Source organism: Pleurodeles waltl, chromosome 10 (assembly GCF_031143425.1).
Source record: "Pleurodeles waltl isolate 20211129_DDA chromosome 10, aPleWal1.hap1.20221129, whole genome shotgun sequence".
Taxonomy (NCBI): Eukaryota; Metazoa; Chordata; class Amphibia; order Caudata; family Salamandridae; genus Pleurodeles; species Pleurodeles waltl.
The window spans coordinates 123,144,979-123,684,490 of record NC_090449.1 but is presented as its reverse complement, the minus strand read 5'-3'; the positions used below and the strand labels follow the sequence as shown (position 1 = coordinate 123,684,490).

Genomic DNA, 539,512 nt, shown 5'->3' with positions numbered 1-539,512 from the left:
AAACATTTTTCATCCCCAGTTTAGCTAGCTCTACTAAGTGGCCTAATGGCAAGGTGCTCATCACATGCATACATGGGGACCCAAAAATCTATCCCACCATGTGAATCCTCCTGTAAATTGATGACAAAAGATACCTTAACAATAGGATTATACAGTAATAATACCTGAACCTATTGTCCAAAATACTGACATACCTAAATTGCTGCATCTGCTTTGTCTGCTAAAGTCACATACTGGTTACAAGATGCCTCTTTTTCCGTAACACTATTAGAACCACATGAGGAGCAGAAAAGTGGACAATGGAAAAGAAATACAGCAAGGAGAACACCCCTGTTCTCCTCAAATTCAGGATCCAACCCTACAGTATGCTTTAGCAAGTGCAGAAAAAGTAGAGGTTACAGAAACTCCTCTCATGTGTCCATACATTCAGAGTGAAAATTGGCTAATATACAGAATATTACTCAGGCCTCCTAAAAGCTTGTAAAGCAAGGGGTTAGTTGCTAAACCACTATTTAGCTCAGTCACCTGAGCATAGGTCATATGGAGGCTCAACATACCCAGTAAACCCTTCATTCAACTGTTTTGCTGGCCAGGATGCTAAGGCAATACCAGTCATTTTTGCTAAAAATGTCACTGTAGAATTCTACCTACACACATAATGCTCCTCTTCAGCCCCACCAGTTTTCCAGGTACTATTTAAGAGAATAGGGATGGATATAAATGGCCCTTTAAAACCTTTGGTAGAAGGCACAAACACACTTACGTACTACACAATGAGATACCTGGAATCCACATTTGGACAGGCTTATAGGCCTATGGGCTGGTCCGACAGGTCACTGTATGCCATTGTCTGGCTGTTTGTGGGCTTGTTTTATGGCCCGCTAAGCAGGTTTTTCTGTGGATTTGCCTGATATCACCACAAACATTGCCTACAGCAAGTTCAGATTCATGCAATCTTCCATACCTCACAAAACACTTATACAGCATGTCTTTAGAAGTTAAAAAGTGCCCCAATATGCAAATATTGGGCCACTTTTTAGCTATCTAATTATTATTTTGTGGCATTGCTATGTGCACCCTAAGTGGCAAGGGTATGCTCAGACATGTGTCCCTTGCTTGCTGCGCCTCTGGATACAAGCTAACCTGGCTGATGAGGGGAGATACCCCAAAACTAGTCCCAGGATGCTTGTTTCCAGTCCAGGTGGGTCCTGGCTTGGCAGTTCCGGCCAGACTGTTCCCATGGGGAGCAGGGTCAAGGCTGATTTGCATATGGCTGAGTCCAAACTGGGATGACGGGCAAGCAAAATAACGATGGATTAAACTCACATCTGTGACTGGGGTTGAGTGTTCAAAACGTTTCAACACTCCATCCATCATTTTATTTTATGGTATTGATATGTGTGCCCTAAGTGGCAAGGGTATGCCTAAACGTGGGTCAATTGCTCACTGTGCCACTGGATGCAAGCTAGCCTGGCTGATGAGAGGTGATACCCCGAAACCGGTTCCAAGATACTTGTTTTCAGTCCAGGGGAGTCCTGGCTTGGCAGTTCAGGCTGGACTGTTCCCATGGGGAGCTGGGTCAAGACTGATTTGCGCATGGCTGAGTCCAAACTGGGATGTGCAAAATAACGATGGATTAAACCCAGATCTTGGACTGGGGGTGAGTGTTGGAAACGTTTCAGCACTCCATCCATTATTTTATTTTGTGGTATTGCTTAAGTCTTTATGACCTGACCTGCATTGTCATGCTGAAAGTGCAGATGCAGTACTTACTGTTCTGAGGTTAATATGATGTACTTGTTTTGCAGCCAGACAGTACCTTGGGGGTTCTTCAATGCTTTCTCAACTTTACATAGCTGCTTTGGACATGGAGTTACACACAAGGTGAGCATGTGCAATGTTAGCTGACATCTTTGCTGAGCTTGAAAGGCACTGAACAAATGTGAGTTATTAGATACAGAGCAACCCAGACGTTTAGGCATCTTGACATACATTTCTCAGGACCTCTCATTAGCCTGGACTCCTCTGGAGAAGCTCTTTGGGTTCTGAAGGCTTTCTCTGAAGTATTTTACACTTTAGTTGATGAACAAAGACAATTGCTGTTTGATCTTTCAACAAAGTGTTACTAATGTAGATGCCCATCTCATGAAGTACAATTCTAGAGGATACATTCCAAACAATTTCACTATTGACAGAAGAATTGTGTGTTTAATTGTCAAACTACTTGAGTTGAGACAAATTTCTAAACAAAGTGTAAATTTGCTTATGCCACATGTCTACTTTGAACAAGTGTTTTGTTTAGTTGCCTTTTTACAGGGATCACTAAGTGCCCCCTTTTTACCTTCCATTTATTCACATTCCCACCTCCTAGTTTTACAAGCTGTATGCTTTGACTTCTTGTGCTTTTTTTGTGTAGGTGTGGCCTTTCTTTTTTTCTTTCCCAACTTCATGTCATCACGGTTCCTGCACTGTCCTTCCATTATCATCTCCCAGAATTCCTCTATTTCATAACTATGGATGTTTCCCCCTCCCTCACATCCAATACCCTTCATCTTTTTTGAAAAGTCTGGCAGAATGGCAGAGATAGGGCCACTGGACAGTTATTGCACTGCCCATGTTGTGGGCAGTGTAGGGGCCCCCCTTCTAGCATACTCAGAATGAGCACTGTCTGCCATGTGCAGCCGGCGCAGACAGTTGGGTGGCAATGGTCTCTGCTCTAGAGCTGTAACCAATGCTGCCTCAAAGTTTTGGCTGGCCAGCTTGGCGGGGTGATCATAATACAGCAGTGGGGAGGCTGCTGGCTTGATGGCTGCCTCCCAGCCCCTGAATTGGGGTTAGAAGTTGGACTGCCTTGATCATAATGAGCCACTTTGGCTCTTCCTTCTCCCCCTCATACAGCCATTCCTACCTCTTTGCTTTTTTCCCTTTTCATTATTCCATCCTTTTTGTGTTTGCCCTCACTCTCATTTCCACTACCCTGTTACTCTACTCTGGGTTGTGTGGGTTATTCTTGAATTCATCAGTGGCTTTATGGTTTTATATATCTAAATACTGCCAGTGGTGAAACCAGGCTACAATGGGCTGTAATACGAACAAGGTAAAATTGCCATCGCCTTCCGTTTGATATGTCAGAATCCTTTAATCACCTCTTGAATGAGTGTGTAATTCATTTAATAAGTGGTCATTGTTTTGTTTTATATGCATTGTATTTTACGTTTTGCTATAGAAAAGGTGAGGAAGGTGGTGAGATTTGAATCACTGATGAAAACTGGAAATTAGTTAAAGATGATTTGCCACTGCTATTGTAGTGTTACGGAGCACAACCTCTCCCCTAATATTACAGAAATAAAAGAAGATGGCAGCACTGTCAGCACTGATAGAGGATGACACCCCTACTAAATTGGTAGCAAAACTTTACGCCTATGCACAGGAAGCACACAGACCAGGATTGACAAAGGCTAGATTGGCATGGCAAAGGGACATGGGTGTGATCCTGACGGACATGCAGTGGCGATATTGCTGTTCCAGAACTCAGTCTACATTTCCTAATGGGAGTCATAGGTGAATTAATTTTGAATATATTATCCAAATGTATTATACGCCTGTCAGGTTGTTTAGATACGGACTGCGCCCTAAGGCGGACTGCACAAGATGAGGCGCACAGGAGGTAGGTGTCCTTCACATAGCTGTTTCCTGGGATACAAACATATTGGGTACGTGTACTGGCGGAGTTGGGAGATATACACACTGCGCCTGGCCTAACAATCTGGGGCCACCTCCTAAACTATCTAAGGAAGTGAGAAACCTTGGACTTATCATGGACTCCAAGTTAACAATGAATGCTCAAGAGGCCAAATTAGCAAGTTCAAGTTTCATCATCATGAAACTCTGTGACGCATTGTCCCCAACCTCTGATTACCACACAAGGTGCAGGCTCCTATCTCTCTTGTACTATCTGAACTGGATTACGCCAATGGCCTCTACCATGGATCATCTCTATCTTTTATTTAAAAACTATAATGCATTCAGAACTCAGCGGCCAGACTACTCCACCATGTAAAGTCAGTAGCCCATATCTCCCCTACCTTGAGGGTCCTACGTTGGTTACACATTGCCCGAAGACCCACTTTGAAGCTGCCCTGCATCTTTCACAAAGCAATACATGGAATAGGTCCGCTTTTCATCAGGAAAAAAAAACACCAAATACATTCAACAAAGAAACGTCTGCTCCAGATTGGCACCCCACCTCAAAACGCCACCATACAAGAAAAGACAATAGGTGGTACATCGTTCTGTGTTCAAGTGGCCAAACAATGGAATATAGGATCCACGGATAACTATCTTATCTTCAAAAGACTACTCAAGAGTTGGCTTTTTCCTACATAACCATCATACTCGAACAGCAATGGACTGTATATCCCCATGTACGTAAACATTTTATCATTTGATTATGTGTATATAGCTAGATATGTGTTTTTCTTTGTATAAATACGTATAATAACTATTTTATTTTAAAATATATACATACGCTTTAGGTCTGTTTAACAAATGTATATTTTACAATATGTGTGGGCTGTATATGTATGTATTTGTATGTGTAGGTGTATATATGTTTATCTATATTATGTGTGTGTATATACATAGATATATATATATATATGTATATATATATATATGTATATCCAAGCGACGACGTTTCACGCACGGCCATTTCATTACCGAAACTGCAAATGACGAAGGATACAGGCTTTGGTGACTAATGCCGAAATAATGAAGCAACAAGAGACAAGTCGCTTTATATGCAAAGTAACAGCACGGCTCACTTTTTTTTATCAGTTTGCGGAGTGTTATCAACATTAGGTGCCCTGAAGAAGTCCGTAAGGACGAAACGCATTGGCTATGGATAGGTTGATCATCATTTGAACCTACTTATGGATAATTACATCATGAATATGAACTAATAAAGGCAAAAAAAGTTTTAAAGAAGTTTTGACTGGTGGAATATCGTGACACGTGACTTTGCATGAGAACATGTTATAAACGTTTTCTTGATATTAGTGGATACAGATGTGTGCTGGGTCTCGTTTTCAATATATATATATATATATATATATATATATATATATATACTCACTCTTCATTCTACACTTGACATTTTCATAGGTCAGTGTATAGTTTCTATATAAGTTGCTTGATTAGGTGCTTATGAGTGTGTTTTTATTTTAGTTATCACCATAGGTAAATATTATCTTAACTATTTTTCTACAAGCATTTCACTATTAAAGTATTGAGGAAAAAAAAAATATTGTCATAAAAGTAAACAAATAAATTAACTTCCAATACTGTAGCTCTTGAAATTCTGTGTGTATATGATACAATTTTAAATCTCAATATATTGTATTCCTTACACATTTATTCCCTTGATTATGTAATCATGTATGTATATATTTACTACTCTAATCCTACTGTACAAGAGAAAAAACAAGAAAAACACACAAAAACATTTATTATTTCAAAAGCTTTACTTTGTCTGACCATCACTCTAAACCTCAATCAATCTTTCCTTTATGTCCACTCTCTGACTCATCTTAAACCCATTCTGCTACTATGATCTCTAAAATAACCCTTCCCAGAATGTTGCCTCCTCTACCCCTCCTGGCTCACCCCAAACCTCAGTATATGAATATGAACTCCTGTACAACCATACTAAATTCTCCTTCATCTATCTCGCCTTTGACTCATCCCACCCTATTTAACTACTATGATCTCCCTAATACCTTTTAACAGACTCTTAAATCCTCCACTTCTCCTTTACTCATCCCAAACCTCATCTTACTACTATGATACCCAATTAACACTCAGGCTCCCTCTCTCCTCTATCCCTCCATTATTCAATTCAAATCAACTAACAGACTCACATGTCCTCTGCTCAAATTAACTCATAACTCCCTACACTAATACCAATAGCGTACTCATATTTTCTTATACTATTCCACCATTAATCCTTTTGGGTTCCGGAACAGCGTGCTACTCATCGAAAAGTGCTTCCATGCCTCCTGAGGGGCGGTAAGCACTATATGAATACAATTACCATATAGTGGGAGTACAACTAGAGGTTATGCCACTGCTGGCCCTGCTACGCTATGACAGAGATGTGGACAAAAATGTTTGTAGCTTGGTAGCCATGTGCCTTTTACTGGCAAAGCACAGGATGGCAATGCGGTGGCCCATTATCCACCCTGAAAGAATGGCATGCAGATATGCTTTACTATAACACCTATACAGACACTTATAATCAATTACTCCTACCACAGTCTTGTCCCAAAAATGTTTGATACCGGACTTACCTTATCGGCAAAGAAACAGATGAACCAGAAGGGAGTTGTTGGTGCTTCCCACCTCACATTTTAACACCAAAGTCCTTATATCGTTTTCTATCACTTGACTAGCACCATCTAAAGTATGTTGGGGCACAACCCAAGGACATGCCACACTGACCTATGCCTGTTTCAAATACTTGTGGTGTCCTTTGTCTAATTTGCTTATGTAGCGGCTGCCGGACTGTAACTTTGTTTTATGGTATTGCATAATTTTATATGTGTGACTGACACCTGTACAAATTGACACATTCACAGTCACCTGGTTTGGAATTGTACTGAATGGAAAATCATAAATAAAACATTAAAAAAACAAATAAATAAAAGTGGGAAATTTAAGACCTCAAAGAGACCAGTACGAGCTCTCAAAAGCCAAAAGGAGAACAATACTTGAAAATATTTTACCAAATTTTCCTGAACAAACAGGCTATCTTCCTGGCATACCAAACCTAAAAATATTAATTGCAAGAACACGTAGATTAGCAAGGAAAACACGAGTGGCACCTAAAATATAGAGAAGTAGACATACCCCCAGCAATTTCTAATCACACATAAAGAAGAAAAAAAAATTTTATACAGCAGCTACAATGACGATAGAAGAGTTATCATGTATGCTGTTCACAAGAGTTTACTAATCTTAACACAAAGTAACACATAGATGATGGATAGCACTTTTAAATCACGCCTCACACCATTCTGTCAATTATATACATAATACATGGTCAATATCAAAATACAAATATCTAGTTAGTATATGCATTGTACTCTAACAGACAAAGTGCAACTTACAATGTAATGCTACCACAAATTAAACAACAAATTACAAATGTAACACTTTAAAAAATCATTATAGATTTTCAACAGGCTTTGATTTATACAGTATTTAAAATCTACCCTCACAGTGCAATTCCGGGGTGATATGATAAATATTACTAGAACGTAGGAAGACACCTCCAAGAATTCACCCTGGGTCTAAAATATGCAACTAGCCTAGAATTTGCACACAAAATAAAACAAAAGCAATAGCTTTACCATATGTCCCTGTACGAGAAGTAATAAAACATTATGACATGCGTATTGACTCCCCTAATACCAAAAGCTCCAAACAAAAGTAGCCCGCATAATGGATTATCGGGTGACACAGGGCAATCCAAGTTTCACATTACATAGCAGAATGTCTATAACAGAACAATGTCCCATGAAGCACAGGCAACACAGTGGAAGGGTGGCACAATTCCTTTATGGAACACTTGGAATACCCCCCGCATTCTACCAATTAATAGAAATACTTTAAAAAAGAACAAAGCTATGAGGACCTAAAAATAGAACAATCTGTAACTCAGCTCAAGACAAAAATATCCAAACTAAATAAATGCATGAACTTCTCTAGCATGCAAAGTGACACTCTTTGCTAGAATTGAAGGCCTACCACATCTAGACTCAAAAGCGAGAACCTTATTTTAAAAGCATCACACTAAACAGTGACACATTTTAACCTACCTAAATACCAGTCACTTACACTTTATTAATATATATTTTAATATATTATACAACAAACACTTTAAAATGCCGATATGAATATCTAACTAATACAAAAGGAACATATTTAGATTGGTACTTAAAACTTTCTATGATGTGTATTTTAAAATAAATAAATATGAAAGCCAAAATTACGTACATTGTTTTCAATAACAACTTTTCTCTCACCTGTACACACACCTTAATACAATACAAAAAGTCATTAGATATGCATAATAAATCAACAAACATACCATCAACACTTAACATTGCCCACTGAATACCAAATACAATTATATTTTTTTAAATAGCATAATTTCATAACTGAAATCCTGGTAAGTGAAAGGAAGGTCCAAAGTTATAGTCCCAAAAAAGTATTGATGAAAAAGAGCCACAAGAAATGCAAAAATAAACCAGACAAAAATAGAACATCCAGTAAAACAGGGTCTCCGTCCAAAATTCAAGCACTAAGGAAAGAAAAAATAAACGCTCCAGAGAAACTAAAAAAATCAAGGAGAAAGTTAAAATACTTTTGATTGAAAAAGAATCCAGTATTTGTCCTTGAAATAAATAAAAAGTGCATTCTATGTCAAAAATTGAAGCTCTCATTATGAGTTTGGTGGACAGAAAAGCCCGTCTGTCAAACTCTCGACGAGGTGGCCGCCGTCATAGTGGACACCACCCCACCGGACCTAAGCGGGATACAGGCTACAGCATTGTCTCCGGCTCGGAATCGAGCCAGCAGCAATGCTGTAGCCCGCAGGTTACAGCAGCACCCTCACAATGTTCACTGTCTGCACAGTTCGTAATGAGGTCCAAAGTCTGATGTATAATAAAAACACTTTTGGTAAAAACATATAAACCCACAAATAAAGCACCCTACAGGAGGAAAGTGTTTAAAACAATATTAAACAACGGAATACACATACAAAATACATATAAATATTTCATTTTAAAATGAGGCATGCTGTGCTATTCCCAACTAACTGATACACTTTACACTAACAGACAACATACTAAACTAACAGTCAATAACTAAGGCTAGCCTAACTAGCTCTTAACATCTTCTCCTACCACTAAATCCTTAGAAAATAAGTGTAAAATAGGCATACCTCAACTGGAGATCAGCAGCGTGAAACTCCGACTGCAATGTCTACCAACAGCCCAAAATGATGAACAACGACCAATAAATATAAAAATAAGACTTGCATTTTATAAAAATCAATGCAATTAATAAATGTATTGTATCAATCAATCACTCAGTTTTCATAAAGCGCAACTACTCACCCGTGAGGGTCTCAAGGTGGTGGTGGTGGGTCTGGGCCTCATTCGTAGAGCCATGTCTTGAGGTTCTTCCTGAAGATGGTAAGTGATGGGCTTTGTCTATTTATAAATGTTTGTAAAATAAATAACATGTCAAAAAATCCAGTGTTCAAAAATATTATTTAAATATATAAATATACTTATAAAACCCACACTTTTTCAGTATTTTCAGTATTTTAAATGAATTCAAATGTTTTAAAAAAATCAATAAAGTAAAAACATTGTTAATTATTACTATCTGGTATGGCTAAAAATTGCATAACTACAAAGAAAAATGTATGTACTCTAGAGCTTTCATGTGTTATGTTAATTGTTTTGAAGTTAATATTTTTTTAAATAAAAAAGTACAGAAAACGTATAATCATGGTAAAACAATGTGAAGTAAAATTGTATATATTACAAACGATATTTAGAAAATGTGTATAAGAAAATCGTATAAAAAGTATACTTAGCAAAAGAATATTATTAAAAAAACCTTTGTTATAAATTCTATAATTTTTTAAGATACAAAAGAAAAAATACAAACAAATACTAACTCTTTATGGATATCACAGGTACTCTTTCCACTAAAAACGTAACCACATTGGAGAAAGTGTTGTATGTTGGTTAAGGACTAATTTATTATTCCCACTATAAAAACATAAACACATTAAGGAGAGTTTTGGATTTTGGAGGGTTAGATTCACAATTTCCACTCCAAATGTAACCATATTGGGGAAAGTGTTAGACTCTGGTAGGATGTGCTTTGATACCCCCACTCCCTACTTGACCACATTGTGGAAAGTCTTGGACTTTAGGATAGTCGTATTCCCTATTCCCACTAAAAACTTCACCACATTTGGGAAAGGTTTAGACTTTGAGGGTTTATAATTAACTACTCCCACAAAATTCAAATACACATTGTACTAAAAATAATACTTTGGAGCAATCCACTTTATTTAACAAAGACATATTAACTGATACATTGGAAAAATTAAAAAAACAAAAACACTAATAAAATTATTTTAAAAATAATTAGTAAATTATAATGAATATTAAATTACAAATTCAGAAAAGGAAAATCTAAATGCATTTAAAAATTTAAATACATGAAAAAATTCAAATGTTTCATGAAGTTCATATTTTTCAAAAATTACATAAAATGTAAATTTGAGACAAAAATTAAAAACTCCTTATAAAGGATAAACAACAAACATTTCAATGTAAATAATAAGGAACAAGATAAAATCCATTAATAATATAGTAATAAAATGTTACAATTAAAAATATGATTTAAAGTTTTTTATTAAACTTAAAAAATGAAAGTGACATTGAATTATTGAATCACAAAATCAAATATGAATAATATATTTTTTTAAACACAAGAACTCAATATAGACCAAAACAATACAATATTTTAATACAAATACTACAACGAAACTTTAAAAGATATACAGCAACATTTTTAACAACATTACAAATACTCAAAATATTCTTACTTGCAATATTTTCCCCGACAATATTTTTGACATTATTTAGTGCATAATATTTAATATTCTTGACACAATATTTTCGCTGAGCACTCACTCTCTTCCACAACCAATGCAGTCACCTTCCATTACATTGGCTGTTTATAAAGACCTTATTAATGTAAGCCCGCCCGAGGCACTTTCGTTGGTTTGGGTTGCTGTTTACATTAGGAAGGGGGGGCTAGGCTCCACTGTTCTGTATTGCTTGACAAGGGCTCCACGCCCTCCTTAATGGTGGCCTTGGGAAGTTCCTTTCCATTTCATAGGGAATTTAGAAACCATCCAGAGTAATTGGATTACCATCCAACTACCGTAGAGATCACTTTTACATCATAAGGCAACATCATGCTCTTGAAGTCATCACATCAACAAAGTTTGGAAAACTGCTTTAAGATGACTTGAAATGAGTATCTGATGGCTTCACAAGACGAGATTGTTCTTGATGACTTAAGTTTTATTTACTGATTAAATCAAGGCCAAGTTCACCATAGTGGTTTAGATTTTTTGTAGGAAAGTTGGACCTGTTTGATTATTCCAGAAATATTTGAGGATTACAAAATACACACCATTTAGATATTACATATTTTCATTATATTCAAATAAGCATATCATGTGCTTCACAGAGGTGGATGTTAATATTTTACTGCCTTTTTTTTTTTTTTACTTTAGAGTAGTTTTATTGATAATAATGAACATGCATCCAGTGCCCAAATGATCACCACATATTATCACTATTGATTCAAAGCCGAGCATTCAGGCACAACCACTAGAATAAACTGGTCATGGCATACAAAATTATGCAGGAAGGAAATGCTATGCTACCCATTTTGCTTATCAAAATGCACTTTTTGCAGGATGCTCTATTGTCTAACCTGTCTTGATATTTTACTTGAGTTGTGCCAAATTGTCAATGGAAGCTTTGGCAATGGCATGCTTAAAAAAAATGACAGTGTCAGCAATCCAAAGTGCATTGAGCAACAGGTGGGCTCCTTCCAATTAGAAGTTGCATCTGTCAGAGTCCCCACCAGGCAAGTTCCCGATCAGAGCCTTAGCCTCACCCCATTACCTACTTTATGAGATCCTTTAAGAGATTCTGTTCCCTCCTCTGACAAAGGACCTGATTATGAGTTTGGTGGACAGGATGACCAGTCCGGCAAACTTCTGACGGGGAGGTTGCCATCATTCTGGCTACCTCCTCACTGGGCCCATTATAACTTTCCTGCTGGGCTGACGGGGGAAACCAAGGTTTCCGTCCGTCAACCCAGTGGCAAAACGGCAGCAGCATTGTTGCTGGCTCATAATAGAGCCAGCGGCACTGCTTCCACCCGCAGACAGTGAGCATTGTGAGGTTGCTGGGCAGGGGGACACCTGCACTGCCCATGCCAAGTGCATGGGTCCCCCTGTGGTCCGCGCACCTGTTCTCTGCCAGCCTTTTCATGGTGGCGAAACCACCATTAAAAGGCTTGTGGAGAACCAGGTCGTAATCAGCAGGGTGGTGCTGCGTTCAGCGCGGCCCTGGCTGATTCCAACCTGGACTGCCGTCAGCCCATCAGGGACATTGTCCTCAGCAGGGACGGAGGTCGTATGGTGGTCTGACTGCCAAACTCTTAATTTGGCAGTTGGACCGCCAAACTGGTGGCGGTCAGGACAGCCACCATGAAGCTGGCGGTCTCAAGACCGCCAGCCTCGTATGAGGCCCAAGTCCCTTTCTCCAAGCAACATATCATCAAACCCACAGCTTGAGGTTCCTCCAACCCCCTAGCTCCTTACACCACTACCATCAATTTGGGATGCCAAATGTCGTGACATCTTATAGCTAGAACCCAGCTGCTGGGTTAAAATTCACCTTGGCAGAGTGGTGAATTTCTGCCAGCTTTTGCATAGGGCAAGGTTTTCTGATGTTGCATCTAAAGGGGGAGCCTTCACTTACCCTCATTTTAACACACAGCAGTATGGATATAATTGTACATCCTAGTGCTTTCGAGGCCAGGCACATTGAGCAGCTATTATCAAAATGTTTATCACCAACACATAGTCAATTTGTCTCACATGAAAAACCAGAATGATATTTTAGTTTGTCTAAATCACATTTAAATTTGAACTCAACAGAAAACAAGCTGGCATATACATATGTTAGGTCTTCTCTGAAGGACCTTGGGCACATCTTCTTATAGATACATGATAATAAATGCATTATCTTGATGTGCACCCTGTCCCTTGTCCCAAGGTAAGTCAGCAGACTTGATGCCTTGTGCATTATTTAGTGCGCAGCTGCGGGAGAGTAGTTTTAAACTCAGCATGTCGACACTGCCTTTCATCTTCACTATCAGATGGATTAAATCCAAAACTTCATACTGATTAACAATGATGTCTATTACTTGAAATGTCTAGAAATAATTTTGTTTGTCTCTAGTCTCTATATTAATTGGTCAATAAAATTAATGGGATACAAGATTGATTCTGTGTGTTATACTGGAACAGAACTATAGTGTGGATATGAAATGTTGAGGCAATTTATGAGTTTCTAGAAAAGAAAAGTCTTCAACATGGAATCTGAATATCCTAGACTGCAAAAGCAAAGAACCTGCATGATAGTCTCTTGGACTAGTAGTTAGAGACTGGTGTAGAGGGAGCCGTCCCAGGCTGTCCATGATAGTATGTTTCAAAACCTCTTGAAGGAAAGCTGTACAGGCATACTAGAGGACGGGAATTTATGAATATATATTAGGATTTTCTGCTTTACTTACTGTGCCATTGAAAATGGCATCCCTCTTAGAAGGCAGTGCTCTTATAAAGGTAAAATATACTTGTGAGATCTATTTTTTTATTTGGAAACATTCCCTGGGGTTCATGCATGCCAAGAATTTGGAACCACAAAGAGGGAAATTTAGAGAATATAATCAGGAGATATCAATGTTCACATTGACTTGATTAAAGTAAAAAATTGATTTTGCAAAAAAATGCAAGCATTTCCCACTTAACTTAGGAGGGTTCACATGCATTCTTCCCATTTTAGAAATGTTCTTAATAACTGCTGCAGACATGCGTGTCCACATACTACTTCGAATCTCAAATGGATAAAAACAGCTCCATTGTGCTGAGCCACAATGACATCTATTTAATTGTGAGATCCCTACTGCTCTCTTAAAAAATGTTGTGCATGCCGAGAAACAAAAAACAACAGAACTTTCTGATAAACAGTGCAGCATCTGCACTATTTATCAAGGTGTTTTTATAAATAGGTGTTACGGGTATTTAAGTGTCCAGTTTTTTCACAGCTTTTAATTACACTAGCTATTCTAAACTGTTCTTAGTATTGCCAGATCTAGTATAGATAAGCAGATAAGACTGTCCTATGAAGCTAAACCTGTCCGCCCTTGTCAAAAAGTAATTATTTCACTTAGAGCTCCCATTTAGCTTTTCACACCAATGGTCAGTGTGACTACATTATGTTAAGCCTGTGGCCAGCTTCGTTCAGACCCCTCTCTACCTCTGTGCAGCAACATTAAAGTATTTCTTTAACAAAGGGATTTAGGTGAAAGGCTTTGGGCTAACTGAAATGCACTCTTGGAGCCAGATTTACTAAGTGCCTGCATTGTACTTGTATCATGCAAAGTGACTCAAGGGCAACGCAAGTCCTTAAGTGAGACTCAGTCTTCGTGGTTCTGTGTGTTGTAATAAATCTGGAGTAATACAAGGCAGCACAATTTGCTTTCTTGGGTTACTCTGCCCTAGGAAGGCGTTCCATGGGTGGAGCGTGGATGCATTTGTAGATTGCCAACAAGTGCAGTTCTCTGAGGTGTGGGGTGATGTTGGTGTGATGGGGTAACTTGAGGATGAGTCTTGCCATGGGGTTTTGGATGGTCTGGAGCCGTTTCAGGAGTTCTTGTTGATTCCTGCATGGAGTGTGTTGCTGTAATCAAAGTCAGCTGGTGATCAGGGCTCGTATGACTGTTTTTCTGGTGTTCTCAGGAAGCCATTTTAAGATTTTAAGTTTGCCATCCTGGATGATTCTCGGATTTCTTGCCTGGGTGGTGGAGAAGGGTGAGGGTTGGACATTAATAGGTTACGAGGTAGAGTCCCAGGATGAGGTTTACCCTTAAGGCAGCTAGTTTTCATCCATGTGGCTAGCTCATAGTAGGGGTCTTGTCTGAAAGGGAGACTATCACTGGGTGTCATCTGCATAGGAGAGTGTGTTGATGTTGTAGGCTCTGATGATGTCTGCTAGTAGGGTCATGTAGATGTTGAGGAAGATTCTTGGGGGACTGCGTTATGAGGTTCTTTCCTTTTGATGTGTAGAGTGGCAGGTTGACTCTGTGTTCTCCCTGTTAAAAAGGAGCAAATCCTGTTGGAGCCTGGTCCTTGTATGTGTGTCATGTGCAGTCTTCTAAACAAGGTGGGGCAGGAGATTGTGTCAGAGTCTGTGGTGAGGTTTAGTAGTATAAGAGCTTCTGTGTTTCCACGGTCTATGATCATCCTAATGTTGTCGGCTGCTGTGATTAGGGCAGTCTCACTGCTGTGATTTACTCAGAAGCCTGTTTGTGTGTTGTCCAGGAGCCTGTGTGTACCGAGATGGTGAGAGATGTGCTTGTTCATGGTTTTTTCCATCACTTTGGCTGACTTTGGTAGAAGGGAGATCGGGTGGTAGTTTGCTAGCTGCATGGGGGTCTGTTGAGGGTTTCTTTATCAGTGTGTTGACCATTACATGTTTACAGGTCTCAGGGAACATCACTGAAGTGGAGGAAGTGTTCATTATGTACAAAGAATTCTGCTAATAGTGGCGGCTCCCATGTTGTATATGTGGTGGGACCAAGGGTCTGTAGGTGCCCCAGAGTGGATGATTCTCATGATGCTGGCTGTTTACACTTTGGTGAGTTTCCCAGGCCATCAGGTCAGTTCCTTGGGTGTTTGTGGGTAGGCTAGAGGTGAGGGGGAAGCGGTTCGGTTGGGGGTCAAAGTTGTTGTATATGGCTTTGATTATATCACTGATGAATTCTGAAGATCTATCACATAGTTCTTGCAATAGGGTGATTGGTCGCTGGTGAAGTGAAGTCCTTGATGATCTAGAAGATTTATTTTCTGCTATTGGAGCGGTTGTGTATGCGCTCTGCTAGAGCTATCTTTATTGTTTCTTTGAGTTGTTGGTGGTAGTGTCTCAGGGCTGTTTTGTATGTTTTTTGTCATACTCTGGGTGCTTTGTTCTCCACTTTCTTTCCAGTTGTTTGCAGTGTTTTTTTTTTGTATGCATGTAGTCGTTCAGTGTACCATGTAGCCTCCTTTCTTCTTCGCTGCAGTGAGTATTCTGAGATGCCAGAGAGTCTGTGCACTTTATGATCCAGTCGTCTAGGAAGTTGACGCCACTATTGAGATCATTTCTGGAGTTTGGTTGATTGAGGTGCAAGGTGTCAGCCTAGTTGGCATCCTGAATGATGCCCCAGCTTAATTTGGCCATATTTTTGGTGGAGGGTTTCATTGAAATGGATTTGCTGATGAAGAATTGTATGGTGGCATGGTTGAGCAAGGTGAGCGGCGTGGTTGTTGTGAACTAAGTGTTGTTGAAGGTCGTGAAAATCAGGTCAAGGGTGTACCAGGCCGAGAGTGTGAGTTTGGTGACGTAGTTTTCCTGGTTCTCAAGGCTCTTGAGGAGTTCTAGTGGTGTTGGGGTCATTTTTATCTTTGTGGTGAAAGTTGAAGTCTTCTAGCAGGATGTAGTTGCTGGTGAAGGGGGCGATGAAGTCTGATTTTGTCAGCAAAGATGGCTCTGGGTCTCAGTGATTTTTATATAGGTGCTCCACTTAAGATGTATGTTTGCGCATGTCTGTAGCTTGAAGAACAGGTACTTCTTTGAGAGGGTTGAATCTTCTATGGCTATGCTGTTTTTGAAGGATTGTTTATATATGATTGCGATTCTGCCTCCTAAACTTTGTTAGTGTTCTCGATGTACAAGTCTGTATCCTGTTAGGATGAGGTGGTGATGTTAGTTGCTGCTTTGGAGGTCAGCCATGTGTCAGTAAAGAAGAGGAGATCCAGGGCCTCGCTGAGTAGGAGGTCCTAGATTTCCCTGCTGTGTTTGCTGACAGACGTCACGGTAAGCAGTATGGTGAAAGTTTGTCTTGAGGTGTGTGTTTATGGGTAGCTTCTTGTCTTGGGATGTGTGTGTGTGTGTGTGTGTGTGTGTTTGGGTGGTTGTGGAAGGATTGCTGTCAGTGGGTGGGGTGGGTGTGGTGAGTGTTGTGGGTGACGTGTTACAGGTCAAGTGGCAGTGTGTGCAGGTTAAAGCTCCTTCCTTGTAGAGTGGTGCAAAGGAGAAACAGGGTGTGGATGTGCACTCTGGATTCAGAGACTAGAGGTGCTAAGGGAAGTAGCCTGCGGGTGGAGGGAGGATGGAAAAGGGTTTGTGGCACTGGGTGCGGTCCAGGCTGGAATGGGCAGAGGCAGACTTGCTGTGGCCATGCTTTTGGCGTGCCAGTGGTGTATCCGCACTGCAGCTACTATTAAGTAGGCCCTGGAAGGCAGGGAGGAGCTCAGGGGCAGTGGGCATGGCTAGTGTGGAGTGCTTGAAGAGTGGCAGAGAGGAAGGACCGGGGGGAGGAGGGAGATTGCACAAAAGGTGGGTGGCGGGAAAAACATGAGTGCGGGGGGCCAGACAAACACAGAAAAGGTAAAAGGGTGAAAAAAGGCACAAAGGGTGAAAAAGGCACAAATGGAGAAAGATGGCAGGGGATAGAAGTGTGCAAAATGCGCAAGAGAAAGGCTCAGATGAGTGAAAAAAAGCTTCAGCAAGCAAAAATGCAGACAGTTAATAGACGAATGAGAGAGAGCATAAGCAAGAAGCAAAAAAGCTACACCCGAAGGAGTGTGTGAGAAGAAGGCAGGAGAAGGGTGAGATAAGAAGTGATGTCCATCAAAAATGTTCACTTAGTGAAATCACCTGGGAGGGAACTCAGAACACAAAGGATGGACATTTCACAAAATGCACCAATGCACCAATAAAAATGAAGCATTTAAGACAAGCACAACAAAGAATGAATAGCAAGAGTGGGCGTGGTTAAAAGCCCACAGAGAGATTACAACAGGTCAGAGTGCCTGCGTGCCCAACCCTAAAACTGCAAGAAAGGCAAAGGTCAACAGTTAGTGAGTTTGGAGGCACAGATGTTCTAGGCACGAGAGAAGGCATGCGCGGGAGAAGAGAGAGCTTCAGGGTGCTGGAGCTGGGTCTACTCAGGCCTTGACTAGTTGGAAAAATAGTCCACATAAGTGGCAAAAGCATGTGCACTGTGCACCTGCTTAATCGCTGGTCCGCCCTGCAGCTGCTATTACGTCAGCCCTGCAGTGGCATAACAAAGGACCCTATAGCTCCTGGGGAGCAGGTGCGCCCCATGAGACCCCCTCAGCACAGTACACTGTGCACAGCTGCAGGCTTCTGACTGGATCCAAGGGGAGGGCAGTGATGTAAGAAAACTTGAGGGGCACCCCTGCAAAAAACCTGGAGGGACACATCCATCCTGCATCCAGTCAGGGGCCTGCCGCCCGTGCACAGTGTACTGTGCTGAGGGGGTCCCCTGGAGCTCGGGGACTGCGGGACCCTTTGTTATGCCACTGGGGAGGAGGGCTCCCTACAGGTACTTTGCAGGGGTGCCTCCTTAAGTTTTGTTCAGCCACTGAGGGCATGGGAGGGGACAAGGAGCATAGGGGCTGGTGGACGAGGTTAGTGTGGAGCAGGAGGGAGAAGTGGTGAGGGAGGACTAGGTAAGGAGCGGGGGGAGGAGCGAGATAAGAGTTATGAAAGTGTCTGGGGAGGCCCAGAGAAAGCCGAGAACGCACAATAAAAGGTGAAAGAGGCGGAAACAAATACACATAGGGTGAAAGGCGGAAGAGACATCAAAGGTTGAAAAAGACACCAAATGTGAAGGAGGCACAAAGGCAAAAAGGCACCAAGGGGGAAAGTCGGAAGGGCACTGAAGTGTGAAAAACGTGCAAGAGAAAGGCACAGAAGGGTGAAAAGAAAAGTGCGAGCGATAATAGTGGGATGCGAGACAACGTGAGCAAAGCCCAAAAAGACTACCGAGGAAATAGGGGGAGCGCGTGAAGAAGGCAACAAAAGGGTGGCCGAAGAGGGCGAAAAGGTAAGAAAGGCAAAACGCGGGAAGGAGATATGGTGGGGGTGGAACACATTAGGAGTGAGGGCAGAAAGGAGGGTGGGTGGGTGGGCAGCGGGAGGTTGGAAACATGTAGGGGAGTGCAGAAAAGGCCCAAAAAGCATGAAAGGTAGCCAAAGGTCAAATGATGGCGGGTTTCCAGGCAAAGGCATCTCAGGAGCAAGAGAGAGCATGCACGGGAGAGGAGGCCTCAAGGCCGGGGCTGGCCTATAGCACGGGAGAGGGGGCCCAGGCCCAGGGGGCCAGAATTCTGAAGGGCCCATAGAGCTGTGCGCATTAAGATTATGCCAACAGCAGCGCCCGTTTAAAGTGGTTTTAGTCCTTCATTACCATGCCACGGGTGAGGATTTCAACTCCCCTTTAGCCCCCTGCTTTACCCTCCCTTCACCTTCTGACCCCTGTTGACACCCATCAACAAAACCATCATCTGGGTGGGGTAGCTAAGCTATCGATGATTTAGGTGAGCTGGGGAAGGTCAGGGGATGTTTGTGTTCAGGTGCCAGTTGCTGCTCATCCAGGTACTGACCAGTGAACACAAAAGGGACCCCCTGCTGCCTCATTTAATTCACTACCATCAGGAAAGGTGCTACATTTCTCTCCGCCCACGGGGATATCTTAGCAAAGGAAGCTCTGTTCAAGGCTATGGAGCTGGGTTCATGAAGACCTTGGCTAGTGTGAGAACTAGTCCAGGTAAGTCAGGGGGAGGGGCCTGTGCACTTGCTTAAGTGAATTCATGAATTGATGATTGGACGAGTATGTGTGCATGGTTTGATGGATGGATGCCTGAGTGTAAGAATGGAGGGGAGTTAAATACAATAATACGCAAGTGCATGTATGGGAAGAGCATAGTGCCAGGGAGGCCGTGGTCCAATGAGCAAGAGACTGCCCGCCACTCATTCAGCTGCTCACCTAATCTTGCAATCACATATCTACTTATCTAGCCAGCACCCAGTCACTCAGCCATTCAGCCACCCAAGCACCCAGCCACCGCACCATTCAGCCACCCGGGCATTCTCTCATTCTCATACTTATCCACTCACAAACAGACACATTCAACACGTTATAAAAAGAAGGCCAGTTGGCATTTTTAATTATTACATTTCATTCTGACATGTGAAACAGCCACTGTCTTTAGCTATATAGGATTACATTACACTACAATTAATGCCCGTTTTTGTGCCGCTATACCTGCCACATTGTAGTATTTGAGGATGATGTAAATGGCACTCCTCCATGGTAATTACCTCACTCTTTCCACATGACCAAGGCCTGCCAGTTCTGTGATGGAACTCTTGGTATTTATCTACAGAACAGACCTTCTGTAATGTAGTTTGGAGTCTTCAGGTAAAACTATTATGGGGTGGTGTTGTACAATGCAATCTGTGTGTGTTAGAATGTCTTATCTGGAATCATATGCCCTGGGTGGAATACAGTGTCATCATTCTTTCCCTTTACGGTAGACTTTATGCAACCAGAGAATCTGCTGTTGTTAGCTCCTGTTCCATACATAATGCAACTGCTGAATTTGGCATTGCACCTTCTGCACAACAAGTTCTGGAACTAGTGGATTAACACTAGAGACACACAAGCGAGTGAGCTCCTGAAGTTTGGTGATCAAACTTGAGATTGGAACAAATAGCAGCACTAGGACAGAATCATGGGTACTCGCCAGACCGCGCAATTATTTACGTCACGTAGAGGAAATCAAGTTGCACAATATTGATATGAACGTTTATAGAATTCTAGCATATAAAATGCTGGACCATAAAATAACGCCTTCACCATTGCTTCATATTTCAGGACTTCTTTGTTTTTACAGCTCTGATTCATGGATGGCGGTGAACAAGAGAATATCTGATAAATTTGCAGTCCCAAAGCCATTACCGGTGAGTCGAAAAGAAAATTATTAATAGGGTAAATTAGGGATCCACAGGTGACCTTAACCATGTGGTTAGCTCTACTGTTGTCAAGGGAATGTATTGACACTTTTCTGGCCCTGCGAGTTCCTATGAGTTTCACCAGTCAGGATGTTCAGAGCTACACAAATGGAACTTCATATTTGCCTTTTGTCATAATTTTCTTTCAAGGGTATACTTTTAGCATGAACAGCACCAAATGGGTCCAGGGACACCTATCCAGGAACAAAGCAAATTATTAATTATACCATTCAAAGATGGAATAAAAAAGTGAGTTCTTCTGGCATGCTGACCATCTTAGTTTTGGCTTAGACATCCATAGTTTATGTTCTGAATTACAGCACTTCCATGGGCTGTCAGCACTAGCAAAGGGTCCAGATTGTTGATATGTAGATACATCTTGGTTTGGTCAATATACGTTCTTGTATTGTGAAAGCAGGTGCTATTTTGCAATGTGGCTGTGTCCAGGGAAGTCTTTGTATAACAATACTTATTTTGTTAACTTGGGTCTCTGTTCCTGTCTTCTCCAATTTTTGCTTTTGATGAAAACTCTGTAAACAACTGTTGTTCTCCAGTAATGCAGTGACTAGGTTTTTGTACAGGATGGTAAACCTACAACAAAGAGAGGGAATCCATGTCCTGCAGTACCGCAGGCAGGGGGTGGGGAACGAGGTTTAGCAGGACTGAGGACTTGATGCAGAGAAGACCTAAATCTACCACCAGAGTTACTGCATATCTGAGTGCAGTCTGTAGGCTAGCTCACTGGAGTAGTGTATGCCCAGCAGAAATCTGTATGTAGCCTGGAAAATCAGTTTATCCACTCAGCCTTCAGTGGTCATTTGAGTAGGGTGATAGTAATACTTACTATTATAACACTTTGAGACCTGTGTGGTAATGCAGCATTTGTAATACTATTATATTTATTATTAAGAGGCATACACAGGCAAATGTGTTCTGCAGCACCATGTCCGACTCCCACAAGTTTGCGTGTAGCGTAAGTAAAAAAAAATCAAGTTCACACTATCTTACTATCAAAAACAATATATGACCAAGTCAAAAATGTATGTTTATGGGACAGTCACACTGCGATGGGACAGAGCTGTCTGGCCCATTTTACTGACGTGAACCACTTCCATGTGTGCACTTTAAAAGTATAATTATTTAGATGACCTGATTGCCTACTTTGAGGGATTCATTGAAGATACCAGCTTGGCTGCACTGTAGTAATTTGTACTGGCAACTGAACCATGGGAATTGTGCACAAATAAACATGTTCCAATCCCTACTCAAGGCTCCAAAATGATTGTAAAGGCAAGTTAAAAAAAACATTTGTGGAAGCAAACAAAATAGTAGATAACTCTACTGGAGTCATGTTGATTGTTTACTACAACAACAGAAGATAACTGCCTCTGATGCAAATTTATCTTTGGATAAGATCCCTATAAATATGGATGTTTTAGTTTGAGGAGATAGAACTTACACCATCCTACCAATGTTTGGAGTGATATCAGTCGACACTAAAGCCACTCCATTTCAATAAAATGTCCATAAATGGTAAATGTTGAAGAACATAAATTCTTCAACTGCATAAAATGGCGGGTGGCTCAATTGCTGGAACTATGGCATCCATTAGGAGTTGGCTGGAGTAGGATTTTACCAATTCCAATTGTCCTATGTTCTCACATGCGGCATTACTGAGTTCACAAATCTAGGGCTGGTTAATCCAGAAATACCAGGGCCGGGTTCAGCAGGTGTGGCTCAGGGATGTTGGGTATAGGCAGCTTCTACCCTGCCACTGCTGTGCCGCAATGGGAAAAGGCAATACTCCCCCAAGTATTGCCGAGCCCTCTCATTGCCCTCTCCTCACCCCCATGTCCTGCTCCCAACCCGCAGCACTCAACTTGCAGCCATTTACCATCTTCCCAAAGCAGGTGACAAATGTGAGTGGAAAATAACCCGTTGTTCTTCCCAGAAGAGGGAAACAGTAGTTTGTTCTGCAAGTTGTTATTTCCGGGTGGAATAACTTCTGATCTCCATTATTTGATGAGAAAATACTGTCCAGAATCAGAAATGTCACCACCTCACCCTGTGTCGGCACACCAAATACAGGAGAAACTCCTAATGAGACCCCAATATTTCGAAACTTGAGAATAATTCCCTTTTCCCACGAATGGATCATATAGCTTCTGCTCATGTTAGCCCTTAAATAAAGTATAGGCAGTGTCTCCTGCAAAGTATGGAACACTGTCCTTCACTACATTTACATTTTCAGTGTCATCCAAGAGCAATGGTGGAGGAATTGCCTAGTGGGAAATTAAAGTGTCATCTTCCAAAAGCATGAGGGAACAGAATACAAGGGTATGCATGCTAACAACAAACATAACCCGGAAGCACTCCTTTGAGCTTATCGATTTCAGAACTGTCTCTCTTCAATAAATGTTGTGTGCTAATTAAGTGTTTTACAACAGAGCACAGCTCACCTTATTAATAAACTATGTATAATTGACATAACTAGAAATATAAAAAAAAAGGAAGATGGAAACATAGAGCCTGATTTAGATATTGGCAGATGGGTTACTCCGTCACAATGGTGACAGATATCCCGTCCCCTGAAATCTAAATCCCATAGGAAATAATGGGCTTTAGAATTGAGTGGGCAGGCTATCCATCACTGTTGTGATGGAGTAACCCATCCGCCAACATCTAAATCAGGCCCTTAATCTTTTCTTAAAAAAAGATTCTTGGGACCACATGCATACTTACCTGTAATCTTAGTACTTTGTGTATGTTTTCATCTGCACTTTGATTATTGATAGATTGTTCGTTTTAGAGACACATCCTTTGATTCTCCTTTTTCTTTGTGCTAATCTTTAACTACCCTTCATTTTAGTGATGGCATTTTTATATTTTGCTTTACCAAGAAGAATGCACCAGAAACAGTTGCGTGGATGTGTTGGCCTCAATGGATAAAGGAATCTGTTTATATTGTTTAAAAAGCTATTGTTTCAACCCTATTGATTTGATTCCCAGAGATTATACTGCATTACCAAAATTGAAAATACTCTACTGTGCTCATTTGACTGCTTTGTTCTTCAGGAGGATTGCACCCCATGCACCATCTCCCATATATTTGGTGGAGACACCTATGCTGCTGGCTATTATTCATACAAGTGGTCAGAGTTGTTGGCACAAGATGCTTTTGAAGCCTTCTCAGAAGTTGGACTGCAAAACCGAGACAAGGTCATTAAGGTTGGGCGAAGGTGAGAATAGTGCAAGGAAACATAAGTGGGGAGTCGAAGTCTATTTAATGCATGATGAGTACTGCCGACAAACCTATGACTACTCAAGAAGAACAAGTTAGGTAATGCTCTTTCTGGTAGATACTCTGTCTAGACTCAGATTCCTCACCTTCTGAATATTCTCCAGGCTTCAAACTGTATATGGAAACTTGTCGCCAATACCTCATGCCACATCAGGTGGAGCCGTGTGGCTCTGCATTGACGCTCTTCTGCTCTGAAAAAGAAATGCGGATCCCATATAGGCACCACCCCTGTGTGCTGATGTCATTTGCTTTCAATGTTGTCCCCAGATGCAGAGCCCCAAAGAGCAAATTAATCATGAGCAGTGTGCAGATTCCTAGACTTGGTATCTTATTAATGGGTTGAATCCAATCAGCGAATGGGAAAGATGGGAGGGTTGGCCAGGAATCTGTGTCTAGTCAGTTTCTAACAAAAAGAGCATTACCGTAGGTTAGTAACTTGTCTTCTGATAAAGACTTTAAGCCTCACATTCCTCACCTTTTGAATAGATATCAAAGCAGTACATACATACAGGCGGGTCTGTGAATGGACTCAAACCAGAAAGCCCTGCAGGACCGACTAAGCACAATGCTTATCTCTGCAAATCTGACTGTCCAGACAATAGTTCTTTGTAAACATATGGAAGGATGCCCATATAGATGCCTGGTACATGTCGCGGACAGGGAGTCCACCTGCTAACACAGTGGTAGCAGCTTTGGCCCTGGTAAAATGAGCATGCAGGCCTTCTGGAGGATGGTTTTAGTCAGTGTATAGCAGATCCTAATGACAAGCATGATGGTTCTCTTCTGCACACCCTTGCCTTTTTTTTCCTTCAGAAAACGTCACAAATAGCTGATCATTCACCTAGTGTTCTTTGGTACAATTTATTTGGAAGCTCGGGTGTTCTCTTAGGGTCCAGGTGATGAAGGCAGAACATAGAAACCAGCAGGGTGATGCTTTGACCAAAGTGTAATGACATCACAAATTTATAGAGAAAGGATACTTGCATCCACAGAACTAGTTCGTCTGAAAGAAGGTGCTGTATTGTGGATTAACACAGAGAGGCTGAAGCTCACTTACGCACCATGGGTTGGCAAATAGGAACATAGTCTTGATGGTAAGGAGCCATAAGGGGCAGCTGTGAAGTGACTCAAATGGAGTGCACATCAAATAGACGAAGATCAGATTAAGGTCTCCATGGGTCATCACAAAAGGAGAAATGGGGGGGGACATTTGTTGTAGCTCTTTAAAAATCGCATCACAACTGGTGACTTAAACAAGGAGGGCTGATCTAACAACCGTAAGAAGGCCAAAAGGGCTGAAAGATAATCTTCAACCGTTCCCAAAGCAAAGCCTTGCCAGGGACAAGACAAAACGAACCACAGTAATTGCACCACACCAAACCCCTAATTTGTCCCAACAACATGCTTACACAGTTTTCGTCAAGGGATGCCTGGCTGTCAAGATGGCATCAGCCACCTCCGGCAGAAGGACGAAGGTGTTCAGCTATTGCCTCCCAGTCGCTTAGCATGAATGTGGATATTGCAGAGGTCTTGTGCAGAACCCTACTCAGTTGCTGCAACAGCAGGTCCTCCCAGAGGGGCAGCCTGATCGGATAACATATGCTCAAACCCAGGAGTTCTGGTATCTCACTCTACTTGCCCAAACTGGAGCCACTGGGATGATTTGGTCCCAGTCAGTCCTGATCTTATTGATAACTCGGGACAGGAGTGGTATCGGAAGAACACAGAAGTTCTGAGATCCACTCCAGGGGAGTGTGTCTCAGAGCAAGAGGCGCCTTGGAAACTACAACGTACAGAAGTGCTGGCATTGCATGTTCTCGGCGGCGGGCAAACAGATCTAGCCAAGGTTCTCCCGATTTTCTGAAGAGACCTCGCACCACGTACAGGTGTAACTGCCACTCATGATCTGCTAGGTACAGATGGCCGAGCATGTCTGCCCTGGCATTCAACAGTCCTACCAGTTTACCACCTGGAAGATTCGATGGTGGGCCAGCTATTTCCAGAGGCACAAGACCTTCTGGCACAGGGTCCATGACCCCACCCATCTTTGTTTGTTGCAGTAACACAAGTTAGTGGTGTTAAGGAAGGCTTTCAACGCCAAGTGTACGGCTCTCAGCTCCAGATGGCTGATATGGAGCAGGGACTCCGCTTGAGACTAGTGACCTCTGATCTACACTTTTGCCAGCTGGCCACCCCAACTCAGAAGTGATGCATCGGTCACAACTGTGAGCTCATGGTGGGAATGGAAAGTGGTCTGTGGCTGAGCCAATAGCTGTCCAGTAACCACCACTACAGGTCATATACAGTCTCCTCTGAAATCTGATCAGCATCAGAGAGATTCCCTTGATGTTAGGCATATGGGGATGTAAGAATGCACAGCAGATCCCTCATATGCCACCTGGATGCAGGAGGCCATCAGCCTCAGTAGCCACAGAGTTGGCTGTACTGAAATCCAGGACCAAGGCTGAAAGATCAGTATCATAGCCTGAATGTCTTGGGCTCTCTTTCCCAGGGGAAAGGCACAAAACCAAACTGTGTCCAGAATGGCTTCAATGAAGAAGAGCATCTGCAAAAGAGTCAGGCTTGACCACTGCACTTTAATAGTCAATTCCAGGGATGACAGAAGGTTCATCGTAGTCTGGAGGTAGCTGAGGACTACTTGGGGAGAGCTCACCTGCAACAGCCAGTTGTCGAGGTAGTGGAAGATTTGCACGCCCATGTACCATCCATAGACCCACCCCTTGGGCAAAGTATTGTAGAGCACCACATTGTACAACTTTGTGTTACTTTTGAAAACTATCCAACACAACGTCTGATTTGCAGTGGATAGTAAATCCCAGCATATAAATTTGTCTTTGGTTTGTGGTATAAAAAGAACACAAACCCCATAAAAAAGTGTTAGTATATCTGGGCCAAAATATATTGGCTTGAAAATAAAAGAAGACGCTCCCAGAATCACAGATACCAATTACACACTTGGTTGATTACCCCTATCCTGTTGAAGAAAATTATATTTGTATGCATGTTTGTCAGAACCATCCAACCTTGTTTTCTACTAATATTTTAAAACCACTATCATACCGTATAAAAATCATCTTGTTCACCATCAAATGTATGACATCAGATGAAATCAAAATGACCACCAGCTATGCTGACATCTCACGTACCCTGATCCTTAGCGAGATACCCTTCCTTTGGCCTCCTGCTATTGTTGAAGACACAAACCAGTATTAATCACTCTGCTCTCAGCCCTTGTATAACTTTTGAGACCCCTGAGATCATTCTTTTGAATAACATCCCCGCTGTATAATATAATTTGGGATCACAAGCCCATGACTCCTTCTTCTTTCAGTGATAAACTGCTGGATCACCATTAGAGTCTTTTCTCCCTAGAGTCCTCTATCCAATTCATTTATATATTGAACCAGCTGACCACGTTACTGAAAAACAAGCTTCACTTTCTTTGCAAATCCTCACCACAAAACTGCTTGAGTTCTCAGAATAGTTGTACTGTCTTCAAGATAGCTCCTACTACCACTTGGGTTGAAATGACGTTGACTTTATTGGCAATTAAATGAGCAAGTCATTGTCTAGATCAGATTAGTTGGACGTCTGTAAAAGTTTATTGTCCAACAACATTTCTATTGGTCTTCTGCTTTCTGTTTTATGGTATGTACATGCATTTTGTAATGCTTCATTTTCACTGCAGTATCACACAGTGAGCACCACTGCTATGCCTATCTTTATTTATATAAATTTTGTATGCAATTCAACAATACCTTTGTTGACAACTGAGGGCTGTTTAGTTGATACATTGTAATCCAAATTGATAAGGGTAATTCATTGACCACTTAAAAGTGAGGATGGCACAAATCAACTAGAAATTGGATAACTCTGAAAGATCACTTTGTTCTAGGCTGCCAGCCATCCTGTGACTCCTTTCGTCTCCTGCCCAACTTGCATTCTATATCGTCATACACTCTCTTTGTCATTTCTGAGTATTTGGGATAAGGATTGTTGTGCACATCTGTTGCACCTGACAGTTCCACTGATGTTGATCTTTTAAACATAATAATCTGTCCTCTCATAGGCAGGGTTTCAATTGCAATTTGGGTTGTCTGGAAACAAATGATCATAAATAATAAAATTAATCTTTTGAATCTATGGTAACTGAAGCCTGGAACATTTTTCCACTAATATTTGGGAATATTAATGGGGTGGGGATATCACAATACCAATGTAAATGTTTCTATGACTGCTCCGACTTGGGTCCCATTCTTCTAAATTATTACTAAACAGAAATGCTATATAATCAGGGCACAACAGAATTACTGTGTAAGGTGGTTCTTCTGATTTACTGAATCACACTGATTACCTCCATGCCTGAGCCAGAGGTTCTCTGAAAAAAAGACTAGGGGACATCAATCAATCATTCAATCAATCATAGATTTGTAGAGCGCGGCTAATCACCCATAGGGTCTCAGGGCGCTGTTTGTGGGCACGCTGCTCAGTCGAAGAGCCAGGTCTTGAGGTCCTTACTGAACCGCTTCAGTGATGCGGTCTGCCTGAGCTTGAGAGGTAGTGTGCTCCATGTCTGGGCTGCCAGGTAGGAGAAGGATCTTCCTCCTGCTCTGCTTTTCCGGATCATGGGGACAGTTGCAAGGGCAAGCTGGAAGGAGCAGAAATGTCTGTTGGGTACGTAGAAGGCAAGGCGTTGGTGGTTGACGTTTGCCAGTCCTATGTTGTGCTGTGCCTTGTAGGTGTGGATGAGGAGTTTGTATGTGGTGCACTTGTTGACTGGGAGCCAGTGTAGGTCTCTAAGTGGAGGAGATGCTGCTGTGTCTGGGGATGTCCAGGATGAGTTGGCTGCTGCGTTCTGGACTCTTTGTAGTCTTGATTGAAGTTCTAGGTGATGCCAGCATAGGGTGTGTTGCCGTAGTCAGTTTGTTGATAACGAGTGCATTGGTGACTGTCGTCCTCATGCCGGAGGGAATCCACTTGAAAATCTTCTGCAGGAGTCGGAGGGCTTGAAAGCATGACAAAGAGATGGCGTTGACTTGGCGGGTCATGGATAGAGAGGAGTCCAGGACGATGCCCAGGTTACATGCGTGGTCCGTGGGGGAGTTTCCCAGAGGAGAGCACCACCAGGAATTGTTCCAGGCAGAAGGGGTGGAGCCGATTACAAGGATTTCTGTCTTGTCGGAGTTGAGTTTGAGACAGCGGCCTCCATCCAGGCGGGGACTGCTCTCATCCAGTTGTGGAAATTTCTCTTGGCCTTTGCAGAGTCCTTGGACAGGGAGAGGATCAGACAGACAGACATGACCTGTGCCCTTTCTTATGTTAATTGCCAAGTTAAATGTCAGATTTATACTAGGTAACCTTTAGATCACTACACAAAATTTACATTTTTCTCCATAATAGTGATCCCAAATTCAACTTTGCACCCAATCAAATATATTTTCCAGATCAATGCTGTCTGTTATAAAAAGGGCTCTTCCTTTTTATTGATGTCTATTATGGTTGTTGATAGAGTTTGTTTGTAAACACATGTTGCTGAGGAAGGAAGCCTTACTGTCCATACCTGTGATTTTCTCCATTGCCTTAACTGTCCTGTTCATCAGAATATATTCTGAATACATATTGGAACTAACAAAATGTGCTCATAGGAGGCATTTCCTGTCTTCTTTCTCTCCTTCAGCGGTGATTCTGGCTCAATTTTAGGAATTTGAACCTTTTAAACAAAGATAATTATATACATTATGTAGAATTGATGGCTGAGTCTTCTTCAGGTTGTGTGGATCTCAAATACAAGCCCATTTCGTCTGAATGCTGGAGCAGTTTTAGAATTGTGCAACAAATTATCTATTTGTAGGTCTGTATGGTATATACTTAACTCCACATTTCTAATGTCAGAGTCCCTGACTACTCATAAGATACGTATTTTGTATACAATTCTGAAAGAATTTAGCAATAGCAAATTATTCTCCTATTTCTTTGTCAGTGGTTTTCAACTAGCTGGTCTTCTCATCTTGTGTCTTATTTATGCCGTTTTGCTCTATTTTTGCTTTAATGAGCCACAGTGTCTATTTAGTACTCTGTTTTCCTATATCACAATCCACCTGTCTATATTTAATGTCGGTTTGGCTGCTCTTACCCTCTGAAAGGCTGTTGTATTTTTAAGATAATTTTGATCCTCTTCTCAGCGTGTTGCGGTTAGTGGTTGGCCGGGAGTATTACATTTTGAATTGCCTAATTACTCTACTTCTGGGTGATACGGACACCTTCTGGCATAATCTAACTGGTAATCACACCACTGAGATATGCTTTTAAACCAGATTTAATAATCAGAAAGACTGGATGTTTTCCTCCTCACTCTCTGAATAAAATATTGTTACATTGAAAAATATACCTCTGCAACGCTGAGAATAATTCTTTTCAGCTAAATTAGAATGATCAACATACTATTTTAAGTCGGTTTTGAGCTGATAAATTAACGGAGAATATATATAACTCTCAGCAGTACATATGGTTTTGGAAAGAAAGCAAATGTCAATTTTGCAATACCTCCTCTGTCATTTGGTGTGAGGATTTGGGTGTTCCATAGGATATGATTAAGTTCAAACCTGGGTAGCTCTGGCTGCGAGCAGTAAGGTTTGGCTAAGGAACTTAGGGCCATATGTACGAAAGCTTTTTCCCGTAGACACAGAATGGGTAAAAATCCTTTGGTACATCTGGCCCTATGTGCCATATTTACAAGGCCCATAGTGCAGGGAGGCGCAGCAAGTGTCTTGCTGCGCTGCCCTGTGCCACCGGGAAAGGGCAGAAATGTGCCATCTCTACAAGAGATGGCTGATTTATGTCCTCTTCCCCCTGTGCTGGCACACAAACGTTTGCCATGTACCAATGCAGGTACCCTTGCACCATGGTGCAAGGTGCCTGTGTTGTGGGATGATTGTTTTTGTGCAAGAAGGGACACCTTCCTGCACAAAAACAATCAACGGAGGCGATTTCCTCCTACTATGTGTGCTGCAGAATGCTGCACACATAGAAAGATGAAAAAACAGGGAGAAATAGTGTTATTTCTCTCTGTTGCGCCACTCTTACGCCACCCCTGGGTGGCATAGGCTTTTGACACATTCCTAAGTTTACAAAACCTTGTAAATCTGAGAATGCGGCAAAATCCATGGGTGTTGCATGGGAACACCCACGCAACACCCATAGAAATGTCTAACCGACACAATGTAAAGCAATGTAGCGACTTGCGCTGCATTGCCATACTCCATATCTGCAAGGCCATGTAAAGCCACGCAAAGAGGCTTTGTGTGGCTTTGTAGATATGGGTGTTCACCATGGGCAGCGCAGGCCACTGGTAAACAAGTAAAGCATTTACCAGCACTGAATTACGAAATAAGAAAGACACACAACATGAAAGAAATCGGACACCGATTTATAAAAATAGATTATATTTTTATTACTTTTTAGAGACCTTAATGACCAAAATCCACTGGTGGGTTCTGGAGATACGGTTTTTAGAAGATGTTATCACTTTAAAATGCAACACAAACAAGCAGTGTTCAATCAAATGTTTATAAACTTTTGAAAAGTTAGGGCCATATTTATACTTTTCGACGCACAACTGCGCCAACGCAGTTGTGCGTCAAAAAATTTAACGCCATTCTGAAGCGCCATGCGGGCGCCGTATTTATTCAATGACGTTAGCCGACGTTAGCCGGCGGAGCTGCCTGGTGTGCGTCAAAAAAAATGACTTACACCAGGCAGTGCCGGCGTAGGGGAAAATGGAGCTTGGGCGTCAAAAAATGGGGCAAGTCAGGCTGAGGCAAAATTTTCGCCTCAACCCGATTTGCGCCATTTTTTTTTACTCCCAACCCCCATTGAAATGACTCCTGACTTAGCAAAGACAGGAGTCATGCCCCCTTGCCCAATGGCCATGCCCAGGGGACTTTTGTTCCCTGGGCATGGTCATTGGGCATAGTGGCATGTAGGGGGGCACAGATCAGGCCCCCCTATGCCAAAAAAGAAATAAAACAAAAATACTTACCTGAACTTACCTTAATGTCCCAGGGGTGGGTCCCTCCATCCTTGGGCGTCCTCCTGGGGTGGGCAAGGGTGGCAGGGGGTGTCCCTGGGGGCATGGGAGGGCACCTCTGGGCTCCTTCTGAGCCCACAGGTCCCTTAACGCCTGCCCTGACCAGGCGTTAAAAAATGACGCAAAAGCGTCTGGACGTCATTTTTTTTGACCCGCCCACTCCCGGGCGTCATTTTTGCCCGGGAGTATAAATACGGCGCGCACATGCCTCGGAGTCATTTTTTAGACGGGAACGCCTACCTTGCATATCATTAACGCAAGGAAGGTGTCCACGCAAAAAAATGACGCAAACTCCATGAACTTTGGCGCTAGATGCGTCTGACGCCAAAGTATAAATATGGAGTTCGTTTTGCGTCGAATTTGCGTAAAAAAAAACCGGCGCAAACAGAGTATAAATATGGCCCTTAGTTTGACTACTCCGACCTAGGTTAGGTGACCAATTCTGACTGGACGTAGGTCTAGAGGGCCAGAGTGGACACTTTGGATAGTTACCTGGCCACCAGAGCATGTTTAGGGCAAGTTCAAAACTTTACAGGACGACCGCCATACCCATTAATGGAGATGCTGAGGATACAGACAAAAGATACTCAAAGGATGCTCCATTCATAGTGCGGTTGATGGTGGTGTCTTTGTGGTTGCTCATCGATCAATGGGTGAAATGGGGCAACTTTAGCCACAGAGATCGGGGTCCTTCAAAGTCCTCTATGTTGCAGTAACAGGCCAACTGATGCTAGGCTACTAGTCTTCATGCACTTCGGTTGGGGCAAAATCCGTAGGCGGCGGCTAGTGTTCATTGGGTATCACAAATCCAGTCCTGGATAGCACTCCCAGGTCGGGCAAACTCAGGTGCAACTTTTGGCTATCTTGGATTTGTCTTCTTGGGTGTCTGATGACCAATAGTGGAAAAACTTCTGCAGGGGCCTCCAACTTGTTGGCTTGGACATCTTCAGCTCTTGTGTACCTGGAGCTGTTTCCAGATCAGCGACTGATTGTTGGAGTCACTGCTCTGATCTGGGGCTGGAAATCCACTTATTACCAAGTCAGCAGCCGCAGGCACAGTCCAAACCTCACTAGCCCAAAGTGCAGCAAGTGCAGTCTTTCTGATAGTGCATCCTCTCTTTGTGCAATTTAAAGGGCAGCGTGGCAGTACTTTTTCGGTTCTCTTTAGGGGCAGAGGAATCGCAGTACTTTGTTAGATGCTTTGGTTAAAGTGCTGTTGTGCAGTTTTGTATTTTAATTATTTTTAAAAAACTAGTGCATTTTCACCCCTCCTAAGATTGGTAACTCACAAGTAGCACATGACTACAAATTTGTTTGTTCAGTACTGTGTCTGTTAATTTGGGGCGGGCTTTTCCGAAGATATTGTACATTTATGCTGTTGCAACATGCATCATAGACTGGTGAGAGCAGAGTGCACTGATATTATTCCTTGGATACCTATTCATATTTGGAAAAAATGGGCAGGTGACATTGCAACCTTTTATTAGTGCCTCGAGGAAACAAGTTAGCAGGTGAAGCTTTTCTCTAGTTGCCCAGTTCATAGGTTGCTACAGAAATGATGGGGGGTTGTCAGTAAGCCTTATTAGCTGTTAGATTAGTTCTAGCTTGCCTCTCTTTTATCATCGTCTCCCCCGCTCCCAAAGGTGCCTCAGTCTCGATGTCAGAGATGGAGCACAGTCTCAGAGCTGGTGGACAATACATGCTTTGTCTTCCCATTAGTGTGTATAGCTTACAGATGAATAAATCCTGTGCTAGAAACCGGAAGTTACATTGCAAGGTGGTGGGTCCGGTACCCACATCACAATATCCACAATATACTTCTCCTGTGGGCATTATGTGCGCCTCAACCCATCCGTCTTCTCCCACCTATCAATGATATGCACAGTTCTTAAACCATCTTCTAGCTCGTCCTCGAGATCCCTCTTCAAGCCCCTGGCATTTATAATCTGCTCTAATCAAGGAGTTTTCAGTAGGCCCTAGGGGTGCCAGTACAGACTTACAATTCCAGGACAGCTTCACAGTGCTCTGCCCTTGCCCTGGGTGAATTTAATTTGAAACGATACAGCCGGCCATTCAAAGTAACTCTGAACATCTTCCTCTCTTATTCTACTTTTCATTTGGACATCTCACCACCTTATCCTCTCCATCATGTCACAAAATGTTAATTTATGTTCTAATAAAGCACATATGGGTATACTACATGCCACAGCCCGAAACCCTGAGAAGGCGCACACTGCTAAACTGGATTGTGGTCATTTTCCCAGCACCAAGGAAGGCATTCATGAAAGAACCCATACCTTTAATGGAGGATACCAACGGGACCATGATTATTTGAGAGAGGTCCACTGGACCAGAAGAGCATTGATATCTTAACTAATAATAAACATATCAGATGTAGGTTGATGACGTTCGATTTCATCTAAAGTCCTCCTCTACGTAGACAATTTTGCATGTTTACAAATGGTTTCCAAAACAACCCTGAGAGATGGACGGAGATCAGACAACACCAATAAAATATAACTTTGCAAATACGGCTGTGTTACATATTGTTTTGCCTATTACTGTGTCACTGATATGCAATTATCTTTAAATATCACATTTGTCCTAACTGCCATTACGCTGGCTATCAGGAAATTGTTAATCAACTATCCTTTACCTAAGCTAATATGTGCTAACTGATACATTTGTTATTTCTTCTACAAAAATATTTAATAAACCTTTTCAGTCTGGGTGAAATATGCCCACAATATGTCCAAGAGATGAGTAGAGACTATTATGAAAAGTGAGCTTGCACTCAGAGTCTTTACATAGTAATTATATGCCTAAACATATTTAAGTAAATATGCTTATAGTACACTTGTTAAGGTGACGGAGTGCTCTCGCTCTTCCCTAGTTTACCCTCTAAGCTTGTAGTCACTTTTTAAGATGAAGCCATTGTACCCGCCCTTCCTTTCTGCCCTAAGCTAGTAGTCCCCTTTTTATGATGAACGTGCAATTCTTGCTCTTCTCTGCCTTCCCTGATAAGCATGTGCTGATACTAGGTTAACTGTTTGCAGAAACGTCTTTTAAACTTCAGTTCTAATGCACCCAATTGCTGTGGTTTGTTAACTAGAAAGTTGTTTTCACATAAAAATCCATGATACAGAATAATGGCAGTTACAACTACTCTGAACCCCATTTTCACGTCCCATGGGCGTAGCAATGACAACTTCTGTAAAACCCATGTTCACCTCCCATAGATGTGGCATTGACAACTACTGTAAAGTCCATTTTGACCTTCCATAGGTGTGGCATTTACAACTACTGTGAAACCTGTGTTTACCTCCCATAGGTGTGGCAATGACAATATTGTAAAACTCACATTCACCTCCCATAGGCATAGCATTGACCCCTACCGTAAAGCCCATGTTGGCGACCTATAGCTGTGGCAATGACTACAGTAAAACCCATGTCCACCTCCCATAGGCATGGCATTGACATTACTGTAAAACCCAAATTTACCACCATAGGGGTGGCAATGACAACTACTGTAAATGCCGTGCTTGTGTCCATAGGCAATATAATGACAGTTCTGGAAAATACAAGTTGGGGGTCCCACAGGGGCTGCAGTGACAACTACTGTAAAATACATGTTTGCATCACATAGGCGTTGCCCATATACAATTATAGGGTAGCCCACGTTTGCTTTACAGACCATTGTCAATGGCTTCATTAAAAAAAAAAAAAAATGAAAAAGGAAATAGTTGGTCTTGAAGTGTGGGGACACTGTGTACAGCTACCCATTGAGAACACTGCCTACCTATCAACTCAGCATGACAAGCATATTTTGCTTCATTTGAATAGTTTGTTGTAAATTGCACCCCCTTTTTGAATATGGAAAGGAGGCTTGATTTTTTTCTGGATTGTTTGTAATCCAGAATTCGACATTTGCAGTTGAACTGCACAGAAATAGGTGTGGGCAAACAAAAAACTATTTTTAGCCTTAAATGGACTGTAGTCATTGTCTATTGGCTTATTGTGATCGGTACAGTACGTCCTTGTGTTTTAACTCTTGGACCAGTTAACATTTATCAATGTGTTTCAAGTGCATCCAAATATAGAAGGTAAGTGAGCACTGTATATATTACCAGAAGAAAGCAATAGAGTTAAAGCTGAAAAAAGTCATGCAGAAAGATTTGCTACAATGACATTGTATCAGCGAGAACATGAATCCCATCAAATGACTAACTCTTAATCTAATGTACTGTTGGTAAATACTGCAAACATTAAAGTAATACATTTTAATGTTTGCTTTCCACAGGTTTCGTGATACCTTTTTAAGCTTGGGAGGCGGAACTCCCCCTCTGGAAGTCTTCAGAAGCTTTAGAGGTCGCGACCCGTCTCCATATGCACTGCTCCGAAAATATGGTCTCTTATAATAAAATAAAATAAAATACTTTTTCTGATTAAAAAAAAAAGTTGGCTATTCCATAAAAACAGCAGTGTGATGGTTGCTGTAAACATGTAGCGCTCATCATAACACAGCTGTGGAGGAATTGTAAAGCATTTTATTTAAGGACAGGTGAGAACATGAAGATGATGGACTGACCCAGAATGGTTAGATGCAGATAAGATGCAATCTTCCCTACATATTTGGACATGTATGTCTGAATGGTTGGTACTTTTGTATGTTTTTTTAAACAATGTTTTTTCTTGAGATTTCCATTACAAAACAATATAGATTAAAGAAGAAAGTTGATGAGAAAAACTAAATAAAAGCTAAAGCAAAAAACGAAAACTTAAATGGAGTGTGCAGGTGGTTTATTATTCTCAACCAGAAAGATGAGGTGTAAACCCTCAGTGGAGGCAGAAAGCATTGTCCAGGTTTTGCAGCTGAGTATCAAACAACTCAAATAGTGTTCAAGCTGGGATATTTGGGATCTGGAAAATGTTAACTATCGAAGCAGTATTGGACGACTCAAATCGTGTTCCAATTTACATATTTAGAAACTAGAAAATACTCTCTAGTCGAGCCCCTCTGTAGTTACTAAAATGGATATTATAGTCGCTAATCGTGCACTTAAGTCTGCAATACTTCAATTAATGGTCACTTTCTAGTGAGCCCAAGTAAGGTAGGTTTGGTTAAGGGGAATCAATCTTCCTAGTCTGTTACCCTTCGACAAACCCAAACGGATAGGAAATCATTGACGTAGGTATGCATCCCTTAGGAATTAGAAATAACATGCTGTTCTGCTTCAAAAGCCTTAAAATATGTTTAAAAAAAAAAAAACGATAATAAAATATGAATGGCTCATGATGTTATAGTGAAATTGTATTCAGGAGGACTTTGCCATTGTTGAATGCGGAAGACATCTCTGTGACACTTAAATGCTGCCAAGGAATACCTGAACCCTATACTCTCTGATAGAATTATCACACGTGTATTGAGTAAATTAGTTGTACTAATTTTATGGCAAGACCGGAGGCTCCTATTATGCGTTTCTTTTCTTACTTTAATAAATAGCAGCAGTCAAGAAATATACTACAATTCCCAGAAGGCAAAGTAACAATAGCCAATGGGAATAAAAACGTAGTCAGAACAGAGTACACCAATCAGCTGTAAACAAGGGTATTGTGACATCACTTGACTGCGAACAGCCCTCTTTTTTCTTGCTGCTCGCAGTCAAGTTAAGTACCCTTTATCCTTCGTTCTCTAAAAAATTATATATTTCCAATAGTTATGTCATATATTTTTAGTAATATGTTCTAATGTTTGACTGGGTTGTGTTTCTGCTGTTTTAGCGCATTGGGTTTATTGTTATTCTTATGTTGTTAGACGGCATGTTGCCGCATTTCTGTCAGCGCTCTGCGCGCTCCTTTTAACTAATTTTCTCTCTCTCCTGCGCGCGCCACTTGCGCGCTTTGTTTATATTCCGGACTCCCTCAGGCGGCAGTTCGCTTCACCGCGCTTGAGGAATTCTGGCTATTTTCATTACTCTCGACACTCTTCTGCGCTCGTTGAGTCAAGCGCTTGCTTTTTTCACTGCAGAACAGCTTTGTCCTGTGTTTTTTTCCGGTATTTCACCTACCGGTCGGAAACCCGAGGCTGTGGTCATTCCTGCTCTTGACTTCTCCCTTGACTGACAGGTTTGACGACGCCCACAGGCGGAGTTTGCTACCTTCTTTCCCTTCCTGGTTCTGTTAACCCCTCACTCCCCAGCCCTTCCTATTTCAATAATGGATTCTGACAACTCCCATTCAAATGAGGTTGAGGATATTAGACAAGAATTATCTGCTTTTATAAAAACCTCTGTACAACAGGCTGTTTCATCCTCCATGCAAAAAATTTCCAAGAACCTAGAACTTTCCTTTTCAGATATGATATCTAGGTCCATTTCGGCCCAGACTGCGGGGGAATGCAGTCAGCGCCTTTCCCCTTCTAAAAATCCCCAAAAATAAAAAAAAATTGGCGCAAAAGAAAGGTGAGACTCTCTCACATGTGGCAGAGGACGCGGCTCCTCAAAAGGCTCCCTCCAAGGAGTATAAACATTTGGACATTGGGAAACCAACTTTAAAACCAGGTTTAAAACACAAACTCAAGCAAAAGAATGTTATTGCTCCCTTGATAATATCGTCCATACCAGACACCGATGACGATCTCTCGGACTTGGACTCTGATTCCAACGTGTCCTCTAATAGTGATGATGTTTCTCCTTCTCCTCCTCCCTCCAAAAAAGCCAAACCCTCTTCCCTTCAAACCCCTAATATTTTAGACCTTGAGGGTTTCCCAATGTTTGACCCTTCCAATATAATTCACCCCAATTCTACCGAATGGGTTCCTGCGGATCATGTCGCACAATATGTCTCAACTAAAATTAATCGTCCCTTGGATAAACAAACTAGAGCTAAACTAAAATCAGAATGTCCACGCCCCTCCCTTTCCCGTAATCTCTCAGTTACTCCCTCTATTGACCAATCCCTTTTGACTTTTTTCGTAAAATTAGGCAAGTGTAGTGCTTTCCTCTTATTTTGTTTCTAAGCACTAACATAACACAACAGAAATGCACTTCTGAGGTCAAAGAAGACTTTTATTGTTGTTAATTCTTCCCCAACCACAATATTTATGAATGACGAATTAGTAGCTTTCAAGTCCGCGTTAATCAAACAAAATATATCAGTTTGCAATATACACAGCAGGTTATATTTATAAGATATTGAATGCAAAGCAAAACAAATACTTCACCATGTGGGAACTATCTACAGCTTCATCTTTCTAAGGTCTGCAAGCTGATGACCCCTGTCAGCCGCGAGAAAGAGATTCATCTACCCACACGGGATTGCTGGCAGCTGGCGCCAAGCTCCAGCACGAGGTCCGGCAGATTCGAATCTGACCCTCTGCAGCCTGTTACATTCGTTACAAAGGTGTGCCCCCTCCTCTCAGACCCGGGAAACTGAGCAAGCCTTTTGGAGACTGGCCAGGTCTCCAAGACTACTCCTGTTCCCAAGCCCAAGCGAAGAGAAAAACACCCATGTACTCTCTCTTATCAGGTCTAGTCTACTGTGAGAACAAAACATCTTGGTTCATCTTGTGCAAAAACACAGCTTGGAAAAATACAGCTTGGATTCTCAACTGCAATGTCTAACTCCACGTTAAAGGCAATGGGCAGCTAACCTAAATATCAAATGCAATGTCTAGTGTCATGTCAAAGCCAATAAGCATCTAAGCTGAATACAAAATGCAATGTCTTATATCATGTCAAAGCCCATAGGCAGCTGAGCTGAATATAAAATGCAATGTATAATATCATGTCAAAGCCAATAGGCAGCTGAGCTGAATACAAAATGTAATATATGATATCATGTCAAAGTCCATAGGCAGCTGAGCTGAATATAAAATGCAATGTATAATATCATGTCAAAGCCAATAGGCAGCGGAGCTGAATACAAAATGTAATATATGATATCATGTCAAAGCCAATAGGCAGAATATCTAATAGCATGTCAAAGTCAATAGGCAGAATACAGAATGTAATGGCCAATGCAATGTCAAAGCCCATAGGCGGGTAAACTGAATACAGAAAGTAATGGCTAATGCCATGTCAAAGCCAATAGGCAGAATACAGAATGTAATGACTAATGCAATGTCAAAGCCCATATGCGGCTAAACTGAACAAAACATACCATGTGCTACTGGTGAACATTGAGCAACTAATATGCGCAGTGGTGAAACACAAAGTCATTGGTCAAAACAAACTCCATCAAATGGCAGTACATTCCGCCCTTTGACCAATGAATTTTTGTTTCACATATCTCTTGTTTCAAACAAAAACAAAAAACAAAAAACATCAGCACAAAAAAAAACATTATCAGCAAATCATATTTGAATGATCAAAGCAATCCCTGTAAAGCAATAGAAGTGAATTAACACATTGATCTCATAACTTTTCACATCAGATACATCTACATAGAAAAGACTGGGCAATTTTTATACTCTGAATGAGTCTCTAACCCAACAGTGTTAGCAATTTGATGTGGCATGAGTTCTGCTCATGTAAAGGGGCACGGTCCACCTGAAAGGTTTGCTGGAAGATAAGCAAAAGTCGGAGTTCCATATGAGAAGGGAAAAAAAATAAAAACACAGCTTAGTTCCAGTGGAAGAATGCAATCAAACAAGTTGAACTTGAACTGAAGGCGCAGTTTGCGCAAAATGGATCCATGGTGCTGGCACTTTACTCAGCCAGGTTCAGGTTGGGGATTCGGTCCCTTCCCCGACCCCACACGCACACACCGGAAGGGGGACCACACAGCACACTCAGGGACAGTGGCGAAACGTGGTAGGATCTGCAAAAGAAACAAGTATGACTTTTCTTGCAAATAACATTTTTCATTTAAACTGCACCCTTCCTCTTTCTTTCCCTGTTTTATGATCAGCAGGACGTTTTTGGGGCCCTTTGTTATATTCACTGCAGGTTCTGGAGGATCACTTGGGGCTTCAGCCCACACATCAGCACTGAGGTTTTTATCTGCTGCGCCACAGCTTCCCTTTTCTTGCACTGTCAGAAGGGCTGGGGCAGACTCATTCTTTAACAAACCTCCATTCACTGCACTTTTGCCAATTTGGGCCATTCTGTCTCCAATTTGTATGAATGAATCAGATTCTTTTCTAGGTATCAGCATAATTTCGATTTTTCCTTGGTAATTTGCAGCAATCACTCTCCCTAAAACCTGATCAATTTGCCATTTCTGTCCTGGTAACTTTCCTCTCCCCAACTGCTCTGTGACTGCTTGCATGACAGATTGCTTTTGTGCATGCTGCACAGTTTTTATCAAATCTAGGGGAATGTGCATCTCTCTCATCTCTGCCCACCTGTAAGTGGCTTTTTCTCTCAGCTGTTCATATTTCTGGGGCACCCACTTAGCCATCCCCGCTAAGGCAGAATTCTGGGTGTACACTTCTCTCTCTGAATTTTTCTCATTAACTGCAAGGTAATTGAACCAGTTAGGTGCTAAAACATTAGCAATGAACCAAAAATCAGCGTAAAAATGACACATCTCACGTAGCTCTTGCTTTAAAATCTGACACACATTATACAACGCTGTTCCTTCTACTGTGCCAGAAAGCAACATTTCAGTCAGTGAATCATTAGTAAAACAAACATGCTTTTTATCTTCAGTAGACACGAATTCAAATGGTGCACACAATTTCATTGATAACTCTTTTACCTGTGGTACTCTAGCCCTGTCTTGCAAGTACCAGATCCATTGTATGATTCTAGCTAGGGGCACTATTTTCTTTCCTTGTTCTTGAGTTACATGTACATAAGTATTTCCTTCTTGCACTGCGCAATATATGATATCATGTCAAAGCCAATAGGCAGAATATCTAATAGCATGTCAAAGTCAATAGGCAGAATACAGAATGTAATGGCTAATGCAATGTCAAAGCCCATAGGCGGGTAAACTGAATACAGAAAGTAATGGCTAATGCCATGTCAAAGCCAATAGGCAGAATACAGAATGTAATGACTAATGCAATGTCAAAGCCCATAGGCGGCTAAACTGAACAAAACATACCATGTGCTACTGGTGAACATTGAGCAACTAATATGCGCAGTGGTGAAACACAAAGTCATTGGTCAAAACAAACTCCATCAAATGGCAGTACAGCAAGGACCCACGCAAAGGGGTGGACAAGGCGTGGTCCTGTTGCCAGGACAAACTGCTTGATATTTTGGGTCCACTAACTCGCATCTTTGACATTGCGGAGGCTGCTAGAATTGACGGCTCTTTTATAGACCCTGAAGAGCTTACCCTGTGGGTTCAACAGGCCTTTTGCCTTTTAGGCAATGCAAACTCATCCCTCACATATGAGAGACGCAAGGGTTTACTTCTGAAACTCAACCCTAAACTGATCAACCTGGCGTCTGTCCAGCCTAACATTCACACCGACGGTGCTCTATTTGGAGAGTCTTTTAATCAAAGACTTAAGCAAATATGTTGCGACTTTCACATCGCTGGACAAAGCGCAACAATCAATGAAAAAGATGTTTGCCCAGTGGGTTTTTGCAAGGGCTGGCAGAGGAAGGAACCGCTTTGCCGGCCGTCCATACTACTATCAAGGTTCCAGAGGATACCACAACGCGTCATACCAAGAGTATAGGCCGCAATTTTACCCCCAAAGAGCAAGAGGTTTCTGCTCCAGGCGCTTCAGGAACACAAGGTCCTATTCTCAACCAAGTAAGTCTTATACCTTCTTCTATACCTGTGGGAGGCCGTCTTCGTTTTTTCCTCCCAAAATGGTCAGAGATCACAGCAGATCCTTGGGTCCTTTACACGGTTCAAGGCTATTCCATAGAACTTTACGCAATCCCTGTTCAGACTCGGTTACCCTCCCTTCCACGTTTTTCCTCAGATATGGCATCTCTCATTACATCAGAAGTACAATCCCTGTTACAAAAACAAGCCATTGCTCCTACCATTCCCGATCCAACAGGTTTTACCAGCTCAATTTTCCTGGTCCAAAAGAAAAACAAAAAAATGCGACCCGTGATAAACCTCAAGGGTTTCAACCATTTTGTAGTCTATCACCATTTCAAGATGTAAACCATCCTCCATCTCAGAGATTCTCTTCTTCAACAGGATTGGATGGTTCGATTGGATCTTCAAGATGCATATCTAGTAGTTCCAATCCATCCTCATTTCAGGAAATTCCTCCAATTTCAATGGTCAGACCAATATTATCACTTTACCTCTCTACCCTTCGGTCTTTCTTCCGCCCCGTGGTGTTTCACCAAACTCATGAAACCAGTGGTAGCTTTTCTCCGAGCTCAAGGCATCAGATTGATTATATACCTCGACGATATCCTATTAATGAACCAGTCTCCACAATCCCTTCTGGCTCATCTATCCCTCACGTGCTCACTCCTTTCAGATTTAGGTTTTATCATAAACAAAGAAAAATCTATACTAACCCCTTCACAAATTATAGAATTTTTAGGCTTCCAAATAAACTCAATTTCTGCCACTCTTTTGCTTCCCTCTGCAAAAATCAAGACCATAAAGTCGGAGATCCTTCAAGTCCTACGCAGTTCTCAGATCTCTCTCAGAACGTTAGCGCGAATTGTGGGCCTCCTATCCTCCTCAATTCAAGCCATTTTTCCGGGCCCCCTTCACTACAGAGCCCTTCAAAGGTTAAAAATTCGCCACTTAAGGAAAGGACTCTCATACGCAGATATCATTCCTTTAAACGTCGACTCGCGCACAGAACTTCAATGGTGGATAGACCATTTAGAAGCCCGGAACGGAAGGACTATCTTTGCATCAACCCCAGATCTAGTATTAGAATCAGATGCAAGCCGAACCGGCTGGGGGGCCCGGTGTGGACCAATCTCGACTGGAGGCACATGGTCGTCAGAGGAGTCCAAAATGCATATCAATTGTTTAGAGATGCTTGCCGGTTCCTTTGCGATCAAAAGCCTTGCAAAAAACAGGGTTCGCTGTGCCATTCTCCTCAGAATGGACAACATCTCTGCTGTCCGTTATATAAATCACCTAGGCGGCACAAGATCCAAACCTCTGGCGGAACTAGCCAAGGGTTTTTGGGAATTTTGCCTTTCAAACCACATTTCGGTTCATGCAGAGTACCTTCCCGGCTCCCAGAATTCGGTAGCAGATTGGCATTCTCGTCATCTCCGAGATGCAAGCGATTGGAAACTCCACACTTCAATTTTCCAGACCATTTACAACAAATGGGGTCCCCTACAAATCGATCTTTTTGCATCTCGCCTCAACTCTCAACTTCCTCGATTTTACAGCTGGCGTCCAGATCCATTAGCCTTGGCATCAGATGCCTTTTTACAGGACTGGTCCCTTGCCCTCAATTACGCCTTTCCCCCTTTCCTTATGATCAGCAGGTTGCTGGCCCATATCAGGCGTCAACAAGCCTCTTTAATTCTCATAGCTCCCTTTTGGCAATCACAAACGTGGTTCCCGGCTCTTCTAGAACTCTCTATAGATTTCCTGATTTTAATTCCTTCCTTCCCCGAACTGCTTCTCGACCCGCTAGGTCAATCTCATCCTGGACAATTTACTAACTCTCTCGGCATGGAAACTATCGGGCAACCTCAATCTCTCCCGTGCATTTCGACAGAAGCTTCCCAATACATCTCACGATCCTGGGCCCCAGGCACAAAAAAGGCTTACACGTCAGCCTGGTCTATTTGGCACAGCTGGTGTTTGGGAAGACACATTGATCCCTTTTCAGCAGATTTGATTTACATTATCAACTGAAGCCAGCAAAGGCAAAGCTTTCCGTCCGATGAACCTATATCGTTCAGCTAAATCTGCCAATCATACTCCAGTCAATGGGAGACCCGTGGGAGAACATCCTCTGATTTGCCGCTTACTTAAGGGAGTAAAGTTTTCTAATCCTCCTTTGCCTAAATACAGTCATTTATGGGATGTTAACATTGTTTTAAAATTCATTCTGTCATGGCCTGATAATCTCATGCTTTCGCTAAAAATGTTATCTGCAAAGTTGACTATGTTATTGTGCCTGGTTTCTATTAAGCGTGTCTCAGATGTTAAAGCTCTTGATATTTCTAATCGACAGTTTACACCTACAGGGGTTTTGTTTACTGTGGTTCCCCGCACAAAAAACAATTTATCCTCAGTATTTTATCCATATTTTCCTGATCATCCGAAATTATGTGTTGGACAATGTTTAAAAGCGTACGAATTAAAAACTGCAGATTTAAGATCTTTTTCTCATTCCCAATTATTAATCTCATTTAGGAAACCTCACTCTCCTGTTTCGGCTGCTGCCCTAGCGAGATGGGTTAAATGGTTGATGTCTCTGGCGGGCATAGATACTTCTATGTTCGGAGCTCATTCTTCCAGGGATGCTATGGCTTCTAAAGCGTTCTGGGCAGGTTCCCATATAGAGGATATTCATAAATCTGCAGACTGGTCTAATGATAACGTATTTAAAGTTTTCTACTGTAAACCTGTCAATAATATGTCTCTAAATGTAATTAATATGCTTTAAACTTGCATAATAGGAGCCTCCGGTCTTGCCATAAAATGTAGATTTTCCTAGTCATATGACGGAAAGTCTTAATTTTATTAAAGACACGGAGGCTAGTATTATCCCTCCTCTTTATTAACTTTGTTCTTTATTTTCCCACCCTTCTTTCAGCACCACTGGCCATCACTCAGCCTTCCACTTAAATCTCTGGTTTCAGCCTGGTCTACTAGTCTTCAAACTACCAGGACACCGTTCAAAGCCGATCTTCCCGTTGGAGCTCCTTACCGGAATCCGTTTTGGCTATCTTGGATTTTTAACTTTTGTGCGGATGTTTTCTCGTTTATTATGGCAATTCTCATTTTGTTTTCTATTATTCCATTGTTTAATTTTAACTGACTCTCTCGCAAGAAAAGAGGGCTGTTCGCAGTCAAGTGATGTCACAATACCCTTGTTTATAGCTGATTGGTGTACTCTGTTCTGACTACGTTTTTATTCCCATTGGCTATTGTTACTTTGCCTTCTGAGAATTGTAGTATATTTCTTGACTGCTGCTATTTATTAAAGTAAGAAAAGAAACGCATAATACTCGCCTCCGTGTCTTTAATAAAATTAAGACTTTCCGTCATATGACTAGGAAAATCTACATTGTCCGTGAAACTTTGAGTGCCCGTACTGAAGACGTTTGCCATAAAGGACATACCTGGGACTTGCCTGAGTGCATCAAAACCAGCTCTGTGTTGGCTGGAAAAGGAACTTGAGGCCAGATGTACTAAGACAGTGATTCTTAACCATTTGGCATCTGTGGACCCTCACTTAATCATTACTGCAGCCAGAGGACCTCCACTGAATCATTACTGGAACCCGAGGACCCTCCACTGAATCATTATTGAAAGCAGGAGACAATGGCCTAAGCGTTTTCAATTATTCCAACTGCAAAACAATACACAAAAATACAGAAGCATATTTTCACCAAAGAAATACAAACATTTTATTTAATTCACAAACAAATATAACAAAAAATACATAATTAAAATTCAGAGGGAAGGTTGGAACTTTTCTGAATTCAACAGAGGCCACTAATAGCCCATACAATATTCTTTTTGAGCACTTGCACTGATCCCACAAATCTTCCCAAGGATACAAACTTAATTTGTAGCCTTCAATTTCAAATTCCTTTACATCAATAGAATGTTTTAAAATTTACAGTTTTACACTTTGCTTCTTTATTCACATATACACTTTAATAACCTGTTAATATTATTTCATTTTCTAGGCAGTCTTGGACTCCCCCGAGCAGACTTTACAGGCCCCTGGTTGTCTCTGGACCACAGTTTGAGAACCACTGTATTAACATATTTTCTTGTCACAAGTCCTGCATTTTGGTATATCACACGGTTTGAGACAATAAAATATGGTTTTAAAATATACTAAACCTATTTAGCAATTCGGTAATATGTTACTGAATTGATAAATGGGTTTAGAAAATCATAAGGAGTCGCTATTTGGATGAGGTGTGTTTGGGGCATACCTTCCAAATAACGATTCCTCATGGCAGGCATTAAGGTTTAGCAACCGAAAGGTGGTTGCAAAACATTTTACGAACACCTCAAAGGAGGTGGTAACCCGTTTGCAAATCGGAAGATGTCTCCAGAGGACCCCTTCTCCTCAGTGGTGTACAAAAAATTTAAGGATAAAAATTGGGCTTAAAAAGTTTTTCTTTTTTAAAATGTAAATACATCCTGTTTTCTGTCGAGGAGGATGGGCTGCATTAAAAAAAGATTGCTTTACTTAAAATCTATCACAGACATGCTGGTCTGCTGACTACAGCAGGCCACCAGCCCTGTGATGAAGGCAGGTGGTAGTGGGCAGCAATTTGCAACCTCAATACTATTCATGAGGTAGGTTGAATTGTGACCCACTGCGATTCAGTATTGTGACCTATTAGTATATAGCTCATTTCACTTTGTTAAACGTCAGTGTGCAAGTTGTGACTACTTTTAGTGAATCCAATGTACGTACATCTGGCCGTTAATTATCCGTGGGAAAATAGCATTCTAGATATGAGTATTTGATGGGGGTATGTTGGGAAGGAAACGTCCTCTGCATGGTTATGGATGTAAACCCCTGCCCTGAGTGCCCAACTGTGCTGGTGTCTGGATTCCTAATGCTGAGCCAAACATGAATCATGCATGTGTGCCATGACAAAGGCCTGTCTCATGGACTGTGGTCTTGCTGGACCAGGAGGGTCACCCAAAGTGCTACCTTCATGGTGAAAGGCTACTTACTTCCTTCACAAGAAGCTAAGCAGCATGACTGCGGTGAAAGCAGCATACATTGTAGTGATCAATAGGAGTGAACAGGTCCTTTTTAACTTGTGTCACTACAGTAAGACCTAGAGACTCGCTCACCTTTTTAAAGTTCCGCTGCTGTGTGATTAACTCACCATTCGCCTACATCAGTAGATATAAAGAGCTGTGCAGTGAAGGAGTGGTGACTGAGACGGATGTATGTGTGCCATGGAAGGGATAGATCAGTGCTGTGCTGTTCTATGCTGTTCAGTGCGTGCTTGCACGTTGAGTGCATGCACTCGCTATATGTATACCGGAGAGGAATAGATTACATGGGAGATGTAGTGCTTTATAGTGCATGCGCAGGAAAAGCATGTACTGGGTTTATGTGTGCTTGCAAGGGTGAAGTGTTGTGCATTGCATGCATGGTGAATGAGTGTGCTAGCAGTGTGGGTTTGCATGTAGCCAACCATGGCACAATACAGTAAGGCTGGAGTACTGAGCAGTGCATGCTGAAAGAATGTGCACGTAGTGTGGCATAATATATGGAGGTAAGAGTACTGGTCAGTATGTGTGCTGTGTATGTACACGGAGTTCAAGTGTGCCTACAATGGCACATTATATGGATGACACTGGGTTCCATTTTGGGAATCCTAGGCCTGTATGGTGAAGTCATGAGCAGTAGAGGAATCCCCCCCCACCCCCAGACAGATTTGTGTATTGCTGCATTTCCTGTAAGCTGTGTGTGAGACAGAAGAGAAGGGAGAGCCCAGCTCCCGTACACTTTAAAGTCTGCTCCTTGATTCAATGAGAGATCACATGGAAGGAGGTGGGACACATTTCAAGAAGGAGTTGGAGCAGATAAGGGAATCAAAGATTAGGGCTCGTAGGCAGAGATTAGACTTAAGATGCACATATCACTGGCTGACATCCAGTTGGGAACTCTAGTCACTCACAGGGCCTGGGTTGTGGGACTATCAGCTTTGGAGTCTCTCCTGCTGTGACAGATAACCTTTCAAGAGGAAGAGAGAGAAAAAGAAGCAGAACCCAAACATAAAACTTCGGAGACCCATTCTCTAAATCACATTTAGGCCCTTGATTTATACTTTTGGGTTCAAAACTGCACTAACACAGTGTTGCACCAAAAAGTTTAACACCGGCTTGCACCATTTCTTTGCACCAGCCGGGCACCATATTTATGGAATGGTGCAAGCCGGTGCAAAGGATAGTATGGCGTTGCAAAAAAAAATATGTTAGTCGGGTGGAGCTGGCAGTATGGAAGAAATATGACATTAGGCAGATTAGAGTGAAAAAAATGACTAACCTGCCTAGAGTCATTTTCTGACGCAAAACCATCCATACCACATGACTCCGGTCTTGGAAAAGACAGGAGTCATGCCCACCACCCCAATTGCCAGCACAGGGGACCAGGGTCCCCTAGGCATGGACATTGCACCCTGTGTCATGTATGGGGGCCCATTTCAGGGCTCCCTATGGCACTTTGAAAAATAAAATAAAATACCTGTACTTACCTGGGATGGGGTACCCCATCCTCCGCTGTCCCTCTGGTGTGGGTGGGGGTGTCCCTGGGGCGGGCACCTGTGGGCTTATTCTATGGTGTTCCACCAAGGAAATAGGCCCACAGGTCCCCTAACGCCTGCCCTGACCCAGGCATTAAAAAATGGGGTAAAGCAAGCTTTGCCCCATTTTTTTCACCCCTTCCGTGCACTATTTTTGCTCTGGAGTATAAATATGGTGTTAAGGCCATAGTCATTATTTGCACGGGAACGCCTACCTTGCATCTCATTAAGGCAAGGTAGGTTTCCACGTCCAAAAAATGACTAACTCCATAAATTTGGCGCTAGACGGGTCCAGCGCCAAAGTATAAATATGGAGTTCGTTTTGCACCGAATTAGAGTTAAAAAAAATTACACTAATTCGGTGCAAACAGTATAAATATGCCCCTTAGCGTCTGGAAATGGACTGTAAGAAAGGGAGGTTGTGACCCCACAAATTTGTCACCTGCCAAGCAGTCAGACAAGGGGAGAGCAGGGGAAACTCTACAAGCCTTTTGCCTGTAACCAGGTACGGAGGCAAAGGTCTCCTGATGGGTGACCAAGACCACCTGTTCTGGAGCCTGGAGTACCAGCCTGCTTGCAAGGAGTGAGGTCCAGTGGAGAGCCCTGTTGAGAGGACTTCCAGCGCTAGGTGTGAGGAGATAATTGCTGCACTGAATAGGTTGCTGCCCTTGTGTAGATTGGCACAATCTACCTATTCCAGGAAAGAGCCGCCAAGAGTTGAGTGCCTTGCTTCTTGTGGGATTAGCAAAGCCCGTAATACATTGACCTCGTATGCCACAAGGGGCTGTCTTCAAAGATATTTTTGCCGACAGGCGCCAAGACCTGTGCATGGTCTTAACTGAGCCAGAAGAGGCTGCCATGATATAGACTGCCGTGCCGTGAAGATAGAAGCCTCGTGCAAGGTGCCACAGCAACCCCATATGCCAGGAGGGGCTGCAGGTACTACATAAGCTCTGAAGTTCAGACTGTTGCCTGAGAATTGAACGCTGTGACCTGTGGGTGTTAGCATTGAGAATTGTCCCTGATCTAATGCGTGGACTGAGGAGGATGCTGTGAGAGCATAGCCACATGGCCCGGACCAGATTTTGAGCACCAGGATAAAACCGCCCCTTCTCCCATTGGGGAGCGCTGAACTTACCATGCATGAGGAAGCACTGGAGCACCTCTGATTGCTGCTGGAGCCAGCCACGTAGCTCATGGAGAGTCTGCTCCCACTGCTGCCCCTACCTTGTGCAGACCACCTCGACAGAGCAGGACTGGAGCATCGTGAGTGCCTGCGGTCAGGGCACCCATTGAGGTGCTGAACGCTTTCTTGCTGCTAGAGCATATAACACTATGGGCCCGCAGGTTCTGCTATTAATGGTGCTGCTACACCAAAGACAGTTTGACTACTTTCTAAGAGTCAGAATGAACTTGAGTACTAGTGAGCATTCCCTGGATGTGACCACCAGTGAAAGGAGAATAACCCTGACCACATTACGAGCAGAGGGTGGGACAGGGAAACACTAGAGATCTGTCCTCAAGATGAATACTTCTTTTAATGCATAGAGTTAGAAATATAATATTTCTTTTTAATATGAAAATAAGTATTTGACTATACATTGATTTATTGACATTGTGGTGCGCCCTTTGAGTTAGAAGTCATGTTCACTAGCCATTACCTACACTCTTCTTCCCCTGAACCACTCCTGCCCGAGGCAGCCTGTGACTGCTCATCCACAGCGGCCACTGAGAGTCAAGTGCAAAAGGGGTATTTAGCCCAGTTGCTCAGGATCTATTGTAGGCTGGGCACCGGAGCATCAGGAGACCTCAACCACCACGGTTGGGCACAGTGCCCATGGCCCTCTGAAAGGGGATATCTGTGCACAGACCATTATGACCTTTAAGTGTTTGATTCTCCACACTGATCCACCAATCCTCCGAAGTTTAGTCCTGTGACTATTTATAAGTCTTCCATAAAACACTGCTTATGGAGTATTTGGGGATGAATCTCAAAGGTATGTTAAGAATACATACAGGAGTACTCCAGTGGTACTAATTCCTGTCCTCATAAATGTTTTTGTGAATTGGCCACAAAATTTGCTAAGCCTTCTTCCTTGGGACTTTAGACTGTGTACAAACCCAGGTTATATTGTGAGGTACCATGTATGCCCTTATCACAAAACCCTGATGATGTCTGTGGAATCCCAAAGACGAGATGAGGACCACTCCATCAACAAAAAAACAATAATAAAATGCGAATAAACCTTATTGGCACTGTTTCATCATATTAATGGGAGTGCCAGTTATGGATGCGGAAGAATACGTGTGAAGGTGTTTCTGTAATGTTTTGAAGTGTGCTGAAAGGAAGCCTGGCGATTAACTTATAGGACAGGATTATTACACTTGCATTTAGTGGAGCAAATAGATAGTTATTGTCAGTACTTGGGGGCAGGTTTTCTTCAAAGGACGTAGCGCAGCCACTAAAGTTGCTGCCCTGCTTCGCATGAAAGGGAGACAGCAGGACAGCACCATATCTACAAAGCTATAACTCAGTATCCCTCTCCCCCTCTATGGTGCTCATTAGGCTGCCTTGCTCCATGCACACAAGCGTGCAATATAGTGCAAGGTTGTGTGTGGTTTTTTATCCTAGGTTTGTTCTGAAAGGGAACCCTTAGACTTAGTATACATAGTTTTGAACTGTTCCGTTTTTGCATGTGTTCTGTATTAAAGCACACATGCAAAGTTAGAACTTTTTGAGAAAATAAAAGATAATATGGAACTTTTCTGGATCGTTACGCCTGCCTCGATTTATCCTTAGGAAGTGGAAGCTGGCATAGGGTCTCTGTTATCAATCACAGCACTGAGGACCCTTCTGTGTGGTTTGAGAACCAGGCATCAACTTACTTCATGCATTTGGCGTTCCCCTTCTCTAAATGAGACGTTAAGCACAATGGAGCAAGGAGCCCTTTGTAGATCAGGCACTCTCCAGTGTCGACGCAAAGAGTTGAATCCCACTTCCTGTCTAGTCATGGTGGTGCCAAGTTGCCCTGTAACTTGGGATGCATGGTACATACTCTTGACACCGAGTGGTTGTGCAAATCATCCTTGCCGGGTGCGTGTCTCAAGGGACAAGTGTTAGTCTTATCTGGTGACTCCAAGGTTTTGCATCGGTGAGTACAGCCCAGCTCTTTGCAAGTACAATCTTGCAGGCCCAGTCCAACCAGGCTGCCCCTCACAAGACTCCTCCTTAGCACTTGGATGGCAGCTGAGTCAGGAAGCAAGAAGACTCTTCGCAAGAATCACACCGCGCGCTGAACAATTGCAGATAATAAGTCCCAGCTACAGGTCTGCCCGGTTCAGGAATTTGCAGACTTGCAGTAAATTAGATGGAGAAAGATAAAAACATACCACATTTTTTATAGATGGCATGGAGTGGACTTCCAGTCCACCAAACGCACACTGTTCATTGCTAAGAACTATGCCAATGCTAAAAAAAAAAACATATTTGTCCATGCAGCCAAACTATGGAATTCATTATCCCCAAATATAAGATCCGCGGCTAACTATCTTGTCTTCAGAAGACTACTCAAGAGTTGGCTCTTTCCTTCATAACCACCATACTCAAACAGCAATGGACTGCATGTGCCTGTGTTGATAAATATTGTTAATCTGAATAAGTGTATATTCTAGATATGTATAGCACTTTAGAAAATATGTATTGCTACTGTGTCATAACAATAAATTACTCACATACTCTTTAAACCTGTTTACCAAATGTATATTTACTCACGATTAAAAATGTGTATGTATACATTTACTCTCTTGTAAGCTTTACTGTGTCTACTCATCACCATATGTCATGTCTCTATCAATCGTCCATCCCCACTCTGACTCATCCCAAACCCATTCTACTACTTTCATCTCCAAAATAACCCTGCCTAAGCTCTTCCCTCCTCTTCCACATCTAGCTCACCCAAACCTCATTTTACTACCATGATCTCCCTAACAACCCTAATAAATTCTCCCTCATGTATCTCACCTTGACTCATCCAAAACCCCTCCTGCTACTATGATTCCCCCTAACCCATTCCACAGACTCTTCCCTCCTCCATCTCTCCTTTACTCATCCCAAGCCTCATCCTATTACTATAAACTCCCAATTAACATTTCTGGATTCTTCCTTCATCTATCCCTCCATTACTCTAGTCAATCCAACTAATAAACTCACATATTGTCTGCTCAAATTAACTCATTAAAATAAATACTAAAACTGAACTCATATTTCCCTATACTAATCCACCACTAATTCCTCTTGGGTTCCGGAGTAGTGTGCTACTCGCCCATAAGCTCTTCGCCGCCTCGTCAGGGGTAGTAAGCGCTACATAATGAAAATGTCACTTACCCAGTGTACATCTGTTCGTGGCATCAGTCGCTGTAGATTCGCATGTTTTGCATAGCTCACCATCTGGTGTTGGGCCGGAGTGTTACAAGTTGTTTTTCTTCGAAGAAGTCTTTCGAGTCACGGGACCGAGTGACTCCTCCTTTTGTCTCCATTGCGCATGGGCGTCGACTCCATCTTCGATTGTTTTCCCCGCAGAGGGTGAGGTAGGAGTTGAATTGTAGTAATAGTGCCCATGCAATGGAGTGACTAAGTATGTACCTATTTAAGGTTGAGATGATACATATACAAATAGTTGATTGTAACTTCCAAACTGCTACAGGCTCCCGGGGAGGCGGGTGGGCACATGCGAATCTACAGCGACTGATGCCACGAACAGATGTACACTGGGTAAGTGACATTTTCAGTTCGATGGCATCTGTCGCTGTAGATACGCATGTTTTGCATAGACTAGTAAGCAGTTATCTCCCCAAAAGCGGTGGCTCAGCCTGTAGGAGTGGAAGTAGTTTGAAATAATGTTCTTAATACGGCTTGACCTACTGTGGCTTGTTGTGCGGATAACACGTCTACACAGTAGTGCTTGGTGAATGTGTGAGGCGTAGACCATGTGGCTGCCTTACATATTTCTTGCATTGGGATGTTTCCTAGAAAGGCCATGGTAGCACCTTTCTTTCTGGTTGAGTGTGCCCTTGGTGTAATGGGCAGCTGTCGTTTAGCTTTAAGGTAGCAGATTTGGATGCATTTAACTATCCATCTGGCTATACCTTGTTTTGATATTGGGTTTCCTGCATGAGGTTTTTGAAATGCAATAAATAGTTGTTTAGTCTTTCTGATGTTCTTTGTTCTGTCAATGTAATACATTAATGCTCTTTTGACATCTTATGTATGTAGTGCCCTTTCAGCTACGGTATCTGGCTGTGGAAAGAACACTGGAAGTTCCACTGTTTGATTTAGATGGAACGGTGAAATAACCTTTGGCAAAAATTTAGGATTAGTCCTTAGGACGACCTTATTCTTGTGTAGTTGTATAAAAGGTTCTTGTATTGTAAACGCCTGAATCTCGCTTACTCTTCTTAGGGAAGTAATGGCGATGAGAAATGCAACCTTCCAGGTTCCACTGTATTTCGCAGGAGTGCATGGGTTCAAAAGGTGGACCCATAAGTCTAGTTAGGACAACATTTAGGTTCCATGAAGGAACAGGTGGTGTTCTTGGTGGTATAATTCTCCTAAGGCCCTCCATGAATGCTTTAATGACTGGTATCTTATATAGGGAAGTTGAATAGGTAGTCTGCAGGTATGCAGATATTGCTGCAAGGTGTATTTTAATGGAAGAGAAAGCCAGGTTAGATTTTTGTAAGTGAAGCAAGTAACCCACTACATGTTCTGGAGTTGTGTGTAATGGTTGTATTTGATTAATATGGCAGTAGCAAACAAACCTCTTCCATTTACTTGCATAGCAGTGCCTGGTGGATGGCCTTCTGGCTTGCTTTATGACTTCCATACATTCTTGGGTAAGTTGTAAGTGCCCGAATTCTAGGATTTCAGGAGCCAGATTGCTAGATTCAGCGATGCTGGATCTTGGTGTCTGATCTTTTGGTTGTGTTGTGTCAACAGATCTGGCCTGTTGGGCAATTTGATGTAGGGTACTACTGATAGGTCTAGCAGCGTTGTGTACCAGGGTTGCCTTGCCCAAGTTGGTGCTATTAATATGAGTTTGAGTTTGTTTTGACTGAGTTTGTTTACCAGGTAAGGAAGGAGAGGGAGAGGAGGAAAAGCGTAAGCAAATATCCCTGACCAGTTCATCCATAGGGCATTGCCTTGGGACTGTTTGTGTGGGTATCTGGATGCGAAGTTTTGGCATTTTGCGTTCTCCTTCGTCGCAAACAAGTCTATCTGAGGTGTTCCCCAGAGTTTGAAATAGGTGTTCAGAATTTGGGGGTGAATTTCCCATTCGTGGACCTGTTGGTGATCTCGAGAGAGATTGTCTGCGAGTTGATTTTGGATCCCTGGTATAAATTGTGCCATTAGGCGAATTTGGTAGTGAATTGCCCAACGCCAAATGTTTTTGTGCTAGCAGGCTTAACTGCGTGGAGTGCGTCCCCCCTTGCTTGTTTAGATAATACATTGTTGTCATGTTGTCTGTCTTGACGAGAATGTATTTGTGAACTATTATTGGTTGGAAAGCTTTTAGTGCTTGAAAAACTGCTAGAAGTTCTAGGTGATTTATATGCAGTTTTGTTTGATGTACGTTCCATTGTCCTTGTATGCTGTGTTGATCGAGGTGTGCTCCCCACCCTGTCATGGAAGCATCTGTTGTTATTACGTATTGTGGCACTGGGTCTTGGAAAGGCCGCCCTTTGTTTAAATTTATGTTGTTCCACCACAGAAGCGAGAGGTAAGTTTGGCGGTCTATTAACACCAGATCTAGAAGATGACCCTGTGCTTGAGACCACTGTGATGCTAGGCACTGTTGTAAGGGCCTCATGTGCAGTCTTGCGTTTGGGACAATGGCTATGCATGAAGACATCATGCCTAGGAGTTGTAATATCATCTTTGCTTGTATCTTTTGTGTTGGATACATGCGTTGTATGATGGTGTTGAAATTTTGAATTCTTTGGGGACTTGGAGTGGCTACTCCTTTTGTTGTGTCTATTATGGCTCCTAGGTATTGTTGTACCTTGCACGGCAGAATGTTGGATTTCGTGAAGTTGACGGAGAACCCTAGTTTGAAGAGGGTTTGTATGATCTGTTTTGTGTGATTTGAGCACTCTATTAACGAATGGGCCTTGATTAGCCAGTCGTCTAGATATGGGAACACATGTATTTGCTGCCTTCTGATGTGTGCAGCGACTACCGCTAGACATTTGGTAAAGACTCTTGGTGCGGTTGTTAATCCGAAAGGCAGTACCTTGAATTGGTAATGTATTCCTTTGAATACAAACCTTAGGTATTTCCTGTGCGATGGGTGTATTGGTATATGGAAATACGCGTCCTTGAGGTCTAAAGTTGTCATGTAGTCGTGTAGTTTTAGCAATGGTAATACTTCTTGTAGTGTGACCATGTGAAAGTGGTCTGATTTGATGAATGTGTTCACTATTCTGAGGTCTAGGATTGGTCTCAGCGTTTTGTCCTTCTTTGGTATCAGAAAGTACAGTGAGTAAACTCCTGTGTTTATTTGTGTGTTTGGCACTAATTCGATTGCATTCTTTTGCAATAGTGCCTGCACTTCTATCTCCAGGAGATTGGAATGATGTTTTGTCAAGTTTTGTGCTTTTGGTGGTATGTTTGGAGGGAATTGTAGAAATTCTATGCAATAACCATGTTGGATAATTGCTAGAACCCAAGTGTCTGTAGTGATTTCCTCCCATGCTTTGTAATAATGACTTATTCTTCCCCCCCACTGGTGTTGTGTGGAGGGGGTGAGTGACATGTGAGTCACTGCTTAGTAGTAGGGGTTTTGAAATTTTCCTCTATTCCTAGGGAATTGCCCTCCTCTATATTGTCCCCGAAAACCTCCTCTGTACTGTCCCTGGTAACTGGACGGTGTTGCCTGTGAGGTGCTGGCTTGTGTGCTCTGACCCCGAAACCCCCCTCTAAAGGGTGTTTTACGGAATGTGCTGTAATTCCCTCTGCTCTGCGGGGAGTAGAGTGCGCCCATGGCTTTAGCAGTGTCAGTGTCTTTTTTGAGTTTCTCAATCGCTATGTCCACTTCTGGACCGAACAGTTCTTTTTCGTTAAAAGGCATATTGAGAACTGCTTGCTGAATCTCTGGTTTAAATCCAGACGTTCGGAGCCATGCATGCCTTCTGATAGTTACAGATGTATTAATTGTCCGTGCAGCTGTATCTGCAGCGTCCATGGAGGAGCGGATTTGGTTGTTGGAAATGGTCTGTCCCTCCTCAACCACTTGTTTTGCCCTATTTTGTAGGTCCTTGGGCAGATGGTCAATGAGATGTTGCATCTCATCCCAATGGGCTCTGTCATAGCGCGCAAGTAGTGCCTGGGAGTTAGCGATGCGCCACTGGTTTGCAGCTTGTGCTGCGACTCTCTTACCAGCTGCATCGAACTTGCGGCTTTCTTTATCTGGGGGTGGTGCATCTCCAGATGTGTGGGAGTTGGCCCTTTTCCTAGCTGCTCCTACAACGACAGAGTCTGGTGGCAGCTGTGTAGTGATGAAAGCCGGGTCTGTAGGAGGCGCCTTATACTTTTTTTCCACTCTTGGTGTGATTGCCCTACTTTTGACCGGCTCCTTAAAGATTTCTTTTGCGTGCCGGAGCATACCAGGGAGCATAGGCAGGCTTTGGTAGGAGCTGTGGGTGGAGGAGAGTGTGTTGAATAAAAAGTCATCCTCGACCTGTTCTGAGTGGAGGCTTACATTGTGAAATTGTGCTGCTCTAGCCACCACTTGAGAATACGCAGTGCTGTCCTCTGGTGGAGATGGCTTCGTAGGGTATGCCTCCGGACTGTTATCTGACACTGGGGCGTCGTATAAGTCCCATGCGTCTTGATCTTGGTCACCCTGGCTCATGGTGGTGTGAGCTGGGGAATGTGATGGAGTTTGTGCTGGTGAGACGTTAATCACAGGTGGAGGAGAGGGTGGTGGGGTAACTTTTTTCACCACTTTTGTTTGTGGTGTTTGTTCAGTTAGGAACTCCAATCTTCTCTTTCTTCTAATAGGGGGAAGGGTGCTTATTTTTCCTGTCCCCTGCTGTATGAAAATACGCTTTTGCGTATGGTCTACATCAGTTGAGTGTAGCTCTTCCTCAAACCTATGCTTTTGCATTTGGGAGGTTAGCGAGTGCTCTTCTGTATAAGAGCCTGAAACTGGGTCGGTTGCAGTTTGTTTTGGCACCGAAACCCTGTCTGCATCTTTTTTCGGCTCCGAGGTGACTTTTTTCTTTTTCGGGGCCGAAACCTCTCGGCGTCGATCTTCTTCGGTGCCGCTGTCTCGGCGTCGAGCCGTGTCTACACCGGTATCTCGGTGTCGATGCTTGTCTCCAGCACTTTCTCAGTCCCGAGAAGGCTGCGTGCCGGTGTCTCGACCGGAGTCGGACGATCTCGGCACTGTTTGGGCCTTTTTCGGTGCCGACGGTCGGTCACCGAATTTATGGGTCGAGCCATGGCCTGGTGGCAGTGGCGTCCCCTGGGCCTTGTAAATCTTCTTCTGAGTGGTTTTCGACGTCTTACTCACGGTTTGTGTATCGTCGAATCCTTCGGAGTCCGATTCTTGGATCGAAAAGGTTCCCTCCTCTTCTTGTTCCTCGAACTCCCGGTGGGCTGTCGGCGCGGACGCCATCTGAAGTCTTCTGGCTCGACGGTCTCGGAGTGTTTTTCGGGACCGGAACGCACGACAGGCCTCGCAGGAGTCTTCACTGTGCTCAGGTGACAGGCACAGGTTGCAGACCAAGTGTTGGTCTGTATAGGGGTATTTATTGTGGCATTTGGGACAGAAACGGAACGGGGTCCGTTCCATCGGCGTTCTTCTGCACGCGGTCGGGCCGACCAGGCCCCGACGGGGGATCGAAAAAATTACCCCGAAGGGCACCGGAGCTCTTCGATCTTAGACGCGGTGTTGAATCTAACTACGCCGATCCCGAACGCAACAATACCGACGAAAATCTTCCGAAATTAGCTATCTTTCCGTTCCGAAACTCGGAGCGACAGGAACACGTCCGAACCCGATGGCGGAAAAAAAACAATCGAAGATGGAGTCGACGCCCATGCGCAATGGAGACAAAAGGAGGAGTCACTCAGTCCCGTGACTCGAAAGACTTCTTCGAAGAAAAACAACTTGTAACACTCCGGCCCAACACCAGATGGCGAGCTATGCAAAACATGCGTATCTACAGCGACAGATGCCATCGAACATACTATTACAATTTACGCTCGTAGTTTAAGTGATAGTCGCTTTTTTTTTATTTATTTTTATTACACATGCATTACTTCTTAGAGGTTTATTATTATTTTTATTAACACGTTCCTAATTTCTTTAAGTACTAGGATTAGGCTTAGCTCAGTCATAGAAGCTTGGGCTCAGATTTATAAAGAGTTGTCAGGTTGGTGTAGTTTTTAAGGCAACCCGATGCAAAGTCTTCTGCTGTTTTTTACAAACCAGTGCAAATCACAATTTGCATCAGTTTGTAAGCCACAGTAACACAATGAAACGCAGCGCAGTGCACTGCCTCCCAGTACTTTGCATCAAGGGGCCATTACATGGTTGGTGAATGAGCGGTCCCATGCAACCACCAATGGATTTTGATGCAAATCCCAGTCTACAAAGAATTATGGATAGTGATTTGTATCAAAAGCCTATGCCTCCCTAAGGCAAGCGTATTGAGCAGAAATATTTTCATTTCTCCTCTTTACATGCGTGCTGCAAACATACACAAAGGAAATGCCTTGGAACATATTTTTTTGGTGCAGAAACACAAGACCCCTGCCTGCACACAAACTATTCTGAGTACAATGCAGACGTGCATGCGTTGGCGTATGGCAGCCCCAAGCGCACGAGCGCAGGTAGAGAGCAGAATTGCACCAGTTCCAAGTAGATATGGCACAGTTCTGCTCTCCCCTGTTCACGTAACACAGCGCAGCAACATTAATTACTGCGCTGCATTACTTTAACTCTTCATAACAAATGCCCCCAAGTATTTATGCTAGGGCTTGTATCTTCGCGTCCAAATATAGGTTAGGTGATGACTTACAAAGAATAAAAAAGGAGAGTGGGAGCAAGGAAGCCAAGACACAATGAAGTAAAAGTCCTCACCGCCAGTCAGAACATCATCATCAGCAGTCTTCTTGGGAGGTTGTCCTGCCAATGGAGGTGCACTGAATTCTAGTGCATGTGACACTTCCCAGCCATTCCCATTATGGAGTGTTAAGATGTCACACCATAGTACAACAGTGTGGTCACCTGTTTAGAGACCCTATAGGTTTCCGCTGGTACCAGAGGCCAACTTCCTCAAGATGCCTGGCTTCGGATCCTCCAGTTTGTCTCCCTGCCAGGGAAAGTGGAATCCCTGGCAGAAAAATCAGATTGGTCTGATCAATTGGATCAATGATCTGGGTCTTGAGTTGCTTTGACCATCCCGGGTGCCATTTCTTCCAAAATGCAGGCTTTGCCTCTATGCTGTCTGCCATTCTCCTCTCGGTCTCCTGGCATAATGTTCTCTGTGTGAAAATGAAAGGATGGAACACGACTCAAGACCCCTCAGCTTTTGGTGCCTACAGCATAGCTCTGTTGTCTTACTGGCATAGTAGAGATATCTCAACTTTTCATGATGCAGTTTGGCGCCTGGAGTAGATTCAAGAGTTGAGGAATCTGCAGGTAGATAGGGTATCCATAAGACTGAAAGTTACCATAGGTAAGTAACTTGTTCTTAAATGTCACTGGTTTAACATCACTTAGATTCAAAGAGCAAATGAGCCAATGTCTAGAGAAGTACATTTAGATCCACGTTTCCACTTGGGCTAACGTCTCTTAAAAGTAGTCAGCCCCTGAAAATATGTTCAGCAAAAGAATTTTGTATTCCAAAACATTATGCTTCGACCTACTATTGCTGCAAATTGGAACTCTGGAACTGAATTCTGATTTCTGAACTAGTCATGTAGAAAAGCATAGGACACACAGAATGGAAGACAGATTTATGTTTTTTAAGAGCGATGTGGCTAAATCTCTACAACTTGCTCTTTTATTGGACACTTGGGAGAGTTCTCCTTACAGATGGCATCATATCATTATTAAGTAATTAAAAAGCACAGGCTCTTATCGGGCTAATCTCTCAGAAACTAGAGAGTAAAACTAATATTGATGGTAAGGTAAACACGTCCCTCCTGTTGAGACATTAGGTTGGCGCTATCCGGAAAATGAAAACAATCGGTCACGACTTGGGTGTCAGACTAGAAAACTGCAACAAATTTGGAAAATGGGTGTGACAGCATCATATCATGATAGTAGCCTGGCTACTACAATGGCAACACAATTATGTCCATGAAAAGAGTAACCCACTAAAAAATAAAGGGGAATCAAGGAATTGTTCCCCATTCTCAAGCAGAATGTAACCTGTGGGAGTGAGTATCCCATGCTGGTTGGCAACACTGATTTCAGAACAATGTCTACTATAGATGACAGATAATGTACATCAGGGTGACCTATGACAGTGCCTTAACTTTGTTCTGCAGAATCAATGCTGACCAGCACTCAAGCATACAGAAAGGTAGGCCCATGAGAAGAATGGAATTTCTAGACCATTAAACTCAGGATATTTTTGGAGATGGATATTTGAGCAAGCTAATGATTAGATTCGGAGTCCCAGCAAAGCACAAATTGCATCACAATTTAAAGATGATTTGGGGTAAAAACCAGGAGGCTGTGAGCATCGGAGAAATCAATGAAACAACCTTAAAGTTATCTCCCTAAAATGGCAATTTTATTTATTGAGTGAAGGGTGAGGGTTGCAGAAGAAAACACTCGGTTTCCAGAGGTTTCTCTGTCAAGAGGCGTTGAAGGAAATTAGTTAAGAATGAGCCTGCCCATGAAGGCGTGGACAACCAGGCTTTCAGGTGTAGGACGCTGGATCAATAAGGCATAATTGCCTGGAGCAGGTTGGTGATATCTAGTCCATTATCTAGTTACTGGCGCTCAAGAGCAAGATTTGGACTAGGTGCCCATTAACGTGTCAGTGACAGCCTTGTTAAAAGGAAGAACTCTTTAGTTGCCTGTCATGACTGCAAAACTTCAGTCTGCATAGTGAACACATTGGTCCTGATGGGAACCTTAAATCCCAAAACTGCAGCCACACACCTGATGACAACAGCAAAAGCCATTGAGTCCTCCGTGGTGTGGCCAGAAGGTGGAACTCAACCCAGTGTCGAGAAGTTCCTGACCACTGGCCTCCTGTAAATCATTGTACAAATGTACATAATTTGGGGCATCATCCCCATTATCTCCGCGATTATGCTGGCTTTAGTCATGTTATGATCCAAACAAATTATGGAAGGCCAGAGACCAATTGCCTGGTAGGCGAGGTGTTCTATCTGAGGTTTGGACCAGGTGAGCTGTATAAGGAGAGTTCAGTTGAGGTTGAATCAAATTAGTTTCAGAGCCCAGATAAAATACGCAGGCCCTCTTCCGGCGTCAGCAACATCGCGGCTGGTCTTGTGGCATTAGGAACTGTTGTAGGTCTTGCTGTCTGGATCAAAGTCAGGTTGAGCATCATCATGGACTCCGAAGCACGGTCAAGAGGTACAGACTGCGTTGAGGAAGGATCCGCCTACTGTAACAGGGGTGGAGACCTCCTCTGATCCATGGGTTCATGAATGTTCACCAGATGGAGGCTGGATGGAAAGCCTCTATTTGCTCTGACGTCAACCAATAGACCTGAAAACTCGGAGTGTATCAGAATAAGATGTCGTATTGGTCCTTCTGTAGGGGACAGAGATTGAAAAGCACCTTGATGATCATGCAATTTCACATGAAGGCATCCTGCTTTGAGATTTTGCTTTTCTTGGACCTACCTGAGGACTTGAAACGGGAAGAAGATTTGTCACAAGAGCAGCTTCAAGAGTGGGAGCAGGTCCACACCCCCTATTTCAACCGGAACCTGGACTTAACACACTTTTGGTCGGTGTTCAGCAAAGTAATGTTTGACTTTGCAATACTGGATCGCGTTGGAGTTCATTTGGGTGCAATCCTCATAAGGCCTAGTCTCATGAGACGACTCTAGACACCAGAGGCAGACCTTGTAGGGATCTGTCACAGACATCTGCTCGTGACAGTGCTTAAAAGGCACAAAACCTGTATGTGTGGACATGTTTCTTTGCTCACTAACGAAGAATTTGGTTAGCAAAAAAATCACTTTAGAGACGAGGAAAAGTTTGGGAGCTAGCTCCGGATCCATGTCCAAAGGCACAGGAAGACAGAACCTGGCATCAGAGCACAGGAGTGGTGCTTATAAGTGGCTCTGATGTCACTTTGGGGCAGTACAAAGTAAATGCAGAGCTGCATGACACTCACCTACTGGTGCAGCGGAGCAATGTTATGAAAAAATCTCCAGCTCCATTCTGGTACCTGAGGCTACTCTGAAGGTGTGGAATCTGCTGTTAGAAGTAACCATCAGAAGAGGCACCTTTGGCACCTTTCTCATGTGGTGGACCAGGCAGCGAGTAGAGCTCTGTCTAAGAGGACCTCCAAACCACTGGCATTTTATAAGTCCGAATATAAACCTCTATTGATGTAATGAGGGGTGAGTAAATTATTTGCCTCCTCGTCATCATCAGTTATTGGGTACGTTCTTAACCGCATCAGAATTGTATTCAATGAGAACCTCTAGCAGAACAGCACAGGTCTAGCATTGATGCCTGGTTATATAACGACTCATTGCACCTGTGTTACTTCATAGCACAACATACATGTGGTGTGGATCGATGTTGGTTTGAAGTCTAAGACTGGAGTCTGAATTGGATCTCAGGTCAGGGCCAGCGGACGTTAGTTGGGGGCAGTCTCACTAGCGAATGTGTGACTGACAGACCCTGTTGACCAGTGCGGCCCAAAGGCCCACCAGAGGGAGCAGGAAGCACATTTATAATTTGGAGAATGGCTTCTTTGAAGGCTGCTATTTGTTGTAGAGTAGACAATGGACCTATGAATTCTGGGAACACTGTACCATCTGCACAATCTAATAAGTTTTGGGTGACCCTGGGTAAGATCTTTAGCTTGACACCCTAGTGTCTTCTTGACAGACTTTGAATAGATGGATGGAGTGGAGTCCTGCTTGGCCTTTTAGCACTTATACCAGATCTTCGACTTTTTGCTGGAATGGACTCTGGACCACAAGTGTCCCCGGAACTTGGAGCTAGACTAGTGTTTCGACCACGATCTGCAATATAGAGCTTCACCACTCATTCCCAGATCACCTTTGGCTGTGTGACGGTGGCAAGACTTCGAGTTGTGACTGGAGCAGAAGTACCAAAAACACACATCATGTAGGACCATTAACAACTTCTGCTTCCTGCAGTATCAGCAGGATTTCAATCCCGTAGTCTTTGGATCCTAAGAAGTTTGCAGTAGTGAGATTACCAACAAGGTGTGGGCCAACCTCTAGATTTGCATTGTAGGCCATGGAAATAAAGGAAGTAACGTCAAAGCGCAGGGATGACACTTAACATATAGCTCTGCTTCATCACTTCGAGGTAGATTTAGAGTCCCTGCAGAGCCACATAGCGCCACTTACTGGATGCAGGAGTATTGCTTTGAATTTTCTCGAGATCCAGTCTTGCATTAGGGAGTACTCTAAAGGTTAGGAATCTGTAGGAAGAAGTATTCATCAGAATGAATAATTCTTGATATACGAACAACCAGGTTCCACAGGTCAAGCTCCACATTATGGTTCCTTATGCCATCATAAGAAACTTTTTTTGGTGTGGATAATGTTTACAACAAAAAAAACGGTTTGTCGGAGACACAATTCTTACAAAGGAGCCAATTTTTATATTTACTGCTTTTTCTTCAGGTCAACTCTTTTTCCCTACACCTCAGCTAAAGAACACACTCAGCCAACCTTTAGGGACAGGTCAGGATCCTGAAGCCTATTGGGGTGAACGGAAGCATCCTTATAACCACTTGCCTAAAAGGAAACAGGAAAGCATTCCAAGATAACGCTAGTCTCCAGGATGCGTCCACTCGGGATGTGAAGAAGTTGACACATATAGGAGGTCAGAAGGGCCCAACCCTAATCCTCTTCACCAGTTCTTGTATATTCTAATGGTAGATGGTCTTGCCCCAGTGTTCTTATGTTCACTAGGATTGGTGATTGGGGGTCTTCCCATAAATTGGCCCCGCCCTACTCCTGGCACTGGCTACGACAGTATTTGTCCTGTTGCAACCATGAATCTTTAGTCTTCTCCTTTTCAAATGCTAGCCCTCCCAGCAGACTTGCATAAACCATTGGTCAAGCACTGGGCTACTTGCTGTTTCGCTGGGTAGGTGCCCTCAATCAGATCCATAAGTGTTCCAGTACAGGATCAGGTTTACAGGGTTCCAAAGAGATTGATAGGGAGCACCACATTCATTAATCTATGTTAGGACATGAAGTCTCCAGTGCTGAGAAACTGCCCATGTGCCCAAGGACACCTGTTCCCCAGCTCACTCACCACTAACTCTTTGGTGGGTGTGCTGTCAGGACGGGACTCCACTGGCCCCTAAAGGCACTTGGCAACTGCAGACAGGGTCTCGACCAAGCTTCATTTTAATCGCACATGGGCCTTTGCAAACGTTTTCCCAATGCACAGGTATGTAAGTTTTCATGACCATTTCAAAGTAAAATGAGAGAGAAAGGATACTATGCGACGGAGACTACATGTACAAAGTTGTAGGATTAAAAAAAAAAAAAAAAAAAAAAACACACACCCTTAGTGACCGCGCAAAGGGACAGAAATTATTAGTGCTTTCAGTATGCCAACAAGCCATAGTCCCCAAATCCTAGTCCACCCTACATTGAGCAGCATTTAATCACATGTTGGTGAATCAGGATCGCTTGCTATGGCTTTACTTGTAAAGAGTGTCATCCATCATTTACTCTGAGGCGCGTTCTCTTTATAGATGCCGTCAGTCTGAAACAGCAGTCAATTCTAGGACCCGTTTCGTATTTCCGGGAAACATATTTTGTCTTTGTTACCTTCTTAAACCGAAGATTCAGGGAACAAATTAACTGCTACTAACTTGCACGCTGTCAGAATGCAGGTACTGTATAATTAGGGGGTCCCAATTTTCCGTTTTCATTGACTTTTACAGATAAATACAGACAGAAAACTATATATTTTCCTGTCTGTATTTATTTTAAATACAGAAAAATACGTGAAATAGGCTTTCTTTGGATTATTTTCTCTACTCTCAATCATGAATGCCAGGTCAGTATGAATACATAAGAGGTGGATATATGAAAAAACAAGACAATAGGTTTGCTAATTAAGCTTCATTACCTGCAGATCTGAATGTCTTCATGGTTTTCTACAATGCAAGTGTTTTAAAATAATGCTATTGCACGGTATACAGCTGAATCCTTTTGACATTCGTGTGCGAGTATACATTTATCAGTTAAATAAATGTGGAAAAATACCAATTGCAGCTTCATTAATAAAGTAAATACAAATTAAAATGGATAAATACAGAAAAATTTGCAAAAAATAAATATGGATAAATACAGACGGAAATGTAGAAATTATAAATACCGTAAAACCGGAAGCCCGAAGTATAATCGTCGCTCATAGGACTTTAATTCAGCAATGTGTTCTTTCTTCGCACCAGTGCTGCTGTTCCTAGTTCCAGTTTTAATGAGTTAATACTACAGCGCACACAACTGAAGGAAATCTCGCCTGCAGTATACAATGCTAGGTCCGTTCCTATCAATCGAGTGCTGCAATAGAATGAACCTGACAATCGTAGCAAAGCGTTCAGCAATAAGTAGGTCAAGAAACAGACACACAAATATGTATAAAAAGTGTTTTATTCACTGAGCCACGAAGGTGAAACGTATTTGCACTCTATGCAGATCGAAGTCGTCACCAAAAATTGTTGTGGTTCAAATAAAACTCATTTTAATAGATAAATGTCAATATCACTTTCTCAATGTAGACATACGTCTACATGAAATGCAGAAACGTTGTTTTTGTTAAAACCTAAAGTTCATAATCCGTAGCTGGCACATGTAACAGCCAATGCTATTTACACGTCACTATAATTACCATACTCAATATGCAGAACGTTCCCAAGTGAACTCCCTATTTGGAGAGGCGCACTGTCAGCATGAAACAGCAGTGCTCCGGCAGAGGACCAGCCCAAGGTTAAGGTACGGGTCATACATCGTGGCAGTCATTATATGAGACTTACTGTTCGGTGTCGCACAAAGTGGGACTGGAAGTAGGTGCTGACGTGTTATGCTTCTTGTACACAATCCCTTCAAAGATCAACATTAAAACATTCATTTTTTGTATTCACTCAAAACCTTTTCACATGTTAGTAGCAGTCGATTCCGTTTTCATCGAGGGTTCCAACAGTCGCTAAGATATCCTGCAGAAGAGACTGCGGGCTGTTTTCGATGTGGTCACTGCTTCGCTCCAGAGAGACCTGCAAAGCCTCCAGGTCTATTGTCCCCAGAGTTTCAAGCACCCAGTCAGATTCCTGCGGAGAAATCTTTCTTGGTCTATCACCTTGCTCACCAGCGCCTTTAAAATGTCGTTTTTTCAGAACATCCTCTACCCAGTCAGTTCCACCTATCGGAGTTGGCACAGTCCCCCTGCTCTGGAGGGCTGGTTTACAGTAATGCACTTTCAGACATAAGAGGATATCGCAGGACTTTTGAGCCACGGGTCTATCACAGTCACAGAGTGCCCTGAGCAAGAAAGGAAAAAGTTCAATTCGGCAGAACTTTTCCAGTGATTCTGCGAGAACGGAAGTCTTGGAAGTTAAGACCACTGCGTAAGGACAGTCTGGCAAAGAAAGTTTTCCTAACGTTTGCTCTACAAATACTTCAGCCAGCACCAACCCGTTCACTTTCACTTCCCAGTCCAAATCGCAGTTTGTTGCGGTTAGCAGTCTAGACATCATTTGCTCTTCGTCCCACAGCTTCCTCATGTGGCCTTGCCTGAGCCAATCTGTGAAAACCTTGACCACAGCCCTTCGTGGGAAAGCTTCTGTGTCCGTCAATAGCATTTCCAAGAACTCCGACACAATAGTAGCCTGGGAGAAACAAATAGAAGGGAACGAAAACACGAGATATTAATTAGGCTAAAAATATATTAACTATTGAATTTTGTTTTTGAAGTCTCAAGACTCGCTCATTCTAGTTGGGCAGTCAAGCACTGCCTTTTTTAAATCTTAAAAAAGTATTTAGCCTGAAATGCTGTCAGTCATTTACTGTGATGTGCCACATCAACAACACCAGGAACATTAGACTGTATAGGCTCATCAGCCAATTCCTTCACAACACAATCATTAAGAGGAGGAAACCACATGCCCAGAACACAAAAGTAAACCATTTTAACACTGCAGGAAATGTTCAATAAAGTTTGCTCATTATTCCACATTCCTTAAATATTGTGCCTATTTGAACAATATTGTCCTTTACAGATAAGAGCCAACAGATTAACAATACAGAATTATAGCCATACACCAAAGGCATAATCTGTGATAATATGCTTGCTCTCTAATTTAAAGCCCTAAGCAAAGGAGGACGGCCTATAAAGAGGAGAATGCCCTATAAAGAAAGGCATTGCATGAAGTGCAATGCAAGGTGTTGGGATAGAAATGTACTGAATGGTAGATGGACATGTAGAGAAGCTGGAAACGAATCTGGTATCCTGATCATATTTTGCTCCAGCACTGACAGAATTCTGTGTGCACACCACGGGCGAAGTCTGAAATTGACCAGGAGATCCACAGCCTGGATTACCTTATGTGCAAAATATCTAAGGGATACCCCTTAACTGTCACAAGGCCACCAAATGTGTCCCTGGGACATATACTGCCACAGGTGGTGGCAGCATACAGGTTTTGCATACCAAGTGGTTAGAAAGGCCTTTTTCCCTGTTCTAAGAAAGTGCGATGACTACTGGCCCATCTGTGCAAAGTTCCAGTTGTGTGAAACACACAAAAGGTTTTGGGAAGAATGCTTGCAATTTGTCTAACCACCAGCAATCGCTCAGGTAGCATTCCAACCCACCGTTTTTTAGCTCACCATGCCACCTCATTTTAGACCCAGCCATATGCAAATCAGCCTTGATCCTGCTCCTTATGGGAAAAGTCCACCCTGAACTGGCAGGGCCTCAACTACTAGAACACAGACAACCTAGGACCATTTCCGCCCTGTTAAGGATTTATTGCCAGGTATAGCTTGGTTCCAGTGGCAGAGTGAGGGCCGGACCAAAGTGTGAGCATACCCTTGCCAATAAGGACCTGGCCTGGCCTGTTCCCATGAGCATTCCTCGCACCACCCTTTGTGTGTCTGATGTACTGCCTTAAGTGGCAAGGGTATGCCCAGGCATTGGTCCTGTGCTCATTGTGCCACTAAAACCCTTATCAGGGCGAAATCAGCTGATGGGCCCTTATCAGGGAGAAATCGGATCTAAGCTGATTGTGTTTCAGTAAGGATATGGCCGGGTAGTTCTGGCTGGGCTCTTCCAGTGAGGACCAGGGTCAAGGCTGATTTGCAAGGTCCAAACTAAGGAGGCATGGTGAGCAAAAGAACGATGGGTTAGGATGCTACCCTGAGCAACTGGCAGGGGTTAGACAAAATCCAAGCATTCCTCCTATCGCCTTTTGTGTGTTTCAAGTACTGATTGTCATCCTCACAGCCTACAGTGCCATCCCTTTGTATATATCGAGTGCATGTTGAACATGCAGTGCCTATCAGAACTACATATTGTTAGTAGGGTGAGTGTGTTGTAGCCAGTGGTTTCCATTTTTGACTGCCCCTGGTTTTTATTTGGCACAAGGAGGTGTGTAAGTATAGCCTACATCCCAAGGAGCTGGAAGTTATAGCTCTAGAAACTGGAGTGTTCATGGATGGAGACAGGGATGATTTTAGAAATGTGATATACTTACAACGAGGTAGCTGATTAGACCTTCCTGAGCACTGCAATTTGAATGATGTCGGGCTGTTGGGGGAATGTGTCTGAGTTTACAGATTCAATTGTTACATGAGCATCGCCAGCTGGCTAATGTATTTTGGCTATTTAGCAGTTAACAGGAGGACAAGATCCTTGTTTGACCCTGGTGCCCATGTGAGTGTCTATAAGTGCATTATTGAAGGGCAGGAGTGGCTCTGCTGAAGTCTACCCAGGCTGCAGAACATTAGTGAGGACGTTTGTTTTCACCTGTGCGGAGGGAAGTTGTAGGTCAAGGACTTCTGCTGCCCTCTTTGCCATGGCAAATTAAGCAAATTAGTTTGTAGAGGGACCAAGTGGAGAGTTAAGGCTAGCGTCGGGATGTGTCTAGGTGACTGGCCTCGATAGACTCCAAAAAGGGTTTTCCGTAACGTAAATTTGGGGTTCATTATCCCAGTCGAGTGGGTTCAGTTCAGAAGAAATCTGTGGTAGAGGGCATATTCCATCTCAATCCGACTGAGGCAGGGTGCAACTTTGTCTGAGGTCGTTGTAGACTGATAGAACTATCGGTTCATCCTCCGGTGTCAGCACATTGAAAACCGGTGCATGTCTTGGTGATGTGTGAGAGGTTGGTGTAGGCATGGTCCAGCATTTGGGGTAGACTCTGAAACAGGGTTCGGAAGCACAGTCAGGGACAGATCCAAAGGTGGAAATCCAACCTGAGGCCTCTTTGGATTGCTGGGATCCAGGTGCATCAGGACAATCTCAGGAATCTGATTGCATGGGGGGACCAAGACAGGCAGTGCACGATTTTGAGTCATGCAAGGAACCCAGACACCAGAGACAGTCCATCACCAACATCATGTTACAGCAATCCCTGCAGGGTTTAAACCCTGTAGATTTAGGGGGAGACATGCCCCTTGCTCATTGGAAAAATATTTTTAGATAAAAGTTTCTGTCAAGTGACAAAAGCAAGGGAGCAAGCTCCAGGTATGCATCTAGAGGCTTGGGGACAAAGGAACTGACATCAAAAGTGTAGACGCGGCGGTTACATTGTCACACAACGGTACCTTCAGGGCTGGACGGAACAGACAGAGCCGTATGATACCACCTAATGGCGGGCGAGGGAATTGGTGAGAAAAATATCCAAATCGAATCTGGAGTCTGGGAGTATTCACAAGCTGTGGAATCTGTTAGAAGTTTCCATCAGAATCTAGTTTTATAATGCTCTTTCTCTATTACAGTTCTCAAATGTATGTAGCCCCACCACAGTCTCTTTCATTTCTTGTTCTATGCATTCGATTGCTGAATTCTGGTAGCCAATTCAGTCACATTCCTCCCAAACTGGTGGACATGAATGCTCAGACATGCCATCATATGCCTTTATCCCCAGCAGTTTTCAGAAAAAAAAAATAAGCATGCACCCTTCATGGTGAGTTACAGTCACGTTTTGCCTTTATTTAGATCAGCTTCACGATTGGTGAGTTCCTTTTAAACCCATCTAAGCCTCAAAGCTTGTTGCTTGAAGCAGTTCTTACGCCATTGTTTTTTCTTTGAAAACATAATTGATTACCTCAGACACACCTGCTGTAATGTCTTGGTGTCTAGTGGAGAGCTCCCATCGGTGCCCATATGGAACAGGTTCAGGCGTTATCGATGCCTCTGTCATTCAGTGAATTCGAGCGGCCACCAAAAAATTAAAGCATGAACTATACCATAAGAACATTGGTTTTCAGTGTTGTTTTGCCCTTGCCCCCAAAATAAAGTTGAATCTTCCACTACTTGGGTCAGCCAGTGTTGTCAATGTCACAGGGATCCCACAGGGCGACCACTGCTGATCAGATCATGTATGTATGTATGTATGTGTTGTGCACACTCCTTCTTTCAAACTTCTTACAGGGAATATGGTTACACCACACTAATTTTGCAGCACAGAGGCAGTCTCATCAGTTTCTCCACAGGGTAAACTGTCCCATCTTCATCCTGCACTTTCACACTGCTTAAGTGAAACTCTAAGTATGAGATTTAACAGCAGAAAATCTGCAGCCATCAGAAGTCCCAGCCATCATACTATTGACTCTCAACATTTCCGTATTCTTGAAAATACAAAAACGAACCTGTCCTCGTGCAGGTGCATGCAATGTGGGGAATTGCATAAACATGTAATTTTGCAAGGCCTCTAGGGGGCAGGCTACAAGTATCAATGTTAGTTAGCGATAGACTTTCCAGTTTACAGATGACTCTGCTGTATCCGGAAGCTTTCAACCCTGCATGGGGCCAACTTTGATAGAATATTGTAAGATACATTGATAGATTGTTTTCCATTTAATAGTGTCAAAAATTCCTATCTAGCACTGTAAATGAATGTTCCATTTACCTTTTCAGTGCTATCATGCTCTGTTCTACTTATTTCAGAGTTGATGATGAATAGCTGTCCAAGCGTGCTCACCGCACTCGCTCTCACATAGCTTATAGGGTCTTTTAGAAGATCCCACACAAGTTCCTTCACCTCTTCAAGAAAGACAATCTGCTGGAATCCGTGATGATCTGAAAAACAAAATTTAAACAAACATGAAAAACAGCCAACTGTTTTGTTTTTCATGTAACTTTTTTGAAGGCTTGGTATTGCGGTGCAAGAAATTAAGGTACAACATGCCACCCTCTCCCACATAGTTATTTATATTAATTGTAACTGTAAATTACCAGACAGATTAAATTAAAAATAAAAATAAAAATAAAATACATCTCTGAACTGTAGGTGATTCACAACACTTACTTTAGTGTGGTCTGTGTATAATTATGCATTTTAACGCAACTTATTTGTGCCATGAGTCCTTTCTCTCATGAAGTGGTCCAAATGCAACTGTGACAGAGAGGTGTGAGGACTTGAAGTCAAATCCTGGAGCGTGGTATTATTTAGCAAGGGAGTGAAAGAGACTATACAGAGTGAACAGAAGGGAAGTTAATCCGGCAAGGACACTAGATGGGTACTCGATCTGGTGTTACCCAGTTGATGTGTTCAGTGGCCTATAACGGAATTGTTGTTTTACAGATTTTTTTTTTTTTTTTAAAGAGTTTTAAAAAATAATTTTTTAAAATTTACTTTTACTATGGAGCAGACATTATTCAAAAGGATGTGAAAGCGTTTTGTGCTGAAGGGATGAAAAATATCAATCTTGCCCTACATTATGAACACCTAACAATTTAACATGTCATACATTCAGTATTGCGGTAAAACTATTCACACAACATTCAGTATGAGGACAAGGTGTGTTAAGCTGCGCCAGGAGTCAAAATCGTATTTCTATAAGGACCTTATTCTAAATCTTGGCAGTTGAGTTTAAAACATTCTTAATGACATTGTTAGTATGGAGAAGGAAATTATTGGTGCTGCAGAGATGCCTGTGTTCACAATAAATTGTAAGTTACTTCTTAGATAATAGTGCGTGTTACTTTTCAATGCCTTGGAAATGATGTTAGCAGCTCCAAGATCAATGCTAGCTTGGATGGAAAGGCAGCCATGTAATTAGGGTTTGTGTAATATATATATATATATATATTTTTCGATTTGTCAAATCAATCTCGCGGCATCGTTAAAGATAGCTTTTAGACAGGCTGTTCTAATTGGAAGGTTGCTTGTGAACATCTATACTATAGTTCAGTTGAGACACATCCAATTTTTGTACTACTTGTTTCAGATCTTAAGCAGGTAAAAACTGTTGACTGATTTTAGTTGGTCTTATGCAGCTTTTGCGCTTTTATATATATATCTAACTAGCGTTTGTGGTTGAGTGCGATTATCAGTTATTTTGCACTGTGAACTGTTTTGGTGTATAGGTCAGCTTCCACCAGTTTCATATGCCAGTCGTTTGCAATGGCACCACTTTGGTCTTGCATGACAATGAGAAATCTGGCTTATTCTGATTCAACATCAGCTGTTGAGTGGACACCTAGTTGTCATGAAGCATTAGCGCCCTTCAACAAAATCCACATATTGCAGCATACTAGTAGCATGCATAGGCAAGGGTTCCAAAAATCCCATAGTCATTCCAAGTACATGTTACATATCGTGGGTGCAAAGTATATTATGCAAGTATTAAGTCGCATGGGAATTCAAAAAAGGGATTTCACAGGCTGCAGTGTGTTTACTTTTCACATTACATTTTGATAACATTTGAACCACTTTGGCACTTTTGACCCCATACTGAATGAAGCAGGGGGATCTGATGATAACTAGTAAGCGGCGTTAACTAGTTCAAACACTACTGACAAATCCATCAGGCTCAGTATATCCTCTCTCTTTGTCCAGCATTTAAGTGTTATTATTAAAGTTGACCGTAAGTATGTCTTTGCAGTTCTGCAAAATGTCTTCCACTGTATGCTGTGGAATGATCTTCATCAGCTCGTGAATCTAGCCAAGTCCAAGGTACTATGACAATGTTCTTAATGTATATCTGCATTATAAGCTTTTCAACAGTACGTTTATTATGATTAGGTATTTATAGTATTTTCGAAGCTACCCTATACACTATAGAAAAAATGTTTGCGATATGTCAAGAATAAAAGTAACTTCGGGTCTTTCAGAAATACACCTTTTAAGTGTCTGATCAGATGAGTCAGAAATTCCAGAGCAGAGTCTCGGGTTTCCCAGGCAGGGCTACACAGACGCTTCTGCAGCACTGGAGACAAACCTATCAAGACAAAATATGAGAGGAAAGATGTAAATGTGGACCTCAGTTGCATCGGGCCCTCCCCCTCTTTAAGTTTCAAAGTAATAAAACGCCCCTCAATGACCGTGGGGTGGTTCCGTATTTCAAAAATCCTGCCATAGTATTTGGGGCAAATATGAAATGTAGAACAACAACTGTTCCATCAGCCAGGAAATGCCTTGCGGTATACATTTATAATTAACAAAACACGATACTCCAATTTCAAGCCCATAATTATGCAATGAGTAACACTGTGTACCTCTGAGAAAATGCTCACAATATGCCCACTCGTCAGGTAAGTTTTCTGTTTCAGAAGAGCTCACCACCCATTTGAGTGCCGTCTGAAAGCACTTGTTCAGGATCTACAAAAGAAAAGACACTGACATAATGGCATAACTCAGAGTATCTTTCACTGTCAGGGTATTGTGCTAGTCCTACGCCAGAAATGTTTCAAAATATTGCCAATAGGACATTCAAACACACACAATTCTGGTCCACGGACTCTTTTTTTGGCTTACTACAATACTTTTTCATAGTGACAGGGTAATGAGAAAATGCTAATTTTCGATAAAAAAAAAAAACAGACAAAAATAAATCCCAAAACCCCAACCAGAGAAATGTGCTGAGTGCCCCAAGTCTAACAATTCAAAACATATTCATTTTTTAGTAGGGGATGCAAAGCCAATTATTCAGTGTTTGCATGTATCAGTAAACTGTGGCAGTAACACTCCCTCATCCTAACTGACTGGCAAAATATTAGTATTTCTGTTTTAGTCTTTCACGAAGATGTTAAAAAGGAGACATTTCTCTTCTGAGCTAACTCAAACAGTAAATTATCAGTCGGATGTAGACCTCAAATGGGGGGATCCTCCTTCGCTCCAAAGCGTGGAGATACAAGATAGGCACAGATCTTCAATGAGTTTGGGGTGTCCCCGGGCATTAAACAGGAGACTCTGAATGTGGCTAATCGCAAACGGAAGTTGAGCAGAAATGTTCGTTTGGGACTCATGTCCTTGAGTTGCAGAAATCCTCGCCAAGGACGTATGTAAGAATATAACAAGCATTTGCAAAGTAATGGGTCTTTCATTTGCCCGAGTTAGAGCTGTTAGCATTGTAAACTCTTAACTGGACTTTTCTTGGCACAAATTGAAAAGTAAAAGTAAAGTAGTTTCACATAAGTGAACCGATTCAAAGCGTCACAGCCGCCAAGAGCGTGAAGGGGTCATACAAAAGAAAAAAGAAGTTCGCTTGCAGTCAAACCGGCAAAACTGCAATTAGCCATGTAACAGGCGCGATGTCCAAGGCGGTAACTAAACCACCCCAAGGAGGGACAAAACTAAGCATTTACCAACGAGAATAAAGTATTGTTGAAGAGGAAGCCCATGAATTACTGATAGTGATGGGCGTGGTTAAAAGCCCAGATACATACCAACACGTCAGAAAAGCAGCGCTTGTGCGCTGCCATCCTCGACCTGAAAAACATATATTTTCAATACTACTCCGAGGGGAACTGTGTTGTTGATGTATGTCAATTTTTGTCCCTTGCATGGTTTCCTGTACACCACTCTCAATCACTGCTGGTCATGTTTTCAGAATTGCATTTTCTAACAATGCACTATGTCTGCTGCTGACACACTAAGGATATTAGCCCATCTATCCACCTTCTTTTTCTTATGCAAACTTCACAGCTAGATGCCCTTCACACTACACTGCACTGCCGAGGTTTTCAGCAGTTTTTCTGGTCCTTGTTTTGAAGGAAAACCCATTCTCATGTTGAGTATTGAGCCAAATGCCTTCGTGGGTCTCTGGACCAGAAATTTCAGTAATGGCAGGGACTAATGGTATGCACATCACAACACTGCGAGTACCAATTCCTAAATGGCACTCAAGAACAGGGAAAATGTATCATTGCCAGTATACTCTGACCTACATGCATATCTTTTTGCGCTCATGCAGACATAGAAGCACTTCCTGTATGGCATGAAGTAAATGCAGATTTGCGGTTAGCTGAGAAGGAGGCATCTCTTTGCCAAGGGTGTGTCAGGAAACTTATTGCCAGCGTTATAAGGTTCTTCCCTCAGCAAAAGCGATTCCCCTTTTCTCTGTACCCACATTGGTTGCAGCGGCGTCCTCACTCCTAGTGGCTCTTGCGGAGGCTGTTCCTAGAACTAGCCTCCTCAGGTTTAATTGCCACTCAAGATGGTGGCAGCAGTTCCTTGTGAGGTTAGCACTCAAGTGTTTCTAATTTAGTCTTGTGCTGTAGCTTTCCTACAGCTATTCCTCTCAGGTAGTCATGCACTTCAACTGTCATCTTGAGGAGAATGTGCAGTGTTCCTGTGACGCTTGCCTTCATTGAGAATTATTTTCGTATTGAGTAGTTAATTCTTTTTTCTTGGTACGGTGTTCACACCAGGGATTTTTTTTCCCTTTTGAAAAAGCTGCATTTTTTTCCTTTTTCCAGCAACTGGCTATCGGCTTTCTGAGGAGAATTTGTTCTGGCTCAACTGAACTTCAAGCAAATGCAGTAAAGAATCCTTCCGTATAATTTCCAGACTTGTCAATATATATTCATATACATAGTTACATTCATATATAAATATATATAAAAACTCTATGTCTTGCAGACTCATCAGTCTTAAGAGACAGACCTCTGAACTCAGACTGATGCTTTAGAGACTGTGATAGAGCAATACGAACTTGGAGAAGGAGGTTTCTATTTCTGTTAAAGACAACAGTAAATTGGTCATTTGTGTACTTTTGGACTGTTCTTCAGAGAACCTTGGATTTATCCTCTGACTTCAGAAGAAAAGAAGATTCTGAGATAACATTGTTCTTTAGAGAGAGAAGCTAGTCTCTCAAAAGATTCAGGTTAGGAGTGATTGCATTGGGTGAATGAGAATGACTGAACTGTTGAATGCACAGTAGGAATGTACTCATTTATGCTCTTATCACCCCACTGCAGGGCCTTCCCTTACAAAAATCCCCAAAAGAAGAAAGGTGCTAGTTTACAGAACCCCACGCAGAATTTCCTATCTTCAAGTAGGAAACAGGCAGGAACTGGTTCTGGAGGCACTCTCTCTTTTTCTAGTCCCATTCCCCTTTCCGACTAGCGGATGCAGGGTTCAGATAATCAGTTAAGGTCTGAGTACGTATCTGTTGGAGGGAGTTGGGGAAAAGGCATCTGCTCCTGCAGAAGTTTGATTCAATTGGTAATCTTCTGACAGGGTGACACATCCTGAGGGACCACAGGGATAGGCAAGCGATCAAGAACAGGCTTCATATTGAACAACATATGGTGTTGGGTAATTCTCTGCAAAAAGCCTGGCTGTTTTCAAAACAACAAAAATCACAGAAGTGGTTAATGATTCCTACTCTCAATAGCAGGCAATAAAGGTTGTCTCTCTGCCGTTCACAGACCACCTTTCTCTTGTTCGTCAGACACAGTGGTCAAAGTGACAGACAGACTGAGCCCAGGTTGACTGTCAAGCACCATGACTTGCCTTTTTCAATGTGTGAGAACACCACCGGTATTGAAGAAAGGCACACTAGTTACTAACTCCTTGGCTTAAGTTTTTGTAGCAATATTGTGCCCACGGCTCTCCTCCTTTACAAAACAATCTGATAAAATGTGTATATGAAGTCAAGGCAGGACAGGTCTTCATATCAAGACAATCATGTATGCAAATGTTGCACCAGTGGCGGCTGGTGTTCAAGGGCTAAGGGGCTGCGCCCCTAGCCTTTTCTGGCCTCTCTAGGGAAGCATACATTTAATTACATGATGAAAGTAAAAAATTTCTGCACAACATTTTCGGAGTGAAAGTTGTGCACTTTGAAAAGCCCCACTGCTCCTGCGTCAGTATGTGGCTGAAAGTTGCACAGTAGGGCTGACAGGGCTCAAAGCCCTTACGTTTTCTCAGAACGCAGTGACATCCCTGGCTTATCTCCTCTTCCACCAGAAGCCCTGATTGTAAACAGCCTGGAGCATTTTTTTTTCAGCCCGGGTTTCTGAAAACCACCCTTTCCTATTTACTCAAACGGTGGGGTGTGATCAGAAGGGTCTACGTACCAGAGGTCACATTTTATTAAAAGAATGTGGCATTGGCAAAGAAAATCCCCAGTCTGTGGCAGAGAAATGGAATAAATACAATAAATAACACCATCCAGGGCTCACTGGGAGACAGGAGTGTGACCTGAAGACCTCAAGTCATAAATATGCCAAAGACAACCCTGCACACAAGTAAGTTGGAGCTTTTTTTTTTTTTTACAGACAATAAGAAAATAATCTGTTCTCTCAGCTCTCTTTCACTGCCTCTGTAGGTGATTTCGTCTCTCAAAGGCAGTAATGGTTCCAGTAATTTATCATGGCTAGTTATTGTTTTATTTCTTCTGCAGACTAATGACGTGATATGTCATATTAAACATGTAATCTGCAGCTCAAATAAACGTGTACCTTTTATCACTGAAACTGCTGGATACTGGATGGGTGAGGCAATGTGTGTTTGTTTGAATGTGTTTGCAGGGCTTGACAGAGTGGCTGAGAAAATGTGGGTGTCTGTGTATAAGAGTTGTGTGAATGGCAGTGGATGACAATGTGGATGAGTAAATGGGTAGGTGACCAAAGGCAGTGGGTGAGTAGGTGAATGGAAATACGTGGGTAGTGAGGCTTTCTCACAAGGTGCAATTCCGTCTTGTATTTGTGCCCCACCACTGCTTTTAGTTACCAGCCACCACTGTGTTGCACAATACTTTTTCACTATTTTGTTACGAACGTAGGTGCATTTTTGCAAGTGTGTAAGACAGTAACTAGGGATTCCTTGATCCTTGAGTTGCACAGGATTGCATGTGAGAGGTTTACTTGAAAGAAATGAAAGGTGGTGAGAATATTTGTAGTGTTTATATGTGTATTATGCCTGACTGTGAATGGTTTCTGTGGTGAGGGTGTGAATATAATGTCTGTCTACGTGCACTACGATTCGTAATGGAAACAGGTGATTGGCAGTGTGTATTCAACATGTTTGTAGTAATTGCAATGTGCGTGCGCATTGCTTAGTTAGACGTGTGCAGAGGGTTCACTGTGTGGATCTGTGTGGGTTTCCCCTGGATATGGGTGATATATGGGAGTTTGGAATAGTTTGTCCATTAGTGGATATGCGCAAGATGTGCATTTACACCTTGAAAGAAAACAAAAAAATTTCTTATTTTGCTCGAGCTGGGAATCTTTGAGTAAGTTACTATACCTAAAATTCTACAGGCGTGCAAAGATCGATGTCCACAAACGATCTCCTGTAATAAACACCTTTCTCCCTCCTAATCGTCAGGAAGGCCTTGATCTGTGCCTTAACAACAGGTCCTGTCAGGGCCGCATCTCCTTCACAAAAAGCAAATTGATGGTTTACTGACAGGGTTTGGAACTGAATCCTGAACCCAACAATTTAATTATGTTTTTCAAGGGTTCCCGCTCATGGGGTTATCAGGTCCATGATTCTGGTCGAGGAAGTGTCCTGAAAAATAGTTTTTTCCCTTTAGAAGTCACTTTGTACACTTTTTGTCACTGCCGTGGTCCCCTCCAACACTCCCGCTAACCAGAATAGCTGCACACTTGTACAAAGTATGGGCAGGCACTGCATGCATGTTACCATCAAACATCTGTGCACCTTCATGGGATGCCCATGCTCACCTGCAGAACACTCATCCTGTTCTTCGCCAGTGACTTTCCCCAAGACTTGTTCTTACCAATGAGGTCTTTAGGGGTTCTACATTGGTATCCTTAGTGCTTGTTGGGGTGTTCATTGTTCCTGAAGATGTTGGTTGCCCATGGGGAATAGATATTAATCTCAGAAGCTATTGCCCTTTCGCCACACTATAATGGCAATTGGTCCATTTTACAAATGGGACCAATACGTATCCATCATGATTACTTTTTAGACCACATCTTAGTATCATGTGTTTCAACTACTAGACATATTTCTTTTACATGTTTCAGCCACTGGTCATATGTATGTAAGTGGTCTTTTAGTTGTGCTTCATACTGCACTGTTGCAGTTCTTCCAGTCCAGTTCTCAGAGTTGTTGGATTTTTTGATATAGGGCTTTTCTTCCTGCATAGTCTTCCAGCTTCCAACCTAGTGCTAGAGCCGGCGACTAAACATCACAAAATCACAAAGCTAGTATAATACATTCTAGATGGATACAAGTTATTTCGACAGAACAAGTACCATTGGTTGAATATGCAGGAATATAAATACTAGAATAAACAGAGGTTTCTTGTAAGCCCTATGTTTCAGGAGCACCGGCCAGTAAAGAGGGGGCAAGATCAGACACGTGTGACCAGATGGGGCACAAGGTAAATATTTATAAAGCACAGACAACAATGTAAGAACTAAGGGCTGGTTGTGACAACATTTGATTTGCAAAAAGTGATCCCAAAATGTGCATCGACATTTTGCGAATTGAATCAGATTTTGCAAACCTATCCACGTAATAGTTGGTGCGTTCACACATTAACGAATGGCAGTAGGCTGCAAAAATATTTGCCTAATTAAGATTCGGCAGGTCAAAATTTGTGATCTTCTGTAATTAGTTGGAATCATAGTGTTGGCGGCCTTCTAGAGACAGCACACCACCACCATCCTTATGCTAGAATTCCAAAAGGAAAAACTTAACTCCTTAAAAGAACTGGGGCTGCTTAAAAAGTAAACATTTTCAGTTTTGGAAACCTTCAGTGGGAGCAGGCAGTGATTTCCTGGACTAGTATTTAGACCCCCAAGACTGCCGCCCGGTTTACGAAGGTGATCAATTCCACTTTGGGAATTAGGAAAAAAAACAAACCTGCAAGTCAGTAACTGATCAATGATTTACAACTGGAATTGCAGCCGCAAACCATGATACATACTGACTCACAATTTGGAAGTAACCCGCTTCCAAATTAAGATTCAATATGCGTGGCAAACCCTATTTTGTGATTTAGAAAAACGTTTCTGAATTGCAAAATGGTCATAGTACATAAGAAAAAGGAATTCTGAAGTCACAACCCTGTGATTTTGCATACTGCAAGGTTGGCAACCTCAAAATCCCTTAGTATAGCTAGCTCCATGTGCCCACCTAAATGGTGCTATGGTGTCCCAATAAGACAGCAGACAATAAATATGCACCCAACATCAGTTGGGTAAGCTAGGGCAACTTTGTACAGGGATAAAAGTTTAAGAGATAAGGTGGATAAAAAAAAAAAAAGAGAATTAAGTGCCATTTGCTTTTTATTGTAAAATGGATCTATATACTCAGTATTTTAGGCCTGGTGGAATCTGGGGAAAAAATACTTTTTGACATACATTATTCAACTTAAAGTTTTTCCTCGGTGGATCACTTGGTTACCTTTTTATATTTTTACATTCATGGACTACGCTGTTAAGTAAAAACAATCTAGGAGACAAGAAACTATACATATATATTAATAACTACAAATATTACTACTTTGGGAGGGTGTCCCATGTTTAATTGCCCACCAATTTCCTGTTCCTTAATCCACACAAGTCCAGGTAATACTATGAATTCAATTAAAAGTATAAATGAAAAGTACTTTGATATCATAAAAGTACATTTAATATTAAGTGAGCCATGATATGAAAAATAATAAAATATAAATAAGGAAAATGTCACTTACCCAGTGTACATCTGTTCGTGGCATGAGACGCTGCAGATTCACATGCTGTGCATTATCCTGCCATCTAGTGTTGGGCTCGGAGTGTTACAAATTGTTTTTCTTCAAAGAAGTCTTTTCGAGTCACGGGACAGAGTGACTCCTCCCTTTCGGCTCCAATACGCATGGGCGTCGACTCCATGTTAGATTGTTTTCCCCGCAGAGGGTGAGGTAGGAGTTGTGAGTTTACTAGAGGTGCCCATGCAATGGAGTAGTAATGTATGTACATATTTATTTACATATTTACAATTTATGCAACTAAAAACGGTTACAGGCTCCCGGGGAGGTGGGAGGGCGCATGTGAATCTGCAGCGTCTCATGCCACGAACAGATGTACACTGGGTAAGTGACATTTTCCGTTCAGTGGCATGTGTGGCTGCAGATACATATGCTGTTCATAGACTACAAAGCAGTAATCTCCCCAAAAGCGGTGGTTAGCCTGTAGGAGTTGAAGTTGTCTGAAATAATGTTCTTAATACAGCCTGTCCTACTGTGACTTGTTGTGTTGCTAACACATCTACACAGTAATGCTTAGTAAATGTATGAGGCGTAGGCCAGGTGGCTGCCTTACTAATTTCTGTCATTGGTATATTTCCCAGAAAAGCCATTGTTACGCCCTTTTTTCTAGTGGAATGTGCTCTTGGTGTAATGGGTAATTCTCTTTTTGCTTTAAGGTAACAGGTTTGAATGCACTTAACTATCCATCTGGCAATGCCGTGTTTGGATATAGGGTTGCCTGCATGAGGTTTTTGGAAAGCTACAAACAATTGTTTTATTTTACGAAATTGTTTCGTTCTGTCACTGTAATACATTAATGCTCTCTTTATGTCTAATGTATGCAAGGCCCTTTTAGCTACTGAGTCTGGTTGTGGAAAGAAGACTGGGAGTTCCACAGTTTGGTTTAGATGGAATGGTGATATGAATTTTGGTAAGAATTTTGGATTTGTACGGAGAACCACTTTATGTTTATGTATTTGTATAAAGGGTTCTTGAATAGTAAATGCTTGTATTTCACTCACTCTTCTAAGTGATGTGATAGCTACTAGAAAGGCTACTTTCCAAGTTAGATATTGGATTTGACAAGAATGCATGGGTTCGAATGGTGGGCCCATGAGTCGTGTTAATACAATATTAAAACTCCATGAAGGTACTGGTGGCGTCCTTTGGGGTATGATTCTTTTTAGTCCTTCCATAAATGCTTTAATGACTGGGATTCTAAAAAGTGATGTTGTATGTGTAATCTGCAGATAGGCAGACATTGCAGTGATATGGATTTTGATGGAAGAGAATGCTAGATTAGACTTTTGTAAGTGTAATAAATAGCTTACAATGTCCTTTGTGGAGGCATGTAGTGGTTGAATTTGAATTTTGATTAGTGTGGCAGTAGCAAACAAATCTTTTACATTTGTTTGTGTAACAATGTCTTGTTGTAGTTTTTCTCGCTTGTTTAATGACCTCCATACACTCTTGTGGAAGATTTAAATGTCTGAATTCTAAGACTTCAGGAGCCAGATTGCTAGATTGAGCGATGCTGGATTCGGGTGTCTGATCTGTTGTTTGTGTTGTGTTAACAGATCTGGTCTGTTTGGTAGTTTGATGTGAGGTACTACTGATAAGTCCAACAGTGTTGTGTACCACGGTTGGCGAGCCCAGGTTGGTGCTATGAGTATTAGTTTGAGTTTGTTTTGACTCAGTTTGTTGACCATATAAGGAATGAGTGGGAGAGGGGGAAAAGCGTAAGCAAATATCACTGACCAGCTGATCCATAGAGCATTGCCCTTGGACTGAGGGTGTGGGTACCTGGACGCGAAGTTTTGGCATTTTGCGTTTTCTTTTGTTGCAAATAGGTCTATGTTTGGTGTTCCCCAGCAGTGGAAGTGATCCTGCAGGATCTGGGGATGTATTTCCCATTCGTGACTTTGCTGGTGATCTCGACTGAGATTGTTGGCTAACTGATTCTGAATGCCTGGTATGTATTGTGCTATTAGGAGAATGTGGTTGTGAATTGCCCAATGCCAAATTCTTTGTGCTAAGAGACACAGTTGTGACGAGTGTCCCCCCCCTTGTTTGTTGAGATAGTACATTGTTGTCATATTGTCTGTTTTGACAAGAATGTGTTTGTGGGCTATTAGTGGTTGAAACACTTTTAATGCTAGAAATACCTCTAGCAGTTCTAAGTGATTTATGTGAAGTAGTTTTTGTTGATTGTCCCATTGACCCTGTATGTTGTGATTGTTGAGGTGTGCTCTTCACCCAACCATGGAAGCATCTGTTGTGGTAATAGCTTGAGGCACTGGGTCTTGGAATGGCTGCCCTTTGTTTAAATTTATAGGGTTCCACCATTGAAGCGAAGAGTGTGTTTGGCGGTGTATCAACACTAGATCTTGAAGTTGACCCTGTGCTTGTGTCCATTGTTTTGCTAGGCACTGTTGTAAGGGCTGCATGTGTAATCTTGCATTTGGAACAATGGCTATGCATGAGGACATCATGCCTAGTAGTTTCATTCCAAACTTTACCATGTAGTGTTGGTTTGGTTGTATGCTTGATCTTACAATTTGGAACGTTTGGACCCTTTGTGGACTTGGAGTGGCAATTGCCCTTTGTGTGCTGAGCGTTGCTCCCAAGTATTGTTGTATTTTGGATGGTTGCAAATGTGATTTTTGGTAATTTATAGAGAACCCTAGTTTGTGTAGAGTTTCTATGACGTATTGCGTATGAATTTGACATTGTTGTTGAGTGCTGGCTTTTATTAGCCAGTCGTCCAAATATGGGAATACATGCATGTGCTGTCTCCTTATGTGAGCGGCTACTACTGCTAGGCATTTCGTGAATACTCTGGGGGCTGTTGTTATTCCGAACGGTAGCACTTTGAATTGATAGTGTTTGCCTTGTATTACAAACCTTAGGTATTTTCTGTGAGAAGGATGGATGGGTATGTGGAAATACGCATCCTTGAGATCCAATGTTGTCATGTATTCCTCCTTTTTTAGTAAGGGAACTACGTCTTGAAGTGTTACCATGTGGAAATGATCCGATTTGTCTTTTTTTGGAATGCGGAAATATAGTAGACGCCTGTTCCTTTTTGGTGATTGGGCACTAGCTCTATTGCTTGTTTTTGAAGCAGTGCTTGGACCTGTGTTGTTGAGACAGTCTGTGCATTTTTGGTGGTACATCTGGTGGGAATGTTGTGAATTCTATGCAATAACCATGTTGGATAATTGATAGGACCCATGTGTCTGTGTTAATATGTGTCCAGTTTTGGTAGTATGTGGGTAGCCTTCCCCCCACTGGTGACATGTGTTGGGGTATTGTGACATTGAAGTCACTGCTTTATCTGGCTTGGTTTGGCTGGTTGGAATTTTCCCCTTCCTTTTGGGAATTGTCCTCTACAGGAACCATGAAACCCCCACCTTGGGTATTGTGATTGATAGGTGGGTCTGGTTTGAGAGGTGGAAGGTTCAGATATTTGTTGCCGAAACCCCCCCTCTGAATTGTGGTTTCCTAAAGGTGCCTCTGACTTGTGGGGACTAGAGCGCGCCCATGGCTTTGGCCGTGTCCATGTCTTTTTTCATTTTCTCAATGGCAGTATCGACTTCCGGCCCAAACAACTGTTGTTGGTTAAACAGCATATTTAACACCGCTTGTTCAATCTCTGGCTTGAATCCAGAACTCCGGAGCCATGCATGCCTGTGAATGTTTATGGCCGTGTTGACAGTCTGTGCTGCCGTATCTGCCGAGTCTAGTGCGGACCTTATCTGGTTGTTAGATATGGCCTGTCCCTCTTCAACTACTTGCTGGGCACGTTTTTGGTGTTCCTTGGGCAAGTGCTGTATAATATCTTGCATCTCGTCCCAGTGTGCCCTGTCGTAGCGTGCAAGTTGGGCTTGTGAATTCACAATTCGCCATTGATTGGCTGCTTGTGATGCCACTCGCTTGCCTGCAGCGTCGAATTTCCAACTTTGTCAGGTGGTGGAGCATCTCCTGACGATTGAGAGTTTGCTCTTCTCCTTGCTGTCCCTACAACCACTGAGTCCGGTGTGAGCTGCTGTGTTGTGAACACTGGATCTGTTGGGGGTTGTTTGTATTTTTTTTCCACTCTAGGCGTGATAGCTCTTCCCTTTACAGGCTCCTGGAAGACCTGTTGCGCGTGCTTGAGCATGCCCGGGAGCATTGGCAGACTTTGATAGGATGCATGGGTGGATGACAGAGTGTTAAAAAGAAAGTCATCCTCCACTGGCTCTGTGTGCGTCGCTACGTTGTGGAACGTAGCTGCCCTGGATAGTACCTGCTTATATGCAGTACTGTCTTCTGGTGGTGACGGCTTGGCTGGATAACATTCTGGGCTGTTATCCGATACTGGTGGATCATATAAATCCTATGCATCAGCATCATCTTGGGTCATCCCAGTATGTGTGGGTGACTGCATTATAGGTGTTCCCACTGGTGGCAATTGTGGTGAGTGTAATGGAGATGGTTGTGGTGAGACCATTGGTGGTTGTGATTTGTCTCTAACCACTTTGGTCTTTGGCTGCATTTCTGTTTCCTGAAATGCAAGTTTCCTTTTCGATTTTAGTGGAGGTAAAGTCTGAATCTTGCCAGTCTCTTTTTGTATATGCAACCTCTGTTGTGTATGGTCAGGTTCTTCCATACCTAACTCTTGCTCAAATCGATGTCTTTCCTTGAGTTGCAAGGAAAGTCCTTGCTCTTCTGTATAAGAGCTTCTTTTCGACTCCGAGACCGCTTTTTTCGGTACAGAAGTTTCTGCTGTTATAGGCTTTTTCGGTTCCGAGGAGATTTTTTGGGGTTTGGTCGATTCGATCACTTGGTGTCGAAATCGTTCGGTGCCGGATTCTCGACCGGAGTCGGAAGTCCTCGGCAACTCCTTGGCCTTTTTCGGTGCCGATGTTTGGTCACCTTCCTTTCGGTGGGTTGAGCCATGGCCTGCTGGCGGTGGTGTCCCCATGGCCTTAAGTTTCTTAGTGTGACCCTGAGTTTGGGACGGGGCAGGTTTACTTACGGTTTGTTGCCCCGTCGAGGGTCGTTTACTGTCGGATTCATCCGATTCCGTCTCTTGTATGGAGATTCTTTCCTCCTCCTCGACGTCGAACTGTTCTTTCGGTTACGACGCCATTTGCAGTCTTCTTACTCGTCGTTCTCTCAAGGTCTTCTTTGATCGAAACGCACGGCAAGCTTCACAAGTATCCTCTCTGTGTTCGGGTGACAAACACAGATTACAGACCTGGTGCTAGTCTGTATAAGGATACTTTGAGTGACACTTAGGACAGAAACGGAAGGGGGTCCGGTCCATTAATCTGGGACGAAGGGTGTGGTAGGGCTGACCAGGCCTCAGTGAAGAGTGGAAGCCCGAAGGGCCGCCGAAGCGGTCTTGATGTCGGTGCCGATACACTTACACTAACCCGGTACCGAGCGATAACAATACCGTTGAATTTTTTATACTTTAGCTAACTTTCCCGATTCGAAATACGGAGCGAAGTGGAACACATCTGAACCCGATGGCGGAAAGAAAACAATCTAACATGGAGTCGACGCCCATGCGCAATGGAGCCGAAAGGGAGGAGTCACTCGGTCCCGTGACTCGAAGACTTCTTCGAAGAAAAACAACTTGTAACACTCTGAGCCCAACACTAGATGGCAGGATAATGCACAGCATGTGTATCTGCAGCTACATATGCCACCGAACATATAATTACTGGTGCAGAACGCAGATATTGGTGTGGGAAGTAGGTGACAGAGGAACACATGCCTGGATGCAAATCTAAGTATGAGGACCATTTGAAATACCTAAAGCTTCAACATATTTTGCAAGATATTTCTGGCCTGCATTGCCATTTTCTAAACAAAATAAGAGACCAGATGTCATAGCAATACTTATATGCTATCAATATAAACTGCTGTATAATAAGTGTTTATGCTGAAGTTGTATACTGTGTAAGCATGAAAGTACTTCCTGATGTGAGCAGGTCGTTACCTTAGTATAGTGCACTTACTGTAGGGCTGGTATCTGGACTCCTCAAGTAAGCAAGAAGTATGTCAAATATCTTTGGCAACCAATCACTCTTGGCTAAAAAAAAAACAAAAAGAATTAAGTTAAAACAAATTACAACTCTAAACACATTAGATCAGTATGATATGTATAATTTTCTAGCTTTTTTGAAGCAATCACATCTAGAAAACAGTATTACCATATACAAGGCAGTTAAAATACAATCTAAGATACCTTTCATTCACAATATGCAGGCACACGGGTAGAGGCCACATTAGTATAAATCACTGGTTATCTAAATATATTGGCACTACTGTAAACTGAAACTAAAGGCTTTCGTTAAAGACAAGGCTGGTGATGGCAGGCATAATGACCCATGTTAGAGAAAATATCCACTTTTGTGTTCCGAAACGAGTGCAGTTTCTAAGGAAATACTTGTGTCTGACCCGGCGCTGGAAAGGTATTTGCAAGCAATAGGCACTGTACAGGTACATAGCTTCCATAATATGATACATGTGGAAAAAGAGGCAATGAGATCTTTACAATCTGACAAAGAAATAACAATAAAGCCAGCCGATCAACAGTCATAGAAAATGTAGGCGACTATATAAAAGAATGTCTCTGGTTGTTGAGCGTTAAGAGGAATTACAGATTACTAGAAATGAACCTGATTGAGGAGGCAAAATCAAATAGGAGGATATAAAAAACAGAAGTAAAATCCCATGAGACCAGTATTCTACACTCTCTCAAAGATCCACAAGAACAGCACTCTAGTGCCAGGCAGGCTGATAGTCAGGGATAAGCTCTATTCTAGAACCCACTTCTAAATTTAGCAATCATTTTTACCCCTTATTGGGGAACGAATTTCATAATAAGTAACATGTTCAAAATACCTTTTAAGACTGATTAAGGATAAACAATACAACCCGCTAGAGAATTTGCTTACTGGTTTAGATACTGAAAGTCTCTACACCAGTTTACCAAAGGAAGAAACATTGAGAGTAATGGAAGACCTTCGGCTGCAGGAAAAATGGACCCCCAATTTGCTTATACATTTTGTGCTTGAATGCATGCAGATGGCATTAACAAAAAAATGCTTTGACTTTAAAGTACTTCAGAGGGAAGCACCTTTGCGCAGAGCATTGCAAGCATATAAGTTCACCATTTTGGGGAATCCGCCATCATGAACAACTCAAGTCCATTCAAAAACCACATATGTCTTTGGAAACTATGCATCAATGATGTCCTTGTGATTTGGAGGGGTAATCTGCCAAGTACAATGCAGTTCCTAGAACAGATCAATGATCAGAGTAAGTTCTGAAAATACACTTATTCATTTAGTCACGACACACTGACCAATGTGGACATGAAATTCTTCTATGACAATAGGACACTCTTAACAGATACTCAAAACAAACTGATTGACAAAAACACCCTATTATGGTTTGACAGTTTCCACCCTCTATCATTATGAGAAAACCTGCCAGCGTGCCAGTTTCTGAGGTTGGAACGCTATTGTTGCAGGATGGAAGATTAATGACAGGGACGCCCTTTATTGAACACCCTCCGCCTGTCACCACCTACCAAAAAGATAAGGACGACAGGTTGTTGTGATTACTTTTTCTGCAACGTTGAACCACTTAAAGAAGTCAATAAATGGAAATTGGCGCATTTTGCATAAAGGAAGTCTTAGATTTGAGAAATCTCGTTTTGCCCATAACATCAAGGATACTCTAAAACCGTGGTTTATGCTTTATTTAATTCATAAATATATATTTTTTAAATGTAATTGAAGGATGGAGCATTTTTTATAAATTCAATTGAGCCTATACTATATTCTGTTTGGCGCACTTCTACTGCTCCCATGCATCAATCTGGGGATACACACTTAACGCTTGGCCTCCAATTTCAGATTCCTTCACAATTACAAAACATTTTTAATCGTAAATTTTGGTTGTTTATATACCCATTAATATTAATATCTTAATATCCTTTAATTTCTGAATTCTCCAGCATTTGTTCATCACCTGTGAAATCAGTTAAATCAGAGAAGAGCATGCAAAGATTCCAGAATACTTCAGTGACCATGAATGTCCTTTGAGAAAGGCTGTGGGTAACTGGAGGTAAAATCTTGGGTATTTGCTCTTATACGTAAACACAAACGTACTCAAACATGTCCATTAAACATATTCCCCATTGTGCAAATATGTCTACAAACTATTAATGTAATTACTGTGTAAGTCACCCATGTCTGCCTACTTAATTTGTCACTATTAAACACAAAAAAAGTGCTAGGAGGTATGCTGCATTAAGTCTAAGTGCTGGCTATTGCTCAGTTTATTTTTCCAACCAGTTCCTTTGTCCATCATGCCAACTTAGTTTGGACCCCCTGATATGCAAATCAGTCTTGACCCAGTGTAGTGCTTTCCTCTTAACTAGTTTCTAAGCACTAACATAACACAACAGAAATGCACTTCTGAGGTCAAAGAAGACTTTTATTGTTGTTAATTCTTCCCCAACCACAATATTTATGAATGACGAATTAGTAGCTTTCAAGTCCGCGTTAATCAAACAAAATATATCAGTTTGCAATATACACAGCAGGTTATATTTATAAGATATTGAATGCAAAGCAAAACAAATACTTCACCGTGTGGGAACTATCTACAGCTTCATCTTTCTAAGGTCTGCAAGCTGATGACCTCTGTCAGCCGCGAGAAAGAGAGATTCATCTACCCACACGGGATTGCTGGCAGCCTGCGCCAAGCTCCAGCACGAGGTCCGGCAGATTCGAAGCTCCGGCAGATTCGAATCTGCCGGACCTCGTGCTGGAGCTTGGCGCAGGCTGCCAGCAATCCCGTGTGGGTAGATGAATCTCTCTTTCTCGCGGCTGACAGGGGTCATCAGCTTGCAGACCTTAGAAAGATGAAGCTGTAGATAGTTCCCACACGGTGAAGTATTTGTTTTGCTTTGCATTCAATATCTTATAAATATAACCTGCTGTGTATATTGCAAACTGATATATTTTGTTTGATTAACGCGGACTTGAAAGCTACTAATTCGTCATTCATAAATATTGTGGTTGGGGAAGAATTAACAACAATAAAAGTCTTCTTTGACCTCAGAAGTGCATTTCTGTTGTGTTATGTTAGTGCTTAGAAACTAGATAAGAAGAAAGCACTACAATTGGTACCAGGAGTCGTGGGGTCGGTCATTAAGAGGTGATTAAGAGGGTGTTGACGAGTTGGTAGATTTCTAAGTGCACACTTTAAAAGTGTAATTGTTTTTTTGTTGTTTGGAGAATTACAGAAATTGTTTTCTGTTTGGGGAATCACAGTAGCACGGCAGACCATGTCTGAGAATTCATGTGTTGATAAACTGCCTGATGGTGCTACGAAAAACTGTGAATTGTTTTCTGTTTGGGGAATTACAGAAGAAAATGCATGTGTAGCTAAAAGGCCTGATAATGCTTTGAGAAATAATTCCTGTTGTACATATGTAGAAAACGTGTGTTTTGGAAGTAATGATGACAGAAAGGTCTGGATACCTTTATCTGCTTACAGAGAAATGCAGGAGAAATGTAGGAAGTTGGAACATGAAAATAGGAATTTACGTGAGCAAATTAGCCCGACTGAAAGTTATAAAAGGGCTGTTTTTGAAGAATCTTTCTTGTCCCATTCCAGTAATGAGGGGGTTAAGACAGCTCCGAGCTGCTTTGAGTTTTCGTTTGAGCCAGGGTTTTTGGCAGACAAAATGCATTCCTTAACTGATAACACGGACGAGAGAGACCAGAATGTGATTTACGAGTTACGTTGCAAAATGCACAAGTAAAACGAAAGATTTTAGAGCAAGAGCCGACTTTCATTAGCTTGTTTGATTTTTGGAAAAAGAATAGCTCTCATTTGAGTGAAATCCTAACACTTTTGTATATGGTCACTGTGAAAAATAATATGCAGCTGCGCGCTTGTGATTTGGCAAATGAAATAATGCAGACTTTAGGTTTTTGCGCAGTGCAAGAAGGAAATACTTATGTACATTTAAATCAAGAACAAGGGAAGAAAATAGTGCCCCTAGCTAGAATCATACAATGGATCTGGTACTTGCAAGACAGGGCTAGAGTACCACAGATAAAAGAATTACCAATGAAATTGTGTGCACCATTTGAATTCGTGTCCACTGAAGATAAAAAGCATGTTTGTTTTACTAATGATTCATTGACTGAAATGTTGTTTTCTGGCACAGGAGAAGGAATGGAGTTGTATAATGTGTGTCAGATTTTAAAGCAAGAGCTACGTGAGATGTGTCATTTTTACGCTGATTTTTGGTTCATTGCTAATGTTTTAGCACCTAACTGGTTCAATTACCTTGCAGATGTTAACGAGAAAAATTCAGAGAGAGAAGTGTTCACCCAGAATTCTGCCTTAGTGGGGATGGCTAAGTGGGTGCCCCAGAAATGTGAACAGCTGAGAGAAAAAGCCACTTACAGGTGGGCAGAGATGAGAGAGATGCACATTCCCCTAGATTTGATAAAAACTGGGCAGCACGCACAAAAGCAATCTGTCATGCAAGCAGTCACAGAGCAGTTGGGGAGAGGAAAGTTACCAGAACAGAAATGGCAAATTGATCAGGTTTTAGGGAGAGTGATTGTTGCAAACTACCAAGAAAAATCGAAATTATGCTGATACCTAGAAAAGAATCTGATTCATTCATACAAATTGTAGACAGAATGGCCCAAATTGACAAAAATGCAGTGAATGGGGGTTTGGTAAAGAAGGAGTCTGCCCCAGCCCTTCTGACAGTGCAAGAAAAGGGAAGCTGTGGCGCAGCAGATAAAAACCTCAGTGCGGATGTGTGGGCTGAAGCCCTAAGTGATCCTCCAGAACCTGCAGAAAATATAACAAAGGGCCTCAAAAACGTCCTGCTGATTATAAAACAGGGAAAGAAAGAGGAAGGGTGCAGTTTAAATGAAAAATGTTATTTGCAAGAAAAGTCATACTTGTTTCTTTTGCAGATCCTACCACGTTGCGCCACTGTCCCTGAGTGTGCTGTGTGGTTCCCCTTCCAGTGTGTGCGTGTGGGGTCGGGGAAGGGACCGAATCCCCAACCTGAACCTGGCTGAGTAAAGTGCCAGCACCATGGATCCATTTTGCGCAAACTGCGCCTTCAGTTCAAGTTCAACTTGTTTGATTGCATTCTTCCACTGGAACTAAGCTGTGTTTTTTTTTTTTTTCCCCTCTCGTATGGAACTCTGACTTTTGCTTACCTTCCAGCAAACCTTTCAGGTGGACCGTGCACCTTTACATGAGCAGAACTCATGCCACATCAAATTGCTAACACTGTTGAATTAGAGACTCACTCAGAGAAAAAATAAATAAATTGCTCAGTCTTCTCTATGTAGATGTATCTGATGTGAAAGGTTATGAGATCAATGTGTTAATTCACTTCTATTGCTTTACAGGGATTGTTTTGATCATTCTTGTTGATAATGTTTTTTTGTGCTGATGTTTTTTGTTTTTGTTTGAAACAAGAGATATGTGAAACAAAAATTCATTGGTCAAAGGGCGGAATGTACTGCCATTTGATAAGTTTTGGTTTGACCAATGACTTTGTGTTTCAACACTGCGCATATTAGTTGCTCAATGTTCACCAGTAGCACATGGTATGTTTTGTTCAGTTTAGCCGCCTATGGGCTTTGACATTGCATTAATCATTACATTCTGTATTCTGCCTATTGGCTTTGACATTGCATTAGCCATTACATTCTGTATTCTGCCTATTGGCTTTGACATGATATTCAGCTCCGCTGCCTATTGGCTTTGACATGATATTATATATTGCATTTTGTATTCAGCTTAACTGCCTATTGGCTTTGACATGATATTATACATTACATTTTGTATTCAGCTCCGCTGCCTATTGGCTTTGACATGATATTATACATTGCATTTTATATTCAGCTCAGCTGCCTATGGGCTTTGACATGATATTATACATTGCATTTTGTATTCAGCTCAGCTGCCTATTGGCTTTGACATGACACTAGACATTGCATTTGATACTTAGGTTAGCTGCCTATTGCCGTTAACGTGGAGTTAGACATTGCAGTTGAGAATCCAAGCTGTATTTTTCCAAGCTGTGTTTTTGCACCAGAGACCTTAGATGTTTTTCTCACAGTAGACTAGACATGATAAGAGAGAGTACATGGGTGTTGTTTTTCTCTCCGCTGGAGCTTGGGAACAGGAGTAGTCTTGGAGACCTGGCCAGTCTCCAAAAGGCTTGCTCAGTTTCCCAGGTCTGAGAGGAGGGGGCACACCTTTGTAACGAATGTAACAGGCTGCAGAGGGTCAGATTCAAATCTGCCGGACCTCGTGCTGGAGCTTGGCGCAGGCTGCCAGCAATCCCGTGTGGGTAGATGAATCTCTCTTTCTCGCGGCTGACAGGGGTCATCAGCTTGCAGACCTTAGAAAGATGAAGCTGTAGATAGTTCCCACACGGTGAAGTATTTGTTTTGCTTTGCATTCAATATCTTATAAATATAACCTGCTGTGTATATTGCAAACTGATATATTTTGTTTGATTAACGCGGACTTGAAAGCTACTAATTCGTCATTCATAAATATTGTGGTTGGGGAAGAATTAACAACAATAAAAGTCTTCTTTGACCTCAGAAGTGCATTTCTGTTGTGTTATGTTAGTGCTTAGAAACTAGATAAGAGGAAAGCACTACACCCAGTTCCAATAGGAACAGTCCAGTCCGAACTACCACGCCTGGTCCTCCTTGAACCGGAACGCAAGCAACCCAGACCGGTTTCCCCCTGATTAGGGCTTGTCAGGTGGGTATAGTTTGGTTCTAGCTGCACTGTGAGTATGGAATACTGTTGCCGCTTATGGAGGTACTTCAAAAATACAAAAGGTGTTGGGAGGACAGCTTGATTTAAGTCTAAACACTGGTAACCGCGGGGCATAACATTCTGACTGATCATTCTTTTGCTCACCATGCCACCTCAATTTGGGCCCACCCATATGCAAATCAGTCTTGCCCCAGTTGCAATAGGAAGAGTACAGCCTGAATGTTCAGGCCTTGTCCTCCCTGAACCGGAACACAAGCAGCCCAAGACTGGCTTCCCTCTGGTTGGGGCTTGTCAGTCTGGTGTAGCTTGGTTCCAGTGGCGCAGTGAACAGAGGATCCATGTCTGGTCTTGTGGCCTGAACATGTCTGTTGATTTTTGTGACCTGAAGATGCACCAGAGAGAGCCAGAAGCATGCCAAAGACACACAGCATGGCTTAACACACTCCAACCTCCTACGATGTTGCACACAAACCCGCAACTTGGAATGAATGGGGACTAAAGACAGAATTGGCTCCTCAAATTGAACGGAGCGAGACCTGGAGGCATGGTGACATTCTCACTTAAAATTTCTCCAATTCAAAATAACTCTATTTTTCAGTTATATAAATGGCAAAGACCAGAAATACAATGGCACAGAGCTGCGGAGTGCTACCTAACGGCGCACAGGACCACTAACTTTTGAGGTTATGGACCCAGTCTTGCACCTGGGGATATTTAAGGGTGATTAGTTATTGGTTAGAAGAATTGATGAACACTGCTAAATTAAATAAAGAACCGCAGAGGCAAGGGGAAGTATTGGAGGTCTCCCAAGTGGCAGGGTGCAACCTGACACCCCTGTTGACAAGCTGCCACTGAAATGTTACCCCCAAAGGCCAGCGCTCCGTCTGCTGTTGGAAATTTAAGCTTTTCATACTGTGCCTCCAGCCACAGAAGGAACCGGCTTCAGAGACTATTTCAGAAAGTTAGCTCCAAAGCCCAAGTTGAATAACTCTTCATACGGTTATGGAATTGATGAAATAATTACATGTTTACCAGGGAATTGTTTCGGTATAAATACACAAATATGGATTGTCAGCTTGGATGTGGTGCCAACACTGCTAAGCACTATGTGGATGCTTGTGGTAGCAGCTTTCTTCAAACTCGTGAACACTGAACTGATGTTTGTCACCTATCAAAATTTCCAGGTAGCCACAATCTCTTAAATGCACTGGTAGGTGAAAGCAGGCATCCATGCAATCTATTTGTGCAAGGAATCATGAGTCAAGTTTAGTGATAACATCTTCCAGCCATGTATTGGGGAAACACCCGGAAGAACGAGTCCGGAAGCAAGAGGTTGTGAAAAACGAAAGCGAAACAACGTTTTGTTTTCCATGACTTCCTGGTTTTGGTACCTTAACCACGCATGTCTGAACAAAGTACATGCGTAGTTAAGGTACAGAAGGGAGTCGGAGTGGATGCAGTGAAGGAGGAGGTAAGATGGGCTGGGACTGGGGCTGGTTTTTTTGGGGGGGGGCTGGGGGTGATTAGGGTTTAGGTTTTAGGGGCGGGGGTAGGAACTCAGGGTATTTTTAGTTTTTGGGGTGGGGCTCTGGGGGTGATTAGAGTTTAGGGGAGGGGGGTAAGGGTTTAGGTTTAAGGGGTGGGGTGGGGGGCTGGGGTGGAAGCATGTTGGGTCGTGCATGCTGATTGCTAATGCCTTTAACAGGAATACATTTACAACGGTAAAATTGTTGTAAACGCATTCGTGGTAAAGGCATTAGTGGTTAGAACGAGGTCGTTGTTCCGACCTCGTTGTTGAGCCATGAGTGGTTTAGGCACCCATGGTTCCGAGATATAACATTCTATTGCCCTTCACGGCCTGTTTAAGTTACAGTCTGTCCATTTTTGGAATTAGAAAATAATCAAGTACTGCCTGAAACTTTTCTTGCAATATCAGGATGTTGCTGTACTTCACTTTGTTGTTAATGGTTGTGAAAATTGGTTATTCATCCAGTGAGTATAGGCAACATGCCCGATTTACTATTCCAAAGAAAAACCTGGCATGAGGGGATCTCTTCCCATCTTGCAAATCTGGTCTGAAACCCTGATCCAGCAAGGCCTTCAAATGACTCAGTGTGTGCTCAATTCTAATGCCATATCTGCATCGTCCAGAGGGGGCTTTCAGCACATACCAGAGAGGTTCTCTCCCTTCTCTACAATAGCAATAATGAAAATGTCACTTACCCAGTGTACATCTGTTCGTGGCATTAGTCGCTGCAGATTCACATGTTTGGCACAGTTCGCTGCCTGGTGTTGGGCTCGGAGTATTACAAGTTGTTTTTCTTCGAAGAAGTCTTTTTGGTCACGGGACCGAAGGACTCCTCCCTCCTCGGCTCCATTGCGCATGGGCGTCGACTCCATCTTAGATTGTTTTCCCCGCAGAGGGTGAGGATGCAGTTGTTTGGTATAAATAGTGCCCATGCAATGGAGTGAATATGTATGTACGTTAAGAGTTTCTAATAATTATTTACAAATGTTCAGATGTTTAAGATTTATGATCTACTTCTAAACGGCTACAGGCTTCCCGGGGAGGTGGGAGGGTACATGTGAATCTGCAGCGACTAATGCCACGAACAGATGTACACTGGGTAAGTGACATTTTCAGTTCGATGGCATATGTTGCTGCAGATACACATGTTTGGCATAGACTATAAAGCAGTTACCTCCCCTAAAAGCGGTGGTTTAGCCTGTAGGAGTTGAAGTAGTTTGGAATAACGTTCTTAGTACAGCTTGGCCCACTGTAGCTTGTTGTGCATTTAGTACGTCTACACAGTAGTGTTTAGTAAACGTATGAGGCGTAGACCAGGTTGCAGCCTTACATATTTCGCTCATAGGAATGTTTCCTAGAAAGGCCATTGTAGCACCTTTCTTTCTGGTTGAGTGTGCCTTTGGTGTAATAGGCAATTCTCTTTTGGCTTTAAGATAGCATGTTTGAATGCATCTGACTATCCATCTAGCAATGCCTTGTTTAGAGATTGGATTTCCTATGTGTGGTTTTTGAAAAGCTATGAACAGTTGTTTTGTTTTCCTGATTAGCTTTGTTCTGTCAATGTAATACATTAATGCTCTTTTGATGTCTAATGTATGTAGTGCCCTTTCAGCCACAGAATTTGGTTGTGGGAAGAACACTGGCAATTCTACTGTTTGATTTAAATGGAATGGTGAGATTACTTTTGGCAGAAATTTTGGATTTGTTCTGAGAACTATTTTATTGTTGTGTATTTGAATAAATGGTTCTTGTATGGTAAATGCCTGTATTTCACTTACTCTTCTGAGGGATGTGATTGCAATGAGAAATGCGACCTTCCAGGTTAGATATTGCATTTCACAGGAATGCATGGGTTCGAAAGGTGGACCCATGAGTCTTGTTAAGACGATGTTAAGATTCCATGAAGGAACTGGTGGTGTTCTTGGTGGTATAATTCTTTTTAGCCCTTCCATGAATGCTTTAATAACTGGTATTCTAAATAGAGACGATGAATGAGTAGTTTGTAGGTAAGCAGATATTGCTGCGAGGTGTATTTTTATAGATGAAAAAGCGAGATTTGCTTTTTGCAAATGTAGTAAGTATCCTACTATGTCTTTAGTAGAGGCATGTAATGGTTGTATTTGATTGGCATGGCAGTAGTAAACAAATCTTTTCCACTTAGATGCATAGCAGTGTCTAGTGGAAGGTTTTCTAGCTTGTTTTATGACCTCCATGCATTCTTGTGTGAGGTCTAAGTGTCCGAATTCTAGGATTTCAGGAGCCAAATTGACAGATTCAATGATGCTGGGTTTGGATGCCTGATCTGTTGTTTGTGTTGTGTTAACAGATCTGGCCTGTTGGGTAGTTTGACATGCGGTACTAGTGAAAGGTCTAGTAGAGTTGTATACCAAGGTTGTCTTGCCCATGTGGGTGCTATTAGTATGAGTTTGAGTTGGTTTTGACTCAACTTGTTTACTAGATATGGAAGGAGAGGGAGAGGGGGAAAAGCGTACGCAAATATCCCTGACCAACTCATCCATAGAGCATTGCCTTGTGATTCGCGGTGTGGGTACCTGGATGCGAAGTTTTGGCATTTTGAGTTTTCTTTTGTTGCGAACAAATCTATCTGGGGTGTTCCCCAAATTTGAAAGTACTTGTTCAGAACTTGGGGGTGAATTTCCCATTCGTGGACTTGTTGGTGGTCTCGCGAAAGGTTGTCTGCTAGTTGGTTTTGTATTCCTGGGATAAATTGTGCTATTAGGCGAATGTTGTTGTGAATCGCCCACTGCCAAATTTTTTGTGTTAGGAGGCACAATTGTGTTGAGTGTGTTCCTCCTTGTTTGTTTAAATAATACATTGTTGTCATGTTGTCTGTTTTGACAAGAATGTATTTGTGTGTTATTATGGGTTGGAAGGCTTTTAACGCTAGAAATACTGCTAACAGTTCTAGGTAATTGATATGAAATTTTGTTTCGTGTATATCCCATTGTCCTTGAATGCTGTGGTGATTGAGGTGTGCTCCCCACCCTGTCATGGAAGCATCTGTTGTTATAACGTATTGAGGCACTGGGTCTTGAAATGTCCGCCCTTTGTTTAATTTTTTGCTGTTCCACCATAGAAGCGAGAGGTATGTTTGGCGGTCTACCAACACCAGATTTTGAAGTTGACCCTGTGCCTGTGACCATTGTGATGCTAGACACTGTTGTAAGGGTCGCATGTGTAGTCTTGCGTTTGGGACAATGGCTATGCATGATGACATCATGCCTAGAAGTTTTAGCACATGTTTTGCTTGTATCTTTTGGTTTGGAAACATAGCACTTATTACCTTGTGGAATGCCTGCACTCTTTGTGGACTTGGAGTGGCAATTCCTTTTGATGTGTTGATGGTTGCTCCTAGATATTGTTGTGTTTGACACGGTTCTAGGTGTGATTTTGTATAGTTGATGGAAAACCCCAGTTTGTGAAGGGTTTGTATGACAAATGTGGTGTCGTTTGCGCATTTTTTTACTGTGTTGGTCTTGATTAGCCAATCGTCTAGGTAAGGGAACACATGTATCTGTTGTCTCCTGATGTGTGCTGCTACTACTGCTAGACATTTTGTGAACACTCTTGGTGCAGTTGTTATTCCGAATGGCAACACCTTGAATTGGTAATGTATTCCTTTGAATACGAACCGTAGGTACTTTCTGTGAGAAGGGTGTATTGGTATATGAAAGTACGCATCCTTTAGGTCTAATGTGGTCATGTAATCTTGCTGTTTGAGCAGTGGAATGATGTCTTGTAGTGTGACCATGTGAAAATGGTCCGATATGATGTAGGTATTTAGTGTCCTGAGATCTAATATTGGTCTTAATGTTTTGTCTTTTTTTGGAATTAGAAAGTACAGGGAGTAAACTCCTGTGTTTTTTTGTTGTACTGGTACTAACTCTATTGCATCCTTTTGCAGTAGTGCTTGAACTTCTAGTCCTAAAAGTTCTAAATGTTGTGGTGACATTTTGCGTGTTTTGGGGGGGATGTTTGGTGGGAAGTTGTGGAATTCTATGCAATAGCCATGTTGGATTATTGCTAATACCCAATTGTCTGTTGTAATCTGTTGCCAAGATTGGTAGAATTGGCTTAGTCTTCCCCCCACTGGTGTTGAGTGAAGGGGTTGCGTGACTTGAAAGTCACTGTTTAGGTGGAGGTGTTTTTGGAGTCTGGAATCTTCCCCTACTCCTTGGGAATTGACCCCCCCGATATCCCCTGAAACCTCCCCTTTGGAAGGAACCCTGATATGGTGTGGTTCTTGTTTGTTGGCTGGTGGTGTCTGTGGGTTGGCCACGAAACCCCCCTCTAAATGGAGTTTTTCTGAAAGAGCCTCTGCTCTGCGGGGAGTAGAGTGCGCCCATGGCCTTGGCCGTGTCTGTGTCCTTTTTAAGTTTTTCAATGGCTGTATCCACTTCAGAGCCAAAAAGTTGTTTCTCGTTGAAGGGCATATTAAGGACAGCCTGCTGGATTTCAGGTTTGAAGCCTGAAGTGCGTAGCCAAGCGTGTCTCCTTATGGTGACAGCAGTGTTGACTGTTCTTGCTGCAGTATCGGCTGCGTCTAGTGAAGAGCGGATTTGATTGTTTGAGATCGTTTGTCCCTCTTCCACTATTTGCTGCGCCCTTTTTTGGTATTCATGGGGAAGATGGTCTACGAGAAGTTGCATCTCGTCCCAGTGTGCGCGGTCATATCTGGCCAGCAGCGCTTGTGAATTTGCGATGCGCCACTGGTTGGCTGCCTGTGATGCTACTCTTTTCCCTGCCGCATCAAATTTTCGGCTTTCTTTGTCCGGAGGTGGGGCGTCGCCAGATGTATGTGAATTTGCTCTCTTGCGAGCTGCCCCTACTACCACGGAGTCAGGTGGTAACTGCGAAGTAATAAACACTGGGTCTGTGGGTGGTGGTTTGTATTTCTTATCCACCCTTGGGGTGATGGCTCTTGATTTTACGGGCTCTTCAAAAATTTGTTTTGCGTGCCGTAACATCCCTGGTAGCATTGGGAGACATTGATATTGGCTGTGTGTAGCCGAGAGGGTGTTAAATAAAAAATCATCCTCTATAGGATCGGAATGCAGTTGGACATTGTGGAATTCTGCTGCCCTAGCCACCAGTTGCGAGTATGAGGTACTGTCCTCTGGCGGTGACGGCTTTGTGGGGTATGACTCGGGATCATTGTCCGGCACTGGGGTGTCATACAGGTCCCAAGCGTCTTGATCCTGATCGTCATGACTTATGGTAGTTTGCGCTGGTGAGTGCATTTGTGGCGGTGTTTGTGCCGGCGATGCCTGTGGTGGAGAGGGCGGAGGCGTGACTTTTTTAACCACTTTGGCTTGTGGTTGTGCGTCATCCTTTGGAAGTCCGATCCTTCTTTTCCTCATGATTGGGGGAAGGGTTGATATCTTCCCTGTGTCGTGCTGGATGTACAGTCTCTTTTGTGTGTAGTCCGATTCTACACTTTGGAGCTCTTGTCCAAATCTGTGCATTTGGCCACTTATTCCTTGTTCCTCTGAGTAGGATGAAGGTGTGGTATTTTTCGGCGCCGAAAGAGAATCTTTTTTCGGTTTCGGCACCGACAGAATTTTTGTTCCTTTCGGCATGGATTCTCGGTGCCGATGTTTTTCGGTGCCGGTATCTTGTTTTTGTCTCTCGGAGCCGCTTTCTCGGCTCCGAGGTTGCTCCATGGCGGTCCCTCGACCGGAGTCGGGTGTCGTCGCTATGGGCGTGCCCTTTTTCGGCGCCTTCGACGGGTCGCCTGTTTTATGGGTCGAGCCATGGCCTGTTGGCAGTGGCGTCCCCTGGGCTTTCGGTTTGTCGATGGATTTACTTTTCGACGTCTTACTCACAGTTTGTTGCTGTTGTTCGACGTCGGAGTCTCCGGATTCTGATTCCGGAACCGAGAATGTTTCCTCTTCCTCGTCGAAACGTTGTTTTGTCGACGTGGACGCCATTTGTTGACGCCTGGCTCTTCGGTCCCGGAGTGTTTTTCTGGACCGGAAGGCTCGACAGGCTTCACAGGTATCCTCCTTGTGCTCGGGGGACAAGCACAAGTTACAGACCAAGTGCTGATCTGTATAAGGATACTTACTGTGACATTTTGGGCAGAAACGAAACGGGGTCCGTTCCATCGGCTTCGATGTCGCACGCGGTCGGGCCGACCAGGCCCCGATGGGGGATCGAAACTACCCCAAAGTCTTCCGATGATCGGTGTCGATGTACCTAACTATCCCGATACCGAACGGAACAATACCGACGCTTTCTTCCGAGATTCTGACTAACTTTCCGAACCGAAACACGGAGCGAAAAGGAATACGTCCGAACCCGACAGCGGAAAAAAACAATCTAAGATGGAGTCGACGCCCATGCGCAATGGAGCCGAGGAGGGAGGAGTCCTTCGGTCCCGTGACCAAAAAGACTTCTTCGAAGAAAAACAACTTGTAATACTCCGAGCCCAACACCAGGCAGCGGACTGTGCCAAACATGTGTATCTGCAGCAACATATGCCATCGAACAGCTAGTTCCAGATGGAAACTGTGTAATAGACGTGTGCTCAATTGTCTTTCTAACAGCAAACATCCTCTTATATGTGTTGTCTGGTGGGAACTCTATAGTATCAACTAGGTTTGGGGACCTTTTTCTTGCTCTGGACAATATTAAACAGTTTAGCACTGGCTCTGGATCACTTACCTCCCTTAATCTGTCTTTGCTATAAACAGGAATTCTACATCTACAACAAAAAAGGCTGCCTCATGGGTTAATGTTATATTTTCAATACCTAATGGCTAGAAAGGTTTGTTGACCCAAAAGGTATGGATAATACTTTCGAGGTTGAGGGTCAAAGAACTGTGATGGCTTTTTAGTGCTGTAATTTGTTTTACATCTGTTCAAAGTTCATCTGCCTTTCTAGGAGGGAAATTTGCACTGACTGTTTTACCCTTTAGGGAGCAGTCTTTGGTGTAGTTCAAAATCAAAGAGAACTTTTCCAGTACATTCTGTACCATCTTTTTTTGGACAACAATCCCATTAGAAGTCAAAGTATTCTTGGTGGCGTTAACTCTAACTGCTGCATGTATTGTGAATCAAGGGTATTTGAATGCCATAAACATAACTTTTGACAACAAAAGTGTCAGAGACATAATTTCAGACTGCTCATTGAGATAATTATTTAACTAAGCAATCTTGTTACACTAATGCAAGCCAATGTTAACTGTGCCAAAAACTTCATCCTTGAAATGTAAGGACTCCCTATTATCCTCCTCACAATGCGTCTTTTTGATCCAAAAATATTAATCATAAGTATCCATAGACTGGTTTATTTCTGAACCGGGTGGGAAGGCCAAATGAAGAAGAATGCCATAACACAATGCTCTGTTTGTTTACATACTGGCTCGCTTGAGCTCAATGTTCAAGTTACAATCTTCTATTTGTGAGAATAGAGTAGTGTCGAAAGGTCTCATAGCAGGGTTACCTGCTTTTGGCACTTAAGTGCCTATACATCTGCCTGTACAGAGGACTGAGTAATAAGTATCTTTTCATCTTTTGTCATACTAGCATACATTATTCTCATCTTTCCACAATTTTATCGATCTTGGGATTAAAGGAACTAACTTCTTTTTATGTCTTCTTTCAACCAATATTATGGCTCACTTAAAAGGCAAGGGCGAAAGAGAATTAAGATACAGTGTGTTGGAACCCAAGATTTATGGAATTTCTCTTAAGAAGATTCTTACTTGCCTAAAACATCTGAAAGAACAGAAGACAACTTCAGTCTGAGACCAAATGGAGTCAGTTTCTAGGCTACAACACAGTCTTCAAAATATTTTGGCCACCTGAATATGCATACATCTTAGACCATGGGTCTCTAACCTTTTCTGTAGTGTGAGCTACTTCTGATTAGTGAAATAATAGTGAGATACTGAAGGCTAAACAACTTGCACATTGTCACCAGACACCCCCACGACCAGCTTCATTGATTTTAAGCTTAATGTTCATAGAGCCAGATACTATGGTTTGAACAAAATACTTTGACTAGGGGCACTATGACAGGGCTGCCATGTGTGTCAGTGAGAGCGGAGTCTTTGGGGGGAATCTATGAACATGCGTGATTACGAATGTGATGTATTTGTATATGAGAATAAGAGGATGAGTTGTATGTACTTGTGGCACAGGCCATACCTTTAACCATATGAGGCCTTGTTACATGAATAATACAAATATAGAACTATGTTTTAAAAAAGAAGACATTTAAAGAGTTGAAAAATGTTCTGCAAAAATGTAAAAAATATGGAACATGTTCCTGCATTATAATGCATAATACTGTATTTTTCAGTTATACATATGACACAGTGTCAACAGGCCACTGGGAACTAGGGGCCTGCTGTTTGTAAATGTGATACTTTGGAATGCCAGAAAATTAAAATGAAGTTAGCTTAGTCATTAAGGTAACTTTTCATTTTGAGTTAAATACCTCAGTGTTTCAGTTTTTCACCTCTGTGCCCCCAGTTGCAGCCAGAGCTGTAAATCTGACTGAGTACTGCTTATTATCAGGCCCTGCTATCTTTAACCTGATGATTATGATAATGCAAAATAAACACAGCCTTCCCTTAACTTTAAAAGGGAAATGTGAGCCTGTGCTTATTTAAAAATGAACTCGGGCCATAAGCTACTCTGAAGGTGTCTGGAAGCTACTGGTAGCTTGCGATCAACTGGTTGGAGTCACCGGTTTTAGATGTTCATGCCGTATTAATATGTTTTCATTGTCTCTAGTATTCTCACCACTTAGGAAGAGATGAGCTTGCTATTTGAGTCAATGTTTTTTTTTTTTTAAACCTATTTTATTAGTGCCCTCCATCGCACCACAGTGGAGATAGGTGGAGGGAGGTAACCACTCCCATACACCAGAGTCAATGGCGTGTAAGGTAAACCCTGTGAAACAATTTGAACTGAACCAGAAGGAGCCTGGCTGCCTCCCGTGGGGAACCCAGACTCTCGGTCCACTTGCTTTCCAGTTTCCCCAAATTCAGCTTCACAAAGAGAGCTAAACAAAGAAAGCTAAACATGTCTGGTTGATGAGAGAAGAGTGTCTGATAGATTTTTGCTATTTTATGGTCCCTACTGGTAAGCTCACCCTCTAAGGGATTAAATGCATGGAGTCCTAATAATGTATTTATGGACGGGGCCAATGTGTCAGACTCTGAAATGCCCACCATGCTAACCATGCCTCATCCATCAGGGTCTACTGGTACTGCTGATGTACTAGGCCAAGCTGCCTATGTGCACGTTGGCTGTCATTTTGGCAAATCTGTACGCCCAGTTCTAAGATTTCGGGCTCCAGGTCTGCTATTTTCATAATTTGTGTTGTCGCTCACCCGTACAGTAGCTAATGTCCACCCTCTGAATGTAGTCTTCAGGTCCTCCCACAACAGCAGGTGAGATGTAACCGAGCCCGTATTGTGTGCAAAATATCAGTCTACAGAACCTTCCATGTGTTCACAATAATCAGGAGACTGGAGGTGCAAGGGCAACAGAAGCCAATAAAAAGGGTGGTGCTGGGACCCACTCACAGACCCAGGGCCCTGGGGAGTGATCTGACAAGCCCCTGGGAAGAACAATAATATACATCACTGGAAAATAATTATGAGGGACTAGGAAATAGTCCAAGCAGAAATGTGCCCACAGGGGGCAGAATAGTGAGCCCTCCACACATCTGTAAGACCCACGGCAGAACTAAAGGAAGAAAGGGAAAGGGGGGGGGGAGGTTGGTCCAGCCAACAGATGTGGTCCTTTTGGGTGCCGTCTATCTATTCCATGGGCCATAACGCTGTTTCATCCCCCCCACAACACTACGAGTCCTTCCAGCAACTCACTTTGTCAGCAATTCAATAAAATAAAAGATTGCCCAAGGGACGTCTATACTTAGCCGTGTAAGATATTCCCTATATAGTGACCCTGTTACCGCAGTGTATCTACCATTGCTGTCTGTCCATGTCTTAATATGTTGGTAGGGAACTGACTGTTTGATCAGGACCCCTGTACCTCTAGAACCCCATGTGAACCCAGAATGATAAATCTGAGTATATCACCATATGGGACTTCGGGCCAGATGTAGCAAAGAAAAAATTTGCGAGGTGCAAATTGCGAGTCCATGCGACTCGCAATTTGCAATTCGCAAATTGGTATGCAGTACTGTGTCTCAGACACCGTCTGCAACTCGCTATGGGGTCGCAATGACCCACCTCATTAATATTCATGAGGTGGGTCGCAAATTGCGGCCCCATAGCGAGTCTAGGCACTCGCAAACATGGAGGCCTGCTGTCGTCAGCAGACCTCCATGTTCGTGACTGCTTTAAATAAAGCATTTTTTTTTTTTTTTTTTTTTTTTTTAAGTGTAGCCCGTTTTCCTTAAAGGAAAACGAGCTGCACTTAAAAAAAAAATCCGAAACCTTTAGTTTCTGTTTTTTTCAGGGCAGGTAGTGGTCCCTTGGACCACTACCTGCCCTGAAAAAATATTTGTGGGTCCATTCACAAAGTGGAAGGGGTCCCATGGGGGACCCCTTCCTATTTGCGAGTGGGTTACCATCCACTTGAAGTGGATGGTATTGCATCCCACTCAGAATCGCAAATAGGAAGGGAACACCCCTTCCTATTTGCGATTCTGAAATGCATATTGCGAGTCGGTACCGACTCGCAATATGCATTTCTGCATAGGGAAACGCGTTTAGCGAGTCGCAAACGGCAATTTTTGCCGTTTGCGAGTCGCTAAACGTTTCCTGCCTCTGGCCCTTCATTCTTACTAAGATGGGTCTCCTGCAGCAATAGCACATCAGCCCCCATCCGCTTGGCCTGCCTTATGACAGCCCCCCCACCCCTTTTTTTTTTAACCTTGTCTAAGAGATAGTTCACATTCCTTGACACAATATGGAGGTGGTCTGTAGGTGCGGTCTGTAGTGGGGCACTCATGTCAGAGCCTTTTTGTAGTGTCTATATGCCAGATGTACTCAAATGTAATTTTGCATTTCTTAAATAGCGACTTCATAGAAATCGCTATTTAAGAAATGCAAAATGGAATGTACAAAGATACCGATTTTCTATTGGGAAATGGCTATTAAGCATTTGAGTCAATGGGTCAGTTTTGCATTTCCCAAACAGCGATTTCTTATTAGGAAATAGCTATTTAAGAAATGCTAAACCAATGGCAATGGGCAAAAGGCTCCCCTGTGTGCACCCCAAAAAATTGAGGTGCACCTGTAGAGCACAAATATGCTTTTTTTTTTTTTTTTAAATTGCACCTAGTCAATGGTAATTATATCTCCTAAATGCCTAAGTCGCATTTAGGAAATGCATGGTACATCAGAAAAGGAATTGCAAATAGGAAATCCATATTTGTGATTGCCTATTCTGGGAATCACAAATTTTGATTTTTACAGGGTAGAAATCGCAATTTGCGATTCCTTCAAGGGCTTTGTACCTAAGAAAAGTCAATTTTGCATTTCTTAACAGCCTCAAATAGCGATTTGGACCATTAAGAAGTGCAAACTGGCTTCGTACATCTGGCCCTATATACAGAGTGAGGGAAGGAGCGGGTATCAGGAAGGCATTGAAGAAAACAATCAAACATGACAGTAACAACGATAGCAATGGTGTAGAGAACATTATTACCATTGAAATAAGAAAACCACAACAAATCCAATGTACATTGAACACCCTCCAACTCCATACTCCAAAACCTGGAAGCATGTGTCGCAGAAATGGTCAATGATAGACCTAACAGGGGTTTTGCGCCCTACCTATCCCAATGGATCACCCCGACTATTAACAATCTAAAGAAAGGGGCAAGTACTCTTGGTCGGTGAGTGCGCGGCCACATATAGCATGATAAAAAATGTCAGTTTGAGGAAAGTCTAGGTTAGTATGCATACGTTCCAATATCTCTTAGAAGATTCAGAATGAAAATGTCACTTACCCAGTGTACATCTGTTCGTGGCATCAGTCGCAGTAGATTCGCATGTTTTGCAATAGCTCGCCATCTGGTGTTGGGCCGGAGTGTTACAAGTTGTTTTTCTTCGAAGAAGTCTTTCGAGTCACGGGACCGAGTGACTCCTCCTTTTGTCTCCATTGCGCATGGGCGTCGACTCCATCTTCGATTGTTTTTCCCCGCAGAGGGTGAGGTAGGAGTTGAATTGTAGTAATAGTGACCATGCAATGGAGTGACTAAGTATGCACCTATTTAAGGTTGAGATGATACATATACAAATAGTTGAAGGTAACTTCCAAACTGCTACAGGCTCCCGGGGAGGCGGGTGGGCACATGCGAATCTACTGCGACTGATGCCACGAACAGATGTACACTGGGTAAGTGACATTTTCAGTTCGATGGCATCTGTCGCTGTAGATACGCATGTTTTGCATAGACTAGTAAGCAGTTATCTCCCCAAAAGCGGTGGATCAGCCTGTAGGAGTGGAAGTAGTCTGAAATAATGTTCTTAATACGGCTTGACCTACTGTGGCTTGTTGTGCGGATAACACGTCTACACAGTAGTGCTTGGTGAATGTGTGAGGCGTAGACCATGTGGCTGCCTTACATATTTCTTGCATTGGGATGTTTCCTAGAAAGGCCATGGTAGCACCTTTCTTTCTGGTTGAGTGTGCCCTTGGTGTAATGGGCAGCTGTCGTTTAGCTTTAAGGTAGCAGATTTGGATGCATTTAACTATCCATCTGGCTATACCTTGTTTTGATATTGGGTTTCCTGCATGAGGTTTTTGAAATGCAATAAATAGTTGTTTAGTCTTTCTGATGTTCTTTGTTCTGTTAATGTAATACATCAATGCTCTTTTGACATCTAATGTATGTAGTGCCCTTTCAGCTACGGTATCTGGCTGTGGAAAGAACACTGGAAGTTCCACTGTTTGATTTAGATGGAACGGTGAAATAACCTTTGGCAAAAATTTTGGATTGGTCGTTAGGACGACCTTATTCTTGTGTAGTTGTATAAAAGGTTCCTGTATTGTAAACGCCTGAATCTCGCTTACTCTTCTTAGGGAAGTAATGGCGATGAGAAATGCCACCTTCCAGGTTAGGAACTGTATTTCGCAGGAGTGCATGGGTTCAAAAGGTGGACCCATAAGTCTAGTTAGGACAACATTTAGGTTCCATGAAGGAACAGGTGGTGTTCTTGGTGGTATAATTCTCCTAAGGCCCTCCATGAATGCTTTAATGACTGGTATCTTATATAGGGAAGTTGAATAGGTAGTCTGCAGGTATGCAGATATTGCTGCAAGGTGTATTTTAATGGAAGAGAAAGCCAGGTTAGATTTTTGTAAGTGAAGCAAGTAACCCACTAAATGTTCTGGAGTTGTGTGTAATGGTTGTATTTGATTAATATGGCAGTAGCAAACAAACCTCTTCCATTTACTTGCATAGCAGTGCCTGGTGGATGGCCTTCTGGCTTGTTTTATGACTTCCATACATTCTTGGGTAAGTTGTAAGTGCCCGAATTCTAGGATTTCAGGAGCCAGATTGCTAGATTCAGCGATGCTGGATCTGGGTGTCTGATCTTTTGGTTGTGTTGTGTCAACAGATCTGGCCTGTTGGGCAATTTGATGCAGGGTACTACTGATAGGTCTAGCAGCGTTGTGTACCAGGGTTGCCTTGCCCAAGTTGGTGCTATTAATATGAGTTTGAGTTTGTTTTGACTGAGTTTGTTTACCAGGTAAGGAAGGAAAGGGAGAGGAGGAAAAGCGTAAGCAAATATCCCTGACCAGTTCATCCATAGGGCATTGCCTTGGGACTGTTTGTGTGGGTATCTGGATGCGAAGTTTTGGCATTTTGCGTTCTCCTTTGTCGCAAACAAGTCTATCTGAGGTGTTCCCCAGAGTTTGAAATAAGTGTTCAGAATTTGGGGGTTAATTTCCCATTCGTGGACCTGTTGGTGATCTCGAGAGAGATTGTCTGCGAGTTGATTTTGGATCCCTGGTATAAATTGTGCTATTAGGCGAATTTGGTTGTGAATTGCCCAACGCCAAATCTTTTGTGCTAGCAGGCTTAACTGCGTGGAGTGCGTCCCCCCCTTGCTTGTTTAGATAATACATTGTTGTCATGTTGTCTGTTTTGACGAGAATGTATTTGTGAACTATTATTGGTTGGAAAGCTTTTAGTGCTTGAAAAACTGCTAGAAGTTCTAGGTGATTTATATGCAGTTTTGTTTGATGTACGTTCCATTGTCCTTGTATGCTGTGTTGATCGAGGTGTGCTCCCCACCCTGTCATGGAAGCATCTGTTGTTATTACGTATTGTGGCACTGGGTCTTGGAAAGGCCGCCCTTTGTTTAAATTTATGTTGTTCCACCACAGAAGCGAGAGGTAAGTTTGGCGGTCTATTAACACCAGATCTAGAAGGTGACCCTGTGCTTGTGGCCATTGTGATGCTAGGCACTGTTGTAAGGGCCTCATGTGCAGTCTTGCGTTTGGGACAATGGCTATGCATGAAGACATCATGCCTAGGAGTTGTAGTACCATCTTTGCTTGTATCCTTTGTGTTGGATACATGCGTTGTATGATGGTGTTGAAATTTTGAATTCTTTGTGGACTTGGAGTGGCTACTCCTTTTGATGTGTCTATTATGGCTCCTAGGTATTGTAGACCTCGCGCGGCAGAATTTTGGATTTTGTGAAGTTGACGGTGAACCCTAGTTTGAAGAGGGTTTGTATGATATGATTTGTGTGATTTGAGCACTCTATTAACGAATGGGCCTTGATTAGCCAGTCGTCTAGATATGGGAACACATGTATTTGCTGCCGTCTTATGTGTGCAGCGACTACCGCTAGACATTTGGTAAAGACTCTTGGTGCGGTTGTTAATCCGAAAGGCAGTACCTTGAATTGGTAATGTATTCCCTTGAATACAAACCTTAGGTATTTCCTGTGCGATGGGTGTATTGGTATATGGAAATAAGCATCCTTGAGGTCTAAAGTTGCCATGTAGTCGTGTAGTTTTAGCAATGGCAATACTTCTTGTAGTGTGACCATGTGAAAGTGGTCTGATTTGATGAAAGTGTTCACTACTCTGAGGTCTAGGATTGGTCTCAGCGTTTTGTTTTTCTTTGGTATCAGAAAGTACAGTGAGTAAACTCCTGTGTTTAATTGTGTGTTTGGCACTAATTCGATTGCATTCTTTTGCAATAGTGCCTGCACTTCTATCTCCAGGAGATTGGAATGATGTTTTGTCAAATTTTGTGCTTTTGGTGGTATGTTTGGAGGGAATTGTAGAAATTCTATGCAATAACCATGTTGGATAATTGCTAGAACCCAAGTGTCTGTAGTGATTTCCTCCCATGCTTTGTAATAATGACTTATTCTTCCCCCCACTGGTGTTGTGTGGAGGGGGTGAGTGACATGTGAGTCACTGTTTAGTAGTAGGGGTTTTGGGGCTCTGAAATCTTCCTCTATTCCTAGGGAATTGCCCTCCTCTATATTGTCCCCGAAAACCTCCTCTATACTGTCCCTGGTAACTGGACGGTGTTGCTTGTGAGGTGCTGGCTTGTGTGCTCTGACCCCGAAACCCCCCTCTAAAGGGTGTTTTACGGAATGTGCTGTAATTCCCTCTGCTCTGCGGGGAGTAGAGTGCGCCCATGGCTTTGGCAGTGTCCGTATCTTTTTTGAGTTTCTCAATCGCTGTGTCCACTTCTGGACCAAACAGTTCTTTTTCGTTAAAAGGCATATTGAGAACTGCTTGTTGAATCTCTGGTTTAAATCCAGACGTTCGGAGCCATGCATGCCTTCTGATAGTTACGGATGTATTAATTGTCCGTGCAGCTGTATCTGCAGCGTCCATGGAGGAGCGGATCTGGTTGTTGGAAATGGTCTGTCCCTCCTCAACCACTTGTTTTGCCCTATTTTGTAAGTCCTTGGGCAGATGTTCAATGAGATGTTGCATCTCGTCCCAATGGGCTCTGTCATAGCGCGCAAGTAGTGCCTGGGAGTTCGCGATGCGCCACTGGTTTGCGGCTTGTGCTGCGACTCTCTTACCAGCTGCATCAAACTTGCGGCTTTCTTTATCTGGGGGTGGTGCATCTCCCGATGTGTGGGAGTTGGCCCTTTTCCTAGCTGCTCCTACAACGACAGAGTCTGGTGGCAGCTGTGTAGTGATGAAAACCGGGTCTGTAGGAGGCGCCTTATACTTTTTTTCCACCCTTGGTGTGATTGCCCTACTTTTGACCGGCTCCTTAAAGATTTCTTTTGCGTGCCAGAGCATACCAGGGAGCATAGGCAGGCTTTGGTATGAGCTGTGGGTGGAGGAGAGTGTGTTGAATAAAAAATCATCCTCGACCTGTTCTGAGTGGAGGCTTACGTTGTGAAATTGTGCTGCTCTAGCCACCACTTGAGAATACGCGGTGCTGTCCTCTGGTGGAGATGGCTTCGTAGGGTATGCCTCCGGACTGTTATCTGACACTGGGGCGTCGTATAGGTCCCATGCGTCTTGATCTTGGTCACCCTGGCTTATGGTGGTGTGAGCTGGGGAGTGTGATGGAGTTTGTGCTGGTGAGACGTTAATCACGGGCGGAGGAGAGGGTGGTGGGGTAACTCTTTTTACCACTTTTGGTTGTGGTGTCTGTTCAGTTTGGAACTCCAACCTTCTCTTTCTTCTAATAGGGGGAAGGGTGCTTATTTTTCCTGTCCCCTGCTGTATGAAAATACGCTTTTGCGTATGGTCCACATCAGTTGATTGTAGCTCTTCCTCAAACCTATGCTTTTGCATTTGGGAGGTTAGCGAGTGCTCTTCTGTATAAGAGCCTGAAGCTGGGTCGGTTGCAGTTTGTTTCGGGACCGAAACCCTGTCTGCGTCCTTTTTCGGCTCCGAGGTGACTTTTTTCATTTTCGGGGCCGAAACCTGTCGGCGCCGATCTTCTCTGGGGCCGCTGTCTCGGCGTCGAGCCGTGTCTACACCGGCATCTCGGTGTCGATGCTTGTCTCCAGCACTTTCTCGGTCCCGAGAAGGCTGCGTGCCGGTGTCTCGACCGGAGTCGGACGATCTCGGCACTGTTTGGGCCTTTTTCGGTGCCGACGGTCGGTCACCGAATTTATGGGTGGAGCTATGGCCTGGTGGCAGTGGCGTCCCCTGGGCCTTGTAAATCTTCCTCTGAGTGGTTTTCGACGTCTTACTCACGGTTTGTGTATCGTCGAATCCTTCGGAGTCTGAGTCTTGGATCGAGAAGGTACCTTCCTCTTCTTGTTCCTCGAACTCTCGGTGGGCTATCGGCGCGGACGCCATCTGAAGTCTTCTGGCTCGACGGTCTCGGAGTGTTTTTCGGGACCGGAACGCACGACAGGCCTCGCAGGTGTCTTCACTGTGCTCAGGTGACAGGCACAGGTTACAGACCAAGTGTTGGTCTGTATAGGGGTATTTATTGTGGCATTTGGGGCAGAAACGGAACGGGGTCCGTTCCATCGGCGTTCTTCAGCACGCGGTCGGGCCGACCAGGCCCCGACGGGGGATCGAAAAACTACCCCCAAAGGGCACCGGAGCTCTTCGATCCTTCGACGCGGTGTTGAATCTAACTACGCCGATCCCGAACGCAACAATACCGACGAAAATCTTCCGAAATTAGCTATCTTTCCGTTCCGAAACTCGGAGCGACAGGAACACGTCCGAACCCGATGGCGGAAAAAAAACAATCGAAGATGGAGTCGACGCCCATGCGCAATGGAGACAAAAGGAGGAGTCACTCGGTCCCGTGACTCGAAAGACTTCTTCGAAGAAAAACAACTTGTAACACTCCGGCCCAACACCAGATGGCGAGCTATTGCAAAACATGCGTATCTACAGCGACAGATGCCATCGAACACAGATTTTCGGAGGCAGGGGACCCCCCTCAAGTCACTGAAGAATCTGCCGTTTGCCTGGAGCATCGCCAGGATGAGTAAGTCTTGGTGGTGTTGTTCTGTCACCTTGAGATAAATCCGACTCCAGACGTGGCAGGGTGTGAGGTCTGATGTAAATCCATTCACCTGTCCACTGGAATACCTCTTCCGGGGTGTTGAAAAAGAGTGTCTGCGATTGGTAAAGGACTTTACGTTTTGCACGGTACTGGAGCATATAGCGGATGTTCAACTCGTGGAGGCGCTGTTGGAAGGCCTGGAAGGACTGACAACGTTGTTGCTGTTGTTGAACAAGCCTGGTGTAAATTGAGAAAATCATAATGGAATGCAATTGGTATACAATCTTCTCCTGGAGCGGGGAATGCCTGAGGATTGCACTACCCAGTACTCCGCCTTGGCGATCCGTTCCTCTGCACTGTGGAGGTCTTGTCTGAGTAATGTGACATCCAAGCCCACAGCTCATATCTTGGCATTGAGGGCGTCGCACGACTGTGTTATGGCCACCAGCAGCGCAGAATTATTCATAACCACCCCATAATGAGCGCCTGGTTCCGTCTGCGCTGGGGGTCGGCCTGGCTGAGTAGATTTGATTGGTGTGCCTTGTTTGGTATTGGGTGTCCATTTGTCCTTAGTTATGATAGATGGGTGTAATTCTGTGGTGTCTCTGGGCTTTTGTAATTATGACTGTTGCCAACCCGCCTGACCCTACTATGTCAATGTAGGGCAGCACGAGCAGTCTGATCTCCAGCAACCTGTACTCACTAGACTGTAGGCCTCAATTCAGACTGAGAGCACCTGGCACGATATGGACTGAACAACTGGAGAGGAGAGGTCCACCTCTCCACAAACTGCAATGAAACCTAGTTTGGCCATTTATGGCACCTTCTAACGGGGTCTGGTGTATTCTGGTACGGAGGAAGCCCACTCCAAATGGAAAATTACTGTTTTACTCCCAAGGCTGGAGGCGAGGGACCTCACCCCAGCCCCACCAGTCACCACTGTGGGTAGCGTATCCACATGGGGCTGTGATATGAGTCAGCGCCTCAATTGCTCCCAATTCGCATGGTATCAGGGTTGCACGGCTGCCCCCTGCGGCAGGTGAGTGATGTAGGTTTATGTCGCCCGAGGGGTATAATCTCAAGCACTACTCCTCTCGGACACCAGTGCTTCAGCAGGCTGGATCGGAGCAGCACCACAAAGTACACCTCTCTGTGAGTTGTGCCAATATAGGTTGACTGCAGCACTGCCCGCCGCAGTGCTGGCATCCTTTCCAGGAAGGTATATATCTTATATGTTTGTCTCCCCCCAACTCTGGCCCTCCCAGCCACCCATGGCACAAGTCTAGGGCAATGGCCAAACGATCCTGAGCCGAGTCCACCACCAGAAGTGTGCCCTGCTCAGTCCTCACTCTAGGGCCGCAGCCAGTGGGAATCCGGCCACTCCGCATCTTCCAATGACGGCTCCCTCTCCGCTGCCCCCATCGTCAAAGCCCCTGCCACGCTGCTGTTTCCACAGGGTCTGCCACCACACCATCCCCCAAGACTCCTAAGGCAGACACTGCCTTCTCATGGGTAGCTCTGGCGCAGCGTGTCCTAATCCGCTGTCATTGTGGGCCAGTTCAGCTACAGCAGCACCACCCCTACACACCTCTAATATTCAAAGTCAGCCGGGGCCCAAATGAGGCGCACCCACTCCCCTGTAAATCCTCCCTTTCAAGACGGGGTCTGTAGCCGCTGCCCTGCAGCTCTCCACGTAGTTCAACTATCGGGTCTAGGACGATCGGCGCCATCTTTTGATCGCTGCCTTCAAATGCATGGCACTGCAGGGCACAAGGGGGACCCCTATATGCCACAAGGGTGGGTGGGGAGGGGGGGGGGGATGCATAGTGTCGGATGGTAGGTAGTGGCGTGGAGTGGTACTAAGACGTGGCCGCCATTTTTGGCATACATGCCACACACCAATTCAGTGTTTTAACTAATAATGAAAACCCATGACAGAAAATAAATGTTTCTTACCTGTAACACAAGTTGCCCATTATGCTATTTTTCATTAAACACTTTATTACTAAACAACCCTCATTCCTGCCAGGAAGGACTCCTGGAAAGCAAGGAAATGTCTAAAGGCAAGATCTTATTGTAGGAAAGTGCCATCTTTCTAGCATAGCTAACCCCACTTTTTGCCTGATGTCAGTGTGTTTAGACTACAGTTCACTGGGATCCTCCTAACCAGGACCTCAGTGGCTGTGCTCTTTTCTCTAAATTTGGTTGCTTGGTAACTTTTTACACCCACAATTGGCATACTGGTGCACCAATATAAGTCCCTAGTATATGGTACCTAGGTACCCAGGGCACTGGTACACCAGTGGTCCTCCATGGGCTGCAGTATGTATTATGCCACCCATGGGAGCCCATGCAAACTGTCTTCAGGCCTGCCATTGCAGCCTGCGTGAAATTGTGCATGCACCCTGTAGGAAGCTGGCCTGGTGTGTGGTGGGTACCCAAGGTACTTACACCCTATACCAGGTCCAGGTATCCCCTCTTACTGAACTGTAGGCTGTGTCTAGAAGCCAGGCTCTTTAGAGGTAGCTGTGGATGAGCAGCCAAGGCTTATCTAGAAGGCATGTTAAGCTCATGCAATACCACTCTAGTCACACAGCACTTACACACATGAAAGAAAACACTCAGTTGTACAAAATGAAAGGTACTTCATTTTTGGAACACAATACCACAACATACTAGAAGGGCAACCCTCCAATAGGAGGTACGTAATACACTAAATATGTACACTAGCACTCAGGAATAGGTATAGAAAAAGTTAGAGAACAGTGCAAATAGCAATAACCAATTGTGACCCAAGGGAGAGCCCAAACCATATACTAAAAAAAATGGAATGCGAACACAGAACTCCTACCTAGGAAAGTGGACTGTGTAGGGAGAGTTAGGAGTACTAGAAAAACACAGAGGTAATTAACATAGTACCCCCTAGCGACCAAGAAAGCAGGAGTAAATCACTGGATTTTCCCCCAAACCACCCAAATTGAGGAAAATTAGAAAAGAAGACACCCTGACTAGACTGCAAGAAACCAGCGGTGGGTTCCTGGAGAAGAAGACCTAGGGAGAGAGGGACCAAGTCCAAAAGTCACAGTGGAGTCCAGGAGGAGTAGGAGCTACTACCCAACCCGCTGTACTTGCAGGAGTTGGTCGACGGTGAAGAAGAACAGGTCAGCACCGCAGCCCTGGAGCCGAAGAAGAGTTCCTGATGGATGCAGAAGATGTCCCAACCTAGAGTGAATATTGCAGACAGGTGTCGGTGCAGGAATTCCACCAACAAGCCTTGGCAAAGGCAAACCTGCGGTTAGTGGAAAAGTGGTGCTGCCAAGGAGCAGCAAAACCCAGGAGGACTCAATCCAGAAGGGGGAGTCACAGGGGACCCTCCGAGTCGCAGAGAGTCCATAGGAGCAGAAGCAGCACCCACAGGAGTCTGGCAGGACGGGGACACAGAAGTTGTAGAAGGAGCCCACGCAACACTTCAGACAGCAATCTCACGCCGCAGGAGAACCACACAGAGGGCTGTGTGTCGCAGGAATAAGTGCTGGGAACACGAGCTACACATCGCCTGAAGATCCCTTGGAGGAGATGCAAACAAGCCTTTGCAGCTGCAAGAGACACTGTGCATGGGGATACTGTCCTGCGTGGGAAGGCAAGGTCTTACCTCCACCAAAGTTGGACAACTATCAGGGAGGACCAAGAGAACTACTCGGGACCACCACCCATGATGTAGGATCCATGCAGCTCAGGATAAGAGGAGATCCACGCGGTCGGCGTTGCAGTAGGTGCCTGCCGATGCAGGGGAGTGACTCCTTAACTCCAAGGGAGATTTGTTCTTCTTGTGCAGGCTGAAGAGTTGCTGTCTTCTGAGGATGCACGGCAGGGGAAATGTTGCAAAGGTGGCAGGAGCTGTGGAACAAAAGTTGCAGAAGAGTCTTCTTCGTGGACTGCAGCGTTGTCGGTTCCTGGAGGGCCCAGTCGCGGTTCCAGTGGCCAGAAGTCGAAGTGGAGGTTACAGAGGAGTCCTGCTGGAATCTTGCAAGCTGAATCTGAGGACCCACCCAAGAGAGAGACCCTAAATAGCCCTAAAAGGGGGATTGGTCACCTAGTCAGGTAAGCATCTATCAGGAGGGGTGCTCGGATGTGACCCACCTGGTCTGGCCACTCAGATGCTCCCAGAGTTCTCTGCCAACCTTGGAAACAAGATGGCAGAACCCAGGGACCATCTGGAGGAGCTCGGAGCACCACCCCTGGGGTGGTGATGGACGGGGAGAGGTCACTCCCCTTTCTATTGTCCAGTTTCGCGCTAGAGCAGGGACTGGGGGTCCCTGAACCGGTGTGGACTGGTTTATGCATCGAGGGCACCAAATATGCCCTTCAAAGCATACCAGTGGCTTGGGGAGACTGCCCCTCCCATGCCAGTCATACCTATTTCCAAAGTGAGAGGGCGTTACCTCCCTCTCCCAAAGGAAATCCTTTGTTCTGCCTTCCTGGCCTTGACCTGATCAAGCAGCAGGAGGAGAGAAACCTGTCTGAGGGGTGGCAGCAGCTAGGGCTTCCCAGAAAACCCTGTATGACTTGTGGTAGCAATGCTGGGGGTCCTCTAAGGAGCCCCCAGAGTGCATGAAATCATACTTCCAATACTTGCAACTGTTTTGGGGTGATTCCGACATATTTGATACTAAACATGCCCAGGTTCGGAGTTACCATTATGTTGCTGGACATAGGTAGGGACCTATGTCCGGTACACACATAAAATGGCGTCCCTTTACTCACAAAGTCCAGGAAGATGGGTCTGGAGTTCGTGGGGCACCTCTGCTAGTGCAGGGGTGCCCTCACACACAAGTACCTGCCCCATGCCCTCTGGACTGAGAGGGCCTACCATAGGTGTGACTTACAGTGACCTGGGGCAGTGACCTGTAGTGAAAACGGGTGCATGCACCCGTTTCACGCAGACTGCAATGGCAGGCCTGCATGACCTTTGAATGGGCTCCCTATAGGTGGCAGAATAACTGCTGCAGCCCATGGGGATCCCCTGATACCCCAATGCCCTGGGTACCTAGGTACCATATACTAGGGACTTATGTGGGGAACCACTATGCCAATTGTGGGGAGAAAAAGGTATAGTTACCAAGTCAGAAGGGAGAGAGCATAATCACTAGGGTCCTGGTTAGAAGTGTCCCACTGGACACAGTTAAACACACTGACAACAGGCAGAAAATGGGGGTACCCATGCCAAGAAAGAGGGCACTTTCCTACACACCCTTTCACCACGGATATAAGGCTTGAATATATCCTGGTCACTGCACTTAATACTGTAAGTCACTCCTCTTGTAGGCCCTTCAGCAAAAGGGCAGGGTGCATGTCTCTAAGAGTGAGGGTACTCCTGCAGAAGCACAGTACCCCTACAAATCTCAGACTCCATTCCCTGGGCTTTGTAAGTGTGGGGAAGCCATCTTAAGATATGTAGTTGACACTGGTCAAGATGAGAGGTCCAACTACATATTGGATTCCCAGAACCTGGGCACGTTTGGTATTAAACATGTTGGTATCATGCAGCTACACCAATTTCACTGCTATTTACATGCTCCCTTGCACCCTCGGGGTTCCTTTGAGGATCCCCCAGTTCTGCCTGTGCAGCCTTACAGTGTGTGGCTGCCAGCCCATGCTGCTGGCGACCCCAGACACTGTTCTACCCTCCTGCTAGTAAGACTGGCTCAGGCTGTATTAGATGTCTAAGGGCTGGGGTGGAGTGACCTTTGATCGCCACCAGACTGCTTTGAAGGGCACAATTGGTGCCCTCCTTACATAATCCCGTTTGTACCAGTTCTGGAAGCCCCGGTTCCCGATCTGGTGCGAAAATTCACAAAGGACAGGGGAGTGACCACCCCTGTGTCCAGCTCCCCCCCTAGTGAGGTGCACAGAGCTCTGCCAGGAGGCCAGTTAACTTTGCCATCTTGGAAACAAGATGGGCAGAGGCCCATTGAAGCATCTGACTGGTTAGGCCAAGTAGATGACTTCCTGATCCCCTCTGATAGGTGGGTCACTTCAGAGAGTAACCAACCCCTTTTTAGGATTACTTAAGGGCTCCCCTGAGGATGGGTCCCAAGATTAATTGAGCAAGACTCTACAAGGAACTCTGCAAGACACCCTCTGCTCCTGGCCTCTGGAACCGCTGCTGGTCTGCTTTGGAACCGAACCGAACCACGCCTGCTTCTGGTGGGAAAGTTCCAACTGCAACATTGTTTCTCTGGATTCTGCAAGAATTCTGCAACATCCAAGGCTGTTCATCCTCAGGGTCACAAGGACTCTATTTGTACCTGGAAGCACAAAGGAATCTCCCTTTGAGTGAAGGATCCGCAGGCACCTCAAGACAAAGTGGCCCAGGTGGTGGGTCCTGCTGTCCCATGGATATCGAAAGGCTCTGCATCACAGGTGCTGGGTCTGTCACTTCCTCTGGGTCCTGCCTGTCTTGTGACCAACTTGGCAGACTGTGGGCCCCTGCTCCTGCCACTGGACTGGAACCCCTGTGCAATGCAACTGTTGCTCCTGCCAAGGCTTGTTGAAACTTCCTCCAGGAGATCTTAAGATGCCACGTAGTCCCTGCCTTAAGCACCCTGCAACTCAAAGATCAGCCTCTGTCCTGCAAAGTGGGACTTCTGTTTTGTTGTGCTGCTGAGGCCTCCTTGTGACTCTGTCCATCGCCTGTGGGTCAATCGTGGGAGCTCAAACGACTTCTGCTCGCATTCCTGCATGCTGAGGATCAGTCCTGACTACCCCTCAAGGGTAGAGTCTCCTGGAACTTGCTGGTCCCCAAACTCTGCAACTATATCTTCATCTCCAGTTTGTACTTGCCAGTGCTTGTTGGTGACCCAGCTGGTCAGTGCCCCCCCTCCGCTTGCAATCTGGCGACTGGCGAGGGAAAGCTCGTAGGCAACTCCTGGGATCTTCTGCAGCTCTTGGACCCCCCGCAGCTGGAGTTCTTCCTCCACCAACTTGCAGGAACTTCACCTCTAGGACAGTGGGCATTGCCACCTGCACCACAGGGGTACCTCCAAAGATACAGGACTCTGTTCTCTTCCTTTTAAGGTCGAACACGCCTGGAATCTGTCCCTAGATTCCACCGGCCTGGTCTGACTTCAAAGAGAGTCTCTTCTACCCTTTGCATCCAGGTGTAGGTACTCCTGTCTTCTAGGTATCTTTGGGTAGGGGCACTCTCCAACCTTCCTCTTGTCTGCTGGTTTCCTCTGGGTCCACTGTGAAGGGACTTGAAACACACAAACTGAGCCAGCCTCCTGCATTGGTGGTGCCACTGTGGGATAAGACACTTGCACTGCTTTACCCTAGGTCAACAGTGACTTTCATAAGAAAGATCAGTACTAACTATTGGTTACATAATATACTAGTAACTTCAGGAACTTATAAACTTTTGCCTGGGTAGTCAGGAGTCTAGGATAGCCCTTTCTCCAAGTCTTTTAAATGTTTAGAAACTTTGAGTGGGTAGGTGCATCACATACACTACTCAAATACCATGTCTTGAGTGGAGAACACCGACCAGACTGAGGGGTCTAGGGGACTTCGGCACAAAACATAGGTCCCTGTGTTCAGTTAGAAACTTGAAGGCAGGTAGTAACCCTACCAACACCGTTCTCCTAGATTTACTTATTCAGAATGACCTTTAGAATCCTGATAGAGAAAGAAAATTAGATGAGGCGGGTGAGCCCCCAGTGTTGGGAACTGAGGTACAAGGTACTGTACTTTCAATGATCTCACTCAGCAGAATCATGAGGATTATAAAGAGACCCTTGGACCTGCAAGGCAGCTGTGCTAGTAGCACAAGAGGGGGGTCAAGCTCATTAGTAGACCCACTTTTTCTCTACCTGGTTGGAAATATTTTTTTTTTTAAAAAGGTATCTAAGAGAAGTGTATCTCCTTATCCTCATCTTCCCTTGCCTCAGTATTTGGTGTTGGCACCATCCACTGTAGCACTGATGAGGGATCCCTAGATGGAGGGGGGGGGGGGGGGGGGTCAGCTTGCTGAAACTTGAGAGGGCCAATCTCAAGTTGAAAAAGCAGCAGCTGACTATGGAGAGACAAGCCCTTGAGATGGAAAAGGAAAACAATAATTTGGAGTTTAAAACCCCATGGTGGCAGCATAAGAGAGTCTATGGTCATGGAAGACACTTTTGATTCCAGGAATCTCAGCAGAATAGTCACTACTTACAAGTCTGGGGATGACATCTAAAAGTGGCTCACTACTTATGAGAGGGCCTGTAAATTTCAGAAGGTCCCTCAGAAGCAGTGGCCAGCTATTCTAAGGCTCTCCTTTGCCGATCCTTAACAACTGTGTCTCTGAAAAGCTGCATCAGTACCTGGTGATCTCAGATCTGATCTCTCCCCAACAACTGGGAAAAAAGGCAGACAAATGGGTTCTCACCAGAGTAAGAAAACTCAGTTGGGGGTGACCAAAATAAGAAGGGTTCTTCTAAGACGCAGGAGAAAGATGGGGAAAAATCAACTGAAAAGAAGAAAGTCTTCATCTGGCCCTCAAAATCCTTCTGGGGGCGGGTCCAAATCCTCTTCCTCCTCTTCCAAAAAGAAACCTTGGTACTTCCTGTGTAGGGAAAAAGGTCACAGGGCAGGTGATAGAAACTCCCCTAAGAAAACACCAAGAGTACTACTACCACTGCTCCTAGTGCCCCTAGCAATAGAAGTGGTGGTTGTACTTCAACCAAGGGTGCAGCTGGGTTCACCTTGGGAAGTGCAGTGGAATCTGGCCTAGTCAGAGAAACCACTGAGGCTGTCCTAATATCAGAGGGTGGAACTGTCCTTGCCACTCTGGCTGCTCCACCTCCTAATATAAATGGTATTGAGGCATAAGCTTACAGGGACACAGGCGCCAGTGCCACTATAGTGACTGAAAAACTGGTGCCTCCTGAGCAAATCCTACTTGGTCACAATTACCAAGCCACCAATGCTGATAACATCACTAAGTGCCACCCCATGGCAGCTGGTAACTTTAGCTAAGGGGGTGGGGTGGTTACTGGCCCTACAAAAGTTGTAGTGTCCTCTCTATTCCTGTAGACTATCTAATGGGTAATGATTTAGAGACCTCAGCCTGGTGCTGAAGTGGAGTTACAGACCCATGCAGCAATATTGGGTATCCCTGCCAATGTCTTTGTGAAAAATACAGCACAGCACAGGAAACAGGGAAAATCAGGAGCACTGAAGCCTGAAAGTATGGACCAGTCAGCTCCAAAGAAGAGAGACAGGAAGGGTAAGAAATTACCTCCTAGCAAGGACTCATGTGAGCATCAGTCTTTTCAGGAGATGATCTTCCTCCTTGTAAGGAACCTGCACCAGAGGAGCTGGGAGCTGACATAACAGAGATCTGGGGTGCAGGAGAGCCCTCCAGGGAAGAACTGAGTTTAGAGCAGAAGTCCTGCCCCTCCGTTCAAGGTCGCAGGCAGCAATCTTCTGCAAAGGAGGCAGGGGATGTCAGTGGACCCCACAGGGTCTATTGGGAAAATTAGCTTCTATGCCCTGTGGCTAGCGACCCCAAGCCTGGTGCCACCTGGAGGTTGGTCATACCTCAGAGTTTTTAGGGAGTTCCTACTGACCTTAGCTCCTGGCATTCCTCTTGTAGGACATCTTGGGCCAAGACTTGGAACAGACTTGTCTCACACTTTCACTGGCCCCATATGACGGAAGACACCAAGGAGTTTTGTCACTCCTGTGCCACCTAAGCCAAGCCAGAGGTAAGACATGTGACACTACAAAGAGCCACTTAATTCCACTTCCAGTAGTTGGGGTGTCCTTTGAGAAGGTAGAGATTAGCATTGTTGGTCCCCTTGACCTTCCTCCAGCATCTAGGAACAGATTTACTCTGGTGTAGAGGACCATGCCACCAGGTACCCAGAGGCCATTCCCCTTAGCTCCACTACAACTCCTGCAGTGGCCAAGGCTCTCCCAGGATTCTTTTCCAGGGTGGGCTTTCCTAAGGAGGTTGTATCTGACAGAGATGCAAACGTCATGTTTGGATATTTCAAAGCAATGTGGAAGAAATGTGGTGTAACCTATGCATTCACCACTCCTTAACATCCACAGGGAAATGGGTCAGTTGAGAGATTCAACAAAATCCTGAAGGGTATGATTATGGAACTCTCAGACAAACAGGAGAAGACTTTATGTCCTATTACCTTGCCTTCTTTTTGCCTACAGAGAGGTTCCACAGAAGGGATTGGGTTACAGGCCATTTGAACTTCTGTTTGGACATCCAGTTAGGGGTCCTCTTACCCTTGTGAAGGAGAGTTGTGAGCAGCCTCTCAAACCCCTAAACAGGAAATAGTTGACTATGTACTAGACCTGCGCTCTCGCATGGCAGAGCACATGAAGAAGGCTTCCAAAAACCTTGAGGCCAGCCAAGATCTTCAAAACCATGGCATGACTGAAAGGCTGTACTGACTGTTTATAAGCCAGGACAGAGAGTGTGGGTCTTTGAGTCTGGGGCTTCAAGAGCACTCCAGGACAAGTGGAGTGGCCCCACACAATAGCAGAGCAGAAAGGTGAGGCCACCTATTTGGTTGACCTGGGCACTCCAAGAAGCCACCACATGCTGCTTCATGTGAACCGCCTTAATTAAACCTTATTATGACAGAACTGACATGAGCTTGCTCAAGGCCAATGATGAAGGACAGGAACCAGAGAGGGACCCTCTCCCTGACATTCTCTCCCACAACTCTGTTGATGGTTCAGTGGATGGGGTAGTCTTTGCAGAATGCCTCTCTGAACTACATCAACCTGACTGCAGAAGGGATCTCAGTCAGTTTTCTGGACTCTTTTCCCTGACCTCTAGTATGGCCACTTGGTGTCCCCATGATGTGGACACAGGTGATAGTCTGCCTGGGAAGAGTAAAATCTACAGGGAACGTGACCATGTCAGAGACTGCATCAGGGCATAGGTCCAAAATATGCTGGATTTGGGGGTGACTGAGCCTTCAGATAGCCCTTCAGCTAGCTCAATAGTCCTTGTGCCAAAGCCTCACTCCCAGGGTAGAAAGAAATAAATTATATTTTGTGTAGACTACAGAGGCCTCAATGCAGTCATAAAGACTGATGCCCATCCAATTCCAAGGGCAGATGAGCTGATTCATATCCTGAGCACTTTTGACCTGACAGCAGGCTATTGGTAGATCGAGCTAACTGATGCTGCTAAGCCTAAAACAGCATTTTCCACTCCTGGTGGGCATTATCACTTCACAGTGATGCCCTTTGGTCTGACAAATGCACCTGTCACATTCCAGAGATTGGTGGATCAAGTTCTAGCAGGACTGGAAGACGTCAGGGCAGCATATCTAGATGATATTGCTGTCTTTAACTCTACCTGGCTGGATCACCTGGTCTGCCCTTGGAGTGTACTTGAGTCCTTGAAAAAGGCAGGCCTCGTTATCAAGGCTATAGAATGCCAGGTAAGGCAGAGTAAAGTAGTTTACTTGGGCCACTTGGTAAGTGGAGGCCAAGTTCAACTCCTACAGAGCAAAATCCAAACCATCATGGATTGCTCCAACTACCCAGACCCAGATCTTAGCTTCTCTGGGCCAGACCTGCTCCATTGTAGCCCCTTGAATGATCTCACGTCTAAAAAACAATGCCTAAAAATGTACCGTTAACTGTTAAGAGGCCTTTAATGTCCTGAAAAAAGGCCATGTGCTCAGCTCTAATTCTCAAAAGCCTAGACTACTCTAAAAAAAATCATTATCCAGACTGATGCTTCTGAAATAGGAATAGAAGCAGAGCTATCACAACTTAATGAAGAGGGCCAGGATCAGCCTGTGGCTTTGAAAAGCAGAAGGCCAACCCCCCCCCCCCCCCACCCCACCCCCCTTTGAGAAAAGTGTGGGTCAGCCATTGAGAGGGAGGGCTTGGCTGTGGTTTGGGCCTTAAAAAAGTTGAGGCCATACCTGTTTGGCACTCACTTCCTCGTTCAAAAAGACCACAAGCCCCTCCCTCTGGCTTAATCAAATGAAAAGTGAGAACACCAAACTTTTGAGTTGGTTCATTTCCATACAGGGAATGAACTTTTCAGTGGAACAAAGACCTGGGAGTAACCATGCCGGTACAGGCTGACTCTCCAGATATTTCCACTTAGATAATGATGACTCAACTGGGCAAAGTTAGTCTCATTAGCTTTCATTTGAGAAGAGGTTTTGCTGAAAAGTGCAATTTTGCTAGCATAGTTACCCCCCCCCCCCCCCATTTTGCCTGATATCAGGGTGCTTGGACTGTAGTTCACTGGGATCCTGCTAACCAGGATCCTACTGGCTGTGCTCTCACCTCTAAATTTTGTTGCTTGTTAACTTTTTACAACCACAATTGGCATACTGGTGCACCTATATAAGTCCCTAGTATATGGTACTTAGCTACCCAGGGTATTGGTACACCAGGGGTCCTCCATGAGCTGCAGCAAGTATTATGCCACACATAGGAGCCCATGCAAACTGTCTGTATGCCTGCCGTAGCAGTTACGCACTGTATGTCACCCCTTTGGGAGGCCCTTCAGCCCAAGGGCAGGGTGCATGTTTCTAAGTGTGAGGGTACCCTTGCATGAGCAGGGTACCCCAGATTCCATTCCCTGGGCTTTGTACGTATACGAAAGCCATCTTAAGGTATGTATAATACACTGGTCAACACAAGTGGTCCAACTACATAATGGCTTCTCCGAACCTAGGCATGTTTGGTATCAAACATGTTGCAATTATGCAACAACACCGATTCCAGTGCTAGTTGCATGATCCCCTGTACTCTGGGGGTTCTTTAAAGGATCCTTCAGTTCTGCCTGTGCAGCCATACGGGGTCTGGCTGCCAGCCTGCGCTGCTGCCAAAACCAGACACTGTTCTGCCCTCCTGCTGGTGAGCTTGGCTCAGGCAATGGAAGGCAGAACAACGGATTTTCTGCAAGGGAAAGGTGTGACCACCTCCCCATGTGCAGTAGGTGCCTAAGGGCTGCGGTGGGGTGGCCTCGCCTCTGAGCACTACTAGACTGCTTTTAAGGGCACATTTGGTGCCCTTCTTGCATAATCCAGTTTGCACCAGTTCAGGAATCCCCCGGTTCTCACTCTGGTGTGAATCTGCACCTAGAACCGGGGAGTGACCACCCCCACTGTCCAGCTCCTCTCTTAGGGAGGTGCACAGAGCTCTGCCAGTTGCCGGTTAATTCTGCCAATTTGGAAACAAGATAGGCAGAGGCCCCCGGGAGCATCTGAATAGTTAGGCCAGGTACATTATGTCCCCGACACCCTCTGATAGGAGAGTGACCAACCCTCTATTAGTGACACTTAAGGGCTCCACAGACGGTGGGTCCTCAGATTCGTTGAATAAGACTCTATACAAATCTCTCTGCAAGGCATCTTCTGCTCCTGGGCTCTGGAACCACCGCTGGTCTGCTTTGGAAGCGAAACACTTCTGCTTCTGGCGGGATTGCAACCAATGCAACATTGTTTCTCCAGATCCTACAAGAATTCTGTAACATACAAGGACATGCATCCTCCAGGGTCACAAGGATTCTGTTTGCACCTGGAAGCACAAAGGAATCTCAATTGGAGAGAGGGAGTCACTACCCTGCATCAACATAGTGGGATCTGCTGTCTCACAGACATCGAAACGCTTTGCATCAGAGATGGTAGGTCTGTGGCTTCCTCTGACCAACTTGGGAGACTGTGGGCCCCTGCTCCTGCCACTGGACTGGAACGCCTGTGCACCGCAACTGTTGCTTTTGCCAATTTTTGACTCTTCCTCCAGGAGATCTTCAGGTGCCAAGAAGCCCCGGCCTCCAGCACTCTGCAACTCGAAGACCATCCCCTGGTCTGGCAACTTCTGTGATGTGGGACTTCTCTTTTTTTTGTGCTGCTGAGGCCTCCTAGTGATTCCCTGTGTCCATCGCCTGTGGGTCACACGTGGGGGGTCCAACGACTTCTGCTTGCATTCCTGCGTGCTAAAGGCCAGCCCTGACTCTTCCTCAAGGGTAGAGTCTCCTGGACCTTCCTGGCCCCCATAACTACGCAAATACATCTTCAGCTCCTGCTTGCTTTTGCCAGTGCCTGTTGGTGACCTGGTTGGTCACTGACCCTCCTGCAATCAGGCCACCATCGAGGGACAGCTTGTAGGTGACTCCTGGGATCTTCTGCAGCTCCTGGACCCCGCAGCTAGACTTCTTCCTCAAACAACTTGCAGGAACTTCACCCTCTAGAAGGGTGGGCATTGCCACCTGCACCACCTGGGCACTTTTCCAAGGGTGCTGGACTCTGTCCCCTCCTTTTCATTTCCTCCACACCCAGATTCTGTCCCAGGGTTCCACTGGCCTGGTCCACGGGTCGCGACATCAGCTGGACAATGTGATGCTTCCACTGACTTCAAAGAGAGTCCCTTCTCCCCTTGTATCCAGGTTGTCTGGCGTAGGTACTCCTGTCTTTTGGGTATCCTTGGGTGGGGGCACTCCCCAACATTGCTCTTGACTGTTGGTTTCCGTGGGGTCCACTGGGAAGGGTCTTGAAACACACAAACTCCAACCACTACTTCCTTGATTTAGTCTATGGAACGACTGGGTGGGTAACCACTATGCACCTGGTTGCTGGGGACACATACCGTACTTAACTCTGTTTTTTTTTTTTAATCGACCCCCAGCTAACTACCACATTTACCTTGATTTGGTTCACTATTTTACATTACACTTAGTATATGGTCAGTGTTTTTGTATTTCCTGGTATGTGTGCCCCTCCTGCTATCTGCATTTTCTGTGTAAGGGCACATCCTTAGGAAAAGGTTTCAACTGTGAATATAAAGCTTTAGTTTCAAGTTGAAGTTATTTTTTTTTTCACAAGGGCGTGTCTTTTTAATGTGGTTTGTGTTTAATCACATGAATACTCTATCGAGCATTTTATATTTCCTCATGGGGAGTAATAATGTACTGTACGATACTCCTCTGCTTTGCAGAAAAAGTTATTTAATGGGTTCTGCCAGATTTAAAGAAAGATATTGTCAGACAGTACTTAAAGACAATGAATAAGTGCTGACACTTTACAATCAGTTGGTAGGCACTCCATGGTAGAGGGTAAGTGGCAAGTCTTGCAGCTCCACAGAAATACACCTGAGAGGAGAAACATGTGACAGACATTTAGTTGTGTCTGAAATGACCTGGGTGAAAGGTGATGAGGAGCTGGTGTAGGATACTGAACGAGAAGCATTACGATTAAACTGTATAAAAGAAGATCTTTCTTTTTTTTACTGTGCTCTGTATCTCAATTAATGTCTATTCTTTTCGGGTACAATAGCACCTTGCAAAAAGTAGGTTGATCTGGGAATGCATTCAACTGACAAATGTTCTATCACCTCTTCACTGAACAAGAGCTCTACAGGAACATTTAGGGCATTCAAGCCATTATCCATGTGACTTTGGTAACCTATATATTCTGCTTTAGGCTGTTGGAGCACGTTATAAAGTTTGACATGCATGTTGCAGAAGAAATATTTTATTTACATCGACATCTTATTCTTAGCAAAAGACGGGATGCAAAACCTCTTTAATACTTAAAAAAAAATTATATCCAAGCAAACTGCTATTGAAAAATAAGCTCTAAAAAAGTATAAAGGATTCATATTAAACAATTCTCTGCTTTCACAAAAGTGGATAAAAAAACAAGATAAAAATACACAATCTGGAGCTCTACACCCAATAAATACAGATCGCATAAAACAGTATGCTAAAAACGTCACAGTACGGAGAGTTTTGTTATTTAAATTTAATTAAATTTTAACTTCTAATTAGAAAACTAAATATAAGGAAAATGTTACTTACCCAGTAAGCATCTGTTTGCGGCATGTAGTGCTGTAGATTCACATGCTTTGCATACTTCTGCCATCTAGTGTTGGGTCCGGAATGTTGCAAATTGTTTTTGTTTGAAAAGTATTTTGAGTCACAGTAGTGACTCCTCCTCTTGCTGCTAATGCACATGGACATCAACTCCACTGTTAGTTTGTTTTCCTGCAGGCGGGTGAGAATGGAGTGTAGTGTAAGAAAAAAGAAAGAGATGACCCTGCAAATGAATGTATGAATACTGTGGAAAGTGTGCAACATCCACAGGTGTCCAGGAAGGTGGGTGGGATCATGTGAATCTACAGCACTACATGCCACAAACAAATGCTTACTAGGTAAGTAGCATTTTCCGTTTGATGGCATGTGTGGCTGTAAAAACACATGGTCTGCACAGACTGTAAAGCAGCGTCTCTCAAAAGCAGTGGCTACCCTGTGGGTGTTGCTGTGTTGTGGAAAAAGAGTACAGAGGACTGCCCGTCCTACATTAGCTCGCTGGTGTGCTAGGACATCCACACAATAATGCTTATTAAAGGTGAGTGGTGTGGCCTATGTAGCTGCCTTACATATGTCAGCTATGAGAATGTTACCTAAAAGGCCATGGTTGCTCCTTTTTCACAAGTGGAGTGTGCTTCAGGAGGAATAGTTAATGGTCTGGATACATTTAACAATCCACCTGGCTATCCAACATTTAGATATAGGGTTGCCTTTGTGTGTGGTGAGAAGGAAACAAAAAGCTGTTTAGTTTTTCTAAATGTTTTAGTTCTATCAATATTGAATGTTTAAGGTGTGGAGAGCTCTTTCAGCAAGAGAATCTGGTTGTGGAAAGAAGATTGGCAATTTAATGGATTAATTTAGGTGAAAGTGAGATACCACCTATTGTAAGAATTTTCAGTTGGTGCAAAGAACTACTTTCTCCCTGTGTATTTGGAAAAAAGGTTCCTGTAGGATTAAAGTCTGAGTGAAGTGATAGCAACTAAGAATGCCATCTTCTATGATAAAAATTGAAAGGAGCTTGAGTGTAGAGGTTCACATGGTAGGCCCATGAGTCTAGTGAGTACAATACTAAGATACCAAGAAGATGCTGTAGGTATCCATAGCGGAATCACTCTCTCAAGTCCTTCCAAAAAAGCTTTAATGACTGGTGTCTTGAAAAGGGAAGAGTGATGTCTGTTCTGTAGGTAACCAGCTATGGCTGCTAGATGTAATCTTATGGAAGAAAACGCTAAGAGTGCTTTCTGCAACAAAAAAAAAAAAGGACAAAAGAATACCCTACACCGACACTCTGAAAGGGTCCCATTGTTTAGAAATACAGTAGCAGAAAAAATGTTTCTATTTTACTGCATAACATGCTCTAGTAGTAGGCTTTTGTGTCTCCATAAAATCATCCATGCATTCTTGATGCAGTGTAAGGTATCCAAACTCTATGACCTCAGGAGCCATATTGCAAAATTTAATTCCTTGGGATTTGGGTACCTGATTTGACCATGGTTCTGAGTGAGAAGGTCATGGTCGAGGGAAACTTCTTGTGAGGAACCACTGATCGTTCTAGAAGCATGGTGAATCATGGTTGCTGGGCCCATGTAGGGGCCACCAGGATCAACGTGAGGGATGCGTGCCTGAGCTTCCGAACCAGAAATGCAAGGAGAGGCAGAAAAGGCTAGGAAAATATACCTGACCAATTCATCCATAGAGCACTGCCCTTAGATTGAGAGTGCCAAAACCTGGAGGCGAAGTGTGGGAATTTTGCATTTTCTTTTGTTGCGAATACGTCTATGTCTGAGTAGGCCCACTTTTGGATGCAGGGAAGCAGGACTCGTTGGTGGAGTTCCCACTAGTGGATTTGTTGTCCCATCCTGCCAAGAGGGTCGAAAAAGTTGCTGTGTACCCCTGGGAGAAGTTCTGCTAGCAGGTGAATGTTCTGACCAATGGCCCAATGCCAGGTCATCTGTGATAGGCGAGGCAGCTATAGAGTGTGTCTCTCCCCCCTGTTTCTGCACATAGTACATGTCTGTCATGTTGTCTGTGCGGATCATGACAACTTTGTTGATCAGGTGAACTGTTAATGTTTTCAGTGCTAGCTGAACAGCGAGAAGCTCTAGGTAACTGATGTGCATACTGCCATGTTTGGGATCCGAGGGACCATGGACTGTGACAGCCTGAAGGTGAGCACCCCAACCATTCTGAAAGGCTTCCATTGTCAGAATGATCTAAGGAACACGGCCTAAAAAAGGCCGTCCCTTTAACAGGTTGTTTTTGTTCCACCACTGCAGAGAGCGATGGGTGCGGCTGTCCACTAACACTAGATCTTCCAGACGACCCTGTGACTGAGACCATTGATGTGCTAGACATTTCTTCAACGGGTGCCCCGGGGAGACAAGAATATGGTACTAAGACACTGCAAGAAGTCATCTTCCCTAAAAGTCTCATGACAGATGTGACTGAGACATTGTGATGCTATTAATTGTGTTTGACCAATGACTGTGTTTCACCACTGCGCATATTAGTTGCTCAATGTTCACCAGTAGCACATCACATTATGTATTCAGTTTAGCTGCCCATTGGCTTTAACATGGCATTAGACATTACATTTGCTATGTAGGTCAGCTGCCTATTGGCTTTAACATGGCATTAGACATTACATTTGGTATTTAGGTTAGCTGCCTACTGGCTTTAACGTGGAGTTAGACATTGCAGATGAGCTGTGTTTTTCCAAGCTGTGTTTTTCACACCAAACCCTAGCTGATAAGAACGCGTAGATTTTGTGTTTACCTCTCAATCCAGTCTGAGAACGAGTGAAGTTTGGAGAATTGGCCACTCTTCAAGTTTATTCGGTTCTCACACTGAGTTTGCTTTTAACGATGGCCCTGGGCAACAGCGAGGAAGAGAAATATCTGGACTTCAGACAGGAACAGACGTCAGTTGCCTGTCTCCCGTTTGGGTAGAAAATCTCTTTCTCGCAGTTGATCCGGGGTCATCAACTTGCAGGCCCCAGAAAGATGAAGCGGAGTGATAGGCCGTACGGTGATGCAATTTTGACTTTTATGCTTTGCTTTGAAGTTATGCTATAATATAATCACATGTATTTGCAGTGTGCATTGCAACTGAGAAGTACTTTGATATATTTTGCTTTCATTGCTGCGACTACTTTTGAATGTGTGCTTCCAACCTACTAATCTCGCCTTTCAGGAACCTTGTGGTGAAGTAATACTAACAATAAATGTCTTCTTTAAACTAAGAAGTGCATTCCAGAGAGGTTTTGTAAGCTCGGTCATAAGATAAGAGAAGGAAAGCAGAACAGACATGATGATTGGAGTGAAGTTGTATTTGAACATTTTGTATTCTTGCTGTGTTTGGATAAGCCAAACCCAGCTGTGTGTTCAGAACAGCCTCTAGATAACGTTGTATCTGAAGAAGTTGTAGGTGAGATTTTTGGAAACTGATAGTGAAACCCAGTTGGTGAAGCAAATCTATGGTGACCTGAATGTGATGTAGGCAAATGTTTACAGTACTGGCTTTGATAAGCCAGTTGTCCAGATATGGGAAAACATGAATGTTTTGTCTGCGTAAGTGAATTGCAACCACTGCTAGACAATTTGTGAATACTCATGGGGAAGTTGTTACTCCGAAGGAAAGTACTAGTAGTGTTTGCCTGCAATCACAAATCTGAGGTATTTGTGATGTGCCGGGTGTACAGGGATGTGAAAATAGGCATTCTTCAGGTCTAGTGCCAAGAGTAAATCACCTTGCTGAAGGAGTGGAATCACACCCTGGAGTGTTACCATGTGAAAATGCTCTGACAGGATATAATAATTCAAAGGCCCGAGATGTAGAAAGGGCCTTAATGATACATTCTTTTGGGTATTAGAGAGTACTAAATGTATATCCCGTCCCTTGAAGTTGTGACAGAAATGGTTCTATGGCTTCTTTGTTTACGAGAGACTGAACATCCTATTTGAGCAGCATGATATGTTATGAGAGGGGGAATGTTTGGAGGTGTGGAAATAAGCTCCAGACAGTAACCATGTTGGATAATGTCCAACACCCACTGATCTGTTGTTATGCTTTCCCATGTCTGAACAAATTGTTGAAGACATCCCCAACTGGTGTTAAATATTAGGGTGGGGGGGGGGTGGAGGGAGCCACTGTTTTGAGGTAGTTGAGGAGCCTATTGGGGAGGGTGTTTTGCCTCTCCCTCTAGTGCTGTTTCCCCTGTAAGGACCTTTAAGAAATGCCTCTATTGGAGGATGTGCAAGTCTGGCCCATATGGTAAGAGGACAAGGTTTCCGTGGGCATGGACTTAAAGGCTGATTTATATAACAGTCGAAGAATGGAGCCATGTGTAGTAGGGGTCTGTAGGGCACCTATAGATTTAGCCACCTCAATGTCTTTTTTCATTTTTTCTAGCAACTGATCGACTTGTCGGCTGACGAGGTCTCCTTGTCAAATGGTACTCAAGAATGGTTTGCTGTACCTCAGCATTAAATCCGGAAATGCGTAGCCACACATTCGGGCACAAAAGGGCATTGGTATTTATTCCCCTGGAGGCCGAGCAAGCAGCATCTGAAGCACTGTGGATAGAACTATTAGAAATAAGCTGGCCTCTGCTGACAATCTCTTGGCCTCTCTTCCTGTGCTCCTCTGGTGAGTATGGAAGGATCTTCTCCATCTCGTCCCAGTGGGCACAGTCATACCTTGCAAGCAGGCCTTGTGTATTATCGATACGCCAATGGCTGGTGGCTTGGGCTGCAACCCTCTTTCAAGTAGCATCAATCAGATGCTCTCCTTGGCAAGAGGTGGAGCACTGCTAGTAGCTTGGGATTTTGCTCTTTTTCTAGCATTAGAAACCACTAGGGAATCCAGGGGAATAGGACCCTCTAATACAAATGGGGTCTGAGTGTGCGTCTTTATATTTTTTCCTCTACAAGCAGTGTGACGATACGTGCCCTGGCAGGATCTTTAAAAATTTCCTCCGCGCGCCTCATCATTCCCTTTAGCATGGGGGAGGGACTGTGCAAGTTGGAGAGAGTTTCAAAGAGGAAATTCTCAATAGGCTCTTTATCTAAGGGCACCTGGTGACAAGTACCCACCCTCCCAATGACCTCCTGAAAGGAGGTAGTGTCATCTGGCAGAGATGGTATGGCGGCTAGGCATCTGGGTCCGTGTCTGTAGGGATCTATATCATATTGTGATCAAGGATCTGTGTCTTGTGGTAAAGGGAGAGTATCGTCCCCTGCTCCTTGATCATCTTGGAAAGAGCAGAGGAGGGGACCCTGACAGGGGATGTCAAAGGGGGTGAATGTGGAGGTGAAGGTGAGGGTGGTGGCTGTATAAGTGGTGGTGGGGAAGAAGGCAAAGGTTTATGGCACCAGAGGCTCTGTCCATCCTCTTGTTTTGTTTTGGCAGGAGGCTCAGGAATATCGATAGCATCCTCAAAGGAAAGCTGTCTTTTAGAAGGCGTTAAAGCAACAGCTTTGACCAAGACACGGCCAATCTGTGGTTGAATATGAAACTGCTTCTGCTTAGTGTTGAGTTGCTGCTTCATGCTCAATAAAAGTACTCCGCTGCAGTGACGCGGCAACTTTGTTTTTTTTCGCAGTTTCAATGCCAAAACTGTCAGTGCTGAAGCTGGTAATGGTCTTTTCGGCACTGGGGTGGTTGGTCCTGAATGGAAGCCCTAAGCTATCTGTGCCAAAGCAGGAGGTGTGCAGCTCGGCACCAAGATGGTTTATTTAGGCTTGATTTTCTGTGCCGAGCACAATGGCAGATCTCCGAATGAGTCTTTCGTGTCGATGATGGCCGAATATCAACTGTGACCCAGAAGCCTTTGCTTCGGTGATCGGTGTTTGTTTTTTGGGCTATACACCGGAGCCAGTACTCATGGTTTACTGGGCCGGAGGGAACTCTTGCATCTCAAGAACCGTGTCCACATCCGACAGAGATGTCAAACAAAAAGCCCTCCTCCTCGGGTGCTGAGGCCTCCTGTTTCTCCTGCTCTAGCTCCCACTCAACATCTTGCTGTCCAAAGATGTCTGGGGTCTCTTCAATCTAGTGTTGCTGTATCTCACAACAAAGGACTCTTTGATCCCTCAGGGACTTTTTCGATCGAAAAGACTTACAAGCCTCGAAGTCCTCTTTTTTATGGTCCGTCAACAAGCAGAAGTTGCAGACCTGGTGCTGGTGGGTCAGCAAGTGCATGGCACTTAGGGTTGAAATGTAAAGGAGTTCCTTCTATTAAAAGTTCATTCTCTTCGAGGTGGAACAGAGACTATGGTGGCCTGAAGAAACTCTGTCGGAAAGCGTTGATACAACGGGTGATTTATTTTTGTCCCAGAAGGCAAAGAATAGAATTCAAGTGGTCGAAAAGAAGTTACCGAAGGTAGGGCAGGTATCCCAAACAGAAGAGTCCAAAAGACGTCCTCCACCCAGAGTTCAGTGACAACACAACCGGACCTGATGGCAGAAGAAAACAATCTAACAATGGAGTCCATGTCCATGTGAATTACCAGCAAAAGGAGTCACCAATACATGACTCGAAAGACTTTTTGAACAAAAACAACTTGCAACCTCCCAGACCCAACACTAGGTGGCAGCAGTATGCAGAGCATGTTTATCTATAGCCACAAATGCCATCAAACGTGTATTTACCGAACAGTTAAGTGGAACTTAGAGCCTCAATAGTGTTACGAGTTAAGAAAAGGGTACCCAAAGCAAGTGAATAGAACTGCTACCATGCGTTTTTATACCTTTCCCTGAAAACGGCTAGATCATAGATGGATTATACATCTGGCAGACACCTTGGCGTGCTTTGGTCCATCACGATCTAGGTCTTCCCTCTAAGTACTCCACTGTTTTTTATTTTTTTTCCTCTTTGTATTTACACCTTGTTTATTAACATATTGTTTATGGAACTTGAACTGCTGATAGATATGAACATTATTAAGTCATGCCTACTTCGTGCCATGCATGCCCCCGTTTTTTGGATGTTAAAATCAATAAAAAAATATTTTTAAAAAGCCACTGGAGCCATGCATTTCTGAGAAAAATACCTATTTGAAAAATTATGGATTGCCTCACTTGTCACACAACTCATTTTGCTGCAAAATGTTCAGATTTTATTAGCTGTAAGATTACTAACTAACAGGGCTAAAGGCTTTGCAAAGGTTACGTTGTTAACTTTAAGTTGCTGATTTCTGTAATTGGGAGATAAATTGAATGGTACTGACAGAGTGGAACTTTTGTCTAGACAGTAATAACGGATGGTAAAATGTGAAAATATGTAACTAATACTGCCACAGAAGGTGTTGTAGTATGGCTTATAATTTGTTTTTGTTGCATACTTTTGTCAGCCCTGGTGCATGCATAAATACAACGGCCATGACAATACCTATCCAGTGAATATACATTCAAAAGCCTGCAAGTGTCTCTAAATGAATCCATAATCAATTGTTAGTACGTCTGAATGTTAACTTACTGTTTGAACAAGAGAAAGAACTGAGGGCTTCTACAGCAAGTCCCTGAACTCTGAGGCTACCAATCAAGAGTTGGCTCATCTTGACTCCTTTGGGGGAAGATACCGTTGCTGTGCCAATGCAGAATTGCAATACTGCCACTACGGCGTTCAACAGGTGCGTATGAGGCCAATCTTCAGGTAGAGAAGCCTGGATAAAAGAAAGCAGAATAGTACTGTGAAGGTGAGACATACTTATTTATCATGACAAAATCCCGAAAGCAATGATAGCCATTTCACTAAAAAAAAAAAAAAAAAAGAAAGAAAGCGCTTATTTTGTTTACAAAAAAAAAAAATGTAGAGGTTATCTCATACTAGCATTGCCTTAAATGTATGTTATGATTGATGGACAAGACAAATCCTCGTTAGATCCAAGCTCATCAAGATGCAAGTGAAGTGAAAAATGCACTGCAACATTTCCCAGGATGAATTACTTTAGTGTCAAAATATACAGAGTTCCACAACAATGTGCCCAAAAAAAATTCAGCTCTAGCCTTTTGTCGAGTACTGTAACTTAAGTATAAAAACTTGAAGCAGAAAGGATGCAACATGTTACAATATGCTTACTATACCACCTATTTAAGAATATTACTCAAATTCTAAAAGCACTTCAATGCCAGTTTCTTCTCGAATTGGTATTGGTAACTTCTGTGCACGGATCGGACTTTCTGTGTGTCTAATTTTAATTAGAATGTGTGTAAAGTTCTTTCAATTTGAATCAATGGTTCTAAAATTGCTGCAAAGGAAGGAAAGGAAAACGAAAGTTAAATTATTGAACGGAGGCCAGACACTGCAATAGAAGCAAGGAGGGACCCCAAACATGCTAGCAATTACAATGAAACACTTATAAAGACGCCACCCAGAGGAAAATCAGATAACAAGTATGAAAAGCAAGGGACAACGCAAATTTCGTACATAAGGAGGAAGACAATTGCTTTTGGTCAGCCACATGATTTTGCATTAAGGATGTCTACGTGCTAACAATGCCACAAACAGCCCAACAAAAATAGAAATAAAGATGTGTAAACGGAGCACGTGGTGAATTTGTATTTACATTTTTCAAATAGTTGATATAATTACGGCTGAATATTAATTAATAAGAAGGTAGCCAAATGAATTAATCGGGGGAGAAAAAGGTAACAATAAATTAAGTGTCTAACCAGCAACTGAATTAAAAATAAATGTGCCTATTTGTGGCACCCTGGGTTGGTGAATTAGCACGTGATGTGTAAGGATTCTGTGAGGGAATGGAAAATAACTTTGAGAGTAGTTGTTGAAGAAAAAGCATGCGTTTGATGAGCCTCCTCTGGTCATGGTGGATGGGGCGTTTGTATGAATAAACCTGACTTCATATAGATCATCTGGTGTCAGCCTAATTTTTACAGTCGTGACTAGAAATCTTGATGAACGATGTCATTTTGCAAAAGGGGCTGATAACAATCACAGTTTGGAAGTACAAAGATTTGTGCAGTGAGGGTTGCAGTGGCATAGCTTGGTCGATACGATTGGGGCGGGCGTGAGATGTTGAGTTTACAATTTCCCAAAAATCACCTTGGGATATCTTGTTAAAACACATGAGAAGCACAACATAAGGGGGACTTAAAGGGCAGCAGCAAGAGAGAGAAGGTAAGATTGTTAGGGGCACATAAAATAAAACACTTTTCAATATAAAAAATGTTAAGGCCTTCAAAACATTCATGAGAGAGTGTGTTCTTCTCAGTATAGGCATGTAAAAAAATCACAGGTGAAATCCGACAGACACTCTACCATACCATAGTGAAAGCAGGTGTGCCCAACCTTCTACTACAAGTTATTTTAGGGGTGGGATAACACCCCTCTGCAGATATGACCCTGGAGGGTTGTCTGACATTTTGGAGTGTGATGGATAATATTCAAAGAATTACTGATCAATAAAGCACGACCGGCATTTGAGCATTTGTTAAAGAAAAGACAGATTGAGGATGTCGTATTGGTGGCCTGAGTTAGATGTCCATATTTTTAAAAAAAGGTGAAAGATTCTGGAGAGTATCTGAGGGCAGATATGGGCTGTCACCAGTGCCCAGGTGATGATGTTAAGAACATTGCCAGATACTCTATGGGAAGATGTGGCAATGGATATTTTGGGGGCCATTCACGACGAGGGTAGTGTTTGATAGGCGACTATTTTAAAAGACGTGCTTTCGAGATGGCCTGATGTAGAGTTCAGGTGCTGAGTGGATTCTAGTAATGTGATAATATTTTTAGACAAAAGACTTCAGCAGAGAAGGTTTCCCATAATCGTTTTCGACAGGTAACACAGTGCACTTTGTATCACAAGAGATCTAAAGACATCTTAGTGAAGGGAACATCAAGCACAAGAAAAGTGGTCTCCATCATCCTGAATGTAATGGTATAATTGAAAGGATGAGCAGTCATAAAAGGAACAATTGTGTGAGCTTGTAGAAATTGAAAGTTGTAAAGAAATTGGAGATGCATCGGTTGACTCACCATTCTATTACTGGGAAGATGCCTTTTCAGTTGTTCAAGGGCAGGGTGTTGGATACCTAGGTGAGTACTGGATGGGTGATGGAGAAGACTTTGGGGAGGGATGGGTGAATGAAGGATGCAGCTGTTATTGAGGTCAATGAAGATGTAAGGAATGTGACACGTTTGACTGCAAGTACAGAGTGGTTTGAGAAGAGGAAAGCTGCAAAAACAACCAGGACAAACATTGTCGAGGTGATTTGAACAGGAATACCAACGGGGGGAATAGTCTCGCAAAGCTTTTCAAACCAATGGATGCAACTAAGCTCTCTAAGAATGATGTAGGCACAACATGGGCGGTACGGAATATCAACAGAGCAGTCGTGTGCAAAGCTGCTGAGTTCGTTAAGGGTGATAATGAAGGAAAGACAAACGAAGGGGTGATGAATGTGAGGAATGAGGGTGTCTGCCCAGAGGGAATTGAAAGTTAGAAATTCCAGAGTCAATATCTGAAGGATTTGGTGACCGGTGTAAAATATACAGTTGAAAGTGGAGTGTCATAGGCTGTTGCGAATTTTCTTCCATTGAAGGGCAATTGTTTTTTTATTTTAGCAAAATTTTATCACTAGACATTTGTGAGATTTCATATTCCACTATGTTTACATTACGTTTGTTGTTAGTACAAGGGCAAGATGTGTAGTACCTTATGTTGGTGATGTAACACATGGTGTGTAAGGATTCTAGAAGCAAACGGAAAAGAACTTTGAAGCATCCGGTACTGAAAAAAAGAGCAGGATTTTCGATGAGCAAGGTGGATGGAGCGTTTGTATTAATAACCTGAGTTCATACAAATTACACACCAACTGGTCTCAGCCTAGTTATTACACCATTGCATTTTATCTGGCCCAGATAAGCTAAATTGGGAACCAATTTAAATATCAAAGATTATTTAGGAATGCAAGCAGAAATACGAGTTGGCATTACATCATACTTAAGGAAGCTATTTACTGATACATCAAATCTGACAGACAAATGGCCACAAAACCGTAGGTACTTTGCATGTGTGAAAATGTCCATACATAAATAGAGCTTGTGTAGGAAGCTGGCATGGTGTGAGGTGGGTACCCAAGGTACGTATACCTTATACCAGGTACAGGTATCCCCTCTTAATGAAGTGTAGGCAGTGTCTAAAAGCCAGGCTCCCTAGAGGTAGCTGTGGATGAGCAGCCAAAGGCTGATCTAGGAGACATGCAAAGCTCAAACAATACCACTGTAGTCACACAGCACTCACACACATGAAAGAAAACCCTCAGTTGTACAATAATAAAGGTACTTTATTTTGGGTACAGATTATCAGAAATCACTAGACAGGTACTCACCCTTAGGAGGTAAGTAATACACTAAATATATACAATAGGGATAGAAAAGGTTAGAAAAACAGTGCAAACAGTAATAACCAATAATGACCCTAGGGGGAGCACAAACCAGATACAAAAAAAATGGAATGCGAATGAGGTACCCCCGCCTAGGTAAGTAAGGTGTGCACAGGGGAGCTGGGGGTATTAGAAAACCACAAAGGTAAGTACCTCAGTACCCCCCAGCGAACAGGAATGCAGGAGTAAAACATTGATTTTCCCCAAACCACCCAAAAGGAGGAAAAGAAAAAGACAGCCAGAGAAGACTGCAAGAAAACCAGTGGTGGATTCCTGAAGGAAGAAGACCTGTGGAGATAGGGGACCAAGTCCAAGAGTCACAGTGGAGCCTAGCAGGAGTACTACCCACCCAGCTGTGGATGCAGGAGTTGGTCGACGGTTCTGAAGAACAGGTCAGCACTGCAGCCCAGGAGCCGGTGAAGGGTTCCAGATGGATGCAGAAGATGTCCCACACCGGAAGGAAGATTGCAGGTGAGTGTCGGTGTAGGATTTCCACCAACAAGCCTTAGCAAAGGCAAAATCGCAGTCAATGGAAAAGAGATGCTGCCGGGGACCAACAAGTATGCAGGACTCAACCCAGGAGGGGGAGTCACAGGGGACCCTCAGCATCGCAGAGAGACCACAGGAGCAGAGGCAGCACCCACAGGAGTCCCACAGGACGGGGACACAGAAGAAGCCTGCGCAGTGCTACAAAAGTAGATCCCACGCCGCAGGAGGCTGGGATTTCTAGGACGGAGTGCTGCGGACGGGAGAAGCACCTCGCCTGAAGATCCTTAGGAGGAGACGCAAACAAGCCTTGGCAGCTGCAAGAGACGTGGTGCACAAGAGTGCTGTCCTGCGTGGGAAGGCAAAGGCTTACTTCCACCAAGGTTGGACAGCTGGCAGAGAGACCTACCCCAGACCCCCACCCCTGAAGTAGGATCCACGCAGCTCAGCAGGAGAGGGGATTCACGCAGCCAGTCGTCGCTTGTTGTAGGTGCCTGCGGTTGCAGGGAAGTGACTCTTTCACTCCATGGGAAGATTCCTTCTTCATCTTGATGAAGAGTTGCAGTCTTATGAGGATGCACAGCGAGGAAACTGCAGCAAAGCTGGCAGGAACTCTGGATACAATGCTGCAGAACTTTTCCTCGTGGATCTGCAGCTTGTAGGTTCCTGTAGGGTCCAGTCGTGGTTTCGGAGGCCAGCAGTCAAAGTAGAGGTTGTGGAGGAGTCCTGCTGGAATCTTGCAAGCCAAATCTGAGGACCCACCCAAGAGAGATACCCTAAATAGCCCTGAAAAGGGGATTGGTCACCTAACCAGGTAAGCACCTATCAGGAGGGGGGCTCCGATGTCACCTGACCTGCCTGGCCACTCAGATGCTCCCAGAGTTCCCTGCTAACCTTAGAATCAAGAAGGCAGAACCCAGGGACTCTCTGGAGGAGTTCTGGGCACCACCCTTGGGTAGTGATGGACATGGGAGTGGTCACTTCTCTTTCCATTGTACAGTTTCGCTCCTGAGCAGGGACAGGGGGGTCCCTGAACCGGTATGAAATGGTTTATGCACAGAGGGCACCAAATGTGCCCTTCAAAGCAAACCAATGGCTTGGGGAGGCTACCCCTCCGAAGCCAGTCACACCTATTTCCAACGGGAGAGGGTGTTACCTCCCTCTCCCAAAGGAAATCCTTTGTTCTGCCTTCCTGGGCTTGATCAGATCAAGCAGCAGGAGGGCACAAACCTGTCTGAGGGGTAGCAGCAGCTGGGCTGCCCGAGAAACCCTGTAAGCCTGGTGGTAGCAATGCTGGGGGTCCTCTAAGGAGCCCCCAGGGTGCATAGAATCATACTTCCAATACTTGCAATAGTATTGGGATATGATTTTGACATGTTTGATACCAAACATGCCCAGGTTCGGAGTTAACGTTATGTAGTGACCTATATCCAGTACATATATAAAATTACATCCCCGCACTCACGTAGTCCAGTAAGATAGTGCTGAAGTTTGTGGGGGCAACGCTGTTAGTATAGGGTTGCTCTCACACACAGGTACCTGCACCCTGCCCTCTGGGCTGAGAGGGCTTACCATAGGGGTGATTTACAGTGGTGCAGTGACCTGTAGTGAAACCGTGTCATGCACCCGGTTCACACAGACTGCAATGGAAGGCCTGCTGAACCCTTTGCATGGGCTCCCTTTGGGTGGCAGAATAACTGCTGCAGCCCATAGGGATCCCCTGGAACCCAAATGCCCTGGGTACCCAGCTACCATATACTAAGGACTTACATTGGGGGACCAGAATGCCAAGTGTGGGAAGAAAAAGGTACAATTTAGAGGAGAGATCAAAACTACTGGGGTCCAGGTTAGCAGGAACCCAGTAGACACAGTCAAACATACTGACAACAGGCAGAAAATGGGGGTAACCATGCCAAGAAAGAGGGCACTTTCCTACAGCTTGTAAATCTATAGTTCTAATGAAGGGAATTTTATATCACACTGAGTGCCAGCTATCAGATACTTTAAAAACTATAACGCACTATATTAGATCATGGTTTACATCATAATTATATATATATATTTTTTTTTTTCACTGTAAAAAACCCCAAAGGTTATAGGGATGTTATAGTTAAGTTCTGAATTTCCTCACACAAAACCATAGAAATTCAGCAGTTATGGTTAACTTGCGTAAATATAACTGCAGCAACTAATGCCACAAACAGATGTACACTGGGTAAGTGACATTTTTCGTTCGATGGCATGTGTAGCTGCAGATACACATGCTGTGCATAGACTAGTAAGCAGTTATCTCCCCAAAAGCGGTGGTTCAGCCTGTAGGAGTTGAAGTACTTTGAAATAATGTTCTTAGTACAGCTTGACCTACTGTGGCTTGTTGTGCAGTTAACACATCTACACAGTAGTGCTTGGTAAATGTATGAGGCGTAGACCATGTTGCTGCCTTACATATTTCGTTCATTGGAATATTTCCTAGAAAGGCCATGGTAGCACCTTTCTTTCTGGTTGAGTGTGCCTTTGGTGTAATAGGCAGCTCTCTCTTTGCTTTAAGATAGCAGGTTTGAATACACTTAACTATCCACCTAGCAATGCCTGGTTTTGAAATTGGATTTCCTGTATGAGGTTTATGAAAGGCAATAAATAGTTGTTTTGTTTTTCTAATTAGTTTTGTTCTGTCAATGTAGTACATTAGTGCTCTTTTGATGTCTAATGTATGTAGTGCTCTTTCAGCTACAGAATCTGGCTGTGGGAAGAACACTGGTAATTCTACTGTTTGATTTAAGTGGAACGGTGAGATAACCTTTGGTAAAAAAAAATTGGATTTGTCCTTAGAACTACTTTATTTTTATGTATTTGAATAAATGGTTCTTGTATGGTAAATGCTTGAATCTCACTCACTCTTCTTAGAGATGTGATGGCAATCAAAAATGCAACTTTCCACGTTAAGTATTGCATTTCACAAGAATGCATGGGCTCGAAAGGTGGACCCATGAGTCTTGTTAAGACAATGTTGAGGTTCCATGAGGGAACAGGTGGTGTTCTTGGTGGTATAATTCTCTTTAGGCCTTTCATAAACGCTTTAATGACTGGGATTCTAAATAGTGAAGTTGAATGAGTAATTTGCAGGTAAGCTGATATTGCGGTGAGATGTATCTTTATGGAAGAGAAAGCTAGATTTGATTTTTGCAAATGTAGTAAATATCCTACTATATCTTTTGGAGATGCGTGTAATGGCTGAATTTGATTATTATGGCAGTAATACACAAATCTTTTCCACTTATTTGCATAGCAGTGTCTAGTGGTAGGTTTCCTAGCTTGTCTTATGACCTCCATACATTCTTGTGTGAGGTCTAAGTGTCTGAATTCTAGGATTTCAGGAGCCAAATTGCTAGATTCAAAGATGCTGGATTTGGATGTCTGATCTGTTGTTTGTGTTGTTTTAACAGATCTGGTCTGTTGGGTAGTTTGACATGAGGTACTACTGAAAGGTCTAGTAGTGTTGTGTACCAAGGTTGCCTTGTCCATGTTGGTGCTATTAGTATGAGTTTGAGTTTGTTTTGACTCAACTTGTTTACTAGATATGGAAGGAGAGGGAGAGGGGGAAAAGCGTACGCAAATATCCCTGACCAGTTCATCCATAGAGCATTGCCTTGGGATTGATCTTGTGGGTACCTGGATGCGAAGATTTGGCATTTTGAGTTTTCCTTTGTTGCAAATAGATCTATTTGAGGTGTTCCCCAAATTTGAAAGTAATTGTTTATTATTTGGGGGTGAATTTCCCATTTGTGGGTTTGTTGGTGATCTCGAGAGAGATTGTCTGCCAACTGGTTCTGAATCCCTGGAATAAATTGTGCTATTAGGCGAATGTGGTTGTGAATCGCCCAATGCCATATTTTTTGTGTTAGGAGGCACAACTGTGTCGAGTGTGTCCCTCCTTGTTTGTTTAGATAATACATTGTTGTCATGTTGTCTGTTTTGACAAGAATGTATTTTTGGGTTGAAATGCTTTCATCGCTAGAAATACTGCTAACAGTTCTAAGTGAATTATGTGAAATTGCCTCTGATGTATGTCCCATTGTCCTTGGATGCTGTGTTGATTGAGGTGTGCTCCCCACCCTGTCATGGAAGCATCCGTCGTTATGACGTATTGTGGCACTGGGTCTTGGAAAGGCCGCCCTCGGTTTAAATTTGTACTGTTCCACCATAGAAGCGAGATGTATGTTTGGCGGTCTATCAACACCAGATCTAGAAGTTGACCCTGTGCTTGTGACCATTGTGATGCTAGGCACTGTTGTAAGGGCCGCATGTGCAATCTTGCGTTTGGGACAATGGCTATGCATGAAGACATCATGCCTAGGAGTTTCATTACCATTTTGACTTGTATCTTTTGTGTTGGATACATGGCCTGTATTACCTTGTGAAATGTTTGAACCCTTTGTGGACTTGGAGTGGCAATCCCTTTTGCTGTGTTGATTGTCGCTCCTAAGTATTGCTGTGTTTGACACGGCAAAAGGTGTGACTTCGCGTAGTTGATGGAGAAACCTAGCCTGTGAAGGGTCTGTATGACATATTTTGTGTGCTGTGAACACTGTCTTAGCGTGTTGGTTTTGATTAACCAGTCGTCTAAGTACGGGAACACATGTATTTGCTGCCTTCTGATATGTGCAGCTACTACTGCCAGGCATTTTGTAAAAACTCTTGGTGCAGTTGTTATTCCGAATGGCAACACTTTGAATTGGTAATGTATTCCTTGGAATACGAACCTTAGGTATTTCCTGTGTGAAGGATGTATTGGTATATGGAAATACGCATCTTTTAGGTCTAATGTTGTCATGTAGTCTTGCTGTTTGAGCAGTGGGATTACGTCTTGTAACGTGACCATGTGAAAGTGGTCTGATTTGATGTAGGTATTTAGTGTTCTGAGACCTAGTATTGGTCTCAGAGTTTTGTCCTTTTTGGGTATTAGAAAGTACGGTGAGTAAACTCCTGTGTTTTTTTGTAGATTTGGTACTAATTCTATTGCGTCCTTTTGTAGCAATGCTTGAACTTCTAGTCCTAGAAGATCTATATGTTGTTTTGACATATTGTGTGTTTTCGGTGGGACGTTTGGAGGGAATTGGAGAAATTCTATGCAATAGCCATGCTGGATAATTGCTAAGACCCAAGTGTCTGTTGTTATTTCCTCCCAAAGTTTGTAAAATTGGCTTAGTCTTCCCCCCACAGGTGTTATGTGATGGGGTTGTGTGACTTGTGAGTCACTGTTTATTTTGAGGAGTTTTGGGGCCTTGGAATTTTCCTCGATTTCTTGGGAATTGGCCCCCTCTATATTGCCCCCGAAAACCTCCCCTCTGATATTGACCCTGGTAAGTAGGCCTTGTTTGTAAGGTTGTGGTTTCTGTGGGTTGACCTCGAAACCCTCCCCTAAAAGGCGTTTTTCAAAATGTGCCTTTTCGGAAGTCTTTTTAGGCTTCGAAGAAACCTTCTTTGTTTTCGGCGTGGTGTCTCAGTGCCGAAATTCTTCGGTGCTGCTGTCTCTGTGCCGAAGTTTCTCGGAGCCGCTGTCTTGGCTCAGAGGTTGCTGTGTGGCGGTATCTCGACCGGAGTCGGATGACTTCGACACCAGCATGCCCTTTTTCTGTGCCTTGGATCGGTCACCTAGTTTTTGGGTTAAGCCATGGCCTGTTGGCAGTGGCGTCCCCTGGGCTTTTGTGGACTTCTCGGGAGTCTTGATTTTCGACGTCTTACTCACGGTTTTGGATGTTTCTTTGACGTCGAGTTCTTCAGAATACGACTCGTGGACGGAGAAAGCTTCTTCTTCCTCCTTGAAACGTTCTTGACCTGTCGGCGTGGATGCCATTTGTAGTCTCCTGGCTCTTCGGTCTCTCAGCGTCTTCCTCGACCGAAACGCTCGACAGGCTTCACAAGTATCCTCCTTGTGCTCGGGGGACAAGCACAAGTTACAGACCAGATGCTGATCCGTATACGGATACTTGTTATGGCATTTTGGGCAGAAGCGGAATGGGGTCCGTTCCATCAGCCTTGAAGTCGCACGTGGCCGGGCCGACCAGGCCCCGACAGGGGATCGAAAAAACCCCGAAGGGCCACCGGAGCCCTTCAAAATTCGGTGTTGATTTGTTCTAACTTACCCGATACCGAACGCAAACAATACCGACGTTTTTTTTCCGAGATTCTAACTAACTTTCCGACCCGAAACACGGAGCGAAAAGGAACACGTCCGAACCCGATGGCGGAAAAAAAACAATCTAAGATGGAGTCGACGCCCATGCGCAATGGAATCGAAATGGGAGGAGTCCCTCGGTCTCGTGACTCGAAAAGACTTCTTTGAAGAAAAACAACTTGTAACACTCCGAGCCCAACACCAGATGGCGGACTGTGCACAGCATGTGTATCTGCAGCTACACATGCTATCGAACATATATATATATATATATATATATATATATATATATATATATATATATATATACACACATATCTTTATTTTTCCCTTTGTTGGGTGCAACCCCAAATCCCTGTTTATTTATTTTTTAAACTCTTTTCCTCCCTTAACCACTAAAAACCACTTACTAGGCTCTACCACTATGCACCCCTGACCACTAAAACTGCTGATAAACCTTTACCACTACCCGTACCTTTGTCCCTAGCACCTCTGAACCGTAACGTCTTTGCCCCTAGCTACAGGGTCGGACTGGGACAAAAAATAATCCTGGGCCCCGAATTTAAAGCTGCCCACGTTAGTGAGCCAGAAAGCTACAAAAAGTGGCCTACATTGGCAAATCAGGACAGATTTGAACTTGTAAAGACATGATGTATGAGTATTTTGCAAGGTACCGGAGACTACATGCATTTTTGTTTGCTGCAAGCAATGTTGGTTTTAATATCAAAGAAATCAACAGTTAAAATCTGGCCCATCTGGTCATAAAACAGGCCCACAACTGCTTAATAAAAAAAAAAAAAGTCCACAGATTGATCTGTGAGACCAGCCTATCGGCCACTGCCTGATTGCACTATATGCTAGTCCGACCCTGCCTAGTTCCTCCCTTTACCACTACCAGCCCATGAACTCCATCCCTCAACTGCCTCTTTTTTTAAATGACATAAAAAGTATTTTTACTAAAACACCCAGACACCCAACCCTGTGTGGTAAAATCCCGTATTGTAAAGTGCCTGAAAAAGCCATTCCTGGTATTTACTTGTGTGGTATGGACCTGTGTTATAATGCCTGTGCGGCTACATACCCTTAAGAGAGCTGTGGATGAACAAAACATTTGTGCCAATAGGAGTTGTTACAGCCCAATTAGAGAGAGTGCAGTCCTGACTGATGTTCTTCAATTACAGACCTCAAATTCGTGGAACAGTTCAGTTATTATGCCTTTTTGGTACTGTCCAAAGGCTTGTGTTCTACAGCCAAGGGCCACAGACTTAAAGAGACTGTGCCTCTGTGTTTAGGCCACTTGAAGTTTTGTTGGTTAATGAGCTGTGCCGTTGCACAATGTAAGCACCTGGTAGGAACATAATGTAATGCACTTTTCTATATGCAAGCAGGCACTTTTCCCCATTAGGCCTTGTGCACATTATAGAAGAATTTGAGCTTTATCCTTAAATCAACTCTGCGCCAATGAAGAGATTTTAAAACTGTATTCATGTGCATGCACACCCATAGATTCAACCAAAAAATAGCCACCAGGTTTTGAAGTCTTTGCAGCCTGCCAATGAGTTTCTTCTGGAAGCTCAGTGTTACCCAGATGTTAGTCCGATTTGCTAGCAATTTCTCCAGATGCAAATAATTGTACATTTGAAGGTTAACCTGAACGCTCTTTGAGCTGTGCTAGCAGCACTGTAAAACAGTTAGAATATGTAGGGCCCTTGTCATTCTCTGTATGTCATCTAACACCAAATGTGAAGTGTTTGAAGGCAAATAGAAAGGAAGGATCTGATTCTTTCTAGAAATCCCAAAAAACTTCAGCCTATTTCTATGAGTCTCCTCAGAGGAATAGTGTGGTCTACGGTGTCTCAATGAGCAAGAGGAGAGCAGATTTCTTATTTTAATTCAGGGATTGTAGGACATATTTTCTGATGTTATTTTGGGTGGCACTGATGGGTATGAACTCAGACTGGTGATCGGGAATAAGGATGTTACGTTCTAACTGCTCTTGGAGCGGTCTAGTGGTCTCCCTTTCATTATCTTGCCAGCTTAAGACAACTCTGAGCTCAGCCGGACAAGTGAATATTTCTTCACGAGCAGTGTGATGGCATACCTGAGAGGGTTGACTCTTACCCTCACCAATTAACCCATATTCTTTAATTGACTACTTCTCTAGCTTGGAATTTACTTATTTTGCTCCACCTAGTCTGCAGGCATTGCATTTCTCTGACTTCTACCTTAACAATACAAAGCTCCTGAGTTACCCGTATTTTAACTCCGTGATACATCACCTCTAACATTGAGCATCTGCTCATGTAAACTAAGCCCTCTATCACAACTGAATGTGTTGGCACATAAATAGATGACTTAAGTCGCATCTAGCTCTGAACTCCCTCCCTTCCCCCAAAAGGGTTAGTGTGGGATAGGATCAGAAATGGCTTGCCTCAGTTTAATAACTAGTGCATAGTTCCTATTTGTCTATTGAATTGCTTGAATTTTCATGTATTTGTGTTAACAGCATAAGAAGCAGACACAACCCTATTTGGACGTGTCTCAAAATATATCTTGCTGGAGTAGGGTTCCTGTTCTAAAATGTTCAGCTCTCTTTCATGAAAGACTCGTTGTGCAGGCGCCCAAAAGAAGTCTCTTTGATCAATCTAAAAAGAGACGAAGGTGTGATGAAGACCTGGTTTCAACTGCAAAAGCAGCAGTAGCTAAAGCATTTATTTTGATGATTTAATTAAGGTGCAGCAATTTACTGCATCAATGTGAATGCAAGTAGCTCAATGGCAAGAGACTAGTGCTTTGATTAACAGGATCTGCCTAATAAAAGGACATTGAACAGTCCAGAGGCAATGTTTCAAATGTAGCTTTAAAAACCATAGGCCACTGACTTTTTTTTCTTCAAGACGCTTATCTGGGGCACAAACATTGGCTTCTAATTTATAGGCTACTGCTGAAATATCTTGCAACAACATTACCCTTATTCTGTCCCAATAAATACTTTTTGCATACCAAATGATCACACCCACAAAGGCAATGCATAGTTCATAATGCACTAGTTAAAAGACTGCACATGAATGCTTCATACAGAGCTTGTTAGCATTTTCTTACAAGTACATGCCAACATTCCAAATACAGTCTACTTAGCTCCATTTGTCTCAGCACGTGCTGCAAAGCTTTACGTTTCCAGGTTCATTATTTTCCCAGACAAACACATTCTTAGATGTGGCAAAACTGACGTTTCTTCAGCGGATATGTGCATGTTAAGTATACAACAAATGTAAAGCATATCAATTGTGCTCTACGTGGCGGCGGGTGACGACTGGTAAAATGATTGACAGTTCTAGTAAATTTCAGAAGAAAAAGAATGATCTAAGGCAGTGGTTCCCAACCTGTGGTCCAGGGACACCTGGGGGTCCACAAAGCCGCCTCAGGGGCTCCGCAACTCCTTAGAAAATTTAATAATTGTAACAGATCTGAGTAATCACTCAATGGGGAGTCCCCCGCATTCCAATAATGATTCAGTGGGGGTCCCCGGGTTCCAGTATTGATAAAGTGGAAGTTCACAGAAGTCAAAAGGTTGGGAACCACTGATCTAAGCAACATTATTTTTTTATTTGGTTACTTCGAGGACAGTTCTTTGCGCTAATTTAAGACCTTGCGTAATGCTGCTGAATCGGTAACTACATGTACCAATTAAAAAAAGCAAAAACAACAAGGTGATGGAAGAATGCTTGAATTATTCTTAACCACTGGGGATCATTGTGGGCCACATTCCATTCTATCACTTGCATTCCGATTCAGGGGTGACCAGGCCTGGCAGTTCGGACTAGACTGTTCCTATTGGAGTAGTCAAGATTGATTTCAAGACGGCTGGGTCCAAACTGAGGAGGCATAGTGGGCAAAAGAACTATGCGTTGTACTGCGACTCCAAGCGATTGCCAGTGGTTAGACTTACTGCTAGCATTCCCCAATCAACTTCTGTGTGTTTATTAGGACAAAAAAGGCAACACTACCATCACATAGTCTTTATACTAGTGCAGAAAAAAGTTTCAAAGGAAGCTGGATGGTTCAGTGTGTTGAACGCTCACCAACGAAACATGCAACATGACAATAAGGAGTCGAACTATCAACCCTCCTGTCAAACAACTCACTATTCCTTTAAATACCTGGAAATGTATATTTCTCATAATTCTGCGTTGGCATTTACTCAGTAGATCATCTATGCGCTGATGTCTTCATCAAGGCATGCTCATTGGAACCCGCTTGCCCTCTCACTAATTGGCTGTGTCGCTATTATAAAAATGGTTGTGCTTCCATATATTTTACATAACTGCCCCTTCTGCAAAGATTCTTTACGAAGCTGATTGCCCCTTTACAATCTTTTTATGGCAAAACCAATCACCCGTATATCTATGCACAAAAGCTACAAACCTACATATGACGCAAGACTGAATATGGCTGACCCTCCCCCTCCTATCATACAGCTCCCCAGCTCCTCATTCTCAATGAATGGCTGTTCAAAACTTGAGGGGGTCCTGCTTATAGGCTACAACCCTGGGCACTTGGAGATGCACAACTCTTACACTAGATCTATGGTGGTATATCCCCCACCCTGTGACATCCATTATCTATAAATCATTAGTTACTAACATGCCACGCCTGACGTGTGGCAGGCTCCCAGAATTGTGTGAGGCAGACATGGGTCCCCTGGAGGAGAGGAGGGAAGCACTGGCAGCACCTAGAAAGATTGCAGTCATGACTGGATTCTGTCTGATCCAATTTAAATACTTACATAGGGTGTATCATACATGAAAGAAGCTTCAGTGGATTCGCCAGAAGGAATCCCCTCTACACCTTAGATGTCACATTGAGGCTGGCACTTTATTACACATAGTTTGGCATTGTAGAGTTATCCAAACGTTTTGGGAGCTGTAGACTTGATCTGTAGTGAAGTGTTGAGCTTCCATGTCTCACTTGACCTGCGCATTGCCACCCTTAATAACACAGACAAGCTCGGCCTACCAAGATCTCAGAAGCTATTCCTCTGGGTTTTCCTAATCATCACCAAATGGGACGTAGTACATTGCTGGAGTTCACCCAATACCCTATTTATTATTGTAAAATGGGAAAAGAGCCTTGACGAATCTAGACTACTTGAGAAACCAATTTATGAAGCCAGAGACTGCCTTCACAAGCATGCAGGTTTGTGGAATTTGTGGGGCCAATACAGGGGGGTTGTTTAATAAATTCCCATTCTCAAGTTATACAGATCTTAGTACTGAATCACGACTGTAGTATTATTTATGCAATCATTAGTTAGGTGGTGCTGGGATGAAGGAAGAGACCTTTCCTTGTGCTGTTTTATGTTCAATTTTTTATGACAAAGATGTGTTTCATTTTCGTTTGTATTATTATTTGTGAAGTCGAATATGTTATTATTTCCTGTACTGTACGCATCCGTTTGTTTGTGCTTACGTACCAACAATAAAACATACACCTCTAGGCAGAACATGAATTTGAAACAATGCAAGACTAGCTCAAACTTTTAGGATGTGTAAAATGAACATCATCAAATTGAGTAATAGTAACACCCGTTAACGTGTTTTCTATACAATGCTAAATATTTCACATTACCATTTGGTGAAGTTCCTGCAGATGAGTAAGAGCCTGGCACATCAAGGCCACACAAGAGGACCTGGAGTACATCAGTGTTTCTACAGCTGCAGGATCGCAAACAAGCTCATCAAGCATGCCTGGGGGAAAGGAGAGAGATACATGTTGATTAAACTGAAACAAAATCATATTTTTAACAAAACAGGACATGTACTACAATTTAAGAATAAACACACAATACTCTTAAACGGATACAAAGATATTGTTAGAACTGTCTGCCTTTTTTCTCTCCCCTCCTGTTTTGCTGAATTTGTTTTGTTGGCCATAGGACTCTGTGCACTTTACAACTGCTAACCAGTGCTAAAGTGATTGTGCTCACTCCCTAAACCATGGTAAAAATCACCTGGGTGTGTGGAGGCAAAGTCAATTACTATACTGGGCTGTACAATCTGATTCTGAGAGAGTACACACTCAAAACCTGTTTTACAAAGCCATGACAACACCTAGTTGATAGTAAATTCACTGACCCCAGGGAGCTCGCTAAGGAAGCAGATCTCTGGGTCAGCCACGGGGTGTCTAAGAATGCATCGGGATGTGTTCTGGTTTTTAATTCCCAAATGGATGGTCAGGGTTTCCACCAGAAGAAAGGGGGAGGGGCAAAAAAAGGAGTTCTCTCAAGGCCCCTAAACAAGTTCTCAGGGGAAGGGAACCCCATTCTGGCCAAAAGAGCACTGGCTTAAGGGATAAGAAGAAAGGTAAGCATGTCCCCAGGTACCAACAGTGCTTCAAGCGTGGGCATGTGACAGTGGATGCCAGGTGCCTGAAGAGAGCACACCCCACCTCTGGTGGGCAGACCCCCTGGGTTGGCTAGTGTAGCACTTAGGTAGAAGATTGTCTCTGTTAGTGCTGTGGAGACAGCAGAGGTTATCCCTGAGTGACAAGGAGATGGTGTCCAAAGTCCACATGCTTTCCAAGACTTCCAAGAATAGGTAGTGGATCACCATCATGGGTAGATGGCAGAGGCTCTAAGGGACACAGGATCCAGCATGACTACTATCTAGTGTAATCTGGCGCCCTCAGATCACATCATACCCAATACATTCAACCAGGTTATGGAAGCAGACAATGCGTAGAGTCACTACCCGGTGGGTGGGGTCTCAGGTTCTCTTAAGGTAGCTGTGAGCCAGCCATGCCTTTAGTTTATCTGTTAGGTAAGGATCTGAACATATTGTCTGGAAGGAAGTGGAGCTCAGGTCCCACCTGGAGGTCTGCATGACCACCAGGTCCATGGCGGCCCACAAGGGGAGTCAAGGAATCATGGAGCATAGAAAAATGGCACAGGCAGCTGGCAGCAAATGAAAGACGGGGGTGTGGGAAGCCAACTCCCACGGTTCCAGTCGATGGGGAGATTGAGGAAATCGTCATGGAGCCTACCAGGGAGGCTATTGCTGCCCTGGGAGTCCTGCCTGTGCTTGTTGGATGGCAAGCTGAGGGTGCGCCCACCAGGGGGTATTTTGTATGGCACAGAAAGACAGCCCAATCCTAGAGAGCTGATGTGACAAGCTGAGCCCAGGCAGCTGGTGACACCTCTGGAGAACACCTCATGTACACGGAGAATGACTTGTACAGTGAGCCTTAGGTTTCTGGGCCTGTGGCAAACAGAATGTTGGTGGTCCCTCAGTGCTATAGAGCCTTCCTTATGGGAGTGGCTCACAACATACCCCTGGCTGGACACCTAGGGCAGGACAAGACCTTTGCCAGGTTTGTGTTCCACTTTTATTTGCCCCAGATTACGACAGCCTCAGATGCATTCTGTAGGTCATGTCTCACATGCCAGGCCAGTGGGATGACGGAGGAAAAGCTCAATGCTCCCCTGGTTCCTTTACCTGCAGTTGGCACCCTCTTTTAAAACGGTGGGCATCAACATTCTTGGGCCTGTGGAGGCAAAAAAAAAAACTTGCTTAGGCAGCAGCTTTATGCTGGCTTTGGTGGACCATGGCACCAGATACCCAGAGGCCATACCTTAGAGGACTGTGACTGTTACTTCAGTGGATAGGGCCCTGATAAGGATTTTCATCTGAGAGGTATCCCGCCCAGAAGTGATGTCAGACAGGGGCATCAACTTCATGTCTGCTTTCATGAAAGCCATGTGAGATGAGTGCGGAGTAACGTACACAGTCTCCACACCCTAACAACCTCAACTTAATAGGCTTGTTGAAAGATTTAATAAGATCCTCAAGGGCTTGATTACAGTACTGGAGCCCAAAATGCGAATGCAGGATGTCCTCTTGACATGTCAACTCTTTGCCGACAGGGTGGTACCACAGAAAGGAGTGGGGTTTAGCCTCTCCTCCTTTATGGTGACCCTGTTAGGGGACCTCTCAGTCGGGTAAAGGAGGGTTGGGAGTTAGCTCCCAGAAACCCCCTACAATATAGTCAACTACATGCTGGCCCTCGGAAACCAGACACAGAAGTTCTAGAAAAAGGCTCCAGAGAACCTAGGAGCCAGCCAGGAAGTTATGAAACTCTGGTACGACTAGAAGGCCACTTTGGCACAGTTTTGACCTGGCCAGGGCCTACAAGATCATTGGTCAGGGCCCTATGAGGTGCAAGAGAGGACAAGGAGGCCACCTACTTGGTGGACCTCAACACCCGCAGAAACTCCTTACGGGTTCACCTCAACCCCCACCATGAGAGGTCTAAGCTCACCATGCACCTGGTGACAGGCAAGGGCTGGGGGGGGGGGCACAGGAGAAGGGCAAATCTCTTCCTTATCTTCTGTCATTCAAAGAGAATGATGGGTCAGGGGAGGGTGTCACCCTCTGCCTTACCCTGAAATACAATATACAGGTTGATGGATAATGTGAGGGCAAAATTAGTGTGACTGAGCCCTCCAACAGTCCCTGCTCCAGCCCAGTGATGCTGGTACGTAAAGCCATCCCACCAGACACCTCCCCAGAACTTAGGTTCTGTAAGGAGAAAGACTGATGCTCACCTCATCCCCAGAGCGGATAAACTCACAGACTTGGTGCTGCTACCTTCCTCAGGACCTTTAATCTCACATCAGGGAACTGGCAGATTGCACTGACTGAGTGAGCCAAACAGAGGGCAACATTCTCTACCCCAGGGGCTGCTTCCAATTCCAGGTAATGCCCTATGGATTAAAGAATGCCCCTGCCCCTTTCAAGAGTTTGATGAACAGAGTCCTGGCTGGGAAGGAGGCCTTCTGCACCGCCTACCTGAATGACATCGCTGTCTACAGCTCCAGCGGGGAGGAGCACCTGTACCACTTCCAGGAGGTAATTCTGGCCCTGACACAGGCAGTCTTGACCTTCAAAGCCAGCAAGCGCCAGATCAGGCACCGTGCTGTGGTGTATCTGGGACACCTGGTGGGTACATGGAAGATGCAGCCCCTCTAGGACAAAATTGAGAACCCCCCCAAAGCCCAGGTAGACATAAGGGGCTTAGTGGGCCTCATTGGACATTACAGGGATATGGCACCACTTTTGCTCCCTTAACTGAGCTGACTTCTAAGAAGAAGCCCAAGAAGGTGACATGGACAGAGGCCTGCCAGAATGCCTTTGACAGTGTTAAAGAGGCCATGTGTTCAGAACTGGTTCTCAAGGCCCGGGACTTCTCCAAGGAGTTAAAAGTACAGACTGATGCTTTAGAACATGGCATAGGGGCTCTGTTATCATGGTTAAATAATGGGGGCCTAGATCAACCTGTAGCCTTTTTCAGCAGAAGGTTAGAACAGGTAGAGTGCTACTGAGGAAGATGCATTGTTGTGGTCTGGGCACCGAAGAACCTGAACCTGTGCATGTTTGGGCTCACTTCGGGGTTCAGACAGACCACAGACCCCTCAGCTGGCTCGTGTAAACGAAGGGTGATAATCCCAAATTGTTGAGGCTGTCCATCACTCTACAGGGTTCAGACTTTACGGTGGAACACCACCCAGGGTCAGACCACTCCAATGCTGATGGCCAATCCAGGGTCATCCATTTTAGTGACGCCAACCCTCTGGAGGTAGCTCTCCCCACTTTCAGTTAGTGAAGGGGGATATTAGATCTGTCAGCCTTAGGGTGGTCTGCGCCTAAACAGTTTGCCTTCCCACCTCCAGTTTTGCTGAATTAGTTTAGCTGGACCTACGAATCTAGCACATTACCACTGCTAACCACAGCTAATGTGCTTGTGCTCACTCCATAAAACATGATAAAATTGGCTTACATCTGATTGGCAAATTTAATTTACTTGTAAGTACCTAGTAAAGCGGTATACCAAATGGCGAGGGCTGGTAAATTAAGTACTACTAGTGGGTCAGTGGCACTTATTGTGCAAACGACTTAGGTAGCCCTTTAAAAACATGCCTCAGGCCTGCCATGACAGCCTACGCGTGCAGTTTTAAACTGCCACTTCCACCTGGCAAAATTAACGTTTCGCCGGGCCTAAAACTTTCTTTTTAATAAATATGTCACCCCAAGGATAAGCCTTATACGGCCCATGGTGCAGGTTGGGTTTTAGTTTAACAAAAAAAAAAATGGGGATATATTTTTTTAATTTACACGTTCTGGTAGTTAAAAACTCAAATTTGTTTTTCACTATTGCAAGGCCTATCTCTTCTATACAGTAAAATTGTGTTAACTTTTTTACATTTAATAAGTAACAACGTTGTATGGGAGCCGGATGGAATATCATGCTTGGTGCCTGAGGAATTGTAATTTAAGACCCTTTTTGTGGATAAACTCGGATTTTAAGTTACAATTCTGAAAATGCCACTTTTATAAAGTTGACATTTTCGTTGTCCTTACCATTTGGTGCCCGCAGCCCGTTTCCTAGATCACATGATTAGGTGTAGTTTGCCTTTGTGTATTTTGCACCGATAATACTACAGTAGAGAGTCTGGGTGTTGGCAGGATGGATTGAAATGGGGTGTGGAACTGTCATCTACCACACTTGCACTTCAAAGGCAATGGCCCAGCTCACACAAAAGAGACTTCACACTAGCCTATTGCACCCCCAGACCGACAGGGACATAGGCAGGGTTTCGAGAAAATCCAGACATCTCTCCCAGGAGAGAGGAACTCCAGAAGCTTCTCCCACTTCAAAGAGCATCAGGTATAAAAACAGACGAAAAGACTACACTGCTGCCTGAGGCCTGCCCTGCTGTCTGAGAAGGAGGATTGGACCTCTACCCTTCATTCCAGTCTGAAGTGACTCCAAGGGTCACCTGACCAACCATCTGTTTTGAGCTACAGGGACAACTTCAGTAATGCTTTATCTGGTAGAGACTATCTAACCACAGATTCCTTACCTTAGAATCGTCCCCAGGCTTCAGAATGGATTCGGAAATTTGTGAGCAATGCCTTTGCACCGATAAGTGGCATTGTTCAGCTCTGCATAGAGTCATCCGCATTGGATGTGATGTGTGTGGTGCCTATATAGGCTGCACCTCACCACGCAGATCTCAGTTCTTGACTGTTTTCTGAACCAGGGCCAAGCTGAGAAGGAGTGACTAGTGTGCAAAATGAGGTCTTAAAGTATCTCTTCAGGTGTAAATGATACACAGTTTAGAGAACAGAATGATCGGAGGGTTAGTAAGGAATCTGCAGCTAGACAGTCTCTCTATCAAATAATATCAAAAGTAAGTAATTTGTTAATCTAATGTATACTTCAAGCTACAAAGTCCGTACTGTAGAATAGATACCTAAGAAATCTCAGCCCGGAGGTGGGTCTGGGGACTGTGTTACGCTAAAACGTCTTGGAGGACCAAACGGGCAAAATGCCTGTCAAGATGGACCGGACTGTCTAGACAGTAATGTCTGGAAAACAGGTGAAGTGATACCCACGTATCTGCCTGACAGCTATCCAGAACTGGGACCCCTCTCTCACCAAAACAGTGGTCACAGCTATAGCTATGGTAGAATGAGCTCTCAGCCCCTCAGAGGGCTGCTTTTTAGCCATAGCGTAGCACATTTTATTTCAAAGGATAATCCATCAGGAGATGGTTCTTTTTTGAACTGCTATGCCTTTCTTTTTACCCGTAAAAACAACAAAAAGTTGATCATCCACCCAGAATTCTTTGGCGTGATTGATTACAGCATGTGGAATCTCTCTTCTTCCTTGGTTGGATGAGGAGGGGTAAAGAAAGTAGGAAGTATCACATTTTGCCCGACGTGAAAAGGTGTTACCTTTGGCAAAAAAAGAACCTCGGGTTCTAAGAACCAGCTTGTCAGGGAAGAAAGAAGTATAATGTAGGTTTGCTTCCATTTCGCTAAGCCTCCTGACAGATGTGATCGACACAAAAAGACAGTTCTGATGGTCAGCAGTCTTAGATGGAAGCTGGGCACCAGCTCAAAAGGTGAGAACATGAGGAAGGTGAGGACTAAATTCAGGTCCCAATTGGGCACAATGAAGGGCATAGCAGGAAATGTCTTGCAAACCTTTAAGGAAACAAATCACACCAGGTGACTTGAACAGGAAAGGTTGGTTGGCAGGACTAAGGATAGAACATAGAGCAACTCTTAAGACAAGGTAGCAAATAAAAGATCAACAGATTTGGTTATACAACAAGCCACAAATCTTTTCCATCTGCAGGCGTAATCGTTTTCATGGAGGGGCACCTCGCTGCCAAGATGACATCACACACCTCAGGAGGGAGATCAAATGCCGAACTGTGGCCGTTCAAACTTCACACATGTAGACAGAGCATCTGCAGATAAGTGTGCAGGACCCTGCCCTGTTGTTGCAAGAGGATATCTTATCCTCTCAAGGGGGCAGTCCGATCGAAGGACAGATGCTCATGCTCAGGAGATCGTGATACCAGACTCTTTGCCTGGTCCTGAGCCGCTAGGATGACATGGGGCTGGTCGTTCTTTATCTTTTTCAGGTCTCTGGACAGGAGTAGTATCAATGGAAAAGCATATAGGAGTCCTGAATGCCACTGGAGACTAAATGAGTCTCCGAGCGAGAGCTGCCTTGGAAACTCTAGCACGCAAAAGTGCTGACATTGAACTTTATCAGCAATGGCAAACAGATTTAACCAAGGTTCTCCCCAGTCTCTGAAGAGACCTTGCCCCACTTCCAGATGGGGACAATATTTGTGACATAGACGGCTGAGTTTGTCTGCTCTGGCATTCAGAGAGCCTGCCAGATGTTGAACCACCGGTGCTTTTTGCAGTACCATATGGCGTTGGTGTTGTCCATGAATATGTGAACTAGCCTTCTCTTGATGGGAGGAAGAAAAGCTTTCAGTGTCAAATGGATTGCTCTGTTTCGACAGGCTGATGTGGGGTGTAGACGTCACCAGAGACCACAGTCCTCTAATCTCCGCCTCTCCAACCCAGAAGTGACACCTTTGATGTTGCTGTGCGCTCTGGGTGAGGTAGAGGGGACTGCCACTGACTCAATCACAGTCCTGGAACCACTTCTACAGAGCTTGTGCGTGCCCCATCGATAGCTCGACCAGATCAGAGACTGGGTCTTCAAGTCCCACAGCAGAGCCTGTATATTCCAATGGGCATATTTTAACTACAGGATGCAGGAGGTGATGAGGCCCAATAGCCTCAGAGTCAATCTCAGCAAAATCCAGGATAGAAGCTGAAACACTGGAATCATACCCTGAATATCCTGGACTCGCTGTTCCGGAGGATAAGCCCAAAACTGCACGGTATCCAGAACAGCTACTACAAAAGGAGCATCCGAAAGAGAGTCAGGTGTGACTTCGACACAATTATAGTGAACCCCAGAGAATGAAGGAGGTTCGCCCTAACATGGAGGTGGGAGACGACTGTCCGGGTTGATCCTGCTTTCAACAGCCAGTCTTCAAGCAAGGAGAAGAGCGGTACCCATCACCTCTGCAGATGTGTGCTATCACCTTGGTAAACACCCTAGGGGCACTGGTAAGGCTAAAAGGAAGCCAGCAAACTGATGTTCTTGCCCTGCCGTAAACCACAGGTAACGCCTGTGGGCAGGCAGCATGGGAACATGGAAGTAAGCATTCTGCAAGCCAAACACTACAATCCAGTCTCCAGGATCAAGGGCAGGTAACCTGAGCCAAGATGAGCATTTTTTCTCTTCTCAGGAAGTAATAAAGAGGGCATGGGTCTAATATAGGATAGAGGCCTCTTCCTTTCTTCAGCATCAGAAAGTACTGGGATAGCAACCATGACCTATTTCTGATGCCGGTGCCCTCTCAATGGCTCCTTTGGCCAGAAGAGTCAATACCAGTCATTTGTCTGAAGCTATTTCCCACTGTTAATGAAGATGGTACTGAGCCCTACCACCAATGGTGGAATGAGGGCAAATTTAAGAGGCTTCAGGGTTGTGCTTGCTGAAGGATGGAGCAATTGGGTCGACCTCTGGCTTTGGTTCCCACAAGGACTGTAGGAGCAGCACCGCAGCCAAGAAAGGACTGCGATGCCTGCTGGCCGTGGTGGCTTTGGGGAACGGACGTGGCTCATAGCCACTACCACTGCCACTGAAAGAACACTTGGTGGAATGCGGCTGCTGTGGAGCTATGGTGAGCCTCAATGACCCAGTGGTGGTCCTGTTGTCTTTGAAGAGCTCAAGTGCTGGATCTGCCTTGCCACCAAAGAGACAAGTCCCATTAAAGGGCATGTCTGTAAGGGAAGCTTGGACCTCCCCTGAAAAACCAGTGGTCCTCAGCCAGGCATGGTGATGAAGGTCCACAGTTGAAGCAATGGGTCTCCCCAGCGAGTTGGTCATGTCCAATCTGCAACTTATTGTGAAATTCACCCAATGTCTCCCATCAACAACAGCTTGGGAAGAGTATGGCCCGAGCCTCATTTGGGAACATAGACAGCACTAGTGCAACCGTATCCCAAAAATCACGAGAATAACGGCCCATTAGGTATGCTGGGTTCATAGACGGCAGTGCCAGGCTGGTGGAAGAAAAAATTCTCTTACCAAAGGTATTCGGCCTCTTGGATGCCCTATGTGGTGATGTGGTAGGGAATGTGCTGGGGTTTATCTTGGAGGTTGAGGCCTGGACCGCCAGGTGCTGAGTCTGGAACTACATGCAGGATGGGTCCCCGGGAGCAGGGTGATGGCGGCGAGTAAAGGTCTTGTGCACAGGAGTGCCTGGGCAGGGTTTGGGCTAGGCCCTGGGCACAACATCTGTGAGGGCTTCAGTAAAGGACAGAAGAACAAGTTACTTACCTTCGGTAACTCTTTTTCTGGAGGATACATTAGCTACCTGTGGATTCCTCACCTTATGAATTCTCCCATGCGCCAGCATCTGACCGAAAATCTTCTTCCCAGTTCTCCATGTCGACGAGGACGTCACAATTGAACGGCTCTACGCAACTCCATCTGACGTCACCGTGCCAATAAGAGGTCCTCGCCGGCGTGCTGATGTCAGTTTCACCCATTTTTTACATGCCTTTGAGGCGAACAGGTGAAAACCGACCTCACAATAGCTCAAACTAATAAATATATACACACATATATATACATACATAAAACCATAATGATGCAATACAATTATAACCATCATTTATATATACATATAATTACCAAAACCTATATACACTTGTAAAACAAAAGTCTTGGTATGACCAGACAGGCAACGGGGAGGTGGTCGGGACTGTGAGGAATCCACAGGTAGCTAATGTATCCACCAGAAAAAGCGTTACCGAAGGTAAGTACCTTGTTCTTCTGATGGATACAACTACCTGTGGATTCCTCACCTTATGAATAGAGTCCCAAAGCAGTACCGCACTCAGAGGTGGGTGCCTGACTGGTTACACCAAGAAATCCTGCAATACAGATCATGCAAAATGTCCCTCCTAACCTCAGAGTCCAAGCAATGATGCTTTGCGAAGGTGTGGAGGGACGCCCAAGTTGCTGCCTTGCAAATATCCACCACCGGAATCCCTCTAGCCAGGGTCGAAGTGGCGGACTTAGCCCTGGTCGAATGGGCTCTAATACCCTCAGGGGTAACCTTCTTTGCCAACGAGTAGCAAACCTTGATACATAGAATGACCCACCTGGATATCGTTCTTTTATGGACCGCTCTGCCCTTCCTCTTTCCAACATATTCCACGAATAGCTGGTCTTCCAAGCGAAAGTCTTTTGTCCTCTCAATATAAAAACTTAGAGCCCTTCTGGGGTCCAAACTATGGAGCCTCTCTTCCTCCTTCGATGGGTGAGGAGGAGGGTAGAAAGATGGAAGGGTAATGGTCTGCCCCATATGAAAAGGAGTGACAACTTTAGGTAGGAAAGCCGCCCTGGTTTTCATCACCACTTTATCAGGAAAGAATAAAGTAAAGGGAGGTTTAACACTAAGAGCCTGAAGCTCACCAACACACCTAGCCTATGGTATAGCTATCAGGAAAACCGTATTAAGAACTGAAAATCTTAACGGGCAAGAATGCATGGGTTTGAACGGTGAACCCATTAAAAAAGTCAAAACGGGATTCAGATCCCACTGAGGCATAAGAAAAGGAGTGTGAGGAAATGTATTAGTTAAACCCTTTAAGAACCTAATAACAATAGGCGATTTAAACAAGGAGGGCTGATCCGAAAGGCAAAGAAAGGCTGACATTGCTACCAAATAGCCATTAAAAGCAGCAACTGCACAACCCTTCTGTGCTAAAGCTAATGCAAATAACAGAACATCAGACAGATGGGCCCTCAAAGGATGAATTTGTTGTTCTCCACACCAAGCCACGAATTTTGCCCACTTGGCGGCATAAACAGTCTTAGTGGAGTGTCGCCTGGCCGATAAAATAACATCCACTACCACTGGTGGGAGAGAGAAAAAACTCAGATTGCCCCGTTTAATCTCCAGACATGAAGGTGCAGGCTCTGGAGGTGGGGGTGTAGAACCTGCCGTTGCGACTGCAAGAGGAGATCTGCCCTGAGAGGGAGACGGAGCGGAGGGCACAGTGAGAGTGAGAGGAGGTCTGTGTACCACACCCTTCTTGGGCAATCTGGGGCTATTAAAATGAACTGAGCCCGATCTTGGCGAATCTTCCTCAGAACCCAAGGAATCAAGGGTATGCGGGGAAGCACGTAAAGCAACTGGTTGCACCAAGAGATCTGAAAGGCGTCCCCCAAAGCTCCTTGCACCAGATACTGGAGGCTGCAGAATGACGGGCAATGCACGTTCTCCAGAGTGGCAAAAAGATCTATCCTTGGAGAGCACCACATCTAAAAGATGAGAAGGACCAGATCTGGATGGAGACGCCACTCGTGATCGGCCGAGAAATGTCGACTGATAGTGTCCGTACATATGTTGAGCACTCCGGCCAGATGATTCGCTACCAAGCAAACCCGATGGTCCTGAAGCCAGGACCAGAGCCGCAGAGCATCTCTGCAGAGAAGGTACGACCCCACTCCTCCCTGCTTGTTTATATACCACATCGCGGGAGTGTTGTCCGTCAGGACCTGAACTGACTGACCGCGAAGGGACGGGGGGGGGAGGCCTTGATATCCAGACGTATTGCCCGCAATTCTAACAGATTGATATGAAGAGTCTTTTCCACTGGAGACCAACGACCCTTGATCTCCAGGTCCCCCAGATGAGCTCCCCACCCTAGAGTGGAAGCATCCGACATGACTGTGGCCACCGGAGGCGGTAGTGAAAACAGCCTTCCTTGAGAAAGGTTGCCGTCCACAGCCCACCATTGTAGATCCGTTGCAGCGTCTCTGGAGATTGATATCGACTCCATGAGATCCCCTTTGTGTTGAAACCACTGCTTGCAGAGGCACCATTGGAGAGCCCGCATGTGCCAACGTGCATGAGTGATCAGCAGAATGCAAGAAGCGAACAGACCGAGCAGGAATAGGACTTTGAGGTCTGGAACAACCACTCCATTTTGAAGCATTGGAATCAACGCCCTGATGTCCTGAATCCGCTGAGGTGGAGGATAGGCTCGATTCAATGCTGTATCCAGTATTGCCCCTATGAACAGGAGGCGCTGCGAGGGCTCCAAGTGAGATTTTATCGAAAACCCCAGACTGAACAACAACTGAGTTGTCATTTGCAAGTGAAATAGCACAAGCTCCGAAGACTTGGCTTTGATCAACCAATCGTCCGGGTAAGGGAATACAGATATTCCCTTCCTTCCGAGACTTGCTACAACCACTGCCATCACCTTCCTGAAGACTGGAGGTGCTGAAGTAAGACTAAACGGAAGGACCGCAAACTGATAATGTTGCGACCCCACCACAAACCGGAGACACTTCCTGTGCGACTTGAGTATAGAGATATGAAAGTAAGCATCCTGCAAGTCGACAGACACCATCCAATCCTCTTTGTTCAATGCCAGAAGCACCTGCGCCAGAGTCAGCATCTTGAATTTCTCCTGTTTGAGGAACCAATTCTTAGGTCCAGGATTGGTCTCAATCGACCATCCTTCTTGGGAATCAGGAAATATGTTGAATAAAAACCCTAACCCCTTTCCTGCTCTGGAACTAACTCCACCGCACCTTTTGATAACATGATTTGAACCTCCTGCTGCAACAACAGGAGATGGCCTTCTGAACAAAATGAGGGACGAGGAGGGTTGGGAGGGGGAAACTCCTGAAAAGGAAGAGCATATCCTTTCCTTACAATGTTCAGAACCCAGGAGTCTGATGTGATTAACTCTCACTCGAGGAGAAGTATGGCTGAAAAAGGGAAGAAAACTAGGGCGGCTTCCCTTGTTGTTGCCCTCCAGAGGAAGAGGATGATGCAGGGTGCTGCTGGGTGGCCCCTATTGTCCGAACCCTCCCCCACCCTCTAAAGGAACTATAAGGGAGGCTGGCAGGCTGTTGGACTGTGGACTGAGGTCTCCCACGTTAAACGGCTCCACGCCCAAACCCCCTGAACCTCCGAAAGGACATGAAAGGGGTAGCAGTGGAAGCCTGCAGACCCAAAGACTTTGCTGTGGCTCTACTGTCCTTTAAGCGCTCTAAGGCAGAGTAAGCTTTAGCACCAAAAAGCTTTTCCCCATCAAAAGGCAAATCCAAGAGAGTAGATTGGACCTCAACCATGCATGCCTCCTGGTAGCAATAGAGGTACCCATCGCCCTGTCCACCGAATCTGTAGAATCCAGACCAGACTGGATTATCTGTTTAGCCGCTGCCTGAGCATTTTACAGGAGTTCTCCAAATTGTCCTTGCACCTCCTGCGGCAGGTCTGGAATCATAGCCCTAGCTGAGTCCATCAGGGCGTGCACATATCTACCTAATACATAGGTAGCGTTTGCTGCTTTGAGAGCTATACTAAAATAAGAAAAAGACTTCTTGCCAGAATGCTCCACCTTCTTGGACTCCCTGTCCGACAGAATCACAGGGAAGGAGCCTGGTGCAGACCGTGTGGAACAAGAGGCTTGAACAACTGGACTCTCCAGGTTAGGATATTTTGACAAAAATCCCGGATCGCCAGGAGCCACCCTATACCTCCCGGCCATAGATCTGTTGGCAGCTGGGGATGACACGGGCTTCCTACATACCTCTAAGATAGGTTCCGTAAGAGCATCATTAAATGGAAGCAATGGTTCCGCTGAAGCTGACGAAGGATGCAGGACTCAATTAGAATATTAGTTTTGACCTCTGCAGCAGGCAACGGAAGATCCAAAAAATGTGCCGCCTTCCTGACCACAGTATGGAAAGAGGCCGCCTCCACCGTAAACTCCCCTGGAGAAGAAAGGTCCCATTACCCTGCCTTTGGTACTCCTGTTCCTCCAAAAGCCTTAAAGCTTTTCTGCACGACCTCAGCCTGGCCTCTAACCTTGGCGCTGACATAGAATTAGCCGGCGTCGATGACACCGGCTTCAGGACTGAAAGGCGCAGACCAGGAGAAGAAGGCTGGCTACTGTCTAATCCAGAGCCATATGGCGCCGGAGCGGATCCCATCGGGGCGGTGGTCACCTGAGGCTCCGTCATCAGCGTCAACTGAAAAGGTGATGTCATCAGAGCCAGAGGTCTTTGAGGCAACGTCATCGGTGCCGAACCAGCACCCTCAGCTGGATAGAAGGGCATAAACGGCGCCGCCTTGTAAGGAGCCGGTGATCCCAACGTAAACGCCAAAGAACCGTGGGACCAGCGGGTGCACCAGCAGGGGCCATAGCATTAAACATAGAAAACATGGCATTTAAAAATGCCGCCAGATCCGCTCCCGGAGCCGGGAAGGCAGGATACCGCTGGTCTCCATGCGGCACGTGCGCCAGTTGAGCATCCGAATCCTGCGCCACAGGTGAAAAGCGAGGACTCTCTGGAGGTGAGACGACCTCGAAGACCAACGGCGCCGGAGGGTTTTGAGGCTGTGAAGTCACAGTAGGACTAACTTGCCACGTCGCACGGTTCCGTCTAGATGGAGACCTGGACCTTGAAAGGCTCAGAGCCGAACGACGCAGAGAGTCATGACGGCGTCACTTCTTGTGTTTCTTCGACGAAGTGTGAGAAGACGATCTGTGATGGATCTTATGTCCTTTTTTCATCTTTGCCAAAAAGAGTTTGGCTTCTCTCTCCTTCAGAGCCTTTGGATTCATGCTCTGGCACGATACACACTCCTCGACGTCATGCTCGGAGCTTAAACACCAAAGGCAATCATCATGAGGGTCGGTAACCGACATGCGACCCCCGCACTCTCGACAAGGCTTAAACCCCGACTTCCTAGGAGGAGACATTGTAACAAGAAACAAGATTGTAACCAGAAACAAGATAAAACACCTTCAACATTAGCGAGAGCTAGGAGAAAACCGTTAGCGTCGAAGGCACGGAAAAAGGGAACTGCCTTCAGCACACCGGCAAGGACCTCTTATTGGCACGGTGACGTCAGACGGAGTTGTGTGGAGCCGTGCAATTGTGACGTCCTTGTCGGCGTGGAGAGCTGGGAAGAAGATTTTCCGTCGGATGCTGGTGCATGGGAGAATTAATAAGGTGAGGAATCCACAGATAGTTGTATCCATCAGAAAGGGTTCCGAGGAGGATAGCTGGGCTGAAGCACCTCTATCAAGACATTAGTCTTGACCTCATCCATGGCCAGCTGACCTTCAGACCACTAACATGAAAGAGACCTGTATCCCCATAGCCACTGTGGGAGGAGCCAATGGAAATCTCCAGCAATGGCAGTTCACGACGCATGACAGGATCTTCGCGCTACAGCAAAGACCGCCTTGGACATCCTGTCTGTTTTTCATGCTACAGTGATGAGTATCTCTCCCTGCGGCCTCCTCCACCACGAATGGAACTCTTCGAACTGGACTTTAGAAGGTAACTTTTTCAGCTGGACTAACCTGATACCTGTACCCGGCCCGTGCTCAATTGTGGTCAACCTGAACTTGGGACTTTCACCCTGTCTCACATGACCAGGTAACCATGAGTGGTGCTTTGTGCTTTTGGTATATACGTACCTGAGATCGTTACAACTGCATATCTTTGGTTTCACTGACTGGATTTTTGTTTTTTGGTGTCAAATACATTTTACCCTATTTTTCTAAATTGGTGTGGGATTTTTCTTGTGTTCAGTTTTCACTTTATTACTGTTTCAGTGCTGCATAAATACTTTACACATTGCCTCCAAGGTAAGACAGGCTGCGTTGTGACAGAGGATTAAGCCAGGGTAATTTACTGTCTTTTGAGGTTCACACTGACGAGAATTGTGGCTGTTGCCTGAGTGGGGTTTCCCACTCTCAACCAACAGCCTAATTTATCACAGACATTATATAGCGGTGCATGCTTGTACAGTCCATCCCTTTAATACATCCTTGATTCTGGAACAGCAAGGAAACAAAACATACTCTATCCCTAGTATGACAGAGGGTTTCTGGAAGAAAAGGTGGTTGGACCCAATGTACTGAACAGGAGGTGAGGATACACGGGCTGCCTGTATCCTCGTGCCATTATAGGGTCAAGTATCTCCACCCATAATACTCGATGCTGCTAGCATGGCTACAAGTTTGAAACAGCAGCAGTCTAGAGCTATGCATGTGCCTTCTATATCAGTGCCTCAGGTGATGAGCCAGAGGGGGGCCCTTAGGAAAATACCACAGCCAACTTTTAGGTGATTTTTCCAGTCATTTAAAAAATCTTCTAATCTTTCTGCCAGTCACCATTTTAGAATCGGGCCCATGATGATGTGATGTTCAGTAGTTTTATCTAGAACTACTTGTATTACATAGTCCCATGCCAATTGTCCTAACCTGGCCCACTATGCACCTGCTCCTCAATCACTGCTCCTCCATAGTGCCAGGACATCACTTCTGTTTGCTACACTTTAACCATTATCTATTTCAACCCTTACACATCCCCATGCAACCGTGACTCATCAGAACGATGGCTGTAACATGCTTTCTTCATTGTTGAACACACTTCCAGCAAACCAGGAGCTAAATATTAATCGGTTTGATCTCAACCTTTCCCCTCCCCTCCAAGACCTGACCAAAACCCCAAATATTCTGGGCTAGAGACTGAAACCTACAGGAATTCTCATTTCTATCTTTTATATAATTTGAGATCTTCAGTTAGTAGAAGTAAATGCCTTTTTAGATACAATCAGAAATCTCTACATTCCAATATTTCATACAATCATCAATAGCTGTGGTGCTGTTGTATTGTTCCGACACATCCAGCCTGTACATACCTTTGAATTCCAAGTCTACTGTGCTTGCTTTAAGAACACAGTCCAAAGGCTGCAGCAGGACACTCAGGGACTGCACATGAATTACCTTTGGACTTGGAAAAAAATAAAATAGTAACTACAATTTATGTTTGTTATTCAGCCTAAATGATCAGCTGATCTGTATTGTTTATAATAATAATATCATAGTATGTAGTGATATAAAACATTACAAATCATAGAACGTTCACAATCATGGACTATTCAGTACAAACGCAGGTTTGAAATTAAGTATATCTAAAAAATACCTCACATTCACATTTCTGAAGCCGAAACCACCAGTATATACCAACATGTCTGAAGCATGGGAACCAGCTGCTGGTAAGGACGCATGCGTTACCCTACTTTTTATTTTTTAACTGTCTTGAAATAATATATCATACTCAACACTGCCGTAACTTCACCACTAAAAAATACGCTGCTAAATGTAGGGAACCTGGAAATAATATAGGTGAACAGGATCACAGGATTCCTCCTTCCAGTGATGAACTTCAGGAGGACTGTACTAGCCAAACTATGTGCTTGTGATCTTTCCTATAATCCTCCATTAAACCCAGAACACCATGTATTGTAAATAATAAAGGCATGCAGGCCATCTTTCCCACCACCTACATAACCATCCAGCTTGTAGCAAGGTGTGGCCTGTGCACATGTTGTGACGCATTTTCTCTTGGTCACGAGGAAGTTGGTTGTTAAGCAGCAGTATAAATGGAAAGTACTGTCATTTACCACAGGTATTGCTGGGTCTTGGCTACTATTATGCTTCAGCTGGCCAAAAACGTTACTCCCTTTAATTCACTTGACTCTAAAGGGCAGACTAATCAGACACAGTATGGCAAAAAGATAACCCACAGGTCAATGTCCAGCCAACAATCTAACTATTAAAAATAAACAAGTATTTATTTGCTAAAATAACAAACAACCAAAAAACAAACGAATTGGCAGTAGCACCTTCTAGGGTGAAGATGCAACAGCAAATAGCAATTGCATCACAGCGTGATACAATTAGACCTATCATCCTTTGGCAGCTGGCCGTGAAATACAAGGACTTTTTTGTAGTGCCTTTGCAGGCCTGCATGCATAGGGGACGAGTCAGTGAGTTTGAGCCCATGCAGCTGAGAATCTGATACCAACTAATAATATTTTAGAAATTTTAAGTGAACTATTTTAAATATTTTAGCTGAACAGGAATTCCCCAACAGAATGCTGGTTCAAGAGTGCCAAAGAACTGTCTAGAGTCGAAGTTCAATCATCCAGTTAAATGCACTACTATGCTATGGTATTAGCAAGACCAAGAGAATATTGAAACTTATAGCACAGAAGCAGAATTAAATTTAATACAGACCCGGATATATATTGTTTTACATCTCCTGTAAGTTCCATATGTCAAAATATAGAAACCACAGCAAACGTGAAAAATAAAATGGTAATAAAATGATTTTATCATCATTTTGTTTTAAAAGCTCCCTTTCCAAGCTGTGTGTCTGAGGGCAGAGCCATTGATGCGGATTGGCAGCCAGGAAGGAGTGGTGCCCACTCCAGTTTAGAGTGTGTATGTCGGTTTGGCTGCCTGTCCGGTAATGGTGAGCCCGACAAGTGCACTTTTAACCTTGTCAACTCAAGCTGCGTTAAGACAGCCAGCTGGAGCACCTTTTTCAATCTGACCCACTGACAGGCACTGTAAGAAACTCACTCTGCCTCAACTTCAGAGTTCTCAGTTCTGGTTGGTTGTAAACAGTGTTTGTAACCAGCTGCGATTGACAGCTTTGTTGTTGACCCTAAAGGCATTTTAGGCTTTCTCACAGTGGGTCAAAATACACTCGCCCAACCAATTTTAATTTTCACCAGCTGCTACTAGCCGCACCCAAGGAAAATGCAAGATGATTACTGCTATGTTTGCTGATTCACCGTTCACTGGGGTACAGACAAGGACATCTCCTATGGACCAAGATGCAACTGTAGGTCTGCTTGCTGGGATGCATTTGTTCTCAGTAGCAATATGAGATGTTTCTGAAAGGCAGGGACTGTTTTACTTGCTGACCATGCATTCACATAACTGAGAAAGCATACATGTATTTTAAACAAAGCTGTCACTGAATAGATGGACAGGCATCTGCACTACCTCTAAAGGAATTGAGTTTATGTTGTCTGGAAGGTCGGCAGACACAGAACGATAAGTACATCAGGCCACAGGCAACATTCTGCAGCTGTGTCTATATTAACAACAGCATGAAGCTTCCATAATTCAATGACCTCTAACATGAGACACATACATATACATTCCGTCGATGGCCATCTACTTTATACATTTGTTTACATTTGTCTGGTTTCCAACAGTGTTTTCGACAGCAATATTGTGATTCTTCTGCTTTGGTATGAAGACAGTTCAAATAATTTTTCATACACTTTTCTTCATCCTTTAATTGAGTCACTCCTTTGGATTTCCCAAACTAGATCAGATCATCATGGTTTGTAGATGCTACACTATTTGAGATGAGATGTCCGCTATATCGGTTTAAAGCAATTCTGTGGAGACTTTCATTTATCTTTCATTCAACATGCTGCATGTAGTTTTTGAAGCCCAGTGTGACAGTAGTCATACTGCATATAGTTGTTCCACTAACTGAAATGAGAGCTTTGTCATACCATAGCTACATAATCCTGATACTTCTGAGTTAACTCCCTCAGGTTTCATTCAATATGCAGTGTAGTGTTTTTCAAATAGAGTGTAACAGTGCTACTATACTATACACCTTGGTTTTATCAGTATACTTCCCTGAAAGAAGAGAACATTCTAAGCCAGTGAGCCATTTGCCCACAAGAAAGCTGCTCCCTAGATAACCAGACCACTTCTCTACCTGTAAGAAAAGTTCTACATTCATCAGCAGCTATCGCTCAAGCAGCCGGGGAACTGGATGATTCAGAAATGGTCTAATGTAGCAAGACCCTAGCAGGCCACTCACTCTAAAGTCACAAATGAGCATACCAGGTGCCCAGTTCTCAGTCTCCCTGGCATGTGTGCAGAAGACCACTGATAGCTGGCTATCCCCATCCAAAGTTGCCCGAGGATAAATTAAGCTCTGGAGACCAGTAATTTAGCTGAGGTAGTGAGAATTAAGAACATTCTGTAAAGATCACAGAAAAGGTTTACCTTGGTTTTATGGCTAACCCAGAATCTACAGCATTAGTTTGCCTCCTACCAAAACAGATGACTCAAGCTTAGTTAGCTGACATATCAGCTATTTATTGCAATTCAGTATAATAAAACAGCTTGAATGACAAGACTACAGGACCATAGCCTCCCACAATAATCTATAAATTTGTTCCCAGGCCGAGAATTGACAGATCTTTTACATATCCAAGCTTTAAAGTGCTACGGTAAATTTATCGCCTTCAGTGTTTTTCTTTTTATCGTTGGGCTCATGCAGCTGAAAACATACTACTGCAATAAAATAGTTACCAGTTATGTAGCTTGAGCACTCCCAAAGCCAATGGAGCAGTTTGTAGGGGGCTAAAATTCTGCATGGCATTCGTCAATAAAGTCCAAAGTGGGCTTGCAGGATTACTGAAGACAGGTGATCTGTGGAGAAAAGCACATAGAAGAGCTTAAGGATGCATGTTTTCAACAGTTAAATAAGGACAAGGTTCATTAGTAAATTAATGCATAATGTGCATCCTTAAGAAGATGTGGACTTTAGAATATTTGCCACTGAAACACTCAAAGTTACCATCCGAATGTAGAGTCACTTTATCATTAACCCACAGTTAAGAGCTCTTTTAGACCCGAACACAAGAAACAGGCAAGTTACGAGGTCGAACCACTTGGACAGCATGGCTACCAGTGGGGCCTTACACTGGCTTCTGTTATTTCAACCATGGAGATATTGTAATAGCAATAGCTAAGGAAGTCATGCTGGCTTTTAGTCTCCTTATTACACAAGGATTTATAGGCACATGAACAGATTGATATGGCCAAAATGACTGATCTTTACCTTTAAACAATTACTCTTTCTCTGCCAAATCGGCCTTCACCTACAGCAAATGCATCTTTGAGTAGTTTATGAAATGCCCTGGGACTGAACAAACGATACAACCAAACTCCCATTGCCTACTTTGGATTAATGCAAAAACAACAGATGATGGACGGAATGTAGAGCAAATCAGACATTCAACCCCAGTCACAGATCTGGGTTTAATCCATCAGTTTTTTTGCTTGCCATGCCATTCCAGTTTGGACCCAGCCATATGCAAATCAGTCTTGACCCTGTTCCCCATGGGAACAGTCCAGCCCGAACTGCCAGGCCAGGTCTTCCCTGGACCAGAAACAAGCATCTTGGGACCGGTTTCAGGGTATCACCCTTCATCAGCCAGGCTAGCTTGAATCTGGTGGCATAGCAAGCACGGGACCCACGTCTGGGCATACCCTTCCCATTTGGGGCGACAAATGCAAAAACAACAGATGATGGACGGAATGTAGAGCAAATCAGTGCTCACTATGCCACTGGATTCAAGCTAGCCTGGCTGATGAAGGGTGAAACCCTGAAACCGGTCCCAGGATGCTTGTTTCCGGTCCAGGGAGGACCTGGCCTGGCAGTTCGGGCTGTACTGTTCCCATGAGGAACGGGATCAAGACTGATTTGCATTTGGCTGGGTCTAAACTGGGGTGGCATCGTGAGCAAAAGAACAATGGATTAAACCCAGATCTGTGACTGGGGGTGAATGTTTGATTGGTTCCGCATTCCGTCCATCATTTGTGTTTTGCCTTGCTTTTGCTGCCATAGGTGCGCCGGGTATGCCCAGACGTGGGTCCCGTGCTCACTATGCCACTGGATTCAAGCTAGCCTGGCTGATGAAGGGTGAAACCCTGAAACCGGTCCCAGGATGATTGTTATTTGTTACTTTGTATTAATGGGCATGAGTGACCAATGCAAAAAGCACATCTCTCCACATTACTGAAACCAAAACAATGTGCCATCAGTCAAAATACTTAAGGAAGGAACACTACCATAGGGTTCACAATCCATGCATGTGTTAGGTCAACAAACACACATCAAAAGAGGATATTCAAAACAATCCTAAAACACGTCTATATTTAGATGCGGAAGTCTGAGCCAGCTCAGAAACAAAATTAGGATTAATGGCACATGATTGCTGGGAAAACGATACTTGTGAACTGTAGAGATACTCCATAAATTAGATATTTAAAACAATAAACTATCATTTGATCTCAGATTTACCGGTTTTCTTAGTGCTCTCAATATAGCTAAGTCTTGGCCACAACTAATCATCATATCCCACAGCTTTGTGAGCTTTTCCTCTCATTAAAGAATTTCCAGTATGAATGATATATTTCACTCTATTAAAATAAGTCCCTTGAGGGTAGTCAAATGGGCCATAGGAGAATTGAGTGATGCTCTGATACAGTATTGCAGGTAACTATGCACCCACCAGTGGTCCTACTTAAGGGTTGGAGTGGCATAACAGTACGTTATCCCACTTGAGAATCAGCAGGAGTCACCTGCAGCCTTCCATTGACAAAGGACGGAAACCCATCACTCTAGAGGGGACCTCCTTGGGAGATGCCAGTGACGGAAACCCATCACTCTAGAGGAGACCTCCTTGGGAGATGCCAGTGAGGAAGAGACCCAGGAGGGAAAAAGTAGACTAAGGGGGTACAACCATAACCACACTCAAATACTTAAAGACCTCAGGAACTGTGGTGAAAAAGGATGTAGAAAACACCTGTGGCAGCCTAGCGGGAATCTGCTTTCTGCTACACATTTGGAAATGATGGGAAGCATGCTGAGCAGCAGAAGCAAGATTGGGATCATGATTTGCCTAGAGCACTGTTGTTGTACCAGAAATGGGATCCCAATATGCCAGCCAGAATTGTTTATTAGGCTTCCAAATCATAGGCAAAGCCACAATAGTACAATACAGTCCCATTGAAAAAACAAAAGGTAATCCTAAAGTGGCACAAATGATCCAGGCCCCTTCCAGTAAAGGGGGTGGGAATCCTCTTGATAGCCAAGCACAGCTGGGAAAACGAGGGAGAACATTTCTGACCAGCAAAAAGGAAAGTTATGGCACCATAATAGTAAATTTAAGCTTATTGGAAGGTGGCACACTGATGGCCAAAGAAGGTGGTGATGTTATCTAAACACATGACATGGAGAATGGGCTGAGAGGAAACACATATACGGTGCGAATATGCGCACACTGGCCTGATAGGAGGCAACAAGACGTTCCATTAACATCTAAATATTGAATTTCAATAATGGATGACACATCCCCGTCCCCACATTGTCTAGTAAAATACAAGTTTAAAATCGGAGTTAGGTATTTTTACCAACCAATATAAATAAACATAACCAGTCAGTCATTCTGGGCATCTGAAGTATTTCGTCTTGATGTATTTTTCTGATGGTCAAACATTCATTATATAAATATATTTTATTTTTATTTAACATTTTTAGACAGCACACCAGCACCCAAAGGTACTAAGGCACCTTCCAAGGAACTGAAGCATTGCACTGAACAGTGAAACAATAGGTACTTAGAAAGATTGTATAGTCTAACCGAAAAAAAATAACAGGTGATATTACTAAATAATGGCAATTGGCCAACCTTGGTATTGCCGGCGCACCATTCCTTGAAATATCATGAGTGCCCTTACCTTGCCATACTTAGGAGAAGATCTACCAATGCAGATTCAGCATATACAGGTTTTTCCTCCAGAAGAGACCTTAAGGGCTCTGCTATTAGTAACCAAAACAGTTCAGTACACATTTCATGGCAGCTTCGAAACACTGCAGTCCAGGATTTCAATGACTGTGTAACCAGAGATGGAGACTTGGAACAAAGCGACTTCTCTAGGTATGAAAGAATAACTTTAGCACATTCTGGCCAATTACAATACTCCACTGCTGTGGGCTGCTGTATGTTTAATTGAATTGATGAGATCAAAACGTGAACAAGAAGCTGATTGGCAGCAGACGCCACAAACAAGCTGGGATCTCCTTGCAAGGTAAAGATTATCTCCACGGCTCCTAAAAAAGTAAAATAGCTCACTTAATACATGTTCTGTTTACTGATCATTAATAAGCAAGACTAAATTACAAGTGAAAGCTTTCAATTTTACGATGCATTGCTCATTTTCTTACTCTAAGTCAGAAAGATCGGAAATCTGAAAAGGTCTCTTCACCATTAATTTATGATAACTTGTAGCCTAAAGATTCATGTGGTTGTGTATTGGATTACACATAATTGAAAAATGTGTCACATTAAATTTCACATCAGTATTTCATGGTAATTGTGAAAGAGGCAGGATCTGACCTTATGGGAGACGGAACATTGTCTACAATACATAAAGAAGGGGGAAAACTAAATAAGCATGTCATTCTTTTACAACTATAGATTTTTCCATACTTTCCCTTCCCAATGGATTCGGTGTCATGACATACTGCTGAGAATATACCTGAAAGAAGTAGGTTGCAAAAATGAGGCAAAGAAAGGTGCTAGATGCAATTTGAATAATAAGATGCTTTCAGAAATTGCATCACAAGATTTCTGGAATTCCCTCAAGAAAGTGTGCTGAACTTCACTGTTTTGTTATGTATTTGGGGAGGGTGCCCGAACCACTACAAAAGACACTGGTTGTCTGGCACAGCAAAGATGTATTCAGAATATTTCCTAAGTGCATCTTATGAATCTTAGAATATATAGACAATTGATGTACAAATTGACCTGTAAAAGTCACAATTTCTTAAAACTGTTCTTCGTGGGAGAATGCCCAGCATACTGATGGAAGAAGACAGACTCACCTGCTTTGATCTTTTGCAGGTCCAATTGGAGGCAGTTATTTAAGCCCTACAACTTTCAAAGTTGACCACCCATGAGTGTATAACTAAAGAGCAAAGAAAAAGAAGACAAAGGCCCTCGTCTATAGGAGGTTATAAGTGGCTGGAGAAATGAGGGTAGTGGAAATTGGAAATGGAAAGGGGGAGATCTGTAGAGGTGAGGGATAGGATAGAAAGAGAGACGGAGATAGGAGAATGAAATCATACATGTGAACATAAACCTAACCCTAAAGAAAAATCCCCAACACTGCCTCCCTCATCCTTCTCAATTTCTACTTTAAAGGCAACTGGAAACACTAGGGGTCTCAAGAAAGCCAGCCTGTTGAGCTCACGGCTAAGATTACATTAATGAACACAAACAGTTTCTAGTTCTTATCTGTAAATATAAGCATTAAGTTATAAGTTTGAGCATGACACTTGTAGTCTGAAAAAAATAATTGGGTGTGATGATTCTCTACCTTGGAGTTAGAGTTACTTTAGTTTAGCATTTATGGGTAGAGTGTATCTTTATGATAAGGGGGTGCATGAGTAAAGGTGTATATTGTAACGTAAGTAAAAGGGCGGAGTAGTATATGCACTTACCCTGCAAGCTGTAGAGTATATCTTCATAACGGGGTGCATGAGGAATGGTATATATTATAAGGTAAATCAGAGGGTGGGGTAGTATAATTACTTACCCTGCGGACTGTGGGAAACCTTACTAGACTTAAAATGATCCACTGTTTATTCATTTTCAGTCTCTGGTGTAATTAATCTTTTTTCATAGTTTTCAGCAGAGAGGAGGTCCACTGAGAAGAAGAATAAGACTTGAGGTGTTAATCCTCTAGAAGTTTGTTAGTACTCAACAATTTAGTATCAAGGGTTAGTTTTTGGTTAGGTGTGGGGTCGGGTCATGGAAAAGTTGTTATTAAAAGGCTAGATTTTGTGAGGTCATAGGCCTAGTATCTGTACATTAGACTGTCAACATTTGCTCAGATTTCAGATTAGAGGCCCATTTACGTCTGTTGATGATCTTTAATATAGGCGCCATGAGTTATTTTCATTTTGGATGGTCCAACAAAAGAGTATGTGATATTTATTGAATTTAGGTTTGACTTGTAAGATAGAAAACTTTTCCTATGGTTAATCGTTGCTTTTGCATAATCTTTGATCACTTTCTGTTTACTGTCTTGATTATCCTTGTACAATTCAGCGTGGTCTCCGAGTGTTGAAAACAAAGAAGTCTGAAAATCATAGGACTGGGTTGTCTGGAATGTAATAGTGGTCTTGTGGGGACTCTATATGCCCTTCCGATCTTTAAGTCTTCCTCAAAAACTGATACCCAGGATTCCCGGTAACCATAATTCAAGGAATAGGACACAAGCATTGGAGCCTTTTTCAGAATGTTTCTGGCAAACCATATATTCTCAGGTTGCCCCTCCTGTTTGTGTCTTCAAGTTAATTTACTTGACAGTGAGTTGCTGGTTTTCTCAAATGTGTCTTCTGCTCTGCTGGTCTGCGATTCGCCTTCTTTTACCCTAGTCGACAGAGCTTTCATGTAATTTTTCAATCTGGTCATATCCACTTTTAGGATATATGTGCTGTTTTTGGTGCTTTCAGTTAACTTAAATAGCGAGTTCAGATGTTGTATGAGTAGCTCCATATTACATGAAGACATCAGAGTACATAAAAATATTGAGGTCTATGGCTACATGGGCATCTTAAAACAGCATCAAGCAGCGGCTTCTTGGGGAGTGATGGAAGGGAGGGGACAGAGCAAGAATCATACAAAAATCACCTTCATCGAAATTCCTTTTTTCTTCTGCTGGTTCTATTGGCTCTGGTATTTGCAGGGGCTGACCTCTGGAGGATCTGATCCTTGCCAGGGTGGTCATGCAAGTGTGAGCTCTTCTGCTAAGGGGCCCACCAATGGTACAGCTTACAAGAGTACAAGACAGCATGAGCAATGTAGAATCATGTCCATATGTTCTAAAGTATTACAGGAAAGTTACAAAAGCAACCTGCTACATCAGAACTCTGTGGCATCCCATTCTGTATGGACCCGCTAACTTGGATGGGCTATGCTTCTGTATTTCCACCCTTTGTGCAAATACCTTTACTAGTTTCACAGATCATAAACATACGTTTTTATAGACTGAATCCATAAACTCCAGAGAACTGCAAGATCTACTACTAACACTGAAAACCTTTTGAAGGATTGAGAACCATTCTGATGTCAAAAACTATCTTCAGGACATTCACCAAGTGTAATGAACCTCTTTAGGAATTAATTATTGATGCCCTGGATGTCTCCCAACTTTGAGATGCTACTTCTACGTCAAAATCAATTACCTCCTTGAGGTATCAGAGAGGATGCCAGAAGGACTAGGGTAGAAGCAATTGCCTCCATGGCACCTTTCCTGCTCTGGCCCTCATCTATGGTGTAGACAGAGCCTGTAGTCTGGTTACAGGAAACATATGCAACCATTGCTTGGTGTCCATCACAGCAACAACCATTAACATTTGTTCATCATTTTCTTGCTACCTATGGAGAAATCCACCTTTTTTCACAGAGTACAAATTAGCAAAGAGAGATCAAACAGTAGTGTAACAGTTACATTCTCACACTGCCCCATTTTACACACATTGTTAACAATAAAAGAGGTTATCCACTAGTATATCATGATGGGAAAATGGAGCAAAATCCAAGAGCTATGTAACAAAAACATGTAAGCGTTAAACGGCATAAAATGCCTGAAGTAACAGAATAGATGATTTCAAATGAAATTCTACTAACTAAGAACTGAAGGGCAGAGTCTTGTGCTCATGAATAATTCTCACAGGATTGGATACAAAGGATCTGTGCCCAGCTGTCACTGTGTTGCATTCGGAATTGAGAAGAACCTTTGGTTCCCTTAATATAACAGCTCAGTGTTCCCTTTAAGAGATAAGCTCTATGCTTATAGGAACAGTCCCTTTGCACTTTTTATTTTTTAAAACAGAAAATAAAAAGGGCGTTAGAAAACTAAGGTGCTCTATACATTAATGCATTTTATTGCCTAGTACGTTTTCTTTCTGACCTGTACATTTAATTTTGTAAAAACATACAAATAACATTTCAACTACAAATATGGAAGAGAGCTGTCAAACGAGAAGCATTAAGAAACACCATGCTTTGGACAATGGACAAGTGTGTTTGGTTTTCCCATGGGTTCTCCTGTCATCCACATCACTGACAAAGGGTTATAGCCTGTCCCTCCTTCTGAGAAGAATATTTTTTCTTTTATCTTTTTAGAGGTTTACTTAGTTATTAGGCTTTTTAAAATGCTTCGATAAGCTCAGTTGAACTTTCTGAGCACCAGGTGAGCTATGCTTCAAGTACTTTTATATCTAAATATTATTGAAATGTTAATATATTACATAGTTTGACTGGCCTATTAGTAAACCTATTAATTCATGGGAGGCTGGTGACTGTGAATGGCAATTAGTACCACAGTGAGAAAATTAGCTGTGAGGGGTACCCAACATGCCACCAATTCTGACTCGGCACCAACCTGCCTCCTAACCCAACTCTGCAAGATTAGATGTTTATGCTCCTTCTGACTTTAGTTTTACTTCAAAAAATATACACTTTCATCAGTTGTCCCTCAGAGGTCTTTCCTGTCAAAAATCATGTTAAATTTCCATGTTCAGAGTTTAGCTAGCATTGTCCATTCACTTGGCTTACAGTTCACACAAATGACACACAAACAACCCGACTGGATAAAGATAGAGATTCATCAGCATCTTGTTTTTGAGAATGCACACTGGCAGTCAAACAAATGAGTAAGAGCTTCCTTTTCATATGGAAGCGGTCTTATTGGTCACTAGCACTGAGAACCTCTAGGATATCACAGTCTGGACTAATGCGTTAGGGCATGCTCTCTTTCTGGGTAACTCAGTGATGAATCTTGGATTAAAATTAGATGAAAAGCTGAAGTTATAACTTTAAATTAATTTGGCTCTCTTGTCTCCTTGTTTTAACTAAGACAGCCTTTCAACCGTTGGGATTTCCATGTCATAATCACAAACACTTTCTTCAACTCAACTTGATTGTGAGAACACCTTTTATTTGCTCTTACAGTCCATTATGGTGAAGAAACTCCAAAATGCAGCTGTCGGACTGGTGCATGGGCTGAGGAAAAAATCACCTTGTATTCTAGCTCTAGAACAAACTTCACTGTCTCGCACCTAACAGCTGATTCATTTGAAATCTCCTTGCAGTTCTGATTTGTATTTTACTAAACCTGACATGACTTCTTTCAGGAAAAAAAGAATACCGTATTTCCTATGTCAGCCTCTTTGATCTGAAAAGTGTTGTTACCAGGTTTAGATAAAATGGTAAGGAAGAGTTGAATTCTCAGTGCTGGCCCATACTTTCTGTAATGCACTTCCCTTCCCACTCGAACAACTTTTGTCTTTTAGGATAGTAATTAAAACTCTGCAGCTTTAATTATGCTGAAAAAAATACCTTGCACAGCTCACATTGCACTAGAAGTGTCAAGGTATTATCTAACGAGGTGGCATGCTGTTTTCTTGAGCAGATACAATGTAGCTGTCCATAGAAAATGTATATGAATCATGATTTGCACAGCCTTTTCACTTGTGCGTGAAAATTCCAATAACTGATGACACTCATTCACGACAAAATTGCAACAAGGAGTTCAGGGTGCTTGCCATAAACTTCTAGGCTAATAAAGAATCAAGAGCCACAGGGAATTGGGGATGTGGGCTCCAAAAAACAGTAGCAGTCCGAACCCTAAGATCTCAAAAAGGAAAAGCATAATACTCACCAATGTCACATAGGAACTTTAAAGCTTGTGTGTGCTGTACCAGACTATGAACACCTCGAATCCACCCACTACGCACAGTTGCATCTTCCCATGAATCACTTGTCAAAAGCGTTGCACCAAAAAGATTTAACAAAACTCCCCTTTCCTATTGTAAAGGAAACATTAAAAATAAAGTCAGTCAATACAAGTAAAACAGGACACCCACATCTAACAACTTATTGCCCAGGAGGATATAAGATGGAGGGCATTGGATTACCTTGGGTATGAACATATCACTCAGCACTACAAATGGTGGTGGAGAATGAGTCGGTATTCCAATCACCGCAGGAATCTTCACTTAAGGTACAAAGGCATACACTAAGTGACAGAAGCTACAGGGAAGGCTTGTATGTTGGAAAGGTTGTGGCTTGGCTTCTTCAAAACACCTGAACATTAGTGAGAGTTTGGCAGCATGTAACCACTAAGCAAGGTTAGAAACACAAACAAACAAATGCTCCTCATGGTGGTGGCGCAATAGCCTGAAAGGCCTTGTACTTTCTACAAATGAGAGATGATGAGTATGTCCATGTTGAGCAATGCCTCGAGACCAAGACTTCTGTCTTTTGATCAACAATGCACAAATTAAGACGTAACAGATAAACAAGTCTTTAGACTGCTTATGGTTTAGAAATGAATTAATGTGCCATGAAGTAGCCACTGATCAGATCCCAGACTGCTCTATGACTAAGACCAGGCACTGACAGAAGCTTTGTAAAGGTGAGCAACTGCCTCATTGTCGAAGTCACTAATTAACAATGGCCAGGTGAACCTGACTATTTGAAGTAGCGCTGGCAGAGGGGCCTGGGCTCACTGCAAAATGACTGCTAATACCTGGTGGTGGTGGTGGTGGTGGCAATCAGGGATGGGTTTAGACTGAGCCATACGGAATGTATTTCACAGAGTCTACTCTTCTTAGTTCTAGCTGAGATTAGAAGGTTGGCCACAGACCTTTGTGCCTTGGAATGCTGGCAGGTGGGTAACTTTTTACACGTAATATGGTCATGTACGAAGCTCAGGCATTTCTGGGAATGTGTTGGGAGATTTCCTGAAGAGGGTTTTTAGAACCAATGAATACAAAACTGATGCTATTAAAAATATTGTCTAATGAAACTGAACACAATTGTGTATTTGTTTTTGTTAAGGACCGATAGTAGCCCAAAGTGACATTGATAGGTTCTAGGATAGAGCTGCTATTGCTGAACAAGTTGGCTGGAGCATTGCTGTGGAAAAGGAGTGTAGGAGTAAGAAGACAACAATTTTTTTTTAATTTAGTTTTTTTTTTTTTTTTTTTTTTTTTTTAAACGAGACCCCCAAGAAATTCTGGTCTGATTTATCCATTTCAAAACACAGTACACATATGTAAAAGGCTATACATATGATTCAATTTCCTGAGATCTAGAGTGATTCCTCCACGCGGGAAAGCTTCTGTATCACTTGATAAAAAGGAATACGAAGACACAAGGAATGAGGCTAATGGGATATGCAGCCTTTGAACTGCTGACAGTTAATTAGCCACTTATTATGCCTATTTCTGCTTGGTTGTATATGATAAAGCAATAAAAGTAGTTTTAAATATTATTTATATCCTTCTATTAAAATTACAATAACGGAAACGTTTCATTATACATACTGTAATGGTTCAGCCCCGGAATAATATTTGGCACAAATTCAAGCACACAGTGAATATAATCCAATATTCTTCAAGACCCAAAAGTAGCAAATGGGTGTGTCCCACGTTTGTTATTCATGCAGCTAAAATTCAAACTGATGCCACCCAATATTTCACTTCCAGTACACAAACTGAATATGATACAAAATGGTTATGCTACTTCCCTCACATTCCATTTTGCAAGCAGCATTTAAGCAGTGCTCTGTCACTCGAGGTGTCAAGATGTTTCTATAATAAAAGAACAATTACAGGGAATAGCCGAAGAAGGAGCTTCCAAATTTCAAATAAAGTATTATTGGATACACAGTGATATTTTAAAAAGACAAATATGGATTGTACAATCAGTTGTTAAATAGCCAGAAAGGTTAATACAACTGTTCAAACAATTTTGGGAAGTACCTTTATATTACTTACCAATGCATGTATGGATTTGTCTAGATGAATCACTTTTGTAGGCATTTACCTGTAAATCCAATGTTCGTTATAAAAGGCAAGCCACATTTTAGATTTTCAGAAAATGTTGTTATGTTACATACTTCTCAGCGCTAGCTCCATTTGTTAACCACAACTCTCGGCCTTAAAGTCCAGGCATTTGACAATATCGTCCGGCGTTTCATTACTTATAGTTGTTTACCGATCACACGGTGATGCTGGCTGTTTCTTCATTCCTGAATGGTGCCCTGTATTGGAACTAAATCATGACCTCTTAATCTGCCCTGATGTCCTTCCAACTTATGGGCCGGTTGGACCTTATGTTATATAAATGTTCTATCCTTTTTATCTTGAGTAGTACCAGATGTAATTTATTTGACTGTAGTGTTTATTGTGTTTTTATAATGGATGTGGTTTTATACACTGTTTTTATCTTTTATGATTATATTTTATAATCCAATAAAAGATTTATTCAATCAGTTATTCTTATTTTTATTATGCATGTAACTAACTGTATTTCACTATGTAAAAGTAATGTAACCCATGTTTCAGGAGAAATCTGCATATGTGTTAAGCAAATATATAGGTCAGAATTTCAGATACTAGGCACACTTATGCATTTTACCCATCTGGACCAAACAGACTCCAGGTTCACTCCTGATTCATTTGGAACATATCAGTATTTTTGTGCATGTATTCATGCAAAGCTGACGGATGGTGTCTATTCTTGAAAATTCTGTAATTTTAGCAGCTTGCCATTACAAGCATCACTTAATCTGTAATACATTTTTCTAACACTTTAAAACTGATGTCACCCAATACTGGAAGGTTTGATTAACAGAGGTAGTGGTGTAAAGTTAAAGTAATGTACATACTAAAAAGTGTTGAAATCCCTTGTCAGAGGCTGCAAACATTCCCATCAATCGAAGAGTGAAGGAGAGAAGATTGGGGTCGGGGTCCTCCAGCTTCTGCACCTGAACAATGAACTCAGTCAGGCAAGGATTTTCAACCAACATCTGGTCACCAGTTCCTAGGGGATCACAGAGACAAATAATGAGCTTCTATAAAATCAAAGTCTTTATACTTCAACAGATACAGTGGTTTCATTCAGCTTATCATTGTTTTCATCCGAGAAAAGGGGAATGTGTTCTAGACCTGAACAGAGTTGTGGGTTTCACATTCCTTTGTCCATTTAGGGCAGTATAACAAAAGTTTCTATATGCAGTCTACCCCAGTATCCCTTAATTAATATCTATCTTCTTGATACAATATTGAAGAAGGGGATGCATATTGGTTTTAATGGCAGGCATGCTATATTAATACTTATAAAGGCGATATACCAAAGTTAAACTGAACAAAAAGGACTCATGCTTCAAATCCCCATATGGAATACTTAACAAAAGACCAAAGCAAAGATAACCACTGGAAAACCAATAGGTCTCAGCAGTGATGCATGTGGCTCTGAAAAAGCTTCTTTTGTTCGTATAAACCTATGGGTGGCCATCTTTGAAGATGGCTACTATTCGATACAGCAGAATTCTGAGCAAAGGGGGACTTGGGGAAACGAGAATGATTAATAAAAGGAGCAGAGGGCCACAAAGGACAGTGGGGGACAAGGGAGAGGCAGAGAGAGGGGCAGGAAAAAGGCCTTCATGCACCACGGTGTAAGCTCCTGAAGTCAGCAGTGATAAGATAAAACATAACCAATCAAAACAAAGTATGAACAAATGCTCCATGGGCAGGACAAACACAGAATATGAAGGAAAGCCACTGAAAAAGGAGCAGGGAACTGAGATACACAAAAATGTTTTAGAATCATGAGCAAGGGTCAGACACAGCTCACTAAGTCTATACTGGATACAATAGGCAAGTTTGTCAATACACTTATAAAGGTGCCAGCTGGCAAGCCCTAACAAGGAAAGAACTGAGTCTCATCACCTTCTACAAATCATTCTGCGATTTACTGCTGTCAAAATTTTAAGTGTTACAGTGGCTCAACTCAACTGCACTAGTTGGGATTCGACATGTAGTGCAAAATGCACATTGATTTGCCAACCTCAGTAAACTATCTGTCAGACCCTCAAGAACGAGTTACACATTTTAATAAAATGTTAAGACATAGACACTACCGATAACATACATGTTCAGGTTATGAAGCATTAATTTAAAATGTGATATTCAATGTCTCCAAGGCTCTTTTGGTTCTGCCTCTGAACTAACCTTTCCTTTCCTCTCTACAGTGCTGTGTTTGCACTAATTCACTTCTTTTTGTGCTCAGTTTAGAAGTTCTCAACATTTCACATTAGAACAAATAAAGCCCACTTTTTTCCCGGCCATGGAGCATGTTGAGGCAAATCTTTTCATGGTGCAACTATTTGTTAAATCCTGTATATTACGTCCTCCCTGGGCGCTGGGCTTCTTTTTTGTTTTTAATAAAGAGTAGGGATGGAGTGAGAAGCAAGGAGTAGGAGAGAGGAGGCAGAGAAAATAGTTACTCAGTTCACTGCATTGCAAGGTCTAACATCAGCAGTGCAAGGGTACAAGCCATTCAATCGAAACACTGATACCGAAATGCTCTTGGGTGGGGCTAACACAAGAATAGGTAGGAAAGCCGTTCAATCAGGAGCATGGAAATGAGAAAGACAAAAAGCCATCTACTCGAGGGTAAGAGGCTAATCCAAAGCACACTCCCAAGCATATGTTTATGAAACAACAGGTCTTCAACAGACAGCTAAAACCGTCAGTATCTGAAACTCAAAAATATTATCCAAGTGCTGGAAGCACAAACAAAGGTGGTTTATTCAAGTACACTTTTCAAGAGATTGATAGGTCCTTGCACACAACACACACCATCACTAAAGTGAATGCAGAGGCATTTAGAAATTCAAGTTACCTTGTTCAACTAAAATTCTGAACCAGTCGAGAAGTTTCTCTAGACATGTGTCATCCGATAGTGGCTGCCGAGGGTCTGCCAGAACTGCACAGACAGCTGGCAGAAGTTGCATGCATTCTCGGTCCATGACGAGCTTCAGATCTCTGCAGAGGTGATAGATAGAAAAGTACTCATTGCGTCTCTCCTCACCATCATACACTGCGTTAAAACTGTATGTAGACATCAGATACATCAATTGATATCTTTAGCAGTTGCTAGAACATTTGAAGTATAGGTACACTAAACTGAGAAGACTGGGAGGAGATTTCTGGCAAGATGAGTGTGACAACTTGCCAGCAGAGAACATCACTAAACAGATAAAGTTTATTGGTGTGATAGTGTTGCATTACTCACAATGCTACGTAATGGCAAAATATTGTAGCAAAGTATAAAACAAACACTGGTGAAGCCAATAGATATGGTTTATGAATGCAATGCCTCGTGTCATTAATGGATTTAGGCACTTATTGAGTCATCATACTGAACTCCATCTCTCATCTTTGAACTCATGTTTCAATTCATTCATCTACCGACCAATTCTTGCATTGACCCTCTGACACAACCCTAACAAAACACACAGAAACTCAAAATATATGCATGATACATTAGAAGAATACAAGTAGAAAAAAAGATAACATGCTGCTTGTAGGAAACTGGGTTCTGGTTGCTGAAGCCCCCTTGCTTTTTGCCTGGGTTTTGATGCAACTTTGAATGAAGTGCACTGGTCTCCAGCTAAACCGTCCCCAGTGTCAGTGTTCCTTTCCCCAAAACAAGACCGCTAGTCACCAGATCCCCAAGTGACCAGGCCTTTAACACCTTTATTAAGTCCCTAGTAACTGGTACCTCTAATACCTAGGGCATAGGTACCAAAGAGGGTCCCTAAGAGCTGCAGCATAACTTGTGCCACTCGAAGGGACCCAGCGCCAAACCCATACAGTCTGCCACTGCAGGCTGTATGACAAGGTGCTCCAAAAAGTTAAAATATAACATGGCGCACACTTGTGTGCCAAGTTCCCTAACACTGCCCATAATATTTGTAAATCACCCCTACAGCGACCTTGCAGCCCTAGGGCAGTGCGCATTACAGGGGAAGACATATATGCATGAACAAATATGCCCCTACTATGTCTCTTTTGATTCTTAAACACAGAAGGTGAACAGGGAAGCCATTTTCAATACATGTGCTGGACAATGGTCAATACGACTTCCCCTGCTCAGGGGTGTGGAATTTAATAAACTATCTACTTGTCCATGGGACAGGTTGCTTCATAAATCTACTTGTCCTGTAAAAAAATCTACTTGTCTTTTTGGTGCCATGTAGTGTGATGACAAATTATGGCAGCAATTTCATTATGTAAGAGCTCTGATAATAGCCTCTCGGATTATGCCAGGACTAATACTCTAGTGGGGCTTAAATACTAGCAATTTCAAGCCCTACTATAGAAATTTCCTTTTTTTGCCACCTTTCTGTGGATCTACATACTGGGGCTGGAGGAAACAGTTGGTAAAGGTTCCAGGGCCGAAATGCCTTTGAGTCTGTGCAAACCTTCAAACTTGCATGTATTAGAGATTTTCACCAGCTCTTCTCTAATCTTTTCCCATACCTAGAAAGGTTGGAAACTTACTCCTGACAAGGGCAGAAATTGAAGTTCTTCCAGTGTTGGGAAAAAAGTGGTTGGAGGGAACGTGAACCTGTAAATGCTCACATTTTCGCATGAGCAAATCTCCACATGTAAATTTGCTCAGGCTATAAAACAGTTCACAAATAAATATTTTCTAGGAGTACAATCTCCTGGTCTACTTCTGTAAATTCTTGTGAATTCACAAAAGCTATGAATGCACAGACATACCATGGGTGCACTTTTGTGACTTTCTTTAAGAATTGGGCCCCTAATTAGGTCTGGCACTAACTAAGACATTTTGTGTTTATTGCAATTCTATTTCTCTCTCTATCCATCTACCAGCTGGCTTAACTGTGAGTGATAGTATTCTGCTATGCCACAAGGAGCATATTGGCACACAAAGTAGTTTTGTTCACTGCCGGGAACTACTGTGGCAATGGGTGTTGTTTGAGACCAAATAATTTTTTTTGCTTGTTGTCAACGTTTGTTGCAAGGGCCTCGTAGTCGCCACAACACTAAATTGTTACAAAAGCCATGTCAAAACATCACACATTGACAAAACCAAAAGACTGACCAATGTCAGACCGGTTGGCTTTGCCAGTGCTTGTTTATTTTCATGTTTCCTATAATCTTGTTGAAAATGGTTACACTGATTTTTCAGGCTTTGTAATAATGAACCACAAATAGAAATTCGAACAGCATTAACATATGGACACAAATATAACCTCAGCTTCAGATAGTGTCCTTCCCTGTAAACTGGCAGCCTATGGGTTTGTGCTGCAGGGGGTTGGGCCTACATGTCCCAAGGACAAAATAAACAAGAAAACTTGTTGTCCTTGACCCCAAACAATATGTCCTGGGCGTCGGGCTATAGGAATTCCTTACCCCTGCAGCTACATGATGGCTTCACTGAACCTACTGATGTTTGGTATCAAACATCTTGTATTTCTAAACTCGCCCTGATTCCAGAGATGGATTTATTAATGCTTGCACCAGGTGGAGCCTTAGAGGTGCCCCCTGAAAACCCACCAACTGCTGGTGTGCGTATTGACTGGTTTCCACCGGTCTGCCACCAACAGATGAGTTGCTGTCAGGCGGCTAAGAACAAAGCCTGCTCTGGCTGGGGTGTTAACACACCCCTCCCAACAAAATAACACACAAATATGAATTCCAAGGCAGGAAGCCCATTGCCCTTGTTATGCAGATCTGGCTTTCCTAAGAAGGGAGACACCAACCCCCCCACAACAGGGCCCATTTGGCACCTGGACAGGTGGGAAAATTATCTATGCAGAAGGAGTGTTGCACTTGCAGGCTGGACACACCTCTAGGGTGAGCAGCCTGAAGTAAACACAGCCTTGGAAATTCCACCATCTTATGTGTGGTGAAATTCAAAATTCACGGAAAGGGTGATGCCCACTCCCCAAAGGAGATGGTCATCTAGGGGACGTAGTGACCCCAGAGGTAAGTAGCCCATTGGCTACCAGCCCTAACTGCCCTTAACATCCCTAAATTGAGTATTTAGGGCCCCCCAATACCAGGACCACAGATCTCCACTGGGCACAAAAGAAGAAGAGGACAAACAAGACTGCTGACCCAGGAACTGAGGAGCATGACTGACTTGGAGCCAACCCTGCCAGACTGCCTGCTGCACCTGATCCTTGCAGAGCACCCGCCTGTCCTGCCGTTGTGCAGACTCCAAAAAACCCAGAGAGCTGCCAGTGCTTCTATAATCACCAGAAGAATCTCCTTGGATCAGAGGAGCTGCTTCCCTGCATCTGACGCCACTGTTTGCAAAGGCTGGTACTCTGCCCCCATACAGACCTACATACAAGATTACAAAATTAAATAACTTTTATGGGAAGACTCAGTATCAAAATATGTTACCATTAGAGCCCAGTGCACAACGCGCTGGGCACAGGGACAGATTTATCTTCCCTTTATCATGTATACAACCCTCGCATCAAACCCTACCCCCTCCTTACCTTGTCGGGTGGAACCGAATTCTGGTCCTATTTTTCTTCAACAATGAACCAAATCTGCATGCTTCTAAGCCACTTCCTTATATTGCGATTTAATCTGGCGGTCCTGAGCAGATAACTAGGGACTATATCTTATGTATTTCATCTCTAGGTGTGACACACTAAAATATGGATTGTGCCACCTCCAAGAGGGGAGGGAGAAATCACTAGCTGTATGAGTTTTGCAGGCATGCCTCCCCAGAATTGATATCTAATAAAAAAGTACCCTTAATAATGTGTGGAGGTCTGTGTAAAAGGTAAAGTGAATATTTATGAGGGTATTATTTAATTTAGTATTCATGTGTCTGTAGTGCGATAATTTGGTATGCGATAGTAAGTAAAAGGGGTTGCCTAATGTGATTGATGAAATACAGATCCCCTGTTGAGGAATAGTAGAAATATAAGGAAATTGATTGTATTAATGTTTTTTTGCCCATAGATTTGAGACTGAAAGCTAAATTAACGATACAGTACTCATTTTGAAATAATTTTATGAATTTGCTGAAAGATTGGAATATATGGGAAGAGAAGGGGAAAATATTGGTGATGGCTTCTTGGATTAACTGTCCCCCTGAGCACTGCCTGGCATTAACTGTATCCACAAACACTATAATTGGGGGTTAGAGACCGGGCCCCGCATGTGGATGGTGAACCATGGGAGAAATAAATTTACACACTGGGGACCAACAAGATAGTAGGATCCTCATGATATGATTATAACTGTTAATTAATTTGCTCTGCCCATATAGGGTGATTCGCCTTGGGGAAATACAGGAGTATGAAATACCCTCTAGATAAGGATACAAATTTGTGACTAGCATCGAATTTTGCTATTAGTATAATCCACTATGAATGCAGGTGAGTGTTGTGATATATGATGTAATATGATGATGAACTGCATGTTTGTTTTTATTTGAACCAGCATGGATTGGATTGATTGCTCACAATGGGTGTTCTTATGTGATGTTTTAATATAGGAATAAGGGTGATTTTCAATAGGGGTAAGTTTGTCGCGGTTTAAACAAAGCCCGGGTGGAACTGCGATGATATGGGTGACGAGTTTAGGGCTTCTTAAGTAATGAGTGTAGGATTGGAATTCGTGTATTTTTATTTGGTTATTTTATATTCTTATATAGATATGGAATGAATATGGATTGGGAGAATCGTCCTGAGGAAGGTGGTAAAAAGGACTGTGAAAAACCACCGAAACGAGTTGACACAAGTCAAATTACTGGACTCATTGGAACTGGCCAAGAATAGACGAGATATTGGTTGCATGAATCAACTGGCCACTGTATACCTGATTTGGGACAGCAAAAAGACAATAGACCAAGGAGGGTGTCTTGTGAGTGGTTTCCCAATTTCATTAGACCAGAGATTGTACAGAGGTCCCCTGTGGGGCCTGTTGGCTTTTTTATGATGGTCTGTTTTTAAATGTTTTTAACTGTGTATGGGATTATTTATTAAATATGAAATTTTGATATTCCTTTATTAAGATTGATCATTTGCCTGAATGAATGTATGAGAAGAGAACTGAGTGGTGGATAGCATGATAATTACCCTAGGGGGTTATTTCTTATAATTACTATTTATGAAGGGACCCAATGAAAGGGGGCACTATGCATATAGTCTGGGTCCATCCTTATTGGTTTACAGGGGTAAGAAATGACAATCCCAAAAGCTCTCTATTGTGGTAGTGTGGGTGATATCAGAGGGTAGTGCTGAGCATTTGTTGAATCTGCAGAGTCAATAAATGAGACCCACTCAAGAAGCAACCTGAGACTAATTGGTTTGAAAAATGGTTACTTTGTTTGTATTACATGTAAACACCAAAACATTTGCAGAAAAAAAAATACTGTTGCAGTCCTTAGGGCGATTTGCAAGTAAGTAACACTTTTGTAGATAAATGTGTTTTTACACAGCACGGATTACAGAGTATTTTGTCTGCATCAAAGTCCTTACACTCCATTCTCAGGGGTCCCCTGTAGGTAGGAGGGTTCCAGGGGTGCAGAGTTACGGACAAGACCAGCAGTTCCTGTTTTCCTGCCAAGGAGTGTCAGGGTGCAGTGGTGTTGATCGTGTCAGGTTCCCGGGCACCGAACACCTGGTGATGAGGGTGTCCATCTGGAAAGGGAATGCAAGGGGAGACCTGGGGACAAGTCCGGGAGCTCTCAATGGGAGGGCTCTATCAGTGGGCATCCGGACAGCAGGGAGACACCTTATGAAGTCATGGAGTGCTCGTGTGCATTGGATCCTTAGCTGGTGGTACTTCCCTGTCAAGGTGCACACGGTTCTTTGGGTGGCCTTCAAAAGGAGAGACAGAACAAGGCAACTGGACAACAGAGAAGGCTGTTCTCCCCCGCCGGCAGGTCTTCAGTTCTGCAACTGAAGTCTGGGATGGGCTTCAACAAGCCTTGGTTGGTGCAAGGGGGCCAGTACTCCAGGTTTTGGTGCAGCTCGGATCCGGTGGATCCTTGAGGCTTCTCATATGGTGGAGAGACAGGACTGACTTCTTGGAGCACAGACACCTACTTCTGGACTGCTGCTATGACAGTGTCCTGGAAATCAGAAGGCCAGTGTACTGGGTGTTGTGGACGGTGCCTGCAAGAAGCAGGAAAGTAACTCCTCCACTCCCAGGGAGATGCTGACAGGCTGGTGAAGTGCTGGATAACCTCCAAGGCTTTTGGAGTCCCCCACAGCTGCAGGACGAGTCATGATGTCATGACTGTCGCAACAGCAGTAGGTCAGCAGGCAGGTTTCGTGCCAAACGCTTACCAGGCACACACAGTTCTTGCTCTCCCAGCTCTTCTGTTTCCTCCTCTTCTTGTTGACAGGCCAATCTGGCTTCTGGTGTCGGGAAGCTGCATAAATACTGAATATAGGTGTGTTTCAGGGGAGTGTAGGGTAGTAGTCAATGGGCTGGGGTGTGCCCGTGGGTGTGCCTTATCGTTATGACCGCTTTTTGTGGGGAGTGGGCATATCCCTATCCCAGAAGGCCTAGTTCCAACCAAAACCAAGCTGGTGGAATGCTTCTTTGAATGTTCACCTCGGGTGGCACACGTTAGGGTATTGGCCCAGGGGTGGTACACGCCTACTGACAAACAATTTTTTCCGCCTGTGCTGGTGCCAAATGGACCTCAGGGCAGTGCGTGGCTGCACCCAGGACTGGGGAAGCCGGGGTGTGCATACCAAAGGCGGCAGGGTCTTTGAAGACCCAAGCTTTGAATGCAGACCCGATAGCCATCCTGCAGTAGAAGGTGGTACACCCCTCTCAGGAGCAGACATTGTTTCTCACCTCTGAGAGCGCAGGGTCTCGCCTCCACGGGTCAGAAATGTTTTTGGTGGTGGCAGACTGGACTAATCAGTCCAGCACACCAAGAGACTAGTGGGGTTCAGGGGGCACCTCTAAGGTGCCCACTGGGTGCATGTTCGAATACCCGAGGCTGGTATCAGCCCAGATTTATCAAGACAAGGTGTTTGATACCAAACACCATAGTGTTCGGTGAAGTCTTTATGTGACTGTGGACTCTGTGTACAACATTTTTTTGTGGTTGCAAACCGCAAAAATAGCCATTTGCGACCGCAAAATGGCCAGGTACGATGTACCATCCCTATTTTGCGAGTTGGTACACAGTTACAATTGCAGTTTAAACCATTAGCAAACAGGTGAATGTAAGCGAAAATACTTTTTCAGAGCAGGCAGTGGCCCCATGGATTACTACCTATTCTGAAAAATTTTTAAAAAATTTAAAAACTTTGCACTTTTTTGTTTGAAATGCATCCCGTTTTCCTTTATGGAAAAGAAGCTGCACGTAAAAAAAAAACTGCTTTATTTAAAAAGCAGTCACAAACATGGTGGTCTGTGGTCCCCAGCAGCCCACCACCCCTGTGAGTGCGGCCATCCCAATGACATAGCAAATTACGACCTACCTAAGGAATATTAATGAGGAAGGTCATTTGCAACCCCATTGGAAATCGCTAAATGTTTCTAAGACACATTACATTTAATTTCATTTTGCAAGTCTCTAATTGAGATTCGCAATTAATTGCAATTAGAAACTCACAAAATGAAATGGTTGCACATCTGGTCCCAGGTCACTCATGTTGACGAGTGTCCAGCACATACCTTAAAATGGCTTCCCGGTTCACCTGCTATGCTCAGCAATAGGGCTCGACATCACAGGGCCATATCCGCTTGTGCAAATATAGCCACGCAATAAGTGTACTGCACCCTGCCTTAGGGCTCTTAGGCCTGCCTTAGGGGTGACTTACATATACTTAGCTGCAGTGATGTAGCATGGCACACCTTGGTGTGCAATGTTGATTTTCTCATGGCTTTTATCAAGGCACGTAGACCGTAATGATATCGGTGTGTTTCTTATTTTTAGGAGTGTCCCTGAGGGTGGCACAATCTGTGCCACACCCCTAGGGACCCTCTCCTCTGCCCAGGCCCTAGGAACCAGGTGTACCACTTACAAGGGACTTACACAGGTGTAGTGTGCTAATTGTACACCATTTTACCTGTTTTTGGGGAAAGAGCACTGGCACTGGGGGCCTGTTTAGCAGGAACCCTGTGCACCTCAGTCGAAAACCCTTAGTACCAGTGTCAAAAAGTAGAGGTTGACCATGTCAAAAAAGGGGCACTTTTTCACAACTACCCTCTGATAAGCCTAACTGCTTGTTAGGGTGTCATTTGTGCCTCTGGTGTTTTTCTGGACCCTTTACATAGTGTACCTCTTTTTGGTCCGCTGTATAAAGAGCCAGCTTCCTACACTGCTGTATAAATTTGGCTGCCGTATGCTTGTAACAATGAAACTAATTATAGCAGAGGTTGCCTGCAGAGGTACTGTAAATCATATTGTTGTTTTAAAGTTCCAGCATGGCCACTGAGTTGAGAACCAACGTGTTGGTCATCTTGGAATCATAAAGCAATGACACCTTATGCAGAGCAGCATTCTGGTTTAGAGGAAGTCATCGCGTGGGATGCGGCGCACTGCAGATGAAATGAGAGGCAATAAAGAGACTAGTTACCACTACGAGTCAGAGCTATTAGCGTTGTAAATTCCTAACTGGACTTTTCTTGCCTCTTAAATTGAAAATGAAAAGTAAAACAGCTGACATAAGCGAGCAGATTCAAAGTGCCATGGCCACCATGAGCGTGAGCGCGAAGAAGAGACAAAAAGAAGTTCGCTCGCAGTCAAACGTTTCGGCAATCGAGCAATTAGCCATGTAACAGGGGCAGTCTGCAAGGTGGCAACAAAACCGCCAAGGAGGGACAAACGTAAGCATTTACCAATTATAACAAATAATTTTTGAAAGGCAAGCCCACGAACGAGTGAACGTGATGGGCGTGCAATGGGTGTGGTTAAAGCCCACAATTCTTCCAACAGGTCAAAGCGCTTGTACGCTCTACTTAAATATCAGAAAAGACAAGAAAGCAAAGAAATTAATAGGGAACTGTAAAAGGAGAAAACTGAAAACAAAAGGAATGGCCAACCACCCCGATACTGAAGGGCACTCATTTTTAGGTGAATGTGATTAGAAAGAGCTGTTATTCACAGGACAAGAGAACCAATGACTGATGTTTTCTAAACCATTACCTAATGCAGTACACTGTTATGGATGGCAGCAGAATGTAAATGACAAATTGCAGAACAGAGCTGTAACTAAATGGCAGAACAGAGCTGACCCAAAGGCCATCTATGTACCTATATGGATGTCTATTTGAACATATGTATAAATGTATGTATGATTTAATTATTATCTTCATTACAAGAAACACAGCTAAAAGGAGATAAGGAGAGTCTAGCAAGAATGATTACAGTGCAAGTCTTCCACCCTCCACCCCCTGCCCCCAAGGCTTCCGGATGTGGTAAAAAAGACCAAAATCCTTCTCTTTAATGGTAATCTGTGGCATTTCATGAAACAAAACAGCTATGTGTAGCCTTAAATGCCTATTGACTTTACCATAGACCTTTCCCAATCAATATGCCAGGCCTACTGCACTTAACTTAACTTTTCGTTATAAAAAGATCAAACCTTTGGCATCAGAAATATTTTTCCCAGTGAACCAATCAGATCTCTAGCTGTTGTCATTGGCTTGTCACCATAACCAGCTGAGGTCTCCTGACTAAGCTTAAGTGTATCCACAAGGCAACCATCAGGCATACAGTCATAAAAAAAGTGTACACAATTACAGTTGGCAAAGCAAAATGCTAACTCTCCTAAAGGACCTAACAAGGAGTCTGACAAATGTTGTACACCAGGTGTCTCCAACCAGCTGGAAGACACCTTCAGAGTAGCTCAGACCCTTGAGTTCATTTTATATAAGCACATGGTCACATTTCTTTTTTAAAGTTAAGGGAAGGCTGTGTTTATTTTACAATATTATCTTCAGGCTACAGATAGCAGGGCCTGATAATGAGCAGTGCTGGCGTCAGATTTATGACCTGAGGGCACAGAGGTGAAGAATTGAAGCACTGAGGAATTTAAATCTTAACTAAAAGTCTGTGTCTACCGGTGTGAGAACAAAAGATGTTTCTGAATGCTTTTAAAACTAGTGGAAATGAACATGAAGTGTTAAATTAATGATTAAGTTAACTTTTCATTTTAATTCATTTTAATTTTGTCCCATTTCAGAGTGTCCCATTTACAAACTGCAGGTCTCTTACTCCTGGTGGCCAGTAGGTACTGTGCTATATTCATAACTGAAAAGTACAATCATTTTTATTTTTAAAATCTGAGAAATTTAAAGTGAAGAAAAATATTAAAATATTGAGTCAATTAGGTCTTAATATTTTTTGAAGCATGATACTTCACTCTAAATTTCTCCCATTTCAATAAATGGCTGTATTTTTCTGTTATAAATGTGGCACCCTGTTTACAGGCCATTGGGTGCAGGATGCCTGATGTTTGTAAATGCGACACTTTGAAATTTTTAAAGTGTGGGAAAATGTTCCATATTATAGTCATTTTTGCAGAACATTAATATGCATTTTAAAATTCTCCCATAAACAAAAGGCTTCATGACTGTGTACATATGACACAGGCTCCCTTTCACCTATTCATACACATCTCATACGAACACAAGACCTTGCTCTCACTGGAACACGCCAGCCCTGTCATAGCGCCCCTAGTCAAGAAGTATTTTGTTCAAAGCATAGTTTTTGGCTGTATGGGCATCAGACTTAGTAAGTGAACTGGGTGGGGAGTGCCCAGTAACATTGCACGAGTGCCTTGGCCTTCAGTAGCTCACAATAATTTTCACTGATCAGAAGTAGCTCTCACTGTAGAAAAGGTTGGAGACCCCTGTCCTATACCCATGTTTTTTCAGAGGGGGAAACCAGCACCAAATGGTTTTCTGAGAGATTCCATGTAACAAAATAATTTTCTGTAGGCTTTTATAGAATACCAACAATCTACCCTTACATGCCTATTGACTTTAACACATAATTTTTACAATAAATATATCATTTTGACTGTCTTTGTGGCACCTTTTTATTATAAACTATCAGGTCTATAGCCTTTATTGTTGGCTAGTAACAATAACCAACCCAGACCAACTGTGTTGATCAAAAGCTCTCCTACAAGGCAACTATCAGGTATACTGTAATACAATTACAAATCTATACAAAATGCAGTTTAAAAACAATATAACATCCTTACTAATAGAACCTAGTAAGGATTATCATGTTGCACATCAATCATCCCTATTGTTCAGGTGGGACACCAAAACAAAAATCCTTACCTAATATGGTAATCTGCTAGATTCTATGTAACAGAATACATGCCTACAGGCTTAAACAGTGTAACAACAATCCCTTTGTAAATGCCTGTTGTCTTTCACACATGTCTTTCCCAATAAATAATACCTACTTTCTTTGTCTTAACTTTTCATTATAAACAGATTACACCTAAAGATAACAAAGTTTCACTTTTCACAGTGAACAGATGAGGCCTCCAGGCTTTACAAAGTCCTTGACATGTTATACTGTCAACCATCAAGCATACAGTTCTAAAATTACAAATATGTAACAAAACATATACATTTTTTTAATAGGGCCTAACAAGAATTGTCAATGTGAAATTCTACACCCAAGGTTTGTGAGAGTGGGTAACCAACACCATAAATCTTGTAATCCGTAAATTACATGTAACCAAAAACACCTTTCTACAGACCTGTAACATAATGTGATACAAATGCACTGTTCAATACCTGTTAGATTTACCATGTGCTTTTCAAAGTAAATAAGCCGGGCCTACTGCCTTTGTAATAACTTTTCATAATAAACAGGCCAGGTGTATGTCATCTGGGGTGAAATGTCCCTGCATACCAATCAAGCCTATAGCTTTTGTCATTGGTTTGTCATCAAAACCACTTCAAGCCCTCTAAGCTTTCAACAAGGCGGCAACCATTTGACATAGTCATAAAAGTATAAATGTATACAAAATGTAATTGGACGAAGCAAAATAGAATCTCTCCTAACAGAGTACAACATAACAAAACACCTGTCTAAAGGCGTTGGCACAGTGTCTGAACAATCCATCCTTAACAGCATGCACTCTTTAACATACGTTTTTAACAATAAGTAGGTCAGGCCTACAGGCTTTCTTATAATGTTTCACAATAAACAGATCAAATCTATGAAATTTAACATGGCATTTCCCAATTAACCGATGAAGCCTTTACCATTGGTTTACACCTTACCCAATAGTGGCCTATTCAAGTGCACATAAACTAACAACCATTATGTATGCAGTTAAAAAAAATATACAAATGTGTAGAATGTACAGTTTGCAAAACAATATGTTAGCCCGTTCAAAAGGGCCTAACAAGAACCAGCAAGGTGGAAATCCAAGGGTTTGTCAGACTGTGAGGCAAATGTCAAAACCCCAGCCTATTACGGTAATCTGTTCCATTAAATATGGCAAACCTGTCCACAGCTTGTAACACAATCAGGGCTCGAAAAATCCACTGGACCACTTGCATGTCTTATTTGATCAGGTCAGCTATTTTTAATACTTACTCATAGCTTCTGGCCAGTTGACACTGAACAGTTGTTCTGTTCAGCTGAAAAGTGAAGGGACAATAAAAGATGCCTTTAAATCTTGTTCTTATGTCACAATTGCTCTGTGTTCACAGACAGAGGTCAAAAGTCAGTTTTTCTTACAATTAATTTGCTACTGACTGCAGAGCTCCAGGTCTTTGTAAGGTGAACTGTGTGATCTGCTGCTTAGAATGTAAAATAAAAGGATATAGGTAGTCAGGTTTTTCCTAACACACAACATTTAAATGACTATGTCAACTGTGCAAACATTTCCAAATATATTTCAGTAATTGTGAAAGCACTTTTTTATATTTCTGTGTGATGAAAAAAATATTTTAATAGGATGAAAACAAATCAGAATAGTTTACATATTGATGTGCAAAGGATATGTTTCCTGAAACCCAATTTTCAAAGATTGTTAATACACTATATAGTTTTATCAGTTAAGCTGCAAGTTAGTGGAGAGATTTTTAGACATTTCTTGGAAAGTTACTGTATGTAGATGACAATATCTTACCACATCATGGTTTAGTAATATATTTTTTTTTAACTGAGTATTTAAGCAAACTGAGAAACACTCCTGCCCTGATGGCAATGTTGTTAGTAAACTAAAAGTCCTAGGTTATGTGGGCTAGATGTCATGGGTATGTGGGCTAGATTCTTGTGATGCATGCAGCAAACTCTAGTCTACTTAATCAAACAAAAGAGGTTTTTTGTACTGCAGAAAAGCTGAGCTCACATATTTGAAGGTGCAATCATGTGAGAATGAAGGAAAAAAGCGACTCTAAACTATTTGCCTAAAATCACGGGTCAAGTACATTACAGTTAGGTCGAGCAGATTATTTAAGTTACTCGACCTGCATGTCTAGTAACATTTTTATGATTTTTCGAGCCCTAACAATGTGATAACAACCAACTGTTAAAGGCTTACTGGAGTTAACAAATGCTGTTTGCAATTAATAAGCTAGGCCAACTGCCTTTATAATAACGCTACATAATAAGCAGACCAGGCTTAAGAAAGGGGACAGAAGGTTTCCCAATGCACCAAGCAGGGCCTCCAACTTGTCAGTATAACTCAGGCCTACAGTGTTGATTGTAAGATTTCCACAAGGCAGCCATCAAACACAGTCATAAAATGTATACAAAATTACAGCTAAATAAGCAAAATACTATCTCTGCTAAAAAATAAAATAAAAAATAAAATAAAAACTTAACAAGGATTATTACATCGCAAACCTTCTATAATAATGGTTTGTCACACGGGGTAGCCAACACCAAAATCATTGTGTACTACGGTAATCTATAAGATTCGGCCGTGTGCGGCTTGGGGTTGTGGTGGGTTGGCTGCAGGCCCGGCAGCCAACCCCAACATGCAGCCAATGGGTTCGGCCGTGTGCAACAGGGAGTTGACCACAAGGCCTGGCCTGCGGCCAATACATCACAGCCAACCCCCTGCACGCAGTCAAATCCCCTGCATGGAACCAACCCCATGTAGAAGGCTGTGCACAGCAGGGGGTTGACCACAGGGTCTGGCCTGCAGCCAGCCCTATGGCCAACCCCTTACAGGCAGCCAAATCAGGTGGGGGGGGGGGGCGGGCACGCAGCCCCGCTCCCCGGGCCAATTTTGTCTCCGAGGACCCCTTCCCCTGGGGCCTACCACATTTGTTTTTAGGGAAGGGATGTACGTCACCCCCTCCCCAGGCTGTATTTGGTCTGTATTTTGAAATTGCTCCTGCCAAGCAAGAGAAGACTGAGGTTTCCCTGCCCAAGCCAGTGAGGGCAAGGAAACCACCATGGATGCCAGCCCTGGGTGATGTGGTGCCTATGGCCATTAATAACTGAGTGGGGGGCTGTACATCCCCCTTCCCTTTTGTCTGCACAGCAGGACCCTGGAGGTTGGGGTCCCTGGGGCAAAAAACAGCCTGGGAAGGTGGGCCACGTAACCCCGCCTTCCTCATTTTTGCTACGGACCGCATGGCCCCCCCTTCTTGTTTGATTTTTACAACCAGTTGCAGGGTGATGAGGACCCCAGGGCTGAAATAGGCCTGTGAGGAGGGACGCGAGGCCCCACCGCCCCTCAAACTGGAGGATGGGGTCCCTGGGGTCGAAGTTGGCGTGGGATGAAGGCAGCTGGCCCCCCTCTCCCATTATTATAAATATAAGCAATTCCATCCGGGACCTGGCCCAACCGGGGGCTAATAACAACAAGCACAGGACACTGTGCTTTTCTGAAAATATTCCTGCGGATCAAGCAGTTTCCCCCAAAACATTTTTGTTAAAAAGGAAATAACTTTTTGGTGCTTGCGAGACCCCATCACCAGGCCTGGGGGTCAGGGTATTTTTACCCTGCTTGCCACCCCCCTTCCCAGGCTCTGCACCTAGAAAACCTCACAGGGGAGTAGTGCGCTTTACAAATTCCCTGATTGATAGATATATATATATATATATATATATATATATATATTATTTTTTAGTACTGTTTTTGCTCGGGACTCAGCCGAATCCCAAGATGGATGCCACATTTTTCTGCTTGAAGCGGCAGTAGCCAATCAAATCTCATTTTGACATGTCAGATTCACAGACCCTCCGCATCACTAGATATACATAAATCCAAAACAACTGAACGGATTTACACCTATTTACAACTCACACTGGCAAAGCCAATAGGTCTTTCCTATGCAAAATTTAGTGGCTTAGCAAATGTTTTTTTTTTTTTTTTTTTTTTTGCCATGTTGCAAATGTATGAAAGTAAGGATAAAAAGCTTTATGGTACAGCCAGTGATGACTGCATGATGGTGGTTTTTTTTTGGGGGGGGGGGGTTTCCACTTACAGCTATGCTGCACTCAAGCCAATGCTGCTGTATAAATGTCCCTGTAGATCTATAGTCCGGTGGGCCGCAAGCGCACTTCTGACCTTTGCATGCGGCCCCCTGTTCAAATCATCTAAATCATAAAAAATGTCTTTGTGCAATATAGCTGTGCTCTTAAAAAGTGCTGAAATACTTTATATGATTTCTAAGCGCTGCCTGAACTGTGAAAAAAGGAGATCCGTACACTTTTAAGGTGTGCAAGTGTGTAGTTGAGGAAAAGAGGAAGCCCCGAGGGAGGAAACCCATGAGGGAAGAGAGGAAGGGTCAGGAAGCCCAGCAGCAATGGAGGAGGCGGCACTCGCTAGGAAGTGGGGAGATGGCAGCCATAGCTGATTACAAGCTTGGGATGGTAGTAAAATATAGCACTAATCATTGTTCAGTGGGTTTCCTAGACCTTTTGGCCCCTGAAACACTGCACCTGCTGCACCATTCAAATCATGGCTCTAGTGCCTGCAAGGTAATTACACTTGTGACTGCTTACTTAGTAGTAAATGATAGCAGAAATTAGTGTTCAGTGGGTTTGCTTGAGCTTTGGGCCCCTGTGCCACTGCACTTTCAAATCATGACCCTAGTGCCTGCAAGGTAACTGCATTTGTGACGGCGTGTTTAGCAGTAAAATATAGAAATAATTGTTGTTCAGTGGGTTTCCTGTGGCTGTTGGCCCCCCTGCCACTGCACCAGCTTCACCATTTAAATCATGGCCCTAGTGCCTGCAAGGACAAATGAGGAAACAGTTTATATCCAGTAATATGTGTTTCAAAAAAAGTCACAGTTGCAGATGGAATATATACTTACTGTGTAGCTAAACAAATATTTTCATAAAATGTACCTTTATATTTAACCAAATCTCCAAAACGAGAAAAAGCATATGCTTTACGCTTCAAAGTGAAAGTAAGCATTTTTAAATTGTGCGACTGGCTCTTTTCTGTGAAAAGATCTTATCCTGTGCTTTATAGCGAAAGGGCCATAAACAGTGTAAATTGCCCAAGATCACAATATGTTAGGCTGAAGCGGACTGTGAAATGCGGTTTTGTACTTTTTTTCCTAAAAAGGCAGTTTCACAAATTAAAATGGACAAACCAAAGAAGAGGAATTCTGAAAACAAGGTGTTAAATATGAAAATGACTGCAAAAATTCAAAACATGTATTTCGTTCACACGAAGAACCGTTTAATCTTGGGTAAATCAGACTAAATTAGTGCGGTCTGCAAGTGCCCTCCTGAACTTTTCATGTGGCCCCATTGGAAACGGGCTAGCATTTATTTACAAGTTAATCGACGTGAAAGAAAGCAAGTAACAAGGGTGCCCTGCCACCTTCATTTGTAAAGACATTTTGCAACGTGAAAAGTATGAAAAAGTTTGCAAGAATTCCAAAAATTTATTTCATTCACGTTTCATCTTAGTAGTACTAGTACATCAGACTAAATCAGTGCAAGTTTGTTTTTGTAAGTATTAGTTTTCAGCCATGATTTTAGAAACATTCACGCTTCCACCCACCCTGACAACACGAATAGTGAACTTCAAACCCCCATGAAAGGAAGGCAAATGTTTTGTGCAACTGAAGAACAAGATACCTTTTGAGATGGCTATGTCTAAAATACAATTAAATAAACAAACATTTGCAATGCAACGGGTGTCACATTATGTCGAGTTAAAGCTATTAGCGTTGTAAACTCCTAACTAGACTTTTCTTGCCACATTAAATGGAAAAAAAAAAACGAGCTGCGAAATAAAGAGAGAAAGTAGTCCAGAAACCACACGGAAAATATGGAGCCTCGTTGTTTCCAGTAGTTTACCAGGGCTCTCAAGGACGGCTAAACACCAGAAAAGGCATGACGTATGCATGCCTTTCACAAATGAAAACAAGCGGATTTTAAAAGGCAAGCCCATGGACCAATGAAAGTGACGACTGTAACATGGGCATGGTTAATATCCCTCTAAAGAGAGATCAGAAGAGGAACGGAACGCTTTGCGCTCACCCCTAAAAAGGGCACAAGCAAGTTCCATGGTGAAAGTACACTGCATTCCTCTTACCTGTAAATGCTCTCAATTTGAAGTTAGCCAAAAGTAAAATAAACACTAGACTCCCTCAAGACACAGCTTGACATTTCACATCGGCTTTTGAATGCCCAGCAAATGTGGCGAGATAAGAACAAGATTTATGTGCCTGTTTATTTTAGAAAACGAGTTTGTTGAAGAATACTGCATACACAGCTTTAGCATGGAGAGGTACAAACAAATAAAGCCAGCAAATGGAAAGCCAGAAAATGTGAGTTACAAACCACAAAGCCAATGGCAAGCAACGTGCAGAATGTATTCCCAGGTCAACTTTCTGAAACTCTCCAGGATGTCCTTTGCATACCACACAGCTGCTCTGTCTGCGACCTAAAAAGCACTCTTTCTGGACCAAGATCTAGCGCTCTGCAAAATTTGGGTTAATTCCTTTCAGTGGTTCGGGCTGTAATGGTGTTCAAAATCACTATGGGAAAGTGCATGGAGATAATGCATTTTACCCCCCTTCCCCTTTTCTGGGCCCCTGCTTGACGAATCACCTCGAAACATTCCAGACTGCAGCCAAAGTGAGTGGCAAACTAGTTTTTAATTTTTTTTTTTGAAGATTTGTCAAAATGGCACCAAACTTATTGGCAAAACAAAAAACGGTTTTGCTGTGGAAACTAGGTCCTAACGGTAACTGCCTACTGGTGACCACCAGTAGGTTAATAAATGTTGTTAGATTCTGCATTAAAACTTCAAGTACTGTATCACAGACTGTGCCCAGAGTGTGTGTTTTCAGCAATTGTTTTCTGTGGATTTGTCTGACTGGCTTGCTCCGCCGGCATACGCAGCACCACCTCTCATGTGTCCTGGGTCCCAGATATGAGCAACTTTGTGTTGGAGATATATATATAGGTTCAGCATAAAACAAAACAAAAAATCCAACCTATGTGCACTTTAGGTTATCCACCCACAAAGGGCTGAGGGGCCAGCATTGCTAGAGGCTACACAATGTGGCCAACCCCTGCTCTGCTTGTCTGACAGTTTTGCTGTGTATGGGCTGGCACTCAAAGAGGACTGTGTGCAGGGACAGGCTGTAGACGAGGTCATGCTGCCAACCAAAGCTGGATTGACATCCACTGACCGCTATGACCAACTACCACTTCAAATGGAATGACGTGCAGCAGGAGTTCGTAAAAGAGATCTTACTTTTTTTTTTTTAAACAAAAAAAGTGACGCTGATGGAAAAATAAAATAACAGTTAAAAATAAGTAATTATTCTGGCTCAGTCACACAAATCCACTGAAATTCCTTATGTATAGTATGCAAGGCACATAGTTCAGATCAAACTTCACGATGCCCACCATGTACAAAACACCGACTTGCAAACAGCATTGACAAAAGTATAGCTCAGAAAGAGATAAACATGAAGGTGTCACAAGTTCAATTGCGAGTTGCGTTCATAGTATACCAGTGTAAGGAAATACCTCCTTGGCATGGTTGCCCCCTGACTTTTTGCCTTTGCTGATGCTATGTTTACAATTGAAAGTGTGCTGAGGCCTGCTAACCAGGCCCCAGCACCAGTGTTCTTTCCCTAACCTGTACTTTTGTATCCACAATTGGCAGACCCTGGCATCCAGATAAGTCCCTTGTAACTGGTACTTCTAGTACCAAGGGCCCTGATGCCAAGGAAGGTCTCTAAGGGCTGCAGCATGTCTTATGCCACCCTGGAGACCTCTCACTCAGCACAGACACACTGCTTGCCAGCTTGTGTGTGCTAGTGAGGACAAAACGAGTAAGTCGACATGGCACTCCCCTCAGGGTGCCATGCCAGCCTCTCACTGCCTATGCAGTATAGGTAAGACACCCCTCTAGCAGGCCTTACAGCCCTAAGGCAGGGTGCACTATACCATAGGTGAGGGTACCAGTGCATGAGCATGGTACCCCTACAGTGTCTAAACAAAACCTTAGACATTGTAAGTGCAGGGTAGCCATAAGAGTATATGGTCTGGGAGTCTGTCAAACACGAACTCCACAGCACCATAATGGCTACACTGAAAACTGGGAAGTTTGGTATCAAACTTCTCAGCACAATAAATGCACACTGATGCCAGTGTACATTTTATTGTAAAATACACCACAGAGGGCACCTTAGAGGTGCCCCCTGAAACTTAACCGACTGTCTGTGTAGGCTGACTAGTTCCAGCAGCCTGCCACACCAGAGACATGTTGCTGGCCCCATGGGGAGAGTGCCTTTGTCACTCTGAGGCCAGTAACAAAGCCTGCACTGGGTGGAGATGCTAACACCTCCCCCAGGCAGGAGCTGTGACACCTGGCGGTGAGCCTCAAAGGCTCACCCCTTTGTCACAGCCCAGCAGGGCACTCCAGCTTAGTGGAGTTGCCCGCCCCCTCCGGCCACGGCCCCCACTTTTGGCGGCAAGGCTGGAGGGAACAAAGAAAGCAACAAGGAGGAGTCACTGGCCAGTCAGGACAGCCCCTAAGGTGTCCTGAGCTGAGGTGACTCTGACTTTTAGAAATCCTCCATCTTGCAGATGGAGGATTCCCCCAATAGGGTTAGGATTGTGACCCCCTCCCCTTGGGAGGAGGCACAAAGAGGGTATACCCACCCTCAGGGCTAGTAACCATTGGCTACTAACCCCCCAGACCTAAACACGCCCTTAAATTTAGTATTTAAGGGCTACCCTGAACCCTAGAAAATTAGATTCCTGCAACTACGAGAAGAAGGACTGCCTAGCTGAAAACCCCTGCAGAGGAAGACCAGAAGACGACAACTGCCTTGGCTCCAGAAACTCACCGGCCTGTCTCCTGCCTTCCAAAGATCCTGCTCCAGCGACGCCTTCCAAAGGGACCAGCGACCTCGACATCCTCTGAGGACTGCCCCTGCTTCGAAAAGACAAGAAACTCCAGAGGACAGCGGACCTGCTCCAAGAAAGGCTGCAACTTTGTTTCCAGCAGCCTTGAAAGAACCCTGCAAGCTCCCCGCAAGAAGCGTGAGACTTGCAACACTGCACCCGGCGACCCCGACTCGGCTGGTGGAGATCCGACACCTCAGGAGGGACCCCAGGACTACTCTGATACTGTGAGTACCAAAACCTGTCCCCCCTGAGCCCCCACAGCGCCGCCTGCAGAGGGAATCCCGAGGCTTCCCCTGACCGCGACTCTTTGAATCCTAAGTCCCGACGCCTGGGAGAGACCCTGCACCCGCAGCCCCCAAGACCTGAAGGACCGGACTTTCACTGGAGAAGTGACCCCCAGGAGTCCCTCTCCCTTGCCCAAGTGGAGGTTTCCCCGAGGAACCCCCCCCCTTGACTGCCTGCAGCGCTGAAGAGATCCCGAGATCTCTCATAGACTAACATTGCGAACCCGACGCTTTTTTCTACACTGCACCCGGCCGCCCCCGTGCTGCTGAGGGTGAAATTTCTGTGTGGGCTTGTGTCCCCCCCGGTGCCCTACAAAACCCCCCTGGTCTGCCCTCCGAAGACGCGGGTACTTACCTGCAAGCAGACCGGAACCAGGGCACCCCCTTCTCTCCATTCTAGCCTATGTGTTTTGGGCACCACTTTGAACTCTGCACCTGACCGGCCCTGAGCTGCTGGTGTGGTAACTTTGGGGTTGCTCTGAACCCCCAACGGTGGGCTACCTTGGACCAAGAACTGAACCCTGTAAGTGTCTTACTTACCTGGTAAAACTAACAAAAACTTACCTCCCCCAGGAACTGTGAAAATTGCACTAAGTGTCCACTTTTAAAGTAGCTAATTGTCAATAACTTGAAAAGTATACATGCAATTGAAATGATTCAAAGTTCCTAATGTACTTACCTGCAATACCTTTCAAACAAGATATTACATGTTAAATTTGAACCTGTGGTTCTTAAAATAAACTAAGAAAAGATATTTTTCTATAACAAAACCTATTGGCTGGATTTGTCTCTGAGTGTGTGTACCTCATTTATTGTCTATGTGTATGTACAACAAATGCTTAACACTACTCCTTGGATAAGCCTACTGCTCGACCACACTACCACAAAATAGAGCATTAGTATTATCTATTTTTACCACTATTTTACCTCTAAGGGGAACCCTTGGACTCTGTGCATGTTATTCCTTACTTTGAAATAGCACATACAGAGCCAACTTCCTACATTGGTGGATCAGCGGTGGGGTACAAGACTTTGCATTTGCTGGACTACTCAGCCAATACCTGATCACACGACAAATTCCAAAATTGTCATTAGAAATTGATTTTTGCAATTTGAAAAGTTTTCTAAATTCTTAAAAGACCTGCTAGGGCCTTGTGTTAGATCCTGTTTAGCATTTCTTTTAGAGTTTAAAAGTTTGTAAAAGTTTGAATTAGATTCTAGAACCAGTTGTAGATTCTTAAAAAGTATTCCAACTTTTAGAAGCAAAATGTCTAGCACAGATGTGACTGTGGTGGAACTCGACACCACACCTTACCTCCATCTTAAGATGAGGGAGCTAAGGTCACTCTGTAAAATAAAGAAAATAACAATTGGCCCCAAACCTACCAAAATACAGCTCCAGGAGCTTTTGGCAGAGTTTGAAAAGGCCAACCCCTCTGAGGGTGGCAACTCAGAGGAAGAGGATAGTGACTTGGAGGAAAATTCCCCCCTACCAGTCCTATCTAGGGAGAACAGGGTCCCTCAAACCCTGACTCCAAAAATAATAGTCAGAGATGCTGGTTCCCTCACAGGAGAGACCAACACCTCTGAAATCACTGAGGATAACTCCAGTGAAGAGGACATCCAGTTAGCCAGGATGGCCAAAAGATTGGCTTTGGAAAGACAGATCCTAGCCATAGAGAGGGAAAGACAAGAGATGGGCCTAGGACCCATCAATGGTGGCAGCAACATAAATAGGGTCAGAGATTCTCCTGACATGTTGAAAATCCCTAAAGGGATTGTAACTAAATATGAAGATGGTGATGACATCACCAAATGGTTCACAGCTTTTGAGAGGGCTTGTGTAACCAGAAAAGTGAACAGATCTCACTGGGGTGCTCTCCTTTGGGAAATGTTCACAGGAAAGTGTAGGGATAGACTCCTCACACTCTCTGGACAAGATGCAGAATCTTATGACCTCATGAAGGGTACCCTGATTGAGGGCTTTGGATTCTCCACTGAGGAGTATAGGATTAGATTCAGGGGGGCTCAAAAATCCTCGAGCCAGACCTGGGTTGACTTTGTAGACTACTCAGTGAAAACACTAGATGGTTGGATTCAAGGCAGTGGTGTAAGTAATTATGATGGGCTGTACAATTTATTTGTGAAAGAACACCTGTTAAGTAATTGTTTCAATGATAAACTGCATCAGCATCTGGTAGACCTAGGACCAATTTCTCCCCAAGAATTGGGAAAGAAGGCGGACCATTGGGTCAAGACAAGGGTGTCCAAGACTTCAACAGGGGGTGACCAAAAGAAAGGGGTCACAAAGACTCCCCAGGGGAAGGGTGATGAGACAACCAAAACTAAAAATAGTAAAGAGTCTTCTACAGGCCCCCAAAAACCTGCACAGGAGGGTGGGCCCAGAGCCTCTTCACAAAACAATGGGTACAAGGGTAAAAACTTTGATCCCAAAAAGGCCTGGTGTCATAGCTGTAAACAGCATGGACACCAAACTGGAGACAAGGCCTGTCCCAAGAAAGGTTCCACTCCAAACTCCCATCCAGGTAACACTGGTATGGCTAGTCTCCAAGTGGGATCAACAGTGTGCCCAGAGCAAATCAGGGTCCACACTGAAGCTACTCTAGTTTCTGAGGGTGGGGTGGATTTAGCCACACTAGCTGTCTGGCCGCCTAACATGCAAAAATACAGACAGCAACTCTTAATTAATGGGACTAGAATAGAGGGCCTGAGGGATACAGGTGCCAGTGTCACCATGGTGACAGAGAAACTGGTTTCCCCTGGCCAATACCTGACTGGAAAAACTTACACAGTCACCAACGCTGACAATCAGAGAAAAGTACATCCCATGGCAATGGTTACTTTAGAATGGGGAGGGGTCAATGGCCTGAAACAGGTGGTGGTCTCCTCGAATATCCCAGTGGACTGTCTGCTTGGAAATGACCTGGAGTCCTCAGCATGGGCTGAGGTAGAACTAAAAACCCATGCAGCAATGCTGGGTATCCCTGAACTGGTGTGTGTGAAAACAAGAGCACAATGCAAGGCACAGGGTGAACAAGTAGAGCTGGAGTCTGGAAGAATGGCCCAGCCTACCAAGAGAACAGGAAAGTCAGTTGGGAAACCAACTGCAACACAGCAAAAGAAAGGGAACCTCTCTTCTCAGGAAGAAGTTCTGCCCTCTGAGGGAACTGAGCCTTTGGAGCTTGAACCTTATCAGGTTGAGCTCTTAGGCCCAGGGGGGCCCTCAAGGGAGGAGCTGTGTAAGGGACAAGAAACCTGTCCCTCTCTTGAAGGCCTTAGGCAGCAAGCTGCTGAAGAGTCCAAGGGCAAGAAAAATGGAACACATAGGGTCTATTGGGAAGATGGACTCCTGTACACTGAGGCCAGAGACCCCAAACCTGGTGCCACTAGGAGAGTGGTAGTGCCTCAGCTGTTCAGAGAGTTCATCCTAACATTGGCCCATGACATTCCCCTTGCTGGACATTTGGGACAAACCAAGACGTGGGAGAGGCTAGTCAACCACTTCTACTGGCCCAATATGTCCAACATGGTTAAGGAGTTTTGCCTCTCCTGCCCCACCTGTCAAGCCGGTGGTAAGACAGGTGGGCACCCAAAGGCCCCCCTCATTCCACTTCCAGTGGTGGGGGTCCCCTTTGAAAGAGTGGGTGTGGACATAGTTGGTCCACTGGAACCTCCCACAGCCTCAAGAAATATGTATATCCTGGTAGTAGTGGATCATGCTACCAGGTATCCTGAAGCTATTCCCCTTAGGTCGACTACTGCCCCTGCAGTAGCCAAGGCCCTCATTGGTATCTTTACCAGAGTGGGTTTCCCTAAGGAGGTGGTGTCTGACAGAGGTACCAACTTCATGTCAGCATACCTAAAACACATGTGGAATGAGTGTGGAGTGACTTACAAATTCACTACACCATACCATCCACAAACTAATGGCTTGGTTGAGAGATTCAACAAGACATTAAAAGGCATGATCATGGGGCTCCCAGAAAAACTCAAAAGGAGATGGGATGTCCTCTTGCCATGTCTGCTTTTCGCTTACAGAGGGGTGCCACAGAAGGGAGTAGGATTCTCACCCTTTGAACTTCTGTTTGGTCATCCTGTAAGGGGACCACTTGCTCTTGTTAAAGAAGGCTGGGAGAGACCTCTCCATGAGCCTAAACAAGACATAGTGGACTATGTACTTGGCCTTCGCTCTAGAATGGCAGAGTACATGGAAAAGGCAACCAAAAACCTTGAGGCCAGCCAACAGCTCCAGAAGTTTTGGTATGACCAAAAGGCTGCACTGGTTGAGTTCCAACCAGGGCAGAAAGTCTGGGTTCTGGAGCCTGTGGCTCCCAGGGCACTCCAGGACAAATGGAGTGGCCCTTACCCAGTGCTAGAAAGGAAGAGTCAGGTCACCTACTTGGTGGACCTGGGCACAAGCAGGAGCCCCAAGAGGGTGATCCATGTGAACCGCCTTAAACTCTTCCATGACAGGGCTGATGTGAATCTGTTGATGGTAACAGATGAGGATCAGGAGGCAGAGAGTGAACCTCTCCCTGATCTTCTGTCATCAGACCCAAAAGATGGCACAGTAGATGGAGTGATCTACTCAGACACCCTCTCTGGCCAACAGCAAGCTGATTGTAGGAGAGTCCTACAACAGTTTCCTGAACTCTTCTCCTTAACCCCTGGTCAGACACCCCTGTGTACCCATGATGTGGACACAGGAGACAGCATGCCTGTCAAAAACAAAATCTTTAGACAGTCTGAACATGTTAAAGAAAGCATCAAGGTGGAAGTCCACAAGATGCTGGAATTGGGAGTAATTGAGCGCTCTGACAGCCCCTGGGCTAGCCCAGTGGTCTTAGTCCCCAAACCTCACACCAAATAATGGAAAGAAAGAGATGAGGTTTTGTGTGGACTACAGGGGGCTCAATTCTGTCACCAAGACAGATGCTCATCCAATTCCTAGAGCTGATGAGCTCATAGATAAATTAGGTGCTGCCAAATTCTTAAGTACCTTTGACTTGACAGCAGGGTACTGGCAAATAAAAATGGCACCTGGAGCAAAAGAGAAAACAGCATTCTCCACACCTGATGGGCATTATCAGTTTACTGTTATGCCCTTTGGTTTAAAGAATGCCCCTGCCACCTTCCAAAGGTTGGTGAATCAAGTCCTTGCTGGCTTGGAGTCCTTTAGCACAGCTTATCTTGATGATATTGCTGTCTTTAGCTCCACCTGGCAGGATCACCTGGTCCACCTGAAGAAGGTTTTGAAGGCTCTGCAATCTGCAGGCCTCTCTATCAAGGCATCCAAATGCCAGATAGGGCAGGGAACTGTGGTTTACTTGGGCCACCTTGTAGGTGGAGGCCAAGTTCAGCCACTCCAACCCAAGATCCAGACTATTCTGGACTGGGTAGCTCCAAAAACCCAGACTCAAGTCAGGGCATTCCTTGGCTTGACTGGGTATTACAGGAGGTTTGTGAAGGGATATGGATCCATTGTGACAGCCCTCACTGAACTCACCTCCAAGAAAATGCCCAAGAAAGTGAACTGGACTGTGGAATGCCAACAGGCCTTTGACACCCTGAAACAAGCGATGTGCTCAGCACCAGTTCTAAAAGCTCCAGATTATTCTAAGCAGTTCATTGTGCAGACTGATGCCTCTGAACATGGGATAGGGGCAGTTTTGTCCCAAACAAATGATGATGGCCTTGACCAGCCTGTTGCTTTCATTAGCAGGAGGTTACTCCCCAGGGAGCAGCGTTGGAGTGCCATTGAGAGGGAGGCCTTTGCTGTGGTTTGGTCCCTGAAGAAGCTGAGACCATACCTCTTTGGGACTCACTTCCTAGTTCAAACTGACCACAGACCTCTCAAATGGCTGATGCAAATGAAAGGTGAAAATCCTAAACTGTTGAGGTGGTCCATCTCCCTACAGGGAATGGACTTTATAGTGGAACACAGACCTGGGACTGCCCATGCCAATGCAGATGGCCTTTCCAGGTTCTTCCACTTAGAAAATGAAGACTCTTTTGGGAAAGGTTAGTCTCATCCTCTTTCGTTTGGGGGGGGGGTTGTGTAAGGAAATACCTCCTTGGCATGGTTGCCCCCTGACTTTTTGCCTTTGCTGATGCTATGTTTACAATTGAAAGTGTGCTGAGGCCTGCTAACCAGGCCCCAGCACCAGTGTTCTTTCCCTAACCTGTACTTTTGTATCCACAATTGGCAGACCCTGGCATCCAGATAAGTCCCTTGTAACTGGTACTTCTAGTACCAAGGGCCCTGATGCCAAGGAAGGTCTCTAAGGGCTGCAGCATGTCTTATGCCACCCTGGAGACCTCTCACTCAGCACAGACACACTGCTTGCCAGCTTGTGTGTGCTAGTGAGGACAAAACGAGTAAGTCGACATGGCACTCCCCTCAGGGTGCCATGCCAGCCTCTCACTGCCTATGCAGTATAGGTAAGACACCCCTCTAGCAGGCCTTACAGCCCTAAGGCAGGGTGCACTATACCATAGGTGAGGGTACCAGTGCATGAGCATGGTACCCCTACAGTGTCTAAACAAAACCTTAGACATTGTAAGTGCAGGGTAGCCATAAGAGTATATGGTCTGGGAGTCTGTCAAACACGAACTCCACAGCACCATAATGGCTACACTGAAAACTGGGAAGTTTGGTATCAAACTTCTCAGCACAATAAATGCACACTGATGCCAGTGTACATTTTATTGTAAAATACACCACAGAGGGCACCTTAGAGGTGCCCCCTGAAACTTAACCGACTGTCTGTGTAGGCTGACTAGTTCCAGCAGCCTGCCACACCAGAGACATGTTGCTGGCCCCATGGGGAGAGTGCCTTTGTCACTCTGAGGCCAGTAACAAAGCCTGCACTGGGTGGAGATGCTAACACCTCCCCCAGGCAGGAGCTGTGACACCTGGCGGTGAGCCTCAAAGGCTCACCCCTTTGTCACAGCCCAGCAGGGCACTCCAGCTTAGTGGAGTTGCCCGCCCCCTCCGGCCACGGCCCCCACTTTTGGCGGCAAGGCTGGAGGGAACAAAGAAAGCAACAAGGAGGAGTCACTGGCCAGTCAGGACAGCCCCTAAGGTGTCCTGAGCTGAGGTGACTCTGACTTTTAGAAATCCTCCATCTTGCAGATGGAGGATTCCCCCAATAGGGTTAGGATTGTGACCCCCTCCCCTTGGGAGGAGGCACAAAGAGGGTGTACCCACCCTCAGGGCTAGTAGCCATTGGCTACTAACCCCCCAGACCTAAACACGCCCTTAAATTTAGTATTTAAGGGCTACCCTGAACCCTAGAAAATTAGATTCCTGCAACTACGAGAAGAAGGACTGCCTAGCTGAAAACCCCTGCAGAGGAAGACCAGAAGACGACAACTGCCTTGGCTCCAGAAACTCACCGGCCTGCCTCCTGCCTTCCAAAGATCCTGCTCCAGCGACGCCTTCCAAAGGGACCAGCGACCTCGACATCCTCTGAGGACTGCCCCTGCTTCGAAAAGACAAGAAACTCCCGAGGACAGCGGACCTGCTCCAAGAAAGGCTGCAACTTTGTTTCCAGCAGCCTTGAAAGAACCCTGCAAGCTCCCCGCAAGAAGCGTGAGACTTGCAACACTGCACCCGGCGACCCCGACTCGGCTGGTGGAGATCCGACACCTCAGGAGGGACCCCAGGACTACTCTGATACTGTGAGTACCAAAACCTGTCCCCCCTGAGCCCCCACAGCGCCGCCTGCAGAGGGAATCCCGAGGCTTCCCCTGACCGCGACTCTTTGAATCCTAAGTCCCGACGCCTGGGAGAGACCCTGCACCCGCAGCCCCCAAGACCTGAAGGACCGGACTTTCACTGGAGAAGTGACCCCCAGGAGTCCCTCTCCCTTGCCCAAGTGGAGGTTTCCCCGAGGAACCCCCCCCCTTGCCTGCCTGCAGCGCTGAAGAGATCCTGAGATCTCTCATAGACTAACATTGCGAACCCGACGCTTGTTTCTACACTGCACCCGGCCGCCCCCGTGCTGCTGAGGGTGAAATTTCTGTGTGGGCTTGTGTCCCCCCCGGTGCCCTACAAAACCCCCCTGGTCTGCCCTCTGAAGACGCGGGTACTTACCTGCAAGCAGACCGGAACCGGGGCACCCCCTTCTCTCCATTCTAGCCTATGTGTTTTGGGCACCACTTTGAACTCTGCACCTGACCGGCCCTGAGCTGCTGGTGTGGTAACTTTGGGGTTGCTCTGAACCCCCAACGGTGGGCTACCTTGGACCAAGAACTGAACCCTGTAAGTGTCTTACTTACCTGGTAAAACTAACAAAAACTTACCTCCCCCAGGAACTGTGAAAATTGCACTGTGTCCACTTTTAAAGTAGCTAATTGTCAATAACTTGAAAAGTATACATGCAATTGAAATGATTCAAAGTTCCTAATGTACTTACCTGCAATACCTTTCAAACAAGATATTACATGTTAAATTTGAACCTGTGGTTCTTAAAATAAACTAAGAAAAGATATTTTTCTATAACAAAACCTATTGGCTGGATTTGTCTCTGAGTGTGTGTACCTCATTTATTGTCTATGTGTATGTACAACAAATGCTTAACACTACTCCTTGGATAAGCCTACTGCTCGACCACACTACCACAAAATAGAGCATTAGTATTATCTATTTTTACCACTATTTTACCTCTAAGGGGAACCCTTGGACTCTGTGCATGTTATTCCTTACTTTGAAATAGCACATACAGAGCCAACTTCCTACAACCAGGACTAGCGAATTTTAGTGCTTTTGATTTTCAGTTTCTAACTGATTTCAACATAAATAAAAACGTAATTACTCATAAGGATGTATCACTACTTAGAACACTATAACTGTAAGAGAAGGACAACAGGTGAACATATAGGATGTCTGGTATGTAGCGTCTTCCCCAGTCTGGGGACCCGCCAATGACTAGGTCACAAACAGAGCTGTAAATCACATGTCTTTATTCCTCTGCATGTACCTGTGAACCCTCAGATTCTAAACAAAGCTTTTATTACATTCTATTTTAGCGATTATGTCACACTAATACAGAGGGTGCCGGGAGCCAGATAGGTTCAGTTCTAATTCATGCAAGTCACTACACTCAATAGGAGACAAATGCTAAATCTGGAACTAATGCCTTTGCCTGAACAGAAAAATGTCTACATCTATTTGCTCTACAGCTGTATACAAGTAGTAGGTATAACTGTGCCACTGGATCTTAAAATATGCTTTCCTCCTCTCTATCTTGCTCTGGCAATCTTTCAAAAGAAACAGCTACCAGTCTTCTCTTCAGCCCCCTTTAAATTAGTTCAGGCCTGCTTTGTTAGTATTGGTGTTAAGAAAGCTAGGAATATAACCTGAAGGCAAACCAGCAAAAATAAAGAAGCATAACAGTTTGCCGTCCCTCAAATTTAGTGAAGGGCCTAAGGTGTCAGGAAAGATACACTTAAGGGCAGGAGTGTTGGAAATTGACCTTCCTGCAGGGATGCCAGACATTTTGCCTTTACCTCCTGCATTGTTGCTGTATCTTTTTGTTGGCCTTAGGACTCTGAGCACTTTATCACTGCTGATCAGTGCTAGAGTGCATGTGATTCTCCCTTAAAACACTGCAACATTGGTGTACCCACAATTAGCATATTTCATTTACTTGTAAGTCTCTTGTACAGTGGTACACCATATACCCACGGCCTGTAAATTAAATACTACAAGTGGGAATGCAGCACAGATTGTGCCATACACTTAAGAAGCCCTGTAAACAAGTCTCAGGCCTGCAACTGCAGAGCCTGTGTGTGCAATCTAACTACCACCCTGACTTGGCATTCGAAACCTATTGCCAAGCCCCTAGGCAGCCCATAGGGCAGGGTGCCACGTGAGCAAAATGTAGGACATTTACTTTTAGGTTTTCATGTGCTGGTAATGAAAAACCTCCCAATGTCGTTTTTCATTCCTATGAAGTCTGCCCGTTTCATAGGCAAGCATTGGGATTTCTTTATAATACCTTTAAGCTGCAATTCCTGACCTGAGAGGAGTAGCTGCATCATGTTTAGTACAGTTGGAATGGTAATAATAAATTCCCTTTACTGGTAAAGTCAAATTTATTGTTACTATTTTAAAAATGCCACTTTTAGAAAGTAGGCATTTCTCTGCACTCACTGCCCTGAGTGCCCACAGGCTATCCCTGTTTTCCTTTGCTGCGCTCCTTCAACTTTAACCTGAGCTGCTTTTAATAAACAGGCTGATTTATGACGTGTTACTGACTTGCCCTGACTAGGATTGCAGTCCCTACTTGGACAGTGTGTATACCTCTGCCAACTAGAGACCAGATTTCTAAAAAGGAGCATTAAGGTTCATAAGAGGTATGGCCTTAGCAGGTAAAGAAGTGACTGATTCTCAAACGACCATCCACTTTGCTCTAATCTCCATCTGTCTTTGTTTGCTTAGTGCTTGAGAGTCATGTTTTGTAAGATAATTTATAAATTGGAAATTATGATTTGTCAATGATAGATAACATGTGTAAGGAAGTATCTCTTTTTATGTGGTCACCCCCATGTTTTTATGGACTGATGCTGCTGGTTTTTCGACTCAGAGTGCATTGAGGTTGACGAACAGGACCTCGTGCCAGGGCCTTGACCCTGACTCAGATCTAACTGGCATAAACAAACTTACCTATAATTCCCTAGTATATGGTTCCCAGGACATGTAAGTTAAAAGGGTCATCCTAAGGACTGCAGCACCAGTTGTGCCTTCAAGGTATGACACAGGCAACATTATTCTCCCAGCCTGCCACTGCAGGCTAGAAGAGCATTTTTGAAGTGCTAGCCTGATTCTGCAATTTTGAAGCTATGGTAAAATCAACCCCCTCCCTCCGCAATATGTTCAAGTCACCCCTATGGGAGGCTTACAGAACCCTAAGGCAGGGTACATCTTATTTCATGGAACATGCATTTTACAAGTTCTTGCAGTAAAAATGCAAAACTACCGCTTTTACTGTGGAATGTATTGGTCACCTCTTTTGCAAGTACAGGTTACATGCAGACCTCCCAAACTTTGCTAACTCCTGAGCCAAGCAACCAAAGTTGAAACTCCAAGGTATGAAACACATTGTTGCATTAAGCCTGGCTTGATTCTCCAGTCAAAATTAATGTAATATGTTGCAGTGTGCAACTTTTACAAATTTGCCATTTTGTTGAATTTAGTTTCCTGTGCCCCGACTGGTTGCACAAAGAGCCTGTTCCTGAGGAAGCTTTTTGCCCTCTTGGGAAGAAGTGCTAATGACTCCCAGGAAACGTCACAATAGAAGCCTGCACTGGAAAGAGGTTTCACCTCCTTCCTGCAGACAGCCACACTGGTGTTAGCCCAAAAACTGAGCTTCAAAGGAGACGCTGACTTTGAAGGGCAAATTAGTAACACTTGGGAGAGGGGCTGCTCTGTTGTCTAGGTAGAAAGGCTGGTACCTGGGTCAGTGAAGGGGAATCCAGTTGCCAACCAGGTTTCACAAAGGTATGTAACAGCTTTGGAAGCCACCCTTTTGGGTTGGACTACTGAGCTTTGGATGCCTAGAGATTGATCCTCCCATACTGGAAGTGGGCAGAATGGGCACATCCTGGCTAGCCAGATGCAACACTTCGAAGGAAGTGATGATCAGAAAGAAGGTAATCTACTAGATGATTGACTACTGACCACATCTATCCTGAGGGCACTTTCTGAGCATAAACATGGCACCTCTGGCAGCCAGAACTCAGATCTCCAACTGGACTGGAAGAAGGACAGAGGTAGGACTGACCTGCTGCACCAAGAACCCAGCAGAGAGCAGGTTCTGCACCTGCAGAACCTGGTGGCTAGCAAAGGATCAGGGACTGTGCCTCCTCTTTTCTGGTCGGGGAGAAGCTGCCTCCAGAGCCCAGCCAAAGCAAGAGACTCCAAAGGTCAGCCAGTTGACCTTCTGTTCGCAGCACAGGACTGCAACAGCTGAATACGTCTGCTGAGATAAATTGGTACCCCAGATCACTGCCCTTCGTTGCTGTGTAGCACCAAAGACCAGGCCCCAATGCTCAAAGTTCCACCCAAGTCTGCCAGACCCAGGAGATTCGTCTGAGAGCAGCTTAGTTACCCAGAATATGAGTTATCACCCAGGAAAGAATTGGTCTGGGACCCCAATATCGGGCGACTGGACTTCTTCCAGAACTGAGAGGATTTCGAGGGACTTCGAGCCCTGGGACCATGACCTCTTCACCTCATTTGTGGCCCAAGGAGTACCAACAGGAATACACCCTCTCAAACACACTGAATCCTTCAGCGTCCTTCATCCCTTGCAGCAGGACCACTCCATTGGAACCACTGTAACCCAAAGCAAAGGAATATAGGTGTCTGGAACTGCTTGAAGGCTGCTTCTCCCACCAAAATAACTGTTTCTGAGGACCTTGCGGGTCCCCCTCACTGACTCTTTGCCAGAGTTGGTCCCACAAAGTAACTTTAACCCATCGCAGTACAACTATCCCAAACTTTTTAGTGAAAAGGTTTCGAAGTGTCAAATATTTTCACAATGCCAGTGCTTGTTCGCAGTATAAAAAAGTGCAGATTTACTGTACCTTGTAAAATCTGGATCTCCAGAACCCACTGGTGGAACTTTTTCATTGTGGCGTCTAAAAATGCATATAAACCTGTGCCAGAGTGTCTTGTGTATTCCTTTTTCAATTGTTGTGGTACTGTTTAAATGCTTTACGCTTGATCCTTTGTGTAAGCCGTTAAGCCTTGCTGCTCAGAGCCACGGTTACCCAGGGTTGAGCTAGAGGGTTTAACAAACAAAACCTACTGGCCCTAAAGGGGTTGGTAAGTATATAGCACAGTGTGGTCGCACAACTTCACCATATAGTATACCCCAATTCCTCACAATATGTAAATATATCCTACCAGAGAATGAGCACAACAAAAAGCATCAAAAGTACTTCCTCTATTCGTACACACTTTAAAGGTTTTTCCTACATTATAATCATTGCTAATTGAAATTGTGTAAATGCTGAGGTTTGTAATAAAAGGAATTTGTTAATATACTTACCCCCTTGTGCACACCCGAATGCCACAGTGCGCATGTGGGTTGAACGGCTCTCAGCCATCCACGCACAGGAACCAGAGGGGTTTCCTTTCAGTCAACATAGCCTTGGGAATTGTGGAATAGCTTCCCCAGCTCCTGAGGCTGTTTGGGGTTTTCAGTGAAATGACGATCAGTGTGCATGGCGTGCTGGCGTTATTTTACTGAAAACAAAAGTGAAATGAGCGTAACAGCTTATTTCACTTTCACTGCCTCAGTGCTCAGGGGCTATCTCTGTCCCCCCCCCGAACACCAAGGCGGACTGAAGAGGTATCATTGGAGAGTGAAGACTCTCCCCTTTCCAATGGTACCTCTTCCTAGTGGATCCCTTCTTGGGATCCACTTACCAGACATCGGGGGGAGCAGCCCCTTGGGCAAAAGATTTAGCTCCACTCATTTTTTAGACCAATTAGTCTTTCTGAAGCCGCCCACCCCTGGGGGGGGCAGAAAGCCAACTAGACACCAGGGATCCTTTTTTGTTAATATGTAGGGGTGGGGCTGCCCAAAATAGGCAGGTCAATGCCCTCAACCCTCCCAAACACCAATTGCCACAGGTTTTCTGCCCACATGGAAGGCAGATGGGGTTATTACCTCTGATCTGCCCCCCTGCCCACTAGATGCCAGGGAACTGGAAAAAAAGAAAAAAGATAGAGGGGTGGCGGATGACCAACGCCACTGCCATAGTTATACACCACAACTGATGGGGGTAACAGCCCCCCTCCAGAGACTAAAGCATCTCAACCCAATGGCAAGCAAGAGGACATTTGAGTCTTTGGGGTTTTGATTTTACAAATGGGCTGATAGAGCTTGGCTAATTCCCAATATCGTCCAATGTGCAATGATGAGCTGCTGCACTTTTTAGACTTGGGCATGCTGCCACCTGGAAAAACTTAACAGACCCAGAAACTTCTGAAAACTAAACATCTGGGGGAAGTCAAGGGTGGTGTACTTCACATGCACCACACAACATTTACTTACCCACAATGCCCTGCAAACCTCCAACTCAAACCTCCGGTATCCGCAGGAATCGGCAAAACTCCTACCATTCAGCATTGCCCCATCTGTACCGATACAAATTCGGCCCCACTTGTGTGGGCGCCCAAAGCAGAACCATCCTAAAAACTTATTTTTTAAAACCCTGCCTTTTGGACCAGCTTCAGTTCCTCCTGAATTTTTACATGTTTTTACCCTTCCCTGCCACAGGCACTTGGCCCACCTACAAAAGTGAGGTATCATTTTTATCGTGACACAGAGGGGAACGTTCGGTGGTAGAAAATTTGTGCTGGTGTGGCGATTCAAAACAGAAATGTGAGGAATATGTGATTTTTCTAGCTAAATTTAGGGTTTGCAGGGGAAAACGTTCGGCGATCCTAGCAAGCCACACCTCCCTGGACACCCATTGGGTGTCAAGTTTTCAGAATTTTCTGGGTTTGGTAGGTTTCCCTACATGGCCACTGGGAACAGAAACGCAGATGCCCCCCTTGCAAAAACAGGTCATTTTGTGATAGATAATTTTGATGTCTCCACAATAAGTTTTGGGCCCTTCCCGTCACAGGCATGTGGGCCACCCACACCAGTGAGGTAGCATTTTTATGGCGAGACCTAGGGGAACGCTGGAAGGTAGGGAATTTGTCGTTCCCCTCAGACTCCAGGACTTTCCACCCAGTGATTAATTTGTAAATAAAAACGTACCGGTGCCCAAAGCTCTCCACTAAAACATGTGGCTGCTGCAATTAAATGTGCGAGCACAGAATAGTGAGGCAGTGCAATCCTAAAGCCAACTTGGACCTCTTTAATCCATTTACAGCCACTCCCTGTCCCTTCAGCTCACTCTTGCAGCTTGCTACTTTTGTGATGCTTTTTAGTTTTTCTATTCCGCCATCTTTCACATATGTAGCTTTTGCTCACAATAAATGCCTGAAGCATAAAAATAGTGCCGGCCCTCAAAAATAAGTGCAGGTGCCTGCACCGGAAACCACTGGCTCAAATTAAGCATGGTTTACACCACAGAAATGTAGGGAAAACATGTATTTTTAGACACATTTTGAGGTTTGCAAGTGTTTCTAGGTAACAGCACCTAGTAAAGCTACACAAGTCACCCCCAGCCAGGATTCTCCTGTGTGTCTAGTTTTAAAAAATTTACAGGTTTGCTAGATTTTCCCAGTTGCCGGCTGAGCTATGGCCCAAAATCCACAGCTAGGCACATTGCAAAAAAAAAAAAAAAAAGAGGCAGTTTTGGATGGAAAAAAATGTGCCCACATTGCATTTTGGGCAGTGTCCTGTTGCGGGCACTAGGCCTATCCACACAAGTGAGGTGTCATTTTTATCGGGAGACCTGTGGGAATGCTGGGTGGAAGGAAGTTTGTGGCTCCCCGCAGATTCGATAACTTTCCATCACAGTAATACGAGGAAAATGTATTTTGAGGTTTGCAAGGGATTCTGGCTAACAGAACTTAGTAAAAGCCAACAAGTCACCACATCCTGGATTCCCCTAGGTGTCCATTTTTTAAAAATGTGAAAGTTTGAAAAGTTTCCCTGTGTGCTGGCTGACTTAGAGCCCAAAATCCACAGCTAGGCACATTTGAAAAAAAAAAAGGGTCAGTCAGTTTAGAGTGGAAAAATACGCTGTGTCCACATTGCGTTTTGGGCCGTTTCATATTGTGGGCACTAGGCCTACCCACACAAGTGAGGAATCTTTTTTATCAGGAGACTTTTAGGAACACAGAATAGTAGAAGAAGTGTTATTACCAATTGTTTTTCTCTGCATTTGCGTCTTCCAAATGTAAGACAGTGTGTAAGAAAGAAGACATTTTGAGAAATGCCCTCTAATTCACATGCTGGTATGGGTACCTCAAATTCAGACATTTGCAAATAACCACTGATTCTTAACTCCATATCTTCTGCCCATTTCGGAAATACATAGGTTTCCTTGATAACAATGTTGCATTGTTTATATTTTACCAAATGAATTACGTTATACCCGGTACACAATGAAAAAACCATTGCAAGGTGCAGCTTAGTTATTGGCTCTGAGTATCTCAGGTTCTTGGTGAACCTACAAGCCCTATATACCCATGCAACCAGAAGTGTCCGGCAGACGTAACAGGACATTGCTTTAAAAAATCTGCCATTGTTAGAAGTTACAGATGAAAACGTAGACACAAATGGCTGTTTTTTTTTCCAACTCAATTTCAACATTTCTTTTTATTTAAACTGTACCTTTATTAGGGAAAACAGTGAAGGTTCTACACAAATGACCCCTTATTGAATTCAGAATGTTTGCCTACTTTTCAGAAATGTATAGCTTTCCGGGATTCACCATTGGTTTCACACCCATTTCTACTACTATCTGGAAGGAGGTTGAAAGTGCAAAAATGGGCCAACTATCTCCCAGTAAATTCCAAAACTGTGTTGAAAAATGTGTTTTTTCAGATTAAAGCCTGCATGATCCTGAAAGCTGGGTAAATGGTGATCTTAGCACCGCAAACACTTTGTTGATGCCATTTACAGGGAAAAAAAATACAGACGCTCGCTGCTGCAGCACTTTTTCCCCATTTTTCCCAAAAGACGCACAATTTTGCTGTATTTTGGCTAAGTTCTTGGTCCCTGGGCACCTTTAGAATCCCTTTGATGTTGAAAAAAAAAAAAAAGGACACAAATTTGGTGGGGATACCTTGTGTAGATAAAATGTTCTGGGGCCCTAAGTGCAAACTACCCCAAAAGCCAAAAAAAAAAAAAAGCTTAGTACTGGAGGAGGGGGATGCGGCCTAGCAGCGAAAAAGGTTGACATTGGCCTTCATGTTACCCACATAATAGTAGTTAGCAAGGGAGGAGATATGGCCTAACAGCCAGATTAGTTAACTAATCTAACAATATAATAAAGTCTCTAGTGGTCAGCAACATTAGTAAAGCTTGGATTGGTTCAGTTGTGGTGCCAGAGTATTCTCTGGAATGCTCCTGCTCGCCATAACTTCAGCATGTAATCAACAGTATACAACGCAAGAAGCGCAACCTTTTGGGGTCAAAGGCAGGCACAATGCATCTGACTTCAGTGCCTTGTAGGAGGCAAAGGCCATCAGCTACAGAGAGTGATGCAAGGGATAAAGGTATCTCAATGCAGGCAACATCTTCTGATACAGTTAAGTATTTTGTCAAAAAATAATCCCTATGTAGTACAAACCTCTGTCACTCTTATTAATAGCCTCACAACATGAAAAGTGGAGCTAGCAGAGATTTAGGTAGTGCACCTTCGGACTGCACACAGCAGCATTCGATGATCCTGCTCAGCTATTTCACTGACTCAACACAAACAACACCAGGAGACTGATAACAGAGTTTGTAAGGGAAGAAAGAAAGACAAGATGAAAAAGAGTGGGAGAAAGGCAGAGGATGAGAAGTACTGGCATATAGGGAGCATGAGTGGAAAGAAAGCAAGAAAAAGAAGAAAAGAAAGATTAAAAGAGAACTGGCCGAGAGAGAATGAAAGGAAACAAATATGTGGCAGCAAGGGCAGAGGAGGACATATCAGATAAATGGAGAAACAGAGTTGTGACTGAAAGATAACAAGAGACGAAAAGAAAGGCAAGACAGATGGAAAAAGAATGAGAGAAAACATGCATACTGGTTGGAGAGCTGGCTTTGGGTTTCGCTCTCAGAGCCAACCAGAAATTTATCTTGGCTCGCCAGTGCCCTTGGAGACCCAGAAGTGAACTTATTCTGAATCTTCGCAATCCCTCACAAGTCCCGATTACAAGCTATTTACTACTGCATCGCCTGCCATCTCACTAAGTCAAACTCAGGTTCGGATGGTTCTGATGTCCGTTATATAGGTTCCCATAATAATAATGGTCTTTCACTAATGTTATATACCATAGTTCCTTTCTTTACTATGATAAATTGACAAATGGTTTATGAAACGGGATAACATTTGAAAAACTACTATAGTTTCATGCATATGTTTCAATAAAATATGATATACATTAAGAAATGGTGGAGAAAAGAAAGAAATCAAAACTTGTTATTGAACAATTAATTAAATAAACAATGTTGCTGAATATAAATTAATTTTATAGCACCACATCTTCCTTTAAAGATATAACAGATAATTAAAAAAAAAACTGTTAAAACAAGTAGAAATCATCAATACATAAAATAATGAGATTTCATGAACCAATTCATAACATGGTCATGGAATTTATCAGGTGTAGTCTGTGACCTTCGGTTCAAAGATCATGACCCATACGGTTTACTCTTTGTGATGTTCTCACTCCATCACCTGGCGCTATTCGATTCATTCTTTGTACCACTTTATCTCTTCCAACACGTAACAAGTTTTTCGGATTCACCATACACGCATCATCCATTAACTTGTAACCACTACAGTCGTTTCTGTCTTTCTCTCTTCACAATGACCTTCCACCACGTTTCTAAACCCCTTTCCCTTTTTTGCAGCATAAGGCAACTCTTCTTTTATTCAATCTTTGACCATTCTTTGAAACTACATGCCAGTTATGCACGATCTCCACTTCCATGGGATTAGAAAAGTTATTGACTCCATCGCTCTTCCTTCCCAACTTTATGTTAACATAATCACCTTATGAAATGTTCCTACTTCTCAAGTCGTCAAATTCCTCACTCTGGATTTTACACTCCTCCATCCAGTGCAGGATTCATTTGTTTATAGTATCTCTCCCTATCATTCTATCCAAAGGTAACACACCAGTGACGTCATTCACAGTGGTATTATATGCCCACGCCATTTCATCTACAGCTTCTCTTACACCTTTCTTTCCACTTACAGCTATCTCTATAGCTGCTTTGATAAAAACGATTGGCCGGCACTCTCAACTATGCCACAGCCTTGTAGATTATATATTGATCTGCAAGCATATTAATCTCCAGTCCCTTTAGATATGTTTACATCAGTGTGGATTTAAGTTGGCTACCCTTACTTATAACAAGTATTCAAGAGCATCACTCCTTCATCAACACTTTCCTCAGTCTCTTTATAACACTTTCAATTGTAATGTTTCCTCACAATATCTACTGCCAACCACCCTGAGAATACATAAACCTTTACATTGGCAAAGTGTTCACAGATGCCCAAATAATTGATAGGGCCTACGAAGGCTATGCACAACTTCACCCATGGCCCTTCTGCAACCTTCAAAGAACCCATTGGTCCTTCAACCATTTATCTCCCTTTTTAACCCCTCAACTTGCACTCTTCAATCTGATCTTTTATGTCATTGTCGATGCCCGCACACAATAAAAAAATGTTTTAAATCAACTTACAGTAAGAGGCTGCCCTAAGTGTCCCCCCCCATGGCCAAGTCAGATCAATTTCCGTTTCACTCCCTCTGGGGATACATACCTTTCACCCCTCAATATTAAATCATTTGATGCACTCAAGCTTAATGCACCCTGTAACTGCATGTAAGTTGCTGTGCAATATTTTCCTCCCATTACGAATACTTATTCTCATACAATTCTTGGCACCTTCATCGTGTGAAATGGTGTAATTTTTTCCTTCCAATGCGTTTTCAACATTAGCAATTACGCATTCTGTGTCATCATATTTGCGTGGTCTACCACCATCCACCGCATTCAGGGGAAATCTAAATAAGCAATCACCTTATACATTTTTCCATCCAGCTGCACGTTAAACTTTGTAACAAACTTCGGCAAATGACAGGCAAATCTAGCAGAACCTCTTTCCGCCATCCATGGTTGTAAAAGCTTGGATAATGGTTCATGGTCAGTTCGTAAAGTAAAATTAACACCCCACAAACATGTTCAGAAATACTCTGCACCCCATGCTACTGTCAATACTTCTTACTCAATGACTGCATATTTGCACTGAGAAATAATAAAAGGTCTTGAAGTAAAAGCTACTCGGCGTTCCATTTCCCCTTCTAGTTGTGATACAACTGCTCCTATGCTATAAACACTAGCAAACCGTTACAGCATTTTTTTTTTTAACACAGTGTCAACATTTTTTAATCCACAAATTCACTTTTAATGTTTTCAAAACATGTTTTTGTTTCTCTTCCTGTACAAACCAACCCCATTCCTTTCCTCAATAACTCTCATGGGTTCTCTTTACTCAGAAAAATTCTGAACGAATTTTGTATTATATTTAACTGACCTCATGAAAGAGTTAATTTCTTTCTCTTGTGGAGCTGGAGCCAGTCTGATACATTTTTAAAAGGTATTCCTTTGGTTTCACCTCTTGGTCTGTGATGGTGTATCCTAGGTACTCTTTCTCTGATAAAAGAAACTGACACTTTTCTTTGCAAAGTGTTACGCCATCATCCCTTATTATTTGTAGTACTTTTACTAAAGTATCACTATGGTCCTGTACAGTGGCACCAAATAGAAGGATACTGTCTTGGAAAAAACGAACATTGGATGTGTATTGAAATTAAGTACTCATCATTAATTAACACACACTAAAGGCAGATGCCAAACCAAAATGAAGCTTTGTAAACTAAAAGACACCTTCCACAGTAATAAAACGCATGATATTTTTCGGTTTGGTATGCAATTTAATCTGAAATGCCGATTTTAATTCTAACTAGGTAAACATTATTACATGATTGGGTTATACAATAATTTTCAATACACTCAGCAAAGGAAATTGTCCATCACTATGCCCTGGTTCAAGCTATTCAAATCATTGTAAAATCTTAAACAGCCAACCCTTTTTTTGGTCGTCACTACCTCAATAGCCCCGTGAATGAATGTCTCTGGATTGATGAGAGGTGTGTGGCCACATTTTGTCAAAAACACATTTTGGAAAAATTGTATACATTGATCTGGGATCAATAATTAATTGTATGCGAGCACCATTCACTAAAAACGTTGCTTTTGGCCTATTCAATTGCATATCTCCCATAATACTCTTTGTGGAACATCGTCCTGATCTTATACATAAGACACATGGGGTTTGGACCCATCTCTGCATACCCTTGTCATATGTCCTTTCTTACCACACTTCTAGCATTCCTTGTCCCTTGCAAACCACTCATCGTTGCAGTCCATAGCATGTCAATAGCATGTGACATGCTACCACATCCATGACGTCCTTTATATGTCACTTTGTAGTAAAATTTACTGTTTGTGTTTTGTTAAGATAATTACTTTCTTTAGTATCTTGAGTTCTGAAAGATGTTGTTGTCTTCTCTTTCTTTTGAATGGCATTTACTTGGTCATCTTTCCTTGCATTCATTTGTTGCATTTCTCTAAGAGTCTAACTTGTCTGCTATTTTCTCAATGTCAATTTCTTCTTTCACAGAAGGGTTTCATGCCGTCCACAGCCTTTCTTGCATTTCTTTATTTTTGCTTTGTACAAGTAACTGATCCCTAATTATCTTATCCATCATGTTTCAAAATTAACACTTGATGGCTAACTCTCCACGTCTAGTTACAAACTGGTCCACTGTTTCATGACTGTTCTATGATTGTGTGTAAAATGTATGTCCTTACATTACTAAATGTACTTGCTTGCCAATATAAATTTCAAATTTTTCCTTCGCATCCAAATACGTCCATCAATTTGAGCACTGTTTGGTCGTGTGGAAGTAGGTTAAAACAGACATGTTGAATCTGTTTCTCTAAGGCCATAATAAGATGCTCTCTTTTCCTTGAAGCTCTAAACTTCAATCCATTAATAGCCTCCAAATAATTCTCAAACCACTCTTCCCATTTAATAAGGGACAGACAAGCTTGCTTTAGGAGCATAGGAGGAGCTATTGTACTGTTTGAGATTGTACAGGCTGATGTTCCATTGCACTGTCTACTGAAGCAAATTTAGTGACACACAGAAGTGGTATGTTTTGACCCATGGAATAAAGTAAGTGTTAGCCTGCGCATGATAATGATATGACAAACTATATGGCACTTCTGTCTCTTCCAAAACTCCCTTTTCTGCCTAGAAAGATGAGATGTGAACAGTGAGCACAGTTTAATTGAGCAAGTCCCCTTTCTACTTTCTTTGCAAGTGATTATCCTTAACCAGTGTTCTTATTCATTCAAACAATGGGGTGTGACTTCCTTTATAACAGCTTTGAAGACCCCAGGCAGAACAGCATGCAGGGCTCGAAAAACCTACTCAACCACTCTTATGGCAAGTACTTTTTTATGAGGTCGAGCTATTTTTAGAAAACTACTCGACCCTTCTGGCCAGTGGACAAAGAACAGGTGTTCTGTTCAGACAGAAACTGAATTAGCAATTAAGAGGCCTTTAAATCTTATTCTTGTCACATTTGCTCAGTGTTCAGAGACAGAGGTCAAAAGTCAGTTTGTCTTCTTGCAATGCAAATACTTTTCCTTGTGACTGCAGAGTTCCAGAATTTCGTAAGGTGAACTGTCTGACCTATGTGAAATGAAAGGCTGTGGGCATCAGGTCTTTCCTAACACAACATTTATATAACTAAATCAACTTAAGAAAGATTTAAAAATATAGGTCAGTAGCTGTGAAAGACCATTTTTTGTACTTTTGTGATGAAAAAAAATATTTAAATATGATGAAAAAAAAGTCAGAACACTAATTGGTGATGTGCAAATGATAAATATTTTTTAAACCTAATTTCACAGATTATTGTTCCCTATATAGTTTTATCAGTAAAGCTGCAAGTTAGTGGGAAGGTTTTTGTACATGACTGTAAATGACAGTGTGCTACCACATCATGCTTTAGTAATAAACGTATTTAAAAAAAGGGTTTAAACATGAACTGAGACACACTCCTGCCCTGATGGTAAAGCTATTGGTAAACTAAGGGGCAAGACATTAATGGATCATGTGTACCCTATATGTGGGCTAGATTTATTATACATGGAGCAAACATTTAGTTATTCAATCAAACAAAACAGGACTTTTTTTACAGCAGAAATGCTGAACTCGCATTTTTGCAGGTGCACTCATTTGTGAGAATGAAGAAAAAGGAGAGTGTAAAATACAATATTTGCATAGGATCACACAATTTGAGAACCATTTCCGGGTCAAGTACATTACAGTTAGCTTGAGTAGACTGTTCAAGCTATTCGACTCGAAGGTCTAGTAACATTTTTATGAATTCTCAAGGCCTGAGCATGGAAGCTGCCGGTATGTTTAGATTTCAAGAGCACTTGTATAAAATAAAATGTGGCATGAGTAAGCTGACATATAAATCCTGATGTAATCTGCTGAATAATAGTACTTGCTGGCTCAAGCGTGCCTGATTTTGGCAGTCACACTCTGGAGAAAGTGCTTCTCGTGCACAGCTCAGTTGAGACCATGCACTACACAACAGAAGCTTTAAGGTGAGCTTCTTGCACACAGCCTGCGTTACCCAAACAAAACTGGTACGCCATAAAAACTGAAGTGACAGGCCATGACAATTTTGCTTCCTTAGTAAGTTAAAATAAAAGTAGTGCTGAACTGTTTAACACAATGGCGGTATTGTGGAGGCCCTAACAACTTATGCAACATAGCTGCATTGCTGCAAAACCCCGTCTCAAGTGGGTACAACTTCCACGCTGCGGTCTTCAATATCTACAGGCAATCATTGATAAACTGAAGTAATCACTGAAAGCAAGTTGAGTTTCTGATGAAGTTTAATCAGCATACAGCAGCCCCAAAGGAGCATCCCTGCCCAATTTCTGTTAACTGCTACCAACCTCCGTAAGTAACCCACTGACCTCAAAGAGGTCTCAGGTTGCTACGGCCGCATAACAGCAGTGATGAAATAAATGTGTAAACTGGAGAGATTCCCATCATATTAAAAACAGAAGGCTTCTCTACTCTCCCCAACATCTCACTACATAAAGCCATGGCTCTGAGGGGTCTGTTGCCCCGTCAATTAGAAACTGGGTTGTTGGTTGACTGGGGTGCAATCCGTGGTCAAGCAGCAAACACAAATCTAGTCAGGGTACGGCACAAGCATATGCCAAATTAATCTGTGCTCACCCTCTGGAAGCTTGGCACAGAGCAGTCAGGCTTAACTTAGAGGCAACATTTAAAGTGTTTGCACAACACTTCAAACTGTAAAACAGTGACATCACACAAAAAGATTACCCAGCAGGTTAGAAATATAGATATGAATTTAATAAATAAAATAAAAACAAAATGTCAAAAATCTAATAAGTAATTTTAAGGTTTTAGGTAAAAAACAGCTCTAAGAAGCACAAATCACTATTGGGGGGGCATCTGGTCACCCTGGAGCAGACAAATTCAAATGTTCAGTCCAACTACAATGCATCGCGGGACGTCTACAGGGACCCAGTCAGGCCTGTTGGACCAGAGGACCTTAAATTCTGGTTGTGGAGCGTTGCGTGGATCCGCATCGAAGAGGAGTCGCACAGCCGAGATGCTGAAAGGTCCTGTTGCATTGACATAAAGAATCCAGTTGAAAGGGCTTGCAATGTGAAGACTGGTATTGAGGATGCATTGCGCAGTCAAGGGAGGATGTGAGGAGTTGCGTCAGGAAACTCGCTGTGCAGTGGCGGTTCTGAAGGAAATGTTTTGAACACAAGATACAATGGCGAAGCAAGTCTGTTGAAAGTGGTCCAACCCACGAAGCAGCAGCAGTCCATCAGTTCTGCTTGAGGATGTGCCGCTCAGCCCAGGAAATGTGTTGGTTCTGCTGGGGGATAAGTCCTTTAGAAGAAGATGCATCAATTCCAGTAAGAGAACACCTTAGGCCCACTTCCAAAGGTCCAGGACTGGGGTGGCACCACTTGGCAGGGTAAATGCACAGATGGCAGAGTCCAGGTGCAAAAGCAGGTTGGATTAAAGTCTTATATCCCTGAGACTTTAAATCAGGAGGCCAGCCAACTAGCCTTGGAGTCACTTTGGGTTCCAGGTTAAAGTGATGCTGGTCCAGTCCTTGTCACCTAGGAAGAGCAGAAGATCAGCACAGCAAAGCAGGAATCCTGCAGAAAGCAGTACAGCAGAGTGGCAGTCCTTCAGCAGCAAAGCAGTCCTTTTTCCTGGAAGAATAACCACAGGTCCAGATGTGTAGTGAAGTGGTGATGTCTGAGGTCCAGTTCTTCTATTTAGTGGTGCCTTTGAATTGGGAGACACTTCAAACACAAGCATTTGAAGTGCAAAGAGCCCCTGCTATTACTTCAAACTCACAATAGGGCGGTATGCAGCCCTTTGTGTGGGGACATGACACAGTCTATTCATGTGTAAGCGAGAAGGGTGGGTCCAGCTCCTCCATCCCAGCCTGCTAGGAAGGCACACCAAGTCACACCTATGGTTCCATTGTGTGTAGCTGTGTATGGGGAATGCACAAAGCCCAGCTATCACCCACCACAGACATGATCAGAGCCAGGCGGCAGGCACCAAATAGCTAAAGTAAGAAAATGCCAACTTTCTAAAAGTGGCATTTTCAGAATTGCTATATAAAATCCAACAGAAGCAACTAGGCACCAGGGAATTTTTTTTAATGTAAACAATGAAGGGGAGTGACAACTCGAGCAAGGGTGGCTCCCCTGGGGAGCAAATTCTTTTTAGGCCATTTCTGCCCCCCTTGGGAGCAGATCGGCCTATCCGTATTAGGCCAAACTGCCCCCAAGGGGGGCAGAAACCACAAGACACCAGGATTTTTTTTTTACGTCAGTTTCACAAGGGGAGCGACCCTTTAGGCAAAGGTTGCTCCTCCTGGAGGGCAAATTTATTTTAGGCCACTTCTGCCTCCCTTGGGGGCAGATCAGCCTATCTTAATTAGGCCAATCTGCCCCCCTTGGGGGCAGAAACCACTGGGCACCAGGTTTTTCATCATCCTTTTGTGTTGCTAAAGTTGCCTTAAGTGGGAACGGTATGCCCAGACGTGGGTCCCTTGCTTACTGTGCCACTGGATTCAAGCTAGCCTGGCTGATGAAGGGTGATACCCTGAAACCGGTCCCAGGATGCTTGGTTCCGGTCAAGAGAGAATCTGGTATGGCTGTTTGGGCTGGACTGTTCCCATGGGGAACAGGGTCAAGACTGACTTCCAAACTGAGGTGGCATGGTGAGCAAAAGAACAATGGATTAAACCCAGATCTGTGACTTGCTGTGAGTGTTTGAAAATTTCTAACACTCCGTCCATAATTTTGTGTTACTAACATCTGAAAACTAAACATTTGGGTGAGTCCAGGGTGGAGTGCTTCACATGCACCCTGCACCATTTTCTTACCCACAATGCCCTGCAAACCTCCAACTTTGCTTGAAATCACACATTCTTCCCACATTTTTGTGAAAGAAGCTTCGGGAATCTACAAAATTCCTACCACCCAGCACTGTCACATCTATACAGATAGAAATTATGCCCCACTTGTCAGCCTAAAAATGTTTTTTTTCCAAACTGCCCTTTTGGACCGCTTTGGTTCCCCTCATTTTTTACCTGTTTTTGGCTCTTCCCTGTCACAGGTACTTGGCCCACATACACAAGTGAGGTATCATTTTTATCGGGAGACTGAGGGGAACGTTGGGTGGTAGAAAATATGTGCCGGTGCAGTGATCCCACACAGAAATGTGGGAAAATGTGACTTTTAGCTAATTTGAGATTTGCTGAGGATTCTGGGGGATCCACGCAAGTCACACCTCACTGGACCTCCTTGGGTGTCTAGTTTTCAGAAATGTCTGGGTTTGATAGGTTTCCCTAGATGTCTGCTGAGCCCAGGACCAAAAATGCAGGTACCCCCCACAAAAACAGGTAGTTTTGTATTTGATAATTTTGATGTATCCACGTAGTGTTTTGGGGCATTTCCTGTCGTGGGCACTAGGCCTACCTACACAAGTTTGGTACCATTTTTATCAGGAGACTTGGGGGGGGATGCTGAGTGGAAGGAAATTTGTGGCTCCCCTCAGATTCCAAAACTTTACATCACTGCAATGTGAGGAAAAACTTTTTTACGAAATTTTGAAGTTTGAAAAGGATTCTGGGTAACAGAACCTGGTGAGAGCCCCACAAGTCACCCCATCTTGGATTCCCCTAGTCTAGTTTTCAAAAATTCACAGGTTTGGTAAGTTTCCCCAGGTGCCGGCTGAGCTAGAGGCCAAAATTCACAGCTAGGCACTTTAAAAAAAACAGGTATTTTCTTTGGGAAAATGTGATGTGTCCATATTGTGTTTTAAGGCATTTCCTGTTGCGGGCACTAGGCCTATCCACACAGGTGAGGTATAGTTTTTATCGGGAGACTTGGGGGAATGCTGGGTGGAAGGAAATTTGTGGCTCCTCTCAGATTACAGAACTTTCCGTCACCAAAATGTAAGGAAAAGGTGTGGTTTTTTTGCCACATTTTGAGGTTTGCAAAGGATTCTGGGTAACAGAACCTGGTGAGAGCCCCAAAAGTCATCCTATTCTGAATTCCCCTAGGTGTCTAGTTTTAGAAAATGTATAGGTTTGCTAGGTTTACCTAGGTGCCGGCTGAGCTAAAGGCCAGAAACCACAGATAGGCACTTTCCATAAAACACGTCAGATTTCAATGTAAAAATGTGATGTGTCCATGTTGCGTTTCCTGTTGCGGACATTAGGCCTACCAACGCAAGTGAGGTACCATTTTTATCAGGAGACTTGGGGGAACACAGAATAGCAGAACAAGTGTTATTGCCCCTTGTCCTTCTCTACATTTTTCCTTCCAAATGTAAGACAGTGTATATAAAAAAAAAAAAAAAAAAGAAGAAGAAGAAGACGTCTGTTTGAGAAATGCCCTGTAATTCACATGCTAGTATGGGGACCCCGGAATTCAGAGATGTGCAAATAACCACTGCTTTTCAACACCTTATCTTGTGCCCATTTTGGAAATACAAAGGTTTCCTTGATACCTATTTTTCACTCTTTATATTTCACCAAATGAATTGCTGTATACCCAGTATAGTATGAAAACCCATTGCAAGATGCAGCTCCTTTATTGGCTCTGGGTACCTATGGTTCTTTATGAACCTTCAAGCCCTATGTATCCCCGCAACCATAAGAGTCCAGCTGACGTAATGGTATATTTCTTTAGAAAATCTGACCGCAGGAAAACTACAGAGTTACACGTGGAGAAAAATTGCTGTTTTTTTTCTACCTCAATTTCAATCTTTTTTTTATTTCAGCTGTCATTTTCTGTAGGAAAACCTTGTAGGATCTACACAAATGACACCTTGCTGTATTCAGAATTGTGTCGCTTTCCAGGATCCAGCATTGGTTTCACTGATATTTCTGCCACTAACTGGAAGGAGGCTAAAAGCACAAAAAATAGTAAAAATGGGGTCTGTCCCAGTAAAATGCCAAAATTTTGATTTTCTGATTCAAGTCGGCCTGTTTCTGAAAACTGGGAAGACAGTGATTTTAGCACCGCAAACCCCTTTGTTGACATAATTTTCAGGCAAAAAAAAACACAAGTCTTCTTCTGCAGAGCTTTTTTTCCCCCTTTAAAAAAAAAAAAAGTTTTGCTGTATTTTGGCTAATTTCTTGGTGTCCTCCAGGGGAACCCACAAACTCTGGGTACCTCTAGAATCCCTGAGATGTTGGAAAAAAAGGATGCAAATTTAGCGAGGGTAGCTTATGTGGACAAAAAGTTATGAGGGCCTAAGCGCAAACTGCCCCAAGTTTCCAAAAGAAGGCCTGGTACCTGAGGGGGAAAAGGCCTGGCAGCAAAGGGGTTGAAAGTGCAAGTCCTGCCTTTATGAATACACTGGACCCTGTCCTTTGGGTTTTCCAGGGCCTATTTTAGGGGTGACATATGTAACAAAGGGGTGGTTTGGGCCTGGCAAAAGGGTTATTTTGTCAGGTTGACATCGCAGTGTAATACTGCACACGCAGGCTCTGCAATGGCAGGCCTAAAACATGGCTAAAAGTCTACTTAAGTGGGTGGCACAATTCGTGCTTAAGGCTCACAAGTGGCATTTAATTTACAGGCCCATAGTACCACTTACCTATGGACTTATAAGTAAATTAAACATGCTATTTGGAGAATAAGTCAACTTTACAATGTTTAGGGGAGAGAGCACAAGCAATTTAGTACTGGTTGGCACTAGAAAGAGCGCAAAGTCCTATTATGAGCAAAAGTCGAGGTCAGAAAAGTAAGAGAGGTACGCAAAAAGTTGGGAGGAAGCCCACCCTAAGGCTGTCAGGTCTGAAACCTTCCGTTATATACGCTGCCATTATAATAATACTCACTAAAAACCATTTCCAATATAGTCAGTGCTTTAAATGGAAATATAGAATTGATGGTAGTCTCAGTTCTGAGTATTTATTTGTAACTGAGAAATTGAAGTTCTCTTCCACTAAGTATACTGCAGCAGTGCTGAGAAGTGCACGTTATCCCCCTTTCATGTTAAAAAAAAAAAAAAAGGAATGCAGTACCGAACAGTACATTTAAAGCACGGAATTTATCATAAACTCTTTCAGACTACGGGGATCTTCCCACAAACCGTGATATCCCCAGACCCACCAGGACTCTCCGGCTATTCAAGGTGCTAAACAGGGTCGCATGAGCAGCACCATCGGGACCACACAAAGCTAAACAAAAACAAGGCAGTGAGAAGCACAGCTCTTACCTGTGCCTCCCACACTGAAGACTCCTTTACGACGTAGGCTGGACGCATGCGTATTCAATGCGCGTTCGCTCCACCAATTGTCCTGCAGCTTGAGCCAGTTCACACCACGATTTAGGAGACAGATTGCAACAGACGCTCTCCTTACGTTCAGGGACGAGGTGTAGTTTGCCGGCCATCTTGGAATGGGACTTTACGTCAATCCTTTTAGCAAGCGATAATAAAACTTTCTTCTCATAAAACTATTGACAACCGTGATTTTAGTGACTAATTTTGTGTCTTCGTGTTAATCCAAGATAGAATTACAGATGGCTTTGCCTTTTAATTTTCATCTGAACGCGAAGACTGTAGAATGGTGCACCAGTTCGAAATGGTCGCTTAGTTTACGAGAATTATTTGGGCGGCTTGATTGAGTATCATTCTCTTCGGCTCTAAGTGCAGTCCTTTCTCAGTGTCTGCTGTTCACACTTCTCAGCCTGCTTTTTTCCCCTCCCTGCGGGCTCTCTGCTGAGTTTGTCGCCCTGGTGCATCTTGCTGTTGCTAAGGACTCAGAGGGTGCGACCAGCTGCGGACACGGTGAGCTTTCCCACCCCACATTGGGTTTTAGGATCTGAGGCTTTCAGAATCCGGGTAGCAAGTGAATCGTAAGCTTTATGAGGACACCAAACTGGTAACCTGGAGCGTTGAGGGTCTGAGACTGCCGGTATGAGGGTTTGTGTTAACTCAAGCCATCTTTTGACAGTTAATAGTACTTCTGGTTTTTAATCTCCTTTGTAATTAATTATATCACAGTTCTATGCACGTGAGTGGGTAAATGCGAATTCTGTGTTCTTGTCCTGCGAACCGCCCTGCGCCCTGGCTGTTCCCAAATATAGTTAGTATGTGAAAGTAGCTGTGCCCCACAGCCTGCTGGCAAAAGGAGTGAGTTATAATGGTCTAAGACTGCAAGACTGATCTAGTCTGCAAGTGTCATTAGGCTACGGGCCAGGCAGTCCACGGGTGGCGTCGGAATGGGACCTTTGAGGTGTCCTGGAGTCTAGTTCTAGGGCCCTGGACATTGTAAAGGACCCGTGCCTTGGAGTGAGAGTTAGGGACTGAAACTTTAGAGGCGAAGAGTGGGGAAGACGTAGGATACACTACGTTTTTGAGGGGGGCAGGAGCTCCCGGACGCTCTCTGAGAGCCGAGCCGGAGCAGGGCCAAGGACTTTCTTTGGCTCCAAGAATACACGAGTCGAGCCATGTAAATCCGGCATCATGTCATAACAAAATGAACATGATAAAGCGTCTTACTGTTTCAGTTAAGTACATATGATTATTGAATTGCACTGAATAACATTTATGGAATGATATATTTTCTTACCCATGAAACATTCAAGGATATCCCCATGCCCTGAAGATACTATAGCAAGATAAAAAAGAAGTGTCAGATTGCCGTGTTCTCTGTGTACATTTGTACCACATTGTTATTAAATGTGAAGCAAGATAATTTTATATTTGAGGTTTTAGTAACGAGAGAATCCTTAACTTAATAACTTCGTTGTGCTCTCAAAGTGATCGGTTAATGAAAATGATACATACTGAAGTAAAGTGATGCACTGTGGATATGAAAGCCGAGATTTGAGTGCGGTTTCCTGGTTATAAACAGACACTGTAGGGTTACATCCTTCTCACTCACTAGTACCTTAGATCGATTGTTTAATTATTTTTCAGCTTAGTATTAGTACATAGAGTTAAATTCTTATCACACCTTAAATCAAGATGGCACTCTGTGTGTATGAGTTTGCTACGGTGGCGGAGCACTGCACAGGGTCAAAGATTAGCACGAGGGATAGCTGGGACGTGGTGTAGTGTTCTTTAAGGAGGAAAGTCTTCTGTTCTTTCCTTTATTGGCTCAGCATTGGGGCGGGCCTGATGGGTATGGTTATGTTGTTCCAGATCCTGGGTACATTGATGGAAAAAGCTTGCTACCTTGTTTTCAGCTCTGTCTTGACATTGCAGTTGTTGCTATCCCTTATGTGTTCAACCTGAAAAAAGAGCTACCAGGAATACTACACAGTGGCTTTAACTTAACCCACATGTCGGTGGACCGAAGTACGTGTTCTGATTGAGCAGAAGTTGTGATCTTCTACCTAAATAGTGCTTCCCCTCTATGCAGCTGTGGTTGTTTTGTTTATTCTACTGCCTGAACCAGCAGCATTATGCCCGCCTATAGAAGACTCAATGATAAGCATGAAGTACGAAAGGTACAGTGGGCTTGAGCTTGACCTTTCCCTGGCACACACGTGACACTGTAATGCTGTTAAAAAGTCTTAGATAAGTATACAATTCTCAGTGTTTGTTTACCCCTGTCTGTAGCACGGATGGGAGGAGGGCAGTTATGAGGAATGTATTTTTTACAGTCCCAGCAACCCCCTCACTTTCTATCATTAGCTTTAGCCTTCAGAGTGCAGTTGTGTGTTTAAGAGCAGCATGGAAAACCCTGGGTTACACTCATCTACATGCCTTTTTACATACCTTAACGTGGCACTCTTTGAAAGAATGGTGTTTTTTTTTTTGTTTTTTAATTCCTACTTTGCCTTTATTTTATTCGGAAGAATAGAACACAGCAATTTGCATGGCCTCGGTGTTTAGAAATGAAGACGGTGTGAAACATACTACTGTTTATGAAATGTGTGCAAAGGACCAAACATCTTTAACAAATTTTAAAACATGTATGAACACTGAATTGTTTTTTTCTGTTATTGACATAGTAGCTTCATTTGATACTAGAATGTATGAAAATGATTTCTCTGAAAACGCTTTCAAAGGTGCACATTACTATCCAGAGAATATTCATGGTGTCTTCGTTATGTGCAGAGAACAGTTTAGTGTGGTTCCTAATCTGTGTGATTGGTAGTCATTGTGATAGAGCTTCTTTCGTACAAATAGGTTGTGACATATATGCTTTATTATTTTGATCTGTCTTGTATAAATGCAATACACTTCCAGCTACATACGTAACCACAGTGTCGCCTACAATTCAGGCTCAGCCAAGCTGGAATGCATAGCACTTTGGAAACCTGCATAGAAGTTTACCAGTAGCTCACATTGTATACCCAGCTGCTGGCAAGAGCAACTACCCACACTCTTCTGTAGATGGGCATTTTAATGATGATAGTGAACTTATTGCCATCAAGAAGTGACACCATAATCCTAAAACATCCACAACTCTTTGATCCAAGCTGCTGTGGCCATCCCATAGTGCCCCCAGTTAAGCTCGCACACTATACCCCCACCCTGACTCTTTCCTCCTGTCCTAGTTCAGGAGCAGTCTATTGAGCAGTGGTCTTCAATGCTGCCTCTCAAACATCTCACCCCCAGCAGCATGAGATCACTATGAGAAAGATAAGCTTGCAGATGACCCTGGCCTCGAGGAAGCATTACATCAGGAAAGAAACACATGGATGGTCTAGCACCACCAGGTCTGGCGTCGTGTGTCCACTCAGCTAAAATGCTCAATCTGTCTGTTAAAAGTAGGCACACCGTTACGATTCTGTCTGTCTTACTGTGCAGAGCCATAACTTGAGTCCAGAATATGACAAAATGATACAATTCATGGTATTTACAACACCCTTCCTCTGCCACAGAAACCTCACCTTCCTTCAGTGACTTTCCCAAAAGCATGAATTCATGAAAACAATTCTCACTCTCCTGGTTTTCAGGGGCTCCCTAAAATTGTTTGTTGAAAGTTTTTTTTTTTTTTTTTGTTATGTTATAAAAAAGGAAGCAGGCTTTCCTGTGTTAGCCATCCTCTGAACTACTGAAGAGGCAGACAAAGGAATGCGCAAGGCGCATGTTAACCATGTTAACCATGATGTTTCACTGTCCTCGGGTGAAGATCGTATTTCACGCTTTTACCTTACCCAACTCAGGTTCACACTCCTTGGAAACTGGAGGTACATGGTGTTGGAGTTTCCCAGTCCATACTTTGGGGTAGCCCATACTTGGGCGCTCCACAGAGGTACCTACAGCCAGCTGCACTCTAATACAGCTATCCAGCACACTTATCATGCCCTTGTAGAGACCTCTAGATTTAATTAAACAAAGCTCTGTTTTACACTTAGCTCCTTATGGATGAGACACTTTTTATAATTCAATTTGTGTTCTAAATACAATTTTTAATTAAGACAAGCTCTGTAAGTCATATATTGCTTCATAAGGGACGTACGCGGAACTAGTGTGAGGATTTTTAACACTCCTGGCAAAATAGAATTTTTGATGTTGGAACTCCATGTGCACGCAGCATTGGCAATGGGATGACTTTCACATGATAAGCAACATTTGTGTATACAGCATGTGTAAACAGCATCTGGAAATGCCTTGTTCATGTGCTTTGGCAGACTAAAGACAAGCTTGTTGGCTTTGCCAAGGCTTGTTTCTTAGTTACACTTCTTAGTCTGCAGTCTGATGGTGACCTAACAGCAGTGTGCCAAGAACCACAAGCAATGGTGAGCGTTTCTGAAAGATAAACAGAGCGACTGGTTATGATGGCTTTAAAACTGATTCAGCTGGTTTTGAAGATTGTGTGGGCTGGCAAGGGGACCTACCGGAGTTCCATCCAGATGTAGGTGATGTGATGCTATTTATTCAGCCCTAAATGAAATGTGCTGTGGCGTGTACGATGCCCATAAGAGGGGCCAGTGTGGACCCTGGGAGGCCATGAAACAAGACGTCACCACCGCCAGATGCTTTTGAACAGCAGTTCCGAAGTCTGTCTCTGAAAGAAATGGTTTCACCTTCAGAAGAGAGAGCAAGTACCAGGCCGTCTTTGTTTTTTGGCAGTGTGTTCCTTGAGAGTAAGGTTGGTATCCAGGGTGAATCCAACTGACTTGGCATTCAATGAAAGTTGGGATCCAAAACCTTCAAGCTTCATATCATTGAACCATGTTTGTACTGTTTGCTGTTCTGGGCAAATTACATGAATTATGTCTTGGTTAGGTTGAGCCTTGGGTAGGGAGTGGATATCCAGGTTTGGATGATGTGCAGGCATTGTTTAAGGTGTGAGATAGCTGAAGCAGAGGATACTTTCAAGTAGAGTTCTATATCATCGGCATACTGGTGAATCTTGATGCTATGAACAGTTAGTAGAGCACCAAACGTACGGGGTGAAGATGACAAGACAGAATGGAATAAGGTGGACTCTGCCAGCGCTAAGGATCTTTTGGGACCTGGAGGTGCCCATGTGCACAACTGGTGTCAGTTGGAAAGGCAGAAGGAGAACCAGTAAAGGACATTGAAAGTTGAATGCCATTCAAGACACCCAAGTGTCATTGAGGGGTGGGATGGTCGATTGTGTCGAAGGCAGCTGAGAGGTCCAGCACTGTCAGTAGGCAGGGGTCCTCTTTGTCTATGGTCAAGTGGACATAGTCTGTGATGTGTAAGGTAGCGGTATCCGTGCTGCAGCATGATCTGAAGAAAGACTGGTAGCTGTACAGGAGATTATTAGCATTGATTTGATTCTGGAGTTAAATATAGACTGCTTTTTCAATGATCTTGTAGATGAATGGTTGGTGAGTGATGGATGGTAACTGGTGAGGTCATAAGGATCTAGTGGAGGTTTCTGTAGAAGTGGGCTAATCTGGCCAGATTTGAGAGCTTCTGTGAAGATTCTTTGAGTGAGGGCGGTATTGACGGATGAGTAGGGGTGAGAGAGCGTCCCTAGAGAGCTTTGATTAAGGGGCGGCTATTTTTTACATCAACTGCTCCACTTGCCATTTCCAATGAGAGCTATAAAGCGCAAGGGGGCACACCACTGTGCGGGAAGTGCTAAACTCTGCTACAAGGGACTACATATCCCTGACTGCTTTGTGGCCCCAGGAGGCGGCCATTTTCGACATCACCTGCTCCCACTTGCCATTTCCAACCAGCGGTATAAGGCGCAAGGGTGTACATCGCTGCGTGGGAAGCGTGCAGGGCAGGCCCATCGACGCTCATCGGAGCCCGAAGGGGGCTGGGACTGCCCTCTTGGTTTTGGCTCCCGCCTTATTATATCATGTATGTTTTGTTGTGAGGTATAAGCAAATAGATGGGCCTGCCCTCCCCAAAAACTCATTCTTATTTACATAGAGGTTTATCAAGGCTTTTAGAGCCCTAGGGTCATAATATGGGAAGACGCAAACTGCCGGAGAGTAAGGTAACATCCCCAAAACCTCAAAAGGGATCTACAGTTGACTCCTTCCTAACCTTGGCTATGGGCATGATTGCAAAAGAAATCGATTTGGCTGAAAGGAGGTTATATTTGGAGCCGGGGGAGGGCCCAAGATGCGGGCCACTTGAGGGTCCTTCCACGGTCCCACATTCCCTCCACTTCTCCACAGGTTCCTTTGATATTTTACCCTTGGGACCCCCTGATGACACCCAACCAAGATTGGTAGTAGCTGGGAGGGAGTACTTGGTGGACTCTTTAGTACAGACCCTACCTATAACCAAAAAGAGGGCTCCGCCAGTTAAAGCGAAGCGACAGCCCAAGCAACCAGAGCGAAGAGGTTTTATGAGCAGCAAGGTGGGGGCCCCGGATGGCAGCCAGGAGTGGATCATGTACTGGATAAATTTAAAAACATTGTCGAGCAGTGTCTGGCTCCAGTTCTAGAAAAGTTATCCAAATTGGTGACATTGATCTCCCCTTTGAATAGGCCAGATCCTGTTTTGTATACTCATGGGTTCCTGGTGCTGGAGGAAAGATGATGTTAGGATAGTCTCCTGCAGGGAGAAGCCATTAGTAATCCAGAGTTTAGGGAGGGGGGGTGTCCTTTCTCAGGAGTTCTACCTTCAGCTCCTTCTCATGTTCAACCCTCGCAATCTTGTGCTACGGGCTCCTCATTGGGTATTATAAGGGGTCCCTTGTTTCGTGAAGTTGGGAGGGACATGGTGAATCAGGGGGAAACCACTGAGGGGATCCCTAGAAATAACGGGGGTAAGGTTGCTCGATTTGCACCATCCAGAAAACTGCCCCTCCTGAATCTGCCGCCTGAGTGCTGCTCATATGTGGCAGTATTAGCTGATGTCCACCACCCCCTTGAGTTTCCCCACGGTGAGTCAAATGAAATCCTCCAGAACAAAGAGTGTCACTAGCTGAGCCAAAACACTACTTTTCACCCCATAGAATCTAGGAATATACTATTTGTGCGAATGGTTGAGTGGATTGCTCCTACAAATAGGTCCGTGGAGGGTGACTGTATGGTGATTAATTGTAGAGCCACAAATATGGCAGGTAGGTTGATTTTCACTTCCAGGCAACCTTCTATGATGGGACCCAGCATCAGGATTTTGCCTTTAGGATTTTTCTATAAGCCCACCACATCGTCGGTAGCTAGGGCTTTTAATTATCCGGAACAGAGATTAGGGCTGTGCTCCGCTCTCACGATACCCACCAGAAATAGGTTCACCCCGTCTGATCTTGGTGAATTAGACTGACAAACTATCACTGTGGCTATGGGGGTTCCGGCTGGGGTTAAGCCAGATGTTTGCACCCCTGAGGAGGGTATTACCCTCAGTGGATTACGTTCATCTCCCAGTATGACATCATGGGCCAGATGTAGCAAAGGATTTTACCCATTCTATGTCTATGGGAAAATGTCTTCGTACATATGGCCCCATATTACTTCAAGAAACATGGGCACAGGAGCTGTTTTCTGTAGATGGTTTTGAGACCCATGTTGTATTAGCTACTCCTTCACAAGGGTCAAGAGCTAGTGGTGGTTTGGCTCTATTATTACGAGTAACTGCACAGCTGCGTGTTGTTCCAATCCCTATTGGGCACAGTGGTATACAGATATCTTGGTTGTAGTTTCTGAACATTTTAATTTCTTTGTTGTAAATTTTTATAACTCAGTTTGTTACTCGGGGTGTCAGATCAGGTCTCTATTCCAAGCACTTCTGATCTTGGAAGAGAGGGTGGCCCCTAAGTTGGGTTGTTTTAATGTCCTCTTAGCGTGATACTTTAATGCCAAGATAGGAACGGCCCCTCTGGGTGTAGATCCCCTCCTTATACAAGAACCCCCAGACCCCCGAGGTAAGCTGCTGGTGACTGAAGTGAGACGTGCCGGTCTCTGTAATATGCTGGAGAGAGTGGCAAGCTGTGACTTAATCAAACCCACTTTTGTTGGGTGGGGAAAAGGGACTATAATTGATTATATTTTTATTTCTAATTGTTTTGCTGAGTGTTGTACCAAGGGGCTGATCCACAACCAACTGTTTATTGAGCATAATACCATTGAAGCTAGAATGGTTACTCCCACTACTGGGACTGTGAGCTTGACGCCAGGTGTGTTTGGGCTGATTCCAAAAGGCCAAGGTAGGAGGCTCAGCTGGTGGAAAGTTTTGATCCCCATCCTATTGGTGGAGGTTGTTAAGAGATGCAGGAATGTGTTTTCTAGCTCCCTCTTACTATTTGAGCCCCCACCAGGGGCTATTCTGGCTGATTTTCAGTCCCTGAATAGCAGCCTCAGATCCATTATGTTGGATCTTCAAAGACCATTAAAAGACCATAAAGATGGATAGTTTGACAAAAATTTCCATATTGCCAGTAAACACCACCACAAAGTCCTTAAGGACCACCCAAGGAACCCCCACTCTATCTGTGAAGCTAGGGCTGCTTACAAGGAGGCAATAAAACTCAGGAAGCAATGTCTCAAAGAAGAGAGGTGGGAGCAGTTAGTGGGTGCTTGCAAGCTCGGGGATGTGAGGTCCTTCTGGTGTGTAGTGAATGGGAAGCCTGCTTATCAAGCTTCCCCAGACATTGTAGGGACCACCATACCCTCCCAAAAATGGGTTGCCCACTTTAAGAGGGTCTACTCACTCGATAGTGAAGAACAATTGGTGGAGGCAGACATGACTATTCCCTCTCCGTTGCGCTTAGACTTTAAATTGGAGGAAGTTCAGGTTGCCATCATGGGAAGGCCTTCCAATAAAGCCCCCAGCCCAGATTGCGTCCCTATGGACTTATATAAGGAAAACGCTGCCCTGTGGTCTCTGCTGTTGACGAATGTTCTTAACGCTGCATCGCAAATCAGTATCCCTAGCTCATGGAAGTCAGCAGTAATAGTGCCGGTTTAAAAAAAAAAAGGTGTAGACAGGACCCAGTGTGTTACTGCCCCATCTCCTTGCTGGGTTCTGCGGTTAAGATAGTGGGACATATTGTATTGTAATCATATTTATATAGCTCTTACTACCCCTGACGAGGAGTCAAAGCACTTTTCGGTGAGTAGCACGCTACTCTGGAACCCAACAAGAATTAGTGATGGATTAGTATCGGGAAATAATGAGTACAGTTTTAGTATTAATATGAGTTCATTTGAGCCGCGGATATGAGAGTTTGTTAGTTAGATTGACTGGAGTAATGAAGGGGTGGAGGAGGAAAGAAATCCAGAAGTGTTAATTGGGAGTATATCCTTAATTTACTCAACCCAAAGGCTTGGGATGAGTAAAGGGGGATGGAGGAGGGAAGAGTATGTGGAAGGGTTAGGGAGAGCATAGTAGCAGGGTGAGATAAATGCGGGAGAATTTAGTAGGGTTGTGTGGGAGGTCACGGTAGTAGAGTGAGGTTTGGTGAGTTAGATGTGAAAGCGGAGGGAAGAGCTTAGGCAGAGTTATTTAGGAGATGAAAGTAGTAGAAAGGATTTGGGATGAGTCAGAGTGAGAATGGAGGATAGTTTGATAGAGACATGACATATGATGATGGGTAGATAAGTGTGATAAAATGAGAGCAGGAATTCATAGATATCTAGTATAACAACCCACCCAGGAGCCATGCAGTGACCCACGAACATGCCAAGCACAGAAACAACATATACACATACATACATACATATATACATACACACACATGAATACACATATGCACATACAATACATAATTAGAACCATGGGTAAAAATATACTTAAACAGGTTTAAAGAGTGTGTGTGTATTTTTTTATTGTTATGACATAGTAGCGATACATATTTTCTAAAGAAACTATACATAACTAGAAATATACACATAATCTGAAAAAAATATTTATCAGCATAGGCATATGCAGTTCATAGTTGTTTGAATATGGTGGTTATGAAGGAAAGAGCCAACTCTTGAGTAGTGTTCTGAAGACAAGAAAGTTATCTGTGGCTCATAGTTGGGGGTAATGAATTCCATAGTTTGGCTGCTTGAACGGAGGATGTACCGCCTAGTCTTTTTCTTGTATGGTGGTGTTTTAAGGCAGGGTGCCAATCTTGAGCGGAGGTTTCTTTGTTGGATGTATTTGGTTATTTTGTTTCTGATAAAAAGTGGTCCTGTTCCATGTATAGCTTTGTGGGTGATACAAAGCAGCTTGAAAGTGCATCTTCTGGCAACGGGTAACCAGTGTAGTGCTCTCAAGGCAGGGGAGATGTGGGCTTGCGGCTTTACATGCAATAGTAGCCTGGCTGCGGAATTCTGGATACTTTGTAGTTTTTTCATAACAGATAGAGATGATCCATGGTAGAGGCCATTGGCATAATCTAGTTTCATAGTACAAGTGAGATAGTAGCTTGCACCTTGTGTGGAAATCCGAGGTGGGAGAAGATGCGTCGTAAAGTCTTCAAGGTGATGAAGCTTGTTCGTGCTAATTTGTCCACTTGGGCATTCATAGTTAACATGGAATCCATGGTGATTCCTAGGTTTTTAACTTCCTTGGATAATTGAGGAGGTGGTGCGAGATCGCCAGGCCAGACGCACAGAGGGTCATAATTTTTCCAGTCACCACATATGAGTATTTCTGTTTTGGAGGTATTTAGTTTGAGATGGCTCCAGGTCATTCACTGATCAACGGCTCTGAGGCAACTGAAGATTTGTGAGTTTTCAATGTTTTTGGGGCATTCTAATTTAAGTAGTATATTTGTGTCATTGGCATAGTTGTAGCATGTGAGATGGAAATCATTGATCAGTTCTGGTAAAGATATCATGTAGATGTTGAAAAGCAAAGGTGAGATGATTGACTCTTGGGGGACCCCTGCTTTTGTGAGGTAGGGTTTGGACGAGAAGGGGGGCGAGAGGATGACATTAGATCTTTTTTAAAGATAGGAAGTAATCCAGTCTAGAGCAATCCCTTGTATGCCGGCTTTGTGGAGTCTTTGAATTAGGGTGTCATGGTCAACCGTATCAAAGGCAGCTGAGAGGTCCAAGAAAGTAGTACAGCAACTCCATTTCGGTCGACTGTGTTTCTAAGATCATCCCAGATTGCTATGAGTGCCGATTCAGTGCTTCTTCCTGGGCAGAATCCAGTTTGGAAGTCTGAAAGTATAGAATTGTCTTCAATGAATTGTGACATCTGGGCGAATGCTGCTCTATCAATTTGCCCAGGAAAGGTCCATTTGTGATTGGTCTGCAGTTGTTGGGGTCTTGCGGGTCTAGGTTTGTTTTCTTTAATAAAGGTCGTATGTATGCCTTTTTCAGGTCTACAGAAAAAGTTCCTGAAGTTAAAGAGTTGTTGATGATTCTTCTTACAGGTGTGGCAGCAGAAGTAGATAGAAGAATGTTCTTCAAGATTTGTGGTGGGCAAGGGTCAGAAGGGCAACCAAAAGGTCTGCTTGCTTTGACCAAATTCATAAATTCAGCCTGGGATGTTTGTTGGAAGGACTGTAGAGGTTGGGTTGTTTATTCTTAGAGGGTATTTTAGGAAAGGAGTTTGTGCTGATGTTTTTCTTCTGTTTTAAATAGGAGTCCAATGTGTCTGCCTTGGTTGTGTAGTGAGTTGCCAATTTGTTTGTGAGATCTTGAGTAATGGGATGACTTCCTTCCATGCATGAAAAATGGATCCAAGCAAATAATATTATCTGCCCAGCCCTATATGGTTTTAGAGAGGGCATAGGGACAATGAAACAGTGCTTTAATCTTAATCTATTGGTGAGTAAATTTGTGGTAGCCTAGAAGGGCACTGTTTGCCTGGCCTTTATGGACCTGAGCTGTGCCTTTGATAGGGTTGTGCAATCAAAGCTATGGTCAATCCTGGAAGGTCTTGGGCTGCCCCAACCTTTAGTACATTTCTTTCGGGCGCGCCACAAAGATGTTAATGCCGCAGTTAGATTTGGAAAGGCAGGTGAATGCTCTGATGTCTTTAAACTAGCAAGGGGAGTCAGGCAGGGGGGCATTATGACACCAATCCTATTTTTATTATATATCAGTGGCCTGAATTCACATCTAGTTACCCATGGGAACGATTTTTTATAACTCAAAAATAATCCTGTTCCCTCTTTACTATATGCAGATGATACTTTCATCCTTTCCCGCACACTGAATGGCCTTAAAGTTCTGGTGGATCTGCTTGTTGATTTTATGGGCGGCCTGCAACTGGATGTTAATACTTCTAAGACGCATTTTATGGTTTGTGGGAAGAGGAACCTGAAACTTAGACCGATCTTAATTAAGGATCAGGTGATAACAAGGGTAACCTTCTTCTCATATCTGGGTGTCGCCTTTGATGAGCACTGTACGTAGACTAAATGTCTCGCAAACTGCTTTCTGCGCTTTGACCAGTCATGTGGGGCGCTCTTTAGATTTGCTCGTTTAGTTGGGAGCAAGCCTGTTTTACCATTGCTGCAGTTCTACAAGATGAAATGTTTACCTGTATTATTATATGGCGCTGGAATCTGGGAATACTCTAACTGTATATCTATTCAGCACAAAGAAAATCATTTTTGCAGAAAGCTATTAAGGGTGGGGCCCGCTAGTTCAAGCCAGTTTATGAATGAGGAGTTGGGTCTGGTTTTTGCGGAAGATCATGCAAAAATTGCGCCTATGTTGTGGATATCTGTCTGGAGTGGGGAAATGGCAACTTTTAACAGGGAAGTCATTGAGGACTGCCTCAGTTGTGGCTTAGGCCTTAAAATCCCCTGGCTTAACTATATTAGATCTTTAGCTCTATCAGCGGGCACCCAGAATTATTTTTTAATCCTGAAGTGTTGAAATGGGCTGACAAAAAGACCGTGAAGGAACTGCTATTAACGCAGCTCAGTGAAAGTAGAGCAAATGCGGCCTTGGGTAGTAAATCAGCCAGGGCCCTGATGATTTTAAATACTACTCTTGGCCCAGAACCCTATCTTTCCTTTGTCAGAAACCCATGGGAAAGAGTCCTTCTCACCAGGTCCAGACTAGGTTCTATCCGTTGTAACTGATGCTTCCTGCCTGATCAGTATGAGCCCTCTGCGATAAGAAATGTGCCTCTGTGACAACACTTCGCTCCAGACCTTAGAACACTTGTTCTTGTTCTGTAATTTTTATGAATCTCTTAAAAGAAGATTTCTTCTGTCCATTCTTAAAACAAAGGGTTTTATCAATATTGCCCTGCTTTTTTATATTTACAACTGCTGAATGATACCATGGTTGCAGTGGCAGTTTCTAACTTTTAAAAAAATGCCTTGCGTTGTAACAAGATTATGAACTTTAGGCCCTAGATTTTTATGGCTTTTGTAGACAGAATATCTGATTTTTTTCATTTAAGAACCCATGGTCGGGTTACGGCCATATTTCTTTTTAACATTTTATGTTTTTTTTATTTTTTTTAACATGTCTGATTGTTCATCATATGATTTATGTAAATTGTAATGCTTTGTACTTTTATGATTATTGTTTTATAATCATAAAGGAAATTCAGTTCAAAAGGATAAGACATCAACCTCATAAGAAATAGCTTTGAGGGAGTTGATTACGTCAATGTGATCTGCAAGAGTTAGGGCTTTGAACCATGACAATTGCAGGTTTCTACGGTAAGGATTTGGCAAGAGAGACGAAGCAGACTTGGTATTGCTGAAGTACTGTTCTATCTTCTGTAGTTTTTCCACTTAGGAATAGGTTGGTAAGACTGGGATTTTATTTTGTGTGAGGAACATTTTGTTCTGGCAGGGGGTTGATGCACTGCTTGATTGTCTTTAAATGTGTCTGCTTCTAATAGTGGGTTCATTGATGGTGTTGGCATAGTACTTTGTTTCGGCTGTGGTGAGCGGTATACGTGTTGTGCAAAGGAAATTTGGTGTCATGAGGCCATAAAGTGTTCTGTTTTTCTTCCATTTTCTTTCTGGTGTACAGATTGGTTGTTTATTGTCAGCAAGGTCATTTGAGTTGTCAGGATGCCAAAGCCTTTGGCATGCTCTTGCATGTTTTAATTGGAGCATGAATGTTCATCTGGTTTTCCCCCCAAAAAATGAGATTTTTTTTTTTTAGATGGGTGTTGGCATTGGCCGTTGCGTTGATAGGGTGAGAGATGAGTTTATGATTTGGTCGTCTATGTAGAACTCTTTGAAGAATCTGAATGTTTGAGCTTCTCTTTTGTGGTGACATTTGTTTGGTAATAGAAAGCTGAGCAGGAAGATTGGGATGGCAAAGTGGTCTGTCCTGTCCAGTAACATGGATGGTTTGCATTGGATTATTGCTGATGTGGAAAAGACAAGATCAAGGATGTGGCCTTTGGCGTGTTGTGGTTGTGTGATATGCTTTACCACTTTGAGTTTGTCTGAGGTGGAAGAGTGTGGCTCTTATTTGTTCTGAGCTTGTGTTGTCTGGGAGATTGAAGTCACCCAAGAGGGTAGAGTGAGCATGTTGGATGGATGAGAGAGTGAGGAGATCTGAGAATTCATCAATAAAGCTTTTGTTCTGCCCAGAAGTCCTATAACTGTAATGGAAGGTGGCGCTCTGAATTGCAAACAGTGGGGAAATAGCAAGTCAGCATCTCCATGGAGTTGAGTATTACTTGCATAGGGTACATGATCAGGAGGACACTATATACATATATATATGTATATGCGTGCAAAGTCATTAGATTTAAAAGTTTACTTTCCTGTTTGAATGTTTGGCTTTGGAGTTTCGGAACTGTGTGACCCTGGCTGAAGTACTTCTAACTGTAGTGTCATCGGGCTGGTGCACTATACGCTGTAGGGTTGTCCTGTATGGACCTTGAACTAAGCAACACGAAGTTAATGTTGGCTTGGAGCTGTTGGTCCCTTTAGGGAGTTTGGGGCCTTCTAACTGTTGATCCTAGAGAGCAAGGACTTAGACGGTTGTGCATAAGTGCTGGTGCTGTAAGTGTGAGAAATTGATGTTAGGGAGCATCTCTGTAATTTAGTAATGGGTTTTAACTACAGACATGTATCCATTTTCTATAGTTAACTTGTGGAGAACCTAGCTGTTCACTGCACATGGATTAATTTGGTAAGGAGCAGATGTGATTTAATGTTTGATTCATGCTTGGAGAAAGGGTAACTTATAACATTATTTATTCTGGTACTTAAAGCTACAACTTTTATCATTATGTGGATGGAGGTTAACTGAAAGCATAAAGTATTCTTGTGAGGGGTTCGTGCAGAACTATTACTTAATTACAGAGCATATTCTGAAGGGGAATTAAAATATTTTGCTGTAAGCATAGTCATAAGCTTTGCTTTTCAGCTTTTCCCTATGATTTGGAATACTTGTGTACCGTTTCAGTTAGTGCGCAAGTGAAAGGGATTTGAGGTTGGATGACATTTTTAGAGTTCATTGTGAATCAAACTTTTCCTGTATAAACAGTTACGGAGGAGCCCAGTGGAAAAGAGAAGGCCTTGATGCTTCATCCTACAAGTCACAAGTGGTTCCACTTAATTTATATGTTTATGTTGAACAGAAATTCAAAAGCAGTTCATAAATATTGACATATCAAAGAATACGCTAGAGGCATACAGAGGCAAGAAAAGTAGTGAAATTGTATTCCAAGTGAAACCAGCCCTGGCAAAGTTGTCTGGCATCAGCTGGCAGACAGTGCTAGAATTTGGCTTTGTCAATGCTTGTTTTGTAATAGTATTTGCAAAACTTTATTGTTCGGAAGCTGCTGAGCCTTTATTATTCTAAAAAATACATGTTGTTTTGGTCTAAAAAAAAAAAAGCACATGTTAACATAGTATTCTCTGGCATTGAACTGAGCTACTTTGAAAGGGCAGCAAGTTGAAACTTACAGTGAAGTCAACCAATTGCTGAAGTGGGCTGACATTGCCATTTGATGCTTGCTAGAGTTGGAGGAAGATAAATGTGAATAACATGGCAATACAACCCAGACTAATGGATGATGTCTGCCTGAAAACCTCTATAAGTTGGTATGATATACACATTATTTCAGTAAAATCAAAACGTCTTGGCTAATACAGACTTAATAAAGCCAATCGGTCTGCCACTGGCTTTCAGCCTTTTGCTTTTGGGAAAGGAAGGAAAAGAGGAAGGCAGGAAGGGAACAAGCATTTGCAACACTTTGCCTATGTGTTTTAGCCATGTTGTACACCAGAGTGGCTGCTGTTCAGCATGGCTAAACGTTAGTGTCATAGAGTTGAGTACTGTAGTCTGCTCTGTTTTGGAGTGACATAGAGTGGAGTATGCATGGTATTGTGGCGCACTGCCATTCCAGACAACACCTTTTCAAATGTAATGACCAATACATTTACACAGACGTGCAGTTGTAGTGTTAAAATTATACAGCACACTAACAATAATGCTGTCGCTACAGGCAACATATTTTCAATTGAAATGGCCATTACATGTGCACAGCCATCCTGTTTTACTGCTAAAAATACACAGCACGCAAGCAAGGTGTGGAAATGCCATCACCTAGTATATTGATTTGATCATATTTAAATACTTGTTTACAACACACTTGAGAAGTACACAAATATGTGCTTCATTTATGCTTCCCTAACTCTGATATATTTTGAAATACATGCTCAGTTCATTTACATTTAGTTGTGTGCTCAGTAAAAGCCTTTCCTTTCACACGACCAGAGTGTCACATAAATCCTTTCACTTTCAAGTCAGAGAAAGAGAAGTAAACACTAAGCTACTTCAGAAGACAGAGCATGACATTTGACCTCTGTCTTTGAATGCACAGCACATGTGACATATTAAGAACAAAATTGAATGGGCTGGAAGCAAGCACTTGTGGAAGAATACAAGGAGCGAGTCAGAGAGGTGGTAAACAGGCTGTGCTCTAAGGATGGGACAAAGACCTGCCGACATATCAAACAAAAAAAGCCAGCAAATAGAAAGCAAGTAAATGTGAGTTACAAACCACCAAGCTAATGGTAAGCAATGGGTGGAATGCATTCCTGGGTTGTTTTTCCCTTTCCCCCCTCCCCCGCCCCTCCAAGACGTCCTTAGCAACCAGACAGCTTCTTTGCTTTCTGTTGGGCTTCAACCTAAAAAACAAATAGCAGGAAGGAAAAAAGGAGGGAAAAGCCAAGAAAGAAAAAAGACAGGTAGGAAAGGTAAAGGAAAGCAGGGAAGTAGAAGGAAGGCAGTCAGGGAAGAAGGAAATGAAAGGTAAGACAAGAAAGAAGAAAAGATGAAAGGAAGAGGATGGCAGGAAAGTAGGCACCTGCACTTGACTCTTTCTGGCCCGTACATGGGGGTGGGACTTTATTCCCTCAGATTCAGCAGCTGACAGGAGATGGGGCACAAGACAATCTAAGTGCTAAAAGTGTTGCACACTTCCTGCGCCAAGACCTGGCCCATCTTCACACCGAAGGTCCGGGCCAGGCCACCCCTCTTGACTACTGGTTTTGGCAAGTCTATCCTCTTATTTTTACAGCCCGTAGCACCTAGCTTTTACTACATTGTATTTTTACAGCCTTGACTGCGATCATAAGACACTAAAATGAGGAAAAGGAAAGTTGCGGATAGTCCTCGTAGGACAGGAAAGCGAAAAAAAATGAGAGGCTCATGCAGCAGCCAGTTTGTTGTATGCATGAATCAATTGATGACCTGATAGAAGAGGTGCAATCAATTTTAAATTCTGCTAAACAAGTTCTTTTGATTCAGAGCGGCTCCAGGGTTCCCACCATTTTTGAAAAATCTAAGTGGGCACTTAAAACCAAACCTTCTGGTCTACACTCAAGCCAGCAGCGCCTTATTGCTTCAATCTAATACCTCTGCCACCACTTCTAAGTCAAAATCTGCAGAGTCCACAGAGGGTGTCCATCTACTACTTTCTCATTAACTGTCCCAATGGTTGAATGCCACAACAGATATGCCATTGTGGCACCCATAGAACCTACTAGGTGTATTACAGAAATTGCAGGATCTATGGACATGGGGCAATGGAGGGTCCTGCACTTATGGTGCCACCTTTGTCTAGAGATGACAACTGTGTTGATCGAAATCAAGAGATTAAGGATATACCTCTCATGCTCAGGGATGCGGTTTTGCAGTTAAAAGCCTAGGTGCAGGACTTATCCACTAAAGTTGTAGATTTACAACCTCAAGTTTCCCTGTATGAGCAAAGGAGTGCAGTGGATGGTCTCTGTGAATTACCCAACACTAGTAGTGTCCACGTGGTACAATTGACACCCAGAAGGGCTACTTTTTGGTAGAAGGCAGTCTGTGGGCAAGGTGGGCTTGGATGGGGTATACAAAGGCACCAGGGCAGTAACTGATGTTTCTCCAGTTGATAGTTGCCTCCCTGCATGCACTCACCCGAGCTTGGTCATTAAAGGGAAGATGCCACAAGTCATTCATCCCAGTTTGGCCAGGCATAATACATTGCAGCCTCACGCAATAGATAACCCTGGATAACAAACACTTTACATGACAAATGTTCCAAAGATTCCTTCAGCCGTGAAAGAGGGGAAAGAATCTCTGAAAAACAAGGTAATACGTTGGATAAGGCACTGCCTCCCTGTTATAAGGTCAGATCTTCATCACGTAGAACGTGTATCTCCTAAAAATGACCCCCAAAATGACATTATTAGAATTAAGGGTGGTGGCCTAGCAGAGGGGTTAGTTGATCTTGGTCTACGATCAAATCCACCTAATGGTTTCTGCATTCAATTTAAATTAAGGCCACCCTCCATTGAGACCAGCTGTTGCAACATTGGATGAAGTGTCAACCGTACTCTAATCGGGGAATGAAATTCCCGAGGTGCAGCCATCAAATAGAATGCGAGGTCAGTCACCCATTTCTGGTCCAAGGCATGTAGATTGACTGACTAGTCATCCAGCAATTATAGGCAACAATCCACAATACAATTTACATGAGGTTGCTTTCCTTCTCAGAGACATATGGAGGGACAGGGGGTCTTTAGAAATAACTACAGTGGGTCCCATGTCTAGGCCCACAAATTAAATCGGACCTTTGACCTGCTGGGGGAGGCGAGCGCAACCAGGATGCACTTAGATCTTTTGGAATGTAGCTGGCTTAAATTCCAACTTGGGGACCAAAGGGGGACAGTTTTATTGACTCCTTTCACCTGTGCCTCTTCCAGAAAACCTGGACGGTTTGGCCATTCCTTAAACTGGAGTTTCTTAATTTAAGAGTAGTTGCAGTACCATCAACCTTGGGTGGGGGAGCGGTGGTTGGAGGGAAGGGGTTTAACCATTTGGGTCAAAACTTCACTTGCCATCAAGATCAAGCGATTAGACACAAGAGCCTCAGATATGCTAGGGTTACTTATCTCTTCAGAAACATTCTTGTCCGTAAAAATATTCAATATTTACCTTTGTTGCTTTAAGTGGAAGCAGGATTCCATAACTTTACAGGTCATGGGCAATTATTTGAATCTAGACACTACTAGACACCTTTTATTAGTTGTGGGTGACATTAACATGACCTTCGTGCCTTAAAGATCTACAAGTGCTCTGGTGAAAGAGGAAGATAGGGCTTGGAACATTCCAAAGCTAACTACTTCTTACTTGGATAAGTTAACCCCAGTAACCTCCAAGCTACGGCTATGTGCTTTTACATATGAGAAGTTAACCCCAGTAGCCCCCTAAGCTAGGGCTATTTGCTTTTACATACGGGCTATGGGCCTGTAACAGTCGAATTCCTTCTGACCATATCCCTAGGTATACTTTTAAGAGGGCCACAAGTAAAAGCTGGATTGATGACATCTTGTTGGATTTATGCCTGTGGGATCGTTTTGGCTTTATGAAGGTATCCGAGCATATAGTGATCATAACGCCCTTACACTTCTGTTGGCAATCATTTACATCAAGGATAGGGATGTGGCATCCTCCCAGTCAGTCCCTGTCTTTCATTCCAACAACAGAAGGACTATCAGATGGCCATATATTAAAGACTCCTCCGCAAAATATACAGGTATTTACGGAACTGTCGCAGATTTATTAGAACCATACCTCAACAGCTCCCCCTGCTTAGTACTAAAATTCCTGATTTGACCTGAACACAAGTGCTCCATGCGAGCACTCTTTGACTTGACTTTACTGACCACATTGATGATGCTGCTGATCACGCTTCTTAACTGTAAGGCCACCATCCTCAGCGCCGTATTTACTGCCCAGTCTTTTTCATATGCACTGCTTCTAAACTTGCCTGAATGTGCTAGTTGTTCTCCATGGGGGCAGGGCCAAGCTGCCTTTATGTGCAGCTCTGCGACGTGGATGCGGCCTGCTTAGTACTACACTTCCCGATTTGACCTGAACACAGGTGCTCTGTGTGAGGCACTCAGTGACTTTATTTTATTGATCACATTAATCACGCTGCTTAAGTGTAAGGCCACCATCCTCCGCTTTGTATTTTCTGCCCAGTCTTTTTCATTTGCACCGCTTTTTAACTTGCCTGAAAGTACTAGTTGTTCTCCAGGGGGGGCGGGGCTAAACTGCCTTTTTGTGCAGGTCTGCACTGCTTGCGTGCCAAAGGCAACCCCATCTGCACCTGTCCGTGTCTGTTTTTCAATCACTATCCTGGATTTTTCACAGGTATAGTCCCGACATCGGAATTTTTTTTTTTTTTTTTGATGAAGAATCTCGGGCCTAACATCAACTCCAACTGCCATACCTTGGACCTAAGCATGGAATTGGATCCAGTTGCCTATTATAAATGTCGAATGGAGTTTAGGGTACTTTCTGATTAAGATTACTTAAGGCCTCCCAAATTTATTCCATCCGCTCATCATATACAAGGAGGCCTCATTAATGTTTGTTCGTTAAGAAAACATGGCCATGAAGTATATGACTTAATCATCGACAACCAACTGGAAATTTGTTTTATAACAGAAACATGGTTAAAATCCTGGACCAACACTGTTAGTACGATGGCCCTTCTCTTGGGGTTTGCTATGATTAGACGCACCAGAGTGGAAGATCGATGGGGGGAGCTGGTGGCATAGCCATTATCTATTGAGACGCTTGGGAATGCAGCTCCTATGATTTTGTCTCCCTCATGGGAGCTGAGAATATTAGTTTCTGTTTTAAAGTCAGCCTCACCCGTTCAGTAGCAGGCTGCTTACTTGATGGTTTCCTGAGCGCTGGAAGTCCATTTCTCTCCACCACTGGAGAAGCCTTTGCTTCTTCCTTAACTCGATATCCTACCTTCTTTGTCCCAGGAGGATTCCATTTTCATGATGATGACTCGTCTAATCCTGATATCAATAATTTGTTAGATACCTTTAGGTAACTCTCACAAAGGGTAACAGCTTCCACCCATACGTTTGGCCATACTCTAGATGGGATTTTCACAGATCATCTAGGGTTACTGGTCAAAGATCTGTCCTTCAGCCTTGGTCAGACCACAGTCTAATATTGTTTAATTTGGTTGATAGTTGCCATAATTTGTCTAAGCCTGAAAATTACAGGAACATTAAGATTCATAAGTGGGGGAACAACAACATCCCAGACTAATTTTATTCCTGGGCTTATCAGCATCACACCTACTCTTACTGGCAATTTTAGTGAGGCTTTTGATTTGTTCAACAAATGGATTTGTAACCCCCCTCAGAATTAGCCCAACTTGTCCGTCCCAAAAAATATTGTCCAAAAAGTTACAGCTCTCTGGTTCTACACTGCATTAGCTCAATTAAAATTGCATTGTAAACAACTTGAACACTGATGGTACCGCACCTTTGAACAACACATCCTTGACCAGTATAAGGCCATCCAAAAGAAATAGCACAAGTCCATTAAAGAAGCAAAAAAAGCAATTATACTTAAAAAATCGAAGAGGCTCGATTTGATTCCAAAGTGATTTTCAATGTGGTGAAATCCTTTTTACAACCAAAATAACGAACTAAGGAAAATCGTCCCTGCCGGGCTATTTGCAATAAAATCTCAGCTTTCTTTGAAGATACTCTCTCTATCCAGCAGGGTTTCAGTCCATTTCTAAGTACCACCTTAATAAATGACTGCCCCATTCATGGAGGAGAATCCAGCTACGCTAAACCAGTGCGTGAGATTCTGATATTCTGAATCCGCTGCAAAAGAATAGCATGGGAGAGGGTATCAAATGCAGTGGATAGGTCCAATAGAATCAGCACCACATTAGTCCCCGAGTCTAAAGTAATTTCTGAGACTTCCAGGAGAGATGATTCTGTAGAAAACTTAGGCCTAAAACCTGATTGCCGGGAATGAAGAAGATTGAAATTCTTTCTTGACCAACAGAAAGCAAATAGTCTCCCTTGGACACTTTGTCACACAAGAACGAAAAGTCACAATGGGAGTACCACAGGGCTCCTCGTTGAGCCCTGCCCTTTTTAATACCTATATGGCCCTCTGATCCTTTTAATTTATTTTTAAATATGTGCGCCACTACATCTTACGCCAAAAATACCCAGTTGATTTTGACCTTCGACAAAAATTAATTCAAGTCGGAAACCAACTTTCAGAAGTGCTTGACAGACACTTTTCAGTGGATGGAAGACCGCCACCTTAAATGCGTTTCCGATAAGACGGAAACACTAATCTTCAAAAAATGCAACTGTTTCTCCCCCTTGAAACGGCAGTCACATTCTGCACCCCTTCCACTAGCCATGGTGACCGTTGCAAAGAATCTCCGGTTAAAATGTTTGACACAGAACTATCCTTTCTCCTGCAAGCATCAACAGTTACTGGCATGTGTTTTAACCTGTTGCCTCTGGCTGCCAGGAAAGCCGTTGCCTCGGCGCTAATACTGTCAAGATTGGACTATTGCAACAGTCTATATGCCAGTTGTGCAAAACGTATCATTAACAAACTCCGGGTGGTGCAGAACTCAGCAAACAGACTGGTTCTACAACTGCTTAGGTGAAGCACTGCATCAGCCGCACTAAACAAATTGCACTGGCAATCCATAAGAGGGTCCTTTTTAAGTTACTTTTGTTGGTCCTTAGAGCTTCCAATCGTTCCGGCCCAAATTATCTAAATGACCGGTTTTGTCCTTATTTGCCTAAACAAAATTCGAGATTCTCCACAGAGATTTTTTTAAACCTCCCTCATTCTGACTAAAATCTCGAGGTGTAAAGTCTTCTGCCGTTTTAGGTTCGAAAACCTGGAACCTCCTTCCCATTGTGTTGTGTACTATTCGATCTAAATTCAAGAAAGAACTCAAAACATGGCTATTTCAGGCCACTCACTCTCTTTGTATGTCACTAATCTAATTCTCCCTGGTCACTTTCGGGAACTCACAGTACGTTTAGCAAAGTGCCAGGATGCTCTCTTCTGAGTGACAGCTGCGCTATAAAAATACCCTCACTTATTCCTTCATCCTATTAAGGGTGATGAGTTCCACATTCAACAAGAAGCCTGGTACATGCATTTCAAGGAATTGTATGCACCAGCTGATTGGGATGCTCTGACATTACCAACAACAGGGCTCTTAGTAGTGTAGTTGAGGGCAGCTCAAACCATATAGTTTCACAATAGACGAGACTGCGATGGCACTTAACTCCATTAAAGGGGCAAAGGGATTGGACTGGATAAAATCCCGGCTGATTTGTATCACTCTGAAACAACAGTCTGGGGCCTTTATCTTAACCTACTCACTAACGTAATAGCGATGGGCTCTAATATTCCTTCCTTATGGAGAGGGGAGGAAATTATACCTATTTTTAAGAAGGGCTCCAAGGACAATCCTGCTAATTATCGACCTATTGGCCTCATTGACACCAACAAAAACAATGGTAGCAGACAGATCTTACCAAGGCTTCAGGACTGGATGCATGAGGCAAAGGTTCTCTCCAAACTGAATGCTGGGTTCAGGGAACTCACTAGCACAATTGATCAAGTCTTCCATTTCTCCCTTTTGGTTTGGAAGACTGTCAAGCTGAGGCATGAGCATCTCTGTGTGGCCTTCGTTGATTTAAGCGCAGCTTTCCATCTTGTTGCTAGGGGCCTATTTTGGCTGGCTCTCCGCAAATTGGGTTTGCCAGGTCATTTGTTATCTCTGATTATATGATTGTATAGTAACAACTTTGCCCAGGTTCGATGGGAGGACGGAGGGAGCTGACAGACAGAATTCCAATAGAAAGATGAGTCCATCAAAGCTGCTTGCTAGCTCCTCCCCCTTTATGTACTCTTTACATCAATAGGGTAATTGAGCAATTGCACAATTGTAACAATGGGTCCCCAAAACTGGGAGGTGGGAAGGTCCCAGCCCTCCTTTTTGCGAATGACACCGCCTTACTATCAGAAACTCAAAGGTTTCCGCAAACCTTGTTAGGGAAATTTTCCAGTTTTTGTGACTCATTTGAGTTAGAAATAGATATAAACAAAGTTCATGGCCTTCAATCCGCCTAGGTCCTTCAATGGGAAAATATTTATCCAAGGAATCCCCTCGGAGGGAGTGAAGGAGTTCAATTACCTTGGAGTATGCCTGACAAATTCTCTTTCGTGGTCTGCGCAAATCCAGAAAAGCAAGGCACGGCTGCAGCATAGGGCCAAGCCTGTACTGAGGGCTCTAAAATCTCCTACCTTTTGTCCCCTTTCGCCAGCACTGTAGATATATTGTGCAAAAGCACTCAGTGCAGCCTTGTATGGTTCTGACGTGTGGGGTGCCTGTAATGCATCCCAGTTGTTAACAGCTGAGAATATATTTGTACACTCTCTTACTGGCCTCACACAAAACGATTCTCTGAGTCCCCTTGGATTAGATGTGGCGCAACAATATGGCTCAGATATTGCAAATCTTAAAACCATCTTATACTGGCTAAGACTTTGGTTGACTGACGACCTGGGGCATTACCAACAGGCACTCAGGGAGCTCATGGATTTGGATGTTGGTGTAGGAACACCCTGGCTCAGATATGTTAAGACATGGTTCTCTAATCTTGACTTGAGTGAGATTTGGAGCAACCCATCGATATGTAATAAAGGGATGGTAGAAAATCTGAAGAACAGGTATTGGGCCTTGTTAGTGACAACCGTTATCTGAAATCTTCTTTGGGTAGCTTAACAGAAAAATTCCTTGATGTAAAATGCTTAGCCCATTTTGAAGTATTCCTTGAAAAAATAGAGCCCCTGGAGGTGAAATCCCTATACCTGACATTTCGATGTCTACCTGAGAACAAGTATAGAAGTACCTGGAGAGCACAGTGGAGAATATCCCCAAGTTGTCCATGTTGCACATCACCACACGAAACTGTAGCGCATTTTATGTTTTTGTTTTTTTGTCCCCTTGTTAGATATGAACCTTTTTGCAGGGTTATCCCCAAACTTTTTGCCTCCTTCCTTCCCTTTTTTCTGATCTGTTTTTGTTGGTATTTTGTCTCTGCACACTTTACCACTGCTGATCAGTGCTAAAGTGCAAGTGCTCTCTGTGTAAATTGTAATGGTGATTGGTTTATCCATGATTGGCATATTTTGATTTTCTAGTAAGTCCCTAGTAAAGTGCACTATGTGTGCCCAGAGCCTGTAAATCAAATGCTACTAGTGGGCCTGCAGCACTGATTGTGCCACCCACATGAGTAGCCATCGGAACATGTCTCAGACCTGCCACTGCAGTGTCTGTGTGTGCAGTCTTGCACAGCCAATTCGACCTGGCATGTGTACCCACGTGCCAGGGCCAAACTTTCCCTTTTACTACATGTGTCACCCCTAAGGTAGGCCCTTGGTAGCCCCATGGGCAGGGTGCTGTGTATTTAAAGGTAGGACATATACTGGTGTGTTTTACATGTCCTGATAGTGAAATACTGCCAAATTAAGGTTTCAATACCGCAAGGCCTATCTCTCCCATAGGTTAACAAGGGGATTGCATTTAAATTCCTCTCAAGTGTAATTTCCCATCGGGAGCAGATCGAGATGTGGAGTTTGGGGGGTCTCTGAATTAAAAATACATCTTTTTGTACAGTTGTTTTTTAGATTGTCTGTTTGAAAATGCCACTTTTAGAAAGTGGGCATTTTCTTGCTTAACCATTCTGTGCCTCTGCCTGCCTGTGGAATCCACGTCTGGATCAGACTGACAGTTGGGCAGTCTCCTGGGTTACAGTGGCGAGGGGGGAGTTGACACCTGCACCTGAAAAGGCTGTGCTTGTCCTCACACAATGCAGTCTCTGCCCCCTAGGGAGCGTCCGGCGCCAGGCCTGGGCAAGGCAGGATCTTGTAAACAACAGAGACTTTCCTTTGAAGTTTGCCTACTTCCAAGGCAGAAATCAGTATAAGTAGTGGACCCAAAACCCCAGACTTTTAGAACACTTCTGGATCAAGAGGAACCTCTGCCAAGGAGAAGAGCTGGAGGAGGAGTACTGCCCCTTTGCTGTGTGTGCTTTGCTGGGTCGGCCTTCAGTTGCTGCTTCTACCTTATAGAGGACCAAGACTAAACTTTGCTGTGTATCCTGCTTGTGAAGTTTCTCCAAGGGCTTGAAGTAGAGCTTGCCTCCTGTTGGAAGTCTCAAGGATATCAAAGACTTAAGATTTATCTGACTATAGCACTGGGAACTGTGTGTTTTATACTGCAACAGAAGAAGAACCACCACCACGCCGTCAATGATGTCGCTACCTTGACCGTGATCTGCTGTCGCTGCACGGAGCTGTGCCCCACTTTGCACCGCAACCCTGGTCTCTCTGACGCCGCCACAGAGCTGCTGCATGCACTGTGACCTGTGGGACCCGCACTCAGCATCGCCTTGCTCACAGCACAGCCCTGGTGTCCCCGACGACGACGCTCTACGTTGACATTGCTGTTGCTGCCTGCATGTGCCCTGAGGACCCCGCTCGTGAGGTACACGAAGCACCATCCCGTACCACAGTCCCGGTCCACCGACGCCATCAACCCAAGGATTGTCAAAGGACGCCCCTGTCTGCACCGTGACCAGTGGGTGCCGCACGAAGCCCACCCGGCGTCATACCACCACCCTGGACCTACCAACGTCAGCGCTTCAGCTACGACGACTACGCTGCCTGCCCGCTTAACACCGCAGCCCTAGTCTCACGGACGCAGCAGGACACTCTTACTGAACCGCTGCCTGTACTGTGACTTGTGAGCACTGCGATTCTCATCATCCCGCTTTGCACTGCAGCCCCGACTCCATCAACACCAGTGCTCCAGACTTCCTCATCAGCCCGGAGTTCGATTCGCAACACGTGTGACTTGAAGGGCCCGATGACCTCTGCAATGACATCTGGAACCACTGCCTGCTGACGTCAGCGACACCACATTCCAGATCTCATTGCGAGGATCACGACGCCCTACATTTCCGAGGTACTGTTTGCGGGTCTTCCTAGCACCGTAGCTGGCCCACAATGCAGCGATCAACCTGAACTGTTGGATTTGTTGTTCACGACGCCGTGATAGGCCCAACCAGAGCTATCGATTTCAAGGAATTGCATTTTTAAGTTAATTTTTGCAAAATTCATATCTTCATTACTGTATGTTGGATTTTTCTCGTTTCGGTCTTGTTTTGCACAGATAAATATTGGCAATTTTTCTAAAACTGGTGCGTTGTCCTTTTGTAGTGTTTTCACTGTATTACTTTGTTTTATGTTTAATTGCTTTACACATTGCTTCTGAGATAAGCCTGACTGCTTGTGCCAAACTACCAAGGGAGTGAGCAGGGGTTATCTGAGCTGGGTACCCCCCTTTACCCTGTCTAGGGTGACCCATGTGTGCCGCACGAAGCCCACCCCGCATAGTACTACCACCTTGGGCCTACCGACGACAGCGCTACAGTGACACCCCTGCCTGCACCGCGACCTGGAGACACCCTGTGTCGCACAGCCCCGCTTTGCACTGCAGCCTTGGTCTCACTGACGGCACAGGATGCCATCACCGAGCCGCTGCCTGCACCGTGACCTGTGGGCACCACATGTCGCATCGTCCCGCTTTGCACCACAGGCCTGACGCAATCAACGCTAGCGCTCCTGTGTGTGTGTGTGTGTATATATATATATATGTGTATATATATATATATATATATATATATATATATATATATATATATATATATATATATATTAAACATCAAAAGCTCTTGGCTAATGCCTGACCTAAAAAGTGATTAACTTGAAAATGTTACACCAGATGTTTTGTAGGCAGCATGCCTCTAGTGCACTTTCCAGGGCAACAAGAAAACAAAAAATGGCAATGTAACTACACTAAACTGTACAGTACTCGACAGACTTGAATTTGGAATGATTCACTCATCAAATTAAGAAAATATCCTGGCCTGCAAAATCTCTCCACCCCAGCTCTTCTCTCTTCTTGCCTATGCAGATACCTACAAACAATAATGTATTCAGTAAATGTATACAAATGTAATGACAATTACCTCTTTGTGTCCCGTATTCCAGAATCATAATGGAGATGTCTATGTACTTGCTCCTTTGTCATGCTATGCTGTGAGGAACTTGAGAACAGACATAGGACAGCTTTCTCTCCTGACAAAAAATTGAAGAATAAAGTTTCACTTATGGTAGCCATATTTTGGGAAGAAGGCCAGTGTTGTCTATACACAGTGAATGTGTTTTCTCTCCTGTGCATAACTCAAAAGGAGGTCTGTATGGCAAGTTTGATTTATTGTTATTATGTATTTATTTTTATTTTTTGCTTGTTGGAGGAGGGCTTTTAGATCAAATTATTTTTTTCAATGTAGAAGGGATGTGTTCATTTAATGGATTTCTAATAATCACATCTGAGACTGGCAAATACTGTGAATGTGGAAAGTTCTGCATTTGCAAATGAGCAAGGCCTGAACGTCCGATGCAGCTTTTGCAGCAAATATAATAAAGCAGACTTATTGCCTGTAGCTGCTGCATAGGTAAAGGAGTAGAATGCCATTTTCAAATCATTCAGAGTTAGGGGGCCCAGTGGCTGAAGTAGGCTGCCCTGCTGCCCCATGCTCTATGCTGCAGTGGGCGGAAGAAGAATGTGAATGACACACCAGACCAATGGATAAAAAGGGATGACCTAAAGCCACTATTAGTGTGATATATATCAATATAACATATAATTTTAGTAAAATGAAAAGGTCTAGCCTAATGCCATGCCTAAAAGGCAAAAACAACTTAAGGTAACATGGCCCTTTGGGGTTTTTGTGTTTCATGGCTGTTTAAAAACATATTTTAATAATCAATAATACGTTTAGGTCAGTAGTTGAGAGATGAACACAAACCAGAATTAAAAAAAATCCTTTATGAAATGTGGCTACACAGCATGAAATTATGCTAGTGCCTTTAAAATATAGTGAGTGTAAGTTAAGAATCAATATTTCTTGAAAAGCAACAATCTTAGTAAAGTTTCATTAAAATCATACAGCAAGACTTGCTTGGAATGTCAAGCCTAACGAACAACAGCGAGACATGCGTTTGGAGGAAAACACTCACAGTCGACAGATGCAGGGACTGTCATTGTTTACCTGAATAAGATCATTGTGAAAAGACGTGCTAGACTATGTTGACCTATAATATCGCCTCCCACGTGAAAGAGATGTGCCTAGGCAAAATGGGAACAGAGGAATAAAAACACTTTAAATATACTGAGGGTAAAAAACTAATTTTAACTGATGGTTGAAAAATGCAGGAATCAAAATGGGGTAAAAATGAAAACTGTTTTGTGGGTTGCAGGAGAAGAAAAAAAAAAATCAAAAGCAAGAACCCCATTTAAGCGATATCACATCCATTATTTCTACAGAACAGGTACATGTACAGGCAAATGTTACACTGGAAATAACATATGCAGTATAATCAATATGAGTAGCAATACCGACATCCAATCAGAGAGTATATTCATTAAAAGCAATAAGTTAATAGCAAAGGTCATGCTAATGGCCACCGGTTATGTCATTTGTAGTTACAATGTAGTCATACTGTTCAGTTATTCCATGCTATTCATTCCAACGACAATGGACTAAAGTTTGTCTGCGCAAAGGCATTCTTTTCTGTTGAGAATTGATGCAGTTTCACAAACCGTGGCTGTTTTTTTTTGCCAAATCAATGATGAATCATCAATTCAATGTCAGGACCGGAGGCGAGGATTATGCATTTCTTTCTTCACTTTTTATTAAACAGCAAGTTCAAAGGTTAAAGAAAAACACAGAAAACACTGCATATCTATGATCCAACGGACAGTATCCATTGTAACCATAAGCCAATTTAAATGCAGTCCGAAAGTCTATATAAATCATGATTCCCAAAAGTCCTTTCTCTTTCTTCACTGCCGACAGTCAGTTAAGTTCCCTCATGTTTCTCATTCTTTACATGTTCGTTTGTGTGGGAATTTCTTGTGCTGCTCTGATTATTATGTTAGTGCATATTTCATTGGCATTGTTACTTGCCTGTGCTCACTCATTGCGCGGTAGGCTTTGGCCCGAGCTCAGTACTTTGCTACTGTGCGGGCTGACTAGGTGATGCTGTTTCATACCGACTGCAGTGTCTGGGGGGCATCGCAATCCATTGTGAATCGCACCATTCCCTCAGTCCTTCATGGACCAGCGTTGCGGGTTAGAGGATTGCAGTGGTTTCTCCTGTTTCAGGGATTCCACGTGCTGCTGTTCCCCTGCCAACCCTCGCTTGGCACCCCAATTGCAGGCTTCCCTTCGTTCTATCATATGCAACGCCACTTGATGGCCGCATAAAACCATCATAATCTCTGTTGCTGGCTGGAGTACCAGCGAGGCAGCTGCCACTTGAACAGTTTATTAGGGCAAATATTTTTTTGGGTGCTCGCACCCTCTTTCTTACGGAGTCCTTTCAGGACAACAAATATTCCCCCAACCTTGCTTCTGAGGAGAAATGGCCCCATCAACGCCGCCTTCCTGCAAAGGTGGACAAGCTCCTTTCCCAGGCTAATGTCAAGGCGCTTGTCCCCCTGCAAGAAAGGGTTGCCAAATTGACACCCCAGGTCTCTCACGGCACTGGAATATTGGGAGATACAGGGACAGGCCCAAAAGACAGTGAATTGTCTGCTCCTAAGAAGGCACACAAATGTGGTGCGAGCCATTTGGAAGACTTAGATTGTTTGAGAGAAACCTTCTGTAAGCAGGCATGTAGAATTTAACAAATATCTACTTGTCCCTGGGACAGGTTGCTTCGTACATTTACTTGTGCTGTGAAAAAATCCTTTTGTCCCTTTGGTGCCATATAGTGCAGTGACAAATTATAGCAGCAGTCTCATTATCTGGTAACAGCCTCTTTGATTATGTCAGAGCTAATACTGTAGTAGGGCTTGAATACTAGCAATTTCAAGCCCTGCTATAGCAATTTCTGTATTTTGCCACATTTCCGCAGATCTACATACTGGGGCTGGAGGAAGAAGTAAGCAGTAGTTCCAGGGCTGGAATGCCTGAATCTGTGCAAATCTACTAACTTGCATGTTTTAAGGATTTTCACCGGCTCTTCTCTAATCTTTCCCCCTACTGAAAAAAGGTTGGCAATTTACTCCTGACAAGGGCAGAAGTAGAAGTTCTTCCAAGGTTGTGAAAAAAAGTGGTTGGAGGGAAAGTAAACTTGTAAATGCTCTATAGATTTTCGCATGAGCAAATTTATATTTGCTCATACTGAAGTACAGTTCACAAATATTTTGTAGGAGTACGATTTCTTGGTCTACTTCTGTAAATTCTTGTGCATTCATGAAAGCAACTAATGCAAAAACATATGCCATGGGTGCAACGTTTGTGACTTTCTGTAAGAATTGGGCCACTAATTAGGCATGGCGTTAACAAAGATATTTTGTTTTTTATTAAAATTTGGCTTTCTCTTTTTATCCATCTATCAGCTGGCTTTATTTTGAGTGATAGCATTCTCCCCTTCCACAAGGAGCATATTGGCATACAAAGTAGTTTTGTTTAGTGCGAGGAAGTACTGTGGCAATGTATGCTTTTTAAGACCAAAATGTGTTTTTTCCAATGTTTATTACAATGGTGAGGGCCTGGCAGCCCCCACAACAATAAAGTGTTACAAAAGCCATGTCAAAACCAGACACACATTGACAAAACCAAAACACTGACAACCAATGTCGGATTGGTTGGCTTTGCCAGTGCTTGTTTATTTTCGTGCTTTCCATAATCTTCTTCAAAATGGCTACACTGATTTTCCTTTCTGAATATTTTTTGAAAATACTAGCATGCATCAACACATTTCACTAAATGATGCTTCAAAAAAATATTACCTAAAATTTCACAGTAATTTAGCAATGCGTTTTTTTTCCTACTTGCACTTTTTTTCCTGAAAATTTTATTTTGAAAGCAGATTCCTGTTGATTCCTGCAATTCATTTGGTAACAACAGGTCTTCGAGCTCCAATCTCTCCCGTTCGGACTTTCGCCAGTGCCTTTATGCTTCATGAAACTCCTCAAACCCATAGTCGAACCCTCAGAATCAAGGGGATCAGGTTGATAATCTAACTTGACGACAACCTTTTGATGGACCAGTCTCAGTCTCAACTCGTATCTCACTTGAATCAACAGAAATCAAAACTATCCCCGTCACAGACCATGACCTTCCTGGGGTCTTCATAGACTCTATTGCGGCCTCACTCGGTCGCCCGAATTCAAAGGTAAAGAACATCACGAAAGTATTGAGGAGGGCAGGATTTCACTCGGATAACTGGCCGGGATAGTTGGGTTGTTATCCTTGTAGGAAGCTTATCTGGTGTGTGGTGAGCACCTATGGTGTTATCACCTTATACCAGGTCCAGGTATCTCCTATTTAGGAAGCCAGGCTCGCTAGAGGTATGTGAATGAGCAGCCAAGACTTATCTAGGAGACATGCAAAGCTTATCCAATACCACTGTAGTCGCACAGCACTTACAAACATGAAAGAACCACACAGTGTAACAAAAATAAAGGTAGTTTATTATGGTAACACAATCACCAAAATACTAGTTTGGCAATACCCCAACTGGAGGTAAGTAAACACACTATTATATGTACATTAGAAGGCAGGAGTTAGCATAAAAGGCAACAGAAAACAGTGAAAGCAGTAGTAAGTACTGAAGGCTCTAGGATGGGACCAAACCATATACTAAGAAAGTGGAATGTGAAAGTCTGGCCCACACCCAAGGAAGTGGAATCATTAGAGGGGAGCTGGAGGAAATAGGAACCCCAAAAGGTAAGTACCAGAGTGCCCCCACCGTAGCAACCAGGAGAAGAGAGGTAAGTACTTGGTTTTTCCCAGACCCACCAAAAGGACTTCAGAATAGGATAATGCAAGAACCAGACAACACTCCAAGAAACCAAAGGTGGATCCTGGTAGAGGAAGACCTGGAAAGGAAGGGGACCAAGTCCAGGTCTCGTTGGAGTGTCCGGTGGTGGCAGGAGTCACTACCCACCTGTCTGCAGATGCATGACCAGGTCGACGGTGGACGAAGACAGTCAGCAGTGCAGCACTGGAGCAGCTGAAGGGTTCCTGGAGTGATGCAGTCGACGTCCCACGCCGGAAGAAGGATTGCAGTCGGTCAGTGGTTTGGAAAATCCACCAACAAGCCTGGACAAAGGCAAGTGTGGTTACAGAAGAAATGCAGAGCTGCCAGGGACCAGCAAGGTCCAGGAGAACTTATCCCAGAGAGGGGAGTCCCCGGTCACCCTCAGCAGTGAGGAGAATAACAGTAAAAGGATGCAGCCGCCACAGACGACCCACAGGCAGCGAGCACATGAGTAGAGGTGAGGCCCACGCTGCACACCTAGAAAGGAGTTGCAGGAGAAGCATGCAGAGGTCTGCGCGTCACAGAGAAGAGTGCTGGGGCCTGGGGGCTACAAAGAGCCTGAAGATTCCTTGGAGGACATGCCAACAAGCCTTGGTAGCTGCAGGAGTTGCTGTACTATCCTGTGTGGAGAGGCAAGGGATTACTGTCTCCCAAGTTGGACATCTGGTATAGAGGACCACGTCAGACCACCACCCGTGATGCAGGTTCCACGCAGCTCTGGATGAGAGGAGATTCACACAGCCAGTCTTTGTTGCAGTTGGTGCCTGCGGATGCAGGGGAGTGACTCCTTCGCTGCAAGGTAGATTCCTTCTTGCGTCTTGTGCAGATTGAAGACTTGTTGCCCTCAGAGGTTGCACAGCTAGGGAAATGTTGCAGTTGCTGGAGGGAGCCATGGAAACAATGTTGCAAGCAGAGTCGTCGCTGTGGATGTAGATTGTCGGTTCCTGGAGGGTCCAGTTGCAGTTCCAGTGGCCAGAAGATGAAGTAAACAATGCAGAGGGGTCCTGCTGGAATTTTTGCACATCGAATCTGAGAACCCACCCAAGAAGGAGACTGTAATTAGCCCTGGAAGGGGGATTGGTCACTTAGCAAGATGACCACCTATCAGGAGGGGACTGTGACATCACCTGCCTGACCTGGCCACTAAGATGGTTCCAGAGGCCTCTGCCCACCTTGGATTCAAGATGGCAGAATCAAGTGGCCACCTGGAGGAGCTCTGAGCACCACTCCTAGGGTGGTGATGGACAGGGGAGTGGTTACTCCCCTTTCCATGGTCCAGTTTCGCGCCAGCCCGGGGTCCCTGGGCTTGTGCAAACTGGTTTATGCAAGGAGGGCTCCAAATGTGCCCTTCAGAGCATACCAGTGGATTGGGGAGGCTACCCCTCCCAAGCCATGTAACACATATTTCTAAAGTGAAAGAGTGTTGCCTTCTTCTCCCAAAGGAAATCCTTTGTTCTGTCTTCCTGGGCTTGAGCTGGTCAGGCAGCAGGAGAGCAGAAACCTGTTCGTAGGATGGCAGCAGCGTGGGCTGCCTGGGAAAATCCTGCAAACTGGTAGGACCAAAGCTGGGGGTCCTCTAAGGAGCTCACAGAGTGCATGGAATCATACAACCAATACTGGCAACAGTATTGGGGCACGATTCCGACATGTTTGATACCAAAGATGCCCAGGTTCGAAGGTACCATTATGTAGCTGGACACAGGCACCTGTATCAAGTACACGGGTAAAATGGCTTCCCCACACTTACGAAGTCCAGGAAAATGGAGCTGGAGTGTGTGCCCTCACACACCGGTACATGCACTGTGCCCTCTGGGCTAGGAGGGCCTCCTATAGGGGTGATTTACAGTGGACTGATTCAGTGACAATATATGCTCCATATATGCTCCGACTCCAAGATGGGTTGATGGTGCTTGAACTTAACCTCCTGCAGTGAAGTCAGGGAAGGACTTTTGGGAGCCATGATTTATATAGACTTTCAGACTGCATTTGAATTGGCTTATGGTTACCATGTATACTGTCCTTTGGATCATGGGATATGCAATGTTTTCTGTGTTTTTTGTCATTAACATTTGAACTTGCTGTTTAATAAAGAGTGAAGAAAGAAATGCATAATCCTCGCCTCCGTGTCCTTAAAAGAATTTAAACCTTGCTTCTCGTTAGCTGGAAAAGTTCTCGGTTGTTCTCATTAAAGCTTGTCTGCATAAAGTGAGCTACAATGGGAGTATTGTTTTATCATCTAGCAGAGCAGCTGTGATGTTGTAAGATGTGTAAGTGTTTTTGTGTGGCTTATTAAGCTACAAAAGGACTGGTGGAGTGGGTGACATTTTGGCAAATAAACAACATGTTAGCAGGCAAGATAAAACTCATAGCATTGTTTGAGCCTCAAAAATATTTTCTTGATGATACACAGATTAAGTTTGGCTTTATTGTGAAAAATCACATAGCTTTACACTAAAGTGAACAAAAGATATTAATTAAAAAAATAATAATAATCTGTTTTCAACACAGTAGCATATAGTTCACTTTTAAAAGCCTTAATATGTGGATAGATAGTGCTTGTGAAAACATACTCCTTTGCTGTGACAGAAATGAAGATATGAGCTCCAAACAGGTGATAGAGACAAAGGGCCTGATTCTAACTTTGGAGGACGGTGTTAAACCGTCCCAAAAGTGGCGGATATACCACCTACCGTATTACGAGTCCATTATATCCTATGGAACTCGTAATACGGTAGGTGGTATATCCGCCACTTTTGGGACGGTTTAACACCGTCCTCCAAAGTTAGAATCAGGCCCAAAGTGTGTTTGTTCACATCAGTTAATAAGCTGGTATACAGTAGTGGTCGATACTGTCCCCGTGCAGATGGGGTGCAGGAATAGCAAGGATATATTATTTTATTTTTTGTTTTTATTTATTAATTTTTTATAAAGGCGTTATATAATCGATGATGCGGAGTCTTTAAAGGTTACTCCAAGAAGGGGGTCATTAGAAGGGAGAAGCACATTTATTTGGAAAATTTAAATCATTTTTCTGTTAAATTCCAATTAATGTGGAAAAAGATGGTCCTTCTTCACTATATCTACATGTTTGGACCCTTAAGAGTCCCTGGACGAGGGTATTCATCAGTTTGTTTGGTACATAGGATACTGTTGATTTGGAACTGGTGGGTAATTTTTCTAGTGCAGATGCATTATGTAAGGTGACAGAAGATGATCACATTTGTCTATACCTTAGGTGTGTTCTGGATTTGAAGCTTGGGATATACCAATTTAAAAAATGGATATTAGTGGATTTGTATGTTATGTGAACAGGGCACCTCTAAATGAATAGAAACCCTTCTTACTAGTGGTTGTGGTGCTAGGGTGGAAAAGAGAGATATGTAATGGCTATATACAGTAGTACAACTCTACAGAATGATTGGCTTTACAGCGGCTATGTGCTAGGAACTCGTGCATCCAGTAACCTGTACTCTGAATCTTGGCATGAGCGAAGTGAGCCACACCAAACCCTGGTAACAAGAATTATTCTCCTTATATTAACAGCAGGCAACAGCTCTGACAAATAATGGTTTGGGGTTAGGATGAGAAAACACAGCTGGAATTTAAGTGAACTGTCTGACTGACCTTTCTAACTTTTCTGATGGATGGCTCTGACTGAATGGGAAGCTGAACAGCTACTTCTGTGGTCTGACATTTTGCTATTGATTTGTGTGCAATAGAACTGCACAAATGCCAACCTTAGCAGTGCTCATAGTTTCCCAGAAGTTGCTATTTCTGAATATGTGTTACTTTGTCTCTTACAACAATACCTGAGACCTTAGCTTCGCTGCCCTTAGGGGTGTGGAATTTAATAAAATATCTACTTGTCCGTGGGACAGATTGCTTCTTAATTCTACTTGTCCTATAAAAAAATCTACTTGTCCCTTTTGGGCCATGTGTTGCGGTGACAAGTTATGGCAACAAACTCATTATGTAAGAGCTCTGATAATACCCTCTCTGCTTATGCCAGGGCTAGTACTATAGTAGAGCTTGAATACTAGCAATTTAAAGCCCGTCTATAGCAATTTCCTTATTTTGCAACCTTCCCGCAGATCTACATACTGGGGCTGGAGGAAGCTGTAAGTAATAGTTCCAGGGTTGGAATACCTTAGGTGGTTTGCACAGACACAAACTTGCATGTTTTGAAGGATTTTCACCAGCTCTTCTCTAAACCTTTCCCATACTGAGAAAGGTTGGAAATGTACTCCTTACAAGGGCAGAAGTAGAAGTTCTTCCAGGGTTGGGAGGAAAGTGTTTGGAGGGAAAGTGAACTAGTAAACACCCTATAAATTTCCCCATGAGCAAATCTTCACATGAAGACATATACCATTGGTGCACTTTTCTCACTTTTTAAAGGAATTGGGCCCCTAGTTAGGTCTGCCGTTAAACAAAACATTTTGATTTTATTAAAATTCTATTTCTCTCTCTATCCAAGTATTGGCTGGCTTTACTGTGAGTGATAGCATTCTGCTCTTCCACAAGGAGCCCATTGGCACACAATGTGATTTTGTTCTGTGCCAGGTCCTACTGTGGCAATGTGTGCTTTTTGAGACCAAAAACACTTTTACTTTTTGCCAATGTTTGTTACAATGGCGAGGGCCTGGCAGCTCCCACAACAATAAAATGTTACAAAAGCCATGTCAAAACAGGACACGCATTGACAAAACCAAAAGACTGACAACCAATGTCAGATCGGTTGGGTTTGCCACTGCTTGTTTATTTTCATGTTTCCCATAATCTTGTTGAAAATGGCTACACTGATTTTCCACTACGAATATTTTTTGGGGAATACTAGCATGCATCAACATATTTTACTAAATGATTCTTCAAAGAAATGGTACCTAAAATTTCACAGTAATTTAGCAAAACCCTTTTTTTGTATTTGTATGTTTTTTCTGAACACTTTATTATGAAAGCAAAGAATCATCAACCTTGCTTACAACCTTCTGCAAACATTTGCATCTAATCAGAGGGCAATCTGGGAGCATTATACATAGCCTCATATTGTTGAACTTTTCAAACGTCTGTTCATTTTTTGTTTTTTTTGTTTTTGTTTACTGGAACCACACTGTCAGTAGTGCAGTGTGACCTTCCAACGTTTATTTATAGCGCTCACCCTAACAATAAAGGTTTTGCATTAATGAACCATAAATACAAGTTCAAACAGCATTAACATAGGGGCCCAAACATTACCTCAGCTGCAGACAGTTCCCTTCCCTGTAAGCTGGCAGCCAAAGGGTTTGTGCCACAGGGGATTGGGCCTACTTGTCCCAAGGACAAAATAAACATGAAAACTTTGTCCTTGACCCCACACAATATGTCTCGGGTGTCGGGCTGGACTAGAGGGATTCCACACCCCTGCTGCCCTGTTCTAATGCTGAAGTGTTTCTTACTCAAATGACTTGTTTAACCCTCTTGAACTCTGTTACAGACTACACATGCTTTACACCTTTTTATTAGAACACTACCACATTTGTACTCATGTTTTTTCCTGCATGTTTACTAAACTTCTCAATCAAGGTTAGTGTGTTTTACTTTAAAACTGTTAACTCACAGCTGATATTTTTAACAAATGTTACTTTGTACTTTTAACCAAAGTTCGTTGAACATGTATGTTACAATTAAACGGTGTTTTTTTTACACATGTTTTTCATTTTCTTTAATCATTGGCTGTTTGATTTTTTTCCATCTAGGTCTATGACTGCTGGGAGAACTCTGTGCAGGAGCTGGTACTTATTCCTTAATTTTGGTCTGTGGTTTAATAATTTCAACAGATTTCTTACCTTCTGTGTCCAAATCAAGCCTCCTTGCATTTCCAACCAGAGATAATGAGTTGACAACTCAGGACCTTCTTTTGGAAGTCCGGTGGTGTCTCTTGACTGGAGTCAGCTGAGCCTCGAAAAGGTGATTTTTTTTTTTCTTTGTTAAGCATCAGAATATTTCGGGAGTCAGATGTGGTACTCTACTGGCACAGTTCTGGGTATTGTCTTTATGGCAAGGCCATGCCCTTGATGGCCACCAAGATCTAATGTGAAGAAGCACTAGACTTCTCACTAGTATTTATCTGTATAAATCACTTTGTTACCCACAGTCTCTTCAAGGTAACAAATAGTCCTCTTGGCACCACCTTTTAACCCAGTACCAAAGAGAGGTGTCTGGGCTACGGTTGCTTACAGAAAGGTCATGTGTATAAGAACTGTGGCCCTGATGGAGTTACTGTGCATTGGCCTGGATCACTCACCGGCTCTCTCTTGAAAGTGTTGCCCTTTCTGTGCCTTTTGCTGTCTATAGAACTCTGTGCACTTTACACCTGCTAATTGGTGGTAAATTGATTGTGTTCCTTCTGTCAACTTGATACAATTGGTATACTCCTGAATAGCATATTTAATTTACCTTTAAGTTCCTAGTTCATGGTACAGATGTGTACCCAGGTGTGTAAGTTAAATGTTACAAGTCGACTGCAGTACCCATTGTCATAGCTGCCAAGTTTTCTTTTTGCATATGTGACATTTCTCATTCTGCAGTATGGTTTTGTGACATTTCTATATCTCATATGTGACACTTTGAGTGACACTTTATCATACGTCGAAAAAGATAGGTGTGTCTCTGCCATGGGATTTATTTATGAAATGAGTCTCTTCTGGGTAAAATAAAAACTTGGAGAATGCCTTAAAATATCTGCAGCACATCTGAAGTACTTGCACCATGTCACTAGTCTATTTCACTTTTCTAACATTACAGCAATAGAAGTTTTCTGGTGCTACAGAAAACTGTTCAACATACAAGTAAATTTGAGCCATTATGACCAATGTGCAGAGCTCCTGACATATCGGCATTGCCCTCTCCCACTCTGCAGAGTCTCTTATGACACAATCTGTGCAATGACCCCTGAAACAGTCACTCCATTTCAAAAGACCACCACCCTACTTCACATACTTAGTTTGGAAGTGCCTGTCAGATTTACCATGCCAAAGAAACATCTTCTGTTATACTGTAAACTGCCTCTTGTTTACCATTCTCACCGAACCATGACTCGTGTTTGGATACACACCCCAGACACACCGTGTAACCCATATGCATACCCTTCACACGCCACCTCTTTCCTCCATAAATCTGCAAAGACGCTCGACATACATCTCATCCTTGCCATCCTCCTGGACAGACACATGTAAGCTTGAAGGGCAAAACAAAATGTCATCAAGTAAACTGCTTCAGTTCTGGTCCACTGCAGAACCTGTGCCCTAACAACTTTGTTAAAATTTCTTCTACATTGATTTTGTTAAAACGCCAGAGTACTGCAAAAAAGCAAGTCATGGGGTTCACACACAGACCGACTCTTGAAAAACACCTCATTCCTCAACATATTTCTTGCAAAAAAATGAACGTTTAAAGGATTATGATTCCCACTGTTAAAAACAGACCCACATGTACAATATTAACATACACTACTGACAGCGAGGAAAAATGTAACAAACCCAGCTCCAGTCTGAACACAATGAGCATGCTTTAATCTTCTAAAAGGTGTTTTTTCACAAGTACAGACTCCAGCTGTGTGCTTAATAAAAGGAACTACACAATCACTGTACCACTGCTTCACTTGCCTTTAAAACAACAGCTTATCAAGATCACAAAAATCAGGTCACTTCGAGAGAATCATTCTTTTTAGTCATAAACTGAAATGGAACAATGTTATTACTTTAAGCACAGGTGCACATTCATAATGACATGGCTGCTCGCAGTTACACTCCGATAGCTTGACTTACACAAAAATTAACTTAGAAGTGTGCTCTTTTTTTATCAGTCTAAACTTGCATTTGGTCTTTTTCGAATAGCACAGACTTTGTTCACATTATGCATGTACATACACAGTACCATGACCAATGAGTAACTAAGTCCTTCATTCGGTGATGTCAAGCAATACTAGCAGCATTTGCACTGTACTAACCATACAGCATTGTCCACGATGATCCACTCCCTGAGGGGAGGGTGCAGACTGTGTTACAAAACACACACACACGAATCGTCAGATGCCTGGGAGGGAGGAGGCAAGGCAAGCGTTGGCTCAAATCAGGGCCCGGCTGTGGCTCACAGAAGGTGAGACATGGACTAAACTGGCCACTCTGGTGGAGACAGGTGTGGCATAAAAAAACCTGCCACCCAAGTGTGTCTGCCATTGGCCAATCAGACCCTTCATGGTCACAGTCAAGGCGCTTCCCCACAGATTCGTGTGGAGCACTTCCGGCCCGGAACACGTGGTAAGACACAGGTGGTCTACACGAACACTCAGGGGCTCATCTTCTTTCATTGCCCAGGGCATGCTTCATCGTTCTCTTAATGAAATCAGCAGTTCTTCTAGCACTCAATTGTTTTTTATTTCAGGATGATGTAAGTTTATACTAGTCATAAAAGACATGTGTCAGTCTGAGAGCAAGAGCCGATAGTACTAATAATGTAGGCACCTTCAGCAGGTCTGAAAAGTTGGCTAGTGTTCTGAATATTCATGATAATGGCCCACACCTACACAGCCAGAGAAACTCTGTTTTTGCAAAGTGGTATACCTAATTTTAACATTCAAGTTAACTGTCCCACAACCTTTGGTGTTGGACTGATTTCAATTGTAGTGCATGTCAACCCTTTGTGTCTTAAAGCAAATGACTCTCCGAGATTCCAAACTGCAACTTCTTTTATGAGGGTGATGCTACATTTGATGAGCAGCATCTCTCCCGGCATGTATTGACCAGTAAAAGAAGCTTCTTTTCAGGAATTATTTAAACTTTCACATTCTGTGCTTGTTTTTTCTCATTGTGCTTCATACCTGGGAGTTCAGCACCCCCCAAACTAAAACCCCCAATATTCTTTATTGTTGCTCTGTGTGCAGTACTAGTGTTCAAGAGGTTCTTAGGAAATGTAAACCTTATTTGGGATCCCTGATTTTTGCCATTGTACTAGATGGAAGATTTGGTTACTTCACAAAAATCTTTTTTCCCAGAAGCTGTGCACTCATTCAGAGTAGGGACACATCCTGATGTGCGGGAATGTGTCAACCCTGGTGCAATTTGCCCCAATACTTCTCTTGCTTATGCAACAGAAATTATACAAAAAGGTGACATTTAGTAGGAAAGATTATGGGCCATGCCACACCGACCATTTGACTTGCATTGGCGTGTCATCACCTTCGTCCCAGTCCTACTTTTGTGATGTCAGGCACTTGTTACTTTAAAAATCACACTCCAGCTCCTATTCTCTAATATTTTGCAATAAAACTGGTATAACTGAGATACACAGGGAGATATTGCTGGCACAGGATACTGCTGTTTATGAACCAAAAAACAACGTATGCACCCGACTTACCATTGTGCTGTTCAATTGATTTTGTGAAGGCGGTGAGATCGGTAGATGTGAATGTATGGGTGAGGCATCACAGTGAGTTCTCTCCCACATGGTGGCAATTACATACATTCCAGAGTCACAGTCTGAGGTAGATTGGCAAAAATAGTAGGATCTCCCATTTGATTTCTGGAAATATGAGTTTTAAACTGATACAGTATTTTGCATCATTCTTTCCTAACTCCTAGTTGACTTTTAATCTTCCATCAGTGCCAGGTGCATGGCTACGGAGCTCCATTGAAAACTCTGACTTACTACTCATGCATCCTCTAATAAACATGACTTTTCCATTCATCAGGCTGGGTCGTTTAGAGCCACGTCATGGACCCAAAATACTCTTCTTAGTCTTACCGAAAATGACTCTTCACTATCCTTCATAGGGAGAGTAGCCTAGACAATATAAGTTTGTGTTTTTCGTACTCTGGTTTAGCCTGTGCATCGGTCTCTCAGAACTAGGATGAGATCTCACCCTCTTCTCTTCTGAGGCAGGCAAATCTTTCAGTGTGAGCTAAGAGAACTCTTGACCTCTTCTGTAATCAGGACTGTGGACCCCAGAAGAAAATGGAGAACTCGGAAAAGGACATTAGGCAAGTCTCTGACTACAAAGGCACTTCTGGTTTGTTATTATACATTAGGAGACTGGAGGGGGGGAGGGATCATGGGGGTGGGTGGAGGAGGGTGCTGGTGGATGCCTTGCAACCTTTTGCAATAGGTTGGGAAAACGATAAACTCCCACTTAACTTATGCTAATGATGGTATTTGCTATGACCATGCAATTCTTCCTCTGGGTGCCATCTTAGATACAATCACACAGGACAAGATTGACTGGCTAATATATGTGCACAATAGTAACTCTGCAACAACAGCCTCTTTCTGCTCAGCTCGATAAGTATTGAAGATAGATATGGCTAGATGTGTTTTGTTAGTTTCACAGTTTTCAGACGCTTTGTCATTTTATGGTAATCAGTGTTTTCTCTTAATGCCTTGGCACACAAAACCTCTAAATCTCTCACTGTTGATCTGGATAACACTAACAATCAGGCATGAGGCCCACTTTTTTCTAAGGGTGTTAACAAAAATACAGATATTTGAAATACAATGAGCAATACATCATTTTGTGTATATCAAGTTCATGCGTGAACCAGAATTTGGTAAATAAACGCAAACCACTTCTCATAACTCAAACTGTAATAATGAAAGTATATTGAATTTAAAAACAGCACTGTATTTGAATTCACATTTTCTTACATACTCTGTGCCTTATTTCAGGCTGAGGTCTAGACTGAATCCCGCTAGTCCCACCAAAATCATCAGTGACAATAGATATGTTTCTTTGTAATAGTGTGGCCTGGCAAAGAGCAGCTCACTATAGCTGTGCCTGTCTTTATGGGAAGGACAGAACCAAATTCTAAGAAGAAAATAACGACTTTTCCTGCTAGAAAGGAGATAATGATGGGGATCATGTGCTTCCAACACTGTCAAAAAACATCCAAGGATCTCAATAGGTTTTATTAGTACAAAATTATTAAAGGAGATGGAGATACAGGGCGAATGAGGAAGACATCTGAGCCTTTGGCATTGCCCTTCTTTGTTCTTACGTCCTTCTTGCTTCCATCATTATCCTTCTGTCTGTAGTAAGATTGAAGGAGGAAATAGCTGATACCAGGACAAGTTTGGGACAGCCCGTAGAGGAATCTCTGTGAAGATGGATGTGTTTAAAAGTCTCTTGCATGTCAAGTTCCAGGGTATTTATTTCTTCCTTGTAGAGGGATCTAGAGAAGATATGCGTACAACTTTCATCCCCGTGACATTCCCCTGCTAGAGAATACATCCAGTTTCAGCTTTATTTCCTGGTGTCCAGTCTTTCAGAGAATTTTACCTTGTTACTAGAGAATGCTTTTCCCTCGGACAATATTATAAGTGATACTCTACTTTGTGCAAGGGTTCTATGGCACTGAATTTAGCTTAGAGAGTGGTGGCTTATCATAAAGTCTCCTGCCATTAAAAACATGTCCCATGGCTATCTAACGGTAGCTGTGAGTGATATGGATATCCAATAGATAGACAAAAGCTTATTAAAATTAACTGAGTGTATCAGGTTCCAGGACTCTGATAAAAGCAATGGTTCAGGTTTGCACTAAATGGAGGAGAAACAGCTTTCAAGTCTATTCGGTGTTGGCATCTCACTTCCTGATTGGGAGAGCATGTTCTTTCCACCCTGAAAGTACTTCTCCCTCGCCTGGGAGGCATTTATTGCCTTATTTAGGCTTTTTGAGTGTTCTTCAGCAGACCTGTTCGAAGATGAGGGGAACACTCTACTGTGTTTTTCTCTACTCCCTTTTTACCTGTTACAAGTGCCAATAAAGTGGGTTAAGGTGAATGTTCTCTGTCAATGGCTCAAAAAATTACTATGTGTCTTTCCTCCTCCCACCGCCCCCTCCCCTTAAAAAATAAACTCCCCTAATATATATTACTGGTTCCTTTTTTAGATTGTAGTCTGTGTATTTGTGCTTTTGAGTCAGACATTCAGCTATGGTGCAGGAGTGGATCTTCCTACGGGTTGCTCTCTGCAGACCCTCCTGGCAATTTCATTACAAGACCAGAGGCCATCATCATGCATAAACCTTCATTGCTGTCCCAACATGCAGCCCTTCAAAGTACGAACACACATTTTACAGTAAAATATTCTCTTTTGGAATCATGGTGCAGTATGTAAAGCCATGGCAAAAACCATCTTCCTCTTTTATTAGCGGCTCCCTCAAACAGATAAGTACTTAATCTATACTTGATTTATATCTTCTAAATGTTTGACTTGTTGTATTTACACTGTTTAATACATCGGTTATTAGAGTAATGTGAACTGCTTATATATAGATGTTGATTGAACTATTCCAATTTATCGAGTAAACTCTTAGCTTTGTCCCATGTGGTTGATTGTAGTTACTTCTGTAGCTTGTATTTTATCTTACTGTATATGGTTCCTTGTTAATGGGTTTGATTGAGCCTGTCATAGAGGGTAAGTAGAGTTTTTTTTTTTTTTGCCCACACATTGCAATATGTTTTTGTCTCACACATAGCACCTTGTTTTTTTATTTTTAAATGCACTGTGTGGTGCTCATAGTGCGTCATTGCAGCAGCCGATCCTTTCGAGTCCTCTGACTTGTTTCTATCCCTGCACGGCCTCCCTGCTCCTGGGCGGTCTCCCCACAACTGGTGCGTGGGGACTCAGCCGAGAACAGAAAACAAATCACTGAGCTGCGATCTGAACACCCTATGACCTGCCCTATGGGCCCCGATAGCAGCGCCAGCACTTACCTCAGAATGGCCACAGCAGTGACTGCCTCACTTGCAGAAGGGCTCCCCTTACGCGCATTGTCAGCTTGGCCACAGTAGTGATCCTTGGCATTGAGGAGGTGCTCCTCATACGTGACTATGGATATCTAAGCAGACTGGTTTAACCGGGCGTCATCTTTATTTGGGCTCATTAACCCCTCCTGAATTGTTGCCATAGAAACGCCTCTTTTGAAAAGCAAACACTGGTTGCAAAAAAGGCTTTGTCTTTGCTTTGCCTAGCAAACAACCGTTTCTCTCTCTGCCCCAATGTCCTTTGCTCTCTGGAATGCTGGGGGGTTGGAGGGAAGTTTACTATGTTTTAGTTTCAGGATTGTTTGGAGATTAGTAAATTATATTCTACATTTTTTGCTGATAATACTGAAGTTAGTATTTTTAGATTAGTATATTTTGAATCATTTAAATTTGGTATTTTTATATTTAGCATATTATATCTGTTATTGTCATAGGAACAATAATTTTAATATTTTAAATGACAGTTTACTATTATTAGTAAGTATGACTAAGGAAAAAGATTTGCCTCATCTGGAGGTAGATGAGGACCTGCTCAGGAAATATTTTGAGAAGGGTCTGAAGACCTCTATTAAGGGGGCGGTCAAGGACACTAAATCTAAGAAGATGAGGAGTGGCCCTTCAGGGGAGGAGTACTTCTCTATCTTTAATGATGATGGACCCACAAACCCTAAAAAGGGCAGAAAAGTCCTAAGGAATACAAGACATCGGAACAGACATAAGAACACTGGGACAAGGACAAAGAGGGATAAAGCCTGAGCGCTACAAGAGACTGGGGCAACCATAGTACTATAAGAAACAATGGTGCCCACTGTGGCACAAGAGAAAGTAGTGTCCTTCAGGGCACAATAAACAACCAGGACTCGCTTAGCCTGGATATGTTTGATGCCAGTGGTAACGTGTAGGGGTTTGATGAATTTGTCTTTGACCCTGATGAGGGCCCAGGTGCCTTTGCATGATTTACAAAGTACTTTGTCCACTAAACCAATTAAGGACCCTTTGGGCAAGGAGCTGTTTAGCCCAGACGCCATTAAACACCCACGTAGCTCTGTGTGGTGGCCACTTACTCACCTGGTAATATTTATAAAGCAGTGGGTTAGGTGAACTCTTGAGAGGCAACAGCAAAATCTGAATCAGGCTAAGTGCCCCGGACTACTCATAGATGACAATGCATGCCAGACACCAAACTTGGACCCGGTATTGATAGCATTCCTATTTAAGCCTGGTAAGGACCTGAGGAAGGGCCTGGAATGGTGGCTGAAACAATGTCAAGACCATCTCTTGGATGTGCTGGGCCCTTTGGCTTGGATACTGGATATGGCCGAAGAGGCACATGTCAATGACTCTGAAATAGACCGTGACCACCTTAGAGGTTGGAGCCAGAGAGCTGACCGCATGTTAAGTAATGCCAATGCAGGACTCACAGCCATAAAAAAAGAAATCCATACTTATGAGAATGAGTGCAAATTTTGCATAGTTGACTAATAGAGAAGCACAAGGCAACTTTGGGGGTCTCCTCTTTGGACACGATTTTAATAAAATATTGGGGAAATATGTGTCCACCTTTACAACTTCAAGCAAAGCCCAGTATAATTTGAGATGTGTATTTGGGTCCAGGGATGTGGAATTCTTATAGCCTGACGCCCAGAACTCAAAAGTGCACCCTTGATATGTGTCTTTGCGGTACTGGCTTTCATGAATTCACAAGAACTTACAGAATTAGACCAGGGAATCTTACTCCTAGAAAATATTTGTGAACTGTATTTTGCTCATGTGAAAATCTATTGAGCGCTTACAAGTTCACTCCTCCCCCCCACCCCCCAACCATTTTTTCCCAACCCTGGAAGAACATCTACTTTTGCCCTTTTAGGAGTACATTTCCAACCTTTCTCATTATGGGAAAAATTTAAAGAGCTGGTGAAAATCCTTAAAACATGCAAGTTACTAGGTTTGCAGACTCAAACATTCCAGTCCTGGAACTATTGCTTACTGCTTCCTCCAGGCCCAGTATCTGTGGAAACATGACAAAATAAGGAAATTGCTATAGTAGAGATTGGAATTGCAAAGTATTCAAACCCTAGTACAGTTTTAGCCCTGGTATAATTCGAGAGGCTAATACCAGGGCTCTTACACAATGAGATGTTTGCCATAATTTGTTGCTGCACTTCATGGCACTAAAGGGACAAGTAAACTTCTTTTTTTCTTTTTTATTCTAAAGGGCCAGTAGATTTAAGACGTAACCTATCCAGTGGACAAGTAGATATTTTAATAAATTCAGCACCTCTGTGGGTCACATGTTTTTGGAAGGGCAGGTAGGAGGGGGACTGGCTGCGTGCCAACGAGTTGTAAGGCCCCAATTTTATACCCAAAACCAGTACACTCAAGGCTCCAGGGCTTACAACAGAGACTTCCAAACCTCATCAGGTTCCTACCCACAGAGAGGAACATCAAGATCTATAGGAGGAAGAGCGAGATCCCAGGGCTCAACACAAGAAGGCAGGTGGAGCAATTTGTGCTAGTTCTTCTCCAGTAAAGGTTGCCAGAAGGTTGAAACATTATTCACAGATGGGAAGAGATAACAAATGCCCCCTGGGTCTTATAGACTGTATCAAGCTTAAACCTAGATTTCTGGGAGGAGGGGGGCGAGTAAGACTTCTCAACCCTACGAGATTGTCTTTGACAAAGAATAGATTTAGTGGATGTGGAGGTTTACAAATGTTGCAAAAAGTGGTAGACTCACATGATGGGTTTGCGAGTACAATTTTTCTGGTGAAAAAGAAGGACAAGGGGTGACGCCCAGTTATAATTTTTAAGAGACCTAAATAAATACCTGGTATACCCACATTTCAGGATGGAGGTAATCCATCTTCTACAAGATTCTCTTCAGGAGAAAAATTGGCTGATAAAACTAGACTTAAAGGATGCGTATTTCTGATCCCTATGGCAGAGAGTTCACAGTAATACCTCTGATAAGATGGAGGGGAGTTGTGTACCAACACCGTTGTCTTCTCTTTGAGCTGTCCTCTGCTTTAAGTGTTTTTTTTTTTTTTTTTTTACCAAGGTCCTAAGACCTGTGGTGCCTTTCTGAGGCAGATATAAATTTGATAAATAATATATTTGGAAAACATCCTGTTGGTAAGTCAGTTAAAGACCGAGCTACTGGATCATTTATGTATGACAAAGGAACTCCTAGACTGCCTGGGATTCATTGTCAGTGTAGGGAAATCAGTACTGGTACCAAATGAGTCACTGAAGTTTCTTGGCTTTCTGGTAGATATGCTACAATCCTAGCTTCTTTTACCTCAGAAAAAGATTTAAAAAAAATAAGGAAGGAGGTGAGAGACATTTAAGGAAAGGAAGTTGTAGCCTTCAAAGACTTAGCAAGGACCATTGGTCTTCTGTTCTAATCGATCCAAGCTATTTCTCCAGGTCCTCTGATTTACAGGGCCCTCCAGAGATTAAAGACAACTAGTTTATGCCAGGGCTTTTGTTATGCAGATTCAATAGGTTTATCCCCAGAGGCTCATTTTGACCTGGAATGGTGGTAAAGAGCCTACAGTGTTTGAACCACAAATCTGTTTTTGGAAATGTGCCAGAGTTTATCTTGGAAACAGATGCCAAATCTCTGGGCTGGGGAGCCCGCTTGAACCACATAGAAACAGGGGGGTGTTAGTCACGTCTAGAGAGTTAATTGCACATACATTGTTTGGAGTTGGTGGCAGAGCTGAATGGGCTGAAGAACTTTAAAGTTCACTTGGCTAACAGTGCGGTCCTTATTCGTATGAAGAATTTCTCAGCAGCAGTTTCCTATATCAGTTGCTTCGTATGTTCAAAGTCAAAGTAGTTAGCAGAACTAGCAAGGGATACATCATATTTCTGTTGGGAACACAACATTATTATGACAGCTGGTCACATTCCAGACGAGCATAATCTGAGAACAGATTAAAATTCTTGGCACATCAGGGACTTCAGCAATGTAAGTTGATCCCGGACATTTTCAGGGAAGTTCATGAAGTTTGGGGCCCAATAGATTTAGATCTCTTAGCCAGCAGGGTCACACACAGGTGTCAAGGTTTTTCAGGTGGAGACCAGGCCCAGATGCTTTAGCAGTAGATGCCTTTGTTCAGGATTGGAAGTTGGGAAGGGCTTATGCCTCTCCACCACTTGCCTTGATCCAGAGAGTACTCTGGAAGGTTCGAAAAGAGGGATGTGAGCTAGTGCGGGTCACCCCCTTTTGGACTTCACAAGTTTGGTTCCCGGAGTGATGGCACTTGCAGAGCGGGAACCTCATCTTATACTGGAAAATCAGGGTTTGCTAATAGGCCCAGATGGGAAAGAGCATCCTTTGGTTTTAGAAGGAAAGCTGGACTTCATGTTTGGAAAGATTCAGGGGCTCTGCAAGATTCTCAGGCCTTTGAAGAAAGGCTAAGAATTTACAGGACGAGTCGCGAGCACCAGGGACTAGGAAAATAGAAAAGGGGGTTTGGTGTAGACAGTGTTGTTGGTACATGGAAAAGGATCTGGATCCCATGGAGGTTCCTGTGATGGATTTGGCCAATTATCTAGCCAAACTATTTCAGTCAGGTTTAACTTATAGGGCAATTAATTGCCATATGTCGGTGTTTCAGATGGCCATGCCTATGATAGATGACATCACGGTTGGGGATGATCCACTGATATTTAGGATGATGAAGGGAGTAAGGATTAAGAGACCCCCTAAATCTCGCTATACTTCTCAATGGGATTTTAAATTAGTACTCAAACCTTTTATTCATGGCCAAGTAATTGTTATTTTTCCTTAAGACAGATTTCCCAGAAGTTGCCAGCTCTTCCCCGCTTAGTGTTATTGAGAAGTGTTTCTGATGTTAAAGTTTTGGAAATCTGCAACAGGGTTTATTCGTCAGATGATGTTCATTCCAATATCTGGAAAAGGACAAAGAATATGTCTGGTCATGGTTTTTATCCTTCATTCCAGGATTGTCCAACACTTTGTGTGGTAAGTTGCATGAAGGCATAAGCATAGAATGTTGGAATTTAGACATGATTGTGAAAATCAACTTTTAATTTCTTATGTGAAGCGGCTCAAAGCACTGTCTACCGCCACTATAGCCAGGTGGATTAGAGCAGTAAAGAGTGAAGTAGAAATAGACTTGTCACATGTTGGTGCTCATTAAGCAAGAAGTGCAATGGCCAGTAAAGTTTTCTGGGTGGTGGTACTCTCTCTGAGATCCTTAAAACAGCAGATTGGTCAAATGCCAGCACCTTTACAAATGTATGTTTGAGACCTTTGAGGCATGTAAGCAATTTAGGTTTAGACACATTTAAACATGCTTAATGATAGCCTCTGGTCTTGTAATGAAATGATGATTTTCCAATTAACATGCAGAAAGAATGTTGATTTCATTAAAGACAGTGGAGGCTATCACTATTTTACCCACCTCATCCTGGTTTCTTTATGGGTAAGGTGAGGAAATTGAATAATAAAGATAAAGTTTGGTTTTGAAGAAAAGAGAAAGAATTATAATTAAAGAGTTGTGTACATCCTATTCTTAGGAATAATTTATTATTCTATCTTTTTCCCCCATAGGAAATAATTCTTAATTGGATTGGACCACGGAGGACTGTTGGAATCCTTATTGGTGCTGACCTTGTTAAAATTTTTCCATTTTACTTCAAGTTCTTTGTTCCTGTTGCAGCCTAAAAGAGTAAGATGGTTGTTGCCATGGATTTACATACTATATCATGAGTCCAGAATGGAATATTTTACTTTATGATGTGTGCTTGTTATTTAAAAGGCTACATGTTGGGGCAGCAATAAAGGTTTATGCAAAATATTATCCTCTGTTGTCTTTATTGAAATCAAGATTCTCCCTGCATGCTAATTGGAGAATGCTCATTCTCCCCAGCAATAACAAATGCATCTCTTGTTTAGAGCGTGATGGGCTAGGTGCATTTCAAAGGTTCAGCGCTAGCTGTTCAAATTCACACTTGAGATTGTAGGCCTACACAAATTCTTTGTTTTTGTTTGCAGGCCTCTGTGTTGATCCTCTTTGTACACTTTAGATGTTTTAAGGATGTGACCATTACGGCATTTAAGGGAGTCCTGTGGTGGGCTTACGATATTGAGAATTTTGGTTCTCATCATTACACACCTTACTTTTAACCTCCGCCTTTGGATTGGTCTTTGGCACTAGCCACATTTTTAATTGACTCAGTGAAACCAGCTGTGAAGATCTTCTTTGAACTCCTTTTGTTACAGCGTTTTATAGTTGACAATTATTATATCATCCAGATGGTGGTCCTTAATAAATGGATTTTCTTACAGTTATTGCAAACATGGCACTGGGTTTTGTTCTAAATGCATCTCTTACAACTGCCATGGGATCATTATATTGTTCTTCCTATATATTTTCCATGATTAATCTTCCCTGTCTTCTTTGTTGCACATTAGACTTAAGGTGAACTATTGTAATATATGTACCCATAACAGTTGTGATTTAGCAAGAACTGCTGTGACACAGGGTTTGTAATCTTTCATCTACAATTTGAAAATTGTCTATGACTCTCACTACAGGCTAATATAAAAAGAACAGATAACTGACGGAAAGCTGTACAGTGTCAAGCATTCACCCCCGTCACAGATCTGGGACTAAATCCACAGTATTTTTTGCTCACCACGCCATTACAATTTGGACCCAGCCATATGCAACTGAGTCTTGACCCTGCTCCCCATGGGGATAGTCCAGCCGAACTGCCAGGCCAGGTCCTCCCTGGACCGGAAACAATCATCCTGGGACCGGTTTCATCAGCCAGGCTAGCTTGAATCTGGTGGCAGGGATGACCCAACATGGCTGTTCGGGCTGGACAGTTCCCATGGGGAGCTGGGTCAAGAGGGATTTGCATATGGCAGGGTCCAAACCGGGGTAGCATGGTGGGCAAAAAAAAACCAATGGATTAGGATGCTGCCCCAGCAATTGCCAGTGGCTGAGATTAATTCAAGCATTCTATCCATCACATTGGTGTTTTTGCATTCTGACTACAGGCTGGCAGCGAGAAAGAAAAATTCTTTGCAACTTAGTTTCATATTTCTGCCCGCTGTATTGTTAGTGGAACCTCAGGTGTGGGCATTGAAAAGTATGTGTAAATTTGCTCCTCCGCATACACTATCATTTTTTCTGCAGGGTACGAAACATTAGCAGGCTTTTAAAAAAAATATATATTGTCAAGGATTAGTAAGGACAGATCTTAAAAAGATGATAAGGAGGAGAGTGAGGGAATACCTACATTCACACTTCTTTGTCACAGTCCTTAATACCACCTCAACTTCTGTGTGGTGCATGCTTATTACTTTGTAAATGTGAGGCTTTGGTGGTCTGAACAGGAGGAATGCTCTCAACCTGTTTTTTTACGACCCACCTAGGTGAATGGAATGGCACATCACAATGCGTGAGACATTGTAGAACCGCTTTAGTAAGGACTGGGAAAAGAAAGAATGTCCCCAAGTGTTTTATGCACAATCATTAAAAAAAAAAAGTAAACTGCTGGCCTTGCATGAATCTTTCTTTGAAATGCTTTGATCAAGATACTTTTTGATAGTGAGCAGCAGGAGGTTTTAAATATTGCTCAAAACACGAAATGTGCTGTGCTTCAGTGTGTTCAAAGTTGTACAGTTTAACCTCCGCCATTGAATATACCTCCGAAAGTGCTATACCTATAAAAAGCTGTGCTTTCTTGTATGGAAGCCCAAAGTAACTAATATCAGGATACGTTATGAGTTAATCACCAAATAACTAACCTAGTGGTAAATCATAAACACTCCAAGAAACAATAATTCTCTAAAAACAAAGCTTTCTGTCAGTTTAAAACATGGCTAAAAAGTAAAAAAAAGAATCACTGAAGTGTATTTTGGACTTTTCTCTTATAACTTTCTGTGATGTGCAGCAGAGTGAAGGTGTTCTTCAGGAAGATGAATACTGGAGAGAAAAAGGGGCCAGTGTTACAGACTTAATTAGCAGTCATGAAGCCTGTGATTCGTTAAATTGTTAAATCACAGGGTTTATGATTACTAAATGGGTTTTTCAAATGTATTTTGTCTGAATCGCAAAATGAATTTAGAAATTCATAATGAATCGCAATTTGGAAGAGGCATGTTTAGAGCACTACCTCCAAATTCAGATTTGTAATGCTATGTATCAATGGTTTGCAACTGCAGTTTGTCGCAAACCATTTATAGGCTACCAGCGCCTCATATGATGTCACAAGTTTATCTTAATCTTTGTACAAAAGTACTTTTTTCCTTAAATTCAAACTTGTTTCCTTTTAAGGAAAGCAGGAACATTTAAAGAAAAACACGTATTTTATTCAGATGCTGTAACAGACATTGTGGTCTGCTGACTGCAGCAAGCCACCATTCCTGTGATGAATATAATCTAAGTGAGTCACAGTTTCCGACCTGACTTATGAATGTTGATGAAGTGGGTTGAATTATGACCCACTCCAAATGGTGATTTTGTGAACCAACTTATTAGTACATAGGCTAGTTCCCAAAATCAGAATTAATTCTCAAAAAGTTGGTGCACAATCTACAAGCACTTTTTGTTAATCAATTCTAGGTACGTCTGGCCCCTAAGTGCTTTATTTAGAGTTGGGCAGATGCCCCATTTGGCCTATTAGGAGTGTATTGATATTGGGGCATTATAAATATGCCGGGCAGGGCATCCACCACTTCTTGACAGATGCCCTACTTTGCTTAAAACTGTAAATAATATCTTGAACCATTTGAGAGGAAAACAACATCCTCTATGTTATGAATACCAAAAATAAAATAGCTGAGGTGCTGCAGATACACGCTCTGCAGCTTTCAGCAAGTGGGTTCACATTAGAATCATTGTAAAGAGCAGTAGACCTGTTGATTAAAAATGAAGTTTCATTATGCCTGTGGAAATTTTCCCAACTATCCTAGGCCCAGGTACCAAAGGGGTCACAGCACTATTATAAATAATATTCATTGAGAATACTCACTTTTCTGCTTCAGCACTCTGTTTCCACCTGTATTCCTGTCTAAGACCGCACACTTATATACAGCAATTTCAAGAAGTGTATTGAACGAAAGGTGTCTTTAATTCAGGGTTCATCTCCAGTATTTACAATCCTATCCTATGAGATCACAGCTGAGACTACTATGATGTCACGCATGGCAGCAGAGGCTCATCTGCCAATCCTTGTGTAAAGAGCCATGGGGTTAAAGATCTGTGCTGCTGGAAATGGATAAGACCAAGGAACGAAGGAAAGGGAATAGACATCTTTGAAAACAAGGTGTATGTTTTGTGTTGAAGCATTGTTTGTGTTTTGCTGTATTCCTAAACACTAGAATGTATGTAATAATCATGCATGGTTGTGGATAAATTAATTTGTAACCGCAGAACATCAAGCCTGCTGATTCAGTAATGGTAGTACATTCTAAAACCTTGTCTTTTGTTTTTTTAACCAGGCGTAACTGGATTTTTACCTTTCTCTGGACTATCCAATGACCAACATCAACAAGTCAGTATTGAGTAAAGTGTTAAAAAAATGTCTTGGGCAGCAGGTGAAACGGGATCGGATATTTTGGCTCTAGGACTCGACTTGGTAAGAAGGAAGTGATCATGGGGCATTGTGAAGTTCACTGAATTAGAGATGTTTTTATATCACTTTTGTCAATGTTTAATTTTTAAATAAAAAGGGGCCGGTGCTCAAAGCTCTCCTCTTAAACATGCGGCAGCTGCAATTAAAAGTGCAAGCACATAATACTGAGGCAGCGTAATCCTGAAGCCACCTCGAGCCTCTTCAGTCCATTTATAGCCATTCCCTGCTCCTTCAGCTCACTGTCAGCTTCCTGCTTTTCCCCTTTCTGACGCGTTTTCGTTTTTCTTTTCCTCTGTCTCTCCCAAATGTCTTTTGCTCGCAGTAAATCCTTTAGACAGAAAACTAAGGGCCGGCCCTCAGAAATTAGTGCTGGTGCTCTGCACCGGACAGAACAAGCAAAAATTAAGCACTGGCTGTTGTAGACCATCACCACAATAAGCATGATAACTGATTTTTAGCTTTAGCATTAGTCAATACACACACAGTTGATGTTAAAACCTATTTTGGTAATCATCTTCATATCTGAAAAATAATTTGATTTATTGCACATTATGAGAATCCCTAAGTCCTTAAAAGCACAATTTCAGAGTCCCTAATAATTGAAAAACATCAGCTAGCAAACATGGAATATTAAACATATTCAGGGTCCTTGAGATACTTATGGAAACATCCCAATCATTACCACCTCCCAGTGACACTTGTTTATTTGTTTATGGCAGTCCGTAAGACATACTGGCTATTGCGCTTGCCACAGTGCTTCGAATCCACCAATTCGACCTAGCTGCATCTCGTCGACTATTAGGAAACTGCTCCTCCGGCTGTTATGCTGTTGCATAGTTCCTTTCACCAATCTGCACTGTTACTCACCCATGTACTAGTCAGCCAAGTATAGACTACATCCTTTTCAACCTCTCACATTTAACATGGGGTTTCAGACTCTAGACATTGGGATTGTTTAGGACACCCATAAAAGCCACTCCAAGTTCAATGAAGCTCAGTGCAACCTACTCAGCTGATGATTTTGGGCTTAATTTAAAGTTTGGTAGTATAGAAGACTATCCATTGGAAGAAATGCAAGAGTTCACCAGTTGAACTGTCTTCTTCAGATTCATCCATAACTGGATTATCCTGTATCGAGCACTCTTTCAAGTTATATGAGGATTTTTCATTACCATTGAACCCTAATTTAGGCCCATAGTTATTAACTGATTGTATTATTTTTTTTTGTGTGAAAAGACATGATTCCCATTGTGGTTGTAGACACAAGCTGCAAGATAGGAAACCGCCTTCTGAAAGCTTCCCTTTAGACTAAAAATGGGAATTAACCCCATGAGGAGGAATGGGTCCTCCTAAAGACCATGAAGAGTTTAAGGTTTTGCTGTGAACACTGAAAATATTTGAATTTTCACTGGTTGTGTTTTGAAAGTGTGTTGCAAACTTAGTGCCTCTATATATTTGCATGTTTAGGCCTTCACTTTCATCACATGTGTTCTTGATATCATATGCCATGTTCTGGAATGGGGGACAGTCAGTTAATGAGCTTGTTAACTTAATCCTGTTTTAGCTAGTTACTGGGCATTGCTTGTTCTAACCAGCAAACCATCTAGTTGTGGGTCTATTTATTTTGGAATAAAACTTCTACTACTTATAGTCAAGAGTGAATGAAGGTAGGACTGTGTTCAGCAGCGTGGATAGTGATTGAACTGTATGCCTGATTAAGTTATTTAGGTGAATGAGTTATATGAGCCTGCCAGTATATTTCAAGTTAGCCCGAGATACTGTGAGGCAGAGCTCAGATAAAGTTTGTCTTAAAGTGTTTTGTGTTGATAGATTACCTTTTCTGAAGCTACAAGAGTTACTTTCTTTGATCCCTGTGACTACTGTGATTTCTACAATGGACTCAATTAGCACATATCATCTGATTTAGTTGGAGGGGGATTTGAGACATTTTACTTCCTTCATCACCCCAGAAGGGGAATTTCAGTACAAGAAAATGCCTTTTGCATTGGCAAATGCTTCATTTGCATTGCAGAGGTTGATGTGGGGAGTTCTGGGCTATTTCGGTGGTGCCAAAGTATTCCAAGATGACATTCAGGTGTTTGGGAAGGACCAGAAGGAGTACGATGTGAATTTAAACATTATACGTTTAGCGTTGTGGTGTGGTTGATAATCAAAAGTACTAAATGGAAATTTGGGATTACCAAGAAGGATATTCAGAAAAAAAACAGGATCAAGTAAAGGCAATTCCGTTGCATAGTTATAGTTATTCTAGATTTATTGAAAATTATTCAAGCAAGATTGAACCTATGCATAGGTTGTTTAGAAAGAAGGCTAAGTTCTTGTGGGGGAACTGAAAAAAAGAGTATTAATAATATTAAGTATGAAATAGTTGGCACGCCATATCTTAAATCTTTTATGCTGCAGTAGGAATGCATAGGAGCTGTGGATGCATTTGCTTATGGGTTAGGGGCACTGTTTATGTAGAAGGACCAGGAATGCTATGCGGGTATGGGCCCCATGCTGTATATCAGGCAAACCCAAATCCTGTTTTCAACAGGACCTTTTGGCTTGTGCCTGTGCTGCAGAACATTTCAGAATGTATTTTGTGTGGAACTAGATTTATAATTCAAACAGGTCACAAGCTGTAGCTGAATATTTTGGCCCCACGAGGTGGCACATTATCGATGCCAAGACTGATGAAAATAGCATCTAAACCCTAGGTGTGTTCATTTTAAGATGTCCTGTCGAAGCTAAATGGTCTAGGCAGCTGGGGTTATCTCTTTTACCTTTCAGTTCTAATGGTTCCATGGACATGAAACTGTTAGTTTTGAAGATGCTTTCGAAGGAGTTCAAGGACATTATGGCATACTGCTCTCTGAAGAGATTTGGGTGAAAAGAAATGTTCTGATGGATACAACTACCTGTGGATTCCTCACCTAATGAATACTCCCATTGCGCCATCGATCGGCGTCATTCTTCGGTGTCTGCTGACGCCATGTCGACGCCGAGAATAGAGAAGAGGCTGCACTCGAGGAGGCTTGCTCTCCGCCTCCTTGAAGAACAGGAATACCAGAGGCAAGCCTTGGAGGAAGGGGAGATCGAGGACTCTCGTGAGGGTCTCCTTGGACTTGACACTGCTAGTGGCCTAGATACCTCCCCTGAATTGGACTTGTCATCACCTGGGGAGTACACAGAGGAGGTGGCCACTTTTCATTCTGTTATCGGAAAGGCAGCTAGCTTCCTGGACCTCCCTTTGCCAGTGACTGAAGCCAAGCAGAACATATTGACGGAAGTGTTGCACCCTGCCTCTACATCAGCAGACCCACTTTTGCCATTCAATGAAAGCTACTGGACCCCATAATGGAAGTCTGGAAGAAGCCGGTGTCCTCTTCAGCCGTCAATAGATCGGTGGCTAGGAGGTATCGGGTTGCACCGGCTGACCCAGGTTTTCTTTCCAAGCATCCGACACCTGAAAGCTTGGTGATCCAGGCTTCCTGCTCAGCAAGGTCTGCTCCTGGGTCTTTTCCAGCTGTACCCTCGGATAGAGACTCCAAGAAGATGGACATGTCATCCAAAAAGGTGTTCTCATCATGTAGCATGGCATTGAAGTCCACCAATGCTACATGCATTTTAGGAAGATACATTTATGCCCTGATGGACGAGATTAAATCAACGAACACAGAGGTTCCTCAGGAGTTATTAAGCCTGGTATCTGACGCTCAGGCAGCTGCAACTCAGGTTATCCAATCTGGGTTCGATACAACTGACTCGGTTGCTAGGGCAATGTGCACTGCTGTAGTTACGAGGAGGCAGGCCTGGCTCCGTAACTCAGGATTTTCCTCTGATGTGCAGTCAACCCTACTGGACCTTCCTTTTGATGGTATCAAGCTGTTTGGTGCCAAGGTGGATTCGGGCTTAGAAAGGTTCAAAGAGAGTAGGGCCACGGCCAAGTCGCTGGGCTTGCAAGCCACTTCTTCTACTTCCTCCAGATTTTTTAGGCGGTTTCGAGGATTTGGTCGTGGTTCCTCCTCCTCCTCCTTTCGAGGGAAATTCCAGCAACCCACCTCTGCTCTCTCCTATAGATCTTTCAGAGGGAGGGGTAGGGTCCGTACCAGGGAAGCAACTCAGCAGCACTCTGCCTCTTCCTCTTCATCTGGAGGGGTTCAGCAGGGGAAGCAGCCTTAGGCTTCCACCAATTCCCACTCACTCCACTCCTGTAGGGGGAAGGTTACTGAATTTTCTCCACAAGTGGGAGGTCATAACATCAGACTCCTGGATTACCAGCATTGTGAGAAAGGGCTATACCCTTCCCTTTCGGGAGTTTCCGCCCCCCATCCCGCCCGCCCATCTTATTGTTCAGAAGCACACCTCCTGTTGTTAGAACAGGAGGTTCAAGTCCTCCTTTCAAAGGGCGCGGTGGAGTTGGTCCCAGAGCAGGAAAGGGGGCAAGGTTGTTACTTGAGGTACTTCCTGATTCCCAAGAAGGATGGTCTGTTGAGACCAATCCTGGACCTAAGGATCTTGAATTGGTTCCTCAAACAGGAAAAGTTCAAGATGCTGACCCTAGCTCAGGTGCAATTGGCGTTGAACAATGGAGATTGGATGGTGTCTGTCGACTTGCAGGATGCTTACTTTCATATCCCGATACTCAAGTCGCACAGGAAGTATCTCTGGTTTGTGGTGGTGTCGCAGCACTATCAGTTTGCGGTCCTTCCGTTTGGTCTTACTTCAGCACCTCAAGTCTTCACGAAGGTGATGTCGGTGGTTGCGGCAGAGCTCAGAAGGAAGGGGATAGCAGTATTTCCTTATCTGGACGACTGGTTGATCAAAGCCAGGTCTCCGGAGCTCGTGTTGCATCACCTGCAGTCGACAACTCAGTTGTTGTTCGACCTGGGCTTTTCGGTGAACGTGCCCAAATCTCACCTAGAGCCCTCTCAGCGCCTCCTGTTCATAGGGGCAGTACTGGATACAACATTGGATCGAGCCTTTCCTCCGCCTTCCCGAGGAAGGCCGTTCTCGCAAGCTCCTCCAGTGGCCACAGTAATAACGGATGCTTCCACTCTAGGGTGGGGAGCTTATCTGGGGGACCTGGAAATCAAAGGTCTTTGGTCTCCAGTGGAACAGATTTTTCATATCAATCTGTTGGAGTTACAGGTTGTACGTCTGGCTCTCAAGGCCTTCCTCCCATCCCTTCGCGGTCAGTCGGTTCAGGTCCTGACGGACAATACTACCGCGATGTGGTATATAAACAAATAGGGAGGGGTTTCTTCAGATAGATCTGTTTGCCACCCGTGAGAACTCGCACTGCCCGTTATTCTGCAGCCTCCAGTATCTGGTACAAGGAGCGTTGGGGGATGTGTTTCAGATGACCTGGTGCGACCAGTTGCTTTACGCGTTTCCCCCCATACCCTTGATTCCTCAAGTATTGAGGAAAATACGCCAAGACCGGGCCCAAATCATCTTAATAGCTCCGGATTGGCCAAGGAGGGTATGGTACACGGTCCTTCTCCAACTCTCACTGTGCCCTCCGCTCCGTCTCCCTCTCAGGGCAGACCTCCTCTCGCAGTCGCAGGGGCAGGTTTTACACCCCCACCTCCAGAGCCTGCACCTTCATGCCTGGAGATTGAACGGGGCAACCTGAGTTCTTTCTCTCTCCCATCTGATGTAGTGGATGTTATCTTAGCGGCCAGGCAACACTCCACTAAATCTATCTACGCTAATAGGTGGTCTAAATTTGTGGTTTGGTGTGGAGAGAGGCAGATTGATCCCTTACGTGCTCACTTGTCGGATGTTTTTATCTTTTGCATTGACTCTAGCACAGAGGGGTTGTGCAGTGGCTACGGTTAAGGGATACTTGTCTGTCCTTTCAGCCTTTCTTTGTCTTCCAGACCAGCCTTCTTTGTTTAAATCCCCTATAGTTCTTAGGTTCTTGAAGGTTCTTATGAATAAATTCCCTCGCTCTCCTTTCGTTATGCCTCAGTGGGATTTGAACTTGGTTCTAACTTTCCTTATGGGGTCCCCTTTTGAGCCTATGCACTCTTGCCCCATGAGATTATTGGTCCTAAAGACGGTCTTTTTGATTGCAATTACTTCTGCAAGGAGAGTGAGTGAGTGAGTTGCAAGCTCTTTCTGTAAAACCCCCTTATACATCTTTTTATGGGGATAAGGTGGTGTTGAGGACCAAGGCTGCTTTCCTTCCGAAGTTTGTTTCACCCTTTCATATGTCCCAGACGATTACTCTTTCCACGTTTTATCCTCCGCCTCATCCTTCAAAGGAAGAAGAGAGACTTCATCGCTTGGACCCAAAGAGCGCGTTAAGCTTTTATATAGACAGGACGAAGGATTTCAGGCTGGAGGATCAGCTCTTCATCGGGTACGTGGTACAGAGGAGAGGAAAGGCAGTCCACAAGAGAACACTCTCCAGGTGGGTTGTTCTTTGCATTAAAATGTGTTACTCTTTAGCAAAGAAAGAACCCCCTGATGGTATAAGAGCTTATTCCACCAGAGCTAAATCGGCCTCTTCGGCCTTGGCTAGGGGTGTTCCTGTGGTTGACATCTGCAAGGCTGCAACTTGGTCGTCCCTTCACACTTTTGCAAAGCATTACTCTTTGGACTCTGAGGTCAGAAGGGACGGCCATTTTGCACGGTCTGTGCTGCAGGATTTCTTGGTTTGATCATTCAGGCACCCTCCACCGAGTGCGGTACTGCTTTGGGACTCTATTCATTAGGTGAGGAATCCACAGGTAGTTGTATCCATCAGAAGAACGAGTTACTTACAGAAAATGACTTTTCTGGTGGATACATTAGCTACCTGTGGATTCCTCACGGTCCCACCCGCCTCCCCGTTGCCTGTCTGGTCTAACCAAGTAATTCTTGAGTGTGCTCCTCTTGGTTTTGAGGACTTGTATATATGTTGTATATATGTTCATATGTATTTATATATTGCTCATTTATTTATTTATTTATTTATTTGTTTTAAAAAAATTAAAAAAATTAAAAAGAGAAAAGAAGAATTGAGTGGTTAGAATGATGTAATTATTTAGAATATCATTAAATTTAGCAATTTGTTCTTTCATCTCAATGGCCTATTATTCTCAGGCACGTAAAAAATGTTGGTACTGATTTCGGCACGTCGGCGAGGACCTTTTATTGCCTGTATGACGTCAGACGGCGTCGCGTGGGCAGTTGTGACGTCCTCGTCGACGTGCAGAAGCTAGGAAGAAGATTTCCGTTGAATGCTGGCGCAATGGGAGTATTCATTAGGTGAGGAATCCACAGGTAGCTAATGTATCCACCAGAAAAGTCGTTACCGAAGGTAAGTAACTCGTTCGTTACAAATAGATGTGAAGGAGTAATTGATGGAAGAGTTGCTGCAGGAAAGGTTTTTGAAAGGAAGTTGTTGGGCCTGTGTTAAAGTAAAGGAGGAGTTTGTGAGTGATGGTAATGTGATAAGAGGGGATAAGGTTATCCCACTGGAAGGGAAAGGTGATTAGACTCTGTCAAGAAAGGTGTTGTGGATTTTTCTGTTAGTAAGAGGAAGGCTAGAGGCCATTTTTGGTGGCTAAGTATTAATACCTCTATTAATAGGAGTAAGAAACTGTGTGTTGCAGAAAGATAAATCTGCATCCAGGGGTACCCCAAAATTTCTTTGGTGGTCATAGAGGTGAGATTAACATGTAAATAACACAAAATACAGCTGAACTGACAATTCACTTACAACACATTGCACTTTGTGACACAATTCTCTTACACAATTGTTTAATCCTGTATCATCTGAGGTTGCCACCTTCCCACTTCCAGTGCTCAACCTTTTTTTTCTTTTAAAAGGTATTCAGGCCAAACATGTCTCTTTTACTTTCCTCATGTTGAGGACTCTAAAGATACCCAGGGTTTTGCATTCTCCTGGAGTAACTCAGAAAAGAGCCAAATTATACTCACATTTTTATTTTTTTTAAACATGGGAAAAAGTGCTCTGCATGAAAGTGAATGTGTTTTTTCTAAAAATGGCAGTAATAAAAGGCTTGCTATGCCAATATTGCTCATATTCGTCCCATCTTCAGGAATAGGCAGAGTTGATAAAGTAGTTTCAACATACTTGGAGTTTTTGGTAAAAACAGGTGTAAAGTCATGGGTGAACTTAAGTTATACATTTCTGATAGTCAAAATTAGAATTAGAAATTCAGCAAAGGATTATTGGTGTAGATCGCTCAAGGGGTTTCCTAAAAAAAGTAATCCTTAACCTAAAAATTTTTAACAGTAGGAAATAATCGACATAGGTAACCATGCATAATTTCATATTGTAAAATCCGTTGAGTGATACCTGGGTCCGAAAAAAAGCTATGCATTTCTTAAATGTGCCTAAGACAATGAGCTTAAGAGTAATGGTTATTTTTACTACTATGAATTTTGGGTCACCTATACTGTTAAGCGATTCGGAGAGCTTTTTGCAAAATGTATTTGTCTAGCAAACTGATGTACATTTGGAAGCCAAAAATGGAGAGGGATTCAGTTGATAATAAGTGTTGTACTATTCTGTATTCCCACACTTCTTCTGATAAAAACAGTACCCCACCTAGGTGGCTGGGCCTATTGCCTATTGTTGCCTGTGCCTGTAACTGGCCACAATTTTAACCACCTGAGGTCAATATGGTGCCAGTGAGGCCATTACATTGTTCTGTTTTTTGGGGTGGGTTACCATGACATGCGTTGGGTCCACCCATATATGGTAGCCAGTTTTTCAGTTGGGAGATGTATTGGAATGCAAAGTGGTAAAACTGGCCATTGGCCAAATAAATACAATCCATAGGAGAGGGCCCCATTGTGCTAGTTCCCTGTCTCTTTAATTTCAACTATGTAAAGCCTCCCTAGATAAAATTGGGTATAAGTGTTATTGGTCCCTTTTCAGTACTTCCTCAGAAAGAATCCTATGCTGTCAGCAAAGATGAAGGTCTTTCTAAAACTCAGTGATATTAGACATTCTAGGCTGGAGTTATAGCCCTATAGCTGATAAATGGATGGAGAGATTTAACAGGGTGTTTAGGGAATCTATTCTGTTGGCTTGGACGTTATAGTTATACTGGAAAACTTGACAGACTACTTTCTTCTGTGTATGTGATATTTCTACAGTGCAAACCTAGACAAAAGGTGGCTGAGGTGATGAGATGTGACTGGTTTGTGGACATTTTCTTGTCATATGGAGTTACGCCAATTCTGTTACTAGGAAGTCCCTATTTGTATTGCGGAGGGGATGAACGTTTACAACAAACCCTTTTCCCTTGTGGTTAATCTGGAGACGGGAAGGAAGAAAGGAGAAAGTGCAAATGGTCTAAGATTTATGAGAGAATGCGCGAGAGAGAGAGTGCACGAGAGAGAATATGAGAGAGAATGAGAGACTTTTGTGTTAAGGAATGTTTGGAGGTTCAGGAAAGAAATGGGGTTTTGGAGGCTGCAGCACAGAAAGGAATTGGTGCTCAAGTCCAAGAAGGAATTAGTGCTCAAGATTATGATTTCTGAGTCAAAGGTCTGAAATTGTCCAGGGGGATGTCCTGTGGGGGAATATAAGAGTCTTAGAAAATTTTATTATTTTATTATGGTGTGTGTGTGTTTTAAGGAAGACGTGTGTTATGGGTTTGTTGCTCTATCTAATTGGGTTAGCTTAGAACATGGAATGTAGAGTGTTTTATGATGTATATGTTATGTCGAATGCATGGAGGTGACAGTCATTTTAATTAGTTGTTTGAATCTATCAGTTGAGGATCAGTTTTGTGTTGGAGCCCTTGTGTTCTTTATTTCAGTTACAACAGCCCTTTACACTTAACCATCATGTTCGAGAATCACTGGCTTCAGCCCTGAAATATGTGGCTTGTCTAAATCCCCTTACGGTCTGTGCTGTAAGCTTATCAGCACTTTATTAAATAACTTGGATATAACATAACACAACTCTGTAGGTCAGCATTTTACAGACTTCTGTTGAAGAAAAAAATTGTGATGTTTATTTTTTTTGCTATTGACTGCACTCTTGTTTTATGGGGAGTGAATCTTCCTTGGTTCGTTTTGTACTTTGTGATAGAATGTGATGATTAATATCTGAATGTTACCTTAATATTTTTAAGTGCATTCAGAAAGCAATTGTTGAGTTGTCGTAGGGCTTATAAATAATATATTCGAGTAGCTCACCTATGTCTGCTCCTACACCTCTCTAAATTATTGTTGTGTTTCCTGGATATTTGCTGTGCCTGCAGACAGGCCTCCTAAATCGCCCTCTCCCATCCTATGTATTCTAACATCCTAGCTAGAGCCCAAAATACAAATACAGCTGGTTAAGGTGATATGGCTACACCTTAACAATACGTTTTTGCTAACTAATGCAGTATTGATAATGGGACTGTACACGGCTGAAGAGAATGAACTGAACTGATGGATGGAACTTCCCTATGTATATTCGAAGAACGATTGTTTTAGGACCAGGAACGAAATGGTGACTCTAAAATAACAAATCTTGATTGACCAGAGAACAAATGTAGGTCTGAACCCATATAAGCATGCTTATTCAAAGATGGGCTTGTGAATTTTGCACATTATGAAGGCTCGAGTTGCATTTCTTCATTAGGTACGAATTACCTTAAACCAGCATTTAAGAGGCGACAATATATGTCAACTCTTCATGCATCCCCAGAGTTAAATGGAAATTAATGCATTTTCTCAGCCTCAAGTGTGACATGCCAGTTGCATCATGTTTCTTGTCAGCTAGTTGCTTAGCATTTCATATTGTTTGCTTGTGGCAATGAACATAAATTAATTCCTCAGCACAAAGATGTTCTTCATAATCAAAATATTTGTAAACATAACAGATAATACCTCTGCAGTTTAAATAACATACTATGTATACCTTAAAGTGGCCTTGAAAACCATATTGGGTAAACAATTATCTTGTTGCTTGGGAATTCTGTATTTCACTTGATGTGATAATGGTAGAAGATTAAATTAATGGCATAAATATCATGAAAAAAAAAGAAAACTGGTTGCAGGGACAGATGTTCGCCAAAAGCTTAATGTATGTATGTAATGGGACTTACAGATCGCACTGTACCTAGCGGGAAGTAACATGTACCCAATGAAAACAGAAGGGTACACACCTTAGTGAAGGTGAAGGGTAAAAAGCCATGTTTTCAGCTGTTTTTTTTAACACTGCAAAGGAGTCAATTTCTGAAATATGAGCAGGCTGAGTGTTCCAAAACTTAGCAGCAACCACCGAGAAATCCGACCTCCCCACCTTGCCTTGCGAAATCTAGGAACCCGCAGCAGTTTACTTGAGGAGGATATGAGTAGCCTGCCCTGGGAGTACCCGTGAAATGAAGAGTTCAATTGATTTGAGCCTTTTTGATACAGGGTCAGAAAAAAAAATACAAAGAGCCTTGAAGACAATCCTTTTCTTGACTGGAAGCTGGTGGGGGAAGCAAATACCTTCTCAGACTGACTTATGCCTTGGGATATTCAGAATGAGATGTGCAGCTGCATTCTGAATAAACTTGCATTTATTGACACAGGACACATTGATGTTAAGGTAAAGAGAATTACAGTAGTCTAGTTGCAATGTGATCAGTGATGTAGTGACTTGCCTTGTGAAAATTCCCTGGAATGTAACGAAAAACCTTCCCCAGAGTCACGATGATAGAGAAACAAACTTGTTGTACAACTGACCTGAGTATCACAGCTCAAGGTGTTGTCAAATATGACACCCAGGTTTTTGATTGATTTGACCGGGGGGCAGGGGGGGGGGGGGTCTGTATTCCTCCGGCCACCAAATGTTAGACCAGACAGATTTGTGGGTGCCGAAGACCAAAATCTTTGTTTTAGCAGAATTAAGTTTGAGTGGATTGGCTTTCATCCATTTACTAAAGGTAGACATACAGTGGTTGAGCGTCACGGCTATAAAGGTAAGGTTATTGCAAATAAACACAATAATTTGAGTGTCATCAGCGTACAACAGTACTTTAAACGCAAAGAAGCACACCAGTGCCACCAAAGGAACAACATACACATTGAAAAGAGCCGGACTCGGGGAAGATCCCTGAGGGACTTCACAAGGAAGGCTGAATGTCTCCACCTAAAAACCTCTGAAGCTGACTATTTGGAATCTCTAAGGAAAGAACCTTGAGAGCAGGCCCTCTGTGCCTTCCCCATCAACCCCGGTATCCTTCAGGCTTTCAATCATCTGTGCCGGCCAGACCATATCAAATGCTGCGAACAAATCTAGCATCAGCAGAATGGCTGTGTACCCCCGTCAACATGGCCGCGAATGTTGCCGCTGTCACAATGAGGACCGATTTTGTGCTAGATGTAAAACCATTTTGCGAAGGTTCAACAATGTCATGAGTCTCGATGAATTTGACAAGTTCCTGGTTAATAAATTTTTTAAGGATCTCGTCTGGCCAAGGAATAGGGGAAATGGGGCGAAAATTTTTGATATCCTCAGGATCCACGTTTTTATGTTTTTTAAATACTGGGTGGTGATTGCTTTTTTCCAGGAAGTGAGAAAAACTCCAGATTTTAATATAAGGGCAAACATGTTCTGCAGAAAATCAGTACTACGTTCCGGGACAAAATTGAATATTTTTGCAGAGCAGGTATGCATTGGGGATCCAGATTTAACACTCAGCAATAGCTCCTTATTTTGCTGCAAAGAGATGGAGGGGAATTCTGTAAGCTGATTGCCTTGTGTGCCTCAGCAGGCACCTTTGGGCAGTAAACCACTGGTCAGGGGCAGACCAAACGTGGAGTAGATATTCAAGATTTTGTCCCAAAAGTAAAGCGTCAAATTTGTCACAGAAATCTTGGGGTGGGCGTCATCCAACCCTGAGACCTGGGGAGATGACAAATCATTAACTACTTTAAAAAGTAGCTTAGAGGAATTATTCACGGCCCTAATCTTTTCAGTGAAAAAAGCCACCATAGCAGATTTAATAACAAGATTCCAGATCAAGAGTAGATCTCCACCTGCGCTCCTGTCTACTACAATCCTGTCTAAGTACTGTAAGGTCTGCTGGGAACCGCAGTGCCGAAGGTTTATTTCTGGTCACTGTTTTGACCCTGAGTGGAGCTAAATTGTCCAGAAGGTTTGTGATCCAGGTCTGACAACTTTCTATAGAGTAGCCTAGGGAGTCAACAAGGCTGGCTTTGGAAAGGTTAAGTGCCTGTTCTAGGTCACCTGGAGTTATTTCGCTCACATTCTTGCAAACAATGAACTTTGTGAGGTTCTAATTAACTCTGGACTTAATGCGATGAAGAGTAATGCTAAATATAATAGCATGATGGTCTATCCAACTAAGAGGGTGGGCGCAGTCAACTGTCAGAACAATGTGATTGCAAACAATGCCATCAAGAATGTGATCAGAGTGGTGAGTAGGCATACAAACCATCTGGAAGAGCCCTAGGCTCAACATCCGTTCCAGTAGTGGGCTGTGTCCTTACAAGAATGGTCATCAAAATGGCAATTAAAATTCACCAAAATAGTTGTGTGTTTCTGAACTAGATATGCTTTAATCGTCTGCCCCTCAACTCTAGAAAGCTAACCCTCAAAGCTGGAGTCTGATATAATAAGAGCCCAGAAAAAGTATCCTTACTCGAGTCCCTCAGCCTGAAAAAGGCAGCCTCTGTAGCATCCTTAGTATTTAGAGTTATCGGGTCAAGAGTACAGCCAAGGTCATCCTGTGTTATAATTGCCCGTCCACCTCCCAGGCGACCCTGCCGATCAAGTCTGGAGATGGAATAACCTGGTGGAATGGCATCGACCAGGTTAGGACCAGAGTCCTCCCTATCCCAAGTTTCTCCAATCTTGTGTTTAATCAGAGAGCGCATATTCAGCACAGCGCTATGATGTCTTTCCTGATGTGAGAGTCCAGTACTGGTTGCTTTAGGCTGATAGAGAGTCCTGCTTAGCAGAAAGGAGTCAGCCACATGTCCCTTTTCCATAGTGAAATGAAAATTGCAGCTCGGGCAGTGCTTGACATTATGGTTTGAAACATCAAGGGCAAAATGGCAAGTCGCTTTGGGGCCCTGATGCTGAAGATATAAAAGCTACTCTCGGGAGTAGCGTCTTACCCTGGCCCGGCTTTGCTCAGTTGTTTTTTTTTTTTTGACAGATTAGAAAAGAGAAATCAGAGACTGCGTTATTTTTGAATCCTCATAATCTGCAGTTCAAAGTGCCATTGAGATGGATCATGAGTTGAGGTTGGTTTATGATGTACTGGAAGTTACAGCTTTTCTCTCTTTAAAGCCTCTCTTTTAATCTACTGCCTGACACAGAGCTTTGTAATACACCAAAGCACAGATGTGTTTGCTCAGGCTGTATTTGGTGAAATATATACTTACTGCTTTATGTGACAAACGTTAGAAACCAGTCACTCAAATGAGTCTCTCTTGCTTCCTTGTGATAAGCAAAAGGAGCTGATACTTACTAGTGCAAGAGTGGCTTTAGCATTCTAGCAAGCCCAGGAATGTTGTTCTGCCTTTATACCTGGTGTACACAACATGGATAATAGGGACAGTGGATGTTTCTGTGCCGGGGTGAAATCTGAAACCCATCAGTTTTCCTGATAGATTAATGGTTTGATGTAGAGGGAAAAATTTGAGGCAGTAAACATTCCAATTTTATATTTTAAGGAGGCAGAATGTATCCAATTCTGATACTGTACATGAAGGATTTAAGTAAACAGTCTCTACTTGGCGTCTTACAGCCTGTTGTAGTCATAGTTGCAGGGCTCATGGATGCTCGAATAGAGTTAACAGTACGGCCAAAAGTCTCCTTCGGACATGCTATTCCAGGCTTCTTCATATGAATTTGATCTAAAGAATAGTCTTAAATAAGGCAGTTTACCTCCTTGAACACTCTTGACACCAACAGATTCCAGTCTTAGGTGTGGATTTGCAATAATGAGGAACTGCGAACAAGATATGACACAGTTAAATGGTTATAAATCACTAGATGGAGAGAAAAATTAAATTACTTTTGTGTTTTCCTTGTATTTTTCATTTTTTGGTAAACAGAGTGTGGGTCCTTTGCTTTGCAAGATGCTGATAGAAATCAAGACAACAATTGATGAGCTTTGAGTAAAATATCTGTACTCCGTACTAATGCTTATATGTTCTTGTTTACAAAATTGAGATAAAATTTTGAATTGGTTTTATTTATATATGTTACAATAAATGTTCTGGCTTTGCTTACGTTTGTGTTTTTAAAGATGTCAAGTTGAAGGGTGACGTTAAAACGTTTCTTTCCATAGGGTGATGATGGCATGTCCGCTGGTACTTATGAGTCAGACACAGAGGTGAGTTTGGCTGAATCTGTGCTCTGCATTGTGGGAGGCATTTTCTAATAAAGAGTAATTTGACAGACATTTCCTACCACAGTCTATAACTAATCTAACAATGTTGTATTACTGAAGTGGTCCTTTCTATATGTTTTGTTTGGTTATTTCCTGACTTTCGTTCCTTTGGACGATTCAATGGTCAGCGTTATTCGAACTTAAGCTTTTAAATTGGCTGCCTGTATAATGAAATTTAAAGTGTTAAGATTCTGGGAACTGAGACAGGAAGTAGTGCATTTCTCATTGGAAACAAACATTTATATATTCAATCTCTTCAGTGCACCAGTGTTTTCTTTTTGTTGGGCTATTGTGAGGTTAAAAAAGAAGTAGGGTAAAAGAAAAGAGCTTATTGAAATCGAATGAATTATCCTAAAATTTCTGGGCTCGGCTACTATCCACCCACACACAGGTTGCTGCTGAGGAGTGACAACTAATCTTTTTATCTTTCTTGCTTGCATCGCTTCCTTTCCATTTTGATACCTCCTGCCAGACCAACTGACCATACTGTTTCTCTGTACTGTAGTGACCGAAGCACTGTTCAATGTAATTGGCCAATGAATACGCCTGTCTTGCGTTGGCTGAATTGTAGATAATGTTGTAGATAATGTCTTGTGAGAGGCAGTGAACGGCTATTGTGGAAGCACGTCTATTAACTATTGCTGCCACCTCTGAACACGAGGGGGGCATTCGTATAACTCATGTGTGCAGCATCCAAAATAAACATAGAACTGAAGACTTCGATGGGAAGAGTTTGTAATACATAAGTTAGTGTAGCCTTAATAAAAGGAGATTGTGTGAACAGAAGTATCACTGACTGTAGTTCTCTCCTGGCACAATAAATATACATCACCCCATAGTGAAAATATAATATAATGTGATGTATTAGTTTCTAGAATTAATACTTTGGCACTGGACACCCAGTTTATTTTTCACTGAAGTACAGGTAAGCACTCTGTATTTAAATTTACCAAAACTGTGTTACACACTCAATAGACACAGTTGTTTCAGATGCATTTGCCTTCTTCTAGTTCATATAGAGGAGTTAAGCTCTGATGTTAGAGACTGCAGGCATACAAACGCTCATAGAACATTGTGAGACTTCCTTGCCAGACAAGCACCGAACTTTTAGGGACTAATCTCGGAGGAAAAAACAGGCAATTCATAATTTCACGTAAACACCACACATATGACACAAATATGTGTGCCATGACCAAGAAAAAGAATGACTCATGAATACCAGAGACTGGAACCATTTTATCTTGGCGGACCTGTATCCATCTAGTTGTTAGGTGCCAAATAGTGACCCTCGGTCTTTAAACCATCTCTTTAGCAAAATATTGCAGCACAACACTTTGAGAATTTAAACAGTAGGCCCAGCTCAACGGACATTGTATTCCCAATTGCAAGGAACATTGCTTAATCGAATGGGTGTTTGTCACGTGAGGACACATAAGCAGTGCACTCCAATGCATCTATTAGCAAAGGCTACCATTTTCTCACTGACATTTCAGTATAACATTTCTCAATCACAGGCATCCGCTTAAAGGAACCCGTATACACTCGCTCACACTTGCTTCTTGCTATCTCGCTTTACAAACAAATCTTTCCGTGTACATCTATGAATCTTTAGGTTCACTGGCTGACTCAATCTACTGCCCTCCCACTTAACTGGTCATGTTAAACCAATGCATTGACAGAGATAACAGCACCCACTATTAGATTATTACAGTCTCCAACCAGGTTTCACAGTTTGAATGGACTCCTCAGGAAATGAACTCCCATGAATGGGTGTTGTCATAAACATTTTCCTTACAGGCCATAATCTCTGTTGTCTCTTTATTCTAAGACTGAGGCTAGGTTCTTCTTATCCTTTTTATGATTATTTTTAACCAAGTCATAACTGTGAGCTGGATCCCTGTGCGTTCTTGAGAAATTCTCTAGTAAATTTTCAGGTACGGATAACGCTGATCTGTGTAGAACATAATGGAGATCTTACAGTATATTTTCCAGGCTGTTCAGTGAACTTGGATCCAGTTCACAGTGAGAGAAAGAGCACTAGATTAGTAGTTTCCTGACGCTATCAGTGTGACTTTAGATTTGGGTCATGGGTCGTCAGAAATGCCAAACATCTGAAGTTCTAGATTTTTAGTTTGGTTAAGTTGAATACTCTGAATGGGGAACAAAAGACCATTGAACGAAGCCCAAGGCCTAGAAGGAATGGTTTGCCAATATAAGATTGCCCAAAGCAGATGCCTAGATTTGATGGGACTTATCCAACGGGGATTGAAAATGGATATTGCTTTCACTTGGTGTCAGAGCAGGTTGGTGGGTGACAGTGGTGAGTTGGGGAGAACTGTGTAGGTATTGGGAGAAATGTCCAGTCTTTTCATTGTTTTTTCTTTTTTCTTTTGTCATTGTTGTATATGCAAAATCAATAAAATGCAACGTAAAAAATATGGATATGCCTCTTTGCATCGCTATTATCATTAGTTGAAAAACATTTTGTTATTTTTTTTGTGACATATTGAAGTTTCTACTGATGTGTCCTTGAATCACAGTGGTAGCACACTGAAAGTGCATTAAAAGCTAATAAATATCTGGATTGCAGTGTATGAGCTATTCCTTTCACAAGTCCACACAACCTCTTTACCTTAACTAGTTTCCTCCTGCTGCTGTTTTTTTCTGGAAGGCCATACTTTGTTGTATTGTGCTAACTGGAGTGTCCCAATACCGCATAGGGGCCGATACCGGACCAACATACAAATACAAGGCATATTGAGGGACAGAGTGCTGTACTATGACAACCAGCATATCTCCACTCATTACACTGATACTCCAAAGATACTACGTTAGAAAAATACCAGAACCAGCATTCCTTTTACATGGTGCCCTCCACACTGTTATTTCAGTGTATCGCCAGATTGATGTCCTGGTCACGTTGTACACAAACACAGTTGACGTTCGTGGTCACACAAAAACTGGGCTCCTTGGTAGTTTTAACGATGGACCCAACATCTATTTAATTTTTATCACATGGGCATCTTTCCAAAGCAAAAGCAATGATGAGTGTGAGAAACAGACAGACCCTCTATGCATTGTGTATAAGGATTGTCTCAACTTCTTTTCAGAGGCAAAAGAAGAAAAAAAGCTCACCGAAGCCTCCTAGATCACCAAGTAAGTGTAAAGTAACTAACTATCCAATTCTGTTTCCTAAAGAGTCCATCTGTGCTGAGGGCTAGATGAAATGTAATATTGTAATCATGGTTTTAAAGAGACCTTGTTTATCTCATCCACTGTCTATAAATCATACCAGTGAAAAGTACTAATAAACGCAGGTGCACTTGTTTATTTGATTGTTTTTTACTACAGTGTAAAGGTCAAACTCCATATTGTTACCACAGTATAGTACAACTGAGTTAGGAGTATCTCCCAGCATACAGTTATAGATCATTTGTCAGAAAAAAAACAGCCGGGACAAGACTCACAAAGCTTAGTTATTGTGATTAGATCTCATGGCTTGAATTTAAGCTCCATGTGCCCTGGATATGATTATATAATTTTGTTCACTAGTACTGCACATGAAAGAATAGGATAGCATTAACCATGAATGCAGATTCAATGTGCTATTTATTACCAGTGTTGAGGAGCGGGAAAAGGCATCAGAAACCACTCAAGGAGTCGCCAACTGCAAATCATGGCTCCATCCACACTCAGCAATGGAGTAAATAGTATATTACACTACGCATCTGGATATAGCTATAGATGTGCATAGGTGTGTGTGTGTGTGTATATATATATATATATATATATATATATATTTATGTGTGTGTATATATATATTTATGTGTGTGTGTGTATATATATATATGTGTGTGTGTGTGTATGTATATTTATGTATGTGTGTGTGTGTATATATAATATGTCTCTATATATATATATATATATATATATATATATATATATACATTCACTGAAAAACAATTGTAAAAGTGGAGTTATATGTAGTTTAGTAAGATTGTAACCTACTTTTAAAAAAACTTTGAAATTCACTGAAAAAAACAAAGGTTAAAGTGGAGATATGCGTAGTCTTATAAGAAAAGCAAAAAGATAACCTTATAAGATCAAGAAATGACTCAAATTCACCAATTATATGTAAGTGACATAAGTTTAACTTCCACCACCGTAGATTTAAGATGTCATCATAGATGTAAAATTGGAGGTCAGACGCAGTGCATCGAACTTACAATAGTATCTTGTTACAATTCATTTGCACCACCCCCAACTGCGCATGACATTTGGCCATGTGTAGCAACGGTTAGTGCCAGAGCCTGGTCTGTGGCCAGGCCCTAGGGTCAACTTTCCACAGGTGTCCAACCCTCACCCCCTCACACGGTGCACTGATTTCCATGGGAGTCTTGTGGGACTGTGATAACCCCCCACCCCAAATCCTATTTTGTTTTGGCTGTTAGAAATGTAAATATTCTTTTCAGAACCACTTGACTTTCTTTAAGGGCAGACGTATTTTCAAGATTTTTTTCTGACTGATTTCAGTCAGTTTTAAGTGTCCTCTCCCTTTGTCTTATCTTGAGAAACAAAAATGAATTTTGCCCCTAAATCTTAAAGCATACCCTCAAGGGCAGGGAAGGTTTTCACTTTGAAGGTATGGCGGACAATGTCTTTAAAAAAAAAATACATTTTGAGAGGCAGATGCGCATCACGCTTGTGTGGCAAAGAAAGAGCATCTTCTGCAGAGAACCACTTCTTCATACTGTAGGAGAGGAACACATCAAAAAGCAGCAGCAGGATATGATAGAGAGGTACCTGATCTCTTCAAAAACTCTTCAATATAATGTCAAAGGCTGATGGGCCATTGAAGATGACACCTGATGGTCAGGAAACCTTCAACATCTACACACCTTTTTAAGTTAAGGATTTCCTGTTAAAGGCATTGGACATTAAGATAATTAGTGGTGTTGCCATCATCGTCAAGGCATTCCACATTGACACCTAAGTAAAAAAAAAGAAAATTGAAGATCAAGATGCCTCACATAGACTTCGCCTTCAAGGTAATCATTTTACCAAAGACACAGTATAAGTATGGTAGAATATGAAGAGTTACATTCTTGATTTAGATCTAGATCTGATTTGATCTAGATTTGCAGGATCATTCTTCTTGATATTGAGTGGATATTGAGAGATACTAATAGTCTTCAGATGCTATTATCTATATAAATGAGATAAATGGGTCACTTTAGAACGAAAACTACAAAAAATGTATTGCAATTTATGAGTAAAGTGTTTTTATATCCAGTTTCAAAGTCTTCTTTTGTACATTGTCGGTTTAAAAATATGGCCTCTTCCACAAGTATACAATCTACTAGGTTTGGTATGCAACAATGTGATGCCTGGTTTACTGGCTCCAGAAAGGTACTTGTAAGTTTGTTTATTTTTAAGAAGTCTCCTAAATGATTTGTCTTTCAGGCTAGGCATTGTTTTTCTAGCTTTGTTTACACAGATTACAGAAACCTTTTAGCCTCTATTTGATTGGTTTAGTTCTCTGTGTACAATTCTGTATTCTTTATTCCATGCTTTTACTCTAGTACCGCAAATAGTCTCTACACGAAACACTCTTCACCTAAATGTATTGTGATATCTTTCTTTCAGTTTGTATCTATGGAGCAGTTCATTTGCACAGCAGAAAACTCTGTGTAAGGACTACTATTGACTGTGAGCTGGTTGAGGTAACCACTGTCTGGTTTATTTTTAGGTCTCACCTGACAGCAGTTTTAGCTGTCTATTGGCAGACTTTTGTGTTCAATATAGGCTTACGATGGGCTTTGGGTACACATTGATCAAGTTTCTATGGTTTTCTCATCTGCCTCAGTTCCCTACTCCTGATTCGTTGGCATAGCTCCCTTTTCTAGTGTTGTTTCAGCCCAGGGAGCATTTTCGTCTCACTGTGTTTTAATTGGTCACTTGCCTCTTCGCCTGCTGCCCACTTGCATCACTCGCACAGCCACTGAGGTCAGCAGGTGATCATTTGTGAATAGTTTTAAAATTGTTCTAGGATGGCCACTTTTGTGTGTGCATGCATGGACATACTTCCACATCTTAGTGTTTTTTTCTTTTTGAGCTTAACAAAACCTGTAGCAAGATAGTGGCTATGCGCTTGCAGCAACCATCTTGAAATGTGTTTTCATTAAAACTCATTCCAAAACAGTAGCTATGTGTGCACTTGAAAATTGTGCACCTTGAGCATTGTGTTACAAACAAAACTCTTTCCTAGATAGCATTGGCAAAGCAAATGTTCTGGTTCTGTTATCATGAGTGCCACTTATTGGTTTTGCCAAGGCTTATTTATAGTACCATTCTCTTCCTTTAAAAATAAATAAATAAATCCACGTTTTGTTTGTGGTGGTGTTTCCCTGCTTTCTGAGATCAGTTTGATGGCATGAAGAACATTAAAATGAATGAAGTGAGAAGTTTGCTATTTCTGTCAAAGGGTCTGTGTGGTCCACTGAGCGAGTGGATGTTTTGTGTTAACATGAACGGCCAAAATAATGTTTATACAAAAGCTAATGGCTGCCTTAGTGTTTTGTAGGGTCTCTACTAGAGACAGAGCTCATGTTGTCATAAAACATACACATACGTATGTGCATGTAGAGCCAGAAACGGGGTTTCGAACACCCCCTTTCATCTGTCTTCACACATTGTCTTTAGGGGTTGCCCATCACTTTTGATATCGGCCCTCTGCATTTTGTGGACGTGAACTACATAAAACTTAGTGCAAGCACACCTTGACATTAATCCCATTTTTGTTGTCATAGTTATGTCGGGAGCACTGGGCTCTCTTTAGGTGCCCTCTCACCTCCACCTTGAGTCCTCCAATACTCCACTCGGCTGCCCCTGTTCACTCAGAGCACCAAGCAATCTATTTCAGTCCAGCCTGATGACGCAACCAGTGGTCACTTTTGTCCTTCGTTTGCCCGCAAGCATATCCTCAATGCTGCTGAAATGCTTCTTCAAAGGTTTAGAGTACAGATGGCACCTTTCTAGCCATCCACACCCACCAGAGCTACAAAAAAAGCATTGCTATACCCAAGAGGTCATCACTAGCGTCTCTTGGTGGCACCAAAATACAGGAACAAAAAGCTATGTTCACCAAAATCATTAGTTTGAGTCTAGATAATATTTTTTTATCCCACTATATCTTTGAGTCAGGGGTTATGTCGATATATTTATTTAGTGAAGCTGTTGTCAATGGCATTTCAGCATTTGTTTGGATTAAAAGAGCAAAGCCTATACATTTATTTAAATAAATATTCAAGATAAGGTACCGTGGAAAGAAGATGAACGTCAGCCTCTTCATAATATAAATAATGTACATAGAATAAAGAATGTGCCCATACACCTTAAGTGTCTTGCAAATCACCAAAGTCGCAAAGCCCATATACAGGCATAAGGGTGGATGCGGAGTGTTTTTATTAGATCACAGAACTCATCAGTTACTTTCAATATTCTACTTATGTACAGCAGTGGAAATGTTATCTGTTTAATATAGGGCCATCTGCCACAACCGTTGTCTTTCTCCTCCTGCTCCGACCCTAGATGCTGAGAGAGCTGCTTCATTTTTAGACCTTCAACCAGTGATAGCTTTTTAGTCAAGAGAACTTTACACAGTGGTCATTTTGCATGCAGCAGCATAAACACCAAAACTATACGCCTCTGAATGCTTCTTGTGTTTGATTAAAAATCTACGATTAGCTAGGTGTGTCAACTTTGCAGTGTGTCGCTTGACAACTATGGGATGGTTCCAAGAAGCAAATCTTCTTTGGCAAGAAGAATCACCAGGATCATGACAAAGAAAAAGTAAATAAATTACTTAAAACTAAATCCAAGTAATCGGTTTGAGATCGGATCCTGCTTATTCTTGGTACTGGTTTACATACTGATGTTTTTATTTATTTATTTTACGTTGGTGAACTCCGAAGAATAATCTCAGTATTCACCTGTGAAACTCAGCTCAACCTACCACCACTTCAGTCTCTGCTGTGAGGCAGGGCAGAAGCCTGAGATGCTGTTTGCCCCCTGTCTGTGCTGTTCCTGCTGCATCCAATGCCTTCTTGAGAAATCGTGGCAATGATTGTGTGCAGACACTTAGCGAAGGCTCTGTGTGTTGGGTGAAGCAGGAGTTTGTATTTTAATTCAAGGATACTGCTGGGGCAGTGTGCTTCTTCTGTTGCAGTTTCTGATAGGACAACACTCTCCATCTTTGCGGTGCCCTTAAGGACTTTGTGGCATTACTAAGCATTTGTAATGACTTACTAGAAGTGAAAAATGTAATCGTATTGATTTGGTTGGTTATTTATTTATATTGGCACTTGTGCATGCATGGATCAGTAGGTGTTGAGGTGCTTTCCAAAGTACGAAAGGGTTTCTTCGAAATGTGGTGGCTAATATTTTGAGAACACAAAAAGTGTTAGGTCAAGTTGATACCCTGGTAGGAATTGCCTGAAAAAAGTGTGTTTTGATTTGTTTTCTGAAAGTAGCAAGCGGAGACCGTTCTTAATTTGGGGGTTAGAGAGAGTTGCATGCACACGTGACTACTCTGGAGAATGGCTGTGTTCATTTTATTTTTTTGCAGTGGAGGTTCTACATTTTAGAACTTCCGCTGGCAAAGAATGTGCCTCAGATAAGAAAAAAAACTGTAGGGTCCATTTTTCTCCCATTGAGATTGTATGTGTTTCCCTTTACTAGCATGGAAAATGTGAACCTATTAACCCTTGCTGTTACACACATCTGAACCACTCCCCCACACCCCACCAGATAGTGCACATTCTTTATCAAGGATGCCACCCTCTGGAACTCGCTCTCTGTTTTTTTTGGCACAGCTTGTTGAGGCTTGGCTCCTCCCTCAGCATTCCCAGTATCCTCTCCTCTTTCCCATTGCAAGTGCTGGCATTCACCACTAATGAGCATTTGTGGTACCCCCCAAAGGCTTCATAGACTCCCTGTAACCAAACTCAACAACTCACAAACTTTCACGTTGTAAAACGGTGCAGGACAACTTATATCCCTTTGACTGTGCACTGTCAGGAGACCCTGGTAAACATGCTGACCACGTTATAAATGTTATTTATTCTTTCATTACTTAATGGCAAACTCAACATATATTTGGGCGCTAGCACAGTTGAATTACACTTTTTTTAAATTACTGTTATAAATAACAAAAATTAATTTGCACTTATGCTGAATGTATGCTGCATTATTCTTTCAGAGTCTCCGTACCTCTCCAGTAGTACTATGCATTCTAAAAAGTCTCCTGTGTGGAGGTCCCTGAAAGGAACAGGGTTCAAGCATACGGAAAATCCCATGGCCAAAATGCCAAGAAATATGTGGCTGTCATCTCTTAAGCAAAGAAATGGTAAGCACCTTGGAGTCTGCGTGTGTATTCACTGCTCCTGATAAGGTTTTGACGGTGGGGTATTTAACTCCCTCAGTTGGGGTGATGGGTGTTAATTGATTTTTAAGGTTAAAAGGTAGGACATTGAAGTAAATTAACAGATTTCTTTTGTACATTTGAGTCTTACTTTTGACCATATCCGGCAGAAAGAATAGTAAAGGGCCTCTTACTACGTAGATGCGGATGTCCATAATCTGGATATATTTCTAGAGCGTTGCCCCAGGCAATATGGGTTGGCTCCCTGTGTCTTTTCCTCTATATTTGCTTCCGTTGGCAGTATTAAGCAGCACGTGTCTAGGTCTGCTTGTTGAATAGAGCAAATGAGCATTGTTAAGTGTTCTCAGATTGTTTGTATGGAATTTAGACTTCACTTAGAAAGTGTAATTTACACCTGTTCAACCTCCAAAACGACCCACTCAGAAAAGTCCCAGTCTCCCAAAGTCCCTTATCCATGGAACAGCGCCGAGAACTGTCAGCAAGTCAAATCAATCCGAATCTATGCTATTAATAGCAAGCGTGCAGACTGGGCACATTGTTTCTATCAGCTAATCATGTTGGACATCTGCTTGTGTCTAGTTTTATGAATAACAGATGGTTTTGTGCTTAGTTGTGTTATCAATTGTAAGAAACAAAGTAAATTATGACTTTCTGGGAGACTAAAGCGGTGCTAACATTTTAAGTTCTTGGTGTCACTTGTTTACTGATGGTTTTTAAGATGCAGGATTTATAACTATTTGCATACCATGGTGCCCATCATCAGCACTGAAATATAAATGTTCATTGTTTTTCCTCTTCCTCACAGGTCTGAATCAGCCTGTGAAATCCAATATAGACACCGGGCAGGCTTGGGTTCGCTCCTCCAGCAGCACCCCAGAGTATCTCAAGGAAGCCCTTGGCATGAAGAAGCCAAAATACTCTCGTTCAGCTAGCAATGGTAACATAAAATTACAAAAAATCCCAGAGGGGAATCAATCATTTCCTAGTGAAAATATAGATAATTACTGAGTTAACTTATATTGAAAGACATCATACAGATTGAGCACTTTTTGAAGCAGATCTCCTAGTTTCTTCTGCCTCTTCTAAAAGGATGAAATGTAATGTGATACAATAATACCTCATACCTTATGGCTACTGTAAAACATGTGACCAGTCAGTGTTTTCCAATATTAGTTTCTCTCTTATTTTAGTTTTGACTAGGTGGAAACTATTAATATGTTATATAAATAGGACTCACACAGGGAGCTGAATCCCTTTACCAAACAGAGTGCCTGGAATAATGATTCAGTTTTATGCAAATCCTTAGTTTTCAATATTTTGGAGGACTAACTCCTGTGCTTGTCGTCTCGTTATTGCTCTCTGATGTGACCAGACATAAAATGATAGACAAGCAATGCTTTATGAACTTGTTCCGCGTTTTCCAGCCCACATAAAGCTCTCCCTAGTCATCTTGACCCCCTCAGCAACCCAGTTATGTCCCACTCCATTCCCCCTTTGCAGCCATGTTGTCACTATGGTAGCCCCTCTTTGCTGCTAATTATATATCTGTATGTATCCTTCAACCTATCAACTGATCATGCTGCAGTACTTTTAGCCGCTTTCCAACTGTGTGTGGCCTCATTGTTTACTCTCCCTCAGCTCAGAAGTTGGATTCCCATATGAGAAAACATGCCAATCATGCTCTTCACTGTTCATTCTTTTTTCACAACAAATGAATGAACAACATAGAGGATTCACAGGTCCCACCAAATCCTTGCCTGTATGCTACAGCCTTCTCACTCAAAGGATGCTTGCTAAAGTGACTACTTGTCTGGCACCTCTTCCTCTCCTACCATCCTTCTCGTGCCCAATCCTGTGCCTGTTTGAACTGGCCTTGTCTGCATCTGGTCCTCCTCTGAGGTGTCCTGCAGCTCTGTTCTTCGCGTCCCTTTTACTGTATTCTGCTATCCTTTTTTCTTTTCCTCTCTCCCACCCTTGTCTGTGTTCCACCCATCTCCACCTCCACGACATAACTCACTCCTTCTGTTACAGTGATTTGATCCCAACTCCCCAAACCTTCTGTCCGTATCTCTCCAGTTGTCTTTTACCTTGCTGTTGCACCGTGCATGTTTGTACATCATATTTGTATTGCTTCTTGTCTATTTGCTCCTGTACCATGCATGTATTGCATGAGATGACACCTTTTCTGTAGTGAGAGCTACTTCTGGTCACTGCAGAGTATCACTAGCTACTGTCTAATATATGGTTGTTAGATAATGGTACTTAAAGTCCTCATAACTTAAACACCAATCTTAAAGTATTGCAGTCCAGCTCGTTTGGTCGTAGGGCATTAATGCCACTCGAGCCATATAGCAAATGTTAACTTGTGGGGTCCGCAATGATCAGTTTGTCCTGTGTTTATAATTCACACTGCAAAACTTGTTATTGTGCAATACATAAGATGAATCTGCTATTTTTTAGACTTGGGTCACAAACGGTCATTAGCTATACTACATTTTCATAGGTGTTTGCAGACTTCATAGCTATCTACAAGTAATCCTACCTTGGCAGTGACTGGCACACTATACAGCAGTCACTCTATAATGACACACGCATTAATATATGAAGATTTTGCTTTAAGTAGCTAGGCACTCTTTAAGCACAGGAAAAAAGAACAGAAGAAAAACAAATAAAGCAATGATGAAGAGAAAGGAGAGGAAGGAAGAAAGGAAGGACAAGAAGAAATAAAAAGGAAGTAGAGGGAGATAAAGGAAATGTGAGGAACAAAAAGGAAGAGAGGACGAAAGCAAGAGGGAGTGAAGCAAACTAAGAGGAGGAAGAAAGAAGTGCGAGAAAGAAAGAAAGGGAAAGCCAGTGAAAGAGAGCAAAAGAAAAGCGGATACAAAAAAGAGAAAACCAGGAAGTTCAGGGAGTAAATGACAGAGAAAGGGGGAGAAAGTTATGGGGAGAGGGAGAGCATTACATAGGGAAGGAGAAAGGAAACCATGAAAAAAGGAAGAAAGAAGAGGATGAGAGAAACAAGAATGAGAGAAAAAAGACATGAGAGAAGGTAGATTAACAAACAGCAAGAATAAAAAGGAAACTGAAAAGAATCAGAAGGTAAACAAAGAACAACCAACAAAATAGAAAACCAAAAAGGACTAAAATAATTAACAGGGTGAAGAAGTGAAAGGGGAGAAAGAAAGAAAAAGGGAAGAGGTAAAATAACTGAAACAAGGGAGGAATGTCACAAGGAAAACATGGAGGGTAAGGACATAGTAAGCAGGCGTCAAAGAAAAGAAAAAACAAGTGAAAGAAATGGAAAATCAGGATATGGGGATAAGGCAAGGTGGAAGGATGTAATGTAAGGGGGGGGAGAGAGAAAGGCCAAAGGGATAAAAGTAGCAGAAAGGAAGAAATGAAAGACAAAGGTGAAAGACAACAGGAAATTGAAAACAAAAGACAGGAAGCAGAATATAAAAGAGATAAAGAAGAGATGTTGAGAAAGAAAGGAAAAAAGTGCGGAGAAACAAAAACTACAAGTGGAGAAAGTATGAAAGGAAGTAGAAGAAAAAAGTAGTAACTAACAAAACATAGAAGGATATAAGAAAAAAGCAGCAGAAGAAAGAAACATAGAAGTAGTGAATGAAAATAAACGAACTTTTCAATAATGTGGGCTACATGATCCTGCATTTTCAGCTTGTCAGGCCCCACAGAAAGCTGCACACTGTGTTTTACAGTGCTGCATTAGCATTCTGGCTACTGGATTTTGTGGATCATTTGCAAACTACTCAGAAGTAGCCTGAGAGCTACTCTTAGCTCACGACGGGGTTTAAGACCCCTGGCGTACAGCATATTTGTGTGAGGAAAAAAAAAAATTGTTTCCCACCACTGTGTTATTGAAGCTAGAAAACCATCTTTTGACTACACAAAAACCAGCACTATTTGCTTTGTCAATGCATGTTTGATTCATAATGACCCTCCCTTTGGCATGGTGTCTTGTCCTCTCTCCTCTCTCAATCATCTTACTCGTGTATCCTAGGTTATATCCCAGGAACTCCGGACTATAAGGAGAAAGAAGACATGTATGATGAAATTATTGAACTGAAGAAGGTATTGTGATGCTGTTTATTACTTTACCTGTAGATTTGCAATTCATTTAAAACACTCTAGTCTGTACGTACTGTTGCCGTAGTTGGCCAAATCTTTGACAGTACATTACAGGGTGTTGAAATAGACATAGTATAAGCTGTTTGGGACAGAGATGCAATTCAGTGGCAACCTTGGTATATGGAGACCTGGGCTCAACCCCATGCTTAGGAATACACACATATTGAGTTAGTACAAGCAATTTTTTTTATCTCTACATGAGTCTTATAATTTACATGTTTGCACACTCTTTTCCAATGATATCTTTGTGTAAGAGTGAATCAGACCCCACATGTGATACTGTTCTATGTCCACCACCTTATGTTTGAGATGCTACCTCTACAATAAAAATGTTGCAAAGTACTTTAATACTCATTGTAGCTTGGCCGGTACTATATTAATTTTTGTTAACAAAATGATATGTTCTTTCTTTTCTATAGATTCTTTACTTTTCCTTTTTATTTTATGGTTTTTCAGAATGGGCCCTTAGCAGTGAGTCAGACCCTAAATACCTCCACTGGAAATGTTTTCTATGGCTTTAATATTCCATTGACACTTCGAACCCTGTAGAGGTGGCTCAATAAATTATACAGTCACAACTTCCAGTCTCATATTAGTTTTCTGATATTTGACTTGTAAGCTATGGTGGCTGTAGTTGCATACGCAAGCTTTTCCTCCATCTTTTTCCATGTCTTTTCAGACAATTTATTTCAAGGCCAACCTCATTACTTACGATTTACATTTTGTTTGTCAGTATTTAATTTCTGTATGGGCTGCTTGAAAGAAGTACAAAAAATAATTTGGGCTTCATGTGTTTCTGCGCAGATAACATTATTGTGTAATGGTTGCATTACACTATTTTTGCTTTCTGGACCCTGCAATTCAATGAGATAATATTCTCCTGAGACAATAGGTGGGGCAGATAAGAAAGAATACCACCCCAGACTATGTGCAGTGAATAGAAATAGTACTTTTTACATTCATTTGTGACTTGGTAGTGTAAGAATACACCATGTGCAAGCTCAGCTCACAGCTCTAGGTTCTTTTACTCAAGATCAAGACTTCCCTTTGAGTCAAGCAGAAAAACAAGTTTGAAAATGCAGTCTATATTTAGATACACATCACATCACATACACAAGTGTGATGTAAGAAGTTGCACATCATGTACAGGCTCATGACCATCAGAAGAAGCAATCACAAAGTCGTGATATGTAAGAAACAAAAAAGTCGTGGCCCTGCAATCAAGCCAGTGTTTCATGAGATGCATTCATCTGCTTCTTTCAGGGCTATGTAGGGAATCTCTCAAGAGGAGAAGCTGCAGGATGTAATGTTACTATGAAGGGGTGCACCCTTCATTTCCGTTATCCATCGGTCACTAATCTCTTCCAAGGGAACTACGGATAAATCTGAATGAGTTCACTGGCAAGGCAGGAAGAAAATGCTGTTTTGGGGAGCTAATCTTCCCTCTACAAAGGATCTTGCGCTGATGTTGAAAATCCCATATTTCCTCTAAAGAAATTATTGTTCTGGTGTCATCAAGGCGTCTCTGATGGCTGCCTCTTTTGAGTGAGGTTGTCTGTGTATATTACCAACTCAAACAGTAGTTTCTAGGGCTGTGGGCGTCTGAGTCTGTAGGACAACAGGCTACGACAAATGAAAGATTGACCTAACAAAATAAATAAGGGTTGACCTTTGGTCCATCATATTAAGTTTCTAGTACCATGGATGCCAGTAAATGACAAATGGTTACATTATCCACCAGGCTGCAGCAACAAGGAAGCTAGGAGCTGGCTACAGTAATTAATCTAAAAGACTTTCTTGCCCTTCCAGTAGAGTTATTCTTAGACTCCTTTTAGTGACGCTCCCAAAAGGCATTTCACTGATGGCTGAAATCCTGGCAGATTTTCTGCATAAATAATTTCATTTTAGGGGGAGAAAGTTGAAAATGTGGAAAAGAAAAAAACTACTGGTATATATTTAGCTCTTATTGAAACCTGTAGACCTTTAAGCTCCCATGTAATTTTGAAAAACGGTTATACGTCATTATATAGTTGATTATTTTGACCCACCATCTTCTGGAAGATGTAACTAAGCAGATGAGGTAAACTAGATCAGGATCCCTTGAAAACCTTTGCAATATGAAGATTATTAATTTGGCTGGTGACAGTATTGGGACAAAGATTATGAAGCCTATACATTTGTCTTTCAGGACAGGCCATGTACATCATGCATGGAAATAAGCCATTGTTCTTCCCCCTTCTTAAAAAGGATGGTGATCCGTAAAGTCCATGCCTAATTAGACGTGTCTCATTGTTACTGTGTTGCACCAAAGTTATAGAAAGTGAAGCCATCTTACAACCGTTTCCCTATTTGGAAGACAGGGCCACAACTGCAGTGCTGTCACCTACAAATCTGATCCACCACTACAGTCTAGTAGTTTCCCCACTAACTACATGCCCATAACCTTTACAAAAAGGTAGCAGACCCTGCGTCAAACCTCAAACCAAGCAACTGTTCTTGTAGGAAAAATTATTTTCTTTCTCTTAGGTGCAAAATAGGTCTGGTATAAATAATAAAAATGGGTCCGCTTGATTCTAGCATTGCTGGTCTCATCTTGCACTAAGGCACACATTCTGGTTCATTTACTTTCAGTAAGCAGCTCTTGGAGATCTCCAACCCATAAGCTGCGTGCTTCGAGCAATGTGCACTTTCTGTCCTACTTTAGCATGGTGTATTGGTGCAACATTATAGCTCTGCGTGACCCAGCTTCAAGCATCAGCTCCCACGTATGGGACTCCACTGGCTCGGCTTGGGAAATCTGTCCAGATTTCTTGCACTCTTCTGGACACCTTCGCAAACTGAAGAAACTGAGGAGGCACGACTTACATTTCAACGAGGGTGGAGACAAAGGTCACAGGGAATAGGTCTCTTAAAGTCTGACAGCCCCCTCGAACCATTATTGTACACTTTTATTGGTAGGTGTCTGTCAAAAAGGTCGAAGCCACCAAATATTCAACAGTGAGAATGGGGGGCATCGCAAGACCTCCTTATTTGCTAATCCCTGTCCACTGAGATCTACTGCACTGTAAATTTACACTCCTCCACCACATGGGAGCCACTAAGATGTTTAGGCAGGGCATTCGTTTCCACTGTACCCTCCAGCAACCTTTTCTCCCAATTTCGACCCCTAATCACACCACATAGTTGTATACTGTAACAGATTGATGATATAGTACATTTATAGATTATAGCAATCGCAGGCTTCCCAGGTCTGTATTCCATTTCAGAGTAGGCTAACCCTGCTTTTCTTACCAGCCCACACGAGGAGATCGGGAGGCTGTTCAGTTCCAGGAAAAAAATTCGACACAGAAACATGCACACAGAGTTCTGTATGATGTTTAGGCATTGTGGTTAAACTACCATTTTGCTGATTGCTTATCTGCCCATACCTAGCTTAATCCTGTTAATAATGGTATGGATTAACAAGGCCCGTAATTGTTGGCCAAAGCATTTCAGGCCCAGCGCTAACACCTTCAGACATATCGAGAAGTCTGGGAGACATTTTTTATTTAAAACTTGCAAGACCTCTCCAGATTAGTAAAGTTACTGCATTCTGTTTTGGTATCTTAGAGATCTTAACAAATCTCCCTTTCCTGCCAAAAGATTGTGAGAAAACAGTGGTTCAGCTCTCTGATGCGGGGTTGCACAAGTGTTTATCTGTAAGAGTTCAAATTGTATGCAAGGCTTATATCTAGGCCTCAGTAGGAAGAACTGGCTTTGTCAAAATCTCTCTAACCTTGACTGACTTTCCATTCAAAAACGTTTTATTTTTAAATGCGTTTGCATGGCTATCTAGTTTTAAAATTAAGTTCAACTTGTCTGCTCTTTTTTTTTTTTAATTACAAATTGAGTGGTTATCCTCCCATATGGTACGAGCATTGACTTGTTTCTGCCAGTTTAGTGATGTTAATTAAAGGTACTAAATCAAAGGCGCTTTTCATTGGGTAAAATGATGTATCCTTTTTCTCATCAGGCCGCATCCCTAAAGCTGACTTGTATGCCTTGTGTGCTTGTAGTGCCTTGGAGATGAGCACTGCTCGTCTGGCTGCGTGTTGTGATTCTCTGTTGCATTGGACCCTCTTAAATTGCATCCACCCATAGACCTTCAGTCTTGGGTAAATGCTTCATGTGATTTGCAGGAGCTCGTGTGGTGGAACCTAAGGTTTAATTTGAATGATCCTTTATTCTCTTAGTGACCCTGCCCTTTGCACCCCGTCTATTCTTTGGTGGGATAAGAGGGGGATCTTTCTGAACATTGTTTCCATCAGCCATCAGGAGCGACCACGGCTTCATGACAGCTGGAGCCTGCTCTAACATCTGAGTGCACTCCAATGTACATCGTATTTTTACAATAGTACCAGTGCTTCATGTTTACACTACACATGTATGATATTAATCACTGACTGTAAAGTATTGCAGAAGGTATGCAAGACAAATAAAAAAGTGTAAGCCCTGTAAATGAGTGAAGTTCTATTACAAATTCTCAAGCTACTGTTGTTACTCATGTCATGGCAACACCCTCTTCTCACATACTTTTAAAAATGTCTGCGACAACTGACACATAAAAGCTAGGATAGTCTGTTCACAGGCACAGAGGACCAACCCATCCAGAGATCAGCCTCTCCGAAGACCTATGACAGCATCAGCAGACATGGCCCAGTATAGTCAGTGTTGTGTAACTATATTTAGTCTTGGTGCAGGTATTCAGCTGCTGTATCACAGTTCACTGTATCGCAGATCATTAGCTACTGACTTCTATGGCATATCAAATATATATAAGCATATATATACATATGGTTGTGATTCTTGCTATAAATACATATATAGGTTGGTGTACAAAAAACATTTATAGTATACCGTTATACATGTTAAGTGTTTGTGTCTGTGTTTGGGCATGTGAGCTATCCGAAGATGAAGGAGACGAGGAGCATTCACAAAAAACCCTACTGTGTTTCAGCACCACAATATGAAGGCCTTTTCTCATGTATTCTGAGGAAGGGATCATGGAACACATGCCCTCTTCCTCTGCTCCACATGACTGGCCACATACCTGCTCATACCACACACGAAGGGGACAAGAGGCAGCTGATCATCAATCTCCCTCCTAGCAAAAGCTATACCACACTCAAAAATTGATGATGAATTGTATTCACACTTCTGGTGTGATTACATCATTTTGGAAGCAATGTTCTCACCCACTTTTGTGGCATAATTCATCCTCTGGCATGCTTCAGTTTCCCTTATACCATAGTGTTGGCATGGGAACATCCCCCTGTAGTTGCACATTCCTGACGGTGGGAGATGAACAGATATAAATGGCATTAGACCCTTGACCAATGTGACAACAGGGCGATGCTCCTAATCAGGGTTAGCAAATTCCTAATTAGACAACTGAGAAAGCTCCTCCATCTACAAAACATACCAAAAGGAAGTTGTGTGTACATGGTACATAGCTAACACTTTTAAGTGAAGATACTTAAACTGACTCAGTGAAATAGCTAGAGACAGAGAAATCTTGTAATCCTGATGAACATAATAGTTAATTGCCTAAACACATAGACAGTTAACTAGGGGCCAGATGTAAGAAAAAAGGCATTTGCGATTCGGAAATAGCGATTTTTAAGAACTCGCTATTTCTGTTTTGCAAAATGCAAGGTATCATATTTGCGATTCGGTAATAGCGATTTCTTAAAAATTGCAAATGCTATTAACGAATCGCAAATTGCGATACAGACCCCATCCGCACCTATGGGCCTGTAGGCCCAAATTTGTGAATTTTTTGCATTTCCCAAATTGTGAATTCCTAACTGGAATTCGCAATTTAGGAAATGCAAAACCCCAGGGTGCTGGGGGCATAAGGCCCCCACTGCTGCACCCCAAAAAAATATTTCAGGACATGTAAGGCGCACACATGCCAAAGGGGCATGTGTGCATTAAATGTCCATTTTAAAAATGCAGTTTTAATGCATTTTTAAAAATTTGCACATGGTTACCACCAAGTTCAACTAGGTGGTAATAGCGATTCCTTAATGCCCAATTCGCATTAAGGAATTGCTTGTTAAATGTGGTTTAGAAATCGCAAATAAGGATTCCTTATTTGCAATTTCTTATTTAGAGAATCGCAATTTGCGATTCTCTAAACAGGCTCGCAAATTTAAGGAATCGCTATTTTAGCGATTCCTTAAATTTGCGTTGCGAATGCCTTTCATAAATACTGAAAGCCATTTTAGCCTTCGCAAACGGGCATTTGCACCATTTGCGAATGCAAAAAGGCTTGATACATCTGGCCCCAGATGATGGTAGGGTGGAAATGCCCAGGGACCATCCACATATTTTAATCCTGTCTAAGGAACCAATAAACAAAGATCAAATCGATTGGGTATCCCTGAAGGCAGGTTTAACCATTCATGATTGGATCGCTCCATCTATTATTGTGTTTAACATATGACCAATCTCCACATCTGTGCACTATGGTCCAAGGGGTGTAGAAGGATGAAACAAGGCATGAAAGTGGATGAGGGCATTGCTTCCAAAATTATGGGATCACACTAGAAGGGAGACTAAAATTCATCGTCAATCTTTGAGTGTGGTATAGTATACCAACTCATCATGGGTGCAAAGCTGTATGTATTGGATATGTCCAGAAACGTTGGTACACACCAAACATGCTTTCAATAGACTATGTCTATCATTTATAGCACTCAAGTGCCATAACAGCCATATTGTTCCTGAACATGTTATTGTGGAGTTTGTTAAAAGGTGAAATAAACAGGTCCTCATGGCCAGCATTCCAAATGTTTTGTAATGCATAATTTAGAATGGAACCTTTCTGACTCCCCGAGGACTCTCTATCAGTTTGACCTACTCACTAGAATAGAATGTAATGAAAGCTTGGTTTAAAATGTTGGAGTTCACAGGTACATGCAGAGGAATAAAGACTTAAGATTTACAGATCAGTGTCTGGCCTAGTCATTCAGTGGGTAGCAGGCTGGGGAAGACGCTACACTAAGTTGTATTGTAACTTAATCATATATAGATGCTCCAGTACAGCAAAAGGAAAAGCCTTTGAAGAAATATCCACAACTTAATTAAAATATTTTTAAATCCCAAAACAATGTGTTCTGAGATTTATTTGCTATCAACAGGTAATATTCCATCAGATATGCAGATGCACAGAAAATAGTTGTACTGCAGAACCATTTTTACAGATAATCATTGTTTTTATTCTGATAGTAAATTGACTTCTGAGACTGATAGCATATCTGATGTTGAGGTATCACTGCAAAAAATTTAGATTTTAGACTGTCCAGTGAGTTGTAGGTGTTTTTTGCTATTGTTTCGGTCTTCCAGGTATTTTAAAGATATGTGGGAGGTTGAGCTGTGAGTCTGTTCCCTTGTAGACGTTACAAGTACAAAGATCAGAAGGGGACGTATTGAAAACAAAACTGCGGCGATTAGAGGAGGAGAACAGCAAAAAAGATCGACAGATTGAGCAGCTATTGGATCCCTCCAAGGTACCTGTATTTGTTGACATGCCTCCCTTTTATAGTAACACAAATTCCGTTTAAAATATCACAAGGTTATCAGTTTCTGCTCTACAGGTTCTTGGTGGGCCACTCCTACTAGGAGACATACACGATGTAACAAGTGCCCTTTGTTTTATTCTTGTTGCAGGGCTCAGAGTTTTCCAGAAGTTTAGTGGATAAACGTAATGATTCAAGTGTGGTAAGAGGAACTTCAAGTCAACATATCTTTCCATTCTTTAGCCATGTATTTGGTTACTGAGTCTCACTTCAAATGCTCAAATTTGTCTTTTTTAGCCGTGCCACTATTATGAGACTTCTGTAATGGGAGATTGAGTACTATATAGTCAAAATTCTAGCTAGCTGTCTTCACCTGATGTATGTGTCTAATTTGTCCTTGTGATGATAGAATAATCCAGAAGGAGTTAAATTGGCCTTCAATTTCCACGGAAAACTAATTGCAATCCTTTGTGATTTGTTAATATGTTCATTTTCCTTCCTCTGATAGGTCATTAATGGTTTGAAGCAGAAGATTCTTAGGTTGGAGCAGCAGTGCAAGGAGAAAGATAACCTGCTTAAGTAAGTGTTCTCTTGAAGCTCAGTGCTCTGACATAGGTTTGGGAAAGTCCCAAGTGAATACTGTTGTTAGAAATACCTGCCAGCCTGTGAATATTCACTGACAAAATAAGCAATGTTTTGGTTATCTGTTATGGCCATCAACTAGCTAAAATAATTTAAAAATAAAATAAAAATACCAGAACTTTGCATTTGTTATGATCCAAAATGAAAACTGAAAATACCAGCAAATGGCTAGCTACATACTATAACTCCACCCCAAACACATTGTTGATAGCCTCACTCATAATATAACTCCACCCCAAATACACTGTTGTTAACCTCACACATGTGAGTTCATGTGCTTTGTCTAACACCACTGGTCGATAGAAACATCTTTAATTCTCTGGTCTTTGCCTGTCTCTTCAGTATCTCTTGGCCTGATTGTAAAGAAATGGCTCCCTGTTGCAGTTACCCCCCACTTTTTGCCTGATACTGATGCTGACTTGACTGAGAAGTGTGCTGGGACCCTGCTAACCAGGCCCCAGCACCAGTGTTCTTTCACCTAAAATGTACCATTGATTCCACAATTGGCACACCCTGGCATCCAGATAAGTCCCTTGTAAGTGGTACCCCTGGTACCAAGGGCCCTGATGCCAAGGAAGGTCTCTAAGGGCTGCAGCATGTCTTATGCCACCCTGGAGACCCCTCACTCAGCACAGACACACTGCTTGCCAGCTTGTGTGTGCTGGTGAGAACAAAACGAGTAAGTCGACATGGCACTCCCCTCAGGGTGCCATGCCAGCCTCTCACTGCCTATGCAGGTATAGATAAGTCACCCCTCTAGTAGGCCTTACAGCCCTAAGGCAGGGTGCACTATACCCTAGGTGAGGGCACCAGTGCATGAGCACTGTGCCCCTACAGTGTCTAAGCAATACCTTAGACATTGTAAGTGCAGGGTAGCCATAAGAGTATATGGTCTGGGAGTCTGTTTTACACGAACTCCACAGCACCATAATGGCTACACTGAAAACTGGGAAGTTTGGTATCAAACTTCTCAGCACAATAAATGCACACTGATGCCAGTGTACATTTTATTGTAAAATACACCCCAGAGGGCACCTTAGAGGTGCCCCCTGAAACCTTAAACGACTATCTGTGTAGGCTGACTAGTTCCAGCAGCCTGCCACAACCGAGACATGTTGCTGGCCCCATGGGGAGAGTGCCTTTGTCACTCTGAGGCCAGTAACAAAGCCTGCACTGGGTGGAGATGCTAACACCTCCCCCAGGCAGGAGCTGTCACACCTGGCGGTGAGCCTCAAAGGCTCACCCCTTTGTGCCAGCACCGCAGGACACCCCAGCTAGTGGAGTTGCCCGCCCCCTCCGGCCACGGCCCCCACCTTTGGCGGCAAGGCCGGAGAAAATAATGAGAAAAACAAGGAGGAGTCACTGGCCAGTCAGGACAGCCCCTAAGGTGTCCTGAGCTGAGGTGACTCTAACTTTTAGAAATCCTCCATCTTGCAGATGGAGGATTCCCCCAATAGGAGGAGTCACAAAGAGGGTGTACCCACCCTCAGGGCTAGTAGACATTGGCTACTAACCCCCAGACCTAAACACGCCCTTAAATTTAGTATTTAAGGGCTCCCCTGAACCTAAAACTTTAGATTCCTGCAACTTACCGAAGAAGAAGACTGCTGAGCTGAAAACCCCTGCAGAAGAAGAAAGAAGACACCAACTGCTTTGGCCCAAGTCCTACCGGCCTGTCTCCTGCCTTCTAAAGAACCCAGCTCCAGCGACGCTTTCTCCAGGACCAGCGACCTCTGAATCCTCAGAGGACTGCCCTACTTCCAAGAGACCAAGAAACTCCCGAGGACAGCGGCACTGCTCCAAAAGAACTGCAACTTTGTTTCAAGGAGCAGCTTTAAAGACCCCTGCAACTCCCCGCAAGAAGCGTGAGACTTGCAACACTGCACCCGGCGACCCCGACTGGTGGAGAACCAACACTTCAGGGAGGACCCTCCGGCGACTCCGAGTCCGTGAGTAACCAAAGTTGTCCCCACTGAGCCGCCACAGCGACGCCTGCAGAGGGAATCCCGAGGCTCCCCCTGACCGCGACTGCCGGAACTCCCTTTCCCGACGGCTGGAAAAGACCCTGCACCCGCAGCCCCCAGCACCTAAAGGAACGGAACTCCTGTGCAGGAGTGACCCCCAGGAGGCCCTCTCCCTTGCCCAGGTGGTGGCTACCCCGAGGAGCCCCCCCCTTGCCTGCCAGCGACGCTAAAGAGATCCCTTGATCTCTCATTGATTTACATTGCAAACCCGACGCTTGTTTCTACACTGCACCCGGCCGCCCCAGTGCCGCTGAGGGTGTACTTTTTGTGTGAACTTGTGTCCCCCCCCGGTGCCCTACAAAACCCCCCTGGTCTGCCCTCCGAAGACGCGGGTACTTACCTGCTGGCAGACCGGAACCGGGGCACCCCCTTCTCTCCATTGCAGCCTGTGCGTTTTGGGCACCTCTTTGACCTCTGCACCTGACCGGCCCTGAGCTGCTGGTGTGGTGACCTTGGGGTTGCTCTGAACCCCCAACGGTGGGCTACCTTGGACCAAAAACTGAACCCTGTAAGTGACTTACTTACCTGTGAAAACTAACAAAAACTTACCTCCCCCAGGAACTGTGAAAATTGCACTGTCCACTTTTAAAACAGCTTATTGTGTTTTATGTCAAAAGTATACATGCTAATGAAATGATTCAAAGTTCCTAAAGTACTTACCTGCAATACCTTTCAAATTAGATATTACATGTAAAATTTGAACCTGTGGTTCTTAAAATAAACTAAGAAAAGATATTTTTCTATAACAAAACCTATTGGCTGGATTTGTCTCCGAGTGTGTGTTCCTCATTTATTGCCTGTGTGTATGTACAACAAATGCTTAACACTACTCCTTGAATAAGCCTACTGCTCGACCACACTACCACAAAATAGAGCATTAGTATTATCTCTTTTTGCCACTATCTTACCTCTAAGGGGAACCCTTGGACTCTGTGCATACTATTCCTTACTTTGAAATAGTGCATACATAGCCAACTTCCTACACTGATCATCTCCTTACTAAACAAAACAGAATATATATGGTCCTGATTCGTAGCTGTCTTTGAAGAGTTCCCAGTCTGTTTTTATCATTCCTCAAGTATATGAGCTATATCGGGGAGACACCTGTATATCGCCACAGATTTCTGATGGTTCATCTCTGCTGGTAATCTGGGAAAGGACCACGTTACCTTCCAAGTTTCAAATATCAGTGCGTTGTAGTTTATAGATGATGCACAGCAATGTTGTACAGCACTGTGAAGGAAAAGAGATACAGCTCCTTCAATATAAAGGAACCCTGTTACACTGCAGGTAAAGGCACAATCCTGTACTCAGAAAAGGGTCACTCAAATCCGGTCATGTAAAGCCATGAAGATAAAATTGTCTAATAGTAACCCGGTATGCTATATGTTAAGGATCTAGCTCAGCCTTTTACTTGTTTTGGACCACCTTCATTATGCAGCCTTTCAGAATCCTCTGAGGTGGTAACCATTTTACCTTCTTATTATCTATTTAGACCATGTGGACGACTTCCATCGTCCTTTTGGTGATTAGACCACTGCTGACATTGAAATTCGTCTCTGTTATCCTTACATCTTTACCACTCTGAAGTTGACTGCTGTGACCCAAACTCTATGCATCTTGAGACCCATCTGGCTTAATCTGTATCAAGAAGAACCTAATGCTTTGTTCTTGCTTCATTAAGTTGGCAGTACCTACGCCCCATTACTGTATTAGAAATGGAGAATTCTTTCTCCCTTTAGAATCCACACCCACCTTACCCTGTTTCCAGCGTTAATAAGTATTCTAAAAGCCCTCTTTTTGACTGTCAGGCAGAGTTAATAAGAATTTAGAACTGCCAGGAATGGCAGTTGCTTAGTTATGTGGCCCATGAATTGTACATCACCTCATGGCAGGTTTGACAGATAACCTTGAAATGTGTTTTGCTCACATACTCCAATATCTGCTGCCGGGCAGAAAGCAAGAGGCTTTCGACGTTCTAAGAAGAAAACAAGTGGTTTCCAATCACATCAGCTTGGCTTTTGTTTAAAAACAACACCCTGCAAATGCATTCAAATTGAAGAGAATGGTGCTCCTATAATAATGCTTTTCTAAAGTGAAAAGTGCCACTTTACAAAGATTCCACATGCCCCTCTCTCGTCATACTCATAAGTCAGTCTGTAGCTTATTTTTCTGTGCTACAACCCTTGAACATGTCAGCCTAATTCAGAAGCTACTTTACACTGAACACTTCAGTTCTTCTCAGATTTTTGCATTTTACTCAAAATCTTAAAGTGTTACCTTAATTTTGTAACTTTTTTCTGAAGGTAGTATATTTTGTTCTCTGTTTTTTGGTTGAGATGTTTCATTTCACTCCTGGTTTCTCATAAGCTGTTCTGCTTGGCAGGTGCAGTTCATGTGGCGGAAAGACTAAATGGAAGATTGCACATCAAGTTTGTGTTATCTGCATTACATACTGTCTCTTGATTAACAAGTGTTTTGTCTTCCTTGAGGTATCATACAGGTTTGCTTTCTGGGTTTTAGTTAAAACCAAACAAATCATTTTAATCCTTTGTTAAACTGGAAACCACAGAAAATCATTTTCCCTGACAGTGAAGTGGATCAAAGACCTGTTATGAGAAAACAATTCTCCTGCTAGCCAGATACAGACAAGATAGGAGTGGTGCCAAACTGAATCTCCTGTGCTGAGTGTTGGAGGCTGAGTTAGGGTTCCTTCTAAGGTCTGCAGGATGGGTGGAAGGAGCGCTGAGAAGTGTGCGTTATCTTGTGCAGGGAATGGCAGCCACTTAGGGATAGGAAAAAGTTTAGACATTGAAGGTGGACTATGTCCTCATTGGAAAGATGGTGGCCAACTGGAACGAAGACTAAAAGAATTAAGGATTGCTGCGATGTCTGTCACACACACTGTCCTCTATGTTCTATACCAAACCAAACAATTCAGTTCATGGGTGCAGAACAATTTAGGAGACCCCACCACCAAAAGGAAAATCCAATATGTAGCCCTAAGGGTTCCAGAAATCGATCACAAGGATATTAACACACCAAAGAGTTATGTAAAAGAGGAATTGGGTCAATAGGTGAGACCAGCCTCACACTCACTCTTGGCCCAACATTTGCATTCTACCTTAAAGAGCATTCTCTCATACAGGGGGTGAGCTTTGTTAATTTCCTGCAACCCTTTAGGGCCGTTCTGCTCTGCTTCAGAATGAGAGGAAACGAAATGAAAGGAATGCATCACTCTTAGTCTGAGAATGAATTTAAGGCACTTCCCAAGTTTCATAAATGAAAAGAATAACGTGTGCTGCTATTTCAAATGCAGCAACACACATGTGGAACCCTGGACAACCCTGGAGACAGCCCGCAATGGGATTTATTTTCTGGGCAAGGTGTCGCTTTCCAGAGGAGTTTCTTCTTCTTTAAGTTGTAACACTTCCCCACCTTATATACTTTAAACAAACTTAAGAGGATGGTTCTAGAACCCCCCCTCCCTTTGAGTAAGTTGTGAAATTCACGCATTGGCTATGTCAGGTCATTTTGTTAGAAAACACGCATCAGGCTGGCCAAATTTTACAGTGTTTTTCCAAGACCGAGCTGTACCCTGTTCTATCATAAACATTTGCAGCCTGGTACCTGCTTATCTTCATTGCTCCCACTATGTTTTTGTTCCTTTCCCTGGTGAGAAGAGCAAACACAGGTTAACAAGCTGTGCATGGAAAAATACCTGTGCCACCAATGTGATGGTATTTGAAGCTAAGAAAGCACTAAATGGGCTCAGTGGTCAAGATGGAGCCGGTGGTTAAATACAGATCCTCTTCAGGAGTATGAAGCCTTATAAATACAACAGCACTGTACAATACAATACAATACAATACACTATGGCCCTCATTTCAACCTTGGCAGTCGGACGAGGCTCAGCAGCCCATGCGGCCGGAAACCCGCCGGCCGCATTTGGACATCCCCGTTGGGCCGGCGGGCGGAAACAGAGGGGATGTCGGCCGTAACATTGCAGCTAGCTCCTAATGGAGCTGGTGGCAATGTGGCGGTTCACCGGGTGCAGTAGCACCCTTCGCGCTTTTCACTGTCTGCCAGGCAGGAAGTGAAAATCGCGATGGGGCTGTGCCTGGAGGCCCCGGCACAGCCCATGCCAAGTGCATGGGCAGTGCAGGGGCCCCCAGTGGCCCCGCGACTCCCCTTACCGCCAGGCTGGCGGAAAGGGGAGTCAAAATCCCCAGGGCAGCGATGCAAGCAGCGCTGCCGTGGCGGATTCTGACCGCGGGACAACCATGGCGGTAAACCGCCAGTCCCGACGGTGTGACCACGGCTCAAAATATGGCGATTTGTACCACCAGCCTGTTGGCAGTACGATCGCCACTTCAACCCTGGCGGTCAGGTTTGTAATGAGGCCCAATGTGCTTATTACTACCAAGTGGAACCCATTACTAAAATGAAAGGTTGAGTAAAAACCTGCAGGAATTTAAACTGCAACCTTGCTGGTCACATAAAACTACTTGTAGTGGGTGGATGACTTACTGATGTATTTATCCAGGTTTGTACCTTGTTTCGTACAAGTTACACCAGCATCTCTGCAACAGAATCATTAACTCACTGATCTGTCTTGAATAATGAATCAAACCTTTGACTCTGTAAAGACTACAGCTAGGCGATATAAATAGAGATATGACATCCGTATGAGCGTTGGGGTTTTTGGGTCCCCAATTTTCAGTTATACTACCTAGCTGCCCAGCCACTACGCGAACTACTGGTATTATACAATACCCAAAATGGATTCTGTGTTCACTATCTGATTACAATTGATGCTTCCACTTGGCCACCCATTGAATCCTGCAGGTGCCCAGCTGCTGGCCACGACGTGTTGTGCTTGGCATCGTCTGGCCCGCCTTCTGTCTTGCAAATTGTTATACTCAGCGGCATTCCCGTGGGCAAAAATAAATGACTCCCCCTTACGGCAGAGAAAATGGTGCAACATACCCTTTGCTCTCTTCATCTTTCCACTATAGGTGACATCTTCCCGCAAGATCCTATATTCTCACAAATGGAGGACAGTCGCTTTGAAACCTGCCATGTACATGGATCATTTTGTCCTCTGACGTTTGCAGAGCACACTGCTGGCGGTTTTGCCTACTTAGCCAGTGGCGCCTTTGGACTTCCCACCTCTCACACTAATTATAACAGCAGACACCAGACTTGGTTTCCAAGATGTGACGTGCATGCCCTGAGCTTCTCTCCATTCGCGATCGTAGGAGTGTGGGAGGCCAGGGTGGCGGACTTAGGGAATCAGTTGTCCGATAAGATATGGCATGACTGTTGTTCCCAAACACGCACAGTATCTCTTAATCATGGACACTAACTTTTCCACTACAAATTTCTCTGTAGAATCTATGTAACACATACTGAATTAGCAAAAATAGACCCCTCTCGATCCTCTGCTTGTCTGAAATGTAAAGCAGAAAATGCAGACTTTGCTCATTTAACATGGACATGTGGCAAGGTGGCGGACTACTTGAGGAATGTTTTCAATACATTGACGTCTGTGGTGGGTACCGCTGTTACTCCTGACCCGTTGATGGAGCTGCTGGGATATGTGGAGAACATTGCTAAACCTCTTTGACGCATTGCAGCCATAGCCCTTCTCCTGGTGAAGCGGGAAATAGCTTTACATTGGGGTTCCGGGACGCTACCTTAGGTGCGGGCATGCCTCCAGAGCCTCATTTCTTGTCATACAACTATCAAAATATATGCCTCTCTGTAGCCTCCTGCTTTGCGTCAGAAGGATGTTTGGCAGCCTTTGAGGGGCCACTTTTCGATTATGACTGACTCTGAGCTGTTGAACGATTCTGCCCATGAACATTCTGCCGCCACATCATGTGGCTGTCTGAAACAGAGGCATCGTCGCAATTTGACTCTGACCCCTCAGTGAGAATGATACATAATGTATGTCATCCTCCTATAACCCACATCTGCTGCACTTTCCATGAGACGGTTCTTTTCTGTATAGCTTATTATGTGTACATGTCTTGGAGTGTGATTGTATCACAACACATATGGGACATATGTCTGTCCCTGCTGGGTGCACAGTCTGGTATTTTTTTTATATAATTTTGGTTTGAAAACTTCATAAAAATAATTTTTTTAAAACAGATATGACGGGTTCTAAGCATGTTTCCACAGTTTTATCTTACTAACTCACTTTAGCTTTCTATTCATGTCCTAAAACTGAACAAAAACAGCTTAACAAGTCATATTTCTCCTTTTGACCAATTACATTTTAACATTACCTGTAACCTTCCATTTACCTTAAGAAAAAAAAATGACATTCAAATCTGTTCACCTCATGTTAGCGAAGACCTTGTTACAGAAAATATATTACATGTGAATGCATTTCTTAAATACTGGAAAAGCACCTTCTCCAGCAAATCTTTGTGGTGCTGAAATAGATAAACACCAATTAGTCATAATTTGTCACAAGACTGGAAAATATCCGAAAGCAAAGCTAGTGATGCATTATCTCTAACAAGGACCTTACCACGTTTTTATGCCTTTCTGTCTACCTTACTTATTCAAAAGGCAATAGAAAGCATTTGGGTGCACAAATCTAAATTGATACACTTTGCCTCAGAGTTGACCAGGAGACGTTGGGACCCGGATTTACTTCATCTCATTTTCTGTCAGTCACAAAGAATGCGTCTCAGAAGAGGAGCAAGCTTCTACATACAAACCTCTGACTCTGAGGATTCTTGCACAGAACTTGAGAAGCTAGCTTTGTCTTCATAAAGGATGTTTTGGTGGCTGTCAGGCGTCCCCAAACTGGTGCAGTGTACTCAAGTAGGTGGACAGTTTTGCTGCTTGGTGCCATGATGTAGCTATAGATGTTCTTCAAGCCAGTACATTTTAGATCCTTCAGTTTGCCTTATCGTTAGATGAACAAGTCTGTAACTTTGGAATAGCGAAAGGTTATCTAGTGGCCATTTTGGCTCACATTTTCTTCAGATCAAAGCTTATTATTTAAGCTTCCATTTGTGTCCAGGTCAAACACTTTTCCCCATGTTTGCTGTTAACAGACCAATTACATTTTCCCAGCGAAACCTAAAGGCAATTCTGTCAAAGGGAATGCAGACACTGTTCCTTTTGTGAGGAATGTTTCAATTTCAGATATTTCCAGGCTGTTGCCTGTATCAAGGCATACTTTCATAAAGCACTACAGTTTGTAATCTGCCACTATTTTCGGGTATGTCCCACTGTTTTTCCGATTCTCTTCCACCAAGCTTGAGATTAATCTTGCTTTGTTCTGCTGCTTATAAATATTAGAGAAAATCTGATGATGGAGAAGGAAAAGTGATTTACCTGTAATCCTAGTTCGCCATCAGGGATATTCTCTCTGAATTCATAAACATTTATTCCACCTCCTCATAAACCAGAAATGTAGAGCCTCATTTTGAGTTGGGCAGTGCTGTCTGTAGAATGGAGGAGGTCCTGCATGGCAAAATACAGCAGGTGTCCTGCTTTATTTAGAGTTGAGGAAAGTGCTGTCTTTTTTCACCATCAAAGCCTCCACTAGCTTCATGGCTATGAGCCGTTGACTTGATGGCCCTTCCTCCATAGTGCTGTCAAGTTAAAGTGACGGTTGCCTTGCCATATTTAAGGCAGGCTACCATTACTTTTTCTTTTTACCTAGTACTCGTGTAGGAAAATGTACAGCAGCCACTGTTCATGGAGAACATTTTTTATTTTCAAGAAAAAAGCTCCATCTTTGGGAGTTTGTTTCTTGGCAATAAAAGACTCGGCTGAGTGGATGCATCAAACATCACGATTTGGGTGAATCAGGTGTGGCTAAGAGGCCTAGGTGGCAGGCTCAATGTAAAGTGTCTCCTGCCTGATCTCTGTTCCATCCATAATCTTCCAGCCAGCTGTAAGCCATGCACTCTGTGTTTGTAGTGAAACAAGGAGCTGGACCGCTGGGGAAGATGTTGGTCCAAATTTGTGGGGTATACGTCCTTGATGGCATTCACTAAGGGGTGATGGATCAGCCCTGAAAACCGACTAGAACCAACGCGGCTGAAAGAGGGCCCAACCTTCTCTGAGGCTGTGCCTGGACACCCTTGAGTGGCTGTGATGCGGAGGTCATGAGCCCAGGGTGGGGAATGCTTGTGTGCCCTGATTCCCCTTGGCTTGAGGGGGACTAAACACCAAAGTCATAGCTGAAGCAGGGGAGTCCACCATCCCTTGAACGCTGTACTGAGAGAAGAGAACAAGATACTTTTCCTGCATTGGTCTACTTTGAGGAGGTGCCAAGAAGGAGTGCTTTCTGGTGGCCTGCTGGCTCCTTTTGTGGCTCTGCTCAACTGTCTGTCCAGCGGGTGGAACAGGAGGATCATGGGGCCTGCACCCAGGGTTATTTAAAAGCAACAAGCAAGTATGTAGTGTGATATTCAAATCCAGCAAAATAATTCTGTTCACAGACTATACAAATATCATTTAGGGCCAGCAACACATTTTCCTGGTGGTTAAACAAAAATTTGGGGCCACGGAGATGGAATATTTTCATGTTTCCTGCCAGGCTTAGAGTTTGTTTTGGTAGTAATACCCACTTCTTTGACACACCAGAGGCAGCATGGGATTTAGTGAAACAAGAAAGGCCCATCAGAGGACTACAGAGTGCCCACGACTTACACACACAACAGCTATTCCTGTAGTGATATAGGTAAAACCTCAAAGGAAAATAATGCATCAACAACAAAGAATACACAACTAAAGCTTTCCCAAGCCAATATGAGTGGTAAGGACAGTGATACTGTGGGGGAGGAGGATGGTGGAGGGCTCTGTCTTAGGAAGACAACACTGGAAGAACTCTTAAGGTTGGAACAGATTAGGCCCCATGTGCTGGCATATTAACTTTTGATAAGGGAATTGCTTAGCAAATAGGCAAACCCTTAAACATTTGGTTCTCTCCTCTGGTATACTGAGGTCCAAGGTTGACTTGTCCTAAATTCTTGTATAGCTATTCCATAAACAGGGTAGACATAAACCCCACCATACATATTGCTGATATCCTTTTAGGTTAAATGGATAGGCGAGGACACCTGATTAACATCTGGGACATGGACCCAGGTTTAATTATTATTATTTTGTTTACCCAAATTTGCTGTTTGTGGCAGATGCTACTAGGTAGGAAGTATTGAGAAGCGGGAATCGGGAGAGATGGGTAATTCTTAAGGTTTTATATTTGCGATAGCAGTTGATATGCACACCATTGACAAAGGAAGTTAAGTTTCCACTAGACAAGTTGACTTCCTTCAAGCGGTGGCATACATCAATGGAATGGGTTGGTTGCATAGGTAGGTGCATTCCACAGTTGGGAATACTCTAGTACAATGGATAACACACCAGACTGGAGTCCCCATGTATAAACTTATGTCCTGGAATGTGCAGAACAATAAAATCAAGACGGGTGTCTTTCAATAAATCACAATGCAGCACTTCTCAGACGCCCTCTGAATACATGCGGCACATCTTCTGGGTACCTGGTGTGAATATTTATGTTGCTAAATTTTTAATGGAGTCTATTCTGGAGGATTTCTTAGGGCTCCAGGAGGGTGGCAATCATATGCACCAAAGCCTTTCTCTTGTATATTTGGATAAACTGATACAATTTGTCCTGTTGTCGTGTGTCCTTGAAAGCTAGTCATGGTGCTCAATAAGTGTTTACACTCAACCATCACTCATGTAGGAGACACTGAGCGCTCTTGGGATAATATTGGCAGATATATCTAATGGGGCTGTAGTGATAGATGGGGATTTAAATGTCACCATCGGAGGACTAAGAGACGTGTTTCACCTGCATCCGACGCTCACTACTGGAAGCTCAGTCCTTGCGACTAAGTGAGCTCCGTTGGATTGTTTAATGTTTGGAGGATGTGGCATCTGGATGACCCAACCTAAATATTTTATTCTTATTAATGGTAAGGGTGTGATGATTCTCACAGTGAGTTTTCTGATCTCTCCCCAGTGTTGGTGTTCCCTGGGCGTACCTGCTGTGAATTGCAGGGATCTTGGGTCTAAATGTGGTCTGACTCTTAGATGGAACCTCCTTGGCATTTGTTTGGAGCGAAATGTAAAAGCTGATTGGAACTAAATATTGACTCAATGGCTAATGATGGTACTAAGGGAGTCGTAAGAAAAGATAATCAGAGGGGGTGGAGTTCCTTGTTAAGCGTTTAAGAATTTTAGTCCAGAGGTGACTAAGGTGGAACTTGATGGAAGCGCCGTACAGCTAGAACTTACATGGATGTGACTAAAGAGCCACCTTTAATGAGCACTTGAAAACAGACACAGACAAGATGAGATCGTGCCATCCAATTTTTGGTTAACCTTCCAAAGTTGGTTACATAATTTAGGGGTTACAAGTCTAGTAAGTTAATATATGGGCTTGCCAGTCAGGAGAAAGCAACCAAAACAATTGCACAGATTAAAAATTAAACTGAAGCAATAGTTGTAGGCACATCAGCATCGCTGTGGTTTTTCTAACTTTCACAAACAAAACTATGTGCTACTCAACCTTCCCTACACAAGAACTGGAGCACCTTTTCATTTAGAAGCTGTCTATGCTTTCTCTATTTCAAGAGGACCGAGAGTAACTAAAGGCCTCCTTGACTAAAGAAAAGCTGGGTGTGGTCTTCAGCTATATGCAGTCAGGTAGGGCTCCTAATGGCTTTCTGGCAGATTTGTTAAAAAACCAAGCTTCCGTTTTACTCCAGCGTCTCCTATTTACTGAAACTGATCCAACTGGTACCCAAATTCAGCCCTTTCTATCAGCTGATCTTATTAATCAGTGTGGAGATCAAAATCTTTATCAAGGGTTTGGCGAGTAGGCTCTTGAAGGTAGTGTCCACTTTTGACCATCCTGCAAAACCAGTTTTATGCTTTGAAAAAAAGACACTATCGGAGTTGCCTTTGAATTGCCCTTGCTTCAGCACAGGAATTTACAGGTCCGCGTACTGTGATGCTCATTGACTTTCAGAAGACGTTTGACTCCCTAGGTTGGAGTTCATCTAGCAGACATTACATAACATGAGCTTTGGACTGAAATTTCGGCATTGGTCCACTTCTCTACTCCTGACCTTAGCAGAAATGTGCAGTAGTGGCTGTCTACACAATCCTTTACCAACTTAAAAAGGCCACCACCAAGGATGCCATTTATCATCAATACTTTCTGCCTTGACAATGTAGCTACCAGCTACACATATCGGGTAAGATCATTTAGTTCAGAGTTTTCAAGTGGAGGGTAGCCTGGGGAATCGGATGTGTCTATATGACATTCAGTTTTTCCTCTGTCGTTCATGCTAGACTCATGAGAGATTAAAGGCTATTGTTGATCTTTACTTCAAGACCCTTGGCCTCAAGATTATTTGTTAGAAATCAATATTGGTACCAATTAGAGGAGCCTTGACAATCCTGCAAAAGGCATACCACCTGCAGACCAAGCCCTTTAAAATATTTAAGAATTGGGACTTTCTTCACCCTTTTAAACACAAATTACACTCCCATGACTACTTTATGTCCTCCAACATTATCCACTTGAAATAGCTGACCATTTTGTCACAGCTGTACGCTCTTACTTAAGGTGTGAAACACCTCCCAGAATTTCTTTGGAGAAATATACCTATATGATAGCAGCCTCGGCATGGCCAATATACACCTATTTTGCTGGGCAGCCCAGCTGCTCGTTATATACTACTCGGTTTTTGGAGGCAGTGATGATCCTTCAGAAGACTGGAGCGGGACCTGTTTGAAGGCCCTGTACTACTGAGCTACCTTTACGTCACGTGGGTCCCATGCTCCCTCCCGGAGCCCATAAAAATGGTGCTGCATGCATGGAAGGGAGCACTTTGCTGGATTAGTTGGGGAGATAAATTATCACACAAGTCTCCACTGTGGCATAGCAAGCTACTTCATCAACTGACTTCACTCATGTTATTCTGAGAGTAGAAGCTTAATTGTGTCTACAAACTGGGAGACATATGGGAGATAGACCATCTTGAATCCTGTGAGAAACTAGCGGAAAAATGTGGGCTTCATAAGACCCAGTTTTACAGAGACCTGGAAGTGCTAAATATTTAACGCCTAAAATTAGTTGTGATCCCATATTAAAATCCACTTGAAGCAAAGAATTACAATTGAGCCCCTTGGCAGACATGACATCTCATGGATCTATCATAAATGCTTCTGATTACTTCAGGACATTGAGAGCCCGCACCAGAATAATATTTCTTCACTAGAAGATGAAGATTGTGTGGGAGTAAAAATGGCACCCCATACACCTGCACTATTGGTGTGTCTCCACTTAATTCAATTCAAGTGTTATGCTCCTTCCCGTTTACTGAAAAGGGATGGAGCACTATATGCAATCTGTCCTTGGTGCAGAGGAGGTAACTATAATTACGTCCATATCGCCATATTGAGAATTATGGGGAAATGGGAAAGGATACAATATACCCACAACTTAGTGGGGGATGAGATGTATAGTTGCCAAACAAGACATTGCGCGCTAACGAACGAGAAATAAAGTTCCATTAGTTTCAGAACGGCATTGAGGAATGGACTGAGGCACCTAATTATGAAATGTCATATAGTAGAATAGAGGGTACCTGAGCAAACACAAGACAATATGGGGCAAGTGGCTGAAAAACTGTAAATTAGAAGAGGCATTGCTTAAGCAATATTTGTTAGAAATATTGATGGGACAAAGGTGATGCCTCAACCAAGATATATAGGAGTGCTAACCTACTTCTGTGTTTCAAACTGTACCATTTTAGTCATGTAGTTAATGGCAAGTTGTAACTTAAAAAAAAAAAAAATAATAGTGTTTAAGAATAAAAAAGCCACTCTTTTTGCATAGCTTTCATAGCTTTCACACCCGTTAGTCTGAATGAGTCGTCTCCGTGTTGTCTTTTTAGTTTTCTCTGGTCTCCAAAAAAGTATGCACCTACCTTACTCAGCTTGCTAAATGATGGGAAATGGCACGTTCTGGAATTCGTAAATTGTCTCTCTTCACTGTTGTTACAGACAAAATATAGCAGAACCATTACCTTCTTTATTTTTCATTTTAAAAGGCTGTACGTTGTCTACCTTTTCCATGACTAAATTAGTTTAGAAATGTAGCTTTTAGAGCAACAAAAATACTGAAATTGTTGCTTCGTTTATGCATGTTTTATTGTGGAAATAAGCTTTAAATTTGAATGTATATGTTTCTACAAATTAGGGTGTTCTGGGATACTGCACAGGGATATTCTGCGAGATGGCATATGATGGACAAACAAGTGTTTGCAGCTAAGTAACTTTCAGGCAAAAATATTACCATCGTTCAACACTTTCATCCCCAGATTAGCATTGAGCACAATGATTGTTAGATATTTATTGACAAGAATGAATTTGAACTTTATTGTACTTAGGGACCAATCATCCAAAGACACAAAAGGAGAGCCGGGCACAAAACTAGGCAACTTCAGGATCTGTGGTGTTCAGAATCAGCTTCATTTTCTTTTGTAATACAGTTTATCAGCTTGGGACTGTCGTTTCTTTGGGACAATTTGATGGCGAGAAGGTGGGCATGCACACAGTTCTTTAATGTGAATGCCTCTCTCTAGCCTACACATCGGCAGACTAAATAGCACTGCTAGTTTACTCGGGTTGTACAGGCACAGGGCAGGTCAAGGTACTTACCTTTTAGGCAATATTTTAGAAATGCTTTGAGAGCATTGTGGGCATTTGTAGCTGCTTTGTGTGCTCCTGCGGCACTTTGGTATTACAGGTAAGGCCATATAAGACTCTGCATACAATTTTGTATTTATGATTGTTCAGATGCTCAAGGCGAATCCTTGCATTATGCATATGGGAGTGTGAAAATGAGGGTAGATGTGTTCCCATGTATCAGAGCCACATTACAGATGCAGGAACGTTGGCAAAAAGGCTGTTGAAGGGAGCACAAGCTGGCATGTAGCATGAAACTGGGACCCATCCCCATAGCCTCTCTTCCCAGGGAGATTGCATCACTGCCCCCGCCGCCATGTCTATAAGAAGATAGCAGTCACCGAATGCCCACCTTTTGGTGTGGGGAGTATCTTGGCGGTATTCCAAACCAAAGATAGAGTTTGTTTGAAGTGAAACACTGAGGTGTATTTCAACCCACAGTTTGTGCTTCATTTATGTGCTCTGTCTCAAGCCTAATGCAATATCTCCAACTTAGTACTCGTGGTAAATGGAGGACATTTTATTCTATAATAAGGTGGACAGTACAAGGTACATAACAGGCCTTCCAAAAGTATTTTTGAAGCACATTTGGGGTGTTGCCTTTTCATGATGGGAGGATTAATTCATCCCAAAATTTTATTTTTTGGCTAGCCAGTGTTACTCAGGTCCACACTGTTTATCTTGGATCTCAATTTTTGTTTTTTGTAACAACCCTATAAAAAGTTGAATTGAAATATCAAATTACTTTTTGTATACTATTTGTAAAAATAATATTGTTTACTGTATAGAATAACTGATATTTTTATGAACTATTTAATACTGATTTTCTAATAGTGAAACCTGAATAAACTCTGTACTATAACCTACATGTGTATATATAAAAACATTTCTGTTCTGCATTTTGATAATTGTTTAGTGCTGCTGATAGTGATCCTGGATTCTTGTCTAGGTGCTTGCTTTTACCTTATTTCAGTCTTAGTGATATATTAAACTTCCCCATACCATTCCTTCTTCTATACTTACAATATATGAGTTGTATTAGACAAAACACAAAGCTCTTAGAACCAATTATTGGGTGTGTCAGTCCCTTTTTTCTCATGTCGATACCGGGGAAGTCTTCAAAATGTGCACCCCGTTCTTAACTGACAGAACTCATGTTTAATTTGACCTGGTTAAATTCTGTTCTGAAAGATGCAGCCATCTGAAAAGTTCCATGCTATGACCATTACACCAGAGATCAGGAGGTATCATGCTGTACATTTTGTTACATAGTCCCATCTTAGAATTGTACATTAGGATTGTGAAATCATATGTTTGACTTGTGTTCTTGTGTTTCAGCAAACTTCAGACAGAGTTAAAGACAACCAGCCTAGAAGAAATGAAGATAGCTATGGAAACCTATTATGTGGAGGTATTTGGGTCAGGGTTCAGGAAAAAGGTGACAGAAGGTAAAAGTGTCTATGGATTCAAAGACAATTGGTCCTGCAGCAGCAAAACCATCTAAAATATTTAGAAACGTTGCTGTAGGAACCTAATGCTCTTTGAATTTGAAAATGATAGAACCCTTTTCTCTTTTTAAGAAACCTTGATCTAGGTAAAAATTACAAACACTCCCCCTCCCCCCCCTCCTATTACCCCCTCTTCCCCTTCCTGCTCTCCTATCTGTTCCTCATTTTTTCTCAGTATTCTCCTATTTTCATTCCCCCCTCTCTAAAATCACTTAAGCTGGAATACTATAACTTATTGTCAGTTGACTGTTAAGTTACTGTTAAGGTGATTTTGCCATTCATTACATCAATGTTAATAGATTGATTACCTTTTAGTTTGATCATAATAGCATTTATTATTTAAAGTGATACAAAAGTGATAATAGTGCTGTACTAACCACTAATTAAACAAAATATCTGATAGAGCCTTCTAGTTGCAGATTCCTTAGCTTAGACTTTCTCCCAGGCATCAGTCCGGATCCTCTTTTCTCAATGTTTTCCTTTTTCCACTTCCCATTTCCCCCCCCCCCCAATAAGCTGGAATGCGAGAACTTATTGTCAGTTGCCTGTTAAACTACTGTTAAGGTGATTTTGCTGTTCATTACATCAATAATAATAAATTGATTACCTTTTAGTTTGAACATAATAGCATTATTTAAAATGATACACAAGTGATAATTGTGCTGTACTAAGCACTAATTAAAAATATATCTGATAGTCTTCTAGTTGCAGATTCCTTACCATAGACTTTCCCCCAGGTGTCGTTCTAGGTCCGGAGATTTTTCTTCGAGTAGTATCCCTGCGCACTGTTGGTCGGCTTCGGGTCTGACGTAGGCGTTGTGGTTGCCGGATATGATGTAGCGGGTCATATGTAGGTGCCTCCCTGGCGTGCTGACATCGGTTCTTTTCTTTCTGTGCCATCCTACGCACAGATCCAAAGAGTGCTACCCCTGCAGTCACTTTTTGACTGGCCTTTTGACTTTATGTCGAAGTTTTTTTTGTTTACTTCTTAGTGCGTCGAGGATGTCATCACGGAAAACCGACTCTAAACCATGCGACTCTTGTCACCAGGTGATGTCCATGGTGGATCTGCACTTCATGTGTCTGTGGTGTTTGGAGCGTGAACACAACCAGACGTTGTGCTACGAGTGCTGGGCCATGAACCACAAGGCTTTGAGGGAGTGGTCCCTAAAGCTACTCGCAGCCCAGCTCCGTATCACTCCCAGTTTCAGTCGAGAGGACAGTCCAGAGACCACTCGCAGAGCCCTCACCACTTGACGTTGTCCCTTTCCAAATCTTAAGGACACTCAGGTAAGCATAAAAGAAGTGGGAGAAACCCAGTGTTTTTCAAGTTCACCCCGTCGGTCGGCGACCCAAGACCAGGAGCGTCGCCCCTCTAGGTCTCCGTCCCTTGTGTCTACTTCGGCTTCCTGAGTTTCCTGGAGCCGGAGTCACCGATGCCCAGTTGAAGGAATTTTACAAGGCCATGTGCCTCATCTTTGGGCAGTCCGCCCCTGTCGGAGCGCCTTCAGGCCCCATAGGGTTGGCAGGGGCCCCTCTAAGTTCCACAACAGTGGCTTTGGCCTCAACTCCTGAGAGCACCCAGGGATTTGCTTCCATATCAAACCGGCGTCAGTTGTACCATTGTGACCTTTCCCGACGACAGTTCCGGCGTCAACGCTTCTGACGCGTCCCACGGGCGGAGTCGATACCATACTCATTGCTGACTCTGAAACGGAGCCGGAGCGGCATCATTCCACGCCGATTCAGACTTAGGCCGGAACCTTGCTCCCTAGGTTGAATCCTGACCCTTATTCGTATGGGTACCAGTTTGATGAGAGTATGGCGGGGTCTCTGGTCCCTTTAGAATGCCAACTTGAAGACCCTATGGACTGGGCTTAGGAACTGGGTGAAGTCAGCGGTCTGGACACCTCCCCTGAAGCTGGCATGCTTTCTCCCCCTACGGAGGAGGGGGTGTCTTACTCAGTGGTGGTGTGAAGTGCAGCCGATACCTTGGGCATCGAGCTGCCTTTGGTGGCTGTCAGGACTAACCTTCTGACTGAGGTGCTTCAGCCTGGGGCTTGCACATCAGAACCCCTTTTGCCTTTCATTGAAGCCCTCACTGATGTCCTGCTGGGGACCTTGTCCAAAACGAGCACAGGATCTCCTGTGAACAGGACAATAGCCCTCTGCCAAAGGCCTGCACCTAACAACCCAGCGTTCCTGACTCAACACCCTACCTCTGAGAGCTTGGTTATCCAAACTTCAACACCCCATGGTGCGTTCCCTTCTGCTCCCCCAGATAGGGAATTCAGGAGGCTGGATCAGCTTGGGAAGAAGCTGTTTTCTTCCTCCAACCTGGCATTGCTGTCTGTGAACACCACATGCCTTTTGGGCTGTTGTATCGATACTTTATGGGGACACTGTTGCGCAAGTCATGCCACAGGTCCGGGAGGAGGCCCAGGGCATTCTCTCCCAAGCTGCTGTTGACAGGAGAGACGCAGCTAAGTTCATAATCAGATGTGGGCTGGATACGACCGACTCTTTAGGCAGATTGGTTGCCTCGACGGTGGCCTTGAGGTGTCAGGCCTTGTTGAGGACATCTGGCTTTTCAGGGAATGTCCAACTCTGATGGACATGCACTTTGATGGCATCTGTTTCTTCAGAGACAAAGCAGCGCTTTAAGGAGTCCCGGGCTACGGCCCGGTCCCTAGGCCTCGCATCTGGCCTTCGCCCCCCTCCTCAGTCTGCTTTTTGCCCCTTTCATGGCTACGGAACGGGGGCCCAGCTATGTCCCTTCCCTGCCAGACAATGTGCTGCACATGCTGCCTAGCCACTGTGTGGCTGGGGATGTGGAAACTAGCATCCGCAATGATCAGAGAGCCAGCGGTCTATCCAGTCACCCCCCACCACCCCACCCCAACCCACCTCAGCCGCAACATCCAAACTTTCCTAGTCTGATGCTTCCCCACCAGGGACCAGTTGGAGGCAGGATTCCCCGCCTCCTGCCCCGCTGGCACACCATCATGTCAGACAGATGGGTTTTGGAAATTGTCCGAAGGGACTGCTCCCTCCCCTTTGACACTACCCCTCCATCGATGCCACCATCCTATGATCGGAAGACAGAGGGTCATTTGGCACTTCTTCCCGAGGATGTTACGCCTCTCTTGGCCAAGGGAGCCATAGAGAGAGGGTCCCTGTGCCAGAAAGAAGTTGTGGTTGCTATTCCTTGCTTTTTGATGCCCAAGGAGGACAAGGGCCTCTGCCCTGTCCTAGACCTTTGGTCCCTCAATCTCTTCCTCAAAAGGGAGAAGTTAAAAATGCTCACTATGGCTCAGGTCCTCTCTGCCCTGGACCCAGGAACTGGATGGTAGTGTTGAACTAGCAGGGCGCATATTCCCGTCCTGCCTGCCCACAGACGTTCCTTGTGGTTCATGGTAGGTCACAAGCATTTTTTATTTACTGTGCTCCGCTTTGGCCTTACCAGCACCCCTCAGGTGTTCACTAAAGTGATGGCAGTGGCTGCAGCTCAACTGTGCAGGTTATGGGTTTCAGTCTTTCCCTACCTCAACGACTGGGTGTTGAAAGCGGACTCGTCCCAGGGTGTTGTCTCCAACCTCCAGACTACAGTGGACTTTCTGCATTCGCTGGGGTTCACTATAAACTTGCCACTGTCACATCTGACTCCCTCTCAGATGCTCCCTTTCATTGAACCTGTTCTTGACACAGTTAAATTTCGGTCCTATACTCCCGAGCAGCGAGTCAAGGATATTCAGTGTATGATACAGATGTTTCAGCCTATATCCTAGATTTCGGTGACAATTACTGAGGCTGCTTGACCTCATGGCCTCCTGCATCCTGCTGGTGACACATGCCAAATGGCATATGCGGGCTCTGCAGTGGGACCTGAAGTTCCAGGGGAATCTTTCCGAAATGCTCCAGATCTCGAAGGGGACTGCGCAAGATCTACAGTAGTGGCTTTTGAAGCGCGATTGGGTCAGACGCAGATCTCTCTTCCTTCCCCAACGAGACCTGACTGTAGTGACAGATACGTCACTCCCGGCCACACATGAGCGGTGGAGATCAGGGGTGTCTGGTCTCCAGTGGAGTCCGAGCTCCATATGAATCTCTTGGAGTTCAGGGCAATCAGACTAATGTTGAAAGCATTCCTTCCCTCTCTCAAAAGGAAAGTTGTGCAGGTGTTCACGGAAAACATCACTGCCATATGGTACTGCAACAAGCTGGGCGGGGTGGAGTCGTGTACCCTTTGTCGGGAGGCTCTGCTCCTCTGGACATGGCCGGAACATCAGGGCATATCCCTGATGGTTCAACATCTGGCGGGCTCTCTGAATGCCAGAGCAGAGAAACTCAGCTGTCAATGCCTGGTTGATCACGAATGGCGTCTCCGTCCGGAGGTGGCGCAAGGTCTCTTTCAGCAGTGGGGAGAACCTTGGTTAGATCTGTTCGCCTCTGCAGAGAATGCGCAATGTCACCTGTTTTGCTCGCTGGAGTTGACAAGGCAGCACTCAGTCTGTGACACTTTTCACCTTGAGCAGAGCTCAGACGTCCTCTACGCCTGTCTACCAATACCATTTCTGCCCAGAGTTATCAAGGAGATCAAGAATGACCGGGCCCAAGTCATTTTCGTGGCTCCAGACTGGGCACAAAGGATCTGGTATCCTGATCTATTGAACATGGCCATCGATCCTGTGATCAGCCTGCCCCTTCAGAAGGATCTTCTGTTGCAGCAGCAGTGGACTGTTCTCCACCCGAACCTGCCCAAGTCTCTGCCTTCTTGCGTGGAGATTGAATGGTGGCAGTTGACAGTGTTTGACCTTCTGCCCAAAGCCTGTAATGTTATCTTAGCAACCAGGCATCCCTCCACCAAAATGGTATATTCCTGTAATTGGAATAAATTTGTGGCATGGTGTACAGACAAGTCTTTCGATTTCTTCCCCGCCCCCAGACCCTCCCTCAAACTTTATTTGTACTTTCTCTGGTCCAGCAGGGATCTACTCTGGTCACCTTCAGTGGTCATTTGCCTACCATTTCAGCTTTCCTCAGATTGCCTGAGCTACACTCCTTGTTTAAATCGCCCATTGTTGGAAGATTTCTAAAAGGTCCTACCCATCTGTTTCCTCCTTTTCCCGTCATAATGCCCCAACGGGATTTGTACTTAGTTCTTACTTTTCTGCTGTGTGTTCCTTTTGAGCCACCTCACAACAGCCCACTTCAGCTTCTTACTCTGTAAACCGCCTTGCTTGTAGCCTTCACCTCTGCCCGTAGAGTGAGTGAGCTGCAGACTCTCCCCGAAGCCACCCTTCATCTCCACCCATCCTGACAAGGTGGTTCTTCGTACTAGGGCTTCCTTTCTACCTAAAGTGATCACGCCCTTCCATGTTGGCCAATCCATCACTTTGCCTGCTTTTTTTTTACGCGCCCCCACATCCTTCTAAGGAAGAGCCTGGACCCAAAAAGGGTGTTGGTGTTCTGTCTTGATCGTATCAAAGAGTCTAGGGTGGATGATCAACTCTTTGTGGGTGCGAAGAAAGGTCAGGCAGCACTGAAGAGAACCATCTCTAGATGGGTTGTTCACTGCATTAAAAAGGTTTTACGCATTGGCTAAAAAGCAACACCCTGAGGGTTTGCACACTCCCTCTACCAGAGCAACAGCTACAACCACTGCATTAGCACGCAGAGTTCCAGTCATGGACATATGCCAGGCAGCATTGTGGGCGTTCTTGAACACGTTTACCAAACACTATTACCTCAACAGCCAGGTCCGAGGGACAGGTGCTTTGCCCATTCAGTCATTCAGGACTTCCTAGTATGATCTTGGTTCGCAGACCCTTCTCCGGGGATGGTGTTGCCTAGGTATCTATTCTAAGGTAGGAATCTGCAACTAGAAGTCGCAATCAGATGAACAAGTTACTTACCTTCAGTAGCGAATTATCTGTTAGAGACATATTCTAGTTGCAGATTCCTTACCAACCCACCCATCCTCCCTGCTCTGTGAACTGATTTCTAGCAACAGGGCCCTAGTTCTGGCACACCAGGGTCTGTGTTCTTCATGGCTCTGCGCTTCTGGCCTTGAAAGTCATGAAAAGAAACTGACGTCATCACACTGCGGTGGCTCCTATGTACGACCCGCAACATCAATGACTGACGCAGATTCGACCGATGCCACCTGACGGTGCACAAGAGTACTGCTCGAAGAAAAATCTCCAGATCCAGACTGACAGATGGGGGAAATTCTAAGGTAAGGAATCTGCAACTAGAATATGTCTCTACCAGATAATTAGTTACTGAAGGTAAGTGTAAGGAAATGCCTCCTTGGCATGGTTGCCCCCTGACTTTTTGCCTTTGCTGATGCTATGTTTACAATTGAAAGTGTGCTGAGGCCTGCTAACCAGGCCCCAGCACCAGTGTTCTTTCCCTAACCTGTACTTTTGTATCCACAATTGGCAGACCCTGGCATCCAGATAAGTCCCTTGTAACTGGTACTTCTAGTACCAAGGGCCCTGATGCCAAGGAAGGTCTCTAAGGGCTGCAGCATGTCTTATGCCACCCTGGAGGCCTCTCACTCAGCACAGACACACTGCTTGCCAGCTTGTGTGTGCTAGTGAGGACAAAACGAGTAAGTCGACATGGCACTCCCCTCAGGGTGCCATGCCAGCCTCTCACTGCCTATGCAGTATAGGTAAGACACCCCTCTAGCAGGCCTTACAGCCCTAAGGCAGGGTGCACTATACCATAGGTGAGGGTACCAGTGCATGAGCATGGTACCCCTACAGTGTCTAAACAAAACCTTAGACATTGTAAGTGCAGGGTAGCCATAAGAGTATATGGTCTGGGAGTCTGTCAAACACGAACTCCACAGCACCATAATGGCTACACTGAAAACTGGGAAGTTTGGTATCAAACTTCTCAGCACAATAAATGCACACTGATGCCAGTGTACATTTTATTGTAAAATACACCCCAGAGGGCACCTTAGAGGTGCCCCCTGAAACTTAACCGACTGTCTGTGTAGGCTGACTAGTTCCAGCAGCCTGCCACACCAGAGACATGTTGCTGGCCCCATGGGGAGAGTGCCTTTGTCACTCTGAGGCCAGTAACAAAGCCTGCACTGGGTGGAGATGCTAACACCTCCCCCAGGCAGGAGCTGGGACACCTGGCGGTGAGCCTCAAAGGCTCACCCCTTTGTCACAGCCCAGCAGGGCACTCCAGCTTAGTGGAGTTGCCCGCCCCCTCCGGCCACGGCCCCCACTTTTGGCGGCAAAGCTGGAGGGAACAAAGAAAGCAACAAGGAGGAGTCACTGGCCAGTCAGGACAGCCCCTAAGGTGTCCTGAGCTGAGGTGACTCTGACTTTTAGAAATCCTCCATCTTGCAGATGGAGGATTCCCCCAATAGGGTTAGGATTGTGACCCCCTCCCCTTGGGAGGAGGCACAAAGAGGGTGTACCCACCCTCAGGGCTAGTAGCCATTGGCTACTAACCCCCCAGACCTAAACACGCCCTTAAATTTAGTATTTAAGGGCTACCCTGAACCCTAGAAAATTAGATTCCTGCAACTACAAGAAGAAGGACTGCCTAGCTGAAAACCCCTGCAGAGGAAGACCAGAAGACGACAACTGCCTTGGCTCCAGAAACTCACTGGCCTGTCTCCTGCCTTCCAAAGATCCTGCTCCAGCGACGCCTTCCAAAGGGACCAGCGACCTCGACATCCTCTGAGGACTGCCCCTGCTTCGAAAAGACAAGAAACTCCCGAGGACAGCGGACCTGCTCCAAGAAAAGCTGCAACTTTGTTTCCAGCAGCTTTAAAGAACCCTGCAAGCTCCCCGCAAGAAGCGTGAGACTTGCAACACTGCACCCGGCGACCCCGACTCGGCTGGTGGAGATCCGACACCTCAGGAGGGACCCCAGGACTACTCTGATACTGTGAGTACCAAAACCTGTCCCCCCTGAGCCCCCACAGCGCCGCCTGCAGAGGGAATCCCGAGGCTTCCCCTGACCGCGACTCTTTGAACCTAAAGTCCCGACGCCTGGGAGAGACCCTGCACCCGCAGCCCCCAGGACCTGAAGGACCGGACTTTCACTGGAGAAGTGACCCCCAGGAGTCCCTCTCCCTTGCCCAAGTGGAGGTTTCCCCGAGGAATCCCCCCCTTGCCTGCCTGCAGCGCTGAAGAGATCCCGAGATCTCTCATAGACTAACATTGCGAACCCGACGCCTGTTCCTACACTGCACCCGGCCGCCCCCGCGCTGCTGAGGGTGAAATTTCTGTGTGGACTTGTGTCCCCCCCGGTGCCCTACAAAACCCCCCCTGGTCTGCCCTCCGAAGACGCGGGTACTTACCTGCAAGCAGACCGGAACCGGGGCACCCCCTTCTCTCCATTCTAGCCTATGCGTTTTGGGCACCACTTTGAACTCTGCACCTGACCGGCCCTGAGCTGCTGGTGTGGTGACTTTGGGGTTGCTCTGAACCCCCAACGGTGGGCTACCTTGGACCAAGAACTAAGCCCTGTAAGTGTCTTACTTACCTGGTTAACCTAACAAATACTTACCTCCCCTAGGAACTGTGAAAATTGCACTAAGTGTCCACTTTTAAAACAGCTATTTGTCAATAACTTGAAAAGTATACATGCAATTTTTATGATTTGAAGTTCCTAAAGTACTTACCTGCAATACCTTTCGAATGAGATATTACATGTAGAATTTGAACCTGTGGTTCTTAAAATAAACTAAGAAAAGATATTTTTCTATATAAAAACCTATTGGCTGGATTTGTCTCTGAGTGTGTGTACCTCATTTATTGTCTATGTGTATGTACAACAAATGCTTAACACTACTCCCTGGATAAGCCTACTGCTCGACCACACTACCACAAAATAGAGCATTAGTATTATCTATTTTTACCACTATTTTACCTCTAAGGGGAACCCTTGGACTCTGTGCATGCTATTCCTTACTTTGAAATAGCACATACAGAGCCAACTTCCTACATTGGTGGATCAGCGGTGGGGTACAAGACTTTGCATTTGCTGGACTACTCAGCCAATACCTGATCACACGACAAATTCCAAAATTGTCATTAGAAATTGATTTTTGCAATTTGAAAAGTTTTCTAAATTCTTAAAAGACCTGCTAGGGCCTTGTGTTAGATCCTGTTTAGCATTTCTTTTAGAGTTTAAAAGTTTGTAAAAGTTTGAATTAGATTCTAGAACCAGTTGTAGATTCTTAAAAAGTATTCCAACTTTTAGAAGCAAAATGTCTAGCACAGATGTGACTGTGGTGGAACTCGACACCACACCTTACCTCCATCTTAAGATGAGGGAGCTAAGGTCACTCTGTAAAATAAAGAAAATAACAATGGGCCCCAAACCTACCAAAATACAGCTCCAGGAGCTTTTGGCAGAGTTTGAAAAGGCCAACCCCTCTGAGGGTGGCAACTCAGAGGAAGAGGATAGTGACTTGGAGGAAAATTCCCCCCTACCAGTCCTATCTAGGGAGAACAGGGTCCCTCAAACCCTGACTCCTAAAATAATAGTCAGAGATGCTGGTTCCCTCACAGGAGAGACCAACACCTCTGAAATCACTGAGGATAGCCCCAGTGAAGAGGACATCCAGTTAGCCAGGATGGCCAAAAGATTGGCTTTGGAAAGACAGATCCTAGCCATAGAGAGGGAAAGACAAGAGATGGGCCTAGGACCCATCAATGGTGGCAGCAACATAAATAGGGTCAGAGATTCTCCTGACATGTTGAAAATCCCTAAAGGGATTGTAACTAAATATGAAGATGGTGATGACATCACCAAATGGTTCACAGCTTTTGAGAGGGCTTGTGTAACCAGAAAAGTGAACAGGTCTCACTGGGGTGCTCTCCTTTGGGAAATGTTCACAGGAAAGTGTAGGGATAGACTCCTCACACTCTCTGGACAAGATGCAGAATCTTATGACCTCATGAAGGGTACCCTGATTGAGGGCTTTGGATTCTCCACTGAGGAGTACAGGATTAGGTTCAGGGGGGCTCAAAAATCCTCGAGCCAGACCTGGGTTGACTTTGTTGACTACTCAGTGAAAACACTAGATGGTTGGATTCAAGGCAGTGGTGTAAGTAATTATGATGGGCTGTACAATTTATTTGTGAAAGAACACCTGTTAAGTAATTGTTTCAATGATAAACTGCATCAGCATCTGGTAGACCTAGGACCAATTTCTCCCCAAGAATTGGGAAAGAAGGCGGACCATTGGGTCAAGACAAGGGTGTCCAAGACTTCAACAGGGGGTGACCAAAAGAAAGGGGTCACAAAGACTCCCCAGGGGAATGGTGATGAGACAACCAAAACTAAAAATAGTAAAGAGTCTTCTACAAGCCCCCAAAAACCTGCACAGGAGGGTGGGCCCAGAGCCTCTTCACAAAACAATGGGTACAAGGGTAAAAACTTTGATCCCAAAAAGGCCTGGTGTCATAGCTGTAAACAGCATGGACACCAAACTGGAGACAAGGCCTGTCCCAAGAAAGGTTCCACTCCAAACTCCCATCCAGGTAACACTGGTATGGCTAGTCTCCAAGTGGGATCAACAGTGTGCCCACAGCAAATCAGGGTCCACACTGAAGCTACTCTAGTTTCTGAGGGTGGGGTGGATTTAGCCACACTAGCTGTCTGGCCGCCTAACATGCAAAAATACAGACAGCAACTCTTAATTAATGGGACTAGAATAGAGGGCCTGAGGGATACAGGTGCCAGTGTCACCATGGTGACAGAGAAACTGGTTTCCCCTGGCCAATACCTGACTGGAAAAACTTACACAGTCACCAACGCTGACAATCAGAAAAAAGTACATCCCATGGCAATGGTTACTTTAGAATGGGGAGGGGTCAATGGCCTGAAACAGGTGGTGGTCTCCTCAAATATCCCAGTGGACTGTCTGCTTGGAAATGACCTGGAGTCCTCAGCATGGGCTGAGGTAGAACTAAAAACCCATGCAGCAATGCTGGGTATCCCTGAACTGGTGTGTGTGAAAACAAGAGCACAATGCAAGGCACAGGGTGAACAAGTAGAGCTGGAGTCTGGAAGAATGGCCCAGCCTACCAAGAGGAAAGGAAAGTCAGTTGGGAAACCAACTGCAACACAGCAAAAGAAAGGGAACCTCTCTTCTCAGGAAGAAGTTCTGCCCTCTGAGGGAACTGAGCCTTTGGAGCTTGAACCTTACCAGGTTGAGCTCTTAGGCCCAGGGGGACCCTCAAGGGAGGAGCTGTGTAAGGGACAAGAAACCTGTCCCTCTCTTGAAGGCCTTAGGCAGCAAGCTGCTGAAGAGTCCAAAGGCAAGAAAAATGGAACGCATAGGGTCTATTGGGAGGATGGACTCCTGTACACTGAGGCCAGAGACCCCAAACCTGGTGCCACTAGGAGAGTGGTAGTGCCTCAGCTGTTCAGAGAGTTCATCCTAACATTGGCCCATGACATTCCCCTTGCTGGACATTTGGGACAAACCAAGACGTGGGAGAGGTTAGTCAACCACTTCTACTGGCCCAATATGTCCAACATGGTTAAGGAGTTTTGCCTCTCCTGCCCCACCTGTCAAGCCAGTGGTAAGACAGGTGGACATCCAAAGGCCCCCCTCATTCCACTTCCAGTGGTGGGGGTTCCCTTTGAAAGAGTGGGTGTGGACATAGTTGGTCCACTAGAACCTCCCACAGCCTCAGGAAATATGTATATCCTGGTAGTAGTGGATCATGCTACCAGGTATCCTGAAGCTATTCCCCTTAGGTCGACTACTGCCCCTGCAGTAGCCAAGGCCCTCATTTGTATCTTTACCAGAGTGGGTTTCCCTAAGGAGGTGGTGTCTGACAGAGGTACCAACTTCATGTCAGCATACCTAAAGCACATGTGGAATGAGTGTGGAGTGACTTATAAATTCACTACACCATACCATCCACAAACTAATGGCTTGGTTGAGAGATTCAACAAGACATTAAAAGGCATGATCATGGGGCTCCCAGAAAAGCTCAAAAGGAGATGGGATGTCCTCTTGCCATGTCTGCTTTTCGCTTACAGAGAGGTGCCACAGAAGGGAGTAGGATTCTCACCCTTTGAACTTCTGTTTGGTCATCCTGTAAGGGGACCACTTGCCCTTGTTAAAGAAGGCTGGGAGAGACCTCTCCATGAGCCTAAACAGGACATAGTGGACTATGTACTTGGCCTTCGCTCTAGAATGGCAGAGTACATGGAAAAGGCAACCAAAAACCTTGAGGCCAGCCAACAGCTCCAGAAGTTTTGGTATGACCAAAAGGCTGCACTGGTTGAGTTCCAACCAGGGCAGAAAGTCTGGGTTCTGGAGCCTGTGGCTCCCAGGGCACTCCAGGACAAATGGAGTGGCCCTTACCCAGTACTAGAAAGGAAGAGTCAGGTCACCTACCTGGTGGACCTGGGCACAAGCAGGAGCCCCAAGAGGGTGATCCATGTAAACCGCCTTAAGCTCTTCCACGACAGGGCTGATGTCAATCTGTTGATGGTAACAGATGAGGATCAGGAGGCAGAGAGTGAACCTCTCCCTGATCTTCTGTCATCAGACCCAAAAGATGGCACAGTAGATGGAGTGATCTACTCAGACACCCTCTCTGGCCAACAGCAAGCTGATTGTAGGAGAGTCCTACAACAGTTTCCTGAACTCTTCTCCTTAACCCCTGGTCAGACACACCTGTGTACCCATGATGTGGACACAGGAGACAGCATGCCTGTCAAGAACAAAATCTTTAGACAATCTGACCATGTTAAAGAAAGCATCAAGGTGGAAGTCCACAAGATGCTGGAATTGGGAGTAATTGAGCGCTCTGACAGCCCCTGGGCTAGCCCAGTGGTCTTAGTCCCCAAACCTCACACCAAAGATGGAAAGAAAGAGATGAGGTTTTGTGTGGACTACAGAGGGCTCAATTCTGTCACCAAGACAGATGCCCATCCAATTCCAAGAGCTGATGAGCTCATTGATAAATTAGGTGCTGCCAAATTTCTAAGTACCTTTGACTTGACAGCAGGGTACTGGCAAATAAAAATGGCACCTGGAGCAAAAGAAAAGACAGCATTCTCCACACCTGATGGGCATTATCAGTTTACTGTTATGCCCTTTGGTTTAAAGAATGCCCCTGCCACCTTCCAAAGGTTGGTGAATCAAGTCCTTGCTGGCTTGGAGTCCTTTAGCACAGCTTATCTTGATGATATTGCTGTCTTTAGCTCCACCTGGCAGGATCACCTGGTCCACCTGAGGAAGGTTTTGAAGGCTCTGCAATCTGCAGGCCTCTCTATCAAGGCATCAAATTGCCAGATAGGGCAGGGAACTGTGGTTTACTTGGGCCACCTTGTAGGTGGAGGCCAAGTTCAGCCACTCCAACCCAAGATCCAGACTATTCTGGACTGGGTAGCTCCAAAAACCCAGACTCAAGTCAGGGCATTCCTTGGCTTGACTGGGTATTACAGGAGGTTTGTGAAGGGATATGGATCCATTGTGACAGCCCTCACTGAACTCACCTCCAAGAAAATGCCCAAGAAAGTGAACTGGACTGTGGACTGCCAACAGGCCTTTGACACCCTGAAACAAGCAATGTGCTCAGCACCAGTTCTAAAAGCTCCAGATTATTCTAAGCAGTTCATTGTGCAGACTGATGCCTCTGAACATGGGATAGGGGCAGTTTTGTCCCAAACAAATGATGATGGCCTTGACCAGCCTGTTGCTTTCATTAGCAGGAGGTTACTCCCCAGGGAGCAGCGTTGGAGTGCCATTGAGAGGGAGGCCTTTGCTGTGGTTTGGTCCCTGAAGAAGCTGAGACCATACCTCTTTGGGACTCACTTCCTAGTTCAAACTGACCACAGACCTCTCAAATGGCTGATGCAAATGAAAGGTGAAAATCCTAAACTGTTGAGGTGGTCCATCTCCCTACAGGGAATGGACTTTATAGTGGAACACAGACCTGGGACTGCCCATGCCAATGCAGATGGCCTTTCCAGGTTCTTCCACTTAGAAAATGAAGACTCTCTTGGGAAAGGTTAGTCTCATCCTCTTTCGTTTGGGGGGGGTTGTGTAAGGAAATGCCTCCTTGGCATGGTTGCCCCCTGACTTTTTGCCTTTGCTGATGCTATGTTTACAATTGAAAGTGTGCTGAGGCCTGCTAACCAGGCCCCAGCACCAGTGTTCTTTCCCTAACCTGTACTTTTGTATCCACAATTGGCAGACCCTGGCATCCAGATAAGTCCCTTGTAACTGGTACTTCTAGTACCAAGGGCCCTGATGCCAAGGAAGGTCTCTAAGGGCTGCAGCATGTCTTATGCCACCCTGGAGGCCTCTCACTCAGCACAGACACACTGCTTGCCAGCTTGTGTGTGCTAGTGAGGACAAAACGAGTAAGTCGACATGGCACTCCCCTCAGGGTGCCATGCCAGCCTCTCACTGCCTATGCAGTATAGGTAAGACACCCCTCTAGCAGGCCTTACAGCCCTAAGGCAGGGTGCACTATACCATAAGTGAGGGTACCAGTGCATGAGCATGGTACCCCTACAGTGTCTAAACAAAACCTTAGACATTGTAAGTGCAGGGTAGCCATAAGAGTATATGGTCTGGGAGTCTGTCAAACACGAACTCCACAGCACCATAATGGCTACACTGAAAACTGGGAAGTTTGGTATCAAACTTCTCAGCACAATAAATGCACACTGATGCCAGTGTACATTTTATTGTAAAATACACCCAGAGGGCACCTTAGAGGTGCCCCCTGAAACTTAACCGACTGTCTGTGTAGGCTGACTAGTTCCAGCAGCCTGCCACACCAGAGACATGTTGCTGGCCCCATGGGGAGAGTGCCTTTGTCACTCTGAGGCCAGTAACAAAGCCTGCACTGGGTGGAGATGCTAACACCTCCCCCAGGCAGGAGCTGGGACACCTGGCGGTGAGCCTCAAAGGCTCACCCCTTTGTCACAGCCCAGCAGGGCACTCCAGCTTAGTGGAGTTGCCCGCCCCCTCCGGCCACGGCCCCCACTTTTGGCGGCAAAGCTGGAGGGAACAAAGAAAGCAACAAGGAGGAGTCACTGGCCAGTCAGGACAGCCCCTAAGGTGTCCTGAGCTGAGGTGACTCTGACTTTTAGAAATCCTCCATCTTGCAGATGGAGGATTCCCCCAATAGGGTTAGGATTGTGACCCCCTCCCCTTGGGAGGAGGCACAAAGAGGGTGTACCCACCCTCAGGGCTAGTAGCCATTGGCTACTAACCCCCCAGACCTAAACACGCCCTTAAATTTAGTATTTAAGGGCTACCCTGAACCCTAGAAAATTAGATTCCTGCAACTACAAGAAGAAGGACTGCCTAGCTGAAAACCCCTGCAGAGGAAGACCAGAAGACGACAACTGCCTTGGCTCCAGAAACTCACCGGCCTGTCTCCTGCCTTCCAAAGATCCTGCTCCAGCGACGCCTTCCAAAGGGACCAGCGACCTCGACATCCTCTGAGGACTGCCCCTGCTTCGAAAAGACAAGAAACTCCCGAGGACAGCGGACCTGCTCCAAGAAAAGCTGCAACTTTGTTTCCAGCAGCTTTAAAGAACCCTGCAAGCTCCCCGCAAGAAGCGTGAGACTTGCAACACTGCACCCGGCGACCCCGACTCGGCTGGTGGAGATCCGACACCTCAGGAGGGACCCCAGGACTACTCTGATACTGTGAGTACCAAAACCTGTCCCCCCTGAGCCCCCACAGCGCCGCCTGCAGAGGGAATCCCGAGGCTTCCCCTGACCGCGACTCTTTGAACCTAAAGTCCCGACGCCTGGGAGAGACCCTGCACCCGCAGCCCCCAGGACCTGAAGGACCGGACTTTCACTGGAGAAGTGACCCCCAGGAGTCCCTCTCCCTTGCCCAAGTGGAGGTTTCCCCGAGGAATCCCCCCCTTGCCTGCCTACAGCGCTGAAGAGATCCCGAGATCTCTCATAGACTAACATTGCGAACCCGACGCCTGTTCCTACACTGCACCCGGCCGCCCCCGCGCTGCTGAGGGTGAAATTTCTGTGTGGACTTGTGTCCCCCCCGGTGCCCTACAAAACCCCCCTGGTCTGCCCTCCGAAGACGCGGGTACTTACCTGCAAGCAGACCGGAACCGGGGCACCCCCTTCTCTCCATTCTAGCCTATGCGTTTTGGGCACCACTTTGAACTCTGCACCTGACCGGCCCTGAGCTGCTGGTGTGGTGACTTTGGGGTTGCTCTGAACCCCCAACGGTGGGCTACCTTGGACCAAGAACTAAGCCCTGTAAGTGTCTTACTTACCTGGTTAACCTAACAAATACTTACCTCCCCTATGAACTGTGAAAATTGCACTAAGTGTCCACTTTTAAAACAGCTATTTGTCAATAACTTGAAAAGTATACATGCAATTTTTATGATTTGAAGTTCCTAAAGTACTTACCTGCAATACCTTTCGAATGAGATATTACATGTAGAATTTGAACCTGTGGTTCTTAAAATAAACTAAGAAAAGATATTTTTCTATATAAAAACCTATTGGCTGGATTTGTCTCTGAGTGTGTGTACCTCATTTATTGTCTATGTGTATGTACAACAAATGCTTAACACTACTCCCTGGATAAGCCTACTGCTCGACCACACTACCACAAAATAGAGCATTAGTATTATCTATTTTTACCACTATTTTACCTCTAAGGGGAACCCTTGGACTCTGTGCATGCTATTCCTTACTTTGAAATAGCACATACAGAGCCAACTTCCTACAGTAAGTAACTTGTTCACTCTGTACATATGTTTGAGGTAAATAAAATGTAAGTTAGTCCTTGATCAAGTATTCTCTCTTAATTTCACTTACCAGCAATCAGTTCATCAAATCTAATAAAAAGCTTTCATTTTATAATTCATTATTTATGTAGAAATTCACATATCATTAATAAGTAAGTCAAGTCTGAGAAAATGTGAGTGTATTTTAAATCCGTTAACAGTCTCCTATATTAATCTTTTACCCTTCACTCCAAATGTCTTTACGTTTTTACTAATGAAAAGCACAATTTCCTTTTATTCCGCTGTATTTGCATTCAGTTTTCTGTTTTTACTAAACAAAACATTCTGGCAAATTTAAAATGATGTGACAGGACACACACCTTTTGCCTTTTTTACAGAGTCCTTGAGTATACCAACTTAGCATCAAAACCAAACTTTCAGTTTGAAGCTTAACTCAAAGTTATGAAACCTGATCAGTGTTTGTGTAAAGGACGTATTCAGTCGCTCCCTATTCCAGATTCAACAGTAGTATGCTTTTCAAGTTTGCAGCTATGTAGTGGGAAGACGTCATGAAATAGACATGTATCAGGCCCTAATGATCCTTTCTTTGAGCCACGTCAGAACTGGCTCAAGAACCTAGAATTAAAAGCTACCAATGGTCTGTTTACATGTAAATATACGAAGTAGGAGCATTTGTGTTAGTGATTGCTGGAGTTAAATCAAGGGTGGTTTGTTGCACAAGCTGACAGCCAAACTCTACGTATTTTTCATTATTAAGTATAACTGTCATGCAAATCAGTGAATTAACAGCACTGTGCTTGTGACCTTTAATTATTCGATTTCGAAATATTCTCAGAATCACTGAATTCTATTCTTTGCCTTTCATGCTACTAACCTCACTCCTATTACTTAATTTTTACTGTGCTCCCTTAAATACGGTATGCATATTGTAACATTCCTCTCCTCATTATTGTTGTGCTGTATGTAAGGTAAAATATACTTCTATTTTCACAATTCTAAAAGTTCCATGAGATTACATTTCCCTAATAGATAGCAGTAGAAATGCGTACACTGAACTATATCTATGGTGAATGTCAGTATCTACTGTGAATATACTCATTGGCAGTAAAATACTGGTAAGAAAGATGCATCTTAACGTACTTGCATCTCAGCTACAAATTTGGTAATTCAACAGTATTTCAAAATTCTTTCTCCAAAAGCCCATGATAAGGCTTTGAAAAATAATATAAACATGCATTTTCTTCCCATCTATTATCCATACTACCCTACCTACAGACCTGTAGGTTTATAATGGGTGACACTTGCTAGTCAGAGTCACAGCACACGTGTGGTCACAGCATTTTTGGTGTGTCTACATGTCTGCCATTTGGAAAACCTATAAATACCGGCCTTCTCGCATTCCGGAGCTTGAAACCACCAACACCTGGCGCGACCCAGTAGTTGTGACTGTCAAATCCCCAACTGATATGTTATCTATTATACACTGTGTTGGGTGTTTACTTAGCCACTGGTTGCACAACTGTTGGTAAGAATTGGAGAACAGTAGTTCTCAGTATTTTAAAATCATTTGTTTAAAGTGATGAAGCATTAATTTCAGTTTGATTCATTTAATTTCTTCACTCAAATGTTAAATATATATTATAATTGCTAGTGCTTAAACTGGGAACTCACCCTGCGTTTCTAGTGAAGCACATTCTCATTGTTGCTAATAAATCCAAATTACTTCGCCACCTCTACCACCAAATACAATTGTTTTTAATTTATATTATTCCTCTCCTGAAAGAGGAGGTCCAATTCTAAATAAAATTGATGTCGACTATGGATGTTTACATCATGTCAGTACTTCATATGTATATTGTTGTAATACAAGCAATTTGACTATAAAGGGATGTCAAACAATAACCTAAAAATGATACAGCTGTCATTATTCAGTTTGCAGATAAGGGAGGCAACATAGCTATACTGAAGTTTTCTAATGATAATGAAAAAAAATCCTAAAGGAATTTCAAGTCCCTGTCATAGTACCATGGCAGATATGTGTGCAGGCGGCGTGACAAACATAAACCTACACGTCCTCACATTAGGACGGCTAGTTTCATATTTTATCAAAAATTTTGCTAACGATATTCGGCATTGGCAACAAGTGCTGCTAAGGCTAAAAGATAAACTAGGTCTCTTCAAAGGCACTCATTCTTATTGTATTTGTTGATGTTGTTCCAGTGCTATCTGTGTAGAGATATCCTGAATCCTAAATTAACCTTTTTGCTACCTTTTTAATCCTCCATAAGAATAATTTTTTGAACATTGTTAAGCAATGCTTAATCTGGAAAATCGCATCATCCCAGAGTATTTGGTTGACTGTAGATGGGTATCAATAACAGTTCTTACCTGCTTTCTGTCATTCCTCGGGAATCACTGCGAGCAAACTGTAAAAACTGCCATCTTGTCTTCTAGTGAAAAAGGTCCGAAGTGGGTTTTTGTAAAAGTCCAAATGTTTACTGCTTCTCTTAAGTACTTATGTGCACCTCTTATCATGTTAGTTAGCTATGTTACCTCCAATTGCCGAACTATGTGGCTGATACCCATGGTCCGCTTTCACCTCTAGAGTGGATCTGGTTTGCAGCCTGATATCTTGGATTGCTTAAACCACATATGATTCTGGATAAATGACAAATACCTACTGTTGACAGACAGCAGGAGCTCCTTTTCCATCATTTTGCCATGAGTACCAATAGATGTCCTGAGCCTGGTTTTTAAAAATTAAGCCAGAATTCAAACGTCATCTGCTGATAACGTGCTCTAAAGTCCTTCTAGGTGTAGCATTGAATGCAATGTGACTGGACCCTGCTCCCAGCTGATATTGTGTGGCAGCCTAAAGTGTATTCAAAAGCCTAGACCCTGCTCCTATTTCACTTTAGTCAGATTCAATCATACTCAAAATGTCTTTCAAGCCAGATCTAGACACCAAGATAAATCATTTTAGGTACAAAAATGTGTTGGTTGTTCAGGTTCTCAATCAGGTTGCTCAATCTTGGCTTAGAGTTTGTGAACTCTAGCAAGTGTGGGGCCCAACACATTCAAACTCAATTCAGGGTTCTCAAAAAATATACCAAGTTCAGGGTCTAAGAAACTTGTGAATCCATATTGTGTCACCAGCATAATTTACAGAATCTGTAAACTGCAATATCTAGACACACTTGCACCTTTGAAGTATAAAAAAGCAATATTTCTCCATTCATTTTTTGTCTTTAGAAATGGCCTGAAGTCAGATTTCATTGTGGGTGTGATTTTATAGTGAATTCAAACTTTAAACAAATGCTTGGTTATTAGATTCAAACCCGAGTCCACAGACTTGGCTCATATAACAATGAGGGTACAGCTTCCTCAAAACTCCAGGGACATATTCATAAATTGAAAGGCATCCTGAGGTTTCTATTGACTAAAACCACAAAAACGTTTCTTTTGAAAACCACAGACCAAACACAGTGAAAGAGTGCATCTTTTAATTCCTAGGCCCAGCAAGATTGGCATCCCATGGTACATGGCTGAAGGCCATGTGCATTGAGAGTTAGGCACACATGCGGTTTGAAAGTTGGATGGAGTTAGTCATCAAATAATGGAATATATGGATAATATTATTTATAAACTTGATGTATGTTTAAAAAACCTGAGCCTCACTTAAAAAAAAACATTTAAAGGGCAGTTAGGATTACAAGTTAAATCCACAGAACCACTGATATGCACCAGTAGAGGTTACCTCTGGCAACCATACTTCACACAACTCCAAGGAGTGGCAAGTCGAAAGACCTCTTTCCTATTATGGTTTCAATAAAAGCCACAGCTTCTTTCCCTATGCCTTTAGGTCGCTAAGGTTTAAATTCACACAATACTGCAGTGAGTGTCTAATTTCACTGGTACAGGGGATTGGAAAGTATATCACCAATGTGCTCGATTCCAGGTACTGTTGCCTTATTAGAAATAGAGGAAAAAGTTATTATTCACAAAACTAGCAGTGATAGTAGGTGGAGTAAACATTTCAATTAGTACTGCGGTAGTGCAGAGGTGTTGGCCAAGATTTTGGTTGTTAGACTCAATAACGTTGTGCCACGAGAACTCACTTGATTGTGAAACATTTACTTAGTCCAGAGATGTAGTTAAGTAACGAGTTTAAGAGTGCCTGCTCATTTAGCTCCATACCTTGTGTTTAACTCCTCATTTTAAAAAGTGAATAATTTTCACATGTGTAGATTGGTAATTACCTTTTGTCTTTGGTACTTTACAGATTCAGCGACTGCAAATACTTTTGGCAAAAGCGGAAACAGAAAAGTAAGGTCTCTTTGTTATTTTATTTAGTGAGTGTAGTTGCTGTATCACAGTATGCAAATATAATTATCTCATTTAAGACAAATGTGCTTCATCTTGAAATGCTGCTCTGGATTTGCAATAGATCCTGGTGAAGAGAAGATTCTTAAACATCTGTAGTACTTTAGTATGCTGAACTGTTCAAGGATACGAGTATTGTACCTTTGGAAGGATAATCCTGAACATTACACCGAGAATAATTCTTAGTATATGATGGATTAACAACCTTTGCTCTAATGAAGTTTGTATTTGATATCCAAAACTGGCTAGGTCTTTCTTATTTGCATCTTCTAAATCCTCTTGAACAAAGTATCCTGCAGAAAGCAAACCCAGCCCTAATGCTTGAAGCGAAAACAGCTCTGGAGTTGTGAGCTTTCAGGAGTTCTTTCTTGCATAGACTTGTAGGATGGCACCAAACGATTGTGCATGTTCCGGACGTTTGGTTTCAAAGGAGGCATACTTTTTTATTTGCTGTTTAATGAACTATACTAGCTGTGACAAACCATCTCAACGTAAAGAACTTTGTTTTGAAGATATGCCAGTTGTTAGCTGTAAAACTGATGATTTATTCTTCCACTACAATGAGCCAAAGCTGATACAAAGGATCAGCTTTTTTCTTCTCCCAACTCACTGAAGCCTATGGCTGAGGAGTTCATTCTTATGATAACTAAAAAAAAAAAGCTGACAATTTAGTTTAGTTCTACCTTTCTCAGACAAAATGTCAAGTACACCAGAAGTAGCTCAAGCCACATTTTTGATGCCTGCTTCCCTTCCCACTTCTCAAACACATTAGCCATGTCCCGCCCACCACATAGTGCAAAAGGGCTCATCTATTCAAAATATTCATATAGAGGGCATGGACACTGCAGCTTGAAAGACGATCATCCCAGAAAGAAGCATAAGAAAAAGGAATGTCATAGGAAAGAGCATCCTATGAATTCCCTTTCTACTTCTTAATGTCATTAAAGGGTGAAAGTCCTGCTTAAGACAATCATTCTGTGGTGAATCAGCTCTGATGTCCAAGTGTAAGCATCTCTGATATGTCTCCCAGGAAACATAGCCAGCTCCTGTACAGGTACTCCTGTCTCCCCAGACCCCCAGATACCATTCCATTGTAGGCTTCACAAGAGGTTGTTGCAGTATCCTTCCTCAAAATTACTATTCAAGCAGCTAGGAAGCTCAGTGTTGAAACCTGCATCTTGATTTTTAAACTGCCATCATCTTTGACTGCTGACCATACAGAAGATGGTATCTATCCCGGTGTTGATTCACAAGCTGCAGTCCCTGGTCTCATGTTTTGTGTTAAAAAATACTTTCAGTAGTTTTCCAGTTCCTCCAGTTTGATGTCTGTACATCTGTGACTTTCTCTTAATCCGAGACCTTAATGCTTGATAGTCTCAAAATGTACCTTTTCTTAATGTGGCATATTGATCCAGCTGCGATGTCCTGTTGGTGCCTGGTAATGTGAGTGGATTCTAGTATTATTAAGAAACATGTTTTGCTGTGATCACTATACATGTAGTCTAGTGTCCAGCCTGGGTAACACACAGAAATCTTGCAAAATAGTTTCCCTTCACGTGACGGCTTAAGGTAATCAAATTAGAACAGCCACAAAAAGGAAAGCTATGTTTGGAAAAGAATATCATTAACAAATAAACGTTCAAAAGCTTGAAGGATATCCTCTACTGGCGAGTAAACCTTGTATTGGTGAGGTTGACGGATGATCATTGTGATGATCAAAATAGAATTTATTTGTAACATCTTGCAGAAATGTGGAGCTTTACCAGCAAATCTTAAACAAATAACAAAAGGTATGTTACCAGTGCATCTATTTTATTCCCACACCGTTCACCCAGAGGCGGCAGTTTTCATCTTATTGTATCTTTTTTTTTTTTTTGACTCTATCACAAAACCTTAGTAAGTTTGATGTAAATAGATGTTGTTTCTTATTTTGAGTTTGGTGTGCAGGGTACTCTATAATGCATGTGCAGAATACCCTGCCCAACCAACTCAAAGTTACCTGGTACTTTTTTAAAGTCCAGTGAATCAACGTGTTTCCGCTGCCATGGAAACCTTTGTCCAACAGCCCGACTGGCATTGGGCTGTTGGTCAAAGTTCCTCAGGCCTTCCACCCTATTTGGCTTGGACGTTCTGCTATACTTTGTTACCTATTTGAGACTGCAGGCAAAACCTTGTCGTCCTTAACAGGAAACTAAATAACTCCTTTGTCGGAGTTTGTATTTTTGCAGAAAAATGCTCTGTGGGCCCTTGACATGGCACACACATAGCAAAGCTTCAGTGCCATCGCAGTAGATACCATGGTCCCTATGAAAATACAGAGATCTCTGTAAGACAGGTGGAGATCTCTAAATATAGTGGACTGTAGTTTGCCGTGCCAGAGGAGTACCCTCTGCCCACTTGAAATGGAGTACGGTCTCCAAGCTTTAAATAAGTCCCTTATTCTTGATCTATTTGTTTGTTACACAACAGTACCGCTTTGGGTAAATTGGTTGCATTTTGTACGTTATTTGTCTGGAGAAGGGTAAGCAATAAAGAGAATTCAGATGCAAGTAAGAATTCATATGTCTAACTACAAATCTCATCTCAAGAGATGTTTAGTCCTCAGGTTATCCTGTTTATAGTGAATGGATTAATTTAATTTTAGCAGTTAAAGTTTTCCTTTCATTTTGTTTACATTTTGAATGAATTTGCATTGTAGTTTTCAGTGCATTGTCTGTACATGTCTTTCTCATGTATCAACAGAACTCCGCCGGAGAATAAAACATACCAGAAACATCAAAAGCCTTTTAGCGTGGCTCTCGCAAAATTGTCCAAGAATGTTAAAGATTTACAGGAAGAGAACCAAAGTCTTAAAGTTGATCTGGAACGTGCACTGGGGAGCTCTCCCACTTCAAACGAAAGTAAAGGTAAAAATGTTATTAAGAAAAGGTTATGGTGGAGATTTTTTTTAAATTTGCTTATTAATACAAAGAAAGGAAACCGGTGTTGCTGTTTTCAAACTTTGACACTGGTCCCATGAAACATTCTGAAGATTACATATTCTTTTGATTTACAGTTACCATCATTGTGGCTTAATTTGTGGGTGATCCAAAAGAATGGAGAGAAAGTTAGTGACCCTCAGTCTGAATGAAAGAAAGAAGTTTTCCATCCTTACAAAAAATGTGACATTAGGAACAAATCCTAAATCAAAATATATAAAATATTGTTTAGTAAAGTGGAGTACAAACCAATGCCATACACCACTGAACACATCAAACTGAGGTTTAAATATTTTTAATGTCTACCAGCTCCATATGTGCAAGGATATACTTTCATAGCATAAATAATCCCCATGTGCATGCATTACCAACCCCCCACTGCCAAATGTTGACAGTTAATACAGTTCTCTGTTGTAATTCAGTCCCTTGTTTTTTTTCCCTTCAATAAAAGCTGCCCTTAATGTGAAAGCCTAGAAATGTGTGTTGACTTAATTTTTTTTCCTGAGAAAATAATTTTTACCTAATCATGAGATTACTTTCTTGGTAGATTTTAAAGATGTTATAGCTCTTATTTAGCTTTGACTTATGTTGTGTCTTTAGTTTACAGTGACTGGAGCAAACAGAGACTGGTGAGAAGGGTTTCTGAACTGGAAAAGGTACGTAGCGAATTAAGAACTGGTGGAAAATACAAAAATAATACAACGTTTACTGTTGTAGTCTTCTATCTGTATCCTGCTTTCATGTCTATCACATTTAAATTGAAAGATTGGATCTCTATTGTATTTCTTTGTAGACCTATTGACATCTGCTGCTTGTAATTTCCTATTTCTTTATAGTATTTATATATTCATGCATAACTAGTGTAGTAGCCCAGAATTAATACCAGTCATCACATAGCCAGATTGTTATATTATTTTTATATCGATGATGGCTCCAGCTTATATAATAGTTGGCCATTGTTCCTCTCTCTTCAGAAGCTGAATGAGCTGGATAGCACCAAGTCTCAGCAGCCTGACCAAGCCAAACTAGCAAATGTGGCTTCAAATCTTAAGGCAGAGGTGAAACAAGACTCCTTTCAAACAACCAATGTTGCTGAGGAGTCTGAGCGTCTCCGAGGACTAATCAAGAATTTGAAAGGAGATCGTAGTGCGCTGCAGACGAAGCTGGCTGAAAAAGAGTGAGAAGTGTTTTTGTTTAATTCATCATATTCATGATAAAATGAGCACCCTACCACAAATAAAATAAATAGCTTCTGCTATTCAAATTACTAATCATTTGACACAACAATTAATTAATAGTTAAAATTCACTCTTTTAAAAAGAGTAATACAAATATATTTGCCATGCAAAACACACTATTCATTCAAAATATAGATGTTACAGATATCGATTTTATGTTCAAATAGTGCAAACAACTGATTAAATGCACAAAGCCTGTACTTTTCTCATTGAGGGAAACTAAGGCAAAACCTTATCTTAAATTGTCATGGAAACACCTTCACATACTTTCCAGACAGCAATTATAAAATGAGCATATTTTGTACTAACATTGTCCTCATCAAGTAGCTTAGTAACACTGTCTCACAAACTCTCACTAGGCTAATGCTTTTTAAACAATTGTATCAGCTGCCTGGCTCTTGGACCTTTTGTGTAATGTCTGTGTATTTAGGGGCAGGACAGCCAATCTTATTAGACAGAATGAACAGTTATAGCTTGAAATTGTATTGGTTCAAATAGGCTTCAACCAATGTTCTCTATTATTGCTAAATATTTGAAGAGCCTAGCACCTCAAATTCAGCACATCAGTCACAATATTTTTCTTTGCCTGCTGCTATACTTCCTACGTTAATGGAATTCAGATGAGACCGAACAGTCTCACTACGTATACACGTAAAAGTTTTTGTTTTTAATTTGCTTGGGCCAGAAATTGTTTTATTTTCTTCCAATGTTCATTAGCTGGATTAAAGCCATCTTATAAACTGAGCATAGCTCTCTCTGCCACAGTTCAACTAATTTATAACCGGCTTAAGGTGATTACATGCACAATTGCATTATTTTCCAGCTCTGCTCTCAGCTGTCTCAATGGAGTTCTAGGTCATGACTACAACATACTTCTCCAAAACATATTTTTTGATCTTCACATTTTCTTGCCATTATATACTTTTTAAATGACTGCAGTTGATGTTCAGTCATGCTCTTAAGGCACTTATATGTGTCATGCTTGAGGGTTAGGGCTGATTTAGCAATGTGTTACATCTCCGATAATGTGTGCAAACCTTCTGCTTAGTTAACCAACACTTTTGTCCATTTGTTTTTAAAGGCTCTTTAGTCATAACCATCTTTTCAGTTTTACTTATTTATTAATAAGCCCTTTGGTGTACAATAATTGTTAAGCAAGCAGCATTTACATACCTCCAGAGCCTCTGGGATTGCTAGAGCATAGATTAAATATCCACCCTCAGTATTCACTATGGACAAATCAGTCAAACTAATCCACTCATAACTGTGATATATTGTTTGTGCTTGGTTATCAGAACTGTCTGCCCATTAATTATCCTAAAGGAACTTGACTTGATCCATTCAATTAACTTAATTGCTTACTTCTTACTTGTCCATCTGAGTTCTGATGCCATCCATATTTTATCCTAAATGGAAGTACACGCCTTAGCCATATCTAAATGGGACTTTGAGACATGGAAGTCCCCCCGGCCCAATTTTAATGTGTGGTTTTACATACTGTAATTTTACTTAAGATTCACCAGTAATGTAAGGATGTTTGCACAGAACTGCATTTTAGTTAGTGCAGTTGCATGACATTTATCACGTTGAGAGTTTTTCCTCCCCTCCTTTCAAACAAGTATGAGTTATATTTATGGTGCGTTTATGGTAAAAAAAAAAAAACTCCTATCTAAGGTGGTTCAGAGCTAGGTAACTAGACTGCCATAAGGGCTTTCTAGTGGACATTTCTATGCCTTCTACCAAAATTTCCTGAACCCATCACATAGTGATGGTTTGGTGCCCTGGGTTTCTTGGAAACCGCAGATGGTCCAATTGCTTGATAAAATCTACTTGGTGATTGTCCTCTTGCTTTATTAGATTAGCTTATTCTACTTGACTAATGCTACTGTTGGTCGGGCTTCTCTGCTTAAATGTTTTCCTTATCAGTCATATTATACTTGGTTTCATATGGTTGATTTAATTCTCAGAGTTTTGAGACAAGGACCTAGATCCCTCATTAGGCCAATTTACCTCTTTATAACTATCAGAAGCAGACTCTATATATTTACTGTTCATCTGTTGCCCACTATCTGAAATGTCTTTGATTTTGCCAGATGAATTAAACTCTTCTGAACCCTCATTCCCTCTACGTTTTTGTACCCGTTTGGCACATATATGCTTCTTCATTCCCATCTGAGTTATCTCCCATTTCACATCTCCCATCTCACCTTCCTCCATGAACCTGATTATGTACTCTAAATCACTGTCCTCTCGTTTGGTGTGCTTCGAGCCTCAAACTCACTAAAGCCTTTCTTCATGCCTCCCTTCTGTAATACACCAATGAGTCTCTAGTCTTATCAATTTTAGTTGTGGATTTACATCCTCTTGCTAACCTAATGCAGTGTATTATTTTATCCTTCAGCTCTTCTTGACATTCATATCTCTTTCTGAGTAGTTTTGAGGCTCCTGTCATAAAATTCATTATTATTATTATGAATACATTCATTGCACCTCTTGCAACTGGCACACCTCATATGGAAATGGGCAGTCAATCACAGAATCCACCTCCCAGGACAATACCTACCAGAGGTGGACAACACCGTAGCAGACTTACTAAGCAGGTCACAGCAACAAGTCCATGAATGGGAGCCCACACTCAAGTCCTACTTTTAAAGGCGGGGAACTCTAAGCATAGATCTCTTCATAGACTCTGAATGACAAAGGTTCGCATCCAGGTGCCCACAGCCACAATCCAAGGGCATTGTACTTTGGATTAACTGGTCCGGGATATTTACATACGCTTTTCCACCTTTCCCACTCATTCCATATTTGATCAGGAAACTCAGCTAGACATCACTCAAAATGATCCTTATTGCACTAACATGAGCACGACAGACCTGGTACACCACACTATTAGAACTGTCCCTAGTACAGCATAAGAATCTTCCCCACATTCAGATTGGCTCACTCACAGCAAGGGCTGAGTCAGGTACCCAAATGCACAGCAATTAAAATTTGCCATCTGGCTCCTGAAGTCTTAGCGTTTGGATACTTAACCTTACCACCAGAATGCATGGACATTCTAAAAGAGGCAAGACGGCCAAACACAAGAGAGTGTTATGCAGCAAAATGGAAATGTTTTGTACACTATTGTGCCACACACAAGATAGACCCTTGTACACCAACCGAACAACAACTAGTATGTTATTTGTTATATCTCCAAAAGTTCCATTTAGTGTGTTCTTCCACAGGAGTCTATCTTGCAGCATATCTTCAAAATTGAAAACCTCAAACTCTTTCAAATACTAATAATAAAAGCTTTCATAGAGCGTCTCAAACGTTATTCCACCACGTTCACCACCTGTGCACTCATGAAACCTAAAAATAGTGTTGACATGACTAATGTCCACACTTTTTGAACCCAAACAGTCATTCTCATTGCAGTTCCTATCATGGAAAGTGGCATTTATTGTGGCATTTACATCACTAAAAAGAGATAGTGAAATTCAATCCCTAACTATAGAGGAACCTTACTTCAAGATTTTTCCAAGACACTGTTTGCTTACGTACAAATCCAGAGTTTCTGCCAAAAGTCATCTCACCTTTTCACTTGAATCAGACACTAGATCTGCCAGTGTTCTTCCCAAAACCAGAAACAGTGGCAGAAAGGGCACTACATACCCTTGATGCTGAGAGGGCCCTTATGTACCATGTGGAAAAAAAACAATGACATTTCATAAAACTCAGCAGCTGCATGTAGCTTTTTCTTATCCAGGGAAAGGTAATGCCATCTCCAAAGCTGGAATGCAAGATGGATTGTTACATGCATCCAAATCTGCTTCGTCAAAGCAAAAAGACCCCTACCCAAAGTTCCAAGGGTTCACTACCAAGAAAGAAAGGAGCATCAACGACCTTCCTAGGGAACATCCAGTTAACAGACATTTGCAAAGGGGTTACATGGACAAACCCACACATGTTTACAAACATAACTGTGTGGATGTAGATACCAGACAACAGTCTCTGGTGGGACAAAGAGTGCTACACACATTATTTCAAGCAAGTACTCTTATGCCTGAAACCACCGCAAGAGGAGTATTGCTTTACATTCTGAGCCATAGCATGTGTATCTGCAGCCAACACATGCTGCGAATGGAGTATGTTGTATGAAACTGGACTTCTCTTTGCAGATGCCCCCCCCACACATACATACTTTATGCTCCCATTTAAACTATTGGATGCTGTTTTTTTACTCTGACAGTGCACTGAAGCCTGCTAATCAGGCTCCAGTACCAGTGTTCATTCCCCCAAAAATGAAATACCCAATTCTAACCCAATTGGCAAGGACTTTAGCACCCCTGTAAGTCCCTAGTAAATGGTACCCCTGGTACCTAGGACATGGGTACTAAAGTGGTCCCTATGGGTTGCAGCATGTATTATTGCACCCAAAGGTAATCTCACTAAAACACATGCACAGTGCCATCGCAGAATGCGTGAAATGGTGCAAACCATTGTAAAAGCGCCACATTGCCCAAACACACTGCATGACTTGTACGTAGTTTGCCCCTACAGAAGGCCTTAAGAGCCCTAAGGCAGGGTGCATTATGATACATGAGGGCGTATCTGCATGTGTTAATATTCCCCTGTGATGTCTAGTTGTATTGCTAGATATTACAAGTGAGCAGGGAAGCTATCTTAAGGTATGTAGCGGGCACAGGCCATCATGAGTTACACAGCTACGTAATGGCTTCACTAAAACCTATGGTGTTTGGTATCAAACAGCTCGTCTTAATAAATCCATACTGATGCCAGTATTGGATTTATTATGGCATGCACCCAGAGTGCACCTTAGAGGTGCCCCCTGAAACCTACTAGTCCGCTAGTGTGCTGGCTGACTGGTATCGACCAGTATGCCACTATAGACTAGTTTCTGACCCCCTGGAGGTGAAGAGCTCCTGTTCTTAGGGGCCGGAATCAGTGCCTGCTCCGGAGGAAGGTGTTATCACCTCCTCCAGCTAGACATCTACTCAGTTAGCATACCAAGCCCAGAGGCTTTCCCCATACCCGAGGAATGTCACCCCCGCACCTCCCGCCCAGAGACTCATTTGACACCAGGACAGGCAGGAAATTAGCTATGCAAGTAGGCGTGTTGCACTACCAGGCTAGTCAAACCCCTAAGGCAGGCTGTCTGATGTGTTCCACCAAGGAAGGTTCTACCATCCTATTTTTGGTGGAATTAGGAATTCTGGGAAAGGGATGCCCACTCCCCACAGGAAGTGGTCATATAGGGGGTATAGTCACCCAGGGGGTAAGTAGCCTATTGGCCACTACCCTAAACTGCCCTAAACACCCCTAAATTGAGTATTTAGTTGCCCCCTGGCTCCAGGACTTCAGATTCTCTTGACTACAAAGAGAAGAAGGACAAAGAAGAGACAGATACCCAAGAACTGGGCACTAGCTGTGTACTTGGTGCAAAACCCTGTCTGTCTACTCCTGTCCGGACAATTGCAAAGACTAGAGTCGTCCTGCAGCTGTGCATCCATCCAGTCACTTGGAAGACTGCCCGCACTCGCCCCCTCTCAGCTCCCCCATAATGCATCTCCTTTGGAGCAGAGGGGTTACTTCCCTACACCAGAGGGCACCAATAGCGACTGTCCAATTCTCCGTTTTGCTGATCATAAAGTCCAACATGGGAGCATCTCTTTAGGAAGAGTGTCCAGGAGTGCAGCACTGTCTACCTAGCTTGTCTTTGAGGCGCTGAGCCTGCCCAGAGCTTTTGCGCCAATGCCCTGAGTACCCCCAACCAGTTGCAAGCACCAAGGCATGTTTAGCATCCAGCCCGGACACCAACGCCACCCAAACCGACCTTGCGACGAGGGACATCACTATCACTGAGGCCAGCACCAAGAGTGGCCCTGGTGTCTTGTTTTCCATCTCTCTCCAGGTCGGCCCGAAGAAGTGACCGTCTCTAGGAACTGTCAGCAGAACACCTCTGCACCCAATCTCCTCAGCCCGGGCCCAAGAGAATCAACTGTGTCTTTGGAGCGGAGACACTGAAGAACCGATGAACCAACTCCCCCCCCCCCCCCCCCCCCCCAACCCAACCCAACCCAACCCAACCCAAATCGAATATGCACTGGTCAACCGGTCCCCCATTCCCCACTTGCAGCCCTTTTCTTGCAGACTACACTAATGCACTTTTTGAAAAATAGGAAAAAATCAAAGTATTTTGCTAAGACTTGCTGTGCCGTGCCGCCTGCTTCTTCAGCCTGATTGTGGTAGGAGGGTGGTTGCTTCTGCAATACTGGGGCTGTAAGGAGTGCTTGGTGGAAATGTGCATATGTGTGTGGATGTATTTGTGTGTGTGTGTGTGTGTGTGTGTGTGTGTGTGTATATATATATATATATATATTGTACACACTACCTGCAATTTCCTTTTTTTTTGGTGAAAAGGTATGAGTGCTAAAAGGCATATGCATGGTAAAAAGTTGCATGGTGATGGCATGCGGGGTTCCATCATACAACCGATGCAGACATCTAGCCACAGATTCCTTCCCTTAGAATTATCCCCAGACTGAATCAAGAAAGAGCAGAGCTGATTAGGCGGCTATTAATTATCTAACACTGTTTCCTTCCGAGTTAATTGCATCTATTTAGCATTAGATCTGTGTAAGCAGTGTTCTGAGACATTGGTGATTCCCTCAAAACTTTATTAACAGAGTTTCATGCTCTGTAATGTTTCTGACACTTATTTTGACAATGAAATAAAGATTTCAAGATATTTGAAACATTGTGTAATTCGATAACCATTCTGGAGAAGCATAGACGGAGATGATGAAACTAGGTCTACTTTCGAAAGTAAATGCCATACTCTGACTGTTCATTTATTTGGTACTTCCCATGATACCTTTTTCTGATAGAGACTTCTGATTGCAGAGGCCTCGTCTTTTGAATATTCACCAGGCATCAGACTGGATCCGAAAACGTTTTCAGTAGTACCTCTGCACGCCACAGCTCCACACTGGCACTGTTCAGCTCCAGAAATGATGTTCGGGCCCAAGTTGGTGTCACTCCCACACGCTGACATCAGTTTCTTTATTTCTGTGCCGCCAGCCATGGATACCGTCTCCTTGGGACAATTTACCTAAAAAAAAACAATTAAAAAAATGTCTATATGCAAGGGAAATGTCACCACTCAAAGCTACAGGTTTTAAGCCCTTTAAGGACTGTCACAAACAAATGGCTGTGACAGAACCTCATCAAGTTTGCCTATGTTGACATGGGGTCAAGCCACAACCCTAAGGCATGCAGTGACTGCGTTGTCGAACCCAAAGACCATTCAAGACCACCAGGCAAAACCCTGTGTCTCCAAGCACCGGATGACTCTATGTCGAGACTGGTCCTAATTGAATGGTCGGTCCTATTCCCATTTCAGAAGTTGCAGGAATCATTAATGAGGTCAGCCATAGTCTTGCTCCAAGACTTTTAAGTTGAAGAAAAAACATGAAAAATCCAAGTGAGACTCCGTCCCTCACATTTTCCTGAGAAGGCAAAAGTGCGTTGCCATGCCTCTCAATCCCTTTCCCAAAGTTGGATCACCCTTGGTGTCCATCCCGCACCATGTCTTTGCACAACCTGAGATTCTGGGCCTGTCTGCAACAGCTGGGCAGTTTGAAGAGTTCTGCAAGGCCATGCACTGACTCTGAATCCTTACAGCTGACATCTTTCGTACTTATGGGCCGCAAAGAGCTGAGATGCCCTCCGCCTGGCATACCACTGGTGGGTTTAGACTCTGTGCCAGTTGGACCCTCCAAATCCTTGGAGCCTCTCCTGCTCCTAAACCAACTTTGGCTTCAGTGTCACCACTGGTTCCAAGAGCCCTGAATTTGATGCAAACTCTGTTGATACCCGAGGACGAGGTGTCCATTGTGCTCTTGGTCTGTGCCATGCGCTAGACTTAACCACCTCCATTAGGAAGAACACATATGTTGCATTCCTTATCTGATACGGATTCAAACATTGGCTATGATGTGGGTTACAATATTGAGCAACCATACCATGAGTAAAATTGGTGTGATGAACTCCAAGATGCCAGTGGCCTAGACACTTCCTTTGAGTCTGTACAAATCTCTCCCACACGCCATGCCGTTAAGGAGCATACAGCAGCAGAAGTTCTTGACCTCCAGTTTTCCCACCTTAGAGGTCAAAACCAATGTCTTGATGGAGTGCTCCAGCCATGGCAAACATTTATGTACCCCTTTTTGGCAGTCAGACACTTAGATACCCTCTTTGCAGCCTGGGCCAAACTTTGCTTTTGTTCTACCCAACACTGTCAATCACCAGATTGGAAGTCAACACTTCCATGCCCCAGGTGACCCTGGATATTTGTATCTGCAGCCCTCCAATGAAAGCTTAGTGGTGCATGCATCTACACATCTGATGAACTCATACCTTTCTGACGTCTCCACCCGATAGGCAGTCACAACAAGTGGAAACCTTTGGGAAAAGGGTATTTTCATCCACCAGCTTGTCCCTTTGAGTTTGTGAATGCTGTTTGCTTCCTGGGCTGCTATTCACGCACTCTTTTGGATTCTGTGGCTCCAGTCCTTCCAGGTGCTGAAGAAGACTACTGATATTTTCTAACACAAGCCATACAGGCCTTAGCACCAGCGTCACCACTACGGGCTCCGGTCAACTGTTTTTTCAGGCACTGTCCAATCATCTCTTATGGACATATCCTTTGACAAGACTCTTCTGTTTAAGGACAAGACAGATTCCTCTTTAGAGTGGTTTAAGGAGAGCAGGGTCACAACACGCTCCCTGGGCTCATCTGCCCTGCATCACCATCTGCTTCATACCTACCGTTCCTTACATAGCCATGGCAGAGGTACTCCATACTATCAGTCAATTTAACCTCAGCAAAGTTCTGTGAATTGTGCTCTACCCATTAATAGGATCCAAAATATAGGAATCTGCACACTGGTCGAAGCCTATTATCTGTTGAGGCTCTTCGTCTGGGAGAGTGGACAGCCTCGTAAGCAACTGACCTCAGGGTGCGAGAGTGGCACCTATCTGGACCCCGCACATAATTTCCAAAGCAGAACGGCAGGAGTGCGGAGCTGCACTGCGCCATATAGCAGCACACAGAGGCCAACTGAATATGCTTCTCGGTCCAGTCGAGAAGCACCGTATCCAAAAGGTGCAGAGTATCCAAAAGGTGATGAATCTGCAGTAAGATAATCTTTACCTCACAGAGTGTTACCAAAGGTAAGTAACTTGTTCATCCTGTGCTTAATTTGAGCCAGTGGAGGCCACTGGCTCTTATTTTTCCTCATCATACATTTACCAAGGTCAACAGAAGGGAAAAACACACAAAGGAGGAAGAGGAAGACTGAAATAAGTCACAAAGAGAGAAACACAGAACCTGCAAGAGAGAAGTTATGGGGCAGCGGGTGTCTATTAGTATATTAAAGAGGCATTGCTTCTGGGCAGCGCTTTGGGCACAGGCACTAATTCTTTTACAAATTGAGCATTGCCTTTGTCTGTGCCTGTGTTCAAGTTAAGTTATACAAAAAGTCTTAAAGTAACAATCACTGCATCTAAACAAAAAGAGTATGAAATATTAATATTTTTTTTCTATTGTGATTAACTGTTCACGGTCAAGAATGTATATCGGGCAAAATTTATGTCAAATGGATTCTTATTGTGGAGTACTGGAATTCAGTTTTCTTGCCAAAGATCTCTAGCAAAACATGATTACATTTTGCCCTGAAATAGTGTTATTTTCCTCGAACAGCTCCGAAATGAAACAATCACTACGAATCAAGAATGATCTTGAGAAGGAACTGAAAAAACTGGAAGCAGAGAAAGAGAAGAACAGGTTGATATTACTGACCACTCATAGATGTTATTTTGCATAAGTGCTGATGATATTTGGGTGTGTGATTCCTCCTTGTGTGATTAGATCCTATGGTATCGGGCTGTTTATTCTAGGATGGCGTACATTTAATGTAGCCAAAATAACATTGAACGCATTACTAAAAATCTAGCTTGCTGCATAGTAGATTTGCCTTCCTCACCAGCCTATGACTGACCATCAACAAATGAGCAATTAGTGTGTAATTCACTGCTGATATAATTTGCCATATCCAGTTTTTTTTCACAGTAGCTCAAACACAAGCAATTCATATTGCTGTTACTGATTGATCCACATTGGCAAAGTTAATAACTGGCATTCATATTTGTGAAGTAAATGAATTCCAAGTGATCTCATAATGCTTTTGACTCATGTTAAGTATTTATTGTTATCCACCCCAGAGAGATTTAGGAAAGCTCTGAAGGCCAGTTTAATAACTCGTAAGATGAGGAAAAAGTACAAAACCTCCACCAGTAGCCCTACATCGGGCCATGCCCCGCCCAACTTTCTGGTCGTGACTGCACCTCTAAGCAATCTTCTGCTGACGCCACAGGCGATGTCTAGCTGCCTGAGTTGTTCAGGCAGTGCCCCTCAGCACCAGGGCAAGGACATCTACTCTCTTAAGTTGCTTATCTCCAAGAAGGACTGCTCCCTCTGGCCAGTCTTGGACCTCAGGCCTCTCAGTCAGTACTTCCTGTCGGACATTTCAACATAATAACCCCGCAGGATGTCATCATTCTGCTCCAACAAGGGAACAACATAACTAACCCTTTGTAGAGTGTGGCCATATTTACCATATTAGGAGAGCTTCTCTTTGCGGTTACCACTACTCAAAGGGTCTTCACAAAGTGCCTAGTAGTGGTAGCCTCTCGTCCAGGGATGGGCCATCTACACTTACCTCTACTTTGATTAGCTGATCAAGAACATAGGCAAACAACAATACCTAGCCCACAGCAAAGCCACAATCTCCCTTCTTCATGGACTGGGATTCACAGTAAATGTCATCATGTCTCACCTACAAACCCTGCAAGTCCATCCTTCCTGGGGTCCTTACTCAGTGCAGTCAGAGGATAAGCCTTCCCCAGCCACTAGTGTGTTGCCACTTCATTGGCTCTTACCTCTTATTCAGCCCAATCAAATCACAGTCAGAACTGTCATGCATTGTAGGGACGATGTCCTACTACACTACCATAGTGCCCCCTGCTTCATAATTCACCCCTAGCAAGAAAACCTTGCGGCTCAGTGATCACAAGCGGAGGGTTACTGGTAAAATCTGATGATGGTAAAGGCAAGCATCCATTGCTGTTTGCAGTGGTGTAACAGCAACAACCTGTAGAGAGGCAGGCCTTTCTCAGACTCCGTTCTATAAGTCACTATTACCATGCCCCTCTCTCACTAGCTGGGGGAGGGTGGATGTATCTCGACTATATGACAATATAAGGAATGTGCCCCTCCCAATCACCAGGGGAGGCAAATCAATTACACCTACCTGCTAGCCATCTGCCTAGCTGTCAAAGACGTCATTGAAGTCATTTGGGTCAAGGTAGTCCTTATCAAGACAATCTACATGACCGACATGTGCTACCTTCAGGAACATGACAGCTGCACTCTGCCTTGCTTTCAATGTTAGTGCAGGAGACCTGGCACTGAGCTCTGTGCCACAGCATACACCTCATTCTGAAATTGAACAGTGACTTAGCAGACCTGCTCAGCAGGACATTTCAACAAGTTCGCGAGTGGGAGCTCCACCTGCAAGTCCTACTTTAGTACTTCCAGCACTGGGGCACCCACAGACAGACCTGTTCACCACTCTTGATTCCAGGTGCCTACACCAGCAATCTATGGGCATTCACTATGGATAAACTGGTCAGGCACCTTTACCTAAGCTTTTCTGCCACTTCCACTGCTTGCGCATGTGGTACGGGAAATGAGACAAACATCTCTAACACTTTCCCACATAGACCATACATTCAGGGAACTCAACCCTGAGCTGTCCATCATCACCCCTCAAGAACTCCCCCAATATGCTGGACCTTCTCCTTCAAAACCAAGACAGGATCAGACACCCAGACCCCGAGCAGCTCAATCTAGCATTCTGGAGACTGAGATCTTAGAATTCAGCTACCTGTATCCCCTGCAAGAATGCATGAAGGTTTTGCACGAATTTCACAGACCTACCACAGACCTACCACACCACAACATTCATCCACTATTGTCTCTCCAGTCATCTGGTCCCACTTAACCCTAATGCCCAGGACATAATTTGTTTTGTTATGCATCCACAAAAGTCGGGCCTCGCCTACCACACTATACAGCTATATCTGGCTCCTATGTATACGTATTTGCGAAATAGGGAACATTCCTCTTTCTTTCGTAACCCAGTCATCAAAGCCTTAATGGTAGGCCTCAAGGGTCATCCTCCAAGAGTCCCTCTTGCCTTTGAATGGAACTCAGTTGGTACTTAAGGACTAATGTGTACCCAAGTCACCCCCTTCCCTCCACCCCCCAACCCCCCAATCCCTTCCCCTTGAGCCCTTGCATTTTCCCCCCTCCCAGTTCCTATCAAGGAAAGGACCTTTCCTCATAACTATAACCGCCTTCAGAAGAATTAGTCATTTCAGGCCCTCACACTCCAGGAACCCCTTCCCTTATTCAGGACCACAGGGACAAGATCGTTCTCAGAACCAACCCAAAGTGGCTTCTCCTTTCCACCTCAACCTAATTATAGAGCTGCTGGCCTGGTTTTTTCCTTAACCACATTCGATAGCTACCCTAAATGTTCAACATGATCTTATATGATACTTCAACATGACCAGGTTCATCTGCTGGACCAATCAGCTGTTTGCAGCAAAACTACATAAAGGCCAGCCTGTTTCTGAGGACATTGTCAGATGGGTCGTCCAGTGCATCAAACGTGCAATCATAAAGTCTAAAGAGCTCGCTCTGTTACCCCCAGGACACATTCTATAAACAAGAAAGCAGCAACCATGGCTTTCCTTCGGAATATCCCACTTGCTGACATATGTAAATCAGACATCTGGTCCACCATACACACATTCTCTAAACATACACTGTGCACTATATACTGTGGTCAGTCAACACTCCATGCTTACTCGCCCTCTAGGTGAAAAACCATCTAACATGGAATCAGTGCCCATGCACCTTGCCCAGTAAGTGCAGAGCCCCACAGTACATCATCTTGTGACTTGAAAGCCTCCTTGGAGAAAAAGAACCTGCAAACACCCAGGCCCAAAATTAGATGGCAGGAGTATTCAGACCATGTGAATATACAGCACTACACGTTAAAAAAGATGCTTACAGGTAAACGTTTTCCATGATAGTGCATTCTGCTCAAACTTTTTGTCACTGTAGTCCAGTAAAATAACAATGTAAATTATAGTGTCATGCACTTACCTGGTCCCATCCGTGGAAATTACACTGAAGCTGATGCTGGACCTCCACTCCCTCTCAGGGTGATGCAAGATCCAGGGACGGTACTCCTAGATCCTACACCGTCCAGGAGTGGGAAAGGGACAGAATAAGAAAAAGAAACTTGCGGGACTGGATCTGCTCAGCAGCTGTACTACTATGCTTAACAGGATGCATCGTTCCTGAGACCCTTTGGGTATGCAAAGGTGGACATTCATAGGACCAGCACCTCTGGTTTCATGAAGACTCAATGTGCTGGGAACAAGAAGAAGAGGCAATTACCATCTATGCACCAGCAAGCCTTCACATAACTGACAATGCACTGTTTCAATAACCAACAATTTCAAGTTTCTGCAATCTCCTGAAACTCTTGAGGAAGAACTTGAAACCGTGATTGGAGCCTCAGACACGCCAGAGGTAATCTCGGAAAATCGGTTGGAGTTACTGGCACTCCCAAGGTTACACTCAGTAAATGGATTGGAGATAGAGACACTCCTAAGGCATAATTGAAAAAGGGTTATACTCAGTACATAGGTCGAAGTTAAGAGAAACTGCCAAGGTATTCTAGAAATAAGGTTACACTTGGAACAAGGTTGGAGTTACTGACACTCCCTAGTTTGTACTCGAAACATGGGCCTGAGTTACTGGCACTCCCAGGGTTACACAAGGTAGATAGGTTGGAGTTAGTGACACTCCCAAGGTTTACTAGAAACTCTAACTGGCGGTTACAAGTTTCATGCAAATATTAATTGCTTATAAAAGAACATTCTTCTCGGCACTTCTGTTCAATGGCGAAACACAGAATTAAGTCTGTGGTCCATGAACCAATAACACTTCAAGCACCAAGGTTGGAGAGTGGGTCTGGGGTAAGGACAAGCAAGGAGCGCTGGAGGAAAATTACTGAGAAGAAACTGGAGGCAAGTCTTGAAGAGGCTGAATGTCAGGCCTTCTTAATACTGTAGGAAGTTGGCTCTGTATGTGCTATTTCAAAGTAAGGAATAGCATGCACAGAGTCCAAGGGTTCCCCTTAGAGGTAAAATAGTGGTAAAAATAGATAATACTAATGCTCTATTTTGTGGTAGTGTGGTCGAGCAGTAGGCTTATCCAAGGAGTAGTGTTAAGCATTTGTTGTACATACACATAGACAATAAATGAGGTACACACACTCAGAGACAAATCCAGCCAATAGGTTTTTGTATAGAAAAATATCTTTTCTTAGTTTATTTTAAGAACCACAGGTTCAAATTCTACATGTAATATCTCATTCGAAAGGTATTGCAGGTAAGTACTTTAGGAACTTTAAATCATAAAAATTGCATGTATACTTTTCAAGTTATTGACAAATAGCTGTTTTAAAAGTGGACACTTAGTGCAATTTTCACAGTTCCTAGGGGAGGTAAGTATTTGTTAGGTTAACCAGGTAAGTAGGACACTTACAGGGCTTAGTTCTTGGTCCAAAGTAGCCCACCGTTGGGGGTTCAGAGCAACCCCAAAGTCACCACACCAGCAGCTCAGGGCCGGTCAGGTGCAGAGTTCAAAGTGGTGCCCAAAACACATAGGCTAGAATGGAGAGAAGGGGGTGCCCCGGTTCCGGTCTGCTTGCAGGTAAGTACCCGCGTCTTCGGAGGGCAGACCAGGGGGGTTTTGTAGGGCACCGGGGGGGACACAAGCCCACACAGAAATTTCACCCTCAGCAGCGCGGGGGCGGCCGGGTGCAGTGTAGAAACAAGCGTCGGGTTCGCAATGTTAGTCTATGAGAGATCTCGGGATCTCTTCAGCGCTGCAGGCAGGCAAGGGGGGGATTCCTCGGGGAAACCTCCACTTGGGTAAGGGAGAGGGACTCCTGGGGGTCACTTCTCCAGTGAAAGTCCGGTCCTTCAGGTCCTGGGGGCTGCGGGTGCAGGGTCTCTCCCAGGCGTCGGGACTTAGGATTCAAAGAGTCGCGGTCAGGGGAAGCCTCGGGATTCCCTCTGCAGGCGGCGCTGTGGGGGCTCAGGGGGGACAGGTTTTGGTACTCACAGTATCAGAGTAGTCCTGGGGTCCCTCCTGAGGTGTTGGATCTCCACCAGCCGAGTCGGGGTCGCCGGGTGCAGTGTTGCAAGTCTCACGCTTCTTGCGGGGAGCTTGCAGGGTTCTTTCAAGGCTGCTGGAAACAAAGTTGCAGCCTTTCTTGGAGCAGGTCCGCTGTCCTCGGGAGTTTCTTGTCTTTTCGAAGCAGGGGCAGTCCTCAGAGGATGTCGAGGGCGCTGGTCCCTTTGGAAGGCGTCGCTGGAGCAGGATCTTTGGAAGGCAGGAGACAGGCCGGTGAGTTTCTGGAGCCAAGGCAGTTGTCGTCTTCTGGTCTTCCTCTGCAGGGGTTTTCAGCTAGGCAGTCCTCCTTCTTGTAGTTGCAGGAATCTAATTTTCTAGGGTTCAGGGTAGCCCTTAAATACTAAATTTAAGGGCGTGTTTAGGTCTGGGGGGTTAGTAGCCAATGGCTACTAGCCCTGAGGGTGGGTACACCCTCTTTGTGCCTCCTCCCAAGGGGAGGGGGTCACAATCCTAACCCTATTGGGGGAATCCTCCATCTGCAAGATGGAGGATTTCTAAAAGCTAGAGTCACTTCAGCTCAGGACACCTTAGGGGCTGTCCTGACTGGCCAGTGACTCCTCCTTGTTGCTTTCTTTGTTCCCTCCAGCCTTGCCGCCAAAAGTGGGGGCCGTGGCCGGAGGGGGCGGGCAACTCCACTAAGCTGGAGTGCCCTGCTGGGCTGTGACAAAGGGGTGAGCCTTTGAGGCTCACCGCCAGGTGTTACAGCTCCTGCCTGGGGGAGGTGTTAGCATCTCCACCCAGTGCAGGCTTTGTTACTGGCCTCAGAGTGACAAAGGCACTCTCCCCATGGGGCCAGCAACATGTCTCTAGTGTGGCAGGCTGCTGGAACTAGTCAGCCTACACAGACAGTCGGTTAAGTTTCAGGGGGCACCTCTAAGGTGCCCTCTGTGGTGTATTTTACAATAAAATGTACACTGGCATCAGTGTGCATTTATTGTGCTGAGAAGTTTGATACCAAACTTCCCAGTTTTCGGTGTAGCCATTATGGTGCTGTGGAGTTCGTGTTTGACAGACTCCCAGACCATATACTCTTATGGCTACCCTGCACTTACAATGTCTAAGGTTTTGTTTAGACACTGTAGGGGTACCATGCTCATGCACTGGTACCCTCACCTATGGTATAGTGCACCCTGCCTTAGGGCTGTAAGGCCTGCTAGAGGGGTGTCTTACCTATACTGCATAGGCAGTGAGAGGCTGGCATGGCACCCTGAGGGGAGTGCCATGTCGACTTACTCGTTTTGTTCTCACTAGCACACACAAGCTGCCAAGCAGTGTGTCTGTGCTGAGTGAGAGGTCTCCAGGGTGGCATAAGACATGCTGCAGCCCTTAGAGACCTTCCTTGGCATCAGGGCCCTTGGTACTAGAAGTACCAGTTACAAGGGACTTATCTGGATGCCAGGGTCTGCCAATTGTGGATACAAAAGTACAGGTTTAGGGAAAGAACACTGGTGCTGGGGCCTGGTTAGCAGGCCTCAGCACACTTTCAATTGTAAACATAGCATCAGCAAAGGCAAAAAGTCAGGGGGCAACCATGCCAAGGAGGCATTTCCTTACACAACCCCCCCCCCAAACGAAAGAGGATGAGACTAACCTTTCCCAAGAGAGTCTTCATTTTCTAAGTGGAAGAACCTGGAAAGGCCATCTGCATTGGCATGGGCAGTCCCAGGTCTGTGTTCCACTATAAAGTCCATTCCCTGTAGGGAGATGGACCACCTCAACAGTTTAGGATTTTCACCTTTCATTTGCATCAGCCATTTGAGAGGTCTGTGGTCAGTTTGAACTAGGAAGTGAGTCCCAAAGAGGTATGGTCTCAGCTTCTTCAGGGACCAAACCACAGCAAAGGCCTCCCTCTCAATGGCACTCCAACGCTGCTCCCTGGGGAGTAACCTCCTGCTAATGAAAGCAACAGGCTGGTCAAGGCCATCATCATTTGTTTGGGACAAAACTGCCCCTATCCCATGTTCAGAGGCATCAGTCTGCAAAATGAACTGCTTAGAATAATCTGGAGCTTTTAGAACTGGTGCTGAGCACATTGCTTGTTTCAGGGTGTCAAAGGCCTGTTGGCATTCCACAGTCCAGTTCACTTTCTTGGGCATTTTCTTGGAGGTGAGTTCAGTGAGGGCTGTCACAATGGATCCATATCCCTTCACAAACCTCCTGTAATACCCAGTCAAGCCAAGGAATGCCCTGACTTGAGTCTGGGTTTTTGGAGCTACCCAGTCCAGAATAGTCTGGATCTTGGGTTGGAGTGGCTGAACTTGGCCTCCACCTACAAGGTGGCCCAAGTAAACCACAGTTCCCTGCCCTATCTGGCATTTGGATGCCTTGATAGAGAGGCCTGCAGATTGCAGAGCCTTCAAAACCTTCTTCAGGTGGACCAGGTGATCCTGCCAGGTGGAGCTAAAGACAGCAATATCATCAAGATAAGCTGTGCTAAAGGACTCCAAGCCAGCAAGGACTTGATTCACCAACCTTTGGAAGGTGGCAGGGGCATTCTTTAAACCAAAGGGCATAACAGTAAACTGATAATGCCCATCAGGTGTGGAGAATGCTGTTTTCTCTTTTGCTCCAGGTGCCATTTTTATTTGCCAGTACCCTGCTGTCAAGTCAAAGGTACTTAAGAATTTGGCAGCACCTAATTTATCTATGAGCTCATCAGCTCTAGGAATTGGATGAGCATCTGTCTTGGTGACAGAATTGAGCCCTCTGTAGTCCACACAAAACCTCATCTCTTTCTTTCCATCTTTGGTGTGAGGTTTGGGGACTAAGACGACTGGGCTAGCCCAGGGGCTGTCAGAGCGCTCAATTACTCCCAATTCCAGCATTTTGTGGACTTCCACCTTAATGCTTTCCTTAACATGGTCAGACTGTCTAAAGATTTTGTTTTTGACAGGCATGCTGTCTCCTGTGTCCACATCATGGGTACACAGGTGTGTCTGACCAGGGGTTAGGGAGAAGAGTTCAGGAAACTGTTGTAGGACTCTCCTACAATCAGCTTGCTGTTGGCCAGAGAGGGTGTCTGAGTAGATCACTCCATCTACTGTGCCATCTTTTGGGTCTGATGACAGAAGATCAGGGAGAGGTTCACTCTCTGCCTCCTGATCCTCATCTGTTACCATCAACAGATTCACATCAGCCCTGTCATGGAAGAGCTTAAGGCGGTTCACATGGATCACCCTCTTGGGGCTCCTGCTTGTGCCCAGGTCCACCAGGTAGGTGACCTGACTCTTCCTTTCTAGCACTGGGTAAGGGCCACTCCATTTGTCCTGGAGTGCCCTGGGAGCCACAGGCTCCAGAACCCAGACTTTCTGCCCTGGTTGGAACTCAACCAGTGCAGCCTTTTGGTCATACCAAAACTTCTGGAGCTGTTGGCTGGCCTCAAGGTTTTTGGTTGCCTTTTCCATGTACTCTGCCATTCTAGAGCGAAGGCCAAGTACATAGTCCACTATGTCCTGTTTAGGCTCATGGAGAGGTCTCTCCCAGCCTTCTTTAACAAGGGCAAGTGGTCCCCTTACAGGATGACCAAACAGAAGTTCAAAGGGTGAGAACCCTACTCCCTTCTGTGGTACCTCCCTGTAAGCGAAAAGCAGACATGGCAGGAGGACATCCCATCTCCTTTTGAGTTTTTCTGGGAGCCCCATGATCATGCCCTTTAATGTCTTGTTGAATCTCTCAACCAAGCCATTAGTTTGTGGATGGTAAGGTGTAGTGAATTTATAAGTCACTCCACACTCATTCCACATATGTTTCAGGTATGCTGACATGAAGTTGGTACCTCTGTCAGACACCACCTCCTTAGGAAAACCCACTCTGGTAAAGATACCAATGAGGGCCTTGGCTACTGCAGGGGCAGTAGTCGACCTAAGGGGAATAGCTTCAGGATACCTGGTAGCATGATCCACTACTACCAGGATATACATATTTCCTGAGGCTGTGGGAGGTTCTAGTGGACCAACTATGTCCACACCCACTCTTTCAAAGGGAACCCCCGCCACTGGAAGTGGAATGAGGGGGGCCTTTGGATGCCCACCTGTCTTACCACTGGCTTGACAGGTGGGGCAGGAGAGGCAAAACTCCTTAACCATGTTGGACATATTGGGCCAGTAGAAGTGGTTGACTAACCTCTCCCACGTCTTGGTTTGTCCCAAATGTCCAGCAAGGGGAATGTCATGGGCCAATGTTAGGATGAACTCTCTGAACAGCTGAGGCACTACCACTCTCCTAGTGGCACCAGGTTTGGGGTCTCTGGCCTCAGTGTACAGGAGTCCATCTTCCCAATAGACCCTATGTGTCCCATTTTTCTTGCCTTTGGACTCTTCAGCAGCTTGCTGCCTAAGGCCTTCAAGAGAGGGACAGGTTTCTTGTCCCCTACACAGCTCCTCCCTTGAGGGTCCCCCTGGGCCTAAGAGCTCAACCTGATAAGGTTCAAGCTCCAAAGGCTCAGTTCCCTCAGAGGGCAGAACTTCTTCCTGAGAAGAGAGGTTCCCTTTCTTTTGCTGTGTTGCAGTTGGTTTCCCAACTGACTTTCCTGTTCTCTTGGTAGGCTGGGCCATTTTTCCAGACTCCAGCTCTACTTTTTCACCCCGTGCCTTGCATTGTGCTCTTGTTTTCACACACACCAGTTCAGGGATACCCAGCATTGCTGCATGGGTTTTTAGTTCTACCTCAGCCCATGCTGAGGACTCCAGGTCATTTCCAAGCAGACAGTCCACTGGGATATTTGAGGAGACCACCACCTGTTTCAGGCCATTGACCCCTCCCCATTCTAAAGTAACCATTGCCATGGGATGTACTTTTCTCTGATTGTCAGCGTTGGTGACTGTGTAAGTTTTTCCAGTCAGGTATTGGCCAGGGGAAACCAGTTTCTCTGTCACCATGGTGACACTGGCACCTGTATCCCTCAGGCCCTCTATTCTAGTCCCATTAATTAAGAGTTGCTGTCTGTATTTTTGCATGTTAGGCGGCCAGACAGCTAGTGTGGCTAAATCCACCCCACCCTCAGAAACTAGAGTAGCTTCAGTGTGGACCCTGATTTGCTCTGGGCACACTGTTGATCCCACTTGGAGACTAGCCATACCAGTGTTACCTGGATGGGAGTTTGGAGTGGAACCTTTCTTGGGACAGGCCTTGTCTCCAGTTTGGTGCCCATGCTGTTTACAGCTATGACACCAGGCCTTTTTGGGATCAAAGTTTTTACCCTTGTACCCATTGTTTTGTGAAGAGGCTCTGGGCCCACCCTCCTGTGCAGGTTTTTGGGGGCCTGTAGAAGACTCTTTACTATTTTTAGTTTTGGTTGTCTCATCACCCTTCCCCTGGGGAGTCTTTGTGACCCCTTTCTTTTGGTCACCCCCTGTTGAAGTCTTGGACACCCTTGTCTTGACCCAATGGTCCGCCTTCTTTCCCAATTCTTGGGGAGAAATTGGTCCTAGGTCTACCAGATGCTGATGCAGTTTATCATTGAAACAATTACTTAGTAGGTGTTCTTTCACAAATAAATTGTACAGCCCATCATAATTACTTACACCACTGCCTTGAATCCAACCATCTAGTGTTTTCACTGAGTAGTCTACAAAGTCAACCCAGGTCTGGCTCGAGGATTTTTGAGCCCCCCTGAATCTAATCCTATACTCCTCAGTGGAGAATCCAAAGCCCTCAATCAGGGTACCCTTCATGAGGTCATAAGATTCTGCATCTTGTCCAGAGAGTGTGAGGAGTCTATCCCTACACTTTCCTGTGAACATTTCCCAAAGGAGAGCACCCCAGTGAGATTTGTTCACTTTTCTGGTTACACAAGCCCTCTCAAAAGCTGTGAACCATTTGGTGATGTCATCACCATCTTCATATTTAGTTACAATCCCTTTAGGGATTTTCAACATGTCAGGAGAATCTCTGACCCTATTTATGTTGCTGCCACCATTGATGGGTCCTAGGCCCATCTCTTGTCTTTCCCTCTCTATGGCTAGGATCTGTCTTTCCAAAGCCAATCTTTTGGCCATCCTGGCTAACTGGATGTCCTCTTCACTGGGGCTATCCTCAGTGATTTCAGAGGTGTTGGTCTCTCCTGTGAGGGAACCAGCATCTCTGACTATTATTTTTGGAGTCAGGGTTTGAGGGACCCTGTTCTCCCTAGATAGGATTGGTAGGGGGGAATTTTCCTCCAAGTCACTATCCTCTTCCTCTGAGTTGCCACCCTCAGAGGGGTTGGCCTTTTCAAACTCTGCCAAAAGCTCCTGGAGCTGTATTTTGGTAGGTTTGGGGCCCATTGTTATTTTCTTTATTTTACAGAGTGACCTTAGCTCCCTCATCTTAAGATGGAGGTAAGGTGTGGTGTCGAGTTCCACCACAGTCACATCTGTGCTAGACATTTTGCTTCTAAAAGTTGGAATACTTTTTAAGAATCTACAACTGGTTCTAGAATCTAATTCAAACTTTTACAAACTTTTAAACTCTAAAAGAAATGCTAAACAGGATCTAACACAAGGCCCTAGCAGGTCTTTTAAGAATTTAGAAAACTTTTCAAATTGCAAAAATCAATTTCTAATGACAATTTTGGAATTTGTCGTGTGATCAGGTATTGGCTGAGTAGTCCAGCAAATGCAAAGTCTTGTACCCCACCGCTGATCCACCAATGTAGGAAGTTGGCTCTGTATGTGCTATTTCAAAGTAAGGAATAGCATGCACAGAGTCCAAGGGTTCCCCTTAGAGGTAAAATAGTGGTAAAAATAGATAATACTAATGCTCTATTTTGTGGTAGTGTGGTCGAGCAGTAGGCTTATCCAAGGAGTAGTGTTAAGCATTTGTTGTACATACACATAGACAATAAATGAGGTACACACACTCAGAGACAAATCCAGCCAATAGGTTTTTGTATAGAAAAATATCTTTTCTTAGTTTATTTTAAGAACCACAGGTTCAAATTCTACATGTAATATCTCATTCGAAAGGTATTGCAGGTAAGTACTTTAGGAACTTTAAATCATAAAAATTGCATGTATACTTTTCAAGTTATTGACAAATAGCTGTTTTAAAAGTGGACACTTAGTGCAATTTTCACAGTTCCTAGGGGAGGTAAGTATTTGTTAGGTTAACCAGGTAAGTAGGACACTTACAGGGCTTAGTTCTTGGTCCAAAGTAGCCCACCGTTGGGGGTTCAGAGCAACCCCAAAGTCACCACACCAGCAGCTCAGGGCCGGTCAGGTGCAGAGTTCAAAGTGGTGCCCAAAACACATAGGCTAGAATGGAGAGAAGGGGGTGCCCCGGTTCCGGTCTGCTTGCAGGTAAGTACCCGCGTCTTCGGAGGGCAGACCAGGGGGGTTTTGTAGGGCACCGGGGGGGACACAAGCCCACACAGAAATTTCACCCTCAGCAGCGCGGGGGCGGCCGGGTGCAGTGTAGAAACAAGCGTCGGGTTCGCAATGTTAGTCTATGAGAGATCTCGGGATCTCTTCAGCGCTGCAGGCAGGCAAGGGGGGGATTCCTCGGGGAAACCTCCACTTGGGTAAGGGAGAGGGACTCCTGGGGGTCACTTCTCCAGTGAAAGTCCGGTCCTTCAGGTCCTGGGGGCTGCGGGTGCAGGGTCTCTCCCAGGCGTCGGGACTTAGGATTCAAAGAGTCGCGGTCAGGGGAAGCCTCGGGATTCCCTCTGCAGGCGGCGCTGTGGGGGCTCAGGGGGGACAGGTTTTGGTACTCACAGTATCAGAGTAGTCCTGGGGTCCCTCCTGAGGTGTTGGATCTCCACCAGGCGAGTCGGGGTCGCCGGGTGCAGTGTTGCAAGTCTCACGCTTCTTGCGGGGAGCTTGCAGGGTTCTTTCAAGGCTGCTGGAAACAAAGTTGCAGCCTTTCTTGGAGCAGGTCCGCTGTCCTCGGGAGTTTCTTGTCTTTTCGAAGCAGGGGCAGTCCTCAGAGGATGTCGAGGGCGCTGGTCCCTTTGGAAGGCGTCGCTGGAGCAGGATCTTTGGAAGGCAGGAGACAGGCCGGTGAGTTTCTGGAGCCAAGGCAGTTGTCGTCTTCTGGTCTTCCTCTGCAGGGGTTTTCAGCTAGGCAGTCCTTCTTCTTGTAGTTGCAGGAATCTAATTTTCTAGGGTTCAGGGTAGCCCTTAAATACTAAATTTAAGGGCGTGTTTAGGTCTGGGGGGTTAGTAGCCAATGGCTACTAGCCCTGAGGGTGGGTACACCCTCTTTGTGCCTCCTCCCAAGGGGAGGGGGTCACAATCCTAACCCTATTGGGGGAATCCTCCATCTGCAAGATGGAGGATTTCTAAAAGTTAGAGTCACTTCAGCTCAGGACACCTTAGGGGCTGTCCTGACTGGCCAGTGACTCCTCCTTGTTGCTTTCTTTGTTCCCTCCAGCCTTGCCGCCAAAAGTGGGGGCCGTGGCCGGAGGGGGCGGGCAACTCCACTAAGCTGGAGTGCCCTGCTGGGCTGTGACAAAGGGGTGAGCCTTTGAGGCTCACCGCCAGGTGTTACAGCTCCTGCCTGGGGGAGGTGTTAGCATCTCCACCCAGTGCAGGCTTTGTTACTGGCCTCAGAGTGACAAAGGCACTCTCCCCATGGGGCCAGCAACATGTCTCTAGTGTGGCAGGCTGCTGGAACTAGTCAGCCTACACAGACAGTCGGTTAAGTTTCAGGGGGCACCTCTAAGGTGCCCTCTGTGGTGTATTTTACAATAAAATGTACACTGGCATCAGTGTGCATTTATTGTGCTGAGAAGTTTGATACCAAACTTCCCAGTTTTCAGTGTAGCCATTATGGTGCTGTGGAGTTCGTGTTTGACAGACTCCCAGACCATATACTCTTATGGCTACCCTGCACTTACAATGTCTAAGGTTTTGTTTAGACACTGTAGGGGTACCATGCTCATGCACTGGTACCCTCACCTATGGTATAGTGCACCCTGCCTTAGGGCTGTAAGGCCTGCTAGAGGGGTGTCTTACCTATACTGCATAGGCAGTGAGAGGCTGGCATGGCACCCTGAGGGGAGTGCCATGTCGACTTACTCGTTTTGTTCTCACTAGCACACACAAGCTGCCAAGCAGTGTGTCTGTGCTGAGTGAGAGGTCTCCAGGGTGGCATAAGACATGCTGCAGCCCTTAGAGACCTTCCTTGGCATCAGGGCCCTTGGTACTAGAAGTACCAGTTACAAGGGACTTATCTGGATGCCAGGGTCTGCCAATTGTGGATACAAAAGTACAGGTTTAGGGAAAGAACACTGGTGCTGGGGCCTGGTTAGCAGGCCTCAGCACACTTTCAATTGTAAACATAGCATCAGCAAAGGCAAAAAGTCAGGGGGCAACCATGCCAAGGAGGCATTTCCTTACAAATACCATAAAAGATCAGTGCACTCTAACTTGAAGGGAAAGTACTTAGCCTTGTCTAGAACTTTAACTAGGATCCTAGGATGGCAGGAAGGTCAGTGCAAGAAGCTCCGGTAGGAGGCTCATGAAGGAAGACTCTAGAAGCACTGAAAACACCTGTATCACGGAATCATCAGAAAGGCTTGGAAGACTTGACCGCTGATAGTTTCAGGCAACTTGGGAGTCGAGTGTGGGACCAAGCTTGCGCAAGACTGGAATGCTGGAAGATCCGGACAACTCAGTAGATGAGTGCAGGCCTGATGCTTGTGCAAAACTGGGAAGAGGGTAAGCACTGATGCAGGTTCAGTTCACCTAGCCTTTTAAAGCTTTCCTTTTTCACCTATTTATACTGAAAGGAAGGAGTGTTCTAGAAAGGCACCTATCCCACGTGGAAGTGTGGAATATTCCAGTGAACCTGGGGAAGATCACATGTAACATACAACGGATATCAGATCTTGCAGATGGCAGGTGCAAATGGTAATTGACAACAATAAGCAAGCACAACAGAATGGTGTAGTTCAGTGGTTCACAGTGGATAACGTAACGTGTCGTAGAAGACACACGATAATCTGCAGGTGCAAAGTAAACTAAACTTGCATAACAACAGAACAAGAGGGTCAATGTTTTAGGCTTCTTGGGAGCGGAATCATGAAGTGCTCAAGACTGGAAGACACCGCAAGGGAAGCATGACTTGCAGTACTCGGCAGGAGGCGCCACAAGGGAAGGGTGGCATGAGCACGATGAAACAGTTCAGGTTTATGGTGGGCAGGAAGCACTGCCAATTCAAAGTCCTGCCATTCGGCGTGACTACTGCGCCACAGGTTTTCACTAGGTGTTTAGCAGTAGTAGCAGTCCATCTCCACAGACAACAAAATAACAAAAGATCTGCTTCACAGCCTGGGATTAACAATCAATATCCCCAAATTCCATTTACAACCTCTACAAATACAGCCATATCTGAACACACAATTTGGGATAGCCTATCCCAATTCAGGAAGAATTAACAATATTCAGACCCTGCTACCTCAATTTGAACTGTACCAGCAGACAAAGGTAAAAACGGTTGCTTCTTCTAAGGATGATAGCCTCCGGGATCTCTATAGTACCCCATGCCGTCCTAGACTTTTTCGCAACCGCAGAAAACGCAAAATGCTTCAACTTTGCCTCCAGGTTCCCACACCTACTCTCCAAGGGCAATGCACTTGGATGAGTTGGTAAGGGATATTTGTCTATGCTTTTCCTCCTCTCTCCCTCTCCTTCAACCTCTCCCTCTACTTCCATTTTTGGTTCCGAAGCTAAGGCAAACATCTCTCACAATGATCCTTGTAACTCCCACATGGGCTCGTCAACCATGTTTCACAACACTATTGGAGCTTTCTGTGGTTCCCCATGAGAAGCTTCCTACAGGCTGAACCTTCTCACTCAGGACCATGGAGAAATCAGGCACCCAGAACCCAAAACCCCCAACCTAGCAATTTGGCGCTTGAGGTCATAGAGTTTGGTTACCTTAATTTGCCATCAGACTGTATGGACATTCTTAAAGAACTCCATAGATCTACCACTAGAGCTTGCTGTGGAGCAAGGTGGAAACGTTTTGTCTGCTACTGTCAAAACAAATTGACCCCTTCAAAGCCACTCTACCAGACATTGTGTGCTACCTGCTTCACTTTTTAAAAAAAAAAGAAAAGAAAAAATGGGTTAGCATTCACATCAATAAGATTACTTATCGCTGCAAAGGCTGCCTATCTCCAAAATAGGCAAAACATTTCTTTGTTTAAGGTCCCAGTCATTACACGAAGGGCTGAAAAGAGTTATTCCACCGTGGGTTCCACCAGCCCATTCATAAAACCTCAGCATTTTCACAAGACTCATGGGACCCTCGTTTGAACCCCTACACTCATGCCCCCTTAAATTCCTTACTTGGAAGTTGGCATGTTTAGTCACCATCACTTTGCTTAGACATGTTAGTGAGCTCCAGGTTTTTAATCTTGCAGGAGCCTTTCTCCTAACCACATAAAGTGGTTCTCCGCCCTAACCCTAAATTTGTCCCTGAAGTAGTTTTTCGATTTCACCTCGATCAGTCAATCGAGTTTCCCTCAACCAGAATCTGTTGCTGAAAGAGTTCTTCTCTTCATGCATTAGATGTTAAAAGATCCCTTAGAACTTTCAGAAAAATTAACCACAACTTTTTGTTGCGTTTTCACCTACACATAAATTAGTGTGTGGATGGTTTAGCACACTAGCAAACCAATGTAGGTCAGGCAGTGCAACTTACTCTTTTCCAAACAACTGAAACACCCACAGGCTAGCCACTGCTTTTGAGGGGGGACTGCCTTACAGTCTATACAGAGCATCTGAATCTACAGCCACACATGCCTCAAACGGAATGTTACTTATCCTGTAAGCATCTGTTCGTGGCATGTGGTGCTGTAGATTCACATGCGCCCATCCTCCTCATTGGTCACCTGTGGTTGTTGCAGTTCGTTCTACTTTTTCTCACATGGGCATGTTATCACTTACACTTAGACTTACTCTACACTCCATTATCACTCTCCTGCCTGAAAACAATCGAACAATGGAGTTCATGCCCACGCGCAGTATCACCGAGGAGTCACCCTTCCTTGTGACTCAAAAGACTTTCTGCAAAGAAAAACAACCTGTATACATCCAGAGCAACACTAGATGGCCGGAGTATGCAGAACATGTTAATCTACAGCACTACAGGCCACAAACAGATGTTTACAGGGTAAGTAACATATTCCTTCTATCTTACTGTCTAAATGTTATTGTCACTTTATATATGTTGATTTTATAGCTCATTAGGCAATAGTGTGGTCCAAATAATGGCACGCTCATTGGTCCATGCTAGAAGTTGCTTTCGGACAATTTTCTCACAGGGATTTTATTATTATTTGTGGTTGTTATATCATTTTGTTGGTGGTTTTGGTAAGCTGTTTCACTTAGGATCAGGATATAATTTTTTTCGTCTTTGAATAAAGATCTGACATCCCAGCAGTTTGTCACTGTATATCGATGTGTAGTATGCAGGTATTCTGGCCAACACATAATTTATGGTTTTCTGATATCTTCTTTAAGGAAGGAAATTCAGCAACTAACAGAAAAGGTGAAAAGTTTGGAAAAGGCAATGGAAGATGAGTGCAAAAAACGAGCTATTACAGAACAGACCTATAAGGTAAAGAGTGCTTCACAAGATTTTATTGCCAGCTTTGTCTTAGATACAATATGTTGTGCTAGGGTTATAATCTGATCTATGCTATCATAGTTCCATTGTAGAACAGAAAATAATATTGCCAACCTTACTAGCAACATTGGTGTGATTCCTGCATTAGATCTGGGGTTTTCACTGCGAAGGAACTCATGTTCAAGGACCCAGGTGCATTGAAGTTTCACTCTGCATACACCTGTCCCTGTTAACACTGGTCTTAAATGAACTTAGACCTATATAATCCTACTTCTTGTTGGCACGTACAGCCCAACCTGTCTGCTCACCTGTTGGCTTATGTCCCCATCTACACGCTGATTGCTATGTACTACCAGCTGTAACCTATGGCTTGATATTCTATATACATAATTGTGGTTTAGGATGCACAGTAAATAAATAGGAACAAAAATTCATGGTTCAGTTATGTCTTGATGTACAGATTCTAACCCTCCAATCTAATATATTGCTTTGTTTTCCCTGGATTCAGTAACTTTCCTACTTAGTTCAATTTAAGGGGCCCATTTTCCCCAAGTGTTCCTGTTAATCACTCCATCATAAAATAAACCCATGCAACCACACCAACAATTGATTTATTTCCAAGCTCCGGTATAGAAAATGATGTAGCCCCAAAAACAGATGCCATCACCCTGAAGGGTAATATTCCTAGTGTTTCAGAATTTCAACAAGCCATTGGCCTGTAACAAGAGTGTCAAGTGTATGTAAAAAGATTATTTATCTTAATTTGTTTGTGGGAGAGATGCTGTTTTCCTTTCTTCTGCTCTAGGTGTCAAAGTCTGCACAACCATTATGTTCTGCATTAATGCAAAGGGTATTTACAATTTCTACAGTTACCTTCTCTTTTGTAATAAAGAGACAGATTACAGGGGTTTAGCTTGTTCCATTCCATGCACCATCCATGGCCCTCACATGGCTTTGTCTTCCTCCAGATAATTTTTTTATGCCATGCTACACCTACATCCTTCCCACCCAACATCAACTAAGCCCTTACCTCAGCTGTGTAACTTAATTGCCAGCCTCATTCTGGTGCGATTAGCAAATGTGCATGCATGTAAGTTGCAGAGGTGGTTGCTAATTTCTCAAGCTGCCAGTAACACTGTCTGATTAACTCACATGTGATATGAGTAGGTGGCCAATAATTATAGCAGGAAGCAAGTGCTAGGAAATGCAGTTAGTGGCATCAAACTGCAATACAGAGATGCCCATGATACCTTCTCTCCAAATAAAAAAAAAAACTTCTCTGACGTTTCTGCACTTGTCATCGTTGTTGAGGGCGTAGATGAAACCTTATCAAGCTTGGTGGTTGTTGGAGTTGAGGAGGTCATTGAAGAAATGCAAGGAACACAAGATTGGTTCTTCCAAGGGCCTAATGTACCCAGAGGTTGCCTAAGTCTTAGCTTGTTTGGCCTTTTGCTTAGATACCTGAGCGTTGAGGCCCAAGGGTGGATATTGTAATGGTAGGACTTGTGAACATTTGACCTTTTGCTATGGGTCTGCAGGACAACAGCTGCTTGCCTAAATGGAATTAGTTTAACTAATCTAACAGCCGATAGACCACCTAGATTGAGATACACATGTATGTTCTTATTCCCTCTCGACATTTAACCTCTTTGCCTTAGCGAGGTTCCGAGGTGAATGCTGCAGTGAGTAGGCCATGTAGATCAAACAAAGGAAAGGAAATGTGGAAGAGAAGAGCAATTAGCTTAGCATTTGTTGGTAGTATTCAGTTGTAACTTTGTGTCAGTCTGTGGTAAAAGGCACCTCCAATTAAAACATGCACTTGCAATGCAATAGGTCTCGCATTTGCTTGAGTTATAGCTATTGGCATTGTAAATTCATAACTGGACTTTTCTTGCCACATACATTGGTCAACCCAGCCTTATAATTTCGTCTTTTCCTGCCATATAATTACAGTGGCCCTGCATTACATTAAAGCACTTCCATTTACCTTCTTCCTCTGTCTGCAGCAAAAAAGGAAACTTTTGCCATTTGGCATCCTAATTTAAATGCGCCATGCTAATTCCAATAGGATACGACTTTCACCACCCCACCTTCAGAGTTGCTGGCTGACTAACGCAATCCCCCCCAAAAAAGACACAAGACAGCCACAGAGGATAAATAAACTAGAACCGTCACCCAAACATCAAGAGTGTTCAAAGAGTCATAGGCCCTCATTATGACTTTGGTGGTCTTTTTGAAAGACCACTACAGCCGCGGGCACCAGAAGACTGCCAGTGCTGGCTGTCTTCCGTCCACCATATTATGAGTACTGCAGGATTTCCGCCACATTTTGAGCAGAAATCCTACAGTAGTCGTGCTGGCGGGCACCACCGGACCCACCCCACCAGAAGGACACCACCAGCCGTATTATGACCTGTAATATAGCCTGGCAGTGTCCTGATGGTAGGGTGCTGCTGGCGGTAGATGTGCCCTTTCCCTGCCGGACGACCTCCCCGCCGGATAAGGTAAGTCGGGCGTCCGACAGGGGAGGGAGGTAGGAGGGTGGGGGGGATGTTGTGTGAGTGGGTGTATGTCTGTATGTAGGAATGTAAGTGTGTATTTATGTGTGTGTATGGGTGTGTGCATGTGTGGTTGAATGCGTGTATGTGAGTGTTGTAAATGAGTATGCGGGGTACGTGTGGGTGTGCATGTGCATGTATGCGGGTAGGGGGGCGCTGTACCTGAAATGGGGTGGGGGAGCGCTGTACTTGAAGGGGGGGCTGGGGTTTTTTGGGGTGGTGGGTGGTTTTGGGGTGGTGGGGGGGTATTGTGCTTTTTGTTGGGGAGAAATTCCCTGTCACCAGTAGCCTTTCCGCCAGGATTTGCGTGGCAGTGCTACCTCCGCGGTAACCCTGGTGGAAAGCTGTCTCATAATACCGCCGGTGGTCTTCATTGGACCGCCGGGTCGGAGATGCTCATCTACGGCCCGGTGGGTCCAGCCGCCCTGGCGGTCTGAGTGGGGATGTGGCGGGTTGGCAGAGGCCAACACGCCACACTCATAATGTGGTGATCTTCACCGCCAGCCCGCTGGTGGTGAGACTGCCACCGTGGCCCTGGCAGTCAGTAGACTGCCAGGGCCATAATGAGGGCCATAGTGCAATAAGGATGTTAAGTTAGCCTGGATCGTGGTCATAATTGTAATAAGGAGAAATTATTAAAATATATACAATTTTCATATAAACTTTTGGCATGAGACTGTAGTGCTCCAAACAACCCCTAGAGGTCACCATAACAAAAATATAATGTTTAAGAAACATGGTCATGTAACCATAGTGTTACCCCCTAGAGAGCATAACCCCATGAAAAAAACAGGAGAAAGTAATGCAGAGTAACCATATACTTAGCCCCTAAAGGGTGTTTTTAGGGCTAGCAAGCCTACTGCAATAATATTACAAACAACGCCTTTAAAACAAAAGTTCTACCTGTGAGAAAGCTTAAAAGACACTGAATGATGGGAAGGGTTATTACTTTGGGGTCCTCACTAACCTAGTGTGGGGAACCTGAGATGATGTAGACATCATGTTTGAAGGTGGCCCCATTGTCCTAGGACCACCACAGGCTACGGTATGAGCAAAAATGTTTTGTAAAAGAAATGCTTTTCGTGCTGCAAATATTATAGTATGTTGACTGCAATGCTTAAAACAGCCCCTAGAGAACACAACAATAAAAATAGAATTTGGAAGAAACATTGTCATGTAGCCATACAGTCAGCCCTTAGAGAGCATAAACACAACCAAAAAGAATGGGAGAAAATAATGCAGTGAAACCATATCTGTAGCCCCTAGAGAGCATGATGCATTACACATGTTCAAGGCTAGCAGGCCTATTGCAATGCTAGTACAACCAAGGCCCATAAAACATAACTTCTCCCAGCTGTAAAACAAAAGTTCTGCCATGAGAGCGCTTAAATGGATAATGAATGTTGGTAGGGGTTATTATTTTGGAGTCCCCACTTACATAGTGTGGGGACCCAGAGATGATGTAGACAGAGTGCATTGTGGTCAATGTTTTGAAGAAGGTCCCCTTGTCCTAGGACCACCACAGGCTTATAAATGAGCAAAACATTTTTGTAAAAGTAATGCCCTGCAAAGTATTGGGGGTAAGTTTCCGTGCCACCAATATTTTAGTATGTTGATATGACTGTAATGCTTAGAACAGCCCCTAGAGGACACCACAATGCAAATAGCATTTGTAAGAAACATGGTCATGTAACTATATAGAAAATGGCAGAAAATAATGCAGTGTAAATATATATGTATATATATATATATATGTTCGATGGCATGTGTAGCTGCAGATACACATGTTCAATGGCATGTGTAGTTGCAGATACACATGCTATGCATATTCTGCCATCTAGTGTTAGGCTCGGAGTGTTACAAGTTATTTTTCTTCGAAGAAGTATTTTCGAGTCACGGGATCGAGCGACTCCTCCTCTTCGGCTCCATTGCGCATGGGCATCGACTCCATGTTGGATTGTTTTCTTTACGCCATCGGGTTCGAACGTGTTTCTTTTCGCTCCGATAGTTTGAGTCGGAAAAGTTCTATAACTCGTTAATTCTTGTTGGTATTGTTTCAATCGCGTACCATTTCTCATCGACACTTCGGTACCGTCGGGTCAAACATCTTTACTTGCCCTTCGGGGTGCACGGGCACAACTCTGGCCTGGTTGGGCCGACCGCGTGGAAGCCTCATGGAACGGACCCCATTCCGCTTTTGTCCTCAGTGCTACGCCAAATTTCCATATACAGACCAACATCTCGTCTGTAATCTCTCTCTCCCCCCCATACCATCAAGAGGAAAATTGTGAGGCCTGCAGAGCCTTCAGTTCGAAGAAAACTCTCAGAGACAGAAGAGCACGAAGACTGGAGATGGCGTCGAAGAGTACTGAACGTCTCGACATTGAGGAAGAGGAGATCATGCACACCGCAGTCTCCGTCCGAGGGTCCGACTCCGAGCAGGAGTCCGAGGAGGACAAGACCGGTCACGGCAGGACAGCAAGTGAGTATGCCTGCCCCTGTCCCAGCCAAGCCCAAACATAAAGCCTTGGGAACGCACTGCCGGAAGGCCAAGGCTCGACCCGCAAAAAGATCTTCGGTGACCAAGCAACAACTTCAGCACTGAAAAAGGCCACGTCACCGAAGCCTTCAGACTCGAGCCGAAGCACTGGCTCTGAAACTAGCAGACATCAAAACTTCGAGTCGAAACCTCGAAAATCGCTTTCGGAGCCGAGGCCAACATCCACACCCAGCCGTTCGATCCCGAAAAAAACATCTGCGGAGCCGAAAAGGCCAGTTTATAAGAAGGAGCATGGACTTTCCAAAATTCTTAAAGAAAGCCATAGATTTTTGGAGGAACACACACAAATGGAAGACATAGATGAAAGGCAAGCCAGAATTCACATTCACAAGGACACTGGCAAGGTCATACCTGCACCTCCTCTGAAGCCTAAGAAGAAGCTGGCTTTTCAGGAACAATTGGACACTGCTCAGCCACCAGCTAAAGTGCCAAAGCCTAAACAAAAATCTCCACTGCCACAATTTTCTCCTCCTCAGTCTCCTCCTCATTCTCCTCACTTGCTTGTCTCTCCACCTACTACTCCCACACCTGTACAGTCGGCTGTACATTCTTTTGATTCACAACAAGACAATGTGGATCCATGGGATCTCTGTGATCCAGATCCCATTCCTGATAACAGCCCAGACTGCTATCCCTCCAAACTATCACCACCGGAGGATAGCACAGAATATGCTCAAGTTCCAGCTAGGGCGGCATCCTACCACAATGTCGCCATGCACACTGAGCCCTTAGAGGATGATTTTCTCTTTAACACATTATCCTCTACACACACTACCTACCAGTCCCTTCCCATGCTTCCAGGTATGTTAAAGCATGCACACCAGATATTTCAAGAGCCAGTCAAAGCCAGGATAATTACTCCCAGACTGGAGAAAAATTATGAACCACCTCCCTCTGATCCGGCATTCATTACACAACAACTGCCTCCTGATTCTGTAGTTGTAAGCGTGGCCAGAAAGTTAGCCAACTCCCAGTCATCTGGGGATGCACTACCACCAGACAAGGAGAGCAGAAAATGTGATGCTGCGGGCATAAGGTTAGCATCGCAGGCAGCCAACCAATGGAAGATAGCCAACTCTCAAGCACTATTGGCTAAATATGATAGGGCCCACTGGGACAAGATGAAGGATATCATACAACATCTCCCCAAAGACCAACAAAAAAGGGCACAACAAATAGTTGAGGAAGGGCAGGCTATTACCAATAACCAAATTAGATGAGCCCTAGATTCTGCAGACACAGCAGCTAGAACAATTAATACTGCTGTTACCATACAGAAACACGCATGGCTTAGGTCTTCAGGGTTTAAGCCTGAAATTCAACAGGCAGTCCTTAATATGCCGTTTAATCAAAAACAGCTTTTTGGAACTGAAGTAGATACGGCTATTGAGAAAATGAAAAAAACCTCAATAAAGAGGTGGTTTTAGAGCACAAACACCTGAGTCATCCACCTCACCATCAAAGTCAACCTACCAACCTCAATACCAATGAGTTGGGTTTAAAGGTAATTACAGAGGCCAATTCCCCAGAGGCAGGGGAAAATCAGTCAACAAAAACAAGCTTCACAGCCAAAACAGTGACTTACTCCATCTCTTCCCAACTCACACCTCACCTGTGGGGGGAAGACTGCAAAGGTTCCACAACAATTGGCTACCCATTACAACAGACAACTGGGTATTCTCTATTATCCCCAATGGTTATTGCATAGAATTTTCACAGATTCCCCCAAATATACCTCCAAAACCACACAATCTCTCCTCCCAACATATCTCAATGTTGCAAGAAGAAGTGAAATAGCTATTACTCAAACAAGCCATAGAGCTTGTACCACAAGATCACATAGGAACAAGGGTTTACTCACTGTACTTCCTTATTCCCAAAAAAGACGGAACCTTAAGACCAATATTAGATCTCGGAACTCTCAATCTTTACATCCTGTCAGAACACTTTCACATGGTAACACTACAGGATGTGGTCCCACTGCTACAGCAGCAAGATTTCATGGCAACATTAGACCTCAAGGATGTGTATTTTCACATACCCATCCATCCAGCGCACATAAAATATCTCAGGTTTGTAATCCAGAGAAAACATTATCAGTCCAAAGTGTTACCCTTCGGGATAACAACAGCTCCCAGAGTATTTACAAAATGCTTGGCAGTAGTAGCTGCCTACCTAAGAAGACAACACAATCATGTCTTCCCATATCTCACCGATTGGCTAATAAAATCCAACAGTCATACACAGTGTCAAAACCATACACATTATGTAATACAAACCCTACACACCCAAAGGTTCTCCATAAACTACCAAAAATCCCACCTACAACCTGCGCAAATTCAACAGTATTTAGGAGCCACACTAAATACACAAACAGCACTTGCAACCCCAAGTCCACAAAGAGTGCAAGCATTTCACAATGTATTAGCACAAATTCAACCAGGCCAACAATACACGGTCAAATTCGTAATGAAACTGTTGGGCATGATGGCATCATGCATCACCATTGTCCCAAACGCAAGATTAAACATGCAACCGTTACAACACTGCCTGGCACAGCAATGGTCGCAGGCACAGGGTTAACTTCACGATCTAGTGTTGATAGACCGCCAAACATGCATATCACTTCAGTAGTGGAATTCCACAAATCTAAACAAAGGGCGGCCTTTTCAAGACCCTGTGCCTCAGACCATACTTACAACAGATGCATCAATGATTGGATAGGGAGCACACCTCAACAATCACAACATTCAAGGACAATGGGACACCAAACACAAAAATTTCACATACCCGTATTTTCCGGCGTATAAGACGACTTTTTAACCCCTGAAAATCTCCTCAAAAGTCGGGGGTCGTCTTATACGCCGGTATACGGCGTGCCGAAACTTCAGGGACAGGCGCCCTGTAGCTGAACCACCGTACGCTGCATTTGGAAATGAATTCCAAGCGTACGATGGGTTCCGCGTCCTCGCTGGCAGTTGTCTGGGCAGGCGCGTGTTCCTGCGCGTGCCCCAGGCTATTCAAAGCGCGCTATTACGGTACCATAGAAACAACATTTGTTTTCTGTTTCTTTCTTCTCGCGCATGGCACATGTTAGGAGATTACCATATAGTAACGGCCATTTTGTATTGGGATATGACAATAAATAAAAAATATATATTTTGACCGCATTTAACTTTGGTTGTACTGCAGTTTCAACAATCTTAAATGTAATATTCATTCTCCGTGATTGGCTGGTTGTTGTATTGTTGGTGATTCTGAGGGAAGGCAATCTGGTGAGCAGATACATGTGGTGGTGAATACAGTACAGCACAGCACCAGTACCAGTATCTGTACCAGTTCATACAGTACAGCACCAGTACATACAGTATACAAATGGCTAACAGACAAGACCCCATCCTGGCTCCACCAGCAAGAAGAAAGAAATATGAAGCCAGTTTCAAACTTAAAGTTGTAAACTTTGCCATGGAACATAATAACTGTGCTGCTGCAAGACAATATGGAGTAACAGAAAAGATAGTTCGGGACTGGAAAGCAAATGAAAAAGCATTAAGGAGTATGCCAAGGGGTAAGTGTGCATTAAGAAGAGGCACCCCACATTGGCCAGAACTCGAAAAACATGTAGCAGACATGGTGAATGAGCATCGCCAAAGTGGTTATATAGTGACACGAAATCAAATACGTTTGTTTGCCCTTCAGTGGGCCAAATCTAACCCAGATCACAGCAACAGATTTAAAGCCACTGTATCCTGGTGTACTAGATTCTTTGAAAGGCATAATCTGGTACTGAGGCAAAAGACGAAAATTGCACAAAAATTACCTGCAGATCTTGAAGCCAAAGTAAATAGTTTCCATCGATATGTAATACAACAGCGCAATAAACATGGCTATGCGTTAAGTAGTATCGGAAATATGGCTGAAACTCCAATTAATTTTGATATGGTTGGAAATAGAACTGTCCATCCAAAAGGTGCAAAAACTATTTTAATTAAAACAACAGGACATGAGAAGTCCAGTTTTACAGTGGTACTAGCATGCACAGCTGATGGTGCCAAACTGAGACCAATGATTATTTTTAAAAGAAAAACAATGCCGAAACTCAAGTTTCCTGTTGGTTGTTTTGTACATGTACATGAAAAGGGCTGGATGGATGAAGAAGGGGTAAAGCTATGGCTTGATAATGTATGGAGCAGGCGGCCAGGTGGACTTATTCAAAAACGTAGTCTACTGGTGTGGGATATGTTCAGGGCTCATTTAACTCCCAGCACCAAGCAAAGGCTGGCAAGAATAAACACAGATGCAGCAGTTATTCCTGCAGGATTGACATCGTTGGTACAGCCACTGGATGTGTGCCTAAACAAGCCATTTAAAGATCGCATTCGAGAACAGTGGAATGAGTGGATGGTTAGCGGTGAAAAGTCATTCACAAAAGGAGGAAACATGCGTGCTCCACAGTTGGATGTTTTGTGCAAGTTTGTCATAAAAGCCTGGAATGATATTGATGCAGAAACAGTAATCAAGTCTTTCAAGAAGTGTGGCATATCAAATTCATTAGATGGTATGGAGGACGACTACTTGTGGCAAGATGAAGAGAAAGCCGAAGATGAGACCACACCATCTGATACGGAATTAGATCCATACGATGACTGCCTTACAAATGTACCACAAGATGCAATTGATTTACTTATGATATCAGATGACGAACAGGAGGATTTTGAAGGCTTTTAAAGAGAAACTGTCAAGCCAGCAAGTCCTGTAAAAATAGCTTGGAGTTATGATGGGCGTTGCTGACTCCCCAGGATCTTGCCCGGCACTTGCTCTCTCTCTCTGTTTGTTTGTTATCTTCCTCCTATCATCTTCAGTTCCAGTTTGGTTGACAGCTTAGAAAACAAACAGCATGGCAGTTCCCATGGGTTTATTGTCTTATCCTTCCTTTCAGCTTTAGAGTGAATTAGGAAAAGTTTAATCCACTTGCACTGTTTTATGTTTACATGTTTGATGACAAACAGCCTTATGTTTATAAGTGACAGTTTTCCTACTACGTACCTGCATGTCATAAGCATTTGAATTAAAATTACCATATTAAAATCAAATCTGATGTTTTTTCATTTTTATTTGGTGTGCGTTGGAAGAGGGGTAGTCTTATACGGCGAGTATAGCCCAAACCCTATATTTTAACAGGAAAAGTTGGGGGTCGTCTTATACGCCGGAAAATACGGTAAATCACCTAGAATTGCTAGCCGTCTTCCTAGCACTCAGAGCTTTTCAGCCTCTTCTCACTCACAAGAACATCCTTATCAAAACAGACAACATGACAACAATGTATTACCTAAACAATCAAGGAGGGACCCATTCATCTCATCTGTCCCTCCTAGCCCAAAAGATTTGGCATTGGGCAATCAACAACAACATTCACCTGGTAGCTCAATACATTCAAGGAATACACAACCAATTGGCAGATGTTCTCAGCCGAGATCATCAACAAACACACAAGTGGGAAATTCATCCCCAAGTGCTTTAGACATAATTTCATCACTGGGGAACACCAGACATAGACCTATTCGCCACCAGCGAAAACGCAAAATGCCAAAACCTCGCATCCAGGTACCCACATCCTCTATCCAAGGGCAGTGCTCTATGGATTAATTGGTCAGGGATATTTGCTTACGCTTTTCCCCATCTCCCCCTCATTCCATTTCTAGTCAACAAACTGCGTCAAAACAAACTCAAACTCCTACTTATAGCACCAACGTGAGCACGTCAACCCTGGTACATGACACTGTTAGATCTGTCCGTAGTACCACACATCAAACTCCCCAACAGACCAGATCTGTTAACACAAAACAGACAACTGATAAGGCATCCAGATCCAGCAATACTCAATCTAGCGATTTGGCTCCTGAAGTCTTAGACTTTGGATATCTTCCAACAGAAAGTATGGAAGTAATTAAACAAGCTAGAAAACCCACTACCAGGCAGTGTTATGCGAACAAATGGAAAAGGTTTGTGTTTTACTGTCAATCTAAAGAGATTGCCCCTCTTTCAGCATCAATACAAGACATTGTAGGTTTTTTGCTTCATCTGCAAAAAGCAAATTTAGCCTTTTCATCCATCAAAATTAATCTCGCCGCTATTTCAGCGTATTTGCAAAATATACAAAACACCTCTCTATTTAGAGTCCCTGTTATCAAAGCCTTCATGGAAGGACTAAAACGCATCATACCACCAAGAACACACCCAGTGCCTTCATGGAATCTAAATATTGTACTCACACGACTCATGGGTCCACCATTTGAACCTATGCATTCATGTCAGATTCAATACCTAACATGGAAAGTGTCATTCCTAGTTGCAATTACTTCGTTAAGAAGAGTTAGTGAAATCCAAGCTTTCACTATTGAACAATCTTTCATACAAGTACACAAACGTAAAGTAGTACTTCGGACGAACCCCAACATTTCTACCAAAGGTGATATCACAGTTTCATATCACAGTTTCATATCAGTCAAACAGTGGAAATCCCAGTCTTCTTCCCACAGCCAGACTCTGTAGCAGAAAGAGCACTGCACACATTGGACATTAAAAGAGCTAAAATGTATTACATTGATAGAACTAAATCATTTAGGAAAACCAAACAATTATTTCTGGCATTTCAAAAACCACATACTTGTAATCCTATCTCAAAACAAGGACTAGCTAGATGGATAGTAAAATGCATCCAAACATGTTACCTAAAAGCCAAAAGGCAGCTATGAGTAACACCAAAAGCACATTCCACCAGGAAAAAAGGAGCAACAATGGCATTTTAAGAAAATATACCAATGTCAGAAATTTGTAAAGCAGCTACTTGGTCAACACCCCATACATTTACCAAGCATTACTGTGTAGATGTGTTAGCAACATAACAAGCCACAGTAGGACAGGCAGTACTAAGAACACTATTTCAAACAACTTAAACTCCTACAGGCTGACCACTGCTTATCAGAGAAATAACTGCTTTGTAGTCTATGCATAGCATGTGTATCTGCAGCTGCACATTCCATCGAACAGAAAATGTCACTTACCCATTGTACATCTGTTCGTGGCATGTTCCGCTGCAGATTCACATGCGCCCTTCCTGGGAGCCTGTAGCCGTTTATGTTAAAACATTCATTTGTACATATGTATATATATTGCTATTCCGTTTGCATGGACATCTCTTTTCTTTATACTCTATCACTCCTACCTTACCCTCTGCGGGAAAACAATCTAACATGGAGTCAATGCCCATGCATAATGGAGCCGAAGAGGAGGAGTCACTCGATCCTGTGACTCGAAAATACTTCTTCAAAGAAAAACAACTTGTATCTCTCGAGCCCAGCACTAGATGCAGAATATGCAGAGCATGTGAATCTGCAGCAGAACATGCCAAGAACAGATGTACACTGGGTAAGTGACATTTTCCATATATATATATCTATATATCTATATCTATAGATATATATATAGTCCCTAGAGGGCATAGTGCATTACACATTTTCAGGGGTAGCAGGCCTATAACAATGATATTACAAACAAGGCCCTTAACACACCAGTTATCACTAGCTGTAAAACAAGAGTTCCAGCCATGAGAACACTTAAAAAAAACACCAAATGGTGGGAGGGGTCATTATTTTGAGGTCCCCACTAACCTAGTGTGGGGACCAAGAGATAACTTAGACAGAAAGAGTGTGTCATTCTGAACGTTTTGGTGGTGGTTCCATTGTCCTAGGACCACCACAGGCTGAGGTATGAGCAACAATGTTTTGTAAAAGAAATGCCCTGCAAAGCATTATGGGCGAGTTTCCCGAGTGCAATGAATATTGTAGTATCAGCTCACTTGCTGTGCCAGGAGAGCTACTTGCGCATTGAGAATTGCTGTTTTACGTAAAGTATTTACCAATTTCAAGTGTTATAAGGTGAGAGCCTCAAGAATCAACTCTGATTAGGTAACTGTGAACAATGTGATCAGCGAACCAATCGAGTTCACACTGTTGTGCCTGTTCGCGTTGTGAACGCCATGGCCACCATGCAGCATGAGGGGAGAGACAAAAGAAAAAAATTGTTTGCCCACGCCCAAGTATGTCTGCAATCGTGTAATAATCCTTGTAAGAGGGGCAGTCTGCAAGGCGTGCCAAAAACAGCCTCAAGCCGGGGTAAACATAAAGGATTTGCCGATGACATCAAGTGATTATTGAAATGCAAGCCCAGGAACGACTGAAAGTGATGGGCGTGAGATGAGCATGGTTAAAAGCCCACAATACCAATTCTTACAACAGGTCAAAGCGCTTGCACGCTCAACCTAAAAATGTGTGTGTATATATATGTTCGATGGCATGTGTAGCTGCAGATACACATGCTATGCATAGTCCTGCCATCTAGTGTTGGGGTCGAAATGTTACAAGTTGTTTTTCTTCGAAGAAGTGTTTTCAAGTCACGCGATCAAGTGACTCATCCTTTTCGGCTCCATTGCGCATGAGCATCAACTCCATCTTAGATTGTTTTCTTTCCATCATCGGGTTCGGATGTGTTTCTTTTCACTCCGGTAGTTCGAGTCGAAAACCTCCTAAAAACTCTCTAATTTGTCGGTATTGTTTCGATCGTGTATCATCTCTCATCGACACTTCGGTACCGGCGGATCCAACTTCTTTACTCACCCTTCGGGGCACCCGTGCCCAACTCAGGCCTGGTCAGGCCGACCGCGTGGAAGCCTCATGGACCGGACCCCATTTTGCTTTTTTCCTCTGTGCCACGCCAAGTTCCAACATACAGACCAACATCTCGTCTGTAATCTTTGTCTATCTCCAGACCATCGAGAGGATACTTGTGAGGCCTACAGATCCTTCCGCTCGAAGAAGACTCTACGAGACACAAGAGCGTGAAGGTTTGAAATGGCATCGAGAAGCACCGAATGTCTCGACGTGGAGGAAGAGGAGATTATGCACACCGCAGTCTCTGGCCGAGGGTCCGATTCCGAGCAGGAGTCCGAGGAGGACAGACCGGTCACGGCAGGACAGCATGTGGGTATGCCTGCCCCTGTCCAATCCAAGCCCAAACACAAGGCCTCGGGAACGCCACTGCCAGAAGGCCATGGCTCCACCTGCAAAAAGACTTCCGGTGACCAAGCAACAACTTCAGCACTGAGAAAGGCCATGCCACCGAAGCCTTCGGACTCTAGCCGAAGCACAGGCTCCGAAACAGGCAAACACCGACCCATTGAGTCGAACCCTCGAAAATCCCTTTTGGAGCCGAAGCCAACATCTACTCCCTGCCTTTCGATCCCGAGAAAACCGGCTTCTGAGCCGAAAAGACCCATCTACACAGAGGAGCATGGACTTTTGAAACAACTTAAAGAAAGCCATAGATTTTTGGAGAAACAAACACAAATGGAGGAAATTGATGACAGGCAGGCCAGAATTCATATTCATAAAGACACTGGCAAGATTCTAACTGCACCTCCTCTGGAGACTAAGAGGAAGCTAGCCTTTCAAGGACAATTGGACACTGATCAGCCACCAGCTAAAGTGCCAAGGCGTAAGCAAAAATCTCCACCTCCACAATTTTGACCTCATCAGTCTCCTCCTCATTCTCCTCACCTGACTATCTCTCCACCTACTACTCCTACACCTGCACAGTCTCCTGTACACTCTGTAGATTCACAACACGACAATGTCGACCCATGGGATCTCTATGATCCAGATCCCATTTCCGATAATAGCCCAGACTGCTATCCTTCCAAACCATCACCACCAGAAGATAGCACTGGATACACTCAAGTTCTGGCTAGGGCGGCATCATACCACAACGTAGCTATGCACACCGAGCCTTTTGAGGATGATTTTCTCTTTAATACATTATCCTCCACTCACACTACTTACCAGTCCCTTCCCATGCTTCCAAGCATGTTAAAACACGCACATCACATATTTCAAGAGCCACTCAAAGCCAGGATCATCACTCCCAGAGTGGAGAAAAAATATAAACCACCTCCCTCTGACCCGGCATTCATTACTAAGCAACTGCTTCCTGATTCTGTAGTTGTGAGTACGGCAAGGAAAAGAGCCTACTCCCAGTCATTTGGTGATGCACCACCACCATACAAGGAGAGCAGGAAATTTGATGCTGCTGGAAAAAGAGTAGCATCTCAAGCAGCTAATCAATGGAGAATAGCCAACTCCCAAGCACTACTGGCTAGGTATGATAGGGCCCACTGGGACGAGATGAAAGATATCATCCAGCACCTCCCCAAAGATCAACAAAAGAGGGCACAGCAAATAGTCGAGGAAGGGCAGACTATTACTAGCAACCAGATTAGGTCAGCTCTAGACTCAGCAGACACAGCAGCTAGGACAATCAATACTGCTGTTACTATTCAGAGACCCGCATGGCTTCGGTCGTCAGGGTTTAAACCGGAAATCCAGCAGGCTGTCCTTAATATGCCATTCAATGAGAAACAGCTTTTTGGCCCTGAAGTTGATACGGCCATTGAAAAGATGAAGCACTACACAATACAGAGGTTAATTTCGAAAACCTCAATACAGGGGTGGTTTTAGAGCACAAACATCTGAGGCATCCACCTCACAATCTGTAACGGGTTCTTTATCCCGAGTGGAAGGGATATTGGATTAAGACGACTGACGCATTTTCAAGGGGTTAACTAATTTATTTCTGTTACGTTTATAAGGTAAACTTATCTTCTTCTCAGAATACCAGACTTGGTATAGTCTCTAAATGCAAATAATAAATCCCTTGTTTATTTATTTTCTCTTCCAGGGTTCGGACAAGGGTCCTGGTGGGGTCTGGTCCGGCTTTAAGAGGGTTCTCTGTAGGCCACGCCCCTCCAGGGACGCGGCCGGCTGCCTGACGGTCTCCCGACTTCACTGACCCAGGGGCGGGAGGCTCCCTGCTTATCGCTCTTCCTTCACGGTGCTCGTCTGCTTCACGGGGACTCGCTCCGTTGTGGTGTGCGTTTTGCCGTTCTTCTTGCTCTCCCCCTGTTCTCAGCGTGTCCCAATCCTTCGCGTCTTTCTTTGCTGCGGCGGCGTCCCGATCCTCCGCGTCTCTCCTTGCTGCGGCGGCGTCCCGATCCTCCGCGTCTCTCCTTGCTGCGGCGGCGTCCCGATCCTCCGCGTCTCTCCTTGTTTTCGTTATGGTGGCGTCCGTCCATTTAAATTTCCCTCCGACGTACATGACGTTTGACGTCATGAAGTCCCGAGCTCCTCGGGTGCCCCCGGGGGATCCCTCGTCAGTTTCCTCGCTTTCATGCAAACCGGCGTCGGGAGACGTCCGGTTACACATCCCCTCACTTGAATGGGGCTGTTCGAGCCCCACAGGACCCGGGAACCGGGATAGATAGTCGGCCTGACCCATAAGGTCACCTGGGAAATGGCAGACCTGAAAGGAGAAAGGTTGAAGCTCGATGAACCATCTCAGGATGCGATAGTTGGTATTTTTATATCTTGAGAGCCAGGTAAGGGGAGCGTGATCTGTATATAACAGAAAGGACCTGCCCAAAAGGTAATATTGGAGGCTTTCAATTGCCCACTTAATGGCAAGACATTCTCGCTCGATAATGGGATACTTCTGTTCTCTAGGAAACAGTTTTCGGCTAATAAAGACTACGGGATGGCTTACTTCGGTTTCATCTTTCTGAAAAAGCACGGCTCCCAATCCTACGTCGGAGGCATCCGTTTGAAGATGGAAGGGTTTATTAAATTCAGGGCATTTTAAAATCGGTTGAGTAGTGAGACATCCCTGTAAGGAACAATAACTATGAAATTGACCTGGGCTTAGTCTCGTAAAGGTTTTAGGTTGTCCCTTTCTCAGAAGGTCAGTCAGGGGGGCGGCCAAGGTGGAATAATGGGGTATAAAGCGTCAATAGTATCCTACCAGGCCTAAAAAAGAACGGACCTCCTTTTTTGAGGTAGGAGCATCGATGCGTAGGATGGCCTCAATTTTGTTCATTTGGGGTCTCAGTATACCTTTCCCTATGTGATAGCCCAGGTAAGAGATATCTTTAAAGGCCAGACGGCTCTTAGAAGGGTTGGCTGTCAATCCAGCCCTCCTTAATGCTATAAAGATTTTTCCTATGTGTGTTAAATGGTCCTCCCAAGTCTCGCTAAATATGACGATGTCATCCAGATATGCGGCAGCGTACCTGGTATGAGGTCGTAGAATTGTATCAATGAGACGTTGGAAGGTGGCGGGGGCCCCATGTAACCCGAAAGGGAGAACATTAAAATGATATAGTCCAGAGGGGTTAGAGAAGGCCGTTTTTTCTCTATCTTCTGGGGCCAGGGGAATCTGCCAGTAGCCTTTCGTCAAGTCGAGAGTAGACATGTAGTGAGCTTTCCCCAATTTCTCTAAAAGTTCGTCTACTCTAGGAAGAGGATACGTGTCAAACTGGGATATAGAATTAACCTGTCTAAAGTCAATACATAAACGTATAGACCCATCCGGTTTGGGCACCAAAACTACTGGCGAACACCAGGGGCTTTGAGAAGGTTCTATAATGTCTAGGTCTAGCATTTTCTCTATTTCGCTTTCCACCAGAACCTTCCTAGCTTCGGGGATACGATAAGGGCGTAAACGCACTATCTTGCCAGGAGGGGTTATGATCTGATGATGTACCAAATTGGTTCTACCGGGTGTCAATGAGAAGATCTGAGCATGTTCATCAAGGAGTTTGTTTAACTGCTTGTGCTGTTGAACCGAGATGTCTGTATTTATGACCGGTATCTCCTGTCCACGGGGCCGATCAGTGGGGCACCACTCCACCTCTAATTCCTTAACAGTGTTAACCAGACATCCTTGGACCGGGTCATTCACAGGCTCTTCCCATTTTTTTAGCAAATTAACGTGAAAGATCTGTGACCTATTGGGTCTATCGGTGAGCTGAATTTTATAGGTCACAGGTGTTACTATTCCTGTCACGTTATATGGTCCCTGCCACTTTGCTAACAATTTATTGTCTGAGCTAGGGAGAAGCACTAATACTTTATCCCCTATGGAAAAAGACCTCAACTGAGTATTCTTATCATAATATCTTTTCTGTTTTTCTTGAGCCTTCTCCATATGTTCCCTTACATTCTCCCACACCGTGTGTAGGTGGGTTTTTAATTCTTGGGTGTATTTCAGAAGGGTCTTCTCTCCATCCTCCTCCTCCCATAATTCCGCTGCCATGTCTAATAGGGTTCTGGGTTGTCGTCCGAACAACAATTCAAACGGACTATGGCCCGTAGAAGCCTGCTCATGGGTTCTGACAGCGTATAATACTAAGGGGAGTTTCCTATCCCAGTCTTTACCTGACTCGGAGATAGATTTCTTTAAAAGGTTTTTCAGCGTTCGGTTGTACCGTTCCACTAGACCATCGGTCTGTGGATGATAAACCGACGTCCGCAATTGTTTAATCCCCAAGAGTTGACATATTTGGGACATTAGGGAGGACATGAACTGGGTGCCTTGGTCGGTTAAGACCTCTCGGAGAAAACCAACGCAGGAGAAGAATCCTATCATGGCGTGGGCAACGCTCTTGGTGTTGATGCTACTAAGAGGGATGGCCTTGGGGTACCTTGTGGCGTAGTCTACCAACACTAATATGTAACGGTATCCTCGAGAAGAGAGTAGGAGAGGACCAACTATGTCCATTCCTATTCGTGAGAAGGGTATATCTATGATGGGGAGGGGTTGTAAAGGGGCTCTTCTTCTCGTCCCAGGATCAATCATTTGGCATTTAGGGCACTGCTGACAGAACTTCCTAATCTGAGAAAAGACACCCGGCCAATAGAACCTCCTCAACAGATACTCCTCCGTTTTTTCCCTCCCATAGTGCCCACCCCCTGGCTGACTGTGGGCTAGGTGGAGAACTTGTTGTCTGTAGGGTTCAGGGACTATCAATTGCTTCTTTTCTGCTCGGTCATTGCTGGTAACTCGATATAATAGATTTTTTTCTATGGTGAACGAGGGACCTTTATCTTGGAGGGTCCGGGGCCGTGCGCTTCTCCAGGCATGAACTAAACTTGGATCCTCTCTTTGGCAGCTCCGAAAGGGGGGAAGGTTAGTAAGGGTAAGAACCGGTGTAATTACCCTCTCTGGGCTTGTATTTTCTTTTGCGTAGGATTTCCTGGTTGCTCTTTTTTCACCTCGGGAGGGTTTATATCGATCTATCGGGGACGGTATATGTATGCTAGAGAAGGGAGCATTTTTCCACCAGGTATCCATTTCTTCAGAATGTCTTGTACTATCTAGAAGCTCCGAAAAATTTGTAAAATCCCTTCCTATAATAGCTTCTTCGACTAGTCGTTCCACTACCCCCATCCTTATGGGATTTTCTTTTCCTCCCCATGACAGGGTAGTACAAGTTAGAGGATATTCTTTAGTTTCCCCATGAATACAACAGATGGACACAGTAAGCCCGGCAGTAAAGGTAGGGTTAACAAGTAGATCAGCTCTGATTACGGACTGACTGCACCCTGAATCAACAAGGGCCAGCGTGGGTCTTCCATTGATAACCAATCTCTTCTTATATGGGGTTTCTTTTCCCCCGGTATAAAAGACTCTTCCCCTGGTAATTCCAATTTCCATTGGTTCTGGTTTTTCAGTTTTTAGGGGGCAAACCCGGGCTATATGACCCCATTCACCACAACTAAAACACTGTGGTTGTTGAACATACGGCTTTTCAAACCCTCGCGTTTTCCCACTTTCCTCGTTGGTTCTTCGTCCTGCCGAGGAGGATGAACTGGGATTCTGTCGAATCGGGCTAGGTGTTGGCCGAAGGGGGGTAGGGCATCTAGATACTTTTCCAAGAGGACGATCTCGATAATGTCTTCCCTATTAGCCCCGATGGGGCCTAACCACTTGAGACCCAAATCCTTGATCCGGAAATATAGGGCTCGGGGATTTTCGGAGGGTCCCCACTTGGCTTTTCTAAACCGGACTCGGTAGTGTTCTGAATCGAAACCCACCCTTTCCAGGATGCTCTTTTTAATGTCCTGATAGGGAGTTATTCCACCTGGGTTCACCGCTTGATAAGCTGCTTGGAGGGTTCCTGTCAATAGCGGGGCTATATATTGGCCCCATCGCTCCTGGGGCCAGGTAGCGGAAGTGGCAACTCGCTCAAAATTGGTAAAGAAAGCATCTGGGTCTTCGCCTTCCTGGTACCGCTGTAGGACCGAACTGGGTACATTCGGGTGCACCCGGGTGGCAGCAATGGTATCCGTGAGATTTTTAATGGCAGTTTCATGAACCAATTGATTGTTGGCCATGATAGTGGCCTGGCTTTTGAGCGCGTTTTGCAGGGCTTCCCTTTCCACTTTAGCCTCCTTCTGTTGTTCTTCCCAGACTATTTGCAGATGCCTCTGTCCCTCGGCTAACTGCTGCATCATATCTGATATTGTGGGTTTATCCTCCCTGGTCCTAGACTGTCTGTCGCCCGGTCCAATATCCCACTTCTGACACCACTGTAACGGGTTCTTTATCCCGAGTGGAAGGGATATTGGATTAAGACGACTGACGCATTTTCAAGGGGTTAACTAATTTATTTCTGTTACGTTTATAAGGTAAACTTATCTTCTTCTCAGAATACCAGACTTGGTATAGTCTCTAAATGCAAATAATAAATCCCTTGTTTATTTATTTTCTCTTCCAGGGTTCGGACAAGGGTCCTGGTGGGGTCTGGTCCGGCTTTAAGAGGGTTCTCTGTAGGCCACGCCCCTCCAGGGACGCGGCCGGCTGCCTGACGGTCTCCCGACTTCACTGACCCAGGGGCGGGAGGCTCCCTGCTTATCGCTCTTCCTTCACGGTGCTCGTCTGCTTCACGGGGACTCGCTCCGTTGTGGTGTGCGTTTTGCCGATCGTCTTGCTCTCCCCCTGTTCTCAGCGTGTCCCAATCCTTCGCGTCTCTCTTTGCTGCGGCGGCGTCCCGATCCTCCGCGTCTCTCCTTGCTGCGGCGGCGTCCCGATCCTCCGCGTCTCTCCTTGCTGCGGCGTCCCGATCCTCCGCGTCTCTCCTTGCTGCGGCGGCGTCCCGATCCTCCGCGTCTCTCCTTGCTGCGGCGGCGTCCCGATCCTCCGCGTCTCTCCTTGTTTTCGTTATGGTGGCGTCCGTCCATTTAAATTTCCCTCCGACGTACCGAGCTTCTCGGGTGCCCCCGGGGGATCCCTCATCAGTTTCCTCGCTTTCATGGAAACCGGCGTCGGGAGACGTCCGGTTACACAATCCATACCATCTTACCAGCCTCAGTACCAAAGAGGTGGGTTTAGAGGAATTTATACAGGCCAATTCCCCAGAGGTAGGGGAAAATATCCGCCAACAACACAAGCCTCACAGACAAAACAGTGACTCGCTCCACATCTTCCCTCATCACACTTCACCTGTGGGAGGAAGACTGCAAACATTCCACAAAAATTGGTTACCCATTACAACAGACAGCTGGGTATTGTCCATTATCCACAATGGTTACTGCTTAGAAATGGCACAAATTCCCCCAGATATACCTCCAAAATCACACAGACTCTCCTCTCAACACATCTCCATGTTGCAAGAAGAAGTACATTCACTATTACTCAAACAAGCCATAGAGCTTGTACCACAACATCAGATAGGAACAGGGGTTTTACTCCCTGTACTTCCTTATTCCCCAAAAAGATGGAACCTTGAGACAATACTAGATCTCAGAACTTTCAGTCTTTACATCCTTTCAGAACACTTTCACATGGTTATACTTCAGGATGTAGTCCCACTGCTACAACAACAAGATTTCATGGCGACGTTAGACCTCAAGGATGCGTATTTTCACTTACACATCCATCCAGCGCACAGAAAATATCTCAGGTTTATAACACAGGGAAAATATTACCTGTTCAAAGTGTTACCCTTTGGGATAACAACAGCTCCCATAGTATGTACAAAATGACTTCCGGTAGTTGCAGCCTTCCTAAGAAGGCAACACATCCATATCTTTCCATATCTCGACGATTGGCTAATAAAATCCAAGTCATACACAGTGTCAAAACCATACACATTATGTAATACAAACCCTACACACTCTAGGGTTCACTATAAACTACCAAAAATCCCACTTGCAACCAGCGCAAATTTAACAGTATTTAGGAGCCACACTAAATACGCAAACAGCACTTGCAAGCCCAAGTCCACAAAGAGTACAAACATTCCACAAAGTATTGGCACAAATTCAGTCAAACCAACAGGACACAGTCAAATTTGTCATGAAACTGTTGGGCATGATGGCATCATGCATCCCCATTGTCCCCAATGCAGGATTAAACATGCGGCCCTTACAACAGTGCCTTGCAAAACAATGGTCACAGGCACACGGTCAACTTCAAGATCTAGTGTTGATAGACCGCCAAACACGCATATCGCTTCAGTGGTGGAATTCCACAAATTTAAACAAAGGGCGGCCATTTCAAGACCCTGTGCCTCAAACCACACTTAAAACAGATGTATCAATGATTGGATGGGGAGCACACCTCAACAATCACAACATTCAAGGACAATGGGACACCCAACACAAACAACTTCACATAAATCACCTAGAATTGCTAGCCGTATTCCTAGCACTCAAAGCCTTTTAACCTCTTCTCATTCACAAACACATTCTGATCAAAACAGACAACATGACTACAAGGAATTACCTAAACAAACCAGGAGACACCGACTCATCGCAATTGTCCCGTCTAGCACAAAAAATTGGCATTGGGCAATACACAACAACATTCACCAGTAGCACAATACATTCCAGGGATACACAATCAAGTAGCAGATGTTCTCAGCCGAGATCATCAACAAACACACAAGTGGGAAACTCGTCCCCAAGTGCTTCAGACATACTTTCATCACTGGGGAACACCAGACATAGACCTATTCTCCACCAGCGAAAACGCAAAATGCCAAAACTTCACATCCAGGTTCCCACACCCTCTATCCAAGGGCAATGCTCTATGGATCAACTGGTTAGGGATATTTGCTTACGCTTTTCCCCCTCTCATTCTATTTCTAGTCAACAAACTGCGTCAAAACAAACTCAAACTCATACTTCTAGCACCAACGTGGGCACGTCAACCATGGTACACAACACTGTTAGATCTGTCAGTAGTACCACACATCAAACTCCCCAACAGACCAGATCTGTTAACACAAAACAGACAACTGATAAGGCATCCAGATCCAGCAATACTCAATCTAGCGATTTGGCTCCTGAAGTCTTAGAGTTTGGATATCTACATCTTCCAACAGAATGTATGGAAGTAATTAAACAAGCTAGAAAACCCACTACCAGGCAGTGTTATGCGAACAAATGGAAAAGGTTTGTGTTTTACTGTCAATCTAAACAGATTGCCCCTCTTTCAGCATCAATACAAGACATTGTAGGTTTTTTGCTTCATCTGCAAAAAGCAAATTTAGCCTTTTAATCCATCAAAATTAATCTCACCGCTATTTCAGCGTATTTGCAAAATATACAACACACCTCTCTACTTAGAGTCCCTGTTATCAAATCCTTTATGGAAGGACTAAAACGCATCATACCACCATGAACACCCCCAGTGCCTAAATGCAACCTAAATATTGTACTCACACGACTCATGGGTCCACCATTTGAACCTATGCATTCATGTCCGATTCAATACCTAACATGGAAAGCGTCATTCCTAGTTGCAATTACTTCGTTAAGAAGAGTTAGTGAAATCCAAGCTTTCACTATTGAACAACCCTTCATACAAGTACACAAACGTAAAGTAGTACTTCGGACAAACCCAAAATTTCTACCAAAGGTGATATCACAGTTTCATATCAGTCAAACAGTGGAAATCCCAGTCTTCTTCCCACAGCCAGACTCTGTAGCAGAAAGAGCACTGCACACATTGGACATTAAAAGATCTAAAATGTATTACATTGATAGAACTAAATCATTTAGGAAAACCAAACAATTATTTCTGGCATTTCAAAAACCACATACTTGTAATCCTATCTCAAAACAAGGACTAGCTAGATGGATAGTAAAATGCATCCAAACATGTTACCTAAAAGCCAAAAGGCAGCTATTAGTAACACCAAAAGCACATTCCACCAGGAAAAAAGGAGCGACAATGGCATTTTTAGGAAATATACCAATGTTAGAAATCTGTAAAGCAGCTACTTGGTCAACACCCCATACATTTACCAAGCATTACTGTGTAGATGTGTTAGCAACACAACAAGCCACAGTAGGACAGTCAGTACTAAGAACACTATTTCAAACAACTTAAACTCCTACAGGCCGACCACCGCTTATGGGAGGAATAACTGCTTTGTAGTCTATGCATAGCATGTGTATCTGCAGCTACACATGCCATTGAACGGAAAATGTCACTTACCCATTGTACATCTGTTCGTGGCATGTTCCGCTGCAGATTCACATGTGCCCTCCCGCCTCCCTGGGAGCCTGGAGACGTTTAAGTTAAAACATTAATTTGTACATATGTATATATATATATCGCTATTCCATTTGCATGGACATCTCTTTTCTTTATACTCTATCACTCCTACCTTACCCTCTGCGGGAAAACAATCTAAGATGGAGTCGTTGCCCATGCGCAATGGAGCCGAAGAAGAGGAGTCACTCGATCTCGTGACTCGAAAACACATCTTCGAAGAAAAACAACTTGAAACACTCCGAGCCCAACACTAGTTGGCAGGACTACGCATAGCATGTGAATCTGCAGTGGAACATGCCACGAACAGATGTACACTGGGTAAGTGATATTTTATATATATATATATATATATATATATATATCTCAAAACAATTTCTCCATCCAGAAAAAGGGAAACCGGACACCAAGGCCATGCAATAATACATTTATTGACGCGTTTCAGCCGTAGCCTTGCTCACAATACTATTCAGATTCATTCTGGTGACCTATAAGCCTAAAAATCCCAAAGACACAGACAAAGGACTAATTTTGAAGACAGATTTCTCAAAAGGGAAAATATGGCAGCCATTTTGAAGTGTATCTATTCACATACAAAATATTTTTTTATCAAAGAACAACAAAATGTTTAATCCAACTTTTCTTAAGATAATACATTCTATTCATCTCAATTTGTTGTCTCTCTTGTATCCATTTTTAATAACTAATTTATATATAATGGAATAAATTCCTTCCACCCTCTTTAAATTAAGCTATTCTAGTTCTCTTATTTTGTTCTCACAATCAACTCATATGAAAATACTGTCTTCCCAAAAAAAAAATCACAAATCATCTGCTCATACCTATAGTACTCAATATTTTTTTTTTTTAAATATTTTTACACTTCTATTTATATATATTTGTAAATATTTGTAAAACCAATTCCCAGTGCTTAGAAAAAACCAACCTCTATGACTCGTTATTAATCATCTTGTCTTTACATTTCTATTATTTAGCTAATCTATCTTAACAATTGATACTGATAAAATATCCAAGCTATTTATAAATAGTAATATAAATAGATATTTAAAAAATATATAAATATTAATTAATCCAAGAATAAATAAATAAATAAGTCTACAAGTTGGTGACTCCTAAAATAACCGTGCTCTCCATGTTGCCAAAATACCTATTAAAATACCTATTAATCATTCGCCCCAAATCGTCCCAACAGTGCAATAAAAAACTATAAATAGGTGTTAATTAAATCATCTTAGGTTCATATAAAAAAAGCTAGAACATAAATTTAGTTTCCTCTCAAATGTACAGCTAATTCCTCACTTAAGTTACTATTTATAAATAGCTTGGATATTATATCAGTATCAATTGTTAAGATAGATTAGCTAAATAATAGAAATGTAAAGACAAGATGATTAATAACGAGTCATAGAGGTTTATTTTTTCTAAGCACTGGGAATTGGTTTTACAAATATTTACAAATATATATAAATATAAATAGAAGTGTAAAAATATAAAAAAAAATTAAAATATTGAGTACTATAGGTATGAGCAGATGATTTGTGATTTTTTTTTTGGGGGAAGACAGTATTTTCATATGAGTTGATTGTGAGAACAAAATAAGAGAACTAGAATGGCTTAATTTAAAGAGGGTGGAAGGAATTTATTCCATTATATATAAATTAGTTATTATAAATGGATACACAAGAGACAACAAATTGCGATGAATAGAATGTATTATCTTAAGAAAAGTTGGATTAAACATTTTGTTGTTCTTTGATAAAAAAATCTTTTGTATGTGAATAGATACTTCAAAATGGCTGCCATATTTTCCCTTTTGAGAAATCTGTCTTCAAAATTAGTCCTTTGTCTGTGTCTTTGGGATTTTTAGGCTTATACGTCACCAGAATTAATCTGAATAGTATTGTGAGCAAGGCTACGGCCGAAACGAGTCAATAAATGTATTATTGCATGGCCTTGGTGTCCGGTTTCCTTTTTTCTGGATGGAGAAATTGTTTCGAGCAATACATTTTGGGCTCCTGGAACCCGTACCGGACCGCTTAAGAATCCGCTGCGACATCTTGCCAGGATTGTGTTTGTTTTGAGATATATATATATATATATATATATATATATATATATATATATATATATTGTTATAAATGGGGTCCCTAGTTGGAAGTCGGTTTGCACCCTGTCCAAGTAGGGACCCTCACTCTAGTCAGGATAAGGGATAAATTATGAGCTCAGAGACCCCAAACTCCACATGTCCATCCGCTCCCAAAGGGAATCTACACTTTAATCAGATTTAAAGGTAGCCCCCATGTTAACCTATGAGAGGGACAGGCCTTGCAACAGTGAAAAACTAATTTAGCAATATTTCACTGTCAGGACATATAAAACACATTACTATATGTCCTACCTTAACCATACACTGCATCCTGCCCTTGGGGCTACCTAGGGCCTACCTTAGGGGTGCCTTACATGTAAGAAAAGGTAAGGTTTAGGCCTGGCAAGTGGGTACACTTGCCAAGTCGAATTTACAGTCAAAACTGCACACACAGACACTGCAGTGGCAGGTCTGAGACATGATTACAGAGCTACTTATGTGGGTGGCACAACAAGTGCTGCAGGCCCACTAGTAGCATTTGATTCACAGGCCCTGGGCACCTCTAGGGCACGTTACTAGGGACTTTATTAGTAAATCATATATACCAATCATGGATAAACCAATCAACAGTACAATTTCTATAGGGAGCACTTGCACTTTAGCACTGATTAGCAGTGGTAAAGTGCGCAGAGACAATAAACCAGCAAAAACAGACCTAAAAAAAATAGGAGGAAGAAGGCAAAAAGTTTGGGGATAACCCTGCAAAAAGGGTCATTTCCAACACAACCCCTTCCCAGCCTAAAGCCAGGCTAGGCCAATCAATACCTTGCTGGAATTCCCTGCTCAGGGCGATAGAACCTGGACAATGGCCCACTACTGCATGAGCTCTTGCCAGTTCTACGCCTCTCTGAACCCAGGTTGATCCCTCGGTCAACACTCTCAGGGCCCACTGATCTAACCTTGGGGGACCTCTTCTCCTCATCTGAGAACTCCATCTGTGCAGCACCTAACCTTACCTTGCTCACAGATGCATCCCAGTAGGCAGACAGTACCACCAGAGCCAACAGTGTGATGTGGCCCATTCCACCCCTATGGTCTGACTTTAGTCCTCCTCCCAGGGAAAACTCTGACCACAAGGAGAACAACCAACAGAGGCCACTGACTGCTGTCAGTGTCAAGAGCCAGGACCCAGGCCATGCTAGGGTCTCTAGCCTCTGTGGTTTTTAAAAGTGGGGGGCAGTAACCCCAGGTGACTTGCACCCTTTTTCTACTTCCCTTCCCACCAGTTCAGGAGTGGTGTCCTGAGACTGGTCACTCACTCTTGGGTCTGTACCCTCAGGCTGAGCAGGGGACAGGGGTTGGCTCTCCCTCCTCCAGTCCCTCGTGCTGGGATCTGGTACCCTCCGCCTTGGAGTGGTACCCCCAGACAACTGAACTGTGAGGGTGCCTCTGGGGGCCTCCCCTCCCAGTTCCCCTGACACCTGGGGCAAGTCATTCCCCAGAAGGCAGTCTATGGGCATCTGGGGACTGACTATGACCTGCCTCTGGGTCACCTTCCCACCCCACTCTAGGGATACCAGGGCCATAGGACAGAAGAAGTCCTGCCCATTGGCTGATGTCACCCTACACACTTGGCCGGTGTACTGTTCTGGGGAGACAAGCCTTTTCACCATCATTGTATGGCTAGCCCCACTGTCCCTCAGAGCAGTGACTGGGACCCCATTCACCGTTACCTGGTGGAAGTGACGACTCCCACCCTCAGGGATCACCAACTCACCCTCTGAGTCAACCTCCCAACTAAGGGATATCATGGCATGGTCTATGACCTGCCCCTGGGGGCTACCTCCCCCTAAGGCCACATTAGCCACTTCGGTAGAGGGGCCACCAATGTGGGTTGTCTTAGGACAGACAGAGTCCCCTTTCATGTGTCCTAACTGGGAACACACAAAGCACCGGGGTTGAAAATGGGGTGCCCTGGGCCACCGCCTACCAGAACCTCCCTTCTTCCTGTCAGAAGGAGCCAGGGACTCTTTTTCTCCCACCTTATCCTGGGACCTATCTGTATCTCCCTTGACTTCCCTCTCCTTCTTCTGGGAACCCTGCCCACTTTTGGCTGAGTCTCCCCCATAAACCTTCTTGTGGACCCTGGTACTCACCCAGCGGTCCGCCTCCATAGCAAGCTCCTGGGGTCAGTCAGCTTACTATCAGTCAAGTGCTGACGCAGCTCTGCAAAACACAGAGTAGACAAGTGCTCCCACGCAATTAAGTTGTACAGCCACTGAAAATCTGTCACATTACTGCCCTTCACCCAACCATCCAGTGCTCTGCAAAACAAATCTACACACTAACCAGGTCTGGGACTCAGTTTTCTTACTCTGCCTAAACTGATCCCTGTACTTGTCATGAGTGAGACCATTCCGAGTGAGAAGGGCCTCCTTCATGTCAGGGTAGGTGAGGTTGTCCCTTACCCAAAGCTAGCAAAGTGTCCCTCCCCTCCTCTGTGAAGTGGTTGCACAATCCTGCTCCCAATTCTTCACAGGGATCCCATTCCTGTGGATGGACGCTTCATATCCCTGAAACCACCTCTGTATGTCATCTCCCTTCTTGTACTCTCTCCCTACGTTTTTAGGAATGTGCACAATTCTGTCTGACTGCACTGAGGAATTGCTGCCACCATCCTGGCTGGACCTGCTCCTCACATCCAGCTCTTTTACTTTAAGCGCATGGTCCAAAAGCATCTTTCTTTCCTCCATGGCTCGCTGCTCCCTCTGAGCCTCCATTTTTAATCTTTCCAACTCAATCTGGTGCCTCCTGGCTTCCCTCCTATCCTCCAGCTACTCTGGAGTCGGTCCTTTTGATCCACCACTACTGCTTGGCACACGGGGTACCTCCCTCCCTGGCAGCTCCTGCACCCTCAGTACATCTTCCCTAGAATTTGTGTCAGTAGACTCTCCATTTGGATCCTCAGACTGCCCACTGACTGTTCTGGCTGCTACCCAGGCCCTCAGCGCCTTCTGTAGCTCCTCCTTTTTGGTGAGGCCTCTGATCTAAACTTTCAGGTTTTTACAAACTGCCATCAGTTCCCTCATGGAATAGGTTTCCAACTATTCCTCCTCAAAAACCAAATCCTGGGATGCAACTGAAGATGCTCTTGATTGAGACATGATGTCGTTGGGGTTCACTTGAACTCAAGATCAAAAGTAGGTCAAAGAGAAAAAAATCAAAAACAAACAACTGTATGTGGCACGTAATGGTCTGCAATATGGTAGTAGTGTACACCAATCACTGTAGGTCAAGTGCAAATGCAAGTCCGATCCTCACCGCTGACAACCAGTGTTAGAAATGGGGTCTCTAGTTGGCAGTCGGCTTGCACCCTGTCCAAGTAGGGACCCTCACTCTAGTCTGGATAAGGGAGATACCTGCTCAGATAACCCCTGCTCACCCCCTTGGTAGCTTGGCACGAGCAGTCAGGCTTATCTCAGAAACAATGTGTAAAGCATTTGCACATAACACACAGTAATAAGTGAAAACACTACAAAAGGACACAGCACCAGTTTTAGAAAAATAGCCAATGTTTATCTATATAAAACAAGACCAAATACGATAAAAATCCAACATACAGTAAGAAAAATATGAATTCTGCAAGATGTATTTAATTCCAACATATATATATATATATATATATATATATATATATATATATATATATATATATATATATGCACACACACATACTTATATAAACTGAAATGCAGTTATCCAAACTATAAAGAATTATGGTTTTTAATAGGATATTGCTTAATAATGAATCAACCCTTCCAATGCCTTCAGAAGGGCAGGGCTCAAAAAAGCTCCCTTCAAAAAGCCTTACTTGAGTGCCTTGTAAGAATTTGGAACACTAGTAATAATTTCCTAAAACTGTCAATGAGACAAACTACTGTGTTTTGAGACTGATATTCTGTTTTAAAAAGAGAAAATATCAGCACTAAAAGTAATTTGTAAGTGCTGTATCAAGAAGAAACAAGCATTTGCACTGCAATGGGTCTAGCATTTGCTCCGGTTAGAGCTATTAGCGTTGTAAACACCTAACCGGACTTTTCTTGCCACATAAATTTAAAATGAAAAGTAAAATAGTTTCACATAAGGGAGCTGATTCAAAGCGCCACGGTATCAGCGTGAAGGAGCAGACAAAAGGAGAAAGTAATTCGCTCACATTCAAACGTATCGGCAAAAATGCAATTAGCCATGTAACAGTGGCGATGTCCAGTAACTAAACCGCCCCAAGGACTGATAAATGTAAAGCATTTACCAACAAAAATAAAGGATTTTTGAAGGGCAAGCCCATGAACGATTGATAGTGTTGGCCGTGCGGTGGTTGTGGTTAAAAGCCCAGACACATACCAACACGTCGGAAAAGCAGCGCTTGAACGCTGCTATGCTCAACCTAAAAAGTGATTGTTAATGTAGCTTTACTTATTTGTATTTTGCTAAACCTTTGACAACGGTATTGGATTCTTAAAAAGGAAAAAATAAGTATAGGGAAAACTTGTACCTGGTCAAATTGAACAGTCTAAGTAATAAAAAAGAATACCCATCATGCCATTTAACTGTGCCCTAACAACATCTAAAAGGAATATTGGCTTGTACTGGCATGACTGATCTATCTTTGTCATTTTTAGTATGATTGGCCTTCTCCTTTTTAAAGACTTTCAAAGCATATTTGCACACCTTTGCCAAGTTCTTTGACACTTTAGTGAATAATTAGTTTTTGCTGCATGTTTAATTTCAATATGAGTAATGACAGCTGGTTCTGATATGTTATTATATTAAATCGGATATATATTTGTACATTTACATTTCAACACGGACATAAATGACTAGTCATGCCGACCATTAGAATATCTCAGCGGCTCAGACATTGATCCATCACGTTTTATTCACTTTGTCACAATACTTCTGGCTCTCTCACTGCTTGTGAGGTTTGTCTACATCAATGTTTCACAAACTGTGAGTAGGTCGGGAGCCGATTTTTGGTGTGCCAAGAATGTCCAACTAATAGATAAAGATGCATTTGAATTGTGTATTTAACTTGTCACCTTGACATCTAGCCTCTGTCTTTGAAGAGATGCAAAGCTATGTCACCTGACAAATTGTTGCATATGTGTTTTTTAACATGGGGATTGGTGTTTACAAACTCCTCTCCTTTTGCAGTCACAGATAGAAAATAAAGTGAATTTTGTGACAACCCTGCTAGGGCTTAAGGAGTTTGAAAGGAAAGGCTGTAAGACATCATTTTTGTAACTCACAACAAAATGTAAATGCCTGTAAATATTCAGCTTGTAGAAAAGCAAAAACAAAGCCCATTTTTGTAATTCAGAACTGTGATGGAAACAAGTTTCAATACAATTAAAACAAAAATCAAGGCACTTTACTTGGTGATGCAAAGATGATAACTACTCAAAGGAACCTGATTTCCACACATTATCATTTTTGTGCAGTTATGTTTTATCATTAGGACTGTATGCGCAAAATTAGAGGCCACTTCAATGGAAAATGTGCTAACTGTATATCAAAATGCGCTACCACATAATGCTTTATTTACATTAAATATCCCCCCTGCTCATGGCCATTAGAGCTAGGTAGGTCGCGAAAGTAAAAATTGGGTTGTAATTCTACAACGTTTGGGAAGCACTGCCCCATATAATTCATTGATCCGTTGTTGTATATTAACTCAATTTTAAGCATAGGTTGTTCGCAGTGGATGCTTGTGCTTTAAATTGTTATTATGTAAGCAGATAAGTAAATCTTCCACTTAATTGAAACCTTAAAATACAGATAATGAAGCAGCAAGGGTGGTGCCAGCCATTGTCTACTGAACCATTAATAAGCAACAATGAAAATATTATGCTTTTGTTGTCTCAGTTACAACCAATAATGGGGTGGATGTATTATGAATAAATACAAAATTCCAGTGAATTCTATTGTAAGTACTGAAACTGAAGTATGCAAGTGTGCTAGTATTAAGTAATAAAATAGGAGTTAAATGAGTTGCACATAAAATCACTTTCAAGAAGAATTGTTGTGAGGGTAATCGGTTTTCATAGGTGCGCTAAACAGTGTTGCTATATAAGAGATAATTCCAAGTATACCCCTTTACTGGTCCCCTTCAAAGTGCACACTAGGCATTATTGTGATAGTAGATTCTAACAAAGTGTGCACTTTCTCTTACCCATCCTTGCCTTACAGAAGGAATGGATTAAGCTTCCAGAATGTGAATAGAAAGTAGTGGTCAATTAACTTCTTCCGTACCTTTTTCCAGTGCAGGCTTGAATGATGGATGTCTGGTATTTTCACTTGATATGCATTTTTAGCATGATGTGGATCTTTGTGTTCCTATGTACATCTTAGTTTTTTCCATTGTTTTAGGAACAAAGAGAATACTCTGGTTCTAGAGGTGCAAGTCCACAATCTCGTCCCTCTACAGCAAAAAGGGACGATGGAAGGGAAGAGGGGAAAGAGGAAGAGGCAGCAGAAATTATTCAGACTCACTGGAGACAGTACAAAGCCAGTGTAAGCTATTTGACTATTGCAGCAGTGGTTATAGGAGACAGTAGTGAATATATGCTGTCCCTGATATTCTAGATGTATGTGTGTCTAAATGTAAAAAACCCATGTTATGTAATCATGCAATTTATAAAATATCCTTGTTGTCTGACCTGTTTAAAAGTACTGGTTCATTGCTGTAAAGTAATGTTTGAACGATTAAAAGTGAATGTCTACTGCATTTAGGTTAATCTTTACTGTAGACTGACAACAGAATGCCCTTTAATATTGTCCTGTATGTTAAAGGGCTACAGTAAATTGTGTCCATTTTCCCTTGGTATCCTGCTTTCTCAGACGTGAGGTGCTGAATCAAAAAATATGCTTTGTCCATATCCAAAAAGGTTCGCATCCGCAAATAGGATGTCTCCTGAGAAATGCGTGGATGTGTTATGAATTATAAGAATTGTGATTATTTTTACGATGTTCTACTATGAAAGCAAAACAAAAGTTATTTTTTCTATTTGTACCTAGATAGAAAATGTCCCTATCTCCTACAATGCTTATTTCATTTTTCCATCTCTCCAGCATTCGATCTTTCATAGATCCATATGCTTGAATATTCCCTGTTGTCTGACTGGGGACCCACTGTACTTTTTGACAACAGCAGTACATACTTAAGCAGCACTCCATCATTAACAAACAGTTATCTTTTACAACCCATCCTCATGTTTTAATGATCTTAACCAGTCAGAAAGCCCTGCACTCCCATGTTCTCCCACTGATTATCGTCAAGAGGTCTTTTAGTATGTTTCAAAGAGGCCCTTTTATTTGTCTAGTTGAACAGTCAAATGTAATTAACTATCACGATGAAACTTGTTCCCTTATAATAAACCTCCATGCCAGTTGGGTCCCCATTGAACATACGACTCTCGTTGATTTAAAGTATGTGGCCCATAACATACTGCTTTTTTGGTAATCACTTTGTTAATCAAGTCAGTGAATTCCAGGCTCTTTCTACCCACAGGCCCCTTATAGACTTTCACATAAATACGATTGTAGTTTAAAAATACTCTTAATCAATTAGCAGTATTATCTCTCATTTCCTTATTAATTGCAAGGATCTCTTCCAAGCTTTGTCTACACATTTACATTTATGTGCCTCAAGAGCTCTCATGTAATGAATGTATGGAGTGCATCTGACATTCTCCTAGATTCTGTATGCAATGAAAGCACTCCCAAGCAACGTCAGACTTGGAAATCCACCAATACTCCTATATCTCCAATTGCTACTTTAAAATGAGTTAATGTTATTGAGTGTTGTCTTTGCAGCCCGGAGACCTGATATTCATTTCTGCTATTCTCATATGACCTAAAGATTGGTGGATCTTGAGAAACTAACTTTACATCAGTGTCTCGCTTTCTTTGTGCCAAATTGTAAGTGTATGGAATTAAACAGACCCATTAGTTAAGAGCTACATCATAAATAACTGGGTGGTTCTTTGTAACCTAGGGATGATTAATTTTGCAGTGTTATTTTATACAAGCATTAGTCAGTCATTCCGCTAGACTGCATCTGACACCATGTAGATGCCCCCATTTGCCATTTACATCATCTTTAAGGCAGTCACTTTGACGTCCCCATAATCCTTCTGTAAGAACTGCTCTTCAGTCAATTTCTGCAGGCTCTTTATCTATATGTATGGGTTTTGTATAGTACTAGAAAAGACCATAGAAACTCTGACAATCAAATTAAGGTGTTCAACATGTTGCACCGTGCTGAACAGGTAGAGTACTGCAAGCCAATATTGTCCAACATATCAACTTGCTCCTGGTGAGGTATATATTATATTCTCTTGTTATGTTATCTCTGCTGTGGTTAAGAACAGAGTAACCTTTGCTAAAGTGCATAGCTGTGTCTATATTCGTAGTCTTAAGGTTGTCCATTACCAGTAGCCGATCTTCTATCCCCACTGCTCCAATGCATCTGTTGTAGACCTAAATGTGTAGTGGTATGGGAACGTGGGGAATCATGCATGAGATATGTTGGTCAGATGGCGAGCTCACGGGTTGGATGTGCTTGTGCTTCCTGGGTTTTCTGTTATAACGCAGGTGTCCTCTCAAGTGTGGTGCAGTTAGACGTATTAGACTAAGATTATGGGCCTCATTATGACCCTGGCGGTAGAGAACCGCCAGGGCCAACGGGGGCGGGAGCACCGCCGACAGGCCGGCGGTGCTCCCGAGGGCATTCTGACCGCGGCGCTTTGGCCGCGGTCAGAAAGGGAAAACCGGCGGTCTCCCGCCGGTTTTCCACTGCCCCTAAGAATCCTCCAAGGCGGCGCAGCTCGCTGCGCCGCCGAGGGGATTCTGACAATCCTTACCGCCATCCTGTTCCTGGCGGCTCGCCCGCCAGGAACAGGATGGCGGTAAGGATTGTCGAGGGGCCCCTGGGGGCCCCTGCAGTGCCCATGCCAATAGCATGGGCACTGCAGGGGCCCCCGTAAGAGGGCCCCGCTAGTATTTCACTGTCTGCGTAGCAGACAGTGAAATACGCGACGGGTGCAGTAGCACCCATCGCACCTTCCCACTCCGCCGGCTCGATTACGAGCCGGCATCCTCGTGGGAAGGGAGTTTTTCCCTGGGCTGGCGGGCGGTCTTTTGGAGACCGCCCGCCAGCCCAGGGAAAAACTCATAATACCCTCCGCGGTCTTCTGACCGCGGAGCGGTATTATGGAGGGCGGCATCCTGGCGGGCGGCCTCCGCCGCCCGCCAGGGTCATAATGAGGCCCTATGTCTGTTATTACACAGGTGAGTGTTATTTCAATGAACTTTTTAGTATGACCTAGTTTATTGTAATATGTAATAAAGTGAAAGATGTGCGATTGTAATAACCTGAAGCACATTTTTTTTTCCAGAAAGAAATTGATGATTTTGATAAGGTAAGCAAGTTTTCCATTTATTCTCTTGTAATCTTATCTCTGCTGTGGTTAAGAGCAAAGGGACCTATGCTGAAGTGCATAGCAGTGTTAATTTTATCTGTTTATCTTTGTTTACATGATTCTTCTCTATCTTGTTGTAAAGACTGCTAATTAGGTCATCATAGATATTGTACAATCTGCATAGAATGAGTCTTAGAAGGAAAGACAAGCTGCGGCACAGAAATTGGACTATGAGAAAAAAGAAAATATAGGATAATTATCCATCACTTACAAAGAAAGAAGCAGGGTTAATATGTTGTTCATGTAGCCAATATTCAACCCAATACTGAAATGACCAGGCAGGACACAACTTTGCTTTATTTTATTTGTTGTTTATATCATGTTATCGCAGCTCAGTGGCCTTTAGAAAGCAGGGTGTGGTGAAAGAGGCTTGTTTCACAGATGTGGAAGATGGGTTGATTTCTACTTAATATTCTTGCATGTCTAAGCTCATATTTTCAGTGGGTAGGCTGGGCTCCCTGTTTTATCGTGTGTGCGACAAACCGAGGTAATTGAATGTAGCGTTCTGGCAATGAATTTAGAAAGCTTTACAGTGTATGTTCTTCTAGTTATCTCAGTGCTACTTTGTCTGGTACTGAGAGATTTTATGACTTTAAAATTATTCTTTTTAAACAGTAGTTTTAAATTAAAATAGTTGCACCATAAAAAAATGATTTAAAATTCAGCTCATTGCACCAAAAATGATCACTGGATAACATTTTGTATGTAATATTTTGAAGCACATTGGTAAATGCCAGTCAGTTTATGCAGACCTGACTACTTCAGAGCAGAGGCTTCAGTGCGTGCCCTTCAACTGCAGAGTCTCCCTCTTTATGAGAGGGTGGAGGAGTAAGCAGAGGAGGATCAGAAAGTGAGATAATACCACTTTAAATTGAGATTTCCTGAGTCTAGCCTCTGTAATATCCCATTGGATGGGTCACCTCACAATCTTGTTTGGACTGGATTACGTCCCATTGACTCATGTATATCATACCAACCCACCTCCATGGTGATAGATTGCATTTTCCAAATGGTGGAAGATTAAACTCACCATCCTCTTCAGGAAGGGAGTGTGTAAGGAGACAATAAAAATTATGCTCATAACTAGTTGAAATGGTGACCTGTCTCCCAGACCTTCCAAAATAGTTATTCGTTTTGCAGTTAGCAAACATCTGGCTACACGGATCCAAAGAGGTCAGAGATGTGTGCTAGAAAAGTAACTGTATTGGAAATGAAGACCTACAGCAAGTGCAACATTGTGCCATCCCTCCCCGCCACTCCCACCCGACCCAACCACCATGAACAGTATCTGTGTGGGTAAGACAAATCTGAGACTTGGCTTAGGAATGGCGGGGAGCAGATAGTTACAATGAGCAACCATTCTTCGGGCAAGGCGAAGAAACACCATATGCAGTATGTTGATGTGTGGAGCTGAAGCACTGGGAGTATAAATATGTATAGATTCATAGTTAATTAGGTGGGGGAATAGGTTACCAGGAACCTTTACAAAACTACAGAGCAAAAATTGACAAGGTGGTTGTAATCACTTCAAGATCTGCTGCTAAGGCACTTATTACCCTTGTAACAACAGAAATTTTGGTGCGATTCAGAGGCTTCATTGGATGCATGTATATTGGTGTAGCCTACATCCATAATTTAGGGTTTATTGCAATAATCATCTCTTAAACCCTGAGTATTACTGACACAGCAATGAGAACAGAAAGATGAAGAGTGGAGGGAGCCACTTAGAAACCACTGAGTAGGGTTAACTAGCTCAAACGTTTGAAAACAACAATCTGAGTTTCTGCAGTGGATGTTGCACTTCTAAACCTGTATTATTCCACATAGATTAAAACAGATCTATGTCTTTGGTGTAAGTATAGAATTTGAAATTAATACAAATATTGCAAGATTAATATGGTCACTCATAAATATGAATTAAATTGTATGTTAAGTAGCTACCCCTTGAGGTATGCCACAAGCAAAGGTGATCCAGAAGAACGAAAGGATCCTATGCAGACTTTTTGACCTTCCTCATGTGTACTATTTCCAAACACAGAAGATTCCACTGAGCTACTTTTGCTGTCTAAGACATCTAGACAAGAATAACATTGTTAAGCTGACAATGTTGATGTCTGCAGATAAATCATCAGGAATCATTGCTTCTGATTCCCCTACATTGTCTGTTCTGATGGATTCATCTATAAGCAGATTTCTCAAATTAAGGATATTCCTTCCAGGCTTTAGACTAATCTAGAAACCTATTCAGTAGCAATCGCTCTCCATCCTGCCAGGTGGTGTGATGCTGCCTCCAATCGTTATCTCACCAGAATGCATTATGTACCAACTGGTGTATTGGCATCAGTTTCTGTTTATTCACTTCTCATCTACTGTGTCCAGAGCTGTCTTTAAGTGCCTTCAATAAATGTCTCTGCTTTCGACAGCGAGTAGGCCAAGTGTCTCCTCATAGGACCTTGGGTTTCAAACTTTGCAGATGCTGCTGCAAGAAGATAAATGTCCCTTTTAAGACAAATATATGTGGAGACCACGGTGGAGACATGATTCCTCAGCCTGTGAATCTTGACACCTCCCTGCGCCCGAAGGCCATCAATGAGCAGGAAGGCTAGTTATTTTTGGCTAAAACCCACAGTGATATTCCCAAGTGAACTTCCTCTCCCAAAGAGAATATTCTGCTAACAGAAAAACAAACAAAGTGTCATAGGAAGGAGAAGTCTTCTTCGTCTTGGAAGCAGTTACATTCCCGTCTAACTTTCTGATAGAAACCTTCCAATCTGCCACAGATTCTATGAAGCCCTTATTTCTATCTACAGAGGCTTTTCTAGACCTATTTTGGCGGCAAAGAGGAAATCCACAGACAGATTGCCAGTTGACATAGCCATCCTCTGGGTGCCCCACACTTTTTGTCCTCTCACCAATTGCTAGAGAGCCTGGTTGTGTTCAAAGGAGAACTCAAACAAAAAAAGCTTACTTTCACACAGCTTGACTCTCTGCAAGACTAATGCCACCTGCTTTTTGGAACAGTTTGTTCATGCTTTATGAGAACCGACATAATCTACTATTGTTAGTCTGCCAGACGATATGCAATATATAGATATTGTTGAGCGATGGTCTAGATCCATTAAAACCAGTCCTGAAATGTGGCTTTGGCTAAGTGGACGCCTGTGCTCAGAATTTGAGCACGGCGGCCATGCGGCTTCAGCCTGCTTGGATGCGTTCCCCTGGAATTTTGGGCAATAGTCAGGCTACGCTTATGGACATGCCTTTTGAGCGAGAATAGCTATTCAAGGAAAAGACCAACTCTTCCTTTGACCGTTTCAAGAACAGGAGGGCTATGACTGGTATCCTGGCCTCCCCTGCACAGAATGTTCATCAACAGTGCCAGAATGCCTTCAGTTATTCTAGGGCTAGGGACAACCTGACAAATACAGCATCTCAATCTGTCCAAATATCACAACATTTGTATTGCAAAGCAGGTATGGCTGTAAGAGGAGCCACCGCAAAAGCAGCGTATCTTGCCTCCACTGTCTTCTATAGGCTGTGCCACCTGCAACTCCCTCCGCATTCATTCCTCCCCTAAAATGTCACATTATAGTGGGAGAGAGGGTTTTAGGTTTTTCTGTTTGGTAGGAAGTTGAGCTTCTAATCGCCGGGGTATGCCATTTTCTCTGTGCCCTCCCTGCCAGGACACCCCCCTTATTCAGAGCATGCTCACCAGTTCATGCCTTTCACTTGGAGAGGTGGAAGTCCTTGCCCTGTTAAAAAAAGGGGCCTTAGAAGTGGTGAATGTAGAAGAGACAGGCACAGGCTTTTGCTCCCTTTATTTCTTAGTCCACAAGAAGGGCGGAAGCCTGAGGCCTGTCCTGTAGCTCCACCTTTTGAACATATTCATCTGGCAGGATAAGTTCAAGATGCTCTCTAAGAACCAGGTTATGTTAGCTTGAAACTCATTAGATTGATTGGTGCCAATGGATCTCTAGAACACCTACTTTCATATTAGTTATCCCTGCCCTCAAGTGCTCATTCACGATCATAACGGAGTCCCAGCACTTTAAGTGTACTCTCTTGTTCGGACTGTGGACAGCCCCTTGCATATTTACAATAGTTCTAGTGTTAATGACAACTTCTCCGTGGAAGTCAGAAGTCAATGTGTTTCAATATTTATCCTGATAGCTTCAGAGTGTAAAGTCCCCAATTTTGCCCCAGGGACATCTCCAGCAGATGATGGCTTTTCTCCACAACCTCGGTTTTAACATCAAGATCCAGAAGGCTGAATGCCGTCTTGCACGCAGAGGCTGACTTTTAATGGGGGTGGTGCTCAACACAACCTTTTTAAAGGAGCCCCTCCATGCACCTTAGAAGATTGCAGATATTCAGAGAATGCTTCTGATGTCTTACTCCAGCTCAGATCCTGGTCCTATGGGTTTTGTGCCTGCTAGGTTTAATGGACTAGAGCATTGTGCTGGTGCCTCATGGCAGATGACAGCCCTCCAGTGGTGTCAGAGGGGGGCAGTGGTTGTGACATCAAGGAAGTCACTTGGCTTTGATATAGATTTTCCTGGTGGTGCATCAGAATCTGTACTGATGGGTGGATCCCTTTAAACTTTTTATTGGTTACTCATCCAGCCGTGCTGCTGGCTCAGGCTACTGTGGTTAACAATACTTTCCTGCTAGGCTCTGGTGCGCCTCCTTTCCATTTTAGGGGGCAGTATCCAGATTATGTCAGACAGTACCACCTGACAACACCAGCCTCCCTACTGGCCCAGGCTACTGTATTCAAGGATGCTTCCTCGCAAGGCTGGGGAGCTCATCTGAGTGACATGACATGGGTGACCTTTCGTCAATGTCAGTGCAGTACTTGCAGATAAACATGCTGGGGAAGCGGGTACTCTGTCTTGCCCCTGAAGGCCTTTGTTCTTTCTGTCTTCGGGAGCAACATCCAGATTCTGTCAGACAGCACCACCACTGTCTATTATATCAATACAAGGTTGGTGTGGTGTCATGAACCATATGTTGTGTAGCAATTTGCCTTTGGCAGTGGTTCTTTCCACCTGCTCAGGCTTCCTACTCAAGGTGGCTTCTGCACTCCATGTGGCCCAGTCTATTACCCTTCATCTTCCTCCACCTTTACATCCAACCGAGCTGGAGAAGTGACTATATACACTTGGCCCCAGATGTTTGGTGTAATAATACATCAACTTCACTTGTAAAGAAGTAGCGGGTGATGCTTTTTATGAGCTTTGGCAGAGCTAAGAAGGGCAAGGCGGTGACCAAACAAACCATTGTGTCCTGTGTCATTTTCTGTATAAAGATCTGCCATGCCTTGGCCAAGGAAGACCCCCTGGAGGGCATTTGTGCCAGTTCAATTTGTGCAAGGGCTGCCTCCCTGGCTCTTTCCTGAGGAATCTCAGTTTTTGATGTCTGATGGGCAGCTAAATAGTCACCTTTGCATACTTTTGCCACACATTGTTGCCTCACATTTGTGACACACAGTAATGGGTGATTTGCCTAAGCTGTATTGCATGGTTAACAGGTACTACTCCTTCTCACCTGCCAGAGAGTTATTGCTTTGGGACTCATTGTTACAGTGAGGAATCAGCAGGAAGTTTTATCCAGCAGAAGAAAATTACTTATCTTCAGTAATATTTCTTCTAAGTATATACAAAAGGAGAACTTCTCAGTGTCCATTTAAAGTTTTTAGTGGTCCCTCTCTTTCACTAGCCTTCTACTGACCTTTACAAGGCACATAACACGATTTTTAAATGCATATATTGTGCGACCTCAGGGCAGAGCCAGCACTATTTAAAGCTATGTATAACATTGTGAAAACAAATAAAGAACAGCTGTCAGAGATACGAGTGTCTTCATGGTCACAACTCCTGGTTTACAATAGTATATAACCTCATCCTTGCTTGCATCAATGAGCTCCTTTCCTTAAAGTAATGTAATGATCAGAAGTTAATTTGGGTATTTCTCCTTAATGTTACCTCTATGCCACTTAACCTAGAGGCAGGTTCTGCATGGCCTTTGGAGCATGAAGTGGACTGGATGATCTCCATCCATTGTGTCCACATTTCCTGTTCTCGAAATGCCTTACATTCCCTGTTAAATGTTATTTTCCAAACTGTAATTTGCACCAAAAAAGTATATTTTATTTAATAATTTTTTATTGATTGATAAGGATTTCTCTCAGTGTGGTAAAGGAGTCCAATAGGCAAAAGTGTCCCCTTTCTGGTCCTGTCAATCACTAGAATGACAGATTATCAGCTGGGCCCATAGATGCTTTTCATAGTGGGCAAGGGTTTGCGAATCCTTCTGCCCCATCTCAACGTTCCTGTCTCTGAACCCTCATGCAAATTTGACAGGAAATCCTCTTGGTAAATTGGGATGTTATGTCTAGATTCTGCACTGTGGATATAAGGTTGGGGGTGTGCTTAATGTTCCTTGCCTCAATTTCTTCAAAATTGATCTATCCAAAAAGTTTATAGAGGGTAGCTTTCATGCATATCATTTCCTCCCACGTGGACATAAATGGCTCTGTGATGTAGACTTTCCAAGATACATATTTTCCCTTCCTTAACTGTCAACATCACCTGAAATTCCAGAGGAATATATATATAATGTGGGGGTAAACTGGAAGTTCAAAGTGCCCCATCTTCGCTGTAGGTTTGACCCCAAATATTTTACAAAATTCATGGCTTCAGTTGTATTTCACATTTGCAGAGGTAGTTGGATGGGGTTGGACAATAATTCCCATCCAGCCCATTCGGTGTATTATTTCTTTTATGCCTTCTCCCCATATTTGTGAAGATTTCTCTCCTCCAGGTCACAGTTCTAAAAACCGTGCTTGTGCTTCTTCAGAGAATGCAGTTAATTGGTAGTTTAACAAGCACTAGTATTGGTAACCACATAACAGTTATAGTCCTTCAAGGGCATAAATCTTTTTTTCCACTCTTGCATTTCCAACAAGGTTTCATAATTCCAGAGAACCTGAGACATTATGGTGTTGCATTCAAGTGGTGTATCTTATTTGGCTTTTGCCAAAGGTTGTGGGCTTTTATCTTATCATAGTTTTCCTTCCTAAAATAGATAAACATCTTACCAAATCCTTTGACATGAATTAGAAGGAGACTCTTTGGGATATGACTTTATTTTCAGTTTCCTTATGGTTGGCATTTAATTTTCCCTGCCACACCCTGAGGTAGCCACGATCTCCGATGTCTACTTTTTTTTGTGGATAGACACCAAGAGTTACATCCATAATCACAATCTAAGTCTCTGTCTCATCTCTGGAGATCCTTTCACCTCAAGGGTAAATACTAATTACAGGAGCTTTGCTCCTTGAGTGTGTCTTGTGATGCTTTGGTCTTTCTTGTAAACATTTCCTCTGTGTTTGCCTTTGGCCTTCAGAATGGACCTTATGTGTAAAAGGCCTTATTCTTCCACATAGTTCTGCAAGGTTTTCCACTGGGCTCTTGCAAGTGGTGTTAAACATTTTAAAATCTCCATTAATGTTGTCTTTTGCATCATATTTTGTGATTTTCTTTTTGTTTTGGTTGCTACAGATGAATGTGGTTAAACTGGTGCCAGGGAAGATAGTGGCTGCAGTGGTTGTGGCTTCCACGAGCCGGATGAGAAGGTTTGAGGCTCTCCTTTTGAATGGCTTTGCATTGTTTTTCACCAGATAAAGTTTTGGAGAGGACACACCCTTCCTGAGAACATTTCTGATTTCAACATTAATCATCTTTCTTCTGATCGAATTGGTTGTTTAAGCAACGTCTTTGCCTCATCTAAATTTGAGGTGTGATGCCCTGGTTTACCAGAAGCTATAGGTTTTTATTGGGCCTTTTATTAGCTTTTAGAACTGTTGCTGTCAAGTTTGAAAAGAAGACCTCTTAAGTCACTTTTGATTGCTGTTTTGTGTCATGTTGTTCAATGCTGTTCATCACATGCTATCAATCTTGGGTTTGTCCATATGCCATCTTTTACCATCAGGTGGTGTCACTGGCATTTCAAAAACACATTCTAAGTGACTTGATCACCAAAGAAGAGTTGAGGCTTACAGTAGTAAGGCAGTGTTTAAGGACATCTTTGGTTGGTATGGCTGATACACAAACCTCTATACTTAACATTGCTATACTTTTTTTTGCTAACCATTTTTCTTTGGCTCCAAACAAAAGTTAACTCGAGTCAGTTCCATGAAAATTCAAGCAAAAAAATATTAAAGAACCTCTGACAACTCAGCATCATTGATGAGGCTGATGTACTTCTGACCTTATTTGATTTCCTCGACATGGAACTATAGTAGAGCTGTTAGTTCAGATGTTCTTTCCAAGGTCATTTATGATTTCATATGAAACTACCAAAAGGTGTTTTGCAGAATGAAAGATGTCATAAAGTGAGAACCTTGTTTGCAGGATGCTACATAGTTTCTTAACAATAATAATGACAAGGATGTGTGTGTGTGTAAATGGCATTTAAATTTATGAATATTTAATTGCTAAAGCAACACTTCGCTTTTAATCAAATATATTCTTGTTATCAACAGAGCAACAAAATCTATCACCCTTTGTACACTAATTTTATAGGTTGTAATGAAAGCAACTAAAATTAGTGTTTTTGACAGTGCGTGCTACTCCGTGCATGTTTTTATATACTAAGTGAAGTTCGGATGTACAGTAGAATTACCATAACAGATTCAGTATATTCCCTACCTTTATATTCAGTGTTTTGAGATTTCTGCTTAGACTCTTCTGACTGTAGCACCAGCAAAAATCTTATTATGGGAAGCGTAATTTGAAACAATGCAGAGGTTAGCATTTCCTTTTTCCTGATTGGAAAAACAATATTTTCCCACTAGGTTGCTACTGTGCTGCAGTCTGCTTTCAGAGGACATATGGCTCGGCAAAAGCTGCTATCATCTGGTGAAATTACGGTCTTGAAATCTCCCAGTTCTGAAAGTCTTCTACATCAGGTAATTTAAGGGACAACAGTGATTCTGATACACTCTGAAGTTCTTGATCTCCCCCTAAAATGTTGATATGAACAAGGTACTCGATGAACAATACACTTTTAAACGCTGACTTAAAGAACAAAACATGGGAAGGCATTGGGCCATAATGAAACAAGTGAGTGTTTCATAAAATTTACCATTTTGATGACTGTCTTTATTTCAATTGAAATGTCAGTTCTCTCTTCCTTTTTAATTTTCTCGGCTTGCCCAGAAGACTTGCAGAATGTTGTGTAATTTCTGTATTCTCTGGTTTGTTGTAATTTTGTGATAGATTACCAGTTTTGTTGTTGATAATGGCTTCCAGGTTTTTGTTTAATAATTTTAATCATTTTACAATCATCACATATGTGGGCCACCTATAGATCTGTGCACTCGTACTGAGCAACTCACAAGTCCCTCTCTCAAAGACAGAGAGAACATTCTTTGGATATTTGTTTATATGTAGGAGAAAGGATTATTATTTGGGATTGGCAGGTGCTCACCTCAAAGGATCAGGCCACAAATTAAAAAACAAACCTTTGCTTAATCCCTGGTAACGTGCATAAACGGTAAAAAAGTCACACATCACAATAAAATACCACAACCAATTTCAAAATAAAAACAAAAGATTTATGAGGAAAGTAAGACCTAAAAGACAAAGATTCGTTTAGGGGAACTGGAGAGATTAAATTTGAAAGATTTAAGTGAAAATAGCTCCAGAAAGCACAAAGCGCTAATGATAGTCAATGGAAGCAGTATGCAGCTGTAGTTGGATGCAACAAGTGGATAAGCCCCGCTGAAAGTCAAAAAGTTTGAAAATGTTTCTAAGTACGTACACAGAAAGAGACTTCATAACTTTTTTAGAAGAAAAATCTTACCTCGGCAGTCAGCCGCTGATATGGTAGCTGTCACAGTTGAGCCGAAGGTTGGACACTTGAAGCAGGTTGGTCCCACTGGAGCAATGGAGCATTTAAGATTTTTCACTGAAAATGTTCTAAGCCCAATGAGGAAGGGGCTGTGTTTGTTTCAGAGGTACTGCAAGTCTTGAGAGGGGCAGAGTTCAAATTCAGACAGATGCTATGGAGCTGCCGGTCAGATACGTTTTCACTCCTGTCCCCATGAAGATTCCCATGAAGCTCGAGAACTCTGAAGGGAAAATTTTTCATTTTCCAAACCTTCTTCTGATGCACAAGCAACCACGGGTATGCTTCTAAGGCCCCCAGGACCTCAAGGAAGGCAGTTTAGACACCTGCAGGGTATGAGACAGAGGCCAACAGCAAACTCTAGTCCAGGTTCAGTTGCCACTGGTTACTGGTAACTTGTTGAGTCCCTATAACCATACAGAATGTCACCCAACTGACCCTTGAAGCCCTCTTCTTTGTTCTGGGTATAAGAGAAAGCAGGTCCAATCTTCAGGGATCTTCTTAAGTCACATAATGCAGGTCCAGTCCTCCTCTGATCTTCTACAGGTCCAGCAAGGGTTCTGAGGATGGTAACTTGGCGTGCTACATTTATTCCTGGTACCAGCTAGTGGGTGGGAGATTACTTCTGGGCACTCCCTGGCCAACTGGTTAAAAGTTCCCTTGGGCAACCCAACCCACTTTCTCACTAGTTTGTTTGCCTTGCAGCAAACAAACCAACAGAGCCCCTCATTCTCAAAATTCAAGATGGGGAAACCCTTGTCCCCTTGTGTATCACCTGTGCCCTCACCTACAGCTCTGGCCAGGGTATTGAGCAGTCCCCTTCTCTGTGGTCACTAAAAACTGTTTCTAGGGATAGCTTTCTTCCCAGTTGGTTTGGTGCCAGCCTAACTAGAGGGACAAAAGCTGGGGCTTTTTCTAAGGGTCACCTAACATTTGCTTGTGACGGGTCAGATCAATTTGAAGTTAATTAAGTCCCTGGGCACAACCCAGCTGGTCTTCCTGCCAGGGGAAGAAAACACCTCTGCACTCCCAGGCCTTTGTCTCTTCCCTGGGGGCAATTTTTCACATCTCTTTCAAACCTTATTCACGCCAAGCCACAGGCTGAGCAGTTGCTGGAGAGCTAATGCAAATTAGCCTCTAGCAGCTTTAGGTCGCGTAAAGGCAACATACCAAAAGTTCCATTTCAAATATATTTAATACTAATCTGATTGTACCATTAGATTGTATATCTGTTAAATATTTAAAAAAATAAGCCTTTGAATTTAGTCTATAGCCGGTACAAGTCAAAATGATTAGATTATAGAATTTAGTCTAAACTTTGACTTTTCATATATAGCAGTTAGTGTTGTTTGGACCTTGTCATTAGTAGAATATGACATTTCTAATGTTCCAGTCTTGAATATTATGCACCCTACCTTGTGGGCAACACGGTGCCTTTAGGGGTGACGTATTTTTCATTTAAAATCAGGTTTTCTTTCCTTTCATGTGAACAGGTGGCTGCAGCAGAGCTCAAGCTGCTTCTGTCAGGCTACTCATGAGAGGCCTTAGGCCATGTTTTCACTGCCACTATAGTTGATAGCTCAATAGGTGCTGCAGGCCTAGAGTGGCATTTAGCTTTCCATGCCTGGCTAGATTTCTCCACCAATTAATCTGGTGTTACACATGTTAAATGTGCCAATCAGGATTAAGTCAATTTCAGCATGTTTTAGGGGTTAGAACACATACACTGGGCAATGAATTGCTGTGTCCCACTGTCTGAGTTTAATGGTACCAGCTGCTTAGTCCCAAAGAAAAATTAAAAACTGGGGTTGACCACTGAGTAAGATAGCTTCCGTCCAGATTCACCCAAGGAAACATTAAGAGACTCACTTATAGGATTCTAGTGGATTTTGAGCGGTCTCTCCTAACTACACTACGGTGTCAATGCTTATCTGATTCTATTACCATATGAGACCTAAAACTAATTATTTACTTAGATTTTATTGGTCAAGGGATTGTTGGACTGTGTGCTAGATCTGTCCCCTGAGCAAATATCTCATTGGAAAAAGGAAGACACCTACTGAATAAATTACACCCAACAAAACCAAATGGTTTTCATAAATGACCATTGGCTAATTCATGAATAGGTCAGTTGTATTGATAATATCCAGTTTGTCTACTCTGTCTTTTTGCTGCCACTCCTCCTTTTTCCAGCTAACTAAAATTCTCCAGTACTGGGGCTCCCGGTTTGGAGCTCATTTACCTCCAGTATTAGGAGATTTGTCTAAAGGCAGTCTGCCAGATAACCCATGTCCACCGCTGAACACATTTTTTATGACACCTTGAAATTATACCTCTTTAACAAATCATTATAAGGTATTCCATCCATCCAGTCCGTTCATCATGATGATAAAGTGCCTGGAAGTTTCTTCCAGGTAGCATATTGACTCAGTAGGACACGTGGAAGAAATGGCTGATTCTTCCCTGAAAACCAACTTGCTTGCAGATTTTGCTTGAGAAATCACTGAACTGATGGACATTTCTTCAGAGGGACATGTTTGAAGTCCAAGAGGTAGAACCCAGTCTTGGACACATAAGTTATACCCATAATTTATATGACAGTATTGTAGTATGTTTCTGTGTAGCAATGTTGACTAGCTAAAATATCTTAGAATATTCTATCACCAGCAGGTAAAGTCCAACAAAGCAACATGTGTTGATCAAGTGCATCCCATTCACACTTAGTGTGTGTCATTAATAATTACCAAGGATTGATGTTTTTAATTACTTAGAGATAACCTAGAACATCTCCAAAGTCTGCATCGTTTGCAAAATATCATTGACTAGTATAGTGGTGTATTGCATTCTGCTCTTCCTCTTATTTTAACCAGTTTGTAGCACTTTCTGCCACTAGTAAATGTGCTTTGTCGTTGTATCCCTCTGCAAGCCTTGCTCCTCTTTTGGCAACTTATTTTTATACCAATTATTAGATTGTTTTTCTTACCTCAGGAAAAGATTCAAGAATGCCTGCACGCTTTCCTTTTTTTGGCCTTCCATGAATTCATGCAGCAGTTTGAAGGAAACAATTGTTAAGGGGGTCCATTGGTCATAGGGTTCCTACCTACAAAACATCTTTATGATGATTTCCTTTTTTGTAAATCATTTTTTCATAGGTCAATAAAGAGCTAAATATAAATGGTCAACAAAGGACCTCCTCCACTACATTTGCTTTCATCTTGGCGATGAGTACTCGCATTCCTTAGTCCATTTCCCTACAGGACCTAGTTTCGCTATCAGCAACACACTTTTGTTAATGCTTCACTCTCATTCTTTGGCACACGCTTGCTATAACCCTGCCAAAGGAAAACACCTGGGGTGAGCTTGCCTGTTCACACTAAATAAGGCGATTACATTGATACGAATAGCTGCTAATACTTCTAAAATCATGCAGGCCTTGGATCTGAACCCAAAAATCAAAAGATGTTTCTGTGGGTTTTTCACTTTAGATTCAATTGTTTTCAATCCAGTGAATATGTTTTGCCATTGAAGACTCTCTTATGGAACAGTGTGAGCTGGCTTCATCAGAATCCCATATGGAGCATGTTTCTTCCCAATGTTTGGGCATACAGTATAAAAGACTTAAAGGTGAACATTTTGGTGAAATCAGCCGTTTGTTACTGGCGAACTATATGAAAGAAAACATATTTTATAGTTTAAATCTGGTTTATTAAAATATTTATCACTCTCTTTCTCATCAGCATGCCAGTAGGGTCAATGGACGATTTATAAAAGTAACTAAAAAAAAAAAATAGTCCCCAATTTTCCCATTCCTCCCCTCCTCAGCAGCTATCAAGAGAAATGTGTGGGACACAGTCTCTTGTAGAAACACCACTGGTAAATGATGTCTGGGAGGACACCCCATCTGACTATAAGGGTGTTATTGGGAGATTGGACCAGCTGTTTGAGCCATGATTCAGGGTAGGGTGGGGCAAAGCACCTGAAGGTATTTAGGGCATGTGAGTTCTGTAAGTTTGTGAGATAGAACAGGTATATGTGGGTCCATGTTTATAAAAGAGTCCATGTTTTCTCAAACTGAGACTCCCTACCCTTTAAGCTATCTTAGATTGTTTTTCTGTGCCCTGGTGTTCTTACAATCTACTAAGCCATGGATTGTGATTGGGGACAGTGTCCTTCCCCAACAGTGCTGTAATTGTTTGTTTGGTAAGGCAGCGCATTAAGTTAACATGATTGTTTAGCCTTGGGTTGTTGGTATGGATAAGTTAGTTTGTTGAGTAGGCCCTGTAAAATATAAACTGGAATTTGTGGAATATCCTTGAAGAACATTGTACTAATACTATCCATCTCCATAGTAATTTGAACAATTTTATTCTGTGACCACATTCCCTACTAGCAGGCAGATGATTCCCAGGAGACCAGGCCTGCATTCGAGCGGGAGTATAATTCCAATATAAAGTGACTTTAGTCATTGCCTCTTCACCTGCACTGCTCGTAGCTGAGGTGAGAGAAAAACGTTGCTTACTCACCATCCGAGAGGGTATGTTCCAATTAGATCGCCCACCTTTTCTGACCCAAGCATTTTGGTACAGGGTGGCTTTCTGAAGAAGTATAAAAATATCAGACATGAGGTGCTTCTCATGAGTTTTAGTGATGAGACATTTTTCAACAGCAGTCAGAGGGTGACTGGCCTGAGTTTTGATTGATGGGTGAGATACCCAATACCAAATGTTCACATAGTGCTGTTCTTCTTTCTGTGGTATCCCTTAGCCCTCCTTCAATTGCTTGATTGCCTGCAAGCCCTCTAAGTTGAAAAGATCACCCACCCTTCCTTTTGCAGTTGTTTGTCGTTCAATATAGGCATTGCCTCGGAAAGCTGGGGGGAATTCTGGATTGCCAATAATTAGAGTCTGAGGAGAGAGTAAGTTGTAAGGCCTCTCAAAATATAACTGGGCCCCAGGCATCCAATGTGACTTTGAAGACAGGGGGAAAAGTACACCCATCGGGATCGGTGTGCCTTGGCCAACCCGGGGACCTTCCAGATAGGGGTATCTGCAAGGGTTTGGTCCATAAAGCACCAATGCTTCTCCAAAGCAATTGAGTGCCATCCCACATGTATTGGAGCTGAGCTGCGTAATAGCTTATTAGTGTGGGACCCCAACCAGCCATCTGCTGAAGCTAGGTATGCCTGCTTTTTTAAAGCCTTTTTCCCCTCCCCGGAGGAACGTCGCTAGCACTACATTGAATGTTATGATGCAGTCATTCTCTTAGCTCTGTTAACAGTTGCATACTCCTCCAGATCCCCCACTGTGAAAACGCCAGAAAGGCAGCAGCCCTTTTCCTGCATAAAGAGCCTCTGTCTGGAACTGACCTTAGTCTACAAATTGATCTCATCCTCTGCTTTAGAAAAGCCCCCAAGAAATGGATATTTGGCTGATAAATCTCTCTGATCTTCCTACCCTGTTATAGCATCTTGGATTAAGTGTCCTAAGACCTTCTCAGTTTATGATGTATATAACAATACTGTATTTGAATATTGGGGTGATCCAATAAGTGGGTGCCAAGAAAAGGGGGGGACCTTGTTTTTCCAATTCAGTTTTGCGTTGGGAAATTAGACACAGCTACAGCCAAAATGGCTTGACAGAATTACACCAAATTTGCAAAAAGCTAGATTTTGATACAGAAGACATGCTTTGTGATTTAGTGTGAATCTGTTCAGTAGTTTTTGAGAATTAAGGTTTAAGATTTATCTATGCTTAGTGACTTAGATCCACCATGGAGGATCTGCAGTTCCTCCTGTGCTGTCATTGGTTGACCGCAATTTACCGCTGTAGATCCGCAAGGCCAACTTCGCATTGTGATTGGCTGTCTGTAAACTCATTTCGTTATAGTTAGTACCATGTTTCCATTGGAAAAAGTGTTTTTTGACCTGCCTAAATCTTGGTGCCGTTTGATGAATCTTCACAAAATAAAAAAAAACTATTAAAAATGTTCCAGTGAATCATGCTGTACTTGGAAAGTTTCAGGGTGACCTGTCAAGCAGGAGCCGAGAAAAGGGGGGAGGGTTAAAAAATGTTTTTCCCATTATAATTCCCATAGGGATTTTAGACATGACTACAGCCCAAGCCGCTGGACAGAATTACAACAAATTTGGCAGAAAGGTGGATCTTGGTCCAGAAAAAGTGCTTTTTCTTATTTGGTGTAAATCTGTTCAGTACATTTTTTACTTTTTGAAACATTAGATGAAAACTTAATATAGATATCTAGAGGTGTGAAGGGTTTGTGAATAATAACAAGCTTGCTCAGGGAAAATGCAGAGCCCCCATCCTCCACCTCCACCACAGCCCCGGGACCACCACCACCTCCACAGGGCTTCGACTAAAACAAATGTGGGGGCTGAACATTCATGTTTCTTTCCTAACCAGTGCGGGGGTTGGATGTCATTGGTATGTCTGGAAACAGGGTAAGGAGTTACCTGTGGTGTAATGGTAAAGGTCACGGACCCTCACACTCAAAGTTGGGGATTCACTCCAGGTGTGTGTGGGTGTGGTCATTTCCCTTCTTTAATTTATTTTATACGTCAAAAGTTAAAGGTTCATACTGAAAGGTGATCTCATTCGTTTTAAATGCCAAAAAACTTTTCTTTTTAATATGTCTTAAAATATCTCATTCTACGTATATCATTCATCAAAGCCTAAAACCCTCCTCCCCCCCCTCTCTCTCTCACTCTCTCTCTCTCAAGTTCTCTATCAGTCTATTTCTCTTAATTTCTCTCCCTCTCTCTCACTTTCTCTCTCTCTCTCTCTCTCTTTCTCTCTCTCTCTATCTCTCTCGCAGAGATTGTTATTGCAATGGTCTCTCCATATAATGACTTCAAAGAGTCACACTAGCAAGATGTTTGGTATAAATGTTATAGTTAAGTTTGGATGCAGAGCAGAACAGAGTCACTTCTGGCCTAATAGTCGAGGTCTTCTGCTGTCACTCAGTAGGCTGAAGGTTCAAATCCTAGTATCGCTTGGCCACGTGCCTGTTAATTTTGTAATGTTTTAATTGGTCAGTGTGCATCACTAGGAAAAGTCTTTTCCCCCCCCCCCCCCCTCAAAATCTGCGGGTTGAATGTCATAGCTAAGTATGGACACTGCATAGTAAGGGGTCACCTCTGACCTAGTGGTTAAAGTCTCAGACAGTCACACTAAAGGTTAAGGGTTGTAGTCTAGGTGAGTCTGTGGTAATTTCCTGCTTTAGTTTCCTTTCAACTTTAAATATTTAATTTACATACTGAAAGGTGACCTCACGCTATTTAATTGACAAAAGCATCACTCATCAAAGCTTAAATGGCTCTCTCTCTTACTTTCTTTCTCTCTCTCTTCTCTCTTCTCTCTCTCTCTTTCTCAGGGTTGGGTGGGTAGAGGGATTGGCTGCAGGGACTGGCCGCAGCAGCACAAGGTTGGAGTAGTTATAGTGGGTTGGCCGCAGGCTGCCATGCTCCGCTGCGCAAGGCTGAAGTCTGTCGGCAGTGGTTGGTTTAATGTATAGTAATTAAAATTACTTTACATTAAAAAAGCCGTAGAAATGTACTGAAAAAAACAAAAGTTACAGGGACTTTATAGTTGGGTTCTGAATTTATTTGTACAAAACCTTAGAAATACAGTTGTAGTGAGAGTTATTTCAAGTATATTTTGTGCCCTAAGCTAACTCGCGCCCTCCTATGCACTGCTAATTATCCCAGATATTACATCACTCATGATATCTTTTATAACATCATTGATAATATCACTAACATTTGTTGTAAAATTATTCATTTAAAAAACTGTGGATGGCGGGAGCATGAGTTACAGATTCTTACTATAAATGTCACAGGTGAATTTCTAAGGTTTTGTACGAGTAAATTCAGAACCTAACTATATTGTCCCTGTAACCTTTGTTTTTTAGTGAATATATACATATATAAGATTACAGTGACGTTATAATTAAGATCTTTTTTTAAATGTACAGAACCTTAGTAATTCAGCCCCCACCATGCACAGTTATCACATCAGTAATTCTACTGCTAATGTTACAGTAACATTATCAATGGTGTTTTTAAGATGTCATGAGTGCTGTAATATCTGTGGTAATTAGCAGTGCATTAACTTAAAGTAATTTTCAATACTATGGCCTCATTATGACTTTGGCGGTCTCAGAGCACCCACCCGCCATAATATGGTTACTGCCAGATTTCCGCCACATTTAGGGCGGATTTTCGGCAGTAGCCATGCTGGCGGTCGAGGCTCCTGCACGATGCTACCACCTGCACCGCCCCGCCAGAAGGACACCACCAGCCGTATTATGACCATTAATACGGCCTGGCGGTGTCCTGCTGGCAGAGCTCTGCCGGCGGTAGCAGCACCCCTTCCTGTTCCCTGCTAGACGACCTCATCGCCGGATAAGGTAAGTCGGAAGTCCGACAGGGGATGGGGAGTGTTGTGTGTTGTGTGTGGTGTCTGCTTGTGTGTTTGAATGTGTGTGTGTGTGCACATGTGTGAATGCGTCTGTGAGTGTTGTGTATGTGTGGTTGTATGCATGTGAGTGAATGCGTGTATGAGTGTTGCAGTGAGTGCATGTCTGCTTGTCAGTGTGTATGCGTGTGAGCATGTTAGTGTGGATGGGTGCTTGAATGCATGTGAGTATGTGTGAGTGAATGCGTGTATGGATTTGTGTGAGTGGATGAGTGTCTGGAAGTGGAGGTCAATGGGTGTGGGTGTATGTGCGTGGGAATCAGGAGGGGGACGATGTGGCTGAAGGTGTTTGGGGGGAGGGGGATGATGTGGCTAAAGGGGAGGTGGGGGAAGGGGACGGCGTGGCAAGGGGACGGCTTGGCTGAAGGAGGTGTGGGGGAGCCGTCTACCGGTGACAGGGAAGGATTTCCCTGTCACTGATAGTCCTACTGCCATGGTTTTCGTGGCGGTGCTACCACAACGGAAACCATAGCAGGCTTAATGCCAGCTGTGGTCTTCTGTGAACCACCGGGTCGGAGATGAACATCTCCGGGCCAGCAATTTATACCGCCATGGATGTATGAGTAGTGATGTAGCGGTTTGGCAGCGGCCAACCTGCCACACTCATAATGTGGCGGTATACACCACCAGCCTTTTGGCAGTGATACTGCCACACTAACCCGGGCGGTCTTTTGAGGTCCTATATGTTAATCCAACCACCGACGCGCACAGCCCTTTGCTGTGCTCAGCGGTGGTGAGCTGCAGGGCATGGCCTGCGTCCAACCTCCCTAACTGCCCTTTGGCCGTGCACAGCGGGAGTTTAGCCACCGCCTGTCCCATTGGGTATGAGAATAAGTGTGAGAGGGTGTCTCTGGGGGTGAGAGTGGCTATGAGAGTATCTGTCTGGGTGTCCAAGTGGGTGCATCAGTGTCTTGGTGGGAGCATCAGTTTCTGTGTGAGTCTCTGAGTGGGTGCATGAGGGTTTCATTGGGCCTCTGGGTTTGTGAGTGTTTGTCGGTCTGTGAGTAGGTCTGTAAGGGCCTGAGTGGGGTTGTGAGTAGGTGCACGAGCATTTGAGTATTTGTGAGTCGGTGCGTGAGTTTCTGAGTGAGTCTGTGAGTGGGTGAAAGATTGACAAAGAGAAATTGTGAGAGTGAGGGAGCGAGACAATTTTTAGGCTTTGGTGAATGATGTACTTAGAATCAGATATATATCTTGACAAATTGAAAACAAAAATGTATTTGTCAATTAAAAACTGTGAGATCACCTTTCATTAGTACCCTTGAACCTTTCTAAATTAAAAAAAATTAAAGTAGGAAAATGACCACAGATATTACCACCGACACACCTAGACTAAAACCCTGAACTTTCAGCGTGAGGGTTAAGTCACAGCTAATTTGTGCTATGCAGTCATTGCATGGCGAGACCATTGCAGTGACCATCTCGGTCTCTCTCTCTTCCATCCCACTTTGGGATGGAGGAGAGAGAGAGAGTGAAAGGACCGCAGGGGAGCCTGGAGGCCCCCAAGGTCATGGCCAGCTCCCCACATCCTGGGGGAGCCGGCATTGCTCTCCCAAGCAGGGAGCTGCTTTTAGTAGCAGCTCCCTGCTTGTTGGAGCAATATTTTAATCTGTCTTCCCCGCACCCATATTTGTGTGCAGGGAAAAAAGATGAAAGTTCCACCTTCTACAAGGGAGAACTGTTTGACAGCTCTCTCTTGCAGAAAGTGGTCTTTGCTGTTGCTTGGGAGGGGACTGTCAGCTCCCACCAAGCAAAAGCAAACAGCTATGTCCCGGGGGTGGGCACCCAGGGACATAGCAGGAGTCGCCCCTGGGGGCCATCAGTGGTTCCTCGAGGGGGCCGAGTGCCCCCCCCCCCCCCTCAAACTAGTATAGCTCCAGGGGAGGTGGTGGTCACCAGGGCTTGAGGATCTGAAATGGACCCCCTTCACTTTTTTATTGTAGCCCCGGGGTGGCTGTCCCCAGGCTTTATAAACTATGGGGAGGTGGTGGTCTGCGGGTGGGGGGGGGTCACATGCCCCCCGCATTTAATTGGATATTAGCCCCGGGGAGGTGGTGGTCCCCCTGCACCATTTTTCTTTAAAGCCTCGGGGAGGTGCCCCCTCCCTCCCTGCATCAAAATACTATAAAGCCCCAGGGAGGTGGGGGTCCCTGGGACAGCAAGGGGGCTGCGCGGGCCCCTGCATCAAATTGCTATAAAGCCCCAGGGAGCTGGCGGTCTTGGCGATTGCGTGGGGGTAGTGGCCCCACTGTACACATAATTCTGATTGCCCCAGGGAGGTAGCGGTCCCTGGGGCTGCAGGGGTGGGGGTTGGCCCCCAACAATAAACTAACAATGCCCCCAGGACTTGGCCCACCCAGGGTCTTCAGATTTAGCAAGCTATCGCTGTTCAAAATCCCTGTGGAAAAATTAATGTGGGGTAACGCATTTTGGGACCCTCCCTTTTTCTCGGCCCCCGCTTGATGGATCACCCCATAACTTTCCAGAAAGCAGCTGAATTGACCATGGTAGTTTTGGGGAAATGTTCGTCAAGATTCATCAAATAGCTCTAAAGTTATTAGCAAAACAAGAAATGCTTTTCCTTTAGAAACTAGGTCCTAACTAAAACTACATAGTGGCAACTGCCACTAGGTAATGTTGTTTTATTTTTATATATATATATGTGTGTGTGGTTCTGCGGATCCACCATGGCACGAAGCACGCCCCCCCATCAAAGAACTGCAGGAACTGTGGATCTGTGGCACTAAAAAAAATAAAGGGGTTGGTGGCCTTTGAGGGATTGGGTGCAGGGCCTGAACTCAATCTCACTCTTTAGCATTTAGAGCCTCAAATCTCTAGAATGCCCTTCCCTCGGAGCTCTGCCAGGATAGTCAAGAAATTTCCTTTCGTAAGAATTTGAAGACACTGATGTTCACAGTATAAGCTGCCTCCTTGTCGTTCTGCTTCCGCTCTAGCGCTGGGAGGCCTTTGGGTAGCCATGCGCTTTTCGACTCCTAAACTAAACTCTGCACATGCTTAAAAGCCGTGTTTGGCCATGGGCGCCAGCGGGCAGTTGGGTGCTGGCCCTTCATCATATCTCACGCTGGGTACAGCTTTGGAGACCGCTGGAGTTTGGGCACAGGCATGACACACCGAAAGATGTCTTACTTTACATTAAAAAACATAGAAATTAATTGAAAAACCCCAAGGTTAAAGACATGATACAGTTGTGTGAAAATGTCAGTTTAAACATAACGTTTTAAAGTAACAAAACCACCAACATGCACCAGTTATCTCAAGTAACTATTATTTGTGTCCGAAAGCAACTTTATCTTGCGCCCTCACCATGTACTGCTTGTACCGCCACATATTACACCATTCCTGACATGTTCTTGATAACATCCCTAATGACATCTGAAATTATAACATTGATTACAACACTGTGCATGGCAGGGGCACAAGTTATAATTACTTTAGGGCACAAGTCATAGTTACTTGAGATAACTGTAATTGGTGAATTTCAGTGGTTTATATTTTAACTGGCATTTTCAGCTATGTATAGCTCCCCTTTAATCTTTGTTTTTTACAGCCGTCACTGTGGATGGCAGGGTCTGATTTGCAGCCATATATATATATATATATATATATATATATATATATATATATATATATATTATTCAAACATCAAAACATTTTGGGATGCATGAATAGATGCCTAAGAAGGCAAGGCATGGAAAGGGATCCTCCAGGTTTTCAGAGTGACTGAATGTTTTGGATTGCTTACTTTATTGACAATGCCTCTTATGGTAGATGTCTCCAGCTAAGTTGGAAGACAGGAGAGCTGCGCCTTAAAAGTACCTGAATTATTTTAGAGGCAGTGATTCAACTTTTTAAATATTTTCTTGAAAAACATATATTCTACATTGTTCTTGAACCACATAAACGTGCAAATCATGTATGCCATTGCAACCATCTTGAGGCCCATAAAAGGCTGTCAAATTCCTAGTTGTTTTCTACTGAAACGTAAATTGTTGAAGAAATTACGCAGCAAGGGTTAACCCCTTAGTTCATAGAGGGGGGGAAGGGGAGTAACTGAAAGAAACATCCATTGGGGTGATGTTGGGTAGCTCCAGTGCACTGTTCCACGTCACTAAGCCTATCCTGCTGCTTGCTTGTGAATAGGCTGACTATTGTCAGTTACGCCCATACCGGCCTGTGTTTGTGTGGATGCCGCAATATCTCATCAAGCAAAAATAAAGTGTGCTGAAAGTGATGCATAGAAGGGTTTGCTTATGTTCCCGTGGCAGCGCATTTACACTGTTCTTATATATGTGGTACTTAATAAACTCACTTCCCAAAAGTCAGCAATTGTCTTAAACAAAAAGGAAACAGTGCAGCACATCTTTCGGGACCTCATGCTTAACTGACAATGATCTGCGAGTCTTTCAATAAACTGAGTATGTTCGGTGTACTTTCCTTTCTAGAGTCCTAGTGCAGTGCGGAGTAGTGTCTCCACGAGCTCGCCCCCTGACCCCAGTGCTGAGGAGGAAGCGGTGACCATGCTGCAGTCTGCTTTCAGAGCTCATGTGGCAAGAGCAGAACAACATGAAAGAAGGTGCTTCTTTGAATTAACTATTTTTGTTGTTTTCCCATTGCAAAGTACACACCCATGTCTCTCCCATTCAACACGGTGACATGTCAGCAGTTAATGGTTGGGATGTGTGCTTACGCATAGTGTTATTTTTCAGGGCTTCAATTTCCAGTTCTATCGCAGTGAACAGTAGCTCCTCCAGAAATCTTAAAGATACAAAGTCTGCCTCTCATTCACCTAGGCGATCTTCCCCTCAAGCCTTCAGTGTGACGCCAGGTAAACATAAGTTTGTAATGTGTTTTCTGTAGTACAGTATTGCCTAAAGGACGTTGATATTGTCTTGTATTTGGTGGGAACTTCTTCATTTTATGGGGCTGCAGAAATGAATGTCCCTCACATGAGCACAATATGAAATATTGATATTTTGATATTCTCTGAATTAACGTCTCACTGAATTTTGCCTGACTTTTATGTACGACTTTTGTGAACAACTTTTTGAACTGGTAAAAGGAGCTACTCATACCTAGTGCAGACATCTCAAAGATGGATTTACATGTCTTATCTCCTTACGTAAGATTTTTATCTTTATTTGTGTGTTTTCTTCAAGCTTAATATAGGCCCAAAAGGTATTCATCATCTATACAAGTAGACCATACATATTAAAAACCACAACAGAAAAGGCAAAGCCTAAAATAAATGGAATCATTAAACTACTGCCATGAGTTTGGAGCTCTATTGACAAGATCATATACCCTTGGAAATGCTTGACAACTTTTAATATTACTTCAGTATTTCCCAACCTAACATGCTGCAATGCCTGTGTATCCAACAAAAATTATTTGAAAATAAAACATACTCTTACAGCGAAGAGAAAACAAATGAGCATAGCTAGTGCTGCATTTGGCTAGTGCACGGTATCAATGCAATGTCATCAATGATTTAAGAACTAACAGCACTTTTTTTTAAGTGCATCAGCAACCCCCCCAAAAAACTGCAATGCATCACCAGATATGCTCATGTGCGTCATCAGTGTGTTTTTAATATCTTTGTTTTTTTTTTTTTTTTTTTTTTTAACTTTTAATTTATCTTTCTACGACAGTGGATACCAATGCCGCATGTTAAATGAAAAAAATAGCTTGACAAGGTTATTAAGGATAAAGGACCTCCCCAGGATATGAGGGGAAAGCTGCACAAGGTGCAGAGAACAATAAAACATCTGCATTCCCATGGAGTTTTTATAATAAAAAAACAAAATGTAGCTCCCCATTGTGGAGCGTGAATAGATGCAAGTCATTCAGTCCAAATGATAGCCCTGGGAAAGGACAAAACAAAAAGAGGAAGATAGCCATTACATGAGATGCAAGCTAATGAGATTCACAAGAAAGCCAGCCAATTGGCTAATCAAAAGCCGCTGGAGCTATGGTATTGTGTACATTATGACAACTAACAAATGTTTTTCTGTAGATGAGACACAGAAAAGGGTAACTTGGTCTCCATGCTCCCTCGTCACCAATTTGGTGTTGACAAGTGATCAAACTATACAGCTCCACTACAGTCAGGATGAGTTCACTATAGATCCAGTTTTTTTTTACCTCCTTTAAAAAAGATTCAGCTGTATGAGTCTTGGCAGAAGTATAATTCCTGCCATTACTTCCCACTTTCAGTCGAGTGGGAGATAGTAAAGGAATGATTCTTCACAGCCAAATCAGACAGCCCAGCATGCAGCTGGTTCCGCCTTGTCCATGTTGAAGAGTAGACGTCTGGGAACGACAGAGCCCACCTCCCCATCTCACGTAATATGTGCTTTGAGATTGCAGCAGTTTCAGGACGTGGTCTCTCAAATCTGCATCTCTGATAATATCTAGAATGGTGCCTCCACCATGTTCTTCCAGCTGAACTAGAGGCTAAAATGGGAGCCTAGAGGTCTGATTAGGCAGTGTGCCTCCTTTATATCCATGCGAAATGAGGTGCTCCCAAAAAAATATCTCCATTGTTTAAAGCACTGGCTGGTCTGCTGGGGTGGCAGGAAAGCCCAGGACGCTATAGTGGGCAGAGCACCTCGTTATTTAACATAAAAATACCCCCTGTCTCTTTCTTCTAGGGGACAGTTTGGGGTTCCTGGAACACCTCTAGTGTGGGCACTTTACTTTCCACCCTACCTCCTTTACTGACTACATACATTTTACATTCAGCTCAGCTTTATTCAGAAGCACATCAACCGCCTATGACACCCTCTCAAACTCATCCAGTGTTTTCAAAATGGCATCTAAGGTTGCCATTGTTCTCTTTTGTCAGTTTCACCATCCTTGTCTTCCCCCTCTACTTCGTTTGTTAGAGGTCAGTTGGAACTATGTTCTATCTGCTAAGCATTTTGTTTCACACCTTATTGATTAGCCTTTTGCTTGCAGAGCTGAGGCAACTCCTTGCACACAGTCATCATATCCACAAAACAAATCAAATATATTTCAACATTGATACAGAAGTGCCCTTGTTTTTTAGGTTGGGCGTGCAGGCGCTCTGACGTGTTGTAACCTATCTGTGGGCTTTTAACCACACTCACTGTACGGCCATCGCAATCACTCGTTCATGGGCTTGCCTTTCAAAAATCCTTTATCATCATTGGTGAATGCTTTATGTTTGTCCCTCCTTGGGGCAGTTTTGTTACTGACTTGGCCATCGACCCTGTTATATGCATAGTTTCACGTTTGCTAGTACGTTTGACCGCGTTGAACTTCTCTTTTCTTTTGTCTCTCCTTCTCGCTCATGCTCATGGCGGACGTGGTGCTTTGTATTGACTTACTTATGTCAACTGTTTTACTTTTCATTTTCAATTTATGTGGCAAGAAAAGTCCAGTTAGGAATTTACAATGCTAATAGCTCTAACTCGAGTAAACGTGTAACCTATTGCATTGCAAATGCTTGTATTGATCGTCTTACTGTCCACCCTATATTCCACTATTTTTCCTAACCATACATTCAGTATTCCTGTGATCACTCTTGATGGCTCCTCTTCAAACACTGCACTCGTTTATGAAATATCTCACTTAACTCTTACAACTTAATAGAGTGTTCTACAAAGATGTGTACACGCTTCTTCTTTTATCTGTACTAATATGAAGAATTACACACTTTTGTGTCCAAACCCTGCACCAGTACCACCTCACTCACACACCTCTATTATAATGCTACTCTATCTCGTTTAGCAAAGATATTACAAACCATTCTCTCCTCAACTTGTGTATACTCCACTCAATTTCTCTTGGGCACTCTGCTTCTATTAACCACCTTCACTACCTTCCTGAATATCCTCTTGTCCATGGAGGGCTCGTTATGTATCAATAGAACAACCTACATAATGATCATTTGTCTTAGATGATCATACTTATCCTTTACAGTTCACAGCATTTAGTGACGTGGAATCATTCTCTCTGTGACCTTGACATCACACTAGACATTAATTCTCCAAACCCCTGCCACCCCCATAATCGCTATTAGAGATTGTAACGTCAGTCTCCAATATCCAGCACACTTAGGCCTCATTTGGACCTCGGGTACTGCCGGGCTGAAGACCCCCAGTGCAGGTGGTTTTCCGCCCAGCGTATTATGACTGCTGGCAGCCTTCTGCCCTTTTTCGGACGGAGAGCCACCAGCAGCCATACTGACGGTCGGTGGTGAAGTGGAGGCTGCTCCACCGCCACGTCATCAGAACACCGCCCACCGAATCACAACCCAGGATTCGGTGTGGTGGTGTTCTGGTGACAGGGAGTTGGTGGCGGAGCAGCCCCCATGGATCCTGTTCCCTCCCGGAGGATCACCGGACAAGGTAAGGTGATCGTCTGTTAGGGGAGGGTGGTGCGGGGGTGTTGTGTGCGTGCATGGGGTGTGCGTGTGAGTGTGTAGAGGGGGTGTGTGAGTACGTGTATGCATGCGGGGGGTGTTGTGTGTATGGGAAATGTGTGCGTATATGTCTGTGTGCATGTGTGTGTGTATGTGTAGTAGTTGTTTGAGTGTGCGGGTGGGGGTCGATGTTTTGGGGGGTAGGGGGGTCCTGCCACCTTTGGGGGGGGTGGTAGAGGGGTCGTGGGTTTTGGGAGGGGGAAAGGGGTTGGGGAGACCCCTATCAGTGCCAGGGAACGAATTCCCTGGCACTGAGAGTGCCTAACGCCATGATTTCATGGCAGTACAGAACCCCACGAAATCCATGGCGGTATGTGGGGTCGTGATACCACCGGTGATCTAGTGACGGCCGCCGGGCTGAAGACCGAAGTCTCCAGCCCAGCGGTCATTACCACCCTGGCAGTTGGATTGTAGAAATTGAGGTTTGGCATGCCGGTAACCGCCATGCTTGTAATTTTTTTTTTTTTTTTCGCCGGCCTGTTTGCGATATTACCGCCACTTCTACACCGACCGCCAGGGTTGTAATGAGGGCCTTAATTTTTTTACTCATATTGTTTCTGGCATTTATGCCTAAATACCAACTAACTTGCCAACTCCACACTTCTATAAGAGCTCTCCATCTTATTCTCATCACTAATTCTGTTTCAACTACACCACCCAGCACCGATCTCGGACATGCTACCCTACAGATGACATCACAGTCCACATCCCCTGGTGCCCACCAAACAAAGAACTGTCACCAAAACAAAACACCCTCCGGGTGCACCTACCCTTATTCTCATGCCACCTTCATGACAGCTTCAAACCTTTGCTTCACTGAAAAAATGTAATGGAACATTGAGGACTGCTTTCAATAAATATTATCCTTTATCTCCTTTTATTTGAAATACTTCCTCTGCTCAACTCTTGGTCTCTCCATTGCACGAAGACAAATATGGAAGAAATCCTCTGCAAATTGCAAAGAATTAAAAGGCGCCGAACACCTGGAAAATTACAAAGTAGACCTGTGACAAAGTTTAGAACTTTGACTACTGGTTGTAGTATGCATTGTGGAAGGCCAACTAGTAGGCTTTATGTTTCTGTATATTTAAAGTTGCTTATGAAGTGCATTACCACATTCATGGACTCATTTTTTTAAATGGGAAATGTTCCATATTATATGTTGCTTAAAATTAATGTTTAAAGCAGTTTGTGGAAATTATAGAAAACAAACTGATCAAATAGAATATTTTAATAAGTTCTACAAAAAAGGCCCGGAGATCTGTAGAGATCTTCCACCCCCACTTTTGGAGTTTAAAGTTTGGGATAGAAAAGAGTAAGATGGAAAAGGATCACCCTTTTTTCCTTTTAATATTCTTAGTTAAAGGTAATTCTAAATAGATCAAAATTGCCTTTTTTAATGTTAAATGTTTAAGACATCCAGTTACACAAATGGAAATATTTGATTATTTGTCTAGACATGAGGCTGGCATCTGTTTAATTCAAGAAACTTATATTGATGACAAATGTTTATCCTGTAGGCATACAAAATGGGTTAGACACATTCTTTCTTCTTAGGCCATAGGTAAAAAAAAAAAAAAATGCAGTGGCAAATTCACTCTCTAAAAAAACTCTAATTACAGATATTAGATAAGCATTCTGATACAGATGGTAGATTCCTATTTTTCAAAGTCAAATGAAGTCAATTGATTCACCTGATGTGTTGAATTTGATTAATATATGGTCCAACTGCTGATGACCCGACATTTTTAAATATTACATCTGAGATTGTTAAACTTGGTATTGTTCCCCTCTTTGGTGGTGATTTTAGTTTAATATATGGTGATTTTCTTGATAGACTTTCCTCTACTGAATATGGACTCCCAAAGCTCAAATCATTGTTTAAAACACAGGACTTACTTACATTTGGCTTTCCAACTTACAAATATTTTTTTAAGAATTCTAATTCATATAACATAACAATTATTCTCATCAAGAAATTTAGTCCACTTGATTACTCATGCTATCTTTGGAAATATTGATATTTCATGTCATGCATAAAATATATGTACAATTAAATAACACTTATATTTCTATGTCCAGGTGGTGTATGAATGTTGGTATTGCTTTCAATCATAATAACAAGGCTTAAATGTTGTTTGCTGCTCTATATTGGTTATTCTGGAAACACTGTGCCCCACCACATCACTGTTAGGAGCAATGTTGATGATTATGAAGAAAAAACAATTTTCAGATATCTTCCACCATCCTAGTATTCTGTGTGTTGCATGAATGGTAGCCACAGAATATTTTAAGTGGTAACATTACAGCTGCATTAGTTTCAGTTGGCCATAAAATTGTATCACAAACTTCCCCACCAAAAGTGGCCTTGTTAACTGATGAGTTTTACTGAAGAAGATATGTTTTTCACTTGAATAATTGGTGCGCATGTATCCATCCACTTCCCAAATGTTGGCTGCAGTAGCTGCAGCGTCCCCCATTCATTTCTGGAACGTTTCAGAGCTGACTGTGTACCTTTCTCTAACTTTATTTTAGTGCTAGATCTTGTTGTAATGCGTGAAGGAATAAAAGTAAATTATGGCCCTCAGTGTTGCCTCTGGGGATTTCAGGTATAAAAGGAGAAAGTACTCCTTTCATTGTTCCCCCAGATTGGAAGATGTTGATTTTTGTTTGTAATTTCCTCCAAAACTAATGACAACTTTTTAAGCTTCCAGTCCTAGGGCCTGATTTAGAGTTGTTCAGTAAGCCAACAGCTTCAAAGAAATTTCCGCTGCCCTGTCTCCTCACTTTATGCATCTCTTGCCTAATTTATAGGTCAGGGCACCCCTGTTTTCTTAAGAATGAAGCCTCTGGTGGCTCTGGTGTTAGGACTGTCTTATCCATGTACACGTTGCATAAAAACACCCTGTGTATTGCAAGCCTTCCAGCACCATGTTTGTCAGCAAGTTTTCTGTCTGGTTACCTCCGTGCACAGTGGAGCAATGAAAAAAAGCTAAAATGCTGAAACGTCCGCCAGGCACTGGGGAGGAAACTCCCAGCACATCAAACATCACCTTTCTTTTAGTCGAAAGGCAAACACCTGCTTTAGGGATGTGTGTGTGTGTGTCTTTTTTTTTTTGTTTAAATCAGAGCAGCCCCGTCCAATGTAAATGGGAGCAAAATCAAGGGGGAAACCCCTCCTATGGCGATTAACCTTTAAAAATGTCAAATCAACAGTGGGTGGGCCAATGAAGGAGGTGCCTCCACTGCCTTAGTGATTTGATGGCGAAACACTACAGGAGCCCCTTAATGTGTAACTTTGTTCTAAGAAAATGATCACCTTTGAAATCAATGGAATTTTTACAAGTTCTAATTTCTGTCTACTGTTTAGGGTTTGTCAATGCTGTACATAATCGGGCAGGGTATGAAGACCATTGATGTGTGGATTGTGTCCCCTTGCAGCTAATGACTACTAGATTTTGTTATCTGCTGCTTTTTGTATGAAGAAAGTAGGTGTTGAAAGAGTGCAGATTTGATGGCGTGGCACACCAATGCTTATATATCAAAAGGATGGACAGTCAGTTTCTTGTCTCATCAAAGAGTCAGCATGTCTGCTGGCACATGAGATTAATGCAGTCAGTTTCCCTGGACATGGTCCAGAGTCTGGCAGCTGCATTGAGAGATTCGTTTATGGAGCCTAAAATGTAACTTGTAGCTGGGGGCTAGGAGGGACGGTCCTTCATTAAACTAGCCAGGTAGCTTTTTATCCTTTGGTGCTGAGTGCAGATTGAACCACTCACCATTAACTGTCTGGTGTTATCCCGGGTTATCTATTTTAAATCTTGCCAAGACACATTTTCAGTACTATAATGCCCCATTTGTCTTAATTGAGATGTACAGTTGACTGTTTGTTTAGTGGTGTATGGTGCTGTCTGAAGTCATGCATATCCATCACAGCACCAGCAACATTGCTGGTTGTCTAGCTATTCAGCATTAGTAAGGGATGGAAAAGTTGTAACATGGCTGTTACACTATTGTGTAAGAATCCATCTGGGGTAGTGTAAGACGGTTGTGTCTCCCAGCGCAAGGCTCACAGGCACACAATTCATGTTCTTTCTCGCTGTATGTGCATTGTCTGGCCAGAGTTGGAATTAAAGTATAGAAAAACACTCAACAATAAGTGTCCTTATACAACACTTTGCACTTTACATTCAATGCAAACAAAATTCACCTCTGTACTCAACAAGCCTAACTTTTCTTAGGAACCGTACTAAATACAATCACAAGTAAAGCTTATCCCAACACGATAGTGAATGCATTTCAAAGGCTGTCTTCATTTTTACAAGATTTTGCATCCTCTGAGAACACCAATAGAACTTTTGTGAACTATGGCTTCTTGCATGATGATAGTACCATATACTTGGCTGCACATGCACCACCTTCAGGAGTGCATTTCCCGGCAGTGATCACAAGGAACTGGGCAGGCGAAGGACCTAGTGGTTGGTGGAACACACATCTCAGTACATACTGCAGAGATGGAAAATCAAAAAGTTGTTACTCGTCGGTTATTCCTTGACCCTCTGCCTCAAGCAACCATCAACACAGACACCTCCCTCCCACTGTCACTTTCCTTCAGTGATTAAGTGACCTGCAAGCACTAACAGTGGAAGAGTCCTTTATTTAAGGGCTATTTTTAAAAGAAACACTTGATTTCTGAACAAGGTAATCTCCAAGTTCCATAGAATCAAACTGTTGAGTTGCTAATATTTATTCACCAGCTCAGATGGTTGCAGAAAGGGCCTTACATACTTTAGTTGTCAAAAGAGCCCTCATATACTATGTTTATCCAAAGCCTTCATAAGGACTGAGCAGCTCTTTGTGACCTTTGGCAACGCCAACTTAAACAACTCTATTTCCAAAACAGTTCAAGATAGATGCACAGTCTAGCATGTTCACGTTGCCTATGCAAAAGCCAGAAATGTACTACACTCTGTGTCTAAGGCACTTTCCAATCACAAAAAAAGAGCAACTGTGGCTTTCACTGTAAATATCCCAATTGCAGAAATGTGTAAAGCTGCAATGTCCACACTTTCATCAGACATTGTGTGGACATTCGTGCCTGATGAGGAGCAAAGGTCAGCTAATCTGTCCCTAAAATTCTCTCAAATAACTTCCTTCCCAGCTTGCAAACTACTTCTTTAGGGGAGAAGGGCACTACTTTTCCTTCTGTGCAAAGCAGTATATCTACAGCAGCACATGCTGAAAAAGGTAACTGGATTGCAGCTTCAGATTCACACATGGACCCTTCCACCTCCCCGTACATTTAAGTTCCATACACATATTTGTATTACTCCACTTTATATAGACTATCCTGCTTTTTATTACGATACCCACTTACTCTAAACCACCAGCAATCAATACAATTTTTGCTGGAATCGGTGTCCTGGCTAATCGGGGACGAATCACGACTCGCCTTGAAACCAAAACCTCTGCTTAGAACAAAAACATCTTACAATGCCCATACCCAGTACTAGATGACAGGAGTGTGCAAAGCATTTGATATACAGCACAACTAGCAGAAAAATGGATTTAGGTTATTGTATTAACCCCCATTCACAAAGTATGGCACACTATCAGAATTACTGGTTGATCTCATTAGTAATTCCAACAATGTTATTTAAACATAATCAGTGATAGCATCAGTGATGTAATTTAACATGTCAGAAGTGATGTAATATGTGAGATTCTAATTGCTGCATGATGGGGTGAACATTATAGTTAGTCCTCTAAATTACAAACGGTGTATTTTGGGTTTCTTGAGTTTTTTTTTTTTTTTTTTAACATTACCTTGTGACTCACTCCCAATACTATCTATAACATCACCTTAACTCTTGGGTTTTTAAGTGTTTTTTTTTTTTTAAACATATATTAAGGCCGAAGAACCTACCCTAACTAGAGCTTCACTTTAACCTTTGGTTTTATCAATGACTATGTATATGTATACACGTATCCACCCAAATGTTACTATTTTAAAATTCGGGAGCTGTTAGGCGACTGAGAATATTGGTAGGCCGAGTAAACAAATGTGAAAAGTGGAGGCTGTTTTTATGCACACGTCTTTCTCGAACTATTTTAGCTCCTTTAAAAATTAAGTATGCCTCAAATTACTAGATACACATTCCTACCCTCACATTTTCTAATAACTAGTTTCATGCCTGCATTAACATTTCAATGCTCATTTACCTTAGCCTGCTTCTCAGGAAAGGATTTAAATCCGTTAGCTCTTATCCCAACAAAATCACGTTCAGCAGTGTCTCACTTATGTCTTTTAGCACTCTAGTTGTTCATTAGAACTCTCTGGTGACGCTGCAGTTGATTGCTACGAAGTTAACTGACAGGCTGCTGCTGGTGTTAGAAGAATGTTTTGCATGTGTCCTCATTTTACTTTCTAGAGCACTAACAAAAATTTCTATGACAAAAGAACCCCCTGCTTCTATTGTTCATTCACTGCAGTCTCCCTGTCAGAAATGCTAACATTTTTTTTCCATCGAGATGGCAGTCAGGTGTGCCACTATGTTGTCATAAATACAGAATGTTAGCGCTCCTCTAATACTTCATTAGAAAACTGTAGGAAGCTGCAGTAGAACAGTAGGGAATCAACTCACAGGCCACTGCGCTTCAGAGTACATATTTTAAATAAAAAGGATTAGACAGTCTGTGGCACACACACTGCTAACTTATTAATGCATGTATTTTCTAAATTAACTTTTAACATCCAGATATTTTCTTACCTATCCAAAACATAGCGCAGGGGCTTTGGGTGTCCCTTGTTCAATTTCAGCTGAAGATTCGTAAAAGTGTTGTTATCTTCTCTCTGAGACTCCCGAAGGCTAAAGTTCTTTAGTATAGAGAGTGGCGTGGTTGTGGGTTGATCAACCTCCTTTTGCTTTCCAGGGCTTGCCGATTTTCAGATAGCCTTGGCTTGTCTCTCTAGCTCGTTGCGGGGCGTTTCACAAAAAAGGTGGCTATGATTGTCCGCAAATTCACTTCTACTCCATTTTAATATAGCGAGGTTACCAAAAACCTCTGTTAGCAGCAATAGTGTGTATAAGGCTTTATGGGCAGAAACCAGGGGTCTAACTGGTTCCAAATCCCCCAAAGCCTATCCCTGTCTGGGAAAGCCATGAATTTTGAATTGAAGAGTGAGATGAGCTTTTAGCCATCCTTCTCTCACTGAGTCTTACCAGTGGCTGCAGCAGCCAAAGAGCAACGAATGGGCCGTAAATGGCATAGTCCAGACGTTTATACTTTTCCAAGTTGCCAGGCGATAACGTTTGATCTGAAATTTTTTTGATTTTACCAAGGTATAGACCACTAGTATACCTCAAAATGCAAACTGATATTTCCTCTCTCTATGACAAACAAGGTGTTTTGTTCCCCCGCTATCTTGCACAAAAGACACATTTTCCCAGAAACAGAAACCAACATTCAAACTATCTTCACACAGAACATGTTTCTTAACTGATCTTAAAATAAGCAAAATTGCTTGAATGCATGTATTTGAATATATATGGTCTTCTTGCTTTACTCATCCCTGAAAGCTCCAAAGCTGGAGCACTCCTTAACATGCAGACCATCAGTATTTTTCCAAAAAAGGTAATGCGTGTGGGGAAAAAAAAAAAAAACATAATGTTGCTGAAGGAGAGGCGAAGCTTGCTTCAAACTCGTGTGCTTCTAGGAAAGGGTTATCTTTACCATCTGAAAAGTATTGATGTAGTTGAAGCATTGACTGTTGAGTAGTGCTGCAGGTCCTAAAGTTCACAGGCTTTTCTCTTTCACTTACCTGAAATTAATGAGTGTGCAAAGAAGTGGTTGTAGTTTAAAATGTGCACGCCAAAGAAAAATGAATCGTTTAGCCCATTCTTAACCCTGTCTGTGTCAAAAGGAACTTTGGTGATAATGAACTTGGTAGGCCCTCCACATTTGCACCCTTACAAACTACAGGGTATTTGCACAGTGTAAGGAAAAGCCGGTGTAGGCATATAGGGCCTGATTACAACTTTGGAGGAGGTGTTAATCCGTCCCAAAAGTGACGGTAAAGTGTCGGATATACCACCAGCCGTATTACGAGTCCATTATATCCTATGGAACTCGTAATACGGCTGGTGGTATATCCGTCACTTTACCGTCACTTTTGGGACGGATTAACACCTCCTCCAAAGTTGTAATCAGGCCCATAGTGTCAACATACTTCTCTCTAGACGACTGCTGGCCATGTACCACAACCCTCTTTTCCCTAACGTCATCTAGAGGCCTGCACAGAAACAAAAAGCTCATAAATGTGCAGCGATCTACTGAAAGAGTGCAAGTTTCCCTCTCACAGAACAGGTATTGCACATGAGGAAGCAGCTGGGCAAGCTTTGATGACACATGCCAAGTGCACATAACATTGAGTAGCAGGAGCGAAGGCTTTCAGTACACGAAACCGGTATGGGAAACTAGGGAGCGCGATGCAAGTGTTTTGTATTAAATAGATACAGGACTGGAGCAGTGCAAACTTTGTGCCGATTCAGCATAGGAGGCAATAGCAGTGCAAGTGTCGCTCTTACAGACTGGTACAACCCAGTATGCAGCAGCAGTATAAGCAAAAAATGATAGAGCAGTTCCTTCTTGGAGGTGTATATCCCACATCTCCCACGATTTCACTTGGCTTTTTACCCTTGCATAGGTTGATGCATTCTAATAATTACTCCTAGTTGGGTGACATATATAATATGGCTTCCCATTGTGCATCAGATCGAGGGCCTTAGGTAACATGTTGCCTTTGTTTCTTGACATCCCTGCTAGAACTGTTTTGGGCCTGATTGTTTTCCTCCCAAAAGACCTTGAGAAAATGGTAACCAATGAAATCTCGTACTTCTGTAAGTGTGAGACCAGAAGGTGGGATTGTTGTAAAATAGAGAACACATGTTTTCTCTTTTCATCACTCCTGCCCCTGTGAGCAACCTACCGCCGAAATAACCTGAAGAAAGTGTTGGAGGTCTGATACCCTTAGTCCAGTCTCTCATTTGCATGTCCCACTCGAGTATTCCCGGTAGAAACCGAAATTGACCTAGATACAGTGGGAACTGGTGTAATGGGCTGGAAGTATGGCAGCCACAAGATGATTAATCTGAAAGGCTGAGATATCTCCTCCAGGAACTCATAAAACTCACCAGGAGCTAAATCGTGCTTCCTTTTTAGGTCATCATAGATGCTTGATTTTGTGATCCATTTATTCTTGTAGAATCTGGATCTGACCAGGCTGTTCATCTCAAGTAGATAATAAGAACAAATAAGAACGTCACGCTGGATGGGAGTTGCCATTCCAGCTTCCCATTTCCACCAATACTTTTCATACAGTAGCATTTCCTATATCTTCCAATTCCCAGTAGTTTATGGAAAAAGTTGGACTACCCAAAAATGTTTTGGGACAAAATATAATTTCTGCTTCAACATTTCTTATTAAGAATCTAGTCAAACTCCAGAACACCTGTTGAAGTTATTACGCTACATATAGTCTAAAATGAAATATATGGGAGATAAATGTTATATTGGTAGCTTGTTAGCTATGTTGTTAGCTTTTGTTTAGAGTCTGGAACTATAAATGCTTTTTATTCCACCTTGTCAAGACGGTTATTTTAGCTTTTATTTTTCATATTTGATTAATTTCAGATAATGGAGATTCTGATGTCAGTGAGGAGCTAATAGAAGAACCTGTGCCTGAGGATGAGAAAGCCAATAAATGGAAAAACCCAAAAGACCTCAAGTTTTCACCCCGACAGCAATTACCAGGTACATAATTATTAGATTAACTTCCGATATTTATGGCAAAGAAAATGCCTTCTTGTTTAGCTTTCGAGTAGGTTTCCCAAACTCCTTGACAGCCCAACTCTACTGGAAAAGAAGGGAATACATGGTGTTTTGTTGGGCAAGAGGTAGAATCCCATCCTAATAACTTTATGGAAAACAAACCAACGTTCTCTAGAAATCAATAATTAAACTGAAACATACATGTTCAGTTTCTCTTATATACTTAAATCATACTTGCTGGAAATATACTCATAGCCTGACACCTTTTAAATGATACTTTTTGCAGAGGCCTTACATTCAACTTCACAGGCTTACACTGGATCACAAATTTTCAGCAGTACTAGCTTTGTGACATTGTTGTGGCACTGGCTACCAATCTGCAAGATGTCCTGTCTGTGCTGTGGATGTGATGAAGCAGGTTCATGCGAGTGTGCCACTGAAGGCGTAGGTTCTGTTTTTTCTATTCTACAATAATGCCGGGATCTAGAGCTCGCTGAGTTTTTTTTATTTTTTTTATTTTTATTATTTTTCATAGATTTTCGGTTGAGCTTTTATTCACCAACCTACCACGCTAGAACATTTACTTGGTGACAGTTGTGCTCCCTAAGGCATTTTAAGAGGAGACCAAAAGGTGTCATCACAGAAGTAGGTGCAAAAATGTAAATCAAAATCCAGCTTGCTTGACATGAGCTGTTTTCTGTGTAGAACAGTCTTCCTCAAATGGTGATCAACACAGTAAACATGAGAAATGGGATAACGGCGCATTCAGACTCTATCCCTCAGGCGCAGCTCACTTGCTGCACAACTCTTAGCCAGTGGTAGGTTTGTTTCCTCCTGGGGACATACACAACATATGTGGGATGTCCAAGAGGCCATGAGACTTGACTTCGGTTTATGTAGGGCAGCAGTCTCTGAAGCACCATTATTTGCCACCCTTCCTTTATGCCCTCCACACTGGGCATGATGCCACTTGTGACAGCGATACTAAAGTTCAAGAAACCAATGAGGTCCGCTTCAGCATTAGGTCGTTTTGGCTCCACACCAGACGCACTGGGTTTTTGTGCTGTTCCCAAGCCAGCACTTCAAAATCAGGAAGACTTGATCCTTCAGACTGGTAAAAAAGAGAAAGCGGACTATCTTTAGGCCGTAGTAATGCAAAGTTAAATACAAATTAAATGAACTGCGGCATTGATCAGATTGTTAAAGCTCTGTGGGTCTGATTCAGATGCCCCAAGTTTGTCTGTGCCCTAAATGGGAATGTTAAGAGTGAGGTTGATATGCTTTTCCCTATAGTCTCCCAATAGAACTCCTCAACGCTATAGATAATCCCAGAGAGGTGTTTTAATGGGCTTGAAGGTTGTTCCTGGGCAGAAAAAGCCTCCTGTAGCTGTGGGCAAGAAGGGCGCCGTAAATTTAGGACCACCCCTGTGCATTATGCAGACCAAGTACAACTTTTTCACTGAGATCACTTCATACAAATCAAGAAATATTTTCCCCTTAGTTCCTTTTAATGATTGTATATGTGGAATTTGAAAAGTCACAATCTTCTACTACAGTTCTCAAACCGACGAAAATAAAAAGGATAGATCTTCTTAAAACTACGTTTTTGGCTCACCAAACTGAGTTGAGCCTTGTTGTAAAGGCCACACTGACCAAGCTAAACCCAGATACTTCCTGTTGGCAGTATTAGATGGGTAATACTAGTAATCAGACTAGATCAAGAAAACGAATGAGGCCCTTGATGCCGGTAGGAGTGCTGACTTCTTTCGAAACCGGAAGTGACGCCTGGTGACATCAGCGAAGTCATATAATGCACACCTTGGCTTAACAACGTCAGTACCCTTTTCTCTATCCCTCCAATGCGGTTCTGAAGCTCGAGGTTGCGCACTAAGTATTTTGTGTAGAATTTAGAGCACTGTAAAGTGCAGTGTTAGAATGTCTCCATCAAGCATTCAGGCTTTATGACCTTTAGGGACTGCTAGGGATAGATGTCCACTGATGACCCACAATTTGTTTGCCAGTGGTGCCCAAATCTGACCATTACTCCAACTCATGCGAGTCCTGCCTCAGTATGCACTACAAGCAAGTAAGGAGAGGGAAGCACAACTAATTACGGCAGGGGTGCATGATGAGAAACAAGGGTTGTGTTGTTCCTCTGACCAATGGAGGTCACAGACTTCTCCAACAGGTGACAGAAACATAAGAAACACAAGAAACACTCCTCAAGGGGTTAGTCACCCATGTGTACCCCCACTCCCACATGATCTTCAGAGCCAGAATTGGTACCTCTAGAGCCTCCCCATCCAGCTGTGCTGGTTCACTCTCCCCTTGTGCAGTCCCCAGCTCAGCTAGTCATACAGGTCCAGCCCACCCTGCTTTTAGCTCCCTTCCCATCTGTACTCCAGCTTCCCGGCTTGGACCCAGGGAATAAGAATCCATTCTGCTTGGGCCGAGTCATCGTCTTCAACTCTTTCAAGAGGTATTCCCATTGCATAGATCCATAAGGCGGCAGTGTGGGTGTCCTGCACAAGTCTGCCAAACACTACTGTTGGGACTTGGAGGTGTGTTGGGACACACCTCTTTGCCAGATCAGTGTTGTAGGATTTCCTCGTCTAACCATCCATCGAGCAGGAAAGTTATTGCTTGGAAATCTGCTCAACCGGTGAGGATCTTTGTGGCCGGTACTTTATCTACCTGTAGATTAGTCATAGATTTCACCCACCTCTTCTGATGGGTTGACGGATACACAGGGAAAGTGATAATAAGATTCCAATTAGAGTTTAGCACTACACCGTATCTGATAAATGTTGCTCCATATGTTCACCTGGAAGGCATAGCAGGTGGAAATTGACGTTGTTACACCGGATTAGTGCTATATTGCTTTGGTTACATCACCAGTCGTCCCTTCCGGCGTTGACACTGAGCCACTACCCACTACTGGCATCAAAGAGGTTTGAAGCTTTCCAGATCCAGTCTGATGCCTGTGATTATTCAGTAAGTAACGAATCTACAGAATTATATACACCAAACATATCTATCCCCTCACCAGCTCCAACGAGGGTTCCCCCACACGATACACAAATGCCCATGCTGTAGAGAACAGGAGGCTACTTTCAACCACATGGTGTGGGCCTGCCTGCCCATACAACGTGCCTGGCACGAAATCACTGCACTGACGGGGGAATTGGCAGATCATGCGCTGTCCCCTAGCCCTGCGTCCTGTCTACTCAGCATCTGCACTAAGGTTAAGGGGGGCAAACAACTACACAGGTTCATAGACCTGGCCTTTGTCATATTCAAACACCTCACAGCAATACAGTTTAAGGCACCTTCCACTCCAGATGTCAACAAGTGGCTAGATGGGCTGTTACAGTGGGCCAGGGCCGACTCACAGGCACTTCACTCTATGAGCGACAGAGGATTCGCTGTAGCGGGACACGGAATCTGGGATACCTTCATAGTCTGGACTGAAGCCAAAAATGACACCCGACCTCCATGAAAACGGCAATAAGCGTTAACCCATGTAGTCCTTGGCGCTTCAGTAGTGCACCCCGTGCACACTGCATTGCAGACAGCACATATTACTGTAAAGTGTTACACCCAACCCCCCGCAGGAACCCCTATCATACACTGGGGCAGGATCCATCACCTCTTGCCATGGCAGCCTCCCCCCTTTGTTGTAATCTCGGACTAGCTAGCAGCCAGACACAAAGGTAATTTACAGATGGTATCACATCACTGCACCCCCACCCAGAGTCACTGTGGGCCACTAGTGGCACCACACATATTCTTCGTTATTCTGAAACCGACCTCTGTAAATACTATGATAGTGTGTACCTGTCCCTATAAATTATATTGTTTATTGCCAAATGCTGCCTTCACACTCCTCAGGCTCTGGGACTTCCTCCTCCTCATCCTCACTCTCATTTACTGTATGCCCTTTATCTCGCACTTGAATGTGCAACTCACACCCAGTGTTCTGTACTTATTGGATATGTTGTAATAAAAAATAAAAACAGATTTAAAAAAAGTAAGGAATCTACAGGGGGATAGAGTATTCACCAGAAAGACCATTATCAAAGATAAGTAACTTTTTCTTATGCACTCTGGCATGTTTGATGTGATTTAATGTGGTTTGAGATGACTTGCTTAAATGTCTTCAGATTTCTCTAGAGACATCCAGGAAAAGTCTTGTCCACATGCAATCTAATGAGGAACCCTGGGTGAGGATAAAGCAGATACCTGACTAGAGAGGAGGACTCTTGGCCTAGCTTGTCCAACACACCAATTTCACCAACAGTTATCTATGTGCCACATCTACATTTGTAAGATTGGTAGGCCCAGACAGCAAGATCCGCCCCTACAATGGGAAGTAAAGGAGCAAATAGAAGCTACCAGTGGCAGCAGCTGCCTTCTCTTCATCCACACCCTAAAAAATGTGCATTCATTGAGAAGTGCCATGATATGCCAAAAGTGGGATGTGTGGCAACCTTCCTCCAAAGCAGATCACCTTGGACTAATGAGAACCTCCAATATATTTGATGAATATTTCCTCCAATTTTAGAGAAGACTACCACTTGATGCGCTCTCCTCCTGGCCCTTCATGCCACACAAACATTGTGGATAAAGAACAAGAGAGGTAGAATAACGTTCTACAGATGGGTGCAATAGACGAGGCCCATGACAAGAAAGAGGAAATGGTGGTTCTCTAGATATTTTGTGGCTGGATTTTGCCCCTGACCATATAGTTATTCACCCTTATGTAAGGAAATATGCATGATTGTCATATAAGGGCAGTGTATGTATCTGCATCTAAACAACTTGCTTTTGTCCACTGTGAATTAGAAGTGTACTATCAGAATGTATGATGTATGTAGCACATATAGTTGCACACTAATAATCATACATGTTTATGAGCTGATCAATGATTGCAAATGGATAATGACTTCTAGGGCTTGCATCCTTGACAAACAAATAAGCAAGTTCACAATAAAAGGGACTCGTAATAGGCATATAAGGCAAAATACATGACAGTGAGACTTTGTCATTTATTGTGTTTTACGAAGGTGAGCAGGTGTCTGTTGCCTGGCCTGATGTGTCTGATACATTGTTAAATTGACTGGTATTTTGTCCAGTGTTATAGTTTTGATGCAAAATTGTGCTAGTATGCCATAGCTAAGAAAATGTGTTCTAAGGAGGTTCACAAGTGTATGGTGTAGTGGGTAGTGGGGTCTTGGGACCCACCTATCATGCATACATTTGTATTCCCCACCGCCAAACTTCCCCTTAGAACTAAGGCTCTGTCAGAGGCTGCGAGAAGGAGCAAAAGCTAAGCTGCTTTCATTCAGCCTACTCGCTCTCACAAACACACCATGCTGCAACAAAATAGAGAACCTGCAGGAGACAATCAGTGACTAGAAGTAGAGTAATGGTACCTGTTTAAACAATATTTTAAATGAATACCCTATTTCATTGTGAGACTCTTCCTTAATGCCGTTTTCCTTTACTTGTAAAGGTGTCTATAGGAGTTTCCGCTCAGTATATTAGTAGTTACATGTGAGGGGAAATTGTATAAGCAACAATTCAGATTAATTGGTCTCCTAATTCCCAGACACCTTCCTTTTTAGCTTTTACCCATTTCAAAATTTGTGGACAACCGAACGAAGTAACATGTTTTTATGACAAAAAATGTGGACGTGCTTCTTTTCTTTGGTCGCATTGAATAAGCTTCCTTCCATCACTTCCTCACACAATATTGTTACAACCACCCATTACATTGAATCGTTGTAGAGGCTTCTTGACAACTTACCACCTATAAAAAATACATGAAAATACTTAAGCCATCTCATTAATAGTTGTTCAGAGAACTCTGTGATGATACAGTCATTAAGAGTACTGGAGGAAACACATAGGCTCTTGCCCTCTCTCTCTAATGTAGACAGCATTAGAACTGTCAGGAGACTTCAGAGCCAAGGCTAATGTCATCAGAACACTAATAGATACTGCTAATAATAGACACAGACAAGAAGTTGTAAAATAAAGTAGCCTTTTCTTTCCTTCACTGTCTATTTTCTTCATGCAAAATATGAAGAATGTGTTCATTCTTCAGGTGTGAAGTTGAATCCATCTAGCATTTGTTCTTAACTTTTCATTTCTTGGAATGGTCCCCTTTAACAGTATGAATTCTGAGGACACATGGCTGAAATTTGAATCTGATCTATCAACCTACAGAGAAGGTGAACCCCCTCACTCCACAGACCCTACCTAGTCCACCCATCGTCACTGAAGATTGGAGTAATTAGCTTTTACCTTGTTTGGTGATCTTGGGAATTAATCTGCTGCACAGAGTGTATTTCCACATTGCTTTTAAAGCATCAAAACCTTTAACCTTCTGGAGAAGCCCTCCTGATGCTGGTGATCCAACAATTTACTGCTTGTTTCAAGGGCTTCCGTTTCTGTCACTAAAAGTTGTGCTTGCTCATATCTTAGGCAACCTTTAAATTAATGTCAATCTGGTTTCAACCTGGGCTGTTGCACAGATTCAGCCCTGATTCAGATTGTTGATGAGGATGATAATAATGTGTTTTGTACATTCTTGACCCTGGTAACAACTTCTTCTTCACTTATCTCATACCATCCATTCTACAAACACTCCAAAGGCTTTCTATCAAAGCTAGATCAATCTGGAAGGCAACCCTAAAAATGTCAGGAGGCCTTTGACTTGGTCAACCTTTCCCTTGTTATCATCATCTTCATTGAGCGTAGGGACATTGATGGCTTTGTTTTAAACTGGACTGCATCATATTTGACTACTCACTATTGGCAAATTAAAATTGAATACTCATTCTCTAATGCTATCAACCTGCATCAAAATTCTATCATCGTACTTACCCTCTTTAATTTCTATCTGAACCGCTGTCATCTTTGATAACTCAAGGATCCTATACTGCTGATAATACTCCTCTGTACCTCAAGAGCTCCTCACTTCATGAACTCTAATGCCCTGCCTATACCCTTCAGATAGTTCAAGACTGACTGCCTCCACCTTTCTGAAACTGAACCCATCAAGAAGAGGGTACCTCCTAATATCACCTTCACATGTTAAAATTCTTGCGGAATTATGCATTGATTCATGTAACTTTCTTCACTATAATCCAGCAATAGTAGACAGTTTCAAATCCCTTTGCATTAGTCTTGGCAAAAGGCTTAACTTCTAATCACATCAATGGGAGGCTAAAAATGCACATTTGTAACTGAGATTTCTGCAGGAGATTAGACAGTGCATTACTAAACAAGACTTAAACACCATAGATGCGTGACACTTAATTATGGCAGTCACCTACTGATGGGCCTAACTAGAGTACACCTCATCATTAAAGGCAGTTTTGCTTGCAGTGGCTCACGTTGTTGTAGGTAGTAAGCAATCCCAATTCTACAAGCACTTCAAAGGCTTCACATCAAAGTTAGATCAATCTGTAAGGCAACTTGTGTCGCTCATGAAGTCATTCCCTCTAGACTCTTTACCTGACTAAAGGACTTCAAATTTCAGGAGGCCAGGGGTGTCTGCGAAGTGCTGAAACATTTCTTTTGCAACCCATGGCGTTAAAAAATGAAGAACACTTCATAGTTCAATCATACTGTCTGTGTGTATAGCATTTGAATCTTTCTCCCTTCTGCCCTACGCACATTGGCTTTTCTGCTAACATTCAAAGAAGGGTCTTAAATGTTAAATTGACACACACTTCCCAGACTGCTTCTATCAGTGTCCTCCTTCAGTTTACTCAATTGTATTTCAACCAATCTCTTACTTCTCACTCCCTGATTACCGCCTTCCTTTGCCACTGTGCCTGTCTGTCTACCCTTCTTACCTAGTACAGCCAGGTTGTATCTGTCTTCCACCATCATTGTTTCTCATCAACCTCACTTAGGTACTTGCTTATTTGTTTCTCCCCCTTCTTCAGAAGGATGCTTCCCCAGGTTCACCATCATGTTCTTGTAATCCAGTCTGCATTCGCTGGTGAATGCTACTTCCACGATTGCTTTAATTTAGCTATAATTCTATTTTCCCTTGCACAGAACATGTCAGTTACTTTTTCAGGCAGCTGCTCCTTTTTCCGTCCTCCACTTGTACACTCTCCGTATTGTATGATGATGCTGTTGTTTTAGTGTACATTTGTAAGTATGGTCTTGAATTATTAGTGGTTTCGTGTACATCGTTGTTTTCCCCTCCTTTAGCCTTGACTTTTCATTGCAAAGTGTTCTAATGCCCTTGGGATATAGTTATGCTAAAACTGCAAGTGAATAAATAATGTTCCTTATGTTGAAGCCGACTGTTTGACATCTTTGGCACCAAACCTAATTTGAAGGGCTGGTGATATTAAATCAATGTGCAGGTAAGAAACTTTGCTGTTTTTTCATGGGAAATATATAACTTTGAGTCCGTTAGTTGGGTTCTTTTTATTAGGCCAGTCAATAATTATAATATTTGCTTGTGGTTTTATTGTAGCACAACAGTACAATAAAGAACGGACAAGAAGCTTCTCTCCCGCCTCAAATGATTTGGACTCTGATGACTCCGATGATATCATCATCTCCCCTTCTCTGCGTACCAAGAGATGAGACTTCATGTTCTGGCTGAGGCCAACTTTTCCTTCATTCATGAGCTATGATTAGTAACACTGAAACCAACTTGTCGTGTATCTATCTTAATCGAGTTTGTCAACTCTTTGTAGTCGTATTGATTGTTTACATTTTCACAGGGGGCCTTACTACCAAACAACCTTATTGATCTAGTGTGAGAAAGTTAGGGAGGGGCAGAACACCTACTATAACGTACAGGATAAAGAACTATCCCCCAATGAGCCAGTGGTCGCCTAAAAAGTATATCACCTCAACACTGAGAAACTTTCACTTTGAAAGTGTCTGTTCTCGAACCTTTTTGTAAGACTTAACAAAGAGGGTGAGAAAATGGAAAAACGAAAACAGAGGGAAGAGTGATGAAAATAGTAGGGCGCAGTGGATTATTCCAAATGAGTGAAAAAAGGGGTAAAGAAATATGACAAATTATAAGAGATTAGACAGAGACACACAAAGTATAAATGAAAAGAAAGATGCGAACAAGTTATGAAAAAATCGTTTGAGGGATGTAAACACATTTAAAAAAAAATAAAAAAAACGGTCCAAAAGGTCAAAGAAAACGGATAAGGATGTGAAACTACACAAAGGAAACACCACATTTGAAAAAATAAAACATACTCGTTGGAAATGGAACAGATTGAAGGAAAACGGAAGTAAAAACGGGAACAAAACAAATTAGAAGTAACAACTTCGAATGAGTGAGGTACATTTTTACGGCACCCAACTCTCCTGCTTTTCACTGTGGGATATCGCATAATAAGCAATCAGAAATACATTTGATAGGATTGAAACTAAAAATGGAATGGTTACCCGGGGAAGTTTGTATTCTCATAGCTGCTGCTTTTGTCTGGATTCTGGAGTGTAATACGGAAATTACTTTACAAATGATTGAGGTTATGTAGCTGACGTGTCTGGGGTTCTGTCATAAGTACCTTAAACTATGAAACTATCCGTTTTTTCCAATTCCAAAGGTTTAAAACATTTGTCCTATTATACTGCCTATGTAGACAGGATATTTAATTGTAAAAACATAGATTGTATTGATATTTTTATTGACTCCTATCAAACTTCCATTGAACACCTCCACACAGTTTTCGGACAATATGTCCCCCTCCTGGAGGGCATGTGCCAGAGAGAATCCATCTCGAGGTCGCCTTTTTGAGGACTTCCTTCCCTAAGGCCCCCCACCTCAAGGCAACAGCCTTTAAAGTACATTTTGAGAACTGTGATGATTCAATTTCAGGTTTTTATCTACTGAGCATCAAATCTACTTTTTGTATGGTGATAGTTTGAAAGTACAAAAACATGATGAATTGACATTATTTAAGTAATGCTTAGTTACTGCTGGGAATTGCCCTGAAAACTATTTCTTTCCATCATTTTTTAATTCGTTTGTGTTGTTGCAGAAGAGGTTCACCGGTATGCAGCTGTGTTTTGGATACTCACCAAAGGAGCTGTCCAGACGAAGTTTCTATGCCCTGTTTCAATATACCAGTGCCTTTTAGAGAGGCTAGCAAAGAATAAACAAGTGATGGCTAGAAATATTAATTTAGGGTTTAATGGCCAGTGGGAGTTCCCCTGCATAGCATTCCTTTCCATCTTCTTTAGCGCATATCAGCCAGTTAGAAGACCAATCCTATGCAAATAAGGCTTGACCTAGGCTAAGTGGGGCAATCTACCACAGGTTTAATATGGCATGTTGTCTCAAGCAGAGTCAAACACTATGAGGCTTCGATAGTGAGATGCATCTCGAGTCCCAGTGCTTAATTGGTGCCAGTAGTTGAAGGTGTTCGGCACTGAGTTTTGGGGACTGGGATGTATTTTTCAATATTAGACTTTCACTCAAAGCAGGAAAAAGGAGAAAGTAAAAGGAAAACAGTGACAAATGGAGAAAGCATGGATAAAAAGTGAGATAATGAATCAGGAAGTGTGGAGTGCTGAAAGGAAGAGGCATGAGGTGGAATCAAGAATAGTCAAACTTGATATTCTACAATCTCAAAATATAAAGCACTAAGGTTAGGCTCCCAAGAAAACTTTGGGCCCTCGCACTTTTTCATTTACAGATTGCACAATGGTCAGAATCCAAGCACAGTACGTGTGGGCCTTATAAATGGACATCCTCATCACATTTGGGCAGTTTGGCTTATTATTCTTAAGGCAGCTTGGCCATCACCCTGGCCAAATCTGATATGCATGAAAAAGGTATATTTTATTGTTTCGTTGTAGGAGCCTCATTCCCCCACGTGATGTTTCTCAGTCAGTGCAGTCCAGTGTTAGTGCTTTCAAGAAAAGGATTGTACCTCTCTTGATAAGGCACTTGGCTGTATTTGTTGTATCCCCAGGTGCATTATTCAGTCCAAAGTTCCTTGCTAGATGTAAAAAAAAAAAAAAATAGACATCTCCTTCGGCCAGCCATTTGTCCCTACCTTGTCCATCTCAACACTCCAGCCCACTTATTGATAGCAAATTGTGTATATATATATTTGTTAATTTATACCACCAGAGTTTTGTGCAATAAGGAAAACGGGTTTCCACTGAAATCACGTATGTAAAACAATGGTGAAAATATTTTGAAATGTTGCAGTCTGATACGATGATGTGAAAATGATTTTCACCCAAATGGTTGTGTAAATAAGCATGAACAAATCTGCTCCATGATCACAGTACAATATAATGATTTAATTAGCATATTTGCATATGTTGTTGAACTACAGCAAGCCACATCGGGTACGCTGACAGACTTCTAGCTCTTAAAGTAGCTCAGTAAAACAGACTGCAGCAGCAAAATTTGCATTTTAAGCATGCAAATTGCATCTTTGAAGCTCTGCCAATCAGGTTTGAACTTCTAAATATTCTGTACTCATTGAGTGGGTAAACTTACTTATAAAACCTTTTAGTTGATGCATAGTTTCCAAATGCTTTTGCTAAATATATTACATTTATAACTGCACACAGCAACAACATTTATATGTCTATGATTTCTCCAAATTTGTTGGAACACCTATACGAAAGATATTGCTTATGAAGGTTGTTTAAGTTGGTTTGGAAAATCTCTACATGTAGATAATTGGAAACCCTCCCTTAAATTATGTTTCAGAACTTAATATTCTGTTTTTCTTACAGCGCACACGAAGAAACATGAAGGGTACTGTTAAAAAGCTACTTCTGTCTTTTTGCTGCCATTTTTTACACTCTTGTATAAAGTAGTCCAAGACCTTTCTATTCAAACTGGCAGTGATTTTGTCAGAGACAACAAACGCATTTAGAAGCTCTGGAGATAGCTGTAGTAAAATGATTTGGGATATTTTAATTACATTTGTATGTTCTTGCTTGTACCTATTTATAAATCTATTTTTCTAGTAAAAAGAACTTAACTCCTAATTTTTTCAATGCAATAATGTTCAACGTTTGAGATGGCAGATATCTCCATCAGTGGCAGCTAGCGACATTTCAAAGCGGTGGGGCATGAAAGTTGTGGATGAGTGTTATTTTGTGGGTGAGCCGAACAGAGAAAAGTGAGGTTCACGATAAGGGGGTGGGGGCTCATCCCCCCAAGAAAGTTTTGAAAAAATGAGTGTCATATAGTGCATTCCAAAGCAAAATTGAGAAAGCGAGAAGGTTTATAAACCAGTAGTGGATGCCTGGTCTTGAAATATTCAAACACATTAAAAACTGCCCCATATGTTACTGCATTAAATATGTTAAAAAGTTACTAACATGCAACATCATCTCTTCTCACCCTGTGCCCTCGTCTCTTGTACATTCTCTTTTTCACTCTATGCATCATGGCTGCTCTCCTTTATCCTTCATTCTTGAATTCTCTCTCCCTGCCCAACGGCGCCCAGTGAACACTTGCAGTTCCTGTTAAAATAAAAATAATAAACAGTACTTCGATGATTGGTGTCCTGGAACAGTTCAGGCTACAATAAAAAAAAAAACTACATTTACTTCGACCACTGTTACATCATTCTCATTGCATCATTCACCTAAAACAGTGTTGGCGCTAAGAAGCTTAAGTGTGGTTGTATGTTTATAAAATACAAAATACTTGTGATGTCTCCCATTCATTTCTGGTGAGTGAGAAAAAGCAGAGTTCTTCCAACAATCATTGTTAGAATGCATATGACAGAAATACTACAATAAAATATCTGATATTGGACCTCATCAATTTATCTGTGGCGTTCACTCGTAGGCCTCTTGGGTCCTGCACCCACAAATTTCATGCAATCACAACATACAAAAACTTTGTGCAAATTCCTGCTTTTTTCCCCTTCTACTGGTGGCTGTTGTGCAATTTATCGCTCTGTGTGCACACAGCACATACTCCCTAACAATATGTTCCAGACCACTGTTAAGCCCCATTCTCTAGTACTGTACTCTGTCTAATAGAGACTTCTAGCTGCAGATTATTTACCTTAGAATAATCCCCAGGTGTCAGACTGGATCTGGACAATTTTCATGAGTTGGTAGGTATTGTTGTTCCGCTCTGTGGGGTGTCATCAGCATCATCCATGCTGGAAGTGACATGAGCGGAGCCTGTATAGGTGTCACCCAACCATGCTGTCAGTTCTTTTCTTTACATGCCAGTCAGCGAAGATCCAGGTAAGAGCTACCCTCAATTCTTTTTGACTGATCATTTTTCACTTGTGTCAAGATTTTTTTGAGACTTTGTCTCCTGGTGCATAGGATGTCAGCTAGGAAAGTTGTGCGGGGCCTATCATAGACAGATGTCAGTAACAGACCCACATTTGATGTGATTATGGTGCTTGGAGTATGACCACGACACAAAGACCTGCGTCGACTGCCACAGCATGCACCCCAAAACCCTGAAGGTGTGATCCCTCAAGCTCCTTGCCGCTCGACGGAAGGACGCTCAAGATCTGTGTTGAGAGGAAGGCCCCGAAATCAGTGGTTGAGCCACTCAAAGCGCATGTCATCACATTCGAGCTCATGGAGGAAATTAGATAATTCCCACAGGCACCAGCAGAGCAAGAAGTCACAGAGAGCTTAGCCTTAGCTACATCTGTCACTGACAAGATAAGGGAGCATTAGCATTTGAGGCCTAGTCTGTGGTGGAGCATGCGATTGGGACGTCTCCACGCCTCCCAGAGTTTTGGGAGCCAGAGCAACCCCCATCCAGTAAGTAAATGTTATGAGGCTGTGCACCTCATATTTGGATGGCCAGTCCCCGCTGGAGACCCTTTGGGCCCTGTGGGCTCAGGAGAGGCCCCTACCGGTCTTCTGCCAGCGGGTTTGCCCCCGGTGCCAGTCAGGCTCCTTGGATCGAGAGTGCCAGCCAAGACACCAGATCTCTAGGACAAAATGAGTATCTGGTACATGCCAGTGGACTGAAACTTGCCTAGTCTCTCCCCTACCATGGTTACAAAGTGCCTCATTTGCAATAGTGGTGCATAGGGCGGCTGATGCCCTGGACCTTACTCTACTCTCAGTGGCAGTAAAGGCAAGCACTTTGACGAAGATGCTTCTGCTGGGATTCCGCCCCCTCCACCCCGAACCTTTAGTCACATTCAGTTAAGCCCTTACTGAAATCTTACTCAGGTACGGGTCTAAGCCCATTAAATAGGACCGTTGCTTGCCCCTAGGGACTCCAGTTTCCTCCACCTGCATCCCCGCCCCCTCCACCTACAAAGTTAACTTGGTCGCATTCCCTTCCTCTCCAAGGCTGGATACCTTTGGGAAGAGGATGTTCTATTCTGGCAGCCTGGCACTGCAGACACTGAATACCACATGCATCTTGGGCCGATACTCCCATACCATCTAGGACTCTTGCACAACTGCTGTCCATGGTCGTGGAGGAGGCGTGAGCCATATTCTCTCAAGCATTGCTGATGGGAGGGACGCAGCCAAGTTCACTATATGATGTGTGCTGGGTACAACCTATTCACTGGGCAGAGCAATTTCATCGTCTGTGGCCCTTGGCCACCACGCCTGGCTGAGAACCACTGGCTTTTTGGGTGATGTCCAGGCCCTGCTCATGGACATGCTTTTTGATGGCTCTCAACTGCTTGGAGAAAAACGACTCGGCAATTGAGCACTTTAAAGACAGCAGAGCTACGACAAGATTGTTGGGCCTTTCTATGACCCTTCGCCAATTCCAGTCTGCCTTCCGCCCTTTTGTGGCCACATGAGGGGCTTCCAACTTTGTCTTTACACGCCTAGCCAACCCGGCCAGCATAATGCACAATCTTTTCATGGCCCATGACGTGGTTCCCACAGACCACGTGGGACAGGCAGCCCGAGGTTGAGTCAGTCCACCATCCCTCCTCCACTCCCGAACGCCCCAGAAGCCTCAGCCTCCAAGCGCCTTTAGTATGTCCTCCAATAACCAAGGGCATCTAATTGGGGCAGGATACACCATCACCTGCACCACTGGAGGTCAATAACGGGTTTTGCAGCTAGTCCAAAGTGGCTACTCACTACCATTTGTGACCACCTACCCATGCCACCCATGATACAACTGACTGATGGAGGAACACCCCCACTTTCTACGTCAGTAAGTGTCAAAATCAGAAGTAGGTCATGGCTGCTATTCCTCCTACTTTTTGGTATTTGCAACAAGCTTAATCCTATTTTAGACCTGTGCTTTCTTAACTTTTCCTAAAAAAAGAAATTCAACATGCTCGCCTAAGTCGTGTTTGTCCTGGACCCAGGAGAATAGAGGTATTGCTGGACTTGCAGGACGCTTATTTCCACATCCCTGTCCTGCCTGCCCACTGGTGTTATCTGTGGTTCCTGGTTGGGCAGGAACACTTGTAGTTTGCTGTGTTCCCCTTCGGCCTTACCAGGTGTTCACGAAAGTGATGGTTGCAGCTCATCTGCATCCAGTCTTTCCCTACCTTGATGATTGGCTGTTGAAGGCTGGCTTATCCCAGGCAGTCATCTCCCACCTTCAGATTATGGCAAATCTCCTGCACTTGCTGGGGTTCACTGTCAGCATGGCAAAGTCACACTGGACTCCTTTCAGATGCCCCCTTTCATCTGAGTTTCTCTAGACACAGTGCACTTTCAGGCTTATTCTACAAAGCTGCGAGTCCTGGATATTCAGGCTATGATCCCAAAGTTTTGACGTCTACAGTGGATTTCGGTGAGACTAACTCTGAAGCTGTTGGACCTCATGGCCTCCTGCATCCTTCTTGTGACACATGTCTGCTGGCCTATGAGGGCTTTGCAGTGGGACCTGAAGTTCCAGTGGACACAGCATCAGGGGAATCTCTCCAACATGGTCCAGATCTTGGAGGGAACTGCAAAAGGCCTTCAGTGGTGGCTAGCGAACTGCGATTAGGTCAGTGGCAGACCCTGCTCTCTTCCCCAACCAGACCTTACTGAAGTGTCACATGTTTCACTTCTGGGTTGGGGTGGCCATCTGGGAGAGGTGGAGATCAGAGAGCTCTGGTCTGCAGGGAAATCCGGACTCCACATCAACTTGCTGGAGCTCAGAGTGATCTGACTGACTTTGAAGCTCGTTCTAGCTTCAGTCAGGGAAAGACTGGTACAGGTGTTCATAAACAACACAACCAACTGTACAGGTGTCCATAAACAACACAACCAACATGTGGTAATGCACCAAACAGGGCGGGGTGGGGTCTTGGACCCTATGTCAAGAGATGCTACACCTCTACAATTGGCTGGAACATGAGGTATTATATCATTGGTAGTTCAACACCTGGTGGGGTCTCTGAACGCCAGAGCAGACAAACTCAGCTGTCGATGACCAGCAGATCACGAATGGTGTCTCCATCCAGAGGTGGTGTAAGGTCTCCTCCGAGAATGGGGAGAGCCTTGGTTGATCTGTTCGCGTCCGCACAATGTAAGCAGTTTTGCATGCTTGATTTTGTATCTGCAGATTCAGCTTCCTGCACCAGTTGTCTGTGTTCTTCGTAGCTCGGTGCTTTCAGCATGGGAAGTTGTGAAAAGAAACTGGTGTCAGGTGCTGGGGTGGCACCTATATAGGCACACCACATGTCCCTTCAGGTGTGGAGTATGCCATTGGTGCTCTGCGGAGCCAAACAATGCCACATACCAGTGCACAGGGGTACTTCTCTAAAAAAATGTCCAGATCCAGTCTGATGCCTGAGGATTATTCTAAGGTAAGGAATATGTAGCTAGTCTTTACTAGATAAGGCAATACTAAAGGTAAGTAACTTATTCATTGTGATGTTAGGATGGCTCTCATTCCTATGTAACAATAGCATGCCAACTTCACAATGCATTCTCTCAAGGCTTCAGGCACAACCAGCCACTGGCCTTTCAGCATTATGTCAGCAGAACACAACGTTTCTACCCTCCCATGGCAAAAGGATTCTGCGCTGTATGAAGCACTACCCCTACCAAGCTCCTTGCAGCTATAGCTGCACTTCCTGCAACACCATATAGTCCTGCATGGCAGCTAGCAATTCCTCATATCAAATACACCCATCAGAAATCTAATCCACTTGGTCAACCAGAAACTTTGTCAGTCAGATCACCAGCTAGAAAACCCTTCATTTTTTTCCCAGGCACATATTACATTTTATAAATGTATTCTAACAGTATCAGAGGCAAATGTGAAATTCAGGCAGTGGCTCTCCCTACCCCCTCAATAGTGAAAAAAAAAAGAGAAAAAACAATCAAAGGGTGATTATAAGTGTGAATGAGAAACTCAGTGCCCCAAACAAACCTTCTAAAATAGTTTACACTGACCAACATGCAAGTGCTTCCCTCTCAACGGGGTATTTTTTCCTCAGCATCCATCAGTGGTCAAGATGCATATGCTGCAGTGACCTCCTTACCTTTCCTTTGCTGCAAAAAAAATAGCCACAATCCTATGTTACTGACATGAATGCTGATGAATGTTTAAATTCCGGTCGCAAATAGTGCAAGTAGCAATAGTGAATTGTAAAATAGTTGCAATTCTCTTTTTAAGTCTCCGAACTCTTTCACACTCCTCACAAATTTCTAATTTTTCAACATGAGTTTCCTCATTCAGCTTATCCTATCATCAAACACTGGGATAACCGAGCTATGATATTCTGCAGTGCTGAAGAAAGACCTTAATTCATCCTAGGAGAAAATGCCTCTTCTATTGCTCTTAGTACCTTCAGTGATAACCCAGTTTCATCAAACCAATTTCCAAAATCCTCATATCCCTTATCCCAGATTTTGCACTTATTCTTCTTGATCATTAACCCTCTGTCATGATAAACTTCCAAAAGAGCTCTTAACTATTTATCATGTATATTTGGAATCTCCTCAAATATCAAGATACCATCCTGGAAATAAGTGACATCAGCAATATCTTTGAAACTGTGGTGCATCGCTCGTTGGATGCCAGCCCAATGAGCATGCACTTGTACTTCCAGGATCCTTTAGTTGAAAGATGGAAGTGGCTTGGAACTAGGATGGCGAGACAATTGATGGCATACAATATGAAAGAGGAAAATGCCTTTTTTGCTCCTTTATCAGCAGCACTTTGCCAATATTCGGCAAAGGATGTCTAGCAACCAAATAGCAGAGTTCAGATGACACAAGTCAACACATAATTGTGTTTCTCCACCACACTTCCAGGCTAATACTATAGGAGCCATCCTTTTGGATGCCTCAATCATGTCTTTCTGGCAGAACCTTCGCTAATCGTTGCATAAGGGCTCTCTATTAATGGTAGACCTCAAGCTTTACATGTTTGTGGTTTTACCTCATCCTTTAATATGATCGTGTGCACAAATCCCTTAAGCAAACCCAGTCTCCCACTAAAAATCCCAGGAAATTCCTCTTTCCATGACACAGATTTGAAAGCATTTGCCTCAATTTGTGCTCCTAACATTTGATCAGGCTGACTGGGATCTTATTATGTGAGCTGATCTATTTTTTGAGTTTACTGGAAGCAGTAACAGTGTCTCCTACAGCTGCCGTCACATAAGTGCCATACACTTGTACTGCTCTAGTACAACAGCTAATTTCCATGCAAGAGTACTCATCTTGTCTTTCAGTACTTCTTGGCAGGATTTGTGCAGTTTTAGTATGAATATTAAATTGTATCAACAGTGCAGAAAACAATGTGTGGCTGCTTTAATTAGAACACATACAGCATGGTTGAGAATCTATAAGCCACACCTCAAAATTCATGCCCTCTCCCTTTAATCTTAATTGCACTGATCTGTGTTGCCGTTTCCTAGTAAAAGCTCAGGCAGCATGAGCCGAAGCTTTAGAACACATCCTAGCAACCAACTCTTATGTGATAGTGCGTGGTAGCGTGCTGTCTCAGGTCCACGCAATGGATATCAGGCCATGCACAAAATGTCCACAAAAATGTTGGAAGGGCTTTATATTGCGCCGTTCACCACTCGCTTTTAAATTTCAACAAGAGGACTTACAATTACCAGTCCATTGGTCACCATGGACTCTGTCTTGTCCATATGTCTGAGCTGCTAGCACCATTGCAGCAAAGAAGGGTTTGTTGCTCCAAAGGTGACTCTGCTCCTTCATCACCAGGGAAATAAAGAAAGAGCCTGGTGAAGTTACTAATAACCCCACTGCTGGGAAAAGAGACCTTACAAGCTGAGCCAGCAGGTGTGTTGGAACATGGAGGAGAAGAGATGGGTGGGTTATGTATGAATATATTATTAGGCAAAGAGACCTTTCACAAAATTGAAATCAATTTTAATAAAGACTACAACCGAGAAGCAGAACAAGGGGCCAGTCTCTTTGCAGGAGGGATTTAGTGCCATGTCCTGCTTACTGCTGGATGCTCGGGCTTGTGTGTGTGGAAAAGACTCAGCTTCAGAAGAAAAATACCCTCATTTCCATTTAATCAGGAAGCAGTCCTTACAAAACTTTTATTTTTCTGCAAATGTTACATTGGAGGAAGCAGATGCTGGGTTAGCCTTTATCTGGGTGTACTGCCCTGCCACTGGCTGCTGTTTCATTTCTCATGACCTCCCTAGGTTCACTTTCCTAGAGACCAGTTCTGAACGTAACTCGAGGATGCCTTTTCGGGCATTGCTTTTATGTTGTTTACTGCATGAGGGGCAGTGAAATGCAGAGGCCTGCTCTGGGATCATGGAAACCCTTCGGAAAATCACCTGAAATCGGCGGGTGGTGTTGCAAACAGTAGGATTAACAAGTACGATATGCCAGATCAGGTATAGACAGGGCATGTATTTCACTGATCTCGCTATCCTGAGACATTTAAATGGCATTCAAGCTGCACCTCTATAATGACTTGCACCAAGCACTGATACCCAGTACTTAGCATAAATTAAGATGGGAGTTGTTGAGAGAGCTAATCAAACTGCAAAAACTGTGTAACCAGTGGATTGCAGTATTCGACAGACGAGGTGGAGGTGCACCACATGTCAGTCTGTTATGCAACTATATAATCTTTCCAATCTTATGAAAAAAAAATGTATGATGCATTAGCGCCAGAATGTGGTTCCAGGAGCTGGAGATAAAGCACCTGGGAGCAAGCTTACATGCCTCAAGCTACAATGCGCTATGGTGGATTTTGGATGCTGCTTTCACCCATTGATCTATCATCAGTTCTCAGACTTAAGTCAAGGGCCAGAAATTGTAGGTCCTGTTCATATGACTACTAATAGCTCATCTTTTTCAGTGGAATATTATGATGTAGGTGAGTGGTGTCAGTTAGGTCAAATAGCGTTATATCCATGCTATATTACCAGGATATTAAACAGAAATCCCACTTGGTGACTCGAGTAAATCACAATGTGGACAGGATATAGGATAATACCTCAAATCATTAATTTTGTTATTTAATCTCTTAAAATGTGTTGGTCAGATTAAAAAAATAGCATCATCAATTTTCTTTAAAAACCCAACATTACCACAGCCAGTTCACTCGTACCTCATACAGTAACACATCTCAAACAGCACATATTTCCAAATACACATATCTGTAATTACATTCATTTGTATACAAAAAATACTAAACAAATAGCTGGGACAAATATATTCATCGTAAAAAATCTGAAGAGTTCATGCAAACTTATTGGCACATTTGTGACAGAGTACTTGTCTGTAAAATTCTTAAATCAGGCCCAATGTCCTTTATTGATATAGTTGATTCTGAACGAAACATCAGCAACATTTGTTTCTTCTCCATTCCTTGGGGTATTCCACAAGGTTGTGCAAAAGATAGCAATTGTGGACTCGGGATTAGTCTGGTCTTTTCCAGGTTTCAGGTATGCTCTGGGAATGTGCAATTCCCTTTTATGAAGCAAATGGTACTGAATTCTAAGTTGCATTTTATATATTAGTCTGACAGGCAGCAGATTGACAATTAACCACAAACCATGGAGTTCAGGTGACGTAAGGCACATGGAGAAGAATAATTCAAGCATCCCTCTCGTCCCACAACACCCATGATGTTTGTGATGTCTTTTTTTGTATTCCACATTAGTCTACATCTCACTAGAGCTCTCAGGTGTAGGTAATGCACTGTCTATCAGATCAGTGTTGTGCTTCTCTTTCATTGTTAATCTGTGTTGTAGGCACTTAGGGGGCTCATTGCAAAGGTAAATATACATGTGTACATTTACTCTTACAGATTGTAGTAAATTTCCTACTTTAGGATATTCAGGCCTGTAAATTTAGTACTAGGCGTAGGCTTACATGTATCTACCCCCTGAAATCAGGGAGTGGAGACAAATTTACGAGTGCAAAGCTACTACTAGTAGCTTTCCACATGTATGCAGGTATCTCTGCCACCTACACGGAGCTCTCCCTATGTCAAAGAATAGGGAAAAGTTTATACGTTTTTTGAAGTTTATTTTAAAAAAAATCAAGTACAAATATTTTTAGTATAGCTATTAATGTAAATTAATTCAAAATGTGTATTTTAACTGTAGAAAAAAATAAAAACAACCACCGCATTATCTAAATTACAATTATTTTAAAGATTTAAATAAAAACTTTCCCACCTATAGTATAAAAAATATATTTATTTTGTACAAATTATTCAGTTTTGCACAGAATTAATTTAATCATTTAAAAAATAAGGTTACATTAATTTTTAATGTAAAAAAGGTGATTCGCATATTTTATAATATAGTTATTATGATTAATTACATGTAATTTGTTTAGAATTAAATCAAATGTATCTATAGTGTGGGTCATTTTTGCCTGTAGTAACAACTGAAGTGCAGTTTTTGAATAGCAGTGGGTTTATTAATTCGTGGGTGGGTGTATGTTCTTCCCTAAATCCCTCCTTACTCCTGTCTTAACTTCCTCCATGTAGTCATCATCAATCAATCTTTATTCAGATACAAATCCCCAAAAGATGCACACACACATGTTTTAAAACAAGATATTTCGTCAAATAAAAACATTTAAAATTAAATTCAGACGTAAAATTGTTCAGGAAATTCAGTCTACGTTACAGTGGAAGAATATGCACAGGAGTTTACAGATTTCAATTCGTGTGACCTGGCTTGTTTACTCTGAACAAACAGAGTGTAATCATTTTTGTCGACCTCGTAGAGTAAGTTCTGCAAATGAGTATATTTGCTATGTTTTATTGCATAAGTAATGTATCTAGTGACCGCAAAACAGCCTTCCACAGTACTTAATTTCCATAAATAATTAAAAGCCTCTAAAACAGAATGATCTATTTGTAATAAATAGCGGTTTTAAAAAGCTTTCCCTAATATCGTAATAAAATGTACAAAACAAAGTGCTGGGTCGATTGTGCAGTTTGACCATCATCTAGACATTTCGTTAAGTTCTTTGTTCATTCGACCATTCGTAGGAATGCTACTATGAAGTGTAGTGTACTTAACCGAAGCCTAGTGAGATAAATCATGTCCTGCACATTAGTTACAATTGCTAAATAACCTTGAGTATCATTACAAATGGCCATTAATTGCACTTAACAGTAGATTTGGTACTCCCACTAACTCCCCTTTTGGTCTTTCTTTGGCCCATCAAAATCTTCTTTATTTCAGATTTGCTATAATCTAGAATACCAGATGGATCATCCAGAGTAAACTTCACATCTAGCCTCTTTAGCAGATTATTCACATGCGCAAACCACAGGATTTTATCTCTGGAGTCAAGGGCCAGACAATCTGCAATAATTTCTCTAGTGAACATGGTGCCAATTGTGGACCATATTCCATGCTATGTTAGTAATGTGCTAATATAGATAACATCTTCTACAAAAGAGGATGCTAGTTCTTTATGCACAATATAAGAGAAGGTGGAACAGGGTGCTGCCAATAGGCTACATCAGAATTTATCATCCATTGACTGTAGCAGTTTAATGATTGATGAACCCCATAAACCTGATCCATTGGTAACATTACCGATACATATACTTTTATAAAGTTATAATACTTTATTTATGGGTCTGCTACCTATTTTTGCTGCAAACCTAAGAATGGCCTCTGTAGACTTTAAAAATTTCATTTTCATAATCTCCAAATGGGAGCTCCATATACTTGTATTGGGAAAGTGAAGCACAAATATGTAAAGCTGTCTACCTGTACAAGTTTCTGTCCTTTAACCGGATGAGTTCTCTCCTTAGCCTTACTGGTACCACAAGCCATTACATAGGTTTTATCTTAATTTAAATGCATGTCCCTGTCCTCCATAAATGTTTAAAAAAACCTTGATCATTTGCTGGAGACCGTTAGCAGTCCTCTATAACAAAACGGCATTGCCAGCATAGAGGAGGACTGGTACTGGATGATTACCTATTTTCAGGGTGTTGGCAGAAATTATTGTAAATGTGCGTCCACCCCATTAATACATAATGAAAACAAGAGTAGTGCAAGAATGCACCCCTGGCGGATGGCTTTCATAATTCAAAAGCCTAGGGTGCACTCACCATTTGCCTAAAACACGCATGGGCAGTCAGATGACAATATAGCTGTGCTAAGAAGGAAACTATATCTGAAGGAGCACCCAAGTCTACCAAGATTTTCCAGAACTTGGTATAATTTACAAGGTCAAACCCACTGCTAAGATCAGCAAAACACAGAAATAAAAGACAATTTTAGCCATACTATATTTACACACAATGAGATGAAGATTAATACACTGCTTCAAAGTACCAACTTTGGGCCTAAAACCAAATTGCGTCAGTAAGCATTTGATTATCTGTTGCCCAGATCTCATGTATTTCCATGAGTATCCTACTTAACAGCTTAACTGAGGAATCAAGGAGGGAGCTGGATCTATAACATTTGTCATCCCGCATTATCTTTTTGGAGGATCGGGATGATTATACTTTCCGTCCATGTAGCTGGTATATATCCTTTTCATACTGCTATACATACCTGGGTTAGAATTGGTCCCCTGAGTTCAGATTCTGACTTAAAAGCATCTACAGGAACCCCATCTGGCCTGAGTGCCTTCCCATTTGCACATTTCTCTAGGGCTACACTGACTTCATCCATTGTAATGTGGTTTAGGAAAGGAGGGCTAACCTCGATCATATCTGTATATGAGAAACCTGTGGCTATATTATCTGGACTAAATATCCCACCATAGTGGGTAAGCCAATTGGGTGGTTGCAAATGTATCACAATCTCTGGGACATTTATATCTCTAAGAAATGGCAGATTTACAGCTTTCCAAAACAAGGAGCAGTTCCTTAGTTTTGCTGCTTGCTCTAAATCTTCCCATGCCTTCTCCTGCAATTCGGACTTCCCTTCCTGTAATGCAAGTTTATAAATTAAATGTTTATCTTAAACTTCCTCCATGTTTCTAGGCTGAGCTTGTAAAGCTTTTTTAAGCTTTTGGCTCGCTTGTTAACAATGGTGATCAAACCACCCCAATTTGTTACCATTTTTAGTTTTAGACCTAAGTTGAAGTTCCCTGAAATAGCAGTTGTAAGCTTACGGAAGTGCAATAAGCATTTTATGTGGCACTAGATTCTATTCTGTACATACTGTAATTTCCTTTTTGTTCTCTTTAATAAGTTTTTCCAAGAACTCAGCTTCATTTATGCCCACCCACCTTAAACTAATCCCATTATGTCCTTCTGTTTCCAGGTAAGTTGCTGACTGTTCCCCTTCTTTATTTTGAATTCATATATTAAGGGTTAATAGTAATGGTAGGTGGTCACTAGAAACAGTGGGCACAACCCTAAATGAATCAAACACTTATAGGCCATGCTTAGAGATTAATATGTGGTCAATAATTGAGAAATGTCACCCCCGATAAGTCGGTATCATAGCATTTCCTACATCGATATTCTGTTCCATCAATTCCAGATCATACCTGTATATCATTTAATTCAGCGACTCCCCAAACGTACCATGCAAAAGATTTGATTGTCCGTTTCCCAATTCATCCATATACCCACAGACCTTTTCTCCAGTCATTTGACATGCAGCAATATTAAAATCCCTGACCCTGATTAAAATATAGGGGGCTGTAATACCTCATAAAAATGTATCTAACTCATTCTGAAGGGCAAAGACCACCATGTTCAGAGGAGTCAAACCTACTATTAAAATAATCAGCACTATTCCCATATTATTCTTTGAATACAAAATTAAAAACTGAAAATATGGAGAATTAGTGAACAACTTTATAAGAGTAAATGGGAATATGGTTGAAATCATTACAGCCCCCCTTTTGCTCTGCCACTAGGAGATGGTACAGCTGGGGTAATAACCGAGGGATAGCCTTCAAAATGAAAGAAACACTTTTGCCATGTATCTTGAAGACAAATTATTTGTGATGCTTTTAGAAAGGCATGCCATTCAGTATTTACTATCTTATTTTTTTTAAACAGATACGTTCCATGACATTAATGTGAGTTGCTTTCTCTGTGGAGCCATATACCACTCGCCCCTGCGATCTATTGAAAACTTGTCCAAAGGGACTGCGGGGGCATTATCAGTATCTGCCGGATTGTCTGCCAGTAACTTTCCCACACAGGCAGTAGACACAATACATTCTGCTTTAGGCCCTGGTTGTCAATCCAGGTCATCACAGCCACTAAGAGGGACAAATCTATTTCTACATCTCCATATATGAGATCTTACTTGGTTGTTAGTTGGCTGATTTGTGCTACATTACAGATGTACATTGTTTCTATTTATTGGCTTATAGAAGAAACCAAAGGTACAGCAATCATTTCTCCCTCCAGTGTCTTTTGTAGAGATTGGTGGGGAGACGCTTAACCAGTGATGGGTGTCGAAAGTGTATCACTATACAATCACCCGCACCATGTTTCCTGGTACAGCCTATACATTCCACGTCTTACCATAATGATGCCCAGGTACAGCACATTCAGTGCACATATATTATTTAACATCCAATGTACCACCTTATTGCATAATTCTGTCCACAACTCAGATGTTCCTGTTCTTAGTTTTGGAACATTCTTCAAAATAATTACATAGGGTGTTGCTTCTGGGAGCAGATGTAAATTCCCTTTAGCAGCTATTGATATACTTGTATTTTCAAAGATCTGCTTCTGTTTGTGACCTGTTTTATGATTTGTATGAGGCGGTTTGGTAGTTAAAACCTCCCTCTGTTTTTTTATATTATTCACCTGCTGGATACTCAGTGTCTCCCTCTCATTAAAATCTATGTTTTCTGCCAAAGGTGAAGGGATGGGTGCAATACACATTTGACTCTCATTTGCAACTGTGCAGCCTGAAACAATTAAATTGTGTTTACCCAAGAGAACTCCATCAGGGCCACACATTCTTTTATTTCCCTAGTTTCAGTCAGTAATTTTGATTCCCTGTTACCACGTTTTAAGCATCCTTTTTAACAGTAGTTCCAAACCATTGGGGGGGGGGGGGGGTCACAGGTAGTTGGCAAATCCTGAAATATTGTCATTTCTTTCTAATATTATCTTCACTTTCCTCAAATTAATAGCCCTTGGTGGAATAGTTGTAGATGTTTTCCCTGTCTGACTGTTTCTCTTCTTCTTAGCGAGAGGTGGAATTAAATGTCAATTCTCCTAGTGTAATGATCTGAGAATCTAGATTTCATTAAAGAAATGGAGGCTAACATTATCCCACCCTCTTCTACAAGAAATTAAACAAAGTAAAGTAGCTAGCTTTATGGTAAGCCTTTTCATCTGTAAATACATATTACCAGGCGATGACTGAAATAACGTTAAAAGCTAATCTATTTATTTTGTTATTTTCCGAGGGGGCATGTAGATAAGCAGTTAAACACCTTTGGACTGCCTCTTCCAGTGCCCTAATTTGTTGTCTCAGATAAGGTTTATCTGCTGCCTCCTTAGCAATTACCAAGCCCCTACAAAAGGCCTTAAATGAATCCCAAATTACAGCTGGAGTTGAAGATCCCCGATTACGTTTGAAAAATTCACTTATTTCTCCCTTGGAAATCTGTAGCCCTCCCTCATCCATAAGAAGCTGCAAATTGAAAACCCACCTTCTAGTCTGAGTTCTAAGAACCTTGGAGTAAAGAGGCACTTCCAGTACCAGGGAGGCATGGTCAGATAAACCAGAGTGCTGCACCGACTGAGTTTTAAAACACAGAGTTTCTGATATTAAAACAAAATCGATACGAGAGGAGCTTTTGAACCGAGTTGAGACACAAGTATATCCCCTCGCATTGGGAGCGCTCTCTCTCCAAGGATCACAGAGCATCAAGACCTTAACGTAATCTTTAAAAAAGAATTGCAACTCTAGGTTTGTGTTGTTTCTTACCCCGAACAGTGGTGTACAGAACTGGATCCTGAAGGAAATTAAAATCTCCTCCAATAATAATTTTGCCTGTTGTTTGCAAAAGGGATTGAAATAGCCCTTCATAAGTAACTGGGTCATCCAGCAGGGGAGCATAAAAACTGACGAAGACACTATAAAAAACATAGCAGCGCTCTAGAATTGGGAAGACAGATCCTGACATCCTTACCTCCCCTACCTCCCCTCCCGACCCCTCCCCTACCTCCCCATCCCACCCCCACTACCCCCCCCAACCCCTCGCACCTCACCCCTCTCCCTATACCCCTACCCCACCCCTTGGGTGGCCAACACCTGGGGCCCTCCCGTCTGGGCAATCCAGAGCCACCACCCACCCCCTGACTCCCTTTTTGCCTAATCAGGTACCTTGACATGGCACCCTAATGCCATTGACTACAGAGAACAGGAAAGTAAGTGCCATAGTAATAGAGCAGAAAGTCTCAGCCCTTAAGAACCTGATATGTGCATCTTCTTTCATTCATATTTTGAATCTAGTTTAGTTTAAGTCCCCCCCTACCTCCCCTTGCCCCCCTATCCTGGTCTTTCAGAATTCTGAATTGAGTGCAAAAGAGTTTTAGCGGCTTCCACTGTATGGATCAAATTAGAATGTCCCTGGAAAAAAACTTTTAGTTTAGATTGTTGCACGAGTCTAGCCGGGGCCCCAGCTTTTTAAAATGCAGGGATCATCCCTTTCAGTTCTCTCCTTCGGTGGGCGGCAGCAACTGATATATCCAAAAATATTTTTAAGGCGTAGTTGCCAAGGAGCTGATGGATTTTACTCTTGATTGCTTGTTGTAAAATACGCTCCTTAATACGGAAGTCGCCAAAGTTGACGAGCACAGTTAGAGGATACTTTGCTTTGGATGGCTGTACTGCAGGGACCCGATGGGCCCACATAATAGTGAGATCCAAATGTTTATCCTTTGGGTCTGGGAGAACATGCTGTAAAACAAGATCAGAGATTAAATCTGTGACAGTCCGTACATTTTCACTTCCTTTCAGGGACCCCTTTAAATCTCAAATTAGAGCTGCGTGAGCGGTTTTCCGCATCATCTAACTGAGTCTGTAAATCTACAAGATCAGCTTGACATTTAGCGACTAACGGATCCAAAGAAGAGCGTGCATCTTCCAAATTGGATACTCGCTGCTCTACTTCTTTTATGCGCGAGTTAAGCTCCTGAATATTGCCAGATATTAAGTTTAATTGTCATTCCGTTTTCTGATTGGCCTTTTCTTGCGAAATTTTCAGTTCTTAGTTCTGATAGAAATTGAAGGAGCAGGTTTTCTGAACAAGTGCCAGAACCTGTCTTATCTTGATATTCCTGAGATGAACGCCGAGCTTGTAAGTTCTGCTGATCATGAGTCTCCTGAAGGGGTTCAATTGCGCTGGTAATCATGAAGGGCCTCATCACAGTATTATTCCCGGCGATCTGAGCAAAGCCACAAGGTTCGCTGGAAGAAGAACTGTCCACCTGGAAGGCAGAGATGGCATTATTAATTGACAAAAGGACTACCTCTTTTAAGCCTCCCCCGTCCCTCCGCTGAACAAGGGATACAGCTGCTTGAATGCAGAGCATGTGTCCTGGATTTTGCTGTCGTAAGGCTCGGAATTCGCGCTGAGTGTTGAACAATGTCCAGGTGGGCGAGCTTTATTAACCGATCCTAAATTCGAGTCTGGGTCTGGATCTGAGACCGAGATTAAGTCTGGCTCTCTGGCCATCTCCGAAGAAGAATCACAACCAAAATGATGATCCACCATATTGAGGACTGCTGGTGGGGATCTTTGAGGCAGGGTAGTACTGTAAGAAGAATCAGTGCTTAACAAAGCAGTAGTGCTAGAAGATAGGTCAAGATTTATATGGTTATCAGAGGGAGTAGGCCGCTTAGTTTTCACATTTCATGCCATCTTAACCACCTTTGAAGCAGGGCGTCCTTTGCCCTGAAACTGATGCGGGGATCGACGCATTGTATTTTCTTTTCATTTTCCTTCCCCCCTTCCTCTCCCGAATTTCTGGGTAAGAAAATACTTGACGTAGCGCAAATAAACCTAAACACAATATATCTTAGGTAGTCAAGTTAGCATCCTCTGATAAATGACTTGGCGGTGCAATGTCTTCAGCTTGAAAAAAGCAACTAGAGTGCTAAATTATTATAAATGGTAGAAAGCACGCAGAAATTGAGAAGAGAAAAAAAAAAAAAAAGCAGGGCGAGTAAGTTCCATACAGTTCACTTCCTTTTGATCAGGACCTCCCGGCAAGTTTCCGACCAGGGTTTTAGAGAAGGGGAAGAGAAAACAGCCATATACTTCGAAATTTCCCCACATCATGCGAAGACAGCCAAAAATAGAACACAGACTAGTCCCAGTGACCCCTGCCTCACCTTCCTTCTCTGCGCTGATGAAGTCTGGTCTGATGCAACCGAGGTTCCTCATAGAGCGAAGCTTAATCACCAGAGGTTTCTTTCTGCCTCTATTCCACCGGGTACCGAAGCTCAAACGCCGAACATCAACTAGGGGAAGGGGAAAGCACCGACCGACATTTAGTTGAGCATTTCAGATGAGAGCGCCACATCCCAGCGTGTCCGGGCTCCCCTCCTCTGAGCAAACGGCTAGCCGCCGAGCATGACGGGAGCTCCTACGCGGCGAATAACAGACAGTCTTTTGAATCTGCTAAAAAGGCATTGGCTAATAATTTCTTTAAGAAGACTGATACAGAATATCGTACTTATAAACAAAAGGTTTACGAAGAAAGTAACTTTACAGGTACATTTTTAGAGTGGCAAGCTCGAGATCGAATTGCTGATAATATCATACACGCCTTAAGATGTCCTGTCACCGGGTCTTGACATACTGATCCCAGAGTTGTGGAGGAAATTATGCTGGAGCATTACAGATGAGTTTATAGCCACGCTTCTGACATTGACCCTAGGCCCATTAGAGAATTTTTGGGGAAACTGGATATTCCCAGTCTCACAGAAAAAGACAGCGACGCTCTGATACAGCCATTCACAAAGTTAGAACTCCTTGAGGTTGTCAAGAACCTCCCCACGGGGAAGGCTTGTGGACTTGATGGCTTCCCAGACAAATTTTATAAGGCTTTCATTAAAACATTTGCTGATGATTTTTTGGCTTTAATCAATGGCTTACTGATGGGCGAACAGATTCCCCAGACCTGGCATTCAGGAAATGTGGTGAGCTTTCCTAAGAAGAACAAGGACAGGGAGGACCCTAATGCATATCGTCCAATTTCATTGCAGATTATAAAATTCTTACAAAACTTCTGGCTAATATGCTTAATGGGATAGTTAATAAACTGGTGCATCCTGATCAAAATGGGTTTATAGCCGGTTGGCAACTTGCCACTAATACGCACTTTTTGGCTGAGGCTCTTGACTATTTGCTTCTAATAAAGTTCCCGCCATCATTCTTTTATTAGATGCGGAAAAAGCATTTGATTTGGTTGTATGGGATACACATTTTGCAATATTGTCTACCTATAAGGTGCCCCCCCAGGTTATTGCACTAATTCAAAGGCTGTACTTATCCTCGGAAGCTAACATTATTATAAACTCAAAGTGCGTTGGTCAACTTCAAGTACAATGGGGGACTCGGCAGCGCTGCCCTTTGTCTCCTATACTCTTTTCTCTTTTTATTGAGCCTCTAGCCATTAAAATTAGACAACATAATCAGATTCAGCCTCCTTTAAAGTCTATGGGGAAGATTAAACTTTACATGGATGACATTATTATGTTTCTTGATTAAAAAACGTACCTCTCAGGAAGTGGTTTTTAATGTATTCACTGAGTTTGAGCAAATTGGTGGCTTTAAGATCAATATGAGTAAGACTGATATTATTTTATGTGGCACCTCTCTTATTAAACTGCTTCCTGAATTAAGATGCTGTGTGAATGCCAGGCCAAAGAGATACCTAGGGATTTACTTTTCAGCCGATATAGGACACCTGTACGATCTTAATTATACTCCATTACTCGTGAAAACTCCGGCTTTGCTGGCTCGCTGGGGGTCTCTCCCCCTATTTATATTAGGTCGAAATGCATTGATCAAAATGTCAGTTTTACCACTGTTTAATTTTCTGTTTTCGGCCATCCCATGCGTTTTAACACAAAACTTCTTACAAAAACTGGAGTTCTTATTACGTCCATTTATCTGGCAAAATCGGAAGGCTCAAGCCCCATTCAGTGTATTATATGAGGATAAAGAAAAGGGGGGGTTAGCTTTGCCTAATTTTAAAGAGTATTATTTTGCTTTTTCTGCGCTTTATTTCGCCAGCTTTAAAATGGATCAATCCGTAGGTTGTGGGTTCTTCAATGATTTTCGTGAACTAATATGCAGGGAGCATAATATTCAGAATCCAGTACTCTTGGCGAAATCTCCTAAAAAAGTCAGTTATAAAACTCTTACATGTTTTTTTAAGAAAAAATATTCAATCCCATTTTTGCATTTTGACACCCCTCTCACACAGATTACGTTACACTCTGGTGCTCAGCTCAATGTAGACGTAGTAAGGAGATGGGAGCACGCAGGTTTCAGTAAAATTGGGTATTTTCGCGCCAATGACAACTGGGAAACTCCCTTAAATATCCTGACTGCTGTAAAAAAATGACTTTGTTCTGCTGGGATCCTATAATACTTTGCTACACAGTCTAAGGGACTTGGATGTCAATTTAATTATTAACGCCCAGACATTGACCTCAGGACTGGTGGATCCACTTAGTATAAGGACCGCAGGGTCATGAAGAAGGCTACTGACAGACAGGGATAAGGCCGATCTTGGGATAAAAAGCACAAAGGGAATGGGCTCGTCAGGAGGGCCTAGAGCTGTCCAATGAATGTTGGGCGAGAATTAATCACTTGAATTTCTCTGTTCTCAGAGGGGCAAACTGGCATCGGATGATATTTGATAGCAAATGGTTATTATACCGAACCCCGCAGGCCTTGTCCCGCATGGGGTCCTGCTGCCCTGATCTGTGTTTTCGTTGTAAGGAAGTAGGGGTGACGGGTTGGACACACGTGATTGGGACATGTCGATTTATACAGGAATACTGGGCTGGAATATATAAGATCTTAACAACTATGGCGCAGGTCTCCATAACTCCTAGCATTTGGCTGATGTGCTTAGGCTTCGATCCTAAGGCAAGACTCCCCTCCAGGTGGGGGAAACTCGTTTTTATCGCCACTGTAGTCATAGATCTCTTTTGTTAAGAAACTGGCGATCTGAGCTGGCTCCCAACTCTCAAGAATGGCGGAGCAAAATGACGCAAGTCAGTAATCAGGAAATGAGATATGCTAACAGAGTAGGAAGTGGTAAAAAGTTTGCTTTGATTTGGGGTGAATGCTTTTTAGATATGTTTGGGTGAATTAGTCTATGGTTAAATTTACTATTGAATGATCCTGCAAAGCTATTTATTCTCATTGTAAGTGGCAATGTATTATTTTTGTTATTATCTCGATTGATCCTGAGAAAAAAAAAAAACTTTAAAAAAAAAAAGCAAATCTACATCCCATAAAAACTTAAACCTAGCTCAAGGAGGTCTTCTTACTCTCATGCTCTTCAACACTCTACAACCAATAATATTCTTCCCTATACTCTTTCCAGCCATCAAAACATGCCCTGCAGAAATTGCAGCTCTGTAGAAATGTAAAGTTCTATAACTTAAACCTTTCTCAAACTGTTCTACCAAAATGTTCACTACCTCCACTATAGGCGCCTCCACGGGATCCAATTCCCTCTCTAAGCACCAACTAGACCATACTCCCCTATATCTTCTTGTTGTTCTAGGTGCCCAAGATTCTTGTGGTAATCCTGCAGCCCTATTTGAAAGTCCTTTGAAACATTCAGATCTCATGATAGCCTCCAAATAAGATATCCTGTCTATAACTAAAGGATGATCTACTCCCTCGCAGTTTCCCAAAAGCCCTTCTACTGGAATCAAAAAGAAATTTTGCATGCCAATTCCATCACTGACTGAAACCATACCTTAGACACCCAAAATGGTGTCACCAATACAATCTGACACTTGTCTGCCCTCACTGAAAACTCTCTGTTTCATTGCAAAAGGGGGGAAAGTATAAGCTTTCATTCCCTTCCAATTCTGTTGGAATGCATCCACTGCCCAGACCCCTGGATCTGGAATCCAACTGACATAACTCTCTAATTGAAAAGTCAACCTGCTTGCAAACAAATCCACTTCCAATGGATCCCAAATTTGATTTATCTTCTTGAAATACAAAGGTTTCAGTTTCCAGTCGCTGAAATCCTTCAAGTTTCTTGAATTTCCAATCTGCTATCATGCTCATCTGACCTGGAAAATATTCTGCCCTTACTACAATTTTGTGCTCCAAACAGAAATACCAAAATTCCTTCGCTAAATCTGATAGGCCTCTGGATCTGTTCCCCCCTAAACATTTGATTTTCGCTACTGCTGGCAACAGATCTCCAGGCTTCACGTATCTCCCCACTTCCATGTAGTCAAATGTATTGCCAATTTTTCCAGCCATCCCCTCCTGTGTCTCTCACATTTACTACCAAAGCATATACTTACGTGTGTGTGGAGATCTCTGCAATGGGAGCCAACAGCAAACCTGTTTGTGCCTTGGCCAAGCGTAGGGCCAAGAACTCTATTTCTTTCATCCCACATCTAGCTATTCATGTGAAGAACATTCTCCCAAACTCATTCAAGTCACTGCAGTTTTTTCCAAGGATTTTTGCCTGACACTTGTTATTCCCGTGTTAAGTATGCATCTCCTGACTCTAGGGTTGGGCCTACCATTTCAGCTGTTTTTGGGGTGTATTTAAATGAATATGTGTACCCTTCCTAGCCACCAAGATCACATTGCTAATTTAATTCATAGAGCTCCTACACTTAATCCAAGGACCTTCTGAAAATCTCTGAGGCATGTACCTTACTTATTTGCATTCACATTCTGGTATTATGCTGTACGCGACCTTAACCTTTACTTTCATTCTCATGATCTTCAGGAGATGGTGTCTTTCATTGGCACCAGTCAGACTACGGGCATGACGCATATATCATCCTACCCATATTAGTGGCCATACTTTATACCCCATTTTTACCACTTTTAGGGTTATCTCTGTCTCATTTGGTCTGGCTTGGGTGGATTTGTGGTCTATCCCATTTTCTATACAAGCAGGCTGTTTCCACTAATGCCTCTGTTACCTTCACTCACCATTGGACCAACGTTATGGCTCATATTTTTGCCTTTGCCTTATGCACTACAGATCCAGTCAAAAAGAGGAGTGCCTTTTGTTTGGCTATTAATTAAAATGAATAGCTCCCCACTGCCCTGGAGTTAATTGCTCCACTGAAGCCTGCTCGTTTCTTTGCTAAACTGCCCTTCTGTTCACCCATCAATGAAGGAAAACTCACAATCCTGTAAGGCAATGGTGCCTTAAATATGCAGACCAAATATCTCTCTACTATAAAAGAATACAAATGTGATATTCGACTGGCCCAAAATGCCTTCTATTCTTCTATCTTCTTTAGAGAGGTCTTTAACAGTGCTACAAGTTTATTTTCTTCTCCTTGTGTCAATACCTGATTAAATTCTTCTGTGGAATTATCCTTACAATTTGTCCAATTTCCTTTTCAGATTTAGCTTTGAAAGATAGTTCTTGGTTGAAGGTTATTGCATAACAAAATGTTATTAAAGAATGAGCTTTTTTCAGTACATTTTCATACAATATGGAAGGAAGAATAAAAAGGACAAAAGTCATTAATGGTAATGTATTCACTTTGATAATGGAAGCGCTTCCGAATAGGAATAAGAGTAGCCTGTTCCATCTTTCTAGTAATAGCCTGATTTTTTTTGTTTTTTTTTAAGCGAAGGCATATGGGGCCAGATGTAGCAAAGGTTTTTACCCGTTCTGTGTCCATGGGAAAATGTGTTTGTACATATGGCCCATGATTTAGATTATATAAGTATTCAGAGTTTTCAGATACTCGTATCCCTAAGAATGTTTTAGGTTCTGGTTATACGTCTGCCTTAATCAGGCTGGAAGTAACTGTGAGTCATTGTTGAAAATGATAGCCTCTTCTTTGGTTATGTAACTTCCTAGTGCTGTTAAATAGGCAATTATTTGAAATGCGTATGCTATATTTTTAGTGTCAGGATCTAAGAAAAAAGTAATATCATCACTCAAATCACTTACTACAATGAATGTTTGTGAAAGCCAGACAAGAGATGTATTTGTTATTAGGGTTAGGCAAACAAAGTAAGTAAGTGAGTGAGATAGAGCACCCGTCTTGACCTGTGTGAATTTATAATCTCCTGAACTGGTTTCCAGTTCACCACCATGGAAGTGGTGGCACATGGGTACAGTGCAACTATAGGCCATGAGAGCTAGAAAGGAAAACCCATTACCGATATAAAGTTAAAGAGAAATGGCCGAATAACTACTTCAAAGGCCTTTTCAGCATCTATCAAAATGAGGTGTGATGGAAGCAGAAAAATAATCTGTGGTTTCGTGCAGAAAATGGGTTTTGGAACAAGGAAGACCTGAAGGATAACAGCCATTATGATCATTATGTATCAAATTTGAGACTAGAGAAACAATTTGATTGGCTAATAATTTAGCAAACAATTGGAAGACCAAGGGGGTTTCTTCCGCCCCTCGTGATTTGTCGTCCACTTACAACACCATGAACCATTCTATTTTACTAGTTGGTGAGATGTGCCTTGCAAGCATTAGATTGCTTAAAGCTGTTTCTTGAAGACTGATGTCAAATGTTTTATATGCTGCCATTTCAACCTACCCTAAGTTGCACTGGGTATACCTCAGGGATCATCAGTGAGCTTGAAGCTCTATGATGTTTATTGTTCTCTGCTTGCAAACTCTTTTGGTTGTTGCTGATGCTCTATGCTGATGATACTCAGGTTATTTTGCTTCTTGATCAATCTCACCATACACAATCTAATGGAAAAAATACGCTGCTCTTTCCTTCTACAAAGGAAATGAGTAGCTGACTGTTGAATAACTCAAATGAGTACAAAGAGGCAGGTGGGGCATTTCTTGACCGAAGGAAGAAGTCATAACCACTTCATCACTTTCTCTCCTCATCCCAGTCCTTATCTCTGAAGATAATTTCTCAAGCTTGCAGAATTCGAGAAAGCTCACTTTCCTGTGAGCCCCACTTACAAAAAGATGGTCTTTCTCTTGCACTTTGTTTTTTGTTGTCATCTAGTGACTTCCTAAAGGTAAGTGTGAAAACTTTTTATCATAGTCCTTTATTTTTTTGGGAGGTTTCATACCTGTAGGGACATCTGCCACATTCACTTTGTGGAGGCTTGGACAGTAGGTGGGATCTGGTATTGTTAGCCGCTTCACTATTAGAGTCCTTCACTATGCAGTGATAGTTCAGGGTGGTCCTGTCATTAATCGTTCCTCATCCTCTTATTACATTACATTGCTTTGCAGCTATTTTTGTTAGGTGAGGCTAGAATGCTGACTACTGACATTCTGTTCTCTTCTTACAGGTCACATCATTAAGTTGCAGCCAGAAGAATATTCAATTCACCTTTGGTGAATTGCTGCTTTTGTTGTAATGGGTTGCTGTTGTATGGACCCCGATAAGCACATTGAAAAAGGTGCAATAAGTCTCCTGGGTCTACATCTCTAGAGACATGAGACAAAAGTATCCTAACACAGTAAAAGGGGAGAACGATACTCACTACCGCTACTTCATCTTCCCTCTGAGCCATATTTTTCAAAGTTTTGCTTTGCCATTGCATCACACAAGGTAACGCAAGGATGGCACAAATGCAGATGAGATTTACCACCACCTTGTGTGACCCTGTGATGCTTGGTAAACCTGGAGAAATGCAAATCGCTGCTTTGCCTTACTTTACCCCAGAGAGGCATTCCAAGGGTGGAGTTTGGGTGGTCCCATGCATCCACCAATGAGTTTTTGGGTGCATTCCCATACATGAGTGGTAGACCTGAAAATGTGTCAAAATGCTACACCTACCCAGAGGAGTTGTAATGAGAAGAAATATCTTCATTTCTCCTCGTTTTTTCCTCTTTCTAGTTATGCTGTATTCTGCAGCACACAGATATACATGAGTGGTAGACCTGGAAATGTGTCAAAATGCTACACCTACCCAGAGAAGTTGTAATGAGAAGAAATATCTTCATTTCTCCTCGTTTTTTCCTCTTTCTATTTATGCTGTATTCTGCAGCACACAAAGACAGAGGAAAAATCCTCAAAGGATTGTTTTTGTGCAGAAAGGTGCCAGTTTCTCCACAAAAACAATCCTGCCTGCAGCACTGTGCAAGGATGTCTGTGTTGCTGCTAAGCAGCAAAGAGTGCACTAGTGCAAGAAGAGGACAGAAATGTGCCATATAATGTTAATTATGGCGCATGTCTGCCCCCTTCCTGTAACTGAGAGCAGCAAGGAGACATTTTTGGTACATATGTCCCTTACTATATTGAGTCACAGCATTGCGTGTCTGCACTGTTGGGGCGAAATACATGAAGAAGGGCCTGTAGGTGGTTGGTTGCAGGAGGAACCCCAATTTCACTTGGGTTGCATGGTTCACCTGCCCTTTCCATCCAATGAGCAGGCTGGATCCTGCAATGCTTAAGTACTGGTAATTCCTGGAAAATTGTCTCATCAGGTGACTCCCTGCAAATGGCATCCAAAAAAGAGCAGATAATAGAGGACACTGTGGCCAAACTCTTGCATTAAACGGAATGGGATCTGCAGAGGCACACCCCCAGAGAACACTGCTTCACCCCCCACCCCACTCCCTGAGCACTTAAATAGTGTTGCCACTAGCTCTAAGTGACTTATGAAGGTGTTATTCTAGTTAGTAAGAGAAGACTTTTCAATCCTCATTCATGAACTAAAACACAAGATCCAGGAACTGAAGAAAAATGTTCTCTCTAATTCACGCTAACAATGAAGTCAATAGCAATCAGAGTGTGAAAGAACAATAGCGTACATCGGGTCAAAAAATCTCAAAATGGTGCGAGATGCTCAGTTGTCACATGTATGTTGATGCTTTTGGATGTTAGTTGATAACCACTTGCAGTCCATCCCTGCCCTGATTGAGGAGCTTCGAGACAATGACAGGGTCTTATGCATTCAAGATAAATCTGAATAAATCTCAGACATGGAATATCTCCACCCCACAGGATCAAGGAGCTCTGTTTCATGCCCAGCTCCAATTGCTCGCAGGAGGTGTGACATTCCTACCGACAATGATGGTCTCTCTGTCCGACCAAACAATGCTGATGAATTATGCTCACCTTCTGCATATGATGGGACAAGGCTTAGAGTCCTGGCACATGGAAGACATCTCCGGGTAATCTGCAAAAGATTAAATGAGTATACATTACCGGTCCTTTCGATAAAGAAGCCTTTGCACTACACTCCAGGAGAGAACAACATGTCATTAGCATTATTCGCAGCCAAATTGGCCATTACTGGTCTTTGGGGAAGAAACCGTTCACCAGATCTCATGGAATGGTAGTACAGGCTTTAGGACAATCTGAAGTTGGAGTTTTGGTGCTGGGACAAAAGGGGGGGCTACTTTGGGAGCTACGAGTACCTTTTCTGACATACTTGCCATCAGAATTCATGGATGTAACATGACCTAAATAGCCTTACAGTGCTGCATATTCTACCTACCAGTGCTCCTGGCCAAGGAGCCAGGAATGACAATAATGATACCACTGGTGCCGTTAGTCTGCTGTCACATGACCAGTATACACTAAATGACCTTATGAATATAAGAAAAGACAGCGGGCTGCCCTTGAAAGAGCTAGGGGAGATCCAGGAGGTTAACACTTGCAGTGTTGTTTGTTAGGACTTTGTTTCCTTGTTGGTCTATGATTGTAGCTGAATGTAAGCATGCATACTTTCTTGAACGTCAATATATTTAATGCTCCTTTCTGTAGCATTTGTTTTTACTTTAAATTCAGTGACCTATGCATCATAAACAGCACAGTGTTTGGAATGTGAGAGCCATGGAGGAGGGAGAAGATTGTAGATCTGTTTTATAGTTGACAGAAAAACTGCCTCCTTTGTCTTCAAATTGCCTGCAAGAAGCTGCCCAATTGCAAGTTGGCAAAGTTGGATGAGGGCATCACAAATAGTAACATTCACAGATACAGCTCTTTTAAAGTTACCTTCCCTAGGCCAAACATTGCTTGGCCAGAAACTGGGAGAACAAGTGGAACAAATAGGACATTTCCTTTTGATATTCTCTCTACAGTACACCATCCAGATGGTGTCACCAGGAGATTGTTTGATGTGACTGGATCTGGTGGATGACTACTTTTACATCTGTTACCATCATCATCATCATCATCATCGTTTTCCAGTTCCCTCAGGAAGTGCCAACTCCAAGTCCTGCCACTTAGTTACACCCTAATTTAGATAATCTTATCCCATTATTCCAGCGTACCCAGACAAGTCTGGTATGCTCTCTGCTAAAGGAGTTTGCTTGGATTCAAAACAAAAAGATCTGATCCCATGCTAGCAGATGACATTACGGAAAGTTCAAGGGGCAGACCAACCGTTTGTAGGCGGGACTCATGCGAAATGTTCAGAGATCGAAGTGGTCATGAGCTGTTGGGTACGACGTCATGAAGTTTTTTTCCACAGTTATCCATATAGTTTGTTATAAAATAACCGCTCCTGAATAGTGAATGCAAACCTTGAGTTGCCTAGGCTGAAATGTAAGGTGGAGGAACTCCTGCAGTGTGAAGAGAGAGGAGAGACAGACAACTGAAGAAACAAGCCAAGGTGTCAAGTTTAAGAAAGAAATGGGCGCAGTTGGTTAGTGAATGTAAGAAAAACAGGAACGTAGCTGTGCAGGATGTGAGACCTGTGCAAGTAAAAGTTCATCAATTGCCCTCTCACTGGGAACCAAGCACACCACATGTTTGACTCTCTTATGGTAAAAAAGCAGAGTATTACAACGCCTACTCAGGGAAGGTGGTGTGGGCTAGTAATCACTATACGCTGGCACGCAATAAGGGCAGTCAATAAATTATCCTCTCTGTGCTTTTTCATTAGAAAAGGAAAAGTACATTTATTGTACACACACACTACTTAATACTATGCAATAATTTACAAATATGTATAAAGTTGGTGGAAATACCATGGATGACAATACATTTCACCCCTGAAAATCACACTTCTCCCCCAAGCCCCTCCCACGACGTACCATAAAGCACTTTGTGATATACGAGGATGTCATTTTAAATCATGTAGGTCTACTGGCATTTTCAAGGTTACCGCATTTAAAGACCAAGTACGGGGGCGTGGCCAAGATGGCAGCGTGAGCGGATGTGTCCTGGAGAGCTCTGCCGCCCAGGCCTAAAGAAGAGGCACACCGGTCCCGGGCCCTGCTGTTTAGAGTGTCCCCGAGTGTTCGAGGGGCGCTGCAGAAATCAGAGGACTGCGCGGAGCGCCCTGGAGGTGCTGTGGACCGGCCGTGGAGACTGGCCTGATCAAGCCGCCAGTGTTGCCTGAGGCACACGCAGTCAGTGCGGGTTGTCGGGCCGGGTCTGCGGCCTCTGCAGGGCAAGGAGAGGTGCGGATGGCTGGACCCAGGCCTAGTTGCAGTGGTTACGGGAGCGGCTGAAAGGAAGAGCGCGGCGGCACTTACGGGAGGGGCTGACAGAGAGCGGCAGCGTTGTGCGGCATCGGCCCCCCAGCCTAGTGAGAGCCTTACAGTGCCAGGAGTGGCCCAGTGGGGCCTTGAGGGGCCAAGGTGGGAGAAGCTGAGCCCCCTTTCCCCCTACTGAAACAGCGGATCTGTGGCCCCTGAGGCGAGAGGAGTGACGCAACAGCGGGAGAAAGGTCCCGAAAGGGACTCAGCGGGACTGCTCGGCCCGCGGTGAGGCAGAGGCACAAAGTGGTGTTGCGCGGCTCTGACCCCCCCAGCCCCCGAAGGGCCTAACGATTCTGGGATGGCCTGGCGGGCCTGGGGAGGGAGGACGGAGGAGGCTGCCCTCTCTTGAAGAGGTGGACCTGTGGCCCTGAAAGGGGGGGGGGGCACTGCGCTGCAGCAGAAGATAGCGGCCCACTGGGACGGACCGACCTGCGTCGGAGCGTCGGAGGAACCGTCAAGCACAGCCTTTATTCGAAGAGGGGAGTGGTGGCCTCATCCGGAGTTAAGAGTAATAATGGCATCCTCCAAACCTAAGAGGGATCAGTCGGTCAGGGAGATGCTGACGAGATCGCACCCATAACAGGGCAAGCCCCCCGAGGCAGCCGCCTACACGAGAGGGCCCGAAGAAAAGGGCAATGCAGAGGATGACGGAGAGTCCCCGGTTACGAAGGGCTTCCTTACCTCCTTATTCGACTCTCTGAGGACAGATCTGCAGGAGCTAAGAAAATATATTTCCCAGGAGATGCGAGAACTGCGCACAGATATCACCTCGTAGGGGGAAAGAGTGTTGAGGATAGAGGACAACGAGATCTCCAGGGGAGACTAAGTCGAACAACTTCAACAGGAAATTCTCCTCCTGCGCGAACGTCAGGAACAACTGCAGATCGCGACCGAGGACTTGGAAAATCGCTCCAGACACCATAATATATGCATTAGAGGAGTTCCTAGGGGAGCGGAGGGAGATGACATGAGGGAGTTTGTCACGGCTTTATTTCGCTCCCTCCTCCGTCCGGAAAGCAAGCAAGAGATCACACTGGATCGGGTCCACAGAGCGGGCTGGCAGGGTGGGGCTGGAGCACACCCTCCTGATATCCTAGTGTGCGTCCACAATTTTATGAGCAAAGAAGATATCCTCCACAGGGCGCGAAATCTCCCTCAGGTCCAGTTTAGGGGGCACAGCCTACAGCTCTATCAGGACCTCTCTCTGCTGACATTACAGAGACGAACAGAACTTAAGCCTATTACAGACCACCTCCGGGCAAACTCTACGCCACAACTGGGGTCACCCCTTTCGACTCATCTTCCAGTGGGGGGACCAGACAACACCAGTGAAATCGCTTCATGAGGCCGTCGGATTCTAAACATAGAGGAGACGGAACAACAGACCGGGTCCCAGGAGGAGGCTTCTCCCGAGCACCGACCAAGATGGCGACGAAAAGAATCGGAAACCGTTGCGACCGTCATCTACAGAGAGAGCGCTTGAGAGACAATCTGTGCTGAATAGAATCACCGCCGGGACCAGCTCATAGATGCTGATCGTTCCCGGAAGTTGTTGGAGTGGCCCGGGGCGGCGGGGACTCTGGACACCACGAGTGGGCTTTGCAAGGTATTGCCGACCCCTGTCTAGAACCTAGCCTCTTTTGGGACTTCCTATAGAGGACTTGATTGTGGATTGATGTGCACCTGTTGTACCCTCTTGTTCCATTACGATATGCTCCCCCTATTGGAATTACACTCCATTGTTAAGACCCCCATACTCCTGCATGTTTGCCTCACCCAGGGCTGTCCTCGATCACTGCTTCTCTGTAGAGGCCAGCTGCTATGGCTTTCCGACCACTTTCCTACACTTTCTTAAGCCTCAATGTCCGCAGCCTTTATAGTCCCTCGAAGAGGCTGGTGGTTCTCTCTTCTTTAGAGCACTCTGAGAGCCAAATTTGCTTGCTACAGGAGACGCACTTACTGGCTAAAGGTACATATCGTATGCGTTCTAAATGGTTCCCCCGGCAGTATTGGTCCTCCGCTCCTACGAAACACAGGGGGCAATTTTGATATCAAAAGCTTTCCCCGGGGAGGTCATTGCTAAGATACATGAGGTTAAGGGCAGGTTCCTGGCCCTTAGAGTGTGCATAGACTCATTCCATTTCACAATTGCAACTATATATGCACCTAACACTCAAAAAGAAATATTCATGAGACAGGCTATATCTGCGACGCTCACGACCCCGGACAGGGCTATACTTTTCGGGGGGGGACTTTAATCTTGTCATGGATAATGACCCTGACAGATCAGGGCACCGGCACGGGCAGACCGTGGCTCTGACCCCTGCTGGACTGCAGTGGCTGGCAGACTGCGACCTAGACGATATCAGGTGGACAGCACACCCGGACCTTCGAGACTACTCGTTTTATTCACCGACCTCAAAGACTTACACACGTATAGACTATTTCCTGGCCTTTTTAGAGTTCCGCTCCCTAGTCTAGGATACCACGATAGAGCCCAGGGCTCTAACAGACCATGCCCCTATAACTTTGACGGCCAAACTCAGCTGTGCCATGGGCCCGGGGCCCTGGTTGGCGCTTTCGAGATGCGATCCTGCAGTCCCAGGCCACGGTAGATGCGGTGCGACAGGCAATCCTAGACTATATTAGTCATATTGATAATGGGCTAACCAGCTTAGAGACACTTTGGGAGGCGCTAAAGATAGTCATATGTGGGGAGATGATCTCACTCTCGTCCAAAGAAAACAAGGCCCAGAGGGACCAGAGAGGGGTACTGGAGCAGAAAGTGGCTGCTCTGGAGCGATCTCATAAGCATACTGGTGCTCCCAGAGTCTGGAGGGAACTAGAGAAAGTGCGCCCACAATTGAAAAGACTGGACTGGGATCAGGCGGAGTATGCTTTAGCTCGGCTCAAACATAAATTCTAAATAGGGGGGAATCGATGTGGTAAACTTCTGGCCCATAAACTGAGGGCTCAGCGCCATACAAACGCCATAATGATGGTGTGTTCCCCCTCCCTGGGAAAGGCCCATACAGATAGGCATATAGTTGAGGCTTTTTTGGACTTCTACAGAGAGCTATATGCAGCGGACTCAGCGATTGGCCTCGACCCCTCTTCCTACCTTACTGACTGTGTAGTTACCCCACTCAGTGAGCGGGACGCAGCGCGCCTTTACCAACCCATAAAGATAGAGGAGATGATATCGGCTATCTCCTGTCTTACGGTCGGGAAGTCACCTGGACCGGACGGATACTCCTCGCTGTTCTATAAAACCTTCTGTCCGGAGTTGGCCCCAATCCTCACACGGCTCTTCAACTCTTTCCTAGAGACCAGGGCCCTTGCACCCAGCATGCTCGAGGCCAACATCACAGTCATTCACAAACCTGGGAAGAACACAGAGAAATGTGATTCATACCGACCTATTTCACTCCTAAACATAGATGCCAAGCTATTCACAGGTATCTTAGCACAGCACCTCAATCCCTACATGCCCAGGCTTATTGACCCCGATCAGGCGGGCTTCATACCCCATCGACAGTGTGGGGATAATACGAACCAGCTCCTACACTTAATAGATAAAACGCATAGATCCCACAAGGAGACACTCCTCCTCACCGTTGACGCAGAGAAAGTGTTCGACAGGGTACACTGGCCTTATCTCTTCCGGGTATTGGAACACTTCGGGTTGGACCAGGGCTCCTGACCTGGATAAAATGTATATATCGAGAGCCCAAGGCAGCGGTCTGCGTCAATGGGACATTGTCATTGTCGTTGCCGTTCCCGATTAGACGAGGAACGAGACAGGGGTGTCCGCTCTCCCCACTTCTATTCGCTCTTTATATGGAGCCCCTGGCACAACGACTTCGAGAGGATCCCCGTATTACTGGCATTAAATTTGGGGGCGACCACCACCTTATTAGTTTATACGCTGACAATGTGATTCCTACACTGGTGGAACCTATGGTCTTGCTCCCAGCGCTCACGGACGCCTTACGCACGTGCAGTATGGTCTCAGGGTTTAAAGTGAATACACAGAAATCTCAAGACCTAAACTTGTCGGTCCTCCCTGAACACAGGGAGGAACTACGCTCCAGATACCCTTTTATATGGACAACGTCACATGTCCCGTACCCAGGCATAGCTCTAGCAACGACGGCGGCAAAGACAGCTTGAATGAACTATACTTCCCTCTCAAGAGAGATATTGAAAGACTTAGAGACATGGTGGAAGCATAAACTATCATGGTTCGGTAGGGTTGCTGCAATCAAAATGACAATCTTGCAGCGCATACTCTATATGTTCCAGACACTTCCTCTGACCCCGCCGCCTAACACCATAACTACACTTCAGACGGCGATCCTGAAATTTATATGGGATGGGAAGCCCGCGTGTGTATCGCATCACACATTATATCATCCTAAGGAGGAGGGGGGGCTGGCAGTTCCCTGCCTGTTGAGGTATTACCAAGTGTCCCAGCTTGTGCTTTATACTGGAGTGGAGCCGCCCGTTAACTGAGAAGCACTGGTGCTTCATGGATCAGGCGGTTGCTGGGTCCCATATCTGGAAGGAACCTTGGCTACGACTCAGACATAGAGCGATGGGGCTATACTCCTCACCTATCACGGGTGTGACTCTCCGGGTATGGGACGCGGTGGCAACAAGACACAGTTTGACGACCCTTCCCTCTCCCATGACACAGATCTGTGCTAACCCGACTTCACCCCCGGCTTGCAATCAGGGGGCTTTCAATGTTTGTATGATGGGGGTTGTAGAAGGGTGGGGTGTCTATTCAAAACAGATGGAATTATCCCTTTTGATCAGTTGAGAGAGACATATGGACTTATGGAAGCAGACAGACTGACATATTACCAGGACAGGCATTGGGTACTCCAACCAACGGTCAAGCCCTTAGTAGCTAGAACACTCACGCCTTTCGAGAAATGACTCCTGGTAAAGAAAGACGACAAGCGGTTGATATCCAAACTCTATAAACACCTCTGCATGGCCACACTACCATCCAAAACTAAGGGGCTGAAACGGTGGGAGAACGAGGTGGAGAGGGATCTAACAGAGGAGGAGTGGGATGATATCTACTTCACAGCACACCACACAGCTCATAACATACCGGGGCGGAAACAGCTTACAAGATAGCTACATACTGGTACTATACCTCGGCGAGGATACACGCGTGGGATCCCACTAAATCGGGGCTATACTGGAGGGGATGTGGAAACACGGGCACACTTATTCACTTGCTGTGGCACTGCCCTAAACTGAAAAGATTTTGGAACAGCATCCTCGATGACATAGGTAGAGTATTCCACACGGAGATCCCCAGGCTCCCGACGTATACTATTTTAGGCTTGCCTAACCCTCTCACCTTTCCTCTACACTCCTTGAGGGGACAACAGATTGCCCTTGCCCTCAGTGCGGCACACCAGACGATACTAGCTCTATGGGGCATGGATAGGGTTCCGAGCTATACCTCATGGCTTCATAAACTCTGGTTCATCCTAGCGATGGAGAAACTAACACTGACGGCTAGACAGAGAGCGGAAGATACGACCTCTCTCTGGAGACCCTTTATTCAGATTCTATCCATTGAATTCAGCGAACTCACCTGTCCTGGATACTTAAAGACTTTGCGACTGATACAGGATGCCTGACCATTAGAGAGACAGACAGCCATACTGGGGCGGAATGGGGCTCAAGGGCCCAGTAGACAGAGGGGCAGTGTATTTGGGGGGGATCAAAGGGGAGAGACATCGCTGAATGATGAACAGGGGAGCCATGTTGTTTTACCTTGTTTCCTTGTTGTATTCTTCACGTGTTCTCTCTTTTCCCTTTTGTTGATTGGTTTCCTTACTTTATGTGATAACGGTTCTTCTATAATGTTGTCTGATTCGAGATGGGCAATAATGCATTTCAGCCTATGTCAAATATCGCTCTCTGTTGGACCTTTCCTTGGACTGAGTGACAGATGAAGCTTTACTGATTTCTTGCTGCCGGCCGATGTGGTTGTTTGTGTATTTTGTTTCACACATATCATATACCAATAAACAGATTTGATCCATAAAGACCAAGTACCACACATTATAACTTCATTCTCTCACTGATGTGAAGAACCTCTCCCACGCCGTGCCATAAAGCACTCTGTGATTTTGGAGGATGTCACTTTAAATCATGTAGGCCTACTGGCATTATCAAGGTTACCACGTTTAAAGACCAAGCACCACACATTATAACTTCATTCTCTCACTGATGTGTAGAACCATATTTTATATGCAATCATTACGACTTTAAGCAATATTATTGTCAGCAATACCGCTATAAATAAAATACCACAAAACTATATTGCATGTGTCTGTTTCTTCCTTTAACCACTTTAGGCCACAATACATGCAGCCACAATATCAACCATTAGAATTCACTGCACTCCCAGAATGTAGAGCAAAAGTTCCAACCTTGGGATTGCTCAAACTGGCTAAAAAGCGAGGGAGGTCATAATTTCTTTGAACTGTAAAACGTAGGGTCACTTTGAAAGTTCTTTGCTGGGGCTGCTGCATTCATGCAGCCCCACAACTCTTCTTGATAACATTGGTGGTGCCACTGCTATCTTGGGGACACCACAATAAGGAGAATGCAGAGCATTATGGAGTCACTTCCTCCAGGAGCCTGAATATCATCAATTGAGCAGCTACGGATTTGCTTCCTTTTTGTACCTCTGTCCCTGGCTCACACGTCTGTTCATGTGTAACCAGCCAAAGTCCCTTACGGTTGCTGTGTTGCAGTGGCCTTATCTTAAAAAGTAGACACTGATAGTAAACACAAGCACACAATTTACCATGTGATTACCATGGGTGAGGCACCAGTTGTGAGGCTCACCCACAGTAAAAAGTCCAAACCAGAGTGATAAAAAAAGCAGGGCCGATTAAGTGGGCAGAACCCAGTTTACTACAGTAAGAACATCTAAAGGCTGCTTGGTAGCCACCAGAAGCTTCAATTTAATGTGTCATGAGAAGCTTCATTGTGACAAAGAGTTATTCTTTTTGAGGTGTATAGAAGGGGATTTTCCTGCTTTGGAATGTGTCCGTTAAATGGAAGTCTATGAAAAAAAGGTTTGCATTAGGTACAGACTGATTGCTGTTAGTACAAAAATAACTTTTGAAAGCAGTATAAGTACTGAAACGCTGAACCTTTCCGCACGTTTTGGAGCAGGCTGCCTTCCCGTGTACTGCATTTTAAACTGCATCAGCCAATCTCATTCTATATGCAATTCTTTTGTTAAACTAACGACTTAGAGATTCAGAGTGCTTTGTGTCACAAGTTCGGACGTCTAAGCACCATGTAACTTTAAGACTCAAATCAATGACCCTTGGATTAGACACACAGACATAAAAAGTGATCGAATTAACCAAGGGAGATTTAATGAACAATTAATTTTCCAACAGATTAGTTACATTTAAATGTACTTTCCATTTAAGGTATGTGCGTTGTATTTAGGTGGAAGGCCAACAAAATATATTTTGTTCTTTTTAGCTATGACTCTGATCCCCTCCCTCTTGTACTTAGGAACTCCGCTTCCACACTTTATGCACTAAGATCACCGGAAATGTTTAAAATGGGGATTTATTAGTTAATTAAACTAGCCTATAAAATAGTGCGACTCTTTCTCTTCCAACATCTGTATTATGATTTGCCAGTTACATTGGTGGGCGGCTGCTGCGACGGTGTGAGCATCTTTTCAAATAATGAATCTGAAATTAGTATGGCATGGGTGAGGACACATTAACATTAAGTGAATACAGCGCCCATGAAGTGATGAGAAATTTGAATCATTTTTAATTTGAGTTTAAAATAAAAAAATGTTAAAAAAAAGGCCCAGCCTGCTGATCATTTATATTTCTCTTCACTGCCAAATTTCAGAGAAATGTCTTTGTAATAAAACCAAAGTGGATTTCTTTCAAGAATCCTCTTTTCAGGCCAACTCACACAAGAGTGAGCTCATTTTCAGGTATATGCTCTGGGTTATCGCACTTTGTTCTTTTTAATTAAAAATCTAAGGCCTGATATGCTGAGGTCCACTAGGTTTGTGCCTCGTTGGGTTGGAAGGGCTGAAATTCATCTTTTATCTGGCGCTTATCGCTGTTCCTCCAAGGCAGAAGCGGAGAGACAGGAAATTATCTGTGTGGCTGCGACGCAATGCAGTTGTTTTGTTTCCAACCATCAGCCTCTGAATTTGGCGTTCTGAAATGTGAGCTCGGAAGGCTTGCAAAATAGTTCCCGGGCTATTATTCGATCATTTTGTGGTATTCATGAATGTTGTGGAATGTCCGCACACAAACACAATTTGGCTCCATAACATTATGTTTAAATGGGGGAGGGGCTCGGTTCGTGGGGCATAGCAACAGTCACGTGATGTTGCAGGCTAGATATTCATGGCGAACTGGAAACCAAAGTCCCCCATTGCATGTACGTTCAAAAGGCCCCCATGCTGACGCAAGTTAGAGCTAGATGGGGCTTAAGGGGTTATTTGCGACTCTTGGCAATTCCTCCTGCTCTGAAACCAAGTGCTTAATTTGTAAAAGAATGGGTGCTGGGGCCCAAAGGTTTGCATGGTGTCGGGCACTTCTGAAGATCGAGGTGCTGAAAACCAAGGCTGCGATGTCATGACTGCACCTAATGCTTCTTCAGTCCACCAAGATGCTCGCTGCCTCTGTAATTCTTGCACCGATCTCATCGCTGCTTTCTACCACTATCACTGTTTTTCACTCTTTCTCTTCAGCGTTCCTTCCCCCTTTTTTTAGTTTTTCTTTCTTTTTAAAAAAAAATTTAAATACATTTTTATTGCTTTTACATAGCAGATAACAGTACAAGCATTGGTCAGAAATACTACAGGATCACATTTATCTGAATAATTTTTCGTTTAAACAACCAAACCCCCCTATGTACACACTTAACTGACCATGTATCATTTACAATGTTATTGTTTTCTGCTGCGTTGCACCTGATGTTAGGCTTGAGCTGATTATCGGAGAGGCACCCCCTATGATTGCTATGGGACATCTGATGTTTATGGTCACTCCCCAGTGGGGACCTGAGGTGTACCTTCTTGCGCGCGTTGTCAATGGGCAGTGGGAGCACCTGGTGTGTCCTGTGTTTTTTCTATTACTCCTATCGGTGTGAGCATAAGGGTTGACCCCTTTTTAGGGGAATGGGGATGAGCTCTTCAATACGGTGTGATTGTCTTAGTCATTACCTTTACTATTACAACTGGTTATGTTCCTGTGAGTGTGGGGCCCCATCATGGAGGTTTGTCTTCGTTTTTTGCTTCGAGTTTGGATACCAGTGTTTCCCAGGTGTCGCATCCCGTGTGTGTCTGACCTTCTCGTGTCAGTTTTATGAGCACTTGGTGTTCTGTGCGGGCCCACTTCAATGTGAGGGTATGCCAGGATTTCTGGTCCGGGGCGTTAGGTGCTTTTCAGTGCTTTGCTATCAGCCTTTTATACATCACATAGGCTAAGTCTACAAATTTGTGTAGATGTCTGTTTTTTTGCCCTTGTCCTCATTCCCAATAAGCAAGATCTGGGGTCCGCTTCCAGCACCAGTCCCGTCCAGTCTGATAGTAGCTCCACCACCCTGTTCCATTCTATTTGCACTCGGGGGCATTCCCAGACCATGTGGTAGAAGTGGGCAGCTGATTCCGTGCATCTTGGGCATGTCGGTGCTGTGTCAGGAAACATGCGTTTTAGTCTGGCCGGTGACAGATACGATTGGTGTATGTAGTTGAACTGGGTATACCGGAATCTGGGGTTCCTCGATATACCCCGGGCGTGACTCAGTACTTTCGGCCAGTCTTCTTGAGGTATCGGGACGGGAAGGACATTGTTCCACCTCTCCCTGGCTCTTTCTAGGTAGGGTTTTGAAGATTTGCTTAGGATTTTGTATAGCCTAAAGACTGCTTTTGTTTGAGCGTCATCCTGTAGTATGTGGTGTATTGTGGGGGACGTCTCTGGTTCTAGGGCTCCTGTTCCCCAAGTGTTTTTGATTACGTGGCATATAGTGTGATACGATAAGAATTGACCAGGGTTTACATCCGTAAGGGCTTGGATGGCCTCAAATGGCATTAGTTTGCCATCTTCAAAACAGTCACCCACCAGCAGTATTCCCGCATCTGACCACACCCGAGACGGGTGCAACGTTGGTGTCTGTTGGTCTAGGATATACTCCAATGAGACATACGGTGTGTATGGGACCGCCCCGTGCCCTTTCTGGACATACCTCGCCCAGCATGTATGTGCCACAGCCAGTAGTGGGTTGGTGGATTCATTTTTGGGGTATTTATTTGCCAGCCATGTTAACAGGTGAGCTCCTTTAATCTTATTCTGCATCCATACAGACTCAGCAGCCGACGGTCTGTGGAGCCATAACTGCAGCCACTATAGTTGCGCCGCTGCGTAATAAAGCTCGAAGTTGGGGGCCCCCAGTCCGCCCATGTCCACCGGTAGCTGCAATGTAGATAGTGCCACCCGCGCTCTGTTACCCCCCCATATGAGCTGTAGCAGCGTTGTGTTTAGGTTACTAAAAAAGCTGCGTGGGAGGATGATTGGTAGTGCTGCAAAGTAATATAATACCCTAGGCAAAATCAGCATATTTGCGATCGCTACCCTGCCCGGTGGGGAGAGCGGTAGTTTGTTCCAGAAGCGTAAGGATCCTTTCATGGAGGCTAGTGCTCTCCCCAGGTTACCATATCTGAGGTCTTCCGAGCTGTGGTATATGTGGACTTCCAGGTATTTAAATGTTTCAAAGCACCATTTCAGGCGCCCGCGTGGTGCTGCCTCCTACCTTACTAATGGCCATCTTGACAGTGGGAACACGCACGATTTGTCCCAGTTTACTGCTAGGCCAGATATCCCACCGAACTCCGCTAGGAGTGCCATTATTGAGGGTATCGACTCCGTGCCCTTTTGTTTTTCTTTCTTGACCTGGATCAAAGTCTTTCGAGGTGAAATAAGTTCCAGTTCCCAAAAATGAGTGCCAGTGGGCCCCAGCTGAAGTCGCTTGCCCTAATTAAGCACTACGGAGATACAATCTCTGAGGCTGAAGCCACTGGGAAAATACAAAGCATTAACCCAACTCTTGTGCCTGATTGTAAATATTGATAATTGTGCTGTTTCTAGATAATTCAGAATAAATTATAGTATGCAGTTACCAGTCACTGTTTTGCATACTTTAGTATGTCACCTTAAGTGGAATGGGTATGCCCATTCACACTGTTTCACTTGTACCAAGCTATACCTGCCTGATGAGTTCTAACTTGGAGAAACTGGTCCTAGTACTTAGGTATTATTATTGTGAATGGTGCATGTCCCACTTGAGTTAGATGTCCTACCACATGCTCGCTTCAAATAGTAAATCATAATTGTTAAAGTTTGGTACCTTCTGAAAGTTAAAGCTTAAAGAGTAGGTTCTCAGCAATTCAGAGGACTTGTACTAGCAAGCACTGTGTTTATATTACAGTGACCATGATTTCCACTTGGATTTTCATACTGCCCTGGAGTCACAGAAACAGAGAAATGGCCTGATACAGTATATTGCTAAAGTTGTGTACGAATCACAAAGATGGGGTGTCGAAATCCAGTTTCCTGCCTATTTGCTTTGTGACACTCAAGAAGTCGCAGCATTAAAACATGTTCGACTCAAACTGACACGCTGGTCCATTGTGTTTTTGTCTTTCTCCCGACTTCTCTCTGCCATTTTGAGCAGTTTACGATTTGCCAAGGAGATGAAAATGTGGATATATCAGGCCTTCGCTATCATACGTGCTTTTGAAACAATAGCAGCAGTGGTCATTGTGCCTGCCACCATTTTGGGTTTTCTCCCCTTCTACTTCAGAAAGAGGAAGACTCTCAAAGTGGCACATCTTCGGCTAAGATATATAGAGGTGAGGTGTTCAAGTACTGCATTTGTGATACTGCGGCGCAAGGGTAACAATATACAGCATTGCAAATGCACAATTGTGAAGTTCTCCATGTTCCATTTTCAAAATCTTAGTATCTACACAGAATTAGTCTTAGAACTAATTATTTCTCTGAGGAACGGTTGGCCAACATACATCCAGGAGTGCTGGATCAACGCTAGGTGTACATGATTTCCCATAATGACAAATTTACATAAACTTAATATCAATCACATTAATTTGCATAGCAAAGGTTATCTTGAAAATGTATGCTATAGAGTAGGGTCCTCCAATCACGGAGAGAGTTGCCCACAAATGCCAGAAGGGACAGAGCAAATTAAAACATCAACCAAATAGATTCCCTCCTGTACAATCACTCAACAAATCTATCCTATTAATCCAGGTTCAAATAGAATGCACTAAAACATTCACAATATTAATACCTAATCTTCTTGTACCATACACAATCTTACCCTAGAGAGGATTATCCTCCCCAACAAACTTCTTCTCACTCTTTCCAATAAAAAAATTCCAATGATGTATTAATCTTTCATAACATTTACATTCTATGCTCTTGATTCATTATATAAACCACCTTCTCTTATACACTAATTTAAATATTCCTTACTTGCATATACATTCACTCAAAAACAATATGCAAAAACAATATGCATCAATCTCTCTAATTCCACAATCAATATTGCCCCATTATTGAATTTCCATTCAGTTCAAAACCATGTACCTTACTGTAAAGTCTGTTAAAAAAAAAAAAAAAAATCTATTTACAACATATACAAAAACCCAAATTAAAAACTGTCGACATGGCATTTCAGCTGTGCTTCTGTTGAATACACGCCATCCTCAGGACAACAACAATTTATTTTCACATATCCATCATACATGGAATTTATTTCAAGTTCATATTCCAGGGGCACAAATATTCACTACTTTACTCCACTCACGTCTTTTCTTCAAGTAGTGCCAAATTATATTAATCTGTAGACCATTGTTTTGCATTTGTTTCAAAGTGGCTTCACCTCATTACTCTGTTTCCCATTTCAATACAGAAGGTTTTCTTCGACACTTTCTAGATGATGGAAGGTCTTTCCTGGTTTCTCTTGTTAGTTCTCTTTCTTTTATATATATGTACAGATACATGTGTATATATATATATATATATATATATGTATATATATATATATATATATATATATATATATATATATATATATATATATATATATAGTCGCGTTATTGTATTATTTTCTGTGATCCGAAAATTGTTCGCTCAGTACTATTCTGTCACGTAAGAACATATTTGGTTAATAATAGAGTAAGGCCCCCAGGAGAAAAGTTATGAGTTTCTGTACTACATTATGAAGGGTACTGGTGGTATGCTGGCTAAATCAATGTAAACATAATATTGATTTATAAACATGTTTGCGTTGTTACCATCAAAGCCACAGGTTTGCTGATTAGTATTACCAAGATTTGGAATTATGAAAAGTCTTGTTAGAGAAATACCTTTAGGAACACACACAACATAATAAGGCTAGATTTGAACTGTGTTGGCAGAATCAACCAACTCAACCCCATTAAGCATTACTAATGCCAATGTAAAGGATTAAAATGTTCCTCTGATTACTACGGGCTGTATTTATAGTCTGGAAGACAGGATACTTCATCTGAGTGTGGCGGTTATCTTGTCCCACGTTTTGCAAGTGCCATTGGCTATACTTGCAATATGGCAGACCGGACAACTGCTATGTTTGTGATGAGGATTCATTCGGAAAAATTATTAATAAGGCCCTATATCCTTGAGAGAAAAAATAGTATTGCTGCTCCCAAAGGAGCATGGGGGAGAGGAAGAGAGCAGAGGGACAACTGACGTATAGAGACACAATTGCTGTATCTAGGACCAGCTTTCACTAGGTTTCTCCCTAACCCTAACTCAAGAATGCACTTCCTGATCCTATCCCAGGCCCATAATCCCCAAAAAACAGTCATCCCTACCACAAGCAAGACTACTTTATCCACATCCAGTATCCAAGTGCAGCCCATCCAAAAAAGCCTTAGCCAAGTTTGCCTTCTCATACACATGTTGCTCCCAACCATGTTCCACTTGCGGTTTGATTGGGAAGCCCAGAGAGCTCCCACACTACCCTAGCTTCACTGACCTCCATCAAACTTCTGTCAATTGTCAGGAATGAGCCCAGCAGCTTTAGTTTGCTGCCAAGGCATTGTTTCTATTTTTTTCCTCCCAAAAAGCGCTTTTGTGTTTACATTATTTGTATTTACTGCTCCAAGATAAGCCTCCACCACATTGAAACGGTAAATAAAAAGAAGCATTGGCAAAGTCAGTAGGTCTTGGCAATCCGAGAGCTATAGGCGTTGGCAATGTTAATGCATTTGTGTATGGCTCTGGGACTGTTTTTATTGATATACACAAACGGATTAACATTGCCAATGTCTATAGCTCTTGGAACACCGAGACCTATTGGGTTTGCCAATACTTGTTCTTTCCTACACATAACAGAGCCCACTACAGGTCCCCTCAGCTCCCTGCTCAAGGTTTAAATGGCCTATGAGTATCTTCTTTCTTATTCTGGATATCTGGAATGGATCCGGCCGTCCTAGACCTGTGGGATCCCCTTCTTTAAGGGGTTTAACAGAGATGGGATAAACTTGCATTCCCACATTTAAACTGTATATGGTGAGTGGCAAGCAGAGCCCTTCCAGCACCTCTTAATCTAATCTTTTGGATTCCGGACTTGTGGAGTTCGTCATAACTGACTTGTTTATCTTCTTGCAGTTAAAAGAACCATTTGGCAGCGAGCATGTGCGATCCCTCATTCTCCCGGGTTAGAACAAGTGATTTTGCTCTTGGCAGCCCCTTGAAGGTCATATCAATGGGTGGAGCAGAATCATTCTTTCTTCTTGCTGGCAGAATTCACAGACTATCCAGTGAATTAAGAGAACGAAGGCACTGTGCGGCGATGGGGCTGCACTGCAAAGGCTCGCTGCAGCTAACTCCACTTCACTCTCACTTTATTTCCCTGCCAAGTTCCAATAATAGTAATGTCAGTCGGCACATTTCCATCCAAGTCCTGGGGCAATGGTAACATCTGTATATATGCATATGGAAAACTCCTGAGTGCATCTGAGCTCTGGAATAGTTTCAGATGAATACGTGACCCAATATAAACTCCCCTACTCTCTGTCCAGGCAATGCTGTGTGCTTACAAAGCAGAGTTTAACTTGAACAAGCACTGGCAAAGCCAATAAAATCGGGTTTAATATGCTAATGCTGTAAAGAAAGGCTTGCAAAAGTGTGCCCTCTCTGTCTTTACAAGCCTTCCCGTGTGTCTGCATTAACAGTAAGAAACAGACACAGGAAGAGGCAGAGAGTTGAAAAATAGCCCACCACGCATTTTAATGCATGCACTCCACTGTCGATGGAGGAATACATCGTAACAGCCAATAGAATTAAACGAGATAAATACTCCTTTGTGTTGAACAGCAATACGATTGGCAATCTCAAATCATTGGCTGAAAGAGGCTGGATAAAAAATTAAATGGTTGAAAGAGACAGACCTAAGTCACTCGTTGTATACTGGAACCTACAAGCCTAGACGGCTGTGCTGTCAAATCTACGCCTGAAAATGAAAAGGAGGTGAGCTGAGCATTCCATTAACATAGTTAAAAATGCTTAGCTTGTAACATAACTCTTGTTTAGGGCTCACTACTAATATTTGTTTATGATCTGCATCTTTGTCTCTTGGCAGGGTAAACTCACTCTGAATATTCCAAAGTCAGTAAACTAAATATCAAATTCAATTGTTTAATAATATTTGAATGTAACAAATGTTCTATATAAAGCACTTTGGAGAAAGTACACTATAAAAGTTACATCCCTTATTAACTTCGAACCCAGCTTCTACTGAGCATCAATACACTGGGCAAAATATTAATACACACTTCTGCTGAGAAGTATACAATTAAACGTGCCCCTAAAGGGGTGTGACCATGCAGCATGGCAGGTGGAGATCTTTTCCCCAGATATTCTGGGCAGCAAGCAACGCTACCTAGCAAAATATTAGATGAAAAATAATTTACACTATAGAGTGGCTAAATCAGAAAAGCATGGATCAGGTGAAAACTTGAAAACAGATTTCCGACAGAGCTTCAATATGACCTGTTTCAAACCTGCTGAATAAATGATCAGTAGAATGGAGGCACATAGTTAAAAAAAAAAACACACACATAGTAATCACCCTTAAATGCACACATTTGTGTGTTAGTAATATATTACTCAGATCTCTGAGCTATCTAGGCAGGCGCACCTGGAGCTCTTCGTGAAAAGGGGTGGGCTGTGAGATATCGAGCGCATCCCAACCGTGGGAGAGATTTGGTCCTCATTTGGGGGTCACAGCAGAAGACCAGAACAGAATGCCAGAGAAGTGGAGGGGTCATGCCGAGATGTTGGTGGGAGCACTGCAGGCAGCATTTGAGGACTTGGAGCAGAGAAGCAGGAGAACTGCTACACCAGCAAACATTGAGAATTGCAGAGGAACTCAGACCTGTCCCTGACTACTGAGATAGTGCAAAGCTAGGGTATGTCCTCAGTTAAATTATTGAGACAAAATGCACCACCAGTTGACCCATGACAGCCGTGTTAAACACAAGTTAGCATTCGTTTTCCAATGTTGGAAATGTTAATGTTCCCTCAAACATCTTTAAGACTGCAGCTGGAAAGCTTAAAAGGCCAGGGCTCAGCTATCACAGCAGAGTAGCTGAGAGAAATTAGAAATAGTCAAAACAAGGTACGAGGCTAAAGAAAATTGCATTAGTATCCGCAGAATATTACATAGTAGAGAGCTACATTATTCCCCTCTGGTCACACTGATTCACATGCTCACGAACAAAACATGCCAAATAAAAGACATGATAAGCCACATTTCTGAGGCACTTCTTGTGTCTAACTTTGCTGATCGGTTGCATAAGAACATTTCACAATATAGTCAACCAAATGGACAAGGATAATTTTCTTTGGTATAAGAACATGAGTGCTTATTGTTGAGATGCCTTCAGCTATTACCCCAGGAGTGGCAGTCCAAATGTTAAAACTAAACAAATTCCAAAAATGGTTTGGGTTTGGAGGCCGCACCCCAAAGCGATGATCCAAACAGTGAGCAACTAATCATGGATAGAAATTTTAGCAAGCCAGCTGCATGAAATCTAAAAAGAAACCGCTACCTTTAAAGTAGTTATCAAAGTCTTCAGCTGTCATCAATAATACCATTCTAGTGGAGGAAGGAAGAATGCAGGACTTGGAAACATTACTTACTGAAAATGCACAAAAACAAGGATACCTTTTCCCAAAATGGCATCTAACATAAATATTTCCAGCAGGAACAACCCCATTTTCAAGAACTCTGAAAGGAGTTGGTGCCCAAATAACTAGTCTATGTCAAGACACTGCTTGATGTCTAACTTTCAGATCCAGACCTATCAAAAACTATACAGATACAAATTTGTAAAGATCACTGTACAAAGCAAGAACCAATTAAAATGATTGCCATCAGTTGCTGTGCCCTGAATGTTTTTAAACTCAAAATGCTTCAGAAAGTTAGACGGCAGACACATCCGAACTTTACAGCACACTGTTTTTCTATTTTTCCCGATATGGCACAGCCCATGCTGGTAAAACAGGAGGGCATAAAAGTAATCATCGCCAACCTAAGTTGACAAAGGTTCCAGGCAGATGCAGATTGTCGTTCAAACTACTCTTCAAATACAAAGAGTCCACTTTTATTCCTACGACAAAAGACAAAGCTGAAAAAATCTAAGCCTTGAAAAAGACAACAAAACATAGCAGGCAGGGTTCAATTTCAAACTGTGACAGATAGGAGAAACCACAAAAAAGTTAAAGGCAGATAAGACTGAACATAGAGCATCTCTATTGCTAAAAAAAAAGGAGAGGAAGGAAAAAGTGACCCCTACTTATTAAAAGTAGCAGAGGGTGGATTCACAACAAGAGAATGTGGCGTGTGTGACTCAGACCTAGAATTGATGAGAGTGATTCTTCTTATTTAACGACTGCATTCACCCATTCCAGTCAGGTGGTTTGGTGCAATCAGGGTCTGTGAACATCTTAACCGTGTTAGGTTTCTTCAATGCAACAGCCAGTAAGTGTACTCATTCTTTGTTATTTTTTAAGGGGTGTTACATTTTGTTTATAACCTTTACTACCCGAATTAGGAAATGCACAATAGAATTAAGACAATTAAGGTACAATCCCAGCTACTCGTACAGAAGTATGCACAACAAATGGATCGAGTTCTGTAAACTGGTTAAAGAAGCAGCTCCTAACTGCTGTCCTGAACTGACATAAACTACTATTTTCCCAGTGTAGCCTGGAAAAGAAATGGGAAAATCGGAGAGAAACAGGAAGGGAGGAGTATATTGAAAAACTATTCTGCATCGTATCAAAGCGCTATCATCATATCCCTTGTGCTATTATTGGACACCATGCGTCCCACCGACAGAAGGACTGATGGGCTAGAAAGAAGACATCAACATTCAGGTCTTGAACAATCATCCATCGCCTTCTGTTCGTGCGCCAACTCTTAAAGTGATTCAACTATTTCAGCCTCAGTGAAGTAACAAAACATCTTTAACTGCAATTTTAATTTGGAGGGGTGCTGCATGGTTACATACAGTTTCAATACTTTCAATTCCTTTTCCTATCTCGTTGCATGTCCTGTTTCTTCTGTTAAGGGGCATGGCTTCAGGGGAGGTTTGGGGTGTTACGCCCCCCTAATATATCTATTTTTGGATAAAGAGTTGGGTACAGGAGCTTTCAGTTGGGCACGGTCGGATTTCCCCAGGATTTCATTTTTACAAACAAACAAAAACGCACACACACTCTGTCCCTCTCTGTTTGAAAAGACTTCAAAAATGTTGATTATTTCACAAAATATTGTGTTTTCCCTCGCTTAGTACCCCCTCCAATCAGCATTCTTCCTCCTTTCCACTGCCCTCTCTTGCGCCATGCTTGTTGTATTATATATTTTAACATCATATACCAGCGTGATCTCACATCCTCCAAATCTTACTGCCCGAGCCACGTCCCTGTCTGTTGTTTCAATGTACTGTGGCTTGGGAACAGGTCGTCATTCGCCTCTTCTAACTTTTTATGTCTCACATTGACTGTTTTTAGCACGACCTTCCTTTCTAATACACTCCCCAGGACTACAATCACCATCCCTTGCATATCTGTGTTGTCCTTGCATTGTTTGTGAGCAGTCTTCAGGCTCTGTGGACCATGACCTGCTTCGGGGAACTAGGGAGTAAGACGTCATGATTCAAGACAAGGCAAGGAACTCCCTTGAGCTAGCTTTGGTAATCCCAACATGTGCTCACTGAAAGAATACACCTATCTATCAGCTGTTCCACCTGCGCCTTTTCAATCGTATAAGGGGAAGTATTGCTTTGTTGCACAACACATGCTGAGCTATCCTCTGCTGTAATAGGTCAGCCACTGTTGAATCAGGGATTCTGACTTTCACTGACCTGCTCTGAAAGGACGACCTTGGTTGTAAGAGTTATGTCCAAGCTAGTTAAAGCTGCATCAGTAAACATTGCCTTTCTCTCAGTGTTAGTGCTGGTGTGTTGCAAGCCTACTGGTGCACTAAGGATGATTGATTCACTTAGGTTGGAGTCATGAAGCAGTGCCCTAGTGAGTTAACTCCCCCAACCCTCCTAAGGCTGGATGCCTAATACGAGAACGTTCCTCCTGTCCCCCGTATTTTTACTTTTATCCTTTTTTTTGAGGCATGGGGATCTTATTTGTCAATATGCCAAACACTACATGCAGAGTTTCTCTTGCATGGAGGATTTATATTTGGGAACCTCTTACCCACCAGGTGTGCTCCTTATAGCCATCCAAAGCTCCCACCATGGAATCACAAAGGGGCGACCCACGATCAGCCTTCTCCCTGCTGTCCACCCTTCACCACCCAGTTTCTCCAGCAATTTTATGTGGCTCAGCCCCCACGGCATAAGGTTTAGACCGCACAGGCTGCTCCGTTTCACAACTTGGGTCACAGCACCCACTTCTGTAGCATGCATTTGTCAGTGGATCTCTCACTTCCAAATGAAGGGGAAATGTACCTGTCCAGTCCTTTCGCTATAAAACTCTAAGAGAGAAGAGGCTTATGGGAGGATTTACAGGCATTTTAAGGTGGCTTCAGTTTCTGGTCAAATACAACTGGTATAGCTTTGCAGTCCACTTACAGAAATATTTCACACATCAAATTAACAGCAATGGAATGTCTAAATATAGGCTCATGTGAGTTCTACATTTGTGATGCTAATTAGAAATAAATATTCCACTGTGGGGGTGAAGCCCGACGTTCGTGAAGAATGCCTAAAGATTGTAGGAGGTACATTTACTGAAAAAGAAAATCTGAAGTGTTGATCTTCACAAAAGTGACAAAAACAATGCAACATCAAATTTACAATTTGCACTTGTAAATGTATTGTATTGTAATAGTATTTATATATAGCGCTTACTACCCCTGATGAGGCGTCGAAGCGCTTTTCAGTGAGTAGCACGCTACTCTGGAACCAACAAGAATTAGTGATGGATTAGTATCAGGAAATAATGAGTACAGTTTTAGTATTATTATGAGTTAATTTGAGCCGCGGATATGAGAGTTTGTTAGTTAGATTGACTGGAGTAATGAAGGGGTGGAAGAGGAAAGAAATCCAGAAGTGTTAATTGGGAGTATATCCTTCATTTAGTCAACCCAAAGGCTTGGGATGAGTAAAGGGGGATGGAGGAGGGAAGAGTATGTGGAAGGGTTAGGAAGAGCATAGTAGCAGGGTGAGATGAATGAGGGAGAATTTAGTAGGGTTGTGTGGGAGGTCACGGTAGTAGAATGAGGTTTGGTAAGTTAGATGTGGAAGCGGAGTGAAGAGCTTAGGCAGAGTTCTTTAGGAGATGAAAGTAGTAGAAACGATTTGGGATGAGTCAGAGTGGGAATGGAGGATAGTTTGATAGAGACATGACATATGATGATGGGAAGATAAGTGTGATAAGATGAAAGCAGGGATTCATAGTTATCTAGTATAACAACCCACCCAGGAGCCATGCAATGACCCACGAACATGCCAAGCACAGAAACAACATATACATATATATATATATATATATATATATATATATATATATATATATATATATATATATATATATACACACACACACACATACACACATACAAACACACATGAATACACAGACATATGCACATACAATACATAATTAGAACCATGGGTAAATATACTTAGTCCAACAGGTTTAAAGAGTGCGTGTGTATTTTATTGTTATGACATAGTAGCGATACATATTTTCTAAAGAACTATACATAACTAGAAATGTACATATAATCAGAAAAAATATTTATGAACATAGGCATATGCAGTCCATAGTTGTTTGAATATGGTGTTTATGAAGGAAAGAGCCAACTCTTGAGTAGTTTTCTGAAGCAGTGCTTGAAATGGAAAAAATAAAGTGCAGGTACTCTGTGCCAGAGTACCTGCTTATTTCTGAGAAGTGCTGGTACTCTCTGATTAAAAGTATTACGTTTTTCTTGAGATGTGCCGGTACTCTCTCTCTCAAAATAAAAAAGTGCCGGTACTCAGTACCGGACAGTACTGGCCCATTTAAAGCACTGTTCTGAAGACAAGAAAGTTATCTGTGGCTCTTATAGTTGGGGGTAATGAATTCCATAGTTTGGCTGCTTGAACAGAGAAGGATGTACCACGTATAGTCTTTTTCTTGTATGGTGGTGTTCTAAGGCGGGGTGCCAATCTTGGGCGGAGGTTTCTTTGATGGATGTATTTGGTTATTTTATTCCTGATAAAAAGCGGTCTGTTCCATGTATAGCTTTGTGGGTGATACAAAGCAGCTTGAAAGTGCATCTTCTGGCAACGGATAACCAGTGTAGTGCTCTCAAGGCAGGGGAGATGTGGGCTTGCGGCTTTACATGTAATAGTAGCATGGCTGCGGAATGCTGGATACGTTGTAGTTTTTTCATAATAGATAACGATGATCCATGGTAGAGGCCATTGGCATGATCCAGTTTGGATAGTACAAGCGAGATAGTAGCTTGCACATTGTGTGGAAATCCGAGGTGGGGGAAGATGCGTTGTAAAGTCTTCAAGGTGATGAAGCTTGTTCGTGCTAATTTGTCCACTTTGGCATTCATAGTTAACTTGGAATCCATGGTGATTCCTAGGTTTTTAACTTCCTTGGATAATTGAGGAGGTGGTCCGAGATCGTCAGGCCAGACGCACAGAGGGTCATAATTGTTCCAGTCACCACATATGAGTATTTCTGTTTTGGAGGTATTTAGTTTGAGATGGCTCCAGGTCATCCACTGATCAACAGCTCTGAGGCAACTGAAGATTTGTGAGTTTTCAATTTTTTGGGGCATTCTAATTTAAGTAGTATTTGTGTGTCATCTGCATAGTTGTAGCATGTGAGATGGAAAT

General features: G+C 43.3%; 3 protein-coding genes across 7 annotated transcripts; 2 read left to right on the top strand and 1 right to left on the bottom strand.

The window, feature by feature from the left end:
• Nucleotides 1-20,708: 20,708 nt before the first annotated feature.
• LOC138261205 (uncharacterized) lies at nucleotides 20,709-36,972 on the top strand. The gene is made up of 3 exons (XM_069209956.1): nucleotides 20,709-20,771; nucleotides 23,898-24,061; nucleotides 36,531-36,972. Exons 1-3 carry the CDS (start codon nucleotides 20,718-20,720, stop codon nucleotides 36,646-36,648), a joined length of 336 nt encoding a protein of 111 aa, XP_069066057.1. The 5' UTR covers nucleotides 20,709-20,717; the 3' UTR covers nucleotides 36,649-36,972.
• A 30,495-nt stretch (nucleotides 36,973-67,467) lies between these two features.
• BRAT1 (BRCA1 associated ATM activator 1) lies at nucleotides 67,468-239,674 on the bottom strand. Of its 3 annotated transcripts, none has more exons than XM_069209953.1 (15): nucleotides 239,534-239,674; nucleotides 189,159-189,301; nucleotides 187,141-187,295; nucleotides 184,126-184,270; nucleotides 178,132-178,504; nucleotides 174,916-175,035; nucleotides 171,420-171,511; nucleotides 154,850-154,968; nucleotides 141,831-141,905; nucleotides 138,629-138,815; nucleotides 88,995-89,068; nucleotides 75,551-75,653; nucleotides 75,175-75,273; nucleotides 72,960-73,129; nucleotides 67,468-68,717 (listed from the first exon to the last, which is right to left on the bottom strand). In XM_069209953.1, the coding sequence occupies exons 2-15, from the start codon at nucleotides 189,283-189,285 to the stop codon at nucleotides 67,995-67,997; spliced, it is 2,562 nt and encodes an 853-aa protein (XP_069066054.1). In that variant the 5' UTR covers nucleotides 189,286-189,301; nucleotides 239,534-239,674; the 3' UTR covers nucleotides 67,468-67,994. The 3 variants fall into 3 exon arrangements, with proteins under 3 accessions (XP_069066054.1, XP_069066056.1, XP_069066055.1); XM_069209954.1 differs by lacking the exon at nucleotides 239,534-239,674 and adding an exon at nucleotides 239,428-239,481 and having other exon boundaries at nucleotides 67,847-68,717; XM_069209955.1 differs by lacking the exon at nucleotides 141,831-141,905 and having other exon boundaries at nucleotides 239,534-239,664.
• A 312-nt stretch (nucleotides 239,675-239,986) lies between these two features.
• IQCE (IQ motif containing E) lies at nucleotides 239,987-485,154 on the top strand. 3 transcript variants are annotated; one of them, XM_069209951.1, is made up of 26 exons: nucleotides 239,987-240,106; nucleotides 278,601-278,811; nucleotides 291,245-291,362; nucleotides 295,148-295,284; nucleotides 310,563-310,607; nucleotides 313,775-313,820; nucleotides 319,924-320,070; nucleotides 320,912-321,043; nucleotides 324,128-324,198; nucleotides 331,695-331,808; nucleotides 331,969-332,019; nucleotides 332,326-332,396; nucleotides 349,586-349,658; nucleotides 370,799-370,842; nucleotides 373,642-373,805; nucleotides 374,478-374,533; nucleotides 374,852-375,054; nucleotides 384,888-384,971; nucleotides 402,977-403,073; nucleotides 436,183-436,326; nucleotides 439,212-439,235; nucleotides 448,153-448,266; nucleotides 462,163-462,293; nucleotides 462,427-462,545; nucleotides 475,860-475,979; nucleotides 484,504-485,154. In XM_069209951.1, exons 4-26 carry the CDS (start codon nucleotides 295,228-295,230, stop codon nucleotides 484,614-484,616), a joined length of 2,220 nt encoding a protein of 739 aa, XP_069066052.1. In that variant the 5' UTR covers nucleotides 239,987-240,106; nucleotides 278,601-278,811; nucleotides 291,245-291,362; nucleotides 295,148-295,227; the 3' UTR covers nucleotides 484,617-485,154. The 3 variants fall into 3 exon arrangements, with proteins under 3 accessions (XP_069066052.1, XP_069066051.1, XP_069066053.1); XM_069209950.1 differs by lacking the exon at nucleotides 291,245-291,362; XM_069209952.1 differs by lacking the exons at nucleotides 239,987-240,106; nucleotides 291,245-291,362; nucleotides 448,153-448,266 and having other exon boundaries at nucleotides 278,679-278,811; nucleotides 484,504-484,753.
• Nucleotides 485,155-539,512: the final 54,358 nt, after the last annotated feature.

What these genes read in the sequence shown, in the direction of transcription:
- BRAT1 (XM_069209953.1), bottom strand. Translation starts at nt 189,285, where the DNA reads ATGGACCGAGAATGCATGCAACTTCTGCCAGCTGTCTGTGCAGTTCTG. An exon ending in TGCAGGAACTTCACCAAATG is followed by an intron (nt 141,906 to 154,849) that starts GTAATGTGAAAT and finishes TCTTTTTTTCAG; the next exon opens with TACCGGATGCTTCAAAGTTC. An exon ending in AGCATGATAGCACTGAAAAG is followed by an intron (nt 68,718 to 72,959) that starts GTAAATGGAACA and finishes TGTTTCTCCCAG; the next exon opens with GCTACTATTGTGTCGGAGTT.
- IQCE (XM_069209950.1), top strand. Translation starts at nt 295,228, where the DNA reads ATGTCTTGGGCAGCAGGTGAAACGGGATCGGATATTTTGGCTCTAGGA. An exon ending in GAAGCCTCCTAGATCACCAA is followed by an intron (nt 313,821 to 319,923) that starts GTAAGTGTAAAG and finishes TTATTCTTTCAG; the next exon opens with AGTCTCCGTACCTCTCCAGT. An exon ending in TGGAAACCTATTATGTGGAG is followed by an intron (nt 349,659 to 370,798) that starts GTATTTGGGTCA and finishes GGTACTTTACAG; the next exon opens with ATTCAGCGACTGCAAATACT.
- LOC138261205 (XM_069209956.1), top strand. Translation starts at nt 20,718, where the DNA reads ATGGCGGTGAACAAGAGAATATCTGATAAATTTGCAGTCCCAAAGCCA. An exon ending in CAGTCCCAAAGCCATTACCG is followed by an intron (nt 20,772 to 23,897) that starts GTGAGTCGAAAA and finishes TTTGTTCTTCAG; the next exon opens with GAGGATTGCACCCCATGCAC. An exon ending in GTCATTAAGGTTGGGCGAAG is followed by an intron (nt 24,062 to 36,530) that starts GTGAGAATAGTG and finishes TGCTTTCCACAG; the next exon opens with GTTTCGTGATACCTTTTTAA.